Consider the following 489,359-nt stretch of genomic DNA (forward strand, 5'->3'; position numbering starts at 1 on the left):
CTCCGCCTCCCAGGTTCAAGCGATTCTCCTGCCTCAGCCTCCTGAGTAGCTGGGACTACAAGTGCATGCCACCACGCCTGGCTAATTTTTTGAATTTTTAGTAGAGATGGGGTTTCACCATTATTAGCCAGCATGGTTTCAGTCTCCTGACCTCGTGATCCGCCCTCCTTGGCCTTCCAAAGTGCTGGGATTACAGACATGAGCCACCACTCCTGGTCTTTTAATAATATTTTTAATATAAATAGAGATGGGGGTCTCACTATGTTGCCCAGGCTGGTCTTGAACTCCTGGACACAAGCCATCCTCCCACCTCAGCCTCCCAGAGTGCTGAGATTACAGGCGTGAGCTGCCACGCCAAATTTCTCCTAACATTTCATAGTTCTCTTTTTCTTTCTTTCTTTTTTTTTTTTTTATTGAGACGTAGTCTCGCTCTGTCACCCAGGCTGGAGTGCAGTGGCACCATCTGGGCTCACTGCAACCTCCGCTGCCCGGGTTCAAGCGATTCTCGTGCCTCAGCCTCCCAAGTAGCTGGGACTACAGGCTTCTGCCACCATGCCCAGCTAATTTTTGTATTTTTAGTAGAGATGAGGTTTCGCCATGTTTGCCAGCCTGGTCTCAAACTCCTGACCTCAGGTGATCCGCCCACCTTGGCCTCCCAAAGTGCTGGGGTTACAGGTGCGAGCCACCACGCCTGGCCAGGTTTCATAGTTTTCTTTACAATTTGTTTGTTCAATTCAGGATCCAAATAAGATCCATATATTGCAACTGTTTGCTATGTCGTTTAAGTTTCTTTGTTATTTTTAATAAATTTTATTTTTTGGAACACTTTTAGATATACAGAAAAATTGCAAAGCTAATACACAGAGTTCTTATATATCCTGCATCCAGTTTCACCCATTATTAACACCTTACATTAGTGTGGTACATTCGTTATAATTAATTAACCAATACTGATGTTATTTTTTACTAAAGTTCATACGTTATTCAGATCTTCTCCCTCTTCCCCGATATCCTTTATCTGCCCAGGATCCCACCCAGAACACCCCTTTAAATTTAATGGTCCTGCCTCAGGCTCCTCTTGACTGATAGTTTCTCAGACTTTTCTTTTTCTTTTTTTGAGAGGTAGTCTCGCTCTGTCACCCAGGCTGGAGTGCAGTGGTGCGATCTTGGCTCACTGCAAGCTCCACCTCCCGAGTTCACACCATTCTCCTGCCTCAGCCTCCCAAGTAGCTGGTACAGGTGCCCACCACCACGCCCGGCTAATTTTTTTGTATTGTTAGTAGAGACGGGGTTTCACCTTGTTAGCCAGGATGGTCTCGATCTCCTGACCTCGTGATCTGCCCGCCTCGGTCTCCCAAAGTGCTGGGATTACAGGTGTGAGCCACCGCGTTCAGCCAATTTCTCAGACTTTTCTTGTTTGTGACGACCTTGGCAGTTTTGAGGAGTACTCGTCAGGTGTTTTGTAGAATGTTCCTCAAGTGAGATTTGTTTGATGGTTTTTTTAGGTCTAGACCAGGATGGGAATATTTTTTGGGAGGGGGAAGATCACAGAGGTGAAGTTCCATTTTCATCACACTGTCTCAAGGGTACACTGTCAACACACCGTATTACTGTTGATAGTAACCTTGATCATCTGGCTGAGGTAGTGTTTGTCAGATTTATCCACTGTAAACATACTCTTTTCTTCTCTTTTTCCATACTGTCCTCTTGGGCAGGAAGTCTTACAAAGCCCTCACATAAAAAAAAGGGAGTTATGCCTTCTTTACCCCTTTTACCTTCTACCTGAAGTTTCCCTTAGTCTTGTAGTCTCCTGGAAACAAGTTCAGCATTTATTTATCTGCAAGTGTCTTTATTTCATTTCTTTAACTTTTTGTTTTAAAGATTATAGATTAATAGGTAGTTTCAAAAATATTATAGAAAGGTCCTATGAACCACTCCCAATGGTAACATCTTACATACATATAGTACAATTTCAAAACTGAGATTGAAATTGATCTTACTCAGACTTCACCAGCTTTACACATACTCATTTGTGTGCCTATGTATATGTAGTTCTGTTCAATTTTATTACATGTGTAGATTTGTGTAACCAAAACCACAACCAAGATACAGAGCTGTTCTAGCTGGGAACAGTGGCTCATGCCTGTAATCCCAGCACTTTGGGAGGCCGAGGCAGGCAGATTGCTTAAGTCCAGAAGTTCGAGACCAGCCTGGGCAACGTGGTGAAACCCCACTCTACAAAAGATATGAAAATTTTGCTGGAGATAGTGGTGCATGCCTGTAGTCCCAGCTACTGTGGAGGCTGAGGTGGGAGGATTGCTTGAGCCTGAGAGGCAGAGGTTGCAGAGCCTGTCTCAAAAAAAGAAAAGAAAAGAAAAGAAAGACACAGAACTGCTCCATCACCACGAAATCTTCCTCATGCTACACTTTTATTTCTCTTCACTTTTAAACTTTTTAAAATTTTTTAAATTTTAATTGTTATGGATATATAATAGTTGTGTATATTTATGGGGTACATGTGATGTTTTGGTGCAGGCATACAATGTGTAATGATCAAATCAGGGCAGTTGGGGTATCCATAACCTTATGCATTTATCATTTCTTTATGTTAGGGTTTTTGCTGGATATAGAATTGTAGGTAGACAGTATTTGTGTGTGTCTGTGTGTGTTTACTTTTTTTTTTAGATGGGGTCTTGCTGTGCTGCCCAGGCTGAAGTGCAGTGGTGCAATCATGGCTGACTGCAGCCTTGACCTCTCTGGCTCAAGCAACCCTCCCACCTCAGCTTCCAGAATAGCTGGGATTACAGGTGCATGCCACCATGCCTAGCTAATTTTTACTTTAAAGATGTTCCATTTTCTTCTGGCTTCCATTTTTCCTAGTGAGAAATCAGCTATCATCTTATTGTTGTTCCCTTAATGTGTTTCTCCCCACTCTGACTGGTTTTAAGATTTTCTCCTTATCTTCAGTGTTCAGCAGTCTGACCATAATGTGACTGTATGTAGTTTTCTTTGCTTTTATGCTGTTTGAGGTTTCCCAGCCTTCTAAGTTTGTAAGTTACTGGGGTTTTTTATACAATTTAGAAAACTTTCCAGTCAGTATTTCAAGTTTTTTTTTTTCTGCTTATATTCTCTCTCCTCTCCTCTGGGGGCTCCAATGTCATGTATGTTAGACAGTTTGATAGAATTCCACCAGCCATTGAGGCTCTGTTCATTTATTTCCTCAATACTTTTTCTCAATGTTTAAAAGTTCAGTAATGTTTAACAAAATTAGGATTCAATTCTGGGATTTCCATTTGGTTTTCTTTTATATTAATAGTTTTCATATCTCTCCTGAAATTCTCCCATCTACACCCAATATACCCATATTTTCTATAGATTTTATAACATAGTTAAAACCCTTATCTGCTGCTCATTGTAATGTCTGAATCATCATAGGTCTGCTTTTATTGAATGGCTTTTCCCTTGACTATACATATCTAGTAATTTTTATTGCATAATGGACGTTATGAATGATATGTTGTGGAAATTCTGAATTCTGTATTTTCTGACAATTGTTGAGGTTTCTTCTGAGTTAATATTTGTATGTGGTGAAAGTATGGATCAAAGTTCTTTTTTTTTTTGTATGTGAATATCTGATTGTTCCAGCACTATTTGTTGAAAAGACTCTGATTTCTCCACTGAATTACCTTAGCACATTTGTCAAAATTCAGTTGCCCATGTATGTGTGGGTCTGTTTCTGGGCTCTCTTGTGTCTCATTGATTTATTTGTCTGTCTTTATATCAACACTACACTGTCTTGATTACTGTAGTTTTATAATAAATCTTGAAATTAGACCAGGTGTATTAGTCCATTCTCATGCTGCTATGAAGAAATACCCGAGACTGGGTAATTTATAAAGAAAAGAAGTTTAGTCGACTCTCAGTTCTGCATGGCTAGGGAGGCCTCAGGAAACTCACAATCATGGCAGAAGGCATCTCTTCACAGGGTGGCAGGAGAGAGAATGAGTGCAAGCAGGGGAAATGCCAGACACTTATATTAATAAAATCATCAGATCTCATGAGACTCACTCATTCTCATGAGAACAGCATGGGGGAAACTGCCCCCATGATTCAGTTACCTCCTCCTGGTCCCTCCCTTGACACATGGGGGATTATGGGCATTACAATTCAAGGTGAGATTTGGGTGGGGACACAGAGCTGAATCATATCATTCAGATTCTGGCCCCTCCAAAATTTCATGTCCTCACATTTCAAAACACAATGATACCCTTCCAATAGTCCCCCATAATCTTAACCATTCCAGCATTAACCCAAAAGTCCAAGTCCAAAGTGTCATCTGAGACAAGGCAAGTCCCTTCCGCCTAGTAGCCTGTAAAATCAAAATCAAGTTAGTTACTTCCTAGATACGATAGGGTTACAGGCATTGGGTAAATACACCCATTCCAAATGGGAGAAATTGGTCAAAAGAAAGGGGCTGCAGGCCCCATGCAAATCCAAAATACAAGAGAGCAGTCATTAAACCTTAAAGTTCTAAAGTGATCTTCTTTGACTCCATGTCTCACATCCAGGTCACGCTGATGCAAGAGATGGACCCCCACGGCCTTGGGCAGCTCTGCCCCTGTGGCTTTGCAGGGTACGGCCTCCTCCTGGCTGCTTTCATGGGCTGGTGTTGAGTGTCTGTGGCTTTTCCAGGTGCATGGTGCAAGCCGTCAGTGGATCTACCATTCTGAGGTCTGGAGGATGGTGGCCCTCTTCCCACAGCTCCACTAGGCAGTGCCCCAGTGGAGACTCTGTGTGGGGGCTCTGACCCCACATTTCCCTTCTGCATTGACTTAGCAGAGGTTCTCCATGAGGGCCCTGCCCCTGCAGCAAACTTCTGCCAGAACATCCAGGCATTTCTGTACATCCTCTGAAATCTAGGCAGGGGTTCCCAAGCCTTAATTCTTGACTTCTGTGTACCCACAGGCTCAATACCATGTGGAAGCAAAGAAGCACTGGGGCTTGTACCCACTCTGAAGCAATGGTCTGAGCTATACCTTTGCCCCTTTTAGCCATGGCTGGAACTGAACCAGCAGGGATGGAGGGCACCATGTCTTGAGGCTGCACAGAGCAGGCTGCTCTGGGCCCAGCCCATGTTAACTATTTTTCCCTCCTAGACCACTGGGCCTGTGATGAGAGGGGAAGGTCTCTGACATGCCCTGGAGACATCTTCCCAATTATCTTGGATCTGATTAACATTCGGCTCCTCATTATGCAAATTTCTGCAGTAGGCTTGAATTTCTCCCCAGAAAATGGGTTTTTCTTTTCTATCACATCGTCAGGCTGCAACTTTGCCAAACTTTTATGCTCTGCTTCTTCTTGAATGCTTTGCCACTCAGAAATTTCTTCTTGGCTGTGTGCGGTGGCTCACGCCTGTAATCCCAACACATTGGGAGGCTGAAGTGGGTGGCTCTCTTGAGGTTAGGAGTTCGAGACCAGCCTGACCAACATTAGTGAAACCCTGTGTGTACTAAAAATACAAAGACTAGCTGGGCATGGTGGCGAGCGCCTGTAGTCCCAGCTACTTGGGACGCTGAGGCAGGAGAATTGCTTGAACCCAGGAGGTGGAGGTTGCAGTGAGCCAAGATTGTGCCACTGCACCCCAGCCTGGGTGACAGAGAAAAAAAAAAGAAATTTCTTCTGCCAGATAGCCTAAATCATCTCTCTGAAGTTCAAAGTTCCACAGATCTCTAGAAGCACAGGCACAAAGCTGCCAGTCTCTTTGCTAAACATAGCAAGAGTGGCCTTTGCTCCAGTTCCCAAGAAGTTCCTCATCTCTATCTGAGACCACCTTAGCCTGGACTTCATTGCCCATATCATTATCAGCATTTTGGTCAAAACCATTCAACAAGTCTCTGGGAAGTTCCAAAGCTTCCCACATCTTTCTGTCTTCTGAGCCCTCCAAACTATTCCAGCCTCTGCCTGTTACCCAGTTCCAAAGTCGTTTCCACATTTTCGAGTGTCCTTATAGCAGCTCCCCACTTGTGGTAGCAATTTACTGTATTAGTCCGTTCTCACACTGCTATGAAGAAATACCTGACACTGGGTTTTTGTTTTCTTTCTTTCTTTTTTTTTTTTGAGATGGAGTTTCACTCTTGTTGCCCAGACTGGAGTGCAATGGTGCGATCTCGGTTCACCACCACCTCTGCCTCCCGGGTTCAAGCAATTCTCCTGCCTCAGCCTCCCGAGTAGCTGGGATTACAGGTATGTGCCACCACGCCCGGCTAATTTTGTATTTTTAGTAGAGATAGGGTTTATCCATGTTGGTCTGGCTGGTCTTGAACTCTCAACAACAGGTGATCCACCCCCCTCAGCCTCTCAAAGTGCTGGGATTACAGGCATGGTCCACCGTGCCAGGCTGAGACAGGGTAATTTAAAAAGAAAAGAGTTCTAATTGACTTACAGTTCCTCATGGCTGGGGAAGCATCAAGAAACTTACAATCACGGTGGAAGGTACCTCTTCACAGGGCAGCAGGAGAGAGAATGAGTGCAAGCAGAGAAAATGCCAGACACTTATAAAACCATCAGATCTCATGAGACTTCCTCATTATCACAAGAGCATGGGGGAAACTGCCCTCATGATTCAATTATCTCCACTTGGTCCCGCCCTTGACACATAAGGATTATGGGGATTAAAATTCAAGGTGAGATTTGGGTGTGGACACAGAGCTAAACCACATCACCAGGTGTGATGGGTCATACATATAATCCTAGCACCTTGGGAGGCTGAGGCAGGAGGAGAGCTTGAGGCCAAAATTTAAGACCACAACATAATGAGACCTTGTCTCTACAAAAAAAAAAAAAAAAAAAAAAAAAGAAAATAGCTGGGTATGGTGGCATGCACCTGTAGTCCTAGCTATTCTGGAGGCTGAGGCAGGAGGGAGGAGGATCACTTGAGCCCAGGAGTTTGAGGTTGCAGTGAGCCATGATTGTGCACCTTTTGCTGAGGTGATGAAGCTACACCTGTCTCTTAAAAATGAATCTTGAAATTTTATGCTTCCAACCTTGTTCTTCTTTTTCAAAGTTGTTTTGGTTGGTTAATCTAGGTCCTTTACATTTTCTTTTTCTTTTTATTTTTTTGAGACAGTCTCACTCTGTTACCCAGGCCGGAGTGCAGTGATGCAATCTCAGCTCACTGTAACCTCTGCTTCCCGGGTTCAAGTGATTCTCCTGCCTCAGCCTCCTGAGTAGCTGGGATTACAGGCTCCCACCACCATGCTTGGCTAATTTTTTTGCATTTTTAGTAGAGACGGGGTTTCACCATGTTGGCCAGGCTGGTCTCGAACTCCTGATGTCAGGTGATCTACCTGCCTCGGCCTCCCAAACTGCTGGGATTTCAGCATGAGCCACCGTGTCTGGCTGGTCCTTTACATTTTCATATGAATTTTGGAATCTGCCTGTCACTTTCTATTAGAAACAAAAGCCTGCTGGGACTTTGATTGGCATTATTTTGAATCTATAAATTAATTTTGGGAGGATTTACATTTTAACATTATTCAGTCTTCTGACCCATGAATGAAGTATATCACTCCATTTATTTAGTTCTTCTTTAATTTCTCTCAGGAATATTTAGTACTTTTCACTGTATAGGTTTTTATATGTATAGACAGATTTATCCCTAGATATTTCATATTTTGATGCTATTATAATTGGATTTAGTTTTTTTTTTTCCCAGTATTTGCTTGCTGGTTGTTAGTATATAGAAATTCAACTGGTGGCTGGGTGTGGGGGCTCGTGCCTGCAATCCCAGCAATTTGGGAGGCTGAGGCAGGCAGATCACTTGAGCCCAGTTGTTCGAGACCAGCCTGGGTAACATAGGGAGACCCCATCACTACAATAAACACAAACAATTAGCCAGGTGATATGGTTTGGCTCTGTGTCTCCACACAAATCTCATCTTGAATTGTAACCCCCATGTGTCGAAGAGGGGACCTGGTGGGAGGTGACTGGATCATGGGAGTGGTTTTCCCCATGCTGTTCTGTGATAGTGAGTGAGTCTCATGAGATCTGATGGTTTAAAGGTGTTTGGCACTTCCCCCACTACCCCTTCTGTCACCATGTGAGACGTACTTTACTTCCCTTTAGCCTTCTGCCATGATTGTAAGTTTCCTGAGGCCTCCCCACCCTTGTAGATCTGTGAGTCAATTAAATCTCTTTTCTTTATAAATTACCCAGTCTCAGGTAGTTCTTTTTTTTTTTTCATTTTATTTATCTATTTATTTTTTAAGATGGAGTCTCACTCTGTTGCCCAGGCTGGAGTGCAGTGGCGCGATCTCGTCTCACTGCAACCTCCACCTCCTAGGTTCAAGCGATCCTTCTGCTTCAGACTCCCGAGTAGCTGGGACCACAGGCATGTGCCACCATGCCCAGCTAATTTTTTTGTATTTTTAGTAGAGACGGAGTTTCACTATATTGGCCAGGCTAGTCTTGAACTCCTGACCTCATGATCTGCCTGCCTCAGCCTCCCAAAGTGCTGGGATTACAGGCGTGAACCACCGAGCCCAGCCAGGTAGTTCTTTATAGCAGTGTGAAAACAGACTAATACACCAGGAGTGGTGGCACACCTATAATCCTATCTACTTGGAAGGCTGAGGCAGGAGGAGGAGGATCACTTGAGCCCAGGACGTTGAGGCTGTAGTGAGCTATGATCTCGCCACTGCACACTAGCCTAGGTGACAGAGCAAGACCCTGTATGAAAGAAAGAGAGAGAGAGAAGAAAGAGAAAGAGAGACAGAGAGAGGAAGGAAAGAAGAAAGAGGAGGAAGAGAAAGAGAAAAAGAAAGAAAGAGAAAGAGAGAGGAAAGAAAGAAGAGAAAGAAAGAGAGAGAAAAAGAAAGAAAAGAAACAAAGAAAAAGAAAAGAAAGAGAAAGAAAGAGAAAACGTTCTTCTTTGAAAAGGCAATGGACTTCATATGTGGATGTAACATAGAGCTAAGTTACACTTCAACACTGAGTATAGTCAAATGGTCATAAAAACAAATACCATTTCTTTGGTCTTCATTATGGACTGAATGGCCCCCTCCAAATTCGTAGGTTGAAATCGCATCCTCAGTGTGATGGTATTTGAAAGTGGGCCCTTTGGAAGGTGATTAGGTCATGAGGGTGGGGCCTCATGAATGGGATTAGTGCCCTTAAAAGAGGCCTGAGAGCTAACTCACCTGCTTTCCACAATGTGAGGATACAAGGAGAAATCAGCCATCTGCAAACCAGGAGAGGGCCCTCATCAGAACCGACCATGCTGGCACCCTGGACTTCTAGCCTCCAGAACTGTGAGAAATAAATGTCTGTGGTTTATAACCTACCCAGTCTATGGTGCTTTGTTATAGCACCCGAAGAGGCTAAACTAGTCTTAAACATGAACTTTCATTTCTTCGCAAATATGGTCATATCCGTCTCAGAAGTTGGTGTTTCTGACCTTGTTCTTTACTGATGGTGTGACGCTTGTACTGGTCCATCTGATCCTGATACTGTCTGGATTGATAAGTAGGTAACTGTCCCTGGAAAAATGGCAAGGTGGGGTAAACATGCCTGAATGTATAAAACATTTCAGAAGAGGAACAACATCTCTTCAGAACCCTATCTTTTTTTTTTCTAAGGCAGGATCTTACCCTGTCACCCAGGCTGGAGTGCAGTGGTGTAATCATGGCTCACTGCAGCCTCGACCTCTCAGGCTCAAGCAATCCTCCTGCCTCAGCACCTGCCCCCCATCAGCTGAGACTACAGGCACACACCATCATGCCCTGCTAATTTTAACATATTTTGTAGAAACGTGGTTTCGCTGTGTTGCCCAGACTGGTCTTGAACTCCTGGGCTCAAGCAATCCGCCCAGCTTGGCCTCCCAAAGTGTTGGCATTACAGGCGTGAGCCACCGCACCCAGCCAGAACCCTATCTTTTTATAAAAGGTTTTTGCACATTTGATGACTAATTGCCAATCTTGCTACTTTGCCTAATTTGGAGGGGGATGGTATTCACCACAAGGACAAGATATACAATTGGCTCAGACTCTCAGACTTTAGCAAGAGAGGTTTGTGCCTTAAATCATTAGGAGAAAAGAAAAGCTGATGGATATGCCAGTTTTATTCCAGAAATGGCATCTCACCAAGGAAGTGACTTCAGTTTAGAAACAGAGCCCCTGAGTTCGAATTCCTGCTCTGCCATTTAGAATCTACATAGCCTTGGACAAGACACTCCACTTTGCCATGCCTCAGGGCCACTCGGAGACAGAGGGCACTCACCCACAGGGAGGGGTGTTCTGCCTGCGGTCTTTCCCCCTCCCTTGCCTGGTCTCCGTCTCTTCTGGGACTGGATTTAGTGTTTGATTCTGTCCTCTGTGTGACATACAGTATGTGATATGACACTGAATATGATGTTTCCTTTCAACTTGTCTTCAAATTATTCTATGATATTTACCTTCCCCTGAATTCTTTCATAACAGTAGTTCCTTTCTTGTTACTTGTTCTTTAATGTGGCTTTTGTTCAAGTTTTTATTTCCCAGCAAAGACCAACTTTCCTTTGATTTTGATGGAGGAAAGATTAGCTACATAAATCATTTGAAATTAAAGCAAACCAAACACAACACAAACATGAAAGGAATATCAAATGCTTCCCTGAATTAAAAGGGTTCCAATCCCAGCACCTCTGAAGATGGGCAGCGTCTTTACTCCTTGACCTTAAAAAGGTAACCCAGAAGAAAAAAGAACTTGAGTTGTTAAGAGAAGAGAGAACAGCCAGCTGGAGAGGAACCAATGAAAAGCATTAGAGGCAGCTCTTGGCTGGAGGAAGAAAGCAGTCTGCCTTCAGCGTCTCGTACAAAAGTCTCCTGGTGCACTGTGCAGAGCCAGGCTTGGTTTAAAGTCTCTATTGTTAGTCAGATGTCAGCACGACCAGGGTCAGGGTCAAACAGGGAACTCACAAAATGAATTGAATATTTAAAAAAAAAAAAAAAAGTGATGTGCCTAGATAAACTACAAGAAAAAAAGCCATCTTTAATTGATGTATAAGAAATTTTAGCTGTTAATTTCCATGAGGATTACAAATGTTAAGATTAATGCAAGCATAAAATTAGCCAACTGTCTATAGCTCAAGAAAATTTGCCATTCAATATGCCATATATTAAACAGTAAAAATATTCAAACGGGACACTTTTGAAAATAAGCTTCATGCCCTGGTGGAAGAATGGATTATCTCAGAGAACTGAGCTCAGCAATAAATACATTCTGAAATGAAATATCCAATCCTTATTTGGGAGTGTAGCTTTATCTTAGTGTTTGCTGAGGTACAGAAGTTCATTAGTAACTTGCCAGCTGATGTAAGATACAGATAGACCACTAAATGAGCACACTGTGTCTGTATTGATAGTTTTATTTCCAGTGGAACTGAGATCAAGCACCATGCTTGCTGGTTAGTTATACAGCTTTTTTTCTGGGGAAATTTTAGAAAGCTTTTTGTGCCCTAAGGGTCCCTCTGGGGTTTTCCTGCTGCACAGATTGTCATGTTCTGTGCAATGTGACTCTGAGATCCTGGTCCACAGCTGATTGGGTCAGAGAGGGGCACCTGACCCTAGGGCAGCCAGTTTCTAAGCTGGCCTGTGGCCGACTCAGAGCTCTGCTCAAAAGAGCCATCTATTCTGTGTGGTGATTGGCTTGCTCAGCCAGAGGATATGTGAATATAAGATGCAAGAGTCTGCAGTCAGAAGCAGGGTGGAGGCTGAAGGACACCCAGGGAGACTGGAGCCACGAGGCAGCAGAAGCCACGAAGCAGACAGAGCAACCATGGATGCGGGGATCACGGAGGAGTGGAGTGATGGGGAGCGACCACCGCCCACTGCTGCTCTTGGGGTGATGGCAGAAAGAGCAGGAGAGCAGGGCTGTATCCCCAACAGGGTTCCTGTTCTAAGCACGTTTGTGTGCAGGAGGCTGGCTGTGCAGCTGCCTGACCGTTCTCTGTTTCTTTTCAGTACAACCCTGTCACTAAGGTAACCAGACTATAGCTTTTTCTAGGGAGCCAGGATACCAAGCAAAGCCTTTGCTTATCAAACTGACTGGTTCTCACTAGGGGCCCTCAGAATCTCTGAGTGAGTTCGGCCAAGTGCTGGTCTTTGCATGTCGGTATTAAGCCAGAATACACACAAAGGGAGAGGAGGGTAGGCCGGCTAGTAATGCAACCAAGAGAAATATTAGGGAGTAGATAATTAAATTCTATGAAATTGAAGGATATGTCTTAGAAAGTATTTATGTATTGATTTTTGAAACAGGGTCTTGCTCTGTCACCTAGGCCGGAGCGCAGTGGCACGATCATAGCTCACTGGGACCAAACTCCTAGGCTCGAGGGATCCTCTTCCCTCAGCTTCCCGAGTAGATGGAACTACTGGTGTGGGCCACCACACCTGCCTAATGGTTTTATTTTTAGTAGAGACAAGGTCTCACTATGTTGCCCAGGCTGGTCTTGAATTCTTGGGCTCGAGCGATTCTCCTGCCTCAGCTTCGTAAAGTGCTGGGGTTACAGGCGTGAGCCACTGCGCCTGACTTGTCTAGAATTTATGGTAAATTATTACGGTAGTCCTCCCTTAACCGCAGTTTTGCTCTCTGTGGTTTCAGTTACCCATGGGTGACCCTGGTCCAAAAAATATTAAATGAAAAATTCCAGAAACAATTCCTAAGTTTGAAGTTGCATGCCATCCCTGAGTCGCGTGATGAAATCTTGCTCCACCCTGCTTTGTCCAGCCCAGATGTGAATCAGATATCCCTTTCTCTAGGTACCTGTACTGTACACACTACCTGCCCTTTAGTGACTTGGTAGCCATCCCAGTTATCACACAAGAAAAACATAGTCTATACAGGGTTCAGTGCTACTCATGGTTTCAGGCATCCACTGGGGGTCTTGGAACACATTTCCTGTGGATAAGGGGTAACTACTGTTCTTTTACAGTTTGGGATTGTATAAGCTGGGCACAGTGGTTCATACCTGTAATCCCAGTGCTTTGGGAGGCTGAGGTGGAAGGATCGCTTGAGGCCAGGAGTTTGAGACCAGCCTGGGCAACATGGGGAGAATCTGTCTCTACAAAAAAGTGAAAAAAAAAAAATTAGCTGGGCGTGGTGGTACACATCTGTAGTCCCAGCTACTCAGGAGGCTGAGGCGGATGGCTTGAGCCCAGGAGTTCAAGGCTGCAATGAGCTATGATGTTACCACTGCATTTCAGCCTGGGCAACAGAGTGAGACCCTGTCTCTAAAAACAAAATTTAAAAAATCTTGGGATTGTGTAAATAAATTTCCATTAAACAAGAATTGTTGACTATAACAACGGCCAACATTTTGTCTTTTTAGTTTTGTGGCTTATTTACTCCTGAAACCTCTTTTTGCATTTAAATAATTTTGCTTCAAATAGGGTAAAGTGTTAGCAGAGGCAACAAAGACTCCTCATGGTTACTGGTAGATCCATGCAACCAAAGCTTCCCAAAGGTTTAAGCTTTTTCTTAAGGCATTCAGCGGTAAAGTTATTATTATTATTATTATTATTATTATTATTATTATTTTTGAGATGAAGTCTTGCTCTGTCCTCCAGGCTGAAGTGTAGCGGCACAATCTCGGCTCACTGCAAGCTCCACCTCCCAGGATCAAGCAATTCTCCTGCCTCAGCTTCCCAAGTAGCTGGGATTACAGCTGTGCACCACCACGCCTGGCTTATTTTTGTATTTTTTCTAATTTTTATTTTTTTAGTAGAGACTAGATTTCACTATGTTGACCAGGTAGGTCTTGAACTCCTGACCTCAAGTGATCCACCCTCCTCAGCCTCCCAAAGTGCTGGGATTACAGGCGTGAGTCACCACACCTGGTCAAAAAATTATTATTTTGTATACAGGTGTAATAAAATGCATAAAAGAAATTATATTTTAAAATCTCTTGAAAATCCATTATCCAGAGGTAACTCCTATTAGTACTTTGGTATAACGTACTTCTAGACTTTTTCTAATCACATTTGTATGTATTTAGAGCCTACAAAAATGAAATCATACTGTCCATACCATTTAATGCCATCTGTTTGGCAAATATGCACCTATCCGCAGCATAATTTTGAATGTCTGTGTAGTATTCCATTATATGTATCATAAGCTACTCCAACAATAATAGCAATCTATGGAGCTTTTACTTGGATTCAAGTGCCTTCTATGCACAACCTCGACTAACCTGCACACTGACTCTACGAGGATAGGTATGATTTAGTGTCTCCATTTAACAAGCAAAAAACCGAGGTTTAGGGCTGCTGGCCTGCCCAGTTGCTCCCCCTGTCACGTGGCGATTGGAAGGCAGGCTCACTGGCTCCAGAGCACGCACCCTGACAACCACTTTTGTGCTTCCTATTGTTGGACACTTTGGAAACCACCAAAGTGGTTTCTAAAAAGCTACATGCCAATTGGTATTTTGGTATAAATGTCATTTTTAAAAATTAAACCAGATAATCATATAATACGATAAATATCATAGAATATGTTTGAAAAGTAAAAGCAGTCCATTTTTATACCTGTCTCACTAATATTTAACTAACTCCAATGACAACTTACGCTAATTTTATTCTTAGAGACGCTAATGAAATTGCTGTGTTCATTCCCTCCATTCCTCTCCTGCGGTCAAATCGCCCCAGACGGGGACACCGTGTGGTTTCCAGAGGCCTCTGGCTGAGCTCCTCACCTGCTGGCAGCTTCTCTTCCTCCCCAGGCCCAGCCAAGTGAGGAGCCACAGCCTGGAGACAGAAAGGACACGGTGCCTCTCCTCCCTGCAGTCCTGTTCCTAGGACTTCTACCATGCCCTATCCCCGTGTTTTGTCCCCATGCTGAAGGTTGGGGATTAAATTAAAGAGCATCCCTACACACGTTGCCTAAGACCCACTCGGCACATATTTCCCCAGTAGGAAAGCAGCACAGTACCTTTCCTTACAAAGGCTATTTCTAGAAACTGCTCGCTAGGTGTAACTTGAACCTGATACTGGTCAATACTTCTCCTGGAAGCAGAGTGAGTTCATGAGCTGATGGAGGGCTGACTTTCAACTTTATTAGACTGTGATGCCCAGTGAGGTTGGCAGATATCTTCCAATTTGATTCAGATGATCTCTGAGAAATGGTCAGTTTAATCCGGATTTCCTAGGATGAAGCTATTGGCACCTCATTCAGCCTTCTGTATGGTTACATGCAGGGCTAGAGTCCAGGAGATGTACTCAGAAGAGGCACAGATGGATTCTAGTCTCCTGTGGGATCAGGACACATTGAAAGAATTCAAGGTCTTCAAAGAGGAACACAGGTGCCCTGGGAGTGTGAAAAGCTGTCCAAGAGGCGGGGCGCAGTGACTTACCCCTGTAATCCCAGCACCTTGGGAGGCTGAGGCAGGAGAATCACTTGAGGTCAGGAGTTTGACACCAGCCTGCCCAACATGACAAAACCCATCTCTACTAAAAATACAAAGTTAGCCGGTCGTGGTGGTGCATGCCTGTAGTCCCAGCTACTCAGGAGGCTGAGGCAGGAGAATTGCTTGAACCCAGGAGGCAGAGGTTGCAGAAAGCCAAGATCACACCACCGCACTGCAGCCTGGATGACAGAGTGAGACTCTGTCTCAGAAAAAAAAAAAAAAAAAGCTGTCCAAGAGCTACACAGGAACAGATAATGGAAAGAGAATCAATTTCCAGGTTTTCAACCGACATGGACATGCCCTTTCCTAGATGGGTCTGCCTGGAATGCACCTGAGTTTGTTGTGGCTCTTTTCCCACCTCAGAAAAGACAGGTAGACCCCTCGCCAGTCCTAAGTCCTACTAGGCTGCATTGTTCCTGGTGTACCAAACACTGGGACACCAAATCAGGGAGCACTCCTTTAGTGATTCACGGGAACATCACAAGCCCTAATGCTTCCTATGCTCTTCCTTCTCATTCACATTTACCTTCAGGCTGCAGCCTGATGTTACAAGTGTGGTGTTGAGCTGAGAAGTTCAGAATTCAGAAGTAGGGGAGAGAGGGGTGGCGAGAAGAGCACTTTTATGAACTCCCCTCTTCCATCCCTGGACTGTTGCCAATAAATCTCAATTTTGAACAAGAGTTTCACGAGAGCAAAACAAGGAGAACATTGAAAAGAAATAATGTATATGTATATGACAACCACTTTTTTCTTTTTTAACAGAGACAGGGTCTCACTCTGTCACCCAGGCGAGAGTGCAGTGGCACAATCATAGCTCACTGTAGCCTCAACCTCCTGGCCTCAAGCAATCCTCCCACCTTGGCCTTCCAAAATGCTGGGATTACAGCAGTGAGCCACTGCACCTGGTCTAAAAACTACTTACTAAAAATAGTTATCAGAACATAATTCTTTTCCACTGCTGTCTCTTAAAACTCCCTCTCTAACATGCATTGTTAACTGGAAAGAAAAGAACTTCATTTGATTATTTTATTTTATTTTTGAGACAGGGTCTCGCTCTGTTGCCCAGGCTAGAGTGCAGTGGTGCAATCTTGGCTCACTGCAACCTCCACCTCCCGGGTTCAAGTGATCCTCCCACCTCAGCCTCCCCACTAGCTGGGACTACAGGTGTGTGCCACCAGACCCAGCTAATTTGTGTATTTTTAGTAGAGATGGGGTCTCACCATGTTGGCCAGGCTGGTCTCAAGCTCCTGACCTCAGGTGATCCACCTGCCTTGGCCTCCCAATATGCTGGAGTTACAGGTGTGAACCACCACACCCAGCCAAAAAGAACTTTAAATAGCCAAAGCAGTATATGATGATTAAGCTAATTCTATTTATGCCAAATAAGTTAAGCAAAACTCAACAGAACTGAAAAGAGAAGTAGAAATCATGTGGGAAATTTTAATACTTTTCTCTCAGTAATTGATAGATTAAGTAGTTTTTGAAAATCAGTAAGGATAGGGAAGATTTGGTAATAAACTCACCAAACTTGTTAACAAACACCTATAGAACATTGCACTCAACAAATGGAGAATACACATTCTTTCCAAGCATATATAAACCACTTATGAAAACTGGCCCTGCAATGGGTCAGAAAACAAGTCTCAACAAATTTCCAAGAGTTTCTCACATCGATCATGTTCTCTGACCACAGTGCAAATGAGTTCGAAGTCAATAACAAAACATAGAAAAGAGAACTCCATACTTCTGGAAAATAGGAAATACACGTCTACATAATTCATGGGTCAAAAAATCAGAAAGAAAATTAGAAAATATTTAGAACTGAATAAGAAAAATGCTACAAATGAGCACTACGAGTCAAAATTTATAAGATGCCATAAAAGGAAAAATGTTAAGCTTAAATGCTTACTTTAGGGGGAAAAAAGACTGAATGTTAAACAGCTTTGTAACCTATTTTATCAGTTAGGACCAGGCGCGTCGGCTCATGCCTGTAGTCCCAGCACTTTGGGAGGCTGAGGAGGGCAGATTGCTTGAGCTCAGGAGTTTGAGACCAGCCTGGGCAACATGGCAAAACCCCATCTCTACAAAAAATTAGCTGGGCATGGTGGCATGTGCCTGAAGTCTCAGCCACTCGGGAGGCTGAGGCAGGAAGATCACCTGAGCCTGGGAGGTTGAGGCTGCAGTGAGCTGTGATTGTGCCACTGCACTCCAGCCTGGGTGACCAAGTGAGACCCTGTCTCAAAACAACAACAAAAAATTAGGACAAAGAATAAACTCAAGGAAAGCAGAAAGGAGAGAAAAGAAAGAGCAGAAACTGAAGATATAGAAAACAAAAGTTAAATATTATCCATAAGGAAAAGTGTTATTTTTGTTTTTATTTTTGTTTTGAGTCAGAGTCTCGCTCTGTCTCCCAGGCTGGAGTGCAGTGGTATAATCTCCACTCATTGCAATCTCTGCCTCCCAGGTTCAAGCGATTCTCCTGCCTCAGCCTCCTGAGTAGCTGGGATTACAGGCGCCCACCACCACAGCCAGCTAATTTTTGTATTTTTAGTAGAGACGGGGTTTCACCATGTTGGCCAGGCTGGTCTCAAACTCCTGGCCTCAAATGATCTGCCCACCTTGGCCTCCCAAAGTGCTGGGATCACAGGCGTGAGCCACCGCACCTGACGGCAAAATGTTGTTTTCAGAAAGAACTAATCAAATTGGCCAGCTTCTGGCTGGGCAGCAGGTCTAGAAAAGTCATTCATCCAGATGGAAGCAGGAGGATGGGAAGGTGCAGGAGAGAGGTCTCTGAGAAGAACAGAAACACAAAGTACCTGAGGTGCAACTCACGGTGAGGAGATGAACAGGTTTCTAAAAAATTTCCATAGCAGCTGCGCCATTTTGCTTTCCTACTAACAGGGTATAGAGGTTCCCTTTTCCCCTATGCTCTTGCCAACTCTTGTTGCCTTAGGTCTTATTGATAACAGCCATCCTAACAGTAATGGGGTGATACCTCACTGTGGCTTTGACTTATATTTCTCTCATGGTTAGTGATGCTGGGCCTTTGTATGTCTTCTTTGGAGAAATGTCTATTCAAGTCCTTACCTCATTTTTGAATCAGGTTGTTAGTTTTTTTGCCATTGAGTTGTAGGAGTTCCTTATATATTTTGTTATTAACCCTTTATCGGATGCATGGCTTACAAATATTTTCTTGCATTGTATCGTTGCCTCTTCACTCTGTTGGTTGTGTCCTCTGATGTGCAGAAGCTTTTTAGTTTGTTGTAACCCCATTTGTATCTTTTTGCTCTTGTGGCTGTGCTTTTGGTGTCATATCCAAGGAATCATTGCCAAGACCAATGTCAAGGAGCTTTTTCCTTATGTTTTCTTCTAAGAGTTTTGGGGGATGAATTAGTGATAGAACACTAATGGAACACTAAGCAAATGAAAAAGTGATTGCTGAGGTCGAGCAAGGCAGTGGGTGAGGTCATCTAGGGATGGGGGCTTTTCAGGTGAAGAGGAGCACAGGCGGGTTGATGATGTTGGCCATAAACATTGGAATCTGAACTAGAAGGAAGGGAGGGAAGCCAGCGAGTGTTTGGAGGGGTTGTGGGTTGGCCGTCTCCTTTGGGACTTGAGCAAGGGGGCTGGAGAAGGAGGAGTTTGCCCTCAAGATCAGCGCGTTCTTTCCTTCAGTGATCACATACTTGAAATTAATGGTGGACAGGCAGGGGTGCGAGGCTGCCACCCTGCCTGTCATTTCACTTTCCAACAACATGTGCTCCCGGGATCCTCAGATGATCATTTAGTTTCACAAACTGAGGAAGGAGCATTCGTTCTCTAAGACACTTTGCAAACAAGAGAAGAAAGTGCACCCTGTTTTCTTTTTTAAAAAATGTTTACACTTCCTAAAAAACACTGTATTTTTTAAAAAAGCATTTGGGTCAACTAATTTATAGCACAAATAGGACTTTATCGGGGGAAGTATTATAACACATCCAAAGTATTCATCATTATGTGCTGTGCTAAGATGCCTGAAATCTATAACATGGTTACTTTAAGTGAGTTTCCTTTCAATGTGCTAATAATAGTAGCATGCCCTATTTCTAATGAATGCATTTTAAAGTACCAGGAAATGAATCTCTGTTGCCATTTGAAAAATCTCTAGTGCCTGTTTTTAACTCTCAGCCTTATCTTTCCTATCAGATACATTTTAATTTTAATATGTCTCAGTTAAGATGCAGTTACTTTGAAAGGAAAGAAAATGGTTTACTTTTCTTGGGAACAACTTTTTATTATGGAACATTTCAGACACATACTCAGCACTTAGCTCTGTCACACTAATCAATGCCTGGCCAATCTTGTTACATCTGTCCCCCAAGCCACTCTCCCACCTCTATTCCTCTGAATGATTCTAAAGCAAACCCCAAACATTATATTAGTTCATGGATAAATGTTGCAGTGTATGTCTCTAGCAGATGAGAACTTTTTTTTTTTTTTTTTTGAGATAGGGTCTCACTCTGTTGCTCAGGCTGGAGTGCAGTGGTGTGATCACGCTCACTGCAGCCTCGTCCTCCTGGGCTCAAGGGATCCTCCCACCTCAGCCTTCTGCGTAGCTGGGACTATAGGCACATGCCACCATGCCCTGGCTAATTTTTTGATTTCTTTGTAGAGATGAGGTCTCACTGTTGTCCAGGCTGGTCTTGAACTCCTGGACTCAAGCGATCCTCCTGTCTTGTCCTTCCAAAGTGCTGGGATTACAGGTGTGAGCCACTGTGTCCAGCTAAGGACTGAGGAGGGGGGACTCATTTTTTAAAAGGACAAAACCATATCCATAATACCATGATCCTACCTAAAGAAATCCTGGAATTCCTCAGTGTTGTCAACTACTCAGTCAATATTCAAATCTCTGAATTATGAAATCATTTTTAAAAAGGGTCCCCACATTGAATTTGGCCTATGTAGTTGCATTCATTGTCCCCTGTCCCCCCACTTTGTTTTCTTACAGTGCATCTGTTGAGGAATATGGGTTTTGTGGATTTTGCCCATTATAGGCTCATTGTTTGGGTTCCTGTGTCTGCATTTCCTGTACATGAATAGTTAGACCTAAGTGGCTTGATCTGATTCAAGTTTGATTTTTTTTTGTAAGAAGACAGGATAGGTTTGACCACTGTTTGATCTGAGGTCTTTCTTTCTTCCTTTACAAACATGAAATAGAAGGCATACGGGAGGAATCTGCTGCGGGAAAACACAGATCGATGCTGTTGCATTTCATCTCCCAAGAGCAAGGCCATGTCCATCTTGGGGAGTGGCAGTGAACATCTCTGTTGATTGTGTCCTTGGCTGTGCAGAAGCTTTGTATTTTGATGCAGTCCACTTGTCTACTTTTGCTTTTGCTGCCTGTACATCTGTTTCATTTACATGATCTCACTTAACATGCTAAGTGTTTTATGTGCCAAGTGTTTTACTTACATTATTTCACTTAAGCCTCCCAAATGCCTTCAGAAGAAGGTGCTGTTATTCCCATTTTACAGATCTGGAAGTTGAGATCCAGAGAACTGAAGAACCAGTTTTAAGGCTAGAGGCATAGGGTGGGGAGGATCAGGGGCAGCCTGTGCTTGTCACAGCGATTGCATGTTCCGCTGACCTCCAAGATGTGCCTGGAGATTGGCTGCCCCCGCTTCAGCAGTCAGCCCAAAGGGCAAACATAAGAAACGTTTCGGGAGGGAACAAGGGCCTCCATCCTTTCCTGTGTGGGGCTGTTACTCTTTCAGCTTGACATGCATCCCCTTGTCTTCTTGATGAAGCATTTGAGATGGATACACTCAAAGTGACACTTACATTCTGCTCCCAACTAGGAATCTCTTATTTCCCTCAGGGTTCCCACTAGGAGGAGAGGGACTCCTAAGTTGCTGCCTTGGGTGCCCTTTGTGCTTCCTAGGTCTAGTTTCTCTGTTATTAAGATTGAGGCTTTGATCTCACCTAATGGTGAAAACAGGTAAAAATGTCAAAACTTGTATTGCAGAAAAAAAAATCAGTAAAATAGGGTGCAAAGACAGGCATTTGTATTAACTTCCTGGGGCTGCCATAGCAAAGTATTCCAAACTGGCTGGCTTAAAACAAGGGACACAGATTCTCTGACAGTTTTGGAGGCCAGAAGGCTGAAATCAAAGCGTTGCAGGGCCACGCTCCCTCTGAAGGCTCTGGGGAGAATCTGTTCCATGCTTCCTTAGCTTTCGGGGTTATGCCAATCCTTGGTATGTCTTAGTTTGTGCATGTGTCACTCCAACCTCTGCCTCCAGTGTCACATGCTGTTCTCTTTGTGGATCTGCTGTGGTTGAATGTGTCCCCTAAAGTTCATGAGTTGGAAGCCTAATCCCCAGTGTGACAGCATTGAGAGGTAGGACATTTAAGAAGAATGTAATGGATTAATGTCCTTATGCTGACAGTGGGTTTCTTATAAAACCAAGTTTGGGGTAGGTGCGGTGGCTCAGGCCTATAATCCTAGCACTTTGGGGGGCCGAGGCAGGTGAATCACCTGAGGTCGGGAGTTCAAGACCAGCCTGGCCAACATGGCAAAACGCTGTCTCTACTAAAAATACAAAAAAATTAGCTGGGGGTGGTGGTGGGCGCCTGTAATCCCAGCTACCAAGGAGGCTAAGGCAGGAGAATTTCTTGAACCTGGGAGGCGGAGGTTGCAGTGAGCCAAGATCACGCCACTGTACTCCAGCCTGGGTGACAGAGTCAGACTCCATCTCAAACAAACAAACAAACAAACAAACAAACATAAAGCAAGTGTGGGCTCCTGGGCTCCCTCTTGCCTTGTGATGCCATTGGCCATGCTATGACTCAGCAAGAAGGCCCTCACCAGATATGGCCCCTTGATTTTGGACTTCCCAGCCTCTAGAACCGTGAGCCAAATAAACTTCTTGTTTATAAATGATGCACCCTGTGGTTTTCTGTTATAGCAGCACAGAATGGGCTAAAACAGCATCTGTGTCCAAACTGCCCTCTTAAGGACACTGGTCATAGTGGATTAAAGCCCACCCTAATGGCTTCATCTTAACTTGAATATATTTGCAAAGACACAATTTCCAATAAGGTCACATGCATAAGTAACCAGGGGTGACAATGACATTATATGTTTTGGGGGGACACAGTTTAGCTCACAGCAGCCATTTGGAACTGGGATTAAGAGCATAGGCTATGGCCAGGTGCAGTAGCTCACGCCTGCAGTCCCAGCACTTTGGGAGGCCAAGGTGGGAGGACTGCTTGAGCCCAGGAATTTGAGACCAGCTTGGGCAACATAGGGAGACCACATTTCTACAAAGAAGAAAAAAAACCCACATTAAATTAGCTGGGCATGGTGGCACATGCCTGTAGTCCCAGCTCCTCAGGAGGCTGAGCTGGGAGGATCACTTAAGCCCAGGAGGTCAAGTCTGCAGTGAGCTGTGATTCCACCACTGCACCCGAGCCTGGGTGACAGCGAGATCTTCTTTCAAAAAAAAAAAACAACAAAAAACCAAAACACACACACACCACACACACACACACACACACAACCAAAAAACGAGCATAGGATTTGGTATTAGACTGTTTCGAAGGCCTCAAATTTGGTGTGGTATGAACTTGGCCAAATTAGTTAACATTTCTGGGATAATAAAGACTACCTCATGATAACGTGTGAAGATTAAAAAAGATCATGTGTCCAAAGCACTTGGCTGAGTGCCTGGCAGGAAGAAGCACTTGGTGGTTGGTAGGTCTCCTCCCCTTATTTTTCTCTGCATTACTGTTATTTGCAGTAGTAGTAATGATTAATAGTCTGTGGTCTAAGCAGGCCTCATCATGAGGGTGAGATTTCAGCAGGACTTGAAGGAGGCAGGGGAGCTGGCCCAGCTGGTACCTGGAGAAAATATTCCAGGGAGAGGAAACAGCTGTAACAAAGCTTCCAGATCCTTCTTACATTGCTCTGCTTTAAGATTTTTTTCTTTTTCCTTTCTTCCCCCACACTAGAATGCAAGCTCCTGAGCACGGGAGTTTACTGCCTCCTAGGTGAGTCCTAAGCCCCCAGAACAGTGCCTGGTGTGGAGCAGGGCACTCTGTGCACAGTGTAACAGTTGTTAAATAAATCAGTATTGAAGCCCAGAGGGACTGGGGAGGAAATATCTCTTTTGTGAAGTTCTAAAAAGTCATGAGATGATGTGGACCATGAGCCTCATGAGAGCCCCCTCATTGCAGGCCAGTTGGCTGGTGCCTGTATTTGAAAGACTCCTCCGAACCAGGGGTACCACCTTCTCCTCTTTCCACTGGACACTTCTGATTAGGACTTATCCCAGGGGCTGGTCCTAAAGCAGTACTTTTTAATTAAATTAAATCAAATTATTTATTTATTTATTTATTTAGAGACAGAATCTTGCTCTGTTGCCCAGGCTGGAGTGCAGTGGCAAGATCTCGACTCACTGCAACCTCTGCCTCCCAGGTTCAAATGATTCTCCTGCATCAGCCTCAGCCTCCCTAGTAGCTCAGATTACAGGTATGTGCCACCATGCCCAGCTAATTTTTGTATTTTTAGTAGAGACAGGGTTTCACCATGTTGGCCAGGCTGGTCTCGAACTCCTGACCTCAAGTGATCCACCTGCCAGGCTGGTCCCAAACTCCTGACCTCAAATGTTCGCCTGCCTCGGCCTCCCAAAGTGTTGGGATTACAGGTGTTAGCCACCACGCCCAGCCTTTTTTTTTTTTTTTTTTAAAGACAGGATCTTGCTCTGTCACCCAGACTGGAGTGCCGTGGCGCCATCTCGGCTCACTGCAGCACTGATCTTCTTGGGCTCAACTGATCCTCCCACCCCCGACTCTGGCGTGGCTGGGACCACAGGCACACATCACTACGCCAGTTAATTTTTTATTTTTTTAGAGATGGGTCTCACTGTGTTGTCTAGGCTGGTCTTGAACTCCTGGCTTCAAGTGATCCTCCTCCCTTGGTCTCCCAAAGTGCTGGGATTAGAGGTATGAGTCACAGCATCTGGCCCCTAAAACAGTAAAAATCAGGGAATCGTGGGTCTGGATTTCAAGAGGCTCAGGAATGAGCTCATCAAATCTCTCCCTCAGTGGAGGTGAGGGGCAGTCTTTTGTACTTCTGGCTCCTGGAGCCAGCCTTGTTTTTCTTTCTGAGCAGGCACTGGGACACTTTCCTCCGTTCTCCTAAAAGGCAAGAGGAGCTCTCTCCACACATGGCTAAGTCGTATTCTTTGTGCGCGGTTGGTCTGCGCACTTGGCCACCTCTGGATCTGTCTGTAACACTGCAGATTATGTGGCATCTCTCTAACTTCATAGTCAACTGGCAATCTAGAGGGAAAAACTTTGTGTGATGGGGACGCTGCACCAGTGCCACGATCCACATAGACGTGCTGGCTTTCACCAGCCACTGTCCAGACTCTGAACAGACATCAGTTGAGCACCTGCCACATGCCGGATCCTTGCCAGAGCTCAGAGCATCGAGATGAACAGGTCACCCTCCTCAAAGGACTCAGGGGACCACTGTGTCAACAACAACTGCTACTAACATTTACATGGTCCTTTAGAGCCTGCAAAGTGCTGTTGCCTATAAACAACTTGCCAGGTGAGAAAAACCAGTCTAAGCAAGGTAAGGGATTGCACAACAGCTTCCTGGCAGTGACAGCAGTGCCGGGCAGCAAACCCTCCTCTGACTGCAGATGCCAGCCGCTTTCAACCACTGCTCTCCGCTGGCCAGGAGGGAGTGAGAGTAGGGTAGGGACGGTGACTTACAACAAATACAGCTGTGTGTGTGGCAGGTCTTGTGCAGCACAGAGGGAGGGGGCATCTGTTTGCTGGGGAGGGAGAGTCACAGCAGAAGTCATATTTGATTCAGATCTTGAGAGATGAGCAGAATTGCTCTAGATGGAGAATCTGGAGATATGGTGCAGGCAGGCAGGTGTGGAAGCTGGGGACCCTTCTGGAGTGCAGGGAAGTGCATCAGTGTGGGCAGGGGCCAGTGAGGGCCTCCATCTCCCAGCTCAGGAGATAAGGCTGGATTCTCTAGGCAGCGAGGGTTTCCCAGCACTGAAGTGATTCGATTTTTGGTTTAAAAATGCAGCCAGGCATAGTGGCCATAATTCGGAAGGGACACCTCTTAGGGCTTACAACTCGAATGCATTCAAAGCTGTTGGAAATGCTGCCCTCTTAGGAGATCTTTTCAAAGGGGTGGGGAGGAGGATTTAAAAATGCACAGAAAACGAGGAGGTTTCCAGCTTTTCTGCTTTGTGTGTGCAGGAGCAGAGGTGAAGGAGGCTGTGCTGGAAACAGGAGTGGGGTGCCCAGGGGCAGGGCTGTAGACAGAGGTGAGGGCTCCTCGACTGCCACCCTCTCCCCTTGCCTGGCGGGTGAGTGAGGCCACTGTGGGAGCTTTGCTCCTCCTTCCTGGGCCTTTGCGCCCGAGCCCCGCAGACTCCATCGCACGCTCCGTGTCTCCTCTGCTCTCTGCAGCTCAGGCAAGTCGGCCACAAGCGCGGGGCCCGGCTCCGGCCGCTTCTTCCCCATTGGCCCAAAGGGCACAGGTGAGGACGGGGACAGCAGGAAAGGAAGGAAGCTGCTCTGAGAGCAGCGTCAGCCCGGCTGAGAGCCCGCTGCTGTGTGCCAGGGGCAGCTCCCATCCAAAGCCTTTCGCCCTCCAATGCCTGTGAGGCCCAGGAGGTGGCTTGAATGAGTGAGCCAGGGGGCCTGGGTGCAGGCAGAGGAGCAGGGCCTGCCCCATCGCAGTCCCCTCTCCCCACCCCAAGCTGTGACAACCGAAGACATTTCCACATTGCCAAATGCCCCCCAGGGGAACAGAATCTCCCCTGGCCGCGAAGACCGTCCGCTTCCCTGAGTTTAGAAGACTAAACCTTCCTAAGAAATGTTCTAAGAAATTCTATCAGTTCAATACATTTACATCATAAACTCTTCTTAGAGATTAGAATGCAAAACAGAACCAACATCCTTGATCTGTGACATGCACCTGCCCTTATCCACCACCCAGGTGACATTCAGGACAATCCTCTCAAGTGCCCTCAGCTCCGCCTCAAGGCGGGGGTGGGACAGCACAGGCAGCCAGCGCCCACGGGGTCCCTCCGAGCCTCACCATGACGAGGTCAGGGCAGACACCTGGGGGTCACCCAGCAAGGGTTTCTCTATCTAGAACCACTTAAGACCTATTCCCTTCAAATCTCTCCTTCAATACATATTTACCAATGTGTGGCCTTTAACTAGACTTGGCCTCGTTCAGGGCCACTTTCCCTTATTCCTACAAAGGCACTGAGCAGGAGCAGCACGCTCACCACAGCCACGCCTTCACCATTTGCTAGGAACAAATGCCAACCCTTCGCTGGAAGAGGGTACCAGGCCTTTGTTAGTTGTAGCCTGACAACAGGAAGAGTCTGCTCCAAGGCCAAGCCTCAGTGAGAGGCCTGTTGTGAGCCGTGCCGTGCCTGGCACAACTCAGGAGCCTGGAACAAGCACGCCTGAGGGAGACCAAGCTCTGCTGAACGAGCCTCGCGGGAATAGGAATAGGAATCGCGAGTACCTTTCTACGTGCCCGAAACCCTTTTCTAAAGCAAAAATATGCTATGTCACCTACACACCTAGATATATGCCACATCATCTATATAACTATACACGTGGTGACCTATAGTTATGTGTTGCTTACCCATGAGAATGCATTGAGAAATGTGTTGTTAGGTGATTTCATCTTTTTTTTTTTTTGAGCTGGAGTCTCGCTCTGTCACCCAGGCTGGAGTACAGTGGTGCGATCTAGGCTCACTGCACCCTCCTTCTCCTGGGTTCAAGTGATTCTCCTGCCTCAGCCTCCTGAGTAGCTGGGATTACAGGTGCCCACCACCACGCCTGGCTAAGTTTTGTATTTTTAGTAGAGACGGGGTTTCACCATGTTGGCCAGGCTGGTCTCGAACTCCTGACCTCAGATGATCCACCTGCCTCGGCCTCCCAAAGTGCTGGGATTACAGGTGTGAGCCACTGCACCTGGCCTAGGTGATTTCATCTTTGTGTGAACATCATAGAGTGTACTTACACAATCCTAGATGGTGCAGCCCACTAAATGCCTGGGTTATAGGTATGGCCTATGGCTCCTAGGCTACCAAACTGTACAGCATGTTACTGTAGACAACCGTAACACAATGGTATTTGTGCATGTAAACATAGAAAAGGTGCAGCAAAATGCTGCTGTCATACTCTCATGGGGCCACTGTGATATATGCAGTCTGTCCTTGCCTGAAGCATCTGTACATGGCCCACGACTGTACCTATATATGTGCCACGTCACCTGTATGTAGATATGTAGTCTGCAGACACTCATGTGTTGGGTACACAAATAAGGAGCAGATTGATAAATTCTCTGAGTTTCAAAATTGTGTTGTTTTGGCAGCTTTGTGACTTTTTCCTTTCTCCCAAATATTACCATTAGCTTAAATCACAACCACTATTGTTTCTATGGGGAAAACATACACATTTGCTCTCCCTCTCATATTTGGCCTACTAGGAAATGAAAAAATTGATACCTTAGCACCCATGCAAAAAACCTGTGTGGCAATTTTAAATTAAATATATTCATACTCAGCCAGGCACGGTGGCTCACGCCTGTAATCCCAGCACTCTGGTAGGCTGAGGCAGGTGGATCGCCTGAAGTCAGAAATTTGAGATCAGCCTGGCCAACATGGTGAAACCCTGTATCTACTAAAAATACACACACACACACAAAAATTAGCTGGGCGTGGTGGTGCATGCCTGTGATCCCAGCTGCTTGGGAGTCTGAGGCAGAAGAATCGCTTGAACCCAGGAGGTGGAGGTTGCAGTGAGCAGAGATCACGCCACTGCACTTCAGCCTGGGCAACAGAGCAAGACTCTGTCTCAAAAAAATAAATAAAATAAAATAAAATAAAAATAATAAATACATATATTCATACTTAATAGTGGAGAGAGAGAGAGTTTATGAATTAAACCCTGACTTTTTTTCCTGATAACGGAAAAGAGATGAAATTCATGTACTTCTTTATTTGGGGAGAAATAGCTAAGTGGAAAACTGCATGTAGAATTTTAATCGACAGGTGTTGAAATATAAGGCATTTTAAATAACTTCTTTAACAAAATGGTAGATAGTAGGATTTATTTTAATTTTTCAATCTGAAAAAAAAAACCCCAAAACAAAAAAAACCAAACTATCCTCATATATATATATACAGTGTCAACATTTTCAGAGCACTTACATTAGGAAACATTGTTTCTCTTCAACTGTATGACAATACTGTATATGCCACAATAAAATTTACAAAAACAATCTCATCAGCAGTCATACAAACATCATGATTTTACATTTCAATACACAAGAAAAAAAATAGACATCTTCCCGGCACTTGGCTCCCGCCTGACGGCAACGTCTCCTCCACACTTTGAGAGACCTCAGCTTTTAAAACCCAGCAGCGGCTATTTCAGAAGTCATGTCCTTTCCAGATCCAAACTTAAATAATGAGAAATTTGCCATTTCAAAATAACTGAGAGTTTATTCATGGATGTGGTGAAGTTTACTCCACCAAAAGATGTGTAAAAAAATTGCATGAAAGTAAAAATAAATAAAGCTGTTGTAAAGCAGCCTCGTTGACACGGTAGCCCAGAACAAAACACTTACGTGTAAAAGTGTCATTAAAATTTTAAAGTAATTATTTATATTCAAATTACAACTTTTTGACAAATCTAAAGAAAACAAACTGATTTGGTAAAAGGTTCAAAGACTTCCACATTCAAGCTCGGTGTTGTTTCACACGCGTGCGCCCCGGCTGCGGCGGTGACATATTGCTGTATTCGGACATAAGGCACTGTGATCTGAACATACCGTGCACTCACCTTATGCCACATCACCTGTTCCATACCAGTGAATTCTTTGAAATGAAAAATAATGAAAACTTCAGGACACAGTGCACTTTAATGACATACAGCATTTAAAATCCTTCAGACAAAGGTCTGAAAACAGTCTTTTAATGCAAGCCTGAATCTTCAAGCACATAAAATCTTTCTTTTTTAAGCTTAATTTCAACATCACTGGAAGAAATACCTATCGTTAAACCCTGATATACATTCTTAACCACTTGCAGCCAGTGTTCATGAGGCAAAACGTGACCCAGAAACTTTGTTCAAGTTCTCCTCCTAGGGCGTCTACATTCACGGCAGTCACTCCGTTTCTGTCTCCTTTTGTTTGGCACCTGTCAGTGGATGGAAGATGAAAGTTTCAAAGCTCATGGTAACAGCAGGGTTCTCTACCCCAGGGGTTTCTACCTGTGTCTGGCAGTGCCTTAGGAGGATGATCCAGAGGCTTCGGAGGAGGGCGACGTGGGAAGGAGCAGGTGGCCCAAGCTCCCATCTCCCACCCAGTCGTTCGGGCAGCTTGGATCCACGTAACATCTTGTCATTCTAAATATGTCAGATTTAACTTGGAAAACAAAAAAAAAGAATTCCACTCCTAAAAAATTTTACTAAGAAATATGTAGGTATGTTTTAGTGAAGGTGTGAAGTACTTCAGTTGTGCACTCTTACAAATATGTATTAAAAAAAGGTTTAGGCCGGGCGCGGTGGCTCACATCTGTAATCCCAGCACTTTGGGAGGCCGAGGCGGGCGGATCACCTGAGATCAGGAGTTCAAGACCAGCCTGGCCAACATGGTGAAACCCTGTCTCTACTAAAAATACAAAAATTAGCTGGGCGTAGTGGCGGGCGCCTGTAATCCCAGCTACTTGGGAGACTGAGGCAGGAGAATCGCTTGAATCCGGGAGGCGGAGGTTGCAGTGAGCCGAGAGATCATGCCATTGCACTCCAGCCTGGGCGACAAGAGTGAAACTCCGTCTCAAAAAAAAAAAAAAAAAAAAAAGCTTTATAAATATTCTGAAGGATAATTGCACCTAACAGGTATCTGGCTAGGACATTCCACAGTGGACTGGCAGGGAGAGCTACTATTTTTCTCATCACAGAAGTTTCTCTCCTATTTTTTCACCAGACGCTAGGCCCCTGAAAGAGATCGGCAATCTATTAGAGTGTGTGGCTAAAACACTGTAGCTCCTAGCATCAGACTCCCCACGCACTGGATGCACGCACACATGGGTTCATTTGGACAGTCTAAGTTTGACAATGAACTGTTGCTGAAAGCTTTTTTGAAAAAGAGAAAACGTTATTGTGTTGAACCAGTATCCCTCTGGGGAACGGTGGCCATTGCCCGATGAAAACAATCACCACTAGTACCTTCTAATCGAGTAACAGCAGACACTTCATCAAACTGCCTCTTACTGACTATTCCATGGACAACCACCTAACAGTGCAGGTCCCGGGCACTGCGCCTCATTGCACACACATGGCTTTGGTGCACGGCTTTCAGCTCTTTTCATAGCAACGTAGGAGGGAGACGGGCCTGTATCAGCCCGCTCCTTCTCCACTGAAGAAATTGGGGCTGAAGGAGGTGAAGCGACTTGCTTACATTCAGACAGCGCTCGGGCGGGACAGCTGGGACTTGGCCTCACGGTGGGGGCCTCCTCATTTGCGACTGTTGATCAGATGCAGGTGCTCCCTGAGTTTACTCCAAAAGTTCACTTGTAATCCAGTTATTAGTAACACGGAATGTTTTCCTCAACGAATCGTGTTGTATACACTGTATCATAAGGAATTCCAATCCAGCTACCCCCATCTTCATGGCACAATTTCTATGGTAACATACATTCCAAATTCCAGCTGGAAATAGATTCCTCTCTGCACCAGCAGTGATGGGAGGGGCATTGCAATGACTTAGAATTTTTGAAATACCAAATCTGGATGGAAATTTGAACTCATCCAGCACAACCGTTCATTCTTATGGTTTGAGATATCAAGAAACAGAGAGGATGAATCACTTGACTTGTTTACTCTTTTTGTAATGCTCAAAGAGACAGACAAGAGCTGACATTCAGCCTGACCCGCTGGGCAGACTGTGTCCCGTGGTCCAGGGCTGGAAACGGGGCATCTTTTTCTGAAGGTGCTAAGCTATATACCTGTGGGGATAAATCTGCCCAGAGAAGAGGCCTTTTCTAGTTAGCACAAATGTGCTGTGCAGTTATGCCTGCCTGGAAATTTATATGAATTTAGTGATGGTCTGGATGAGCCTGGCTCCCTCTGTTCAATGTTGCCTGTGAGATTCCTCCACTGTTGAATGCAGCTGTACTGTTCGTTTTCAATCCTGTATCGTATTCCATCGAATGAATGTGACACAATTTATCCATTCTTCTTTTCAAAGATATTTGGATTATTCCCAGTTTTATGGCATTAACATTCGTTTAGTTCTTAATGTTTCATGATTATAGAGACTATTGTGAGATTCAGGTCTTTTAAACACTTGAAGTTTGCAAGTGACTGCACCAGGCCCCATTTCTAGAGTTTCTGATTCAGTGGATATGGGATGGGGCCCCAACATGAACATTTCATTTTCTAGTAAATTCCAGGTGGTGGTGATGATGCCTGGCCTGAGGACCACCTCGGAAAGATCACTGCTGTACTGGAATTTCTCTTGGTGTTCTCATTTAGCGAATAAGACATGTTTCTTGCAGGTGGTGAAGATTCCTTTAGGGTAGGTATTTTTGGGTTACAGACTTAATTGTAAAAACTAGTCTTAACTGAAATTTCTGAACTAAAGAGAAATCAATACTGTAGCACACACACCATTTAATATTGGATTCTGAGAGTTCAAAGGGCATGCTGTTTGCTCCCACATCGGGTCCATGTGGCCCCGACAAAGGCTGGGTTGTTCATATTTGACTGGGGCTGGGGAGGTGGAGGGATGGGAGGAAGAGGAGGAGGGAAGGGAGGGCTGGCAGTTTTAAGAACTCTGAAGCCCACCTCTTACTACTGAGTGTGTGAAATGAGAGGAAGGCCAGCTCCTCTTGTCTAAAGCCCTCTCCCGTTCTCTCTGCTCCTCACTGTCTGAGACTCTGAGGGCTTGCTCAAAGTGAATCTGTCAAAAAATGAGTTTAACCACACTCTATTTGAAAGTGAATGTGATTTCTGTACAATATTAATGAATAAAAGTTTGTATTTAGGTATTCTGTTTTATCTACTCAAAATATAAGTTTTTTTTTCTCTTTAAGGAAAGATGAAGGTATCAATAGAAGCCAGTGATGTTCCCTCTATGTTTCTGGTCACTAGTTCTCTCACAAAGCACAAGTGAAGAGGTCTTTTCAGTGGAAAAGGTTATGATGAACATGGCAATGGCTCCCAAGTCATTTAGGGGGCCACTGGACCTTGACAGGATGCTCTTAACTTCGAATACGTTTTATACACTTTCCTCACTCACGCAGAACACTTAAACTTCCCAACTGAAAAGAAAACGAAAATGGTTTCAAAGTAATATACTCAAAGCCTTGATCTGTAGGTGGGTGGAGAAATGACGGTTTAAATGCTGCACTTCCTGTTCTACCTCCCACCCTTCCTAGACGCCGATGGCAAAGGTCAGAAACCAGCATTTTACCTGCTGGTGTGAGGATCAGGGCTTGCAGAATGTCCGACAGGGAAATAATACCCACAATACTATCTGCTTCATTTACCACCACCAGCCGATGGACCTGCAAAGAGAAAAGCAGGACACGTGAAAATTAACATTTAAAAAAGGTTTAAAATGGACATGAGAAATAATGTCCTGTCATGTTTTTATATGATCAACACATCCCTCCAGCCTGGGGAATAGCAGTGAGACATCATCTCTACAAAAACAGTGGCTGGGTGTGCTGGTGTGCACCTGTGGTCCCAGTTACTTGGTGGGAGGATTGCTTGAGCCCGAAAGTGGAGGCTGCAGTGGGCCAAGATCGCACCAGTGCACTCTAGCTTGGGTGACAGAGTGAGACCCTGTCTCAGAAAAAGAAAAAAGCAACACACACACACACATCCCATAAATGAATACATGAGGGAAAGTAGCCACAGACAGACCCATACGATGACCTTAGGCTCTAATGTTCAATGTGTTACTGTCTGATTACCTGGAAGACCCACTCTGTATTAAAAAGTCACAGCCCTGGTGGAAAGCAGGGACACAGGCATGAGAAGGAAAGAGGGGAAAGCTATCTATCTCCTGTCTCTAATGATACTGATTTGTCTCTAATTCAAGCTGATTTCCTTGCTTACTTTTAAGAAAAATGAGCTAGCTATGCCCTGCTGAGTTTTCAATTTTCAAAATATTAATATAGAAAAGATACAACTCAAACACGAAACACAACGTAGCTATATTGTTAAACATAACTGTTTTAATTTCTAAAAGTTGTATATCAGTTTCTAATAACTATCAGGTACTTGTCTTATTAATACATGGGAGAGAAGTCCAGATGATGACGGAAACGAAGAAAGAAGGTCGCAGCTCTTACAAGGGTTTTATTTTCTGCAGTGTCTTTTCTCTGTGAAGTTCATATATTAAGAATCGCATCCAAGAGGATAAATGAGCTATAATGAAGTGGGATAGACTACGTCCATCTCTAGTGTTCTACTCTGAAATCTCTGATGAGTGATGGCAGAGCGTTTTGAGGTGTTTCTGTAACAGGCCTTTCACCCGCAGGAAGGGAGCGGCGTTGCTATTCTCTTAAAAGCTTCATGATGGCCGGGCGCGATGGCTCACGCCTGTAATCCCAGCACTTTGGGAGGCCGAGGCGGGCGGATCACCTGAGGTCAGGAGTTCAAGACCAGCCTGACCAATATGGTGAAACCCTGTCTCTACTAAAAATACAAAAATTAGCCGGGTGTGGTGGTGCATTCCTGTAATCCCAGCTACTCAGGAGGCTGAAGCAGGAGAATCGCTTGAACCTGGGAGGCAGAGGTTGTAGTGAGCTGAGATTGCGCCACTGCACTTCAGCCTGGGCAACAGGGTGAGACTTTGTCTCACAAAAAAAAAAAAAAAAAGGCTTCAGAGCTTGGGCCACAGCAGCTCTGTGCCAGCTGCGCCCTGGGAGACCCTCTCTGTATTGAACGGTTATACCCCTGATAGAAAACAGGGACATAGGAAGGAGATAGGAAGAGGGGGAAATCCAGTTTTTGTATTTTGTCTCAAATAATACTGTGTGGGTGATGTTTCTGTCATAGCTTGCTTTAGGTAAATAATAATAATAATAATGGCTTGGTCATCTTTCTCATGGCAGTCAGCATAAATTTCTTTTAAATGTTTCTCTAAAAAAGCTTTCAGGTTCATCAGTAATCCTGTGATATAACACAGCACAATTATTTGCTAACTATAATCACACATTAAAGTGATAGTTCACATTTGTCTTCTACACTGAAGACATTTTATTGGTTACATTCAATAGTGGATATTAGCCGGGTGCGGTGGCTCATGCCTGTAATCCCAGCACTTTGGGAGGCCGAGGCGGGCGGATCACGAGGTCAGGAGATCGAGACCATCCTGGCTGACAAGGTGAAATCCCGTCTCTACTAAAAATACAAAAAATTAGGTGGGTGTGGTGGCAGGTGCCTGTAGTCCCAGCTACTCGGGAGGCTGAGGCAGGAGAATGGCTTGAACCCGGGAGGCGGAGCTTGCAGTGAGCCGAGATCACGCCACTGCACTCCAGCCTGGGCGACAGAGCGAGACTCCGTCTCAAAAAAAAAAAAAAAAAGTAGTGGATATTAAACAGATATCTTTTGAACTCTGAAGGTTAAGGGAAACCATCTCATCCAGAGAATTCAGCAGTTCTCTCAGACTCAAATGACTCCCCACATATTTTCTTGTCATCTGCTGCTGAGTCAAACTTATGTATGTCCCTTGTTGGAGGTACCTAAAAGTTAGTGTTCTATTTATGTCATATAAACAAATGGAATCATCACTGATACTGTACACCCTTCTCCTAGCTACATTAAAGCTAAAAACTGTTATTTTTTTGGTCCTTCTGTGAGGAGTCATCTTGTGAAGGAATTTTTTTTTTAGGCGGAGTCTTTTATTTAGGGTGTTACACAAAGTACATTTGAAAATCTTATAAGCAGTAAAGTCGAAGGAAATCGGACTGCTGAGGTGCAGGAAACTGGGAGTTACTAGATTATTTGCTATTTATCTAATTGAGGAAAGAGAGATACTGGTGGGAAGAGAGAAAAAAGTTTTACTGACTTATCATTCACTTTGTTAAAATATATATTACGCACTTTAAATTGTGAATTCATAAATATTCAAATGGAACTTAAAGCTTCTGGGACTTTTGTTTTCTCAAAACAAAATGTATCCATAGATACAGATACATCGATCTATTTAGAGACAGGGTCTTGCTCTGCTGTCGAGACTGGAGTGCAGTGGCACCGCCACAGCTCACTGAAATATCAAGCTCTTGGATTCAAGGGATCCTCTTTCCTCAGCTTCCCTATTAGCTATGACTACAGGTCCAAGCCACCATGCCCAGCTAATTTATTTTTATTTTTAGTAGAGACAAGGTCTTATTATGTCGTCCACACTGTCAAACATATATAGTTTAAACTATGAATGTATCTTACCAGTTTATTGGATTCACCTATGATACCAGGACTTTTCCATTCAATTCAATTCAACAAACTTTTAGAGATCGCCTATATGCCAAGTAGTGTGCCAGGTTCTGGGACAGGAGAGAATCCCATCGACTGAACCTGGAGGCTGCCTCGCTGGGCCCTTCCTGAGATTCAGGCTTCCGGAGGCACCATTCACTACTGGGGACTTGTTGCAGTGGACGTCGGGGGAGCAGGACTGGGAAAGCCGTCTCACCTCAGCTCTTACTATTCTGTCCACAATGGTCTCCAGTATTTCCAGCTTATTGCACTTCACAACACCTTCAAAATACTGTGAACGGTGCTGAAGGGCCTGGGTCACCGTGATATCTAGGTTATTGTATGTTTTCTCAGCAGCAAGATTCTGTAATGAAGCAAGAGAATAAATTATATCCTTTCATTTCAGTTCACTTCAATGACCAAAATTAGTGAGCTTAAGAGAGCCTGATTTCTAAAAACTTTAATGCTTATCTGAATTTAGTACCTGCATACATCAGACGTTCTTTCTGGCTTACGACATGCCATTGCTACTGTTATTTTGTCAACATATCAATCACAATTAAAGATAACCGTGTTACAAGGTCTACCTTCCTTACGAAGCAACATTGTTAAACTTTGATAGCATATCCTGCCAAAGACTGCCCCCCAATTTTTACCCTCTAATGCTCTCTACCATGCATGGATAAAATCTCTGGCAAGGTGGGCTGACATCTGTAAAGGGTGGTGAGTGCCACAGGGCTAGAAATGCTGCAGCAACGGACCTTCTCAACAAGCTCCCTGGGGAACAAGGTTTCTGCTGGGAAGGCTTTGGGGGACCCATGGGGATCAAGCAACCAGAGGAAGAACAGGCTTGAGAAGCCCCATGGATCCAAATGGCTTCATGGGGCTCTCATTCATTTTAGCGGGTCCCACTCAACCAAAATGCCGATCAGCATATTTCTCGGTGACTGTTATGTTTAACATAATAGTGTGAAGCAAAGGGTTTGAGGCAACTGCAGAAGAATGTTTAATGTGGGGTCAGTATTGTGGCAAAAAATGGCGTGCACATTTGGGGCTATAAAGTGTCAGTCCCCTTTTCTTCTTTAGAACAGTGGCTCCCAATCAGTAAGCAATGTGATGCGCCCGACAAAGGAGCCATGAGTCCACGTGTGCACTGCGCACGCGCCTAGAGGCGAATAAATCAGGCCTCCTACGTGGAAACAAGAACATTTAAAATACATACACATGCTGTGGCAGTGCATAAAATATGCATGTATTGTAAAGATGAAAAATTATAAAATGCTACTAATATATAATTGGTTGCTAAACTAATGCAGATTAAAAGTACAATTACTATAGAAGGTCTATAAAATTCTGATAATATCCTCACACCCCAAAAGGTTAGAAATTATTAAATTAAGAAACAAGATAAAAACATAAAAACACATTACATGAATGTTTAAAATGCATTCTAGGTGACAGATTGAACAAAATTAAAATACTTACAATTACATCAAATTTGGAATAAATATCTACAACTTTTCCTAAAAATGAAAAATATATGTTAGAAAAATGTCTTAAGGAACAAAAAGAAACTCATTTAAAGTCAGTTTTAATGACATAATTACTAAAAGTTAAACGCTGATAAACAACCTTGTCTATTTTAAATGAAAACTTAGATATGAAATCATATTTTAATGGACATATGAAAATAAGCCAATTAAACTTTTTTTACGATCCTGCGTGCCCCTTGGTGCTGAATTTATTCACCATATCCAAGTTTTCATTTTCCCCACGTATCTCCTGTGCCAGGTCATCTTACAATAATTGCACCCTGAGATAAACAATTATTTCTGCCTGACTGTCAGCGCCAAACACACAAACCTGACTCATCCACAACAGGCAGAGCTGATATTCGTCTTTCCACAAATATGTTCAAGGCTTTGATGATGGGAGTGTCTGGATGTATGAAGGCAATGTTGTGGTACGTTCCTATTCCAAGCTCATCCAGGTTCTGCTTCATGAAGGCAGGCTTTGGCATATCAGACATCTAAATGGAAGATAAACGCAAACATTCTAGACCCAGGACACACCCTTGTCATGTTCAAAGGTCCAGATTTGAATGAAGAAGTATGTCCAACAAATTAAAGTTAGTTTTTTCTAACAGTCTACCTGGATGCCTGAATTAACATGAGAAAATTACAAAGGACTGTATCTTTTGTTTGAACCAGTTTGTATGTCTATGCTTCTATTTAACTACTCACAAACTATTGCAGAGCATTGATACTGTAACCTTTTTCCATCTCCTCTTCACTCACTAAGAACGCGTATAGAACCAGGGAAGAACAGGTCTATTTGGGATATTAAGACCTGTAAGCCACGAAGAATTGAATCCTTTATTCTTAATTGTTCATGTTAAATTCCTGGTCCTGCTGTCAGGGTTAAGTAATATTTATTAAGAACCTATACATTTCCAAACCCAAAGCATTTGACGGCAGCTGTCTGAGCCACTGCTAAGCTAGTCCTCACGCCACCCGCCTCTACATCCTGAATTCTCCTTGGAGAGCTCCAATTTTTGTCTACTAGGAACAAAGAAGCCAGCTGAACAGAATTAAAAGAATCTTTAAAAATTAACTTTTCATGGGCTGTTTTAAAGGAGGAGGGATATGGCAGGAGAGAAAAGTCTAGGATCATGTTTAACAGAATAAGGTCTACGGTTTCAAAAATCCACCTTTTATAAAGGGTATAGTTGATTCCATCCTCCTGGTGTACCTTATAATTATCAGGAAAAGATGAACAATTAGAAGAAACAAAATGTTCAAGTCAAAGAGTTCATCAATATTCAAATCATGAGACTCCTAGAAATTTAGATAAAAAAAAAGAAAGCCCTATTAGGTCATCTAGTCCATCTCAACATAGCGAATTCCCTGTTGCACACTATAGGCTTAGGCTAATTTTCAAACGTCTTGAAGGGTAATGCTCCTTTTTTCTCAGAAAATGATCTCATAATTCAGTAAAAATCAGGCTCTGAAATGTCTTTAAGTTCTATATTTTTAACTGAAAACCTTTAGTTAGCTGAATATTCTGGTAGCATGATTCTAATTACCATATTGGCCCAAATATGAGGCAGTACTGGGCAGAGGCAACTTCCTCTCCTTTTTATAGAAGATAAAAATCTGAAGCAGCTCTGCAAAAGAATGATCTCACGCTTTTACTCCCTCTTGTGCAACAGCACACTAGCAGAAATAGTTTGGGCTTGGGAGTCAGAGAGACTCCCGGGTTTGCAATCTACCATTTAGTATCCACATGACTGGGGGCACGTTTCCCAGCCAGGTGTCCTGTGTATGCAAGGTGTGCAAACGCCTCCCTCCCAAGGCCCCTGCGTGGAGGAAAGCATGGGGAGTGAGGAACGCTTGAAAGGGATCCTGGCTCTACCGCTTCCCAGCCATGCAACCTTGGCAAAGCTACTTAACCTTTCTTAGCTGCATCCCTATAAAATAGGATTAATAAAGATACCTACCTGATAGGGTAGCAGCGAGGATGAGATTATGTCAAGTGCTTAGAACAGTGCCGGACATACAGTAATCAGCTCTCATGATTAATATTATTTAAAAATGATGACTCTAAGGATTAAGTGAGCTGCAGGCCTGGCACGTGGGGGCCCTGAATACATCCTTCCCACCCCATGCTCCCTCTGTTCCTATTAAACTTCAACTACTAAAGCGGCTGCATTCCCAGATGTCCAGTCTGATAAACAATGCGGATGCATCCCTAGTCCCTTTTTCCTAGATTATCACCTTTATTACACTTCAGACTTGAGTTTTTTTGTAAATTACTCTTCCCTACCTTCTTTCTTAGCACAGCATGGTTAAATAAATGTTATTTATATATGTAAATGATTAAAATACAAGACTGGGTTGATTGACAAGGTATTTCTCTCCATCACTAAGCCCTCTGTGCTTCTGTCAGCAAAAGGGGTCCCTCAAGCTGCCTCCAGGGCAGGAGCTTCAGCTCCTTCACACTGCACCTGAACGCTATGTTAGGTCCTTAGGTGAAGCCATGGGGAGGAAAATGGGAAAGCTAATTTGAAGTACATTTTTAATATCTGTTACAGTCTTGGAAAAACAACTCTTCAAAGTACCTCTTCAGAACGATTAAGACCTTCTACTGGTTCTATTTGACTGATTACTTACAACCTCAAATTCCATGCATGTAATTAAAAGACAAACATAAAAAGCCTCTTATAAACTCTCTGTTCTTCCTGAGTCTCTTTGACTGTTTCAACCAAACAGGCTCAAAGTTCTGGATGACTACGGAGCCAGGTCATTTCAAGTAGCTGAGAAAACCTACAGGTTAATACAGGCCTTATTTGGACCAACATGGTATTCTCTTGCCAAAATTTTATTTGCTTCGGGTTTTTCTATCACTGCTGCAGTTTATAACATAATCTTGAGGACAGCATTTTTTGGAACATGTTTCTAAAACCATGACACCAGTGAAAGCAACATAAAGCAATTTTTGCTCTAGATATTAGTTCAATTTATCTTGTACAACAGTCCTTAATTAGACTTGCAGATTACCTTATTTCCCCTCATATGTTGGTGACAAATGTTTTAATTTAAAGAGAGAATGCCGAGTTTTGTTGTTAAAATTGTTTTGATACTTGCACTAAAAGGTGATTCTTTTAAATTGGAATCAACTTTAAGAATGTACAATTCAGAGAGTAGTAAGTTGAGAAACTGAAGTTTAGAAAGGGAGACCTCAAAACTAACAATTTCTTCTACTGAGGGTAACAGGAGCCAATTTACTTGAAGTACATTATTTAATAAGTAAATGCAATTATGTCTTTAGAAACGCTAAAAACTACTTACAAAAAGCTGGAGGAACTTGAGGATTCTTTTGTGGGTAAGTATATAAAGTGCATTCCCACTGATAGGGTCAATAACGGGCAATCTGTGGATTTTATTTTTGATCAAGGAGTATACAGCATCGAAGAGGCTGTGGGAGAAGTCATTAAAGTTGTTAGGAGGCTTTCGAGAAGAATCAGAACACTTTGGACTACCCCTGCCTTAAAGCACTTCCAGTGTTTTTATTATTGCAATAACAGTGTTTTGGAAGAGTTTTAAATTAGAGATCTCAGCAAATTTTTCATTTTTCACAATCTATGTTAACATATCTCAAATACAAGTGCAAGCTACAAATCTCTAGAAGAGGAGATTTTTTTTTGGTTTTTTTTTTTGAGACAGGGTCTTGCTCTGTTGCCTGCCGTCATGGCTCACTGCAGCCTTGACCTCCCAGGCTCAGGTGATCCTCCCACCTCAGCCTATTTGAGTAGCTGGGACTACAGGCATGCGCCACCTTTCTTTTTTGTAGACATGGGGTTTTGCCATGTTGCCCAGGCTGCTCTCGAACTCCTGAGCTTAAGCGATCCACCCACCATGGCCTCCCACAGTGCTGGGATTACAGGCATGAGCCCTTGCGCCCAGCCAGGAAGAGGAGTTTTTTTAAAGAGTGTATTTAGTGATTTTATTTGAAAGACGATGAAACCTAAATCCTTAGAAAAGCAAACAGATGCATCGTATTGGCAAGAGAGCAAAGGCTGTAGCAGCAAGCCCTCTGCATTGGTGAGTGGGCAAACTGGCTCTACCCCGGGCCGGCCTGGCTAGGAGATATTGCAGGGCCAACATTTCTGTTCTACTTGGTCCCTCTCCTGGGACTGCCAGTAAGAAGGTTGTTATACCTTTTTGTTAGGACTTGGAAATAAAATGAAAATAAATATTTTAATCTTTCTCTGTACTGGATTTGAGTTTGAAAGATACTTTTACACAAATATGGAAATGTATCACAGCCAAACCAGAAGGCTTGGATAAAAAAGGACGGGCCAGACAACTACACAGAAGGCAGCCCATGCTCTCACCACATCTGAACCGACATCTAACACACACTGATGTTTAAACGCTAGTGTGGAGCAGAATCGCCAAGGGAGTTGTTTAAATGTGTATTCCTGGGCCCTATCCTGATTTAGCAGGTCAGGGGTAAAAGCCCAGGAATCTGCAATTTCAACACGCCCCCCAGATTGACCGAGATCTTCGTGATGGTTTAGTATGACCCTATTACTAGACCATTATCCATCCTTAGCACCAGCAATGGCTGTGATTTTTGTAGTGTTCCTAGATTTACTGAATGCGTACAGTGTAGCTGGAATTAAGGAGGCAGGCCCTGTTTGGAATGAAGAACATGTTTATTTGTGTCTTTCTTTCTATCATGGTGATAAAACACATACATCTGAATGAATGTTTTCAAAGAAAAAAAAAACAAGTTTACCTTGCATCTGGAGATATATTCACTAAAGGCTTAAATGTTTCTTGTAAATAAAGCTCTGTATTTATAGAAAGAAAATATGCAGTTAGTAACACATTTGCTGTTTGCAGTTATAACACAAATTCAAATACCCTTCAGTTTACGGTTAATAGTTAGAAGGATTAAAAACTCAAATAAAAAGAAATTTAATTTGCCTAAAACTCCTGTGTTAATTATAGTTATGGCTATTTTAAACAACTTCCAAACTGTTTTCAGGATGTTGCATTTGAAGAAAAATTAAATATTAAAAAACAATGTGACAGTAAGTGTTTACAAAATCAGGAAAAACAAAGAAATCTGATAAAAGAGCAATACCAGCAGAGGTCACTAGAATGCTACCAGGTTCACCTTACTCTCAAGAAATGAAGCAATTATGAAATTTTAAAAATCAATTTCCATAAGTTATAAGATAAAATCAGTTATGACAAACTTTGTTCTTTAAATATTTTTAAGTATTATTTTACCAAATTGATGCTCAAAACCTACTGCATTGTGGGCATCTTTCCAGCACATAAAAACTGTTTTTTTCTGAAGATATCAACTGCAATTAATTTGCTTTTCCAAGGTTTCTTTTTTTTTCTGAGACAGTCTCACTCTGTCACTCAGGCTGGAGTGCAGTGGCATGATCTGGGTTCACTGCGCTCTCTGCCTCCCAGGTTCAAGCAATTCTCCCACCTCAGCCTCCCAAATAGCTGGGACTAAAGGTGCACGTCACCACACCCTGCTAATTTTTTTTGTATTTTTAGTAGAGATGGGGTTTCATGATGTTGGCCAGGCTGGTCTCGCACTCCTGACCTCAAGTGATCCACCTACTTCAGCCTCCCAAAGTGTTGGGATTACAGGCATGAGGTCCTGTGCCCAGCCTAATTTTTTTTTTTTTTTTTTTTGAGAAGGAGTTTTGCTCTGTTGCCCAGGCTGGAGTACAGCAGCATCATCTTGGCTCACTGCAACCTCTGCCTCCCAGGCCCAGGCGAGTCTCCTGCCTCAGCCTCCCGAGTAGCTGGGAGTACAGGTGCGCACCACCACGCCTGGCTACTTTTTTGTATTTTTAGTAGAGACAGGGTTTCACCATGTTGGCTAGGCTGGTCTCGAACTCCTGACCTCAGGTGATCCACCCGCCTCGGCTTCCCAAAGTGCTGGGATTATAGGCGTGAGCTACTGCGCCTGGCTCTAATTTTGTATTTTTAGTAGAGAGAGGGTTTCACCATGTTGGTCAGGCTGGTCTTGAACTCCTGATCTCAAGCGATCCACCTGCTTTGGCCTCCCAAAGTGCTGGGATTACAGGTGTGAGCCACCGCACCCGGCCTTGCTTTACCAAGGTTTCTATACAGAAGGCGTTTAAGAATATTTTGGCATTATTATTACTACCAAATATCATGTAATGTCAAAACGTAAACATACTTAAACCTTGGTCTATCAGTACTTGTACAGTAGAACTGGACAAGAAGTATCTACCTTGGTGTTACACAATCACTGCACAACAGGCTGTGCAGATCCCATGCCAAATTTGTTTAGCTTGGTTTGACAAAGCCGTAATAAACCAAACCCATCACTCAGTGAAACTTCTAAATCGTATGGATTTGAAAGGGCCCCTGGGGGTGTAAGAGAACTCCAAGATGTATTCTGATTTCACAGCCAGTTACAAAGGTTGCTTCTCCTATCAAGCATATTATGGGAAACACAGAACCAAACTCTTCAATTCTGAATTCAAAATTTTCCTTCAGTTGGTCCCTCCATTTCTACCAGCGTTTCCTTGAGCACCCTCCAAAGGCTCCGCTGTTGCAGACAGACTGGGTCTGCCATGATTCCCACCCCCGGTCCTCTCCACCAACCCACCATGACAAGTGTCAGTGAGACCACCACCTTACAATCATGAAATGTGAATTTAAGAAATGGTTCTATGGCAGAAAAGAGTATCATGATTTTACAGGGTGAATATCAATGTGACAAAGAAGAGAACATGGTCTTCAAATTACTTCCATGCTATTTGCTCCAAACCATCTCATTTGAGGTTCATTTGTCCTAAGTTTCTCCACAATTTTTAAAGAAACAATTACTAGGTTTAAATAAGAACAGATGCTTGCTTTGGTTCAAGTTAGGCATGCCTCTGATGCATTTCTTAATACCAAGGCAAATCTCTGAGGGGTTAGACTTAGTAGTGAGCGGTGGCCCCATTGTGGGCAGCGAGGTGGGGCTTGGTTAGCTCATTCATCTTCACATTCCTGGCCCTAGGATAAGGCCTTGCCTGCTGAAGGTGTCCTATACATGTCTATAAACAGAAGGGACAATACTTATATTGTTCAGCTTTAGTACAGTAGCATACTATCAAAATTAACAGAAATAAAGAGAATGTTTTATATAACATTTTATGGAGCAGAGAGAAAAGGATGTGCAAAATTAAAACATACTTTTCATACTAAACATAGCTTTCCCGATACTAAAAGATTTTAAACATCCAATAGTGCTTACCCCTCCATGTTTCAATTTTATGTTCCTCTAATTCATAAATCTGTACCTGCAAATAAAAAAATTCTTATTTATAAATATACATATACAACATAGAAAAAATATTTGGAAAATGAAACAAAACATAGCTTTGATAATAGTATTTTCTATTCGCAATTAGAAAATGAGGCGGCCAGGTGCGGTTGCTCATGCCTGTAATCTCAGCACTTTGGGAGACCAAGGTGGGCAGATCACCTGAGGTCAGGAGTTCGAGACCAGCCTGGCCAACATGGTGAGACCTCATCTGTACTAAAATACAAAAATTAGCCAGGCATATTGGTGGGTGCCTGTAGTCCCAGCTACTCAGGAGGCTGAGGCAGGAGAATTGCTTGAACCCAGGAAGCAGAGGTTGCAGTGAGCCGAGATGGTACCACTGCATTCCAGCCTGGGCAACAGAGTGAGACTCTGTCTCAAAAAAAAGAAAATGAGGTGAGATATAGAGAAAAAAATGTATCTCAAGTTTTTTTTTTTTTTTTTTTTTTGAGACAAGGTCTCATTCTGTCATCCGGGCTGGAGTGCACAAGTGCGATCATGACTCACTGCAGCCTCAACCTCCCAGGCTTAAGTAATCCTCTCAACTCAGCCTCCTGAGTAACTTGGACTACAGATGTACACCACCATGCCTGGCTAATTTTTGTGGGTTTTTTTTTTTTTTTTTTTTTTTTTTTTTTTTGTAGAGATGGGGTTTCACCATGTTGCCCCACTGGTCTCAAACTCCTGGGCTCAAGTGATCCACCCTTCTCAGCTTCTCAAAGTGCTGGGACTACAGGCGTGAGCCACTGTGCCCGGCCTGTATCTACAGATATTAAGAAAAACTTTGAGCTGCATATTGAGATATAACTGCTTTTTTGCAATTTTGATTTCATATTCTACTGCTAAGATTTCTTATATGGGATTTGCTGCATTTCACAGAAATCTATCTATTCAAAAATCACACTCATGCTGATTTTGCTAGTTCAAAAGCAGAGATACGACCACTATAAGGAAAGCCCGTGTTCACTTGCATTGGTAATATTGAAGAAATAATACACTTCATGGGAAATAAATACAGGATATTTACAAAATCTTTGGTAAAACTTCCTAAGAGTACGGTTGTGTTTGTCTTTCGGAGACAGAGTCTCCCTCTGTTGCCCAGGCTGGAGGGCAGTGGCGCGATCTCGGCTCACTGCAACCTCCGCCTCCTGGGTTCAAGCGATTCTTGTGCCTCAGCCTCCTGAGTAGCTGGGATTACAGGTGCCCGCTGCCACACCCAGCCAATTTTTGTATTTTTAGTAGAGACAGGGTTTCACTATGTTGGCCAGGCTGGTCTCCAACTCCTGACCTCAAGTGATCCACTTACTTCGGCTTCCCAAAGTGCTGGGATTACAGGCGTGAGCCACTGTGCCCGGCAAGAGCATGTTTTATGAAGAAACTCATTTTTGTATTTGATGTAAGAATTATTGGATAATACTGAGCATTACGCATAAAGCAGTATTAATTGAATTAACTTATACCTTTTAAGTACCCCAAATAGGACTAGTTAAATAAGAGTATGCAATCCTGTCCTTCCCCCAACCCTCATGAACAAACAAACAGAAACTAAAAACACAAAACCAAGCAGGCCGAATCTCAGATATCACAAAGTTAGATGAAGGACAAAAGTGGTTTTTAAGCTACGCTCTTTCCAGAACCATTGTACTAGGGACCAGAGAGTTCTGCTACTGAAATTAGCCAGTAGCTGTGTCTTCCTAATTAGCAGGAACATGTCAAAACGGAATTTATTTCACTTTAATGACTCATTTTTTTCTGCTTTAAAATCACAAAGTACATATAATTCTTGTTCTGCAATTGCTGGGATAACTGAATTAAGCTCTACCACATCAACAGGCCCGCAGAGATAAGCAAAACTTACAGAATGTCTAGCTAATAAATATGTAGAATTCTGCTAAGCCAAGGAATTCCGAAAGCTGAATAAAGAATCTATTTCCTTTTATTTTTCCTGAGAATTCCTTCTTTGAGTTTCATACATATAACTTACAGTAAAGAGAGTTTTATACTGAAGTTCCCTGCATGTTATATAGATTTGGAAAATCACCACCAGCACTCCGTACCAAAAAAGAAAAAACTGAAAACATTAAAAATCTTAAAATACACACATATACCTACACACATACATAGATATGTACAGCTCCAACTACTGACATAGGAACTGGTGCCACTTACCATAGGTGATTTATAGTATCTATGTAGTATATTTATGAAATCTGTAATTGTTAGCATTCCTGGAACAAAGAATTACATGTTACAAATAAAACCATGAAAACATTTTTAAAAATTTCAAATGACAAGTGAGCCTAGAATATATACTAGAAGAGCTTATAAAATATACTTCGAAGATATCACGCAGAGTTTAATATATTATTTAAAACTATTGATGTGTTACTTGTGTATACCAAACTGGATATACAAATTTAGCTGAAATTAAACCTGACAGTAAGTACTACGGAACTAACCAGAGAATTTGGCAAATCGATGAGAGAAAACTCATTAATTGATACAAATTTGAAAAAAGAATTGCAGTTACATGTAAATAATTTTAAGTACTTTAAGATAAAGTATTCCGTAAGCTTTAGAAACGTGACAATTCTGGGCACTTGGATTGTTTCCCAAGAAGCATTCTAAACACAATGGTTTTAACAAACAGTTGCCATTTATTGAGTGCTTTTGACGTGCTAGACACTAGGATGACACGGATGAAAAAGACATGAACTTCTTCCCTGACGAAATTAAAACCTAGAAGCAGACGTAACGATCATTTCAAAATAACGTGAAGAATACTAAGAGAGACAATGGCATTGTCTGCTGTGATTCATAAGTAACGATGGCATTTAGATACCTGTAAGTTACACAACAGTTTTAACAGTATAACAATGGTCTGGCAGAGACATCAGTCATGTTTACAGCATCTAATTTGCCCTGTCAAAAAGGTGTGCACCAGCAAGATGAGTGCGGGGCCCAGGGATGCCATATGCCATGTGTGGCCCAAAGTGGGGCAGCTGGCTCACATCTGACTGTGGTGTCCTACGTGGGGTTTGTTCATTGGGCTGGTAAAAACACGTAAGCTCTTCAGAGAGCCAGAAAGTTGCTAAATTAAAAGAAATTCAACAACAGCAACAACAAAAGCTCCATAAAAGTTACAACAGTGTGTAGACTTCTCAATGAGGCGGCAAAAAAAGAAAAAAAGAAAAAAAGGACAACAGTGTTTGGACCTTACTAGCACGTCCACCTTCTTACCCAGTATGTAAAAGCAAGGAATTTTTTTTTTTTTTTTTTTTTTGACAGGGTCTCGCTCTGTCACCCAGGCTGGAGTACAGTGCAGCGATCATGGCCTTGACCTCCTGGGCTCAAGTGATCCTCCCACCTCGGCCTCCTGAGTAGCTAATTTTTGCATGTTTTTGTAGAGATGAGGTCTTGCTATGTTGCCCAGGCTGGCCTCGAACTGCTGGGCTCAAGCAATCTCCCTGCCTTGGCCTCCCAAAGTGCTGAGATTACGGGCATGGGCCACTGTACCCTGCCAGCAAGAATGTTCTTTAACTTGGAAACATGTTTACTAGGTTGAATTCCAAACCGGCATCTATTAAAATACTTTAGGCTTTCTGCTTTCAAGGTTTCCATTTTCGATTTTCCTCAGGCCCACACTGCTTACCTACAAAACTTTGTTTTTTACTCTCCCACAGTGGCGCTGCTCGGACACCGTTGGCTACCAAAGCAAAGAAGGCCTTTTTAACCTGAAGAAAAAGAGGAGAAACAAAACATACTTTCAAAGTCCAGGAAGAAAAATACCTTTTTTTTTTTTTTTTTTTTTTTTTGAGACAAGGTTTCACTCTGTTGCCCAGGCTGGAGTGCAGTGGCATCATCTTGGCTCACAGCAACCTCTGCTTCCTGGGCTCAATCAATTCTCTCACCTCAGCCTCCCGAGTAGCTGGGATGACAGGCATGTGCCACCATGCCCGGCTAATTTTTGTATTTTTGGTAGAAACAGGGTTACACCATGTTGGCTAAGCTTGTCTCGAACTCCTGACCTCAAGTGATCCATCCACCTCGGCCTCCCAAAGTGTTGGGATTACAGGCATGAGCCACCGCACCTGGCCAGAAAAATACCCTTAACGTATTTGACCAAGTCTTATCAGTTATCTTCCATAATAAGTTTCGTAAGTTTGATAAGCTAAAAATAATGGAATTTATTAACATTAGCAAAAATCTTTTTGAATTACACCTAAAGGCATACAGGGATTAGAAATTATTTTTTGAAATTGAAATAATGCAATTAACTTCTTTTTTTTTTCTTATTGTATCTGAAGACTCTTGTCTACATACATACTTTATGTAATTAAAACCATACAAAAGAATTAAACTTCAGGGTCTAATATCTCCTACATGTGGTTATTAATTCATCTGAAAACACTGAAGTTGTATCAAATTACCTGAAATAAAAATTTATTTTTAGTATTTTCAATGAGACAAACAAGCATACTTTCTCAGTTCCCAAAGTTGAGGGGAAAAAAAGGTATGAAAGATACAATATATTTTTGCATTTTATACCTTCCAGACACAAATGGGTCAGGCACTAACATATCATATCTCACTTAACACTCATAACAAATATCTTTTGGGATACCATAAGGTATCATACTTGAAGATTTATTAACAACCAAAAGTTCAGTGCTGAAAATGATCCTCTAAATTCAGACAGCAAATAAGTACAGGGAAAATGTCCAACCTTATTAATAACCCAAGAAATGCAAATTAAAACAAAGTGTCATTTGTAGATGCTAAATAAGCCGATATTTTAAAGTTGCAGCTCCTAATACAAGGGCTATTATAAAACCACTGGTGTCACCAAACACTGAGAAAATATTTTTTCTAACACAGCTAGTGTCAAGAATCACAAAGTATTCATATTGCTTGTGCAACAGCTTTTTCTCTTTGAATTATTTTAGGAGTAGGATTCCTGAATCAACAATGTTCCATGTGACATTACTTCTAATCTTGAAAACTGAAAAAAAAATCCACCTAACAAAACTTATCAAATACTAGCATACCAATGAGAAAAAAATCAAATAATAATTAACATAATTATGATGTTTTCATAACTATATCAAGAATGGTCTATGACAATAAAAATGTAACCGTAAAATTATACATTATGATACTTAGAAAAATATGTGTTTAAATGGAAACAATGAGAAACAAGCAAAAAAAAATTAAACTGATACATTAAGAAGCTGGGCTAGTAAAATGTTTCTTTAAAAAAAGTGTTACATTATGGTATGGTTATGTTTTTTTTTTTTTAACTAAAAGTAAATTATTCTCTTCTCACTCACTACTTAAAAAAAAACCTTGTTGGCTGGGCACAGTGGCCCACGCCTGTAATCCTAGCACTCTGGGAGGCCACCCGAGATGGGCAGATCACCTGAGGCCAGGAATTCGAGACCAGCCTGGCTAACATGGTAAAACCTCGTCTCCACTAAAAATACAAAAATTAGCTGGGCATGGTGGCGCACACCTGTAATCCCAGCTACTCAGGAGGCTGAGGCACAAGAATCGCTTGAACCTGGTAAGTGGAGGCTGTAGTGAGCCGAGAACACGTCACTGTACTCCAGCCTGAGTGAAGAGTGAGACTCTGTCTCAAACAAGCAAACAAACAAATGAACAAACAAAACAAAATCCTTGTTAACTTACTAATGAAAACAACTGCAGGAACCTAGAGCAGATGACTTTAGGACTAATAACTTGGTACCTATTTCTTCCTTTATTGTGATATATTTTGCCTTATGTGGAACTGCTCATGCACGTACCTAGTTCACCTACACAAGAATATAGGGACTACTGGTGCGTTGAGGGAGCTCATCAATTATTTCATGCATTTATTTTAACCCGCCCAGCGCTGAGTCCTGAATATAGCAGGGATTCTAGACATTAGTCAAATGACTACAAGAGAATGAAGACGAGGAAATGAGTAGAGCCAACCCAGTGATGTGGGAGAGCAACGGTAACTGAGTGGCATCCAGAAACTCATGAACTGTTTCTGAATCACACCTTTATCAAAAAGGCACCAAAATACACTGTTTTTGTAACTAAATGGCATCCAGGAAAGGTGTGCCCATTTGAATGGTTTGCTATTTGTACCCTGGGCATCTCTGATTGTGGTCCTAGAATATATTATAGAAGAATATAGTGGAAAAGTCGCATGTAAATATATTTTAAAACACACTGAATGTCTGGTAAGTTTGCTTTTCTAAACTGGTTGGAATAGAATGGGAATGGGGGCACCTTTTATGTTTTATTTGTATTTATTTATTTTTTTGGAGACAGGGTCTCACTTTGTCACCCAGGCTGAAGTATAGTGGTGTGACCTTGGCTCATTGTTTCCTCACTGCACCCCTCCCCGCTGCCCCCGCCGGGCTCAAGTGATTCTCCCACCTCAGCCTTCCAAGTAGCTGGGACCACAGGCACATGCCACCATGTCCAGATAATTTTTTTTCTTGTAGAGGCAGGATCTTGCTATGTTGCCCAGACTGGTCTCAAACTCCTGGGCTTAAGTGATCCTCCTGCCTTGGCCTCCCAAAGTGTTAGGATTATAGGCATGAGCCACTGCACCTGGCCAGGGGCATCTTTTAAAAGCACAAATTGCTTACTGTTTTCTTCAAAATGACAGATTTAGCAGAGAAAATAAATGTTAAAAACATTCACGAGGATCATTCATGAAACCCTAAGTAGCCATAGCTATTGAAAAGCTATTCCAGAAAGTTCTGAGTTTGGCATAATGAAATAGTTGAAAACAACTATCCAAGTTGTACAAAAGACAGGAAACACTATTTGAGGGCCCTGGAGTGCATCAACATGGAGTGGATTCTGGGAGCTACAATTCTTGAAAGAAAAGAAGGCTATGCATTGAGCACCACATTCATTCTGGAATTTTTCTGAGGGCATTTCCCACATCATCTGCACATAGGTCAATTTCAATAAGAAGCTGAAATTTATCAAGAAGAATCAAACAAATCCCAGGTAAGATAAACACAAAGAAAACCACACCTAAGCACATCATAGACAAGATGCTAAAAACCAAAGGTAAAGGGAAAATCAGCTACAGGGGAAAAAGACACATTGGCTTTCAAAAGGGTAACAAGCAGGCTGACGGCTGACTTTCCAGCAGAAACTATGAAAGTCAGAAGACAAGAGAAAGAAAACTTTAAGATGCTAAAATAAAAAACCTGCCAATCTAGGTTACAGCATATATCCAGTGAAGATATCCTTCAAAAAGGATTGGCAAAGTAAGGTTTTTCGGATTAAAAAAGCAGAGAAAATTGTCACCAACCAACCAGCATTAAGAAATACTTAAGGGAGGCCAGGTGCACTGGCTCATGCCTGTAATCCCAGCACTTTGGGAGGCCAAGGTGGGGGGATCACTTGAGGTCAGGAGTTCAAGACCAGCCTGGCCAACGTGATGAAAAAACCCCGTCTCTACCAAAAATACAAAAATTAGTCGGGTGTGGTGGTGCGCACCTGTGATCCCAGCTACTTGGGAGGCTGAGGCAGGAGAATCACTTGAACCCAGGAGGTGGAGGTTGCAATGAGCTGAGACCATGCCACTGTACTCCAGCCTGGGTGACAGAGTGAGACCCCGTCTCAAAAAAAAAAAAAAAATACTTAAGGAGTCCTTTGCACTGAAGGAAAGATTCTAGACCTGCACAGAACCGTAGGAGGGAACAAAGAGCACAGGAGAGGGCAGAGATGTAGGTGAACATAAATCAATACTGCGTAAAGCCAGAGTAATGATATCCTGTGGGATTCATAACTTATATAGAAGCAAAATATATAACAATAGCACATAGGGTAGGAGACGGTTTAACTTTTGTATACATTTTTTGCATTGTTTGGGACTTGGTAAAATTATTATTAAAAGATGGAAAGTAGTAAGTCAAAGATGCTATGTAATCTAAGACAGCCTCTGAAAGATCAACAAAAGAATGTATAACTAAGTTCACATGTTCTCATCCATTTGTGGGAGCTAAAAATGAAAACAACTGAACTCATGGAGATAGAGAGTAGAATGGTGGTTACCAGAGGCTGGGAAGGGAGGGCAGTGGGGGTGGGTGGGGGGAGGAAGTAGGGCAGTTCATGGATAAAAAAATGTAGTTAGATAGAATGAATACGGTCTAGTATTTGATGGCACAACAGGGTGACTACAGTCAACAATACTTTATTGTACATTTAAAAGTAACCAATAATTGGGATGTATGCAATGTAAAGAAATCATAAATGCTTGAGGTTATGGACACCCCATTTATCCTGATGTGATTATACAATGCATGCCAGTATCAAAATATTTCATGCACCCTATAAGTATATACACATACTATGTACCCACAAAAATGAAAAAAGAATGTATAACTAAAAAGCTAGCAGAGGAGAAAAATGGGTTAAACATAGTTTGTTAAATCGAGTGAAGAAGGAATAAAAGAACAAATCAATAGAAAAAGTGAAAAACGCATAGCAAAATGGTAGACAAACCTAACTATAGCAGTAACTGCATGAAATGAAAATGGACTAAACGGTAATTAAATGCTATTCTAGGCATTTATTGCATGGTTTAATTGCAATTGTCAATACAGAAAGTAAACGAACCTTGTCTATGACCTAAGTCCTAGGATCCTATCAAGGACTGCCTTTCTCTAATAAGGGCCAATGAGTCCAATGGATCTAAACCATAGATGAGACCACGTGAGAGCCAAACAAGAGGGCTTCCTTCAGTGGACACATTTCTAGAAGCTTCTGGAGGAGACTATTGTATCCAGCTTCAAGACATAAATGACTGAGCACAGTGGACATCTACACACAAAAATCTCTGGTCAAATAGTGTAATAATTTAAAAAACCCAAGAATAAATATTGCTATTAGCTTAGTTTGTGAATATTTTGATATTTTGATATTTAATGTTTACACCTTGTACAAATGATCACATATAGATCCAACAGATTTAATGGACATTTTTACACTACAGTGAGCCTCATCACACCTCAGGCTTAAAAGAATGATACCAACAAAAGCAGGGGTTTAATTTTAACACTCAAATATGATGATTATTACTTCAGACTCAGAAAAAAACATCCTGCTTCCCCATGATAAATTCTCAGGCTAATCTGCTACGAAAGCATTCAGCCCCCAAAATGCTGCAGATACTGTTTACGGTGAGGCCACTGTGAACAACACAAACAGGAAATAACTGCGTAACATCAACTCTTAAGGTGGCAAATACATGTATGGGAAAGTATACGGGGTAATAATACAGACGTTAGAAACTGATCACGCGTGCTGAATCAAGTTAATTCTGAGATGAAAGACACTGATGCTGCATGGTCAATGGCAGGGAGGGATGGAGGGAGGAATTAATTAATTTCAGACAGTATGGGTCCAACAGAGGGATCGATGTATGTATGTACGTATGAATGACAGGGTCTCGCTCTGTTGCCCAGGCTGGAGTGCAGTGGCAGGAACATGGCTCACTGCAGTCTCAACCTCCTGGGTTCAAGTGATTCTCCCACCTCAGCCTCCTGAGTAGCTGGGACCACAGATGCACACCACCACAGCTAGCTTTTTATTTTGTTATTTTTTGTAGAGACAGGGTCCGGCTATGTTGCCCATGCTGGTTTGAACTCCTGAACTCAAGTGATCCTCCTGCCTCTGCCTCCCAAAGTGCTGGGATTCCAGGGGTAAGCCACCTCCCCCAGCCCAATGGCAAGGTTTATAGAGAGAAAAGCCCCAGTGAAGCAGCAGTTCAATGGCAAAGAGAATGTTAAGAATTTAACGTGAAAAGTGGTATCTCTTCTGCAACAGAAGATAAAACCACCAAGGCTCACGGAAGCACGTGGAGTGAATTAAGAGGCCATCCCACTTCTTGTCAACGAGCTAAGGTGCTACACCTACTGGACTTCAACTTCTCGTTTTCCACATAAAATGTGTATCTCTACAGAACAGGGACACTGCTTCATTTCTCAAACTGAAATCATAAGCACAGCAGCTCACTTCGTTTTTCTGATGGCCTCAAGCACCAAGGCTTTCTCGCGGGCTCCTTGGCCCCTGCCAGCTGTGTGGTGGCTGCTCAGTCACTTAACCCTCTGTGAGCCTCAACATGCTGTTATAAAATGGGGCTAATGGATATTTCCTCACAGGTGTAGGGTGTGGATTGAATAGGCTAGGATTTGAAGATGTTCGGTATGGTGCTCAGCACTAACAGCCAAGAAGAACAAATGCTTAAAATTTCCAGTCTATACTGACCAAACCAGAAGCCAACAGAAATTTCTTCTTTTTTTCATTTTGGAGACAGGGTCTTACTCTGTTGCCCAGGCTCAAGTATAGTAGTATGATCACGGCTCACTGCAGCCTCAACCTCGTAGGCTCAAGTGATCCTTCTGCCTCAGCCTCCTGAGTAGCTGGGATCACAGGCATATGCCACCATGCTCAGCTAATTTTTAAATCTTTTTGTAGAGATGGGGTTTTGCCATGTTGCCCGGGCTGGTCTCAAACTCTAGGCCTCAAGTGATCCTCCTGCTTCAGCCTCCCAAAGTGCTGGGATGAAAGATTTATTCTTTTAATTTCATCCACATACACTGTTGACCTGTCCGCAGGTCACTGAGAAAGTCTCAATTCCATCCTTCAGAGATCTCATATAATATTCCAAATGGACATGATACTCGTACAATGCATTAAAGAGCAGTGTCCTGGGTGAGCTCGGGAGGGGCCTGACACTTCTGTGGTTTTGCCGACCTTCTTTGCAATAACGAGGCCTTCTAAAACTTGGCTTTCTTAAGAACACGTGCATGGAGCTGTTTATAAAGCAATTTAAAATCATACTTGGAAAATTCTCCATAATTATAGATGGCACAGGGTGTTCCAATTAACCAATAAACAGGATACAAAGAGGACTAACACAATCTACTTCTAATTTGCAGGAAGAAACCGCTCAGGGGTCTTGAGTACCTTTGAAAATTTCTTTCCTTTTAACTGATATGCAATTTGCTCAAACTATGATTAATTTTAAAATTTACATTTTAATAGGATTTTCAACACATTTCAAAGCAAATGTGATAATTAGATACGAAAAGATAGGAAATAAAATGTTCATAGGTAAGTTTTTAGAATAGGGAGCAGGCCCGAGCTGCTCTAAGAGACTCTGGCAGTCTATACCAAGGAGAACATTTGTGTTCCCCAGAATGGGAAGCTGGTTCCTCTGATGCCTCACTGCTTTCTACACAGCTTCACTCTGATTTTCAGTAATTAAGTTGACTGTGAAGCTTTTAAAATTAACGCTGATATCTACTGCGTCTAGAAGGGTCCAGCTTCTGAAATACGGTCCTCGAGACTCTTCTCCGTCCAGCCCCAGGCCTCCCTTGCCAGCTGTATGACTCCCTCCTCCCTGAACTCATCTTCCGTGCCCCTCCAAGCCCCAGTACTCCTTCGACTTCAGAGGAACAGTTGCCCACCATTGCCATGGAAGGACTGTTTTCTGGAGGAAATGCACTGCTCCAGAAATAAAACAGACATAGGAACATGGGGCCTCCAATGAAAAAGATGGCTGGCTTACTGCTCTTCAGTGAAGCCCACCAAGCAAGAAGCCCACCTGTGAACTTGGTATGTCCATGCCAACTGTTAGCAGTCACTCTTAATTATGAATGAATGGGCAGCCATCTGACAGGGCCTTGAACGCTGAAGTCACACAAGTCCCAGTTTTACACAGATCTCACTAGAAGGGTTAGGGAAAAAAAAATCTTCCAAAAAGTGGAATGAAAGGAAAAATTGAAAAAACAATGGGAAAAGAATATTAAAGATCAACTCGGGGGTCTCAGAGCTGCTCACTGAAGTTCCGGAGAAAAGCAAGCACTGGGAAGAAAATGATTGAGGAAAGAATGCAAGGAAGGCTAGGCACAGTGGCTTTGGGAGGCCGCAGCGCTGAGGATTGCTTGAGCCTCGGGGTTCAAGACCCAGCTGGGCAACATAGCAAAACCCTGCCTCTACAACAAATAAAATAATTAACTGAATGTGGTGGTACACGCCTGTAGTCTCAGCTACTTGGAAGGCTGTGGCAGGAGGATCGCTTGAGCCCAGGAACTGGGGGCTGCAGTGGGCTGTGACTGCACTACCATACTCCAGCCTGGGTAACACAGTGAAACCCTATCTCTAAAATAAATAAATAAATAAAAATTCTAAAAAGGAAACAACGCAAGGACCAGAGGACTGGATACTAGGAGTGTCAGGTTCTAGCGGGACATCACCTGCCTGGCACCATGAACTGACCACAAGACACATGATGATGGAATTTTAGGGTACCAGGTAGAAAGCGAGAGCCACAAAAGCTTCAGAGGGAAAAATAAAATCATATATAAAGGCTGGGGATTTTTAAAAAACATCAAATTTCTCTCGATCAGCACTGGTAGCTAGAAGAAATGGAATGATATTAGTACCTTCACAATTCTTAATAAAAATGATTTCTGTTATGGAATTCTAGACATAGCAGTCTACAGGTTAAATGTAAGTGATATATAAAATTTCAAGTAATACATTCCCACGCATCTTTTCTTGGGAGGTTTTATGGACTCAGTGTGTTTGGTTCAACGGCTCAACAGGTTGTTTCTGTGGAATATGACAAGAGTAAGGCACAGGAGCAAGAGACTATGTCTTTATTGTCAGTTTTTTTGGTACCACTTGACAGAAATTGTTAATACGTGCTTCGAAAAACTCTCAGCCACTAGTCTGCTCTGCTCCAGCACATTCCCAAGCACGAGCCCATGTGTGGCAGGGCTTGCCATTCTCCCTCCCTGTTCTCAGCCCGTTTTCATCTTTTTAGAATATTCACATGCTCTCATCTCTTCTGTCCTTGATGCCATATCAAGTGATCCTATGTATAAATTTTGTCTACCGAGGAATCTTTCTGAATTTCAATTATTATCAGCTATCCCACCTGGTTTCAAGTCATCTGTAAATTAGATGATGCCATCAATGAAATCAATATTCAAGTCATTGTTCCAAAGCTGAAGAGCGTGGGGCACAAGAATACTCTGGCGTACCCCCAGTTTCTCAGCTGGGGCTCCCCAGAAGGCAGAGTGTATTTGGGAATGTGATGCCAGGGAGCAGAAGTACAGGAAGGGAGGAAGGAGACGGGTGGGCGGGTGAGTCAGCGCAGGACGCGTTCCTGAGCCGCCGCCGCAGAGCCCACTGATGCTGATGCCAGCGGGATCTTCCTAGGACTGCATGTAGCTGCTAGCTTCTATCCACCCCTGGCGGAGGAAGCTGGGGTACATGGGATGGTCCTGGGCTGAGGGCCATCCCACTGCCCCTGCACAGAGTGAGGAGTGCTGGACTATGAGTTGATGTGAATGGATTTGGAAATGGCCCACGAGAGGCATCCAACACAATTAGAAACCTTGCTCCAGGTGTTGACTGAGATTTAAATATTAATTGATCTGCTTGGTTGCCAAGCTGCAGCTCTGCATCTCATCCTCTGGGACCTCGTGCCAGGCTCTGCCAGCCTAGTCTAGCTGGAATCCAGACGTGCCTGTCATGGCACGGCCATCTACGCAACAGCCACAAAAGAAAGGCAGGTGAATCTCCTGTAAATTTTTTTTTGGTCAATTCATGACCGATTCCATTCATTCATAAATCTCAGCTGGGATTGATACTACATTCCCCAGCCTCTGCTTTTTGAGAAATCTATCTGCTCTTTCCTTTTATCTCTGGCCTCCGAAATCAGACCTCTTCTCCGCAACTCCTCCAATATCACGAACAGGTTAGGAATCTCCTTTGTAAGTTCCCTTTAATGCTAGAATGTGATTCATCTGGATCAGAAATGAGATGTGGTTCGTGCTGACAGGTGCTCTCCACAACTATTGTGGGCTTTAGTTTCCTCGAATCACTATTACTTTACCTCTTCCACTTTGAAGATCATTTTCCTTGATAATGAACAAAGTACAGTTTGAGCTGAGCAGTTCTGTTTTCTCTTTATTGACATCAGCAGCATCAGCCTGGAACAATAGGACCGGGGCTTCTCTTTCCTTCCTGCTTTTAAAATAATCAAGCGCCCCTTCTCTTTGTGCCTCTTAATTTTAACACTAAACTAGGATTGTCCTGGGCAGCTCCCTCCTATTCAAGCTTTCCTTTTACTTTACTTTTGATCATGTGCTCTGCATTCTGTATTCTCTACTCATTCTTCAAGGTGGGTGGATCACTTGAGGTCAGGAGTTCGAGACCAGCCTGGCCAACACGGTGAAACCAAGCCTTTACTAAAAATACAAAAGTTAGCTAGGCGTGTTGTTGCCTGCCTGTAATCCTAGCTTCTCGGGAGGCTGAGGTGGGAGAATTGCTTCAAGTGAGCCGAGATTGCGCCACTGAACTCCAGCCTGGGCGACAGAGCGAGACTCTGCCTCAAAAGAAAAAATAATGCTTGGCCAACAGCCACTTATTTGGACACTTGCTTGTTTTTTTGTTGGCATTATTCAAAATCACATTGCCTGGAATAATGTAAAGAACAAAATGAAGTTGTTCTGGATTATAACCCAAAGTATAAAATATCCATAAATCCATACTGAAATAGATGACTGAATAAATAAACAGATGGAGAAGGGACAAATCTCCCTTGCAGAAAAATCCCAACTAACTCATGTAGCTGCTCAGCCCTCACGGAGGTGAAGCGTCACTCCCCATGGCTAAGTGTGGGCTGTACGTGGTGACTTCCTTCTTGGGACTATGGCATGGAAAGGAGGAAGAAGAATCATCTCATGGTGGAAAAACCTGGCACACCTCAGCCAGGTAATGGAGAGTGGTAAGTCACACAGGCAGTAAGCACCCTGGAGACGGTATGATGAAAAGGGCACTTTACCTCTCTCTGGTCTTTCTCCTCCAAAGCCACATTCCCAGTCTAATCATGATAAATCATCATGCAAATCTCAGCAGAGGGCATTCTGGAAAATACCTGACCAACACTCCTCAAAACCGTCAAGGTGTCAAACACAGGGAGTACCTGTCTGAGAAGCTGTCCCACCTAAGGAGGCATGATGACGAGACGCGATGGGGTAACCTAGATGGGATCCTCCAACAGAAAACGGCATTATGTAAAAACTAAGGAAATCTGAAGAAAGCATGGACTTTAGCAAATAACCATGTATCAATATTGGTTCATTAACTGGGACAAATATAGACAACACTAACGCAAGATGTCAAAATTCAACTGGGTGTGGGGTATATGTAAATTCTCTGCACTAGCTTTGCCATGTTTCTGTACATCTAAAACTCTTATAAAACACTTGTTAAAAAAAAAAGCTATCATTTATAGAGTATTGCTAAAAGAAGTTACATTGCCACTGTGAGGAAAAGCCTGGATCATTCCTAATGCTTCCCCCCACCAATCCTAGGGTGTGAGGATTCCATTATGAAGTTTTATTTATTTTTGGCCCTCTCATAATTCTCGAGGTGTCATCTTTTGGAATCACTAACTGATGTGGTTTGGCTGTGTCCCCACCCAAATCTCATCTTGAATTGAAGCTCCCATAATTCCCACGTGTCATGGGAGGGACCCAGTGGGAGGTAACTGAATCATGGGGGGAGTCTTTCCCATGCTGTTCTCATGATAGTGAATAAGTCTCACAAGATCTGATTTTTTTTTTTAAGACAGATTCTTGCTCTGTCGCCCAGGCTGGTGTGCAAGTGGTGCAATCTTGGCTCACTGTAACCTCTGCCTTCTGTGTTCAAGCGATTCTCCTGCCTCAGCCTCCCAAATAGCTGGGACCACAGGTACCCAACACCAAGCCCAGCTAATTTTCGTAATTTTAGTAGAGACGGTTTTACCATGTTGGCCAGGCTGGTCTCAAAATCCAGGCCTCAAGTGATCCACCTGCCTCGGCCTCCCAAAGTGCTGGGATTACAGGCGTGAGACACCGCACCCAGAGATCTGATGGTTTTATAAAGAGGAGTTCCCCTGCACAAGCTCTCTCTGCTTGCCGCCACCCATATAAGACATGACTTGCTTCTCCTTGCCTTCCACCATGATTGTGAGGCCTCCCCAGTCACATGGAACTGTGAGTCCATTAAATCTCTTTTCCTTTATAAATTACCCAGTCTCAGGTACGTCTTTATCGACAGCATGAAAACAGGCTAATACACTAACTGATACCTATCTTTCTCTGAATTCCTGGGCTTATCTGGAAGGGAAGGGGATGTCCCCCCTCTCTACTGTGCCAGTCATTAAGTTACTGTCTCTCTGCTCCATGCCCACCCCTCTAACTTGGCTTGGTGATGCTGGGACTTTGCAGACCCTGTTTCGGTGTTGCCAACTGGCTCTATTTCAGGTTCTGACAATACAGGAGTCTAGGGAGGGACTCAAAGCCAGAGCAGGAAGAAGGGCTTGCTCCTCCCGTCAGCGGCTAGCAGGGCTCCTGTCTGCCTGCAGCTCCCGTGAGCTCCACCCAGGCACTGCCTTACCTGGGCACCGAGGCACCTCCTATAGCAGTGGCTGAATACAGTTTGTTGTTTTCCCATTTTGTGCAAAATGAGCTTCCTCAAGCCCCAACTCCCACCCAGAGACATAAGCACCAGCTAGAAGGCACACGCCAGGACCCCCTCTCCTCCACGACACTGTGGAGTACACCAGACTCACACAGCATCATGGTGAAACATGGGTCACTGAGCCTCATCCCCCCGTTTTGGATTCGGGTCTCAGATTGGGTCTGATGAGCTGCGTTTTTAAAAGTTCCAGCTGATGCTGAAGCTGCTAGTCTGGGAATCAGACTTTGAGAACACTGCCTTAGAGGTCTTTATTTATCCTTTCAGTTACCAGTTAATTTAGATCCAGTTAACATTTGCTTATGTTCTTTTTCTGTTCAAATAACTGGTGTGGCTTCTGTCTCCTGACTGAACCTTGACTGATCAAGAAACTGGCACCACGGCCGGGCACGGTGGCTCACACCTGTAGTCCCAGCACTTTGGGAGGCTGAGGCGGGCAGGTCAAGAGGCCAGGAGTTTCAGGCCAGCCTGGCCAACAAAGTGAAACCCCATCTCTACTAAAAATACAAAAAATTAGCCAGGTGTGGTAGTGGGTGCCTGTAATCCCAGCTACTCAGGTGGGTGAGGCACAAGAATTGCTTGAACCTGGGAGGCAGAGGTTGCAGTGAGCCAAGATCGTACCACTGCACTTCAGCCTGGGTGACAGAATGAGACCCTGTCTTTAAAAAAAAGAAGAAGAAGAAGAAAAAAGAAACTGCCAAGACTGGTTCCCAGGAACAGAGGACTTGGAATTGGTTTCCCATCCATGGGTTTAACACAGTGTCGAGCTCTTTGTCAGTGGGAAACCAGATTCCTGTAATCCAGGGCAGGCCATGGCATTGTGACTAAAAAAGCCATCATCTGTGCCTGTGACGACATTTGTGTGCCAGGGCCCACATGGCCACTGCACCGGCCACTGAGGCAGAAGCCAGGACCAAAGGACTCAGTATGACAGCATCCCGTGAGTGCGCTGGGGCCTCTGAGAAAACCTCAAGCCCAGGTCTGGGACCTGCACCCACAGACAGAGAACCCAACAAGCCTCTATGGCAGTCCCCAGAGAGTCTATTTCTTGTAGCTACAGGGCTGTTTCCAAAATCAAACACAAAGCATAACTCTGTGGGGTGTGGATGCACAGGCGGGATTGGTGGCATCACCAGGTTTGATGGGAAAGCTGGGCATGGATCTGGAAGGAGTGGGACCCTGGCACCGGACAGAGGGACATCTGACTGGATTCAGATGAAGCTGAGATTCCAGATCCGGGAGATCCTCCGAGCCTCCCATGGCAGTGGGAACGGCTGGCTCCCCAGTGTCTGAGAATCACCTTTCTTTACTCGAAAGCCCAGTGACGGGCTTTCCTAGGGCAGACGCCTAGTGCGGGCCTCTCACCCTCCCACCCTTGCCGCCCCTTGACCTGTAACTGGGGACAGGTTTCCGCATGCTGCAGGGGAGGAAACCACTTATATGCAAAACAAACTGTGAGATCTTGCCATTTCACAGCTGCAGAAACCTAAGAAGTATGTATGGGAATAGGTGCTAGTAACGTTAGGACAAAGACGAGAAATTTAACACCAGTTTGGTGGGACCGATTGCTATGAGTGGTCTTATGAGAAATTGTTCATTAACGTTTTGTGCACGCAGCCGGCAGTGGCTCTAACCGCTCACTTGGTTGACTGCCTGAAGTGCAGGGCACTGCTGAGTCCGTGTTTAATGAGGCTGAGATGCCAGGCTTCTGTGGCACCGTGAACTATACAGGAGGAATCCACAGGCTTCGGGAGACAGGGGCATTGGCACGGATTTGTCATGTGCCACCTGCACATTCCATACCCAGAGGACACTCCCTCCTGGAGCCCCTGAGGAATGTACAGGTGAGGGGCCCCTTCAATAGGAAAAGTGAACTTGTCACTGCAGCAGCTGTTCCCAATGTAGTATCTTGGGGGACCCACAGCCCCTGCCTGGGCACATACTCCTTTTCTCTATACCAATCTACAAGGACCCCTAGACGGAGTCTGCTTTACCTGGCAACAGGATACTTTCACCTGTGTGTCTCAAGGCTGCGGCACCCCCGCTCTCTACCTTATCATGGTCTGCAGAGAAGCTGGCCATCTTCACACTGCACACTGCCACACTGGCCCATGCGCTGATAGCGGTGTGGGCTGGACTGGACAGGCAGGAAGTAGCAGAGCTCTAGGTGCCTCTGTGAGATATGTGCCGGGCAGAGCATGAGGGACAGACCCCGCAGAACCGGGGGTCTCACAACCCAGAACGGCCTGAAACACTGGAGACACCCCTCCAATGGGAGCTTCAAGTTGTCACTCCACACTCCACCTGCCACTGCAACCACCAGGCCGGTGTTTTGGAGGCAACATGCACCACGTGTGTACGTGCTACTCTGACACCGGTACTGAGTGACACTAAAAGCTGTTTTCAGAGAGGCCCAGGGCACGATCAGGCATGTGGCAAGTCCAGGCTGCTCTTCTGTGTGGCCTTAGGACCCAGCAAGGTTGATATTAGGGGTGCTGTAGGAAGCCTCCACCAAAAGGAAATTTACAGAGCAGACATTGAGGGTTTTGAGGGAAGATTAACCCCAAAACAACCATGCCTTCTCCTGCAGATAATGACTCTCCCGCTGGGAAACAGTTCCTGGCTGACTGCACCAGGCCCTTATAGAGACCGAACAAGCTAGCCACGAGATGCGGAGACCATGCAACCTGAGCTCCCCATCACGAACAGGGAACTACCAGGCCCCCCAAGCCGAATGCTGAGCATGCACAGCGACCCTCTCTTGCCAGGCCGAGACAGGGCTCGCCCAGGCCTGTGAAGTACATGGACACTGCATGGGTACATGATGCAGCTGCTCTGACACCGGTGCCTCCCCGACCTCGATCCACACCCAGACTCGGGGGAGCTCCTTATGAGCCACTGACTGATGGAGAAAAAGCTGGGCTTGGTTTACAGGTGCCTCTCCTGCTGGGCTGGCCCCTGCTGGCACTGCACAGTGTGGCTCTTGAGGACAGTGGGGATTACATCTCCCAGCAGGCAGACCTCCCAGTTGGACATTTGATTTCCACTTTATCAGGACTGAGATGGCCAGGACATATCTACATGGATCCCCAGGGTGATTCCAGTATTAAACCGAGGGGAATCTCATGGAACCCAACTGCAGGGAGTCCAGTCGGCCTCTCAAGAGACCGAAGATGGAAGCAGAAAAGCCAAGCCCGAGACTGCTCTTCCCCCTCATTCTGGTGGCACACCCTCGCATTCTGCTCTCCTCTCATTGGCTCTGTTCTACTCCTGTCTGCGCACAGTCTTTCAGCTTCCCTGCAAGTGGCTCGCCTTGGTCCCTAGAGCAGTTACGGCTCTGATGACGTCATATCCTCAGAGTAACGTGGTCATTTTGAGTACTGTTCTGCAGCTTACTTTTTCTTTTCCTAATCAATGAATCAATGAATATACTCTTGACAAACATTTTCTCCATTATGCAGTATTCTATTATATGCCTATGTGAGGATTTATTTAACTGGTCTCTTAGGTTGTTTTGGGTACGTGGCTATTTTCTGTTTGCTTTCTTAGCTCTTGAGGGTGTGTCAATGGCTATTACTGCAGCCTCTGTCTAGAAAATACTCAAATCACCCCTTTTCAAATACATCTTTTTACCTTGACTTAACCAATGCCAAACAACTCTCTCCCCCTATTTCCATGGTAATGCAGCTCAGCTCCTCTCAACTTAGAGCCTCACAGGATAAACAGCTTCCCGGAGATGATGCTCACAGCTCCTGTTAATTACGGAAGTGATATTTACTGGATCAGTCACCTTGGACTTCCATAAGGCATTGCATTTTTCATGTATTACTCACTTGACTTTCTTTAGGGTTTAGCCAAAATGAGTAATACATGGAAAGCTGGGTAAAAGTCAAATCAGCTGTTACTTGTTATTATTATTTTTTGAGAGTCTTGCTTTGTTGGACTCTTGCTCTGTCATCCAGGCTGGAGTGCAGTAGCACAATCTCGGCTCACTGCAGCCTCCGCCTCCTGGGTTGAAGCGACCCTCCCGCCTCAGCCTCCCGAGTAGCTGGGACTACAGGTGACTTCTACCACACCCGGCTAATTTTAATTTTTGTACTCTTAACAGAGACGGGGTTTCACCATGTTGGCCAGGGTGGTCTTGAACTCCTAACCTCAAGTGATCTGCCCGCCTTGGCCTCCCAAAGTGCTGGGATTACAGGTTTGAGCCACTGTGCCCGGCCTACTGTCGCTTATTTTTAAGTTGGTAGAAATGCCGGTGGTCAGAAGATCTGGTATTTTAAAAAGTAAACCTTCTGGGGGATGGGGGTGAGGCTGAAATAGGTTGAGCCAGTAGTTCCTTTATTTTGGGAATTCAGAACTTCTCGTTATTTTGTTATTGAAACATGTAGTCACAGTTCTCGAGACCGCATCTCTTAAAACAACTGCCTACTGTTTTCCCTACTACAAGATTGTATTTGGATGCTTCCTTCTTTGTGTCAAATAATCAAGAATCTTAGGGTTTTAAAAGTGACTCTGAAGGTTACCTGGTCCAGAGTGAACTCAGCAAAGAACATAAAGCCAATTTGCAAAAATCAATTGTATTTCCCTATGTTAACAAGAAACAATTGGAAAATGAAATTAAACAAAAGCAAAATCATTTTTGGTCATCCTGTAAGTCCTGGGTGGCAGGCACAGAATACAGGTAAGGGGCTCCAAGAGCCCGGGGAGCCCTCTGAGGACGCACGGCAGGTGTGGGGCATGGGAACAGAAGCAGGCCACACCTGGGGGTCCCTGGGGACGTCTAAAGGGCCTGGTGGAGCAGGAAGAGCCTGGGAGGATCATCTAAGGCAGGGCTATGGGAGGGGGTGGATACGCTCCAGGGCACTTTTCAGCTGGCGCTCCCGAGGGCTCAGGCTGAGGCAGCCCTTCCAGGGCCCTTGCTGGGTGTCTTCCCCTGCCCTGCTCTTCCTCTGATCCCTTCATGCTTCCTCCTGGGAGTGCATCCTTCATAAACCCATGAATTCTTGGTTTAGCATTTACTTCTGAGGAACTCGACTGAGGACAATCCTACTTGGAAAATATTTATGTAGAAACAATACACTAAATGTATATGCACAGATATGTGTGTAGACACCCATTTGATTACACTGAATGTAGTTTGATCACGGTATTGAGTATATTATTTAGGACTTTTTGTATGTGATTATAAGTTACATTGATATAAAGTAAGTTGCAATAAGCATAATTTTAATACCAAAATGTTAAGATTCAAATTTTCTGGGAAAAGAGATTGGTAAGGTTCTTCTTTCAAGAGATTGCCCATTTTTGTGATTTTCTTCTTTTTTACCAATATTATTTCAAATTTATTTATCATATGTTCTACTAAATAACTAAGAAAGACCATGAGGATATACTGAGCAAGGCCATACAGTTTAATAATGAACAGCTTAGGTTCTAACACACATTAGACAGGCCTGTGTTCAAAACCCCATCTTGTACTAGCTCTGTGGATTAGGTCCTTAAATTCCACAACAATTTGTGGACTAAGCTTTCTTTTTCTTTTTTTTTTTTTTTTTTGAGATGGAGTCTCACTCTGTTGCCAAGCTGGAGTGCAGTGGCACAAGCTCGGCTCACTGCAACCTCTGCCTCCTGGGTTCAAGCGATTCTCCTGTCTCAGGGTCCTGAGTAGCTGGGACTACAGGCATGCACCACCACACCCGGTTAATTTTGTATTTTTAGTAGAGATGGTGTTTCATCACATTGGCTAGGCTGGTCTCCAACTCCCAACCTCAGGTAATCTGCCAGCCTCGGCCTCCAAAAGTGCTGGGATTACAGACGTGAGCCACTGCACCTGGCCAAAGCTTTCTGACTTAAGTTCTTAAACTCTATAATTTGAGCTTCCCTGTCTTTAGGAAGAAGACAGTAATAGCACATTTCTTATAAGGTTGCCAAGATGTTGAGAATTCAGATAAAACCTCAGCACAGTGCCCGATAGTGCAAAGGACTCAATACACGTTTGCTGGCATTGCTGGTTTTAAATTACCGTATAAAGTAGTAGCCATCCAAAAATATACCAAAAAATTCATGAAAACGGAGTACACTTACTTGTAATGTAGTATCAAAGACAACAAGCTTTGAACTGGTTGGAACGATGTCATAACACTTGTGTGACCTCATGAATCGCATGTAAACACCACTTTCTGAGTCTTCTACTGCTAAAAGAAAAAAAGGCAAAACATCAGTAATAGTAAAGAATTCCCTCAATTGGATGAAGAGCATATATGTAAACCTATCACTAACAGACTTAATGGTAAAATACGAAATGTTTTCCCAGTATGATCAAGGCCCAGGCAAGGATGCTCACTCTCACTAATTCTATGAACACTATATTGGAGGTCCCAGATGGTGAAATAAGGCAAGAGAAAAAAATGAAAGGCATACATGTTGAAAAGGAAAAAGCAAAACTGTCTTTATGTGCACACTGTATGATTTTCTACATAGGAAATACCAAAGAATCTAGAAAAAGTTCCTAGATCTAAAAAGAATGAGTTTAGCAGGGTCATAGAATTAAATCAGGGTTAATAAAACAAAGACAAAGCTAATCGAATGGGGAAAAGTTGGAAGCTTTCCCTTCAAGATCTGGAACAAGGCTGGGCACAGTGGCTCACACCTGTAATCCCAGAACTCTGGGAGGCTGAGGTGGAAGGGTCACTTGAGCCCAGGAGTTCGAGACCAGCCTGGGTGGCATAGCAAGACCCAGTTTCTACAAAACTAATAAAATAAAATAAAAATAAAAATAAAGGGGAAAAAAAAGACCAGGAACAAGACAAGAATGCCTGCTGTTGCTACTCCGTTCAAGGTAGTACTGGAAGTCCTTGTCAGAGCAGTCAGGCAAGAAAAGAAATAAAAGGCATCCAAATATGGAAACAAGGAAGTTAAATTGTCCCTGTTTGCAGATGACATAATCTTATATATGGAAAACCCTAATGACTCCATCAAGAAACTGTCAAAACTAATAAATTCAGTAAAGTTACAAGATATAAACTCAACATAAAAAATCAGTAGCATTTCTATACACTAATAGACAACTATCCGAAATAGAAATAATTAAAAAATCCCATTTACAATAGTTACAAAAAAAACAAAATACTCAGGAATTAATTTAACTCAGGAGGTAAAAGACCTCTACAGTGAAAACTATAAAACACTGATGAAAGAATTGAAGCAGGCCAGGTGTGGTAGCACGCGCCTGTAATCCTAGCACTTTGGGAGGCTGAGGCAGGCAGATCACCTGAGGTCAGGAGTTTGAGACCAGCCTGGCCAATATGGAGAAACCCCGTCTCTACTAAAAATACAAAAATTAGCTGGGCATGGTGGCACAGGCCTGTAATCCCAGCTTCTCAGGAGGCTGAGGCACGAGAATTGCTTGAACCTGGGAGGCGGAGGTTGTAGTGGGGTGAGATTGCGGCACTGCATTCCAGCTTTGGTTACAAAGTGAGACTGTCAAAAAAATAAATAAAAATTAAAAAAAAGAGGAAGAATTGAAGAAGATACAAATAAAAGGGAAGATATCTTGTGTTCATGGATTGGAAGAATATTGTTAAAATGACCACACTACCCACTGTGATCTACAGATTCAATGCAATGCCTATCAAAATACCAATTCTTCGCAGGACAAGAAAAAAAAAAATCCTAACATTTGTATAGAAATCCCAAATAGCCAAAAGAATTTTGAGCAAAAAGAACAAAGCTGAAGATATCACACTACCTGACTTCAAAATATACTACAAAGCTATAATAACCAAAACAGCATGAAGCTGGCATAAAAACAGACACACAGACAAAGAGAATTAGAAAGCCCAGAAATAAATCCACACGTTACAGCCAAATGATTTTTGACAAAGGTTCCAAGAATACACACTGGGCAAAGGGTGGTCTCTTCCATAAATGGTGCTGGAAAACCTAGATATCCACATGCAGAAAAATGAAGCTGGACTCCTATCTCTCATCAGATACAAAAATCAATGGAAAATAGATTAGAGACTGAAAATCTAAGACCCAAACTACGAAACTACTAGAAGAAAACATAGGGGAAATGCTTCATGACTTTGGTCTGGGCAAATATTTTATGTGAAAAGCCTCAAAAGCACATGGAACAAAAGCAAAAATGGACAAATGGGATTCTATCAAACTAAAAAGCTTCTATCCTGCAAAGGAAATAATCAACAGAGTGAAGAGACAACCTACAGAATGAGAGAAAATATTTGCAAACTATACATCTGATAAAGGGTTAATATCCAAAACAGATTAGGAACTCAAACAACTCAACAGCAGGAAAAAAACCCCAAATAATCTGATTAAAAAATGGGCAAAAGAACTGAATACACATTTCTCAAAGAAGACATACAAATGGCCAACAGGTATATGAAAAAATGTCCACCATCGCTAGTCACTGGAGAAATGCAAATCAAAACCACAATGAGATATCACCTCACTCCAGTTAGAATGGCTATTATAAACAAAACAAAACAAAAGATGAGTGTTGCTGAGGATGTGGAGAAAAGGGAGCCCCCCCCCCGCTCTTTTATTGAACTATTGGTGGGAATGAAATATAAATTAGTAGAGCCATTATAGAAAACAGTACAGAGGTTCCTCAAAAAATTAAAAATAGAATTACCCATGATCCAGCAATCCCACTACCGGGTATATACCCAAAGGAAATGAAATCAGAGTGTTCATGACACATGTGCACTGCCATGTTGAGTGCAGCACTACTCACAACAGCCAAGACATGGAATCCACCTAAGTGTCACCAAAAGATGAATGGATAAAGAAACGTGGTACCTATAAACAATGGAGTACTATTCAACCATAAAAAAGAATGAAATCCTGACATCTGTGAGCACAGGATGAACCTAGAGGACACTGTGCTACATGAAATAAGCCAGGCGTGGAAAGACAAATACCATCCCATTCATCTGTGGAATCTAAACAAGCTGATCTCACAGGAGTAGAAAGTAGAGAGTGGTTACCAGAGGCTGGGGAGGGAATGGGGTGGGGGTATGAGGAGAGGTTGGTCAGTTACAGTCAGACAGCAGGAATGCATTCTGGTGTTCTATTGCACAGTGGGGTGACTACAGTTAACAATAACATTTTGTACAGTTCAAAATAGCTAGAAGGGAGGATTGTGAATGTTCCTGCCATAAAGAAATGATACGTGTTTTAGGTGACAGATATACTAATTATCCTGATTTTATCAGTACACAATATATACATGTACTAAAACATCAACCTGTATCCCATAAATATGTACAATTATGTGTCAACCAAAAATAAAACTTAAAAAAAGGAAAAAAGTACAATAAAGCAAATGCAAATAGAAAAAAAGGCTACTATATTTGTATCTACTAACTCATTGTTAGCAGACAGAAATTTAAAAAAATTTTAAAGGTACTATTTACATAAATGCTGTATGGAAATACGGACTTACACAGGGAACAGAGAGCACTGAAAATGGTAACAATGTGGACAAATATACAAATGCTTTCAAAAATTATTTAAATCTCTCTAAAAGCTAATTGACAATTTATTTTTTATTTTATGTATTTTTTTTTTTTTGAGACGGAGTTTAGCTCTTGTCACCCAGGCTGGAGTGCAGTGGCTCGATCTTGGCTCACTGCAACCTCTGCCTCCAAGGTTCAAGTGATTCTCCTGCCTCAGCCTCCCGAGTAGCTGGGATTACAGGTGCACACCACCACGCCTGGCTGATATTTGTATTTTTAGTAGAGACGGGGTTTCACCATGTTGGCCAGGCTGGTCTTGAACTCCTGACCTCAGGTGACCTTGCATGGCTCGGCCTCCCAAAGTGCTGGGATTACAGGTGTGAGCCACTGTGCCCAGCCCTAACTGACAATTTAAACAAAAATAATGACAATGTATTGTGGGGTTGATAGCACACTGATAAGGAAAAGGCAACACCGTCCAACCAATCATGGAAATCTAGGAGTCATCCTTGCCAATGTCCTCGTCACCCTAACCAATTTATCACAATGCCTTGATTTTGCACCCCAGAACCCTCAAATCCACTCATTTCTCTGCCTCCATGGCCACCCCCCTAGATATCCTAACTTCCTCACCAATCCTTCTGCCCCCTGCATCTTCCACAGCTGTCCACACTGCATCCAGGAAGATTTTGCCAGATGCAAATATAATCTAATCCAGCTGCTTTAGAATAAAGGCAAAACCCTTGAAGTCACCTAGAACAGCAGTCCCTAGGACTGGTTTTGTGGAAGACAATTTTTCCACTGGGGGTGGTAGTGGGTGGTTTCAGGATGAAACTGTTCCACCTCAGATCATCAGGCACCAGATTCTCATCAGGAGCACACAACCTAGATCCCTCGTGGGCACAGTTCACCATCGGGTTTGGACTCCTATGAGACACTAAAGCTGTCCCTGATCTGAGAGGATGCACAGCTCAGGCCATAATGCTGGCTCACCTGCCCCTTGCCTCCTGCTGTGCAGCCCATTTCCTAACAGGCCAGGGAACTGTACTGGTTCATGGCCCCAGGACTGGGGACCCCTGACCTATAAGACCTGGGAGGCCTGGCCCCCGCCTACCTCCCTGCCTCTTGTATTAAACACTCCTGCTCCGTATTTTCTCCAGCCCCCTATTTTTTTCCAGTCCTCCATCAGTGCTCTGCTGTCTCTTCCATGGGGCCTGACACTACTGCTTCCTCTGCCTGAAATACTTTCTCCGTCTGTTTGTGGCCCAGTGAACTCCTTCATTAGACCTTGGCTCAAGGATATGACTGGTGAGTCATGGAACCTGAATTTGAACTTGAAGCCTCTGGATTCCAAAGCTGTGTTCTTAGCCAAGCTGATCCCCCTCCTTCCCTCGGCCTGCCACAACTGCTTTCCCCGTTCTGCCGAAATCCTTCCCTATTTTCATGGGTCAGTCCAAATTATGCCATCTGCAAGAGACATCCTTGACAGCTCCATTCAGCCCACACCGATCTGTGCATTTTAGGAAGATCTGGACTACTTGGGAAATATCTGAGAAGAAAAACATGTAGTGTATAAGCTAATTAGCAAAACAAGTGTTAAACAAGTGATACTAACCAAGCTCTTTGGCTGTGGAAAGGAGCCCCACAATTTTGTATATTTCCTACTGTGGACATCCATGCAGCTGGTTTGCCAATTTCATGACAAATGATGTGGACCACTCTCAAGTCTATTTTCATTCTGACCTCTCTTTGGGATATTACAATTTATAATGCAGAGTTTTGTCACTGCAACTGCCTCCTGGATATTTCTCTCTCAAATGTCTCCCTCCTGATGTGGAATAAAGTCCAGACGTCTCCTGTCTCATTCATGCATCTCCACATCTGGCTTCTCCGCAGCCTTATTTCCCAGCTCCTGGTTTCATGTCTAAGCAAACGGGCTCCCTGTCAGTCTCCCGTAGCCTTTGACCTCTCCCTTCTTGCCCTTGTTCACTCACTTTACCTTAAACGTCCTCCTCCTTGACTTTTCCTTGTTTAATTTCAATCCAACCTCAACGGACATCTTTTCCCACAAAAGAAGTGAACGTCTGAGTGCTTATTACAGACCAGGTACTGCAATAAATCACCTCACTTAACTGATGTGACAACCTCGAGGAATACAGCTTCATTTTTTCATTTTACCTCTGAGGAAACCGAGGCTAGGAGAAGCTGCGTCACTTGCCCCAAATCAGACGGTGAAGTAGTGACCCAAGCGGGATTTGAAGCTCTGTCCCAGGCTCCAGTAGCTCCTTATTAAACTCACTTCCCTCACTCAACGGTGCGCTCATCTGAGCGTACCTGGGGAGGACCCCTGTGTCCTGGGCCTTGTCCTGGGGTTACCCACAGGGGGACACAATGACCGGTTATCCACCCTCAAAGCTTATGCATCAGCCCAGGGTGAGCACTGGATCACCTGAGAACACACAGGTGGGTCACCAACCCTGACCTGGAAAGGGTAAGGAAATCTAAAATGACTTCTTCCCCTGAACGCCAACAGCATTTTACTTCTGTCTCATCAGATATTACCTTCTATCTCGTTAACAGTGACTGTGTATTTCTAATATTTTTTTCCTTCCTGGGTGATAATTTATTTGAATGATCAGTATCTTACTCAAGTAATCCATACATTAATTCAGTCTATAAATATTTATTGCATATTGTCTAGTGTGCATTCCTCCCAAAGCTGATCCTGAGACCATGGAAAGTTAGGGGAGGAAAAATTCAAAAGAAAGGGTGCCCAGTAAGCACGTTATACCTTCGTGACCCTGGAGTGAAGCTATGAGGGAGGATGCTCTGAGGCTGTACAGAACTCAGAACTGTCTCGTGGGAGGACCACTCCTGCCCTGCCTGGGTTCCAGGTAATTCCTGGGACATCACCCCCGTCATTTCTACCCACAAGCCCAGTTGCCAAAGAATGTCCTGGGGCAGAGATGTTGAAATATGAGAACTTGGATGAGACAGGATTCTGGTGAGGCACCCGCAGCATCCACTGTGCGAGAGGCGGGGATGCCGCAGGGAAGACAACAACCACAACCCTTGTCCTTACAGACACTGCAAACCAATGGAGGGGACAGTGACTGTCATCACACTGCCACCAGCACTACCAAGGACAAGCTCGGGGTTCGTGAATGAATAGCAGCGGCTATCAGGGAGGGAACGGATGGACAGATGAAGTTTAAGTTGGTGTGCTCCCATGTTTCTCAAAACACTGATAGACTAGACAGTGAGGGCCCTGCTTAAGAAAGGCCTGAAACAGCAAGCTCTCATGAGAGCGGCACAGAGAGCTCTGGTCCGTGTCCGCCATCGCTGCTAAGGATGACGCTCCTCACGCAGTCGCATGCGCAGTCTCCTCATGCCTACTGAGTGTGGGATTGGCGCAAAACAAAAGCCAAAGATCAGGGCAGTCAAGCATACATTCAGCCAGTATTTAAGTTACAAATTGCCTGCCAAATCTAACATCCTAAAATTCAAAAGCAAGAAATCAAGAGGGAGGCTAAGTATAGTAAAATGTAACAAACCATCTCCCAGAAAGGAAACCTCAGAAGATAATTTTGTTCATTCATTAAATCAAGAATTTTCATAAAAGAGGTACACATATTATAGACATATTATACGTTAATATTACTATATGAATATGTGAAATAATAATTTAAAATAATATAGGGCAGGAATGTTCAAACTTACAGAATTTTTGAAAATCTGTAAGTTTGGTGTTAGATTATATTTTTAATATACCATTTTAATGTGTTGATTTCTAAATTATTTCAATGAACATTGTATTTTGAATAAATATATGTTCCAGATTTACAAAAAAGTTGCAAAGCTGGAACAGTTCCTATATACTCCATATCAGGTTCCCCCAAGTTTATCATCTTACGTTATTGATATGGTTTGGCTTCGTGTCCCCACCCAAATCTCATCTTGAATTGTAGTTCCCATAATCCCCACGTGCCAAGGGCAGGACCTGCTAGGAGGTGATTGGATCATGGGGGCAGTTTCCTCCATGCTGTTCTTGTGATAGTGCCTGAGTTTTCAGGAGATCTGAGAGTTTTATAAGGCAGTTTTCTCTGCCCTCGCTCTCTCTGTTGCCTGCTACCACGAAAGACGTGCCTCTTCCCGTTCAGCCATGATTGTAAGTTTCCTGAGGCCCCTCCAGCCATGCAGAACTGTGAGTCAATTAAACCGCTTTCCTTTATAAATTACCCACCCAGTCTCAGGTAGCCTATTTAAAGCAGTGTGAGAACACACGGTTTTTCTCAGTCTTTGGGTTACACAGTTTCATTCTCATCATCACACGGAGGCACCCGCTCCATACTCACCACACAGGGAGGGACCCGCTCCGTCCTCACCGCACAGGGAGGGACCCGCTCCGTCCTCACCGCACACGGAGGGACCCGCTCCGTCCTCACCGCACACGGAGGGACCCGCTCCGTCCTCACCGCACACGGAGGCGCACGCTCCGTCCTCACCGCACACGGAGGCGCACGCTCCGTCCTCACCGCACACGGAGGGGCCCGCTCCGTCCTCACCGCACACGGAGGGGCACGCTCCGTCCTCATCGCACATGGAGGCGCACGCTCCGTCCTCATCATCATACTGAGGGTACACATGCCTTCTCATCCCATCCTATCCAGGGTGCCTAAAATCAACGTGACTCATCACCTTAATCACCTGAGTGAAGTCATATTTGTCAGGTTTCTCCAAGTAGAGGTACTTTCCCTCCTCCTTTATGTACTGTAATCTTTTTAAGAAGGTCACTAGGACCCCTCACTTAATGGCCAGGAGTTATGCCCTACCTCCTTGTTTAAAATAATTATGTACAGGAGAGTTATTTATTTATCTGATCATTTATTCATATCAGTGTAGACTCCTGGATATTTACTTCAACCTCTGAGGTATAATCCAATCCTAGGTTAGGAGTGGTCAGAGGCTGTGCCCCAGCCAGTCAGGCACCCACCTGTGGCTGATGGACTGGTGGGTGGCTTGTGGAGCCCTCTCCTAGTTAAGACAGTTTCCAAGCCTGCCGTGGCTTAGACTTTCTGGCAGGTCCTCCAGCACTGCCTTCACACACAGGCAGCCCCCCTAGTTGGCTGGGGAGCTGTGGGAGTGTGGCTTGGTGCTCCCTGCGTGGGCTTCCTCCGTCATCCAGGGAGGTGTGCAGAGCTGGGCTCTCATGCCTCTGTCCTGCATGCACACAGCCTCCAGGGCAGCTGGAAATGTGTTTCCCCATCATCAACATCTTGCATTAGCATGGTGCAGCGGTTATAGTTAAGCAACCAAGAAAATCATAATGAATGTGTCTAGGTACAGTGGCTCCCACCTGTAATTCCAGCACTTTGGGAGGCCGAGGCAGGAGGAGCCCGGAGGCTAGGAGTTTGAGACCAGCCTGGGCAACATAGTGAGACCCCGTTTCAAAACATAAAAAAAATTAGCCAGGTGTGGTGGTGCACACCTATGGCCCCAGCCTACTCAGGAGGCTGAGGTGGGAGGGTCTCTTGAGCCAGGAGGTTGAGGCTGCAGTGAGCTGTGATTGTGCTACTGCCCTCCAGCCTGGGTGACAGAGCAAGACTCTGTCACACACACACACACACACACCCCAACAATGTATTAACAAAAGTCTCCACATTATTCAGATTTCCTTATTTTTTCCTTAATGCCCTGTGTCTGTCTCACGATCCCCTCCAGGATTCCACATGATGGTCGGGAGCATCTCCTTGGGCTCCTCCTGGCTGTGACAGTTTCTCAGACCCTCCTTGTTGTGATGGCCTTGGAAGCTTTGAAGTTCTGATGTGGCACTTTGGAGGATGCCCATTGGCTGGAAGGGGTCTCATGCTTTTCTCAAGATTAGAACCTCTGTAACTGGGTTCCAGGTTTGGGGGAGGATCTACGACATTTTTAAAAAATATAAAGCACCCGACCAAACAAAGTTACATGTTAAATATTTACTTATTTATTTTGGAGACAGGGTCTCGCTCTGTCACCCAGGCTGGAGTGCAGTGGCACAATCTCAACTCATCGCAACCTCCACCTCCAGGGTTCAAGCAATTCTTGTTCCTCAGCCTCCTGAGTAGCTTGGATTATAGGTGTGGGAAACCAAGCCTGGCTAATCCTTGTATTTTTAGTAGAGACGGGGTTTCACCATGTTGGCCAGGCTGGTCTCAAACTCCTGACCTCAAGTGATCTGCCTGCCTGAGCCTCCCAAAGTGCTGGGATTACAGGTGTGAGCCATCACACCCAGCCGTAAAAGGTTAAATATTTAAAATAAATTATAATAAACCCTCTTTGAATGTGTAAAACCAGTTAAAAATAATTTTAAAAACAAAAATAAAATTTATAATAAAATTTCTTTAAAAATTTTTTTTAAATTAAATTTTATGGCTGGGTGCAGTGGCTCACGCCTGTAATCCCAGCACTTTGGGAGGTCAAGGCGGGTGGATTGCTTGAGAGGCCAGGAGTTTGAGACTATCCTGGGCAACATGGCGAAACCCCGTCTCTACTAAAAATACAAAAATTAGCTGGGCATAGTGGCGCATGCCTGTAATCCCAGCTACTTGGCAGGCTGAGGCACAAGAATTGCTTCAGGCCAGGTGCAGTGGCTCACACCTGTAATCCCAGCACTTTGGGAGGCTGAGGTGGGTGGATCACAAGGTCATGAGATCGAGACCATCCTAGCCAACATGGTGAAACCCTGTCTCTACTAAAAATAGAAAAATTAGCTTGGCATGATAGCACGCACCTGTAATCCCAGCTACACAGGAGGCTGAGGCAGAAGAATCGCTTGAACCCTGGAGGCGGAGGTTGCAGTGAACTGAGATTGTGCCACTGCACTCCAGCCTGGCGACAGAGCGAGACTCCGTCTCAAAAAAAAAAAAAAAAAAAAAAGAATTGCTTCAACCCAGGACATGGAGGTTGCAGTGAGCTGAGATTGTGCTACTACACTCCAGCCTGGGGAACAGAATGGTACTCTGCCTCAAAAAAAGAAAAATAATAATTAATTTTAAATAGAGATGAGGTCTCACTATGTTGCCCAAGCTGGTCTCAAACTCCCAGGCTCAAGTGATCCACCTGCCTTGGCTTCCCAAACTTCTGGGATTACAGGCATGAGCCACCTACAAATTATAATAAAATTTCTGTTGAGTGGGAATAAGGACAGATTATTACTGATGTAATAAAACAACATCAATCACAACAAAAGTATAAGCTTTTTAAGCTAGGAAAATACAGTAAAATATAAAACGTTCCTTTTTAATGTCGCTTTTCTACTTTTAGTATAAACTTTACGATTATAGGTGGCACCATCTGTGTTAGTTACATTATGGTGAAGTCTCACATTGTACTTGGAGGAAGAAATAAATTGAAACAGAGTGAAAATGAGTGTAATTTGGAGTTATACAACAACAACAACAAAACCCACCCAAACTGTTCAACAACAGGCTGTTTAAAATATATTATCAAAATTCCTTGGCCGGGTGCGGTGGCTCACGCCTGTAATCCCAGCATTTTGGGAGGCTGAGCTGGGTGGATCACCTGAGGTCAGGAATTCGAGACCAGCCTGGGCAACATGGTGAATCCCCATCTCTATCAAAAATACAAAAATCAGCCGGGCGTGGTGACATGTGCCTGTAATCCCAGCTACCTGGGAGGCTGAGGTAGAGGAACGGCTGGAACCCGGGAGGTGGAGGCTGCAGTGAGCCGAGATCCTACCACTGCACTCCAGTCTGTGCAACAGAGCAAGACTCCGTCTCAAAAAAATAAATAAAATAAAATAAATTATCAAAATTCCTGAGAGGGCAAGAAGTTCCAACTCCATATTCAAAAGCTAACTGAGGTTAAGATATTAACACAATGCTCCCTTCTTGCTTTTGATATTTTCAGTGTTATAGGGTAGAAGCATAATTACAGAGTATCACACTGGGACTTGAGTTACTACTCTACGAAAGGAAGAAACCTGTTTGCGGACTGATGTTAAATCTCACTACTCTTTAAACAGATGCCAACCCAACGTTATTATGCAAGGGAGTTGCTAAAGAAGAATATGAATAAGCAGCAAGTTTATATTACAGTGTTTAATTCATAAAGGTTAATAACAAACTTTTACAAATGCAACATCTAAGTTTAAATGCAAGCAATTATAAACACTAAATTGAAATACTGGAAGTATTTCTCCTATTAAAAACAAATCTGATTACATAATACGCTTGTTCGGTACCTTTGTTTGTTTTTTTGAGACAGGGTCTCACTCTGCCACCCAGGATGGACTGCAGTGGTGCGATCATGGCTCACTGCAGCCTTGAACTCTCGGGCTCAAGCAATCCTAGCAGCTGAGACTACAGATGCCTGCCATTACATCTGGCTAACTTTTTTATTCCGTTTTTTTTTTTTTGTAGTGATGGGGTCTCACTATGTTGACCAGGCTGGTCTTGCACTTTTGGCCTCAAGCCTCAGCCTTCCAAAGCACTGTGGTTATAAGCATGAGTCACTGTGCCTGGCTGCTCGTGTCCTCCCTACCTACACAATATACCCTGTATCATTCAAGGTTCTAGAACTCGAACTCTAACCTACCTTTCCAGCCTCATCTCCTATCACATCCCCTAGGAATCTCATACTCTAGGATCATTTCAACATGTCCTTTTCAAAGGAAGGGTTTGAACTTTGGGAAATCCAGTTTTGAGAATGCGTTCCTCATGCTTCTGTTCTGTGCCTCTGCACACACTATTCTTTCTTCCTCAACAGTGCCTTCCCTGTTCTCCTATGGTCACCTGACATCCTGCTTGCCTTTCTGCAGTGGGCTGAACAGTGGCCTCCGCAAAAAGACAGGTCCACTGGAAACATCAGAATGAGACCTTATTTGCAATAAGGGTCTCTGCAGATGTAACTAAGGTGAGGATCTGGAGATGAGGTTATCCCGGATTAGGGTGGGCCCTAAATCCAATGACAAGTGTCCTTATAAGAGAGAGAGAGAAGATGCAGAGCGGCACGGAGGGGAGGGCCACGTGAAGACAGGTGGAGGCTGGGGCGACGCAGCGACAATCCAAGGATGCCAAGGACTGCCGGCAACAGCAGGAGCTGAGGGCAGCGTGGGGCGGATTCTCCCTCAGCCTCCGGAAGGAACCACCCCTGCTGAGGACTTAGGAACCAACCCTGCTGATGACTTACTCCAGACTTCTGGCCTCCAGAACTACAAGGAAATAAACTTCTGTTGTCTAAGCCACCAAGTTGTGGCATCCTGGGAAACTAATAGGCCTTCAAAGTTCAGTTCAAAGGCTACTTCCTCCCATAAAACCTTCCCTTTGAGCCCCTCAGGTCGGAATTAACTGCTCCAGTTTTGACATGCCTGTTAATGCTTCGTGAGTCACACACACCTTGTACTGAAGTTACAGGTCTGTTCTTCCCTTAGACACGCGCACCGGGGGGCAGCGGTGGATGTCCCTTGCTCTTCTCTATAATCCAGGTCCCTGGAAGGTTCATTGTAGATATCAGGCATGAGTTAATGCCTGGTATCTTGCAAGTCACTGAAAGAAGCACAGATCAAATTCGAGAGGGGCAAGTACGGATCTGAGATGACTATATTGTGTTCCTGACCTCAGAGAGGAAATGTCAGCAAATGAAGCACGCAGGTTTAAAAGAACACTGGTGAATCTAGATTTAATAACCAGTATAAAAAAACAAAACAAAACAAAACAAAAACCTTTATATACCTTTATAAGATTAAAGGATTACCTTTATATTCCTTTATAAGATTAAAGGATTAGACATGGATTTTTTTTTTTTTTGTAAGAGAAATAATGCACCTATGAAAGTGCCTCATGTGATTTTTTTCTCTTTCTTTCTTTCTTTTTTGTTCAAGATGGGGTCGCACACTATGTTGCCCAGCCTGGCCTCAAACTCCTTGGTTCAAGGGATTCTCCCACCTCAGCCTCCCACATAGCTGGGACTATAGGCATACACCACTGCAATTTTTTTTTTTTAAGTGAAACAGCATTGATCTAAATAAAGCTTTAACATGTTTACAAGTATATTTTATATTGAAGCTATTTTCTAATTCTATTAGACAAAAAAATGCAGTTGAATTGAATAAGATTGCAGAAGGCCTTCAAATGTTCATTCTACCATACACATTTTAAAAACACCTGCAAATACAGCAAACAACTGGACAAGTATGTTTAAGAGATAAGCACTACAGTCATCGATTACTTTTTCTGAAACCCATTTACACAGAATTTTAATTTAGAAAGAATTTGTAAAAAAAAATGTGTTGTAAGACGGTGTAATTCTTCGGTCTTCTTGGCCTTAATTCTATGAAAATGAACAAGACAGACTATCACTAATCATTTATTAGTCAGGCAAAAATACTAAAGGATAATTTAACAGACACATACCAGTATGAAATTCATTTTACTTATACACCTTAATCAAACTAAGAGCAGGATAGCAGATGAGACAATGACTCAAAATGGATTTCAAGGTGTCCTATTTATAAAAATAACAACTGCTAAAATAATCCACTACTAACCAGACAGTTACCATCAATCTGTCCGTCCCAGGTTCTCTCCCCACTGATACTGGAAACACCCACACAGTGAGGGAATAGACGCCCCGAGAAGCAGAGTGTAAGGACTCACTTCCCACCCTCAAGTTCCACACTTCTTTTGGTCCAGTCCTGTAACTCTTGTTTAGTCTGGAAGGAGGATTGTCCCATCACTCCTGGGAATGGTTACTCCAATTTCAGAAGGGGTTGGCCTCAACTAGAAAAGGAAGCTTCTAACGTGAGAAGAAAAGAAGACCTTCTGAGAAAACAGTCCAGGCTTAGTGGTTCCGTGCCCACCATTTGGGGCTCCCTCACCACACGATCTGGGTGACTGACTGCAGACACACCTCTCCTGCCATGAGCAGCACGGACTTGCTGACCTAGTCCTATCACCTGTGTAGCTGGCTCTACCCCGGAGGCTGCCAACACCACCTTTATCTCATGCTCCACATTTTAATATGTCAACATACACAGGGGCTGCTGCTTACTTTCCAGACTATAAAAACCTTAGTGTGGCTCACATCTGTAATCCCAGCACTTTCGGAGGCCGAGGTGGGCGGAACACGAGGTCAGGAGATCGAGACCATCCTGGCTAACATGGTGAAACCCCGTCTCTACTAAAAATACAAAACCAAAATTATCCGGGCATGGTGGCGGATGCCTGTAGTCCCAGCTACTTGGGAGACTGAGACGGGAGAATGGCATCAACCTGGGAGGCGGAGCTTGCAGCAAGCCGAGATTGCGCCACTGCACTCCAGCCTGGGCGACAGAGCGAGTCTTCATTTCAAAACAAACAAACAAACAAACATTTTAGTGTGGGCTGGGCGTGGTGGCTTACGGCTGTAATCCCAGCACTTTGGGAGACCGAGGCAGGTGGATCACGAGGTCAAAAGATTGAGACCATCCTGACCAACATGGTGAAACCCTGTCTCAACTGAAAATACAAAAATTAGCTGGGCGTGGTGGTGCGCACCTGTAGTCTCAGCTACTCTGGAGGCTGAGGCAGGAGAATTGCTTGAACCCAGGAGGCAGAGGTTGCAGTGAACTGATATCGCACCACTGCACTCCAGCCTGGGGGACAGAGCGAGACTCCATCTCAAAAACAAAAAACAAAAAACAAAGCCTTAGTGTGTTAGCATATTATAAATATTTTTTCTTTTTTTTTTTTTTTTTTTTTTTTGAGATGGAGTCTTGCTCTGTCACCCAGGCTGCAGTGCAGTGGTGCAATTTTGGCTCCTCCTGGGAGTGGTGCAACCTCCATCTCCTGGGTTTAAGTGATTCTCCTGCCTTAGCTTCCTGAGTAGCTGGGATTTCAGGCGCCCACCCCCATGCCTAACTAATTTTTGTACTTTTTTTGGTAGAGATGGGGTTTCACCATGTTGGCCAGGCTGGTTTTGAACCTCTGACCGCAGGTGATCCGTCCACCTTGGCCTCCCAAAGTGCTGGGATTACAGGCGTGAGCCACCACACCCAGCCAATATTTTCAATTCAAAGTTGAGAAAATGGCCACAGGGAGCTGTAAATAAGTCATTTTTTATATTCTCTGCTTTTAAGTCAAAAGAAGGAACAGAGAAGAGATGCCTGCAGGGTGGGGGCAGAGCACACTGGGGTCAGAATGCCAAGGAGGACTTCCCCATCTGGAACCCACACACAGAGAGCAGCGGAGTGCTGATCGATGGTTACACCCCTCGGCATCTTCCTCTCTGTATTCTATACCCATTATGCGAAGATTTTGTCCACAGAACCACCTTCGTTTACTAAGCAATGCTTGCTGCGATTTCAAAGGTGCTCAGATCCAGGGCGGTGCAGCGCTTGCCAGAGGCCGCCCTGTTCCAGGATCCGTTCCTCAGCTTCATGCTTAATTTTGTAACCATCAGTCTTCTAGGGACTTGGTGATTCAAGCGAAATAAATCAGTAAGTGATGAGGAAACTGAAATATCAATTAAGTGGTAAAGAGATGGAGGCCAGGTTAGTGAGCACAGACTGAGAAAGGAATGTTCTGATCCATGAGGGAGGCGTGGATCCAGCAGAGCCGAGCCCACCCCATCCCACCAGGACAAGTGGCAGGAACCGCAGGGAAAGCTGGAAACACAACAGCTTTCTTAGAAAAGACGTTGGCGCCACTTATGTGGGGTGGTCCAGATCTCACACTCATCATCTCAGACAACATTAAGATGGTAAAAAAGCAGTCTCGGGCCAGGCACGGTGGCCCATACCTGTAATCCCAGCACTTTGGGAGGACGAGGCGGGCAGATCACTTGAGGTCAGGAGTTCGAGACCAGTCAGGCCAACATGAAACCTCAGCTAAGATACAAAAATTAGCTGGGCGTGGTGGTGCACACCTGTGGTCCCAGCTACTCGAGAGACTGAGGCTTGAGAATGTCTTGAACCTGGGAGGCGGAGGATGTAGTGAGCTGAGATTGTGCCACCGCACTCCAGCCTGGACGACACAGTGAGACTCTGTCAGCACCAATGTGTTACTCCCTTCAGCACTTTCTGTGCTCCCTTTTGTGGGAGGACAGCGACACCAGCATCACTAAAGGAGCTGAATTAAACGCAGTGCTTTTGACTTTGGACTTAAATGCAGAGAGAAAGAGGAGAGTTGAGTAACATGCTCAGCCTGTCTCTCCCCAGGATGCCCATCCTCTGCTGAACCTGCCCGCAGGTTTGGGAGCCGCTGAGTGCACTGCAGAGTGAGCGTCAGCTACCACAGTCCCTTCTTGCAGGGTGTTCCTAGTTTAATCCTTATCCGTACTTGTGAAATGGAAGGTTTATGCCTTGCTAGAGAGCTTTTAGGTATAAAGCTTGTCAACTCTAAAATCACACTGCAGAGACCTGCAGTGTGCCTCTCCCCTACTGACCCACACAGGTAGGGGACAGAGTTGGAGACCCCAAGCACAGAGCCCTGCCTAGGCAGGACACTGCCACTGCTGCTCACTGTGAAGCAACCTGGGGAACCCCCTGCTTCCACCTGTTCTGTCCCATCAGCAGGCGTAGGGGCTGCTGCCATGGTCTGGTTCTGCCCCCCATCACTCCAACTCTGTGCACTGCCTGGCGGTTGTCACCAGTCCAGGGGTCTGACCAACGTACCCACCTCTGCCTGCTCACCTTCATAGTGTACGGCCCCATTTCTAAGATGATGCTCAGTGAGTGACCGTCTATGGGACCATTCCCAAAGGCACAGGTGCATGGGGAACCCCAAGAAATAGTGCAATAACCTGAAGCTGTTACCAGCCCTAGACCTGGGGTGAGGAACAGTTAGAAAACCTGGAAGGAGAGAGTTTCAGGTAGAGCCAGTCCCCTTGGGTGGGGCAGCGACCTTCATTCGAGGAGTCCAGCCAGGTAGAGGCAGCCTCCCAGGATGAGGGAGCTGCAGGAGTAACCACCTGCCTCCTCTGGGGGCTCCTCACTGGCTAAGCTCAACAGGACCCCAGAGTATGGGAGCCCAGCCGATGTGTCCCACACTCAGCCTCCCTGGTGAGAAAGACAGGTGAGGCAGGGTGAAAATGGGACCTGGGGGCAAACAGGAGCTACGTGGGGCACTCTAAGACTGGGCAGATGGAAGACAGACAGTTGGGGTTGACGCAGTATCTTCTATAATAACGCCTGAATAACTTAAACTTTGTTTTCAGAAATTATTATTTGTAATAGCAATAAAAGGCATGAGCATGTTTTCCAAAAATAACAACAGTGATATACACAGGTTGAGCATCCCAAATCTGAAAACCTGAAATCTGAAATGCTCCAAAATCCAAATTTTTTTGAGCATCAATACTACACTCAAGGGAAAAGCTCATCAGAGCATTTCAAATTTTGGATTTTTGAATTAGGAATGCTCAACTGGTATGTATGATGCAAATACTCAAAAATCTGAAAAAATACTAAATCTGAAACATTCCCAGTCCCGAGCATTTTGGTTTTTATTTTATATATGTTTGAGATGGAGTCTCGTTCTGTCACCCAGGCTGGAGTGCAGTGGTGGGATCTAGGCTCACTGCAACCTCTGGCTTCTGGGTTCAAGTGATTCTCCTGACTCAGCCTCCCAAGCAGCTGGGATTACAGGCACCCACTACCACGCCTGGCTAATTTTTGTGTTTTTAGTAGTGATGGGGTTTCGCCACGTTGGTCAGGCTGGTCTTGAACTCCTGACCTCAGGTGATCTGCCCAGCTTGTCCTCCCAAAGTGCTTACAGGTGTGAGCCACTGTGCCCGGCAGCAGTCCCAAGCATTTTTTTTTTTTGAGATGGAGTCTCGCTCTGTTGCCCAGGCTGGAGTGCAGTGGCACGATCTCGGCTCACTGCAACCTCTATCTCCCGGGTTCAAGCGATTCTCCTGCCTCAGCCTCCCAAGTAGCTGGGATTACAGGCGCACACCACCACCCCTGGCTAAGTTTCATATTTTTGGTAGAGACAGGCTTTCGCTATGTTGGTCAGGCTGGTCTCGAACTTCTGACCTCAGGTGATCCACCTTACCTCCAACTCAGACACCCCTGCTCCAGTGACCAACTCTCTGGTCTCACTGGAGCCGACCAGGAGGTGCCCCGTTCCCACGGCTATGCTGAGCGCCCCAGCCAGCACTCCAACACGGCCTGTCAGGGGAGGTGACGCTGTCTCCAGCTGTGTCTTGAAGGCAGGAAAAGGGATTCCAGGCAGAGGCCTGAGCCCCTCAGATCTGAGGGTATCCTCAGGAGCTCGCAGGGCACATGGGGCAGGGGCTGGCACCCCATGGCGATGGGGGAGCAGCAGCAGGGTGGCAGGGAGGCCATGGGGTCGGTTACGTCGGGCGCTTGGCATGTGCTCTGTACTACTTTATCCTGGAGGTGACCAGGAGCCACACAGGGGCTCACACAGGAGGCTGAAAAAATCAGGGGTGCGTAGACGCTCAGTCAGAGGAGAAAAGAGGCAGAGCAGTCAGTGGACGTCTCTGAGACCCTGCTCCCTCCATCGTGACTCTCCGTCCCATCCCTGCGTGCTCTCCTTCACCTCCGCCCCTCACCAGCTTGCTTCCCGCTCTCTCTCCCCATCTCCACTTGACCTTGTGGTGGTTCACTCCACTCCACTGCCTTTCTTTCAGAGCAAACAGCTCGCAGTGATGATCTGTGGCCCTAAGCCCACTTTGCCAGGACCGCTCCAGTTCAGCACCGTGGAATGGGACTCCACCTGGGCCTTCTGAGTCCCCATCACCAGCAACCACCTGGCACTAATCACAATGGCTTTTCTGCAAACTCCTTGCCGACCACTGATCACTTGGCACTGGGCTCTCAGCCCCACTCTCCTCACCTTTACACTGGAACAAAAGAGCCTCAAAGGGGCCATGTGGATCCAGAGGGAACCTCGAGAGAGGAGCCATGTGGATCTAGAGGGAACCTCGAGAGAGGAGCCGTGTGGATCCAGAGGGAACCTCGAGAGAGGAGCCGTGTGGATCCAGAGGGAACCTCGAGAGAGGAGCCGTGTGGATCTAGAGGGAACCTTGAGAGAGGAGCCGTGTGGCTCTAGAGGGAACCTCGAGAGAGGAGCCGTGTGGATCCAGAGGGAACCTCGAGAGAGGAGCCGTGTGGATCTAGAGGGAACCTTGAGAGAGGAGCTGTGTGGATCCAGAGGGAACCCCGAGACAGAAGCTGTGTGGATCCAGAGGGAACCTCGAGACAGAAGCCGTGTGGATCCAGAGGGAACCCCCAGAGAGGAGCTGTGCAGATCCAGAGAGAACCCCGAGAAAGGAGCTGTTTTTTGTTCCTGCATTAGTTTGCTAAAGACAATGGCTTCCAGCTCCACCCATGTTCCTGGAAAGGGCATGATCTCATTCTTTTTTATGTCTATATAGTATTCCATGGTGTATATGTACCACATTTTCTTTATCCAATCCACCACTGATGGGCATTTAGTTTGATTCCATGTCTTTGCTATTGTGAATAGTGCTGCAATGGACATACACATGCATGTGCCTTTATGGTAGAACAATTTATATTCCTTTGGGTATCCACCCGGTAATGGGATTGCTAGGTCAAATGGTAGGATTAAAGACTTAAATGTAAAATTGAAAATTATAATAACCTGGAAGATGACCTAGGAAATACCATTCTGGACATACAAATGGGCACAGATTTCGTGATGAAGATGCCAAAAGCAATTGCAACGAAGGCAAAAATTGACAAGTGGGATCTAAGTAAACTTAAGAGCTTCTGCACGGCAAAATAAACTATCAACAGAGTGAAGAGACAACCTACAGAATGGGAGAAAATATTTACAAAGGATGCATCCAACAAAGGTCCAATATCCAGGATCAATAAGGAACTTAAACAAATTGACAAGAAAAAATCAAACAACCCAATTAAAAAGTGGGCAAAGGACATGAACGGACATTTTTCAAAAGAAGACATACACATGGCTAACAAGAATATGAAAAAAAGCTCAACACTACTGCTCATTAGAGAAATGCAAATCAAAACCCTTGATTCTCTAATGATGTTGCTGTACCTTCAACACCACTGGGAACTCTGCCTGCTGCAAGCCAAATGCCCTGGTCTACCATTTGCACACCGGCAGTATAAACACAAAGCATGATTAGAGCCTCTGTGTACAGAAGAGAGTAACTGCTCACCCACACCAGCTCCTGTAGTTGTGGGGCCCTGACTTAGTCAATTACTGACGTCCTCCTTGGCAAGCAAATTTTGCCACTGGTCAGAGGGTTCATTTTAACAGTGCTATGGGTGGTGGGGGCGTGAAGCAAAGGCGGAATGCATGTGTGCCTTGGAGGGCGCAGTGGCTTCTCCTCAGGGTGGGCTTTTGGAGCTGCTGTCCAGCTACCACCAGAGAGAGACTCTGCTTGGCCAGGCAGGCAACGAGGTCGGGAGGAAGCAGGTGCACATGCATGCACACATGCACATATGCACACAGACAGGCACACACACACACATGCACATACACTCATACACCTGATACCAAGTTAAACCCCTCTCTCTTTTATCACGACCACTGACTATTATATTTTAAAACACATATTCAAGGGAAAATAGTGGACAGGAAGCAGGACTGGATTGCAGCTCCCACTCGGACGGACAGAGCAGCGTGTGACAACTTGCATCATGAACCTGTCATCCAGAACTACTGCAGGAATAGACCAGGAAAGCTGAGAGAATCCACAGACCCTTGAAGAAGGCGGATTGCTTCTGCAGGACCCAGGAGACACACCAAACACTGCCCCATGGCAGGCTGGTCCCCGCCCTGCAGGAGTGTTTGGACTGTGCAGTGTGATAAGCACTATGGGTGAAGTACTGCAAAGTGCTAAAGGAACATACACAGTAGGAGCCAGAGAAGCCTTCACGGCCAAGGGGATGTGAGCTGGATCCTGAAAGAAGAAGTGTTTGAGAGAGAAGAGAAGAAGAAACATTCTAGGAAGACGTAATAGCACATACAAAGACAGAGGTCCCAAAGAACACGGCGTGTTTGAAAAATGATGTAGCCGTATCTTAGCCTGAAACAGCTGGAGTCTAGCACTCATGGGATGTGGCTGGAGATGCGACAGGAAAGTTACTCAGGACCAGATCGCCAAGGGCCGTTAGAAACGCACACTACTAGGCCGGGCGTGGGGGCTCACGCCTCAAATCCCAGCACTTTGGGAGGCCGAGGTTGGCAGATCGCCTGAGGTCAAGAGTACAAGACCAGCCTGACCAACGTGGAGAAACCCTGTCTCTACTAAAAGAATACAAAATTAGCCGGGCGTGGTGGTGGGTGCCTGTAATCCAAGCTATTTGGGGAGGCTGAGGTAGGAGAATCACTTGAACCTGGAGGCGGAGGTTGCAGTGAGCCAAGATCACGCTGTTGCACTCCAGCCTGGCAACAAGAGCAAGGGAAGGAGCGAGGGAAGGAGGGAGGGAGGAAGGGAGGGAGGGAAGGAGGGAAGGAGGAAGGGAGGAAGGGAGGGAGGGAAGGAGGGAGGGAGGGAGAGAGGGAGGGCACATTGCTTCGTGTAGCACCAAGGCGTCACTGGACCCGGGATTCACCTGCAAATAATCCGAGTGTGGGGAAGTGGGTGAGGGTGTTGATGAAACAAGGCTGTCTCAGGAATTGATGTGTTGAAGGTGGATGGTGGCTATTTGGAATGCATTGAACCATTCTCTCTACCATTTCATATGTTTGGAAATTTTCATAATACAATTTTGAAACAAAAAATATCATCATCTTATGCAAGGACATTCTTTGATGTTACATAATATTAGAATACTTTTATTATTGTTGTTAATAGCATTGTTGAGTTTTTTTAAAATAATCATGTTAACAGAAAAAAACCCCCATATTCATTAATCACAGGTCATAGTAACAGATTCAAAACTTGTCTTAAAGACTAAGTGTATAAGAATGAAATGCATTTTAAAACAAAATTTACACTGTCCCAAACTTCACTTAAAAACTCCCCAAACCAAAAAAAAAACCCTGACTCCCTATTCACAATTTTAACTTAATATGCTGAATTTCATTATAATTCCACAAAAAATTATCAGTGTTAAAATGTATCTTTTATACTTTATTCTGCATTTAGAAATACAAGTTTACTATAATTATATAGTGTTTTCTCTTTTTAGAAAACTGTTAAAAAATATCTGAGTAAGAAATAAGCAAAGAAGAGGAATGTGACAGTCAAAAGTATATGGAAGAGAAAAAATTAAACTCATAAGTTGGCTGGGTGCGGTGGCTCATGGCTGTAATCCTAGTACTTTGAGAGGCAAAGATGGGAGAATCGCTTGAGCTCAGGAGTTCAAGACCAGCCTAGGCAACACAGTAAAACCTCATCTCTATTTAAAAAAATAAGGTCGGGCGCGGTGGCCCATGCCTGTAATTCCAGCACTTTGGGAGGCCGAGGCAGGCAGATCACTTGAGGTCAGGAGTTCGAGATCAGCCTGGCCAACATGGCGAAACCCCATCTCTACTAAAAGTACAAAAATTAGCCGGGCATGGTGGTGGGTGCCTGTAATCCCAGCTACTCAGGAGCCTGAGGCAGGAGAATCGCTTGAACCAAGGAGGCGGAGGCTGCAGTCAGCCGAGATCATGCCACTGCACTCTAGCCTGGGCAATAAGAGCAAGACTCCGTCTCAAAATAAAATAAAATAAAATAAAATAGGCCGGGTGTGGTGGTGGCTCATGCCTGTAATCCCAGCACTTTGGGAAGCCGAAGCAGGTGGGTCATTTGAGGTCGGGAGTTTGAAACCAGCCTGGTCAACATGGTGAAACCCCGTCTCTACTAAAAATACAAAAATCAGCCAGGCATGGTGGTGGGCACCTGTAATCCCAGCTACTTGGGAGGCTGAGGCAGGAGAATTGCTTGAACCTAGGAGGCGGGGTTTGCAGTGAGCTGAGATCGCACCATTGCACTCTAGCCTGGACGACAGAGAGAGATTCCGTCTCAAAAAATAAAATAAAATAAAAACCCCTAAGTTTTTCTAAAGTGCCTAGAAACATGAACAGAAACAAAGGCAAATCTTAAACATAATTTTACAGGATTTACAATTATAAGGTGGCAGAATAAATGAAGTCTGTTACTTTTTTTCCCCTTTCCATGCTTTTTGCATTTGGTTTTGTGTGTGGGGGCAAATGTGTACACGGGCGAGAAAATGCACACACTCTTCTAAATAAGGGGGCAGTAAAAGAGTTATTAGGAAAGAAGAAAAAGCACAGGCAGGATCAAGGCAGAGTTTGCCCAATTAGTTCAAAGTGAGTTGCAATCGATGCCTAAGGAAAGTCACGGACAAAGCAATGACCTTGAAATTGTATGTGGCTCCTGTCAGAATTTTTAAATGGTTTTGCATAGAATTCTAGGAACTATTAATACATAATTAAAGCATCTACCACAGCCAATGATTCCTTTCTCAGGGAAGAAAACCCAGTGATGAAGCTGGAGAACGGTGATGGCCAAGGAGAGCTCACAGGGATGAAGCAGCAAGCACCAGCCAGGCCAGGAGAGTGAGACCCACCTTGGCAGGTACAGTGGAGCATCCATAATCCAAAAACGTAAAATCCCAAATGCTCCAAAATGCAAAACTTTCCGAGTGCCAACACAATGCCATAAGTTACCCTGAACACATTGGTTTTTCACTGTATTTATCAGTAGTATAGAAATACAGAGTCAGGAACGATGGTGATGCCAGACTGTCCACAAGGGTAGCTGAGACAGTGGCACCTTTGCTTTCTGATGGTTCAATCTGTACAAACTTTGTTTCATGCACAAAGTTATTAAAAAATTGTATAAAATAACTTCAGACTATGTATATAAGGTATATATGAAACATGAATTTCGTGTTTAAAATTGAGTCCTCATCCCCAAGATATCTCATTATGTATATGCAAATATTCCAAAATCTGAAAAAAATCAGAAAACCGGCTAGACGCGGTGGCTCACGCCTGTGAAATCCTAGCACTTTGGAGGGGCCGAGGTGGGCGGATCACCTGAGGTCAGGAGTTCAAGACCAGCCTGGCCAACATGGCGAAACCCCATCTCTACTAAAAATACAAAAATTAGCTGGGCATGGTGGTGCATGCCTGTAATCCCAGCTACTCGGGAGGCTGAGGCAGAGGTTGCAGTGAGCCGAGATTGCACCACTGTACTCTAGCCTGGGTGACAGAGCGAGACTCCGTCTCAAAAAAAAATAAATAAATAAAAATAAAAATAAATAAATAAATCAGAAAACCTAAACATTTCCGGTTCCACGCATTTGGGAGACTCAACCTGCACCAGGAATTATACAGCTGCTGCCCCTGCTGGCTGTCATGAGGTATACTTTCAGCAACTTAAAGAAGTTTCCTCATATCCCTGGTTTATTAACGATTTTTAAAAAGGAACATATGTTGAATTTTATTAATTGCTATTTCAGTATCTACTGAGATGACTACCAGTTTCTCTCCTTTATCAACGACATTAATTCCTTAGGCAATTTCTTCTTTTTCTTTCTCTCTCTCATTCTTTCTTTCTTTCTTTAGAGATAGGATCACATTATGTTGCCCAGGCTGGCCTCAAACTCCTGGGCTCAAGAGATCCTCCTACCGTGGCCTCCCAAGAAGCTGGGACTAGATTTCTCAATAGATGGCTTTGTTTTTTTGTTTTGTTTTTCTTTTTTTTGAGATAAGGTCTCACTCTGTTGCCCAGGCTAGAGTGCAGTGGCATGATCACTGCTCACTGCAACCTCAAACAGACAGGCTCAAGCAATCCTCCTGCCTCAGCCTCCTGAGTGGCTGGGACTACAGGCATCTGCTACCATAGCTGGCTAATTTTTTTTTATTGTTTGTAGAGATGGGAGTCTCGCTATGTTGTCCAGGCTGATCTTGAACTCCTGGCTTCAAGTGATCCCAAAGTGTTGGGATTACAGGTGTTAGCCACCACATCCAGCTCCTTAATAGATTAAAAAAATTTTTTTTAATTAAAAAAATTAAAGATGGGGTTTTGTCATGTTGCCCAGGTTGGTCTCGAACTCCTGGGCTCAAGTGATTCACCCACCTTGGCTTCCCAAAGGCCTGGGATTACCCGATCCACCCATCTTGACTTCCCAAAGGGCTGGGATTACCGGCAAGAGCTACCTCGCCCAGCCTAGATTTCTTAATCTACAGAAGAATACTTGCATTTCTAAGATAAACCTTACTTGACCACAATATATTAGGCTTTTAATACTGCATAGCTAGTGTTTGTTTAGGAGCTTTGGCCACATTTTAAATGTAAGACTGATCGCTTGTTTTCTTCTTTGTGTGCTATCTTCCTCTGGCTTTGATTTCAAGATCAAGCTAGCCTTACGGAAGGAGCTGGGAAGTGCTCCATATTTTCCTATGTTCTAAAATAATTTAAATAAGGCATTAATTGTTCCTGAAAAGTTTTACAGAATTCATCCGTAAACAGGCTGAATAGAATGGTATGCTCTTCTGTAGCAGAAGAGGAATAAGACCTTTCAATTATCTTATTTAAAAAATAACTTTGTTGGGGCTGGGTGCAATAGCTCACGCCTGTAATCTCAGCACTTCGGGAGGCTGATGTGGAAGGATGGCTTGAGCCTAGGAGTTGCAGACCAGCCTGGGTGACAGAGTGAGACCCTGTCACAAAACAAAACAAAACAAAACAAAAAACCAACAAAAATAGTTTGAGATATAATTCACATTCATAGGTTCGCCAATTTAAAGTGTACCATCTCTGTTGCCCAGGCTGGAGTGCAGTGGTGTGATCCTGGCTCTCTGCCACCTCCACCTCCCAGGCTCAAGCAATCCTACCATCTCAGCCTCCCAAGTAGCTGGGACCACAGGCGTGCACCACCACACCCGGATAGTTTTTGTATTTTTTTTTGTCGAGATGGGGTTCGCCATGGTGCCCAGGCTGGTCTTGAACTGCTGGGCTCAAGGGATCCTCCCACTTCAGCCTCCCGAAGTGCTGGGATTACAGGCGTGAACCACCATGCCCGGCCGGTGTGCTTTGATCAACATTACTTTTAAAGATCTCTGCATTTATAGTTAAGAAGCTTCTCTTCTTTCTAAAGCTTTGCATTTTCTCCCATTTTTTCCTGAACAGACTGGACAAAGGTTTATCCACTTTACTGACTTATCCAAGAACTAAGTTTTTGTTTTTATTAAGCATGACTACCTTTGTAGTTGATTTCACTGATCTATGTCATTTCAGTAGACTTTAGGAGGGAAGAGAGGTAAGTGAATATATTCAGCAAACCGCTGACTCACAAGAGTGGCAGAGCAATTTGGTGAATTCATTCTGATGAATTCAAGATGGGCACTTCATCCAAGTCCCCGCAAGTGTCCTGAAGTTTGAGACTCTGACAAAAGGCTATCCTAACTCACAATGAAACACTGGAGTTTCGCAGAGATTACATATACGTCCATAAATGTGTGCACCTCTTTGGGGTTTTGCAATATAATGGATCTTTCTGTTGTGCGTCCTCTGACGGTTTCTACTATGGCGTGCCATTGTTTTTACACTGTGTGACAGCACTGACAAGAATTACTACTGCAAATCAAAACACAAAAAAACCATTGGCAGAGCCATTACAATAAGTCACCAATAGAAGATGTCAGGTAGCAAGCCAGTGTTCACCAATGGGGACTACTCAAGGTACTCCCAGTTCAAATGGGAGGCAATGGAGAAGACAGAAGCATCTAGACCAACCCTAGGTCAGAATTGTTACTGCCTTTCTTGTGAGCTTGAACAAATTGATACCCTTGAGCCTGAATTTCTTCATTTGTAAAATGGTGACACACCATCTTTCCTGAGAGCATTTCTCAGGAACAGGGATAAGCACAAACATCCAATCGCAAAAGCTGCCAACTATATGTGGCATACATACCTGTGTTCACATGGGGCAAAGTCTGACAGTGCAGAGGAACAGAATCGCTGGAATCACTTTAAATTTTTGCTCGGTTTCTTCTTGTCTTCCTAGTCATCATCGCAGTTACTGCTGATGGAGACTGTACTACATCCCAGGCCCTCTAATGCAGCGGTCCCCATACTACATCCCAGGCCCTCTAATGCAGCGGTCCCCATACTACATCCCAGGCCCTCTAATGCAGTGGTCCCCAACCTTTTTGGGAGGGACCAGTTTCGTGGAAGACAATTTTTCCATGGATGGGGGAGCAGGGGGATGGTTTCAGCATGAAATTGTTCCACCTCAGATCATTTGGCATGAGTTAGAGTCTCATAAGGAAGGCTGGGCACGGTGGCTCACGCCTGTAATCCTAGCACTTTGGGAGGCTGAGGCAGGCAGATCACGATGTCAGGAGTTTGAGACCAGCCTGGCCAACATGGTAAAACCCCGTCTCTACAAAAATACAAAAATTGGTTGGGCATGGTGACAAGTGCCTGTAATCCCAGTTACTTGAGAGGCTGAGGCAGGAGAATCGCTGGAACCTGGGAGGTGGAGCTTGCAGTGAGCCGAGATTGCGCCACTGCACTCCAGCCTGGGCAACAGAGCAAGACTCTGTCTCAAAAAAAAAAAAAAAAAAAAAAAAAAGCTCATAAAGAGTGTGCAACCTAGATCCCTTGCTTGTGCAGTTCACAATAGGGTTCGCGCTCCTATGAGAATCTAATGCTGCTGTTGATCTGATAGGAGGTGGAGCTCGTGAGGTAATGCTCGCTCGCCTGCTGCTCACCTGCCGTGTGGGCTGGTTCCTAACAGTAGTGGTCTGCGGCTAGGGGGTTGGGGACCCCTGCTCTAGTGGATATCATGCCCATGTTATTTAATCCACATATAATCCTCCTGGCTAGGTACTATTATTATTTCCAAGTTACATATGAAGAAACCAAAGCTTTAAGTAATTTACTAAAGTTCTCACAGTTATTAAGTAGAAGAAATGAGACTCTAAGGTGAATCTGACTCATGCTCTTAATTGCTATGGCTCTAATTACACATGCATTAAAAAAGGGGGGTTACATCGTATGTATGTATAAGCTTCAAAGCTAGAGAAGTCAACGTGAAGACTGAGAGCCAAGGAAAGAGGGTAAATAAGCATCTTACAATGCGCATGTGTGTACTGGGGAGGAGGTCTTGACGGAACAATGAAACATTCCACTTCCAAGAAAATGTGGAAAATGATTCATAAAATAACAACTTATTGCTAGCAACTTCCTGTCAGTTACAAATGACCAAAGTACAACCTAAAATAAAATGAATCAGTTAGCATGATGTTCAGAAACCTCATTGATGTTATATAAATTCAGATACATGGGAAACAGCTCCAAGTGGGACAGAAGGCAGCCTGTGTGTGTGTGTGTGTGTGTGTGTGTGTGTGTGTGTGTGTGTACATATACATATATATATATATATATATTTTTTTTTTTCAGATAAGGTCTTGCTCTGTTGCCCCAGCTAGAATGCAGTGATGCCATCATGGTTCAGCGCAGCCTCAACCTCCTGGACTCAGGTGATCTTCCCACCTCCCATGCCTGGCTAATTTTCTGTATTATTTATTTATTTTTATAGAGACAGGGTTTCGCCATGTTGCCCAGGCCGATCTCGAACTCCTGGACTCAAAAGATCCATCCGCCTTGGCCTCCCAAAGTGCTGGGATTACGGGGTGAGCCACAGCACCCGGCCGCGGCAGCAAATTAAACAGATTAAAAAGTGACTAAAATTTAGCCAAAAGGTTCCCAGACTAGTTCCCTTCCCCCAAAATCGCTCTTCCCTTTTCATATCAGAGATGAACCTGGCTCTGTTCCCCCTAACCTTAGCACAAGTGTAATCACGGCCATGAAAGGAAGGTGTCAAGGCGATTTCCTCGGATGTCAGATTCCGCAGGCGAGCCATCCCACTTTACCCACTTGCTACTACCTTCAGTTATTCAACTGCAAACGTCACAAGCCCTGATGTCACCGTCGGGTGGAGAAGCCTTTCACACCTCCAGGGTTCACTCAGTCATTTCACTTCCTCCGTTGCTCCGCCCTCACTGCTCTTTGATTAGCGCACCATCAACATGGCAAATGCAATTCCTCTCATTTCTCCAATGCCTCAAATAGAAATGCCTTATGTCTTTGTAAGAAATAACATTGACCACCTGAAGTATGGCAAGCCTAGGTGCCACAGTAAAAGCATAAGCTCCAAAATACATACGTTCATTTGTGTGACAAATGTTTACTGAAAACCAAGTTTCACTCATCCCAGTGGCCTCAAGACCTGGCAAATATTAAGATTTCAGTCTCCATCCTCACAGAGCTTACAATGTAATGGCAAATAAATGGGAGGGGCTACTGGGAAACACAAAGAAGTGCATCCCCCTAACAGCACCTATCAATTGTGAGGGATCATGAGATAGCATGGGAAGTCCTCATCGGGGCTTCTGGGAAGGCTTCCCTGAGGAAGCGACATCTAACCTGAGACTTGGAGAAAACCAGCAGGTGGCCAAAGGAGAGGAAGGAATGATTCAAGGTGCAGGAGCTGTCTGTGTAAAGTCTGGCAGGCCTGGAGGAGCAAGGCAGTTTGAGGAAGCTGATGAAGGCCAGAGTAGCTGGAGGGAAATGCAGGGAGGAAAGAGGCACCAGGTGAGGCTGGGGAGGGAGGAGAAGGGGGCAAGGAGGGCGTGCCGGGAAGTGCGGACTCCTACAGGCAAAGGAAAAGTACCAGAGGCTTTAGAAATGAAAGCGATGGGATTAGAAATATGTTTGAAGGAAATATCTCCAACAGCAGCATGGCAAATTAATTGGAGGGGGCAGAGCAGGTGCTGGGAGAGCTTGGCTGCTGGAACGGTCCATAGGAAGATGACACTGGCCGGGAGTGAGGGAGAGAGGTGAACAAGCCGGAAGCAGCAGCAAGGAGCTGTTCTCTTGGACCTGGAGTCAAACAGCTTTCCTGTTAAAACAGCTGGGAGGATGCGGGCATTTATGGAATCAGGCTGGTTAAAAAGAAAGAAAACAAACCGAAGAAGGAAGGGGAAGGAAGGAGATGGGCACAGAGAGATCAGTGTCAGGGGAATCTGAGCCGTGGAGGAGAGCACGACCTCCAGGCTGAAGGCACAGGATGAGATGTAGGCCTCAGACAGGGCAGCGAGAAGCCCATATCCAGTGCTCCAGGAGGGAGGGGAATCGTATGGGATGTGAGTTATATCACAGGGGTCCGAAGCATGGGTAAGGACTCAGCACAGCTGGCTGTGGGGTTGGAGCTGAACAGCTGTAGGGCCAAGAGGCCATTCTTCAACACATCCACCAGGAAGCAGAGAAAGTTCTGAGATGGGAGGTCATATGGCCCTAGAGCAATGGCCAGAGGTGCTCAGTGCCCTGGGCCCTGATGACTTTCCAGCTGGTTCCAGTTACTTGCGAAGACTGGTGACGAGTCCCACTTACCAATACCCCCGAATCCTCCCAGCATTGTCCTCTGCTTAAACTAGTCAGGGATCTTCCGGTGACAAAACCTCTATCTACTCCAAGACAACAACCCTACCTCACCAAGTCGGAGACACCACCAAATGTGAAGTCACGTCCTGACTTCAGAGATACTGAAATGTGTACCTAGACCCTACAGAATGGGGCAATATGTTACATATGGCGCCAGCTCCAGAGGAACAACTTTAATTACAGGGATTTCATACAATTGTAACTACTCATAATCCAGAAACAATAAGTCTCTTATCTACGAGGATTGTGTGAACTCAGCAGGGAAGGGTAGAGTTTGGAAAGCAGATAATCACCCGAGCCTTCTCGTGCCCTAAGTAATGATCGACAAGTACCAGACTGTGCCCACACACCTGCCACTTTGATATCTCCACCAGCAGAGGTCAGTGCCCCGCAGTAGAGTCAAGAAACCTGCAAGTTGACGCTTGGCTGTGAGAGTCAAGGGACAAGGGAATAATTCAATAGATGACCACAAATACACAGGGAGGCAATTCTCCCTTAAGCAAGTTCCAGCAGCTTCTAAGCCTTGTTTTCATTATACTCCCCTCCCTGAGTCTTTTTTATACATTCTCCCCTAACTGTCCTACCCCCATGACATTTTAATAGCACAGATATACTGTGTATTTATTCATGTACCGTGGCCCTTTGGGTGGCCAAAACCCACTGTAACAGCTGCAATTTTTTTGTCTCCCAACAAGAACCGATCTTCACTTACTCAGGGTGTTACTCACTCCAGTTGAGAATGAATGAGTTTTGAGTGAACACACATTTTTGTTTTGTTTATTTGTAAAGAGTGATTATTGGTTGCTTTGGGGTCTGATTTTCAAGCTAGAGAGAAAAAGCAAAAGATCACCAAGTGCCGGCCCCCTGGTTTTATAGAGAAAACTCTTAACGACAGCAATAACAACAAAACAAAGCCCGGAGAGGCCTCACGGGTTGTCCAAGGAAATACAGGCCCTTCATCACAGATCTGGGCCTGAATCCCGAGATGCCTCACTGAAAAACAATGCTTTCTTTCCCTCCTACGAAAAGTGGCCCCTACTTTTACCTATTTTGATCACTGTAGGTGAGGCTGACCAGTTTTGCTAGAAACAAGCAAGATTGGCTGGGTGCAGTGGCTCACACCTATAATCCCAGCACTTTGGGAGGCCGAGGCAGGCAGATCGCTTGAGGCCAGGAGTTCGAGACCAGCCTGGGCACCATGGTGAAACCCCATCTCTACTAAAAATACAAAAATTAGCCAGGCATGGTGGTGCATGCCTGTAATCCTAGCTACTCAGGAGGCTGAGGCATGAGAATTACTTGAGCCTGGGAGGCAGAGGTTGCAGTGAACTGAGATTGTACCACTGCACTCCAGCCTGGGCAACAGAGCGAGACAAAAATAAAAAGAGAGAAAAATAAAGCAAGATTGAGGCACGTTCTGGAAAGAAGATTCTATTTCGTTGTTGTCATTTTGTTTTTGTTTTTTGGAGACATGAAATTACTCCAGGCTGAAGTACAGTGGTGCAACCATATGCGCTCGGGTGATCCTCCCACCTCAGCCTCCCAAGTAGCCGGAACCACAGGCGTGCACCACCATGCCTAGCTAATTTTTAAAATTTTTTATAAAGACGGGGTCTCACCATGTTTCCCAGGCTGGTCTTGAACTCCTGGCCTTAAGCAATCTTCCTGCCTCTGCCTCCCAAAGTGCTGGGATTACAATGGTGAGCCGCCACGCCCGGCCTGGATTCTACTTTGGAAAATCTTTGCAAGTGAAGAAGAATAGGACAGAATGGCTGAACTGGGATGAAATAAGCGGCAAATGAGGAGGAAGAGGAGAGACAGTCAGTCTGGAAGATACTCTCTCCTAAGAAGCGGGTAAAATCGCCACAGCAAGTTATCAAAAACTTGAAACAGCCCAGCTCCTCCGGCAGCTGGGAGAGAATGCAGACAGCTCTAAAGAGGCTGCAGACTTCATGAAGTGGTACCAGAGTAGAGCAGGTTTATTAATCATGGATAAAACTGCTGAATAATTACCTACTTCAAAAAGCATTCATGAGTTGTGTTTAGGTGCTTACAAAGTACTTTGTGCTTGGTCCTGGCCAGTAAGTTAGTTCAAGGCAGTTAATATAGATAAACACAAACACAGCAAAGACGTGGTCGGTGTAACAATTACAAATGTAAAAAGCAAACACAGAAAGGGATTGCTGGCTGGGCACCGTGGCTCATGCCTGTAGGTCCCAGTAGTTACGGAGACTGCAGCCGGCAGATCACTTGAGCCCAGTAGTTTGAGACCAGCTTGGCCATCATAGTGAAACCCCATCTCTACTAAAGTACAAAAATTAGCCAGGCATGGTGGCATGCGCCTGTAGTCCCAGCTACTTGGGAGGCGGAAGCACCACTTGAGCCCAGGAGGTTGAGGCTGCAGTGAGCTGAGATCGCATCACTGTACTTCACCCCAGGTAAGAGTGAGACCCTGAGGGAGGGAGGGAGGGAAAAAAAAAAAAGAAAAACCAGATTGCTATGGGCAAGGCTTCTCATACACAAAATCATTTCCTCCCCCAATATGCCCACAAAGTAACTACAAACACTTAATGAAATCATTGAGATCCAAAGCACTGCTGAGAACTTGCTATGTGCCAGCTGTGGTAGTAGGCACGGGGGAGAGAAAGGTGAATGCCAGAGAAGTACAGAGGGTATTCAGAGAAGGCCTCGGAGACCAGATGAGACTTGAGCTGAGCCTTGAAGTCTTACTAAGATCGGTGTGGCATGGGAAGCATGCAGCCCTAATCACGTGCCACCCCCTAAGGCACAGGCACAGTGAGGGAGACACAGAGCAGGGGGCTGGCACACTATGCCTGAGGGCCAAATCTGGGTTTTGGTAAAGAAGTTTTACTGGAGCCGAGCCCCGCCCCTTGGATTGTGTTAGGTGCTTTCTGCTTCCTTGCTACAAGGGCAAACTGAGTGGTTGTGACAGAAACTGAGACCCTAACACCCGCAAAGGCTAAAATATTTACTATCTGACCCTTTACAGAAAAAGTTGGCCGGCCCATGTCCTGTTATTCCAAGAGGGGTCTGTGAACCGGCAGCAGGAGCAGCCCCTGTGCTAGGCAAGTCCCACCACAGACCTAGAGAACTGGAATCTGCCTTTCAAAAAGATCTGTGGCTATTCTTACGCACAGAGAGGGAGGGGCACTGAGCCTGCGGAGTAAGAGAAGTCTGCACTTGTCGGATATACAGACAGAGGAACGTGGTCAAGACTTTCCCATAGAGGAGTGAGGCCATCAAACCCACCCTTACCACGTCCCTCTTGTCGTGGTAAGAAGGGTTGACAGCAGAAAAGGGACGGCAGCTCCTGTCATAACCCAGGCCAAAGACGACCCAACTAGGCAGGGTAGAACTCAATCTTTCTTCCTAACCTCACCAGTGCTTCCAAGATGTTTCTAACAAATATAGTATCAGTTATAACTTATTAGGAAATAGAAAAATCTTGGTAATGAAAATATGAGTAATCATGTGTTTCCACGTACAGCGAATATATCTCGGTTGAAGCAATGCCTCCAGATATCAATGCATACATGAAGACATTAACAGGGTATGATGGATGCTGAAAGATGAAATGAGGATCTCGTCAAGGGCTCCCTATTATGTAGGATATTTAGAGGTGTAATGTCTTACTGTTGGGACTTTTGTCCCTGCTAAATAAGTGTGAGATTCTGCTTGATATTCAATTTTCCTGTATTTTGGATGAATAAGCAATTTAAAGTTCAAAAGAAACAAAGCTGCATTTGGACTACCACGCCAACACTGTTCTTTCTTCCAGCTCAGCTCAGCCTCAAAGTCACTGTTTAACATTCTGCCTCCTTAAGAATCTAGAAAAGTTTGACAGGGTTATTCGTGGGATTCGGTGTGCTTTAAAGGAATGACAGCAATATAGATAAAAATAGATGGGTGAAGAGGGGAAATTCCTTTCTTAAACATTTAGGTTTAATACCTTACATTCATTACATTGGCAGACACAATGAAAAGAAAAAAAAAAGTGTATATCTGCTTAGAGAAATGCATAATTAAATTAATAAATCTCAAGTAAGAAGAAGAAAAGGGACAGGACACCAAATCTGTGTTGAGAAGAATCTCTGTGTTGGGTTTCATTAATAAAAATCTTAAAAAGCTCATGAATTCAGTACAATGCTTAATGGCACTTAAGCGATAATAGTAACTAACATTTATGAAGTACTCACTATGGGTTTACACTGTTTTTAAATGCCATGATACAGATTGTCTCATTTAATCCTCAAAACACCTGATATTAGCTCTATTTTAGAAATGAGAAAACCAAGGCACAGAGAGGTTAAGTAACTTGTCCAAGGTCACACAGCTAAATAAGTAGTAGCGATTCCTCTCGAACAGAAGCTGCTCTCTAGTTCTTCTTGCCTCCCTGCTAATTTGCAAAAATTGTAACTGTAAAAGACTCTCATTCTTACTAATATGAGACAAAACCCTGGTGATTTAGACATTCAAAATCTTATGGAACGGGCACACCATTCCACCCTGTGGACAGCGGCCAAGATTTGGCCTGCAATATAATAAAACTGAGGAATAGTGAGATGGGTTCGAATGAAGACCCTGGATTATTTTTCTGTAGGATGAAATGCAAATTAAGTCCGGTAAAATTCTGAAATGCAGCACCATTTGTTACCAATAAATACAGACAAACACTTTTAATGACAATGACTATGAACGCGTTCTCTTCCAGCTAACATGTTTGTGAAATGCTGCAGTGAATCTCAAAGATAACAGGCACCCGGCTAATTCTATTGGGTTAACACGTCCATGCTGGCTGTGCAGGCTTATTTAAGTAATTGCCTGACTGTGAATGAACAGAGGTATTAAAGTAAAGTTGGCACAAGGGACAGCATCCACATGGCACATTCTTTGTTTCGAGAGCTTTATTCTATCAATACTCCTGGAAAAAAGAGAAGTTGCTAAATAAATAATGGAAGCACACAAGACAGTGTGAAGGCCTTTTCAAGTCCTCGAATTGTCAAGCATCTTATATAAAGTTCTTTCCCGACTCTGAGCTCATCACATTTCATTTTACATATTAATTTTGCGTAAGAGCAAGCTCATCCCGTTCAAATGTTAACAGCTTCAAAATAAGATCCTGGTGAAAGCTCGTCACATTCCATTTTAAATATTAATTTTGCCAAAGAACGAGCTCATGCCTTTCAAATGTTAACAGCCTCCAAATAAGATCCAAGTTATTTACCTGTAAGATACAAGAAGAAGACAGGAGAGGGAAAAAAAACAACCAAGTGAGAGGAGAGGCGACAGAAATGACGGAGTGAGAGGGTCGCCTGAACTCAACACCGATTCAATAACCTCTTCAGGTTTTCCTATTTAACTTTCCCCATTAAAAAAGAAGACACACCCTACCGGTGATATCTTCACAGGCGCAGATAAGGGCACCAGTCTATGATTAAGGGTCTGGACTGTGGGTATGATTCGGGGTTGCCTCCGAGTGCATGGTGACAAGCACAAACAATTAGCGCTCCCTGACACCTTGCTGTAATTCGAGTTCGGCGAGTAAGGACAAAAGGGCCGCCCATCCGTGTGGTTGCCGGGCTCAGGGCTGCGATCTGGGAGCCTGGCTCGCGTCCCCTCCGCGGACGCCCGGTACCCCGCAGCCCGAGCTCGCCGGCGCCCGCATCCCCGCCCCGGTTCCCGCCCCGGCCCCTGGGCTTCCGCAGGACGCAGCTCGCCGTGGGGCAGCGCCGGAGACGGGGCGCGGGGTCCCCGCGGGTCCCGGTCCTCGGGCGGCCGGGCCGTGGGAGCGCCGGGCCGGCAGCGGGCGGGGCGCACTCACCTTCGTCCTCGAACTCCAGCTTCTCCAGCATGCCGGCTTCCGCGGGTCCCAGGGCCGCCGCCAGCGCCGCCTGAGGGGGAGGAGGAGGACAGCGATCAGCATGAGCTGCGACGCTCGTCCCCGGCCGGCGGGCTCGCGGCCGGCCGAGCGCTGGGGCCTGGCTCTGCCGCGCCGCCGGGAGGAGGGGCCTGGCAGGGGACGCGGGCAGCGGGGGCCGGGGGCGGAGCGGGAGCGCTGCCCCCACCCGCCCGAGGCCGCCGCCGCCGCCGCAGGTGGCGCGGCCGCGGCCCGCGTGCCCCTCCGCGAGTGGGACGCGCCGCTCCCCCCCGCGCCTTGGTACGGCCCGCCCGGGAGGAAGCGTGGGAAGGGACCCGGGAGCTCGAGGGCGGCAGCGCCTGGGCCCGGGGCGCCCCCCTCCGGCCGCGGCCCGCGTCCTCCCCGCCGTGCGGCCATTGGGAGAGGCCCGCGGCCCGCCCCCACTCCGCCCCCCGGCGCCGCTCACCTTCCCAGCACCGGCGGCCGCGCTCGGCAGGCTCCACCTGCGCAGGTGTGGGCTCCGCGGCGCGGGGACGGGGAGAGGGGCTGGAGGCTGCAGAACGCCCCGGGGCGCCAGCTAGGGGATCCTTTCTCGCTTTCCTCTTCCCTTTCCAAATTTTAGCTGTAACTGCCCATCCTCGGCCCCCTTAACAAAAATCGTTCCGTGGGCTACACGTATTGTAGATGCACTTTGTCGCTATCCATTTTTTTTTCCAGCATGGAACTCTTAATTCGCGTCCTCTCTTCGCAGCCGAGTGTCTTCTCGGTTGGGGAGCCGCTGCCAAAAACGTACACACCCTGAATCTGGCCCTGGCCGCTCAGGAGCTGGGTATCTGAGACTCTACTATGGCCAACTCAGGTTGGCAGGCTGCGCGGCCAGCAGCCGCTAGCCTCCTGGAAGGGCAGGACAGGCCGAGAGGGGACCGAGGTCCCTGGCCCCACGGCCCATCCCTGCAGAGTGCACGGGCGCTGCGAATGCGATTAGCTCCAGTACCGATTAGGGCTGAAAGGAGCTTGGCCCTAGCGTTCTTGCAAGCCGGGCCTGAAAGAGGAAGTCCTGAAAATGCCTCTCGTTTTGCTTTGTCATCTTACTTGGGCCAATCCCTAAGTCTTAAACCCCTTAAAAAAAGAAAAGGGGTGGGGAGAGAAAAAGAAAACAAAACTAAGATGTTTCATGGTAAAAAGCTACAGCAGATATCATACTTCATAGTGAAAGACTGTTTTCCCTATGAAGTTCAGAAACCAGGCCAGGGTGTCTGCTCTCACTAATCCTATTCAACATGGTTCTAGAAGTACTAGGCCCTGCAATAAGGCAAGAAAAGGAAAGAAAACGCATACAGATTGGAAAGGAAGAAAAACACCTGTGTAGATAACATGTTATCTACATACAAAATATCAAAGAATCTACAAAAGAAAGAAAAAAACTCACCTGGAATTAGTGAGTTTGGTAAGGTCATAGCATACAAGATCAACACACAAAAATCAATCACATTTCTATAAACTAACAATGAACACGTGGAAAAATATATAAAACAATATCACTTAATACAATCACTTCAAAGAAAATTAATACTTAGGCATAAACTCAAGAAACCATGTTTAGTAGCTGTATGCTGAAAATCACAAACTGTAGATGAAAGACGAGCTAATAAATGGAGAGACAGTCCTGAGCTGGAAGCCCCAACACAGTAAAAATGACAGTTCTCCCCCAGATTAATCTTTTGGTTTAATGCAATTGCTACCAAATTAGGGTTTTTTTAAAGACATAAATAAGCTTATTCTAAAATTTATATGGAAAGGTGCAAGCTCTAGAATTCTATTTATTTATTTATTATTTTTTTGAGACGGAGTCTCGCTCTGTCACCCAGGCTGGAGTGCAGTGGCGCAACCTCGGCTCACTGCAAGCTCTGCTTCCTGGGTTCACGCCATTCTCCTGCCTCAGCCTCCCAAGTAGCTGGGACTACAGTAGAATTCTTTAATCTTGAAGTCGTTTAATATTAAAGCAAACTATATAGATACAGCAATCAAGACAATGGTATTGGCAGAAGAATAGATATAATAATCAATAGAAATAAATAGAAAACCCAGAAATAGACCCATGCAAACATGGCAAACCAATTTTTGATGGAGGTGTAAAAGCAATAGAACTGGAGTAATTGGATATCAAAAGGTAAAAAGACAAAAACAAACCCCAACCTAAGCCTTGCGTTTTACACAAAAATTAGCTCACATTGGATCGTGAACTTAGAACTATGAAACTTTTTGGAGAAAATATTTGGGAACTGGGGCAAGGCAAAAGTTAGACTTGACACCAAAAACACAGTCCATAAAAGGAAAAACATAAATGGACCTCATTAAAATTAAGAATTTTTGCTCTGCGAAAGACCCTGTTAAGAGGATGAAAAGAAAAGCTACACAGTAGGAGAGAATACTTGCAAATCACATAGCCAACAAATTACTAGCACACTGCCTATAGGGTTAGCCCTGCTCTCCAAGGAATAGCAAAAATAAAATGAAATTAAAATGTCTGGAATACATAAACACTACCAATATTAAACAGAAAAAGGAGAAAATAATCCAATTAGAACATAGGCAAATGACACAGAACTGTTTCACCAAGAAAGATATACAGATGGCAAATTAGTGCATGAAAAGATGTTCAAAGTCATTAGCCATTATATAAATGCAAATTAAAACCACAATGAGATACTACTACACAACTGTTAAAATGGCTAAAATCACAATAGTAACAACATCAAATGCTGGTAAGGATGTGGAGAGACAGACAGGATTACTTCTACACTGCTGGTGGGAATGCAAAATGGAACCACTGTTTTTTTTTTTCTTTTTCTTTTTTTTTGAGACAGGGTCTCCCTCTGTGGCCCAGGCTGGAGCGCAGTGGACCTATCTCAACTCACTGCAACCTCTACCTCCCAGGTTCAGGCAATTTTCCTGTCTCAGCCTCCTGAGTAGCTAGGATTACAGGCACATGCTACCACAGGTCAACTAATTTTTGTATTTTTAGTAGAGATGAGGTTTCACCATATTGGTCAGGCTGGTCTTGAACTCCCGACCTCAGGTGATCTGCCTGCCTTGGCCTCCCAAAGTGCTGGGATTACAGGCGTGAGCCACTGTGCCTGGTCAGGAACCACCACTCTTAAAAACAATTTGGCAGTTTTTTATAAAACTAAACATGCAACTACCACGTAACACATCAGTTGCACTCTTGGGCATTTATCCCAGGGAAATGAAAACTTACATTTACACAAAAACTTGTACATGAATATTCATAGCAGCTTTTTTGCAACAGTGCAAACGAAATAACAGATGTCGTTCAATGGATGAATGGTGAAGCGGGCTGTGGTAGGTCCATCTATACCGTAAAATACTACTCAGCAAGAAAAAGGAAGGAACTACTGACACATACAACAACTTGGATAGATCTCCAGGGAATTATGCTGAGGGGGAAAAAGCCAGTCCTAAAAGGTCACATACTGTATGATTCCATTTATATTATAGTCTTGAAATAAAATGGTCAAAATGGAGAACAGATTAGTGGATGCCGGGGATCAGGGGCTGGGGTAGGGGGCCAGAGGTGCCTATGGCTACAAGAGGATAATGTAAGAGATCCTTGTGGTGACCGAACTGTTCTACATCTTGACTGTATCAATGTCAATATCCTGCTTGTGATATCACCCTGTATTTTTCCCTATGAGTCAGGCCAAGCTGATTTAATTCTGTGGAGGAAATGACAATAAATTTTTTTTTTTTTTTTTTTTTTGAGACGGAGTCTCGCTTTGTCCCCCAGGCTGGAGTGCAGTGGTGCCATCTCAGCTCACTGCCAGCTCCGCCTCCCGGGTTCACGCCATTCTCCTGCCTTAGCCTCCGGAGTAGCTAGGACTACAGGCTAATTTTTTGTATTTTTTTTAGTAGAGACTGGGTTTCACCGTGTTAGCCAGGATGGTCTCGATCTCCTGACCTCATGATCCACCCGCCTCAGACTCCCAAAGTGCTGGGATTACAGGCATGAGCCACCGCACCCAGCCAAAAAATCTTTACTGAAATGTAATTCACATACCATAAAATAACTCACCCATTTAAAGTGTGCAGCCCAGTGATTTTTGGAATATTCAGAATTGTGCAACTATCTAAGTTTACATTTTCATCATCCCAAAGAGACAGCTTGTACCCATTAGCAGTCACGTCCCATTACCTGCTCAACCCCCACACCCATCCCTAGGCAACTATTTCCTGTCTCTATGGATTTGCCGATGCTGGGTATTTCTCATCAATGGGATCATACAATAGGTGGTCTTTTGTGACTAGCTTCCGCTTAATGTCAGGGCCCATTCACATTGTAACACGGATCAGCACTTCATTTCTGTTGACTGCTGAACGATACTCTGTTGTGTGGACACACACACCTTGTTTATCCTTTCGTCAGCTGATGGGCACTCAGGTGGTTTCCACTTTTTGGCTGTGGTGAAAATGCTCCTATGGACATTCCTGTGCAAGTGTTTGTGTGGACATGTGTTTCATTTCATATATGCAGGAGTGGAATTGCTGGGCCACAGGGTAACCCTATGTTTAATATATATATTTTTAAATTTAGTTTTGAAATGGAGTCTCACTCTGTCACCCAGGCTGGAGTGCAGTGGCGCGATTTCAGCTCACTGCAACTTCTGCCTCCTGGGTTCAAGTGATTCTCCTGCCTCAGCCTCCCGAGTAGCTGGGACTACAGGTGCGCACAACCATGCTCGGCTAATTTTCATATTTTTAGTAGAGATGGGGTTTCACCATGGTGGCCAGGTTGGTCTCGAACTCCTGACCTCAGGTGATCCACCCGCCTCAGCCTCCCAAAGTGCTGGGATTACAGGCATGAGCCACCACACCTGGCCTCTCTACATTTAATATTTTGAGGACCTGCTGAACTGTTTTCAAGGTGGCTGCACCATTTTACATTTTTACCAGCAATGTATGAGGATTCAAGTTTCTCCTGTACTGTTTAGTTTTGCAAGATGTTACCACTGCGGGGAACTAGGTAAAGGGCGCACAGGATCTCTCTGCATTATTTCTTACAACTACATGTGAATATACAATTATCTCAAAATAAAAAGTTTAATTTTTAAAAAAAGTTTTTTAAAAAAACTTGGAGTGAGCCAAGGTACACAGGAAGTATCTCTCGTTCTAAGTCTATGCTTTTGTCTCTTGCAATAATTTTAAAAAATTCTTACCGGTGTTTATGATAAGCACCATCAATTTCACCTGTAATCGTGAGGGGTTGTTTTTTGGGAGGCAGAAATGGGCAACAAATGGCAGTATGTATGTCAGGAGGACTGCAAAAGTGGTTCACAGACTGAAAAGACCTATAAACCATCACTACAGAAGTTGGTAGAGAGTAGAAATTCTAACAATTAATGTTTTATGCAACTCCACTTGATAATGAATGGGTGTACAGGAGTAGCCTAAAATAAAAATGTTTTTATGTAATATGCTAGTGGGATTGAATTTATTTCTACAGGTTTTTTACTTAGTAAGAAATCTCATGTTTTCTTCCTTAGAAAGGAGGCTACTCATGGAACAACAGAAAAAGTCATGAGGTTTTTTTTTTTTTTATAACACACTAAGTCAATTTCAGGAATTTGAGGGCTTTTACAGTTTAGGTATGTACATTAATGTGCACAGGGTCAAAAGACAGACGAATGTGTCAGCACACAGAACTTGAAGCTGGTGGTCGTCGTTGCCCTTTTATGGCAATGTTTTCTTAAAGTCTCAACAGACTTATGCCAGACTTAATTTTAGCTGTTTCAGGCAGGCAGGGAAAGCCGGGAGAAGAGGCGAAGGGAGGGGAAGGGCGTGGGCAATGTCATGCAAGCAAAGGGAAGGGGCGTGCACTTGTGACACCAACTCCTCTCTCAGTCCATCAGCATCAGGGATGTTTGATGTAGCAAAAACAGACCAAATCCACCACCCAAACCTTCCTGATAATCCAGACCGATCTCCCCAGGGAGAACAAAATGGGCCAACCATGGCAGGGAGGAACTGGGTTCTGCTAACAGCCTGGCGCAGTTCCACCACAGGGAACATTTCCATTTATATCACATCAGCCAGTCTGAGGTTACTGGACTCTAGTGTGGTGGGAGGGAACAGAGGGACCCAAGTTGGACTTTATGGAGAGAATGCCTGAGAAACATGGAGCCATCACAAGTGTGACTTCTTGGTTGGTAAAAAATGCTAAATTATTGTCCCGGCATGGTGGCTCATGCCTGTAATCCCAGCACTTTGGGAGGCCGAGGCGGGCGGATCACAAGGTCAGGAGATCGAGACCATCCTGGCCAACATGGTGAAAACCCCGTCTCTACTAAAAATACAAAAATTAGCTGGGCATGGTTGCGCACACCTGTAGTCCCAGCTACTCGGGAGGCTGAGGCAGGAGAATCGCTTGAACCCAGGAGGCGGAACTTGGAGTGAGCCAAGATTGCGCCACTGCACTCCAGCTTGGCGACAGAGTGAGACTCTGTCTCAAAAAAAAAAGCTAAATTATTAAGTTGTGTCTTACATAATTGTGCCCAGGTGCAGCAAAACACTGTATTTTGAATGACTATCAGAAGGGAAAACTTCAGCCTGAAAACTTAATCATAAAACAATTGCCAAAAAAGCACTCCTTTACGCACAGAGGTCGGATGTGAGTTTGCTCTGCCTCTTAAAAGAAGTCTTAAATAGCTCCTGCAAGAAATAAATCAACCTCAAATACTGGGTAAGGAGCTCCTGAATAATTTAGCATACAGAACTCTTAGTTTCTGTGCATCCTGCTGTCTTCCTTGAGCTCCACTCTGCTCTGCAAGGGCGTCCTCCAAAGAGTAAAGAACGACGTGAAACCCCCTGGATGCTGGACAGGAGCTGCACCTGCACTCTGCTCCCGTTCCCACTGGGCATTCTCCAGGCAGCTCCAACCCACCACTGTGCCTGACATGTCCAGGTCTGAGTCCCAGCCCAGCCCTCTCCTGAGCTCCACACTGCCCCCTACTCCATCTCCACTGGAGTTTTCTACACCAGCGCAGATGCACTTCATCTAAAACTGTGCCCCAGTCCTCTGGTCTTGCCGTCTTGGTTTCTTTTGAGGCAACCCACTTGTCTCCATCCCTGCTACACCTCCCCTGGTTCAGGCTTCCATTTTCTCAGGGTTGGCCAGCCGGGCAGCTTGAGCTCCTCCAGTCTTGCCCGCTTTCCAGTCTATTTCCTTCCGTGTAGCCAGAGTGCCTATGATGGTTAAATTTGATGGTTAAATTTGAATCCAGTCATCTTGACTGGATTAAGGAACACCTAGACAACCGGTAAAGCATTATTTCTGGGTGTGTCCGTGCAGGAGTTTCCAGAGACTGGCATGTGGCTCAGTGGACTGAGTGGGGAAGATCTGCCTCCAGTGTGGGTGGGCACCATCTAATTAGCTGGGGGCCTGGAGAGAACAATAAAGGTGACAGAGGATTTCCTTGCTCTTTCTCCTGGAGCTGGGACACTTTCCTCTTCCTGCTCTTGGGCATCAGAACTCCAGGCTCTCCTGCCTTGACACTGGGACTTAACAGCAGCAGCCCTCTGGTTTTCAGGCCTTTGGCCTTGGACTGAGAATTACGCCACTGGCTTCTCTAGTTCTGAGGCTTTCAGACTTGGACTGAGCCACGCTACCATTACCTGCATCCCAGGGACTCCAGCTTGGAGATGGCCTGTTGTGGGACTTCTCAGCCTCCACAATCCCACGAGGCAATTCCCCCAATAAATCCCCTCTCATCCATCTATCAGTCAATCAATCAATCAATCAATCAATCAATCATCTATTATCTATCTACCTACCTCCATCCGTTTCTATCATCTATCTATCACCTACTGGCTCTGTCTCTCTGAAGAACCCTGACTGATAAGAGTGACATTTTAAAAATGTAGTCTTGGCCAGGCACAGTGGCTCACATGTGTAATCCCAGCACTTTGGGAGGACGAGGCAGGTGGATCACCTGAGGTCAGGAGTTCAAGACCAGCCTGGGCAACATGGTGAAACCATGTCTCTATGAAAAAAACAAAAATTAGCCGGGTATGGGGCATGCACCTGTAATTCCAGCTACTTGGGAGGCTGAGACACAAGAATTGTTTGAACCTGGGAGGCAGAGGTTGCAGTAAACTGAGATCGTGCCACTGCACTCTTGCCTGAGTGATAGAGTGAGACTGTCTCAACAAAAACAAAAACAAAACAGACTTATTATTCTCTCACTTAGAACCATTCAGTGGCTCTCAGCAATCTTTAGGATTTTCTTGGCAAACTCCTGAGCTGGGGGGAAGGGCCTGATCATTTATTCACCTTCTCTTGCCATGTCCCTCTGTGTACCCCACACCTAAACCTTAAGGCATTGTCCTGGAATAGACCATACACTCCCTGCTGTAAGGGTTTCTGAGCATTCTGGCCTCCTTGTTTCTTCCTTCTTTCCTTGGCCAGTTCTTACTATTTTTAAAGATTCAGATCAATCTTTCTTTGAAAGCCTTTCCCGATTCTTTTCTTTCAGTCTGCTTTTCCTCCTTCCCCCACCGCCTTCCTTCCTTCCTTCCCCGATTCACAACCTTTTCTCACAACTTGCCTGGTTAATTACTTCTCTGAACCCACATGCTTCCATATGGCATTTAACACACTGGCTTGGGATTTACTTTTCTGTTTCCTCTGAGTCCCACATTGCTCTCTGAAGGGAAAGAATGACTCATCATCTTTGTATTGCCTGTGTGTGACACATAGTAGGCATTCAAAAAATATTTGAGTGAAATGAATTGTTCATTCAGACATCCATTAAAACTTGGTAGGGAAACAGTTGATTTTAGTAGCATAAATGGGTTTAGAAGTTATTTCACTCAATTTACTCATGCTTCCCTTGGACCTCATTGCTGTTTGGAAATCATTATAGTCACTTTCCCTTTAGTGTTGGAATTAACATTTTGAAGGAAAAAAAGTGACTGTGCCAAGAAATGATGGCAGGGTAGTTTTTATTGTAATAGATTCTATCTGAGGACCAAAGTTCGCTGGCAGTATGAGATCCTGGCATGGATACTGGCTGAGAGCTTTGCCAGCTCTTGCCACCACCCTACAATTTCAGCTTTTTTGTTCCCTTCTTTCTTTTTTCCTTTTTTTTTTTTTTTTTTTTTTGAGATGGAGTCTCGCTCTGTTGCCAGGCTGGAGTGCAGTGGCATGATCTCGGCTCACTGCAATCTCCACCTCCCTGGTTCAAGTGATTCCCCTGCCTCAGCCTCCCAAGTAGCTGGGACTACAGGCGCGCACCACCACACCCAGCAAATTTTTTGTATTTTAGTAGAGACAAGGTTTCACCATGTTGGCCAGGCTGGTCTGAAACTCTTGACCTCAAGTGGTCCACCCACCTCAGCCTCCCAAAGTGCTGGGATGACAGGCATGAGCCACCAGAACCGGCCCTTTCTTTCTTTTTTAAGAGACTGGGTCTTGCTCTGTCACCTAGGCTGGTGCAGTGGCACAATCATAGCTCACTGTAACCTTGAACTCCTGGGCTCAAGTGATTTTCCCATCTCAGCCTCCCAAGTACCTGGGAGTGCCAGCATGTGCCACCATACCTGGCTAATGTTGCCCAGGCTGGTCTGAAACTCCAGTGCTCAAGTGATCCTCTTGCCTCAGCCTCCCAAAGCACTGGGATTATAGGCATGAGTGACGTCACCTGGCCAATTTTAGTTTCTGTTAAGGGAAGACAATTGATTTTTAAAAGTAGTGTAGAAATTTGAAAAAAATCTCAAATATATATTCAATACTGTGAGTATTAATTCTTGGCCACATGCAGTAGCTCGGTCTGTAATCCTAGCACGTTGGGAGGTTGAGGTGGGAGGATCACTTGAGCCCAGGAGTTTGAGATCAGCCTGGGCAACATAGGGAGACTCCATCTTTAAAAAAAAAAAAAAAAAAAAAAGGGGGCCAGGCGTGGTGGCTCACACCTATAATCCCAGCACTTTGGGAGGCTGAGGCGGGTGGATCACGAGATCAGGAGATCGAGACCATCCTGGCTAACACGGTGAAACACCGTCTCTGCTAAAAATACAGAAAAAAAAAAAATTAGCCAGGCATGGTGGCAGGCACCTGTAGTCCCAGCTACTCAGGAGGCTGAGGCAGGAGAATGGTGTGAACATGGGAAGCAGAGCTTGCAGTGAGCCAAGATCGTGCCACTGCACTCCAGCCTGGGCGACAGAGCGAGACTCCGTCTCAAACAAACAAACAAAAAACAAACAAAACAAAAGGTAGCTGGGCATAGTGGCTCATGCCTGTAGTCCCAGCTAGCTACACAGGAGGCTGAGGTGGGAGGACTGCTTGAGTCCACGAGTTCAAGGCTGCAGTAAGCTGTGATCACACCACTGCCCTCCAACCCGGGCAACAAACTGAGACCACCCCACTCCCCAAAAACAAGTGTATTAATTCTGCTGATTGCTTTTAATCAATATATTTGGAGAGAAGGTTTTGTTCATTTTGACAGCTTTCTAAATAACAATTTCAGATGCTATAAATATTAGTTCCTCCTTATCATTTATTTATGATTTCTTTAAAGATAATTTATTCCACAGTATCTTTTCAGAGAGAGTGGCAACCAATTTGTCCAGCTCAAGTCAGCTGAAAACCTGTTTCAAAGGAAGTGTTGTTAAACAAAAGGTGAAGAAAATTGATTAACCCAAAAAGTCCTTTGGATTCTCTATGTTAAATTATCTTCGAATTTCCAAAATAGGAGACAATGGTAAGCTTTTGAAGACAGTCATTCATTCAGCAAATACTTACTTAATATGGGCTATGTGCCCAGAACCAGGGTAGTTGGTTAATAAAATATCTGTTGAACGAACATGTGCTGGCATGACTAGAAATTGGCATAGAAGATATGAAGAAGGAGCTCAAGGAACATGGAGAATCAGCATGATTGCCTTGCTACCCTTCAAATTCATTAGTTACAGTCTGAAATGCATACATCTCTTGCCTTTCACAAATAAATCCATTTTTTCGCCAACCAAAATATTTTATTATTAGCTTTGTGTTTAACATGAGTTATTGGGAGCGGAATATTTATATTCTCTTATAGGTTGATAACTCTTAGTATTGTCTTATAATACATTGCAAATAAAAAAATAAGTAATGCTCACCAAGTTCATCTAACCTTTCAATTCTTAATGCAGCCAAGTCACAAACTTTGAAATATGTTGTATTTATATTAGAATGCAACGCACAGAATGATATAGTGTCACAAGGCAGTCTCTCTTTTCTATTCTCTGCTCCCTCCCCTGCAACTGACCTATTCATTAACCCTTTCTAGAACAGATCACTGTTAACCGTTTTTCAGCCCCTTTAAATCCCATATTGGGTGGAAGCTCTATTCCTAAATTGGTGAAAAATTACAAACATGATTGAGACAGACTACTTCCACTTCGGTTCTGCTCTACATAACGTGATCAAAAGGAAGTACAATATTCCAGCTGAAATTAAAGGGACCCACTAATGCCTCCACCACATCTTCTACATTCTGGAGACTTCTGTGGTCTTCATTTACTATCCACAGTGTTACGTAGCCACTTATGGTGGATTAGAGTGAACTGCAGACACAGAGCCAAGGAAATGGAGAAGCAGGACCTTCATACCTCATAATGTAAATCCTTTAAAGAATGATTTGTAGTGTCCCTTTTTGTTGTGTGTAATTTACCAACAATAAACGATTTCTATTCCAAGTGTACAATTTGATGAGCTAGGATGAAGTCACCAGTACAATTATATGATGGAATACTATTCAGTCATAAGAAGCAATAAATTAACAGCATTTGCAATGACCTGGATAAGACTAGAGACTATTATTCCAAGTGAAGTAATTCAGGAATGGAAAACCAAACATTGTGTGTTCTTACTGATATGTGGGAGCTAAGCTATGAGGACGCAAAGGCATAAGAATGATACAATAGACTGTGGGGACTTGGAGGGAAGAGCGGAAGCGGGGCGAGGGATAAAAGACTACAAACATGGTGCAGAGTATACTGCTCGGGTGATGGATGCACCAGGATCTTACAAATCTCCACTAAATAACTTACTCATGTAAGTTCATGTAACCAAATACCACCTGTACGCCAATAACTTATGGAAAAATAAAATTTAAAAAGTAAATAAATGTTAAAGAGAAAATTAAAAAAATAAAATATAGAGAAAAGTTTTTTATCACTCCAAAAGTTTGCTCATGCTCCTTTGTGGTTCACCCCTTCTTCAAGGCAACCACTGATCTACTTTTTATCACTATGTCACTATAAATATTTCCTAGAATTTTGTGTATATGGAATCATACAGTATATGTGCTTTTGCTCCTGGATTATTTCACTTAGCATAATTATTTTGCCATTCATTCATGTCGCTCAGTATACCAGTAGTTTGTTCATTTCTATTGCTAAGTAGCATCCCATTCTATGGATAGACCCCATTTTGTCTATTCATTCACCAGTTGATGGACATGTGGGATATTTTCACTTTTTGACCATTGGGAATAAAGCTGTGAACATCTGTGGTCAAGTCTTTGTAGGAACATGCTTTCATTTCTCTTGGGCAAATACCAAGGAGTAGAATGGCTGAGTCATTTGGTAGGTGTGTGTTTAATATGAGAAACCACCCATTTCACAGACTGGCTGTACCATTTTACATCTCTGCCCAAAGTGGTTGAGAATTCCAGTTGCTTCATTGTCCTCGTCAATGCTTGGTATGGTCTCTTAACATTTTTTATCATTTTAGTCATTCTAGTGGGTGTATAGGTTTCTTGCTGTGAGTTTAATTTGCATTTCCTTGAGGACAATGATATCTTTTTGTGTTTATTGGTAATTAATGTGTTTTCTTTTGTGAAGTGACTGTACACATCTTTTGTCTATTTATTTATTAGAGTTTTTGTTCTTATTGAGTTGTATGAATATGGCAAGCAGACTCTGAGATGGCCCCCAATGCATGATCCCCACCTCCTGGCATTCATGTACTTGTGTATCCCTCTTCTTGAGTGTGAGCAGGACCTAGTGACTTACTTCTAGCCAACAGTATTCAGCACAGGTGATGGGACACCACTTCCATTATTAAGCTTCTGTCTATATACATAAGACTGTGGCTTGTCTTTCTAGCAGATCACTATCTTGCTGGCTTTGGTGAAGCAAGCTGCCATGCGGGAGAGGCCCATGTCAATGAACTAAGGCTCTCAGTCTAACCGCTTTCAAGGAACTAAACACTGCCACTAACCACATGAGCTTGGAAAGGGATCCTTCCCCAGCTGAGCCTTCGGATGAGATGAGACCCTGGTCCTGGCCAACATCTTGATTGCAAGCTTCACAAAAGAGCCTGAGGCAGAGGACTCAACTAAGCTGTACCTGAACTTCTGACCTACAGAAACTATGAGATAATCAATGCATGATTTCAGCCACTAAGTTTGTGGTAATCTGTTACACAACTAGATAATACAATGGGTTTTTAAAAAATGCATTTAGGATGTAAGTCCTTTGTCAGACACATGTACTGTGAATAGTGAATATTTTCTCTCCTTCTGTGGCTTGCCTTTTCATATTCCTAGTCATGTCTTTCAAAGAGCAAGTTTTTAATTTTGATAAGATCCTATTTATTATATTATGACTCATGCTTTTTCTGTCCTAGCTAAGAAATCTTTGCCTCCTCTTCTTCCAAGGTTGTGAGGATTGTCTTAAATGTTTCCTTCTAGAAGTTTTACATTTTCCTTTTACTAGGCCTAGGATCCATTTTGATTTAATTTTTAAATTATGATATGTGGCAAGGGTTGAGGTTCATATTTTCCATACTGAAATCCAATTGTTCCACATTGTTTGTTGAAAAGATTTTACTGCCTCACTGGATTCCCTTGGTACCTTTATTTAAAATCAATTGACCATATATGGGGATCTATTTCTGGATTCTCTATTTTGTTCATTGATTTATATCTATACTTTCATCATGACCACACTGTTTTGATTACTGTAGCTCTATAATAGGCCTTAAAATCAGGTAGTGGACATTCTCCAACTTTGTTCTTCATTTAAAAAATGGCTATGAGTCCTTTAAGTTCCTTATGTTTCTATATACATTCCAGAATTAAAAATAAAACCTACTGGAATCTTGGCTGGGACAGCATTTGATCTACAGATCAATTTGGGAAGAAATGACAACAGTATTAAGTGTTCCAATCCATGACCATGGCATATCTTTCCATTTGTTTAGCCCTTTGATTTCTCTCAGCAATCTTTTGTAGTTTTCACCAGGAGGTCTTACATATCTTTTGTTAAATTTATTCCTAAGTATTTATTTTTTGATGCTCTCATAAATGAAATTGCTTATAAAATTTCATTTCCCAATTGTTTGCTGTTAGCATATAAAAATACAGTGGATTTTCATACATTAACCTTGTATCCTGTGACCTTGCTAAATTCACTCGTAAGTTCTAGTGGTAATTTTGTAGATTTCTTAGGATTTTTCTGCATAAGTAATCACATCATCTACTGCCTCTTAAATTATTTTGCAGTTCCCCGATACTGTATAATTTTAGCTATGTGTTCAGTGTATTATACATAACTCTGATTCTTATCAAAATGTATCATTTTAGTTATTCCTTGGCTCATACATATAAAATATGTACTATATGTTACACATATATGTAATATTACAGATTACCTATGTCATATTACACATGGATAGATGGATATCTGCTGCTTTCAGCTCACGTGCACAACCTCAGTAGTGGTATCCACCATTTGACGTGTGCACACTGGAGCCAGCTGGAGCGGGTACTCATGGCTGCCTACTTGGCATCCATTCCTCTTCCTCTACCTTCCTTCCTAGAATAACCCAAATGCTGTTGCAGTATATATGCTTTCATGATAGTGACAAGCTCTCTCGAGCTACCCTGGGCTACCAGGGAGGACTCAGGGTTGGAGAGAGCCAGACCCCACATGCATGTGTGCACAGCCCCGTCCATCCCCTGTTCTTGTCACAAGCAAGCATGCAGCCCTGACTGCTATTGAGAAACAGCCTTCAGATGAAGCCATTGCAGAGAGAGAGAAGAACGTGGGTCCTAGGTGACAGCATTGAGCAAGGCTGTATCTCACCTTGCCTGGGGCCTGGCCTGCTTCTGTACCTGTATGGATGATACAATAGATGTCCTTATCCTTCAAGCCAGTTTGAGTTGGAATTCTCTGCTGCTTTGCAGCCAGAAACAGCCTAGGTAACATTTGGGTATTCAATGAGATACAGGCCCGGCCCTCAGAAGGTTATATTCTAATTAGGTGACAGTTATAATTGGGGAAATCTGATTTCTGCATATGTCACACTGTAAAAAATTACAAAGTAATTTAAATAATAAAAAGCTATAGCGACTGCATTGTGGGCACAAATGCTAAGGAAACCTTTGAGAGGAAGCCTTCCTACAGAGATGTGCAGAGGCAGATTTTGAAGGGAGCAAGGAAAGGTGGACATTCGGGTGGCGGCTGTGGCAGAGGAAGACCCTGAAGGTCAGGATGTGCTGATGGTCTTTATCTGAGAGTAGAACATTCTTGTAGAGAAGTGAAAGAAAGATTGGAGACCACTGGGAGTGAAAGGAATGGAATTGGATTTCTTAGGATTGCATGTAAGAAGTGAATGTAGATAATCTCAAATCGTTTTTGGCAATATAAAAAAATCCTAATATCTGCATACAGTAGAGAGGGTTGGCTGCAGGAGAGCCTGGAGTCAGCGGGGACATTGAAGACGTCTTTACAATGAATGTAAAAATTAAGCGAGCAGGTCAGAGGTACTGCAGAGATAAGAACAGTTTCGACTTTGTGGATTAGGAAGTAAATAGGAAAGAGATTGGGAATGTCAGGGAACAGGGATTGAATGGGCCTGTGTGAGGTAATAAAGGGGGAATGCTGCAATCAATCTGTTAAACTTCAGCTATTACAAGGCTGTCCAAAAAAGTACCTTTGGTGTGTAACTAGAGTAGCTTCCAGTGTCATTTGGCGGAGAGGAGGGGTGGGTGGTGTGGATCATGCTGAGGAAGAATGACAGAGATTTTTGATTCATCAGCTATGCCTCCCAAACTTTGGACAGGTGTCATTCTATCATATCCCCATACAGCCTACACAGTTATTTAAATTGACTTAAACCCCCAAGTCTTCCCTTAGGCAACAATTCCATGAAATCGTAGGTTTTGCTGTTCCAGATATATTTTTCCATGATATACAAAAATGTCGCTATGAAAACGTTCATGCTTGTACCGCCTGAAAGCATCTTGCATCCCACCGTGGTCCTCATGCCCCCTGCTTTGGGAAAACTGGTGTGTGAGAACAAGCGGAGTCAGCATGAAGGGCTGGGGCACCCGGGAAAAGCACGGAGACATTGCTAGGAGGGGCCGGTGTCTTCTCAAAGGGTGAAAGGGAAGAGACATCGATTTAACAAGCAGCCCTAGTAGCTGCAACGCAAAGGCATTTGCTATAATTGGAAGCTGAGAAACCAGGCTTTAGGGAATGAAAATCTAAACCAGTGTTTTTAAAACTGTAAACTGTGACCCACTCATGGGTCATGAAATCAATTATGAGTCAAGTACTGTAAAATAATAGTTTACTTTAAAATGAAATGTAATAGAGGGCTGGGTGCAGTGGTCCATGTCTGTAGTCCCAGCTACGTGGGAGGGTGAGGCAGGAGGATGGCTGGAACCCAGGAGTTTTAACCCAAGGCAACATAGTGAGACCCCTGTCTCTTTAAAAAACAGAAAGAAAGGGGAAAAATCAGGTATGTGAGAGAGGACCAGGATTTTTTTTTCTTTTTTTACTTTTTATGATCAGAGACTACATAATAAAGAAATAGAGTGTACATCTTCAGATGCCTCTTGACCGAAAGACGTAGTCATTCATATGGGATATGAGTTAAAGGAATGTTCTTGCCACTAAATGTGCTCAAATTTCCCTTCACCCGAAGAGCAAGTAGCCAGTGTCTGTACTAAGTTAGACCTGAGGGAAGGAATGATTATTTTATTTTATTTTATTTGAGACGGAGTCTCATTCTGTTGCCCAGATTGGAGTGCAGTGGTGTGATCTTGGCTCACTGCAACCTCCACCTCCCAGGTTCAAACGATTCTCCTGCCTCAGCCTCCTGAGTAGCTGGGATTACAGGCACCTACCACCACACCTGGCTATTTTGTGTATGTTTAGCAGAGATGGAGTTTCACCATGTTGTCCAGGCTGGTCTTGAACTCCTGATCTCAAGTGATCCGCTCACCTTGGCCTCCCAAAGTGCTGGGATTACAGGTGTGAACCACCGTGCCTGGCCAAGACTGCATTTTTAAGTTGCAAGTAATATGGTGAAAAATTAGTGTGTACCAACTTTTGTCATGTTGGTTGTGCTTGATATGGTTTGGATCTGTGTCCCCACCCAAATCTCATGCCCAATTGTAATCTCCAGTGTTGGATGTGGGGCTGGTAGGAGGTGATTGGATCATGGGGGCGGTTTCTCATGAATGGTTTAGCACCATCCCCTCAGTGCTGTCCTCGTGATAGTCAGTGAATTTTCATGAGGGCTGGTTGTTCAAAAGCATGCAGCGCCTCCCCTCCTTCTTGCTCCTGCTCCCGCCACGTGAGGTATGTGCGGCCCCTTCACCTTCTGCCATGATTATAATTTTACTGAAGCCTCCAGAGAAGCCGAGCAGATACCAGCATCATGCTTCCTGTACAGCCTGTGGAACTGTGAGCCAATTAAACCTCTTTCCTTTATAAATTACCCAGTCTCAGGTATTTACAGCAATGAGAGAATGGACTCATACAGTGCTTTTTAAAGGGATATGCAGGTATCTAATTCTACATATCTGGAGGAAATGTCCCCCTCACCTCCCCAACACACACCCCTGTATGTGTTGCAAAGCGTAATGACTACTTGGTATTTCTATTTTCTTTTTAAACAGCAAAAATTAAAAAGAAAATTAGCCGGACACGGTGGCACGCACCTGTAGTCCCAGCTACTCAGGAGCCTGAGGTGGGAGGATTGCCTGGGTGGTGGAGGCTGCAGTGAGCTGTGATCACATCACTGCACTCCAGCCCGAGTGACAGAGTGAGACCCTGTCTAAACAAAAAAGTTTAAGAGAAAAATGGTAATGGTTGACTATTTTCCTGCTGAGAAGTGGGCCTGGGTGATAGCGAAACCCAGTCTCAAAAAAAAAAAAAAAAAATTAGAAGAAAAATGGTAATGGTTAATGATTTTTCTGCTGAGAAGCGGGCAATTACGCAAACTTTACCTCTAGGGAATGGTTTGCATGTTAAGATTGGAACCAGAGCAGGGGAAGGGGTTATGGTCCTAAATCCTACCAAACTCAGCAGTTCCTGTCGCTGTGTTCCTAAAGATCTGTGGATGACAGTAATGCTTGACAACAGTGACATACGCTGACACGCTACACTAGCAGTTTGAAAACTGGCCAGAGGACTCCTGAGGGTCCATGAAACCTTTTCAGGGAGTCTACAGGTGGAAACTTTTTGTGCCAACACTAAGGCGTCATTTGCTTTTTACCCACCATTGCTTTTCCCCATCAATGTCAGCACCGTGGCAAATTCTGGTGCCTTAATTCATATCAACAAGGCAGTGGCAAACTGTGACAACCTCCTACTCCAGGGGAGAAGGCCAGTGTCACTTAAGAAGGTCTTTGATAATGCCATACATTTATTCATTTTGTTAAATCTCAGCTCTTGAGTATGTGTCTTTTTAATATTCTGTGTGATGAAATGAGAGGTGCACATAAAACATTTCCATTGCAAATTATGATGATGTTCTTGAGGAAAACATGTGCAATTGAGCTGCTTTTAAAACCCTGAAAAATTGTAGTTATTTGGACCTGGGTGTTTGGTAGACAGTTTTTTTCAAAATGAATAAACTGAGCCTGTCACTGCAAGGAAAACAACTGACATATTTGTTGTCAATGATAAAGTTTGAGTTTTCAAGCAAAAATTAGAATTTTGGAAACCTTGTGTCTGCCACAATGAGCTTGACAATTTCCCCATACTTAGAGATTTCTCTGGGGAGATTAGTGGTGTTATTAAGAAATGCTTTTTAGTTATTGTGTAACAAAATGTGTTCCTATTTGGAAGATCTGCATTAGTCAGTGAGCCAATATTTTCCAGATGACTAATGCATGGTATTATAAAATCATGCATGGGTGAAAGATCCATTCGAAATACAAGATAGGGCTGGGCACGGTGGCTCATGCCTGTAATCCCAGCACTTTGGGAGGCCAAGGTGGGCAGATCACTTGAGGTCAGCAGTTCGAGACCATCCTGGCCAACATAGTGAAACCCCGTCTCTACTAAAAATACAAAAATTAGCTGGGCTTGGTGGCGGGTGCCTGTAATCCCAACTATTCGGGAGGCTGAGGTAGGAGAATCTCTTGAACCCGGGAGGTGGAGGTTGCAGTGAGCTGAGATTGCGCCACTGCACTCCAGCCTAGGCAACAGAGCGAGACTCCACCTAAAAACAAACAAAAAACCAAAAATGCAAGATAGATGGACAGATTCTAACATAATAGACTCTAGTAAGTAGGCTCCGAAAAGTTCAATGATATGGTGTCAGATTACACATTGCAGCTAACCTTCAAGAAACTACCGCTTGTCCTCTGGGTTCATCCATGTTGTCACAGATGACATCAGGCTAAGTGAAATAAGCCAAGCACAGAAAGACAAGTACTGCATGAGCTCACTTGTAGATTATAAACAGTGAAACTCATAAAGGCAGCGAGTAGAATGGAGGTTCCAGAGACTGGGGGTGGGGGGTGGATGGGGAAAGGCAGGAGGTTGGCCAAAGTGTACAAAGTTTCAGTTTCATGGGAGAAATAAGTTCTGATGTATTGCACAACACTGTGACTACAGTTAATAATAAAGACTGCTAAGTGTGGATTTTAAGTGTTCTCACAAAGAAATGATAGGTATGTGAGGTGACAGATACGTTAATTAGCTTGGTTTAATCATTCTGTATTGTATACACATATCATAGCATCACAGTGTACCCCATAATTATATACGATTTTTATTTAGCAGTTAAATATTTAAAAAACCCTACCACTTGTCAAGAAGGCTATCCACAATTATCTGAAGAGGTAAACCAATACACTCCTCTCTTTTTTTCCAACTGCCTATCTGTCTGAGGCTCGATTTTCTTCATGTGCTTCAACCAAAACAACATATGGCAACAGACTGGGTGCTGAAGCAGATCTGAGAATTCCACCGAATTCTTCTAACCCAGACATGAAAAAGCTTTGCAGCAATGTAAAAGGAGTTCTTTTTCACAAAGATGGATTTATGCTAATATGTAATGAGTTTATTACTGATCTTTTCAGATAAATTAATATTTAAAAAGTTTTAATTTATAATATGGTAAATTCTTTTTCTTTTTTCTTTTTTTGTTTTGCTAATCTTCTCTGTATCATTCCAGTTTTAGTAATATGTGCTGTCAAAGCAGGCACACAATATGGTAAATATTAGTAGATGGAACCCAATATCCAAAAAAGCCCACTGGGTGTCTCGTTTTTCTTTTTGAGATGGGGTCACCCAGGCTAGAGTGCAATGGCATGATCGGGCTCACTGAAACCTCTTCACCCCCAGGCTCAAGTGGTCCTTCTCATGAGTGGCTGGGACTACAGATGTAAGCCACCACACCTGGCTTGTTTGGGTCTCAATAATTATGAGTACACAGGGGTCCTGAGACCAACTGATTTGATAACTACCGAACTGCCGTACAGCAAGACCTCAAGCTCAGAAATAACTCAGGCACTAATGAAAGTTAAAGGAAATATCCCTTTCCTCCTTTTCTCTGAACTTAATGCCCTAGAATTGTGTGAGGTAGGCACTTCCTTCCATTTTTATTGAAATGGAAATCTCACTTTGATTATTAACAGAAAAAACTTTAATCATCATAGTAGAGCCTAGTAGAGCTATAATCCAAATTTCGACTACCTTCTATAAACCAAGAGGTCCTGTTCCCTTTATCTCAACCACATCATTAGTAGTGTTTTCAATGTGAAAAAATTATCATTAAATTTCCTTGTTAAAAAAAATACGTTAGCTTTTTGCCTAAATACCACATACATATTTTGAAGTGCAAGGGGTTTTAGACTATTCTAGTGCTGATTAATATAGCTTCAGTCCCCTTTAGATAGAAAACAGGAAAAAATTTGTCCTTATGAGTTCTGGATAATTAACAAAATGTACACAATTTAGTTATTCTCACCCACCGATACGACAACCTGGATAACCTCAGGCTACTAGAATCCAAATCATGGGTTGGAAATGCAACAGAGAAGCAAACAGGAATGGGTTGAAAATTCTTTTTTAACATGTTACAGACTTGGGGCTGGGTGCAGTGGCTCATGCCTCTAATTCCAGCACTTTGTGAGTCTGAGGCGGGCTGATCACCTGAGGTTAGGAGTTCGAGATCAGCCTGGCCAGCATGGTGAAACCAAGTCTCTACTAGAAATATAAAAATTAGCCAAGCATGGTGACAGATGCCTGTAATCCCAGCTACTTGGGAGGCTGAGGCAGGAGAATCACTTGAACCCTGGAGCTGGAGGTTGCAGTGAGCTGAGATTGTGTCACTGCACTCTAGCCTGAGTGACACAGCGAGACTCCATCTCAAAACGAACAAAAATCTTACAGACTTGGTACACGTCTCGCTGCAGATAAGCCCAATCCTTTCATATACTCATAATGACAGAAATCTGTCAAATTTCTATTCCTCAAAAGAGACTGAACCCTACTTAAGTTGATAAATACCCTTATATGCAATATAATTTTACTTGTTTAAAAATTATCATAATTATTTTAGATGTTTTAAATCATGGTGTTTTCAAAATGAGGATAATTTCTTTGTGTTTTATAGATGCTGGGGTTTTCTTTATCTGTTTTTGGACAGACAAACCCATCATTTTGAAATAGTCATACAGTGTTCATTGGCTGATCATAGATATGCCACCCAGGAAAGCCTTCCTTCCATTTAACTTTGTCTTCAAAGAAACATGTCTACAGGATGTCCCATGGTGAAGGATGAGGACGAGGCTTGCAGCAAGCCATCCCCTGGCCCGCCTTCTGTGCTGCAGTCTTCTTGCACCCCAGACACAATCACAGCATTGCTAGCTTCCCCTCCTTAACTCATATGGCTCACTGATGTTAGTCATTTCTATTTTTTCCCTATGCCTATCAAGATTACCTCTCTCAAATGCACCTTGCCCCAAACCCTTCCTCCCACTGTCCATATAGTTATGAATTCTTTTGCTATGTCAATATTCAAGGTTTCAGCTTATTACGACTATGCAAATACTACTGGTACCTGAGCCAAACCATATAGTGTACTATAATTCACCTTCCTTTTTGTCATTTTTCTCCTGTGCTTTTACTATGCTCAGTCTGATATTGGAGAAAGTGCCAGAGACAGTAAAGGGAGACAAAGTAGAGGAGGAGGAGAAATGTCAGAGTAGCTCAGGATATGCTGGGTTTTTCTTTTTTGAGACAGAGTCTCGCTCTATGGCCCAGGCTGGGGTGCAGTGGTGTGATCTTGGCTTGCTGCAACCTCCATCTCCTGGATTCAAGCTGTTCTCATGCCCCAGCTTCCCAAGTAGCTGGGGCTACAGGCATGTGCCGCCACGCCTGGCTAATTTTTGTATTTTTAGTAGCGACGGGGTTTTGCCATGTTGGCCAGACTGGTCTCGAAATCCTGGCCTCAAGTAATCCACCCACCTTGGCCTCTCAAAGTGCTGGGATTACAGGCATGAGCCACCATGCCCGGCTGGGATATGTTGTTGTTGAATTCACTCTTGAAAATGAAATATTCCCAAATTTAACCTGAGGAGAGGGACTCAAATGACAAGTATTACTCGGGAAATATGTGAACAAGTCATTATATTTTTATTTTTTTACTTGTTATTTCTTGGGTATTCTTTCAGAAAGAAACAGCAATAGTTTTGTATTCTTGAAGGACACCACATCAGAGAAATGAAAGAGTACGCTATCTCTGGACAGCTCTGCACTGCCATTCAAAGGTATTTGGCCCAAAAGTACTCTGTGCGGCATTGCTTTTTCCATTTTCCTCTTCAAAATAGCCTATTAGATATGAGCTGATCGCTCCTAAGAATCATGAGCCCTCCTTAATCTCTCTGCTGCTGGACCCTAACACATCCCATGCAGAATCACCTGTGTGTGAAGCAGCACCCTGGGCAAGAAGCCCACAGCTGCTTGGTGGCTTGGCAGCCTCTCTAGGACTAAAACTCAGTTTCCAAGGGTAGTTTAGCAATGGTAAGGAGTATGGATTCTGGACATACTACCTGAGCTTAACCCTGGCTTGAGCAATTTATTAAATTGCTCCAGGACTGGCTACATAATTTGCCAGATCCAGAGCAAAAAGAAAATGAGAGGTCCCTTGTTCAAAAATTGGGAATTTCCAGACTATGACAATAGAGCATCAAATCAAGGATGGGACTCATGTAAACACAGGGCTCTGTGTGCTGTGAAACATCCATGAAGCTGCTCGTGCCTCAGTTTCCTCATCTGTAAAATGGGATCGTAGCAGCACCTACCTCATAGAGCGGTAAGGAATATGTGAGTTAATTACACAGAAAGCACTTATAAGAGTGCCAGCACTTAGTAAGAGCTCAGTAAATTATTGTCACACCCCACATAGCCTACACTTTGAGTCAGGCCATCTCAAACATACTACCCAAATCTGGTGAAAATTCATTTAGTTATATCTCTGTGACATGGTAAAAGTCAAACAGGCAAACTTAATTTGTAAATTTCATTAACAGCAATACAGCTGTTTGAAACCCTGGAATTTTTATCAGTAAACAAAAACTCAGTCTAATTTTTTTAAACCTGAAACCTGAGTAGCAGCACTATATTGTGCTTTATTGAAGTTTTAAAAATTATAAGTACATAATCATTTATCATAGCCATTGATAACTATAAATTTGTTATCTAATGAATGAGTCAAGAAAAACTGGAAATAACCAACAATTTTAAAAGGATGACAATACAAACTACGTTTCACGACAATAAGAAAACCCAGAATTTGGCCGGGCATGGTGGCTCACGCCTGTGATCCCAGCAATTTGGGAGGTTGAGGTTGGGCGAATCACCTGAGGTCAGGAGTTCAAGACGAGCCTGGCCAACATGGTGAAACCCCATCCCTACTAATAATACAAACATTAGCTGCACATGGTGGTGTGCACCTGTAATCCCAGCTACTCGGGAGGCTGAGGCAGAAGAATCGCTTGAATCCAGGAGGTGGAGGTTACAGTGAGCCAAGACTACGCCATTGCCCTCAAGCCTGGGCAACAGAGCAAGACTGCATCTCAAAACAACAACAACAACAAACCCCAGGATTTATTCCATATGTAAATATCTTAATCCAACAATACATTTAGCTAAGGATTGAATCCATTTATTAGGATGCAGGTAGAGGGATGCCAATGTCTTAGGTAGCATGTGTAAATAAATCAAAAATGTGTTTTCTCTTTTGATGTTGTTGTTTCCCGATTTAAGAATGAAAGGTAACTTGATTGTATTGGATCAGTAGTTTGATTCAAGTAACATCGTGGAATTCAAAAGTGCAAAGGTAAAACCTCAAAAGCATATTTAGGCCAGGCTCGGTGGCTCACGCCTGTAATTCCAGCACTTTGGGAGGCCGAAGCAGGTGGATCACTTGAAGTCAGGAGTTCGAGACCAGCCTGGCCAACATGGTGAAACCCCATCTCTACTAAAAATACAAAAATTAGCTGGGCATGGTGGCAGGCGCCTGGAATCCCAGTTACTGGGGAGGCTGAGACAGGAGGATGGCTTGAACCTGGGAGGCGGAGGTTGCAATGAGCTGAGATTGTGCCACTGCACTCCAGCCTGGGCGACACAGTGAGACTCCATCTCAAAAAAAAAGGGGGGGAGTTATTCACCAGCTGTTAACTGATTTTAATTAAGATTTTGAAGAATATTCTCAAAGTCAAATTGTGTGACCAGAGTGTATATAAAATGAAGACAGCAAACATCGCCTATGGAAGAAGACACAGGTTGGGCTCAAAGCTTGTACCTTTCCTCTCTCGACAGTTCTGGCTCTGAGTCCCAGCTATGCCACTGACTCACTGCTGGACTGTTCTGTGTGTCAGTCTCTAAGCCTCGTGCCAGTGTCCACTGTGTGCCTGGTATAGGTCTTGGCTCAGGCTAGGTGGCAATAAATGCTGTTCTTGGTTTGGGAGTGGGGAGTGCCATTTGGTAAAGTGAAAAGAACATGGATTCCAAAGGTAGGTCTCAATTTGAATCCTATCTTGATCATTTACTAGTCATACAATCTCCAGTAGATTTTATTTTTCTAAACCTTGGTTCTTAACTTGCAAAATGGAGATAATAATATCTTCTTTGCAGGACTGTTGTGAGAATGAACTGAACTTGTGTATGGCTGGCCCATAACAGGCATCAACAAGTAGGTTTGAATCCAAGCCCCTACCTTCATAGTCTAGACACCAGGCAGAAGAGACTAACTGCTTTGGGCTGTGAGGATGAGACAAAAAAGCAGCTCCATCTACTTTGAGAAGTCAAATGTGTCAAATGCTTGTTTTTATTTGTAAAGTAAGACACATAAACAATATTGTGTTTAAAGAATGATGGAGGGCAGGTGCAGTGGCTCATGCCTGTAATCCCAGCACTTTGGGAGGCCAAGGCGGGTGGATCACTTGAGGTCAGGAGTTTGAGATCAGCCTGGCTAACACAGTGAAACCCCATCTCTACTAAAAATACAAAAATTAGCTGGGCATGGTGGCGCATGCATGTAGTCCCAGCTACTCAGGAGGCTGAGGCAGGAGAATGGCATGAACCCGGGAGGCGGAGATTGCAGTGAGCCGAGATTGCGCCACTGCACTCCAGCCTGGTGACAGAGCAAGAGTCCGTCTCATAAATAAATAAATAAATAAATAAATAAGAACAATGGGGCTGGGTGCAGTGGCTCATGCGTGTAATCCCAGCACTTTGGGAGGCTGAGGCGGGCGGATCATGAGGTCAGGAGTTTGAGAACAGCCTGACCAACATGGTGAAACCCCTTCTCTACTAAAAATACAAAATTAGCCAGGCGTGGTGGTACGCGCCTGTGATCCCAGCTACTCAGGAGGCTGAGGCAGAAGAATCGCTTGAACCTGGGAGGCAGAGGTTGCAGTAAGCCAAGATCACGCCATTGCACTCCAGGCTGGGTGACAGAGCAAGACTGTCGCAAAAAAAAAAAAAAAAAAAAAAGTATTTCACAGATCCCAGAGCACCTATAAAGTAAGAGTTGTTTTATGCAGTTGCCAAATCCATTGAAAATTATTTTAAGACTGAACATAACATTTTCAAAAATTATTTGCCACCAAATGTGCCTGATCTAATTCAGTATTGGGGTGCGAACACACGCCGAAACAGTACAAAATAGGCTTATCCCAAGCACATTAATGAAGAACATGTTATAAGATGATTTTAAACTAATCTGCAGCTCTATCACTAAGCATCTAGCAGAACACATTATAAGCGTTCTATCAGGTTATTTCTGGTGTAGACAAATGAAAAGCCAGTTTCTATTATTTGACTGGTGCCCATTTGTATTAAAGGACTAAGATGGAAAAGAGGCAAAGAATTTCCTAATTACCGATGACGATGATCTGCTGAGTCAAGTCAGAATGTGATTCAGTAAGATTGGAGGGGAAGGGAATGCAATATAATGGATGGGTACAGTATTGCTGGTACTGTTGAGCTGCAGGAAGATTTTGCTGACTTTCTTGAGAAGTGAGGGGATCTGGTGCCTGAGCAATCAACCACGATTCATAGTAACTTGCTACAGTGCTGTTTGAACAGAAATAAAATTTGACCTTTTTCTATGCACCCAAGCCACTCAACAAAATATATTTGTAAATACAATCCCATCTTCTGACATTGGATCTAGGCGGTTTATTTAAAAAGCTGGGTCTTTATGATTTTGTTTTGCATAGACTTAAAAAAAATTTGTGTTTGTTTTATCCAGGCCATAGATTCCTGCTCTACTGCTCTTTTTGCCTCCTGCTTCTGTTTCTCAGAAAAATAGAAAATTGACTTTGCTTTGTTCAGGGGAGTTCATGGCATGTCCACCACTCCCATTGAAGTCAGGTTAACAGGGTAAATGCTGATGATGCGCTGAGTCTACTGGTTCTAAAAGCCCTTTGTATTTGCTTTACCACCTTATAAAAAGGCATGGATCAGTATTTGTGCTGACCTTGAGGCTTTTCTTCTCACACCACGCAGATATCTTAACACAGGGGTTCACACATGGTGACCAGGCAGACAGATGCATGTGAAACTAATGTGTAGACTAAATGCAATATACAGTTAATGCCTGGTGGGAAACAGAATTTTCCTTTAATTGCCCATTTGTAAGATTGAATAAGTAGGCAGGCAGAGTGTAAACATAGCCCCATCTATAGATGTGTGTCTTGGGAACAGAAAGGATCACACATTCTTAAGCTAAGACAAAGGCTTTAGTTTGAAGATAATGTCTTTGATTATTTCAGCATGGAGGGCTATAGATAGCCTCTCGGAGGCTCCGCTAGAAAAAAATTCTGAATGGATTAAGTATATATTTTCCCACTAGCTGTGTCTGAACACATCACTCACGGCTCATGCGAAATTATTTCTCTGCCAGGCATGGTAGTGCATGCCTGTAGTCCCAGCTACTCGGGAGGCCGAGGTGGGAGGACTGCTTGAGGCTGGGAGTTCGAGGTTACAGTGAGCTACGATCATGCCACTGTACTCCAGCCTGGGTGACAGAGTGAGACCCTGTCTCAAAAAAAAATTATTTCCACAATTCATTCCTACATTCCGGAAAAGAATAAACCATATTAATACCACATCCCAATGCTAGTATTATTAGATCTGAGTAGTGAACGCATAGACTGGTATTCAGAGAGTCCCCAAATCAATCTTTAATTGTTAGACATAATAAAAGTGAAAGGGCAGATTCAAGTCCAGGAACGTGGACAGATCTTAAGAAGGAAAATCTCCTTTCTTTCAATCTCCCAGCTTCTCAAACCGGAAGCTGAGTCTTGGGCAGGCAAATGACTCAGAAACTTTTATGGTCTCCCTGGTACTAAAGTACTGTATACTTAGTTTCTTAAAAGAATCTGATTCATAGTGAGCCATTCTACTGAAATTGCACGATTTGTATCCAAATAGCAATACAATCTCTATCCAATGGCTTTTGGTATATAATAAATGCTCTCCAGGCTATATGTAACATTTGTTGTTTACTATATTAGACCCAGTAGTTTGCTTTATAATTTGAATTGTATGAAGCAATACTTATACTGTGTGTCTACTAGATTTTATGAAAATAAGACTTTAAAAGATGACATTCCTCCAACAATGAAACCATGTAAATTGAAGACAGGGACCTGATTATACTATTAAGTGAAAAGCTAAGTTGCTGAACAGTCTCTAGCAGGGTCTACATCTGTTATCTGTCCATTTCTGTATTTATGTATAAAGGAACAACAAAAGTTAGACAAAAATGTGACACCGGAATGTATCCATTTGTCTCCAAGAGGCGGGATTCCAGGAAGTTTTAATTTTCTATGTTTTTCCTTTTATAATCAGAGGAATGTCATTTTAAAAAGGTTTGAGTTGTGGTGTAATACACATAGCATAGTTTGCCATCTTAACCATTTTTCAGTAGACAGTCAGTAGTATTAAGCATGCTCACACTGTGGTGTAACCAGTCTCCAGAACTTCTTCATCTTACAGGAATGTTGTTTTTAAAAGAGAGAACCAAATACTTCTCCAGATGTATGTGATTTGAAAAATCAAATGCAAAGTAAGTAATGGCTTAATCAGACCGAACCACCATAATTGAATAGCCTGACCAATTCGTGAAAGAACTAGCCATGGGCCTTTCACTGTCTTTTTTTGTTTTTGTTTTTGTTTTTTTGAGACGGAGTCTTGCTCTGTCACCCGGGCTGGAGTGCAGTGGTGCAATCTTGGCTCACTGCAACTTCCGCCTCAAGCAATTCTCCTGCCTCAGCCTCCTGAATAGCTGGGACTACAGGCACAAGCCACCGCACCCGGCTAATTTTTATGTTTTTGGTAGAGATGGGGTTTCACCATATTGGTCAGGCTGGTCTTGAACTCCTGACCTCATATGATCCACCCCCCAACCTTGGCCTCCCAAAGGGCTTTTGATTCAGCACATGAAGAGGAAATCACGGGCAGAGCTGTAGAAATCGTATTAGAATTTCATCTGTGTAGTTCCTTAGAAAGCTTTTCATTGAACCACCTGTTTCAATTTCCATTTTTTAAAAAAATAAAATATACCTCTGTCTGTAATCACGCTACGATGAGCAGCTGACATTCTTACTCAGGATTTAGAGTAATAATGCTTTAGAGTCCTGCACGAAGCCTCCAAAAGAGTGGAAAAAATACACAACCCTTCAAAACAGGTTTACTCAAGCACGGTGAGAGAGGCTCGGCGGTCATTGATTAACAGGGTATGCGTTCCTTCTCAAAGAGATGGCAAAGGAAGCTTGTTCTAAACTTTTCCACCATTTCAATGGCTACTTTCTCCTGAGTCATTAAGGGAACACTGGTATTAGGTTTTGTGTCACAGTTGTACCAAGGATACCTCGCCAGCTAAAGTTAATGCTTTTCTAAGTGCTTATGAGTTAGGGGACAGTCCCGGTTCTGAGCTGAAGGAATTCTCATCTAAATGCAAATCAAGACAAGCCTGTCTAGGATGCATAAATAGGTACAGTAATTTTTCCACCATTTAATGTTCAGCCCCCCAAATGCATTTTCACACAACTCTACTGGTAAAGAAGTGTCCCTTATTAGAATTAAACGACATTTGCTTTCTTCCCCGCACTGGCTGTTACATAGGTAGAAAGTGTTCAGAGTCTTGATTTGGTTGACTTAATGCATGGGAAATAAAATGGACAAAGAGAATCATTTTCCTAACCTCTGCTTCTCCACATCAGACTTCTAAATCCACGTCCGTGCCATTTCTATTTGATGTCCCAAAGGAATGAAAGAAAATGTGCCCCAGATGGAACTTAGGTTTCATCCCAGCTCTACTTCTCCTTCCAGTGTTTTTCTAATTTAATGACACTATCATCCTTCCTTTCATGCCAGAAACTGGAGAGTCCCCCTAGAGTCCTCTTCCCACACGCCACATATCCAGGCTGCACTTTTATAATGAATTCCTTCCTCTGAATCTCCACTCCTGTGGCTGTAATTCAGCCTTTTGTCACCTCTCACTGGGCTACTGCAGCACGTTACTGGTTTTCTGGTTTAGTCTTTTCCCCATAAATTCCAGCCTCTAGCCTGTTACTAGAGTAATCATTCCATAAAATGCAAGTCTGTTGCTGGGCGTGGTGGCTCCCAGCACTTTGGGAGGCCAAGGAAGGAGGATGGCTTGAGCCCAGAAGTTCAAGACCAGCCTGGGCAACATAGGGAGAACCTATCTCTTCAACAACAGACAAAAAATTAGTCGGGCATGGTGGTGTGTGCTGGTAATCCCAGCTACTTAGGAGGCTACTCAGGATAGCTTGAGCCCAGGAGTTTGAGGCTGCAGTGAGCTATGATCACACTCCAGCATGAGTGACAGAGGGAGAGTCTATCTCTAAAAACAAACAAATACATAAAACACAAGTCTGGGCTTGGCACAGTGGCTCACACTTGTAATCCCTTTGGATTTGGGATTACTTTGGGAATCTTTGGGAGGCTGAGGTGGGTGGATCACCTGAGGTCAGGAGTTCAAGACCAGCCTGGCCAACATGGCAAAATGCTGGTCTCTTCCAAAATTTAAAAAACAAAACAAAACAAAACAAAAAAACGACACAAATCTGAACAAGTCCCTCCTCTGGAAACCATGGCAAGGGAGGGAAGGGCAAGTTTATGCTGTTTGTCTGTGCCGCTTCAAATGTGCAGCCCTTCCTTACTCAAGGAGGTTAAGGGGAAGAACAAAGACCCTTCCACCTTCACTTTATGTTACTCCAAATCTCCTCAATCAGCCCAAAAGCAGAGTGTGTAATTCTATAACGCTCTGAAGGCAAGGAGTATAATCTTCAAGTCCTAACTCTGCTGGATTATTTACCACTTGGCCAACATTTTCTTTTTGTTTTTGTTTTTCAAACAGGGTCTCAGTCCTCTCGCCCAGGCAAAATCATGGCTCACTGCAGCCTCGACCTCCCAGGCTCAGATGATTCTCCCACCTCAGCCTCCCAAGTAGCTGGGACTACAGGCGTGCACCACCAGCCCAGCTAATTTTTTGTATTTTTAAGAGAGATGGGGTTTTGCCATGTTGAGGCTGGTCTCGAACTCCTGGGCTCAAGTGATCTGCCCACCTCGGCCTCCTAGACCGCTGGGATTACAGGCGTAAGCCACCACGTCTGGCCCACTTTGCCAGCTTAGTGGCCAGTCTGATCCTCCTTAAGGGCAGGACTAATAACTAATTCCACTGCCCTCTCCAGTGGAATGCACTCCACGTCTTTAGTGAGGCAAAGCACTACTGTTTGTCCCTTGCCTTTCTGGGGATGAGACTCAATCTGCCCCTTTGCATTGGATGTTCCAACAAGCAACTGGCTAGCAGTATAAAGGGAAGCTCTGGCACAGATTAGTCACAGATTGGCAAACTTTCTGAAAAAAGCCCAGATAGAAATATTTCGGCTTTGTGAGCCATATAGTCTCTGTTGCAGCAACTCACTCTGCTGTTGCAGCATGAAAACGGCAAGGACCATACATAAATGAATGCACGTAGCTGTGTGCCAATAAAACTTTAATCACAAAGCCAGGTGGTGGGCCAGACTTGACCCATGAGACACCATGTGCCAAACCCCTAATCGGGTATATGAGCTAAGATGCTGCGTCAACCTTGGATCAGCTGAGAATCTCGGATCTCTCCAGAGGTGACGGACAACCATGCTGAGAACACGGGTTCTGGAGCGCAGCTGCCTTGGTTCAAATCTTGGCTTTAGCGTTTGCTAGCCATTGAGCCTTTGGGGGAGTAACTTTACACAATTTTATCTCATTTGAGCCTCACAGCAACCCTGTGAGATAAATCCGATATTCCCATTTAACAGAGGCCCGGGTACAGGGGGATCCGAGGTGCAGGAACTTCCCATTAGCACAGGGACATGCCGAGTCACTCTCATCTTTTAAAAGGGGTGCCCTCCCTCCCTGGGTCCCCCCTCCTCCTCCAGCCAAGCCCTCACTCACATCTCCTCTTCACACCAAGCTTCTTGATAAAGCTGTCCACATCCTCCACCCATACTTTGTCATCTCACACTCACTTTGCAACCCTCTGCAACTGGCTTCTGTCCCTGGCTTTGAAATTGGTGACAGTTTTATCATGATGGTTTCTTAGACAAGAAATACACATATTTAAGGTCTACTGCATACCTAGGTGATGTCCTTTATTGACATTGCCAGCCCAAGTTAGGGAAAAAGATAATCACGGTGCACTCTGCCTCCCAATAGAGGTGCTATATGTAGGTTACCTGTGATTCACTCTAGTGAACATCTCAACTCTACAACACCAATATTTGAGCCCTGGCCTCACCCAGGTGAAGGCAGGGTTGCCTCTCTAGGATGGAAAAATTCAATATGAACCCTAAAGTGGCCATCGTCATGGTTAAGGGATGCAGATTTTATCTTGAGAACTCTATCAACCAAGAGAGCAAAACAATACACTACTGGACATTTCCATTTTTTACCCTACACTTGCATCCCTGTGACCAAAATGATGCTAATCCAAGGCCATACAATCTGTGCATCTGTAGGAGTAGGTATTTCATCTGTTAGTTTTGCTGCCCAGTGAGTGAAGAGGCAGGATGCACCCTTCAATGGCTTTAGCTCCAGAGTTCTGCTTCTACACGATGCACCCCCTTTTTGCTGGGGAGACTCTCAAAGAGAGGAATGATCTCAACTGTCTCTGAGTGCTCAGTGCCTAGGACAGTGCCAGGCAGATAGGAAATGACCACTGAACAAGTGAGTCCCCTCATGGGTCCCTGGGGAGACGACAGAGGCAGGGAGTTTATCACATTAAAAAGATCCAACAGCTTTTCTTTGGAGCTCAGCTACCCTGGGGAACAGAATGAATAAGAATCCCAAAGACCCCGGCCACTGCTCAGAAAAAAGGGCCACGCTCCCAGTCGTGTGTGTCTCTCTCTCTGCCTTCTTTCTGTTCATTGAGTCATGATTCCAACAGTGCAGGAACATAGGAAGAATGCCAATTATAATATTTTTTTTGACAGCTGGGAGAATAGACGCTCTCTGCCTGTCTCTTCAGCACAGAGGCAGCACTTGTCTAAGCGCCAGCTCTCGTGATAACCAATCCCGCTGAGAATCAGTTCTCTCTGTAGCTCCTACTCCTTGACCCAATGTGAAATTTTTCCAAACTATTTTTAAAGTATCTAATCTGTTGTGAGTCACAGACTATAGAGCTGCTAGTTTACCATTTCTGGGCAGACAGCTTTAACATCAAGACCTGATGAGGTTGTAAGGGTATTTAAAATGGCAGTCAGGAATATAAGAGCAAAGTGGTGCATATAAAATCTTTAACTGTTCCTTAATGTCAAGCGATTTGAGATATTTATAGATTTTTTAAGTGCCTTTCTATCTTTGAAAGAAAAGGTAATTATTTCACATAACAACCTTGAAAGACTGGTCAGTGATCTTCTCCCAGATTTTCATAATAGGAGAACTAGGGGTCTTGAAGATTGACTGAATGGCAAAAGACAGTCCATTTTTAAAAACAACCCAAAGCTCTTGAGTTTATTATCCATGGCTCAATTCACTCAGCTATGCTACCTCCCCTCACACCGGATGAAACAAGTATTAGTTATCTACTGATCCATAACAAATCACCCAAAACTCAGTGGCTTCAGACAACAATAATTTATTATCTGTTATGGACTGAATTTATGTGTTATGTGTTTCCCCAAAATTCATATGCTGGATCCCTAACCTCCAATGTGACTGTATTTGCAGACAGAGCCTTTAAAGAGGTAATTAAGTGAGGCCATAGGGTAGGCCCTAGTCCAATAGGACTTGTGTCCTTAAAAGAAGGAGAGGAGCTGCCAAGGATGAAAGCACAGTGATGCCTCTGTAAGCCAAGGAGAGAGGCCTCAGGAGAAATCGAACCTGCCAACACCTTGATCTTGGACTTCCAGCCTCCAGAACCGTGACACATCAACTTCTGTTGTTTAAGCTGCCCAGTCTGTGGTATTCTGTTATGATAGCCCCAGCAAACTAATATAGTATCTCTTACGGTTTCCGTGGGTCAGGAATTCATGACCAGTTCAGTTGGACAATCCTGGTTCATGGTCTTTTATGAGGTCTCTCAGTTGGGTATAGCTGGGGCTGCCTAATCTGAAGGCTTGACTGGGGCTGGATGTTCCACTTCCATGGTATGCCCTCCCATGGCTGGCAAGCTAGTGATGGCTGTTGGCAAGGGGCCTTAGTTCCTCCCTGCCTGGGCCTAATGAAACTTCTTCATTCAGTCCTAACCAACCAACCTGCAGCCTTCCCTTTAGTTTAGTTATATATTAAATATATAATAAGAAGAAATAGGACAGCCCTTATTTTCTCCTGTCAGGAGTTTGGTACCATAAATTTAAAAATGAAGGGGAGAAAAATCCCATGTATTTTCCATGGTGCACTACCCAGATCCCCTTTCAGAAATGAAGGGTATTTTCCCAGCTGTTGAGAATCCTGCCAACTGACAACCTTCAACTATTAGCCAGGATTGCCCTTGGCTAAAGAGAGCTGCCTTGCCCAAGGTCAGCTCCCTGCCCAGGACAGCTGTCATCTACTGACTGGCTGGTGTCAGAGTATAAAGGCCTAGTTTCTTTGCACCAACCTGGGATAACTCTGATGAGCCGCCCCAGCTTAGTCCTCCCTGTGGGTTAGCTGAGGCCTTTGTTGAGACTGCATTGCATCACAACTTCACCCTCTGCCCAATCTTCCTGCCTTCCCTTCTCCCACAGGTGTCAATCCTGAGAGCACTTCCTGATAAACATCCTGCACACCAATCTCTTCTTAGAGTTTGTATCTGAGGGGATGCAAACCGCAACAATCTACTTTACAGGAAGATTATTCTCAGAGCTGTCAACCATCTAAAAATAGCCAAATGAACCTCCAGATTCTATGTAGTACATCATGTGTTCAACTGCAGACCTAGCTGTTGAAACTAAGTGATAAGGTAGATTGTCTTGGTAGAGATAGAGGTGTGTCTAATCCTCCACTTCTTCCTGTATCCACTCCCTCTGTAATGTGACTGCCACTTCTGCTTCATTTTGTTGGCCAAAGCAAATCATAAGGCCAACCCAGATCTGGGGAGGAGGAAACAGATTCTACCTTGGATAGGAGGAACTACCGTGTGCCTGTTCTGAGCCTAGGCCTCAAGGGACCTTGCATATACTTCTGTCTCTCTTGGAACCCTGTCACAGGCATTTGAACGAGCTGGGGCTAGCCTGCTGGAAAAGAGACCATGTGGAATTGAGACAAGTTAGCTGTTCCTGCCGAGGTCACTCTGGTCCAGCCAGTCCCCAAGTAACCTGGTAGGTGACCAAAGATGTAGTATGAATAAGCACAGTCAAGACCAGAAGAATGCCCACCCAAATTGCTGACCCACAGAATTGTGAGTTAAGTAAATGGTGGTTATGTTAAGTTTTGGGGAGGTTATTGCTATGCAGCAATAGAAAAACTGATGTAGTATCAGCTATGGTTTGGATGTGGTTTGTTCCTGTCAAAACCCATGTTGCAATTTGATCCCCCAATGTGGCAGTGTTGAGAGGTGGGGCCTAGTGGGAGGTGTTTGGGCCATGGGGGCAGATCCCTCATGAATAGATTAATACCCTACTGCAGGGGTATCTCACAGGAATGGATTAGTTCCCTTGAGAGCAGGTTGTTAAAAAGCGCCTGTCTTCCTCAGTTTCTCTCTCTTGCCAGGTGATCTCTTTGCACATGTCTACTCCCTTTCTGCTTTCCATGAGTGGAAGAGGCATGAGGCCTTCATCAGATGCAGCTGCTCCATCTTGAGCTTTCCAGCCCCCAGAATCATGAATCAATTAAACCTCTTTTCTTTATAAACTACCCAGCCTCAGGTATATTGTTACAGCAACATTAAACAGACAAGACTCAAATCTGCTGGATACATGAATCAGCTGGCAAAAGAAGAGCATAGAGAATTCAGACTATAGAATATGTCCTCGATTCATTTTAATGGGCTCTGGTGCACCCAGCTGCTGCAGAAGCTGCTACTGATGGCTCACACCTGCAACCTTTTTAGCAGGATTGTTCTTGGGTGATCAAAGCCATCTCAGCTGGAGGTGCATCTCCCTTGTCCTGGGACATCCTATAACTAAAGCCTGTCTTGTGTGAGGGCACAAAATCCAGCTGTCTTGCCTCAAGGTAGGGCAAATTCTGGGGCAATTTACAGCACCAATCTCCTCTGCTGTCACAGGCTGAGAGTGGATCTCATCTGCAACCACATCTTTGCTCAGCTTCTTCTTCCTTTCTCCCACCCTCTTACAGGTTCCTTCCGAGAGCACTCCCTTAATAAACAAACAAACTTGCTCCTGAAACCCCAGCTCAGGCTCTGCTTCCAATAAATCAAAAGTGAATTCCTAGGAGAAAAAGATGGGGAGCATGGGAGTGACTGGTGTGGAAGGAAATTGGAAAAGCGCTGATCATCCTAACACCTTTGCAGTAGAAGTTTTCAAACCAATAGAAGATGACTCTCCTCCCATTGGTCCAAGACAAACGTCTCCATCGCAAGTGCTTGATGTGCTCCCACTGCCTACAAGGAAACGCACTCCTTTCCTTTGTAAGACGGGAATGACACTTTCTTTTCTCTCCAATCTTTAATTTCTCCCTGCACTCACTCTTTCCCCAGTAGGGTTTGAGTCTATTCCTCTTTGTAGGAAGATGCCATCACCTCCATTCTTCTAGCTACAGCCCCTGTCCTCTCTCTCACATCAGGATACTTGAGCAATCTACACTAGAGATCACCACTTCTTTATCCCTTAATCATCAACTCACATTACATGGCTTCTGCTGTCGACCCTGCCACTAAAAGTATCCTTGCCGAAGTCACAACGACCTTATGTTACACAACTAGTTGGCTGCATTTGATGTCACTCAACACTCTTAGTATGTGAAACACGATTACACACATTCCCTTTGCTCCTGTGATGCTGTGTTCACTTGGATTTCTGCCTCATTTCCAGGGAATTCAGAATCCGTTTCTTTCGATTGTCCCTTAGATGTCCACGTGTTTTCTGGTTCTCTTTTCACCTGCCATACATTTCTATGAATTATTTCACCTACTATTATAGCACCAATTGCCACTTATATCTGAATGATTTTCAAATTGAAGTTCCAGCTCCAGACTCAATATCCACTTGCCCTTTGGGCACCTCGACTTAAATGTGCCACAGGCACCTTATTGGACTACCACCACCTACACACACACCTGGCACACACCTGCATGCACACACACCTGTGCACACACTTGCATGCACACACCTGTGCACACACTTGCACGCACACACACCTGTGCACCTGCAGGCACACACCTGTGCACACACCTGCATGCATACATACTTGCACACACACTTGCATGCACATACCTGCATGCACACACACCTGTGCACACACTTGCATGTACAACCTGTCACACACCTGCACACACACACCTGTGCACACACCTGCATGCACACACACTTGCATGCATACACACCTGTGCACACACCTGCATGTGCACACACCTGCATGCGCACACACCAGCATGCACACACACCTGTGCACATACCTGCATGCACACTCACCTGCATGCACACATACCTGCATGCACATACACCTGCATGCACACACACTTGCATGCACACACACCTGTGCACACACCTGCATGCATGCCCACACACACCCACACACATACACTCACATATACACCCTGCCCTCTTCCTCCTCTGCTCCATACCCCCAGAGCTGGAACTATCATCCATCTGCTTTTCCATGGCAAAACCTTTGGAATCACCCCTGATTTGTCTCCTTCCCCTTCAATTAATCAACCACTACCTTCCAAATTCCTTTCAATTTTACCTTCAAAATTGCCCTCTACTTTTAAACACGATTCCATTTCTTTCTACCTTCAGCTGCAACCTGGGCCTAGATTACTTCACACTGCATCTCGTCTGGGCTCCTGTTCTAACCACCTCCAATCTAATTTCCATAACCAGTTAGGGGATCACCCTAAAATGCACAGCTGATTATTGCTTTTCCCTGTTGAAAAGAATTTCTACTTCCTCTGGGATCAGCTCTTCCACTCATCAAGATAGGATGGGGTTTCCTCCCACAATAACGGAACGGGTTCTATCACACTCCATTGTAATGAATTACCTGTCTGTTCTTCCCAAAGAAACAAAAGCTCCTTCCTTTGTTCAATTAGTAGATATTCACTGACACCTTCCTATGCATAATGCACGGAGCTGTTAATCAAATGGTAAATAAAACAAACATTGGCCTTTTCCCATTAGCAGGGCTCACATATTTGTCATCCTATTACCCATGCTAGCAGTTTTAGGCACATAAGTTGCTTAATAGGTATTTGCTGAATAAATACATGATAAAATGAGTGCTGTTGGCCGCGCGTGGTGGCTCATGCCTATAATCCCAGCACTTTGGGAGGCCAAGGTGGGCGGATTCACCTGAGGTCAAGAGTTCGAGACCAGCCTGGCCAACATGGCAAAACCCCATCTCTACTAAAAATATAAAAATTAGCTGGGTGTGGTGGTGCATGCCTGTAGCCCCAGCTACTTGAGAGGCCGAGGCAGGAGAATTGCTTGAACCCAGGAGGCAGAGGTTGCAGTGAGCTGAGATCGCGGGAAGGCACTCCAGCCTGGGTGACAGAGCTAGACTGTCTCAAAAAAAAAAAAAAAAAAAGGAGTGCTGTCTTCTAAAGACTAATTTTCTCCATTCCATTCCCTATTTTAGAATAAAATTCATGGGAACAGATTTTATAAAAATGATCTTCATGGTCGATGTTTACAGAAAGTATCTTTTTATTACAAAAGGCAGAGATAAATTACATCTAAATATTTTCAGACCATCAAAAGTCTTTAAGTAACTCACATTCCTCCACAGAGATTATCCTGGTAGCCAAATTAACAGAATCAGCCAAGCACATAAGGAACTTAGCACATAAATTAAAGATACTCAATAAAATCCAATTATAAAGGAGCAAATTTCTACAAACTTGAAACTACCACCTACCCTGCTGCCAGAATGTAATGATATGTTCTCTGCATGCCAAACATATCTTCTCCCAAAAGATAACAACTGTTTTGGGTTGAATAGCGTCCTCTGAAAAGAGGTTGAGGTTCTAAGCCCTGGTACCTGTGACTGCAACCTTATTTGGAAGCAGAGTCTTTGCTGAGTAATCAGGTTAACCTGCTGCCAGGATGCTGAAAGCAGAAAGGGCTTGAGCCAAACCTTGGCCACAGAGGCTGTGAATGACGCAGGTGAAGGCAGCCCTTGCTGGCCTGAGGGCTGAAACTTACAAGTGGGGTGAGGGGCTTGCTTACCATCAGGTAACCAATGGGGACATTCTCTTCCATTCCTTGAAATACACCCTTTCAAAATGTAAGTGGGGAGCCTTGGGCCATCAGCCTGATTTTCAGAAGCTCAAATGACATAAAAATTGGAGTCTTGACCAGATCATTCCTCTTTTTGGTTTATGGTGATAAATATACATAAAAGTTACCATTTGAACTTTTTTTTTTTTTTTTGAGATGGCGTTTCACTCTTGTTGCCCTGGGATTACAGGCGTGAGCCACCTCTCCCAGCCACCATTTGAACTATTTTTTTTTTTGAGAAGGAGTCTCGCTCTGTCACCCAGGCTGGAGTGCAGTGGCGCCATCTCGGCTCACTGCAAGCTCTGCCTCCTGCGTTCAAGCGATTCCCCTGCCTCAGCCTCCCAAGTAGCTGGGATTACAGGTGTCTGCCATCATGCCCAGGTAATTTTTTGTATTTTTAGTAGAGACGGGGCTTCACCATATTAGCCAGGATGGTCTCGATCTCTCGTGATCCACCCACTTCGGCCTCCCAAAGTGCTGGGATTACAGGCGTGAGCCACTGCGCCCAACCACCATTTGAACTATTTTCAAGTGTACAGTTCAGTTGCAGCAAGTACATTCATACTGTTGTTCAGCCATCACCACCATTCATTGCCCCAACTTTTTCACTTTTCCAAACTGAAACTCTGTCTCCGTCAAACACTAACTCATCTTTTCCCCTCCCCCCAGCCCCTGGTACCCACCATTCTACATTCCGTCTCTATTTGGATGACTCTAGGGACTCCTATAAGTGGCATTATGCAGTATGCGTCCTTTTGTGACTGGCTTATTTCACTCAGCACAAGGTCCTCAGGGCCCCTCCGTGTCACTCCCTGCGTCGGAACTTCCTCTCTTTTTAAGGCTGGGTACTATTCCATCATCTGTATACACCACATTTGTTTATCCATTCACGACATTTGGATTGTTGTTGAAATCCCACTCGACTGCACACTCCTGCTGCCAGCCGCGTGCTGGGCACAGGGCACGTGCTCTGGTCAGCTGCTGGGTATGGGACACAGCTGAGCATACTCACTCCCTCTCTGACCCCAGGACACTCCCTCTCTGATCACCGTGGCAAGCCTGGAAGGACCTATACTTGTTGGCCTTGACCAAGGGCTGCATGGTTGTGTGAGGTATAAACAGTTGGGTTATAAAGAGATAAGAACATCACTTTCCTGTTACACTCGCGGGGAGGAAGCTGACAGCAAACCCAGAGCACTCCCTGTATTCTCTTTTCTTTCAACTGGGAAGGCTCTGGGCTTGTCCCCAGCACAAAGCTGCTGCCATGAAACATCAGGGACTCGTGGAAGAGCCCTGCGTCTGTGTCTGTCACTATCCCTTCAAATGATCTCAAATAAATCGTGGTTTTCTCGTCAAACCACTGTCTCTTCTTAAATGGGGTTATTCTAATCCATGATCCCTAGTCAAAGCCTAATTTTCTTTTCTAGAAGGTTCTCCCTTCCCTCTCCCTTAATGTAAACACTGACAGTACTCCAGGCTCAGCCCAGCAGGTGATGTGCCTTGAAGCTGTCAAGACCAGCGGTTTTCCGTTTCTCCCTCCTGTAGGGCCGACTGTGCCACTCATTATCCCGGCGAAACCGCTCTCCCCCTTTACTGAGCTGTTTTGCCCCAGTACTGTTCAGTTCCCAATCAGATTGTAAGCTCTAGAAGGCAGGAACAATAACTTGCAGTTTAACCTTTGGCACCTAAAATAATACTTTGCTACACCTGTGTTTAATAAAATAACTGAGTGAACAAGAATAGGAATGGCATGTTCTCAGCATGGCAACGCATCTTCTCCTAAAAGATAACAACTGTTACAGATTGGACTGTATCTCCTAAAAAGAGATGTTGAAGTTCTAAGTCCCAGTACCTGTGAATGTGACTTTTGGAAATACGGTCTTTGTAGATATAATCAGGTTAAGACGATAGGGGTGGGCCCTCATCCAATGTAGCTTGTGTTCTTTTTTTTTTTTTTTTTTTTTTTTTTTGAGACAGTGTCTCGCTCTGTCACCCAGGCTGGAGTGCAGTGGTGCAATCTCGGCTCACTGCAACCTCTGCCTCTGGGTTCCCACGGTTCTCATGCCTCAGTCTCCTGACTAGTTGGGATTACAGGTGCCCACCACCACGCCAAGCTAATTTTTTGTATTTTTAGTAGAGACAGGGTTTCACCATGCTGGCCAGGCTGGTCTCGAACTCCTGGCCTCAAGTGATCCACCCACCTTGGCCTTCCAAAGTGCTGGGTTTACAGGCATGAGCCACCGCGCCTGGCCTTGTATTCTTATAAGAAGGAAATTGGGATGCAAAGAAAGACAAAGGGAAGATGGCTATGTGAGAACGGGACAGAGACTGGAGTAACACTGTCACAAGCTGAAGCTGGAGAAGGCAAGGAAGAACTCTCCCTAGAGGCTTTGAAGAGAGTGTAGCCCTGCCAACACCTTGACTTTGGACTTTTGGCCTCCAGAACAGTGAGACAGTACATTTCTATTGTTTTAAGCCATCCAGTGTGTGGCACTATGTCATGCCCCAGTGACATGTGACACTAATGTGACAACTGAATGGAGTGGTTCCAGCCATACAGGTAGACCCAGGGATGTGGCTCTCACAGTGTCGCTGGGCACGGGAATAATACTGGGTACCTGCGGTAATTAAACCAGCAGTGACAGCTGGGGTCTCAGTAGGGCCCACTGTGTTGAAATAGAGAGTGCTTAAGTGCTTAGTGAAGCCATGGAGATTCGCTGCCTCGGTCTCAGGAAGTGCTGGAGGCTGCACACATCTGTTGCTCCATCCCACTCCTCTATGAAACGCTCCCCTTCCGAAGAGGGCATCCTAAGTCTGATGATGTCATCAGACTCAAAATCTTAAACCTCTAGAATAACACTTCTGTTTTACTTTTCTTTTTTTGCTTTACCTATGACATTTTATGAATACTGTAGTATCCCAAGCAAGGTAAATTCAAATAAAGCTTTCAATGAATGATTTTTAAGAAGCTGAGGGGAAAAAAACCTCCTCCTGGTCATGTCCCAGATGTTATCATTTTTCATTTTGTTTCTTTTTTTCTTTTTTTTTCAGACAGAGTCTGCTCTGTTACATAGGGGCTGGAGTGCGGTGTCATGATCTCAACTCACTGCAGCATCTGCCATCTAGGTTTAAGCAATTCTTATGCCTCAGCCTCCCGAGTAGTTGGGATACAGGTGCACGCCACCACACCCAGCTAATTTTTGCAGTTTTGGTAGAGACAGGGTTTTGCCATGTTGGCCAGGCTGGTCTCGAACTCCTGGCCTCAAGTGATCTGCCTATCTTGGCCTCCCAAAGTGCTGGGACTACAGGTGTGAGCCACCGCACCCAGCTATTTTTTGTGTATTTCCATTTGCTATTGTGCCCTCACCATTTCTCCCTCAGCCTGTGATTTATGGTACAATATCCTGAAGATGTCAGGAGCACACGACCTCAGCCTCGGCTGCAGATAGACTGCTCAGCTTGGGGCAATAACTGCTCTGCCCTCCCTCTGCCACCCGGCAGCCCCACCCACAGAAGGGCCCAGACTTACGGCTTTGGAGGGAGCATAGTGTGTCGGTGATGCCAGTGGAGGCCTGGTCGGGCTCTGGAAGGAAGATGGGCAGAACCTCTGCCCTGTGTCCGGAGGGGAAGACGAGGCATAGATGCGATTCTCTAACCGTTCAGGCTCGTGCTTATAGGATTCCAGGGGAAACGTGTGCTGCTTGGTCACTTGGGTGGGTGTTGACGGAGAGGAGGAGAGGCCGGAGGCTGCAGAAGAAACACCAAGGGCGGTCAGAGGTCCGGCTTCCAGGAAGGGACGTCGGGGGTGGTCAGAGGTCTGGCCTCCAGGAAGGGACGTCGGGGGTGGTCAGAGGTCTGGCCTCCAGGAAGGGAGATAGGGAGAGGTCAGAGGTCCGGCCTCCAGGAAGGGATGTCGGGGGTGGTCAGAGGTCCGGCCTCCAGGAAGGGACGTCGGGGGCAGTCAGAGGTCCGGCCTCCAGGAAGGGACGTCAGGGGTGGTCAGAGGTCTGGCCTCCAGGAAGGGACGTCAGGGGTGGTCAGAGGTCTGGCCTCCAGGAAGGGACATTGGAGGTGGTCAGAGGTCCGGCCATGGCAGAGGGAGGCTCTCACCATTCCTGGTGCCCAAAACCTCAAATGGCAAGAAGCCAAATTATTCTGAATGTTGAGGAAAAGCTTTAAAAACCAATTTCTAGTCTCTTAGAATCAGCTGTTTCCAGAAACGCCTCACTATCCACCCTCGGTTGTGGGCAGCATCCCCTCATTGGGAACGGGGTGCTCACACAGTCCCAAGTTATCTGGTGAACTTTTACACACACCCTCCAGATGCTATTTTCCTCCATTCAGCCAAATATCATTTGATCTCCTCTCCTTCTTTCCCCAGCATGGCGCCAAGAGCAAACGCAGTGGTGCCTTATTTATTGAGGTAAAACATGGGGAAGTTCGGAAAATGTGCAGCAGAGATGCAGGCCAATGCCGCAGAAGCCATGGGACCATGTACCTGAGGAGGAGGAGGGGGAGGGGGAGGGGAGGGGAGGGGAGGGGAGGGGAGGGGAGGGGAGGGGAGGGGATGGATGTGTTGTTATTCCTACCAAAACGTGCAACATGAACATCACCACTGTAAGTTCCCAGTAGCAAGACTTCACTGCGAAGATAAATACCCAAGGAGACTTCAGGGAAAGGGTGGGACTGGAATGGGGTCTAAAAAGTGAAACAGATTTAGACGGTCAGGAAAAGGGAGGGGGCCAATAATGGGAGGGGCCACGATGTTAGTGGAGGATTGTAGGAAGACTGGAGACATGAATCTTCCGGGAGTTAAAGGTTCTCCACTTTGACTTATTTCTAACTAACAGAAACAAGTCTATTTCTTCCATAGACTTATTTATGTAATTGCTAAGTGGCGAGTGTACGCCTAATTCATTACCATGGTGCTTTTGAAAGCAGAGCTGGAGACGCAGAGGCTCGTCAAGAAGAGGTTAAATAAATCATGGCACAGTGCGCAGGCAGGATGTGACCTGTGAGTGTGACCTTATTTGGAAACAGGGTCTTTTCAGATCAACCAAGTCTAGATGAGATTTTGCTGGACTAGGGTGGGCCCTAATGCAATGTGACTGGTGTCCTTATAAGAAGAGGAAAAGAGACACAGAAACTGATACCCAGAGGGAAGGCCTCGTGCTGGCAGAGGCAGCGATCGGAGCAATGCGGCTGCAGCCAAGGCGCGCTGGGGATTGCTGGCAAACCCAGAAGCCAGGGCGAGGCAAAGGGGAATCTTCCCCTACAGGTTTCAGAGGGAGCGTGGCGCTGCCAACACCTCGATTTTGAACTTCTGGCCTTCAGGACAGGGCTAAATTTTAGTTGTTTTAAGCCACTCAGTCGGTGGCACTTTGTTATAACAGCCTGAGGAGACTGATGCAATGCATGGATTGTGTTCTAAGAGAAGCAGAATCTGGCTTTGGGTCTGATATCTCAAATCTCTTTTTCTTTGTTTTTTGAGACAGAGTTTTCACTCTTGTTGCCCAGGCTGCAGTGCTGTGGTGTGATCTCAGCTCACTGCAACCTCTGCCTCCCGGGTTCAAGCGATTCTCCTGCCTTAGCATCCTGAGTAGCTGGGATTACAGGCACCTGCCACCAGGCCTGGCTAATTTTTTAAAAATATTTTTAGTAGACATGGGGTTTCACCATGTTGGGCAAGCTGCTTTCGAACTCCTGACCTCAAGTGATCTGCCTGCCCCGGCCTCCCAAAGTGCTGGGATTGCAGGCATGAGCCATCACACTCACCCTCTGATATCTTACATCTTACAGGTAGAAAAATAAAATTTTAAAATAAAATTTGAATTACGTAAGTCAAACCAAAGATGTCAGTGAACATGGCCTGTTAAATTACATTTAGCCTAGAGCTGCCTCCTTAAATATTTTAAGTTTGGCCTAAAGGGTTTTCTGTACATTGTGAACTGTAACAGACCATAGCCTACATTGGTGCCAGCCAGAGTTTTGGCAATCACATGTAGCCAACTGTTCCAACCGTGTTCAAATAAGACGAATGCTGAGCTGTAACCAATCCAGGTGTTTCTGTGCCTTACTTCCGCTTTCTGTGGTCACTTTCCTTTTTCTGTCCATAAATCTTCTTCCACCACATGGCTGAGAGCTGGGCTCTCTGAGTCTACTCTGGCTCAGAAGGCTGCTCGGTTTGCGAATCGTTCATTGCTCAGTCAAACTCCTTTAAACATAATTCGGCAGAAGTTTTCCTTTTATCAGGCCCTAGAGCCACCAGTCACTGTTTCTGGTCTGGACAAGGCTGCGTCACCTACAGAGCCACAGGCCTGGTTCACTCTCCCCAGGCATCTCTGCTGGGTTCCTCCTCCTCACAGCTCCCAGAACCACCTGTGTCCCTCCTGCTCCATCCTCATGGGGAAGGACCTGTCCTCCTGTCCCTCGTGTCACCAAACTCATAAAGCCTTTTCACTGTCCTGTATGTTACCACTTAATGACAAACTGTTTAACGTTCAAACCAAACATAAAAGTATGTAAGTCCCCTCTCCCCACCAAGATCTACCGTCTGTCTTGGGGACGGGGGTCCTGCCACTCCCTCTGGGCCCCAGGGCACCCAGTGCTGTCCTGAGCCAAGGGGTCTGGCAAATGCCTGCTGCCACCAGGCAAGGAACAGAAAGAACAGTGAGAGGACCGGCTCAAGGTCAGGGTGAATCTGTTCCTTTCTGTGGAGAGTGGGGCGCATGTTTTGTTTTGTGTGTCCGGGGGAGGTTTAGGAAGTCGCTTATTAGAGAAGGAGCCCCCTTTTCCAGGAAGCCCTTTCAGGAGACTGAGCAGTGTGAGTGGAAAGCCCTCTGGAAGCCCCGGGCTGGCACTTGGGAGGCAGCTCTGGGTGGAAGCAGGAGGAGAGGGTTAGGACCCGAAACTTAAAATGTAAAAGGCCCTCACAACAAAGCCCCAAACTCTTGAAAAATAGAGGCCAGGTGCAGTGGCTCATGCCTATAATCTCAGCATTTCAGGAGGCTGAAGTGGGTGGACCACCTGAGGTTAGGAGTTCAAGACCAGACTGGCCAACATGGCAAAACCCCATCTCTACTAAAAATACAAATATTAGCCAGGCGTAGTGGCACGCGCCTGTAGTCCCAGCCACTCCAGAGGCTGAGGCAGGAGAATCGCTTGAACCCAAGAGGTGGAGGTTGCAGTGAGCTGAGATTGTGCCACTGCATTCCATTCCAGCCTGGGTGACAGAGTGAGACTCTGTCTCAAAAAAAAAAAAAAAAAAGAAAGAAAGAAAAAGAAAAAAAAGAAAAGTAGAATATTTTCCCCCAAAGGTCTTGAGAAGAAAGCCCTGCTTTGAGGTGGGGTGGGGAGGAAGGAGAGGGAAGAGGAAGAGTGGGAAGGTCCTGATGTGGTTTAGCAGCTCTTCAGAGATAGGGGTGTGTCAGCAGGCAGGACCACAAAAGGGCTGCCAGCCCATCCGGACCCTTCTCAGGGCCAGGCTCCAGCTGCTTGGCACTGAGAAATAGAGACAGTAGCCAGGGCTCAGGGAGGCCTGCCCGGGGCCTCTCAGGGGGATCTGCAGGGGCAGAGCAAAGAAGCCTGTGTGCTATTTTGTGTGTAGTGTGGGGCACTGCCTGGGGCCTTAGACCCCAGAGTCATATCCTTCAGTGGTTCCTGCAGCAACAGAGTCCCCAGCAGGGGCTCGTCCTGGTCCCACAATGCACCTGGGACAGGCTATCTCCTCTCCTGAGAGTCAAGAGGGAATGTTCTCATCCTCCTCTCCCAGCCCCTTCCCCCACTGGACACAGGGCCCCTTCAGTGGCACTTCCCGGGGGCTGTGCCCCTGCTTCCTGTAGGCATGTGCAGGGACCTGATGGGGCAGAGCTGAATAGGATGTGGTGGGGGGCGTTTTAGGTTCAAAAACCTGTGCCACGCCCCACATCCTCATGACCTGTGACAGCCCTGCAGAGAAACCACTCTGGGGGGCTGGGGTCTTCGTGTGTAAAGGAAGGGGCCAGCCACAGAGATCTCTAAAGCCTCCTCCATGGACAATGCTGAAAAGTAGCTATGTCCATCCCTGAGCAGGGCATGATCAAAACTAGCCCTGGCCAGGTGCGATGGCTCATGCCTGTAGCCCCGGCACTTTGGGAGGCTGAGGGAGAAGGATCGCTTGAGCCCAGGAGTTTGAGACCACCTAGGGCAACATGGCAAGACCCTGTCTCTATTAAAAAAAAAAAAAATTGGCCAGATATGGTGACATATGCCTGTAGTCTCAGCTACATGGCGAGATCGCTTGAGCCCAGGAGTTCAAGGCTGCAGTGAGCTAGGATTGCACCACTGCACTCCAGCCTGGGTGACACAGCAAGATCCTGTCTCACAAAACACAACACAACAAAATGAGCCCAAACTGCACCCATGCAGGCATTGGGCAAAGGCCCAGAGGAAACAGGTACTCTGTGGTGCCTATCTAGGCACCACCCATCAAAACCGCAAACGCGAATGTTCCTGGACCCAGTAATTCCATTTCTGGGGCCATAGACTTATTTGTGTAATTGTTAAGGGTCGACTGTATGGCTTATTCATTACCATGGTGCTTTTAAAAGCAGAGCCTGGAGACACAGAGGCTCGTCAAGAAGAGGTTAGATAAATCATGGCCCATCTGCAGGTATAGGCAGCCACCATTCCTGTCGGAACATGACAGGGATCCTCGTTCCTTTCATCTCCAAGATGGAGCGGTAAGTGAAGAAAGCCAACTGCAGAGCCATCTGTATGGAATGATACCATTTGTAGTTTCGAAAAAAGGAAGGAGAGTATCTATATTCTGCCTGTCTGATTTTGCCTAGACTATCTCTGGCAGGATCTGGAAACACTGGCTGTCTCCAGGGAAGGGAACAACTGGCAGGGAGGACTTTCATCATATCCCCTTTTTGATTTTTCAAACTTTCTATCATGGGAATGGATTATCTATTCAGAAAATTACTTCTTTTCAGCCACTGCTTTGCTTTTGAGCCAAGAGGCTGGCGAAGGCCATATTTAAGCATTGACCTGCTTCCTGCCCTGCCTGCCCCGACGCGCCCCCCAGCTCTGTGCAGGGGTGTCTCCCACGAGAAGCAGGACCAGGACCTCTGTCCTGTCTCCCACTAGAATCAGGGCCATGGCTGTGCCTTCCTGAGCTGTCCTCTCCCTCGCTCTTTCTCTTCAAGAAGTTTTTCCACTTCCAACATTCTTCAGGGATGAAGCTTAGTCACTGTTGTGCAAGGGATGTTCACAGCCCATGCAAACTCCTTGCTAGTTCTTTGGGTACAGAATGTTCATCTTTCGAGTAAACAGTTTAAAGAGAATGCAACTGTGACCAAGCCCCTCCCCACCCCCTGCCGAGAGCTCTTAAGAGCACAAACCACGGCGTCTGCTCCTCCCATGGCCCTGTCCCCTTGCAGGCCACCCCCGTGTGAGTACTGGAATGATCCTAACCCAGTCCCAAAGGAGGTGAGAGAGGTGGCGGGATGCAGGAGTGAACCTCTGGGGCCGAGATGAGAAGGTGGACTGTTCATTTGGGGGTGGGAACACCTCATTTCTGGTGGGGCTGAATGATTCTCTATCATTGCCATCTTTCCAAGTTCAGAAGCTGCTCCCATCTTTCCACCTGGCCTTCCTGTTCCTTCCAGAGCTGGTGACTCCTGTGGGGAAAACAGGTGGCACTCTGGACTACAGAGGGGGAAGGGAAACTTTTAGGGGAAGGGACAGGTGAAATGCTGAGACTCACAGTGTGTGCATTAGGGATATGTGTGTAGTTAGGGGCATGGGGAGTGAACCCTCCTGGAACCTAACATATGCCCTATCTGTTGACTGATACCCGAAATGTTTTTAAGAGGGGGTAGAGTCTTGCAGCATCAACACTTTTTTTTTGCACGATGCCACCCTGTTTACACAGGGCTTACACACTCTGGCCCCCTCTGCCCCTCACAGATGAAGAAACTGGTAGCTGGAGAAAGTTCAGTTACTTATCCATGGTCCTTTAGCGAATAAATGGCAGGGACCACACCTCAGCTCCACTGTCCTGACTCTATAACCCAGACACTTTCTGCCACAATCAAACTGGGGTATCACCAAGAGAAAGAACATGAAGACTTAAAATTACATTTTAGCTGTATGAATTACTCTCCGAGAAGTGGGGCTTCACGGGGCCAACAGGAAGGAGAGCTTGGATGACACTGGGTGACTGCAGAGGGAAAGAAGAGATGCCACAGAAGAGAGAGGGGCACAGAGACGGAGTGAGCTTGGGACCCCATGTGCTTCCTAAGGTGGGACAGCCCCATGTAGGGAGGGACAGGCTTCCTCCAAAGACGGTTTTCTTCCATGCCAGCCAGGAAGGGTAGACCAACAAAGAAGTGACTTCTACTCAGGTTTATGCTATTCAATCAGTAGAGAAACAACTGTCTTATGAGTCAGGTAAGGTGGGTAGTAAGAATGATTCCTAAGCTTTTTTTCTTTTCAATGTTGGTATCACTATTCATAAATAAAAGGGAAAATGGGCAATGCTGACACAATCCCTCATTACTTTTTTTGAGACAAGGTCTCACTCTGTGGCCCAGGCTGGGGTAAATGGTATGATCACGGCTCACTGCAGCCTCAAACTCCTGGGCTCAAGTGATCCTCCCACCTCAGCCTCCTGAGTAGCCGGAACTCCAGGCAAATACCATTACACCAGCTAATTTTTAAATTTATTTTTGTAGAGATGGCATCTTACTATGTTGCCCAGGCTGGTCTTGAACTCCTGGTATCAAGTCACCTCCTGCCTCAGCCTCCCAAAGTGCTGGGAATATAGGTGTGAACCGCCATGCCTGGCCCCCCATTACTTTTAAATAGACAATGTATTTCTTAATCATAAGGTCAACTGCTGAACTCAACCTTGGGTCTGATCAGTAAATGAATAGTTCCTGGACAGCTTCCACGGGCCAAGTATGCTGGGGGTGTTGAGGAAGGGGGTGCTAAGATGGATTAGAGCAAGTCCCTGTAGTCTGTAGGAGAAATGGGGACAAAACCAAAAAATCAGCCCCAACACCACCATGCAATAAAGTCGAGAACCAGGAAAGCAGCGGGGGAGCTCAGGGAAGAGGAGAGGGCCTGAGGGTGGGGGTGGGAAGGTGGCTCAGAAACCCCAGGAAAGAGCTGGGCCCCGATCCTGGAGGAGGACACAGGTCTGCCCCGGCCCAGGGGCCTCTCCTAAGGGCCCAGGCAGAACTGGGCCATGGCCAAAGTCACCCAAGAAGGCTCTGGCCAAAGGACAGACAGGTGCCCCGTTTCTGTTCCTTCTGAGAAGACATCTCCTCCTTTCTCCTGCTCCTTGAGGACTTTGTTTAGGACGCCGCCAGCCTCTGCAGTGAACAATGCCTTTGATTCTCCCAGGGCGGCAGCCAGGCCCAGTGAACAGCCCAGCGAGGGAACAGAAACGGCTCCTGGCAGCCACACAGAACACCATGAAAGGGGGTCCAGACACTGGGGAGCCATGGGCTGGTGACTTCACAGGGCCTGGCCCTGCTGGCAGGCGCTGGAGAGGAGGAGGAGGAGAACAGAGGTGCCACCAAAAGGAACTGAGCCCTGCTGGAACGGAATAGCTGTGCTGGGTGGAAACAGAGGCCTGGCCCTCAGAAGCCCCAAGCTCTAGGTCTGGTTTTACCACTAAGTTGCCATGGGCTCTGGGACAAATCCACCCCTTGCCTTGGTAAAAATAAACCAGGTAGACCAGATGCCTATCTGGTGCAATCCGGCCCCTCCACTGCGTAAATGGAATGAGCTAGAGCCTCATTCCTGCCTAAGGAATGGAACGACAAGAAGGAAATAATGTATTCTGCTGACTGTTGTTACAAGAGGCATGAAGTGAGAAGAGCAACATTTCCATTGACACTGGAGGGAGGCTTTGCTTATACAGGGTTTTGAAACCTCCTACCACTCATCAGAGTGAGGGGCCAGGTGTTGTTCCCTACTTTGGAGGGAGGATGGCGAGCGTCGTGAGGGGGAACGGTGGCCCAGGGAGGTGCCCAACGAAAGTGCCACAGCCAGAGAGGGACAGCAGTACCTGTGCTGAGTAGCTGTAGCACACAGAGGGATGCAACCAGCAGGCAGGCGGAGACCCTGGGCGGTGCGAGACCCTGTGTGACACAAGTTCAGGCCAGGCAGGTGACCCAGAACCCAGCCTCTGATGTCTGCTTAGGACTCTGTTTTCTCAAGGAGCAAACCCACTGCTTTAATGTTTTGGCCCTTTGTTTCTCAGGTGCCCTCTGGCCTGGCTCCTACACCCTCTCCCCGCATGGCCCCTATTGCCCGCAGGTTTTACCTTCCACCCCTCATTCCAGAGCCCTACCCTCCAGGGCCGCTGGAGCTGAGTGCCCGGCCCTCTGACTCCAGAATGGCTCTGGGCAGCGCAGGCAACTGCAGGAGGCTGGGGGAGCCAGGGAATAGAGGGGCAGTATCCTTAGGGACCCAGCTGGCCCCTCCTGCCTGCCATGCCTCCAGCAACTCCTCTTCCCCTCGTCGCTCCAGGCCTGGGCGGTAATGACTCCTGAAACCCTGCCCACACCCCTGGGAAAAGCCCCTTCAGAACCCCAGCTGAATGTCCTTGTTTCCTGCCCCCAACGATACAGTTTCCAGCCGCCACTCCCAAACCAGGATAAGGACTGGCCAGCACCGTGGAAGCAGCTGAGCTCTGGGGCCAGAAACCTGGGCTGGACCCTAAGTCACCACTCGCCAGCTATGTGGCCTCAGAGGAGTCAGCTCAGAGGCTTGCTTCATTCTTTGAACATCTGAGCTGCCCGTGGGCTTTGTGTGATGAGTAAGAGGTAAGAAGCAAAGCACCCTAGGACGCTGAATGATAAGGCCCGTATTCAGTATGGGCAGCTGCCATTGATAGCAGGTGACGTCTCCGGGAGAAGACCCTGCTGGTCGGAAGCTCAGAGCCGGCTCTAGCTTCTGCCTTGCCTGGGGGACAGGAGTGTGACACACCTGAAGTTCAAGCTGCAGCTCACCCCTGGCTGACTCCACCCTGCGGCCCCTCCACACAGGCTCAGTGTGGAGGTGAGAAATCCCAGCTGAGCCCTCTCTGACAAGTTGGGGTCTCCTCCAGGCAGTCCTGGCCATAGCCATCCCAGTGCCCCCAGCCACAGTCAGCCACAATGCACTCTGGAAGCTGTTCCTGAGGGCGTGGAGGCCAGTCCCTGGTTTCTCATCACCTGGAGACGTAAGAAATTGGAAAAAGCTGGTCACCCCCAAGACAAGCTCCAGGTGCCACACGTCAGTTCATTGAACAGCGCCTGGCCCAGGGTGACATTAGGTATCAGTACCACTTAGGCCCAGGAGTCCACTTCCTCTATAACCCACTGCAGGCTGCTGTTTCATTTGCACAGAGGCAAGAATACCCTACACAGAGCGGGCCTGCCTGAGCCTTCAGCCATTTCTTCTCTTTCCCCCCAGCCCAAGGTGGGAGTGGCGAGGTCATCTTCAAGACCATTCTACCATTCTCCACCCTCCGTGTTGGTGGATGCATTCCAGAATGATCCATTCAACCTGAACTATTCTACCTCCCACAGCCCCAGCTGCCCAATACTTCTCTGAAAGAAGCCTGTCCTCAGGGCCGCCCCACCAACACCCCTATCCCATGCTCAGCTTCTCTTTGAGAATTGCTGTGGTAGACAAATACTTCAGCTTCAGCACCCCTTTACACTCTTGAAAAATAGGGTGTTTAACATATAATGAGTTTATGGTTGTCATTTATAAATGAATTAATGTTTAAAATTTTCTCAGTTTTAATTTCTAATATAGGCTAGGTTTGGTGGCTTAGGCCTATAATCCCAGCACTTTGGGAGGCCGAGAAGGGAGGAGCTGGGAGCTCAGGAGTTCAAGATCAGCCTGGGCAACATAGTGAGACCCCCATTTCTACAAAAAATAAAAAATTAGCTGGGCATGGTGGCCTGTGCCCTTGGCCCCAGCTACTCAGGAGGCTGAGGAGGGAGGATTGCTTAAGCCTGAGAGGTTGAGGTTGCAATGAGCCATAACTGCACCGCTGGACTCCAATCTGGGTGACAGAAAGACCCTGTCTCTAATAAAAAAAAAAAAGAAAATTCTAATATGGTGAATATTGATTCATATGACCCACAGAAATAAAAGCTCCTTGGGATCCTCATTTTTTTAAAAGTAACTTCTCAGCAATCTATATTTTTTAAAACAAAACAAAAAATAAGTGGCATTTTTACTTTTTGCAAATGTCTTGAATAGCTGGCTTAATCAAAGATGCTAGGTTTATGTATCTGCTAGTGCCCTCATTCCCTGTGAGACGGTTTTGCTCTAAACCCTTGTCTGGGCAGTCCCCAGTCCCTGTCCCCACTGAGTCTAACCCGACATGCTGAGTAGAGCATCTGAGCCACAGAGACAGTTAGGATGCTTCTCAGGCTTCAGTTCTCAAACCTGGCTGGGCCAAAAGTCACCTGGGAGCATTGAGAACGCATGTGCCCATAGGACCGGAAGATCCTGACCGACGGGGCCAGGAGGAGCCTGGGGATGTGAGCTGTGTGACGTTCCCCAGGTGACGCGGGTGGTTGGACATGTTTTGGAACCATTCATTTAATCCAATCTCCCTATTTCACAGATAGGAAACTTCTAAAGTAATTTTTAGTTCCCATTCTTTATGGTCATGTGGTCCGAGTGCCTCCGTCCTGTCTCACAGCTCCCTTCTATGGAAGAGCAAATTCCCTTCCTTCTGAGTTCCCAGCCCCCTGCTTGGACTCTGATAGGAATGACTCTCCCTGCAGCCAAGGTCAGCCTCATGCAGAAACGCCCTGGAATGATGCCTCGTCCCCGGGTACCAGGCGTTTATGCAGCTGCCGGCCAGGCCAGCTCTCCTGAGCTCTGCTGCTCCTTTTCAGCCAGCTGCTTTGAGACCTTGCTCTGAATGTTCCTAAAAGACAAGTTTCACACCCGCCTGGTGTCCTCCCCACCCCACTCCAGCCCTGCCCCTGCAGGACCCCCTCTCTCAGCAGGAGTTTCTGGACTCTGGCCCCTTTATAGCTGAATGGCCCTGGCCCTAGCTGAGCTCACTCTCAATTCATATTTTAATCTGGAGTAAGGTTTCAGGCTGCAGATTTTGGTTCTAGGCTCTAAGAATCTGTTTTATGATCTTTTGTCACTGAAACTGTTCAAAATATGTTGGAAAATATCTGAGTGATCTTGGAGTCAAACCATCATGGTAATATGGAAGGTGAAAAATTATTTCTATTTAAAAAAAAACTTTTAGGAGTTTTTCCAAGGTTATTCTCCTAAAAGGAATCCGGAAAATATCCAGTCTTATAGGGCTTTGTATACCCAATAACATTCTGCACCTAGTTATGAAATAGTTGGCTCTAGCATATGGGTATTTACATGGGAACTAACAAAACAAAACAGAAATGGCGGTGCAGGGGAAGGAAAGGCGAATCTCACAGGGCCTAATTTTAAATCAGTCCCAACTCTGACAATGTGGTCCCAGCCTCTGCTGTCTGCCCTGTTCCTTCTTCACGCTTGCCTGGAGGTCAGAGTTCTACATCATGGACCCAAAACGTAACCCTAGATACTTCACTTGGGCAAAAGACAACAGCAGATATGCATCTTGATGTTGCCACTTAGAAAGCAGTCCTGGGGAGGCACAGGGGAGGCCCCTCTGCTGCTTTGTGAGAGAGAGAAATTCTGCCACAGAACTTTTCCCATATACAATGGTTTCGGAAAAACAATTTGCTAAGAATTTGTCAATGAAAGGGAAATGTTAGCAGCCTCAGTCCCTCTAATTATCAGTATTTGTGGAATCACAAAAGCAACAGGCATTGTTTGGTGCTGTTGAGATGAACTCTGCCGAATGTGATAGTCTGGAATGGGCCAGCATGAGAATCATAGGTGGTAAGAATGGGCATGACCTTGGACAAACGTCTCAGAACCTCATTTTCGGTGGAGGAAGTGCAGGCTCTGAGAGGTGAAGTGTGTGGCCAAGGATCTACCCCCCACCCCAGAAGCAGGTCCACAGCCATGACTCAGGTCTTCAGGCCGCAGCCCAGGGCCTTGCTCCATTCCAGGAGGTTTCTGACGGTGACCTCATCCCTGTGGAATGTTGGGGAGAAGACCGTTTGTATGGGCGACAGGAAAAAGCACACAGTCGCACCAGGCAGGCGAGGTGGGTGCCTGAGGTCAGAGGTGTGTCTGCCTTGGGCTGCCTCTCCGTGTCCACCCTCCTCCCCAACGGGGCTCCCTCGGCCAGCTGCCAAGGGTGTATAGGGTGGAGCGGGTAGTGGAAGGCCAAGACTTGGCACTTTGGATTTGCAAGGGGAAGGAGGAGGAGGAGGAAATGAGGCCCCCCCGGGCTCCTTGCTGAGTCAGCATGGTGACTACTGTCATTTCCTAGAAGGAAATAAGGGAAGGACACCAATTCAATAGGAGACCTGGGGGACTTTCATACTCTCAGCTGATGCCAAGGTGCCCAGTGAGCAGGGGAAAGGCTTCCTGGCCCTGGCGGCAGGATGGGGCCAGAATATTCCTGGGCAGGAGCACCCCCAGGTGGCCCATCCTGCCTGAGCATGTCTGAACATGTTCTTAGATCAGGACTAGAGTTCGAGATTTCAGAAAGGTCATTCTAACCTTGATCTCTTCGAGATGCCTGTTTATAACACAGCATCGTTCATGCCAATTGTCTGGCAAAGCCGGTATACACAGCTATCGCTATGAGGTAAAACAGCGGATCTCATGTGAGGGTAAACTTGGAATTTACCCCGATGAGATGCCGTGTGGGGAGGGTCCAGTGGCTGCGAGGCCCTGGAAGCATGCCTCTTCCAGGGAGGCCTCCATCATCAGAGCTTCCGTCTGCAACGTCCCTGCCCTGTGCTGGCCAGGGAACTCCGTGGCGGGCTCCCCCACTGTGCCCGGGATTCGGACACTGCTTGCTGCGGAGTGTTTCCAGTCCCTCTTGAAATTCCTGGTTGTTGACAATTTGTTTATTATTCTAGCTCTTGAGGAAACTTCCTAAAAACTGGGGAAGAAGTAGTTCTTCAACTTTCTTGAATCTCAGGACACTTGGATCATCTGACGAAACTGATGAATGAAGCGTGGGTACACAGATTTCTCTGTCTCTCAAATCACTTTGGGGCCCTTCTAACTCCCCAAAAGTCAGGTTTTAGGAATCTGTATTCCGAGGGGTCTCAAAATGTTCTCGTGGTTCCCCTCTCCTCCAGGGTGGCCGGCCTCCCTGTTCCATCTTCTGAGAGGAGCTATACCCATTTTGCACCCTGAACCTCCAAACTCAGAAGTCTCTGAGGAGCCCTGAATAGGAGAAAATGTGGCTGAAAATGAAGTAGAAAATCAGTGTGATAACCAAATCAAGATCACGCCTCGCTGGGACCCTGTCACACTAAAGCTTTCAGAGCATAATCGTTTTTAAAATCTGTAATAGTACCTGGAGTTTTTTTCCTGTGCTTTCTATAATTCAGCTCTTTGAGTCTGCTCTGAACCCTTGGTGGTAGCTCACTGCTCATGAACAGATCCCCTCCTGGGGGGCTCCAGTGGCCTCCCACAATGGTCCCATTCCTGAGCTGTTTATCCTCACCCTGGAGGGCTCCCTCTGATCACCCAGGCTCACTGCTCTGGATGAGGCACAGGTGGGAAGGGCTGTGGGTGATGCAGGGAGGGCTTTGAGTCACCATCCCCTCCTGGAAGTGTATCCTAAGCCATTTCCAGGTGTACAGCTCTCAGGGGAGACAAGAATGCATTGTTCTACCCGGCACGATGGGGTGTGGGCCACGTGGGGTATGGGCCACAGAAGCACATTCCCAAACCTCCACCTTGGAGAGCCACGTACAGCAAAGCAGTAGAAGGCGGCAGAGGCAGGGATGGGGAGACCATCTGTGAGTGTGGTTCCTGCCCGGCTTTCCCCTTCCTGCCAGGTCTCCCAGGAGGCCAGGTGGTGGCTGCAGCCGGTGGCAGACACTCCCTTCCTGGGGTGCTGGCTGCAGCCGGCTGCCATGGGACTCCAACCAGGGCTCTCCTGGGGTTCTGTTGACTCAACACATCATCTGACGCCACCCCGGCAGGCCCTCTGGGTGTCAGGTGCCAGTGAGACGGGTTGGGGAGGCTGGGACGGTGTCCAGACTGCCGCCTCTGCCCCAGAGCTCGTTTCCATGGTGCCGTTCCCAGCTCCAGGAGCTCTCCTCATTCACATCACGAAGGGAGAGGCAGGGATCATGAGCTCTAGTGGTTGTCTGCCTCCAGTGATTAATTGGTACGATTCTCCACGGAGGAGGAAGAGAAGAGGAAGGAAAGCTGCAGATGAAAGGGAAATAAGCGTCTCGTGGTGGAAACAAAAGTATTGGTTGCATCCTTTCAAAGACGATCTGGAATCTCAAACCTAGGGTTTACCTCTGCCCCTCGACAGCAACAACAATTCTGGGAGTTCAGGGCCATGATAAAAAATGACAGCATCACACCTGAATTGCTGCTAGTGTTTTTAATAGACAGGTAACCACTCATCCCGAGGGAGGTGGGAAAGGAGCCCTCTTGCTAGGGAGCTTGGAATTCCTAATGCTTCCTGTGTCTGATGCACAGTACCTACCCCTGGTAGAGCTCGCTTTGCAGGGAGGGAGAACTCAGCCCTCTGTTTGCATGATCTGAGGCTCTGGAAAGCCCCCTGCCCCCTTCCAGATACCTCATCTACTTGACAAACTTCCAAGATGCCCTGCCTCCCCTTTCTACACATTGCTCTTCCCTGAAAGGTTCCTGCTCTGTTATTCTTGGTCAATCTGCAGAAGGCAGGCCGGATACTCCACAAAGGACCCAAGAGAGGAGCAGCCGTTAGGAAGGTGCAAGGCTGGGAGGGAAGGACAGGACCAGGGTTCCCGGATTCAACTGTACTACATCATACATGTTGCCTCCATGTAATTTTCTCTTTAGTGCCAGATTTCTAGAATCAGTGCATGAGAAATGATATCTGAATACGGTGCTTAGGGGAGCCGGGTTTTTTCCACTTCTGATTCACTCCACAGCTTCAGCATCTATTGTCAGCTAAGCTCATCTTCTGTGAAGCCCTCACTGGTTTCTAGAGTGAATCATTCCTCCTTTTCATGCACTTAGCACATTCCAACGTTATCAAATGATAGAGTGCTGGGTTGTTTCCTGATGCACCTCGGGTCTTCCACTAAGTGTGAATGGCAGTGAGTCTCGCTTATCGCTATCCCATGGGGCCTGGTGCACTGTCCCAGCTCAAGAAAGATTTGCGGAGCTTGCTTTGTACATAGTGCTCAACAAGTAGACAAATCTAACTTTAAATCTTAAGCTCTTTAAAATACACCGTTAAGAAAATGAAACAAGAAACATGACAGAGAGAAAACACAGCTATCCTTCTGTGTCTGCAGGGAATTGATTCCAGAACCCCTCTCAGGCACCAAAGTCTAGGATGCACAAGTCCCCGATATAAAATGGTGTAATACGTGCATATGACCTATACACACCCTCCTGTATACTTTAAATTATCTCTGGATCACTTATAATGCCTAATATAATGGAAAGGCTATGCAAATAATTATTATGCTGTGTTGGTTTTTCATCTGTATTTTTATTGTTGTATTATTATTTTTATTATTTTTTCCCCTGAATATTTTTGATCTGCATTGGTTGAAGCTGAGGAGGTGAAACCTGCGGATATGGAGGGCTGACCGTATTGCAAAACACATATATGATAAAGGACTTGTAGCAGAGTATATAAAGAACTCTCAAAACTCAGTAACAACAACAAAAAAACTCAGTAAAAAAAAAAAAAGGGGGACAGAAGATTTAAACACATACTTCAGCAAAGAAGATATACAGATGACAAATAATGATATGATATTCACCATCATTAATCTTTAGGGCTATATACATTAAAACTACAATGAAACATCACTACACCTACTAGACCAGCTAACATCTACAAAAACCTGACAATACTAAGTGCTGACAATGATTTGGAACAACAGGAACTCTCATTTGTCACTGGTGGAAATACAAACTAGTATAGCCATTTTGGAAAATAGTTTGACAGTTTCTTCTGTAGTTAAACATACATTTACCATACAACCTAGCGATGCCACTCTTAGAAGATATGAAACCTTGTCCACACAAAATCCTGAATGCAATGTTTTCAGTGGCTCTATTCATAGTTGCCCCAAACTGGAGACAATTCAAACATCCTTCAACTGGTGAATTAATAAACTGGTACAGCACTTTGGGAGGTTGAAGCAGGAGGATCATTTGAAGCCAGGAGTTCAAGACCAGCCTAGGCAACATAGTGGGACCCCATCTCTACAAAAAATTTAAAAAGTTGGCTGGGTGCAGTGGCACACTCCTGTTGTCCCAGCTGCTTGGGAGGCTGAGGTGTGAGGATTACTTAAGTCTGGGAGTTCGAGGCTGCAGTGAGTCATGACTGTGCCACAGCACTACAGCCTGGGCGACAAAGTGAGACCCTGTCTCAAAACAACAAAAAAACAAAAAAAAACGAAAAACAAACCAAAAAACTGGTGCATCTATACAATAGAACACTACTCAGTAATAAAAAGGAAAGAACTCTTAATATATGCAACACAATGAATTAATCTCAAATGCATTTTTCTAAGTGAAGGAAGCCAGGTCCAAATATATACATACTATATATTTCCATTTATACAACATTCTGGAAAAAGCAAAATTATAGCGGACAGAAAAAAAAGTCAGTGTTTGCTGAGGATGAGGGGAGAAATTGACTATAAAAAGGGATGCGGAAATTTCTTTGGGTGTTGGAATTGTTCTATGTCTTGACGGTGGTGCTGATTACACAACTGCAGATGTTTCTCAAAACTCTCAGAATAGCACATTTTTTTTTTTTAAAAAAGGGTGAGTTTTACTCTACGTAACTTATAGCTAAATAATCCTGACTTTTACAACAGTGCCCTAACATGAGTTCGGGGGGGTTGTCTCTGCAATGGGGGAAGCAGGTGCTTTTCCCCTGGGCCTTGAAGGAGGGACAGGCAGGGCTCGGATGGAGACGCCTCAGCATGATGGTGGAAACCTTGCCTCCGCCTTGGGGCCCAAGACCTGCTCACATAAAAATAGCAGCTGAAATCCCTCTCCCTCTGGCCCAAAGGTCATCTCTTGAAGGTGACAGAATGGAGCCACTACCAGGGGGCGGGGGAGGGCGAGGGGGAAGGAGCGAGGTCTCAGAGGCTTAGGCAACCTGGGCCCTGTCACCCAGACAACTCCCTCCCCTCCTGGAGACAGCTGTGCTCACACAGCCTGTACCCTGCCTTCCCCTGCTGTTGGGAAAAGGGGAGGGGGCAGGAGAGAGCTGAAAGGTTAGGCTGGGAGCAGAAAGGGAGATCCCACTCCTTCACCCGCCCTCACCTTCCACCAGACTCAGTCACCCGGCGCTCCTGAGGACAGGGGTCTTTGGTATATCTCTGCATATCCCTGAAAGGTGTGGACAGGTCAATGAGTCTTCTCTACAGGGGCTCTTGGCACAGGTCCGAACATGCAGAAAGCCTGATGATGTCCTGCTGCCCAGGGCAGGCCTGAGACCCACAGCACAGGAGGCCCAAGGCGGCCATAAGGAGACCCAAGGCCCTCCGAGGGGCACACGAGGGGTTCCAGGGAAAAGTGAGAAGGTGAGGCCCTCACCAGGTGGCTACTCATCCCAGAGAGGAGTTTGCAGGCCTGAATATGCCCCACCCGTCCCTCCTCCAGGCCCATCACCTCCCCGGGCCATCAGCAGCCACGCTAGGCCCACGAGAGGGTTCTATGCAATGGCTGCACCTTGAGAGCTTGCTTTATTTTTAGCTTTAAAAGTTGTGTTTTAAAGACATCTATATACTGAGTATAAAAATACTTACAAATATCCAAGAAATATGTTAGTAAAACTTTCTGAAGGCTGTGGTCTGAATGTGTGGGTCCCTGCCAAGTCCTTATGTTGAATTCTACCCGCAAGGTGATGGTGTTAGGAGGCCGGGCCTTGGGACGTGAGGAGGGTGGAGCCCCATGCCCTTACAAGAGGGACCGCAGAGAGACCCCTCCTCCTTCCACCATGTGAGGACGCAGCCAGGAGGAGCTGAAGCAGGTCCTCAGCAGACACAGAATCCACCGGCACCTTGGTCTTGGACCCTAGCCTCCAGAACTGTGAGAAAGAAATTTCTGTTCTTTTTTTGTTTTGAGACGGAGTCTCGCACTGTTGCCCAGGCTGGAATGCAGTGGTGTGATCTCGGCTCACTGCAACTTGTGACCCCTGGGTTCAAGCAATTCTTCTGCCTCAGCCTCCTGAGCAGCTGGGATTATAGTTGCTCACCACCACACCCAGCTAATTTTTTTCTATTTTTAGTAGAGACAGGGTTTTACCATGTTGGCCAGGCTGGTCTTGAACTCCCGACCTCGAGTGATCTGCCCGCCTCGGCCTCCCAAAGTATTGGGATTACAGGCGTGAGCCACAGTGCCCAGCCACAATTTCTGTTCTTTATAAGCCACCCAGTCTATGGTATGATTACGGCAGCCTAAACAGACGAAGACGCTGAGTTAGCTAATTTGTTGATCCAAACAGTCCACTCTTTTTAAACATTTATTTTTGATTTTGTTAAAGTGCACACAACCTAAAATTGACCATCCTGACCATCTTCAAGTGCACAGTTCAGCAGCATTAACCACACTGCTGTGCAGCCCCCACCACCACCATCTCCAGAACCATTTCATAGTACAACACTGAAACTCTGTCCTCATAAAAATAACTCATTTCTCCCCACCTGCAACCCCTGGCAACCATCTTCTACTTCCTGTATCTGGGAATCTGGCCACTCTAGGGACTTCATATGAGTAAAATCTGGCAGTGTCTGCCCCTTCATGACTGCATTCTCTCACTCAGCACAATGCCCTCAAGGTTCATCCACAAGGCAGCACCTGTCAGAATCTCCTTCCTTTTGAAGGCTGAATACTATTCCACCACATCTACACACAGCACGGAGGGCTTTCTCTCACAATTCCCTCCCGGCTTTGCCATCGCTTTGCTATTGCTCTGTTTCTCCCAAGAGATCGCTGCCCCTCCTAGGTCTGCAGCTTCCCTTTCCTGTGGTGACAGCAACTATGGTTGCTGCCTGCATGGCCTGGTGTCCCCATGTGCCCCCAACGCCGAGGGCCAGAGCAAGGAGTAAGGACATCCGATGCAAACACTGCACCCACACGTTTCCTGGGGATGCCCCAGTCCCTCTGGGTCAGAATCTGTCAGCCTGTGCCCATGCCTGTCCCTTCCTTCTGGGCCACGGTCACAGGACTTGGGTCAGCAGGCCCGGGCAGGGAGGCACCCCGGGACAACGCCAGACATTCCTGCCTTCCTGCAGCCAAGTTTCCGATGTGCTGTTGGAGGAATCCTGCCAAGGGTAATGTGACATTTACATGATGCCTGGTGGGGCTGCCCAGTGACATAACAGGGGGGTTGGGGGTGTGTCTCTGGGCACAGAGCCTGCAGCCCGGCAGAGTCTGATGACACTGTGTTGTGTAAATTGAAGCAACAGTCACCTGTTTCTCTAAGTCATGGCTCAAACCTGTTTCCTCTTATGTGACCATAAAATCACACCGCCTGTCACCTTGATCTTTGGGACTCTTCTGTCTTCCTTCTGAATAAAGCTATTTGATAAACACCCATCCACTTCCTGCAGGGGGAGAAGGCCAAATGCCCTCATGTGCATTCTTTTGAGAGAGTCCAGAGAGCATGAGCCCAGCCGGAAGCAGGCATTTGTGATGGCCTTTCTGTGCACTTGTGCACACAAACTTTCTCGTGTGGGTGCCCTAAGTGCCGGCATTGTGCAGGAAGCTGTGTTAGGGGCTGGGAGCACACTGGTAGCAGACACCATCCCTGCCCTCTTTCAACTGATTTTGCAAGGACTTCAGGAACACATTCTAGCACAACTAACTAGAGCTGCTCACTTATGAGCAGAGCCTCAGTTCAGCCATCAGTGAAATGGACAAATCAAATAGGAACTCTTGAATGGGCCACCTCCCCTGGGCAGCAGGGTGGCGTTGCTTCCAAGGTGTGCTTAAAGCCGGCTCTCTTCTTTGTGGTCTGAGCAGAAGCTGTAAGGCTAGGCCCTGGCCTTGTTCTTAGCTGTCCCTGGCCTACAGACCTTTGAACTAATCACTCTTGGTGGTCTGAATTCTCTGTAGACAGGTGGAAACCGTAGGCACTGTGTCCTCCAGACCTCAGCACAGCAAGAACAGTCTGGTGTTCATCTGGGCAGAGGAAGCAGACCCCACCCTGTGTTTACATGACACCAGCTCTTCAGGGGTCCGAGGGGGTGGGCCCGATGCCGGCATAAGGTTTGATGTTGCCAGCTAGAATCGCCAACACATCCCCGGAAGCCCAGTGGCTTAGCCTCCTATCAGTGCCTCCTCTGCAGCCCCTGCCAGGGCTGCCAGGAGCTCAGCCGGCCTTTGTTCTATTTCACCCCAACCAAATACCTCCTCCTCCTCCCTTCTCCTTATTCGTTAAAATTCAGCGCATGATACTGGCAAGCTTCAGCCGCAGCTCACAGCACTTTCAGAGGAAAACGTGGCGCGCCCGGGGCCTTCTCACAGTCATCGTGCAGCCGCCTGGGCAGCTCCCAGCTCCAATGGCAACTGGTAGCATCAGGAGAGTATGGGGTTCCCCAGTGGGGCTCTGGGGCAGCGCAACGCCACAGGACCTTGCGGTGGATGTGGCAAAGCATCTGCTCTGGTGGCCTGGGGCAGGTGAGGAAGTGAGCGCTTCTCAGGAGCAGAGCCAGGTCGTCTCTGCAGGCCCAGGCCTGCTGGCGCCTCAGCCCTGACGCCATCATCTCTCCTTTGACTGAGAACAAGGACCTCTTTCCTTGCCTAAATAGCCTACGGCTAAGAGGAAATCACCCCCAGTTACGAGAGGTTTCAGGAAGCCCCCCGCAACCTTCCACCCACCATCATCAAACTTTCGAAAGCAGAGAGTCTGGGATTTGAAACCCCTGTCTGAAAAGTAGGTTTCAGATCCATCGGAAGGCAGGGTCAGGCCAAACCTCTCCTCTCAAGTCAGATAAAAACGATCACACCCGGGAGGAGAGGCCTGAAAAGGGGCAGCTGAAGGGAAAAAGAGCTGGAGAGTGGGGAGCAGCCCGGAGTGTCTCCTCTGGCTGGGAGGGGCCCTGTGGAGCTGGCAGCAGCAGCTCTTGTGAGCAGACAGAAGGCCGCTCCTCAGGACCAGGCGCTGCCACCTGCAGGCTCAGGCCCTGTTCACCTGCCGCAGATTCCCCGAGAGCCAGGCAGAAAAAGTGGACCCTGCCCACAGAGCGCAGGCCCAGGGAGAGGCAGGCAGGTGGCCAGTCTGAGTCAGCGGGATGGAGGCGCCTGGCATGGGGAAGGGGTGTGTAGCCTGGGAGGGGCCTTGGGCGGGAGCATCCCCGGGGAGAGAGCCGGAGCCAGTTCCCTAAGGACACGTGATAACTGGCAGAGGAAGAGCAGCTGCTGGGGAACGGGGGGGTGGTGTGTAGGGAGCTGCACACCCTGGGGTGGTCAAGGCAGAATGGGCACCAGCGGCAGCCCACCAGGCCTGCTCTTGGGGTCCCAACAGGCAGGGAGAAGTGGTGGACCTGTGTCCGAGCATCAGGGGGCGCTGCAAGTGGGCATGCTGGGTGCCCAGCAGGGGTACCATCATTCCCCAGGGGTGTAGAGAGTGGGCCGAGCCCGGGAGCCCTCCGAGGAGGCTCTGCCACCACCTGTGGGACAGCAGGAGGAGCTTGAACTCTGTGGGGACTTGGAGCAGAAAGGACCCGCTGCTGGAAGTGAGGGTCACAGGAAAGGGGAAGCCCCGGAGCCCCTGGTCCTTGGCTTGGAGAGCTGGGTACACAATGATGCCCAACCCTCATAAGGTCCACACATGACAGGGTGCCTCCAATCCACTGTGGACGGTGACAGGTGAGCAAGGGTCTGACATAACCCCTTGGCTGTGGGGGGCACAGAGAATGGGCACGGGTGGGATACAGTGGTGCGCCGGGTGCAGGGAGGGGGTGTGGACGCAGGGAGGAGGCAGGTGCCGGGAGCAGACATCAGAGCCCAGAAAATGCCACAGAAATCGAGCCTCTCTCCACCCTGCCTTCCAACCTCATCCACCCAGTGGCTCAAGGCTGCCAGGATAAAGAAGGACGGGCGTAACGGGTCAAGGCGAATCCAAGCTTTGAGGTGTGCAGGTACAGAGGACTCTTGTGTGGTCCCCACAGCCATGGGTGCACAGGCCAGTGGGTGCATTCAGGGGACACGGCAGAGGGAGGTGCATTTTTGTGCTGTTTGCCTCTGTGCCAGCCCCCTGGGAAGCAGGCACTGTTGATGCCCTGTCCCTAGGTCTCACTTCTGAGTTCGCCTGCAGCTGGGAGGCAGTTCCTGTGGGCACTGGGGCTTCCCACCCACCTCAACCCTGCCTGAGAGTTTCCTCTGGTGCCCAGGAGCTCCCTCGGGAGGAGCGCCGCCAGCTTGGGGAAGTAGGGGTTTGGTCCCCACAGGGCCACCTGGGCAAATGCCCCTGGGGGCACATTCAGCCAGCACTTCACCAGGTCCCTTGTGAGGCCTCAGCTGTCCCCACTGTCCCTCTGAGCCTCCTCCTGGTTTTTCCCTTCACTGTCCCATCCCCCACCCCCTCGCCTGTGCTTCCTGGGATCATCGCTGGTATGGTTTAGGTGTTTTGTCCCCTCCGAATCTCATGTTGAAATGTGACCCCCGAGTTGAAGGTGGGCCTGGTGGGAGATGTCTTGGTCATGGGGGCGAATGTCGTGGTGCTGTCCTCGTGGTAGTGAATGAGTTCTCGCTCTATGAGTTCACACGAGGCCTGGTTGTTTGAAGGAGCCTTGCACCTCCTCCCTGTCTCTTGCCCTCTCACCATGTGACACCTCAGCTCCCCCTTTGCCTTCTGCCATGACTGGAAGCTTCCTGAGGCCTCGCCAGGAGCAGACACCAGCACCATGCTTCTCCTACAGCCTACAGAATTGTGAACTGAAATCAACCTCCTTTCTTCATAATTTGCCCAAACTCAGATATTTATAGTGACACAAATGGACTAACACAATCTCCCAAACCAACTCCCTGACCCTTGTCACCAGCTCTGCTTTTGAGGGAATCCACATTACAGGCAGGGGAATGGGTGCAATGGATACCAGCGTCAGCCCCTTGCAGACCTATCCAGATGCAAGGACTTGGCTCTTTGGCCCACTCCAAGCCACCCTGAGATGCCACGTGGAACCCTAGGAAAACCCACCTCTGCAAGAAGGTCCTGAAATCAGGTAACTTCTCGCTACAGTGTAAATGACTGATAGGCTCAAACGGGCCTTGGGAGGGTTTCAGAACAGGGTACAGGAAACGACCTGCAAGTCTGCAGAGCCAGTCTGCAAACTCTGGGGAGCGCCCCTCAATGCCCTTAGGCCACCTTTCCTTCTCTGACCTCTGTCCCTATCCCTGCCTGAAGTTGTGTCTCTTTGACACCTGGGATGTAAGCTGTGAAAGCTAAACTGCACTGTAGTTGGAGACTCTTGAGAAACCGAATGAACAGTATTTCTGAAGATCTCCCACGAAGGTTGCCTCCCTCCCCGCGGTCAGGCTGCCTGCAGGCCTAGTCCCAGCAGATCTCCGGGAGATGCTGACTGCTGGCCGGATGCCTGTGTGGTTACGGTCTGGTTACATCTCAGCCCCCTGCTGAGAAAGAGGCGCTAAGGTGGCCCTGGAGCCGTGGATTCACTGGGGTTGAGATCATCTCGGCAACTTTATCATGAAGGCCAGCACAGGAGGCCCCTCCTTCCTGTTGGAGATGTTTAGTTTTATGATTAAGAAATGGCAAAGGGCCTTTCAGACTACTTTTGCTTTGAAATAAATCAGTGAATCAATGAGATGAGAAGTATTCACTGGGCACCGGCTGTACAGGGAAGAACTGGAAGTGGGATATGCAGTGCCTGGGCTTGGGGTAACAGAACCCAGCCTACGGGCCAGAAAGAAATGCATGAGCCATTAAGATAGTGCAGGAAGCATCTGATGGAGGACACGTCAATCCTTTCATCCATCATTGAAAGCAGGACGAGGAGGCTGGGACACAGCAAGGTGCTCAGGCCCTCAGAGGAGGCAGTGGGGAGGTTCTTGATACAGGCTGGTCTTTAGGAAGGACTGGGACTAAGATAAACTGGGGTACATAGGGGAGGAAGAAGGGAGTAGAGGGGCAGTGCTCTGCTGCCACAGGCGGCCGCAGATGGGTGCCCCCACATTGCAGAAACAGCCTCAACAGGAGCCTTGTGTACCTGCCAACATTTTGCTGCATACAAGATTAATGAAATAGTTCCACTGAAATCTGGTGATGGAGTTCTCGGCAATGTGGTTTTTGTCCTGTCATCTCATAGGAAACAGGTCTTTGAATAAGTCATTGCATCATTGCAAAATGATGTTTCCTCCCCAACAAGGGAAATAGGGGGTGACGTTTAGCAGCTCCTTCTGCAGCAGTGTTTTAAGTTGAGTGGCTAGAAAAGAAAGAGGCGTATTATACGCCGGGCTGTGTTCTGGGTGCTGGGGACGGTGAACACGACAGAGAAGAGCCCAGCCCTCGTGGAGCTCAGGTTTGTAGACTGGCTCCTTGGAGTATGGTCTGAGGACCAGCAGCCTGTTTGTTAGACACGCAGACCTCCAGGCCCCCACCCCAGACCTACGGAGCCTGAATCTGCCCTTTGACAAGACTCTTCAGTGACCAACAGACACGTCAGGGTGAGATACGCGGCTGTAGGCCAGGGGTTCCGAATTTTGGCAAGAATCAGGACCCCCTTTTTAACACAGGCTTGTGAATCTGTGGATTTCTGAGCCCCACCCTCAGAGATTCAGATTTGGGAACTGGGATGGAGGTCCAGAAATTTGCTTTTCTGACGAGGTCCCAGGTAATGCCAGGCCTGCCGGTCTGGGACTCACACCCTGAGAGCCACCTGCTGTAGGAGATCATCTGAGTTCTGGGTGAAGACTGGGGCTATCTCAGCCATGCATCCCAGGCCCTGGAGAAGCTGACGGTAGCTTCCAGGCTTCCCCTATGTGGCCAGGCCATAGTTCCCTTAACCTCCCACACCCATCCCCTCCACACGGGGGGAGGCTGGCCTTGTGCCGAACCCCAAATAATCCTCAGTGCTTGGCCTGCCCGTTTAGAGGTCAAACATCCATGCAGAACCCATCCAGCCTGCCCGGGAAATCCGAACAGGGATCACACAGGATGTCCCAGGCATTTCCACACAGGCGAGACCACAGAGCATTATGCAGCCTTGATGTGCCAACTGAGTCATGCAATGCGCTGCACACACGAGCACCCAGCAGACACCTGTCCTCTCCTCCCCTCAGCTGTCAGGCACAAGAGCCCACCCCCTTCCACCTCCCACTCCTCAGGGGCTGCCCCCCCAGGGAAGCCCCATTGGAGCAGGCACCTGACCCAGACCTGAGGCCCGCGTCACTGGGCCGGGGGGGCAGTCTGAACAGAAACACTAAATTAGCCACCTTCTCCCTCCAGTCTCTACCTGTGCTGTCCAAGAGGCAGCCACTGGCCTCACATAGCTATTTCTTTATAAAATTCAAGTTCAGCTCCTTAGTTGCTGTTATGGGTTGAAATGTGTCTCCCCAAAAAGATACAATGAAAACCTCACCCTGGTACCTGTGCATGTGACCTTAGACATAGGGTCATTGCAGATATAATCAAGTTGAGATGAGGTCATACTAGGGTGGGTCCTCATCCAGTGGCCGGTGTCTTTATAAGGAGGAGGAAACGTGGACACAGATACACAGGGAGATGGAAGCTGAGATTGGAGCGGTGCATCTTTTTAAGCCAAAGAATAAGGATTGCTGGCCGGGCGCGGTGGCTCACGCCTGTAATCCCAGCACTTTGGGAGGCCGAGACGGGCAGATCAAGAGGTCAGGAGATGGAGACCATCCTGGCTAACACGGTGAAACCCCATCTCTACTAAAAATACAAAAAATTAGCCAGCCTGGTGGTGGGCACCTGTAGTCCCAGCTACTCGGGAGGCTGAGGCAGGAGAATGGTGTGAACCTGTGAAGCGGAGGTTGCAGTGAGCCGAGATTGCGCCACTGCACTCCAGCCTGGGCGACAGAGTGAGACTCCGTCTCAAAAAAAAAAAAAAAAAAAAAAAGGATAAGGATTGCCGAGAACTGCCAGAGGCCAGGAGGCAGGTGGGGAGCAGGTTCTCCTTCAGGGCCTGCAGTAGAAACCAACCTTCCCACACCTTGACTTCAGCCTTCTGGCCTGCAGAACTGTGACAGAGTCAGTTTCTGCTGTTTGAAGCCACCCGGTGTGTGGTGCTCTGTTGTGTATGGTAGCCCTGGGTGCTAATCTAGCTGCACTGTCCGTATTTCCAATGCTCAACAGCCAGATGTGGCTGGTGGCTACCAAGATGGACAGCATGGATACAGAACACTTCCCCCTGTGCAGGGAGTTCGATTGGAGGGTGGTGTTCTGCAGAATGCTTTCTAAGAAAGAAGCAAAGGTTAGAAGTTTAATTTTCAGAAAAAGTTGCTGGGGTAGCCCAGTTGCATCTTCCACATCCTTTACATCCCTAGTGCCAGTCCCCCGAAAGAGAGAGGAGGCCTCATCATCAAAGGGACATCAGTAGGCACACACTGACTCTTCCCTGACATGAGAAAGTCCACCTAGACATTCAGGCCAGAGCTTTCATCCATGCTGACAGCAGACGGATGGGGATGCAGGTCCACACTGATCCTGAGAGTCCCACCCACAGAGGGAGCCCCCACGGCAGTCTTGCCAGGTCCCTGCCCACCCGCTTGCCTTCCTTCCCCTATCTCCTCTCCCCATCTGCCAGGAAGCCCATCAGGGCACTGCCAGGTCCGCTGTGTACACAGACAAATGCAACTTTGAAGTTTCACACTCACCAGTTGGCAATGTACTCCTTAGGATGGAGGCATTCATAGTCCCAAGAATCCCAAGTTAAAATACTCTCAGGAGAAACACCAAGTCCCGTTATTGGATAATAAGACTCTAGCATGAATTAATGATCAGAGTGAAGGCCTGGGGGGGCACAGCCCCTAGGATAGCAAAGTTTTGGTTGAGGGGATGAGGTGATGGCAAGGAGGGCGAGGACCAGAGCCCAAAGGTCTCTCCTGGGAAGGGTCCAAGTTCAGGACTGTAGGCCTGGAATGCCAGGAACTGGGGGTGATACCTCTCGCCTTCCAGTTCTGAGAACTGGAGCAAGTAGAGTGAATGTCAAACTGCCAAGGGCACGATTTTGCCTCTGAGCATCCGTCCATGTACTACTCACCTCTGCTCATCTCTCCAGGGACCCAGCCTCTATGCTGGGCTCCCTAACCTGCCTGCCCAGAGAGAAAAGGGAACACCTGGCAGAAGACACCTCTGCCAGCCCTTCAGCCTCTCACATTGCCTGCTGCTCAAATAGCTCATCTTTCTTCAAGGCTATGACGCCTTCTCTGACTCACTCATCAGCGCGAGCGAAGCAAAGAAGGAAAGAGGAAAAGCGCACCTTCTCCGTCACAGTGAATGGCACCCTGCAAAGGACTGAGGGTGCTCTAAGAAAGGAAATCTGTTTTCACAGCTCCTCCAGCTGCTTTTCAATGTGTCTTCAGTTTATTTTACCAACGAGCAAATAAACTGGTGTTTCCCCTGCAGTGTCTTCTGCCCAGATAGCAGCAATTCTGCTCTCCGCTGTGGCCGGAGCACTGGATGGCTCTGTCAAGCCCTCAGTTGTCTTACTGATGAGAACAACTCAAGGAACTTCTCCCACATCATCTGGCCACTTGGGCTTTAAAAAATGTTTTATTGGTGCATAATATAGAAAAGTGCACACATTGAGAGTGTACAGCTTGACAAATTTGCACAAAGTTCATGCATCCATGTAACCAGCACCCAGAGAAGGAAAGGAATATTACTACCCACATGGCAGCCCCCTTCAATCTCCCTGCCAGGCACCACCTGCCTCCTCAGATAATCATCATCATTCTTTTTCTATTTAAAAAATTTTTTTTGGCTGGGCGCGGTGGCTTATGCCTGTAATCCCAGCACTTTGGGAGGCTGAGGTGAGTGGATCACAAGGTCAGGAGTTTGAGACCAGCCTAACCAACATGGTGAAACCCTGTCTTTACTGGAAAACACACACACACACACACACACACACACACACACACACACACACACACACACACACACACTAGCTAGGCATGGTGGCAGGTGGCTGTAATCCCAGCTACTCAGGCGGCTGAGGCAGGAGAATAACTTGAACCTGGGGGGCGGAGGTTGCAGTGAGCCGAGATTGCGCCATTGCACTCCAGCCTGGATGACAGACCGAGACTCTGTCTCAAAAAAAAAAAATGTGGGTACATAGTAGGTGTATATATTTATGGGGTACATGAGCTGTTTTGAAAGAGGCATGCAATGTGAAATAAGCTGGTCACGGGGAATGGGATATCCATCCTCTCAAGCATTTATCCTTTGAGTTACAAACAATCCAATTACACTTTTTAAGTTATTTTAAAATATACAATTAAGTTATTATTCACTACAGTCACCCTACTGTGCTATCAAATAGTAGGTCTTATTCTTTCTAACTAATCTTCATGATTCTAGCATCATATGTTTTGCCTAGCTGTGTATTTTGTGACCCAGAGCTGCACATTTTGTATTCTTTTGCTTCAGGCTTCTCTTGCTCAGTGTTGGTTGTGAGATGCAGCCACACTGCTGCATGTGGCTATAGACTGTTTCTCCACATTGCTGTAGGAGGTTCCATTATGCAAATCTACCATCACGTGTTTACCATTTCGACTGCTGATGGGCATCTGGGCGGCGTCCACTTTGGGGCTATTATAAATGATGCTGTATGAACATTCTATACGTACGTTCCCCAGAATTGCTGCTTGCTTTTAGTTAATGTATTTATTCAGCACAGAAGACATAGAGAGATGAGGAAAGGGGAGGGGCCCAAGTCTGAGCACTTGTGGAACACCTACAATGTGCTGGGCCTGCGTATCTACTGCAATCCACGCGGCACCTACCAGGTGGGGATTTACAACTCTCTGCCTCCCGGGGCGCCACGGCTTGGAGAAAGAGAGTGAGTATTGCCAAGGGAGGCACAGGGAGAGCGAGGCTGCTCAGCGGTGCAGCAGGTTTTGAACCCAAGTGTAACCACTACAAAGCCTATGATTTAGTGGACAGACCACGTCCCCAAAATGTTAGCGCTTAAAAGTCCTGCCCCTGCTAGCCTCAGCAATGGGAATAAAACAGCCATGAACGAAATGAGGTTTCTTTGGTGTGTCAGATACTATCTTCTATAGGAGACACCACTGAAATTACCAGCCAAATGCTGAAGACATTTTTGACGATTAGCAAGTTAATGAGAATTTTTCAACCTTCTGATAAAACGTAAATGCAATTGAGTTATACTTCCAGCTGCTCTGAACAGAGGCCTGGTGTCTGAAACGTACAGGATAAAATGTTCAGGTTATCAAGCTGCTCTGGAAACCCCTCTGGTCTCAGAGTTGGCTGAGAATATCAGGCTCCCTTTTCATTCCTACTGATAAGCCCACTTCCTCTCGAGCAACACCAAGGAAACAAGGGATTATGGTGTTTTTTCTCTTTTCTCAATCGGGTTGTAAAACACACACACAGATGTACATGGATTGGAAATTAATCCAGCCGGGAAAGTTGGCTGGCGAGCACTCGGTCCCAAGCAGGATCACCCCGGTATGCCGAACACGCAGCCGGCATCTGGCTGCAAGCATCTGTCTATCACACACAGCTGGGCGAGGGGACAGCCGACTGTCTGTGACAGACCCTCCTTAGGGAGACAGATAGGGGGAGGGCTACGTCTCTTCAGAGAGAAAGAGACGTGAGAGGTAAGCATAGTTTTCCCAAAGGCCCATAAAGAAAGCAACTCTATTTGTCCAGGATCAGCTCACTAAGGTCCTCCTAGAGCAGGGTGTTCGATTGGAGGGTGGTCTGCTATTCAAATTAATTTCAGTCTCCCTGCTTCACTCTCCAGGCTCTGGGGTCCCCTCCTAGAGCAAGAGTGTTGACTCCTCCTTACACTGCCCTCTGCAGGTTGGTGGCACTTCCTTGTAGAAGTCTCATAAGTGGCCCTTCTTAGCCGACCTCATCTCACCTGCTGCGTTTTATTTGACATTCCTACACATGTTTTATGATTTCACATCCCCCCGCCCCCCATCTGTGCACCTGCAACTCCCAAGTTCACTGTTGTTGAGGGTAGAACTTCAAGCCAGGAGCCTGGGTCTCTTGAGTCTTGCTCATCAGGGTTAAGATGAAACGACAGGTATGTGAAACCACGTTGTACCCTGCAAAGCATGTTGAAAATGCTTCCCGGAGTAAAAGGTTAGGTAACACAACTTCAGTGTGACTCAGCACAGCAGATATGCAGCACAGAGAAGACCCTGGGACATGCCCAAGGCCACACAGCTGGCTGGTGTCAGTCAGAGCTCCAGCCAAGCCTTGAAGTCTGGCTCTGGAGACCAAGCTCCTGACTGCTGTCTCCTCCTGCCTCTTTGCCCTGTGGCACCAAAGGAGAAATTAATCTTTCCTCCTAGGTGGTAATGACTAGTTGCAATCTAGGCTGCAGAGAGACCCACTCATAGCCCAGGACTGGGAGGTCAGGCTCCTGCCTCGCCCTGCCTTTAACAAGTCAAATTCTCCAAGACATCCAACTCATCTCCCAGACTGTGAAACTAGGGTCCCAAAAGGGTCAGGACTATCTCCCCACCTGAGACAGTGCCTTGCTGTAAAGATTAAGTCCCAGGAAGACACCGAGATCTCCCACCACGAGGCTTCTTGCAGAAAGCCAGAGTACGAGCAACCAGCACCCTGACCTGCCTCCTGCTTTGAGCAGGTGTGCACTGGAAATGCAAATGATGGTTTTTATAGAATTTCAAGCTGAAATCTTTTGACTTTCTTCCAAGGAATGTATTCAAAGGAAAGATGCAAACCCATTTTGGCTGTCTCCCAGACTAGGCGTTAGCTGTGGCAGTAACAGCAGCTTCAGCAAACGCTCAACACAGCCTGAGTCTGGAATACGTTCCGGCAATGGCTTCTGCTTCTCCAACCTGAGCCGGAGGCCACGGTGGTTCCCCATGCATCTCAGCCCAATTGGAGCCACCTGGCCTGGCCAGGGACTAGATGGAGTAGGGCACTCAAATACACCCTCCAGAGGCATCTACCATGAGGGAAGAGGGTGCCTCTGGCCCAACCCAACGTCAGCCTCAAATGTTCGGACCTGCCTGCAGTCATGCAGAGGAGGCCTTCTCCCTCGGCTGCGTCCTGGGTGCCCCAGCCTTACTGAGCTCAGCACTGTCTCAGTTTCAGAAGGAAATGCTCACAGGGGACCACAAGTCCCCAGGACATTTAACACCTGGTCAGAGGACAAGTCCAAGCACCTGGATAGCAGCTGGACCATGTCATGAAACCCAGTCCTCCTCCCTCCCACGCTGCCCAAACTTGAGCTGCCATTGTCCAGGCTAGACGGCATCCTGGCAGCAGGAGAATGAACAGCAGTGTCCCATTCATTCAACAGGTGAGCAGGGGACCTCAATAAGGCAAGTCCCTGATAAGGCAGTCCCCAGAATGGAGTGTGGAGCAGGGTAGCTGAGGTGTGGCTGCAAATTCCTAGCAGGTCCCTCCTACTAAACGGTGGTCGGAGAAGCTGCTATATAATGACCGTTTAGTGACATTCCTAGAAATGTTTCTTCCCGCCCTTAAGCCTGCATTTCAGCTTCCAGAGCTCCCCAAACCTCGGGAGGGTCACACTGTTGGCTCTGGGGGAGAGGAATGGGAATTTGAAGGCCAGAGGCTCTCTGGCTCGCACCCATCACCCGCTCTCCTCTCTGGTGGGGTGCTCCCGAAGGTGACTCAGTTCTCCAAGCCAAGTGCAGCCATCTGATGTCACCACCTCATCTGCAGAAGGAGCCCTGAGGGAGAACTGGGTCCTCACCACTGCTGCAGTGGCAAACAAAGGACACAAAAATAATTGAGTGGCTGGTCAAGAACCAAGTTAAACCGGCCAGCCAGGGAGCTGGGCCCACGTCAGTAGGGGGCTCAGAATAGCCACAGAGCCCGTGATGTGCCCAACTCCCCCCGGGGCCACCGGGGCCAAAGAAAGCCCAGGCATAAGCCAGCACCGGCCCCAAGGCAGGAAAGCCCAATAGCGAACATGGTGGACATCTACCCAGAGAACTCTCGGCCCAACCCAGACGGAGCAGGGGAGGACGCACAGAGAAAACATGCTGACTGTCCACCTGCAAAGGCCCCTGGACATGACCACTGGGTGTGAACTGGCCCCTGCTGTCCACAGGGGGGCGCTGTCCCCGTTGAAAGCTGGGGAAATGGAAGTAGGAAGAGATGAAGGGGCTTGCCCAGCAACATCTGGCTGACCTGGACCTGAACCCAGGGTTGTCAGGCTCCAAACCTCCAATTGCTTCTCACCCTAAACTCTCCATGCAGCCAGCTACTGTGAGGTATTGTGAAAGGAAAGTCGGATGAATCTTATCTTTTCTTTTTTGGTTTACTAGACTCTGAGAGGCCGCATTAGTGAACTCGGGACTCTAATAACTCCTCGTGTCAGGCCTTGCCCTCAGAATGATCGTCCAGTGGGGCACTGTGTGGCCCCTCAAACCCCCATGCCAACCTGGCACCTGCCAGCCATCGAAGAGAATAGAAGCAACAAAAAATAAAAATAGTAAATGTACCAGTATCTTCTATGCAGCGTAAAGATGGTTTTCACTCTACAGCCTTCTCTGTTTAGCAAAGGAATGCATTTGTAACGAAGGATTTTCAGCCACCGAGCCAGCCAGGTAAAGGGAATTTGGAGCCAGAGGGTCCTCATGGCACGCCTGTAGGGTCCTGGCAAGTGAGGATACACTGTCCACGTGGAGGGCTTTCCTGTCGTACCCCGTGTTAGCCATGTAATGTGGGCAGTGACCAGAGGGGATGACAAAGGTAAAATGTCCAGCAATTCACAGGGAACTTGAGCACAGCAAAGTCACTGGGTAAGTGCAGTGGCCGGCAGCTGCCTCTCTGGAGTGCCCTTGGTGAGGCAGGGCCTTTTAAGTTCCATGTGAGCCAACAGCCTGGTGCTGCCACCTGACACTAAACCCCAGCACAGGTTCAGCTCGGGGCACCCATGGACAGAGCTGAAAGGAAGCCACCAGGGCACGCCACTACTGTCGTCGGAGCCCAGCAGACCAGCTACCTAGTTCTGTGAGAATACCAGAAGCAGAGGGGCCGGAAACCATGACACTGTGTGACACTGTGTGATGGGCGATGGTGACACTGTGACACTGTCACAGTGCATGACATTGAGTGACGTGTGTGACACTGACACGTGATATTGAGTGATATGACATTTTATGATGGTATGTGATATTGTGACAATGAACAATGTGTGAACTGTATGACATTGACACTGTGACTGTATGAACTGAATGACATTGTGTGACACAGTTGTGACACTGACATTGTGTGAAATCGATTTGTGACAATGTGTGACACTGTGATGATGAGGGATGTATGGTACTGTATGACATCGACACTGTGACAATGACGTGTGACATTGAGTGACGTGTGACAATGATATGCAATGTGTGACATTGATGTATACTATATGACAGTGACATTGAGTGATGTGATATTGAGTGCTGTTTGTGACTGTGTGACCCTGCATGACACTTGGTGATGTTGAGTGATGACATTGAGTGATGTGACATTCTGTGACATTATGTGTCTGTGACATGAGATGGACACTGAGTGACCTGTGTGACATGGTGACATTGAGTGACTTTGATATTTGTGACATTCTGTAACATTGAGTGTGACAGTGACATGTGATACTGAATGACGAGTGACACTGACACATGTGACTGTCAGTGACATGATATATGTGACATTGAATGACACATGTGACATTGTGTGACACACACATAACACTGACACTGACAAGTGACAGTGCGTGACACTGAGTGAAGTGTGAGACATTGTGATATTGGATGTTTCTTACACTGTGACACGGAGTGATGTGAAGTGATATGTGTAACATTGACAGTGATGTGTGATGCTGTGAGTGATGTGTGACATTGAGTGACAGTGACGAGTGACGTGAGACTGACATTGATGTGACAGTGACGTGATATTGTGACACTGAGTGACGTGTGACACTGAGTGCCTGGGGGACTCAATGGCCACTTCGCCTTCCAGAGGGCTTTCAGGAGGAAAAGCATTTACAGTAGAGCCCCACGGAGCACTCTTGAGTCTAGAAGGGTGGCCGGAGCCCAGTGAATAGAAACTGCACTGGTGTCTTCAGCTCAGTTCCAAGTCGGAGCAGCCACCTCAGCAGAAGGGCCGGCCTTTGGGAGCCGCCTCTCCCCTGAGCTGAGGCTTGGATGCACCAGCAGAGAGATGGCAGAGGCAGGTGGAGACTCAGGAGGCACCTCTCACTTCAGGATCGAAACCAGAACTCTAAGTCCGGGACTTTCTGCCACCTGTGCCCCGCCCAGCCTGTCTCCATCTCAGTGCGTGGCACCCCTGTCCCCCAGCTGCCGAGGCTTCGCTCTCGCCCCCCGCCCTGAGGCAGCACACCAAGTGGTCACCCACCAGTGTCCCCACCACAAAAGACTCCCCTCCCCTTTGCTCTGCTGCCACACTGAGTCCACATGAACCTTCGTGGGAAGAGAAGACCCCGTCACTCCTCTGTTCGAAGCTCTGCGGTGACCCCATCACACTTAGAGGAAGACTCAAGGGGCAGCCCCTTCAGGGCCCGTGCATGTGCTGTTCTCCCCTCCCCGGAAGCCCTGCCCTCTCCCTGCTCTTGCATCTCTCCCAGGGCGCAGCCACCCAAAATGAGGCCTCCCTAAGCATGCCATCTAAGAGGGCACCGCTCACACACCCCCATTTGCCACATGCTCAGTCAGCTTCATTTTTCTCTCTTCACTTGTCACTATCCGCCCAGATACACACATGGAGATGTCATGACATCTAACACACTCTGCTTGCCCCTACAAGCAAATAGGCTCCACGAAGCCAGGGACTTTGTTCTCTGTACCTCTGTGTCAGCAGAGTCTAGAATATTGCTTGGCACAGAGCACTCATAGTGGTAGGCAGAGAGTGTCAGCAGTGCTGGGTCCAGAGTACTAAGAGTGCTAGGATTACAAAGTAATAACAGTGCTAGGCATATGGTACCAGCAGTACTAGGCCTAGAGTATTGCGAGTGCTAGGAATACAGTACTAACATGCTAGGGTTAGAGTACTAAGAATACTAGGCTTAGAGTACTGAGAGTGCTAGACTTAGAGTACTAACAGTGCTAGGCCTAGAGTATCAACAGTACTAGGCTGAGAGTGCTGAGTGCTAGGCTGAAAGTACTAAGAGTGCTAGGCTTAGAGTACTGAGGGTGCTAGGCTTAGAGGATCAACAGTGCTAGGCTTAAAGTGCTAAGACTACTAGGCTGAGAGTATGAAGAGTGCTAGGCTGAGAGTACTGAGTGCTAGACTTAGAGTACTGAGTGCTAGGCTTAGAGTACTGAGGGTGCTAGGCTTAGAGTACTGAGGGTGCTAGGCTTAGAGTACTGAGGATACTAGGCTTAGAGTACTAACAGTGCTAGGCCTAGAGTATCAACAGTACTAGGCTGAGAGTGCTGAGTGCTAGGCTGAGAGTACTAAACAGTGCTAAGCTGAGAGTACTGAGGGTGCTAGGCTTAGAGAATTGAGGGTGCTAGGCTTAGAGGATCAACAGTGCTAGGCTTAAAGTGCTAAGAGTACTAGGCTGAGAGTATGAAGAGTGCTAGGCTGAGAGTACTGAGTGCTAGGCTTAGAGTACTGAGTGCTAGGTTTAGAGTACTGAGGGTGCTAGGCTTAGAGTACTGAGGATGCTAGGCTGAGAGTACTAATAGTGCTAGGCTAGAGTACTGAGGGTGCTAAGCTTAGAGTACTAAGAGTACTAGGCTTAGAGTACTAAGAGTGCTAAGCTTAGAGCACTAACAGTGCTAGGCTTAGTAGTAACAGTAATAGGCATCACAGTACCAGTGATTACTAAGCACTTTAGTGTATGCACTTCAGAAAATAGAGTTAATATTCAAATACGTTAATGTATTTCAACACTTTAAATCTATTGCTTCCTTTAATCTCCATCCACCAAGGAGGACAGCAATATTATCCCCATTTTGTGGATGGTGAAACTGAGGCACAGGAAAGTTAAGCAACCTGTAGATATTTATCAAATGTGTTGAAGGAACGAGGAAGAGAACAGGCTGTCCATCACAGAAGTGTTTAAACTACTTGTTAGGGTTACTCTCGGATATGCAGGTTCCTGAGAGCCGCTAGCCTGTCTCAACTCAGATGCGAGTTCTACAATTTAGAAATCTTTGGATCCCAGGACTCTTCCTAGCCACAGCCTGGTGCTAACTCTAGACATGGGGACACAGGTCCAGTGTTGGTGGCCTGCCACCGACTGGGTTTGGCACCATCACCCGGAAGCCGCCCTCCTCTGGGTTTCCCAGGCGCCCCAGGTGGCTGGGCTGTGTCTCGGGTGACGGAGGAGCTGTACAGATCCCATGTCAGGGTGTGACTGCCCAGAGGCAGTGGCGGCAGAATGTCAGGTGCCACCAGGGACTCCAGGCCTTCCTCCGCGGCGCGTGCGTGCATCACGTGGTGTAACATGACTGGGCAGCTCAGTGTGGCCCCCACCCTCACGTGCCCTCCTGGCACCCAGCCTCCGCCCGACCCTCTGAGAGCTCTGGGGAGTGTGAACAATGGGACGGGCTCAGGCTCACTCACCCGGGAAGGACGCTCTGCTGGCTCAGCACCCAAAGCCTGGACATCCTGTGTGGCCTGGAGTGAGAATCAGATGGGGTGGCCACCGCAGGAGACTGGGTCCCTCTCCTCCACTCCCTGGCAGTGACTCTACACTCAGGACCCACGAGACTGCTAATGGTAACCACAGGGACAGCCCTGCAGGGGCCTTGCTCTGGCCCACTGTGAAAGGGAAAGTCCCCTTCCTCCACTGATGTAACAAAACAAATCTGCTCTTGTTGGCCCTGATGAGCTGACACCTGGCCAGAGCCAAGCCCAGGGATGGGAGGTGCCCACTGGCCTGACCTTGGACACCAGCTCCTGGGCTGCAGGTCCAGGAGGCACCCAGGCACAATCAGGCTCCTGTTGCCAAAAAAGGGAGTGCATGCAGAGTAAGCAAAATGAGTGTGCCCCATAACCACATTCAGTCACCCGGGGCCACGCTGTGCTGAGGGAGGGTGTGGAACACACCACAGTCCTCTCCGGCTCCATCTCTGTCTTTCCTGGGAGAGGTTCTGAGGCCTCGTGGAGATTTACACAAAGCCTGATGCTTCAGAGGGGAAAATGCTCTGGCCATGCAAATTCATTCCGTTTTCCATCACTCATTTGGGTGCAGGATATTTTCAGCACTTTCCCAGCATGCAAAGCAAAGACAGGATTGTCACGGAGAGCCCTGTGTGCTTGGAACGTGCCAAGAGCAGAGGGGCGTGAGCTGGTTTGGGGCATTCTCTCTGCTTCCCTACAAATGCCCAGTGGATGGCCCTTCCTCGGAGCTGAAGCAGTTCCCATTTCTCCTGTATGGCACTGTCAAATCGAGGCAGAGGGACGGGAAATGGTGAACAGAGAAGGAAGACTCAAGGGCAAAACTCCCGGAAGGACAGGGCGTCATGGAAGAAGGAATTCTGAGCCTGACATCTTAGAAAATGGATATGCAGTTTGCAGATCTACATCCCTCACATTGTCTTCTGGGAATGGCGAGAATTGTGGACTTTGTTTTCTTTTGCTCTGATATCTTTCCCCCCAACCAAAGCAGACCCTTTTGTTTAATTCTGATGTTGTAGGATGCACCCCGGCTTGCAAGCCAGGCTGTGAATCAGCGGTTTTTGAAAAGGATATGGTACCACAGCTCACACATGTATGTAATGCAGTATTTTCTTTTTTTACTTTTTTAGTATGGAAAAATTTAAACACATATATAAAAGTAGACAGAACAGAATAATGAACTCCATTTTTTCTAGCATGCCATTTCAACAACTATTAACTCATGAGGATGGTGTTTTCGCTTTTTTAATTTTTTTTTTTTTTTTTTTTTTTTTTTGAGACAAAGTCTCGCTCTGTTGCCCAGGCCGGAGTGCAGTGGTGCGAACACAGCTCACTACAACCTCAGGAGGCTCAAGTGACCCTCCTGCCTCAGCTTCCTGAGTAGCTGGGATTACAGGTGCAGGCCACCACACCCAGTTAATTTTTAAATGTTTCATAGAGAAGGGGTCTATGTTGCCCAGGCTGGCCTTGAACTTCTGGCCTGAAGTGATCTTCCTACCTTGGCCTCCCAAAGTGCCAGGATTACAGGCATGAGCCACTGCACCTGACCCCCAGTGTTTAAATGTAGCTACCATGACGTATGCATCAAAATCACCTACAAGTCTTATGAAAAATGCAAATTTCCTGGATCTCACACCAGATCAAATATATCACAATTTGGGGGTTCAAGTCCAAGAACCGGCACATACCCCCAAAGGATTCTCACAGACAGTCAAGTGTAGGGGGTCACTGGTAGGGGTTAGATAACTCGGGCTGGGGTCCCAGCCCTGCCACTTACTAGCTAGGTAGCTGAACAGGTGGTCTCCATTGGAATACGGGCTTTACGGGGTTGTCATAGGGAATAAACAAGATCTCACGAGAAGAGCACCTAGCACAGAGTCAGGGCTCATTAAACATCCGATGCAGTTCCTCACCGGCCTAACTTACGTTTGACTTCTAAGCCTTGAGGAAAATGTGTGCCAAGGTAGGGGGGAGGCGGCAGGGCTTCCCGGAGAGCCGCCCTCCCATCGGCGACCCGCCACCCTCCCATCCACGCACCACGTCCTCCCATCCACACCCTGCCACCTCTCCCTGGTGGCCGTGCCCTTCGTGTATCTGTTCAGGGCCATTGGTGAACAGAGAAAAAAACTACTCTAGTAAAAAGCAAGTTTCCTTTCATTATAAAGAAAAGTGAAATAAATTGTTAAACATCTAAATTAAGAATAAGTGGGCCGGGCGCAGTAGCTCATGTCTGTAATCCCAGCACTTTGGGAGGCTCAGGCAAGTGGATCACCTGAGGTCGGGAGGTTGAGACCAGCCTGGACCACATGGCAAAACCTCATCTCTACTAAAAATACAAAAACCAGCCAGGTGTGATGGCACACACCTGTAATCCCAGCTACTCGGGAGGCTGAGGCAGGAGAATCGCTTGAACCCAGGAGGTGGAGGTTGCAGTGAGCCAAGATCGTGCCACTGCACTCCAGCCTGGGCAACAGAGCGAGACTCCATCTCAAAAAAATAATAAATAAGAACAAATAAATAAGAATATGTGATGTTAAATTCTACCCAATTAAAAGCAATTTTTTTTTTTTTTGAGATGGAGTTTTGCTCTTGTTGCCCAGGCTGGAGTGCACTGGTGTGATCCCGACTCACTGCAACCTCCGCCTCCTAGGTTCAAGTGATTCTCCTGCCTCAGCCTCCCAAGTAGCTGGGATTACAGGTGCATGCCACCATGCCCAACTAACTTTTGTATTTTTAGTAGACACGGGGTTTCGCCGTGTTGGCCAGGCTGGTCTCGAACTCCTAACCTCAGGTGAGCCACCCACTTCAGCCTCCCAAAGTGCTGGGATTACCGGCATGAGCCACTGCACCTGGCATAAAACCAAAAAAAAAAAAATTATTATTATTATTATTTTTGAGACAGAGTTCCTGTCTGTTGCCCAGGCTGGAGTGCAGTGGCACAATCTCAGCTCACTGCAACCTCCACTTCCAATTCGCCTGTCTCAGCAATTCTCCTGTCTCAGCCTCCCAAGCTGCTGGGACTACAGGCACACACCACCACGCCCAGCTAATTTTTTTGTATTTTTAGTAGAGACGGGGTTTCACCATATTGGTCAGGCTGGTCTCGAACTCCTGACCTCGGGTAATCCACCTGCCTCGGCCTCCCAAAGTGCTGCGATTACAAGCGTGAGCCACCGTGCCTGGCCAAAAGCAAATTTTTTTAAAATTCCAATTTGAGTTGTGATCTAGAAAGGGAGGATGGAGTGGAAGAAGAGAAAGATAGGGGGAAGGCTGAAGATTTGAAGATCATGCCAGGGAGGCAGCGAACAGGAAAGCCAAGACCACAGAAGACAGGTGCTCAAGGCGAAAGGCAAAGGCAGGAGAGAGGGCGGGGCGGGGCAAGGAGACTTGGTGCGGGACTCCACTCTCCTCGCTCACAGGGCGGCGGTCCCATCTCACGGCATCTTAGGCTTCCAGGAAGGATTTTCGAGAGGCACTTTTATATATTTATAGATGAAATGATATGTCTTGGATTTGCTTCAGAATAATCCAAGGGGCAGGGGAGATGGGTGCGTGCAGGGATGGAGCTTGATTGCCCTTGAGTTTGTAGTCTGGGGTTGAGCAGAGGACACACAGGGCTTCAGTACGCTCTTTTCTCTTTGATAAGTGCTGGAGATTTGCCTAATACAAGTTTAAGAAGTTTAAACATTTACAACTATACACAAATCAGGAAGTTCACAGGCTGATGTCAGCCCCATGGGTCAGATGTGGTGCTGAACCCGAGGTGCCCTTGGCCTTTAAGAAAACCGGAGATTAGAGGCGGCCGAGTGTGAAAGTGTTGATTATGACATGTCAGGCAAATGTTTGCCAAGTGAATGGATACAGACCTCCATCGGGTGAAAATGCTTTGTATTCAAGCCCCCTTTGTGACCCTGGGCATCTGTTAAAGAAGCAGGGGCTGGGCAGGGGTCCATACGTGGACTCCCAACAGAGCAAGCCCACCTTGTCCAGGCAGGGCTTGGATCCACAAGTCCTGGCCTCACCACTCCAGGCTCAAAGGGCAGCCAGCCAGCTACACACTTGTTCCCATGCTTGACACGCACAGAACCCCGCCCAGCCTTGCACTTAACAGGTGCATAATAATCCCTTAGGAAGGAGGGTATGGGACACTGTTGCCCCATTCTGTAGATGTGGAAACTGAGGCTTAGACATAATCAACCTAAGAATGGGACTTCATATAAACTCATTCTGCAAAGAATGGGGACCAGTGAAATTAGCAGTCAGTGTTTTGAATTCCTGAAAGGAAACAGCGTCTGAAACACAGAGCCCTGCAGAAAGCACGTAGGCCTGAGCCACGCAGCTGCTCCAACCCCCAAGCCCGTGTGGAGCAGAGATGGGTACACACCCCGCACCTCCAGCTTCCAGAGCGTTTTAGGGAAATGAGTGTTGGCAGGAAGGGGAGCAGCGGCGACTTGCCCCACAAGAATTCGAGGCAACAAAAGAAGGAAAGAGGTGGGCCGGGTGTGGTGGCTCACGCCTGTAATCCCAGCACTTTGGGAGGCCAAGGTGGGTGGATCACTTGAGGTCAGGAGTTCGAGACCAGCCTGGCCAACATGGCGAAACCCTGTCTCCACTAAAAATATAAAAATTAGTCGAGTTGGGTGACGCATGCCTGTAATCCCAGCTACTCGGAAGGTTGAGGCAGGAGAATTGCTTGAGCCCGGGAGGTGGAGGTTGCAGTGAGCTGAGATCGTGACATTGTACTCCAGCCTGGGCAACAGACCGAGACCCCACGTCAAAAAGAAAAAAAAAAAAAAGAAGGAAAGAGGTTGCCTTCATAAAGCTGCAAAATCGCATAAAAAGAGAGTGCAATCAGTCATTGATGAGAGTTACCCAAGAGACTGTAATTACATGGTTAAAGAATTTGGAAACACCTAGAACTCCACTCAAGGTGACTGGGGTCATTTGCAGGGAGGCAAGAATAATATTTGACTTGAATTTCATAGCAGGAACTTTCTGGAGAAATGCCAGGTGAAGAGAATGGCAGAAGGGTGGTGTCCCAAGGAAAGGGCAGAAAACAGGAGGCTCCAGATGCCCTTTAAGAGAAGGGCTGCCCCGGCCCCAGACTCACCGGCTGGTACAGTGACCACTCAGCAGCTCTGGACTGGCTCCCGTGTGGCCCTGCCAACAGGATGGGGAGGGCCTGGCATGTGTGAGTAGCCATGCCCACCCACGTATTTGCCTACTATGCCTGCCAACTGGGATGAAAAAGCTTTGGATCTGGCTAAGTTTCTGTGAACCAGGTAATAAATCTGTTCTTGGTGTGCTGAAAATAGTGGGGTTTTTCAGCCTATAAAGTTGATGAGCCACCCTGAGCCTTGGGGACCCACCAGGAAAGCATCTCCTCACGAGAAAGGAGCTGGCCTTGACCTTGCTGGGGACCTGCCTCAAATTCACTATCCCTGCATGGGTAGGTGCTTGTCATTCTTTCTGCCCACACAGCGTCTTTTTACACCTCCTCTATGCCTGACCTTGGGAGTGGGGGGAAGGGGCTCTGATGTGAGGGTCGTCCTGGGCCAGACTCAGCTTCTGCTACATGGAAGCAGATGCCAGGCAGGAGGTCCTGCCTTCCAGAGCGGACACTATCTTAGTCATCTTGGGCTGGCAGAACAGAGCACATAGATGGGGTGGCTTATGTAACAGAAGTTGATTTTCTTACGGTTCTGGGGGCTGGAAAGCCCAAGGTCACGGTGCCAGCACCGTTGGTTTCTGGTGAGGACCCTCTTCCTGGCTTGCAGACAGCCGCCTTCCCACGGTGGTGGGTGGAGGGGGGTAGAGCTCTTCCTCTTCTTGTAAGGCCACAGTCCTATCAGCTTACAGCCCCACCCTTATGACTTTATTTACCCTTAATTACCTCCTCAAAGCCCTATCTCCAAATAAGCCACATCGAGGGTCAGGGCTTCAACGTATGAATTCGGGGGACACGATCTGGTCCATAGCACGGCACGAGTCCTCCAGCTGCATGCAGATCATGGTGGCTGTGCCCAGTGCCACGTGGGCCTCCATGTCCCCGCTCTGTAAGTCACGGTGGGCTCCTCTTGGAAACCCACCAAAGTCCCCAGTAAAAGTGCTGAGTAGCTCATGAAGTCCCCAGGATGCAAAAAAACAAACAAACAAACAAACAAAAAATCCAAAAAAAAAACAAACAAAAAAACCCAGGTTTTTTGCATCCTGGGGACTTTGTGAGCTATTCACTGCTTTTAATACATTTTTGGGATCCACTACAACCAGCCAGAATGAATCTCTGGGCCCGTAGCTAAGAATACCTGACTGGAGGGACCCCTTCCATGGAGTCCAAAGATGACGGCTCAATGGGATTCTCTCGTTCTTGTCCACCAAACCAGAAGGCAGGTCTGCCCACCTCCCGTGGCCCTTCTGTTCAAGAGCTGGCTTCATCTCTCTTCAGCATCGGCCTCTGAGACCTAAAGGGCTGCCTGTTTCCCTGTGTTCCTGAGGGTACCAGCCTGCATCTTGCCAAGTAGTTTCTTAGACTCAGATGATTCCTGTTCTCTCTGTGCTCAGACTTTCCAACCCACCCACAAACATTCATTAAGCCCCTGATAAGTACAAGGCCCCGAACTCAGGGAAATGGAGGGGACTGAAGGAGACGTGTGCCACCCTGTTCCCCGAGCGTTGCTCCGGGAGACGAGATGTATCTTGCAACCAGCTCAGCGGTGGAAGCAGTGGAAGTGCAGACAGAAAGCCCCATGGCAGAAGGGAGAGAGGTCCTGCCCCACTCCTGGCCTCTGCAACACGCTTCCTGGCCCCGGCACGCTCAGCCCTGGTCCAATTTATCATACAAGTTCTTGGGCAAGTGGGACTTTATGAAGGAGGTAGTCACAGAAACCCACCGCTCAGGCCTCCTGCTGGGGGAGCTGGGCTATAACTTCCGCTTCCCCCTTCACACAGAGACCATGCTCCCAACCCAGCCCAAACCCACCAGCACCCTCAGCCCCCGCCCTGGGCTGCTCCCAGCCAATGCCTAAGCGCCGGGTGCTGGGCCATGCTGAGACTCTCACTGTCAAATCTTCCCTGCCACCGTGGCCGCAGGGGTCAGAAAGAAGATGCTCCCTGTCTTCTGCCTCCTACCCTCATCCTTCCCGGGCAGTTCCCCCAATGAGTCTGGTGTGTGTTGAGTCCCGTCCTGGCACCTGCCTCTCAAGGGACCTGCATTCCTACCTGGGTCCCGCCCACAGCACCACGGTCTCGCGATGGGCGCTGTCACTCCCACCTGGCTTCCCAGAGCCTATGTGGGCCTGGCACCCTGATCTGTTCTCAACAAGAAACTGGAGCCTGCCCCTCCCCCTGAGTTTGCCAGGCAGCCTGTAAGTTGGGGCTCCAAGTAACGCCTTCCCTGGCCCCCGTGCCTACTGAGGTAGTTCTGTTATTTCACTGAGGTCGCCACACTCAATCTGCACCTTCCCATGGAACTCTCCCAATTGGCTGTGCTTGCTCTGCCCAGGTCCAGCCCAGGGGCAGCTCTGGCCCAGTCCTGGGCTCCTCCAGGTCTGTGAGCACCCCCAGGGGGTGTGCTTAGGTCAGGGTGAGGCCTGGCCACTAGCACTGGCCCAGGGGCGAGCCCTTCCAAGATGGTCCAATCAGAATCAGGGAAGGGCCCTCATTCCACAGTGGGGGGAAATGCCCTTTCTTCTTTCTCTCCCTCCAGATCATAAACCTACAAACTCCTCCAGTGGCTGCAGACAGCCGTTTGTGACCACAAGGAAAGGTAGTGGAAGCCCAGATGGACACAGAGAGAAAGAACACGGACTTGCTGGTCTGGGACAAGTATTGTTGTTCAAGCCAGTTCGCGTTTGAGTTTCTGTTACTTCCAGCCCCAAAAGCACCCTAGATAGGAGAGTCTACCTAATACAGCAAGACCATGGCCCTTTCCAGAAAGGGTGGAGGCTGCTAGCTCAGGAGGTCGGTCTATAGGCAATTAAATCTCTGTGGGTGTAACACAGACCGCGTTCTTACTGCTATTTGTGGAAAACAATTTTCTTAAAATAGATAGAACAGACCTTGACACCCTGAAGTCAAGCACTGACAGCCTCTGTTTTGAAAACAAAGCACCATCAAGCTCTAGAAAATGCATGCAGGGCTCCAGAGCCCATCCAGATGAGCAGAAATGGCAGAGGGGGACAGAGGGGGATGAAGGAGGAGAGAATGGAGGGGATGGAGGGGGAGGGAGGGGATGGATGGGGACAGAGGGGGATAAAGGAGGACAGAGAGAATGGAGGGGATGGAGGGGGATGAAGGGGGCAGAGGGGATGGAGGAGGACAGAGATAATGGAGGGGATGGAGGGGGATGAAGGGGGCAGAGGGATGGAAAGGGATGGAGGGGGACAGGGGATTGAGGGGAGAGAGGGCAATGGAGGGTTTGGAGGGGATAGAGGGGACAGAAGGGCATGGAGGAGAATGGAACGGGAGGGAGAGGGTCAGAGGGGATGGTTGGGGACAGAGGGTAGTGGTGGGGGGAATGGAGGGGGATGGAGAGGGATGGAGCGGGGTAATAAGGGCAGAAGGAACAGAAGGAGATGGAGCAGGCAGAGGGGATGGAGGGAATGGAGGAGAATGAAGAACAGAGGGGGGTGAAAAAGGACAGACCAGGGTGGAGGGGCATGAAGGGGGCAGAGGGGATGGAGGGGACACAGAGGGCAGAGGGGGACAGAAGGATAGAGGATGTCAGAGGGCTGGATGGGGCAGCCTGGCCACCTACCCAGGCACGGGAGCCAGAACCCTGCAGCCGCCCAGCACTCAGGCTTTTCTGGGGTCCCATCCCTGCAACCACCCATCCTGCATCCTGAAGCGGGGGTCCTGTCCCCTCTCTGCATCTCGAAAATGCCCCTTCCTGCTTCCTCTGCCATCTCCTCGGTCACTCTGGAGCTGCCTTCTGTCTACAACTGGAGCTCTAATGCCAATAGGAAAGGGCTGAAGACAGGGCCAGGGCCGGGGCTGGGGCCGAGGCCAGCACAGCGCTACGGGACCTCTCATGCAGAACCGAGGGTGACCAGCCACCTCCCACAGGAGGCGTGCCACCCCTCTGCCCCATGGTCACCTAATGTCCCCCTCCAGCCCTGCCCGTGACAGTGGGGGACATATGCTAGGACCCCCTGGGGCAGTCAAGGACATTCTACCCTGTTGGCCAGGGAGCAGCAGGGTAGGCCCCTCTAAAATCTGAGTAGAGATTTAGTTTGTCTGGAGAAGACAGATGTTTTGGCCTCGGATATTCACAGTGTCAGGCCAACGTCCCATCAAGCATGTACCAGCCAATTATGTTTGCTTTCATAGACGTTATCTGGCCTTACCATTCCTCTCTGACCCATGTCCCTTAGTTCCCATGGTGACTCTGTACAAATACTACACATACTCCTTGTCCTAGATTCTTTCCCCTTATCTGCCTATCCCAACCCTGCTACTCCCTCGAGGCCCAGTTCAAGGCCACCTCCTCCATGCAGCCCACCCTGACTACTCCTTCCCACACAATCACCTTGCAGAATTCCTCAAGCGTGGCTGTGGCATTCTGTCTTGTGGGTGAGCTGGCTATTGTTTCCTGCATGTGAATATGATGGATGTTGTAGAATCCTCCTGGCATAGCTCCTACAGGAGGCCTAGTGCCCACAGCACAGTGAGCCTGTAACCCGTATTTCTCATTAGTTGGCTCTCTCATTTACCCCCAGAGACATTCTTTACAATGCAGGTGTAGACTCAGATGTGACCAAGACTTTGCTATCTTATAAAAGGGGTTCAGCCCATTGCAATCTGGTTTTCCTAGCACCCTTCCTCCTGACGAGCTCTGTTCAGGGGAGCATTAGTTCGTTACCTGCTTGACATGGCACTGCCTGCCAACCTCACCTTAGGAAAAGGGTAAATAAGTTTATAAACATTAGGATGGGTGAAAGCAGCCATCTTTCGGCCAAGGATGTCTTGCCATTGGCATCCTTTCCTCTCCTACTCTTGGCATCAAAACTTCCAGCGAAAGGACTACCATCACTTACCCCAGCTCCCTCCCCAGGGGTCTCCTTGTGGAGCTTATCTCTCACTGAGGAAAGAAGGGCTCGGCTTTGATAAAGGAATGCTAGACTTTAGCAGGTGAGTGGTGGGGGTAGGATCCTGTCTATTCTCCAGAAATGCCATGAGACTCCCGTGGGGACACGCGAACATGCAGCCCCATGCTCTGCGAGGTTCATATGCAAGGGAAGCCGAGAGTGTGCACCGCCGCCTCCCCACCATCAGCCAACAGCTCAACACCGATTCCCAGTCCCGGCTGTCACAGGCACTTCTTATTATGGATGTGCTACTAACACACAGCAAAACTGATTAGATAGGCACAGGCCCGGCAGGTCCCCATTAAAGGACATTCCTCCCTGCCCCAGAGACCTTTTAATCCTCCAGCTGCTCCCCGCTTCTGAGCACCCCAGCCCCACAACCACATCCTTGGCTCCTCTTTTCTTAGGTCTCTGCCTCCCAAAAAGTGGAAAACGGAAGGCTGCAGACGGGAAAGACACCCCCCCGCAGCCTGCCCACTCCTCCCCTCCACCGCAGGAGAACTGGAGAAATTCTATGCTAGTCACCGTCTCTTTCTGTGTCCACAGCCCCGGCCCTGAGAGGTGGACCACAGTGACGTTGTGCATCTCCTGGGCTGAATGTCAGTTTAGAATCAGTGTTCTGTCACCTCCAATACCCTTTCCCTAATGCCCAGCTGCCCTGGTAAAAGCCATAAGTCCCTTTGGGGAAGAACGGGAGAGAGGTTAATAGTATACATTTTCGGTAGTGCAGTGGAGTCCTTCTTCAAGGGGACCCAGCCTCCCCTCCACTCAAAGAGTTCTGGGTCTGGAAACTGGCTCAAGCCTAAGAATTGATTGAAGGACCACGACGCATTCGAGCTAGACTTTTGTTCACTTGGCCTACTCTTCTACGTATACAGATCGAGTTAGAATGTAGTGGGCTTCCCATCCATTTCACTTCTAAGAACATGGTGGCGAACTGGCCCACGCCCTAGGTCACGTGGCCCACCCCGAGGAGTTGAGTCTGACGGTCCTGATGGCTGCTTGGCCTCTGCTTTCGCCAATGGGCCGCACCTGCCTTGCCTTTGGTGATTGTTTCCACTTGGCCCCTGCCATGCTGGGACCCAGATACTCCCACTTCATTTAGGATCCCTGGTCGGTGGCAGTAGGTCCCCCTGTGATTTCCAACCTACTGGGAGCTCTTCAAGGGCGCTGGGCTCCCTCACCACAGTCTTGGTGAAAGGTGTGTGAGTGGCAGGTGAGTTGGTCTCAAATGGCAAATCCTCTCCAGTCTCCCTGAGCCATGATGTCTCCCTCTGCAGCAGACCCAGGCGGTTCTGGTGTTTCAACTCCGTTCAGCATGGGCCACCTTTGGGTCCATGTTTCAGCCAACCCACCCGTGAAGCCTGAAGCAGCTCCATCTTGGGAGCAAATCCTCCACCTCGGCTTCTGATCAACCCCGGTTCCAGCTGATCTACTGTTCTGTGTAAGAGCAAGTACTTGCCATAAATCCTGCCCTTACGGCAAATCAACCTTGATAAACTCCATGGTAAATCCTGCCCTTAGGCATATTCCTACACCTTCCCTCTGGAGCACCATACCCTTGCCCTATGTATAGAAGCCCTGGGTCTGGGGGGTGCTGGTGGGGACCTACCTCTCTTGTGGTTGCCCAAGACTACACTTCTGCCCGTAAGTTCTGCCAATAAAATCACCCTATAACAACACACTGGATTTGTCTGTCTTGTTCTTTGGTTTCTGGGCTCTTTCTGCATTTGGGGGTCGCTTTGCATACAGGGCCCTTTCACAGACACAGCCAGACAGACTGCAGGGCTCTTCCAGCTCCCAGCCCCTTCGTCATCCTCTCAGCAAGCCCAGGGATGGGCATCTCCACAGAGAGTCTGTCGGCCCTGCTGTCCCTCAGAGGTTGCACCTGCTCCCGTCCTCCCCTCCTGAGGAAGGGGGTGACTGGTGACTTCCCAAGGCAGGGAGGTTCCCACAGGCCATGCTGCTCAGAACCCTAGGATGGGAACTCCTGCGCGGGCCCTTGGAGGGTAGAGCTGGTGCTGGCTCACTTCTGTCTCCAGGTCCCGTCGTTGCCCTCCCAGGTGCTCCCTCCCGGCACTTCCCGGGCTTTGGACACCCTTGCTTCCCTCTTTTCAAAGGACCCTGTGCTCTCAGCCCCTGCGCAGGCCGTGCTGGGATTCCAGAGCTTGCACACTCCCTAGCCGGAGCAGCCGCTTGCCCGCCCCACAAATGTGGCTCTCCATGCCGCGCTCTCTCCTGCTAGGGCTCCAAGTGCCGACTTGCAGAGGCCTCGGGAGTGACAGTGGAACAGAGGGTGGCACCGGCACCAGAAAGCACCCCCCGAGCCTAGACTTCTACCTTCAGAAACTCTGACAGTGGGGACCCGGGGCGTGGCGGGGCTGCTCAGTGCGTCCCAACTCCTCCTCGGTGCCCAAGGAGGCTGCCACTGTGGCCGTGAGTCCAGGAGAGGCCTCCAAACCCTGGCCTGTGGGATGCATCGACCCCTTTCACCGCGCCTGACGTGAGTACTCCTGCCCCTTCACGGGCCGACAGGAGCGAGGTCCGCCCTGCCTCAAAGGGCCTGCGATCTCCCTACCGTGGGTGATGATACAAAGAGCAGGCGAGAAGCAACCCACGTGTCCATTGACGGATGAACAAAATGTGGTCCACATGCACAGCAGAATATTACTCAGCCTTAAAAAAGAGGGGGATCCTGCCACCCGCCACACACACACACGAAGGACATCTGTGTGGACATGATGCTTGAGGGAAACAGGCCAGTCACAAACAAATACTGTCTGATTCCGCTGACGAGAGGTCCCTGGAGTCATCAATGCATAGAGACAGGAAGTAGAAGGGTGGCCTCCAGGGGCTGGGGAGGAGCATGGGGAGTCAGGGTTGATGGGCCAGAGTTTAAGTGCTGCAGGATGAAAAGGGTTCCGGAGATGGATGGATGGCTGCACAGCCACGTGCGTGTACTTAATGCTACTGAGCTGTATACCTAAAGATGGGTACATTGGTAAATTTTATGTTATGCATATTTACCACAGTGAAGAAAAAAAAAAAAAAGAGCCAGGCTGGGTGTGGTAGCACTTTACCACTCCACAGAAGAGCTAATATCAAGAAACCAAATAAAACCTAGGCAAACATACAATTATTTATAATTTGTATTTAATTATATACAGACAGTTCACACCAGACACGAGAAGACAGATAAGACTTGAAGTGTGGGGAAGACCTCAGCACCCCGGGCCCCCAGGGCTGCACAGGGGCTGGTCTGCACCCTGCCTGTGCCCTTTCTGCCACTGGTGGGAGAAGAAAGAGGCCGAGAGGAGATATGTCACTGCACCTCGAAATCCCGGTGGCTGAGCAGGTTGGGCCCTCCCCCACTTTGATTTTCTTTGATTTTTCTATCCTAGGGATGAAGGTGATCTATTTTTAGTGTAGAGGCTGGTATAAGGAGTTGCTATAGCGACAGCTGGTGGTTACAAACCAGGTCCTGCTACAGTTCCCAGTCATGAATAAATCCCAAGGCTGAGCCCGAGGAAGCAGGCAGCCTCAGAGATGGAGCTCCCTCTCCACAGGGGTCCCACCTGCTATCTTCATGGTGTGTCCTTCACAGGCAGCATCTAAGTCCTGCTAGTGGGGAAGCAGCTCAGGATATGGGGCGCTGGGGACTGCCCATCAGAGGAACCGAGGGCTTCAGCAGAAATGCATGCTGAGCCTCAACTACCAGGTGAGGCAAAGCACCTGCATGTGTGCAGAGCCGGATGGTGGCAGAAGAGAGCTGGCATGCAGGGCGCCAGGTTAGGAAGCCTGGGGAATTGAAGACACAGCACCTGCTTACAGAATCACCAGGGAGGCAGGACACACACACACACACACACACACACACACACACACACACACACACACACAGAGCTGATGCCACATTATTTACTATGGCTGCGTGCGTACCCTACTACCAGTAATCTTAGTACGAGTCCAACAGAAAGGCACACCAACACACAAGAGTGCCCATGAGAGCACTCTGTCACAGCCCCGACTGGAAACCACGGTGTCCATTAACAACTGGACGGACGCAGGAGTCGTTGTCTGGGCAGACAGCGGAGGGTTCTGCAGCAATGAAATGGAGTTGATGAACTTCAACGCCGCACGCAGGCACGGCTGCATCTCACAAAGTGCAAGTGAAAGAAGCCAGACCAAAAAAAAATCATGTAAATTCAAAACCAGACGATGCCAATCTTGAGGGGAAGTAGCTGGGAGAGAGTGTGGGGAGCTTCTGGGGTGCTGGCTACACAAGGGTGTTCAGTTTGTGCAAATTCGTCATCTATGATCTGTGCTCTTCTCCATATGCTTACACTTTAGCAAACTTTGCCTTAAACATTTTTAGAAGTTAGCACAGCATTGTTAGTCAAGTATCAAAAAGGTGATACTGGCTGGGCGCGGTGGCTCACGCCTGTAATCCCAGCGCTTTGGGAGGCCAAGGCGGGAGGATCACCTGAGGTCAGGAATTCAAGACCAGTCTGACCAACATGGTGAAACCCCGCCTCTACTAAAAATACAAAATTAGCTGGGCATGGTGGTATGTGCCTGTAATCCCACCTACTCAGGAAGCTGAGGTAGGAGAATCTCTTGAACCCAGCAGGCGGAGATTACAGTGAGCCAAGATTGCGTCATTGCACTCCAGCCTGGGCAACGAGAGCAAAACTCAGTCTCAAAAAAAAAAAAAAAAAACAAAACAAAACCGATACTCAATGGTATTTGGTGTTGGTGGGCTTTGAGGCAGACCTGCCTGTGGGGGACTGGGACCTTCAGGAGGAGGCAGGGCCCTACGCCCCTCCAGGCTGTAATGAGTGCAGGGGCAGAGGCATCCAGCCATCGAGGTGGGGAGGACCCCAGGTGAGCCACCAGCAGCCACGGGAGCCCCGTGGGGAGGAAGGCAGGCTGGGGCAGCAGGAGACCAGAGCTGGGGTGCCCCTGGGCAGGGACTCTGGAAGGGCTAGGAAGCTGAGGCTGATCACCCTGCAGGCTGGCGCACCTCGGGGATGCCTGGCCCACGGGTGCCTGCCTGGAGACGCAGGGGTTTGCTCCTTTTTTCTGTGCTGCCAACTGGACATCCCTCCTCAGGGTCACTGGCCACAGCTGCTCAGAGGTCACTCCAGACTGCAGCCACTCCCTTTCCATCAGCCTTAGCTGTTCTGTGATCAAAACAGGGCTGGCCAGGCCCAGGAGTGAGAAGGAGGGAGGGAGGGAGGAGGGGCCTTCAGGCCCTGTATCCCCTGGGAGGCGCAGGGCAGCCGGGTCAGCGTTCAGGTGCTGTTCATTGATGAACTCACTAGCATTAGCTGATGTGTCATCTCTTCCAGCCAAAAGTGGGGCCCAGCCAAGCATCTTAGTGATGTGAGTCATCAAAACTTCCTCCTGGGTCTGCTTTGAGCCCCACCTTCCTCCTCCCGCAGTCATGCTCTTAGCCTCGGGGCCCTGGGGCGGACGCCCGGACACTCCCCCAGCAGCCTGCTTTCCAGAGGCCACTGTGCTGCTCAGCTCCGGGGGCGTCCTCCGTGGATCCCTCCAGGCCCAGCAGAGTGTTTGACCAGGGGCCTGACCGGGAGGGGAGACGCCACCTCCTGGGGACTTGCACCCCAACCAGCACCACTGTCATGAGACACCTGGAGGCCAGCAGTCCCCAGGGCCCCAAGAACACACAGCAGCACCAGAGACTGCCTTGGCCCTCAGGGAACGTTCATGTTGATTTATGCTGAGAGCACCTGGACTTTGCCTATTTTTTCTTCTCAATCACTAAAAGACAAATTATTACCGCAGGGCAGAATTCATCTTGCTCTCTGAATGTACCAAGTGCTCACTCTCATCTGGAAGTTGGAACCCCGGGTGACCATCCTTGGGTGCCAAGGCTCCCTGGGCCCACGCACATGCCCTGAGTGAGGTCCTGTCTCACAGGATGGGGGTGACAGAGCAGCAGGGGCTGGCCAGCACCCAGCCAGTCTGCGGCCCCAACCCCAGGTCACCAAGCTGTGGTGGCTTCTCTGTCACCGTCCAGAGTCACTATTTTAAAAATACACCCCCTTTTGAATCTCCTTTCTCCCTGCTTCATTATTTACCCCTTCAGGCTCTGAAATCTTTCCCTTTCGTCTTCAGACACTTTCAGACGCTGCAGTCCTGGAATTGTTTGTCCAGTGTCCAGCTTCTCTGCTGGGAACCCGGGCTCTCCAGAGGGCGGCTGCTCCCAGAGCCACGCCACTGTCATGACAGCTCACCTCTCACAGCCCTGATGAGCGCCCCTGGGAGAGCACGCACCTCGCTGACACCCCACCAGCGCACAGCCCTGTCCACAGGCGATGCTCACCTGTTCATGGGGATTTAGTCTTCCTGACTTAGAGCAGCAGCTCTGGGTGACTGGGATGGGGTCAGAAAAGGGAAAGGGGCACTTGACCGTGACATCCAAGGACACACACCAGAGCTGCTTTGCTACCCTGCCACCCTGTGAGGTGACAGCCGCCTGGCCTGCTGAGTGACTCCGGGAGTCCTCGGGGAGCAGCACCTCTGGGAGAGCTGGGCCACTTGTCCAGGGTTCCACCAGGCAGCGCTTGGTGACAGTGACATAGGGAGAACAGGCAGATGGGTTATGAGCTTTTCCAGGCATGGATGAGAGTGGGGCGGACAGGGGGTGGCGGGCGGGCCTCACCAAATCCACGGCTGGGAGTGGAGAGTTCTCAAATTGTGTGAACACTGTCCCATCATCCCAAATGCTTCTACTCACTGGCTACAGTGTCCGAAATCCCCCAAAGACCCATCCTCACGAACAAGGATGCTGCACCCCTAGGAGTCTTCTGTTTGGACACATCCAGCAGAACAATGGGCACCAGGGCTGGACGGTTTTGGGTGGGAACTGGCAAAAGGAGAGGTGGGTGGGGGCCGGGGAGGGCCTTGGAGCCAGAGGGGTAGGGGGAGGGACAGCCTCAGCCCCAGCTCTCTGGCACATAATAGGCTCTTAATAGTGGGCTCAGCCCCAGCTCTGTCCCCACTCCACTTGGGCAGGCCCAGTCCTTAGCCCATCGGTGCTCAAGACCCCCGAGGGCCTTCATCTCAAGCAGGTGTGATCCAGAGCCCTCCCACGGTCCACAAGAGGGGCATACACTGGCTGCTGTGCCCAGCCTCAGCCTCATCTCCTACCTGCCAGAGACCGGCTCCTGTGGCTCTGCCTGCTGCCGTCCAGCCCCGCAGGCCTCTCGGAGTCCCTAGAACACACCGCAGGCTCCCTCCTGGGGCCTGGCCTCTCCAGCTCTCAGAAGGGTCTGAGCACAGGCATCCACACAGCCCTCTCCCCATCACCCACTGAACCGACCCCTCGCCCTGCCTCCACGGCGTCACCACCACCTGACCTGGTGATGAAAATACGTTTGCCATCGAAACAAGGCAGACGCAAAAGGACAAACACTACGTGATTCTATTTCTAGGAGGTCCCTGGAGTTATCACATTCGTAGAAAGTAGAATGGTGTTTGCCAGGGGCTGGGGTCAGGGGAGTGGGGAGTTAGGGCTTAGAAGAGACAGTTTCAGCTGTGAGTGATGGAGGAAATGGCAGGTGGTAATGCCTACACAATAATGGGAATGCATACGTGAAATGGTGAAGATGGTAAATTTGTATTATGTACATCTGACCACAATTAAAATCCCCTCATTCATCTACCCACCCTCACCAGGCCGTATGGCCCCGAGGGTGCATGCATCTCTCACTCACTGCTGTCCCTAGTGTGGGAACAGAGGCCGGCACAAAGACCCTGAGGATGCAGGTGAGAATGACAGAACCTGTCATTGTTAACCCTGGAAGACAGATGCTGTTATACTATTCTCCCTACTTCTGTATTCTTTCGAAAATTTCTGGCCAGGTGTGGTGGCTCACATCTGTCATCCTAGCACTTTGGGAAGCCAACGTGGAGGATCGCTTGAGCCCAGGAGGTCGAGACCACCCTGGGCAACATAGGGAAACCCTGTCTCTTTTTAAAAACAAATTTAAAAAGTAAAATAAAAAGAAAATTTCTATTGGAAAAAGGCAAACATATATATTGGGAAATTTCAGGGCAAAACCAATAGTGATACCAGCAGCCAGGCCAGCAGATGGGCGCCAGAGGCAGTGTGAGGACTATGAGGGATGAGGAGGAGCAGGGGGGCTGGATGGGGGCGGGAGAGACCACAGGCTTGACTTCTCAGCCCTATCCCTCTGCTGAAGTGAAGAGCACAAGATGGTCCCCACAGGGCCATACTCAGCCAAGGGCAGGAGAGCCATGGCACGCAGTATTGGGGTGACCTGAATGTTCATGGGCCAAGAAGGATGCTGGCGTTCTGGGCAAGAAGCCGTTGCACAGTCATGCGGTGTGGGCTCATGGAAGGGGAGGTGGGTATAAGGGCCAAGCGTCCTCAGAGGATGTGGTCTCCGGTCTTACTGGGACCCTGGGCACACAAGGATGAAACACCAGCTTCCTGACACACCCCTTGGACTCCTGGCTCCAGTGCTGGCCTCAGAAATGAGCCCTTAAGACGCTAAATGGTTTTTATTTAATTACTGCCCTGTAATTGCAGAGGGTGAAAGTGCTACTACAGTCATTGCTCTTTGATCTGATTAGCATAATCCTTTCCTAATCTTCCCTCTACATTTTTATTATTGTTGCCACATACCCTTTGTCGACATAATCTGGATTTCTCTTTGCCAAAGAGGCCGAAAGAAAGGCTTAGCCAAGCTCGTCACTTGTCTAGCGCCTGGAGCCTGAAAGCTGGAGAGGTGGGGAGCTTCCCTTCTGTGCCAGACATGGCCTCCCTGCCTGGCTCTGCAGCCAGAGAGGGGTAGGGGCTGAGCACTCCTGAGTCAGAGCTTCCAGGGGGCTCTGTCACAAGGCTGGCGGGTGAACATTTCCAGCGACAGCCACTGGCTTTCCAGTGGAAATGCCATCCACGGCAATTACGAATGGACCTGGTGATTCCGGGGGCTGCGGGGCCTTGATTTGATGGCTGTGGGGAGAGCTGTGTGTGTGTGTGCACACAGGTACATGACATGTGTGTGCGAGTGTGTATCTCTTGACCCGGGGAACTGCAGGGAAGCCCCCAGATAAACAGTGTGCACCTTGTCCCTGGGGAAGCAGCTCCATGCTGAGTTAAGGCAGAGGAGCCCGTGGTTCCTGGAAAAGACTGACACAGCCACAGAGGAAACCAAGTGGATGGGAGGGACCTGTGCCAACAGCCTAGGTGGGTTTCCTGTGGAGAGGAGGGAGGAGAAGTCAAAGACAGGGATTTCATGACCCTCACAGAAGCTTTCCCAGGGAGAAGAGGCCTCATCTAAGATTTTTGTTTGTTTTTTGAGACAGTGTCTCACTCTGTCTCCCAGGCTGGAGTGCAGTGGTATAATCTTGGCTCACTTCAACCTCTGCCTTGTGGGCTCAAGTGATCCTCCCACCTTAGCCTCCCCAGTAGCTGGGACTACAGGTGCACACAACCACACCCAACTAACTATTTTTTGTAGAGAAGGAGTTTTGCCATGTTGCCCAAGTTGGTCTCAAACTCCTGGGCTCAAGCACTCCTCTACCTGCCTCAACCTACCAAAGTGTTGGATCACAGGCATGAGTCACAGCACCTGGCTTTTTTTTTTTTTTTTTTTTTTTTTTGAGACAGGGTCTAGTTCTGTCACCCAGGCTGGAGTGCAGTGGCATGGTCACGGCTCATTGCAGCCTTGACCTCCCCAGGCTTAAGCAATCCTCCCAACTCAGCCTTCCAATTAGCTGGGACTACCGACATGCACCACCAGGCCTGGCTAATTGTTGTATTTTTCATAGAGATGGGGTTTTACCACATTGTCCAGGCTGGTCCCAAACTCCTGGACTCAAACGAGCCACGTACCTCCGCCTCCCAAAGTGCTAGGATGACAGGCATGAGCCACCGAACCCAGCCCTGAGATTCTATCTCCGGGAATAACTGTATGAAGGAGAGGGCGTTGCTGAGAGGCAATTTAAAACACAAAACCCTGAACCAATCCTTCCTGGAGAACAGGGAGCAACCCTGGGCTGGAACGTTTTCCAGCTATCACAGAGCCAGCGGTTTTTATGGAGAACCTGCGATGCTACAAGACCTAGGGTTAGAGCTACAGACCGTGCTCCTGAGATACCGCCCCTATTCACAAGCAGCCAGATCACAGAAAAGGCACCCAGGGTGGTTTTTCTTTGAGACGGAGTCTCACTGTTGTCACCCAGGCTAGAGTGCAATGGCATAATCTTGGCTCACTGCAACCTCCTCCTCCCGGGTTTCAGCAATTCTCCTGTCTCAGCCTCCCGAGCAGCTGGGATTACAGGCACCTGCCAACACCCCCGGCCAATTTTTGCATTTTTAGTAGAGACGAGGTTTCATCATGTTGACCAGGCTGGTCTCAAACTCCTGACCTCAGGTGATCCACCTGCCTCAGCCTCCTGAAGTGCTGGGATTACAGGTGTGAGCCACTGTGCCCGGCCCTCAGGGTGGTTTTCTAGACAGTGATCGTTCAGCTGGGTCTTGAGAAATGGGTAAGGTTTAGACAGGCACAGGCTTGGGAGGGAGGGCTTGGTCAACACTCTTGGACTGTTTTTCCTCACTCAGTGTATCCATGCCCAACACTGTCTGTGGGGCACAGGGCTCCCGCCTCCCACCCAGCCTAGCTCTTGGCTCTTCTCACTGACACACTAACCAAAGTCAGACATACTATCAACCCAGGTCCCTGGGCTCCAGCCCACTAAGAGGAGCCTTAGCCTGAGCAGGGGCTATGGCCTCTTGCTGTTTCCCAAATTCCAGAGGAAGGCTCTGGAGGGACCTCCGATTTTCTTGACCCTGTGGTCAGAGCTTGCATCTGCATCCAGGCTCTTACAAAACTTGGTTGAGATGTAAACATTGTTTTTGATCTCAGAAGCGTAGGAGACAGGATGACAGCCAACCGTTAAACATAAGGGGGGAAGCCACTGTCTGGCACATAATAGGCTCTTAATAATGGGCCTGTCCATCCCCATTAGCAAAACCAGATTTTTAGTTAATAATAGGTTCTGGTTTAATTCTACAGTAGATAAGTGTTTATTACTTTATTACTTAAATAAAAGTCATCTTTTTAGACCATGTCAGTGAGTCTCCCGTCTAGGATTCCATCCCTCCTCTCCCTGCTCAGGGCTGGGCGTCCTATTCCCGTGCAGAGTCACCATTTTTTTTTCTTTTTTTTTTTTTTTGAAGGTCTTGCTCTGACCCCCAGGCTGGAGTACAATGATGTGATCAGAGATCACTGCAGCCTCCCCTCCCAGGCTCAAGCGATCTTCCCACTTCAGCTTTCTGAGTAGCTGGGACCATGGGTGTGCACCACCATGCCTGGCTAATTTTTTATTTTTTTGTAGAGAGGGGGTCTCATGATGTTGCCCAGGCTGGTCTCGAACTCCTTGGCTCAAGCAATCCTCCCACCTCAACCTCCCAAAGTGCTGGGAATGCAGGCTTGAGCCACCGCACCTGGCCTACATTCACCTACAAGTGATCCCCCAACCTTAGCCTCCTGAGTAGCTGGAACTCTACTCGATTAGACGCCGCTCTCTAGTTCTCTTTACGGGGCTTTCTTCTTCACAAGATTGAACACTCTCTGGGTTCAAGGACTGCTGTCTCCTTCACCTGCTCTCCCCCGAGGACTCAGCACAATCTGAGCCTACAGATGCTTCCAGGAGAGCTGCCCGAAGCGGATATAGCAAGAAATACAGGCAGATTTTAGATTTACCTTTTTCTTTTTCTGCTCTTCCAGTTTTCATTTACAGTTCAGACATTTTGCCAAAGTCACCTCCCTGTTACACATAATGACAATATTTTTCCACTTAACACATCACATTCCAGTCAGGGGACATGGCTTCATGCACCCCCCAGGCTCCTCATCTTTACTCATCCCCTGGGCTGTGTCTCCCCAGCCCTGGTGAAACTGAGCTGATAAATAACAGCACTGGGGTAGGGGTCCTGCTGTTCCATCTTGCATTGGGCTCTTCAGGAATAACCTATGCCATGCAAGCAGTAACGCTGGTAATGCGCTGACTCTGATTTGTTTTTTTAGATAGGGTCTAGCTTTCTCACCCAGGCTGGAGTGTAGTGGCCCGATCACAACTAACTGCAGCCTTGACCTCCTGGGCTCAAGGGAGCCTCCCATCTCAGCCTCCTGAGTAGCTGGGACTACAGGCATGTGCCACCATGCTCGGCTAATTTTTAAATTTTTTTGTAGAGAGAAGGTCTCATTATGTTGCCCAGGCTTGTCTCAAACTCCTGGGTTCAAGTGATCCTTCCTCCTTGGCCTCCCAAAGTCCTGGGATTATAGGCCCAGCCTAAATCTGATTCTTTTTTTTTTTTTTTTTTTTTTTTGAGGCAGAGTCTTGCTCTGTCGCCCAGGCTGAAGTGCAGTGGTGTGACCTGGGCTCATTGCAACCTCTGCCTCCTGGGTTCAAGCGATTCTCCTGTCTTAGCCTCCCGAGTAGCTGGGACTATATGCGCATGCCACCACGCCCAGCTAATTTTTTGTATTTTTAGTAGAGACAGGGTTTCACCATGTTGGCCAGGCTGGTCTCGAACTCCTGACCTCAGGTGATCCGCCTGTTTCGGTCTCCCAAAGTGCTGGGATTACAGGCATGAGCCACCACGCCCAGCCTCTGATTCTTAATAAATGAAATCTGACATCTAATTTTGAGTGGGCAGGTCTTAACCAGGTGTGGAGCTAAGAAAGCTTTGGAATCGACCTGTGTGGCTGCAGACAGACAAGGGCAAAACCCACTCCAAGTCTGCAGGTCCTTGAAAATACTGAACCACAGATGCTTCACCACCTGTTCCACTTGCCCTGACCCCATCCTCCTGTACATGGAGGAGCTGCAGAAGTTGCCAGAGACCAGGGAGACCACAATGCAAGCTTCTCCTCACGGGGCACAAATTAGGCAGGTGTTTCCCCTCCCACATTAGCCCACGATCTGTCAGATTACTCCGCTACGGAACCTGGGAAGAAGACCTCTCTCTTCCTGACCTCCAATAGTTTCCTCTAAACTGCACGTTTCATTTTTAACAGCTGAAAACAACAGTGCCCATCCACTCTTACTTTTCCCCCGAGCCATAGTTTTTGCATAAATGAATGACAATCCAATCCATCACTAGCCTCCCTGGGCCAGGTGGGGCAAGAAAGGAAACAGCTTCAGAAAGAGTATTGTCAGGCGGCTCCCCACAGCAGCACTGCCATCAGCAAGGAAACACTTCCCACGTATTCCTCTAACCACCGCCTGATGTTATACCCCAGTTGGAAGAGAGTGGCTGGAAACAGCTACTGCTTAGGAGGGTGTGCACACACGCCGTGGGGTTCCCTCCCAAGGACAGACCACCAGGGGCTCGGGAATGGGCAGAGTCCTACCGAAAAGGCCATGAGGCTCCGACTGGCGCCTCTCCGTGCTTCGATTTTGGTCCTTGTGTTTCTTGTTGCTCCTGAGGCTGCCAAAGCGCTTCATGGGTAGCTGTGGCCACAGGAGTGGCGACAGGTGAACATATCAGGACCCACAGAACCGGTGTCAGCCCCAGGTGGCCGGGAGCCAGAGGAGCATCAGCCCGACGGGCACAGGGCGCCCCAAAAGCTCAGAGTGGCAGCCTGTGCTCAGGTGACAGCCCGGGTTCAAGCGTCCTCACCAGGGGGTCTTCAGGGCGACCTCACCGCAGCCCCAGAGTCTGTGAGGCGCCAGGGAGTGGAGCCGTCCTGACGGGGCTGCACCTCCGGCCACAGCAGCTGGAGCGTCAGCCCGGCTGTCCTTAAGTAGCAAGAAGCTGCCGGAAGCGCAAACAGAACTTCGCAGGGGATTTGTTGATGTAGTTAAGGTCAGCTGCTCACTGATACTCTCCAGGGCTTTTTTTTTTTTTTTTTTTTTTTTTCTCCTTAAAATTAAAAAAAAAGGAGGGAAGACCAGATAGGCAAAGGAGGCACAAGCCTGCAAGTCATGTGCAGCCGTGCATGATGTCTCTTTAAACAGACTGTAAAAGGAAACCACCCTGGGCAGACAATTCTTGGCACCAATTGGCCAGAGCACATTCCCATTGTGACATGACATCACACAACTATTTTGATTCATGGGTTCCAGGGCCCCACGGGGTCAGAAGGCTCCGGCTGCTGCCGGGTGGAGAAGCCACACAAGTCCCTGGGCTGGAAATTGCTGAATCTACCCTGGCTCACGGTTCCACTCAATGAAAGCAGCAATGCCGTCTTCAAGGAGGGATACGGCTCCCCCACTGGAATTTAACGGAAGGTCTTCGGCAAATGCGTAATTTGAGCTCTGCACTTGCTGAGAATTGCAGCATGACAGAGCTGGAAGAGATTTTAGAGAGATCTAGTCCAACTCCCTTCTATGACAGATGGGGAAACAGGCTCAGGACAGGGAGGTGACTTCCCCAAGATCCTGTCGCCAATGGTAGAACCAGGACTGGAGTTCTAATCTCCTTGACTCCTAAGCCAAACCGCTGATCAAGTAAAACCTAAAACATTTATAATTTGTATATGTTTTGCAACTAATAAAACAAACTTTGGAAGCAAAAGATAGAAAAAAAATCCTTGACTTTTTGGCTGATAGCCTCACTAAAGTTACCTGCTTTGCTACTAACCAGCTTTGTGACCATCAGAAAGTTACTTCCCATTTCTGAACCTCAGTTTCCCCCTTAGTGAACTAAGACAAGACCAGGTCGTTTTAGAATTTAGTCTAGGGCCAGGCACGGTGGCTCACGCCTGTAATCTCAGCACTTTGGGAGGCTGAGGTGGGAGGATGGCTTGAGCCTAGGAGTTCAAGACCAGCCAGGGCAACACAGTGAGACCCCCATCTCTATTTAAAAAAAAAGAGAGAGATTTAGCCTAGTTCCAACAGTCTGAACCTCTCATGGTAATTGATTCTTCTCAAATGACTATGCACATGAGGAGGAGACTATGTCAGACCAGTTAAATAACCCCCGAGCTAAAGATTAGTAGCCTGGGTTCTTCTGGCCGCCCACTAGGGTGGGATAACCTCCCAAAACTGCAACGCCATCAGTTTCTTCAGCGGAATTGTTATTATCTATGGCTCACCCGAAAACAAGGGGATGGAGTGTGGGGTGGAAGCGCCCCAGCAGCTCGCCACTGGAGCCCAGGCCTCCTCAGGAACCACAGGTCCAGCCTCCCAACTTGGGTCGGGCTGCTTTTCATGCCTTTTCTCTCACCTCTTTCATTTACAGAGCTCAGTGCCACTGGAGTTGTTGGCCCAGTCACTGCAGATGCCTGATGAGATAAAGATGGCTCCAGGCTCGGGCAACAGGAAGGAGGGCAAGGGAAGTCTTCCATTCTATCCCCATGAGATGAAACCCTGTAAGCTCAGCTCCCACCCCAGATCTGCCATTCCCATGGGGCCTCCATCCACAGAAGCCAGAGATGCCCAGATCTGCCACTCCCACGGGGCCTCCATCCACAGAAGCCAGAGATGCCCAGATCTGCCACTCCCACGGGGCCTCCATCCACAGAAGCCAGAGATGCCCAGATCTGCCACTCCCACGGGGCCTCCATCCACAGAAGCCAGAGATGCCCAGATCTGCCACTCCCACGGGGCCTCCATCCACAGAAGCCAGAGATGCCCAGACCTGCCACTCCCACGGGGCCTCCATCCACAGAAGCCAGAGATGCCCAGACCTGCCATTCCCATGGGGCCTCCATCCACAGAAGCCAGAGATGCCCAGATCTGCCACTCCCACGGGGCCTCCATCCACAGAAGCCAGAGATGCCCAGATCTGCCACTCCCATGGGGCCTCCATCCACAGAAGCCAGAGATGCCCAGATCTGCCACTCCCATGGGGCCTCCATCCACAGAAGCCAGAGATGCCCAGACCTGCCATTCCCATGGGGCCTCCATCCACAGAAGCCAGAGATGCCCAGATCTGCCACTGCCATGGGGCCTCCGTTGGGAGCAAGCCCCCCAAAATCTGGCCATAAACTGGCCCCAAAACTGGCCATAAACAAAATCTCTGCAGCACTGTGACATGTTCATAATGGCCCTAACGCGCAAGCTGGAAGGTTGTGGGTTTACGGAAATGAGGGCAAGGAACACCTGGCCTGCCCAGGGCGGAAAACCACTTAAAGGCATTCTTAAGCCACAAACAATAGCATGAGCGATCTGTGCTTTAAGGACATGCTCCTGCTGCAGTTAACTAGCCCAACCTATTCCTTTAATTCGGCCCATCCCTTTGTTTCCCTTAAGGGATGCTTTTAGTTAATTTAATAACTATAGAAACAATGCTAATTATTGGTTTGCTGTTAATAAATATGTGGGTAAATCTCTGTTGGGGCTCTCAGCTCTGAAGGCTGTGAGACCCCTGATTTCCCACTTCACACCTCTATATTTCTGTGTGTGTGTCTTTAATTCCTCTAGTACCACTGGAGTTATTGGCCCAGTCACTGCAGATGCCTGATGAGATAAAGATGGCTCCAGGCTAGGGCAACAGGAAGGAGGGCCAAGGGAAGTCTTCCATTCTATCCCCGTGAGATGAAACCCTGGAAGCTCAGCTCCCACCCCAGATCTGCCACTCCCATGGAGCCTCCATCCACAGAAGCCAACCGGGTTTGGGTCTCCCCAGCTGAGCTGGTCTCGGTAGCCTCCATCTGCAGGGGACACACACCAGCTCCCAAGAAGCCTGCTCGGCCCTGGCATGGCTCCGGTGTGGCTGGAGCTGGTTCTAGCATTTCAGATCCCATCGACTGGTAGAGCAACTGCTCACGTGATCAGACCTGACCTATTAAAGATGTGTAAGTGTGCCCTTCCTGCCTAGGGGACCTGGCCCATCTCTGTCTAGAATGACCTCATAGTCATACCATTGCTTAGCCGATCAAGAAACTATGGTCTCAACTTTTCTCATGCAATTTCTACCAAATTGACTGAGTAACAACTGTCTACTTGGTGCTGTGCTGAATGTTGTAAGGTCAGGGAGTCCTATAAGGCATGACCCAGCCTTTATTTATTTATTTATTTATTTATTTTTATTTATTGAGACAGAGTTTCGCTCTTGTTGCCCAGGCTGGAGTGCAATGGCACAATCTCAGCTCACTGCAGCCTCTGCCTCCTGGGCTCAAATGATCCTCCCACCTCAGCCTCACAAGTGGCTGGGACTACAGGTGCACACCACCACACCCAGGTAATTTTTGTATTTTTCGTAGAGACGGGGGTTTCGTCATGTTGCCCAGGCTGGTCTCGAACTCCTGGCTTCAAGTGATCCACCCGCCTTGGCCTCCCAACATGCTGGGATTACAGGTATGAGCCACCACACCTGGCTGGAATTTTCTAACCTACCTGCTTTCGCTTACACCATTTGCCCTGCTTCCTAAGCCCGTGGTTTTCAGCTCTGCCTGCTGAAACCCCATGAAACCCTTACGGCCCAATTCAGAGACCGTGCCTTCCCCCAAGTGAGCCCTCCCTCATCACTCCCCAAAGAGGGGACTTTTCTCCCCTTTGAAAGATTTTAGCTCTTCTATTCTATATGTGAATGTCGCCCTTACCACAGAGAAGACTGGGAACCCCAAAAAGGTAGGGGCCCAGGCCTCACCCGTTGTGAGGATCTCCCAAGCCTACAGCAAGGCACCTGCTTTGGGAGGCACCGGACAGTCACCCTGAATGCCTGCGGTCCCTCCAGCTGCCCCTGCTCCCTGATGGAGCCGACTGGAGGGACTACCTGGCCAGGCTCCTCCTCCCGGGCTGCTGGTTAGCTGCAGCCAACAGCGGGCACAGCAGACGCCCGAAGGAGGGAGGAGTTGAGGCTTTCATAGCTCCCTACATCCCTGCAGGGTTGCTCTGGCCTTGCTGTGTCATCTCCCAAGGGAAGAATTCAGCTCCTCTCAGAGAAACCCTCCCTCAGACCTCTGTCTTGGGTCAGGGACCCTCTCCTTCATCCTTCAGGCACAGCAGTGGCAGCAGCCCTGCTGATACGAACCCGAGTTACTGCACCAGTCCTAGGGGTTCCTGGCAGCCTGCCCACACCTTTGAAAGTAGTGTCTTTATTCAATTCTCCTCCAGTGATCCAAAAAGTTCAGTGTGCCTCCTTTCTCCTGCTGGGACTGACTGATAGATACGGGGATCAGATACTTGTAGCAAGGATGCATGAATGAACACACAAAATAGGTCTTGCTCTCAGTGACTTTGCAAATGAGCTGGAGACAAAGATAAACAATGCTAACTGCATGAAAAAGCCGTGAGTATGTGAGCCGTGGCTGCAAGTGTCGTCAGCACAAAGGAAGGAGAGGAGAAGGCCTGTGTGGCCCTGCCCGGAGAAGAGGAACTTGAGATGGGCCTTCAGGGTTGGAGGGTGTGAAGAAGAGGGGGGAACCCAGGCCAGGCCAAATCAATGCCTGGGAGGGGACCCCAGCCTTCCCAAACAAGCCATGAAATCTACCGCCAGCTAGGTCCCCTGATATACTGATGGATTATTTCTGCTGTTAAATATGGTAGCCCAAACTTAACTGTGATTAAATTCTGGAAGTAGGTAAGTTTAGGAGTTTCATGTTTAGATGTCTTTTTTTCTTTTTAAAAATCAGCTTCTAACAAAAATTGTTTTCTCAATTTAAAAATAAAATAACACCTGGTGCGGTGGCTCACACCTGTAATCCCAGCACTTTGGGAGGCTGAGGCGGGAGGATTGCTTGAGCCAGGGAGGTCCAGGCTCTAGTGAGCCATGATCCTGCCACTGCACATCAGCCTGGGCAACAGAGTGAGACCCTGTCTCAAAAAATAAAATAAAACAAAATAAAATAAAAGTAACAAAGCAAAACATCTTTAGGAAAAGACCTGAACAAGTATCCCAATAAGAAAGAGGCAGATTTGATTAAAAGGAAAATGAAAAGGTTTTGTTTCAGCCAGTGTACTATTCTTACACTACATAATACAACGGACAGAAAGAACATTTCAAGGCCGGGCGCAGTGGCTCACGCCTATAATCCCAGCATTTTGGGAGGCCGAGGCAGGTGGATCACCTGAGGTCGGGAGTTCAAGACCAGCCTGACCAACATGGTGAAACCCCATCTCTACTAAAAATAAAATTAGCTGGGCATGGTGGTGCATGCCTGTAACCCCAGCTATTAGGGAGGCTGAGGCAGGAGAATCGCTTGAACCAGGAGGCAGAGGTTGCGATGAGCCGAGATCATGCCATTGCACTCCAGCCTGGGCAACAAAAGCAAAACTCTGTCTCAAAAAAAAAAAAAAAGAACATTTCAAAGTTTAGTGACTGAGGTAAATGTATTGAAATTTGTGTGGAAAATAACCAGCAACTTAGGCAGGCCTGATGTTTCCGTGCTTGAGTTTAAATGGTCATTCATTCAACAGGTAGTTATTAAACCTCTAGTAAGCGTGCAGGGCAGTTGTTGATTGAAGGGATGAGGTGCTACAAATAATTCGGAGAAATTCCTGTCCTCTAAGAACCATATTTTATTTGTAACATAATAACTCCCATTTACTGAATGCCTACCATATGCCAGCTGGGGTGCTGGTCACCTTACAGTTATTATTTTATTTCATCCTTCCCACACATGAGCAGGGCAGGTATAATTAACATTTCATTGAAATTGAATAACTGAGGGTCAGAGAAGTAGTTTGACTGGGATGGCACAGCTGGTAAGTTGAGAGAAGATGGACTTGTCCCCTCATGTGGACCCGATTCCCAAATTCACATCCTTCCACCATACCATACTTTCTCATCCATGTGCACAGGAAAATTCAGCAGCCATTCAACACCCTAGCCTGAATCCCATAGGACTCCAGAGGACCGCTGTGGACTGAAGGGATTTGGAAAAGAATTTCTCTCTACATCCTGATTTTTCATTTTAGGCTGGGAAATTTAAAGGCAAAAGAAGAAGCATGTTTAAAAATCCTGACTGTGGCTCACGCCTGTAATCCCAGCACTTTGGGAGGCTGAGGCGGGTGGATCAAGGTCAAGAGATCGAGACCATCCTGGCCAACATGGTGAAACCCCGTCTCTACCAAAAATACAAAAATTAGCTGGGCGTGATGGTGCACACCTGTAGTCCCCGCTACTCGAGAGGCTGAGGCAGGAGAATCACTTGAACCCGGGAGGTGGAAGTTGCAGTGAACCGAGATTGTGCCACTGCACTCCAGCCTGTGCAACAGAGCAAGATTACATCTCACAAAAAAATAAAATAAAATAAAATAAAAAGTCCTTATTTGCATTAAAGCCATCTCGCAACACAGACCAGACGAGTCAGGAGGCTACAACAAGCTGACCTGCCTTGTGGGTACACCATACTCTGGAAGCACAAAGCCGGCTGCTTCCTCCCCGAGGCCACTTCTAGGTGGCTGAGCACAGAGGTGGGGCACAAAAAACTCCTCACTGCTGGGGTCTTTCTGTTTGACTCACACATGCCTGAAATTCCTTACATGAGGGACAAAGCTTTGGATCCCACGATTAGAGATGAACGCTGATGCGCTGGGAGAGATGGCGCCTTCCCATTGCAGGGCAGGGGCTGAGGACCCTTCTTCAGCATATGTGGGCAGGGGAAAGTTGACCACTCACAGGCGGATGGGGACACCAAACCTTCCCCTCTTCTGTTTCCGCCAGTCGATGATCCCACATGAATAGAGGGGAAACTCCCTGCCACAGCTGTGACCCTGCTCAGAGTTCCTTCTAACAGAATGCTTTTCACACTCAGAATTCTTTTTTAAAGGGAGGGGCTGAAAAAGGAAGGAAAGAATGGCTCCCAAATAGGAACCGTATTTTCTAATGTATTTTTAAAGGGCCAGGGCCTTTTTGGATCACAGTTTAAAACTCACACCCCTGGTTGGTGCTGCAACCCAAAGCCTGGCACGGGACCAGGTAACTCGGGTGGCAGATGCCTTTATCTCTTAGCAGTGCCCCGTGCTGTGTGGCCAAGGCTTCCAGGTCACCATTCTGACACTAGGTTTATAAGATCTGGGAAGGAGTGAAATCAGAGCTCAGCTCATTCAACGTGTGTTCTTTACGTGTGTCTTCTGGTGGCTGTTCTTTTAGATTTCTGACTACAAACCTACCTTTGACAACTCGAAAAATAAAACAGTGTGGAAGAATACTACCACAAGGCATTTCATACTGTTAGCGTGCTTCATTGTTTTCTGGCTTTTGGTTCAATTTTCTCCCCAGCTAGACTGAAAGCTCCCCGATGACCGGTATCTCACCCGCAGAAGAAAGAAAAGGAGTGATTACTGAGTTCCTCCAGGTGACTCAGGAGCAGCAATGATGGGTCAGGGAACAGCAAGCCAGCTGCTGCTCCATGCTCGGCATCCCTGGGAGCAGCATGTCCTGTTCCTGGAGGACGCTTTTGTGGCTGTTCTGGAGCCAGGGAGGCTGTGCTGACCGCTCCTCTGCCCTCGGCAGGGCTCCAGGCTTGGCCAGCCAGGGCTGGGCTGCGGGAGGCCATGGCACTGGGTCCCGTTCACTCTAATACTTGGATTTTACCAGGTGTGCCAGCCCCCCCACATCTGGATGCTGCAAAACATTCCACAGCCAGACTGTGCACTACACAGCAGAGCTGGGGGCGAGAGAGGTGAGGAAGGAGAGGTCAGGGGAACTGCAGATGGGCTCGTGAATGGAGCACGGTCACCCCTGCTTCCTGCACATGAGGATAAGTGGCGCGAAGGCGACCACCCTTCCACAAGAGACACAATGGCACTCCTGTGGCTCTGATATGTAACCCCCACCCCCAGACTCCGGTGACCCAAAACATGCGAGTAAACCCTTTAATTGCTGGAGGTTCCCAGCCGGTGCCCCGGGGCCACGTTCCCACGGCATCGGGGAAGTGCCAGGACATGTGGCACATGTTGTCCCACTAACGTGGTGCTAGTCCAGGCTGCAGGTTGGAGCCCCACCCCAGCCTTATCGCCTGGTGAATGGGACTCTGGGTCTCCGTTGTAGACACCATGGTTGGTGCCCAGCCTCCACTTGTCCCCCACCCCACTCCACCCCTGCAGTGGGCATCTGAGAGCCGAGGGCGTCATCAGGCCGAGCTGCCTCCTACTCCAGGTAGCCTGTGAATACCTACAGGATCAAGCCCCTTGAAGCCCACCCTATCTCTGGACTTCCAATTATATCAAAACCAAATTTTTGAAAAGACCCCAAGCTTTCCGCCTCATCGAAGCCACTTTGCATGTTATGTGAAGCTGTAAATAGTCTCCTTGAAGCTGTCACTGGGGACCCATATGAGAGAAAAGTCACTGAGACTCCGTGTAACCATCCTCCCTCCATGCGCCTCCATTCATTCATGAGACTGGGGCTTCCCAGGGCAGGGCTGGTAAGGCCTGGGAGCACCGCGCAGGCAGAATCAGCCCGGCCGACCGAGAGATCCACCAGCAGAGCAGGGCAGGGGGAACCCTAGTCACCCACACCCTGCGGCTGTACAGAGCTGGGAGACTTTGCCCACAGCAGTTTCCTACATTCTTCTCAACCATGCTGTGTGGTAGGGAGGCCAGCCATGACTATTCAGTTCAAGAAATAACATTTTTTAAAAACCCAGAAGTTCAGAGGTGCTCAGTGATTTGCCCAGGATCCGTGGGCAGCTTGTGGGATTGTGGGGGTCGACGCTGGCTCTGCTGGTTCCTCATCAGGGGGCCGTCATGAGCCAGGCTGCCTCTGCTCCATGGGTGGACGGCTGCAGAAGCAGGTGAGGATGCACCGCTCAAAAACTTCCCGCTCATCCTGAACCTTTGCGGATCACGAGGCCATACCTGCAAAGCACCCAGTCCCCTGCACGGCTGCGTTCCAAACCACATCTCATCATGCAAGAGGGCACAGGTCCCCTTCGCGCTGGGGCGCAGCAACACGCCTTAGCACATATTTGCTAGAGCTCTCCTGCCGGTTGCAAAATACTGTGTCATATTTCATGGAAAGTTCTAAAGGTCACTGCTGCACTTGACTCTGAGATCGCCACGTCGCCTCACTGGGGCCTCCACGCCCTGCCCCAGGAGGTGTTTATGAGCCGGCACCTCTGCGGAGCACCCTCTGCCCTGACTCAAGCCCCCATGCCTCTGTTCCACGTCAGCCCGACACACTCATGGTCATGCACAGCCTCGTGGTGACCACAGGAACTGGAGCCTGAGTCTCTGAGTGACAAGAGGGTGATTTTTTTGGCAGAGACAAACCACCTCAGCTCACACAGCTCCACTCACACCAGCGATATCTAAGGCCACTGAGAATTGGCAGAGACAACAGGGGCATCTTGATTTTAAAAACACAGAGAAGTACTAAAAAGGTGAAAAACAATAGCAATAATTATTTTTAGCATGCCGAAATGCAGCACCCAAAAAGTAAGAAATCCCTGGATCTCCTTAAAATCTGGAAGGGGCATCGCATTCCCCCATGGAGGGCTCGGTGGGGCCCTTTTCAGTCCCTTCTCGTGGTGCCTGGCAACCCTGCAGTCCTCAGTGTCCAAGAGCACACCAGGCCAAGAGCTCTGAGGGCTCCATCGGCAAGAACCTGCCGATTCCAGCTGCTCCGTGGCGCAGAAGCTGAGCCCTGGGCTCAACGGGGGCCACCAAGCAATGGCTTCTGAAAACCAGATTCTGAAACTCTGCAGGCCAGCCATTTGGGTTTTCTGTTTAATTCTCTTTAAGTGATTTAATTCTCTTACAAGTGCTGAAGTGAGCTGGGAATGCACCGAAGCCTTGGAGAAGGACCCGGTTAACTCCCGGACTCAGCGGAAAGCCAGTTTGGCCTGTGGTCTCTCACTTCTAGGTAATGGGGCAGGATTTCCAGTGTCTGGACCTGGGCTGGTCACAGAGCAATCCACCTCCTCCTGCACGTCACTCCTTAAGAAGCTCCTAGCTTAGATTATGAGGGCTGAGCTGAAGTTTGCCTCAGATCTCTTTCTTCTTATAGTGAAATATATTTGAAAACAAGGTAACAGGTAGAAAGGTTTAAAACACTTAGGTCAGAGAACCTTAAAGCAACACAGGTTCACCCATTGGCATGCAATTCTGAGCCATTTAGTTTATTCTTCCACATTTCTCCCATAAGAGAGACCATTTTACAGGGTTTCAAGGTGATTAAATAAGGCAGAATAGCAAAAATATCCTGTAAGCTGCAGAGCATTTCACAAACAGAGGACATGGCCATTCTCTGTCCCTGAAAGCAGCCTCTCAGGAGCTCCACTAGCTCAGGCGCAAGGTGCCCGAAAGGACCTCGCGTGAACAGCTGCGGAAAGCCTGGGTGAGGACTGAAGGCCGCCTGCTCCAGTGGCCGCTCCTGGGACGGCTGCTGGGCACCATGCTGAGAATTCAGAGGCTGTGGCCGGAGCCTGGGGAGAGAGCGCTGGGCTCCACGATTCTGGCCTGGCCAGGCAGCACTTGGACTTGCAACAGGAGCTCCCTGCCTTGGCAGACCCTGCTTTGGATCTCAGCAGATAAATCAGAAGGAATTGGACAAAGCCCTGCTCATCAGCCCAGTGCTCAAAGCCCCAGCATTTCATGTCTTAAATGAGGAACGAAGAGATTTTCTCAGTAACAATGGACTCTTTTTAACCACACATACTAAGAAAACTTTATTAGCAGCAAATTGTGATGGGGCGGGGGAGAGGGTAGGTGCCATTCAAGGCAGGAACATGGGCTGCCACAGAGCAGGTAGTGGCACAAGGAAGGAGACAGAGAGGGTGAGCAGAACTCGGGCAGAGGGCACAGACGTCCTGCATCAAACAGAAGTTTGTTCTCATAACTCAGTGGCTACTGCTGGATGTGTTGACGCATATAGGGTGATCTAGCAAGAACCTGACTCATCTATAAAGAGTGAAATTATAGTACTTGGTATCTTTTGAATAAGAAAACTGTTGGCTCTCGCCAGTAATCTCAGCACTTTGGGAGGCCGAGGTGGGTGGATCACCTGGGGTCAGGAGTTCGAGACCAGCCTGGCCAACATGGCGAAACTCCGTCTCTACTAAAAATACAAAAATTAGCCGGGCGTGGTGGCGGGTGCCTGTAATCCCAGTTACTCAGGAGGCTGAGGCAGGAGAATGGCTTGAACCTGGAAGGCGGGGTTTGTAGTGAGCCGAGATTGCGCCACTGCACTCCAGCCTGGGCGATAGAGAGAGATTCCGTCTCAGAAAAAAACCAACCAACCAAACAAACAAAAAAACTGTAAAGTATGTAATGCATCTGACACTTAAAAAAGATGTATGCTGCGGTACTTGATGGCTTAAGTTCCAGATATCTAGAAAGTTAACTCACGCGGCTGGTTCATTCCTTGAGACTGGCAAGATACAAAACGAAAACAAAACAAAACAAAAAACAAAAGCCATTCTACCACTTGATTGTTCACTCTTTCAGATTGGCTTTATCCTAAATGTCAGATGTTACTACACTCACGGACATCACTCACCTCAAATTCTTTTCTGTTTACAGCATCACTTTCAATGGGGGGAAGGGGGTGAAAATCACCTCTTGGAGGGGGCAAAAAAACTTACTTTTTTTTGGGGTGGGGGGGGACAAGGTCTCACTCTATTGCCCGGGGTTGAGTGCTGTGGCACAATCTCAGTTCACTGTAACTGCCACCTCCCAGGCTCAGCAATCCTCCCACATCAGCCTCCCTAGTAGCTGGTACTACAGGCACGTGCCACCACGCCTGGCTAATTTTTGTAGTTTTTGTAGAGATGGGGTTTCACCACGTTGCCCAGACTGGTCTCAAACTCTTGGACTCAAGTGATCCGCCCACCTCGGCCTCCCTAAGTGCTGGGATTACAGGCGTGAGTCACTGTAACCAGCCAAAAATCTTACTTCTTATATACAAGGAGCAGCTATACTTACAGTTTAAGTAAACAATAGCTAGTATATGTAACAATGTAAACAATAGATAGTATATCTGTTTTATTAAAATTTCACAGAGGTTATCAGAAAAAAGTCAGAAAGGCATTTTAGGGGGTAATTTTCAAAAGATTGATTTTTTTAAAAGAGAGCAGAGGGAAAACTGGGAAGGTGTGGGGTGGGACATTGAATTATCTGCCCCTCCACTTTAATAGGACGTCAACATACAAGGTTTAACACTGATAAATCATAAAATAGTTGACGAGACATATGATTTTTAAAGGCTTCTTTTGGGGTTTGGTTGAGGAGGGTGGGAACTACTGCTTTTCAATATAAATTGTTTTGGAATGTTTGGTTTTTTTAACCATGCGATTGAACTACTTCACTGAAAATTAAAATGTAAAGGGGAGAAAATTGAACAAAAAAATCTGGTAAATGGTGATAAGTATCTATAGCAGACAAAAATCAGCAAGGTACATTCTCAAAAACTCCCTTTGGCAAAAGCTAAAATAAAAATAAAAAAGGTTGCGAAACTCCGTCATCAGCAGCGGCAAGGAGGAAAGAACATCCGTGCCGTGCCACCTGGCCTTCGCCCCGCCCCGCCCGCAGCCAGAGAGATGAGCTGGGCACTTTCACCCAACCTGCCCCCAGTGACGACAGTGAGAGAATTTGCTAATCATTCGCCAAAATTTTAAAACACGGTTTTCTGGGCTTTAGGCAACATGGGGCTGGCCTGGGTGTTTTGGAGCCTCCGAGGGTGAGGAAGAGGCTGACGGTTTTCCTCATAGAGGCCCACGGGCCAGATGTCTCCAGAGAGGAGATGCTCAAAAGAAACTGTGCTCACTGCAAAGCAGAAGAGATGTGGTTAAGCAAGAGAACTGGATTAACCATCCATCCAAAGATCAAACTCAGAAAAGGAGGCTACGGAGAATTTGCCATCTTTTCTCTCTCCTCTCTAGAAGCTTTAAAGGGATAGTTAGACCCTGAGTCAGCCTTTCACATTGTAGCAAGCAGACACCTGGAGGGGCAATGAGACAGTCCCCCGTCCATCAGCCTATCCTGATGTCCCATTTCTTTGAATCAGTGAACTGTAGTCCCTGGTATCCACCTCCCTCACTCTCTCTGCTTCCTCCATTTCAGTAAGCGTTCAGTGTCTACATGGGCCAGGTACAGAGAAGCAGCACATGAAGGTGACATTGGTCATCAAAACTCTGCTGTTATGAAACATTTTTGTGCATCAGAGGACAATAATAAGAGAGTGAAAAGGCAGCTCACAGAAAAGGAGAAAATATTTGCAAGTCGTATATCTGATAAGTGTCTAGTATCCAGAATACATAAAGAACTACAACTCTACAACAAAAAGACAATCCAATTAAAAAAATGAGCAGCTGCCTTGATTAAATATTTCCCCAAAGAAGACACACAGGTGGCCAAAAGGTACAAGAAAAGATGCTAAACTTCACTAGGGAGCTGCACATCAAAACAGCAATGGTAGACCACTTCACTTCCTCTAGGACAACCACACTGAAAAAAAAAAAAGGAAAAGAACTGGGTCGGGCATGGTGGCTCATGCCTGTCATCTCAGCACTTTGGGAGGCCGAGGGGGGCGGATCACGTGAGGTCAGGAGTTTGAGACCAGCCTGGCCAACATGGTGAAATCCCGTCTCCACCAAACATACAAAAATTAGCTGGGCATGGTGGCACATGCTCATAGTCCCAGCTACTCGGGAGGCTGAGGCAGGAGAATTGCTTGAACCTGGGAAGCAGAGGTTGTAGTGAGCCGAGATGGTGCCACTGCATTCCAGCTTGGGTGACACAGCAAGACTCCATCTCAAAAAAAAAAAAAAAAAAAAGAACTGAACCGTTGGCAAGGATATGGAGAAACTGGAACCTTCATACATTGCTGATGGGAATGTAAAACACTGCACTGTGGAAAACATTCCTCAACAAGTTAAACACAAAATGACCATATGACCCAGAACCTGCAGTCCTAGGTATATACCCAAGAGAACTGCAAACAGGTGTTCCAACAACTTGTACATGAACGTTGATGGCAGCTCTATTCACAAAAGGTGGAAACAACCCAAATGGCCACCAGTGGATGACTGAGTAAGCAGAATGGAGTCTATTCTACAATGGAATATTATTCAGGCATAAAAAGGAATGAAATTCCAATATATGCCACAAAGTAGATCAACTTTCAAAACAATCTGCTAAGTGATAGAAGCCACATGCAGAAGCCCGCAGGTCATGGGGTTCTGTTTACATGAGATATGCAGAATAGGCAAGTCCAGAAAGGCAGACAGCAGCTTAGCATCTGCTAAGAGCTGTGGGAAGGGGTAATGGAGATTGAGGGCTAAGGGATGTGAGGTTTCCATTTGGGGTGATGAAACAGTTCTGGAACTAGATTGGGGTGATGGTCGCACAACACTGTGACTACTGAGTTATATACTTTAACACTGTTAAGGTGGCCAGGCACAGTGGTATGTTCCTGTCGTCCCAGCTACTAAGGAGGCTAAGGTAGGAGGATCACTTGGGCCCAGGAGGCAGAGGTTGCAGTGAGCCAAGATGGCACCACTACACTCCAGCCTGGGACAGAGCAAGACCCTGTCTCCAAAAAAAAAAAAAAAAAAAAAAAAAATTTGTTAAGGTGCTAAATTACATATTATATGCATTTTACCACAAAAAAAGTTAAACCTACAAATACTAAAGGAAAATATGGATTAATTCTACAATCTGGATTTCTAATGATGACTAAGTATGCTCATGCTATTGTCTAATGGCTATTTTCATGTCTTTTGAGGATTGCCTAGGCATGTCTTTTGCCACACTGATTCAAAGATTCCTTTTTTTTTTTTTTTTTTTGAGACGGAGTCTCACTCTGTCGCCCAGGCTGGAGTGCAGTGGTGTGATCTCAGCTCACTGCAAGCTCTGCCTCCCAGGTTCATGCTATTCTCCTGCCTCAGCCTCCCAAGTAGCTGGGACTACAGGTGCCCGCCACCATGCCAGGCTAATTTTTATTTATTTATTTATTTATTTATTTTTAGTAGAGACGGGGTTTCACCATGTTAGCCAGGATGGTCTCGATCTCCTGACCTCGTGATCTGCCTGCCTCAGCCTCCCAAAGTGCTGGGATTACACGTTTAGTAAGCCACCGCGCCGGGCCCAAAGATGCCATATTTTTTTTACAGCTACATGGTACTCTGCTATGTAGCTGTACCTTCTTTATTTCATTGAACTACTCTATTTATTTATTATTTATTTATTTATTTTTTTGAGACAGGGTCTCGCTTTGTCGCCCAGACTGGAGTGCAGTGCAATCACAGCGCACTGCAGCCTTGAACTCCTGGGCTCAAGTGATCATCCTGCCTCAGACTCCCAAGTACCTGGGACGACAGGCACATGTCTCCATGCCCAGCTATTTTTGTTTGTTTGTTTGTTGTTTGTTTGGTAGAGACAGGGTCTCGCTACGGTCTTGAACTCCTGAGCTCAAGCAATCCTCCTGCCTCAGACTCCCAAAGTGCTGGGATTACATGTGTAAGCCACCTCACCTGGCCAACTACTCTCTTCTATGTGGGTGTTTAGGTTGTCTCTAATACATCTGCTGAGAAGGCCTAGAAGCAATGACACCCCAGGAGTGACATGCACATGTAAACACTATTTGCCACTAAAAGTGACAAGGGCTCTTTAGAGCAATGGCTAATTCCAGGGCTGGGGTGGGGAATGTACAAGATCAGCCAGAAAGCCAGGAAGTGCCCACAGCATGATGGGGACAGGGTAGGGATATTATGGGGAAAGTCAAAGGAAACAGTGATCCGCCTGGAGAGGCTCCTGCTGGCCACGTCTAGGACAATTTGAGCATCAAAAACTTGATAATGAAGACATGGAATCAACCTAAATGCCCATCAATGACAGACCAGATAAAGAAAATGTAGTACATATGTGCTGCGGAATATTACACAGCCATAAAAAAGAAAGAGATCATGTCTTTTGAGGGAACATGGATGGAGCTGGAGGCGATCATCCTTAGCAAACTAACACAGGAACAGAAAACCAAGTGCTGCATGTTCTCACTTATGAGTGGGGGCTAAATAATAAGAACTTACGAACACAAAGAAAGAAACGACAAACACTGGGGGCTATTTAAGAGGCAGAGGGTGGGAGGAGGGAGAGGAACGGAAAAGATAACTATCGGGTACTGAGCCTAATACATGATGAAATACGTGGGTGATGAAATAATATGTACAACAGACCCCCATGACACATCTTTATCTATGTAACAAACATTCACTTGGACCCCCAAACCTAAAATAAAAAATTTTTAAAATATTTGATAATGAGAAATAACATGACACTGAATAGGATACAAATCCATGAGTCCATAGATACACACACAGGGAGAGAAGAAAAACCTGTTCTTTAAAGTAGCATTCCAACCAGTCAATGTAGAATTCATGATAAATTTAGAAAATCACCTTTTGGTAATTACTATAGTAACAATTCAGGCAAGAAATACGTATCAATCCTAAAACTAGCAAGTGAAAGTTTGATGAGAAAGAAGACATTTACACAATCCCAAAGTAGGTCTCCCTGAAGCCCTGACTGGTGACAAGGGGGAAAGTAAGCCCTTTATTAAAGTAAAGAACTTTATGGTGGCAGACGCCCCCTTCACCAAGTGACCGGCATCCACTTCACCGGAAAGGTGTCGCGGCCGCATCGGGTGCCCCTGCTGGGATGCGGAAGCCCAGGGCAGCCCACGGATGGGTGGGTGCCCACCTGAGGGCGGAGGCTGGCTCTGACGGTGAGGAAATGTCGAAGGGCAGGTGACACAAGAACTGGCCATTGTCCTCCTGAAAAGTGCTCAGGTCGTGACAGATGAGACAGGACTGAGGAGCTGTTCCAGATGAAGAGACTGAAGAGAAAGGACAACGAAACAAAACGCGTGGCTGGGGGTCTCCTCTTCCAAGAAATGACGCCCCTGAGACAAGGCACAAAATGTGAATGAAGCCTGCAGCTTAGCTGATAGCATGATATTAGTGCTGATTTCCTGATTTTGACAATTATACTGTGGTTAGGAGAATGACCCTGTTTTTATGAAACATCCACTGAAATATTTAGGGGTAAAGGGATATGATGTCTGCAAATTCCTCTCAGGGGTTCAGAGTTCATATAAACACACAGTGAGAGATCGTGAGAAATGAGATATGGGCAGATCTGGTGAAATGCTAACATCGGGCAATCTGGGTGAAAAGGATATGAGAACTCTTTGTATTATTTTTGTGACTTTATGTTTGAAATTGTCAAAATAAAATGTTATTTATTATTTAATAATTGTTTTTTTAGAGACAGAGTCTCACCATGTTGCTCAGGCTGGTCTCGAACTCCTGGGCTCAAGTGACCCACTACCTTGGCCTCCCAAAGTACTGGAATTACAAGCGTGAGCCACCTCGCCTAGCCCTAAAGTGTTATTTTAAAAAAGGAATTAAGAAATACAGGCTGAGCAGTGGCTTGTGCCTATGATCCCAGCACTTTGGGAGGCCAAGGCAGGAGGATCGCTTAAGCCCAGGTGTTTGAGACCAGCCTGGGCAACATGGCAAAACCCCATCTCTACAAAATATTTAAAAATTAGCCGGGCATGATGGTGCACACCTGTAGTCGCAGCTACTCAGGAGGTTGGGGTGGGAGAATCGCTTGAGTTGCAGTGAACTGTGATCGCACCACTGCACTCCAGCCTGAGAGACAGAGCAAGACTGCATCTCGAAAAAAAGAAAAAGAGCTACAATGGGCCTGTGTGTTAAGTAAGAGCATGTGTTAGTCCTGCCTTTTACTGTCTCCCAAGGTGGGAGCATCACCGAAGCAGGCCCTGAGAGAACTAGAGGACTCTAACTCGCTGAGGGCAAGGAGATTCTTCCGGGAATTTTTCGTTGGCTTCTCCCAAATAATAACAACAGCCTGGACACAGGATGTGCAGGCCAGCCCTGGCTGGGGACGTCTTCCAGGCTGGCGCCAGAGGGCGCTGTCCCCAGGGACCACACGGGGTGCCAGGCCACATAACTCTGCAATGTGTTGGCTGAACTTTTCAGGAAACTTGGATGCCGCACATACTTTTCCTTTCTTTGTGGGCAGGCAAGATGAGTCACGTTTTTCTGGAGTCTGCTCAGCCCCAGTATTCAGACCTCATCAGCTGCCCTGGTCCGGAAGGCTCCAGCTGTGGCCAGTGAGCGGGGGGCCCAGGGTGCCCACGTTGGCTGGGCCAGCACTGGGGCTTAGGGGCAGACTTGGGCAAGCCAGAGTCAATCTTTTTTGTCGGGTACAGGGTAAAGCTCACAGTAATTCTGGATCATGGCAACATTTGGGGACAGACCCAGGGCCCTTTGTACAACTCACAGGGCACAGCCCTGAGGGAGGCTGGGCTTTGGCTTCATATAGTCCCTGTTCTCCCGCCCACCCACCCCCCTCCGCCGCACCTGACTCCCCACCACCTCTCCAGGCCCTACCTTCGAGTACCTCACTCTCCAGCACTTCGAGCTGCACCTCACTCCCCAGCACTTCTCCAGGCCCTACCTTCGCGGTCCCCTCAGTTCCCCTGCCTCCCTTCCTTCCGAAGTCCACTGTGGTATTGGGAAGTTGGAGCAGCGACCTGAAGGAAGGGACCCCACCTGTGTCTATCTGCAGGAAGGGTCGCTGCAGGCTCTCTGAGAGGCAGGCTCTGGGATGGAAATGAGCATGTTGGATGTACATCAGGGAGTGCTCTTGGGCCTGACAAAGGGGCGATGGAGACCCTGTGAAGCCCCGACAGAGAGTTCTGAAGCCCGGATGCCCCTTCAGAGCTGTCCTGAGCGGGGGTCGGGGGCTGGTCCTTTATGTACATCGGCCAGTTATTGGGCGTAGGCCGGCTCTGGGAGGGGCTGAAGGCTGGCGAGGTGGCGCTCCTTAGCTGAGGGCCGTCTGTCTGTCACACCCACAGCTGGGAGTGAGTTCCTCATTCTTGAAGGAATCGGGAATCTGGGAGGCACGGCACAGCACAGCCTCAAGGGCGTTCTGGCTCCAGGGTGTTTTCTAGCAGAGGGCCCAGGGACATGCTCAGCATCTCAGGGTATTTCAGGCAGAGGGCCTAGGGGACATGAGCCTGAGCAGAGGAAGACAGGGGGTGGGTGTGCACAAGACACAGTCAGAGCCAGCCCAGGGTGACCTCAGAGGACCTCAGAGGCCATGTGTGGTGGGGCTTGGAGTTTTAATTTAAATGTGCTGGGGAGGGCCGGGCGCGGTGGCTCACGCCTGTAATCCCAGCACTTTGGGAGGCCGAGGCGGGTGGATCACGAGGTCACGAGATCGAGACTATCCTGGCTAACACGGTGAAACCCCGTCTCTACTAAAAATACAAAAAAATTAGCCGGGCGTAGTGGCTGGCGCCTGTAGTCCCAGCTACTCGGGAGGCTGAGGCAGGAGAATGGCGTGAACCCGGGAGGCGGAGCTTGCAGTGAGCCGAGATCGCGCCACTGCACTCCAGCCTGGGCGACAGAGCGAGACTCCGTCTCAAAAAAAAAAAAAAAAAAAAAAATGTGCTGGGGAGGTGTCAAGGGGTTGAACAGGGGATGACATGATGGGATTTATGTTTTAAAAACAGGAATTGGCAAATTACTACCCAATGGCCCAATCCTGCTGGCCACCTGCTTTTATAAATACTTATTGGAACACAGCTGCACCATTAGTTTATACTTCGTCTATGGCTTCGTAGTTGCAAAAGAGACCACGTGGCCTTCGAAGTCTAAGACATTTACCATCTGGCTTTTTACAGGAAACATTTGTCAACTGCTGTTTGAAGAGACCCCTCTCCTTGCTGGGCAGAGTCATTTCCAAGGCAGCAAGGGACTCTCACGGGGGCCATGGCCCCTCACGAGCCTTCCCAGTTTCACCCCGGTGCCTAAAGCAACTCACTTTAGCAGTTGCTCGTGTTCTTTGGTATTAATGATATAAATCACCTGTGCATACCATGAGGTTCCTCCAGGAGGCTGTGGGGGCCTCCCAGGTGGAAGTGGAGAAAAGTCCTCAATGTCTCTACCTGTGCGCAAACACAAATACTTCCACTGCCCTCTCCCGCCTCCTCTCCCATCCCCCATTGGTCTCCTCCTCTTCTCAGGCCTCTCCTCCTGGACCACCAGTGATGCCGGCAGCCACAGGTCCCTCTGCCCCCAAAGCAGGTCTTGCCTCTGCAGCATCGGTACAGTCCCACAGGCCCCTGTGGCCTCCCTGAAACTGAGGAGTAAAATGACCCACGTACGGGTCATGTGAGCAATGCCCCAGGAACACACACCACACACGTGACTGCAAGGAAGGAAGTGTGGGTTCCTTTTAAGGTAGGAGCCACCAGAGCTTCCCCAGGAACCTCTCTGCCTCCGAGGCACCAAAGGTTTCCTGTCCTTGCAATGCTGGGAGGGACCCTAGATGGATTTGTGGGTGCATCTCGGGCACCCCGCTCAGCACATGGCTCAGGCACACGCAACAACTCAGTGGTGTCTCCAGGCGAGCGGGTACCTGCGCTGCTCTCATGCTCAATCCTCACCCCTACTCTGCCTGGATGCAGGGGCTGACCTCTGACCCCTGCTGCCACGTGTCCAGGCTCCCGCTGGGCAGGAGACAGGGAGACACCTTGGGCAACATCTGACCGTAGCTACAGCCCCTTTGGCTCCCATTCCTGCCAGACAGACCAACTGCAGCTCCCGGTTCCAGCCCCGCCAGGGTTCCCGGCGCCGCCCTCTTCCCTTCTCCCACCTGGGGTGGGAAAGGATTTTCCTTACTCATCGGTGGGTCGCTTCCCAAACTCTAGTCTGATGTCTCAGCTCTTTCCTCACCTTTATAAGCACGCAGCCACATAATCAGAACTGTGACGTCCGTGTATTAAACTCCATCTGCTTTTAGTACGGAGAGTAACCCTCTTCCAGGTAGGACCTGGGCTGACAGCTGAGCTAGGGCCATCTGCAGGAGAGGATTCAGATGGGGTCAGCGCTGCGATTCGGGGGAGTAACCAGCGGTGAGCTTCAGGCCTAAATGCTGGAGTCCTAAAATTACTCGAGTCTGACCCCTCGGTTTTTGGTCTCGCTCTATATTTAGGGACAATGGCCCTATTGATGCTCACTCGCTGAACCACTGCCTGGCGTTTGTTCTGCGGGGCAAGCTGGAGTGGGGTGCTCCTCAGCCCCAGGAGCCCTTGGGATGGAAATGCAAGACTCAGAGGCTCTAAATTAAAGTCTTAAAAGCTTGGGCTCATTCCTCCACACAAAGCACAAAACCTCTGGCATTTTATGGGAAGACAGACTTTTATTTGAAAAATAAACTCAAGTTGCTGGGATATAAAGGAAGAGCTGTCTGTGATCCAACGCTGAAATGGTGTGAAAGGACCTGAAGTTTTACAAGTTAAATAAACTTCTCTGAAAGACTCATTCGAATTTCAAACAGCTCGCAGCACAGATCCTCTGAAAAAGATCCCCAGATGTAGCAGGACGAGACACAGCGCCCGCTCCAGGGTGGGGGTCAACCATGTGGAATGGGAGATTCGGATTCAACCACAGAGAAAATGAAATTCCTTTTGGATGTTCAAAATACACATGACCTCGGTCATAGTTGTGAGCTAGTCTTGGAAACGGACAGGGGGAAAACCTACCATTCCACATCTCTGGCAGAAACCCGGGACTTACTTCCATCCAGCGGATCCTCTGTGCCCTAAGAACCCCCCAAACCAGACTCGCCTCGAAGGCGTTCCAGACGCATTCTGCTGTTCTCTGACCATCTAGGGTGGTGTTTTCCAAACTGCAACCACTGCCCCCGCCACCCCATCGTGAAATCAACCGTGTGGGTCAGATAAAGCAGCTGAAACAATAGAATCGAAAATAAAGTACCTAGTCAGGGTCAATATTGCTTCGTAAAAGGGTTTTTGTTGATGTGTTGTGTGTGCCGGATTATGACATCAGATGGATTTGTTACTGTGGGCTGCATTCAAAACGTTTTCAAACCACTGCTGCGATGAAGCCCTGTGGCCCCGCTTTACCATCTCAGTGCTGTAAATCTTCCCCGGGTGTCAGAGTATATTCTCCACCTTTTGCTTTGTGCTTGTCCCTACCAGACACCATGGTCATCACCTAGAGTAGCCTTCGGTGTAATCAAAGTAGGTGGCTGTCTAGGCCAGTGATTTTCAACTCTTTTTTTTTTTTCTAGTAGGACAAAGATAATGTCCCAATGTCCAGCAGGGCTGATTCTGTCAGTAGCAGTTACTGGGTGTGCCCTGCTGCCCCCATCAGACAAGATGCCATTTCTTGCTCCGTGGGGGCCAGCTGGCCAAAGGCCACCTTGTCTCACTCCCTAAAAGCTACCACTGCATGATTTTAGGGTTCTGGGAAGACACTCGCTTCCAAAAAGAGAATCTGTGGCATCTGGTTTTGATGCTAGGAATTCTTTCTTCGTTATGAGATAAATGTGTCAACTACCCCTGAACTATGTCACCTTTAAGTTCTATAATGTCCATTTCAAATATTTTTGCCAGAACTGTTTCCATCTGAGGGAGGAGGGAAAAGGATAAAGGTATGTTGAGCTCTAGGAGCTGGGAGCCCACAGACAGGAAAACAGAGCAGGGAGATCCAAGGTCCCCAGAGACATGGCGTTCTTCCCATGTTGGGTGACCATCGGTGTACCCCAAAGGTTCCAAACCCCGAAGGCACTGACTAGACCTGGGGGGATGAGGAGGTATGAACTGGAAGAGCTTGGGAAAACAAGAGGCAAGTGCATGAAAAGCTCAATATGTGATTTTTAAAGAGACAAGAAGGCAATAGGAAGTTATCACGAGAGAACACAGACTGCAAAGAGACTTAAAATAACAGCTATATTTCAGGGCTCTGGCAGATTGCTCAAGGCAAACAGAATCCAGTAAGGCTTTCTGGAGCGGGCAAGACTTGAAGGAGGTCTCTGAGGAGGCGGGAGACCACGCTAATGTATCTCCAGATCCACTGCAGGGACCCCTCACTGCTCACCCCAGCCCTGTCTCTACCATCTCTTTACGGCACAGTAGCCAGACATCTCTCTGCATTGCATCCGATCGACATCTGATGGCTTTCTGTATCGCTCAATCAAAACCTGGAATCCTGACCTCTCCTGCAAGGCCCGGCCCACTCCCTGACCTCACTCCAGCACCTGCTCCCTCCCTACTTGGTTCTGGCCACACTGACCAGCTCCCTGCAGGCTCAGAGGCTGCTCCTGCCTCCGGACATTTGCACCGTGGGCCCCTCCGCCAGGCATGCCATGGCCTCCACCTGTCCTCTCCCTGGCTCCATCTCACCACTGGCCAAATGTCTCCATGTCAGAGGCTATTGCTGACTTGCCTACATAGAGCAGCACCCCCGCAGCCCCTCTCCTTTGACTGTTGTTCCTCTTGGCACTTGGGACACATGACACTTTTCCACCTGTGGTACCGATTGTCCCTAGAATGGAACCCCCATGAGGGCAGGGATGGGCTCATTCACTGCTGCGTCCCCAAGGGCCCAGCACTTAGCAGGTTCTCATGTAACGTGGTGCAGGTGAATATCCTCCATGGCAGACAACTCCCCTTTGAAAGGCCTGGGCAGGCAGGTATCCTCGTCCGCTCCTAACGCCAGCTTTCTTCTGTCTGGGAGGCGCATTTGAAGGTGAACCGCACTGGAAAAAACCCAGGCAGGAATGGTACCTGCTGCTTTCCCCCAGGCAGGACCAACCTGCTCCCAGCACCAGATTCAGCATGTGAGGCTATGTCACCCCCTAGTGGTCACTCTGTCACAAAGCCAGAAAAACCAGAGGTGGGCTCCGCCTGGCCAGCTGTTCCCAGGGCCAAGGGGACCCAGATCTACTCTCTCACCCAGACTTTTTCTACGAGTGAACTCAGATGTAAACAGACATTCAGAAAATAAAGGTGAAAAGGCATCTAATTTTGAGGCCACATTGTCTTGAATGAGGGAGAGATTCAACATCGACATTCTTCCTTCTAGTACGGGCTCCAGGCTGAGCGGCTGTCCCAAGATGTGGACTGTGGTGGGGTAGCACCAAGTCATTCCTACAGAGTTTCTCTGTTCATTGCAGATTATGTGGGAATTTATCAAAGATTAGCCTTTTCTTTTTTTAAAAAAGGAAGCTGAGATGGGAGGCGGGCCAGAAAGAACCTAGGAGAAGTGAATATACAGCAGGCAGAGCCCAGACCTGAGCAGCTGGGTCTCCCAGAAGCCTGTCTCCATCAGCCTGCTTTGCTTCCTTACTTCTTTGAGAGAGAGCTGGGTGTTTGTTTGTTTGTTTTGAAACACAGTCTTGCTCTGTTCCCAGGCTAGAGTGCAATGGCAGGATCTCGGCTCACTGCAACCTCTGCTGCCCAAGTTCAAGTGATTCTCCTGTCTCAGCCTCCTGAGTAGCTGGGATTACAGGCACCCACCATGCCCGGCTAATTTTTGTATTTTTAGTAGAGACGGGGCTTCACCATGTTGGCCAGGCTGGTCTCGAACTCGTTATCTCAGGTGATCCGCCTACCTTGGCCTGGCCTCCCAAAGTGCTGGGATTACAGGCATGAGCCACTGCACCCAGCTGAGAGAGTTTTTTAAAAGCTGGGGACCGCCCTACAGCATGAGGCTTTTGCTAATGTGCACTTAGCATTTCCTCTGCCCCAGACCTCTGAGTGGCTCTCTCTCTGGCTCCAGTGTGGTCTCCTTACCAGAGAAGACTTCCCTCGCCATTCCATCCAAAGCAGCACCCACCCCACTACCCACTCTCTCACTCTGCTTTCCTTTCCTTGACAGCATGGGGGCAGTTAAAGTCTATCTGTGCTCCCGTGCCCCATCCCTCCTCCAGCCCTCTGTCTGGAAGATTCCAGACTAGCTCTGCCAGCTTGGCCATGATTGCCTTCAGCCAAACAGCGCACCTTGTCCATAGCTCCCCTGGGGCAAGGAGATGTGTCAGGATAAAGTTAGGATGGCTTCGTGGCATGAACAGAAAAAAATAACTGAAAGGAGCCTAAGCCACAAGGATGCTTATCACCTACAATAACAAACAGTTAGTAGGTAGGCAGTTGCAAAGCAGGTCGGCTTAGAGAAACTGCCTTTGCAAAAGTATCACTGTTAGGAGAAATCTGACATAGCTGATTCCATATTGCTTCTGACCTCCAAGTATCCTTGGTCATTCCTGGGCACACACAGGCCAAGCTAATTTTGGGAGAAATTTAGTTTATAGTTTAAACTACATACAGTTTAAAGCAAGGATGATACTAGCCCTTCCCCAAACTAAAACACCATTGCAAAACTAATGAGAGGCCGCAAGGTTAGGATTGAGAGAGGCCTGAATTCTGCTAAGATGTAGGTGTAGTTAAATGATAACCAGCCATTGTCCCGAGGTCACAAGATTTGTAACTTCCCCAATTACTCCTGTAGATAACATCACTATTGGAGAACCTAAGATTGGCCTTTTGAGATGTCTTTCCAGACTTCTGCATTTCTGGCAACCAATTTGACCTCACCTGGACTCCTGACTCACCACCCAACCAGTCCTGTGGCCCCACCCAGAGGAGGAGTCAGTGTCATTTTCCACACCCCCCTGAAGGCATCCCAACTAATCAGCTGCACCCATTCCCTAGTCCCTGCCCGCCAGACTATCCATGAAAACTGCTAACCTCTGAGCCTTCAGGTAGACTGACTTGATTTGATAGATAACTGTCCTGCATGGCATGACCGGACTCATGTCAGTTAACTCTTTCTTTACTGTGACGCCGTGGTCTCAGTGGATTGAGTTTCCCTGTACAAGAGGCGGAAGGACCCGTCGGGCAATGACATTGGTGCTGCCAACTGCGTGGAGAATCACCTGCCCAACTTTCCACTCAGCCACCTTGTGCCTTGACCTTTGTCCTCATGGCCCTAGAAACCATGTCCCCAGACCACAGTCAAAGGAAGAAAAGGAAATTTATCCTCGTGTGTCTTTTTTGTTGTTGTTAGGGGACGCACGTTTTTCTTAAATCCCTAGCCGACTTCTCCCATTCACTGGCACGTGGGAAGGGGATACTTCTGACTGAAATAGACCAACTGCAGCTCATGGCCTGGGGCCATGCCCTGAGTTAAACCAGGTTCTGCTATGAAGAAACAAGAGGCAGCCACTGTCCGACGGGTTAGCACAGCCTGCTGCGCACCTCAGCGAGGAACAAACTGTGCACATGGACAAATGTGATGGACTTAGCGGGAGAAAGGCCCAGGACAGGTGGGGAGAAGACGAGAGGAAGGCCCTGCATGGTAGCTGAGGGCAGCAGGATCCCCCACACGCATCTCCAGGGTGGGAAATGACTTTCCACAGTAGGCAGGCAACTGTTGCAAGAATGAGCCCAATGGAGGAAGGAGGCTTGGCTATCTCACAGTATTGACACACGTACTCATACACATATGTTAATTCTTACATATACGACGTATATGTAAGCTTAAGGAGCAGGTAGGCAGGCACAAGAAGCCTAGCTGTGGCCTACTGGGAGCCTCTAAAGGGAGCCACCACTGAGAGGCAGTGTCAGTTCTGTGAGGACGGGGGCTAGGAAGGCTGGCATGGGCAGGTCGGCTATTCATGGGAGCAAAATACAGGGGTTTGGTGGAAAAGAGGCAAACTATGCCAAGCATCCTCTGTGTTTGGGGCAGACTAGCCCACGCACATCGACCAGCACCTCTGAGCTGTGTGCCGTAGAACAAGCCACTTGCCTTTTGCCAGGACGAGCAGCTGCCTTGCAGGATTGCCATGTGTTCAGAATTGGACTCAAACCCCACTGAAGCGCACTGCTAAACACTGAGGGGTGGGGGGCACAAGAGAGGTCCATCTGCAACCCTAAGAAGCATCCTTTACAGAGCAGACGGCACATTCAGATGCATGCCCACAGCGTGGCTCCCTGACTGATGGCTGGCTGGGATAAGGGCAGGTCTGTGAGGACAAGCAGCCTCATCAAGACCATGGGGACAAACAGGAGGCATCCCCCAAAACAAATAAGCCAGCAGCCTGAGCAGGACAAAAGCCAGCACTAGAGATGGGCAGGGCTCCCGAGTCGTGACAGCTCTGTCCCTGCTCCCTCTACCGGCTCCTCCCCTCTCAGCCTGCATGTGCTTCTCCCACCTTACAACGAACCAACTGAAAACGTCCATTAAACTGAATCCATCCCCTCACTACCAGCTCGCCTTAATTGTCGGGTGGGCTCGGAAGTGCCACAGTAAGAATTAAGCGCCAGAATCTAAGCTGAGCCCCTAAAAAGGCCACGCACAGTCAGACGCAGCCAAGGCAGGTCTCACGCTGAGGCGGGTCTCCTGCTGTCCTGCTCCCTCCTCACCTCTGTGTCTCTGCCTCCAGCCATCCCGGCACAGAGTTGAGTGCACGGGTTGCTCTTGATGTCTTGGGTGGGAAGTGACGCCTGTCCTCTCCCTTTGGTGAAACCCCATCATGTGGTCCCACCCTGACCGCAGGGGTGGGCTGGGAGAGGCAGAGGAGCTCCTGGCTCTTGCACAAGCACCAAGCTCCTGGCACAGATGCATCCACCTGCGCTTCTGACCCCAGGGCCTTGAAGGAAGTTCGCTGGCTCCTCAGCCACCGCCCCACACGCTTTCCTTCCCTTCCTGGCTACTGAAGCTGCTCTCTTGGAAATCACCAATGACCTGCCAAGTCCAAAGCCTGGCCGGACCTCCAGGGCTGATCGCCCCCTCCCTTGAGGGACCCTTCTGGGCCTCTGTGACCCACACGCCTCCTTGGCCTCTTTCATGGACCCTGGGCCTCTGCCCTCCCTCGTGTGCCAGCCATACCCAGCTGTCTGTCTCCAGATGCCGTGCCCGGTCTGGCTGATGCCGTCCAGGGCTATAGCTGCTGCCTGTGTCACCTGACGAGCCCTAACACCCATTTGCAGCTGACAGTGCCGTAAGCCCAGGCTCCCCTTGGAGCTTGCAGGCCCGGAAACCCGCAAGCTCTGGGCAGAACATGCAGCCTCACTGCTTCCTCCTTGTGCATCTCTACAGGAGTTGGTGTCTAAAAGGGACAAAGGCACACTCCAGGTGGAGAGGGGCACAAATAAAGTTAAAACCAAGTTAGACAGGGCTGGGATGGGCAGACAGCCTGGCAGAGGAGGGAGGCAGTGTTTGCGCAGGTGGACGGAGTGTGAATTGGGGGGTGAGGTTGGCCCTGATCTGGCAAGCAGTTTGAGTTTTCTGAAGTCTCTAGCAAGGGAATGACATAATAAAAGTGGTGATGGAAACATCTGTGCAGCAGCCGCTTTGACAGATCTGCAATCACAGCTCTAATGGCCACAGGGAACACTTCAGGCCACTGCCCTGGGCCAAAGCCAGAGCGCAGCCCAGCCCAGGAAAGTGATGGAGAGATCAGCGCTCCAGGAGGGAGAAAGGCTGTCCAGAGACCCAGAGTGGCACCCTTCCTTGGATGCTTTTTCATTTTGCTATTTGTCCTTTAAGCTAACGAGCACTCAACTCCAGCTCTGATTTGCTGACACCTGAGCTGAGGGTCTAGGGACCTGCTACCCCCACCCAGTACTTTTTGACTGTCCACCCCCAGTGCCAAGAGCGCTCCACCTGTCAGACGACCCAGGGAGAGCGGGGAGGTGCCTAGAGGCATCCCAGGACTGCGATGGCTACACGAGTGCTGTCAACTCCTTAGTTCATGAGTCCCACCAGAAGCCTGGAAACCTCATGACCTATTCACACTGTCCTGCCTCCCACCCAACCATGCTCCCAGGAGCAAGTGGGTCAGGGGCAGAGCCAGGAGGTGGGGGCGGTGTCAGGATGGTCAGCATTTGGTCCCAGGACATGGGGGCAGGGCCAGCAGGTGGGGGTAAGGCCTCAAGGTTGTAGAGAGACAGGGACTCCTTCCCCATCTGTGAAGCATGGGGAGGCTGGAGTGGGGACTCCAAGGTAACACAGCTGCCCTCTGCCTCACTGAAAACAACAGAAGATCATGGCTGAGAGGCCGAGCATCCTGTCTGCTGTGTGGCCATAGCTTTCCTGGACATTTGCTGTGTCTGTTCTCTGGCTGCTGTCTATGGCCAGGGGGGCTTAAGCAATGGGATTTATCCCTTCACAGTTCTGGAGGCTGGGAGCCTAAGTCAAGGTGTGTGTGAGCCTGCAGTCCATCTGTATTAGTCCGTTCTCACACTGCTAGAAGGAACTACCTGAAACTGGGTAATTTATGAAGAAAAAAAGCTTAATTGACTCACAGTTCTGTAGGCTGCAGAGGAAGCATGGCTGGGGAGGCCTCAGGAAACTTACAATCATGGCAGAAGGTGAAGAGGAAGCAGGCACGTCTTACATGGCATCAGGAAGGAGAGAGTGAAAGGGAAGTGCTACACACTTTTCAACAACCGGATCTCGTGAGAACTCATTCACTATCGCAAGAATAGCAATGGGAAGTCTGCCCCTACGATTCAATCACCTCCCACCAGGCCCCTCCTCCAACATGTGGGGATTACAATTCAACAGGAGATTTGGGTGGTAACAAGAAGCCAAACCATATCACCATCTGAAACCTGGGGGAGCCCTTTCTGCCCTGCAGCTCCAGGGATCACAGGCACCAGGGCATCCCCGTCTCAGCTCCACCAGCTCCCTGGGTCTCCGTCATCACTGGACCTTCTTTTAAGGACACCAGTCATTCTGGACTGAGGGCCCACATGAATGACCTCATCTTAAATAATTACACCTGCCATGACCCTATTTCCAAGTCAGGTCACATTCTGAGGTCCTGGGGGTCAGGACTTCCACAAACCATTTTTGCCGGGAACATCATACAACCCTTAACAGTTACTATAGGATTAAATGAAATCCTACAGTGTATTTTAAAACTCTATCTAATTGCACCTGAAATAAATTATTCATCTTGTCTAATTCCCCAATTAGCCCTGGCCTGATAACTTGATTTTCGTTCCTGTGTGACCCCTGGCACTCCTGACCCACTAACCTGATGCTGATGATGGCATCATGTGTCTGGATGATGGCATCATGTGTCACCTTCCTAACGTTGACAGGTGATTCATCTGATAATGGTTTTGAGTGGCTATTGTGTGCAGATCCTACTCAGGTATTATAGTATCTCCAGGAACCGTAATAAACAGCAATTTCAGACTCAATTCATCTCCTTTATCTGTGACACTGTGTGAATGGGAACACAATGGACCAAAAGAACACTCAGCCCATGCAAAAATCTCCCAAAGGACACAGAGGTGTCACTGTAACTTCTCACATATGCGCTGCACGAGGACTCGGCTGGGCTGCAGATCTGAAACCTCTGTTCTTCCAACTTCACTTACAGCAGTAAAGCCCATTTATCAAAATCCATTTCCTTTAAATGATGGTGGGAACGGGGAAGAAGTGAGGTGGGGGAGAAACTTACAGGAAGAGTCTTGTCAAAAGGAGACATTTTGGAGTCAACAATGGTAGGTGGGAGGTTGGTGGGAAGTGAAGCTCAAACACAGTTCCCTCAACAACCTGTACTCAGTAACAACAGACATGTTCATCTCACTAAAAAGGAGAAAACCAAAGGCAAGGCGCCCAGATCGCGGATAAGTCCCAGGAGAGAGTAAAAGCAGAGTGCTGAGACCAGCTATCACCCTGATTTGGAACACTGGCTCAGGCCACTTTAGAAAGGGGGACTGGGGATGACCTATGCCCAGGCACTAGTGCGTTTCAAGAAAAAGATGTCGGAGGACTGCAAGTTCACAGACACCTGAAGACAGTGGGGTCTGCTACTGTGTGGGAGGCTCCCTGTCATTTACCCGTCAAGGCCCAGCTAAAGTGTCTCCATTTATCACAACTCCTCTCCGAGCCAGTCCGGCCTACCACTAACTCATCTTTCTCCAACTCCGTCCGTACCTACGGCCTGTGTTGTTCCATTCAGCACATCGATCGTGGAGAAGGCAGGACGTATCCATTCCTTGATAGTCCTATGTCATGGGTTGAATTCTGTCCCTCCAAAAGTCACATGTTGAAATCCTAACTCACAGCACCTCCAAACGTGACCTCATGTGGAAGTAGGGTCATTGAAGATGTGGTTAGCTGAGATGAGGGTTATACTAGAGTCAGAGGGTCCCGCAGTCCAATAGGGATAGTCTCCTTAGAAAAAGGGGAAATTTGAACACAGAGACATGTGCATGGAAAAACCTCTGTGAAGGTGAAGGCGGAGACTGGGGGCTGTGCTTCCAAGCCAAGGAATGGCAGTGATGACCAGCACAGACCAGGAGAAAGAACAGACGCATGGAACAGACCCCCTCACAGCCTCAGAAGGAGCCAGCCCTGCCCACACCCTGATTCCAGACTTCCAGCCTCTTGAGATAATAAACTCCCGTTTTGTTTTATTTTGTTAAAGATGGGGTCTCACTCTGTCACCGAGGCTGGAGTGCAGTGGCCTGATCTCAGCTTGCTGCAATCTCTGCCTCCCGGGTTCAAGCGATTCTCCTGCCTCAGCCTCCCGAGTAACTGGGATTACAGGCATCTGCCACCATGTGCGGCTAGTTTTTGTATTTTTAGTAGAGATGGGGTTTTACCATGTTGGCCAGGCTGGCCTCAAACTCCTGACCTCAAGTGATTGGCCCGACTTGGCCTTCCAAAGTGCTGGGATTACAGGCGTGAGCCACCATGCCCAGCCAACTTCTGTTGTTTAATGCACGCAGTTTGTGGTGCTGTTATAGTAGCCCTACCAAATGAATACACCTGTCATGATTTGTAGTCATCCACACTCGCTTAGATATCAGTGCAAGTGAGTGAGGCTCAAAGAGTACCAGCTAATTGTTAAATCCTGTGGCAAGTCACTCTGTGACGTGAGTCATTACTCACTGACTTTTTTGAAACCAAATGTTTCTGTCTTAGACCTGCTCAAAGGAAGAACTGGCTGAAGCTCTGGTTCCTTCTTATTCTGATTATGGAGCCACAGTTAAGTGCTGCTGCCCAGAGATTCTCATTTCTCCACAGCCTCCTTTTTCTCTCAGCCATTTTCCTCTAGAAGCAGAGCCTGAGGCAAGGATTAAGATCAAGGTGAGGTAGGGCAGGAGAAGCAGCAATGAAATGAGTTGTCATGCTGGCTGCTGATGCATGACAAGCTGCAAATAATAACATAATAATCAGAATAAAGAGCAGGGGAGCTTAGAAAGCATGTTCACTTGGCTCATGGGACTCCTCCAGGAGGGTTCTAGAAAGGAACTATATGTGGGGGGATCCATAGCCATCATCAAGGAGGAGGTTTCTGCCCAGCTTCCTCAAAGCCACAGTTCCTACTGGTCAAGTATTACTCTGTGGAGAACTAAACTCCCCCAAACTTCCAGGCTGTATCATCCAGCCCCTTGTCATCATTCACGAGGCCAAGCTTCCTGCCCAAATTTTAGGATATTCTTGAGGTAAGGGGAATACACCTGCAATGACCCCACCAAAACCCCATTAGCAACGGCAAAGCTTAAATAAATCAGAAGCTTCATCAATAAAGTTTAGAACTCTTGTTCTTCAAGATCTCTCTTCCTATTCTTTCTTTCTTTTTTTTTCTGGAGATAGAGTCTCACTCTATTGCCCAGGCTGGAGTGCAGTAGCACGATCCTGGCTCACTGCAGCCTCTGTCTCCTGAGTTCAAGCAATCCTCCTGCCTCAGCCTCCCTTAGTAGCTGGGATTACAGGCACACGCCATCATACCTGGCTAATTTTTATATTTTTAGTAGAGACAGGGTTTCGCCATGTTGGCCAGGCTGCTCTTGAACTCCTGGGCTCAAGTGATCTTTCCACCTCAGCCTCCCAAAGGGCTGAGATTGTAGGCGTGAGCCACTGCACCTGGCCAGTCTTCAAGATTTTTCCAAACAGACCAAGAAGGCTGCAGTTGGTGCCAGGACTAAGTCAATGGACAAGGACAGCCTGTGCCTGAAGAAACAGCGACTCTGTAGCCTTGCTCTTTCTTCCCATCCTGGGCCACTGTGTCATGATTCTTACCCACTCCTAATCCAATCCCCACTTGCAAGACCTCAACAGACTTGGAGTTCTAATGCACTGTGGCCTTCCTGTCCCCCTGAGATGCTCCAAAGCTCCATGGAGGGTGTCCCCCCAGTGCAGGGAGCAATGACGCTATCTGGTTTTACCAAAGGGCTGTGTCAGCTGTGCTGGGCAGGCAGCTTTCCACAGTGTTTTACTGCATTTAAGAGTCACAAGAAGAAACTAACCCAGGCAGAAAGGCTGTGAACAAACCTCAGTCAAGCAAAGAAGAGAAGACAAGTGAAAGTAAACATCAAAGAAAATGGCCCAGGAACTTTGAATGCAGTTGATGCTGTGGTTGTAGACTGCGCTGGGTTAGACAGTGCCCCCACTAATTCATTTCCTTTCCAGAACCTCAGAAGGTGACCTTATTTGGAAACAGAGTCATTGCAGATGTAGTCACTTAAGTTGAGGTCGCAGTGGAGTAGGGTGGGCTCTTAATCTCCTTTGACTGCTGTCACTTTAAGAAAAGGAAAAGAGACAGACACACACAGAGGAAGGCCACAGGATGATGAAGGCAGAGGCTGAAGTTACGCATCTACGAGCCAAGGAACCCCAGGGTTTGTGGGCAACTGCCAGAAGCTAGGAGGGAGGCCTGGAACAGAGCCCTCCCAGAGCCTTCAGAGGGAGCATGGCCCTGCCGACACCCTGATTCCAACTTCTAGCCTCCAGAATTGTGGGAACAGGAATCTGGGCAGCTTAGGCCATGCAGCCTGTGGTGCCTGTGTGGCAGCCCCTGAAACTAACCTGTGGGCCATGAAGGCACGGATGCTGCAGCCGCATCTGGGGAGGTGTGGCGGAAACACGAGGTGGGCAGGTGGCACTGCTTGCGGGGCTGGGGTGCTGGGCTGACATGGCCGAGGGTGCACCCCCACCCCATAGAGTGGGCACCTAACCTGCTGGCCCCAGAGTGTGTGTGTCCACTGCTAGGGACCACGGAGGCCAAGTTCAGTACATTTTGAGAAATAAAGCTAAAATTCTAAGCCCCTAACCAACTGAAAGAACCCCCTCTTGGCCACGGGGACCCCAGAAAAACCTTAAAACTGAGTTCCCGGCCATAATGGGATGAGAGGTCGGATGTGCCTCATTACACCCCCTCCCTTGCTAACCACCATTAGGCTTCCTTCCCCAAGGTTTAAATGGAAACCTGCCCTTTTGAAAGACTTGCTCCATTCCTGAGATCAACCAGCTGTCTGATGCTGCCCCTTCCTTTTGCAGGTTCGACACAACCGACCAGCATTCCTTCCTGATAAGAGACCCCTGACCATGGAGTGGCTCTGACCAGCCTATGGAGGCTGCACACAGACAGTCTTCGCATCCTTGGCTTCACCCTCTGACATATAGGGCCTACTGTAATCCATTTAAAGGTTAAGTCTCCACCCCAGCGTGAACATGGATGCATGATGCACACAATTAGCCAATTATGCATGTCTATGCTTCCTCTTTGTGAATATTCATATTGTGAATATTCATAGCTCCTCCTATAACCTGTTGAATATTTGGCCACCCTGTTCAGCATAAATCCCTGTCTTCCACTCTCGCAGTGCCTGTTTCCAGCATCTGGCTAGAGACTATGCTTCCCAGCCTGTCAGAATGGTGACCTGCTGGCTGCAGCCTTTTTAAAGAAGTGATCCTTTGCAAATGTAGGAACCTTATCATTCTTCAACTGACACTTTGCTGGTCACTGAGCAAGGTGTGCTGGGAGGAGTGAGGGCTCTGAGGTCTCGCAGGTTTTCTGGGGAGCTTGATTCTTATGGAGTGACCTACAAATAGCACATGTATTGAAAACACATCAACCAGTCTCAGAGCAGCCCTGTCTCTTGGGTTTTAGGAGTTCGACCTGGAGCTGTAGGGGGGTGAGATAGAAAGTGGCCTCCCTCCTGGAGAACCCAGTGAACAAACCACCATGCCCCACGCCCCATCCCCGACTTTAGCATTAAGCGTTGCAGAGGCTGAGAAGTAGGGGTTCCAGCCACGGTTGGGTCTTGTGTTGACCATTTTCCAGTGCAACCACAGGCTCCCTAAGACTCAAGCAGCACTGTGGGCTTATGACCTCACACATTTACCATTGCAGAAATTATGCCAAAGCATGATCAAATTATCTGCCCACAATGTATAGGTTGTTTACAAAAATAACCAGCCCTCCTCTGTTCCTTACTTCAGGCTCTAAGATCTGCCTGATTTCTACTACTGTAAGAACATAGAAAGTAATCTCATTACATGCATGATTTTTACCCTATCTTCATTCCAGCTATGTTATTCTTTATGCTTTTCCCTTAGCTAAAATTTCGATTTCCGCTTTACATTTTTGGCATTTTAAAATAAAACATTATATCACTTCTATCAGCACCACGTTTCTTGTCTTTCCAAGTCTGCTGATGCTTTCAAAATCCCCACGTCCCAAACTCAGCACCATTAAATTGGAGTGAGGCTGGTGGTGGAATGGGAGGTGGGTGCTTAGGGATTATTCCACTTCCTCCTTTCCTCCTGCACTCTGTTCCAAAGCCAGAGAGCTCTGTGTTCTTTCGCTGTATCTGAACAACTGTGGGAGGAATCATTTTGTATGCATGCAGTACACACAATGCCATCTTTCCTAGAAGTCTCAGGCTCTGGGGTATATATCAATATCACCTGAGGAGCCTGTTAAAACTTTCGATTCCAAGACTCAGGCCATTGAGTCATTCGCTTCACTGGTTTGTAAATATCTTTGTACATTAGGGATATTAGTCCTCCATCAATTCATCATCTCCTTCTGGTCCAGCACATGTTTTTCACGTCTATATTGTTGTTTTGTTTCATTTTCTATTTGGAGTGGGAGGCTGTATGGAAGTGGTCATCTTGATGTCATCAATGATAATTGCCTCTGTCCCTCCACAGTTTCTGAACCCAGTCGGGCTTACATATGACCCACTGAAATCCCTCGGTCAGTATAGCCACCATCTCGTATTCAGAAGCATCAGCCCACATTTTAGAAAGCATTGAAAAACAAGTTAAGTTATTGGTGAATTAATTTCAAACAATTTGCTCAGTGCCTTCAGGCGCCATTCTAGACCCTGAGAGAGCTTTGAATAAAACAGAATTCCTGTCCTCAGACAGTTTACACTCTGGTGGGGAGAGACAGGCAAGTGAACCAGTAAATAGACAGTATATCCTGTGGGGAATCAGTAGTGTAGATGCCTGCAAGGAGATTGCTACTACTTTACCCAGGGTGTCAAAGGAAGGCCTTTCTACTAAGGTGAGTCCTTTCAGGAAATCTGAAGAGGTGTCTGGAGAGGCTGCCTGGGAGCCGGCAGTGGGCTTATATTCCCAACACACATAATGCCCCTTTCAGGGGGTCATCTCTTCTATCCCTCTCCCACCATCCTACACAGCGCAAGAACTGGGCTTCAATCTCTGGTATGACGCTCCCAAACTCTCCAAAATCTTCTCCAACCAAAACTCACCTTCTAGAATCTTCCCTTCACTCACCTGGACCCCCGTTATGCATTTCTCTCTTAGACATTCTTCATTCTTCCTAACAGGAATGCATCCAGCTCTCCTCTACCTCATCAATATAGCAAAGCTCTGAGAATCAAGCCTGCAAACTTTGAGAGAAGGCAAGAAAGGCTGTGGATATTTATATCACAAACAAACATATTTTTTGCACCTTCTAGAAAGGCCTGACATCCCAAGATTTAGATATTCAGATGTTTTGGAGGTACATGACTTAAAACATTTAAAGTTTAGTTCCACACGGAAATTATTTTGGTGTGACCAAGAGCCAGGTGTGGTGGCTCACACCTAAATCCCAGCACTTTGGGAGGCTGAGGTGGGAGGATCGCTTGAGTACAGGAGCTTGAGACTAGCCTGGGCAATACACTGAGACCCAATTTCTACAAAAAGTTAAAAAATTAACCAGGCACGGTGGTGTGCATCTGCAGTTCCACGTATTGCGGGCAAAGGGCAGGAGGATCGCTTGAGCCTGGGAAGTTGAGGCTCTGCAGTGATTCTGCCACTGTACTCTGGCCTGGATGACAGAGACCCTGTCTCTAAATGAATGAAAGAAAGAAAGAAAGGAGGGAGGGAGGGAGGGAAGGGAAGGGAAGGGAAGGGAAGGGAAGGGAAGGAAGGAAAGGAAGGAAAGAAGGGAAGAAAGGAAGGAAGGGAAGAAAGGAAGGAAGGAAGGAAAGAAAGAAAGGAAAGAAAGGAAAGGAAAGGAAAGAAAGAGAGAGAAATGACCAAGGAGACACTTTTACCTATTTTTGCGTAAATGGCTAGCTGGCTATCCCATTATTGGTTTATAGATCCCTAAGATCTATTCCATTAAAGCAGAGTCTCAGCACCTGGACTAAAAGTGGACTTCGGAGTTCAACCACCTGACTTCACATTTTGGCTTTACCACTTGGTAGCTGTGTGGCCTTTCTTCCACAACTTAAGCCCTCGTGCCTCAGTTTCTAGTTTGGTAAACATTGTACAAATAGAAGAGTTGCTATGAAGATTGAAAGAATTATATACAATGCACTTAGAACACACACAGACTTATAAATAAGGAGCAAAATTTAGCAACACATGAGATTAGATCATTCTGGAGGTCCTGCCTTGCTGACTGTGTAAGATTCTTTTCGCTTTTCTAAAAGACTTTAATCTTATTATTTGCAGTTCATGAACACACAGACATGCACTTTCCTTTCCTCATCTCCAAAGGCAAGATCACCCTAAACCAACTTGCAAAATCTTTTGAAGCTAAAGATTCACTGTTCTGGAAGCTCCTGCAGCCACTCAGCCATGTAATAATTCTTGTGGCACAAGGTCAGCCAGGTAAACATCTCAGGCTTTGCAGGCCATGGGGTCTCTGTTGCACCTGCTCAGTTCTGCTGTTGAAGTGTGGAAGCGGCAGGAGAGGAACACACAGATGGGCGTGACTGTGTCTCCATGACAGCTTTGTTTACATAAAGAGGTGGCAGGCCAGATTTTGTCCCGGGGCTGTCATTTGCTGACTGCTGCATTAGAGGGAGAGACGGAAAAGTGGGTCATTGTTTTGGTTGGGGTGTTTGACTCTGATCATCAAAGGGAAATAGGTTCGATACTCCATGGTGGCTAGGAGTATGATGAGAACGCCAGCCACACTACGAATCCTCATGCTACTGTACCTCTGACCAGAGGCAAATGTTAGTGAAAGACTACAGCAGCTCCATACAGGCAGCCTCTGAGAGGTAAGATCCTTCCAGAAGAAAGGTCTGGTTCTCTTCCCTGGGCAAAAAACACCAGCCAGCCTAGGTACTTGCTGGTCCCAAGATCAGCTGTGGAATCTAGAACCGTGGTCCCCATCTGTGTTCCCCCTGCTGTCTTAGAGTGTCTTAGAAGATTGAATTACCTCTTTTTCCTTTTTCATTTCTCCCTCTGAAATGACAGTGATCATAATTTCCATCTTCCTGCTTTCTTTCCCCTTAATAATATAAAACAGTGTTTATCGGCCAGGCACAGTGGCTCACACCTGTAATCCCAGCACTTTGGGAGGCTGAGGCAGATGGATCACTTGATGTGAGGAGTTTGAGACCAGCCTGGCCAACATGGCGAAACCTTGTCTCTACTAAAAATACAAAAATTAGCCAGGTGTGGTGGCGGGCGCCTGTAATCCCAGCTACACAGGAGGCTGAGGCATGAGAATCGCTTGAACCCAGGAGGTGGAGGTTGCAGTGAGCCGAGATCTCGCCATTGCACTCCAGCCTGGTGACAGAGTGAGACTCCATTTCAAAAAAACAGAAAAAGAAAGAAAACAGTGCTTATCAAGCTCTGGTGTATATCAGTATTACCTGAGGAGCCTGTCAACACTTTAGATTCTATGTTTGTCATGTAGGCCATAAATTATAGGACAGAAAGATGAGATGCAAATAGAACATGAGGAGAAGTGGGCATTACCTTGAGACAGAAGACTCAGAAAACAGGGGATCATAGCCACATCCTCCTTAATGTCAAGGCTGGATGTGAGGCTGCATCGCCCTCCATGGGGGAAGCAGCTTACACAATTGTATGTAGGCTCGTTGGGCCACGTGTGATGAGGGCATCCTTGCGTGAATGCACACATGCTGGCCAAGGAGGGTGGGATGCCACAGTCCCCTTTGGATTGCCAACTGGACCTCTTATCCTGGAACTTCCCGCCCTACCTCCTGGTTCTTGGTCATTCTGTTTCTCCTGCGTGATCCTACCCCCCACCCCACCCTGATTGATTCAGGGATCCTAACTGGGCTAATCAGATATCCTGCGACAAGGCATTTAGGACAGTAAATGGAGAGAGACACAGACTAGGACTTCTCTGGATCTCTTGGAAAGATCCATGAATTCTTGCTGCTGAGGCCTCAGGGCCAGTCTGGTTCCTTCCCTTCCTGAGTCCTGAGGGTTCAGCTCTTTTTTGAATTCCGTAAATGCCCCCAAATCCTTCCAATACATTGTTTGCTTGTTAAAAAAGTGGTCGTGTGAATATAAAAGAAGAGGGACCAAAACTGGATTCAGAAAGGCTGGAAATGTATCCCTTAATGCCTTTTGTCCAGATTTGGTTCAAAGGCTTCTAGCAGCCAGTGCAGACAGAGGAAATGCACTATTACACGATTAATGTCTGCTAGAGACAAAAGCAGTCCCGTTGATCAGAAGTTCAGCTATTCTTGGTACCAAGACCAGACAGCAAGTTCCTCCCAGGGGCCTTGTGTAATGAACGAAGTCTTCATGACAGCCCTCCAGTGGACACAGTGGCTTTCACGGGGCTGTTTCTTCCCAAGACCCTCCAGATGGGCCGATGGCATTACTCTCAGGCTCAATTTCATGAAGTTAGTTCTGGGGCAGTGGGGGAGCAATCCACAGTCTGGGAACCCTGATCCAGGAATAGATTTCAAGTACAGAGAAAAGCAGACAGATTTTGCCTCCTCCAGGCCAGCCTCATGCCAAGCACAAATGAACGGCCATCTGGAAGGAGCTCAGGGTGCCCTCCCAGTCAAGTAACACCACAGCACAGAGACCTGGAGCTTCGTGCCTTATCAGCCATAGGGCTGGGGGAGGGATGGCTTCTTTCAGGGAAAGCCAAGGAGCTGGCCTCACTGATTCTCAAGGGCACCAACATGAGCAATTGCCCTGGGGACCAGGCTTGCTCTGTTCTGAACTCCCCATCCCAGGGGGCTTCTCTGAAGAAGCCATGCCCCTACCCCAACCTAATCAATCCTTGCCCTTGTGAGTAGCTGAGAGCCATGCCATAGACTTCCTGAGCCCGGCCCTTGGCTGTCTACCCCGATGGTGTAACCAGGCTGTAACAGGCTCTGCCTTCTCCACAGTACCTGACAAGCCAGAACGGTGAACCTGGGGATTTTCTAGCCAAGGACACTGAAGGGCCTTGGAAATACTCAACAGAAAAAGGCAGCCAAAAGGAGACAGGAGTCAGGCCCATCTTCAGTGGCCAACGTCCCACCATGTCCACCAACAATAAAGAGCTGCAGTGCCCGACTCCCTGTGTCCCAAGGGAGGGCCCAGGCCCCAGGTGCACACGGGTCCCAGCAGGCAGCCCCAGGTCCCACTCCCTTCGCAGCTGTCTGCACTTCTGCCATAGGAAAAAAGCAATTCGCAGGCTCACTGAGCTCACAGACCACACTCAGGCCTGGAGGAAGGTGCAGATGGCAGGCCCAGCCTGGGCAGTGCAGGCCCCCTAGGCGAGGAAGCAGCAGTTTTAGGTTTCTGGAATGAGAGGTAGCTGAGGGGCTCACATACCCCAGTGTGTGGATTAGGGGCACAGGGGTGTGGAGCTATGAGTGGACTGTGGGCCCCTACCCAGCAGTGAGGCCTTCAGGTACATTGCGGAGGAGGATCAGGGGCCTCACAGTCTCTGCTTCTGAGCCCCAGCCTCATCCCCAGGACCCCTTGGGTGCTGGACACTGCCGGGGTGAGGCCTCCCGAAGGTACAGCCCCCACATTCCCCAGCCTGCAGCTGGAGCTCCTGCAGTACGGGAGATGGGTTGGGGGACTCACTCTCTGACTCCACCTGCCTGTCTCGGCCCCTGGCTTTAAGGAAAGGGTGGAGGGGAGTCTGGGAGCTTCCTCCTGTGCAGACCACAGGCTCCGACGGAAGGGGCCATGGCCAGGTTCAGCATGGGCCCCGAGGTCTAGCTCTTCACTGCTGCAGCACCCCATGCGGACTCCAGCAGAGTCATCCCCAGGCCTGTGCCTGCGTTCCCTCACTGTGAGCACAGTGTCTGCTGGGACCCGCTGAGATCCAGAGGTGCTGGGAGTCTTGGATCCACCTCTGATAGAGGTTGAGTGTTTGTTCCCCCCTCTCAGGTTGAAATTGGATCCCCGGTGTTGGAGGTGGGGCCCGGTGGGAGGTGTTTGGGTCCTGGGGGCAGATGCCTCATGAATGGCTGGGTTGCCTCCCTGCGACAGTGAGTCCTGCTCTCTTAGCTGGGTGTTTTAAAGACTCCAGTACCTCTCCCCTCTCTCTTGCTCCCTTGTGTGTGAGCTCTGCATACCCCGGCTTTCCTTCGCCTTCCTCCATGAGTGGAAGCAGCCTGAAGCCCTTGCAAACACCTTTGCAGAGATCACGACAGCAGGAGAAGGTCCAGCCTGGCCCACTCCATCCTGCATCCAGCCTCACAGGCTGGCTGGCTTTGCTCATTACCTGGGCGGAGGCCAAGCTAACCAAGGGAGGAATTTAGCTTATAGTTTAATTTGAAAGCAAGGATGATAATAGTACCTCCCTGAAACCAACCGTTCCTTGCTCAGGGACTGAAAACCAGCTTTGTGAGATGAATGAAAGACCACAGATTAGGATTATGGGAGGGGCCTGAACTGGGCTAACATGCAGGTGTAGTTTCTATGATCTCGTACTGCTCTGGGGTCATGGAGCCAGAGGTCACAAGACCTGCAACTTCCCCAATTGCTCCTGTAGATAGTATCACTATTTAACACCTAAGATTGGTCTTTTGAGATAATTTTTTAGACTTGAATTCTGGCAAACAATGGACCCCACCCAGACCCATGACTCATGACTCAGCTGACCCTGTGGCCCTCACCTAGAGGCCGACTCAGTGCTGGAGGCCCGTTTCCACACCACTATGATCTCATCCCCAACCAATCAGCAGTGCCCGTTCCCTAGCCCCCTGCCCATCAAATTGTCCATAAAAACCCTAAGCTCTGAGCCTTTGGGGAGACTGATTTGAGTGATAGCTCCATCTCCCATGTGGCTGGCCTCACATTAAACATTTTACTACAATACCAAGATCTCGGTGAATTGGTTTTATCTGTGCAGTGGGCATGAGGCTCCCACTGGATGGCTGTGCCCTCCCCAGAAGCAGATGCTGGCACCATGCCTCTGTGCAGCCTGTAGAACCATGAGCCAAATAAACCTCTTCCCTTTATAAATGACCCAGCCTCAGGTACTCCTTTATAGCAATGCAAAATGGAGCAACACCGCCTCCCATCCTGGACCTCCACACTCAGCCGTCTGTAGGTTCTCCCCATGCCTTCTCCAAGCCCTGCTACATCCCAGCATTCCCCAGCTAGCCCTTAAGGCTGAGCACGGGGCCTTGGCTGTCCCCAGGCATTCCTGGTGGCTCAACTCTTTCTTCTGCTGTTACCAACACCCGCAACTTCTGTTCCACATCTTGCCACCGCCCCGAAGCTCAGGTCTGGGAGCTTGCCATTTTTTTCAAGATGTATTCATTTTTAATTACCAATAAGTGAAGATAGTCTCAAAAAATTGGAATATCAGATAAAGCAATATTTTCCTTCCACCCATCCACTCCTAATTCTTCACTTAGAAGCTACCACTAGCAGTCCGATGCATGTCCTTTTAAAAAATAAAAAAGGTATATATGTGTGTACACACATACATATATGCACATACATACACACATACATCTATACAAATCCAAAACACACACACACACCCCCATATATGCTGTGTTCAAATTATTATATGCATATGCTTTCTTCCCCCATAAATGCTTTCCTTACAGTCCCTTCTAGCTTTGATTATCTGTCTGTCTGCAATTCTGTCAGTTACTGAAAGAAAACCGTTGAAAGAGAATGAAAATCTAAACATAAATAACAATGAAAGACAGTGAAAAGGAGGAATACTTTAAGAAATTGATATGGTTTCAAAAAGAGATTTTTCCAGACTCAGTTTCTAAAAGAACAGCTCATTTCCCAGGCTGAACAGTGGACAGCACCAAACCTCCCACCAAATGCTGTACTGAGCTGCAGCCTAGGCCCTGAGGACTGAACAACTTCTCCTGCACCTCCTGGTGCCACTGCTGGGCTCCCAAAGGGACCCTCTGCCTGCAGGGACCCTCCTCCTTCTCTCCCCGCTCCTCCCTCTCACCCTCTCCTCCCACCCCCATGGAGGGCTCTGTGCAGGAGAATGATGTAGAGGGAGGCAGAGGGTGATGGTTCCTGCCAGAGCTTCAAGACCTTCCCATGGGAGCCAGCTCACAGCTCCTACACTCCTTTGGGCACCCTTCCGATCGTCAGGTTCCCTGTGCTGCTCTCCGTCCCGCTCAGAAAGCCTGCCCTGTCCTAACTCAGCACAGGCAGTACCATGGAGAAAATCTCGTCCTTTCTTCTGAAGCCTGCTTGCCCCTGACTAGGAGCCCTTGAAGGCAGGAATCCTGTCTTTTCATCCACCAATTCCAGCACATTCAATCTACACAACATCGCAAGTTCCCCAACAAGGCAAACTGCGGACACATCCTCCTTCTCTTTGACAAATCCCACCTGTGTGACGTGGAGCCCTCACGCAGCTTTCCCATCAGGCCGGGCCTGATTTCCTTCCTCTGTACAGTACTTTGAGCCCTCATCTCTAGACGATGTTTATACAAGGAGATGGGGGAAGAAAGGGGCACCTTAAGGCTAAAGTGCACAAACTTAAAGGAAATTGTGACAACCCCACAGCCTTGAGTGAGGGGTGTGTGTAGAGCATGGTCAGGACCTGCCCCCCACAACACACACACAACCCACAGGCAGGAGCACCTTCATTTGTTTTATGTAGAAAGACGAAGCGCAAAATCTGTCCAAGAGATAGATCTGCTCCACTCACACAGAATACGGTCACCAACCCCTCCACCTCCAAGGTGGTGGATGAAGAAGTGAGGCTGACAGAGACCTGGCTTCTCGTCCTACAGCCACTGCTGCCTGATGGAAGAGTTCGAAGTCAGAAACACCGAAATTCCCCTCTTGCTGCCGCCTGGCCTTGCAGATATAAAGTGTTGCTCTAACACACAGTATTGCCAGTCTTTCTGAGTAAAAGTCAGCCTGGAGAGAAAGGTGAACTATCCCAGGCCTCTGATGGTCAAGGACAAATTTGCTTTCCACATCACTATCTTCCCCAATACAAATGTTCTAAGTCAGTAGAAAGAACTGGAAAGAATAGACAAAGGAAAGGAGAAAGTAAACGCCATAAACTTATAGTTTGTGGTATATTTCATATTATCATCGACGGCACTCAAGTGAAAATACCTTATCCTCAGATCACAAACACTCATGAACCTACGGAACTCTTTCTTAAGCACTCACATTTCCTCCTTCCATTACTCCAGCAAATCCCTCCTAGCTTCCATTCCCTGCTGCCCAGAGCCCCAAACAGAAAAAGCTAGGATTTGCCAGGAACAGGTGTAGTCAAACCCTCAAATACCAAACCACAGAGAGTGGAAGCCATATCGGGCTGACCAAAGCAGTCTGGTCCCGTGGCCCCGGGTGAGGGCCTAAGCTTGGCTCCATGCCTGCAGTTTCCAGAGAAGGCTGGAGGCAAGTGTGTCATCTGATTGTCCATACAAGCTGTACTGTGAGTATCAGGATGTTTACAGTTAACCCAAGGACCTTGCTGGACCAGAAGGATTACGCTTTGATAGATTAGCATGGGAAGAAAGTGACAGGTGGAAACTGATGTTCTGGAGAGAGATTTGTTTAGGGGGAAGTGGGGGTGGGGAGAAACAGATACAGGCACTCAGCACCAAGCCGCTCACAGCCACCTGGCAGCTTCGGTGCCACCGTGGATGTGTGACTGCAGAAGAGGCCCCCAGCACCCACCTGAAACAATAGCATCAAGGTCTTACTTTTTCTGGAGCGGGAGAAAAACCTGATGCCCCCGGGCGAGGTAGCAGGGTTGGAGTTGGGGGAAGACTCTTTGGAGGAGGAGCGGAAGATCCCACTGAAGCTCATGCGTCGAGGGGAGCGCGGCGGGGACTCCTGGTAGGAGAATGGGAACACGGTTTTGGGAGAGCCGGGGCTGGTCTTGGGCCTCACAGGTGCAGACATGGGGCTGGAGGGCCGGGGCTGGGGGCCTCTGGAGAAGAACCCTTTGGAGGGGCTGCCCGGGCCGAAGGGGCTGTCCACCTGCAGAAAAACAGACGAATGGATGCAGTCACTTCACACTCTGGACACGCTGCCTCCTGCCCTGTATGAAACTTATCATTGTCCCCTCTCACATGCGGGCCCCCCATAGTACCCTCCCAGAGAAACAGCCCTAAGGTCTTCCACAGAGGTAGCCACTGAATGGTCTGCAGGTAGCACCTGCCCCAAGGATGGCCCCTCACAGGCTGGCAGCACCACATCCTGGAGGTCCACTGACCATCCTGTCCCACTCCTTAGAAGGGGCTTCCAGGAGGCAGAGGGGAGGAAGGGAAGTGGAGCTCAAAATGAGCGTCTCCCTCCTTTATTATGGGCCTGCCTGCCTTCACCTCTCAAGACCTCACGTCCATCCAAGTTCTGACAACACAGGACTGCAGTTCTCTTGCCTGCCTATAAGATCCCTATGTTCCAGAACAGAGCGGGCCTGGAGCTCCATCCTGAGACCTCAGTCCTAGGAGATGATGAATTTTTCACCTCCAAGCTGCTTCAGCATTTGAAAGACTGAGGTTGCCGACAGAAGTCAGGAGAAAAGTTCACAAAGTCAGCCGGGTACGGTGACTCACGCCTGTAATCCCAGCATTTTGGAAGGCCGAGGCGGGTGGATCACCTGAGGTCAGGAGTTTGATACCAGCCTGGCCAACATGGTGAAACCCCATCTCTACTAAAAATAAAAAAATTAAAAAAAAATTAGCTGGGCATGGTGGCAGGTGCCTGTAATCCCAGCTACTCAGGAGGCTGAGGCAGGAGAATCTCTTGAACCCGGAAGGCGGAGATGGCAGTGAGCAGAGATGGCGCCATTGCACTCCAGCCTGGGCAACAGAACGAGACTCCATTTCAAGAGAAAGGAAAGAAAGGAAGGAAGGAAGGAAGGAAGGAAGGAAGGAAGGAAGGAAGGAAGGAAGGAAGGAAGGAAGGAAAGAAGGAAGTTAACAAAGCCCCAAACCTCTGAGACTCACTTCACCAATGATTTAAAATTCTAGTCATGACTTAAAAAATTATCAGACCCCATAACTTTAAGCCAAGGCACAGAGCTCATAGTAGACTTTGAGAAATATCTCACGTGCCCGCAGCCGTGTTCCTGCTGGATGCGTGGAGGAGCTCCTGCCCTGCCTCTGGGTGCCGGCATTTGGCCCCAGCTCTGCCACCTGCTGAGCCAACCTGGGCATGTTACTTGGTCTCACCGAGCCTCAGCTCCCTCATCTGTAAAATGAGGATGGCCGCGCCCTCACCTCAAGGGCTGCTTGAACGTCAGATGAAGCCGCGTGAGGCCAGGAAGCACACGGTGCGTGGTAAACAGCTCTTGTCCTACCACTTGGGAAACTTGCAAGCAACACTGAGTGGAAAGGACCTCAGAGATGACCCAGTTCAGAAGGAAGAAGGGTGAGTAACTCGTCCGCAGCGCTCGCGGGGAGCCAGGACCAGGGCAGACGCGGGAAATGCTGCCCTCGGGCGGCCGCGCTGTGCTGAAAAGGGAACACGGGACACCCCACAGGCAGCCTCGGTGCCACTTCGGGGTCTCTCTGTCCCACCTCGGGGTGCGCTGTCCGGACCGCGGCCTGGGGACGTTCTTCCGCCACTAGAGGGCGGCCCAAGCCCCGAGCCCGCGGCCCCGGGAGGATAGGATGCCCGTGGCGTGGACCCGCGCAGCACAGCCTCCCCACGCAGCCTCTCCAGCCGAAAGAGCCGGCGCCGCCACGTGGAGGTGTAGGGCCCGGCCTGGCGCGGACACCTTCGTGAGTGGGCCTGGCAGGAAGAAGAGTGTGGTGCTATAGGACCTTGTAACTCAAGCTAAGTTTTGAGTTTTTCTTTTTTTGTGTAGTTCTGTTTTTTGTTTTTGAGACAGGGTCTCCCTCTGTCGCTCAGGCTGCAGTGCACTGGCGCAATCTCAGCTCATTGCAACCTCCACCTCCCGGGCTCAAGCAATCCTCCTACCTCAGCCTCCTGAGTAGCTGGGATTACAGTTGTCCATGCCCAGCTGATTTTTTTTTTTTGACCATTTAATATGAAAAGCATTTAGATTCTCTGTTTATAGAATATCCCAGTTAGCCACTATTCCACCTAACTATGGGAATCAGGACAAATCCTGAGAATAAATTTACAAACAAGAGATTCTTCAGGCAGGGGGTGGTGTCTCACACCTGTAATCCCAGCACTTTGGGAGGCCGAGGTGGGTGGATCACCTGAGCTCGGGAGTTTGAGACCAGCCTGGGCAACATGGCAAAACCCTGTCTCTACAAAAAATACAGAAATTAGCCAGGTGTGGTGGCCTGTAGTCCCAGCTACTCAAGCAGCTGAGGTGGGAGGATCACTTGAGCCCCAGAGATGGAGGTGGAGGTTGCAGTGAGCAAGGTGACACTACTGTACTCCAGCCAGCTTGGGTACAGAGCAAGACCCTGTCTCAAAAAAAAAGAGGTTCTTCTTCAAGTGGTGGGTGCTGTGTGTGCAGGTCTAGGGTGGGATGGGGGCTGAGAGAAGCCAGTAGGAACAACACACACAGGGACCAGGGTGGTCCTATCACAAGGTGATACAAGCTGGTCCTGGGTGGAGGCCCGGGTTTGGTCACAGCTCAGTTTCCCGCAATGTGGACAACGACTTGGTTGTCCAAGCCTCGTTCCCAGGGCTGAGACAATCACGACAGCAGCCTGGAGGGTGTGAACCGGAAGAGGAGCCGAGGCCACATGGGAGGACCGGAGGGAGGGGCGGGATTTTGGAGCTGCTGGAAAGGTGACCTCGGACCTGGTGCATAGACGTGCTCTGTGCACAGCATAGGGAGCTTGCTGGGGAGCCGGGGGAGAGGGCCGAGCCAATGCAAATGTCCAGTCCTACAGGGAAACAGAGACACATAGGGGAGCGGGGCCCCAGGAGAGCTTGCAGAGTGCCCGCAAGGCCGAAGCACCATAAGCACCATGCAGATGGATAAATGGCCCGGAGCTGAAACCTGCCCCTCAACAGAGGCCCTGACCCAGAGGAGGCCCTGACAGCTGGCTAGGCTTCAGAGACGCAATGACAGGGCCGGGGAGGTGTCCAGTGCCCAGAGACAGAGGAGAAGGGGTTTGAAGCACAGAGACAGAGGGCCGGCCGTTCACTTGGGCCACCATGAGGGTGGGGGTCACGGGGGAAGTTGAGCCATGAGCCCTGGAGAACCAGTCATGAAAGGCCAGTTTAACCATATTTGATGAGCAAGGGGGACCCCAGGATTATCCTGAATGGGGTTCCATTCTGTATTCTGAATCCAGGCCAGTGGAGTCGGGCATCCAGGGATCAGGCCTGAGGAGGGAGTCCTAGGAAGCAGCCCTGCCAGTCCTGTCTCTGGAAAATGGCCGAAGCATGCTGGATGCTGGGCCCTGCCTGACCCCTCTCACTGGGAGCCTTGGGGGCCAGATCACACTCCCAGACGGTGGGAAAGCCAGGCGGAGGGACAGGCCTGCTGGGGTGGGCTGTGTGGTGGTGCAGATAACAGGCGCCGGCTGAAGCCCCCAGGGACAGGGCCTCAGGCCTTGCTCTTGGGCAAGCTATAGCCAAATGATATGTTGGTGAATGCAACCGGATGATTCCCCGGGTATTGACAAGACTCCCAAGTGTGTGCCTGGCTCCGCAGAGCTAATGGAGAGCAGGCATTCAGGCATCTGCGGAGGAGAGCTCTGCCTATGGGGCCATTTGTCATACAGCTGCCAGAGAGGAAGCTGGGGCCAGGGCCAGGCTGTGGCCCCTGTGTCTCTTCCATACTCTCAGATCTTCCATGCAAGGTTCTCACTGGAAAGCAGGGTTTTGCAGAGTCAAACAGGAGGAAGACGACCCAGTGCCCACGGGGCTGGTCCCACAGCCTTGTACGGGGTTGGTGGCCCCTTCCTGCCACTCCACTCTCTGCTGGCCCAGAAGCTCAAGGCCATTCCCTGGCAGTCTTTGCTGGATGGGCCACGAGAGCTGCTAATAAGGTTGCTTGTTCAGGGCAGGGCGGGGAGGGCACTGGCACCAGTGGAGCCCCACAGGCCAACACCAATTTGATTCAGTTGTGTGTAATTCAAATACTTAAAGAGGAGATTTGCTTTTTCCAGCATGGGAACTCCTGCCTTCATCCCAGGCTAGCCAGCACCCAGAACCCATGCCCAGACTCTGTACGCAGCCCCCAGATCACTAGCTCTGTCTGCTGTCACCTGCCGGAGGGGTCTGTGGGTGGCAGAATGCCAGGAAGCACGTCCCCTACCAGGACTCCACCCACCCTTACTTCCTGGCTGCAGGAGAAACCTGCAAGCAGCCTGGACCTCTGCGCCCTGCCACGGCCACCTCGACCCTCACCTGATGCTGTGGCTCCCTCTCCAGAGCCCCCCACCCCACCCCACCCCACACTTTTTCTGGCCACCTGACCCTATACAGTCAACAACCTCCTTGAGACACTAGTTTCCTAATGGGAGGGAAATTCACCAGTGCAGGAGGGACAGCGAGGAGCTAAAGAGAGGAAAGGAAAAGTGGAAAGAGAGAAAAAGGCGTGTGGAGAGGGTGCAACACGAGGTGGAAGGAGAGAGCCCAGGGCTGGGGGTGGGCGCTGGTGGGCAGCAGGGCAAAGTCCTGCCAGTCGAACTCAACCCAAAGACCACAGATGGTCGGCAGTGACCGATACCTTCCACCGGGCTTAGCTCACTGCTCATCTTCCTCCACTGCCTCTGCCCATGTTAGGGGGGTCTAGTGGGCCACAGTCAGTGCCACGTGAGGAGAAGAAAAAGGAGTGAAGCCCCGGAGGCTCTCCGGTGGGATAGCCCGGCCGATACGCCAGGCTTGGCCATGCGAGGTGAGCTGTCGCAGGATGGGCTCGGTTACGGCCAGGTGTGCAAGCGGGCATGCAGGTGGGCGTGCGGGTGAACACACAGGTGGAAGTGGGCTCAGGCTCTGCCTGCCTCCGTGGCACCTCAAGTGAGCTGTGAGAAATTTCTGGAAAGGAGGTCTTACCTTTCGAGAGGAATGCTTTCCGGAACCCTCCAGGTCTCCGTCCAGGAGCGGCATGGCGAAGGAGCTCAGGTCCTAGGGTGGACAGAGAGCACGTGGTCAGTGACAGTGGCCCTCGGGCCCAGGGGCTGCATGGAACTCTACGTGGGTGTCACCTCCCCCTTCCTGAGTCCTTATCCTTCAAATCCACCATGAAGAAGGGACGTGGACGTGTTAGCTACACCCAGCCCCCAAAGCCCCTGACCACCATGCACATCCGCTTCCAGAACGTGCAGTCAAACTTCCAGGAGCAGCCATGAGCTCCCAACACCCCAGGGAAGGAGGAAAGAAGAAATGGCTGGGACTAAAGGAGGCAGGAAGGCAGGCAGAAAGGGTGGAGGGAGGAGAGCCTGTCTCAGGCTATTCTGCTGATGGACATGATTTTACCCCACAGCACGGAACATGGATCCAGGGACATGTGTCTGCCTAGGAAGATGATGGGACAGGGATGGGGAGGGTGACACTGGGGTGGCGGCTGAGGCAAAACTATTAGCAGAGTCTAATGACATCGTGGCCAAAACAGAGTCTAAAATAGATTTGGGGAAAGTAGCTCACCACACACTTATTGTGTCTGAAACAGCCCTGCCCCTTCTTCCTCTTGAATCTTGCCTCCACACCAGGCAGAAACCTGCCCAGTCATCCTCAAATCGAGCACAGCTGCATCCCTAACCTTTCTTTTTTATTTTAAAGTTTTTAGTTGTGGTAAAATACACATAACATAAAATTTGCCATCTCAACCATTTTAAGTGTGCGGTTTGGTGGCATGAAGCACATTGACATTGCTGTGTAGCCATCACCACCGTCATCTCTAGAACCTTTCCATCTTCTCAAACCAAAATGCTGTTCCCATCAAACACTAACTCCCCCTCCCCCTCCCCCTAGTGCTTGGCAACCACCCTCCTATCTCTTTGAATCTGACCACTCTAGGTACCTCATATAAGTAGCATCAGACAGTATTTGTGACTGTCTGACTCTACTTAGCATAATGTCTTCAAGGCTCCTCCACATGGTAGTGTGTGCCACAGTTCCCTTCCTTTTGAAGGCTGAATAATATTCCATTGTATGAGTAGACCACATTCCGCTTATGCATTCGTCAGTTGATGGACATTGGGGTTGCTTCTACCTTCTGACTATTGTGAATAACGCTGCTGTAAGTATGAGTGTTATGGTATGAATTGTGTCTCCCTTCCCACCAAAAAAAATCTATTTGTTGAAGTCCTGACCCCCAGGACCTCAGAATGTGACCGTATTTGGAGATAGGGTCTTTAAAGAGGCAATTAATTTAAAATGAGGTCATTAAGGTGGGCCCTAGTCCAATATGACTGGTGTCCTTCCAGGAAGAGATTAGGACACAGGCACCTACAAGACAGAGACCACACATGGAGACACAGGGAGAAGACAGCCACCAACCCAAAGAGAGGGGCCCCAGAAAAACGAACCCTGCCGATATTTTGAACTTAGACTTCTAGCCTCCAGAATCATGAGAAAACACATTTCTGTTGTTTCAGCCACCCCACCTAATTTGTAGTGCTTTGCTATGGCAACCTAGCAAACCAATATAATAGGTGTACAAATGTCTCTTCAGGACCCTGCTTTCAATTCTTTCCGGTTATCCCCAGAAGTGGAACTGCTGGACATCAGGTCATCCTACTGTCAATTTTTTGAGGAGCCGCTAAACTGTTTTCTGCAGCAGCCACCCCATTTTTCTTTCCCACCCACAGTACACAGGGTTTCAATTTCTCCACATCCTCACCAACACTTGTTATCTTTGGCCTTTGTTTTCTATGATAGCCATCTTAAGTGGGCGTGAGCGGGTATCTCATTGTGGTTTTGATTTGCATTTCTTGGATAATTAGTGATGTTGAATATCTTTTCATCTGCTTATCGGCCATTTGTCTATCATCTTTGGAGAAATGTCTATTCAGGCCATTTGTCTTTCTTGTTTGGAGAAATGTCTATTCAACTCCTTTGCCCATTTTTTAATTGGGTTGATTGTGGTTGACTCGTAGGAATTATTTATATATTCTGGTTATTAACCCCTTATCAGATACATGACTTGCAAATATTTTCCTCCATTCTGTGGGTTGCCTTTTTACTCTGCTGTGTCCTTTGATGTACAGAAGTCTTTGATTTATCTAATTTGCCTTTTGTTGCCTGTGCTTTTGGTGTTGTATTCAAGAAATCACTGCCAAATTCAGTGTCATGAAGCTTTTCCCGTATGTTTTCTTCTAAGAGTTTTATATTTTATGGTTTTAGCTCTTATATTTAGGTCTTTGACCTATGTAAATTTTTGTATATGGTATAAACGTAAGGGTGCAATTTCATTCTTTTACATGTAGATAGCCAGTTTTCCCAGCACTATTTGTTGAAAAGATGGTCCTTTCCCAATTGAATAGTCTTGGCATGACTGTGGAAAGTCATTTGACTTTATCTCTGAGAGTTTATTTCTGGGCTCTCCATTCCATTCCATTGGTCTATATGTCTGTATTTTATGGTAGTATTACACTGTTTTGATTATTGTGGCCTTATAGTAAGTTTAAAATTGGGAAATGTGAGACCTCCAACTTTGTTCTTCTTTTTTTCAAGACTATTTTCCCTATTTAGGGTCCCTTAAGATTCCACATGAATTTTAGGATAGACTAATTGTTCTATTTTTGGAAAAAAATGCCACTGGGATTTGATAGGGATTGCACTGAATCTATAGACCACTTTGGGTAGTCCTGACCTCTTAACAATATCGCCTCCCAATCCATAAACATAGGATGTGTTTTCATTTATTTGCGTGTCTTCTTTCATTTCCACCTTTCATTTCCTTCTGTAGTGTTCTGTGCACTTAACCTTTTTTTAACCCATTCCCTTCTCTCCACGTCCTTGCCCTGGGGGTCCAGGCCTACACCCACTCTCACCCAGTTCCCTCTTGGGCCACCTAATTATTGTCCAAATTGTTCAGCCTTCCCTGTTTGGATCTGTGCTCCAAGTCTCTGCTTAAAGAGCAACCCCTGAAAGGGTGAGCCTCATCACGTCAGCCCCCTGCTAAGGCCCCAGCCACTCTACCGTCACCTCAGCAATGGCTTCCAGGCCTGGCTGACTGAGACACGCCAGTGAGATCTCAGATGTGCAGATTCCAGACTCAGCCTTTCTGGTGGTGTTTATCTCCAAAGTTCTCAGCCCTGGCTGCACACTGACATCACCTGGGGAGCATGGGTAGAGTGCACTGGCCTGCGGTACAGCGAGGGCATTTGGAAATTCCACCACAGACCAGATGGAGAGCTGCGTGCCTCCCAAGGAGGAGTCTCAGGAGTCTCAGACACAGTCAGGAGCTCCCAGCCGGCCCTGCAGGCTGCAACCCAAGCCCCATAGATGAACTGACCTCCGCAGCCTTATTTCTGATGTTCTCTGTTCCGGTCTCCTCCTTTCAGCAACAGCCCAGGCGGAGGGTTTGTCATTTTCCAAACACAGCTATGCATCCATGGACATCCCACCGGGAATGCTGTCTTAACTCCTCAGACACTTCTGTTCATGGCTACCATCCACCCCTCCTGTGAACTGCTCTCACTTTGCTTCAGCCACTCAGGGACAGCTCCAGGGTCCCATCCCCAGCCCCCAGCATGGAGCCCGGCCCATAGCAATGCAGGAATCACCCTGGTGCCATTCGCCAAACACCCCAAGCCCTTTCCTTCCTCTGAGCTCTCTTTCCTTCCTCTTGCTCTTCCTGCTCCGTGTCCCCAAATCCTGGCTCACAGAGTAAACTCCTATGTGTCCTGCAAAGCCCAAGTCAAATACACTCTCTGGCTGAGAGTCACCCTCAGACAGAATTAATTATCTCTTATTAATTATCCTAGACTGTGTCCCACAGTACTTTAGATACACCTTTATTACCAGACTGATAATCCCGTATTATACTCATCTATCAGTTTATTTCTCTAACCAGACTTTGAATCCATCCCTGGCAAGAGGAAAGCTACCCACCTCTCTATTCTTGGCCTCATACTGTACCCGGCAGGCAGCAGGTTCCAGATGTGTTTGAATTAACTCCCCAACCAAGCACCCTCTTGCACCTGCAGCAAGCATGGGGCCGCAGAGTCTGTGCCGCTGGGCCAGTGAACCATCAGGCCACACGCAGTTGCAATTCACTAGGAAGTGACGAGGGACCAGGGTGGGTCTCTTATCGCCCATTTTAATGAGCACATTCCTCTCTGGTTTCAAATTCTCATTACCCTCTAACATTTGTTCAGCAACAGCAGTTTCCACATGCAGAAGCTTTTTCACAAATCCTCACTTGCTCCTCATGCAACCCTAAGCAGCATCCTGCTCTAACAACCGAGGCCGAGGAGGTTCAGAGGGACTCACGTCAAGATGGTGTAAAGAGCTGACGGCCGGATGTGGGGCTTGCTGCTAGCTCAGGCTGCCCGTGGACCCCAGGCGGCTGCCCGGAGTGCTGGAGGCAGGTCCCACGCAGGTGTCTTGGGCTGGAGTGAGTATGAAAGCATCAAGTCAAGCCCAACGTTGTGGCCTGCTGCGTGGCTGCTGGACTCAGGTGTATGTGCCTGCCTGGTCATGCGGCCCAACAGGGAAGTCCCCTGGCACAGATGGCAGGCTTTGCTGGAAGGCTCCCCACCCCCAATCCCACCTCCCAGCAAGTCCCAGTATTCTAATCTTGGCTCTCATCTCCAGAGCTCACCAGGAAACATCACGCATCTTGGGGCCGGTGTGGGAAAATCTCTAATTGCAACTATGGCAACTAGAGTCTTGGCTTGTAGAATACTTAGGACCTGGTGTCCCGGGTGACATGCCAGAAGGCGCAGGCTCCTGGATGTGCCCCATTCCTGTGATTTCTAAATTTAAAACTCCTGCCAGAGCTTTGGGCCTTCCCCACCACCTGTCTCTACTCCCAGTCCAGTCCCTCACTTCCTCTTCCTGTCTGCCAGCCACTCAGGCCCTCACAGGACTGGGAGGACATTTAGGGGGCAACGCTGAGGCACCAAGAGATGCTGAAGCCCTGATTTCCGCCAAGAGACAGCTTTAGCACTCTGATTTTCATCCGCTGCACAAAATGTAACTCAGACCTTGACCACATGTGTTGGAGATAAAAAGGTGAATTTTCAGGATTTGGACGGATAAAGTCACCTGTCAGGAAAGCATCAGGACCAAAGAGAAAAGCCCTAAATCTGAGAGAATTCCTGAGATGTAAGCTGACCTTAAAAGCAACTCATTCATCCATCTCGCTGCCTTAGAAATCCAGGCAAAAGCCAAAAGTCTATCACAAAAAAAGTGAAGTATTAACGACAGAGCCAACATTAATCTGACATTAGTATGTCCTTCTGAAATCTCCCAACTGTTGCCTCATTTGGTCCTTACAGCAACCCACACAAGTAGGAAAGAAAAGTGGTATCATCCCCGACTATAGATGAAGATACTGAGGGTCAGAGAGGTTAAGTCATTTGCCCAATGCCAGAGAATCAGACAGTAGCAAGCATGTCCTGTAACCAGGTCCACCTGCTCCTAGCTCAGAACTCTTTCTATGAAACTTTACCACCTCCTTGGAGTGGTTCAGTTCCAGTAATAGAAAAACAATTTGGTATCAGAGGCTATAAAAAGAGAGCTTTTCTTCCTAAAACAAGTATCCTTGGCACAGTGTGACCTCAGGGGAAGGAAGGAAGGATACATAAGGATTTGTATAGTCCTGTGATTCATTCCCCAGGCAGCTTACCATACTAACTTTCTCTTCAAGTTCTTCTTAACTAAAAGTAACTCAAGCTGGTGTTGCAAGGAACAGGAAAGTCTAAAAAATCCCACCACCAAATGCAATCACTTCACATTCTTGCACTATCTACATTTGGAGTCATATACAGCTCCTCCTGCCCCCGGCCCGCTACTTATCCCAATATTTCCCCATAGGATAATAGACTTTCTAATGTTTGCAATCAACTAATTTGTGTATTCTTGAAGGATGGGGGCAGTTTTACTCACATCTTAGCCCTGACAGCAGGTGCTAAGTGTATATCGATCAGATGCAGTTCCGACCTTCCAGCGTTTCTGATGTTTTGTCTTACAGAGCTCCTTTGTTGATGCAGCTGGGATACCCCAGAAAGAAGACAGACAAGAGTGCAAATACAGGACAAATAGAAAGGCTGCCAGTAGCAGGGGCCCACGATGGCCCCCACCTCAGGGCAAACTCGAGGTTTACAATATCAGGGTCACGATACAACATTCCTGTTTGATTCCAACCGAGGAAGCAACACATCGAGAATGATTTGCATTCTCCGCTCCTGCTGAGTGGACCCCAGCACAGAGAGCACCATCTGGAGCTGCTGGGCCTTGCGTCCGCCGAGGCCAGGGCCCCTCTCGGGCATATTCAAGCCCCCGTGTCCCTCAGGCCCACAAGAACACAGCCTGCAGCAGGGAGGGAGCCGGGGGCTGAGCCGGAGCCCCAGCTCTGTGATCTGCGATCTGGGGAATCTTGGACATGTCCGGACTTCAGCTTTTCATCTGTCAAATGAGAGGGTTGAACTAGAGAACCTGTGAAGATGCCTTGTAGCTCGCACGTTCTCTGTTTTTACCCACTGAAGTGGACAACAATAGGTGAGATCAGGAACATTGTAAAGGACTCCCATTAGATTCAGAATAAGATGCATGTTCTCATCTCCTATCTTCATCATCAAAATAATTTCCTCCTACTCTCAAACGACCAAAGACTCTCCACTGCTCTCAGAGCCACAGGGTGTTTGGACGGAGTCTCGGGGCGTGCACCGCGGGGGAAGGAAGGAGCTTCCTCTGCCTTCACAACGCTATCTAGGTGAGACGGCCAGGACCCAGCGGCATTTCTGCCTTTCCATCTTAACCTGTGTCTTGATACGCTTCTTAGGTTCTAACCCTTAAGGTTTCTCAACTGATTGTTCAGCTCCCTCAATCCTAAGGGCCTGGGCTGTGGGATCCAGCACCAGGCGGGTTCTATCAGACGCCCAGTGACCCCGGGAAAGCTGTGTGTGGCATCTCCAGCTACAGGCCCGAGGCCCGCGGTTCCCACCTGGACCCCGTCCTGCCCACCTTGCCTGCCCTCAGTCACTGCCCGGGGAGTGGCTCATAGGCTCTGACCACGGCTGAGTGGTGACTGTGGCCTGGAGCTCGCCCCAAGTGGTGATGGCCTTGGCAGGCCCCTCTGCTGGGAGGCACAGGGGAGGTGCCTCTGGACAGGCCGGCCTTGCACAATCCCCAAAACCACCAAACGGGCAATTCTTGGTACTGATGGGCGGCAGGAGGTGACCAGAGCCAGGTCAATTGGAGCCTTTGAAAAACATTCATGTTATATAACCACTCTCAGAAAAATAAGGAACAAATATTGAATCACTGGAACCAGGCAGCAGGGGAGGGCCAGTGGCCAAATCCGGGAAGGCCTAAGCCCCACTCTCAGAGAAGTTCCAGAGCCATTTACTTTCCACAGAGGACACCGTAGTTTCTCACTGCAGCCTAAGCAACTTACTGATGTCAAAAGAAAAATCCAACTGTTTTTCACTCCTGCGGCCACCCTTCCTCCCCGGCTCCCTCACCTGGTGGTCCTGGTTCCCACAGCTGCCTCAGGGCTCCCCTTCCCCACCCCCCAAGGCCAAGGACCCTGGCCTGGCAGCCTGAGCCTCCCCTGGCTTTGAGGAAGTCCCCTGCTCCACCGTATTCCCAGTTCCTCGTCTGGCCCGAGGCCACCCGGGGCTTCCCTAGCTCCATATCAGCACCAGACATGAAACTCTTTTTGCTCAAAACCAAGTAGCTGCAGAATCCCTGGCCCGGAGTGCCCAGGAGACCTCGACCCTCCCCGCAGTTCTGCATTCACGTCTTATGTGGAGCACGCCCTTTAAAATCCAGGAACCTCCACTTTCCAGTGTGTAAAAGGAGGCCATCATCCTTCTTATCACGGGCTGGTGGGAAGCCAGACCAGAGGACGTCATCAAAGGCCCTTCCCGCAGTGTGAGCCCCCATGGCACTGGGGATGGCGAGGGCCGCTGGCCGAGGGCACACTGGGGCCTGATGATGAAGGCCGTGGGGAGCAACAAAGGCATCATCACCGGGGCAGCCAGGCCCCTCGTGCGGCTCCCGCGGAAGCCAAGGCAGTTGCTCACACTCAACCAAGGCCTGAGATCGGGTTTCAGAGGCTTCTGCAAAGACACTGGCTGCCCCCCTTATAATTAGAGAGCTGTCTTTATCCCGTTCCCAAGGTGAAAGCCAAGATGATTCATGACTTGTGCACGGCAGTTCTAAAGAGGATCACAGCATGGCCGCTGCCAGAGTCTCCAGCTCTGTCCTTGTGCAAAGGGCAGCCGAGCCTTTCCTTGCCCACTCTGGGCAGCCTTTACTTGACCAGAGCTCCACGGAAGCTTGGAGGGACCCCACTGGCCTCCTCACGTTGTGGCGGAGGATGCTCTGCAGGGGCCAACAGTGCCTCTTCTGACCAGCTGGGGGTGGCCATCCTGACCGTCCTGACCTCAGGGGCTTGTGCTGTGGGATTCCTGAGAGCCCCTTCCTAGTTCAGGGCCCCAGGGCAACCTCTTACAGGCAGCTGCTCCCAGGCCAGGTTGAGTCCAGCCTCTGCTAATCACACATGCTTGTCTTCTTCCAGCCTGTCTGAGATCCCCCAGAAGGAGGGAGAGTGGGGGGCAGGGGCAGCACCTAGAGGGACAGGTTGGAGTCTGGGTCAGCTCCCAGTTCATGAGGAAGGAGGCAAGTACCCGGGAGGCCCCAGGACATGCAGGTGGGGGGGGGCGCATTTGCTTGGTCTGTGCAGCCGTCTCCTCGAGGACCAGCAGCAGGTAGCCTCCCAGCTCCCTTCCAAGGGTGTGGCCTGGGCTGCAGGTTGCCGCCTCCATCCGGAGTAGCTGCGGTCTTCACAGGTGGCACCGCGGGCCCCAGCCAGGGGGCAGGGGAGGGGATGTTATGGGACAGGGAGCGCTGGGCTCCACTGACCACATCCCATCGTGGAGTCGGTAACGGTTAATCTGATGTGTCAGCCTGGCGAGGCCATAGCACCCACTGATTCAATCAAATACCAAGCAGGTGGCTGCCGTGGGCGTATTTGCAGACGTGGATAACATCTACAGTCAGTGACTTGAAGTGAAGCAGATCATGCTGAATGATGTGGGTGGGCCTCCCCCAATCCGCAGCAGGCCTGAAGAGGGAAAACAGAGGGTTCTGGAAGGGGAAATTCTGCTTCATGATTGCAGCATCGACTGCCTGAGCTTCTAGTCCGTCTGCCCAGTGGATTCGGGACTTTCCAGTTCTGACCAACACATGAGTCAATTCTTTCAAACAAATCTCATATATATATATATATATATATATATATATATATATACACACAACACGATAATATGTATATGTAATCATGTTATATACTTTATATATAGTTAATATATTATGTGATTATATCTCCTTAATATACATATTAAGAAAAATATGTATATTAAGGAGATATAATCACATAATATATTAACTTAATATATTTTCTTAATATACATATATTAAGAAAAATAGGAGATCTATATGCTTGGATCTCTAGTCTTGGTTCTCCTTCTCTGCAGACCCCTCCTAACACAGAGCCCTAGGCCCCCTCACCCAAGCTGGTGGGGACAGACATGGGGAGAGTCCAGGGTAAAAGCAGGCCGCTGTTTGGAAGCTCTCAGCCTTCGCTGCATAGACAGATGGGTCTGCTCAGTCATCGGGTGGGCCCTCCGCCCACACTGTGGCTCTCTGTCCACACTATGGAACCCTCACTTTGCCCAGGGCCCAGTGAGACACCCACAGGCTCCAGCTGGACGAGAGGACAAAGACGGATGTGAAGGGCCGTTGTCCTGGCAGTGCTTAGAGAACAACAGGAAATGGCCAAATGTCCTCCTTTGACTGTCAGGGAACATTCACAGTACGTGAAGGGCAATCACAGGTTTAGAAAAGCACCACGATCACCTCCTAGCCTCATCTCTGAGCGTTGGCAGCAGAGTGGGGCAATCCTCTTGCCTTCGCACGCTGGGTAACAGTCGAGCAAGTGTCTGTCATGGCATCTTGTCACCCTGTCCTGTCACTGAGGGCCTGTCTCCTGCCACACCCAGTTGGAGCTCGGCAAGGACCGCGTCTTATTCACCCCTGAGTCACCGGCTCCTCCCAGGGCTGGATTCCATGAGCCTCTGTCCTTCCCCTTCACAGAGCTGACACGGGGAGAGTGGTCATAAGCTGGGGCGTAAATGACTGAGGACGGCCCGGGGGCCAGTAAACACCAAGACCTCGGGATAAGGAAATGACATCCTGATGCGCCACCTCCAGCCCCTGTACGGAGGGAACAGCCCTTCATTTCTAGGACTGTCTTCAGCTCTGACATTATGATTCTACCAAGACAGGGTGTGAAAAGGCCAGCTCTGGGGTTCTGGGGAGGTTTTATTGGCTCGCAAATAAAATGCCAAACCACCAGCCAATACCAGCATAGAGCCCTCCGTGGGCACTACCGACTCAAGGGAAAGGCCCGAGGCCCCACACCCGGCCTGGCCAGCCAGCTGCAGCCACACCCTCCAGTCATCGGCCGCCCAGACTTCAGAGAGGAAAAAACCAGCCACGAGGTGAAAGTGAGATGGCCCCGGCCTGACCTCTGCTGCAGAGGCCCAAATGGCCCTGGTCAGATCTGACGCTTCCCCCACAGTCAGCTTCTTGCCACCCCCCCCCACCCCCCACCGCCGCCTGGTGCTCCCCGCCGGGTACACACCCAGCGGTTTTGGTTAGTGCTTGAAGACAAACTGCAGGAGGGACACCATGAACTACAATAAAATTGGGCACCCTGGGGACATTTTTGTAAGGTCACCGAGTTGCTGGCTGGCTCTGAGACACACCCTCCTCTACGTAGGAGGACCTTGTGTGAGAGAGGACACCTCTGAACGAGGGCTCAGAGACCTCATTTCTGCTCCCAAACAGCTACCCAAGATGCGGCTTTGGGCTTTGGGCTTTGGCCCAGAGCTGAGGCCTGCAAAGGCTGCCACCTCAGTGCTTCCAGAATCTCAACTGTCCATATTTACAGAGCCATACATCAAAAGATTCTTCCCCAACACTTTCTACGGGTACCCAAGGACTCCTTCTACTCCATCTTGTTTCACCCACCTGCTCTGTGCCAGGCACATTATAGATCAAAAGGTACAGGGAGTTCAGAGGAAGGAGGAAATACCATGGACTTAAGAAGCAAGCCAGGGCTTCCCAAGCCAAGCATGGTGAATAGAGGAGCTTTCATTTGTCTCCTCACTTCCATCCCGGGGTGAGCCGGCCACTCCCGCAGCATCTGGCCACGGCTCTTCACACTGACAGTCCCAACTTGTCAGTGGATTATGAAATCAATTTAGTGGATTGCACAACCACCAAAAACTGAATTACAATAAGAATGCATCTCATGGTTGCATGAAGCCTGTGTCTCAATGATTCACACACACATAGAATAAAATGTACTTTGTTTGTTTGTTTGTTTTTTCCCCTGAGACAGTCTTGCTCTGTCGTCCAGGCTGGAATGCAATGGCACAATCTCGGCTCCTGCAACCTCTGCCTCCTGGGTTCAAGTGATTCTCCTGCCTCAGCCTCTGAGTAGCTGAGATTACAGGCGCCCGCCACCACACCTGGCTAATTTTTGTATTTTTAGTAGAGATGGGGTTTTACCATGTTGGCCAGGCTGGTCTCAAACTCCTGACCTCATGATCCACCTACTTTGGCCTCCCAAAGTGTTGTGATTAGAGGTGTGAGCCACCGTGTCCGGCCTGTTTTTGTTTGTTTGTTTGTTTGTTTTTTGTTTTTTGAGATGGAGTCTCACTCTGTCGCCCAGGCTGGAGTGTAGTAGCGCAATCTTGGCTCACTTCAACCTCCGCCTCCCGGGTTCAAGCGATTCTCATGCCTCAGTCTCCCAGGTAGCTGGGATTACAGGTGTGAGCCACCACGCCTGGCTAATTTTTCTATTTTTAGTAGAGATGGCATTTTCCCATGTTGTCCAGGTTGGTCTTGAACTCCTGGGCTCAAGGGATATACCCGCCTTGGCCTCCCAGAGTGTGGAGATTACAGGCATGAGCCGCTGTACCCAGCCTGAATAAAATGTACTTCCTATTGTGTTGTGGGTGAAAAAGTCTGAAAAATTCTGCATTAGATGAGCTTTGAAATCATGCAGGTAGATTTCAGGGAACAGAGAAGAGCTGACCTTCTGTCCCCGAGGTGTCACCAGAAGTGTGGAGCAAGGGGTACCATCTGTCCTCCTCTCCTGGCTGAAGCCCTCTGACCCCTCTCCGTACTTTATGCCCAGAAATACACATGGAGTTAAGAACACAGAACATCACATCTCTTTATTACCACAAGGGTGTGGTGACTCCCTCCCTCCTCACCTCTCACCAACCCCCCATCTGCTCCTCCCCTGGCCTTTTGACATGCAGGGTAGCTTGGCCTCATCCCCAGGCCACCGCTAGACCCAGAACAGCAATTACACCTTTGGGGACAACCACCAGCCCCAGCCCCCCGCCGAGCGGTGCCTGTCAGCTTCTGTTCCCAACTGGCCCGGGCCTGCTGCGGGTGCCCTCACCTCTAGCGCCTAAACCCAGAGAACTGGGCAGTCACAGGGTGTTAGGATGGAAATGGCCTCAGAAATTCTCCAAGGCCCTTCTGTTACAGGTGGGGTAACAGATGTCCAGAGATTCAAGCAAGTTGCTCAGAGCCACATGGTAGAGCCGTGACTCAGCCAGAACCAAATCCTGGTCTTGCAACTTCTAACCAAGGTCCCTTTTGATCATGTCATGCTCTTCTAGCTGCTTCTGACTTTCTACCTTGTGTTTCTACTACATAAGCTGGTAACAGTAACTCTTACAGGATTGCGACGGGCTGGCCATCCCTCGCACGGGCCTGGCTATACTGGGCACGTAGCAAATGTTCTAATTCTATGAAGCCACTTGGGTTCTGCGGGCACCTTTGCATCTTGTCTCCAGCGACAGCACAAAGCCCGTGCTCCAACTCCCTTTCTGGTGTCATTTATTGTACGTGAATCTGTGACTTCCCCAGAGCCCTTCAGTCTGTGATCCCAGCCACGCAGGCGGCAGCCGCTCCAGGAACTTCCCAGGAACCATGGAACCTGTCGTGTCCTCCAGACTGACGGGCACGGACACTCTGCATGGAGGGGCTCCAGATGCCACCGGCCAGCATCTAACCAGCAGCGATGCGTAAAGACCAGCCAGGCCAGGAGAAGGTGTCTGCTACTCCCCATTCCAGGCCACACCGCCAGGGCCACGCTGCAGGCAGCTCCCAGACAGGACATGAAGGTGCCTGGGAGGTATGCCGCCCCCTCCAGAACCTCACACCGGCCAAAATCCCTCACGGGTGGGCTAACAACACTCACAACAACCACACTGCTAGCTCTTTTAAAATTTTACTTTTTAGTCTTTTTATAAGTTTAATTCTTGTTTAAAAAGATAAATTGAACCTCTACCCCCTCAGTGAGGCAGGCCTGGATCTAGATTTCTGCCTAACCAGCTGTGTCATTTGAAAGTCGCCTCACGGGCCGGGTGTGGTGGCTCATGCCTGTAATCCCAGCACTTTGGGAGGCCGAGGTGGGCAGATCATGAGGTCAGGAGATCGAGACCATCCTGGCTAACATGGTGAAACCCTGTCTCTACTAAAAAATACAAAAAATTAGCCAGGTGTGGTGGCGGGCACCTGTAGTCCAAGCTACTTGGGAGGCTGAGGCAGGAGAATGGCGTGAACACGGGAGGCGGAGCTTGCAGTGAGCTGAGATCACGCCACTGCACTCCAGCCTGGGCGACAGAGTGAGACTCCGTCTCAAAAAAAAAAAAAAAGAAAGTCGCCTCCCATCTCTGGTCGTCAGTTTCCTCCTCTGAGACAGGAGGTGTCTAGACTCAACCCCTCCAGCTCCTCCAAGGCCTTCCCAACACAAATTCTGTTCCAGGCCATCCCACCTCCCAGCACCGCAATGACACTCCTCCTTCGAACACATCCAGGTGGGCCCCAGGGCCACGCTGGTCACTGCCACCTGGTGGGTACAGCCTGTGTTCAGGCCCCAAGGCATGAGCAGTTCCAGGACAGAGGCAGGACAACCACCAAAGGATGTGATGGCAGCCAGGGCTTGGGTGAGGGAGGGAGGGAAGGGCAGGTGGTGCACAGGGGATTTCTAGGGCGGTGGAACCGCTCTGCATGAGAGTGTAATAGTGGACACACAACATCACACACACGACATCACACATTTGTCAAAACCCACAGAATGTACACCACCAAGAGTGAGCCCTAATGTCAGCTATGGACTTCGGTTAACAATAAGGTATCAACAGAAGCTCAATGGTAACAGACGTGCCACAGTAATGCAAGACGCAGACAACAGGGGAGATTGGCATGGGGGCTGCAGGGTCAGGGAGGGGCAGATGGGCACCCTCTGTACTTTCCGCTTCAGGTTCTGTAAACCTAAAACTGCTCACAAGTAAAATCCACTAAATTTTTAAAAAGCAATAGCAGCAAATGGCCAGAGATGGCCTCAATTTCATCTGCCAGACAACTGCCCATCACGCCAGGCCTGGACCACCCACCCAGCTCCTCAGAGATGCTGGAGGTCATAGGTTCACCAGGAAATGGGAACTGGAGAGGTCAATTCTTCCTGTATCCACGGCTCCAGGTCCTTCTAGAACACAGAGAAAGGTGCATGCCATGCTCCCAGGCTCAGGGTCAGAAGATTAGTGGGATCCAGTCTGAGGCTCAGCGCTCAGACCGAGAAGATAAATGAGACCAGAGACACTCGGAGATTAAATACCTTGCTGGGGCTGGGCAGCAAGGAAGCTGGGAGAAGGGTCTGAGAACCCAGGTCCCCATCTCTCAGGCCCAGGCCCTTGGCTCCCTAGGCTGGGGCAATGAGGACCAAGTACAGAGGGCTCCAGATGGAGGCCAGGGACCAGCTGCAGGCACCAGGCGGCCTCAGAATGTCTGGAGCTGGGGGACCCCTCACAGGGCTCGCTGGGCAGCTGGTTCTTCGGGGAGACTACGTGGTGCAGAAAAGCTTGAGTTTCTTGGTTGGGGACTCAAGGCTGCAAACCATGGCGCTAATGAACCTAAACAAGGGAATTTGCTAGGTTTTCTTATTTTTGGTGTTTTGTTGCCAACAAACTCATTCTGTTCTAGAGGGGCTTGTTATATAAGGAGGAGAGGGAAGAAAACTGCTGAGATGTGAGGCCAAAGTCACCAGAGGAGGAGAGACTTCCAGATCAGCTGCTGCGCCAGCTGGGAGTCAGGTACAAAAAACAGGGGGTTGTTTGCATCTTTGTTTTTTCAAACGAGAAAAAGCAAAAAGCCTGCATCGCATGTCCTAGGAATGGGGTTAAAAGTCGTCGTCTCTTGGGACAGAGTTTGGACGCCTCTGTGAGCAGGGCCTGGTCACTGAGGTGTCCCCGACTCGTGTCCTGTGTGCAGGATGGAGTCCCCATGCAGCCCGAGCCTCTCTGCAGGGCCTGCTGGCTGAAACCTTCAGTGGTTGCTTCCTGCCTGCAGAAGGTGTCGGACTCTGCCTGGCATTCAGTGCACCCCAGGACACAGCCCTGGCCTCAGCCTCTCCTTTCTCCCACACCGCTCTTCTGCAGCAGCCACCTGACCTACACGCTGTCCTGGGACACCCTCTACTCCTCTTTAATCCCCCCGTGCCAGCATTCCTCAAAAAGGGGGCTCAGGACTCCCACAAGGTTAAAGTTATCATAGATATATATATGATATATATATAAGCAATATGATATTATATATATATATATATTTTTTTTTTTTGAGACAGGGTCTCGCTCTGTTGCTCAGGCTGGAGCGCAGTGGTGTGATCTCAGCTCACTGCAACCTTCACCTCCTGGGTTCAAGCGATTCTCCTGCCTCAGCCTCCAGAGTAGCTGGGATTACAGGTATGTACCGCCATGCCCAGCTAATTTTTGTATTTTTAGTAGAGATGGGGTTTCACCATGTTGGCCAGGTTGGTCTCGAACTCCTGACCTCAAGGGATCTGCCTGCCTCAGCCTTCCAAAGTTCTGGGATTATGGATGTGAGCCACTGTGCCTGACCTAGATAAGTGATTTTAAAGGTAATAGCTGGGGAGCCGGAATTCCTTGATACTGATGATTTGCGATTAAAACACTTTGTATAGGAATTTAAGGCGATCTTTATCATATTGGGGTTCAAGGACAGCCATCAGTAAGAAATTTTCTCCCTTCAAAGGGAAGCTTGTTACAAAATTTGAGCAGCAGTGGCTCACACCATTTCTTCCTATCTCGAGTGTCCTGACCCTTTTTCTCTCACCCATTTATATCCTACTCATTCTTCAAAAACTAGCTGATTCCCACAAATTTACACCAACTTTTCTGAGCAGTCCAGTTGAAAATGATAACCTACTCCATTGCATTTTAATGCCTAAGAATTTAAAATCAGTCACGCATTACCCATTTGCTATTTATATATAAATTGTATCTCTGTATAGATTGTGAGGACTCTGAGAGCAACGGCTATATTATCCAGCTTGTTTTTTTTTTTTTTTAAAGAAGTAAATTCATCCAGCTTGGCCAACATGGTGAAACCCCATCTCTACTAAATATACAAAAATTAGCTGGGCATGGTGGTGGGCACCTATAGTCCCAGCAACTCAGGAGGCTGAGGCAGGAGAATCATTTGAACCTGGGAGGCAGAGGTTGCAGTGAGTCGAGATCGCGCCACTGCACTCCAGACTGGGCAACAGTGCGAGACTATGTCTCAAAAAAAAAAAAAAAAAGTAAATTAATAGGATTCAAAAGTCAAAACATAACAACCTGTAATTGAAGAGTCATACTCTTACCCTTGGCCCAGCCATGCCATGTCCCCAGAGGAACCACTTTTAGTTGCGTAGACAGCTAGGGTTGCTTTATGCAAATGCAAATATGAAGGCTGTTCCCTGTCTCTTATCTGTTTTGCTCGTGTCTTACTGCCTTGCCTATCTGGGAGATCTTTCAATATCAGCACGTAGGGATTTGGGGGTATCCACGTCATATTCTTTTGTCTGGAATGCTCTAGTTTAACCAGTCCCCTGTAGGTGACGCAGGCTGCTTTCAATCTTTGGCCATTACAGAGAATTAATACAATAAAAACTTGGTCCATACTTCATATTTCCAGCATAAGTTCCCAGAAGTGTGGCTGCTGCTTGCAGGTCAGTGCATTTATTATTTCTGCCACGTGCAGACAGGGGGAAGGGCCCCTTATAAAACCATCAGATCTCGTGAGAACTCACTATCACGAGAACAGCATGGGGGAAACCGCCCCCATGATTGAATTACCTCCACCTGCTCTCTCCCTTGACATGTGGGAATTACAATTCAAGAGGAGATTTGGGTGGGGACATGGATGTCACCACGAGCCCTCCTCAGCATTGGACAGTTTGCTCTCCTAACTATGATGTAGGAGAGTCTATTTCCTGCACTGACTCACCAACAGGCTATTTTGTTCAACACCTGGACTTTTGCTGGGTTGGTAAGACGTGGCATCTGTGTAACCCAAATTGACATTTGTTTTCTTTAGTCCGTGGTGTTCCATCGCGGCACAGAGTCGGCACTTGAGGTGGCATCCTGTGGAACTGCTTCTCAAACTGCACGTAGGACATAGGTCATAAAATCCCCTCAGGACACACAGGTTTTGTTGCGGCCGCTGTTCATAGAACAAAACCAGAGCTCCAGGAGTTTTCTGGGATGTCTATATCCAATAGGTCATAATGTAAAGTTCCTCGCCATGGCTCACTGTCAAAGTCTGAAAGCCGCTGCGGAAGTGGCTCAAGGCATGGCAGGCACAGGGGCTCCATGGGGTAAGTAGCCCACAGGACAGCCACTAGGAATGCGGTCCCTCCCTGCATACATGTGCTGTCTCCTGTTGAGTGGGTGAATCTGTTCCTCCATCCTTGAGTTGGGGCAGCTGTGCTCAACAGAAATGCAGCAGAAACCACCCTACCTGACTTCTGGGTTAGGTGAGAAGGAACCTCGCAGTTCCTCCTGGATCTCTTTTAATGTCTGCCGCGGGTGAAACCAGCTGCCACGTTAGGAATTCTGCACCAAGACCACCATGGTATGAGGAAGCTCAAGCCAGCCATGTGGAGAGGCTGCATGGATGGAGAAACAGCTGCACAGCCAGCCCCAGGGCCCGATGTGAGAGTGAAGGAGCTTCTAGGACATGCCAGGCTCAGCCGCCACCTGACTTTTCAAATAGGAGGAACCCCCAGTGAGAACTCAGCTGAGCCAGATGACTCCTAAATCCATGAAAGATGATTTCAAATCATATTTTTAAGTTTCGGGGTGGTTTGTTATGTAGCAATAGGTGATCTTGTGACTATGTAACCCTGGGAAAGTTACTTCATTTCTCTGTTTTTTAATCTAAAAACTGGGAATCATGGGAGTTTCTACTGGAAAATGAATTAACATATAGAAGTATAGAACCACATATGAGTTAACAAAGACATGGCTGTGATGCCTGGGACTCATTTGGAAAACATGAGTTATCACTTTAAAATGCTTCATTGAGTTTAGGGGCAATATACTATGATTACTGAACCCAGGGACACTAGAGATTCTTCCTTCTCAGAGCTTTGATGAGAGGAAAGAGGCAGATTCCACCTTACCTTCAGGTTTGCCAAGATCCTTCCCCAACGTACAAGTGAAAGGGAGCTCAGGAAGGCAGAATGAAGGGACACATCAAATCCTTGGTGACAAAGTTTAGGACAGGCTGGGCACAGTGGCTCACGCCTATAGTCCAAGCATTTTGGGAGGCCAAGGCAGGCTGATCACCTGAGGTCAGGAGTTCTAGACCAGCCTGGCCAACCCTGTCTCTACTAAAAATACAAAAATTAGCTGGGCGTGGTGGTGGCCGCCTGTAGTCCCAGCTACTCAGGAGGCTGAAGCAGGAGAATCGCTTGAACCCGGGAAGGGGAGGTTGCAGTGAGCCAGGATCCCACCACTGCACTCCAGCCTGGGCGACAGAGCGAGACTCTGTCTCAACAACTATGACAACAACAAACAGTTGGGGACAGAGAAAAGTCCCTGTAAACTTCAAGCCTTTTGGGGTGCTCTTGGGTGAACTCCAAAATTGCTCAAGGGCTAACTTCCTCATTTATTATTAAAAGAAAAAAGAAAAAGGCAGAGGCCAGTGGTGAAGGCTGGCGATTTCTGGTCTAGGGTGAGAGATAACAGAAAGTAACAATGGAGGCTCTCGCAGTGCTCGCAGGCACTCAAGGAACAGAAAGGAAATTGCACATTTCACCCGTGACTGCATAGGCAAACGAGAACAGCAAGTCTCTGCTTTCAGCTGGAATGTTATCAACTTCGGTCACGCTGATTATCTCAGGCTGATCAGGAAGGCTGGTACCAGGAGTGAGTGACTAAATGAAGAAATTACTAATTAACAAATGCTTGGGTGGACAATCTTTCAAAACTTAGGATCAATGGGAGGAGACAGAAGGAGTCTTGTGAGGATTTTTAAAGTATGCCAGAGCTGGCTGGGTACAGTGGCTCACACCTGTAACCTGAGGACTTTGAGGCGGAGGTGGGCAGACCACCTGAGCTCAGGAGCTCGAGACCAGCCTGGGCAACATGGCGAAACCCTGTCTCTACTAACACTATAAAAAGCTAGCTGGGCGTGTTGGTGCATGCTGTAGTCCCAGCTACTCAGGAGGCTGAAGCACGAGAATCGCTTGAACCTGGGAGATGGAGGTTGAAGTGAGCCAAGATTGCACCATTGCACTCCAGCCTGGGGAAAAAAAAAAGCCAGGCCTCCTAATGTACTCATTGAAACATCACTTGTGTCCACCTGGGTTTGGAATTGTGCTGGACATGGGATACACAAAGTTAAGACATGGACCCACCCTCAAGTCTGAAGGTGGAGGTGGGGAAGGGCAGAGGCTGTAAAGGGTCAGAGGGACCTTGTGGAGTGGTGGAAATGTTCCAGATCACACTGTGGCGGTGGTCACATGACTGTGCACATTTACGACAACCCATCTAATTGTATACTGTCAGTCAAAGGGCATTATATGTAAATCACACCTCAATAAAGCTGACCAAAAAGTGGCCAGTCAGCCACCAGCAGACCCATGGGGTAGGGGAAGAAAAACAAGCAATCTACAGAACGTGGGAAAATGCCTATATTAAGAATCCTGGAATACTCCATGTGCTTTTTCATGCAGCGGGAGTGGAATTTTCAGGAAGCAGCTGTGCTGTGGGTGATAGTCATACTTTATTCTCTAAAACTCTCCAGTTTCAATTGGCCTCTTGGTGCCAAAGCACCATGGCGTGTTACACCTATCAGATCGGGCACACTGCCACTTCTTCCCAACCTAAGAGCTGAAATGGCCAGCACTGCGCCTTCCAGAACTCAGCGTAGATGCACAGCTGCCACGGAGGTAGGAAGAATGATTCGTTTGCCACCAAAAGCCCAGTTTCTCCAACAGGTAAGTCCCAGCAGGGTGCGATGTCCCAAACCTACACAGCCGTTTCCACTGCCTATTCCCGGGCCTCTCACTTGGGTCAAGGCAGCATTTCAAAGGAAGCCAGGAGCGAGAACTCAGGCATCCAAACCCTTCTCTGACTTGGCGGGTTACTGGATTAGCTACTCTCAGAAGACCCAAAAGGCATAGGGGAGAGAAGAGATAAATCTGGATGCGGTGGAGACAATGGCCAAACAGAAAAACCGCTTGGAGAATAAAAGTCGGGGGAAGCCTGTAGTGGGGACGCTAGACTCAAGGGAAGGCTCTGGAGGAAGCAAGAGGCTAAAGGCATAGTTTCCTAACCCCTCCCTACAAACTACCCCCTTTCCCTCCGCCCAAGTGAGCACAGGGACCACCCCGCAGCAAGACGACGGCAGATATTTAAAATGTGAGGAACCCCGGCCACAGCGGGCGGGGCTCCCCACCCATCACCTAGTGTCCTCACTCACTGCACTCCAGACTTTGTCAAAGTGGTGGCAGCTGAGTCCAGCACCAGAGATTGATGATGCTCGGGTTGATTTCATTGTCAAGCGCATCTGGCAGGACTCTAGTTTGTCGACAGTATTCCAGACAAGGTGTAGCTGGCTGAACCGCAGTGCCTCGGCATTTGGGACCATTGAAAAATACTCTGGATTCTTTTTTTTTCTTTTGCAATTGCACAAGGATTTACTTATCTCTCTTCATGGGTGAAACTGATTTGGGGGGAAACTGCTAGACTCAATGACCAGTTGGACTGTAGGCAAGAAGGCCCATGATTTTGTTCTTCAGATAAAAGAGCAGCAGGGAAACAGGAGGCCTCTCTCCTGCAAAGCTGGTCCAAAGTGCACACAAGGCATGGCTGAGCGCCTAGTGATGCACAGTCAGCAGGCGGGCGAGACCCAGGAACGTGTACTGTAACAAGAGAGTCTAGTGCAGGTTGTGGGGGGGCTTGAGGCCATCCGCTGACATCTTTTCTCCCCACTCAGGAGACAGTAGGGGAGATGGTTCTCATAGATCAAGTCGGGCTTTGAGAAGGAAGGTGAACAGGAGAAAAAAAAAATAGAGGCCTCAGAAAGCCCCTCCCTCCCAAGTCTCTCCTCACAGGCGAACCACGACAGATGGCTGCGCGGCCTGAGGCCTGGCCTCCAGGCAGCCAGGGAGGAGCAGCTGCAAGTCCTGCAGCCTGTGAGACCCCCGAGGGGTCTGGGCCAGCATCCAAGGCTAAAGCCTTGGCTATCCTAACGCCGCAGTGGGGCACTTAAAGCTCCTCACGCCCAAGCCCAGGCCTGGTGGGAGCACGATTCTCTCCCGCGCCCCCCCTCCTCCCCACTCCACGGCCACCCTTCCTTCCAATCGTCCCCCTTGAGTTAGTGTTGGAAGATGCCAGTGAGCACGTCTCAGGGCTCTACGCCTTGCGCGGATGAGTGTGGGGTGACTCAGAGGGAGGGGGTGGTGGCAGATGCCTGCAGCTGGCTCCCAGCCGGGTTTGGCCATCCTGCGTAAATGCCTGGCTTGGGTCTTGGCCTAATACTAAGGGCAGATCCCAAGCGGGGTGAGTGGGCTTCTGGAATCTGAGCAATTCTGCTTTCAAAACAGGTGAATCCCTAGGCCAGCCCGGCCCCTTCCCACACACCCCTACCCCGAGACGGGTGCAGAATCAGCAGCGGGGATCATCCAGAAACTCTCGCAGTCCACGGCAGGTGTCGGAGTGGGCCTCATTCCAGAGTTGTGGTGGCCGCTCCACCTGGCGAGCTTCGAGGGGACTCCGGCAGGCGCTCGCTGTGGGGTCCTCCCACCAGTCTTCTCAGCACAGGAACGGTGCCTTCACATTGGTCTTCCAGGGCTTAAAAGCATATCATTCCTGCTTGCTCTTCAGATGCAAACGCCCCCTCCAAGGATACCTCCAGGTTCCCTGCCAGCTCACTTGACTCACATGGCAATGGTCACCGGGCTGCCTGAGCCCAAATCAAGCACCGTTTATTAGGAGGAAGCTCTGTTATCCAGAAAGCTCATCTTTGAAGAGCTACCCATTTCCTGCCAAAGTTGTGGCGGGAAGGCCTTAGGTACTAGAAAACCTTGGGGAATGGCAATTAAAGGATTATCATTCTTACTTATTTGTTTGGATAAGCAGCAATCACCCTTCGGATGCTTATTGGTGAGAATATTTCTAAAAGCGTCCTGCACATTTCCCTGCTTTGATGAATGGAACGGCAGGGCAGGATTTAACTGTCTGATGGCTACGGTTTCGGGAAAGTGCCAGAACCTCCACGTCAGCCACCCCAGAGCCACAGGCAGGGTATGAGCCACAGCAATGGGCCCCAAGAAAGAGCCCCACACCCACCATGGTCCACGGAAGATGCTGCTTACTGGCCCCGGGTTACCTGGAGTCATGTGCATTCTCCTTACACCAAGTGAAGATAATATTTTGTTTCCTTCCCACTTTTTCTCTAACACAAGCCACCCCAGTTCTCCCTTCTGACAACAGGCAAGTGGACCCTAGACCTTCCAGAAAAGCCTTAGAGAGCACCCCCAAATGCTCACATTTGTCAGCTGTAATTCCACCCTCAGTTAAAACCTGATTCTCAATGTGACTTGGCCAACGCAGCTTGCAAAGCAAGAACGTCTTCATGTAAGGTTGAAAACATCAGTTGTTTGGGTTGTGAGAAAAGAAAAGCCCACAGGGTTTCCGAGGCTTGGTGCTGTTTCCCACTGTCCTCAGCTCCGGATTCTGCAGCTGGTTCTCTCTCCAAGCACCAGCAAAACCCTGTCCTAGGAGCCCCCAGACTCTGAGAGCCCATGACCAAAAAGAAAAGGAAAGCCAAGTTGGGGAAGAACAGGGGCCCCCAACTCCACAGCCCTCCACTCTGCCCAGAGGGCCCACCCTGGGCTGCCTGGAACCCCCTAAAGTTGCCACCCCCGCAACACAGTAGTGGGGCAGTTCCTGGCAGCGCCTGCAGCCCATGGGCTGGCTCTGTACCCGCAGCCCCGCCAAGCGTCTGTTATCTTATTTACTGGAATCTGCACAGCCAGGCTCTAGCTCACCGGTGACTAAGGAGCTGCAGCCATTATTACCAGGCAGATGGCAGACTCCCTAAAAGCAGACATTAAACAATAAAATGCCACCACATACCTTGCCCACAAAATAAAATCAAAACAAACACCTAAGTCTGGCTTTGCTTTTCTTCTGCTCTCTCCCTACCTCCCCTGTGTCAGAGCACAGGGGGAGAGGGGCACGGGGCACCGAGAAGGAAATTTACGATCGAGGAAGACCATACGGACATGCCCAGTGACCTTCAGAAGGTGGCAGTAGCAGAACCACCATGGGACCCCAGGTGGCGGAGAGGGCAGACCCTGTCCATGTGTGACAGGTGGGGCGGAACCACCAGCTAGGACAGGTGGGATTGGAAGAACAAAGGAACGACAGGGACCCTGCAGAACCCACAGCCCTCTCGCCTCAGTCGCCTGATGAATAATCAAAGTGCTAAGACCTGGAGAATTCCATCAAAAACTCAGTTGCTCCCACTGCTTTGGAAGGTGTTCTGCTGGGCTCTGCCAGGACAGGCCACAGCTGACGGCTCACCTGAAGAGAGGGACCTGCTATTTATGAAGCATCTATTATGTGCTGGCAGCTGCCCCTTACTCCTGCAAGGCAGGTACTGTCTCCATTCTTAGAAGAAAAATCAGGCTCAGGAGAAGGAAATAATTTGCCCGTGGTAGCCAGGGGGTGAACAGCAGAATGCTCTGCCAGGCCCAGGCCACGAGGCCTCTGGGGTGAAGAAGGAACACCCCCCAGTTCTTGGGCATCAGGTGCTTGTGATTCCATTCTATTTTTCTCTTAACTCATAATTCAGTAATTGAGGCTAGAGCTTTGCCATCTCACATTAAACCCTTTTAGGACTCCAGGGCCTTAACTCACACTTGTGGGAAGGATGTTTGGTTCAGGCCAATGAAAGGCTTGGCTGGAAAGCCCACAAAGCTGACAGGTGTGCAGGGCTGATGACAGGTCAGTGCACTGTCCCACTGGTGCCGGGCTGCTGAGGCTTCAGGACAAGCCTGCCCACTAGGAAGGGAGGGAAGGTATTGAGCCTTGAACGAGCCACTTGCCTGTAGGTCCAACCTAGGTTTCCTGCTACATCACCAGCCCCCAACAAGAGCTAAAGGTAAGTTTTCACTACCGGACATTCACCATGTGGCTCATAAGTGCAGTTGGAGGGACAGCTTTGGAGTTGTCCGAGGGCCTGAGTTTGAGCTCTAGTTTGCCATTTACTGGTTATGCAATCTCAGTAAATTATTCAAATTCATGGAGCCTCAATTTCCTTGTGTAAAAGGGAAATCTCCCAGGATCATCATGAAAACTATAATAATTAACATTCATGAAACTGCCACACATGGTGCCAGATGCCTAATAATCAATCAATCAATATTTACCAAAATATGCAATACAGACAGCTAACAGCAGTGTAAGAGGTAACGTAGAGACAGATCCTTCTAAGAAATTAAGACCCCTACCTGACTGCATTAGGAGTCATCAATTGAATCTACCGACAAGAATTGAACACAACTTAATACAAAGTAATGCATAAAACAAAAGTACAGGCATTCACCTTCATTAGGCCTGGGCTGAGTCTGAGAGGAGGTAAGGGGGTTTGTTAGAAGGGGGTGTGGTGAGACTGGTCTGTGGGGCATCTCTGGGGAGGAGAGACCTGAATACTTTTAAAGGAACAAAAAGATCTGTAGTTTGAAAGAGCGCTGTGAAGGAGTTGGATAAATCCAAGATGGATTCCATTAGTTAACAGCTGAGCTGAAAGAAGAACACAAAATTAGAACCCACAGTTCCAGGGACCCCTGGTTATCCAACACTATGAAGTGAGGAGGTCAAGACCAAGCATCTTCCTCTTGTTGGAAAGGCCAATGCCTGGGACACAGGACTCAAGAGTTTGTTTTGCTAAAGTGCTGATGTTTAATTTCACCCTGGGACAGGACCTGAAGAGAAGCCAGAGCTGGGTAACAAACACGAAGACCAGGCTTAGGGACTGGGTCCACCCAACCTCAGTCCACCAGCCTCCGTTCCCCTCCACCACCCACCCCACTCCCAGCTTCAAAAGAACAGGCTGGACCGCAGGACACCTGGCTTCTCTTTCCAGCTGAATCCCTTTGTGACTTTAGGCAAAGAAGATTAAATATTTTAGATTTTTCAATTATGTTCACTGAATTTAACCACTGAACCCTCAGTTTCCTCATTATAAGCGTGTGTCTCTCAAGGCCTACTACTGCTGGGCTGAAAAAAAAAAACCACACACACACACCTGAGATTTATCTAGTCCTTGGAAGTTTCCATGCAAGTTGGGGAAGCAGCTGGAAGGTGAGAAACCCCCAGACCTAAGAGGCCCACAGTGAGGCCTCTCGGGTGAGTCGGAGCCTGCCCAGGGTGTGTGGAGCCCCAGGGTGCCGGCTCACTCTGACTGCGTCCCAGGGAGCTTCCCCCTCTCACTTACTCTCAACTATTCACACCTAGCAGTCCCCGAATTCTCGATTTATGTTTTGGGGCCTCCTCCCTGCATCCTGGTTGTATCCCTAGGCCTCTCCCCATCTTCCAACACCTACAATCCGTAACGCTGTCAACGCTGGATTCCCTGCTAGCCCAGCCTTCTTCAATTGTTTACTATCACCTTTGCTCTCCACCTGGGTTGAAAATTCAGATGCACAGAATCAAGCCTCCCCCCAGGAGGAGGGTCAAGCGACCCCCAGGTCACTCCTAATCACCAGCACTCAAGGACCCCGAATCACAGACTTGAAGCAGACAGACAGCCTCTGGCTTACGGAAGGCGATTGTAAGGAAAAAAAAAAAAAAAAAAAAGGACATGGCTTACTCAAAGTGCCATGCATCAATGTCAGAGAAGGCCGAGAAGAGGGAGGCTGGGTGAGCTCCGAATCTAGTACTTTCCAGCCTGCAGCTCTACTTGTTGCTGCAAATTCACTCAACAGTCAGGGCTTCTGGTTCCCAGCCTCCCCCTCCTCCTCTCCACCAGACAGCGGTGACAGCCCACGGTTCAGCCACTGAGGAGGCCATCTACGATCTTCTCTTCCTTCCCTTCCTCTCTCCCCCACTCCCCTCCCATCTGCTTCTTCTTTGGATTCCCCACAACTTCAGCAAGCAAGTAAGCGTTGGGCTCCACGCTCCGCAGGAGGCCAAGATACCCTTCAATGTATATGGGGTCAAGAGAGTCCCCAGAAAACTGTGGGCCATCCCCAAAGCCCCCACATCATCCCCAGTCTTTTCTGTTTGGGCCAAAGGTAATAAGTGATGACTCAGGAAGGGCAAGGCCAGGCAAAGAATGACAACTTCGCTAAGATTTCAGCTCCAGTAAGGGAAGTTCAAGCCAGGGTGGGAAGGCAGGGAGGAGACCCTGTGCCCAGGACCCAGTGTGTGAGGCAGCTCTGCTCAGCCTGGCAGGGGAGGAGAGACAGACTCAGAGAGGAATGGAGCTGAACACGCCCACACACATACCACCTTCACTAGTGATGCTCTTTAAATCACCAAGAAAAAGTTATGTAAGGAGAAAACATACAGCTTCCGTGGAGAGAAGGAACATTTTGCTCAGCCTTGGGGTATCTGATTTAATAAGAGGCTCTTGGAGAACAAAGCGACAATTCAGCATCAGTCTTACACACCAAGGAGACAAAGCATCGTGAGGGGGAAAACCGCACACCCAGGGACGCACAATCACCACGCATTCAGAAAGCCAGCTCCCGCAGGTCTGCTTACTCAGCCCCAAGGGGTCCTGGAGGTCTTCTCTTCCAGATGCTAATAAGCAGTGCAGGCTTGTAAGCTGCTGGATGGCAGGATGCGAGTGACGGGGACGGGCGGCACTCCCAGCTCTGACAAATCCTGCTGCCTCACTCGAAAGGTCCATCAGAGAAGGGGTTTCCCAGCCCCTTCAGCACAGGCAATTTCTAGGGTTCGGCTGTGCTCCGAGCTGCTGCCACTGCATGTCTGCAACAGATGGGGACCGGGGCTGGGTGTGTTCCCAGTCCCCAAGGCAGCGCAACAAGCGGCTGGCAGACAGCATGGGCTGGCCTAAGACAGCGCAGGCAACGGTCTTGGTGGCTGGAGCTAGTTTGCTGCTCAAAATGCAGGCAGAGCTCGGGCAGATTCCCTCATTGACGGGACTGCAGCAAACTGTCATTCCCACCTGTGTCAGGGGCTGCTGGGGAGGAAACTCCTTACCACACAGCAAGCCAGCAGGAGGGAGGGCTGGACCGGAGCTTTTAAAAAGACAGGCAGCAGGATGGAGGGAGGCAGGAGCAGAGGCCGATGATGCAGCAGTGGACGGCTCTGGGCTCCAGGTCCTCCGGCCAGCACAACCCCTGCACTGTTCCCATCTAACTTCAGGCAAAGGCTTCAGAAATCTGAACTCCCTGGGGATTCCTGTCCTTGGAGTACAAAGATTGTGGGGGTTTTTTTCCCCTCTGGCCAGAAGGATGGGTATGGCTTTCCAAAAGGCTCTGCCAGTGAAATCCCCATTTACACTCCATTCCCCCAACTCCAACCAGACAGCCTGCAAACATCATCCAGGAGACAACATGGTCTCTGCCTATATCAGCCCTGTCTCTGATTTTCTGTATTCTGATGCTTTGACACCTGGGGCCTTGCTGATCCTGGAGGGACTGCCCTCCCAGGGCTGGGCAATTCCTGGAGATAGTAAGCAACTCATCTGTGAGCTTGCTTTTCCTATGCAAGCCAACCCACACAGATCCTTCCCCTCCTCACCTCCTCCTGCGGGCTCTCACACCCCGGGCCATCACCCACTACCCAAATCACCCCAGGGCAGGTACCAGACAGCTAGGGACAGCCCCTGTACCCACAGTCCCCTAAAATTATTCACAGAAACCACAATAAAGTCTCTTGCCTGCATCTCTCCCTTGCTCCCTCTGCCTCCTGCCCAACCCCGTGCTTCCCCACGTGGCAGTGGCGTGCCTAGCCTCCTGCTTCCAGGGATCTGTGAGTATCATCAGTTCCTTCCTTCGTGACACTCATTCCTGAGTCTGCATGTCTTCCTGTACCTGATTACAACAAATCCCAGGTGCCCTGAAAACAGACTGTGGGGCAGAAAATGAACTTGAATTGTTAGGAGAAAATGAGGGTCCCCATTTCAGAACCCCGCCATGTCCCTCATTAAATAAAACTTGCTCAGGACTTGAACTTCTCAGCAGTGGAGGAATTGCTTCCAAAGATATTGAGTGATCTGTTGCTGCAGGTATTCAAGAAAAGGAGGCTTCTTCCACAAGCCTGTGACTCAAAGGCTATGATTTAGTGGGCAAATGTGTTATTCAGGTAAGGTTGATGGCAACACAAGGTGGAAAAAGATTACTGTGGATGGCGTATTCAGGAAGGCTCCCTAGAGGGGACAGAAGGGCGTTGCATGGCCGTCTACTAAGGCCCACGGACAAAAAGGCGGCTGAGTCAGCTGGGACTTTGGGGGGCCTCTGTAGAGGCTGGAAGTCCGTGGCTTTCTTAAAGTCACTTTCAGCCCAGGAGGGTACCAGGCAATCCAGCTGTCCACCCAGAGACCTGACAAATCACAGGCCTGGCGTGCCGTGGCCAGAGAGCTCTAAGAACTCACAAGCCTGAGCTCTGCACTCGCCTACCTGAGCAGGCCATTTTAAGCGGAAACTGTTTTTGTGTTTTTTTTGTCTGTAGAATGAGCCATGTGTTATGGGATGTTCCTCAAGGTCCCTTTCAGACCAGAGCATTAATATTCTGTGTCAACAACCCAGGTCCAAGTCCTGGATCAGTCATTTCTCCGAACCTCAGTTCTTCCTTTGAAAAACCAAGCTGAGTGGAAACACTTGCTCTGCACACCTCCCAGGGCTGCTGTTGGGATCATGGATGAACAAGCATCAGGACAGAAATAAGCATCATCCTGGGATGTGCGGGATTATTCTGGAACCAGAGGGCAGTGCTAGCATAAACCTGAGGTTTAGCAGAAAGCTGGCGCCATTTGGCGAAGATCGAAGGGCCAAACCTCCTGCAGCCTGCAGCCAGCCCCCCGGGCACCGATGCAAGTGGTCGACCAGAGATCCAGCCAATCTCAATATTTTCTCCTGCTGATTCTGGAACTAGCCTTGCTGGGTGAGCTGGGCCTGTTTTATTTTCTGTGTGCTTTATTCCAAAGCATACATACAAGCCTGAGGAAAAAAGCCTAATTGGTTTTCCTTGGAAAAGCTGGAAATGTCAGAGAAATGGGCTCCGTCGTCTAAAGGATTCAGAGGTTTGCCACGCTTGGAGACCAGCGTTTGAGAGTGACTTATGGGGTGTGATGATGCTGCAGTTCTCACGGCAGCAATTCCACGTCTCAGGGACCCAGGATCACTCATTAGAGATTAAGGAACATAAACAACTCCGCTCCTGCTTGCAAGCTGCCCACCGCAAACACGGTCACTGTCTTCACCTGCATTTCTCCTCGCTTCCAGAACCTCCACTGCACTCCGCATGCAGGTGGCTCTGAGCTTTCCACCTACTCTCCCTGGAGGGCGGAGTCAGCTGTCTTGAACAACAGAGCCTAGTAGATCACAGATACTTAGCAAAGCCTGAAGACCATTTTGGTGCATGGGGCTGGTGTCAGAATCAGAAGTGAAAAGGAAATGCCTTCCTGAAGCACATCCCCTCGGACTCACCTGCTCTAATTCATCCTTCCTAAACTCTGTTTTTCAGGCATTACTCTTAGCACCCTCACCAGACAAAGCAATAACAAAACAGAACCAGAAAACCTTCACTAGCTCCATGCCATCTACAGAACAAACCCCACTTCTTCAGCATGGGCTGCCAGGCCCACAGGAGCCTGGCCCACGGTCATCCTTCCACACCCCCAGGCTTCCCAAGGCTGTCAGGCCTCATGACCCTTGGGCCCCGCATGCAGGCACCCTTCTGACCCTAGAGCTTGGCATCCCTAGAAAGCCTAGCCCTGCCCCTAAAGCCCCTCCCTGGCACCTGTAGGTTATCACCAGGGCCTTCTCCTGGAACTCATGTTTTGAGTGTATTTTAAGTGCTGAGTATTTTACATATCCTCTCTCAACCTGCACAAAATACTGTCCATTTTATCGATAAGGAAATTGAGGCCCAGAGAAGTGGAGTCACAAAGATTACAGAACACACAAGCTGCAAATCCAGGATTCGATCAAAGTGATGTTCCCCTCCCCAGCCTGGCTCCGTACAGCACATCCTAACAGGGCCACTGTCCCTTTGTTCATTTTTGTTTATTTTTATCATCTAGTTTTTCTGTGGCTCATGCTTGTTTATTACTTGCATAATTAAGAATAAGAGGAAGATATTCACACACCACAAGTTGAGAGTCCCCCTTTACAGGTCCAGCCTATAACATCTGAAATAAACAAAGTCTGCAGCAATACGGAAAGGATCGGTACCACCTGAGTGTGCAGAAATGGGATATTGTCAAGTATGTTCTGATAGAGCCAGACACTGGGGCCTTATGATATTACATAACAAGTCAAAACAGTGACTTCAAAGAATGACAAATGGCAAATGTGACAGGAAAATCTCAAATGATGCATGGTACTGCCTGAGCTGTGTAAGTGGCCTAGAAAACTAGACATGCATGAGCACACATGTGTAAAAGGCATGTCTCCAGCCCCCACCCCCCAACCCCTGAATAACAGACCTGGGTTAGATTTCTCAGCATCCCAGAAATCTAGCACAAATCTTTGCCAAATCCCATGCCGCCCTCAGCCCTTCACCTAAAAGTCAAATGCTGCATGCCAAGCTCACGTCCCTGCGATGAGGCACTGCTGTGCAGGACTACACCACTGCACCCCAGAACCCTGTGTCCAGAGCCAATCTCGGCACCAGGCCGGCAGGGCAGCTTGCAGAGGGAGTATCTGTAAAAGGGCTGATGGCAACTGCCCTGGGCAGAGACGCTGACCAATAAAGCCCATATTCTACCCCCCTTTTATGTGCCAATGCTGTCCCTGCCCTCACTGTCCTGCAAGATCTGTGCAGGGGAAAGCCAGAGGCCAGGGCAGCTGAAAGAAGAGGGAACCCCCTGGGCTCAAGGCCCAGCCTCATTGACCACACTTTTATTTCACTTGGGAGCTGGCAGCTGGGGATTCGGGGCACGGCATGGCACTGTCTGGGGCCAGCATTTGAGATTGACTGGGCCTGGTGGGATGTAGACGGTGTGGCGTTTTACTTTGGAACCTCATTCCTATGACAGCTTGAGGCCAGTGCCCTGTACTCATGAACTCTGTGCAATATGCCAGGTCCTGTGGTTGCTTCTGAAATATCCCAATTGGGAACCAATGTGCCAAAGAGGGCTACTCTGCGCCGTGAACATCCTTGTTGAAATTCACAGCAGAGGGCTTGTTAATCAGCTCCCTGGCGAAATGAGTGGTGTGCAGAGTGAGTCAGGAGGATGGCACAGGCTGCAGCCCCCTTGGATAAAGAGACAGAGAATCTGGCCGGCCCGCAGTCCACCCAGCCCCGGTGACCTGGACACTATTGGTCTGCATCCTCCACCTCCGAGGACCCAGCTGCTGCATCTGCTGTTAGCTAGACCAGTCCTGCCGGTCCTAACACCTCTGGGTCCCGCTCGGAGTGCATCTGCCAGAGGGCAGCGTTGAGACTTCCTCTGAGCTACAAGAACAGGTTGGACCTGCCGCCTAAAATCGCCTGTAGGGATTTGGCAAACCCTGCTCTAGGATTTCCTTTTGTTGTCATAGGCCACCAGTCCCAAGGCTGTCAGGGGGACACGCAGCCTCACCCACCTCCAGTCGCTAGAGACTGCCAATATTTACCAAAGTAACCAGATGTTTGCTGAGTGGCTGAGCTGAGATTAGATTAGCTGAGAATAGTTCGCCACCCTGCCCCTCCCTGGGTACCTCCATCCAGGTAGAACTAGTAGTTCTAAAACTGCAGGATTGCAAAGACATTTGGAGTCATTAAGACCTTGTGTCCTGATTTTAATGGAGTCTAAACAAAAACCAACGAACCCTCGCAAAGGATAACAGTTTCTCTATCTTTCAAGGCCATGTTCTGACCACCTGAAGGTCTTGAGATACTTGGGCTACTGCCTGGAGCCTTACGGGTGAAAACCGGTCCCCTGAGCCTCAAATGTGGGATGGGGCCCCAGAGCCCTCTGTCCAAAGAAGTGCCGTGTGTACTGAGTGTGCATGCAGCTCCTGCGGTGGCTGACTTCTGTTTGGAGCATGTCACCTGCCCAATCAGGGACCCACCTCTACCAAATAAGCCAGCAGGTCTATAAACGCTAAGTCATATGTGATCAATCAGTGACGTGCCCAAGGTCACACGGCTGTGTCCTTGGAGGGCCAAGGCTAAGACCAGGTGCTCCTGATTTTACGCCAGCACCTGATAAGGAAGAGATAGGCCTATCCACTGGAAAACCGGCTGAGACTTTGTCCCGTGACCCCACAGTGACTTGTCTAACTCCAGTCTGAACAAGCCCGATGTGTGCAGGGAGCAGAAGTGAGAGGAGGAAGGACTCGCTGTTCACGCCGGCAGCTGGAACCTTTTTCTAAAAAATGGTGCATGCCAAAAGGAGCTGATGGGCTTAGCATAAATTCAACAGGGACAGGCTTAAGCATCTGTCAGAGCTTCACTCCTTCCAAGAACTTCTCTGACCTCGCTCCTACCCCCATCACGATTACTCCCCCACACCCACTGCCGTGGGCTCCTTTGACTTCCGTCATTTTGATGCTTGGGGCCCGGCCCCTGTGGCTTCTGCAGGGCACACTCTACTCTGAACACCGCTCCGTGGCCCGGCCCCTGTGGCTCCTGCAGGGCACCCTCTACTCTGAACACCGCTCTGTGGCCTGGCCCCTGTGACTTCTGCAGGGCACACTCTACTCGGAACACCGCTCTGTGGCCTGGCCCCTGTGACTTCTGCAGGGCATACTCTACTCGGAACACTGCTCCGTGGCCCGGCCCCTGTGGCTCCTGCAGGGCACACTCTACTCCAAACACCGCTCCGTGGCCTGGCCCCTGTGGCTTCTGCAGGGCACACTCTACTCGGAACACCGCTCTGTGGCCTGGCCCCTGTGACTTCTGCAGGGCACACTCTACTCCAAACACCGCTCCGTGGTCTCCAACTTCACGTCTCCCACAGAGTCAATGTCCAGTCAAGGCAAGAGCTCCTCAGACCTGATAAGCAGGAGCCACTGTCTGGAGATGAGCGCCACCTTCAACAGAAGGAACTTGGCACTTGGGAAGCCCCATTTTCTTTCCTCTTCCATTTTTTAAACAACAATAAGCCGGGCTTCTCTCCTAACCCTGAGGCCCACCCTGCCCTAGCAGCTCTCAGTGGCCCATCACCACTCCCGCTCTCTCTCTCGGCACCCCGTCTCCCAGTCAATGGATATTTTTAGGACCCCCCCAGCCAGGTACCTGCCTCATGCTGCATTGCTGGGACCCAAGAAAAGTAGGAGAGAGAGCCTCCAACCCCACAGACCTCAGTCCCGGCCAGAAGGAAAGTAGAAGAGAGAGCCTCCAACCTCACGGACCTCAGTCCCGGCCAGAAGGAAAGTAGAAGAGAGAGCCTCCAACCCCACGGACCTCAGTCCCGGCCAGAAGGAAAGTAGAAGAGAGAGCCTCCAACCCCACGGACCTCAGTCCCGGCCAGAAGGAAAGTAGAAGAGAGCCTCCAACCTCACAGACCTCAGTCCTGGCCAGAAGGAAAGCTGTGGAGACAGGGAACAAGCAGGCTGAGAGTCCACACAACATCGTGTGTGGCACAGACAGCAGCCACCATCATAGAAGTTTCCAGAAGGAAGGGGCTACTTTGGAAGAAAGTCTTAAAAAATAACTTCATGAAAGGAGTAAGACTGAAGCTAAGATAAGCAAGATCAGGTAAAAATCAGAGGCACTGAACGGTCCTTGCATTTTGTAAGGCCCCAGAGCATCCTCCTCCTTTGTTCCCTAGACACACTGTCAAGGCTCTGGAAGGCTCTAGAAGGCTGTGGAAGGCTCATGGCAACTCGATCTTTCTTTTAAGCTGGGAACCAGGATTGGGCCCAGGCTTGGCACACATAGAAGGCCAACAGGCTGTAGCACAAGCCTGGCTAGTCTCAGGCAGGTGCTCCGGGGCTGAATGTCTGTGACCTAAAACAGCCTCAATGGCACTGCTGAGCAGAAGGCCCCGGGCTGCCCAGGTGGTAGAAGGCCAAGCTGTCGTTTAGCATGCACACAGCTCCCCAATTTAATTGAAATCAACATAAACCACACTGCACAAAACCATTTTTTTTCCTACAAATTGCCCTCTATAACAATGCCCCTAAGCAAGTCCTCTCTAAGACACATTGGATTCCTCGTCCTGAGCACGCCATGAAGGAGAAAAATGCCTCTACTCGCCCTTTGAAACGGATGCTCTTTTTCTACAGGTTCAAATTCCAGCTTTGCTTTGCCAGTGCTGGGACGTTGGCTAAGTCATTTAGCCTCTCTATGCCTCAGTTTCCTCATCTGTAAAGTGGAGTTAATAATAATTATGCCCACCCCACAGGGTTACTGTGAGGATTAAATCTGTATGTATGTAGGTACATGCACACACATACACACATGCACACATATGCACATCTGTAGGCTGAGTTTTACGGAGGCGAACAGGGCCTGGGAGCTGCTGGGAGCCAAGGATCTGGGAGGCACCCCAGTGCGTCCCAGTGCCGCGTGACTCAGGTGTCAGAGAAGCCCATTTAAAGACCTCACCCCATGACAACTGCCACTGGGGACAGATACAGAGACTCTGAACCTTAAGGCAAGGTAGGAAATGGTGGAAAGTAAATAATAGAATGTTCCAGAAACAGACACCTGCAGCCTCCTCTGGGTGGGATGATGTTCTGGCCAGGGCTGGGGCCAGAGCACAACTGCCACCGCCCTAGGAGGCCTCAAGCCCAGGAACGAGGTGGCTTCAGGAGGGCAGCAGGCCAGGGTCAAGGGCGGGGGGTGACTTTACTGGCAGCAGGCCAGGGTCAAGGGCAGGGGACGACTTTACTGGCAGCAGGCCAGGGTCAAGGGCGGGGGGTGACTTTACTGTCCCCAAGGCCTCCTTTAATCAACTGACCACGATGTACCCAGTGCTGCCTGGGTGAAGGCGCTGTGGGAGTAAAAAGGAGCAAAAGGCAGATGCGGCCCTGAAGATGCTCTGAGCCAGTCTTGGGACACGTCTCAGAGCACGCGGCGGCCCAGGTCCAGGGGCTCCCTTGGGGCTGGGCTGCACAGCTGAGACCGTGAAAAGCCAAGGGCCAGGAGGCGAGGGGAAGGCTGAGAGGAACGGTGAGCCAGCCCCGCTGCCCAGGCTTGGGCACCTGGGGCAGCTGGCCTGTGAGATGGTGCTGCTTCCAGTGGTGGCAGGTGGACAGCGTCTTCCCAAGCTCTGACGGACACGCTTAGTGCAATGGCCTTGGCTGTGTGGAGCCAGGGTCAGGGGTGCAGACGCATGTGGACGCCACCTGCACCCTGGGTCAGGTGACAGGGACCTGCCTCCCCACCTCCACGTCACACTCCCTCCCTCCCCACAAAAGGTTGCCCAATGAATCCACAACACAGAATGTTCAGCCCTGATTCAAAAATGAAACAAACAAGAAAACAACCTCCAGCGACTAATCAGCCTGGGGAAGCTGAGTGGCCGCCAAGCCCGGCTCTATCACTTGAAAATCTAGGGCTCCTAGAATTCCTCCCAGCGACCTGGTTTTCAGCCCCCACCCCACCCCACCCCACAGCGGAAAACGCAAGCTCAACTGCAGAACCTGCTCCCTGACCCCTGGCTTGTCACAGCGGCAGGGGCCAGGCCACAGCCGGACTCTGCCAGGCGTGGCCCCTCTCAGCACAGCCGCCTGGGGACACTCTCTATGAAGCTCAGGAAGAACAGGAAAAATGTGTATCCAGTTTTGTTGGCTACAGGGATTTTGTATCAACATTTTTTTTTTCCAAAAATTGAATAAACACTAAAACTTAAGCTGAAACTTCTTAAATGTTTTAATGATTTTAAAAGAAATATCTCAGAATGCATTATACTCTGCTGTTATGGGTTAAAGTGCTTGCACCCGCAAAAAAGACATTGGAGTCTTCACTCCCAGAACCTCAGAATGTGACCTTATTTGGAAATAGGGGCTGTTGAATTTGGCCCATTTGTGAGTGGTCACATGGGCCAGGCACCGTGGTGGGTGCAGACCCCTCTCCCAAGTCAGTCCAGGGACAAGAAAGTAGATCCCAAGGAGATGGAACCTCACTCACCCTCTGCCTAACCAGCCCTGGCCTACTGGGCCGTCTGGGGGCCTCATCTCTGATTAAAATGTCAAACTCCACATCAGAGGCTAGGGAGGGACGTGGGAAGAGATGACACCCTCCATCTGTTTCTGGAAACTTCCACAGCCTGATCCTATGATCCTTTACCAGGGCTGGGCCCAGGGATGTGGGGCCCAGAGTCATTCCTGGTGGATGGGGCCTGGAAAGGAGGTAAAGTCCACCCCTGGCTAAATCATTCGTCTACCTGGAGAGAAAATTAGAATCTCTGGGGCGTTTTCAAAAACTAGATCCCAATTAAGAACTACTGAATCAAAATTGCTGGGGCTGAGAACTGGGTGATTGAAATATTCTGCTAAGTAAGAACCACTGATAGCACCCACCCACCTCACTGTAAAGACGGGGAAACAGGCATAGAGAGAAAATGGTGTGTGGGAGGCCCCCAGTTATTCTTGGTATAACTTATGGAGGCAGAACCCAAGGAACCTCTGAGAAGGGAACTGTGAAGTCGGAAATCTGAGCTTTCCCTTTAAGAAGGAATCAGCTTTTGATTTAAAGTAAACTGAGAGGCAATTCCTTGGACTTCGGGGACTCAAGGGCATGCGGTGAATCGCCCTTGGTTCAGAATATTCATCATATTCTATGACTTGGAAAGCTTCTTAGCTGGAAGCTTCGTAACTGGTTCAGGTCAAAGATCCCAGTTCAGCTTGTGTTTTGCTCCCCTCGGCTTTTCCCCACTTCCTGTCATCCTGCCTGGTTCCTGACATCCACATTCTAAGAAGATACATAAGTGATTGGATTATGCTGCTTGTGGTAACATCAAGGTTTGTGGAAGGTAGTGCAGACAGTTGCCGGAACTCCTAAGCCGTGGTGAAAGGTATCGACTGATACTTTAAATCGTGATGAGATTGTAATGAGATCTTAGTAGCCTGTGTGTGGAGCCCCTCCCTCTAGGAGGGTTATTATCCCCACTACCCCCACCACACTTGGCTGTGTGCCTTGCATTTCCCAGAAGTGATGGGTGCCACTTCCCAGTGGAAGCTTTTGGAGCTGTCTGACACCTCTCTCCTGCTCCTCTCACAGCAAGCACCCAGACAGGAACTGCTCCTTCAGCCTGCAGTTCCCAAAATTAACAGGACACAAAGCAGAGCCCCAGCTGTCGGTGATGCATGTACAGCAGTAGCGAGAAATGCACTTCTGTCCTGGCTCGCCGCTGAGGACGTGGGGCCACTTACTACCCCAGCGGAACTCAGCCGACACTCGTGCGCTTTCTCCTGCCCCCTTCCCTCTCTTTCTTCTGAGTCTATTCCCTAATCCTAAATAAACTCAGTGTAACTTAGAGCGCTTAAGAAGGTCATCTAGGCGGGGCATGGTGGCTCATGCCTGTAACCCCAGCACTTCGGGAGACTGGGGCGGGCGGATCACTTGAGGTCAGGAGTTTGAGACCAGCCTGGCCAACATGGTGAAACCCCGTCTCTACTAAAAATACAAAAAATTAGCTGGGTGTGGTGGCAGGTGCGTGTAATCTCAGCTACTCAGGAGGCTGAGGCAGGAGAATGGCTTGAACCCAGGAGGTAGAGGTTGCAGTGAGCTGAGATCGTGCCATTGTACTCCAGCCTGAGTGACAGAGCCAGACTCTGTCTCCAAAAAAAACAGAAGGTCATCTGTTGGCTTCTTTGCCCTGGCATTGCTATTTGAATCAAATTCGAATTAAAGGGCCTTTGAGAATGTAGTCCTAAACCCAAATAGGACATGATTCTTTGTTTTTCTTCATTAAATTCACTTTATATTATTCTCTGATTATGAAGACTTTGAGTATATGATTCATACCCTCAATGATATCTTAAAATAATGTGAGGATGGGAGTCTTTTTGTATAATAAATACTCCCAACCCTGACATAGAGCCAGACACCCAACGCATGCTTCCTCTGGCCCAGATTTAACATGCACTGGCCGTTCCCCATGCACCTGGCACCCTAGGTGACAGGGGTACCAGATGAAGCACAAGTCTCCGCCCTCCAGGTAACTCCCAGCACAGTGGGAAGAATACATTTGAAGTCTGTTTTTTCCCCTTTCATGTTAGAACAGAGAACTTCCTGCCCTGTTTGTCTCTGGGACGCTTCTCAGGCCCACATCTCCTTTCACATCCCACCCCCTGAGCTGGACATTTGTTCAGCAAGTCCTTTCCTGAGCACAAATGCATCGAGCGAAAGGGATGCCCAGCATTACAGACACCAGAGCATAAAGCTGTGTGGCTCAGAGCTAGGTCAAGCTTCCCATCCCAGCCTAAGGCTTCTTCACTCCCTTTCCTGGCCCCAATTGCCTCCAAACAAAAATCAGCAAGCAAGCCGCCAGTAGGTCCTTGGCCAGCATCCAGGGTGACCAATTAGTCTCGGTTTACCCAGGACTGTGTGGGTTTAAAACAGGAAGTCTCATATTTGAAGAAGCCCCTCCATCCCAGAGAACTGGAGCAGCTGTCACCCTAACAGGTAGAGTACCTTTTCCCCAGTTGGTATACAAAGCTGTGCACCTACCACCGCCCTGCCCTAAACACCCCCACCCATCCATTCTCTCTTTCTCCTGACTTCCAGTTCCACTTTTTTTTTTTTTTTTTTTGACAGAGTCTTGCTCTGTCGCCCAGGCTGGAGCGCAGTGGCGTGATCTCGGCTCACTGCAACCTCCACCTCCTAGGTTCAAGTGATTCTCCCACCTCAGCCTCCCGAGTAGCTGGGATTACAGGCACCGACCACCACGCCTGGCTAATTTTTTTGTATTTTTAGTAGAGACAGGGTTTCACCTTGTTGGACAGGCTGGTCTCGAACTCCTGACCTTAGGTGATCCACTCACCTTGGCCTCCCAAAGTGCTGGGATTACAGATGTGAGCCACCGCGCCTGGCTCAGTTCCATTAATTTCACCCATTTCCTCTTTCCATTTCCAGCTCTTCATAAGGAGGAAATTCCCTCTCACCTTCCCTTCCTCTCTCTTTCCTTTATGAGGTGAAAATGTACCCTAATCATTGAAAAAGAAAACAGCTAGGGATTTGTATGCTATCAAGAAAAAGTAATGACTGTAAGTGAAAATAAATGTTCTAAAGGGACATTAAACAAATATTAGACGTGATACATCCTCAAATATACGGAGCCCTCTTCCAACATTCTCCATTTATTTTTTTCCTTCCACTGATCAAACTTGTTTTTCACAAAATACCACTTTTGAGTTAAATAAAACACCATTGCAATTCCATTTTCTCTCCTGCTTCCTAATTGCTCTATTCACTTGTTTATTCACCCAACAGAATGTGTTTCTGTATTGCACACATACATCACAGCAGAGACTGTGGTCAGGAAAGGCTGTATTGAGAAAAAAAAAGGCCACCTTTCTACAAGCCAGTGAAAATCAGGTTTGGAGAAAATTTAACATGGAAGGCTGGAACCAGAGAACACAGCTGTGTAGGATGGAACACTACAGATAAGTCACATATTTGGGTCAAGACTTCCTGCAGACCACTGGCTCTCAACCTTGGATGGACACAGAAATCATCTCTGGAGTTCAAAACAACAACCACAAAAACCCCAATGCCTGGTCTCAGAGTTTCTCGTTTAATCCATCTGGGGTCCAGTGGGAACTGGGATTTTTATTTATTTTCATTTATTTATTCATTCATTTATTTTTGAGACAGGGTCTCGCTCTGTTGCCTAGGCTGGAGTGCAGTGGCGCAATCTCAGCTCACTGCAACCTCTGCCTCCCAGGTTCAAGTGATTCTCCTACTTCAGCCTCCAGAGTAGCCAGGATTACAGGTGCCCGCCACCACACCCAGCTAATTTTTGTATTTTTAGTAGAGACAGGGTTTCACCATGTTGGCCAGGCTGGTCTCGAACTCCTGACCTCAAGGGATCCACCCACCTTGGCCTCCCAAAGTGCTGGGATTACAGGTGTGAGCCACTGCACCCAGCCGGAACTGGGGTTTGTTAAATGTCCCTCAGGTGATTCTAACATGCAGCCAAAATAGGTAGGTAGACCTAGAGAAAGGAACACAGTGGGTTCCAGGACGCTCATTTTACATAAAGAGAAATATGCTTTTTACCAGGAAAAGGTCCTGGGTAGAGGCACAGCTTTTCCAAACACATATTCCAGTAGGAATTTCTTGAGGTGGTCTTAGGTAAAAAACAAAAAAAAACAAAAAAAAAAACTGCCTTGCTGTAGCCTGTCGTGGTATGACTTCCAATGCCAGAGCCTATGTGCCTCCAAGGGCAGCCCCAGGAGGACCACATGGCCTCCATCTTGGTGCTGTTGTTCCTGATATTGTAATAGTGGATGTGGGCGCTTCCCAGGGTTTCAGCTTCACAGCAGATGCCATGGGCTCCCCATCATGTTGCTTCCTCTCCCTTCCCATCCAGTCCAGAAAAACTCCCAGGGTGATTATTCAGGTCAACATGAGCCTGGGGTGTGATCTCACCTTGGAACAAAGGAGGAATCCCAAGTGGATCCAGGTGCACTGGGCCACCCATTCACCCAGCAAGCACACAGCAGACATCTGCTACCCAGGGGAGCCCCGACCCCAGGCTGGCCCTGGAATGAGCGCAACTCCTTGTCCAGGGGTCTCCACGCTTTTGTGAGGAAGAGCTACCTCTCCTTCCCACAGAGCCTGGAGATAGGTCCCTGGTCACAGTGGCATTCTGGGGGTTTTCAGAGAGTCCTGTAATGGATATCAAATCCTAGCCCAACAAGGGGTGACGGCAGGACTCTCCCCAGATTCAGGTCTATGTTGTATTCATCTCTGCACAGTTCCTGATAGTGCATGCTCAGCAAATATTTGTTGAAAGAGAGAATGAAAGGTTTAATGCATGAAGAAAAAGAATGACCCTAAAAGCCATCTCACAGAGGTGACACTGCTATAAAGGCTGGCAAAGCAAACTTAGGAGAGAAAGGAAGGAATTTTCATAGTCTTAGAAGCCTACAAACTGACCGTGGCTTTGTCTCATCTCTTCTTCCCTCCTTTTAAGGGCCTTTGACTCACCACGATATCAATATAAAACTGCCAATACTTGGGCCTGGCATGGTGGCTCACACCTGTAACTCTCAGCACTTTGGGAGGCCAAAGTGGGAGGACTGCTTGAGCTCGGGAGTTTGAGACCAGACTGGACAACACAGCGAGACCCTGTCTTTACAAAAAAAAAAAACTTTAAAAGTCAGTGGGGCATGGTGGATACTGAGGAGGCTGAGGTGGAAGGATCACTTAAGCTCAGGAGTTTGAGGCTGCAGTGAGTTATGATCACACCAATGTACTCTAGCCTGGGCAATAAAGAGAGAACCTGTCTCTAAAAAGCAAAACAGAACAATAAAAAATAACTGCTTATACTTGTGTTTATTTGACGTGTTCTCAATGTGTTAGAAGGATTCTTAAATGGGATATTGAAAGCATAGGTAACAAAAGAAAAAACAAAAGCAACTGGACCTCATCAAAATGAAAACTGTGCTTCAAAGCACACCATCGAGAAGATGGAAAGACAACCCAAAGAATGAATCATATATCTGATAGGGACTTGTATTCACAATACATAAAGAACTGTTCAACTCAATAGTAAAAAGACAACCCAATTTAAACACAGGAAAAGGATCTGAAAGTCATTTCTCCAAGAAAGATTCACGAATGATCAATAAGTATATGAAGATAAGCTCAACATTCGTTATCAGGGAAATGAAAATCAAAACCACAATGAGACACCACTTCACACCCACTGGGACAGCTAGAACATAAGAGAGACAATTACAAGTGTTGACAAGGATACAAAGAAATTGCAATCCTCATATTGCTGGGAATTGCTGCTGGGAATGTAAAACGGTGCTGCCAGCTTGGAAAACTGCCTGGCAGTGCCTCCAAAGTTAAATATAAAGTCACAATATGACCCAGCAACTCCACTCCTAGGTATATTCTCAAGAGAAATAAAAACATATTTCCATACAGAAATTTGTACACAAATGTTTGTAGCAGCATTATTGATAATAGCCAAAAGGCGGAAACAACCCAAATTTCCTTTAACTGATGAATGAACAGAACACGGTATATTCATACAATGGAATATTATCCAGCCCATAGAAAGGAAGGACTGATACATGGTACAACATGGATGAAACTTAAAAACATTTCGTTACGTGAAAGAAGTCATAAAAGACCAAATATCATATAATTCCTTCCGGGGACCCTGCAGCGGGGGAGGGCATAAGAGGACGGGGTTGATGGGCGGAAGCCAGGCAGGACAGTCCTGGAGGGGGACGGTGGCCCCGTGTACAGCCTGTGCAGCTGCCAGAGTTCCTGAGGAGACCGAGGCGCAGACACCACCCTGAGGCCATCTGACAATGAGCCTGCCTCCATTGGTCATTAGTGATGTCAGCTGGGGAGGGGCCTGGACAGAAACACACTTTCTGCATTATAGAATCCAAGGTTATTGAGGATTTCATTCTAGATGGAGAAATCGGATGGAATGGCTTCTGCTCCAATGTCGAGGACTGTTCCACCTGGTTTTTTTTTTTTTACCATGCTCACGAGGGGACACCTGGGGTCGCTGATAGAAGTTCAGCAGTTTGCCATTCGCCATTCTCAGGCTTGAAACTCTGTGCCTGGCCCAGGCCGAGAGGACCCCATCTGTCCGCAGGCTGACCGGGAGCCACCCTTCCCGCCACCTGCACGGGCCAGAGCCAAGTCCCGCCACCTGCACTGTGCTGTGTGGGCCACGGAAAGGCCAAGTGGCCCAGGGTGCACCTCTTTCCTCTCCAGGGCGCCCTGAGATGCAGGGAGCAGGCAGAGAAGAGAGAGGCCGAGGAGAGAAATAAGCCAAGCCCGGGGTCTAAGCAGGCTGCACCTGGCATCCGTCAGCATCTCACTCTCCTTTGAGGTAACACACGGAGCTGGAAGGACTGGGGGACGGAAACTCTGAGCCCTGAAAGGCCCCTACAGTGTGACCTGAGAAGATCTCTCAGAGAAGCTTCCAGAAATCCATCTGTGCCTCCCCGGCCCTCCCGTGATGGGACTCATGAGGGGCAGCAAAGAGCCCCGGGGGCGGGGGGAAGAGGAACCAGAGCCTGGCCTGAGGCCTCCTGCGGGATGGTGGACAGCTGAGGCTGCTCTGGAACACTCCCTCTGGCCAAACTTCCCTCTTTTATGCTTCTTAGGATGGGGGCGGGGCGGGGGGGGGTTGTGATGAGAGGGAGGAGCATGGTCCCTTCTTTCACTATTTATTCTACACGTGTTGTGCTCTCTCACCTGGAGTGACTTCGAGTCATCCAATGTCACTAAAAATCCTTTCTTTTAGGTGAAGGAGTTTCCCTCACTTAATTCTCCCAAGAAAGATTCACAAATGACCAATAAGTATATGAAGATAAGCTCAACATTAGTTATCAGGGAAATGAAAATCAAAACCACAATGAGACACCACTTCACACCCACTGGGACAGCTAGAACATAAGAGAGACAATTACAAGTGTTGACAAGGATACAAAGAAATTGCAATCCTCATATTGCTGGGAATTGCTGCTGGGAATGTAAAACGGTGCTGCCAGCTTGGAAAACTGCCTGGCAGTGCCTCCAAAGTTAAATATAAAGTCACAATATGACCCAGCAACTCCACTCCTAGGTATATTCTCAAGAGAAATAAAAACATATTTCCATGCAGAAATTTGTACACAAATGTTTATAGCAACATTATTGATAATAGCCAAAAGGTGGAAACAACCCAAATTTCCTTTGATGAATGAGCAAAACATGGTATATTCATACAATGGAATATTATCCAGCCCATAAAGAGGAAGGACTGACGCATGGTACAACATGGACGAAGCTTAAAAATATTTCCTTACGTGAAAGAAGTCATAAAAGACTTCTTTTAGGTGAAGGAGTTTCCCTCACTTAATTCTCCCAAGAGGTGGCCCATTAAAGTGGTTTCTGGTCATCACACCTTAGTGAGTTAATGGCTATGGTCAGCGGAGTTCTGGGCCAATCCTTACAGCAGGTTTAGGCAAACACGTGCCCTTGTTTCACTGATGTGGCAGGAAAACGTGTTCTGATATTCATTTGTATTTTCCCCCCTTGCACGCCCTGCCTCCTCCTCCAAGCTGGTCTCGGGTCCTGGCCTCGCCCCCTGGAGGGAGTTCTGTGTGCCCGACAGGTGCTGTGTCCCAGGCAGGAGCTGTGTCCTGGTCAGGTGCTGTGTCCCTGGCCTGCCTGCACCGAGGCTGGGGCATCCTGGCAGGATCAGAGGCCGCTAGGGAGGTGACAGAGTGGGGAGCAGAGGACACTTCCCCAGAACCGAGACGGGAGAGAGGGGCCAGATCTCAGAGCAGGGTGGCTGCTGCATCCACCAGAACAAACTCACACACTGGGGCCTCCACTCGGCAAAGAATCTCAAACTCAGGTCTGGCTGCTGCACGAAATCTCCAAGATGGAGGAATCTCAGGAGTCTGGACTAGGGCCACCAGATGCCTGGAACCCCGACTCTTCTGAGGCCTGGGGGAAGGGGAGGAAGGTCCCTCCCAGAATGCTTGAAATTGAATTTCCCCCCAACCCAATAGGGTGGACATTAGTGACTGATTAGAGGGAGGAAGAGGAGGGGAGGAGGGAAGGAAGGGAGGAGGGGAGGAGGGAAGGAAGGGAGGAGGGAGGGAATAAATCTGACAGTCTTTGCCCCACAGAGTTTGTGGACACCAGTCCACACCAAGGAGACCTGCTTGTTGGGGGCGAAGCAGAAGCTCTGACTTCTCAGCAGTGTTCACAGTGCCTTCCCAGGCAGCCAGCAGACCCTCCATAGACACCTGCCCACTGTGGGAGGCGTGGGAGGCTGTCAGAGGTTAGGTCCACGAGAAAGGGAGGAGGGTCGGGGCGGCTGAACACCCCCTCAGAGGAAGGAGCCTAGGGGTGCTCCCCCCTTCCCTTGGGGTTGGTCCGCTGGGCACTGAGGCATCTCTGGGGGGGTCCCAGCACAGCCCACCCTGGGTCCCTTCCACAGCGTGAGCCCCCCGTGCCTGCAAAGGAACGCAGGATCCATGTCCACTCCTGAGGGGCCGCTCTCGGGTACTCTCCAGGTGCTACCTGGGACTGAGGCGACAAAAGCTCAGAGCCCACCTCTGAGGCCCATCCTCAGACCTTCCCTCCCTCTTCTCTAGGTAATAAATGGGCAGCCTCCCAGAGACCCCTATCCCAGGCGAGCAGTTAGGACGGTGGCCATTTCCAGGGAGGCCCCGTGCCCTGACCCCACGTTGCAGGACCCGCTCCGGACTAGCCTGGTGTTCCTCCCAGGACACCCACACTGTCTCCTGAAAAGTGGGGGGCATCTTGGAGGAGGTGGGCAGATCAGGTGTCTGAGGTTGCTGGCACTCACTCGTTTATGGTGCACCAGCCCTGGAAGATTCAGGAACAGAAAGACAGACAGCGTCCATCACGAAGCTGGCTTTCCAGTGGAGAGGCGCATGTCAAAATAAAAAGCTAATTTCATTCCGGTAAGAACTGTAAGAGAATCAGGTGTGATCAGTGCAACAGAGAGCGCGTGAGTCTTTTGATTAGATGGTCACGGAAGGCCTCATGGAGATCTGTGGGGTGGACCTGAGAAAGGGAACTGACCACTTGGAAGCTGGGACAGAGCGCCCCGGGCAGGAGGGTAGCCAGTGCAAAGGCCCTGAGGCAGGGCTCGGGAGTGTGCAGCGGGAAGGGTTCTCATCCCTGCTCATCCCTGAGCAGGACAGGGTGTGACGAATGATGTTCAAAGGCTGTTCCAGCTGCTGAGCGGAGGAGGCCCTGGAAAGGAGAGGGTGGAAGCGGCAGGGAGGGCCCTGGGGAAGTCTGCAGGGATGGTGCGGGTGAGAGACAGCCCTGTGGGTGCCGCCCTCACCTGCGCTCTGCTATAGAGAGGAGAGCCAGAGCGGGGCGGCAGGAGTGTCTGTCTCGGCTCTTAAGCCGATGGACGCTCCAGAAACCCCTCTGGTCCCCACCCCCAGCACCAGCCAAGGTCCTTCTAACTCCAGTGGGCTTTTCAGTTGTTGCAGGGGTGGGGGATAGTTTGGAGAAATAACACTTCCCCTGTGATTAACACATTCAGAAAGGGGCAAAGGGGAGGTTGGCACGAGGCAAGCCCAGAATCCAACTGGCATAAAAAATAAGTCCTTAATGAGGGAAGGTTCACAGCCTCCCCACTGTGCCTTCCCCAGATGGCGGGAGGGGGTGTGTTCTGTGGGGTGCCCAGTGCACTGGCACACAAGCACACTGGCCCCGCTGGGAGCCTGAGGCCACAGCCAGCATTTCCACCTCACCATCCATCTCTCCTTCCTCTAGGAGAAGGCCCGGCCCATGGCGGGGGCCAGGCAGGGATAATAGAATAGTGAATCTACTTAAAAAGTTACCTTTGCCAAATACTCACCTTACTGCCAGTTTCTGGAGGAAAAAAAAAAAAAAGAAAATGACAGCAGGTGGATCATACCCCAACAGCAGTTAAATGCACCTTGGAAAGAACAAGGTTTCTGCCCAGCAGCCCCCAACAGGGCTTACTGTGAAAACTTAAGGTCAAATTCAAACAAGGTGTCAACTCAAGTCACAGAATTTGGTGATCATGATTTGTCTTAAACTGACTCCCACTTCTAAGGGAATGAGAAAGTACACCCAAGATGACCTGAGCCACAATTTTTGGTAAATTAAGTCCTGTAACCAGGTACAGGTGATTCCCGTTATTCAAGGTGGTTTTGCTCCACAAAGTCGCCAGGCACACTGAGTTAGCAAATGCTGAGCCATTGTTTTCAGGGGAGGTGCAGGGTTAGCTTCCTGGGAGCCTCTGGCCACAACGTTTTTGTCAACCAATCAGTACATCACCTTGTTTGATGTGTGTTTCTGTTTAAAAGAAAGGCATGGGTGTCCCTGTTTGCACCGCACAGCGCACCCTCAGGTGAGAGTCTTCCGGGCTGAACATCCCATCTCCACATGGTGGGAGGAGGAACACCCAGCACTACCCCTACTTGCTGGAATGTGGACCATCTGGGGTCAGAAGGGACCCTGGAAAGCATCTGATGAGGTGCAGAGAGGTTTAAGCCCCCACCCCAGGAACGGAGTGGAGGGAGTGTGGAGGGCTACGGCGCGGTGCCGCCCCTCCCCATCGCTGTGGGTGAGTCTCCTGAGGGGCTTTGCACAACAGAAACGCACCATCTCCCAGTTCCGGAGCCCGGAAGTCCGAGATCAAGGTGTCGGCAGGGCTGGGTCTCTCTGAGGCTGAGAGGGAGAATCTGTCCAGGCCTCTCTCCCAGCTACGGGTGGCTGCCGGCCATCTTTGGGGTTTCCTGGCTTGTAGAAGCATCACCTTGATCTCCACCTTCATCCTCACCAGAGGTCTCTCCGGGCATATCTGTGTCCAGAATCCCCCTCATACGCAGATGCCAGCCATGTGGAAAAGGGCCAGCCTGCTCCAATGTGGCCTCACCAAAACTCATCACATCGGAAACGACCCTGTTTCCAAAAGAGGTCACATTCACAGGTACAGAGGGTTAGGATTTGGACACATCTTTTAGGAGACACACAATTCAACTCATAACAGGGTGCCCTTAGAAAGGTTTTATGTTCATTTGTTTTTAGGGTCAGGGTCTTGCTCTGTTTTCCAGGCTGGAGTGCCATGACACGCACGATCTTGGCTCACTGCAGCCTTGACCTCCTGGGCTCAAGTGATCCTCCAGGTAATATTTTTATTTTTTATTATTTTTATTATTTTTAATTTTTTGTAGAGACGGGTCTCCCTATGTTGCCCAGGCTGGTCTCGAACTCCTTGGCTCAAGTGATCCTCCCACCTCGGCCCCACAAAGTGCTGGGATTACAGGCATTAACCACCACACTCGACACCCTTAGAAAGTTTTCAGAAATTGCTCTTGTCTGCCTGCTTACCCTTCCGAGGCATCTAACAGCATCCTCCCTGGCCTAAGCCTGGCAGCCTTCCTAAAGGCGTAAGCTCGCCTTTAGGAACCACTCTCGTTGTGGTTTTAAATTGTCATCACTTGCCAGATAAGGAGAGGTTGCTGTATGGACAGACACACAAGGAGACTGACCCAGGTCCTGTGGCAGGACAGTCACCCAGCATCCTGGCCCCACCCTGGGCTTCCACTGGTCTGGGTCGGACATCCCGGGGGCTCTCGTGGGCAGCCTGGTGATGCCAGGAGGAAGGGCCCACTGTGATGGCAGATTGCTGGCTGCTCACCGTGATGAAAGTGCATCTGTCCCACAAAGGGCAGCCCTTCTGTATTCAAGAGTGGGGTGCAGCTCAGGGAGGCATCGGAGATGGGGACTGTGACGAGGCCAATCCACGGGCATTGATTGCTCCACGGACCAGCGTGTCTGAGCTCCCTGTGAATGTATCTAATTTGGGGGACTTGCAGGACCCAGGACCCAGTGCACATCCTGAGTCTAACTCACCCCGACATTTTTTGGTTTCAAACCAGTGAGATGTGATTACAATGAATATTCATGACCGCTTCCCATATCCTGAGTTTTGTCTTCGGCCGTGTCTTTGGATCATTCCTTCCCCTATAGCATGATTTCCCTTTTATGTTGTGTCTGTCATCTCTTCCCCAGGAGACTGAGAGACTCGGGGGAGCAGGGGCTGCGTCAGGACCCCCTTTCTGCCACCCCCAGCACCAGCCCGAGACAGACTGTGGTCTGACTGCAGGCTGACACATCTGGGTCCAAAGGCTGGATTCTCAAGAGGGGCGAGAGAATGGGGTGGTGGCTCCCCCAGGCCAGCTAGTCCAAGCAGCTTCCCTGATCACTGCAGTGATGCTCCTGCTCAAGCTGGGAGAACCAGGGTCAAGTCCCTTCACTCAGTCACCAAAACAAGAAACAAAAACAACAACAACAACAAAGGGAAGGTGGACCCATCGCTGGCTCCTCTGCCTCCAGGGGATCAGAACTTGCCCCCTTCCCAGTGTGAATTCCCCTCCGATGGGGTGTGGAGGCTGGGGTAGTCTCTAGGCTGTCCCAGCTGTGCCTCTGGCCTCCTGTCTGGGTGCAGCCTTAGCGGGGCACAGGAGGGCGTGTTTGCGGGTCCTCAGGCCACAGCTCCTGGGCTGGAGAACTGTGAGGTAGGACCTAGCCCCTCGGGTCCCCTGCCCTCTCCTCCTGGCAGGTTCTCTGGCTTTAGGTATTAATGTCCTGTGACAGATTCACTTAGGACTAAGAAGCCACTGAGAATATTCAGTTCTTGGATCGTCCACAACAGCGGAAGCAGAACAGAGTGAGCACTCCAGATGCAAAAGGGCCCGGCCCAGCCAGCTTGCGGGAACCCCCGAGACGAGGTCCCTGCCAGACTGCCAATGTTTATTTGAGGCTATTTGTTTAAATTCAACTTGAACCCCAGCTACCTCCAGCTCAGCCCTGCCCTGGGCGCTGCGAGGAAAACAAAGCCACACCACACCGTGCACAGCCGTCTTCACATCTCTGGAAGACATCACCATATAGAAGCGGTGGGGAGACAGACCGAATCCCATAAAGTGTGACCTCCTGCCACTGCCACAGCCAGGGCAGAGTGCCCTTCGGGGCTCCACAGCTCCCCCCACCACCCCGATCATTACAGGAGAAAGCAAATTGGTGAGACCTGGTATTTTTCATTAAACAGATAAAGTTTATTTTCTTCAAATAGTATCAGAAATATTTTGAAATGACCCTCAATTCCACATTGGGGTCAATTATGGGGGAAGGAAAGGGGGAAAGTGGACAGGAAGATAAGGTGGAAGAAGAGGGAGAGAAAGAGGCAGTGCTGGCCCACGGGGATGGCAGCTGGGGGTGAATCCGGGCGACCCTCCCTCCATCCAACCGTCGGCGCTCGCAGGGCGTTGAGAGTGCTTCACACAAACGGAGAGAAATGGTTGATATTAGTATAGTCATGGTTAATATAAACCTTAAATACCTTTCTAAAGGTTAGAAGCTGAGCGGGGAACGGGGCAATCAGGCAGCCTTGAGGGGGGACTGCAGGGAGCAGCGGAGGGGCTTAGAGAGTTCTGAATGCCACATTCGAGGCACTTTTCTCAGGGGCTCTTAAGCCCTAACACCTTTATAATTTCCCCTTAAGATGCTAATGATCTATTAATCACTGTTTCTGGCTGACTTCCCTTTACACCAGTGCCTTCAGAAGCTCCCCTACCGAGTGGGCCTGTCTTAGGGAGGAATTACTTCCTACAGCTAATCCAGAGTTCCCGCCCCCTGCAACAAAACCCACAGCAGCTTCTCCTCCGGTAAAGCCGGGATCTCAGCAGACAGTCACTCCTGTGGGCAGCGCTGGCTGGAAAGGACACTGGAGCAGGCCGCGCCTGGGCCTTGGAGACACGCACAGGACCCCAGAGGAGGCCACACCTGGGCCTTGGGAACAGGCACCAGCAGAGGCAGGACTGGAAAGGACAGGAGAGGCTGGGCCCACATTTAATCTCTGTTCCCTCTCCCTCCACAGTGGTGCCTTTATTTCTAGAAGCAACGAAGGAAACACAGTAGACTCAGAGCCAGAAGAGGAAGAGGAGGCCAGCTCCCACTGCTGCAGCACTCAGCTGGGGTCAGCGGGGCCGTGGCGTTGCACCACTCCATGAAGGGCCTGGTGTCCCTTGACTTGGACACCCTCGACCCTGCCAGGCTCGGCCCACAGCCTTGCTCAATCCCCTCAGCACCCTCGTCTCCAGCAGATGGGTATCCTGGACATGTCTCACCTGACTTGACACAAGACCACCAAGACAAGGGGCAGGGTGGGTGCAGTGGCTCACATCTATAATCCCAGCACTTTGGGAGGCTGAAGCAGGAAGATTGCTTGAGCCCAGGGGTTGGAGATCACCCTGGGCAACATGGTAAAACCTGTCTCTACAAAAAATACAAAAATTAGCCAGGTGTGGTGGTGCATGCCTGTGGTCTCAGCTACTCAGGAGGCTGAGGTGGGAGGATCGCTGGAGCCAGGGAAGTCAAGGCTGCAGTGAGCTGTGTTTGCTCCACTGCACTCCAGCCAGGGAGATAAAGCAAGACCCTGTTTCAAAAAAAAAAAAAAGGTAAAGAAGGCCGGGCACAGTGGCTCACACCGGTAATCCCAACACTTTGGGCGGCTGAGACAGGCAGACCCCTTGAGTTCAGGAGTTAGAGACAAGCCTGGCCAACATGGTGAAACTCTATCTCTACTAAAAATACAAAAATTAGCCAGGCGTGTTGGCTCATGCCTGTAGTTCCAGCTACTACAGAGGCTTAGACAGAAGAATCGCTTGAACCCGGAAGGCAGAGGTTGTAGTATGCAGAGACTGAGCCATTGCACTCCAGGCTGGGCAACAGAGTGAGACTGTCTCAAAAAAAAGAAAAAAAGAAAAGGGGGAGCTTCCTCTGAAGCCAGCTCTGCAGACTGGCAGCTGCCTGACACCTCAGCCGGGCCATTTCCTGAACGGCTAGGCAGGGGCACATTGGGCTTTAACTGCCCCCAGCCCCACCCCAACCAGGGCTCGCTGCACCAGAAGCTTCCTAGAAAACCACATCTTTTCTGCTAAGAATCAGAAAAGTCGTGATATTCTCAGACATCAGCCAACTACAGACTGGCCTGCAGAAGGAAGGAAAGTAGAAGGAGGAAGTCAAGTGATGCTGGGGCAAGGCAGCGTGGCCGGGCACCGTGGTCGGAACTCTCGTGCTGGTTTGCAGCTCACAAGTGGTCCGCAGCCCCTGCCGTCCAGCCCTAACCTTGACCTCTTTGGGCCTCAGTTTCCCCACCTAGACAAGGATGATGGTCCATGAGTCTGCTATTTTTCATTGAGCAACCTTGTACTCAGTGCCTGTTCGGAATGAGAATAGCAATGTCTACAGTTCCAATGCTTTCGCCATACCTTACTCGTGTCTTGTATTTAAATCCGGTCTGATGATTTACACAATGCTTCACCCACGAGAATTCCTTCAGCAGGGAACGAGGGTGTCATGGAGACGCCGCCTCGGGCCTCGGTAACCACTAGGGAAGGAACACCAGGGACACCTGGTCCTGACTTGGGATCTGGTGCTCCAGGCTCTAGCTCTGTCCATAGCCCGAGGGTGCTGAGTCCCAAGTGGTCACACCTGCAACGTCACTGAGCTTGGGGAGTGGTCCATCCAGGGCCAGCCAGCCCAACGTAGCAGGGGCCCGCCTTCCCCAGGGACACCGTGTGGCCCAGGAGCCACAGCAGAGGAAGCTAAGCAGGACGGCAGAGGAAGCTGAGCAGGGTGGCAGCTCCCTGGGAGGCCACACCTGTACCCCAGGGGTTCTTGGACAATTGGGGGCAGGGCTCAAGAGGGAGACCAGATATCCCCCTAACAAAGAGAGTGGGGGCTGGAGCCGTGAATTTGGACACTGAAAGAGGAGTGACTGTATTTGTACCCTGAGTGTGTGCGCCAGTCCTTGAGGGCATTACATTTTACATTACGTTTGTAATCAGAAAAGTAGACTTTCTAAAGAAGACATCATCTAAGTTACTTGTTAGGAGTGGCAGATTCATCTCCCCGGAGCTGGTGACAGTAGGGAGGCATTTGAAAAGGTGTCTGGACAGCACAGGCCTTGAGGGAGGACAGGTCCTCCATGCCCAGAATGCAACTGGCTGGCCAAGGTGCCTTCGAGGTTCCCCAGGCTGCCTGTGTAGAGAAAGCAGCAGCTGGCCCAGCAGCTGGCCCAGCAGCCCAGCTGCAAAGGGCCCTCACCATGCACCAGTTAGTTACTCATTCATTCATTTAGATGAGGTCTCGCTCCGTCATCCAGGCTCAATCATAGCTGGGTGGGGCAATCATAGCTCACTGCAGCCTCAACTTCCTGGCCTCAAGTGATCTTCCCATCTCAGCCTCCTGCCTCTGTGCACCTGTTCCGAGGCCCCAACCTGCAGTCCTGAGACTACAGATGCATCTGGCCCCCGGACCTGCACTGTGTGGATGTGGCTTCTGTCAGTTCACTGCCTCAGGAGCAAGAGTAGAAATGGGAGGTCCTCCCAAGACGGAAGTTCAGTGTTCTCTGAAACATGAACCCCCCGGACCTCCGTCGCCAGAGTGGTCCAGCAGGGTGCACAGGGGCTCTGGCCCCAAGCCGGCCTGCTTCTGATGGAGGGGTTTACACCTGAGTGAGGAGCTGCCCACCCGAGTCTCAGGCTCCTCATTCATCAACTGTGGATGTTGTTAGTTTAAGAATATAAAGTGCTGCCGGGCACGGTGGCACCTACAGTCCCAGCTACTTGCGACACTGGGGCAGGAAGATCACTGGAGCCCAGGCGTTCAAGTCCAGCCTGTGAGACAGAGTGAGACCCCATCTGATTGACTGATTGATTGGTTAATTGATTAATTGATTGGTTGAGACAGGATCTCACTCTGTTACCCAGCCTGGAGTGCAGTGGTGCGATCTCAGCTCACTGCACCCTTGGCCTCCTGGATTCAAACAATTCTCCCACCCTGCCTCCTGAGTAGCTGGGACTACAGGTGCCTGCCACCACACCAAGCTAATTTTCTTATTTTTTGTAGAGACAGGGTTTCTCTATGTTGCCATGGCTGGTCTCGGACTGCTGGGCTTAAGTGATCCTCCCATCTCAGCCTCCCAAAGTTCTGGGATTACAGGCATGAGCCACCGTAGTGAGGGTAGTAGTGGTGGTAGTAACAGTAGGTAGTGATGGTAGTGATGTTAGTGATGGTAGGTAGTAATGATAGTGATGGTAGGTAATGATGGTAGTGATAGTAGGTAGTGATGGTAGTGATGGTAGGTAGGGATGGTAGTGATAGTAGGTAGGGATGGTAGTGATAGTAGTGATGGTAGGTAGTGATGATGGTAGTGATGGTAGGTAGGGATGGTAGTGATGGTAGGTAGTGATGGTAGTGATGGTAGGTAGTGATGGGTAGTGATGTAGGTAGGGATGGTAGTGATAGTAGTGATGGTAGGTAGTGATGATGGTAGTGATGGTAGGTAGGGATGGTAGTGATGGTAGTGATGGTAGGTGGGGATGGTAGTGATGGTAGGTAGGGATGGTAGTGATAGTAGGTAGGGATGGTAGTGATGGTAGGTAGTGATGGGTAGTGATGGTAGGTAGGGATGGTAGTGATGGTAGGTAGTGATGATGGTAGTGATAGTAGGTAGTAATGGTAGTGATGGTAGGTAGTGATGGTAGTGATGGTAGGTAGTGATGGGTAGTGATGGTAGGTAGGGATGGTAGTGATAGTAGTGATGGTAGGTAGGGATGGTAGTGATAGTAGTGATGGTAGGTAGGGATGATGGTAGTGATGGTAGGTAGTAATGGTAGTGTTGGTAGGTAGTGATGGTAGCGATGGTAGGTAGGGATGGTAGTGATGGTAGGTAGGGATGGTAGTGATGGTAGGTGGGGATGGTAGTGATGGTAGTGATGATAGGTAGTGATGATGGTAGCAATGGTAGGTAGGGATGGTAGTGATGGTAGGTAGTGATGATGGTAGCAATGGTAGGTAGGGATGGTAGTGATGGTAGGTAGTGATGATGGTAGTGATGGTAGGTAGGGATGGTAGTGATGGTAGTGATGGTAGATGGGGATGGTAGTGATGGTAGATGGGGATGGTAGTGATGGTAGGTGGGGATGGTAGTGATGGTAGATAGTGATGATGGTAGCGATGGTAGGTAGGGATGGTAGGGATGGTAGTGATGGTAGGTAGTGATGATGGTAGTGATGGTAGGTAGGGATGGTAGTGATGGTAGGTAGGGATGGTAGTGATGGTAGGTAGTGATGGTAGTGATGGTAGGTAGGGATGGTAGTGATAGTAGTGATGGTAGGTAGTGATGATGGTAGTGATGGTAGGTGGGGATGGTAGTGATGGTAGGTAGTGATGATGGTAGCGATGGTAGGTAGGGATGGTAGTGATAGTAGTGATGGTAGGTAGTGATGATGGTAGTGATGGTAGGTATGATGGTAGCGATGGTAGGTAGTGATGGTTGTGATAGTAGTGATGGTAGGTAGTGATGGGTAGTGATGGTAGGTAGTGATAGTAAGTAGCGATGGTAGCATGGGGATGCTGCCGTGAAGCAGAGGAGGCTTCACAATTCTGATTGTGAAGGCTTCAGAACTCTGAAGGCTTCAGAACTCTGATCTTCACAATTCAGGTGGAAATGTGTCTTTAGGACAGAAAACAAGTAAACTGCAGGATTCCCTTCAAGGTCTAGTTCTTCCCTGTCCCTACTTTGGGACACTGCTGAACAGGCTCCATCTGAGTTCAAGAATCTGGGTGCATCTGTGCAGGCCAACAAGCCAATACAGCAGGCATTTGAAAGACACACATACACGCAGGCCATGCTTTTAGTCATGCGAACACACAGTGTCTATATATCTATGTGCACAGATTTCTGGGCATGAATATATGTGTTCCAAGCCCCAGTGTACCTACAAGTTTTGATATAAACCTACACACAGACGTGCAGTGTATGTACACAGATAATACTTAAGGGTCCACATGTCTAGAACCTGGAACAAAGCTGCATATAAAAGCAGATGGAACACAGCAGCAGGGCTATGTCTCACGTTGTCGTTTCCTGAAGCTGATATACATGAGACACCTCATTCTAGTTCTGTGGTTTCTGCAAGGAACTGGTGGGCCAACCATTCCTAAGGAATACGGTGTTGAAAAGCTGAAGACAGTCTGCACCATCATGCGGCTACAGCTGTTGTTCTGAATTTCAAATCTGGTGGCTTCATTGTTGTTTTCCCAAAAGTTTCGTGAATTATGTCACCAAAAACCTCCCTGATTTATGGAGTACAGTTGAAGCAATATCTAGTTGGTGTGTTTTCAAAGAGAATAAATGGATTTCTGCTTGCACTTCTATTCCCAGAGCTGAGTATTTGAGTGTTTGTTCTAGGATCTGGTATCACACAGCCTTATCTCTATCCCCACTGGGGTGAGGCCCCCCAAGGAAGTTTAGGCTGGAACTTGAGACCACTTATTACCAAATTAATAAAATAGATTCATTTGGAATCAGCTGACTCAAATCAGGAAGACTTGGACCCAATTCAAACATCTAGACCAAAACCTACACACTATTTGGTTAAGATCGGATAGAAATTCTTCCTCTTCACATCTCACATCCATGGACATGTCATGGCAGAAGGCTCCATTGTCCTCAGAGCCCAGCCAGGGAAGGTGAGGAGGAGGCAGGAAGCCACATGGCTGCCCACCTCTGTAGAATTCCAAGGAACAGAAGCTTTTTAAAAATTCAGATTCCAAGGCCTCAGCCTGGGCCTCCTGACTCCTGGCCAGGGTTTGGAGAGGTAGAAGGAGGTAGAAGGAGCAGATAGAAGGAGATGGAGAAGAAGGCATGAGTCAGTTTCCTCCCACACTCCAGGCCTTTCCCAGGGGTTGGGGAAGCCCTTGGGAAGCTCTCCTCTTTTGCTGCAGAGATAGAGAAAGAGCGTGGCTCTGAAGTTGTGGCAGTGTCCCTCAGAGACTGGTCACTCACTATTACAGACCGCAGGCAGGCCGGTGCTCCCTCTGGGCCTCAGTGTACTCTTCTGTAAAATGGGAAGATCATACTGGGTGACCTCATCCCTAACACCTCGTCTCTAGCTCTCAACTTCTACCACTCCGCGAAGTCGTGTGGGCTGGAAGTCAGAGCGGCTTCCTCAAAGAGGCGGAAGAGGACCCATGACATGAAGAAGGGGCTGGTTTGGCGAGGCAGAGGTGGGAAGGAACGGGGGTAAAAACCCTCCCACCTGGGTGAGCGTGTCCATCGGAGCAGTGGTTCTCAAATGAGAAGCCCTTCCCCATGAGCGAATCACAAAGTTATTTTAGGTAGGTCATACGAAATAGAAAGAGATACGAAACGTAGAACAGACAATAACTCAGTGGCTGGCAAACAGTGAGCACTATGCAAACACGAGTTATTATTTCTATCGTGAGTCATGGTCCAAAAGTTTGAAATACACTAACTTTCTGTTGCTCACTGTCTCTATTTCATCACCAGCATGTGACCTCCATGAGTGAGGGATTTTAGACAGTTCTGTTCACTCTTAAAGCCCCATGTCTAAAACAGTGCCCGGCACAAAGTAAAGGCTCAGTAAGTATTTATTGGATGAATAAATCGGTATCATTCCATGCAATTGTTGTCACATATGTATATTCCCTCTTGGGCTAGACCGCCTGGGTCTGAGTCTGGCAGATGAATTCTGTGCTCCCCAGCCCTGCAAACCTCCCTGGGACACGGGGACGTCACAGCTCCTCTTCTCGGTGCTGTTGAAAAGAGTGTATGCGGAGCTCCAGGGATGGCAGCAGGCAGCCTCCGCCCCGCACAAGGGTGCTGGGAGACATCTGTCCCTCCCCACCTGCCCCTGTTCCCAGCTGCCCCCACATCTCAACCCCACAGTTCCCTTTCCTGGCAGGATCACTGCTCGGCATCCCTCTCCTGGCAGAGACAAAAATGGCCCTCTTCACCCTGACAGCCTCTTCTCCTCGTCTGTGGCCTGCTTGAGCCAGGATGGGACTCATTTCCTTCTCAGGTGAAGACGTTGTTAGTGGAGAAAATGAATCTTGGGCTAATGAGCTGATCAGAACCTTGAGCTGCGAGAGGGCTCCGGCTCTCTTCCACTCCTGGCCCAGTGGTCCTCAGAGCGTGGTTCCCGGACCAGCAGCGTCCTTGTCAACCTAGGAACTTGCTAGAAAAACACATTCATGAACCCGCCTCAGACCTACTGAATGGAAAACTCGGCGGTGGGGCCCAGCCCTCCAGGTGACCCCAGAGCTTGCTCAAGTTTGAGAGCCACCAGCCTAACTATTGTTGAGGAGGGAGGAAGCGGTGGTGGCCCCACTTGGAAGTCTGGGCCCTGGCAGCATCAGGACTGACTCGTGGGGGAGGCGCTGGGAAGGGAAAGGTGGTGGCTGCCATTTTCAGATGCCTGCCTCCCTTCCCAACCTCGTCATCCTCACAAGGGGAGGTGGCTGCCAAGTCACCTAAATACTGAGGGTGGCAGGTAGTGGGAGCCGCATTTCCCAAAACACTGCGGGGGCGGGAAAGGCCCCACCTAGGAGATCAGAGCTCTTCCCAAACACCAACGGCAACCCCAGCTCATCGGAGCCACCAGGAATCATTCTTGCCATTAGCCCCAGAGTCTGCCGCTCCCTCAGCGTCCCTCTCCCGGCATCTGGGGGCTGGATTTTCACACACACAGTGTGTATGGTCCTGGAGCACAGACGGGTGCTGTCCTCAGATCGGGGGCTAGCAGGGTCTGGAGGAGCCTCCTCAGCAGATGAGTCCCTGTGACATGACTTTCCAGAGCCGGACCTCGCGGCCTGATCAGTGCTCGCCCCTTCTTGTGGTGTGTGAGCTGACACAATTTACCCTGATGGGCAGCTGTTTATTTTTACAATTTATGGTGAACCATGTTAGAAGTTTTCCATTTCTTCTAGTCTTAGAAAGTTTCTTTTAAAAATAAATGTAAGGCCGGGCACGGTGGTTCACAGTTGTAATCCCAGCACTTTGGGGGTGGGCAGATCACTTGAGGTCAGGAGTTCGAGACCAGTCTGGCCAACATAGCGAAACCCCGTCTCTACTAAAAATACAAAAATTAGCTGGGTGTGGTGGCGCACGCCTGTAATCCCAGCTACTCAGGAGGCTGAGGCAGGAGAATCACTTGAAACCGGTAGGCAGAGGTTGTGGTGAGCCAAGATCGAACCACTGCACTCCAGCCTGGGCGACAGAAGCTCCGTCTCAAAAAAATTTAAAAATAAAAAAATAAAAATAAGCTTAAAAATTGCACTTGGATATAAAAATTGTGCAGGTGTGAATGGCTGCAATTTGGAACTACCCTACCCCACAACGCCACCTCTGTTTCTGAGGGACACCGTAACTTAGGACACTGGCAGGAGGTGGTATCTGAGACCCTTTGTGCATGTATGTCTGTATGTGTAGGTATGTATGCGTGTGCATGTGGATGAGTGTTTGGACGTGTAGATAAAGTGAGTATTCTTCTGGTTATCTTTGTAAAATGAGTCCCCCTCTTATAACCACCATAGGGCTTCATAAATGCCATGTCCTACAGTATTCTTCTGTAGTTGGATTCTAGGACGTTTGCATGACTGTTGTAAAAAGCTTGGTCATATTTGAAGAGGAGGACAGTCCACTAACATCCACAGCTGGGAATGAGATCCAGTTTTGCAAAGGGATTTGTGTTTTAATGACACAAATGTGAGTCCTCATCTGCTTCTTAAACTGTCAGCAAGATCACCAAGGCTGTTACTAATGTAAGTGTGTATGGGGGTAAGCGGCTGGGTGAGGGACTGCTAGGTAAATGCTCTCAGCCTTGTACCTGTGCAAAGCCCGTGCTTGACGGGGGATGCCTGGGAGGGAAATGGTTCTGGAATCTCCCAGTGAAACCGCCCAGACTTTGCAGGAAGACTGCAGCCTTAGGCTGGGGTCCCTGATGTCTAGTGTTATTCTGGGTACACAGCAGTGTCCACACAGCAGATACTAGCTTAACTGTGTGGCCGAGATGGTACAGTTAAGAATATTCCTCTTGGCCAAGCATCCAAAGGGAGCCCCTGAGCTGCCGGTAATTTTCTTCTGGCCAAGGGTTAGCAGGCTGGGGCGACAGGGGCCTACTGAGAGTAAATTAGGCAGGTGGCTCTTAGCTGACTTTTCCTTCTATGATCAGCTCTGTTCCTTTTCTCAAGCCACATCCTCACGGACGCTGGCCTTGAGCTCTTGTCCCCGAGCCTCTCTCTCTAGGAGCTTGTCCTTCCCACAGGACATCGACGCCTGAGACCCTGTGAAGCACCCCACTGAGGGTGTACCCCCTGGCCTTCCCAGCCCCATCACTCATCCTGGGGCACTGCTCATCTTCTGAAGGCTCAGAGCCCTTTTCCTTCCAACATGACGATGAGCTAACCTGGTATATAACCACGCGGCAAAGCACCGACAAGCTCCGCTGGGGCTGCTCCAGCCCTTGCTCCCAGCCTGGGCACCTGAGTCTTTCTAACTGGCTCTTTCTTCCAGACACAATGCTTCTGTCCTCTGGGGTTTCAGGTGTAGAGAAAAGGAGTCCACCCTGTGAGGTTGGCGCCCGGAAGCATCCGTTTAGGCAGGTGAAGCTGGCAGCTCACACGGGCTCCCCGGAGCAGACTGGGGGTGTCTTTCCCCAGCTCCATTAACTGAGGCCATGTGGAAATCTTCCATGGTGGGAACATTTACATCACAGCAGTCAGGAAACACTACGAATCAGAGCTGCTTTTCTAAAGAGTCAGTTGTTATACCTTACTAGCACCCCAGTGCCCGTGGCCCAGCGGCTTTTAAACCACGCCACCCCTCCCTCCTGCACTGTGAAGTCAGATTGCAGAGACGAGGCTGAGGACTTCAGCTTTCAGGATGGGAGCAGATGAAACCTTTGGATAAATACTGCTATGGTTTGAATGTTTGTGCCTCCTACAAAATTCATGCTGAAACTTAATCCCTCATGCAACAATATTAAGAAGTGGGCTTGGGGGTGGTTAGGTCATGAGGACAGGGCCCTCAGAAATGGGTTACTACTCTTAGAAAAGAGCTGGAAGGAACCAGTGAGGCCTACTTTTGTCCATGTGAAGTCACAGTGTGCAAGGTGCCACCTTGGAAGCAGAGACCAGGCCCTCACCCGACACTGAACCTCCTGGCACCATCCTTGTCTCGGACTTTCCAGCCTCCAGAACTGGAAATAAATTTCTATTCTTCAGAAATCACCCAGTCTCAGGTATTTTGTTATAGCAGTACAAACAGATGAAGAAAATACTGCATGTCTTTTTTTTTTTTTTTTTTTTTTTTTTTTTTTTTTGAGATGGAGCTTTGCTCTTGTTGCCCAGGCTGGAGTGCAGTGGCGCAATCTTGGCTCACTGCAACCTCCACCTCCCATGTTCAAGCGATTCTCCTGCCTCAGCCTCCTGAGTAGCTGCGATTACAGGCCCCCGCCACCACCCCTGGCTAATTTTTATATTCTTAGCAGAGACAGGGTTTCACCATGTTGGCCAGGCTGGTCTCAAACTCCTGACCTCAGGTGATCTTCCTGCCTCGGCCTCCCAAAGTGCTGGGATCATAGGCGTGAGCCACTGCACCCAGCCTACTGCATGTCTTTTGATCTACCTAAAAATAAGAAAATGATAATAAGGATAATAAATAACTTTAAAAATTAAATTGGACTTCCGTCAGCAGACATCATCTCGTTTGATCTTCACAGCCCGCAGGTGAGGAGAGTTGGGGAGGCCAGCCACCGAGCCGTATGGGTTGGCTCAGGCAGGCCCAGGACCTGGGTACTGCTCCACGGTTCCTCTCCCAATGGCTCCTGCAGGGTGTTCTGAACGAAAATGGGTTCCCGTTTAGGAAGTTCTTTGTGATCCTGGAATACAGGGGCATGGTGGAGACCTCGAGAATTCTAACCGTGTTGGGGAAACAAAGACGCAGAGGCAGTGCCCCCTGCCTGGCAGGCCGCAGGCCCTGAGACACAGGCTGCCTGGGGAAAGGGGCCTCCGATGCACCGTGCTTTGGAGAAAGTTTCTGGCAGGGCCCTGCTCCCTCCCACACGGGGCAGTCTGGCCATGCCAGCTAGGCTCTGTTTTCCGGAACTTGGCCCTTCCCTTCCACAGGAGTCCAAGCGATGTCAGGATGATGGTGGGGAAGTTCTTAGTCAAGAATCTCCGTGCCTCAGTTTCTCCATGTCCCTATTAGTCTCTGTGTCTAGATGGACAGGAGACCAAAGGATGGAGGGTGACAAGAAACACCAAGTCCTGCTGTACTCATTTCCGGCGGCTGCTGTAACAACATACACACACGGGGGGCTTAGAACAACAGAAACGGATTCTCTCAGAGTTCTGCAGGCCTGAAGTCCAAGATCAAGGGGTGGGCAGGGCCGTGCCCTCTCTGAAGCCTGTGGGGGACCCTTCTGTGCCTCTTCCTAGTTCTGAGGGTCACTGGCTCTCCCTGGGGATCCTTGGTAGCCACCAGCGCACTCCCGTCTCGGCCTCTGCTGTCCCATGGCCTGCTCCCCACGGGCCTGTGTCTTCCATCTTCTTGGGAGGATGCAGTTACGCTGGATTAAGGGCCCACCCTGCTCTAGGCTGACCTCATCTTCGCTAAGTACATCTGCCAGAGACGCCATATCCACACAAGGTCACATTTACAGGTGCTGGGGGTTAGGACCTCTCTATATATTTTGGAGGACACAATTCAATCCGTGCCACTTGTGCATGCTGGGCGTGTTTCCACCTGGGGAAGCTGCTCCTGCCCAGCCCGCAGCACGTTTGCCATTTTCTGGAGCGTGCTGTAGCTAGGCACAGAGAGGCTCCGCTGGGCTGCAGGGGGAGCGAGACACACCAGGGAGGCTGAGAACCCACACCCCCTAAACCGAGGGGCCGTGCACACAGGTGGCTCAGTGTCTGCAGAAAGAAGCGGGAGGGGGGCGCAGGGGAACCGCAGCACCAATTACCCGTAGTGGGCACATCAAATGATTACACAGGGACAGTGGGTGTGAACTGGGTGGGCCCAGGAGAAACCGGGAGGTACAGTCCCCTCACCTAGAACGCTTCTTGAGTGTTTAATGGAAAGACGCCTGTCCAGAAGGTTTCTCCTGGAAGGAGGGATCAAATCTGTCTGTTTAAGCTCCGAAGTAACCCTGCTCAGCTAATGGGTTATTTCCTCATCTTAGAAAGGAAGAAATGAACAGGAGGCAGAAGGGCAACTTGTCCCATGCTCTGCCTCGAAGCACACGTCATCTGGTGGGCAGCCCTGCCATTGTGGAGGTGGGCAAACCGAGGTTCAGAGATGGCATTGGCCATGCTCATCAAAGCAGCCCAAGCTCACACTCAGCCAAGGAGCCCCGAGCCTGGATTGGAACCCAGATGGACCAATTCCAAAATCCTCAAGTTCTACACTCCTTCCCGCCTGCCCCACCTCCATCGTCCTGTGTCCGGGAACATGGCCCTTGTGCCCCACCAGCATCCACCCGCCCCACCGGCTTCTGCCAGAGGGAAGAGTCAGAGGTGAGAGTCTGGTGCTCTGAGCGCTGCCTCGCAGTTGTGCAAATCAGTTCATCTCAGTGAGTTTTAATTCAGTGTCTACTTTGATGCTGAAGATCTAGTCCCTCCCCCCACAGTCACCGATGGTGTCACTGAAAGCCGAGTCTGACAACACGGAATAAGAAGTCCTCGATGAGCTGCCGCAATGTGACCTTAGGCCGGTCACTTGAGCTCCAAGGCACGGCCCGCAGGGGCACCCCTGCTCCCCAACCCGCAAATGGGTGGTGAGACCTGAGGGACTCTCAAGTTCCTCCAGCGATCCCGCCGTCTCTGTGCCTGGCCCTCTTTATCTGGGATCGAGCCACTCACACCCTTGCTGTCATCTAACTTTTCTTAATGGCCTGGTAGGGAAATATCACAAAACACACACAACGCAAAGAAAAAAGAAACGTCGCCCATGCCAGAGTTCAGCGTGGCTCTGACATTACTTTGGTGCCTCTTGCTGGGAGAGGCCAAAACCACAACTTTCCGGAACTGGAGTGAGCTTTCCTGCCATGAGAGCTCACTGGAGCATTTTGCTAAGAACGGGTTTTCCCAGTTTGAGACCGGCCAGTTTGGGGCCTCTGGCAAAAAAAAAAAGTCACTTCTGCTTTTGCCAAGCAGCTTCCCTTTTTCTGGAAACTGCCCGATCCCCGCCTCGCTGTGGGCAACTCTGCCAGCAACAGCTGCTCCTGGCTGGCCCAGGCTGGTGCGGGGACCTGAGACGTGGAGTCGCAATGGCCAGTGTGGGCGAGCGGCTCTTGTGAAGTTGGCCACGCACGTCTCTCCAGAGTCGGCTACAGATGGAAATTTCCATATGCCCCTGTTGAGCCAAAATCACAGGCTTTTGGTTTCATTATCATTGTCAAACCATTAACCACTAACCCTTGGCACCTAGGGGAGAGCGCTCCTGGGGCCCCACTCTGCATGCTGGTGAGCTCGAATGTCTTAGAAGTGGATGCTTCTGGAAGGAAAGATGGGAAGCCTCCCTCCTCATGGGCCCCCCTCCACAGCTCACGTCCAAAATGCCTTACTCTGTATCATCATCGTCTATGAAATGTGCACGTCCTCACTCCCATCACTGCTAAAACACTCCTCAGACTCAACTTCCCCAGGGGAGTTCACAGGAGAGGGAGCCGGGGCTTCCTGCTCTGGTGAAGGGCTTCCCTCCACTCCCTCTCAGGTGGAGGGCAGGGGGCAGTGAGGGGAGGAGCAAGACTGAAAACGGGTGGCAAGCTCTCGCCTGTCCCCTGTGCCTGCTCCGTCCCATGTCTGGAAGAATGCCAGCCTCAAAGCAAACCCTCAACAGTGCTGCTTACTGAGTGACAGGACGGACACACGGGAGCCCAGGCTCCTACGCAAGCCTGTGCCCTGTGTAAGGTGCCAGCTCAGACCGAGGCACTGGTCGGGGGTCCCTGGGGCTAGCCGGGACAGAACCCTCAAGAATGTAAGCCCTGGCGGGGCACAGAAACTCGTGCCTGTAATCCCAGCACTTTGGGAGGTGGGCAGATCACCTGAGGTCAGGAGTTCAAGACCAGCCTGGCCAACATGGCGAAACCCCGCCTTTACTGAAAATACAAAAATTAACCGGGCATGGTAGCACACACATGTAATCCCAGATACTTGGGAGGCTGAGGCAGGAGAATTGCTTGAACCCAGGGGGTGGAGGTTGCAGTGAGTCAAGATCGCACCACTGCACTCCAGCCTGGGCGACAGAGTGAGACTCCATCTCAAAAAAAGAAAGTAAACCCTACGAGGGCAGCAGCCTCATGTGCCCTCCACTGCTACATCCTCAGTGTAGACCACAGACCTGTAGGGGGGCATGTGGTAAGCACCCCATTGTTAATGGGGCCCTGAGAAGCCACAGGACAGGCTGAGACCATATGAAGAACCGCCCCAGGAGCACAGAGATGCCAACCCCACATGCCTGAGGGTCCTATAGGAACACAATGACCTGGAAGTGCTCCCATCCTACAGAGAGACCGGGGAGGCCAGGGGTGTGCGCGGAGCTTCTGCCCAGAGCCCTGCACTCCACGAGAACTAGCTTAGATCTTGACCTTCTCCTCCCTCCCTGGGGCCCCGCCTCTCTCCCATCTCACAGCCTGCACGGCCCCGTAAGGGGTCAGGAGGGAAGAATACCTGCTCTTTCACATGTGACCCACCTGGCAGGGCCGCAGCTCAACGGGCAACCCCAGGACTGGCTGTTCCAGCTTGGACTAAATTTAATTTCACCCTCCAAAGTAGGGGCGGCTGCCTTGAATGGATTCCAAGGATTCCAAGGGTAAACCTAGTGTCTCTGGACTCAGCCCTAAGTCACTTTTTACTGTGTCCCTCGGAGAGCTCGGGACCCAGGAGATGCTGAGGCTACAACATTTGCTCTTAAACTTCTTAAAAGTAGGTGACGATTGTGACAAGGCCAACAAGGACTGGATGCGTGAGTGTGCTGTCCCACAGGCGCAGCACCCTGGAGGAGGAGGAGGGGGCTGCAGCTGGGTCGACACAGCAAGATTCCAGAAAAGAGAGGAGAAAGTCGGTTCCAGAAGAGGGGAAAAGTCAAAATGACAGGTTTGGCAGAAAAATAACTTACATTCTAAAAACTCAGCTGCTTAAAAATAATCGATGTATATGTTTTTCAGATGACAATTTTGACAATTTTATATGGTTGATGGGTCAGATATTAGGTTGAACTCTGTGAGATGATCATTTTTGAGGTTAGAAAATAGTCAAATATGGCTCATGCCTGTAATCCCAGCAATTTGGGAGGCCAAGGTGGGTGGATCACAAGGTCAGGAGATTGAGACCATCTTGGCTAACACAGTGAAACGCCAGCTCTACTAAAAAATACAAAAAAATTAGCCGGGCGTGGTGGTGGACTCCTGTAGTCCCAGCTACTCCGGAGGCTGAGGCAGGAGAATGGTGTGAACCCGGGAGGTGGAGCTTGCAGTGAGCTGAGATCATGCCACTGCACTCCAGCCTGGGCAACACAGTGAGACTCCGTCTCAAAAAAAAAAAAAAAGTCAAATATTGGCTATTCCACGCAGTTTAACCTAATATTATCACCTGCTCTTCACTGCTGAGGAACCTGGGCACAGGCTGAGAAAGGATAATTTGGGCTCAAAATAAGACCTTCTGACCCCAAACCGAGGCTCCTCTTATGAAATCATGCTGCTTCCCACCGAAAAACCAAAAACAAATAGAATCCAGGCCCCCTTTACTCTACAGACAAGGATAACCTTGGTGTTGAGGTCAGGCCTGTCCACCCGCTGGGGACAGCTGGGTCATTCACCAGCAGCCCAAAGGCAAAGCCCACTCCTGTCACCCCAGCCAGCCCTTGCTCTGCAGTGCCAGCAGGCAGTGCCCATCACGGGCCAGAGAGAAGAAGCCTCCACCCCGACTGCTGTTGTTTATTTCTCTAAAAATCACATTAGAAATGAGCCTCCAAGGAGCTTGACTTGAACCTGGAACTTTCTAAAATGCAGAGTATCTATGTATCTCTATCTACATGCATGCCTCCCTTCCCCCCCACACACATGCACACACACGAACACACGTGCACATGCACACACACGTGTACACACATAACCCTTCTGGACTTAGCAGCACATGGACCAGCTGGATGCTCGTGGGGCCTGAGGGTGGACAGCTCCTCCACCCCATCGGGGCTGCTGTCTGAGACCTGCCCCCAAGAGCCTCTGGCCAGGACGCAGCCTTCCCCCACACATCACAGGCACAGGGAGGCATTTGGAGCGCCCGAGGATAGGGCTGTGTGACATCCCTGGCAAGGGCCAGGCAGCGGGAATCCAGCCGCCAAACTCGAGGGCCTCATGGAATGCTAATGGCTACGGACAGCACTGCCACAGGCTTGAGTGACGTCACCTCAGTTTGCACAATTGGGCTGAGACTGGAGCTCAGCCTTCCTGGCTCCCACTCCTTGAGCTCAGGGCATGAGTACGGCCACAGAATCAGGGTGCCTGGTCCTTAAGGTGCGCCTCCTGTGATTCTCACACAACGGCCTCAAGAAGGGAGGCAGCGGGGGAGTCACGGAAGGAGGGCTCAGTCAAAGAAAGGACACATCTGAGCAGAGGGATGGCCTCGCAGCCCAGTTCCAGGATGGCTGAGGGCTCCATACTCCAGGGCTGGAGCTGGGGAAAGCACACACACCACTTTACACACACACCACCCTCCACCACTCTCCACACACCACCCTCCACACACACCACCCTCCACACACACCATCCTCCACACACACCACGCTCCACACACCACCCTCCACCACCCTCCACACACCACCCTCCACACACACCACCCTCTACACACACCACCCTCCACACACACCACCCTCCACACACCACCCTCCACACACCACCCTCCACACACACCACCCTCCACACACACCACGCTCCACACACCACCCTCCACCACCCTCCACACACCACCCTCCACACACACCACCCTCCACACACACCACCCTCCACACACACCACCCTCCACACACCACCCTCCACACACACCACCCTCCACACACACCACCCTCCACACACACCACCCTCCACACACCACCCTCCACACACACCACCCTCTACACACACCACCCTCCACACACCACCCTCCACACACACCACCCTCCACACACACCACCCTCCACACACCACCCTCCACACACACCACCCTCCACACACCACCCTCCACACACACCACCCTCCACACACACCACCCTCCACACACCACCCTCCACACACACCACCCTCCACACACCACCCTCCACACACACCACCCTCCACACACACCACCCTCCACACACCACCTTCCACACACACCACCTTCCACACACACCACCCTCCACACACACCACCCTCCACACACCACCTTCCACACACACCACCTTCCACACACGCCACCCTCCACCACCCTCCACACACCACCCTCCACACACGCCACCCTCCACACACACCACCCTCCACACACCACCCTCCACACACCACCTTCCACACACGCCATCCTCCACACACCACCTTCCACACATACCACTGCAGACACTGGGATGTTTTTGCCAAGCAGAGAGGCTGCAGGCAGAGAGGCATGGGCTGTGCCATAGGGGAAAAGTGGGTGGGTGGGGGCAGGCAGAGGGGTGGGGGCGGCAGGAACCACAGGGATGGGTAGAGGCTCAGAGCCACACCTGCTCCAGACCATATGGACCTCACAGATGAGTCTGTGTCCTCGCTTAGGCGAAAGCTGAGCTCCATGATGCTATGTGCACCCTGTCTCCATTTCCAAAAGGATGCTTGCAATGCAGTTAGATAAAATACCTTGAAAGGGGGAAAAACAGTAGCCACAGGAAGATAAAGTAAGGCAGTCTCTGGAGAGAGGTTAAGACACAAAAACCCGTAAGTCCTACACACTCGCCAGACACAGGCCACACATTCTGCCCCTGGGGTTTCTCCAACAAATGAAGAAAGAAGATTTCTTAAAAATTATAGCATACTCAAGTTTGCTACATGGCATATCATGGCAAACCTACATAGGATATCATTTAATTCTCATGGCCACCTGCAGGCAGGTATTCTTATTGCTATTTCACTAACAAAGCAACTTAGGTTCAGGGCCATCAGGGAGCCTGTCCAAGGTCACACAGCCAATGAGAGGTGTGGCAGGAGGGAAACCAGGTCCCCAAAGTCCTGGCTCCCCGTGGCGATCTTTCCAAGGCCCGCGCAGCCGAGGACGCAAGCACAGGTGCCACGAGCACGCTGGAGCGGCCCCGAGGCGGGCCCCTGCGGAGGCTTGCAGCTCCCTGGAAGGTATTTTGCCTTCTTCATTGCCCCAAATTAGGATGTAGGGGGAGACGAAAAGACGTCCTGCAGGGAAGGGCATGGATTTTGGAGACAGCCACACCGGGTTCACACATTGGCCTTGCCATGGCCCTTAGGCAAACAACTCATTCTATCTGAGCCTCCGTTTCTCCAACTGTAAAAACCGGGTGAATACTAGGAACAGGCAGAGTTGCTGATGAGTTAAATGGCAAAATATGTGAAAGACGTTAAGTCTGGCACCCGCACCGAATATAACTCAGTGAATGCCCGCATCTGAAAAACGAGACCAGCCACGCACACGGTCACGGCGTCCCCACCGGAGCACGGTCACCTGTGCCTCATCAGCCACTGTGGCCGCCACAGGGAAGAGAACTGGATCGCAAGGCAGGTGTTTCAAGTCTGGTGAAACCCAGCTCTAAGGAAACAAGATAAAGGAGGAGAAGATACAGGACAGCAGGCAGAAGACAACAAGAAGGGCGGAGAGAAAACGGAGCAGAGAAAGAGGAAAGAAACAGAAAACGGTGACAAAAGAAACTACTGGACTGCAGCCCAAAGTCTACTGCTTTCAGCTTTGTGTAAAAGGTGGTATCTTTTAGGGCTCCAGAGACACTAACCAGTGTAATTTTTGCAGGCAACATTAAAACAAAAAAACAATCCTAAGACCCATCTATTTGCAATTAGGCAAGGGCTGATCATTGCTGGAAAAAAAAAAAAAAAGCCCACAGGGAGTATAAGGGATGGGCACAGAACGCGCAGCATCCTGCAGAAGACGGTGTGGGAGATGAGAGCCGGAAAAGGTCAGTGCTTTTTGCTGGGTGACATTCAGGACCTTTCTGCTCCTGCCAGCTCCCAGCTCCCAGATCACTGAGCCCTACAGAGTTCTGCACAAATGAGGAATGAGGCCGATGCCCAGGTCCGCCTGTGAGAGGGGGCTGTGCTCAAGGTGGACCCATCAGCAACTGGAAGTACCAAAAAAAAAAAAAGACTTCATATAAATGCATCTATAGTCAGCCTATAAAAATGGTTGGAAAGCAACAGCCCACTCCTCTCCACGCATTTTCTCGGGTTGCATGCTGCCTTCCGGCACCATCTGTCTGTTCAGCACAGCGGTTGTGTGTGGGCTCAGGCGCCAGACGGCTCCGGCTTGATGCCCGGCTGTGCCACCCCCTGCCAACGGCCTCTGCTGTGCAGATTTTCCCATCTGTAGAATGGGGACAATAGCAGCACCAGCACACAGCTGTGTGGGGATGAAGTCAGCTGCCACCCACGCATGCTGAGGACCTGCTGGCTTGGGAGCGCTCGCTCTCTTTGTGGCCACTGTTGCTCTTCTTTTCCCTTCAGGTCTGAACTGAAAAGTCATCTGAACCAGATGCCACCTCGCCGGAGCATCAGAAGGCGGGCATACAATTTCTAACACCTTCAATACAATCCCAAACGGTGATTTCCTGTCACTAGGAAGGAACTGGGCATAGGAGACAAAGAATTGTGGGTTTTACTCCTTTGGCTGCTCCCTAAGGGGTACAGGGTGCTGGGACTTGCCTCTCCCATCTCTCTTTGGGAATGAAGCGCTCCTTTCCCCCACTGCTGGTGGTGCTGTGGCCCCTCGGCTGCCAGCCCCTTATGGGGACAGCCCAGGCTGGAGGAGCCACCTTCCCAAGGCCCCAGCCTCTTCCACAGTCAGCTACATCCACCAATGATTGTCCCCAGCCCCTGCTGCTACCCAGCAAGGCTCAGAAGGGTGGGCTGAGGCCCTGGCTGAGACTGTGGGGCAGCCCAGCCTCTCCTGCACCGTGCCTACCCCTCCCCTCCCCTCCCTTACACTCCCCTCTCCTCCCCAGTACTCAGCAGCACCCTGCCAGCCTCGGCCACAGCTGTCCCCAGCCGGCCCACTGAAGAGCCCAATCTGTACCACTTGGTGGGAAGGTGACTGAAGCTACTGGCTCCTTGGAGCTTTAAGCAGTATGGAGATTATTTTTATTTTTGTTTATGCATACCTTGTGTCACTTTTGGTATCCAGGTGTCATAAAGATACGTGTCAGAGATTGGACTAGGTAAGCCTCAGTGGATAGTTAAATACCCATATCTCCCACACCCCATTATTCCCCTCCACTATTCACCTGCCCACACACACACACCACTCCTGTGCTACAGGAAGAGAGAGTCACAGGGAAAGGGAAGTCCTGCCTCCTCAATGGTCCTGGATCATGGCCATGCCTGACACCATTGCTGCTGGAAGAAGGGGCGACATCGTCATTCACTTCGGCCATTTCTCGGCTTCCTGTGATTTGAAAGTTTTCCAGTGCTGAGATGGGTTTGGTTTGAGCCCCCAATCCAAAGATGCTTTGCTGGTAGCTAGGAGGTATTCAGCAAGCACCTGCTATGCAGAATGCACAGTGTGGAGCACTTGGGGGGACCATAAAGATGAATGGAACACGAATTCTGCCCCCAGGAGTCTTGATGGAGCTGACGGGTACCCAGGCCTTGTCTCGCCCCTAGGAGGCCCCTCTTCCTGCTCCTCTGCAAGGCTGACATCGACAGCAGGTCCAGCCCCATCCCTGGCCTCAGTGACTCAAGGGGAGTTTTCAGAAACTTCTCAGATCAAGGAAAGCTCAGAAAATCCAGTGTCTCCTGAGGAGAAGCCAGACCCTGGCCAGGTGTCTCTGGAGTCTGTCACAGAACAGATTCAGGAAAAACAGGTCGCTGGGGCCTCCAGCAAAGAGCCGATACCACATCTGTGTGCATCGCCCTGTGATGCCCAGGGAATGTGCTTCGAGGGTGCTGCACAGCTGTGGCACCAGAGAACACTCCGCGGGGAACGGCGTCAGACGGGGCGGGGCGAGGTGAGGCCCGCAAGCCAGTCCCTGCTGCACACAGTGGCGAAGGCGGAAAGCTGCGGCCACACCTTCCCACCATCTCCGTGAGGCCTGTGGGTGGAGAGGGTGGGACGCGACTGCCAGCCCCGTGGAAAGGTATGATTCTCCAAAGAAGACAAAGGTGCTGGCCAGGAATCATGGTCTTCAGAGTGAGGGCAGTGCCCAGCACATCTCTCCGTGTTCACTGAGACACAGCTAAGGACACATGCTTAAAGGGCCATGGGATGAGCGAATAGGGAAGACTTCCCAGGGGCGAGGGCTGTGAGAGCGGAGGTGAGTGATCTGGCGGCAGCTGCCTGAGGCTGTGTGCCCAGGCCCGGCTGGGTCTGCTGCCAGCCACAGCCCACAGTGCCAGAGCTGTCCCTTGGCGCCATCAGAAGCTGAGTGGCCTTGGATACCTTCAGCTCCCCTTCTGCTCTCATCAGCCACTTGCCAGCCATCCTCTTGTCCCAGGTGAGAGCTGCAGGTTAAGGCACCGAGGATGTATCTCCATCTCTGTCCAGGGCCAAGCAGTTGAATGATCTGGTAAACAGCTGTCCCTCACTCCCATTTAGACAGTAGTCATCTCAGGGTAACAGCTGGAAATCCAAGGCCACGGGAGTCACCTGAGTCCATGCCGCTGGAGGGATGCAGGGTTGCAGGACAGGAGTGCCCATCTTCTGATGTAGTCCAAGATTCCCTCTCCGCCACCTGCAGGTGGGACTGTGCGCTGGGCTGACGGAGGTGGCCGGGCACCTGGAGCTTTAGCAGGTATCACAGAAGCCTAGAATGCTGGACCTGGAGGGGCCCTTCCAGTCACTAACAGGGCTCCATCTGCCTATCAGATGCTTTCATCCACCTTCCATTAAGCACATTAACCAGCAGCTATGATATGCCCAGCCACTGCCCCTTCTCCAGCCTCCATGGAGCCCCTCCTGCTGGAGGCAGGGCAGAAAGGGGGCACCAGGACAGGCCCACGGACAGGCAAGACCACAGGCTGGGCATGCTTTGCGCCATTTGCAGCAGAGAGAACCAGAACTTCTTGCAAACACCTCACTCCTCCAATACCACACACGGCCACCTGCATCTCTACATTGCTTGTCCTTCCCCACCCCCTCTCCTCCCTGGCGTCCACGCCTGTACTCGTGGACAATCAGAGATAAGCACTGATGGGTGCCATCTGTGGTGCCCAAGGCCTCGCCTGTGGAAGGGGGTGTGGGTTTCATCTCCCATGGGGAATGAACCAACCACAAGACAAAGAGAGAGAGCATGGCCCCCAGCTCACCCACCCCACCCGAGGCCCACTGCAGACTGGAAGGAGATGACTTGGGAGCCTGAGTGTTCTCTAAAAGCCCCATATTTATTTTCTGGAGTCGAGGTGCAAAGTCCCCATGAGTTCCCCATTAGACAGCAAATGTCCCAAGGAGAAGAGGACAAAAAGCATATTAACCTGATGAACTGATTCCCAAGGATGCCTGCTGTGCCCTACCTCTCCTAGAGGGCACTGTTCTAGCCCAGGGAACACTGTCTCCCCTTGTCTACCCACCTGTCTTCCATGCCATGACCCTACTGGGGTCACGATAGGCTCGTGGTAGAGAGAGGTGCAGGCAGACAAGGACCCTAAAGTCCCAGTATTCTGCTTCTAGGTAGAGCTTGCCAGGTTAGATTTCTGCCCACCACCTCAACTCTCTGCAGCCCCACCCCAAGACTTTGCCTTCAAGTTCCTGGCACGTGGACCAAGGCCAAGCCCATTTCTAAGCCTTCTCACTCCCAGTTAAGACCTCAGTACCTTCAGCCCTGGGGGCTCAAGCTGGCTTCACTCTGGGGTCAGGACCTTGGCCTGTCTCAGTGTGAATAAGGAGACCTGTTGAACAAATTTGCAAATTATTCAGCCAAAGCCTAATGAGGGATTAAAAAGGAAATCTCGTTCAAATTACAATCAAAGAATCACCTGCAGGACGGGCATGGTAGCTCATGCCTGTAATCCCAGCACTTTGGGAGGCTGAGGCAGGTGCATCACTTGAGGCCAGGAGTTCAAGACCAGCCTGAACATGGCAAAACTTCATCTCTACTAAAAATACAAAACCTGGCCGGTCATGGTGGTGCATGCTTGTAATCCCAGCTACTGGGGAGGCTGACACATAAGAATTGGTTGAACCCGGGAGGCTGAGGTTGCAGTGAGCCAAGATGGTGTCACTGCATTCCAGCCTGGGTGACAGAATAAGACTCTGTCTCAAAAAAAAAAAAAAAAAAAAGAATCACCTCCATTGAAAAGAATAAAATTATCTGAAGCTGGGGACATCCCCAGAAAACCTGGGATGGGATGGTGGCCACAGCTACATTCTTAGGGTCCTCCCATGGGCTGCTTGTAAGGGAGAGGGAGGCAACCCTTCTAGACACAGACATCCTGCTCTTTACTGTGGCATCTCAGTCATGCTCCCCCAAGTCCTGCGAGGTGGGGATTATATTCTGTATTTTACCGGTGAGGAAACTGAGGCTTAGATTGTGCCAGTAAACTGCCCAATAGGACACAGGGGGCAATCAGTGACACCGGGGTTGCGACCTTGGCCTCTGGCACCCAAACTCATGCTCCCTCCCTAGCAGCCACTCTTCCGTTGGCAAGATAAAAACCATCCCATCTTCCTGCTCACACACAGGACTCTGTTCTTGAGAATCTAGTATGAGGGACAGCTAGGTCCATGCCCGTCCCCTCAGTGGACGGATGCTCCCTCCTCCAATGGCACCAGGAAATAGAGAGGTCCCTGAAGGGGATGAGGCCCGAGGCGCTGGTATCTGGCCCCCGGGCTCTGCATTGCATGAAGGTCTAGGCGCCTGGCCCGTCTCCAGGCAGAGGACCATCCTGCCACGGCAGATGCCTCCTGCCAGACACAGGATGCTGTTACTAGTCAATCAGCCTGAGCCAAAGCCCAAGTAACTTTCCCAAGTGGGAGGTGAAGGAAAAAAACAAATAACACAGTAATGTGCCTAAAATCTGCCCTTTTTTTTCTGGCCAGTAGATTGGATGGAAAAAAAATGCCTCTTTTTGAAACCAACAAGACATGATTTGTCTGAAAATCTTCTCTTTGAGGTATGTGGCTCCCACAAGATTTGTAAAAAACGGGTTCACTCAGATTTTTCTAAATTGGGTCGTGGAGTTAACTAAGCATTTCCATTCTCAAAGACGGCCCCCATTTTCTTTCTTTCCCCCTCTGTTAGTTAAGCTTCTGCATGTCCTCACCATCATCATCATCATTGTCAACATTCAGGTCGGCTGTGTGAGAGGTGGCTTCCTCAGGGCTGGGACATGACAAAGTGTAGACGCATGCCATCTTTAAAGGAGCTTATGGTTTAATTAAGGAGACAGGCTGGATACTTCGAAAGAAAAATCGTGAGATTTTATGAGAAAGGGACGCGGTGCCGTGGATGCCGTGGTGTGGCTCCTGGATCCCCAGGCGCAGGGAGCACTGGTAGGTCCCCAAGTGCAGGGGGCACTGGTAGGTCCCTGGGTACAGGGAGCACTGTTAGGTCCCTGAGTGCAGGGAGCACTGGTAGATCCCTGGGTTCAGAGGGCACTGGTAGATCTCCAGGTACAGGGGGCACTGGTAGGTCCTGGGGTGCAGGGGGTGCTGGTAGACCCCAGGTGCAGGGGGCACTTGTAGCTGCTGGGGTGCAGGGGGCACTGGTAGATCCCCGGGTGCAGGGGGTGCTGGTAGGTCCCCGGGTGCAGGGATCACTGGTAGGTCCCCAGGTACAGGGGGCACTGGTAGACCCCCGGGTACAGGGGGCGCTGGTAGATCCCCGGGTGCACGGGGTGCTGGTAGGTCCCCGGGTAGAGGCAGCACTGGTAAATCCCCAGGTACAGGGGGCACTGGTAAGTCCCCGGGTACAGGGAGCACTGGTAGCCGCTGGTACTCAGCTGAGTGCCTGGCTGAGACTTGCCCTCACCCGACGGGATCCGCCTCACCCAAGTTCACATCCCCTTCCCAGGGACAGTGTGGGAGCCCTTTGCCTCAATCTGGGACAACTCTGAAGGGTCATCCCAGTTCCAGAATGCTCCAAGGGGTCAGCTGAGGCCTTTGGTGTGAATGCTTCACCGCCCTTCCCCTCTGCTCAGTCCAGCTTGCTTCCCTCTTTCACCACTGAGTGGCCAAAGCTAGAGGCACAGACTCACCAGCTGAGCATAACCTTCAGGTGAAGGTGACAAAGGCCACTGGAGGGCAGACCATCATTTAACAAGGAATAGAACCAAATATGAGGCCAGCACGGTGGCTCACGCCTGCAATCTTAGCACTTTGGAAGGCCACCGCAGGAGGACTGCTTGAGCCCAGGAGTGTAAGAGCAGCCTGGCAAGATGATGAAGCCCCTTCTCTATGAAAAATCAAAAAATTAGCCGGGCATGGTGGCACCTGCGGTCCCAGCTACTCAGCAGGCTGAGGTAAGAGGATCGCTTGAGCTCAGGAGTTCCAGGCAGCAGTGTTCGCACCACCGCACTCCAGCCTGGGCTACAGAGCAAAACCCTGTCTCAAAAAAAAAAAAAAAGGAACAAAGAACCAAATATGTCCACCTGCCTTTATGCTGTATTTTATCATAGTAGTAAACTCTATGCCTGCATGTGCAGCCTACAGAACATCGCTTTGAGCCTTTCCTGAGAACTGATATTGCCACATCTAGAGGAGAGGAGAGAGGAGGGAGGTGATAGAGAATGGAGTCTGGAGCCCACAGTCCTTGTCTTGAAATAGCACGAAACAAGCACTGCTGTGAACTGGCTTCCTGACCTCCAGCCTCAAGAGCAGGCATCTCAGGCAGAAAGCCACAGGGCCGGCAGACGGCAATGCTGGCTCCCAGAAGCCCTTCCCTGACCGTAGCCACAGCAGCTGACCAGCCAGGGTGGGACTCCTCTCCTCCCAACACGCCTCCAGTGCAAAGGCCCAGGTTCAATCCTTGCTTCGCCACTGGCCAGCCATGCGACGTGGCAGGTCACTTAACCTCTTGGGGCTGTTTCCTCATTATACGGCGGTCCAGGGTGCAGCTTCCTGTTTCCCTTCTCCCAGGGGCTACCATGCATCCTCTGCGCCACTTCCACACCTGGCAGGTACCCTGCAACCCTAGGGGGGAGGTCACCTGGCCCAGTTCCTTCCCTAGACCAGGTTGGTATCGCTGCCCAGCATTACCCTCTGTCTTTGAAAATATTCTATTACCTATGCCCCAAGGTCATGTCAGAAATCTCAAAATACACCTAACATGCAAAGCAGAGTGGTGAGGAGACAAGCGACCTCTCTGTTCTCCTGGCGCTGGCAGCTCCCCAGGGGCAGCTCCCCTCGGACACTCACTCATCTTCAGTGGTGCAAATGGGAGGGCTCAGGTGACACTCTCAAAAGTCCAGCTTTGGAAGGACCCAGGCCCCATCACTGCTCTGCACACCCCTCACCCACAGCCCCTTAAAGCCACTTGTCCCCAGGACAAAGCAGTTTCCATACAGCCGTGGTGCTTGAGCCAAACGGAGACTTAGGCTCCAGCCCTCTTTTTCAAAGTGTATATATGTATATTACATATTATACATATTACATATAGGATATACTTTAAATAGCATATGATTAGATAACAATTTTATATAATACTAATTATATAATATATGAATGTATTATATATGTAAACAGATCTAGACAGGTTAAGTGACTGGTTCCACTCAAATCCTTCCGGCCCCTGTGCGCATGACTTTGCCACGTGACCTTGCTTCCCATCCACAGGCAGAGTCTGTCCCTCCATCCCTTCAGTCTCAGCCGTGTGACTTGCCATGGCCAAGGGGCCTGAGGAGCCCCTGAGCTTCAGGCTGGCCCTCTTGCTGTCGCCTGGACGGCCTGCTGGACACACGGCCCAGTTGTCCCCGCGGCTCGGCTGGCATGGAGCCGACTGGGCGATGGGCAGACATGCGGGCAAGGCTGTCCAGGGGCCCAGCTGCTGGCTGACCCCAGAGATCGGCCAAGCCAGCCCCAACCATGAGAACTTCCCAGCTGACAGAGAGAACAGTGAGAAGGAATAAATTCTGTGGCTTTCAGTCCCTATGTTTTTGGTGTTTTGGTAGCAGCAGACGTGAACTGACAGGGTGACGGCATGCCCCAGGTTAAGCCTTGTGAGGGGAGAGAGGGGCCCATGTGAGTCACAGTGAGACCCCTGTGCCTGGCACACAACAGGCTGCGGTCAATACTGGATGACTCAGTGAGAAGAAGCCCCTAGATAGGTGACAGAGGCCCCAGCAGGGCTTCCTGATTCCGAGTGTAGTGTTCATTCTAATCTCCATTATTTAAGAACAAAAACAACAAACTGAGAAAGAAGAACCAGAGACTGGAACCTATGAAAGTGGAGAAGAGGCCGGGCACAGTGGCTCACGCCTGTAATCCCAGCACTTTGGGAGGCCGAGGCTGGCGGATCATGAGGTCAGGAGATTGAGACCATCCTGGCTAACACGGTGAAACCCCGTCTCTACTAAAAAATACAAAAAATTAGCTGGGTGTGGTGGCGGGCGCCCGTAGTCCCAGCTACTCGGGAGGCTGAGGCAGGAGAATGGCGTGAACCTGGGAGGTGGAGCTTGCAGTGAGCAGAGATGGCGCCACTGCACTCCAGCTTGGGCGACAGAGCAAGACTCTGTCTCAAAAAAAAAAAAAAAAGAAAAGAAAAGAAAAGAAAAGAAAGTGGAGAAGACAGGTTATTTATTTTTGAGATAAGAAGGGTAAACAATAACCTTCAATGACCTTCATCTAGAAAGGGGCCAAGTGAAGCGTATGGAGACCTGACACACACAGGGCAAACCGAAGAGAGGCAGCAGACACCGCCCTCTCTGGGCCCACCGTCCAGCCTCGGCCTGACCGTCCAGCCTCGTCCCCTACCCCAAGGAGACCTTGGCTGCTCGTGGGGCATCTGGGCCATAGCCAAGCAGAGATATCAAAAACCTGACAAGACACAACAGAGACTTTTCTCAGCAGGTTGGGCTAGAATGGTTGTGAACCTTACACTGTCTTTTCTACATTAAGGATAATAAGACTAATAACAATACTAATATTTCACATATTACTTTAGAGATAAAGAGAGACGGCTCATATAAAAGCACACGTCTGGCATATAACAAGTGCTTCAGCAATATTAGCTCAATCTGTTGACAACCATGCCACCCCAGATGGTATCTGATACAATCAAGAATATTGATCGGTCATCAGCACCATGAATGCAACTCTCCATCAAGCGTATCTAGGTTGCATGGAGGAAGAAGGCTCTCTGGGGTGCTTATTACAACATATGCTATAGATGAGGATGGGGCCCAGGTGATGTTTGCTTCAAGCCCACCACCCCATGGCTGCTGGCACGGCTGAGGTGGTGAGCAGGGTGGAGCTGAGTAAATGGTTTCCACATTAGCCCAATAGACAAATGGCTGTGTGGAGCCTGCCTGCCTGCCCGTCTTCTGGAAGTTGAGCAGGTGACAGAGCTGTCCTCCCACCCCCACCCCTCGCACACACCTCTGCACCCCTGGCCCCAGGAGGCTAAGTCTTGGTGGCCACCCAGGAGGGGAGAGCAGGCAAAGAGGAAGTGCTCTGGACAGAGGGAGCAGGCCTGGGTCCCAGAGCTGCCACACCAGCCTCTGTCACGTTACGTTGGTTTTCTCACAGCCCCTCCACACTAGAACTTCCAGCAGTGGGACGAGGGGACGCGAGGAAAGACCCAGACCTTGGAAGGGAGTGTCAAAGCGCTGTGGGCAGTGGGACGCTGGGACCCCTTCCTGGGGCCTTGGCCACCTCTCCAGGCCATGCCGTGGGGCCCCTCAGTGCAAGCCCCTGCCCTACAGCTCTATCGGACGGAGGCTGTGGCTGCGCTGTGCTTTGAGGGCAGGGCCCTGTTGGATTAGGTTCCTGGGCTGTGATAATGCAGCACCACATACTGGGGGCTTTAAAACAGAACGGATTCTCTCATTGCTCTAGAGGCCAGAGGTCTGAAATCAAGGTGCTGTGAGAGCCACACTCCCTCCGAAACCTCCGGGAGGATCCTTCCTTGCCTCTTCCACCCTTCAGCGGCCCGTATTCCGAGGCTCGTGGCAGCAGCTCTGCAATCTCTGCCTCCGCCCTCACAGGCCTTCTTGCCTGTGCCTCTGGATGCAATTTCCCTCTTCTTAGAAGGACTCCAGGCAATAGTGGATGAGGGCCGGTCCTAATGGCCTCATCCTAATCTATACGTTAATCACATCTGCAAAAACCCCATTTCAAAGAAGGTCCCATTCACAGGTACGGGGTGCAGGGGGTGTGGGACTTCGACCTTTTTTTTGGAGAATCCAATTCCATTGCACTGTTCATCTTTGTGTCCTCGACACCCAGCCCAGTCCCTGGAAAGCACACAGAAACGAGTTGACTGGTTTCTGGTCCCAGCACTAACCCTGCGTAAACATAGTTCTTAGCAATGGCTCTCTATTTCTTTATTCACAAGTGGAGAATTTGCATCCTATTTTCTCAAATTCTCCCCTCACCCTATTGCATCCTTCTTCTTCCCCTCCCCAGCACAGTAGAGGTCACTGCAGGGCTGCCCCCAGCAATGAACTCCCCTGGAAGAAGGCCAGCAGAGCTGCAGGGCACCCCCCTCCAGGACCAGGCCTTTGGCTCATGGAAAAGACGTTGGGAGCCTGGGGTTACGGAGCAAACTGGTCTTTGTCGTACATTCACCAGCAGCTTCACTGCCAGGTCAGAGTATATCAAAACACAGAGGCCCTGGCAGACGCCCCAAAGCCTGGTGATAGCCGATTGGTCCGTGACCAGCCATGGGTTGGCAGAGAGGGCTTCCTGTCAACAGGAAGTAAAGGACAGGGATTAAGTTATTTTCAAAGTAGGTAGTGGAAGAAAGAGATGAGTGAGATTCCAATTAACCATTCCAAGGCAGGGCTAAAATACAGTTCCACCAAATCACCTTCTTCTACTGGGGAAGCTCAGCTAGTTAATAGCTAACCCCTTCCTCCGGTCTGGGGGCATAAGCCATGCAATGAGTAACAGTGGGGGCTTCTAAGAACTCCATATGGTTAAGCCCGAAGGACACAGCTGAACTCTCAGGTGGCCCCTCTGCTCATCTCAGAGCGAGTCACGGTTAAAGAACCAAGCAAAGTCACCACTCTGTTTCAACGTCACAGCTCAGCTGCCCATCGGCCTTTGTTTGTTGCACATTTTAAACGACGTTGACAGAACTGTGGGGTTATCAGGATGGGCTGGTTCACCGTCCTGAAAGGACGGCAGACAGCTGGTGCTTCATCGGTGATCACGTTCATTGGTCGCATTTTGGCCGAAGGGAGGGCGGAGGGAGGAGAACGGGTGAGCCACATTCTCACTCGGCTCCTGTCAGTGTCTGTGGCTCTACTCGGTAACCTTAGCAGCCCCCATAAATGTAAAAAGGTGCCTAGAAACAGAAAGACACTGGCCATGAGCTGAATACACCAAAATCAGCTCTTATAGGAAAACAGGGAAAGCAAAAGAAAATAAACAGCCAAGAAACAGGAATATTTAAGAGCACATGTATTTGCCTGAAGGTTTTAGAAGATATAAACTGATTTACAAATTACGTAAGTGAAGTCTGAGTAGATGAAGAGGCGTTGGCAAATAAAAAGTGCTTCCAAATGATTTCTTTCGCCAGTCTAGTGTTCAGCACAGTCAAAATTGCAAACCCTGAGTGCAAACTAGCAATATTGTTCTGAGAGGTTTTATTAGGGGGGGCAGTTCAAAGAAAAGAGGCAGGAAAAGACACTAGCAATGCACTGAGAATCCTAACAAGTTTGTGACATGTGAAAAGATGCAATATTGATTGAACCCACCAACTCTGCTGGCTGCTGCTTCTGTTTATGTTAATTCAGTACTCGAGCTGGGAAATCATGATCCAGGATTTAACTCTTTGCATTCATCAGTAGGCTGCTCCTCTGCAGTATGTAGAGCCTCGTTTATATAAGAATCTTGGAACCCTCCACAAAGAGGTACCAGGACCAAGCGCGAATAGGGCAGCGGGGGCTAGATGAGGGCAGAGATGCACATTTCACCTCCACTGTAATTAACCCTGTCATCTACCATGTAATGATGAACAGGCTTTTTCTCAGTCAGGCATTTGTGAAGTAGGGATAAGAGGACGAGGCAGCTCCAGGGTGACTCCCGCAAGTCACTGAGCATGTGACTCTGCAGGCCCATGGGTTCGTGCAGGCTCCGCACTATTCCCCCATGTGAGCTGCTCTGTGGGTGTCCCTGCGCCCTCTGTGTGGTAGAGTCTTCGAGGAAGTGATCACGCATCACTGTCTAGCTGCCTGTTCCCTCCAGGACCAGCACTGGGCCGTGCTCAAGCGGCATTGGGCCAATGTGCCGTGCCCCACTGAGGACGCCCCTTGCTGATCAGCCCTCTCACACCCGGAGTGCTGCAGAGCGGAAACCAAGCCTCATCAAAAACCCGGAGCCACAGGCCAGTCTGAGGACCCCATCACCAAGAAGCTGGACTACTGAAGGTTCCCATAGCATACTCTGGGCCCTACTGGAGCTTACGGCAGGGCATCTAAGATGCATGAAGCCACTGAAGGGCTGAGTCAAGAAAGCTTGCAGCGTGGACTAACGGGCTGGCCCACACGGGCGGTTCTGGCTACAGGCTGGTTTGGGCATTCATCTTTATTTGGAAGCCAAATGTTGAATTGCCTTTGTTGAATAGTCAAAAGTCAAGGATATCTCTTCTCAATGACAGCTGAAAAGGTGCAGATGATAGATAGATAGATAGATAGATAGATAGATAGATAGATAGATAGATAGACAGACAGACAGACAGGCAGGCAGGCAGACAGACAGAGGAATAACTCATGGGGGCAGAAGAAATGGAACAGTATTACACCAGGGAAGCTATTAATAGTACCCAGTTTTTTTAAGCCCCAGTAGGTACAAGAATCACCGGAGAACTTAAGAAAAATGCAAACTCATGGGTCCCACCCTCAGGCATTCTGATTCAGTAAGTCTGGGCTAAGAAGCAGAATTTTATATTCTAAACAAACACTGGGAGCTTCTACATAAGCTAGTCCAGGAACCACACTTTGCGAAACATTGCCCTAAACCCTAATCCAGCAAATCTTGCTCAGGATGGTACAAACTGGCCAAGGTCAAAGCTGACGCGTCCACTGTGCCACACAGCATCCCCCTTCCCTTTGCGGAGGCTTCCATCCGGAGCGTTTCAGTGGTGAGGGGCACAAAGCACAGTCATGGTTGGATCCTCCAGCCCCGGGGCAGGATGCGGCTCCCCTTCCCACCCTCATCCTGGAGTTCCCGAGCTGGCTCATCCAGCCGGATAGAGGCTATGGGGCAGGAGCTGGGTGCAAAGGTCCCAGGTTATCGCCAGCACGGAGGGTGCGTGGCCTTCTCGCAGCGCGGGGCTTCCCTTGAGGCCACGCGGCGGGGGGAGGCACCGCTGGCAACAGGCCCGCCCAAGCCCAGTCCCATCTCTGCAAACGTTGTGACTGCCCAGCTCCCTGGCTCTATTTTTAGTTTGTCTCCAGCCACTGTGCAGGCTTTCTGCAGCACCTCTCCACAGAGGGCCAGCGACATGTGCATTCTGACAGAAATGCCCCACTCAGCAGCAACCATCTGAACTCCTCCAGCCTGCCTCCGTGTCCCCAGAGACTTCTGCCTTGGGTCCATCTCTCTGACGTCTTCCCTCTCCCTGGGTCTCCTGCTCTGTCATTGGCTTGAAACAGTTCCAGAGACACACGACATGGCAGCCAGCCTTGATTAAAGCATGTCTATGGGATCTATGAACTTTAGCACTAATAGGGAAGCTGCTTTTTCTTAGACTGACATAAGGGAGAAAGAGCACGCTTGCTACCAAAGTCTCGGCAGAACACCACGCACAGCTATGCTTCCAGTGAGTTACTTCCTAAAACCATTCCCATCACCTTCATGATCAGCCATGCCTTACAAGAGGCATGGAGGCTCAGAGCAGGGAGCCAAGGCGGGATGCCAACAGGCCAGGACTCTGACCTCTACGGCCCTTTGCTACTTTGAAAGGCCAGCATGGCCTCAGGATAGAATGTGCCGTCAGTCCTTCCCCTTCCTCTCCATTGCATCCTCCCCCTCCTCCTCCAAGACCCTGGAGCTGTGCCCATAAAGGTGACCCAAAATGCCTAAGAAAGGCTGAAGCCAGGCAAGGCGACACCTTCGTTAGGTCCAAGGGCCACGTTCCCTTCCCCAGTACACAGCCATCAACCGAATTCAATTGATAAATTACTTAGTAGTTCTAGGTCTCCACCACCGGCCACTAGCCACTGGCCCTAGGCTGTCCCCTAAAATGGATTCTTCCTTCCTGGTGTCCCAAGGCCTAGACGGGCTGTTGACAGGAAGCGGGCAGTGGGGACATTCAAAATCATCAGAGCCCGAGAGAGGAGGTTTGCAACAATTGCCTCCAACACCCTAGGCCACGGTTCTGTTTATGATATGGGCTGGAGGCTGAGGTCCCCAAAACGACTCAATCCAATTCAATGAAGAGACAAGCTGCTTGGGCACTAGGGGTCCCAGGAGGCCACCAAATGACCCCAGTCACAGGCCAGCCAGGGCCACAGTGTCTTTCAAGAGTTATTACTCCTCAGAATCCAAGATGTCCTTGGCAGTGGCAGTCCCTGCACACCACAATCCTCTGAGGCTGGGGTGAGGAAGCAAATGTGATTCCCCATGGACGTGCTGCCCTCTGCTGAGATACACCTGGGCTATGACCAGACTCATCATTTCCCCCAAGAACCGGCCCCTTATCCCAAATACCTCCACATCAGTTCCTGCCACCTCAACCCCTTGCCATCCACTAGGCTGGCCTTCTCATGTCCCACGTCTGCCCTTCTGCATTCTCTCATCACAACTGCAGTTCAGGCCCTCGGACCCTTACCCGGGGGAGGGCTTTTGCCAAAGTACTTGAGTTGGTTTCCTTGACACCAGCCCTTTTCCCATCACTCCACTCTGCACACTTTTCCAGGCTGATTCCCATGGAATGCTGTTTTCTTTACCTTTAATGGCTTCTTAGTTTAGGTCCCCCCAGAAAAGACACTCAGACAGGAACTTAGGTTCAGGGGTTTATCCCAGGGAGTGCAGACAAGGGAATGGGGAAACTGAGGCAGGAACTGGCCAGAAGGGCCAGTAAGGTACATTAATGAGTGGGTTACACTGTGGATCCCCACCCTGCTAGGGATCCCCTGAGGCATCCTGCAGAACCCAGGTCAGAACTTCCCACTGAGCAGCAGGGCGGCTGGGCCATTGGCCACCAACTGGACCCCTCCTGGGTTGAGGGTTGCCCCTCAGGGCATAATCCCAGCACTTCCAGGGGTTCCCGCACTAGGCTGAGCAAGCTGCCAGGGTCTGAGAGGATTCCTTCAGGTGGGGAGGGAGACACGAGTAAGAGGCTGTCCACCAAGGCTGCAGGTGAGGGTGGGCTGGGCCCCAGGCACCAGGAGGAGGCTATCCACAGTGTCCACCGCAGCTTCTTCACGCTTTCAGGAGGGGGTCCTCACTCCTTAGGCCTGGTCTTCAAGGCAGCATTGCCAGATCAAATACAGGACGCCCCCATTAATCTGGGATTTCACATCAACAATGGAAATTTTTTAGTATTTCCCAAATATTGCATGGCGCATACCTATGCTAAAACATGATTCATTGTCTACCTGAAATCTAGATTCAACTAGGCATCTTGTATTTTTATTTACTACAGCTGGCAACCCTATGTCCGGGTCCTTCCTGATCCAGTCTCAAAGCATTTCCTATGACTCTAGCTCTCAAACCCTTTCTCCAGGAGGCGTGGCTCTCCACCTGGAAGCAGCCATCCCCTCCCGCCCGATTCTGTGGGTGCTCCCACTGGTTCCTTAGTGGGAGTATCACCCCCACTTCTACGTGACTCCTGCCTGCCATCTCTGGGTGTAAAGTCTCTCTGAACACATCAGGCCACTGTCATCGCTCCTTCTGCCTCTAGAAGCAGGTGTGGTCTGCACTGGTCTTCGTATGACCCTGGATCATTTGCTAGCCTTTGTCTGAAAGCCTCATTTTCCCAGCGAGGTTATAACTGCCACCTAGCCTGGCACAATGATCAATAGGTAATGACCATTAGGCAGATGAGGGGACCTCCCTGGTGCCCAAAGCAACTGCAAGCCCTGTGAGGACTTGGGCAGATCTTCCCCAGATCTCACCCTAACCAGAGCCTGGGCACGTGGTCGGGCACGTGGTCACCCCCAGCCACTGTGGAATAACTGAATGAATACTACTTTCGCGGTGGGCTGGCTCATGCCAAGAACATTATGAAAAGCTGCCAAAGTCACCACTGGCAGCAAGAAGGGTGGTCCGAGGACCCCAACTATAACATGGCTTTTCGACGTTCACGGCCTGGCCTCACAATCCTTTTTCTGGTTCTGGATTTTGTCTCACATATCGCTGGCACCACCCCACGGGCACGCCCACACATCACACCCTGCATTTGGAACCAGCCTCACCATGTGGCTGCCACACAAAATGGCCCAACCACTGGACAATGGCATGTTCTTGTTTCTCTCTATATATTTTTTTTAAAAACTAGGTGTCTGATGTATATGTATATGTATAAGCCATATATTTATAGGACACTTTACACTTGTCAAGAGTTTTCCCGGGATGGGTGTGATGGCTCACGCCTGTAATCCCAGCACTTTGGGAAGTCAAGGTGGGCGGGTCGCTCGAGCCCAGCCCATGTGGACCAGCTTTGGGCAACATGGTAAAACCTCATGTCTACAAAAAAAATAAATAAATTAGATGGGTGTGGTGGCACATGCCTGTAGTCCCAGTTACTCAGGAGGCTGAGGTGGGAGGATCACTTGAGCCTGGGGAGATTGAGGCTGCAGTGAGCCATGATTGCACCACTGCATTCCCACCTGCGGAACAGAGTGAGACCCTGACTCAAAACAAAAAAAAAAAAACAACAAAAAAGAGTTTTCCCATGAATTACTTTATTTCAATATCCGTATAAAGCAGGAAAAATGGGTATTATTTCCTGCATTTGACAAATGGGAGAAAGAGTAGTTACACGGTTAGCTCAAGTGATCACTGTTTAAGAGGTTTGTGGCAGCAACATCTAACTTTTAACTCACGAACATGGTTTTAAATGTCTTACATGAGAGATGTAAACAAGAATGTTTCATTTTCAAATAGAACACTTATTCCTGCATAATCGAGTCACCACCGTGGGGGCCACACAGCAGCCAGGGGTCCAAGTTTCCTGCCCTAGAGCTTTCCAGCCAGGGAGGGCTGGCCCAGGGCCCCTGTGGGGCTACTTGGCATCAGGCGTCTGGAGACCCGCCCCTGGACTCCACCCTCTTCACCCAAGCGTTAGGCACGTGTGGGCCGGAGTTTACACAGGAGAACCTTAGCCGGGCGTCTAAAAGAAGGGTGGCTCAGCAAACACGGGGCAGTGCGCCCTGGGATTCACAGTGGGAAGTGAGTGGCCTGCCTCGGCCATGCCAGCTGCGCCTGACCCTGTCGGGAAGGATTAGCTTTAATGAGGGGTCCGGATAGCCCATTCACTGCGCACTCCCACCCTGCCCCGGGAGAGCAAAATAACTTTCTCCACGGAGCACTCTGGGGGGTGTGTGTGTGTGTGTGTGTGTGTGTGTGTGTACACAAACATTTACTTGGTTGGCTGAGGCGGAGGGTGTGACCCAGTGGGCCACACCTCCCACCACCCTACCCCGCTACGGGGAGGCGAGGAACAGTGGCCGCAGGCTACCGGGGCGCCTTCCGAAGAGAGAACCACCACCCGGCCCGCCGCCCCTCTGGCTGGACAAAGTGAAGCCGCAGGCAGATCCGAGTCGCCAATGTCCTCCCGGGCGGCTGGCGCGGACGGGGCTGAAGTTCAATGCAGCCTGCACGGATTAGGGAGCTCCGAGCCCCCAAATACCATAGAGACCCAAAGTACACTCCCGGGGCGGGGGAAGGGAACGGCGGCAGAGGAGACCCCCGCTCCAGGCCCAGAAACGCCCCGAGGGAAACTGGAGCGGAGGCGGTGCATTGGAAGGCGCGGCTACACAGCTCCCCCCAACCCCCGCCCCGCTGCTTTCCCCACCCACCGCCCCTCCCCTCCCTCCGTCTCCAGCAGCCGAGCGCGGGCTCCACCTCCCCGGAGCGCAGTCCACACCGTCCCTTTTCAGCAAAACAACACAACGCACCGCCCCCCGCACCCGCACCCGGCTGGATACCGGGCTACGCCCAGCCGCCCACCAGCCGCGCCCGGCGCCCCCTCTAGTCTGCAGCCGCCCAGCCCCCGCCCCAGGCGGAGCCCCAGCCCGGGCTGCACGCGGGCAGAGAGAGAGATTGAGCCCCGGCTCCGCCAGCCCAGCTCGGGCCCTGTCCCTCTACCCTTTCCCCAAGCCGCCCGAAGTGACAGGAGGGGCACGCACGGCGCGCGCGGGGCGTCCAGCGTTAACCGCTTCGGCGCCGGGGACGGGAGCGACAGGAGGGCTGGGGAGCAGGGGACCGAGTGCTGGGACTCACCGGAATGTGCACGCGCAGCGAACGCCTCTTCTGGCTGGCATTTTTCTTGCCGCCGCTCCCGCCGGGGCTGGAAACATCTTTTTTCTTCTTGGTGTCCATAACCGCGCTTCCCATAACTCTAACCAGAAGTTGATTCTGGGAAACTCCTCGGGGGTTCGGTCCCCTCCTTCCCTCCCCCGGCCGCTGCCTTCGGACTGGAGCCGCGCGCTCTGTTACACCCTGAAGCCACCTCGTGGGGACTTCCGCGGAGAGGGAGGGTGAGCAGGGAACTCGCGCCGCCGCCGCCGCCGCCGAAGCGCCGAGTTCAAGCGTCCTTTCCTACGGAACCCTCGCAGGCAAATCAGTCAAAGCCCGTCCCGGTTCTGGTGTCTCCCCGGGTTACTCGTGGCTGAGGTCTCCCGCTGGGTGACAAAGTTTTCTTCCTTTTGCAAAGCGAAGAAACATTTTCCACCCTCTCGGCTCCTCCCACAGATTCCCAGAGGTAATCTGAAAGGCAGGTGCAATTAAAACCAGCAATTTGGAAAACAAGCCTCCTATGCCTGTGCCCAAGTGGGGAATCTGGAGCCAGTAAGACCGTTCGTGCATAAATGTAATCCTCGGCCGCAGAATAAACCAGCTCGGAGCCTGCAGCTGGGTCCGTCCTCCTTTCTGGGCGAGAGGGAGGGCGGCGGGGGAAGAGGAGGTGCAAGGCGAGCCCTCTGCGCAATTGGGCTACGGGCGGCCGCTGGCAGAAGTTCTGGCGGCGGCGCTCGCGGCCCTGCGCGCCGGAGGGGGCGCCCGGAGCCCAGCGGGCCAAGAAGGGCAGGGCGCCCGCTCCTCGCCCCCCGCCGCGCCGCGGCCCCAGGGGACCGCAAGGGGACAGTGAGGGGCCGGGCCTGGCACCGACGCAAGCTCGGGGAGCGCGGGTGGTGGGAGGCGGCGCGTGTTGAACAGGAAGTGCGCGGCGTGCAGCGCCACCGTCCCGCTCCCCGTCGCCCCACGCCGCCCTCGTCGCCGCGCCCAGACCCCCGCGGCGGCCGCAGCCGCTCGGGACTCGCTGCGAGCTGGTTTCGGAGCCATCCCGCCTCCGGGCGTCTCACTGTGTGCCCTACCCTTTGAAACACGCCCCCGCCCCCGCCCTGCCGCAGACCAGGCAGCGAGGAAGCCCACAGTCTCCGGGGGCGCTGCGCGCGAAGTAGCACGTGCTTCGCGAAACACCGCAGCCCCCGGGTCCCGCCCCGCCCGGTGCGCGCACTCGAACCCGCCCAGAGAGCGGTGCGTGGCGCTGGGTGTGAGCAGGGTCTCGCCACCCCCACCCTCACCCCACCCCACTCCACCCTGCTTTTTTCAGGTTCATCAAGGTTTGCGCAGTGGATCCGCGGTAAGTGCGTGTCCCCACGCCGCGGGAAACGTGGGGCTCCTGAGACTGCGGAAAGAATTGGGAGAAGGGGAGGTCTCGAAGACCCGGGAGAGGGTTCCCGGTGCGGCCCAGGTCCTTTAGAGCCCCGGGTGGGCATCCAGTACCGCCTGCTGCCGAGGGCCCTAGAGGGGTTGGGGGAGGGGGCTGGTGTGTCCCCCACCCCCAGATGCGCCCCAGGATGGCGCGACCTCGGCTCCCTGGTGGAAAGTAGGGGGAGTGCTGGCTTGGGGGTCGCTTCCCCTCCTGCTCTAGTTTCTGAGGATGTGATGACCCCAAAGGTCATTGGCGCTCCCAGGATGCTGACGTCAGCTCAGCCGCTCCGAGTAATCAGTAACGCAGGGAGGCCACCCGCAGAAAGAACGCGACAGGGGTCGCTTTGGGGACACCATAGGGCCTTTACTCCTTTTGAGGTGCGTGCTTTCGCAGGACTCCCTCCCCAGAGGAGGAGGCATGATCAGCCCACCCAAAGGATCATCTCTTAGGAAGCAGGCGTGCGCCCACGCAGGGAGAAGCATCCTTCCTTTCAGCTGCTTGCCGGGCGGCTTTTCCAAGCAGCTTGCACAAAATCGTTACAGCTTGGGTGGTTCCCTGGCTCATAGGGGTGGGTTTATATTCTTTCTCCTTCTCCTCTGCTCTCTGGTCCAGAATGAAGCCAGCCTGGAAGATCCCCATTCTCGAGACAGAGCCTGACAGGGGCAGATGCTCTGGAAGGACCCTGTCTGGGTTTAGCAACCAAGCAGCCATCCTGGCCCCACAGGTGTGGGACCAGCAACCAAGCAGCCATCCTGGCCCCACAGGTGTGGGACTTCTGGGTCTTCTCCTGGCTGGCTTCTTGCTAGAGGATTTCAAGAGACCCAGCAAGACTGTATTGTCCCACTGAATGCTCAAGATATTGGTTAGAAGTAGAAAAGGGGAGGGGGTAGTATTTAGCCTCTGTCCCCACTAAAAATTATTCCCAATTGTCATTTGTGTCATCTGTTTAGCTTACAGTTTTAATCCTTGTCAAAATGATCATTTGCCAGGGTGCATAAAACACCCTATTTGATGAGAACTGGTTTTAAAGGAAAATGGGGCCATCAGAAGGAAGCCGGTTGGTGTGAAGAGACGTCTGGGAAGAGCCCCTGGCGAGGGCCCTCATTCCACTGGGCGACCCAGAAGGAGAAAACCGCGATGGCGCTTCTCATTTGAAATGTTTTCTTTATGGACAGTGTTTAGCAATTGTTATAACATGTATTTTTGTTGATTGATCTGTATACATATGTAAAATAATTTGTTCTCTGAGTTAATTTTGTTGGAACAAAGACTTTCGTGCTTCCTAAATTAAAACATTTTACTGTATTGCCTGCATTTTAAGAGCCTTTTTTTAATTTTTAATTTTTTTGGTCCTTGTGACATGACGAGGTATAAATTCTGGGTTTTGTCCAGGGTTCCTGGCTTAGGACTCTCGTCGCCCTCATCACAGTCTCTTGTTATAATGTTGGGGCGCTTTAGGCCTCAGACGCCCCAGGAAACAATCTCCTCTGAACTTCCCCTGCCCTCCTTCACCACCTCACCAGCCTAAGGCAGGACTCTAATCCTCCCTCATCTTTCTGATTGTGGGACTTAAGACCCTCTATTCAGAAGGGGTCCTGCCCCGTTCCCGAGAGGAAGAAATCCTGCACGGAAAGGCCAATAACGGTCGGAATAGGCAGGCCTTGTTGGGTGTCCACACTTACTCAGTCACTATTAGATCATACCTTTTTGTTCGATCACATTTCTGCATGGTCGTCAATCGTGTCTGTCCAATGAAGTCTCCGTAAGAAGCCCAAGAGGTCTGGGTTTGGGGGCTTCTGGATCCCTGGACATGTGGAGGCTGCTGGAAGACGGGGTGCCTGGGAAGGGCATGGAAACTCCGTGCCTGTTCTCCCTGTACATCCCGTCATCTGTGTTCTTGGTAATATGGGTTATAATAAACCAGTAAATGTACATTTCCCTGAGTTCTGTGTTCCACTCTAGCAAATTAATAAACCTGAGAGGGGGTTGTGGGAACCCCAATTGAGAGCCCAGCCTGTCGGTCAGAAGCTCCGGATGCCTGGACTTGCAACTGCTGTGCGAAGTGGGATGGGGGTGGGGTGCCTTGGGGACTGAGCCCTCAACCTGTGGGATCTGCCACTATCTCCAGGTAGACAGTGTCAGAAATGAGTTGGAAGACACCCTGGTGTTTCCTGCGGAACTGATTGCTTGCTTGGCGGTGGGGAGAACCCCCCAACACACACATAGGGTGACACGAACCTTCCACGTTGATGATTGTCATAGTGTGAGAGGAGAGGAAAAAACAATTTGGGATTTTTCCCTTCAGGGTTCTATATGTGAATATTTCTGAATTATGGGGGTTGCTTATAGATGATGTCAGAAGAAGCTTACCTGCCATTTTTTTCCTTCTAGAGATACATTAACAAATTGATCACATATCTTCTGACTGGTGGAGTCTCAGAGTGGAAGGAATACAGTAATTGTTTTGATTTGAGGTGTTTTCTGAAAACCCCTGTCTTCCCCTCCCTCTGGTGTGCACAGTTATTTTAGCCAGGAGCTAAATGTCGCGGGCCCACGCGACGTTGTCCATATAATGACCCCTGACATTCACTCTTTCTCTATGCCCTACCTATGACCTCCTTCTCAACATAATGCAGTAAAATCTGTGCTGAACAAAAGGCCAAAACTTTAAGTAAAGCTCTGACAGTGTCACTGATTCTGCCTTTTGCCTCCGGTGCCAATATTGCTCGGCTCAGCACTGTTACTGATGCTTTGTGTAAAATTCTAATGTTTAGAAATATATTGCATTACATATTCTTTATCTTGGTGACTGAGTTTTTGGCCCCCCCTTAAATTTTGCACCTGAGGCCAATGCCTCATTCTCCTCCCCCTCGTCTTCCGGGAAGGATGAGAAGGAGAACTTGGCCAGGCCTCGAGCTGGGGCTGGGGCTGGGGCTGGGGCTGGGGCTGGAGCCGGGGCAGGGGCTGGGGCTGGATCTTGGGTTGGGGTCAGGGCTAGGGCTTGGGCCAAAGCACCTAGCTTGCTTCAGCCAGAGGAGCTGCCTCTGACCAGCTATGCAATGGGGGCAGGTCCCTTAGTTCCCCATCTGTAAGAGAAGTGGGATGGTCTTCAGAATATTTCTGTGGCCTCTTTAAGGGAGCTTGTATTTTTGTCCTGATTGTATTTGGTATGTCTTTGTTAATTGTATTGCTCTAGTAATTTATTTTTTATTGAATTTTACAAAGTATCATTCGACAGTAAGCTGGAAATTAAAAACAAACAGAAACAACTAAAAAACCACCCAAGGCCCTTCCTACAGATGGTTTGGGACAGCTTGTTGGAGAAAGGGGCATATTGAGTGTATCAGTCTGTTCCCATGCTGCTAGTAAAGACATACCTTAGACTGGGTAATTTATAAAGGAAAGACGTTTAATTGACTCACAGTTCCACATGGCTGGGGAGGCCTCACAATCATGGTGAAAAGCAAGGAGAAGGAAAGACACGTCTTACATGACAGCAGGAAAGAGAGAGTGTGCAGGGGAACTCCCATTTATAAAACCATCAGATCTCGTGAGACTTATTCACTATCACGAGAACAGCATGGGAAAGACCCACCCCCATGATTCCTCCCACAACACATGGGAATTATGGGAGCTACAATTCAAGATGAGATTTGGGTGGGGACACAGCCAAACCCTATCATTGAGGCTGCTTCCCGTTGGGGGCATCATTGGCCCAGGCTGGTGAGCATGAGAGTTAAAAACATGCAGCTTCTATTATGTGACAGTGCCAAGGGCTCATACACATGTTAGCACATTGAATGGGGGAGCAGATATGATTGGCACATTTTATACCACACATGTGTTTGTGTCATTGCTGTCCCACTATATTAGTATCCTAGACCAGCATCACCTGCAAATACTTGGGGTACCCATTTCTGAATGCTGTCAGCTCTCAGGGATCCTGGTCAACACACTGGCTTGCCAGGGTGAGCCACCTCTTCCCCAGCCAGGCAACATTTCCTTCAGAGGTGATAATTTAAAATGCTGCACCCAGGTCCAGGGCCTACAACCCGCTGAGAAGTGAAATACCCACAGTAGGAGAGTTAACGTAAAGGAAATCCTTGATCAGAGCTTATGAAGGGGACACTGGCTATTTAATTTCACTTAACCTGGTTTTCCAAACTTACGTGTTCCCTTACACCCACCCATGCTTTTTTTAAAAAAAAAAATTTGGCCTGTTATTCCATATAAATAAAAATGACTTTGAAAACCATGAGTCATCTTTATATAGTATAGACAGTCTTAGAATTGGGGGTGTCCTCATGGGTTTGAAGTCCAAGCTTACTCTGGGTGCTTAGAATGTAGCAGTTAGAAGCTTCCTCTGTAATCAGGAGATGGATGTCTGTGTCTGATGAGTTCCCAACCTCAGTGACAGTGGATTCCACATTGCAAAGAAGAAAGGAACTTTTTGATCACTAATAACATGCCAGGCACCATGTTCGGTACTTCATATTAACTATCTCACCCTAATTTCCACGAAAAATCCCCGAAGAGAACAATCACATCCACTTTACAGATGAAGGGAACAGAAACCTAGTTGCTGGAATCCGCTGGCATTCATTTCACTTCTGCCCGTGAGTATTAATTGGCTGTGCCCTCTAGGAAAACATAAAATATGTGGCCCCTCTGCTTTTAAGAACTTTGCTGAAGACTCTTTAGGAAATGCCTTTGGGATAACCTTGGACCATCTAAGAGAGACCAACTAAGAACATCTTAGCTGCCTTGGTCTATTTGCCTGTGACACAAATGGAGAGAGCAATGCTCTGTATATGCAGGAAGACAACAGCTCAATTTTACAACTCTTAGAAAAACTAAACAGCAAGTTCTGGGCTCAGGACTCTGTAAATGCTTTGATAACTTATTGAATACCAAGCTAAGGGGGTGTTATCTAATTGTGAAAAACAGGGCAAATAGTCACATTCCAGTTTTTATTTCCTTTAAGCTTGGGCAATGATTGTGTAACCTTGTGATGGCTTTTGCTCCCTGGTACAAATGGAGTCATTAGTATCAATCCACGCAGAGAAGTGGAGGCAGGGGCCCAGGACCAGCAGGAACACTGCTTTGGGACAACACATCTCCTGACTGCCTGACTGCCCGTTTCTGGGTCCATTTTATTTTCCCGGGCACCTGTGCCAGCCACCTCCTCAGTCTGTGCTCCAGGTAGCTCTTCATCCATGATGCCAGTCAACCATAAGGCAGTCCTCATCGTGAAATCCAAGAAGTACTTTGGATTAAGGTAAAGGTGAACCCTGTAGCAATGTTCTCCCAAACGACAGATTTGCTGTGCATATCTTCTCTCTAGAGAATAGCTTCGTGTCTTGGCCAGCTCTGTACCTAAGCACACACTCAGCAGTTCTACAGAATGACAGATTCACCAAACAGGGCATGTGTATCCACAAGCGCTGTGCAGTGAGGAGGTGTCTGTTTGCTAAATAATAGAATAGGGAATCCCCAGCAATGATGCCCCCTTCCTGACTAAGGGTAGCCGTCATGTAAACAGCATTAGTTGGGAATAAAGTCTTTGGTTCTGCCAACAGCTGCCTTTATAATTGTTTTGCAGAGTGTCCCATGTGACTTTTATCCTAGTGATCCAGCATTACCTCCCACTGGGGTGGAAGATTTGGTCTCCCTGGGCTGCAGAATTTGACTAAAGGTCTGTGTGTGTTGGTTCTTGACCTAGTTATGAGCTCTCAACATGCAATAAACATCCTGATTAACCTTGGGAAATCTGAATACTACTATTACCTGAATATGGCTCTTGACTGGTTTCTGACCTCTCACCCATCTATGGGCACATGATTAAGTAATGCAAATTAATTGTAATAATTTCCCAAGCAAATAAAATTATTTTGGTAATGATATTGGCCTCGAAGTTCCTACATTGCAATGCAAATCTGACTGTTCACTTACATGAGAGGGTCTGTCTGAAGCTCTGGTTTGCCTGCACCACTGATACCATCCATTCCAGTGATATGCAGCTGATACCCAGACCTGGTCTCTAGAATGCCAGTCATGGCTTTTCAACAAGACTCCAGAAAAAATAGATTTGCACGCTATGCCTTCGGACTTGGCAGCATTTGCAGAGCAGAGCGCCAGCTCATGTTCCAGAGGACCAGGTGCACAGAGGCAGAGACCCACTGACCTCCAAGCCGTGCTAGAGAGGCACAGCATCATCCTGACTCTCTGCAGAAGCTGTGTGCCTCCCAGAAGCCACTGACAAACCCTGAGCTAGACTCAAGCGTGACCTTTCCAGAATTTATCTCTGTCCCTGTTCACTAGCACTTTATGCCATAATCAATAAATGCGCATTTGGTGCACGCCAAAGCCCTCAAAGATGGTTAGTTCAAAAACTCTAGCCATGCAGGTGGTTCTCAAGGACATAGTGGTTTATGACAACACTCCCTGTACCATGTGGGTCAAAAGGTAATTTTTAAAATGTTCATAAATCTAACTCCTAAGAATTGTGTGAGGTCTTGGGAGAGTGAGGAACTTTCCAAGTAGAACTCTGTACCATGGGCTTGCATAAGGTTCTTTGAGATCATTGCAACACATGCTCCTGATAGCACCATTGTACGAAAGGTCTTGCCTTGTTTTTTTCTAGCCCCACTCATTGTAGCTTTTTACCTTCTAGGTCAAAAAATAAAGCATAATTACAAAACTAAATTCATTGTTCTTTGACCTGCATGAGAGAACATTTTCCTGACACTGTAAAGCTTATGCGCCCATGACCTGAAGGAGTTGCCAATATCTTACAGGGATGGAAGCAGACATTGCTTTGGGTATCCGAAAGGTGTCTGTGAAGGAGTGGGTGGGGTTCATTGCCAAAGCACAGCATTCGCCAAAGACCCCCGGTGCTCACTGCGGTCAACACTGAGGCCAGCAAATTTGTCTGTGATTCTTGCAGTTAGGACGCAAGGAGAGCAGCTGTTTCTCATGGAGCTTCAAGGAGACTCCGCCTCGGTAGGACCATTGGTTTCAACCCTATTCTTTATCTTTCAGGTTTAAGAAGCTGGTGCAAACTGTTCACCAGGATGTTTACTGACACATCTCTAGAACTGTGTCATGGTAACCATTTCCCCAAAGACTGACTTACGGTCCAGTATGGGGCTGTGCTCATTTGCGTGGGGATCTATTTTTGTGTGGCCTGTTCCCTCTGCTCTTAGATCCATTCCCTGACCTGCCTGGCTATGGACTGCCAGGGCCTCTAGTCCCAGGATCTTTCACCAGCTGGTGTCCGGCGAGCTTTGGCCAATAGGAGAGAATGGAAGAGTAGGAGGACAACAGAAGCCAGGGGATTCTTCTGCTGTTATTTTGCCTTGAGCAGCATCATGGGAAGCATCTCCTGCCTCTGTGGCTGTGGCCCCACTAGCCTGACCCTCCCTCAGTGGGCCCAGCGTCTGCCGGGCAGCCTTGACTGTGGCCCTAGAGTCACGGAATACTCGAGCAGACCTCTGAAGGACATGGTGGGGTGAGCCATGTGGGTCGCTGGGGAGAGGATTCCATAACAGAAGGGTGAGATCGGGGTGTTTGAAGTTGGTGAGAGAAAGAGTGGTAGGACTTAACATATTGGACAGTAAGGGCCTTGGCTTTTATCTGAGTGAGATGAGATCATGTTGGAGAACATCAACTGGAAGAATGACACAATCTGATTCACGTTTTTAAAGGACCTTAGCAGCCTGGCTGCTATGGAGAGAAAAGGCTGTGCAAGCGACAGGGAAAGAACAGGGGAGCACAGTAAGAAGGCCATCGTGTCATCAGGCAGGAGGTGACAGTGCTCAGGCCAGGGTGGGAGAGGAGCAGTGGCAAGAAGGCGTTGTTATTTCTGGATATGTTTTGAAGACAGAATCCCCAGAATTTGCTGATAGATTGGATGTGGGGTCTGAGAGGAGGAAAGGGCAGCATGGGAGCACCTGGAATGATCCCACTTACTGGGACGGCAGGGGCAGGGAGGGGCTGGGGAAACAGTTTGCTTTTGGATACAGTAAACTTCAGACATACATCGAACACCCAAGTGAAGAGTCCAGAGAGACAGGGGTCAGGGTGACAAGAGACGCTTGTTTGGAAGTCGTCAACCAAGGGATGGAATTTAAAGCTGTGAGGTGGGAAGAGATGGTCTAGGATGAGAATGTAGACAGCAAAGAGGTTGGGACTGTACCTCGCAGCCTCCAACAGCTGGAGGCTGGGGAGATAAGAAAGAGCCAACAAAGGGACCAGGAAAGAACAGCCAGGGAGTCATCAGGGAATCGGGAGAAAGTGGCCTGCAGAGAGCAAGGGAGAGAAGAAGCAGTGAGTTAGAAGAAGAGGCAGAGTTGACGGTGACCTGGAGGCCACTGGTCAGCTTGCAGGAGCAGAGGAACTTGAGAGCAGTAGCCTGCTGGGACTGGCTCGGGACATCCAGAGGAAAGGACGTGGTGAATAGTGAGAACTATTTCTAGGAACTTTGCTGTATGAGGGAGCAGAGAATGAGGTGGTGAGCAGGGAAAAATGTGGGTCAAGAGAGGGCTTTTTTTTTTTTTTTCACATGAGGGATATGGCCAGGCATGATGGCTCATGCTTGCAATCCCAGCACTTTGGGAGGCCAAGGCTGGTGGATCACCTCAGATCAGGAGTTCAAGACCAGCCTGGGCAATATGGCAAAACCCCATCTCTACAAAAAAATTCAAAAATTAGCCAGGTGTGGTGGCACATGCCTGTGGTCCCAGCTACTCAGGAGGCTGAGGTGGGAGGATCGTTTGAGCTCAGGAGGTCAAGGCTGCAGTGAGCCAAGATCACACTACTGCACTCCAGCCTGAGTGACAGAGTGAGACCCTGTCTTAAAAAAAAAAAAAAAAAGATGGGGGATATTACAGCATGTTTGTGTGCTAACAACCCTGTAACATTCAGGGGAGGGAGTTGTGTCGACGGTGCGGGAAAGAGAGGGGAAAACGTCATAGACAAGAGAGATGAGCTGAACCAGCGGCATGGCCGGCCGCCAACAGGTGGGAGGTGGGACAGATCACCCAGGTGACCGGAAGGGACCCCGTCGAATGCAGCCTGGGAGACACAGTCAGGGAGCTTGTGAGGCTCTTTCCTGAGCGCTTCTGTTTTCCCCGTGAATAAGAGGCAGCGCCACCTGTGGATGGGAGGTTTGAAGGGCGAGAAAAGGTGAGACGGACTCTGGAGGGGAGGGGGAGGGTGAGGTCCATGTGGACACTCTCCCCCCACAGAGAAGGCCTGCTGTTGATGATGTCCTCTATCTTTTCTTCCAACTCAGCAGTAAGTCTTGAAGATTGTGTATATCCTTTCATAGAGAGCTGCTTCATTCCTGAGAATGGCTGCCTAGTATTCCATGGTACGAGCATTGCATAATTTATTATCATTGCTTATGTATTACACTGTATTTATGTGTGCAGTCCTCTACTGATGAAAATGTAGGCTGTTTCCAATGCTGGAATGCTGTGCACATGTCATTTCACACATTTTGGAGTGTGCCGAAGGACAAATGCTTAGACAGGGACTTGCTAGAACAAGGTGTGAAGACATGATTCAGTTTCATAGACCAGTGATTTGTTTTCCTTGGGACGTTCATCCGTTTGCACTCTCACCCACAGTGTACGAACACGCCTGTCTCTCTACACCTTCATCGACACAAATCTAACTTTTTGATATTTGCCCACCTCTTAGGTGAAAATAGTATCTCGCACTTTTACTGGGTATTTTTCTTGTGATAAATAAGAATGCACATCTTTTTACACATTCGCGTGTCTTTTTTGAGTTCCCTTTCTGTCTGTTGTCCATTTGTGATTTTTGCCTATTCTCCTATTGGGTAGTGGATCATTTTCTTATCTACTTATAGGCACTCTTTATATATAAAGAGATTAGCTCCTCATCAGTGGGTGGCAAATATTTCTTCCCAGTTATTATTTGTCTTCTGACTTTGTTTATTATGCCTTTTTTCCACGCAGGATTTTTTCTTTTTATATGTTTTATTTCATTAATTTATTTGTTATGGCTATTTGGGGTTTTCTGTCATATTTAGAGAAGCCCTTCCTACTTCAAAATTATTTTTAAAATCTCTCCCATATTTACTTCTGCATTTGTACTGTTTCCTTTTTTTAACATAAAAAATCATATTACATTTAAATCTTTTTTTTTTCTATATGGCATTTATTCTGGAAAAGATGTGAAGCAGTGGAGGAGGAGATAGACTTTCACAGTAATTTCTGTCCTATTTATTGATGTTGGGCAGGAGGCCTGGGCCCCGGTCCTGGACCGGCGACCATCCCATGCCAGACTTGGCAGGCACGTGCCTCTCTGAGCCTCCACCGCCTTCATCTGTGAAGTGAGACTGCCAGGTGGGGTGATTTCCAAGGTCCTTGCCATCAGACCGTCGAGGAGTCTGTTGAGGATGCTCTCTCCCTTTCTCTCTGGACTCTTGGAGAACTGAGTTGGACACCAAAGTTTGTGTGGTGAGTACAAGGGGTGGCTGCCTTGTCTTCCCGCACTCAGGCAATAAATACTTATTGAGTGCATGCTGTGCGATGAGTCACCAGAAACCCATCTGCACTGATTGAGCCGCCAAATGCCCATCCTACTGATGGCAGATCAATAGGGCCCTTCCTTTACAGGAGCCTGGGAGTGATGATCCAGTGGACATGCAGACAGGAAAATACCAGCTGAACCCACTCCCACCACAGAGTGAGAAACACAGGCGTGGAGGATTTTCCATTTCACGGTGTGTTCATGGATGTCAGCTCATTTCCTTCTTACAGTAAGAATTATATCCCCACCCCTACCCTGCCACACACAAATACAAGGTTTGAAAAGACTGAGTGACTTACACAGCGGCCCTGTTGGAGATCACCAGGCTAACAGCCATCAGCGGCAGGTTGGAGCCAGGGTGTTGTGGCTCTGCACGGAGCCCCACATGCCGATTTAATGGGCTCTGCCATGGCTAACGTTAAATGTCAATGTGGCCAGGCTGCGGTGCTCAGCTGTTTGGTCAAATGCTGGTCACATGCTTCCGTGAAGGCCTTTTTCAGATGAGATGAACGTCTAAATGAGTGGACTGAAAACAGATCACCCTCCCTCCTCCAGAGCAGGGTGGGTCACATCCAATCATTTGGAGGCCATGGGAGAAAAGACTCGGATGCCCCAGGGAAAAAGGAATTCTGCCTCCAGACAGCCTTCTGACTCAAAGCTACAACCTCAGCTCGCACCTGAATTTCCAGCCTGCTGGCCTGTCCTGCAGATTTCAGGCTTGGCAGCCCCCATAATCACAAGCTCATTCCTTAAAGTGAATCAGTCTTATCAATCTCTCTCTCCTCTGTGTGTGTGTGTGTATGTGTGTGCGCGGTGGGAGGGAGGGGAGTAAGTTTAAAGAATGGCTGCGATATACACATATATAAGTATATGTATGTACATTATACATACACACGTACATATACATACACTATTGCTTCTGTTTTTCTGGAGAACCCTAATATACTTTTCCTCCCAGGAAAGTAATTACTAATGGTGGAATTTCAGCCTCTGCAGAAGAAGTAGGGGCCAGGGCTGTGGTTCCTTTTGGTTGCTTCCCTAATGACACCACCCAGGGACGTGCCTCTGAGTGCGCTGGCCTTGGGACTTTAAAGAGGTGCACAGGAAGGAGCCTGGGCTCCGGAGTCAGACCTGCCTGGCTGCTTGCTGCTGGTGTGACTGCAGGCAAGCCACGTAGCCACTGAGCAAAAAGGAGAGAAGGATGCCCAGGTGTTTGCAGGCAGCAGGGCTGGCAGAGGCTCCACTCACATTCGTTCCCGTCTCTTCCTTGATGTCAGTGCAAATATCAGACACACAGCTGTAGCACCATCAATGTGGTTTGCTTTCCAGAATCTTCTGGAAAATTGCAAAAAGTCCACAATTTCCTGGGCACATGCCCTGTTGCCCTCTGAAGCTAATACACCTGGCCCCAGAGGCCACCTCACCGCAGAAGAGAGTGTGTTTCCTAGAAGGCTGTTCCCGTGGGTCCAGGGCAGCCGGGGACCTGGCACCTTGGAGTTAGGAGCAGCGTTTCTCAGAGTGGCCCTCAGGCCCTGCTTCAGAGGGTCCAGGAGGTGCCTGGGCTCCTTCCCCAGGCTGTGGTTGGGGGATTTGGCCCTGCTTCAGAGGGTCCAGGAGGTGCCTGGGCTCCTTCCCCAGGCTGTGGTTGGGGGATTTGGGGTAGGGCATGTGTGTGCATGTGTGTGTGCTTGTGTGTGCATTCATATGTGTGTGCATTTGTGTGTTCGTGTGTGCATGTGCATGTGCAAATGTGTGTACATGTGTGCATGTGTGTTCGTGTGTGCGCATGTGTACGTGTGCATGTGCGCGTGTGTGTGGACATGTGTGTGCATGTGTGAGCATGTGTGTGCATGTGTAAGCATGCGTGTGCACTCACGTGTGCATATCGTTTGAGATCCACTGCCCTGGCCCTTCCTCTGCTCCTTCTCCTGGAAAGTATTTTGGGAACCAGAAAAAAAGCAGTCACACATTTTGCATCTGTCTTTCCTGCTAGAGAATTGCAGGTGCTGTGTTGAGCCACCCTGCTGTCACCTGACAGGCTGTCAAGGATGCTGTGGAGAACGCCCTGTGCCACAGAGGCTCTGGGCAGCAGAGCAGGGCTGCCTCCCACCTCACTGCGTGGGCGGAGCTCCTTCTCCCAGGGAGGGGAATGTGGAGAGGGGATGCCAGCCTACTTCCCCTTTCCATTTCATTCAGGTGATATTTGCTGTTATTTGGACTATTATTGCAAACATCTTCAGATCTTTGCTGAAGAGAGACTATGCCATGTGAGGTGTAACAGTGGGGGTGTTGGTTGTTATAGGAATTGCTGATTTTACACGAGTCTTTCTCCAGTGACTTTTCGATAACTGAATGACGGAATGAGCTCGAGGCCCATAGATGTGATCTACTTCAGGGCCAGGCAGAAAGAAGGGACTTTTATTCAGTCAGAAGCGGGATCACGTGGGATTTGAGAAGAGTGATCCTTAGCAGAGCTGGGCTTTGCACAGGGGACTCTGGAGGGAGAGGAGACACAGGGGCTATTTGGGTCAGGGCTCCAAGGAGAAGGGCACAAGACCACTATGGAGAGTGCTGTTTCTACCGGGAACTCTTGGAGAGGACTCCATTTTGTTACAGTGGCCAGGGCTCCATGGGTGCTAACCAACTTGGGGATTTGATAGTTTGAAACAAACAAACAAAAAGACATACGCTAAGATCTCTAGAGAGAAATTCCTGTTCGGTCTTAAACCAAGAATAGTTGTCTTTCTCCTGAACTCTTGGTCTGTTTGTATCTTGTGAGTCCTAGAGCTGACTGGAACATAGTCACCCAAGCTGTGGCCCACCCACAGCAAGTGCGTGCTCCTGGCTTGACGTATACACACATCTGCTATTGGAGGAAATTACCTCTCCCAGCACAGTATCTAGGTCTGGTAGGGGACGCTGGTATTCTGCCTCCCTAGTCCCTGGCTCAGCCTGTCATAATCACCCCCAGTCGGGAGACTTGGTCTTGGTGGCCAATCAGAGCCTTCCTTGTGACTCTGGCGCTGACAGAGCCCTTTCCATTCTTATCTCGAGGCAGTAAGACTTCAGCCTGGCACTACCCCTGCTCCAGGGACGGCCAGACTGGGAGCCAGGGTACAGTACTCAGAGATGGGAGGAACAGCAAAGCCTGGGTTCCTGTCGTCCTTAAGACCAATCCCTCCTCTGCTTCTCCCTGTGAGTCAAGAACATTCCCGTATTTTCTTAAGATAGCGTGGGATTCCTGTCTCCTGCAATGCAAGAGTCCTAACGAATACACTTCTCACTTTTAGTTAACTTAACCATGTTGTCATTTTTGTCCATTTGTAGGTTATTCTTTCTAGAACAAGTGGAGGAGGTAAAGAAGCGTGGCAGGGAGGAGAGAAGCAAAGAAGGAAAGACACGTTGTGTCAGCAGAGCTATAACTAACATGAGTACCTGTTACTGAGCTGCTGCAGCCTCTCCTCTGCCCCACAGCCCCCACAGCCTTCACTGTGGTCAGATAGCCCTGCACTCCTGACCGGCGATCCCCGGGCAGCATCAGGGCGGGAGCAGTGTTGAACAGGGAATGACTTTGGTTTTATCACAAAGCCTCCATGCTGGGTGTCTGTGGGGACGGCAGACTTGTGGTTCATAAAATCCCGAGTCTTTGGGTGGGTGGGCTTCTGACTCCGATTGGTGCTTGTGGGATGCCAGGGTCATTTCCAGGCTCAAGTAAAGCAGAGGCATTGGATCTTCTTGTTACTCTGGGGATTTAGATGAATAACTGTTGGAACTTGAGTGCATTAATCTTCCCCTATAGGAAAATAACTTTTCCCTTTGTAGTCGAAGAGAGCCTGACTAAAGCTTACTAATAACTGGGATTAGCAATGTCCATTAGTAATTTTTCAAGTTACTTGAGCAAGAAAAAAAATAGTAACTGCAGAAGCCAAAACTCAGAACCATCAGCTGATGTTGGTCACTTACTTTGACAAGCATAATTCAGATTCCATTTATTTATGGTTAAATTCCCACAGCACTGTAACCAGATAACTCTGGGCTGAGGCGATGGGCTGAGGAGTGAGGAAAAAAAACCTACTTTCCTTTTGGTGTACTCTTACCTGTTCCTCATTTTTTTGACCCTAGTATCTCTTTCCATTTTAAAATTCAGATTCACAAAATGGGCCAGGTGTGGGGGCTCACGACTGTAATCCCAGCACTTAAGGAGGATGAGGCGGGCAGATCACTTGAGGTCAGGAGTTCACGACCAGCCTGGCCAACATGGGGAAAGCCCATTTCTACTAAAATTACAACAATTAGCTGGGCGTGGTGGCGGGTGCCTGTGATCCCAGCTACTCGGGAGGGTGAGGCAGGAGAATCGCTTAAACCTGAGGGGCTGAAGTTTCAGTGAGCGGAGATAGCACAACTGTACTCCAGCCTGGGCAACAGAGCAAGACTCCGTCTCAAAAATGAACAAACAAAACAGATTAACAGAATGGTTGATCCTAGGACTACATGAGATTGCAAAGTATCCTGTCTTGTGTTCACTTCTACCCATTTTACTTTTATTGAGAGTGAGGGGGAGAATGTCACAGAATACAAACACCAGCATTATAATCTTCCACTGGGAAGATCCACATGTACTCGAATGATTTTCCCAATGCTCAAAATATTTTAGAACTTCTTTTAAAAAAAATGTAGCACCACTTTGTGAAATGAAAAATAGCAAAAATGTCCATTTCAATAAACTTGCGGTGGAATATTTGTGAAGAAGCTTAGCAACATCACCAGCATAGAAGAGGCACGTAAATGATCCCGTTGAAATTCCTGCAGCAGGTCAAAGTGAACTCCCTTTATTCCAGTCTCTGTCCACATCTCTCCAGTCGTGGATTTTACTCTAACTGACCCTTATCAATGAAAAACTGGATCTGCTTCAGACTGAAATCCTAGCATCACAGGGATTGTTCAGTTCAGCTCTCTCTTAATACAAACAAACAGTTTGCCTCCCTGTTTTCTACTCTATCTGTACAGTCATGAGGCCATGCCAAGATGGGATTAGATGTGCAAGAGATTTAATGGAAGGAATGCCTGTGAAGGGTAAAGGGAGAAAGAGCAGGAGTGGGTTCAGACCTCTGGAGAGCCTGACACCTGGAAGGAAGGATTGGGTAGGAAGGGCCTCCAGCCTGCAGCTCAGTTCTGAGCAAGTCTCGCCAGACCGGGGTGGGGGGTCACCAAGCACATTCTGCAGTTAGAGGATGCTGGGAAAGGGAGGAGTGGGCTGGCTCTGGGCTGCCACCCTGCCCTGTCCTTGCCTGGGGACAGCTGGGGAGAGTGTGAAGGACCCAAGAGAGGTTCTGGGCTGTCAGTCAAGGATGCCAGACCCCCAAGTGCCTGCATTGTGATTCTCCCCCGGGCCGGCTGTGACCCCCCGCTGCGTCACCCCCCACCTCCACACCACCAACGCTGTGGCAGGTTCTCAGGGAGGAGACCCTGGTGGCCACCGCCATGGCTGTGGCGTCATCTCCAAGGCCACCCAGAACCCTGCCTGCCCCACATCCTCCTCCAACCTCATTCCCTGATGCTCCTCAGCAGCATTTCCCCCAAAAGTCAGGCAGGCTGGCCTCTCTGGCCTCTGTGTATGATGTTATGGGTTAAATTGTGTCCCCTGAAAAAGCATGTTGAAGCTCTACCCCCAGGACCTATGAATGTGACCTTATTTGGAATAGGGTCTTGGAGATGTGATCATGTAAGAGGAGGTCACACTTGATGAGGGTGGACTCGAATCCAATAGTCCTTAGAAGAAGGGAAAACAGACACAGGCAGAAACCCACAGGGAGAAGCTTGTGTGGCGACAGACGTGGAGATTGGCGTGATGTTCTGCAAGCGGAGGGACGCCAGGGGCTGCCTGCAGCACAAGGAGCTGGAGGAGGCGGGGAGAACACTCCCATGCAGCCTTCAGAGGGAGCGGGCCCGGCCCACACCTTGACTGCAGACTTCGGCCTCCAGAACTGTGAGAAAAGAAAGTTCTATTGTTTTAAGCCACCTGGTTTGTGGTGCTTCCTTACCCAGGCCTTTCTTAGCTGCCCTCTGTGCCTTTGTCCGGGCCCCCTGCTGCCTGGAACACCCTCTCTTCTCTCCCACATCACCCCGGCATCTGTCTCCTTCCAGGCCCCACCTGGAAGCTGCAATAAGGGCTCAAGCCCTCCCCGATCCCTCCGCCCTCTGCGATCCACCGTCCTCCCCGCTCCTCCGCCCTCCCAATTCCTCCGCCCTCCTGGCTTCTCTGCCCTCATCGCTCCTCTGCCTTGCTGTGTGCCCAACACTTTCACGGGCTGTGCCACACCCTTCAGGTTACGCTTAATTATACACTGCCTTGCCCCATTTATTTTCCTCTCTCGCCTTGCTCCATAAGAGGCTTTTAGGCAACGACTCCTCCTTTTCTTTGCCGAGAGGTTTGTTTCTGTTATAACTTTTCAAGACTGACTCCATTGTTTATTTTTGGAGCCAACTAGTCTTAGACCTCAGAGCTCAGCACACTCAACAGGCCTCAACATGTTTTGAGGGCCTGCCGGAGAAGGCCCAGGCCTCACGGGTGCAGGTCCTACAGAAGCCCAGTATCTGAGAGCAGCCTCTGTCCATATTCTGACACTGGTCAGACCACACCTGTGCAACACTCACTCCCAGGCCCCAGGGGGCTTTTGGTCTTTTAGGACTGACTCCTTCATTTGACCAGTCATGGTGTCACGCAGACTAAAGCAAAAGCTATGAATGGTGGGATTTGGGCAGAGCCCCAGAGTTAAACCCCCTCAAGCGTCAAACTCCAGAAAAAACAATTCCAGATCTTGCCACATGACAGTTATGCACAGAAAGGGGACATGAGGAGCCATTCCAAATGTGAATCAGAGGTAATTTGCATTCAGCGTGTCAGCAGCCACATTTAGTCCCTGTAAGCTTAATTAAGGCAGACAGTAGCTCATCTGCAATCACGGCCAGTGCATCACCAGGCTTTCATGACACACCGTGTAAGCTGGCAGAACGGCTTTAGAGGGAGCTGTGAGATGTGAGGAGCCTGCCCGGGCCCAGCTGTGCTCTCCCGGCGCCAGGTGTCTGTGTGCCCGGCCTCTGGGAGGGCTCCGGAGAGCTCCTTCTGACCTGTGACTTAGAAACTGAGGGTGCAGCATCACTATCCTTGCTACAGAATCCCAGAGGAGACTTGGGGGCCCTCTGCTGTCATCCCCACCCTCACCCCCCCACCCCCCACTTTTCATTGAGGAAGATACTGAGTCCAGAGATGAAGAGTGACTCATTCAAGGTCACAGGGCCACAGAGAGCCATGCTGAGCCACTGCTCACAACATAGCCGGCTTCTGCTAGACAGACACCCTGCATGAAGCTTCTCCCTGAAGCCAGGCGGGTCCTGGGCTCCAGTCACCCACCAGCCCCAGCATGACTGTGCACCTGCCTCGGCTTCCTCAACCACACAATCAGCACCCAGGACACGCAGTCCTTTATTTTAAGCCTTGAAGGAGGAGGCCCATGAGGCAGCATCCTTATGATCACTGTCATATACCACAAATCAGAGGAGGCCGCAGAAGGAAGGAACCAAGTTCCTTCATGAGGATGTCAGCCTGGCTTGGTCGTGCCTGCTGGGACGGGCATTTCAGAGAGCCACACGGCAGGAGGAAAGTCCGGCCGGAGCAGAGGGAGGTGAGGGAGGAGCAGTGAGGAGGCTCAGCCCCAGGTGTCTGGGTCCCATGTGATCCTTATGGTCACAGAAGGTACAGCAGATGTCACAACTTCAGTCATGGGGCCCCAGGGTGGCTTCTCCCTGGATAGTTCCTTTGCCTCCTTATGCAGCAAAGGGGTCTTTGGGACTCCTTGGGAAGGGACAGCCCCCAACCTCAGGTACACCCACCACTGAGTTTGCTGGGGGGGCGCCCTGAAGGCGGGCCTCTGTGTCCCTTCTGTCTGTGGGTAATGGGGTGCTCGGGTGCCCCTTTTCCAGGAGGCTGCTCATTACTAGCCCAGAGGTGGGAAGGGCCCACACCCCTCTTTACTTCACCATGAGTGGGCTTCAGAGGCAGAGTGAAAACACCCAGGCTTTCAGGGGTTGTTCCCGGGGCCACTTGGAAGGAATGTCTTAGTGTGTTTGTGTTGCTATAAAGGAACACCTGAGGCTGAGTGACTTAGACAGAAAAGAGGTTTATGTGGCTGATGGTTCCGCAGGCTGTACCCAAAGCATGGAGCCAGCATCTGCTTCTGGTGAGGCCTCAGGCTGCTTCCTCTTATGGAGAAAGGTGAAAGGAGGCCAGCGTGTGCAGAGCTCACAGGGCAAGAGTGGGAGTGAGGGAGGGGGGAGGTGGGGCTGGAGAGGGAGCAAGGGAGCTGGGAGGTGATGCGGGCTCCTTTTCACAGTCAGTTCTCACGGGAGCTAAGAGTGAGCACGCACTCACTCCCTTGCAAAGGGCACTGACCACCCAGGAGGGATCCACCCCCACCATCCAGACACCTCCCGCCAGACTCCACCTCCAATCCTGGGGATCACATTCCAACAGGAGATTTGGAGGGGACAAATATCCAAACGGTATCACCGCCTCCCTCCCGGATGAAGCTGTGCCCTAAACGGTACCTGAAACCTGCCATATTCCCAAACACAGAAAAAAAAATCATGGTGGATCTAGACAAAGATACCGCAAACGTAGCGTGCTGTCTTCAGTCAGATCAATGCACTCCCTCCAGCTCAGCAAGTCCGATTTGCGTGCACAGGGTGTCTCTCCTGCCGCCTGCAGCTCAATCGTCTAATCGTGTTTCTCACCCTTGTTTGAATAGCTCTATTATATCTGTGCTTTGTATTGTATGTGGTCTCACATATTTTCCTTCTAAGTAGGACAGGTACAAATCATGCATTTTATTTATAACTCTGCAGTTAAGATCAGAATCTGACAGTGCAAAATGGCCGAGGATTATAGAGAAAAAACACTGCTGGTGAAACAGGCTGATGTGTTCACCTTGCTTTCACCCTCTTCTGGGTTTTGATAGTCTCATCACTCACACAAAGACAAATGCTCATTATGTAGTTAATTATTCAGCCGGGAGGCATTTATCGACTATAATCTCCATGTGGCCAGCACATAAGTGGCATGTTTTTTGGAGGATACAAAGAGAAAATACTGGTCCCAAATGCCCAGAGAGGGGAGAAGACGGCTCCTTTCCATGGAACATGAACACGCCGGCCCTCACTCATTAGTCCTTATAGCTGTAATTGCAGCTTTGAGAGGCCAAAGCAGGCAGATGGCTTGAGCCCAGGAATTTGAGACCAGCCTGGACAACATAGTGAGACCCTGTCTCTGAAAAAATAATAAAAAAAATCGACCTCTGATCTTTAACTCATTTTTGGTGGTAGGTGTTGTCACTACTTCACAGATGAAGAAATGGAGACTTGGGGAGATTAAACAGCATGGTAGAGATCACACAGCAGTAAATGGCAGCGCCAAGACCTCACTGCTCTGTGGGCCCCAAAGCAGCTGCCCGGCAGGGGAGCCGCAGGGGAGCCAGGCGGAGTCATCCCACTTTAGACGACTGACCCCAAGCCTAAGTGGCCCCTGCGTTGCCCAGGACACAGCAGACTCCCCAGGACCCGCTCCCCCAGATGGCCATCTTGCTGCCTGAAAAAGGCATCCTGATCCAGACCGCAAGAGACGGCTCCTGGGTGTTGTGCAGGAAATAATTCAAGCCGAGAATTCGGAGTGCGGTGAGAAGAGAGAATTTATTGAAAGCTGCTCAGTGTGCAGCCCCATCCGGGAGGACCCCTCCTGGATCCTTCTCCGCAGCCATGGTGCCCTACATGCTTTCCTCTCCCAACCCCCAAAATTCCATCCTGGCCCCCATCCCCCTCCAGGTACTGCCCCCTTTCTCTGTTCCCTTTACAACAACACTCCTACAAAGTGCTGTCTAGTCTTACAGTGTCTTGGGGTTTTTTTTCCTGAGGTTTTTTTGTTTGTTTGTTTTGTTTGAAATGGAGTCTCGCTCTGTCACCCAGGTAGGAGTGCAGTGGCGCGATCTCAGCTCACTGCAACCTCCACCTCCTGGGTTCAAGTGATCCTCCTGTCTCAGCCTCCAGAGTAGCTGGGATTATAGGTGCCCACCACCATGCCCGACTAATTTTTTTGTATTTTTAGGAGAGACAGGATTTCACCACGTTGGCCTGTCTGCCAGGCTGGTCTCGAATTCCTGGCCTCAAGTGATCTCCCTGCCTCGGCCTCTCTGGAATTACAGGCGTGAGCCACCACGCCTGGCCTCCTGATTTCTCTCTAGCCCTCCTCCAATAGGACTTTCTTATCAATGCTCCAGTGGAAGGCTCTAACCATCTTACCACTAAATCTGCTGGCTGGTCCTTGACTCTCATCCTACTCACCTCCCAGCAGCACCAATGGGGTGGTCTCTCCCTCTTCCTTGAAGCCCTTTATGCCCTCCGCTTCCTGATGCCGCACTGTGGTTTTCCTTCTCCATCACTGGCTCACGTGCTTGTTCCTCCTGACCGACCAGTGACGGTGGCTCCAGGGTCCATCCTGGGACCTCTTGTCACTCGCTTGGTGCACTCATCCCATCTGTGGCTTCATAGATCACCTCGTCAGTGATGACTCCCAAGAGGTCCATGGACTAGACCCCTCCATGAACTCCAGACCCGTATCTCCAAACACCTCCTTGACCTCTCCCCTTGGGTGTCTCATAAACCTCCCGGACTGGAACCCCGGTGTCCCACCACACCCCCAGCTGGTCTTATCCTCTGCTCCCCTTCTTGTATGACCTCGCCAGCCTTTTGGGGACTCAAGCCATGGCAGAGTTGCCCCAGTACATTGTTTCCTCATACCCACTTCATTCCTTCTTCATGCCCACTTCCAATCCACCACCAAACAGGTGGTCCTACCGTCAAAGCACAGCCAGAGGCCACTTGTCACCACCCCACCTGTGCCAGCCTGCTCCAAACTGGATCATCTGTCAGGTGGCAACAGGTTTCTACTTCCACTCCCGCCCCTACTGTGATCTACTCTCAAAGCAACAGAGTGATCTTCTGTCAGAAACCCTCCGAAGGCTCTGCTTCTCGCTCACGTAAAAACCCATGTCCCCGCAATGACCCACAGGGCCTTAAGGATCTGCCCTCCTCTCCTCTCTGAGCTTGTCTCCCCCAACTCATCCCCTCCTTCCCTCCACTCCAGAAGCTGTCGCTTCAACATGCCAGGCTCCCTCCTGCCTTGGGGACTTTGTGCTGGCTGGCCTCTCTGCCTGGAGCGTCCTTATATCTAGACACTCAGATGACTCACCTTCTCCTTCCCTGTAGTTCTCCACTCACAGGTCTCTTCTCTGTGAATCCTTCCTGGACCCCTCTTTAAAATGGAAATCCCAGTACTCTGTGTGGCCGCACATACACTACAATTGGAACAACATGGAGAAGATGAGCACAGCTTCTGTGCAAGGATGACACACAGATTCGTGGTGTTCAAAAAATAGATGCATAAATAATGGAAACCCCCTTTCCTGACACTTCCTACCTCGCCTTTGCTTATTTTTCTCCTTGGCATGTGTCACCTTCTAATGCACTACCTACCTTACCTATATACCATGACTACTGTCTGCTCCACACAAGGTTTTAAGCCCCATGAGGACAGAGACGTTTGTCTGTTTTGTCCAGGCTCCAGAACCCAGTACAGTTGCCTGGCACTTAGTAGGTGGTCAATCGATGTTGAGTGAATGAATGAATGAATGAATGAATGTGACACAGGCCAAAAGCTGTGGGGCATTGCGGAGGAAGCCAGAAGGCGTGCGTTCCCCGCTGAGAGTGCTTCACCAAGGAAGCTTGAGCTGAGCCTTGAAGGACGGGTAAGGTTCAGTGAAATCATAATAACGGTTGGGATAACTGCTAGGGTGAGACTTGTGAAATCTTAGGCACTGCTTCTTCAGGGCTCCACTCTCAGGGAGAGGACGGGGCAACTCCTGGAGAAGCCAAGTGCAAGGTGGGGTCAGGAAATTGGCAGGTGAAACAGGACTCCTGGTGCACTGGGGTTTGAAATGGAGCTCCAGGGACATCCAGGGAATACCGCAAATCATTAGGTCCCTGTCATAAGCTGCCTGTGGCAACAAAATATCTTCCCTTGGCCCCAGTCAAGAAAAGAAAGTGATTCACATTGAGCGCTAGGAATCACGTAGGCCTGAAGTGCCTTCTCGTGGCTATGCCTGCCTTCCAGGGAAATCTCTTGCAGGGGAAGAAAGGAAAGGTGTGCGGATCAATCGTCAATGATTGGGCAGTGACTCCCAATTCCAGTGAAGCCCTGGTAATTATGCATCGCCATGACGACCGCTGCACTCCAGATGAAGCTGCTTTTAACTCCATCAGAGGCAGACACGCTCTGTGCACTTTTCAACCTCAGTCTGAAATGCTGAAACCACAAGCTTCGTTCTCGGAATCCCACGTAGAAAGCCAGAACTCCACCTTCAGGAAAGGGAGGGCTCGGGGACACATTCCTACCCTGCTCAAAAACCCTCTCCAAAATACTGCGTCTATTACTCCAGCGCTCCCACCCTCCTGTCTACTGTCTGTTCCCTCGCACCCACACCCACCCCCACTTTTGCCAAATGTATGTACTCATCCCTTTCTGAAGGCACTGGGGAGGAGAGCAGTAGATAGACAAACTGAGGAATGAAAGAGAACAGAATGTTCTGGAAATCGCAGAAAATCTGGCTTGGGCTGGAGCACACGGGGACGTCAGGGCACGTGCTGAAGAGGAAGGACATTGAGGTCCTGGGTTGACTTCAGCTCTCCCACCGGCCAGTGACATGTGGGGCAAGTTTGTCAGCCACCGAAGCTCGAGTTCCTCACCTGTAAAATAGAGAAGATAATGCCCCCTTGCAAATCCGTGGCCAGAACTAAATGAGGCCAAGTGTGAGAAAGCGTCTAGCACAGAAGGAGACAGGAGGGGCTCTGGATGCCCCAAGAGGGTGGGAGGGAGGTCCTGTCACTCCTCATCAAGGATCTGGGTTTTGTCAGGTGGGTAGCGGGGAGTCAGGGAAAGATTTAAAGCTGGGGAAGGGCTGGTGTTATTATTAAACCCATTTTACAGATGACAACACTGAGGTACAGAGAGGTTAAGTAACTTGCTCAACCCACGTAGTTTGTGGGTGGCAGAACTGGATTTAACCCCAGCTCCTAACCACCATTATGGTTATTCTTCCTTCAGCCGAACAAAGAAGAAGAAGGGCTTGAAGACTAAAGAAATGTCATGCATTGAGGTAGAAGAACTGACTGATGAACAGAGGAAAAACTGAACTTGGCCGTGGTTCCAACCTAGTGGTTAAGCTGCTGAAAAAAAGAGAAGAATTTACATAATCTGCATATTCATCAAGGGAGCATCTTGAACCAACATAGATCCGTGGAGCCAGTGGCAGGACTCCCCCTGGCCAAATATTTCGCACATGGGCCAATCTAAGCTCTGCTTATTCCCGAGGCCAACCACGAGGGCTTGTTGAGCTTGGAGAAGAATCTGAGTGAGCAGCCGTCTCCCGTCCTCCAGCATGGCAGACTCATGCAGATCTGGAAGGGAGAGGTCCCAGCGTCAGGATTCAGAAATGCTCACCCACACGTATACAACAAAGAAATGTGCGCCAAGAAAAGGAAAGCCAGAGGTTAGCAACAGGGGAGCCGCTACCGGCACTGGTCACATAATCCGTGGGGCCACTGCAAAATGAACCCACAGCGCCCCTTTGAAAATTATTAACAGTTGAAGATGACAGCACAGCCTGGAACCAAGAGCAGGGCCTTTGACGACGTTCAGGGGTGATGACGTTCGGGGGTGACGACGCCCTCCCTTCCTCCCCCACTGTGCCTCTGACCCTATATTTTTCGTTTTATTTTGAAACAATGTCAAGCTTATAGAAAAGTTGCAAGTACTATGCAAATAACACTTTTTTTCTTACTGAACTGTTTGATGGTAGATTCGAGGCTGAGACATTTGACTTTCTAGGAAACCTCAGTAGTTTATGGGGACAGTAGAAGAGTCTGTTTGATGCTGTGGTTTTTGTCATTGCATCCTAACGGGCGGGGCACAACGGTGATATGTCCCGTTTCTGATGTTCACGTGGATTACGTGATGAGAGCGGTATCCAGACTTCACTCTTCTGTCCTTTGTAATTAGTTTCCTTATCACTATTCTGTAGAAGAGGCAATAAAGGCCTTTTGCATTCATATTGGTGCCCAGATCATTAAGATTATTTGGAGAAAGATTTTTATCTGTATATGTGTGTATACACATATGTATATATACAAATAGATGTATAGGTCTGTGTATGTTTATATACATACACTTATATTATATTATGTTATCTGGTTTCCAAAACAGATTTGCATCACTTTAAGAAAAAATAACAGGACAACTAAAAAAATGTGCAGTCATTTAAATACTCTTATACTCTGCTGGTGGGAGTGCCAATTAGTATAATGTTTCTGAAATGCATCTTATTATATAAAGTCTTAAAATGTTTAAATATTGGCCGGGCACGGTGGCTCACACTCACTCTCACCCCACACACACTCACCCACACACTCACACACACTCACACACACACACTCACACACACACACACACCCTCCAACACACACATATGGGATTATCAGCTGAAGAACTTAGAATGCCTAGAAAAAGAAAAAGAGATCAAATAGAAAACAGAGCTTAGAGACAGGGAGGGTAGAATGAGCACTGTGATAGGAGTTCCAGAGAGGAGACTGCCCTTTTCCTCACTTGTGCTGCTTGGAGTGTGTGGCCAATGGCCGTACGCCCGAGATCTTCTCCAGAGACGTGTGCTCAGCCTACAAGAGCCGCCCTGCTGAGGAAATTATACTCCTCCACCTAGGGCAGGACTGGTGGACACAGGGATACACAAGCCGAGGCCTCAGCTTGAGGCTGGACAGCTCTGCAGACCACCCTCCCTCCCAGGATCTGGTCCAGATTAGATGTTGCCTGAGGCAGCACCCGCCCCTCCTGCTCCCCTCGCTCCCTTGGAGGTTTTTCCTGAGTGAGCCACATGCATGTGCATGCTGTCTCAGGATCCACCTCCAGGAACCCGGCTGCTGTGGGTTGAATTGTGTCCCCCAGAAAGACATGTTGAAGTCCTAACCCCCAAGACCTGGGGATGTGTCCTAATTTAGAAATAGGGTCTTTGGAGTTGCATTTAAGGTAAGATGAGGCCAGACTCCATTAGGGTGGGTCTTCACCCACTGGGATTGATGTTTTTACAAGAAGAGATGAGACATAGACAAAGACACACTAAGAGAGGCCGTATAATGATGGAGGCAGAGATCTGAGCCATGTGCACTCATAGCCAAGGACTGCTGGCAACACCAGAAACTAAAAGAAAGGCATGGGACAAAGTCACCCACCCCTAGATGTTATGACAGCCATGGGAAACTAGGACACTGACCTAAGCCAGCAGCCTTGGGTGTGCAGAGGGGAGTGCTGAAAGGATAGGGTTGGGTCACCGATGGCTGCTGGGGGCAGGGGCAGCCTGCCACCCTGACCCGGGGCCCTGTGGGAATCCTGCCATTTGGCACACACCACCCATGTAAGGGGCTCCCTCTAGAGAGATGGCAAGTGGGAAAGCAAGCCTAGACTGCAGAGGAGACCCGCGCCAGCCATTGCTGTCAATCAGCAGAGGAGACCCGTGCCAGCCATTGCTGTCAATCAGCAGAGGAGACCCGCGCCAGCCATTGCTGTCAATCAGTAGAGGAGACCCACGCCAGCCATTGCTGTCAATCAGCAGAGGAGACCCACGCCAGCCATTGCTGTCAATCAGCAGAGGAGACCCGCGCCAGCCATTGCTGTCAATCAGTAGAGGAGACCCGTGCCAGCCATTGCTGTCAATCAGCAGAGGAGACCCACGCCAGCCATTGCTGTCAATCAGCAGAGGAGACCCGCGCCAGCCATTGCTGTCAATCAGCAGAGGAGACCCGCGCCAGCCATTGCTGTCAATCAGCAGAGGAGACCTGCGCCAGCCATTGCTGTCAATCAGCCTAGTTTTTAAAAATATAAACAGACAACAAGGGTTACCAGGTACTTGAGAAAAACCAACGGCATAGAAGAAGGCATGAATCAATATGAACCAATAAAACATCGAACCCACGAGAAAACCATGATCGTTAGGAAATAAAAGGCTTTTTATTTCTAACTGGTATTATGGGAGAGATTCAAGGTGTTAGTCCATAAAACAAGAAGTTGTAAAAAGTAGCAATCAGAGAGAAGTTCTTAGAAGTTAAAAATATTATTAGCCAGGCGCAGTGGCTCACGCCTGTAATCCCAGCACTTTGGGAGACCGAGGTGGGCAGATCACCTGAGGTCAGGAGTTCGAGACCATCCTGGCCAATATGGTGAAACCCTGTCTCTACTAAAAACACAAAAACTAGCCTGGCATGGTGGTGCACACCTGTAATCCCAGCTACTTGGGAGGCTGAGGCACAAGAATTGCTTGAACCCAGGAGGCAGAGGTTGCAGTGAACTGAGATCACACCACTGCACTCCAGACTGGGCAACAGAGCGAGACTCCGTCTCAAAACAAAAACAAAAACAAATAAAAAAAATATTGCTTCGATGATGCCAGTTAGAGCAGAAACTCAGAGTACTTCAAGATGAATGCATTGGGTAGGCAGATGACAGATGATTACAAAGCCAAATGACGTAGTGATCAGGTGCAAAGTATTATTTTGTCAAACACACACACACAAAAGGTCAATTGGAACTCCAGGATAATAAAAATCTATAAGAAACTGGTGATCTACTGAGAAGCAAACTTAAATGCAGAACGACTTGGAGCAATTAAAGGCATAAGAAGAGAGAATCCACTGGCGTCAGCTCTGGGCATAGCAGCAGCAGGCGTGTCTGTTCTCTCGCTGGTGGGTCCAGTGGTGCACCCTGGCTTCATTGCAGATACCTGGCGTGGCGGATGGGATGGATGGAATGGCCCTCAGAGGAGGTCCACTGTCTTCTTAGTGCTCCTCCCTCTTTTGCAGAGGCTAAGAAGCAAAACCTATGGTTTCAGACTCCCTCCCAGTGGAGTTGCATTTGTGATTTATGTTTGGCCACCAGATGTGCTTCACGGAAGGCGGAAGTGGGGCGAATGTGAGCTTGTCCGCTCTCTTTTTGTCTGCTCTTTTTGCTAACAAGCGTGGTCACCAAGGCACTGGGTTGTCTGCTGTTTTTTCTGCAGCAGCGTTAACAGCACCATGTTGCCCAGAGACAGGGCATCAGGCTTCTGTTTTTTTTCTGAGGTGGACGTTGCTCTTGGAGCATGGTTCAGGAGCCTATAAAAGCATGAGGGGCAGCTTCTTGACCTTGTGTCACACTCGAACTGGCTTCCTGGAACCCACAGCACGTCTCAACTTTCCTTTTGGGGCAGAGATGGCAGCTGCCCTGGCTGGACACTTGTGGGAGTCGTTCCTGAAAGTCCTACCTAGAGCCTTGTCTGCCAGCCCTTTGAAAACATTTGAAAGCATCTAGTTCCTTCTAGTAAATCTCTTTTGGTTTAAAATAGCCACCATGGTTCCTATTAACTGCAACTGAACCAATAAAAGTGGTTTTCAATATTTAGAATTAACCTGTAGAAAAATATTTTAAAGTTATAGAACAGGATATAGAAGCTATAAATCTTAACTGTAAAAGGATTAGTGAGGCTGAAAGACACAGGAAGGTGAGAAGAGGTAGAGAGAAGTGGGAAGTGATTCAGTCCTGCAACTTAACTATCTAGTTCATGGATCGAGAATAGATGTTTTGGTTTCTTTTATATTTTTAAAATTATAGATGCAATTAATGGATGAGCAAAAAGCAAAAATATAATTTAAAAAACTTGGCAGATGAGAAAGAGGAGGGAAGAGAGATAAAACCCATTTCTGGCAATAATACTGTCTAAAAATTAATAGAAAAACAGGGTTAGCACACATTTATAGTTAGAATGTAACCACTGGTTTGTTGAAGATCTGATGGTTTTAAGTGTGTGGTCTTATTTCTGCATTCTCTATTCTGTTCCATTGGTCTATGTGTCTGTTCTTGTACCAGTACCATGCTGTTTTGGTTACTGTAGCCTTGTAGTATAGTTTGAAGTTGGGTAGTATGATGCCTCCAGCTTTGTTCTTTTTGCTTAGAATTATCTTGGCTATTTGGGCTCTTTTTTGGTTCCATATGAATGTTAAAACAGTTTTTTCTAATTCTGTGAAGAATGACAATTTTAGTTTAATGGGAACAGCATTGAATCTATAAATTGCTTTGGGCAGTATGGCCATTTTCACAATATAGATTCTTCTTATCCATGAGCATGGAATGTTTTTCCATTTGTTTGTGTCATCTCTGATTTCTTTCAGCAGTGGTTTGTAATTCCTTTTGAAGAGATCCTTCACTTTCCTTGTTAGCTGTATTCTTGGGTGTTTTATTCTGTTTGTGGTAATTGTGAATGGGAGTTCATTCATGATTTGACTCTCTGCTTGACTTGTTAGTGTATAGGAATGCTAGCAAACCCAGCAATCCCATTACTGTATATATGTCCAAGGGAATATAAATCATTCTATTATAAAGATACATGCACGTATATGTTCATTGCAGCACTATTCACAATAGCAAAGGCATGGAACCAACCTGAATGCCCTTTGGTGATAGACTGGATAAAGAAAATGTAGTACATATACACCATGGAGTACTATGCAGCCATAAAAAGGAATGAGATCATGTCCTTTGCAGGGACATGGATGGAGCTGGAAGTCATTATCCTGAGCAAACTAACACGGGAAGAGAAAACCAAATATCACATGTTCTCACTTATAAGTGGGAGCTGAATGATGAGAACACATGGACACAAGGTGGAGGGGGAATAACACACACTGGGGCCTGTTGGAGGGCTGGGGCTAAGAGGAGGAAGGGCATCGAGAAGAATAGCTAATGACTGTTGGGCTTAATACGTAGGTGACGGGATGGTTTGTGCAGCAAATCACCATGGCACACCTTTACCTATGTAACAAACCTGCGCATCCTATACATGTACCCCTGAACTTAAAATACAACTTGGAAAAATAAATGAAAGAAAGACAATTTTTTTTTTTAAAAAGTAATCACTGGAAGAACAGAAACAAAAGTTGTTAAAATGGGCTAACTCTGAGAGACGGAGACTATCGATATATTATAGGGAGAAAGATTTTTACTTTTCATTTTATACTTTATGTACAGTCAAAACTTCTATTACATGCACACAATTACTTATATAAAATACATTAAAATTGTATAAATGTTCAGTAATAAACACAGTGATACCTGGAGTTTTTGGTAGAGCACTTTTCCAGGAATAGATATTTATGAGTCCTTGTAGATCTGAGAGTGTCTTTCGGCTGCACTTGCAACTGAGTAACTTGGTTGGACGTAGATTACGGAAATCACAATCTGTTGACCTAAAATTCCGTAGCTGTTGCTCCACCTGGCCTTTCGTGTTGTAGAAAAGTCTAATGTATATCTAACTTTTTCCCTTTGTAGACAAATTTTTTTTCATTAATACGTGTATTTAGCTTCCTTTATCCTTAACATTAAAAACTTTCACCAGGATAAGTCTGGATGAGATTTCCTTTATTATTTTTTTAAAACCGGCACTTAGTGTTTCATTTCTAGTTGAAGGTAAAGTCTTCCTCCAGTTTAGGAAATGCTCCTTCTATTTCTTTCTTTCATTTGGTGTCCCTTCCTTCTCCTCTGTTGCTGGTTTTTTGTTTGTTTGTTTGTTTTTGCTTGTTTTGTTTTGTTTTTGAGACAGAGTCTGGCTCTGTCACCCAGGGTGGATCTTGGCTCACTGCAACTTCCACCTCCCAGGTTCAGCGATTCTCTTGCCTCAGCCTCCCAAGTAGCTGGGACTACAGGTGCCCACCACCCTGCCCAGCTAATTTTTGTATTTTTAGTAGGGACGAGATTTTGCCATGTTGGCCAGGCTGGTCTCGAACCCTTGACCTCAGGCGATCCACTCGCCTCAGGCTCCCAAAGTGCTGGGATTATAGGCGTGAGCCACCGCACCCAGCCTTTTTTTTTTGCTTAGAATTCTTATTTGTGTAGCTGTCTATTAACTTCTCCTTTGAGGCTCCACCTGCCTGGTTTCTCCATCTCTGATCTCAGCCTTCAGGCTCCCTCACACGGATTTGTCTTCCTAAGGCACAGCATTCCACGTTCAGCATGCTTGGTGCAACCTGGCTTCATACAGAGCCTTCATCTGAACCAAACCGGCATTCTTCCCTGAATTAAACAAATCCATGGTAAAACAGTAATCAAATGTTATTTCCATAATGTAATAAAAAATACCCAACAGAGTCATTGAAGCAAGAGAGGTATTCTCATTAAGTTCTGGATAAACCAAGAATCAAAACCAAGTATTAAAAAGGAGTCAAGATTTTCTATTTGATAATATAATCACCTACCCAGTAAACAAATTAAAATCGACTGAAAAACTCTTATAACTAGTAAGGTAATTCTATAAAGTGACTGGATGGAAAATAAATACACAAAACTTTTGCTTTTTAAAACTGTAATAACAATAACCAGCTAGAAAGTTAAAGGGAAGAAATATGTGATTCATGAAATCAAGGCATAAGCGAGCAACATGCAGCTCCTAGATGAAGAAAGTAACAAAAACTTCAGCATGAGACTTGAAGAAAACTGGAATAAACGGAGAGGCAGTCTCATTCTCGGGCGAGGAGTCTTAAGGCTGTAAAATCTCCATTCTTCCTGAAGTACCCTCTAAAGTGAAGAGAAGTGAACCATATCACTCCCGGAGGACTCTTAAAGTTTTGAATGTGTACCTTTAAAGTTTGTCCAGAAGGCTAAATCTAAGAGAAAATGCATTATGGCTCGGAGGAAGAGTGTGTAAGGAGAGGAGACTTTCTTTAGTAGGGCAACCAAATTACCAAGTGGGGCCACGAAAAGATGTGAAGTGGGGAGGGGGAAGCATCGGGCCAACGAAACCCCAAAGAACTGTGCAGCCGGGGCTTCACTGTGACATTTGAAATCATGACGGTGTTTTGTATAATTTATGTAACTATCTAATAGTGTCCTTACAATTTAAAATTATATGTATAATTTAGGCCAGGGGTGGTGGCTCACGCCTGTAATCCTTGTACCTTGGGAAGCCGAGGTAGGCAAATCATTTGAGGTCAGGAGTTTGAGACCAGCCTGGCCACCATGGCAAAACCCTGTCTCTAATAAAAACACAAAAATTAGCCGGGTATGGTGGCACACATCTGTAATCCCAACTACTTGGGAGGCTGAGACAAGAGAATTGCTTGAACCTGGGAGGCGGAGGCTGCAGTGAGCTGACACTGTGCCACTGCACTCCAGCCTGGATGTCAGAGTGAGACCCTGTCTCAAAATAAATAAATAAATAAATAAATAAATAAATAAATCGTATAATTTTTTAATATAATACTGTGGTTGAGAAGGTAACACTGGCTGCTGTCATTAAACAGCTTTCGTAGGCTACCACTGTGTACCCAATCCCTTCCAAAGTGGGACTGGGAGGGAAGGAGAGACTAGGAAATCTTGGGGGCACAGGAAGATGAAATAGACTTCCTGGCAGGAATGTAGGCTCTTCTCTTCCATTAAAATGGATCTGGAGAAAGGATCCTGGAAGGTCGTTATCAGCTCTGTGGGAACCACCATACTTCCTCCTAGAAGGGTTTGACTTTTCATAAATCTTAACCTTCAAGGTGAAGAATCGATGTCAAAGGAATAAAAGACACCTTTGGGGTGGGCCCTTTGCCCTGTGCTCCATGCCGTCTTTTTGCTCAGCAGTAGTAGTTCAAAGAATGTCTCACGGGGATATTCTCATGCCAAACACTACAAATGCTCCAACAGAGAGTATTTTAAGTCTGCAAAAGGCAACATCTTAAGAAAGAATTTAAAATACACTTTTCTGGCCAGATGCGGTGGCTCACGCCTATAATCCCAGCACTTTGAGAGACCAAGGTAGGCAGATCACCTGAGGTCAGGGGTTTGTGACCAGCCTGGCCAACATAGTGAAACCCTTCCTCTACTTAAAAATACAAAAATTTTAGCCAGGTGTGGTGGTACACACTTGTAATCCCAGCCACTTGGGAGGCTGAGGCACAAGAATCGCTTGAACTTGGGAGACAGAGGTTGCAGTAGGTGGAGATCATGCCATTGCACTCCAGCCTGGGTGACAGAGTAAGACTCTGTCTCAAAAATAAAATAAATAAAATAAAATAAAATAAAATAATAAAATACACATTTCCTGGACGTTGACTCTAGTATTTCAGCTCCGCCCTTCAAACCTACTGCTGTGGTTTGGCTGTGGTTTGTCCCTGCCTAAAACTCATGTAGTTGCCAGTGTTGAGAGCTAGTGGGACCTTTAAGAGGGTAGATTCGTCATGAATAGATTAATGCTGTGTCTAGTGTCTTTGTTGAGTTAATTCTTGCTCTCACAGGACTGGATGAGTTACTCTGAGCGTGGGATTTTTATAAAGTGAGGCTTGTCCTCATGTTTCATTCCTTTTGCACACATCCATTTTCCTTTCTGCTTTTCTGCCACGAGGTGAAGCAGCACCAGAAGCTGAGCAGCACCAGCGGCATGCATCTTGGACTTCCCAGCCTCCAGAATTGTGGGCCAAATAAATCTCTTCTTAAAAATAAATTACCTAGCCTCAGGTATTCTGTTATAGCAACAGAAAATGAACAAATACACCTGCCATGAAAACGTTGAGTCATGAACTGCCATCATCTGGGTATTTGTTGAGTACTTTGCCAATAGGAGATTTCTTGGCTCAATATTTAGAGCTTTCAAAACTATGGCACTGGGTTCTTCTCTCTTTCAAAAATCATTGAATATCAAGCATTGGAAATTGGATAAGTTATAAAATGTAGAGCCACTTAACCTTGAAAAGCCCATAGAGATATGTGATATGGAGGTATATATCTAAAGAACACATTTGAAAAATGTTTTTAAAGTAGTTGCTCTTAGAGGGAGTTAGGAGTAAACAGCTTTTTGTTTATTTGTCTTAATAAGAAGTCTTTGTCCAGTGTTTATCTCTTCAATTTGACTTTTCAACCAACTTGACTATATTTGTGTAATTATGATAAAAAATAAAAACTAGGCCAGGCACGGTGGCTCATGCCTGTAATCCCAGCACTGTGGGAGGCCAAGGCAGGTGGATCCTTTGAGGTCAGGAGTTCAGGACCAGCCTGGCCAACATGGTGAAACCCTGTATCTACTAAAAAATACAAAAATTAGCTGGGCGGTAGTGGTGTGCACCTGTAATCCCAGCTACTCGGGAGGCTGAGGCAGGAGAATCCCTTGCCCCTGGGAGGCGGAGGTTGCAGTGAGCTGAGATTATGCCACTGCACTCCAGTCTGGGTGACAGAGTGAGACCCTGTCTCAAAATTAAGTAATTAGTTAATTAAATAAAATAAAAACCCCACAGTGCATCATTTTCCCACTTCTGGCCTTCTACCTCCCAGTTTTCAGTTGCTTTGTGGTCACACTCACCAACAGACAGCAATTCCTGGCCCTTTGCTCTACTGTCCTGAAATGCCTTCTAATCACAGTGTTGTAGGGACTGCAAGTTGAAGGAAGAGCACCAGGCTGTTTAGCCCAGGATGGAAGACTGTATCTTGGCTATTATGAGGCCAGTAAGGAAACTATATTTCACACTAAAATGATGAGTAAAACTGTTAACAAGAATCAAACCTTTGAAGAATTCTAAGCTGGAGTTAGGCACTAGCCACATAAGTAGGTGAAGATGTTGCTGTTCTTTTTAAAGTTAAGTGTTCTCCAAGTTCTTAAAAATTAATCACATAGGCAGTTATGGCCCTATCTCTCAACCTAGACACTGTATTCAAGGATTGGGCTACTGGAAACTTCCGCTGTCTTATTTTCTTGTCTCAAATTCAGCCAGTAAGAGTCACATGGGCATGAAGACTGACATCAGCAAATCTATGTCAAAACCTAAACTCCGATGCAGAAAAATTCAAGTTTAACCTTTTACTGGGCCAACTAATCCCCATAATATTTGGAAAGTCATCCCAAGATGGGGTGAAGCCCAGCACTGATGGTGCTTTATAGATGCCTTTACCCACCCCTCTAAATTAATAAAGTGGAATTAATTAGGTTAATAAAAATCAGTATGCCTGTATCCACCAGGGTTCTCTTGAGAGACAGACCTAATAGGATCTAGAGATAGATAGATAGATAGATAGATACATAGATACATAGATAGATAGATACATACATAGATACATAGATACATAGATAAATAGATAAATAGGCAGGTAGAAGATAGATAGATAGATAGATAGATAGATATGATATCTCAATCTGTATATCTTGAGTTAATAGCAGATTTTTATATTCAGATTGAGAAAAAACAAGGTTTTTACTTAACCATTTCTATATTCCACCTGTATCTTCTTTCCCCCACACTGAGAATCCTACTTCTCAAAGATATGTGGGATAATAGAATTAAAATATCTCATAATTATACATTTGCTTTACCCCGCACACTATATTCCCAGAACAATACTAATACTACCACATTATCATTATTAAAACACTTAAAATGTTGTTTATATATGTTATCTCCATTCTTTATTTGTCATAATCATCAGATTATATAGGTATCACATTTTACAATCTCTTCTTTTAACTCCTCACTCATCTTGGTTTTACAAGTAACTACATACTTCTCATCACCAGTCCTTCTGTTGATATTTGCAGAAATTTAGTTGTCTGAAACTTATTTTCTAGTAGATTCCTTCAAAAGAAGTCAAAGAAACAGTATTTTCTGAGTTCTTCCATGCTGATAATGATGTGTGCTCTTTATACTTAAAAAGGTTTTTGCTTGATATAAAATCTTAGGTTCTGTATTAGTCCATTTACCCAGTCTTGGGTGTGTCTTTATAGCAGTGTGAAAACTCCTATAAATTAATAAAGAAAAGAGGTTTAATTAACTCACAGTTCCACATGGCTGAAAGGCCTCAGGAAACTTATAATCATGGTGGAAGGGAAAGAGGCACATCTTATATGGTGGCAGGTGAGAGAGAGTAAGCAAGAGCAGGGAAAACTGCCTTATAAAACCCCCAGATCTCATGAGAACTCACTCACTATCACGAGAACAGCATGGGGGAAACTGCCCCCATGATCCAACCACCTCCCACATGGTTCCTCCCTTGTCACATGAGGATTATAGGGATTACAACTCGAGATGAGATTTGGGTGGGGACACAGAGCCAAACCATATCAGGTTCCCATCTTCTTTCTTTGAATAACTCAAATTTGTTACTCTTGCAGCATAAAGTATTGCTGTTGAAAAGTCTTATGATAACCTAGTATTCTTTGGAAGTCAGTTTCTCTCTTTTATCTAGATACTCAAAGTTTATTTTTTCTTTTTTTTAAGTCCTGTAATTTTACTAGAATATGTTTTGGTGTTGATTTGTATGCGTCAATATTTTCAGGTGTTCTCTTTCAATATAGAGTTTTAAATCTTTGTTATTTCAGAAATGCTTTCTTTAGTTTTCTTAACTAGTTTTTTGAACTATAGTTTTTAGTATTTGTTCTGACCCCTTGCTTTGGTTTTCTTCTTCAGGGACTCTTGTTATTCATGTGTTGGGTCTTCTTTGTCTATCTTCACTATTTGTCTCACTCTTGAATCTTCCTACTGTTTTATTTGTCCTTTTTGGATTTTTAAATTTCCCTTCTATTTTCCTTCTCATTATCGGTTGCATTTTTTTCTTGTGTTTCTTCTAGTTTAATCTTCATTTCTAAGATGGTTCTTTCTAGTTATTTTTTATATCTGTCAACTCACTTCTGTCAACTCACTTTCTAATTGTAATTTATGTTGTTCTTTTGCATCTATGTCATTTTCTTAATGCTTTTAGCTTTTTTCAATATATTCTAATATAGCCCCCACCTGTGTACCTGCCATGCATAATTCCTTTCCCTTGAGCATGGGCAGGACCTATTGAATATGAAAGAGTATTATTGTCAGAATTAGGTTACATTATATGGCAAAAATGAGGGGAGCTTGCAGATGTAATTAAGACTCTTAATCAGCTGGCTTTAAGTTAATCAAGATGGTCAGAGTGGGACTGACCTAATCATATGACTTCTTTTAATGAGAGCCTAGAGGTCAAAGACAGAGAAGTCAGAGAGATTCAAAGCAGCAGAGACACTCTCCTGCTGGCCTTGAAGAAGTCAACTGCTGGGCCATGAAGGGGCTATGTGGCAGGAACTAGTGGGCAGCCTCTAGAAGCTAAAAGTCTTAGTTCTATAATCACAACAAACTGAATCCTTCCAATAACCAGTGAGCTTGGAAAAGGCCCCTGAGCCCCAGTGAAATTGCAGCCTCAGCCTTGTGAGACCCTGAGCAGAGAACCCAGCTAACCTGTGCCTGGGCTCCTGACCCACAGAAACTACACGATAATAAATGTATGAAGTTTGTGGCAATTTCTTATGCAGCAATGGAGATGCAATATTACAGCTTTGATCTGCCCAGTGAGCATGTCCTCCAGTGCACCCTCACGGTTTATAAGGATGTTATTCTACTCTTGTTCTTTTTCTAAATAGTACCTTTATATGAGATTTGATCTTGATATTTTTCTGCTGCTACTTTTTATATGAAGTTGGTTTTCCTGACTTTTATAAGAAGGCTTGGTTCGAATAGCTTCTTCTTTCTCTTTAACTTAACGGAGAACCTTCTGTGGTTTTCATGTAGCAGCTTGCTTGCCGGGGTTTACTGGCGTGGTTTCCTTGCTTTTATCTGGACGTTCTCTTTTCTTCACTTCTGTTCTCCCTCTTCCGCTCAATCCTGATTTTATTCCAAGACATTTCTCCTTAGTGTGGGGCCTTATCCAGGCAGGGGCCCTTGTGGGACAGTTTCAAGAGTTTAGAAGGTTGGACCGATCCTGCCCTTGAAGGTTTTGCAGCAGAAGCCTCATATTCTCTATTGGAATAGACAAAGCCCCTCCCAGTTTCAGTCACCATCCTAAGTCCTCAAACCAACCAGCCCAGCCAGGTTCTGCCTATTGTTCTGTCAGGTGCCCCATTACTCCCCTGCATCTCCCACGCAGGTGCCAACACTGTTCAGGTCTTATGGCGTTAGCGATTGGTCCCACCTGCATGTATTTGGGGGTTGATGGGGACACTCGACACCTAATTATTTTGTAAATGCTGTGCATGGGTGTTTGCTTTTCCTACTTAGTTGTTCTGTATGTTTTTACCTGGGGATTTGAGTAAATCCAAAGACTCTGCTGCTACCACCTCTGTGCATCTCCCCAGAATTCCCCCAGTATCTCTTTTTAGGGCTTGAGAAAGCTGAATTCCCAGAGAGGTGAACTAATTTAAGTCACACAGCTAGTGAGTGGGGAAATCAGCATTTGGACCTGGTTCTGATTCAGAGCCCTTGTTTTGTTTTTTCCTACATTTTGTTAAATAACTGCATTTGCTATAGCAATTCCCAGCTTTAAAACTTAAATTAGTTTCCCATGAATAAAACCAATCAATCATTCTAAAGACCTTCGGCATTCAACATTTCATGCTGCCTGTCCAGCCTCATTTCTGCAACTCCCTCAGACATACCCCTGCTGTGGTCCCAAAAAGCTGTCCTCATTTCTTCCCTGATGGCCTGTACTCAACCCCTGAAAAGCTGTCCTCATTTCTTCCCTGATGGCCTGTACTCATCCTTTACCTCTTCTTCAGAGTCGGAATCAGCTGGTCCGATGGTGTTGCGTTATCGGAACTTATTAACATTAGTGTCACTAAAATTGGTATATAGACCCCCACTGCTAAATTTGGCCTAAAAAAAAAAAAAAAAAGTCCAAATCTACTGTCCCTCTGCTAACCAACTAACAAGTAACTTCAGTAATTTTTGATTTTTTCCTCGTGATTTGTGGAGATGAGGGGAAATATTTTGAGGCATAATCTGTGCTTTTCAATGCCTGTCTACATTAGCTTCCCTGCAGGGCCGTGCTCCCTCTGAAGCCTGCAGGAAATTCTTCCTGGCTCTTGGTGGTTGCTGCAAACCCTCGTGTTCCTCGGCTTTACATGTGTTGTTCCAATCCTCCATCTTCACATGGGGATCCTTCATGTGTCTGATCACTGCTCACTGCAGCCTCAACCTCCCGGGCTTAAGGGATCCTCCCGCCTCAGCCTCCCCAGTAGCTGGGACTACAGTTGTGCGCCACCATGCCCAGCCAATTTTTTGTTTTCGGTAGAGATGGGTCTGATGATGTTGTCCAGGCTGGTCTCAAACTCCTGGAAGCAAGTAATCCTCCTGCCTCAGCCTCTCAAAGTGCTGGGATTGCAGGCGTGAGCCACTGTGCCACTGTGCCCGGCCAGGCCATCTTCTTATAAGGACACTGGCCCTTATGCATCAGGGGCTCACCTACTCTAGGATGACGTCATCTTAACTAATTACACCTGCGACAACCCTGCTTCCAAATAAGGTCGCATTCTGAGGTCCTGGCGATTCAGACTGCAATATATTAGTATCTTTTGGACCCACGGCATTCGTTCCCACTTTCCTTTCTCCCACTTCAAGCAAGAAATCTCTTTTTTTTTTTTTTTTTTTTTGAGATGCAGTCTCACTCTGTTGCCAGGCTACAGCGCAGTGGCGCGACCTTGGCTCACTGCAACCTCCGACTCCCTGCCTCAGTCTCCCGAGTGGCTGGGATTACAGGCACGTGCCACCACGCCCAGCTAATTTTTGTATTTTTAGTAGAGATGGGGTTTCACCATGTTGGCCAGGATGGTCTCGATCTCCTGACCTTGTGATCCGCCCCCGTCGGCCTCCTAAAGTGCTGGGATTACAGGCGAGAGCCACCGCACCCGGCCAATCTCTCTTTTTACTTTTTGCTTCAGGGGAGGGATGGGAGAGCCAGCAAGCCCCTATGGCTTTTGTGTTTTCTAGAAACCTAAGGACAATTGGGATGGGGACATAGTGCCTTGGCCAGAAGCAGAGAACACGTAGGGGCTTCCCTCCAGATTTGAAAAATCCCCAACAGCGTGGCTAGGGTGGGTAGCAAGATCCTGACAGTCCCGAGGTCCTATTTTTCTACCACAAACCTTGAGGAATACACAGGTAAGCCCTGGACTTACCAGGGGACAAGCGCCCCCCAGGGCTAAAGGCCCATTATGGTTGCTTTAGCTTCCTCTTCTCGCAGTAGATTTAGTGAAACAGACATCTTAGGTGACAATGCACTGGGGAATAAAGTCCACCCTATTATTCCACGTGTCTGAGACATTTCACCAACATCTCGTTTAGTTTTGCAACATCTCTGTGTAGTAAAGCAAGGGCAAGCTTCACTCTACAGGCATCAAGAAGTCAGACGACCTTTAGAAAAATCCCCTAAGTCAGCAGCAAACCTGGGAATAAATCCAGGGTTTTCTGATTCAACTTTTGTATCCGCGTGTGAATGTTTGCTCTAGACCTTGCTACCTTAGTAAAATAGAACAAAGTACTGTGTAAACAGCCAGCACCTTGTAAATTCTAGATAATGACCCTGCTCAGCCTAGAAGAGATGGTCTGTTCACAAGGGAAGTATTCTCCTTTTGGGGTTCTACACCCATTCCCAATGCTGGTGGAGAAGGTGTGGCTGGACTGCTTGGGCACAGCTGGCCCCAGGCATGGCAGGAACGCCCTTGGCTGTGCACAGCGGCTGGGGTTTTATTGCATTTGTTTGGGAGACTCTTAGACAAAGCACTACTTCTTGAAGTTAAGTTCCAGGGAAAGCAGCGCAGTATAAGGAAATCGTTTTTTTTCCTTTTGGTTCCTCAAATGGAGCTGCATATTCAAGGGGTAATCCAGATCCACAGTGTCTGTTCACAATGGGCTCTGAGGCTCGTTCACTGGTGAAAAAACAAATTATTGAGGACCTTCTGTCTAACAGAGCCCAGGCCCTGGACTAGCGGGTGCAGGTGCTGCAGGGAACACAGCTGAGCCTCTGTCTTCAAGAAGCATTCCAGTAGCAGGAGTGAGACTCACTTAAGCAAACACATGCAGAGCCCGTCAGATGGGGATAGGGCTACGGAGGTGATGTGTGGAAGCGTGGAGCAGAGGGGTTGCTCTAGCTGTGGCACACTGGAAGGGCCTTTCAGAAAAGACCGGAGAGACAAGAACAGAGCCAGCAACCACCTGGCATTGGAAGCAGAACAAACACCGACAGGGCTGCCTGTGAAGACAAATGAAATGAGATGTCTGATGTGCCGGCATGGCAAGGGTTTAGTGAACCACAGCTGCCTTCGCCTCTTCCCACCCTCTGAGCCTCAGTTTCCTAATCTGTCCAATGGAGATAACAGAATCATACCACAAAATGCTGCTTTGGGATTCAAAAGAAAACAATAGATGTGAAAATAACCTGTAAATTGTAAAGTACGATAAAGCCGGGCATACATAGCAACGTGCACCTATGGTCCCAGCTACTCAGGAAGCTGAGGAAGGAGGATTACTTGAACTCAAAGGTTGAGGCTGCAGTGAGCTATGCTGGGGCCACTCCAGCCTGGGTGACAGAGAGAGATTCTGTCTCTAAAAATAAAAATAAAGAAATAAAAGTGTGAAGAGAATAGCCGTTACTGTCCAAAGAGGTGCTGGACGAATGTTCGCCACCGGGACACATTGGCAGCACTTCTTCAGGAGATTTTTTCTTTTTTCTTTTTCTTTTTTTTTTTTTTTTTTTTTGAGGCAGAGCCTTGCTCTGTCACCCAGGCTGGAGTGTAGTGGCCTGATCTCATCTTGCTGCAAGCTCTGCCTCCTGGGTTCAAGCGATTCTCCTGCCTCAGCCTCCCAAGTAGCTGAGATCATAGGCACGCACCAGCATGGCTGGCTAATTTTTGTATTTTTGGTACAGATGGGGTTTCGCCATGTTGACCTCGCTGGTCTTGAACTCCTGACCTCAGGTGATCTGTCCGCCTCAGCCTCCTAAAGTGCTGGAATTACAGGCATGAGCCACCGCTCCTGGCCTCAGGAGTTTATCTAAATAGGAGAGCTGCACTTTGTCTCTTTTCCCCTAGGGGGACAGGAGCGTAGTCTCCCACACGGGCCCTCAGAATCAGCTTAACCCAGGCAAGAGTCAGCGGGAAGGCCAGGCTGGTAGTGGGGAGAGCAGGAAGCAGCAGTACAGGGCCGCTGTCCTTTGGCAAGTACGTGCCTTTCACCCCTGGGGTCAGGAGAGGCCCACTCCGATTTCCTCCGCAGAGCAGCCACCGCAGCAGCTGCATGTGGGATGCCCTGTATGTGAGGAGTCCAAGCAGAAGCTGGGACACAGGAAGTTGTCCAGGTGAGAGACAATGGTCCAGGCCAGGGCTGATGGGGACCTGCACTGAGGTTCTAGCTTTATATAGTGGCTGGGCACGGTGACTCACACCTGTAATCCCAGCACTTTGGGAGGCCAAGGCAAGTGAACCGCTCGAGTCCAGGAGTTCAAGACCAGCCTAGACAACATGGTGAAACCCCGTCGCTACAAAAAATAACTCAATTAGCTGGGTTTGGTGGCGTGCACCTGCAGTTCCAGCTACTTGGAAGGCTGCGGTGGAAGGATCGCTTGAGCCTGGGAGGTCAAGGCTTCAGTGAGCTGTGACTGGGGGACTATACTCCAGCCTGGGTGACAGAGTGAGACCCTGTCTCAAAAAGAAAAAAAAAAAAAGGTAATAGAGCTAAAGTACGAAAGAACATGATGAGTTTTGCCTGAGAAACTGCGTGGGTTTTATTTACTGAGCAGGGAGAAGGCTTGCAGGGGGCAGATGTAGGGGCATTCAGTAGTTCTCTTTGGGCCATGGTAAGTTTGAGGCGCCTTTTGAAATCCAAAGGGTGATGCTGAGCAAATGGTTTGTAGTCCTGCCTGGAACTCAGATACAAGGAAAGCGGTGAAGTTATGTATTTTCAGTATCATCAGTGCAGAGATGGTAGAAGTCAAAGGATTACTGTGTTGGTTTCTTGTGACTGTCATAGCAGAGTGCACAAATTGGGTGATGTAAAGCAACAGCTGCTTATGCTGTCAAAATTCTGGAGGCTGGAAGTCCAGGATTGGGTGTCAGCAGGAGCACGCCCTCTCCAGAAGCTCTAGAAGAGAATCTTTTCCAGCCTCCTTCAACTTCTGGTCCATCTTTTGCATCACTGGAAGTCCTCAGCCTGCAGTTGCATCACTCCATCTCTGCCTCTGTCATCAGATGGCCTTTTCCCCTCTATCCATGTCCAAATCTCCCTCCTGTAAGAAGACACCAGTATTGGCTGAGGGCCTACCCTGCTCCAGTATGATCTCATCTTAACCTGCTTAAATGTACAAAGACCCTATTTCCAAATAAGGTTCTGGTGGACAGGAACCTTGGAAGGACACTATTCAGTCCTGAACAGTTACCTAGGGAAGGGGTGTAGACAGAGATGAAACCCAAGAACAGGACGTTGAGGTCACAATGTTTAGAGGACAGAGAGAGAAGGAGCTCCCTGGTGACACAGGTAGGATGTCAGTGGGACTGAGGTCCGGAAGATGACAAGCCCTTTTTTTTTTTTTTTTTTTTGAGATAGAGTCTCGCTCTGTCGCCCAGGCTGGAGTACAGTGGCTACAGTGGTGCAGTCTTGGCTCACTGCAGCCTCCACCACCCAGGTTGAAGCAATTCTCCTGCCTCAGCCTCCCAAGCAGCTGGGACTATGGACGCAAGCCACCACACTCAGCTAATTTTTGTATTTTTCATAGAGACGGGGTTCCACCATGTTGGCCAGGCTGGTCTTGAACTCCTGACCTCAAGTGATCTGCCCTCCTCAGCCTCCCAAAGTGTTGGGACTACAGGTGTGAGCCACTGCACCCAGCCTGATAGCACGTATTTTATCTGTCAGCTTTGGTGAGGTCATCAACTGAGAGCTGGGAAACGTGGCTCGGTCGAGTGCCCATTCGAAACCGATTTGGAAGGTTCTCCAGCCAAGTCCAGCACCTAATGTAGCGTGAGAAATGGCTGGGCTCGATCATCATTGAGGCTATATGTCAGAGGGAGAAACGAGCAAGGGAGGTTAGGGGGTTCGCAAAGCAGCAGTCAGAATGAAACTGGGGTTTGAGGGGGCAGGAGGTGAGAGCGGGGAATGCTGGGGAGTGGGAAGATGTGGGCTGGGGAGGAGAGCCTCATCCAGGCGGGGGGATGGTTGACGTGGGAGTGCAGAGCGAGTGAGCCAGGAGGACAAAAGGCGGCGGCAGCAGATGCTGGGAATTGAGGTTTCAGAGGTAGTACAGGGCTTGGTTATAACAAAATCTAGTGTCAGCCATGTGAACGGGTGGCTGAGGCTGGTGGAGCTGAAGAATAGGGATCATAAGGCTGAGGCAGCACACAGGACTCCAAGGGGAAACTGTTCTCCTGCAAGAAAACATGTGGCTTGCTTGACTTCCACCCCCAACTCCAAATGGTAGGAAATAAAAGGCAAAGGAAAGAAAGTTAACTTTCATTGCCAGGACTTGAGGGCCAAGATCCCTGAGGCAAGGGAAGCCGGCCTGTTTTCTGTCCACCATCCAGGCTCCCAGGCATTGGCTAAGTCCTTCCTGCACACAATGGTGAGAGGCCAAGAAACCAAGAAGAGGGCAGCTGCAAAGAGGCCACACAGAGCTTCCGGCAGCCTCCCAGTGCCAGGAGGACCAGAGCCTGGAATTCTGGACCTGCCTGGGAGGAGGGGCCCAGGAAACACCTAAACTTACTTTCAGGAAGGGCCAACTGGAAATTGACCATCCCTCAGAGAGTTTGAAATTCAACTTGAAATGGGAATGAAGGAGCTAGACACTAACAGAAAGAAAAGTTTAACAGAAATAGGGACTGAGGTGGGAGAATCACCTGAGCCCGGGAGGTCGAGGCTGCAGTGAGCCGAGATTGCGCCACTGCACTCTAGTCTGGGCAACTGGAGTGACACCCTGTCTCCAAAAATAAAAAATAAATAAATATAAAAGAAACAGGGGTTCCAATAATTTACTAATTGTTATCACAGAACCAGTGAAAATTGGTGAGGCCCCGCCAACTCTTCATCTTAAGCTGGCAGCAGTTTCACTCGTTTTATTATGATTATTCAGCTTGAAATATAAAAACTTGTCACTGGATAAGATTTCGTCAGGTGCATCAAGACTTTTCCAAGAAGCACATTTGTTAAATATTGAACAATCAAAAATCTGTAGGAATTTGGCCAGGCACAGTGGCTCACGCCTGTAATCCCAAAAATTTGGGAGGCGGAGGTGGGCAGATCATGAGGTCAGGAGTTCGAGATCACTCTGGCCAACATGGTGAAACCCTGTTTCTAATAAAAATACAAAAATTAGCCGGGTGAGGTGGCGGGTGCCTGTAATCCCAGCTGCTCGGTAGGCTGAGGCAGGAGAATTGCTTGAACCCAGGAGGCGGAGGCTGCAGTGAGCAAAGATCATGCCACTGCACTCCAGCCTGGGCAACAGAGCAAGACTCTCAGAAAAAAAAAAAAAGAATCTGCAGGAATTCGAGGTGACTCTGAGATGTGCGTTTGTCTTGGTTCTGGAAGTCTTCGGTCACAGCTCCAGCTCCCTGTCTCCTGCTGGTGCCGCTGCCCTTTGGTTTCTCTCCATTATAATCTTGCACTTTTCTTAATAGAGCACTTAGCTTGACCTTCTTTTCTGGCATTTTTCCCTTTTCTATCTCAACACAATTGCCTAACATATTCTTGGGTAATAATGCTACTGAAAAAGGGAAGAGAATAATAGCGACAGAGCTTTGAGGATTAGAAACACGGGGCTAAACCTGTAAGAACCCGTGCCCCTGTTACGCAAAGAGGGAACCGAGAGGCAGAGATATTAGGGAACGTGCTCTGAAAACCTGGGAAGTATAGGAGTGAAGCCCGACCTCTTTCACTTACAGCCTGCTGCCTCGACACCAAGCTAGGGTGGCACATTCTGGCACTTTCATCGGCACCCTGGGGTGTACATCAAAGATGAGAGAAATTCACGCCCTTGGGCCAGGATCCAGCCTTCACTTGCTGTCTTGTTATTCGTTCATTTTCTTATGTTCCGCAAATATTTATTAAGTGCCTATTCTGTGCCAGGCATTGTTAGGAGCTGGGCTACAGAGACAAAGGAACTCAAGGGCAAGACAGTCTAGGAGGAAGGCAGACAAACAGACAGCAGACAATTACAATGCCAAGTGGCAAGTCTGTGGGGAAAGGGAGGACGTGGTGTTCTACAGCAGACCATTACCAAACCGAAAGACGTCAGGGTGAAACTTGGAAATGACCCAACTGCTAAATAAGAGAACAGCTCATTGTCATGACCCCATAGAAGAATGTTAATCAGCCATTTAATTTCTGGAGACATGAAAAAGGTGGTCCCAATATGATGCTCCTTGAAAATGGCTGGCTGTGGAACAGAATCTAAATCTGAGACCCCTTACATTTTGTATAAACCAAAATTCTGCTGAAGGTCGTTAGATGTGCTGAATACCTTCTGTTTGTAGATTCATGAGCTGCCTCAACGGGCACCTTGACCTCTGGCTTCTGGTGGGCTTGGACCAGTGGATGGCACCCCTGGGCCACTGGACCGAGGGAGGAGGATAGAAGTTGGGAATGTGTCCTCCCCGTTCCCTCCCTGCGGTGGCCTCAGTGCTACTGGGTCCCCTGGCCACTGCTGGCAGGTCCTACAGGCTCTGGGAGCTGCTTCCTTCACCTCTTCAGGCCGAGGGAGCTGAGGTGCCTTGCTGTCACCAGCTCCAGGACTCTGCACCATCCTCTGGGGCTCCCTACACTCGTAAATAGTCCCTTTATTAATCTCTCCTCAAATTACGTAAATTATGGGTGCCAACTATCTCCTCCTGGACCCCTGGTGAATAGACACCTGGTTTGTGTGGGTCATTTTTGTTGTTCTCTCATGCGTGTTGCCAGCTTTGTATAGTGGTCACCTTTGGGGGTACGTGGCCAACTCATGACCCCTCATCTTCTCTGAGAACTGTCCCCCAAATCGCAGGGGTGGGCCCAGCACCCACGTTTGCACCAAGTACCTGTAACGGATTGGGCTGGAGTGGAGATCAAAGGTCAACCAGGCCAGCCAGCTGCCCTCTCCTAGGTGCTCGGTCAAGACTGGAGAAAGCCCAGCCAGTCTTGGTGGACGGACGTCCTGTGAACAAAGAAAGAAGAAAAGCCAGTCTGCAGAGGGATTAAAGGGACGGCCTTGGACCTTTGGACCCTTGTTTTGTGAAAGGCACATTTACAAGTTTTTTTAATCCAAATTAAGATAATAGCATACATATTGTTCTGCCATCAGTTTTACAACTCGCTATAGTGAGAACAGTCTTCCTTATCATGAAATAGGCTTTTACAACATGATTTTTAATGACTGCAAGATTTTTGTTGTATGGCTATTATCATGATTTACATCTAGAACCTTGTCCAGGATTAAAATCAGTTGTATTGGTCTATATTTTGTTGAAACACCTGCCTCTTTTGGAACTCAGGACCACAGTTGCTTGTCTTTAGTTTCCCTGCACTTTTGCTGTTTTCCAGCGTTCTCTATTTTATTTTATTTATTTATTTTTTTGAGACAGAGTCTCACTCTGTTGCCCAGGCTGGTAGTGCAGTGGCACAATCTTGGCTCAACACAACCTCCGCCTCCAGGGTTCAAGCAGTTCTCAGGCCTCAGCCTCCCAAGTAGCAGGACTACAAGGTGTGCGCCACCATGCTCAGCTGATTTTTGTATTTTCAGTAGAGACAGGTTTCACCATGTTGGCCAGGCTAGTCTCAAATTCCTGACTTCAAGTGATCCACCTGCCTCAGCTTCCCAAAGTGCTGGAATTACAGGCATGAGCCACCACATCCGGCCTCCTGCATTCTTTAAAGCACCTCACACATCCATCAGTGTCTTCTGTACATTGTACTTCCTTCGTCCTCTGAAATCGAATTCGTTCAAATCAGATGGTCGCATGACCTCCTCAATAAAAATTAACTTTGATTGAGTGTAGCTCTGTTCTAGGTCTGAGCTATCTCATTAATTGTCACAACGTCATCTCATTTGCCCTTCAGATGGCCTGTGGGCTTTTTATTTTCTCCGCTTAGTGCCGGACACCATCTTGGAGGACGAGTGTGGGGTTCCTGCGTTACAGCAGCTGGCCGGGCAGAGCTGAGCAAACCCCAGGACTTCTGACTCAGAATCTACACATAACACAGCCTCCCTCGGACTGCTGTTTGCTCTGCCCTTCACAGTTTGAAGATAATGATCCTGGATAGAATAGAAGCCAAATAAGAGTTCAGCAGCTCTGTTTTTTCATCTGTTAAATGTCACCATCTGTCCCAAGCGGGGAGCCTCTTCTTTCTTGTTCCTGTTTTTCTGAGCATAACTAAAATCTATTTTAAAAGTTGACTCAGCATGACTTGTAAGCCTTCGTTCAGGATGGTTCTTAGCTTCTGTGACACGGTTTAGCCTCTGCCCCTCTTTTCTGTATGTCCCGGGTTATGATCAGTTTAGCAGCAGGGGAGAATCTGGGTTTGAAGTTTGGCTGACCTGAATTTGAATCGTGAATCTTGGCAATAGACCAGTCAGCAGCTATGTGAACTCAAGTGACTCCATCTTCCTGAGCCTCTGCCTCCTTGAGTGACAACCACCACCCCTGCCGTGCTCCATGTCCCTGTGCGGCTCCTCCCACTCTGCATCTGGGCTGGCCCTGTGCCTCGCTTTGCCAACAGAAAGTGCCAGAATGATGCTGTGCCACTCCCAGTCTAGGCCACAAGAAAAGCTGGTGGCTTCTACTTTTGTACTTCGGGAAGCTCTGCACCCTTGAGGAAGAAGTCTGTCTGCCCTGCTTCTCCACCTCCAGGTGAAAACGCTACATGGAGAGGTGTGTAGAAGAGGGAGAGGCCCAGCCATCCCCAAATCCCAGCACAAGCTGACCTTCCACCTGTCCCTGCCAGGGCCCCAGACCCGAGTGAGCAATGCAGGCCAGTCCCCAGGTGGCCGCAGCCTCAGTGGACACCACGTGGGACAGAAGAATGTCCCACTGAATCTAGTCAACCCTCAGAATCCTGGGGCGAACTGAATGGCTCTTTTTAGCCACTGAGATTTGGGATGGTTTGTACACAGCAACAGGTACCCAAACATTGTTAAATGGGAGGAAAAACCAAGGCTTATAGTGTTTAGCATGGTGCCTGGCACACGACAAGACGGGAGCTACTCTTATTTGACTTTGTCAAAACTGTGCTGGGTTGAATGCTCCTTTGAGACTAATTCCTTGAACACACACTTTGTTTTTTGGGTTTTTTTGTTTTGTTTTGGTTTGGTTTGGTTTTTTGTTTGAGATGGAGGCTCACTCTCTCGCCCAGGCTGGAGTGCAGTGGCACGATCTTGACTCACTGCAACTTCCACCTCCCAGGTTCAAGCGATTCTTCTGCCTCAGCCTCCCAAGTAGCTGGGATTACAGGCGCCTGCCACAATACCTGGCTAATTTTTGTATTTTTAGTAGAGATGGGGTTTCACCATGTTGGCCGGGCTGGCCTTGAACCCTTGACTTCATGTGATCCGCCCACCTTGGCCTCCAAAACTGCTGGGATTACAGGCGTGAGCGACCGTGCTTGGCCCTTGAACACACACTTTGGACAGGAAAGTCTTGCGTAATCTCAGAATCATCACTCTATCTCCCCGTGGCACCATGGCCAGAAGGGAGTTGTTCTCCATTCAGTCTCCACTCTAAGATATTACACTGGCAGCCAGGGAGGTTCAACGTGGGTCAGGGCCTGAACCCACTGCCATAACAGTGTCCTTTTGACATCTCTGTTGCCTTCTAAATCAGTGCTGGGGTTCCCACAGTTCCATGACCTATAACAGGGAGTTTCTTGTGGGCTGCGAGCCCCTAGGAAGATGACCCTCTCTGGTGAGACCAGCTTCCTTCCCCACAGCTTGCCTTGCCTGTGCAGAAGGAGTGAGGCAGAGGGTCTGCAGGCTCTACTTGCCCCCTTGCTTCACAAAGTATTTCCACCTGTATTCGTGAAGTTGACTGTTCCATCACCTGAGGTCTGCGTAAGGAGAAGGTGGAGCTGGGACTGCAGTCTGGCTTGGCCAGGGCTACTCCAGAAGTAGTTACAGGCACAGAGGCTCATCCAGGAAGGTGCTGGGGTGCTGCTGTCCATCCGGTGACACTGGATAACATTTGATTCTGAGCCCGTGTCACCTCCCTGGAACTGTCCCGACATGCAGGAGTCACGATAAACCATACTGTAGTCATGTTAAATTATTTGATCATTATAAAGATAAAACTCTTCTTTTGCAGTCATAGTTTGCAATTGACAGCTATTTTCATACTTAAAACATCACTTTCTTAAATGATTAACACCATACGTTGCGACTTTGATGCACTGTGTTGGAGCCATGGTCTGTTTTACCTTTCACGAGCTAATGAGAGAAGAACAGCGTAACATGTACATGAAGGTTTGCAGCAAGTAAAGTCCAATGATATTAACATCACTGAGCAAACGCAGGTTTCCCAGCAGTTTGGATACTTTAACGTGAAGATAAAGTGAAAACGACAGTAAGAAAGCCTAAGTTATGGTCAGACCATGCTTGAAATTGCACAAATGCATCATTTCCAGCATTCATTTGCTTTCCTTCCACAGCCTATGCTGAACTGAGATTTTTTTTGTCTTTCTGCCGGGATTAATAACCAATTTTAATTTCTATTCCTGAGCCTGGCAGTATTAAACTAGATATTTTTTAATGTAGATAACAACATCACCCTATTGCTAACTCTATGTGAGCAATGGTTTTACAGTGTGTAATGATATCTCACTTAAATTGACATTTCAGGTTGCTTGGTAGCAGGATCTGGTTACATACAAGGGGTGATGAATGTAAACCAGCTAACAAAGCCCTTACGTTAATCATGACATTTTGCAAAATATACTGATATGAAAAGACATTATCTATATTATTATTAAAGCTAAAAATACTAAAGCAGATTAAATATTAAACCAGACCTATGACTGCATTATTTTTTCCCTGTTAAAACAAACTTTAGAGATTGTATTTCAGCCAAAGAGCCTCATCCCTCACATTAAATTATTATACTCTACAGGGATTTGAGGTTTCGTTTGTACATATGTTTTCCTAGTTAAGTACAAGGAGTTCAACCTTTCACATACTTAAAGTACTTTGCATTTGTGTATTTAAAGTACTATTGCAATAAAAATAATGTAAATTTACACCAGAGGTGCATTTCTGAGCTGGGCAAAGTGGTCATCTACAGGAGGGGTGGGGCGTGGAGGGAAATGGCAGAGGGGAGGGACGATATCGCCACCTGCCACCCATCACCTCCTAGCAGCTCCCAGGAAGCTTCAAGGACTGCCAAGGAGATCGTTTGTGCCACCCTGGGGCCCCATCAGGTGGAGGGAGGTGTTTGGACGCTGGGATCTCAGGGATCCTCTGGACAGGGACTGAAACACAAGGAACAGTATTTTGTTTTTGTTTTTGTTTTTTGAGATGGAGTCTCCCTCTGTCACCCAGGCTGGAGTGCAGTGGCACCATCTCGGCTCACTGCAACCTCTGCCTCCTGGGTTCAAGCGATTCTCCTGCCTCAGCCTCCCGAGTAGTTGGGACTACAGGCACACACCACCACAGCTGGTTAATTTTTGTATTTTTAGTGGAGACGGGGTTTCACAATGTTGGCCAGGCTGATCTCAAACTCCTGACCTCAAGTGATCCCCCTACCTCGGCCTCTCAAAGTGCTGGGATTACAGACATGAGCTACCACACTCAGCCAGGACCGGTGTTTTTATCTCTGTCATCATCACCCACACCTCCCGGTGTGTCCTTCCTCAGGCTGGCCCCGGAGCTTGGGGTGAGGGTGTTGGACAAGGGGATTCAAATGAGCAAGTGCCACTGGGCCCTAGGGCCCAAAACAGTTCTTCCTCCTAAAGATCTAATACGGGAGTAGACAATGAGAACTGTGTAATCCCTTCTGCTTCTGATCTTTCATAACTACCAGGAATATCGTACACATGGAATGCTCAAATACAAAGACAGTCTTTTCTCAGGTTCTGGTGAAAATATCTAACCCCCTCTGTTCTCATTCATTCACTCAGCAACATTTGTTGTTGTTGTTGTTTTATTTTGTTTTGTTTTTTGAGATGGAGTTTTGCTCTGTCACCCAGGCTGGAGCACAGTGGCGCGATCTTGGCTCACTGCAACCTCCGCCTCCCGGGTTCAAGCAATTCTCCTGCCTCAGCCTCCTGAGTAGCTGGGATGACAGGTGTGTGCCACCATGCCTGGCTAATTTTTGTATTTTTAATATAGACGGGGTTTCACCATATTGGCCAGACTGGTCTCAAACTCCTGACCTCATGATCCACCTGCCTTGGCCTCCCAAAGTGCTGGGATTACAGGCGTGAGCCACCGCACCTGACCTCAGCAACATGTTTTTAGGAGCAGGCTGTCAGCCCCATGGGCTCCCGAGGTGGTGGGGTCACGGGTGCCTCCTGGAGGAGCCACAGACACCAGCCCAGGTAATGGGGGACTGCAGGGAACACCCAGCAGGACACAGAGGACGTCCAACTGTGGACACTGGGGCGGCATTTCCAAGAAGAGGTCTCTGAACTAAATCTGGGATAGGAGGACAAGAGGCCCTGCAGGCAGAAAGGCACCCAGCCGGGCACACGAGCCACCACAATGCGGGACAAGGGAGCAGGTGGTGAGGGGGGCACGGGGGAAGTGCAGTCGGTGAACCAGCAGCGGGCCAAGGGTGGCAACAGAGGTCTTCAGGCAGGCAAATGAGTCTCTACTTCGATGATGACACCATAACCCTGGCAACAAAAGTGGAGGAGGACAGAACCAGGGAGAAGCCAGTTTGGCAGCTGCTGGAATAGGTGGACGTGGAAGCAACGCAGGCCGGACCAGGGCGGCTCCATATTTCTGAGGTCGCACCTAGGGCTCCATGACTCAGTGGGTTGGGAGGAAAAGTTGGAAAAAGATAAGAATGATGCAAGGTTTTACCTTTAAAGGTTTTGACCTTTAAAAACCAGGTGAGTACTGACATAATGAGGGAAGAGAGAAAAGGGGGAAGGTTCTGAGTAGGAAGAGAAAAGGAAGAAAGTTCAGTTTGTACCTGTGAAGTTCAAGACGACTGATAGCAAGACTAGATGGAGTGGAATAGGTAGGTAAGGAGGTGAGAGAGGGAAAGATGCTGGGATGTAGGCTTGAATCATTGGCATGAACATGAGAAGCGATGCCATGGGAATGAGGGCAATTATCAAGGGAAACGTAGAACAAAGATGGCAAGTGTGTAGAGCACATGGCCCCACTCCTGCTCTCCGTTGCCCATGTCAGGCATTGTCAATCAATCACAGCACTCTTCACGCACAGCCAAGGGCTGCAGACATCACAGGAAAAGGATTCCTGGAAGCAGGAATGGTCTGCAGCGTCAGATGCCGCGATTAGCTCAAACAGGATGATGTCTGAAACAGGCTGGGTGATCAACATCTGGGAAGGCATTGATCTTTTCTTACCTCTCTCACAGAAACTATTTTTTATTGTTGTTTTAATATTATGTTTATATTTTCTTTTATGAAAGTAACCTTCCAAAATTTGAAAATACTGAATCACACAAAGAAATGGTGAAATTATAGGTGATAATTTCCAGTCTTTTTGTGTGTGTGTCTCTACAGGTATACATAGTTGCAATCATACTGTATACACAATTTTTGTGTATTTCCTGATTTTTCACTGGATATTATAGCATTTCCAATTATTTATTTACCTTTTCTCTTCACTGTTAAGCATATGGGAAGTTTCCAAATTTTGTTGTTAAAATAATGTTTGTAATAAACTATTTTAAAACATAGTTTCCTTTGATTTTTAACATTTACTTAGAATAAATTTCTAGAAGTGTCTGAAATAAACATTTTAAGACTCTTGATATAACAAAATGCATTTCAGAAATGTTGTGCTGATTGGCACTCCCACCAGCAGAGAGTAAAAGTATTTAAATGACTGCATGATTTTTAACTATCTTGTTTTTTTTCTTAAAGTGATGCAAATCCCTTTTGGAAACCAGAGTATAGTATAATAAACATACACACACCTAACATATATTTATATATGTGTTATTTGCATACAATGTTTATTTGTATAACTGTATATTTGTATACACATATATACAAAGAAATATCTTTCTCCAAATAATGTTAGTGATGGGGCACCAATATGAATGCAAAAGCCTTTCATCATCTCTTCTACAGGACAGCCATCATGAAACTAATTCCTTTCTCCCTTGTTTAGGGGAAAGGAAAAACAAACTAACATTTATGGAGCAAATTCTTTTTGTTGTTGTTGTTGTTTTGAGACAGAGTCTCGCCATGTCGCCCAGGCTGGAGTGCAGTGGCGCAATCTCAGCTCACTGCAAGCTCTGCCTCCCGGGTTCACACCATTCTCCTGCCTCAGCCTCCCGAGTAGCTGGGACTACAGGCGCCCGCCACCAAGCCCGGCTAATTTTTTGTATTTTTTTTAGTAGAGACGGGGTTTCACTGTGTTAGCCAGGATGGTCTTGATCTCCTGACCTCGTGATCCGCCCACCTCGGCCTCCCAAAGTGCTGGGATTACAAGTGTGAGCGGAGCAAATTCTTGACCTGGTATACCGTCAGTTCTTAAAAATGAATCAAGAAATGTGCCACTCTACTAGTGTCCATTTCACTCTTAGAGCAACTTGCACATGATATAAGTAATAGTTTCCCAGTTTTACAAAGAAAGGAAATAGACTTAACAAGGCTAATTCGCTTCCCCAAGGGCATGCAATTAGTACGTGGTGAAACCAGAATTTACACTCACTCCCGTCTTCATTGAAACGTAGTGCTTAATTTCCTGTGAGCTGCACTGGAGAGAGCTCTATCCTTGAAAGGCAAGATTTTCTTGGTTCTTTCAAAGATGACATTAGAGGGGTGGTGCCTGCTGTTTTCTAAGACTCACTTCTGGTTTTTGGTTAATTAGTTCTTTAGGAGAAGGCTCCCAACCCTCAATAGGAAGCCCAGTCTCCAAAGGTGGCCAGAACATGGTCCCCTCTCTTTGGGCATTAGCCTGGATAAAAGCCAGCTCTGAGGTCATATTTATTATATGATTGTGTAATAAAAGCTCTTTACTGGTGAATTGGCCGCTGGCAGCATTTTCCTGAGAATTCGAGAGAATCAAGTGTACAGAATAACAAGAAAAACAGCGCCTTAGGAAGCGTCCCAAAGGAATGGAGGGAGCACCCGCCATAGGTGCCAGGGACACCCGTGGGTCGCGCCTGTTTGCCTGCACTCTCAACTCCCTTCCTCTAGCTGCTGGGTGTTACTTACTCTGCCAACAATTTGTTACATTGTGTTTTTTAAAACACTGTTCAGGCCGGGTGCGGTGGCTCACGCCTGTAATCCCAGCACTTTGGGAGGCAGAGACGGGCGGATCACAAGGTCAAGAGATCGAGACCATCCTGGCTAACATGGTGAAACCCCGTCTCTACTAAAAATATAAAAATTAGCAGGGCTTGGTGGCACGCGCCTGTAATCCCAGCTACTCGGGAGGCTGAGGGGCAGGAGAATGGCGTGAACCCGGGAGGCGGAGGTTCCACTGAGCCAAGATCGCGCCACTGCACTCCAGCCTGGCGACAGAGCGAGACTCCGTCTCAAACAAAACAAAACAAGAAAACACAACACGGTTCAGATTGTCACTGCGCCCTGTGATGTGTCCTGTTTGCCGTAAGGAGTTGTTGTGTAGGTTTGGGAACAAGGGGTAGGGGCATCGCCTCTCCTGCCAGAGGGCGGTAGGACTGTCCGATGACACCTGGTTTCCATAGCACTCCCGACAAGCCCTAGGAGGCTGTTCTCCTTACACATAATTATTCTAGATCTCCCTCTTGTGGACCATCTATGAAATAAAAGACACCAGTCTTTTTTTTTTTTTTTTTTTTTTTTTAACAGAGGCTTGCTCTGTTGCCCAGGCTGGAGTGCAGTGGCGTGATCTCGGCTCACTGCAGCCTCCGCCTCCTGGGTTCAAGTGATTCTCTGGCCTCAGCCTCCTGAGTAGCTGGGATTACAGGCGCCCACCACCACACCCAGCTGATTTTTGTATTTTTAGTAGAGACAGGGTTTCACCATGTTGGTCAGGCTGGTCTCAAACTCCTAACTCCACCTGCCTCGGCCTCCCAAAGTGCTGGGATTACAGGTGTGAACCACGGCCCCCCCGCCCCCCCCGCCAAAACCAATCATATTTAATAGATACAATGAAGAATGTTATAGGTTATAAGGAATTAATTTCTGTGAGTACTATGAGTTTCAACATGTAAGACCATTAGTTTTTTTGTTATGAAATATTACAGACTTTTTAAATGTATATAGAAAATAATATAAAAATACCCATGCACCCACAAACGAGCTTTATCAGATCTTAACATTTTGCCCCACATTTACTTCAGATCCTTTAAAAAGGTAAAATAGATACAGTTGAGGGTCCCTAAATATATCATCTCCCTAAAGTAATCATGGTTCTGAATTTATCTGTATTACTCCCATACATATGTTTATACTTCTCTACATGTATGTGTGCCAATACAATGCACACTGCTGTTTTATATGTTTGAAATTTTATAAGAAGTTACTGTCACACTGCATGTATTATTCTGCAATCTGTTTTTCTCCCACAATATTATACTTTTGAAGTTTTTCCTTGTGTTTCTGTTTCATTCATTTTCCTCTTCTGTATGCTATTGGTTGTATAAATATCACAACATATTTACCAGTTCTCTTATTCTGGGACATTTAGGTTATTTCCATTTTTCCTCATAACAAACAATGCTGTGGTGAACACACTTGGTCTTGCCTCCTTGTCTGTATATGGGAACTTTTCTAGAATACCCTAAAAGGGGAGTGCTGGCTCATTATACTGGGCTTCTTCAGCTTTACTGCTCATAGAGGATGGTACTACGTTACCTTCCGACCGTCAGCAGAGCTCTTTCCTTTCCTGTCATCTGTCCTCCCAGTGGGCAGCCAGGTGGAAGGAGCAGTAGCCACCATTAATCGAGCCTTCACCCATGTGCCACGCACCAGGTTACATGAATTGCCTGAATTTTCTTGTTTTAAAATGACAACAATCTTATGGGGGCAGCATTAGCAAGCCCGGTTTACAGGAAATCAGAGAAGTCCCGGACGCTGCCCAAGGCCACACAGATAATGAACTGCAGAGCGGAAGTGAAACTGATGCAGCCTCACCTGTCTGATCCCGAGCTGCTATTTGACCACTGGGCTATAAAGATGGTGAAAGACTTACCTGTAGAATTCTGGGATGGCAGAGGACACATCTTCCTAGTGAAGTCTCTAAGCCAGTTTGGTGAGAGCTGAGAACGAAGATCAGAAGAAAGAGGCTGGGTGCGGTGGCTCATGCCTGTAATCCCGGCACTTTGGGAGGCTGAGGCAGGCAGATCACCTGAGGTCAGGAGTTCGAGACCAGCCTGGCCAACATGGCAAAACTCTGTCTCTACTAAAAATACAAAAATTAGCTGGGCATGGTGGCACATGCCTGTAATCCCGCGACTTGGGATGCTGAGGCATGAGAATCACTTGAACCCAGGATGCAGAGGTTGCAGTGAGCGAAGATCGCACCACAGCACTGCAGCCTGGGCAACAGAGTAAAACTCCATCTCAAAATAAATAAGTAGATAAAAATAGTTCGAAGAAAGAAGGAATAAGCCATTTAAATGTTTTAATTACGAAAGTCATTATTATACGTTCAAAAGAGTATATTTAATGTTAATGTATAAATAAGGAAAAATAATAAAATGAACAGATGGCAAGAAGGGAGTGAGAGAAATGGAAATTAAAGGTATCTAGATACCTAAGAAAAATAGACTTCAGTGTGAGAAAATAGCAGTGGAGGATCTGACAGCATGCATCCGTTTTCCTTGCAATTACTCAGGCTCAGCGAGTGTTTTTCGACAGTGCAGGAGTCTAAAGCTGCTTTGCCGTGTGCTCAGAACAGCTGACCTAAATCTGGCAGGACAGAGGAGTGGGGACCATCGCATCAATGAGAAAAGGTGGAGTGTGCACCTGCCTGGAGACAAAGCAGAAATGGAAATAAGGGCCAGGTGGAAGACAAGAAGAGGGAAAAGGAAGTGTATTCTCCAGCTGGTCTCTCTGCTCAGCCCTGCAGGAGCTGGGAATTCCTCCTGAGCTCCCTGGGGAGCTGTCTGTTTTGCCCTGGTTTGACCAGAGCCTGACCTGAGCACTTCGCTTTTATTTCTCCCTGTTGTGTGTGTGTGTGTGTGTGTGTGTTTGTTTGTTTGTTTGTTTGTTTTTGAGATGGAGTCTTGCTCTGTCGCCCAGGCTGGAGTTCAGTGACATGATCTCGGCTCACTGCAACTTCTGCTTCCCGGGTTCAAGCAATTCTCGTGCCTCAGCCTCCCAAGTAGCTGGATTACAGGCATGTGCCACCACGTCCAGCTAATTTTTGTATTTTTAGTAGAGATGGGGTTTTGCCATGTTGACCAGGCTGGTCTCGAACTCCTGACCTCAAGTGATCCACCCGCCTCAGCCTCCCAAAATGCTGGGATTACAGGCATGAGCCACCGGCCCCAGCCTCTCTCCTTTTATTTTTAAGGGGCTAAGTAATGCAAAACTCAACGGGCCTAGTATGCCATCTGGTAGTGAACGTCTAGTTGAATTAAAGATGAAAAGTGCTAGGGTGTTTGTATTGTTTCGACTAAGACACAGAGGTATAAGTTGTATTTTAGAGTTGTTCATGTTTACTTTACTTGAAAACAAAATGACTTCCAAAATAGAGGAGTCAAAACAAACCAGAAGTGAAAGTTAGCAAGTATTACAGGAAGTGGAAAGGAAACGAATGTGTTGATATGGAAGTGAAACTGCTTTTTAAACAGCGCATCAAGAGCAGAGTGGGTAAAGCAGGTAGTTTTCTTGGCATGAGTAAAGGATATAGGTCATCTTATGTGCTTTTATACAATAAAAGTATAACTGATACCTTGATCTTAACTTTGTTAAACTGTGAAAAGAGAAAGAACTTGGTGATGTTAAGATACCTCGATACCTTTAGCTTCATCAAAAATGGGTCACGTGCCTTAACCTTGACTTACACATTTTTCCTACCTTCACGCCTATCATTTCCCCACTTAGAATGCCTTTATGCTACTCAGATTTCCCATCAGAATTTCAACCATCCTATTAAGGACTTTGAAAACCTGACTTAATTGTTTTTTGTTTTTTGGGTTTTTTTTTGAGACAGTCTCACTCTGTCACCCAGGCTGGAGGGCAGTGGTGTGATCTCAGCTCACTGCAACCTCTGCTTCCCAGGTTCAAGCGATTCTCCTGCCTCAGCCTCCTAAGTAACTGGAACTACAGACATGTGCCACCACGCTCGGCTTATTTTTGTATTTTTAGTAGAGACGTGGTTTCGCCATGTTGGCTAGGCTGGTCTCGAACTCCTGACCTCAAGTGGTCCGCCCGCCTCGGCCTCGCAAAGTGCTGGGATTATAGGCATGAGCCACTGCGCCTGGCCCTGATTTAAATTTTTTATGGAAGTATAAAAATCCATGAAATGCTAAGTCAAACTTGCTCAACTAGGAATTAAGATACAACACAAAACCAAGGACAGACACACAGACCAGGGGAACAGGAGAGGGAGCCCAGAGAGAGACTATATTACATGGGAATCATTACACGATAAAGACAGCGCAGGAATCAGTGGGGAAAGGACGAGTTACTTGTGGATATTTAGAAGTCATTTCAGTGTCTGCAGGGGGAAAAAAAACCAACATCACATACATAGGACTATTCAAAATGAAGTCAATACCGAATACGAACAGTAAAATGATAAGTTAACAGAATATGGTGATGACACACTTCCTTGCGATCCAAGGGTGGGGAAGGACCTCTTAAAATTTCAAAACACAAGCTGTAAGCAAAAAAAAAAAGGAAGATGATTTTTAGTACATCAGAATGAAAAATTTCTGGTCAACTAGTGGCCCACTGACAAAGTTAATTCAGGCTTTGATTCAACATGCTTGGCTTTATGGCACTTCCCAGATGTTGCATTTCTTACAAACAGAAGGTTTGTGGCAGCCCTGCTTTGAGCAAGTCTGTTGGTGTCATTTTTCCAACAGCACATGCTCAGTTTATGTCTCTGTGTCATATTTTGGTAATTCTTGCAGTATCTAAAACTTTTTCATTATTATATCATTGTGATGATCTGTGACCAGTGGTCTTTGATGTTACTACTGTAGTTGTTTTGGGGGTCCCATATAAGACAGTGAACTTAATTGATAAATGTTGTATGTGTTCTGATTGGCCCACCAGCTGGCCATTCCTCTGTCTGTCTCCCTCATCTTGTGCATCCCTGTTCCCTGGGGATTGAAATTAGGACAATTAATAACCCTGCAATGGCCTCTAAGTGTTCAAGTGAAAAGGAGAGTCGCAGGCCTCTGACTTTAAATCAAAAGGTAGAAGTAATTAAGCTAAGTGAGGAAGGCATGTCGAAAGCTGAGATAGGCCCCAAACTAGGCATCTTGTGCCAAACAGTTAACCAAATTGTGAGTGCAAAGAAACTGTTCTTGGCCAGGCACGATGGCTCACGCCTGTAATCCCAGCATTTTGGGAGGCTGAGGCGGGCAGCTCACTTGAGGTCAGGAGTTCAAGACCAGCCTGGCCAACATGATGAAACCCCATCTCTACTAAAAATACAAAAATTAGCCGGGCGTGGTGGTGTGCATGGTATGCACCTGTAATCCCAGCTACTTGGGAGGCTGAGGCAGAAGAATCGCTTGAACCTGGCAGGTGGAGGCCGCGGTGAACTGAGATCATGCCACTGCACTACAGCCTGGGTAACAGAGCAAGACTCCATCTCAAAAAAAAAAGTACTTAAAGGAAATTAAAACTGCTACTCCAGGGAACACACAAATGATAAGAAAGTGAGACTGCCTTATTGCGGATACAGAGAAAGTTTGAGTGGTCTGGATAGAAGATCAAAGCAGCCACAGCATTCTCTTAAGCCAAAGCCGAATCCAGAGAAAGGTCCTAACTCTTTCCACTCTGAAGGCTGAGAGAGGTGAAGAAGCTGCAGAAGGAAGTTTGAAGCTTTTGAACCTCATTGGTTCATGAGATTTAAGGAGCGAAGCCAGCTCCATAAAAAAGTGTAAGATGAAGCAACAAGTGTTGATGGAGAAGCTGCAACAAGTTTTCCAGAAGATCTAGTTAATTAAGATCATTGATGAAGACAGCAGCACTAAACAACAAATTTTCAATGTAGACTAAACAGTCTTCTATTGGAAGAAGATGCCATCTAGGACTTTTCATAGCTAGAGAGAAGACATCAATGTCTGGCTTCAAAGCTTCAAAGGATAGGCTGACTCTCTTGCTAGGGGCTGATGCAGCTGGTGACTTTAAGCTGAAGCCAGTGCTCACTTGCCATTCTGAAAATCTTAGCATCCTTAAGAATTATGCTGAATCTATTCTGCCTGTGCTCTAGAAATGGAACAACAAAGCCTGAATGACTACACAACTGCTTACAGCATGGTTTACTGAATATTTTAAGCCTGCCGTTGAGACCTATTGCTCAGAAGAAAAGATTCCTTTCAAAATATTACTGCTCATTGACAATGCACTTGGTCACCTATAAGCTCTGAGGGAGATGTGCCAGGAGATAAATGTCGTGTCCCTGCCTGCTAACACGATCACCATTCTCTGCCCATGGATCAAGGACTAATTTCTACTTTCAAGTCTTATTATTTAAGAAATAGATTTAATAAGGCTATAACTGCCATAGATAGTGATTCCTCTGATGGATCTGGGCAAGGAAAATTGAAAACGTCTGGAAAGGATTCACCATTCTAAATGCCATTAGAAACATTCGTGATTCATGGGAGGAGATCAAAATAATAACATTAAGAGGAGTTTGGAAGAAGTTGATTCCAGTCTTCATGGATGACCTTGAGGGGTTGAAGACTTTAGTGGAGGAAGTCACTGCAGACGTGGTGGAAATGCAAGAGAAATAGAAGATGGGACTGAACTGCAATTTCATGATCAAACTTGAAAGGATGAGGAGTTGCTTCTTTTGGATGAGCAAAGAACGTGGTTTCTTGACATGGAAACTACTCTTGATGAAGAAGCTATGAACACTGTTAAAACGACAACAAAGCATTTAGAATATTACATAAGCTTAGCTGATAAAGCAGTGGCAAGGTCTGAAAGGACTGACTCCAATTTTCAAAGTTCTACTCTGGGTAAAATTCTATCGAACAGCATCACATGCTACAGAAAAATCTTTTTGTGAAAGGAAGAGTCAGGGGAAGGGCAGGGGTAGAAAAAAAATTAAAAAAGAAGAGTCGATGGATACAGCAAACTTCATTACTGTCTTATTTTAAGAAATTGCCACAGCCACCCCAACCTTCAGGAACCACCACCCTGATCAGTCAGCAGCCACCAACATCGAGGCAAAACCCTCCACCAAAGGAAGATTACAACTCCATGAAGGCTCAGATAATTGTTATCATTATTTAGCAATAAAGTATTTTTAATTAATACAGTATATTTTATACATAATGCTATTGCACACTAAATGGACTACAGTATAGAAACATAACTTTTATATGCACTGGGAAACCACAAAAATGTGTGACTCATTTTATTGCAATATTTGCCTTATTGCAGTAATCTGGACTGAACCACAACATCTCTGAGGTATCCCTGTAGACAGAGGACAGAATGGGAGAACACGCTTGCAATATCCAAAGCTGACAAGGGACTAGTGCCTAGAAAATTCAAGGAACTCATGCAAATCAAGAGGAAAAAGACAGAAAGTGGAAAAAGGGATAAGATGTAGATAGGCAATTCATAGAAGAAGACACCCCAAAGAGCACCAAACAAGAAGAGAAGCTTAGCTTCATCCGAAATCAGAGAAACGCAGATGAAAACCACGTTCCTTTGCATCCGTTCATGGCTGGGTCCCTGCCAGAGCAGCCTGGACCAAGTACTGGAGCTGGACTCAGGACAGCCCATGGATGAGGCTGCCAGCAACGGAGGAGTTGTCTTGTCTGGCTCAGAAAGATTTTTTTATTGGGAATCTGTTTGGCAAATTGAAAATTAGATTAGTGAGTTAGAAGGGAAGAAAGATAAGAGGGAGAGCCAGAGCAAGAGGGCCCGGGAGGGTGCAGGGCGGGGTGGGGGGCGCTGCGCGTGGGCACACGCTGGAGCATCCAGTGGGGGCTGTGGGAGGTGAAAGCCAGGGCCCCAGAGAGGAGACTCAAGAGATGCTGGGAGAGTGGCCACCAGTCCTGGGCCACTTCAGTGTTTCTCAGCTCTGCTCTTGGATTTTTAATATAATTTTGTTACTGGTGGAGGGTGTCCAGGTTCTTGGCATTTTGAACAAAGAATTGGACAAAACATACAAACAAAGCAAGGAAAGAATGAAGCAACAAAAGCAGAGATTTATTGAAAAGGAAAGTACACACCACAGGGTGGGAATGGGTCCAAGCAGTGGTTCCAGGGCCCTGGATACAGAATCTACTCAGGTCTAAATACCCCGTAGAGCTTTCCCATGGGCCACACTTCATGCTCACCCCATGTAAACGAAGAGGTGGCCCGCAACCAATCAGAGGCTGAAATGAAGCTACAAAGTTACTCTCTTCTTCAAACATCTGATTGGTTGCAGAAAGCAACCAATCAGAAGTACTTGCAATTTCCCATCTCCGGGGCACAGAAAAGGTGGGGGTTTGCAACGGGAGTAGCCTCTGGTCCTTTTGTTACTTAGGCATGGAAAGAGGGTTTTCCTTTCAGTCTAGTTCCAGGAAGTCAGCGTGAAACGGCCTAGGTTCCGTGCCTCCAGACCCTATTCTGCTGCCTCAATTTTGCTGGCTATCTTCAGGAACCCTCCTACCTCCCCACCCCATGCAGATACACCCCTTTATTTGAATTAGCTTAGTGGATAACTTTTCCTTGCACCTCAAAAGAGACAAGAATCAAAGGGCCAAGGATCCCAGAACACAGGACTGGGGCTGAAGCAGTGTGGAGGGAGGAACTTGCAGTTATTGGAGCAAGGCCCCCAAATACTGAATAAAAATCATTCAAAGATTTTTACAGCTAGGCAGTCAGTGATGTTTTAGGACTTGTAATATCTAAAATATCTTACCTCCTGTTCCATAGGGAGGGCTGTAAGTGCAAATCATCCCCCACATGCAGAAGGAGCCAAGAAACCAAAGGAGGGGGCACACAAATCCAGTTTGTCAGTTTGGGGTGATTTCTTAGGGGAACTAACAGACAGAAGCGTGGTCATGGGCAGTGCAAAACAGGTAGATCTCCACACTGCAACCCCCCAGAGCCAGGGCAAAAGTAGACCTCAGGGGAAATGTAGGTGCTTCGGGCATCACAGCGTATGATTTCTACAACAAAATCAAGAGTTGTTTTGGAGGAAACTTAACAATGAGTGGATGCTCTTACATAAAGAGTAACACATCAGCCAAACGCATTGTCTCACACCTGTAATTCCAGCACTTTGGGAGGCTGAGGTGGGCAGATCACCTGAGGTCAGGAGTTCAAGACCAGCTTGGCCAACATAGTGAAACCCTGTCTCTACTAAAAATACAAAAATTAGCCGGGCGTGGTAGTACACACCTGTAATCCTAGCTACTTGGGAGGCTGAGGCAGGAAATCACTTGAACCTGGGAGGCAGAGGTTGCAGTGAGCCGAGATCGCGCCACTGCACTCCAGCCTGGGCGACAGAGCCAGACTCTGTCTCAGAAAAAAAAAAAAAGAGTAACACGTCAAGTCGACATTTTGGAGCCATTCTCAGATTTGGGCTTAGCCAGGTGGTAAAATAAGGTCACTCTTGCGCCCATACCTCCCATCCCCATTTCTTAGAAAAATTCTGGAGTAGATGCTGCACTGAAACAAATGAGTAAACTTAAAAGGTAGAAGCCAAGATACAGGGAATAGACCACACACACACACGCATGCACACACACACACACGTGCAAAAGGAAGTACGACACAGGAGAAAGGCAGGGGGATGATGGAGAAGGGAGATTTTGTAGTGACACTGGGGCAGCCTGTCTAGACTGGGCTCTGGATGGAATGTTTATGAAAAGAGAAAAAGGAAGGGGGAGAAAGAAAAGGAGAAAGGGGGAGGAGAAGGAAAGGAGGAGGGAAAAAAGAGGATCATCTCATTCAATAACCCCTGTGCTAGCTGCTTCTATTATCATTATTATTATTATTATTTGAAACAGAGTTTCGACCCACCCATGCTGGAGTGCAATGGCACGATCTTGGCTCACTGCAACCTCCACCTCCCAGGTTCAAATGATTCTCCTGCCTCAGCCTCCCAAGTAACTGGGATTACAGGTGTGCACCACCATGCCCAGCTAATTTTTGTATTTTAGTAGAAACAGGGTTTTGCCATGTTGGCCAGGCTGATCTTGAACTCCTGACCTCATGATCCACCCGCCTCTGCCTCCCAAAGTGCTGGGATTACAGGTGTGAGCCACCCCACCCTGCCTATTCTTAACCTGTTTTGTTTGTTTAACTCAAGGTGTGACTTTCCCGGAGGCAATCAGTCTGTCAAAGGGATTGGTTGGGCCTGGGAAGACAGTCAGTGTTGTTCTGAGATAGTCTTGCTGGCAATGTAGTTAATTTTTAAGATTTGATAATTCGATAATTAGGAATATCTGAGTTACTGACCAGGGGAAGTCAATTACTGATCATGGTCCCCAGTGACTCTTCCAGCTTGGATTTTGTATTATTTTAAGGGAAAGCTACAGAAGATTCAAGAAAAAATGACATTGTGATTATTTTAGAAAAATGTCCGTGGAGGATGGAGATTCATCTCAGCTTCCATGGAGATTGCATCAAAGCAGACAAAAGCAACACAATGGTCAAAGATATAGAAGACCTCTTGGGTTCATTGGAATTCTATTTGGCCACATCCCACCAGACCAGCTCCCAGTAGCTGAGATCCTGTTTGCTTTAAATACATTTCATTTTGAGAACAATCCCCAAGAATGTACATATCACTTTCCTCCACTTTCTTCATTTGTCTGATTTCTCACAGTGTTGCCTGAAAAGATGACTATTTGGCTCATGAACTAAGCTATCAACATCAAAAGTTTCCACATGGACTGCTTCTCATTACATGATTCACATTTTGAATAACTAACCTGGGGCCCTAGGGTTTTTCTAACTTTCAAATTTAGAGTATCTTCGTTCAGCAGATGTTCTTTCCATCCCATAACCAGAGTTTGCTAGTTTTTTACTAATTGCAGACAAAACTGATCATTCACTCAAGAGGCCACTGATTAACATCTACCGCAAAAAAAAAAAAAAAAAAAAAAAAAAAAAAAGAATTTTGTATGAGTTATCTAGGGAAACTGACCTCTTTTGATCAAATCCATCCATGGGAATTGAACCAAAGAATTTGCCTTGAAAAAGCATCTCTTGCCCTTTTGAAGACGTAGGCAGCTGTAGAAGAGGACTGTGGACTCTCTTCCTGTGTCCTAGCCTAACACAGGGCTCGGCACACCGTGCCATTAGCTAGTGCAACCGGGTATCACACAGAATGTACTTAAAGATGAAAACAGCATCTTCCCCCTTCCTCAAAAGATTCACATTTTGCTTTTTCTGGTTTGGAATAGAAGCAATCAGCATGTGGTCTATCGAATAAGATGATCCTCCCTGGATATTAGCCAAGGGAAGTCCTCTGCCTGCCACTTATTATAGATTCCCCCTCCTCCCCAGCCCCACACCCCCAGCCCCGGGCCCACGCTTTGAGATGGTAAGCGCTTAATTTCTTTTCTTTCTTTTTTTTTTTTTTGAGACAGAGCGTCGCTCTTTCGCCCAGGCCGGAGTGCAGTGGCGCTATCTCGGCTCACTGCAAGCTCCGCCTCCCGGGTTCACGCCATTCTCCTGCCTCAGCCTCCCCCGAGTAGCTGGGACTACAGGCGCCCGCCACCACGCCCAGCTAATTTTTTGTATTTTTAGTAGAGACAGGGTTTCACCGTGTTAGCCAGGATGGTCTCGATCTCCTGACCTCGTGATCCGCCCACCTCAGCCTCCCAAAGTGCTGGGATTACAGGCATGAGCCACTGCGCCCCGCCGGTAAGCCCTTAATTTCTAATGAAAGCCTCTGAAATTACAACCCAGTTGGTGAGTTTCCTGAGATAACAGCCCACCTCCATGGAGAAAGTTTACTACATGGTTATTGGGGAAAACATTGCTTATACTCTGAGATGATCAGATCCCACATGATGGATGGCTGGGTACCCAGAGTGGATGGGAACTGGATTCTTCTGAATGGGTTTTAAGACAAAAAAGAACATGGGTTGGGAAGGTTGACGACTAGGATACAGAGGAACTTGGAGGTCAGAAGGGTGTGTTGGGAACATAAGAAGGTCTGCAGGCCTTTCCCACTAGAGCAGAATCAGACAGAATGCACTGGAATTTTTGCATAGATGAGCCCATAGTGGTTGGAGGGAGTCAGGACTAAGAGTAAGTCCACTTTAGTAACTTTTAATTCCCTTTTTTCCCTCCTCCCCACTTTGGTTTTTCTTTTTTTCCCTATAGATAGTCACATTTGACATTGTTTACCAATTCTGTTGTCTTGCTCTAAGCATCATAATTATGTGAGAATGTATCTAGCAAGTGCCTGTTAGCACCTGTCATATACCATGAGTGTGTCATAGAACATGTCTTAAAACTACAGAAATTTATCTTCTCTCAGTTCCAGAAGCCAGGAGTTGACACCAAGGTGTCAGCAGGGCTGTGCTTCTCTGAGACTCTGAGTGGAAAATCCTTCCTCGCCGCTTCTAGCTCCTGGTGTTGCCAGCCACGCGTGGTGCTCTGTGGCTTGTAGATGCACCACTCCCTGGTGTTGCCAGCCACACGTGGTGCTCTGTGGCTTGTAGACGCACTGCTGCAGCCTCTGCTTATCACCATGGCGGAGGGGGGTTCTCCTTGTGTGTCTCATTTCACGTGGGAAGACGAGACACAAGCCTGGGGTTCTGCCCTCTGAGAGCTAACAACTCTCAAAAATGGGTGGGATGGTTTGCAAAAATGGGCAAATCTTATTCCTAAGTGTTTTTTCCTGCTTTCTCTCCTTCTTTCTTTCTTTCTTTTTCTTTTCTTTTCTTTTTTTTTTTTTTTTTTTGACAGGGTCTTGCTCTACCACCCAGGCATGAGTGCAGTGGCGCAATCACAGCTTACTGCAGCCTGGATCTCCCAGGCTCAAGCCATCCTCCCGTCTCAGCCTCCTGAGTAGCTGGAACTACAAGTGCACACCACCATGCCTGGCTAGTTGTTTTTCTTTTTTGTAGGGACAATATCTCTCTATGTTGCCCAGGCTGGCCTGGAACTTTGCCTGCTTTCCTTTAGCTTGCATCCCCTTTTCTGCGTCTCTGCCTTTTCTTCTAAGTGTTGCTTTTCTTCCTCAGGAGACACAAGACCAGAGACGGCTTTCCTGGCTCACATTTTGAAGTTTGATCTGTTTCCTTTTCCTTCTCAACCTGAGAATAAAGCTCATGGGTGTTTTGTTTCTCTCCATAATTGTTAAGTTAGAATTGGCTAGGATGGAACTTGCCTACTAATTGGAGAGAAAATGTACAGTGTCCTCTTCCTAATCCTCTTTTAGCTACGAGGAAATTTCCAGGCTTTGTGGTCACTACCACAGAACTGACCTCCATGGTTTACTTCTACCTACTCTCTGCCACCTTCCCTGCCCTCCATAACTTTTATCTTTCTCTTCCCAACTTCCTCCCTTAAGCTCCTGCCAGCTACCTGCTTTGTGTCATGACTTTATGCTATGCCTTTTTTTATTTTTATTTTTTTACATTTATATTTTATTTTATTTATTATTATTATTGTACTTTAAGTTTTAGGGTACATGTGCACAACATACAGGTTTGTTACATATGTATACATGTGCCATGTTGGTGTGCTGCACCCATTAACTCGTCATTTACATTAGGTATATCTCCTAATGCTATCCCTCCCCCCTCCCCCAACCCCACAACAGGTAGGGACATGGATGAAGCTGGAAACCATCATTATCAGCAAACTATCGCAAGGACAAAAAAACAAACACCGCATGTTCTCACTCATAGGTGGGAATTGAACAATGAGAACACTTGGACACAGGAAGGGGAACATCACACTCCGGGGCTATGCCTTTTTTAAACATTATCCTTTCCCCTTATGAATTGATTCTGGCAACTACATCCCCTGACATTGGTCCAGTGTTCCTTCCTTGACACCAGGCTGTAGCAGCTCAAGTCTGTACCATGTAATTCAACACTTTTAATCTTGTATCTTCCCCTAATTCCTTCACGTGGTTATTCTAGCTTCCCAGTAACCCTGAAGCAATTCCTGGGCAGCATCCACATCTCATACGTCCTTTATATCACAGAAAAAATACTGAATATCTAGCTTGTTCTCAGTGTTAAATTGTTTATTTCACTTGACACCATTCACTTATTTTTCATCTTTATCCTTTTCTTTCATGTCTCTTGTATTTGGGGTAGGCTGAACCCCTTTTCAAGAATATCCGAAATATAATGAAGCAAGAAGATAAGACTCTATTTCTTGCTCACTTGGATATTCCATGTTGCTCCACGTGGTCATTCAGGAACCAGGCTGATGGTGGCTCTGCCATCTTGAACACGTGGTTTCCAATGTTGTGTTGATTGTCATCACCCCAGGAAGAACATAGAGGGAACCTCTGGGGAGGCTTTTGGGTCAGGCCTGGCAGTGGTGCAGGTCACTTTTGCTCGCCTGCCATGGAAGAGATGGTAGTCATGGTCACCACCAGCTGAAACAGGGGGAGCATATGCCCAGCTTGTAGGAAAGAAGAGGAGAATCGAGTAGGAGGAACAGCCAGCATTCTCTTCCACAACCCTGGTCCTCCCCATCCCATCATGTTGTTCCTTGTATTCTACAAAAGTATTATTCTTGAATGCAGCTCTGTTGAGCAGCTGCATGTGAGAAGACATGTTTCTGCAACAGAGATGTGCATCGGGCAGCTCAGGCTGCCATAATAAAGACCTCAGACTGGGGCTTAAACAGCAGAAACTTATCCTCTCACAGCTCTGGAGGCTGCAGCTCCAAGATCAAGGCCTCCGCGGGTTCAGCTTCTTCTGATGCCTGTCTCCGTGGCTTGTAGACGCCATCTTCTCCCTGTGTCCTCACAGGGTCGTCCCTCTGTGTGTGTCTGTGTCCTGATCTCTTCTTCTAAGGACACCAGTCATGTTGGGTCAGGGCCCACTCATTTGGTCTCATTTTAATTGTCTCTTTCAAGACCCTGTTTCCAAACACACTCACATTCTGAGGTACTGGGAGTTAGGACTTCAACATACGAGTTCTGTGGGGGAAACGGTTCAGCCCATAACAAGATGATACCTAGAAGAATGAAATGCAACCAGTATCGGCAGGAAAAACGCTATGGGCTTCTCCTCTCTCCCTTCTCTCTCTCTGTGAGTGTGTGTGTGACTGTGTGTGAGAGTGAATGTGTGTGTGTGAGTGTATGTATGTGTGTGTGAGTGTGTATGTGTGTGATTGCAAGTGTGTGAGTGTGTGTGAGTGTATGTGTATTGTATGCATGTGTGTATGTGTGTATATGTGTATGAGGGTGGGTGTGTGTGAATGTGTGTATGTGTATGTGAATGTGTGTATGTGTATGCGTGTAATGTGTGTATGTATGTGTGTGAGTGTGTGAATGTGTGTATGAGTGTGTGAGTGAATGTGTGTATGTATGTGTATATATGTGTGTATGAGTGTGTGTGAATGTGTATGTGTGTATATGTGTGAGTGTGTGTGAGTGTGTGTGAGTGTGTGTGGAATCTCCTACAGTACTTTTACTTGCTAACTATCTTGATAGTATCCTCAAAGTTCTCTTTATGATAATTATCTGAAAGGCCCGCTGAAATTGGCTCTGTAGGGAATGCTGAGAGAAGGCCACACAGCTAATTCACCCTGGCCATTCCTCAAAAGGGGTGGCCGCCTGTCCTGCTCCCAAGCAAGGAAAGGGGCAACCCGGTACCATGGGTTCTTTGGCACCCTTTCTCTGCAGGTGTGGGAGTGGATGTCTGCAACTTCCAATCACACTGCTGTTTTCATGATTCAGTTCAGGATTCCCGGCTCTGGGTCAGAATTTCAAAAAATACAATGACGAACACCACAGTCCCTTTCCTCCAAGAGCTCACAGGCTGATAGGGAGGACAGACCAGCAGTTGTTACTGGTTTTGCAGTTAACTGGCAGCACATTTAAATTATAACAGCTCCACATAATAGCGGGTACACAGTGTGACAGGCCTGTCCTAGGGTCTCCCTGAAAAGACAGTGGTTCAATTTTCTTACACAGCCCCCTCCAGATTGTTCACCAGCTCCTCTCTTGCAGGTTTTCTAAGAATTACGGCATGCCTGAAGACTTCTCTAAACTCTCCATCTGTACAAGCACCTGGGAAGTCAATACTATTATCCCTTCTTAGAGATCAGAAGCTCAGGCCCAGAAGGGGTTACATTTGCCCACGTTATTAAGGCTGAATGAGATCATGTAGTTCCCCGGCTCTGCAGATGGCTTTTTAGCTGAGAAATTTTTCCTCATATGAAATCTTAAGTGGAAGCCCCATATGTAAAACAGATAAAGGCAGAGATGTTCCGGCTGAAAGAGGAGTACGACCCACCCCACTCCCAGGACCCAGAAGCACCCAGGCCAATCCCGAGGGACCCAAAGAGTATGTCTGAAAACATCCTCCTTTGACAAGTGAGTCAACCGAGGCCAGAAATGGAGCAGCACAGGAGTCCCGACTTGCCATCTGGTGTGATATCCACAGCACGAGAGACACGGCCACACAGTACATACAGTACATAGTGCCCAGCCCTTCCCCAAAAGAGCCTTCAGCCATTTGTCAGTTTGACTGTGCCTTGGAAAAAAAGGGAATACCCTGACTTTTCAAAAATGGTTAGGCGCCGGGCCTGGTGGCTCATTCCTATAATCCCAGCACTTTGGGAGGCCAAGGCGGGTGGATCACCTGAGGTCAGGAGTTCAAGACCAGCCTGGCCAACATGGTGAAACCCTGTCTCTACTAAAAGTACAAAAAAATAGCTGGGCATGGTGGCAGGCGCCAGTAATCCCAGCTACTGGGGAGGCTGAGGCAGGAGAATCACTTGAACCTGGGAGGCAGAGGTTATGGTGAGCCGAGATCACGCCATTGCACTCCAGCCTGGGCAACAAGAATGAAATCCATCTCAAAAAGAAAAAAAAAAAAAAAGAGGTTAGATATATCAAGTTCTTCTGTTCTGGGGGGATAAAAAGGGAAAGAATGGTTAGTTGTGGGTCTACCAGGAACTGTTAGATGTGATGCCTAATCCTGACTTCAGAGAATCCGAAACAGCATCACAAGCCCCTGTTAGAGTGGGGACTTGAAGTGGCCAGGTGATAAATGGCGTTTTACCTAAGTCTGAATGACAGTGAGTTGATGGGCCCACGGATCTTCTCTGCAGTTATTTCTCTGGTCCCTAAGTGTATAATTTGGATAGACATACCTAGCGATTGGTAGAATCTTTAAATTGGTTCCCTCACCTGTGTAAGAAAGATCATTACAGAAGAGTCAGCCAAGAGGAAGCCCCTGAAACTTCCCATCTCCACTCCTTGCACACTCTTCCAAGACAGTAAATCAGAAGCAAAAACCACCACATTCCAGGAACAGTTGCAGAGATCAACACCATCAAAGACTTAAAAGATGCAGGAGTAGTGGTCCCATCATATCCCCATTCACCATCCCTGTAGGGCCCCTATCAAAATCAACTGGACCGTAGCAAATGACAGTAACTGTCTTAAACTTAATCAAGCGGTAGCCCCAATAGTAAATGTGCTGTCTTCAGTGGACTTTGGCACTTGGTATGGAGCAATTATTCTGGAAAATTCATTCTTCTTTATCCCCATCAATAAAACAGTCTGCCCTTACGTGGTCAGGATGGCACAATCCACTAGACTTCCCCAGGCTGTGTAACCTTCTTCTCTCGGTCACATGTGATCTGCAGGTAAAGTGCTCATCCAGACCTTCCACACACATCATGCTGTTCCGCCATATTGATGATGTCATGTCAATTAGACCTGGTGCCGTAGGAAGACACTCAGGAAGACACATGTGCACCAGATGGGAGATACACCCTATGAAGATTCAGGAGCTTCAACACTGAAGCTTTTAGAAGTCCTGTAGTCTGTGGCATGCCAAGATACCGATTCTAAGATAAAGGACAAGTTGTTGCCCTTTGCGGCTCCTACCAAGAAAAAGGCACAGCATAGAGTGAACCTCTTTGGATTTTATAGGTGGCACAGACTTCACATAGGAGTACAGATCCAACCCATTCTGGGGGTAACTTGAAAAGCTGCCAATTTCAGGTAGGCTCAGAGGAGAAAGCTCTGCAACAGATCCAGGCTACAGGTTGCCCTCCCACTCCAGCTGCATGACCCAGCAAATGGGATGGTGCCAGAGGGACCTGTGATGAATGAGGACACTGTTGCAGGGTGGCAGGTGGTTTCTGGCAAGCTCCATAGGAGAGCTATTCTGCAGACTTATTAGAGTTTGAGAGCATGGATATGCCTCTCTAAAAACAGCTCCTGGCTTGAACCCTGCTAGACACTGAGCTTCTGATCATTAGATACCAAATGGCTGTGTGACTACAGCTGCCCATTACAAGGTGGGTTTTATCAGAGTCGCTGAGTGATAAGGTCAGGTGGGCAGAGCAACAATCCACCAAATGATGGGAAATGTTATACACCTGAGAGGGTGAGTTGGCCTGAGGTACAAGGATACCTGGAGCCTTGGTCAGTAGGAAATGTCCTGGGATTGGAAAGAGTACAATGGAAAGACCAGAGGCAACGAAAGCCTAAGAAAGGAGCTTACTTATCCCTTTTCAGTCCGGAGATTGGAAAGAGGATGATGGAAAGACCAGAGGCAAAGAAGTCTGAGGATGGACCCATGCTGGTGGCACAAACTGAGCACACCATAGTGCCTCGAGTTAATGCTCATCAGAGAATGTCCACCTGAGCCTCTCCTTTGTCACCAGTGCTGGTGCAATGCTCCTGCAACAGATTATACAAGAAGAGACCATTCATGAACCCGACAACGTGGTCTCCCTCTCACCAAGGCCGATTCAGTCACTATTGCTGCTGGATAGCCAGCCTGTCTATAGCTAAAATTAAAAAGACTGACAACACCAAATGGGAGCACACATGGCACTAACACTTTAGTAGAAGGTCTGACCACTTCTTAAAAGACTAAACACTCCTGGGTGTTTACTCAGAGAACCGAAAGCGTCAGTCCATCAAAACGTGAACGAGAATTTCAGAAAAGCTTTATTTGTAAAAGCTCCAAACTGGAAACAGTGTGGTGCTATCAACTGAATTGCATCCCCCCTAAATTCATATGTTGAAATCCTGACCCCTAGTACTTTAGAATGGTACTGACTGTGTTTAAAGATAAGGCCTTTAAAGAGGCAGTTAAGTTAAAATGAGGTTGTTAGAGTGAGACTTAATACAATCGGATTGGTGCCATTTTAAGAAGAGGACATTACAACACCCAGAGAGAGAACCCCACGGGTGTGTGCACACCTAAGAAAGAGCATGTGAGGACACAGCAAGAAGGTGGCCAACTGCAAGCCAAGGAGAGGGTCCTCAGAGGAATCCAACCCCACTGGCAGCTTAATCTTGGACTTGTAGCCTCCAGAGCTATGAGAAATTAATTTCAGTCCAGGTGCAATGACTCACGCCTGTAATCCCAGCACTTTAGGAGGCCAAGGTGGGCAGATTATAAGGTCAGGAGTTCAAGACCAGCCTGGCATGGTGGCCAACATGGTGAAACCCCATCTCTACTAAAAATACAAAGATTGCCCATGTCTATAATCCCAGCTACTCGGGAGGCTGAAGGAGAAGAATTGCTTGAACCCAGAAGGCAGAGGTTGCAGTGAGCTGAGATCGCGCCTCTGCACTCCAGTCTGGGTGACAGAACGAGAGACTCTGTCTACAAAAAAAAAAAAAAAAAAATTAATTTTGGTTGTTAAACCACCAAGCCTGTAGTACTTTGTTATGGCAGCCTGAGCAAACTAAACTACCCAGGTATTCATGAACAAAATAATGAAAAAACAAATGGTATGGTATGATTTTAATGATAAAAATCTACTCACCAATAAAAAGTAAACTACTGATACATGAAACAGTAAGTCTCAAAAATATTATGCTGAATGAAAGAAACCTGACACAAGGTTTCCTACCACTTATCATATCCTTTCAGTTACATGAAATTCAATAGCAGGCAAAACTAATATATGGTAAATAAAATCAGAATAGTGCTTGCTTCTGGGGCCAGATGGTAATGGGCACTGACAGCAGAGAAGGACAGTGTAGGAACTTTCTAGGTTCTGTAATTTTTAAAAGGGTTCAGTTACACAGGAGTATGGGCTTGTTAACCTGAGAAACAGAACCAGTAAGAGAAATACATGAAGAAATGTATTGCCAGGAGTTGGCTGGTACACAATGGTAGGGGCTGGCAAGGCAAGTCTGAAATCGGTAGGGCAAGCCCTAAGGAAGGGCTGTTCATGACTCGTTTTCCTTTCTCTTGGGAAAAATCTTGGAAAGAAAAATTCTATGGTGTAGCTGCTTTATAAAACAGTCTGGCAATTACTCAAAAAATTAAACCTAGAGTTACCACATGCAACTCTACTCCTATGTGTATACTCAAGAGAACTGAAAACTTATGTCCACACAGAAATGTGTACAGGAATATTCATAGCAGTACTATTTATAACACCCCCAAAGTGGAAACCAGCTAAATATTCACCAGTTGATGAATAGATAAATAAAATGGGGTATTTTGAAACAACAGCTTATTATTCAGGCATAAAAAGGAATGAAATACTGACAAATGCCGCAACATGGATGAAAGGTGAATTGTACGAGATGTAATATCTCAATTAAAAAATAAAGTTCCAGGCCGGGTGAGGTGGCTCATGCCTGTAATCTCAGCACTGAGGCTGAGGGGAGTGGATCACGAGGTCAGGAGTTCGAGACCAGCCTGGCCAACATGGTGAAACCCCATCTCTACTAAATATGCAAAAATTAGCTGAGCGCAGTGGCGTGCACCTGTAGTCCCAGCTACTTGAGAGGCTGAGGCAGGAGAATGGCAAGAACCCGGGAGGCGGAGCTTGCAGTGAGCTGAGATCTTGCCACTGCACTCCAGCCTGGGCGACAGAGCGAGACTCTGTCTCAAAAAAAGTTCGGGCACAGTAGATCATGCCTGTAATTGCAGCACTTTGGGAGGCCAAGGTGGGATGATAGCTTGAGCCCAGGAATTCGAGACCAGCCTGAGCAACATAGCGAGGTCTTGCCTTTACAAAAACTAATATAAAATAAAATAATTAGCTGGGTGTGGTGGCACATTCCTGCAGTCCCAGCCACTTAAGAGGTTGAGGCAGGAAGATTCCTTCAGCCTGAGAGGTCGAGGCTGCAGTGAGCCATGATCACACCAGCAGTGGTGTGATCCAGCCTGGGCAAGAGAGCAAGACTCTGTCTCAAATATATAAATAAAAATATAAATAAATAAACACAATTTGAACTATTGTCCTTGAATACGGTATATGTGCACCTTTCTCAGAAAGAAAGATTTTACTTTATTACACCAAGCAAACTGTGTAATAGTTGCAAAACTCCCACAATAAAATCTTTGTCCAAAAGTTGTGTTGACTCACTTTTTTTCCCTCGTGTTTTGAGGATACGACATACATACAGTGAAGTATATACACTTTCAGTGACCAGCCCAATGCACGTTTGTACAAGTAGGCTCCGTGAAGCCTTCACTCCCCCAGATCAAGAAGACCCAGAACATTCCAGCACTCCAAAGGGCTCTCTCTTGCTCCCTCTCAGTAACCAGCAACCCTGTTCTGGTCCCCAAACAGAGCTACTTGTTACTGATAGATAGATAAACTGCTCTATCACTTTAGAGTAGCTTTGCCTTTTCTTGCTCCCTTCCACATGCTGTAGGAATTTGGGTTGTGACATCAGCAAGCCCTCGTTCTGCAGAAACTTCACAGAAATAGAATCGCGCTCTCCCATGAGCTGCTTCGGTCTCACGCCGTGTCTGCGAGATGCATCCGTGTTGTATGCAGCTGCAGTCTGGTCTTTTTCACTGCTGGTTTGCATTGCATTATATGAATATGCCACAGTGGGTCCATTCTACTACAGATGGACATTTGGGTTTTTTCCAGTTTGAGGCTAATATGAATAAAAGCTTACTTTTATATTATTAATGGGCAAGAAGGACCTTCCCATCGAGCCTGCAGAAAGGAGACTCATGAATTTGGCTTGGACGTCATTAATGCCCGTCCGTCTGCCCCAGGAGGTCATTATAGCCCATTATGTTGTTACCGAGCAAAAGAGGTCACTGACCCGTGCGCTAGAAGCCAATAAATACTAAGACACTGGGTTTCAGAGAAAAGAAAAGCTTTTCATTGCAAATTGACCAACACGGAGACAGGAGTCCAGCTCAAATCTGTCTCGCCGTGCTGCCTTTAAGGAAATAATTTTATTACAAAAGGGTTAGAGGGTGGGTTCCGGGATTAGCAGGAGATCGGTGGAAGGAAAGAGGAGGTCTGGCAAGTCCTCAGACATGCGCAGTTATCTCTTCATCCCTCCTCATGGGTGCTGTGTGCAAATCAAATTCCGGGGCAGTTAATACGAAACATGCGTGGAAATTCAGGCTGTGATATCAGCAAGCTCTTTCTGCAGAAACTCCAGTTGGCCATATTGGGTCTAACTGATTTCTGCCAGTTTTGTTATCACTTGTCACAGTTTCAGTATCTACCCCAGGAGGTCACGATTGCCCATTGTGTCTGTCCCAGGAGAGGTTGCGAGAGGTCCCCACCCACCCCCCTTCCAATCACAGACCCTGAAGCAGAGCTTGTCTGGTTTCAGGCAAAACAGAGTCAGCATCCTGAAGCGGGGAGGGTCAAGTCTCCTGGGATGCGTTCAGAAGAAATTTCACAAGCATTTGGCTGAACTTGTGTACTGACATCTAAATGTTGAGTAACGTAGAGTAAAGAATTAAAAGGCAATCAAATAACCCTTTGGCTCATCTTTCAGTTTCTTCATGTTTTCTGAAAGCTTGTTCTTTTTCTTAAGTTTATTTCAAAAATGCTAAAAATTAGCCGGGCGCGGTGGCTCACGCCTGTAATCCCAGCACTTTGGGAGGCCGAGTCGGGCCGATCACGAGGTCAGGAGATGGAGACCATTCTGGCTAACACGATGAAACCCCATCTCTACTAAAAATACAAAAAATTAGCCGGGCGTGGTGGTGGGTGCCTGTAGTGCCAGCTACTCCGGAGGCTGAGACAGGAGAATGGCGTGAATCCGGGAGGCGGAGCTTGCAGTGAGCGGAGATCGCAGAGATCGCAGAGATTGCACCACTGCACTCCAGCCTGGGGGACAGAGCGAGACTCCATCTCAAAAATAAATAAATAAATAAATATAAAAAGCTAAAAATTAGGCCTTGCCTAGAGAAGACAGTCACCCTGGATTCTAGCCTCACCTAATATGAGGCTTTCCCTATTTTCTCAGCTGAGGGGTAAGGACCCTTAGGACCTTGGAACTCCTGGATTCCACCTGCTGGTTGGAGCTTACAGGCAGGGGCCCCTGTGGGGCTGTGACGCCCTGTGTGATGTCATCAGGCTTTGTGAGGCGGACTGTACTGCCCTTTGAGTACTACTGTGTGGCCCGGCAACCCAGCACAACCAGGTATCTGCTTGGAACCCAGCCACCATAAAGCCTGCTAGCTAAAAAAAATTTTACATCTCTCAGTTCATTCGGCACAGACCCCTGCCTCATTCACCTGTGACTCTGCTTGGAAAATTCGTCAGTTACAAAGAAGCCAATGCAATTATCTCAAGGGTAGGTGAAGTGAGCCCCATGTGCTAGAAGTGGGAAGAAAGATGGGGGGAAACGTCTTTCACTTTGAATCAGCGGAAGCAGTACATCAAATCACTGCGTCTTGAAGGAGGTGCTAGCTCTGGGGATTAGGTTTAAGAAGATTTATTTTATTTTTTAAAGAAGGAGTAGCCTCCAAGCTGATTACACCACCCTAAACGTGGACTGGGCATTGTAATGGCTTTAGTTCATGAAAAATAGGGAAACTTTTCATTACATGTGTCTTTATGCTGGTAATGTTTATACAGTGACTGTATTACTTATTTGAAAAAAAAAATAGGGAAATAAAGGCCCTTAGCAGTGTCATAAAGTCCTAGATCTTGTATGGAGATCAGTATTAAGATGGTCCTAGGAAAGCTAGGGGTTAAAAAATGCTGATTATAAACTGGGCACGGCAGCTGGCATCTGTAATTCCAGCTCCTGGGAGGCTAAGGTGGCAGGACCATGTGAGTCCAGGAGTTCAAGATCAGCTTGGATGAAAGAGTGGGACTCTGTCTCGAGGAAAAAAAAAAAAAAAAGGAAAAAAAGTGTTGATTATTTACAGAAAAATTAGTTGTGATATTATCTAAAGCATGGTCATGTTTTCCTGATTCAATAGACTCGTATTTTTTTAAAAACTTGGCCAGGCACGGTAGCTCACGCCTGTAATCCCAGCACTTTTGGGGGCCAAGGCAGAAGGATCGCTTGAGCTCAGGAGTTTGAGACCAGCCTGGGCAACATAGCAAGACCTCATCTCTATTTAAAAAAAAAAAAAAAAACAGGCATAGTGGCACTCACCAGCCTGTAGTACCAGCTACTTGGGAGGCTGAAAGAGGAGGATCATTTGAGCCTGGGAAGTCAAGGCTGCAGTGAGCTGTAATTGGGCCACTGCACCCCAACCTGGGCAACAGAGCGAGACCCTGTCTCAAAAAAAAAAAAAAAGAAAAGAAAAAATAAAGAAAGAAACTCAATGACTGTAAATGCAGATTTAGGCTAGGGTTTTGGGGTGTTGGCGGGGGCATGTTGGTGACTATTAGCTGCATTCTTTTCTCTACAGGATTCTTTTGATCATCTGCTAAGTCTCTTTAATGCACTTAAAATTTTATTTGCTGTACATATGAATCTTCATTGAAATATATTTTACAAATTCTGTGCTTTTCTAGCATTGAATTCAGCATCTTTTAGTGAAGAAAATAACTGAACATGGTTTTCTTCTGAAGACACAAAGTCCAAAGGCCAATCACACACCTCTTACATCGATCTCTTGGTAGGAGGGGTTTTCTGTGTTTTGTGGGAGTGTAGGGGGTGGGTTGGGAGGTGAGGTGCTTGTCACAGAGAAAACATAATATAAGAACCCATATTAGTAAAATAAGAAAATTAAGGAGGTTGGGGATATGTTCATAAGTGTTCACGTCTAAAGAGAATTCCCCCCGTTTTCCTGATGTATTAGAATCTTTCTAGAGAATAATTTATTTTTCAGTAATAATCCTATTGAGACAGGATTCTTTCAATGTCACTTTGCCAGCCGGACATTTCCCAGCCGGCAGCACCCGTCCCTGGGCCTCACTTGGCTCTAGGCTCACCTCTGGGCTTGCTCTCCCCACTCGACGCAGCAGGCTGCACTCGGCTGGCGCTACCGACCTAGATTCTGCACACACACACCGCTCTGTGCTTAGCCTATGGCTGGTCTGGGTGTGCCACAACCATCTTCCACCTTGGGCACCAGCATCTGGATGAGGGGGAACATGGTGGTGCCTGAAAACTCAGAGATGCCAACCACCACAGAGCCCCAAGGGGTGTTACGGCTCTCACCTGGGGAGTCCCAAGGTCTGAGCCCCCAAGGACTGTTACAGCTCTCTCTCTCCTTCCTGCCACCTGCAGCATGGTGAAACGGGGTTGGGGAGGGGGGTGTATTATGGCTTATTTGGTTGCGGCAAACAGTGCAAGGGGTGTGTTGCGGCTCATTTGTGCTACAGCTCATTCTGTCCCACCATCCTGCTCCAGCCCACTCCTCCTAGGCTGGTCCAGCCCTACCACCACTTCCCATGATGTGGGGTGGCCATCTGGCACTGGCAGAAGGTGGGAAGGTTACAGTGTTACAGCTCCTTTTGCACCCATCATTCAGTGGGTCCCAGGTCCTTGTCCTGCGTCCAAGAAGAATGAGGTTACACAGACACTGGAGAGTCAGCAAGGCAGAGAAGGGTTTTATTGAGCAACAGAACAGCTCTTGACACAAGAGGGGATCCAAAGTGGATAGCCCTCTGTGTGAGAGGGGGCTCAAAGATGGATAGTCCCAACATGGGGCTGAGTCTGGGGTTTTCATGGGCTCAGAATGGGGAAGTACGTGCTGGAAAGAGCACCAGTCCTTCCAGGTGGGCCTGGAAATAACACCATTTGATTGGCTAGAAGGCATTGAGGAAGTTCTCACTCCGGTCGTGGACTCTGGCAACTCAATTTTCAGGCTTTAAGCTGTCTTTGGCTTGAAGGTCGGATTTCACTGGGGACCTGCCCCTCTCTGCCTAGGAATTTGTCTGTCTCCTGTTGCTATCACTATCATATTAGTGCATGTGTTTATTTTGTATATTACATTTGGTTGTCTCCCCTTACCTTTTTTTTTTTTAACTAGTTTCTAATTGCTTTTGGTTTTTAGAGAAAGTTGACATGGAAGTTAACTTTAGACAACTTTAAAATTTATTTATTTAATAGGGAGATATGGTGGTAATGTAAATTAAAACAGCTTTATTTTCTTTTCAGGTGTCCTAATTCACCATTTTCCCTAGTTAGAAGTTGCCTTCTTCTCTTTATATATTTGATACTTTTAATTGGCATAATCAAATATTTCATTTGTAAAGCGCTATTTATTCAATCAATGAATCTCTATTTTGCACCCAGGATCTTGGCCAGAGTATTAAAGCCTGTGTCCTGGGGGATATTCCTGTTGTAATAAATGCTCCCAAATCGAAATTTACATTCCCCCTCCCTTAATCTGTATCCTCTGGACTCAGTCCCATACATACACCCTGCGCGCCTGCTGGTTCAAGATGGCTGATTCTGCAGCTCCTTTGGGAACACTCTCCTTCTTCCCTTAGCAGGGTAGCACTTTCCCACACAGGCTAAGTTGTAATGTGACCCTACTTATTGATCTGGTGGCCAGGAGGGTACTGGGGGGAAGGTCCTGAGGCAGGGCACGTGTTGCCTTGCAAAGCAGAGGAGGAGAGCTAGCCTTGTTGGGGAGCAGTGGGCCATTTCTGTAGGCTCAGAGGGTTCCTGTGGACCTGGGCCTTCCAGGTCTCTGGCGTGTCTCTACCCAGACATCCCCATCCCACGTGTCAGAGCCTTCCTCCTTCCCTGGATAGAAGACCAGCCAGGCTTGAGAATTCAACCTGCCCTGGAGCTCTGCTGCCCTGATAATCAGGCCCTGGGCATGATCCTCAGCTCTCCCTGCCCTTGGGTTGTAGGAAATGAGATCCTTCATATGCTAACAAGGGCCTCTGACTCTGTTAATTTGCTTTAAATTGGTGATTACCACCCTCAGCCTTCCTTGCCTTTTTCAGATGCAACCATGGCATCCGGCAATAGCCATCTACCTTACAATATTTATAATTACTCCTCCCTGTTCCTCAGTCAAGCGCACCAACCAGAACATTCCTTTCCACCTATATTCCATCCTGATTCACAGCCAGTGAGATTTTAACAAGCACATATCAGCCATAGTATGCCAGGGGCTTTCAGAACACCACCTTCCCACCAGCAATGGGATGCTCAGGGCCAGCCGCCTGGAGGGTGGCTTAGCCCTAAAATCCCCTTTACAGCCCATTTTCCTGGACCATTAGCAACCATCATACTAGGTCAAGTTCCCCAGGAAAAAGACTCTTAGACTAAGATTTGCATGGAAAACTTTATTGGGAGCAGATCTGGGGACAAACACTGCAAGGCAGGGACACAAGTAGGTTCAATCAGAGGAAGAGGCTAGATGGCAGTGCAGCTTCCAGAAGAGACTCCACCCACCCGACAGGCAGCTTGCGCTCTCCAGAGTCCCCCCAGATAGACAAGGGAGCTGCACCCATTGACCAGTCTTTGAATGTGAGATCCCCAGGGAGGGGGACACTTGGGCAAAGCGGCTTGCCTCGGTCATGAGCTGTGAGCCTGTGGCAGCTACTTCTCATGGCAGCTGGGAGAATGGGTGTCTCTGCCCTGAAGGCGGTGTCTGGGTAGCGCAGCACAGCATCCCATGTAGAAGACATCTTGTCCAGGTGAGTTCAAGTCTCTTTGAGGGGACAATGTCCTATTCTGGTGGTTTGATGCCATGGAATTGCTCTGGATACCAAGTTCTGTCAAGCAGCGTGGGTTTCCTACTGAGGCTACAATGTATATGCAAGCCAGTTCCTGGGACATGCCTAAGGTCAAAACCGTAGAAGTCAAAGCCAAGCAGGGGGCGTGTGCCTATAGCTCCAGCACTTTGGGAGGCCAAAGACGGAGGATCACTTGAAGCCAGGAGTTCGAGGCTGCAGTGAGCTATGATCATGCCAACTGCACTCCAGCCTGGGTGACAGAGTGAGACACCAACTCACAAACAAAACAAAGCTGTGCACAGTGGCTCACACCTGTAATCCCAGCACTTTGGGATTAATCCCTTGGGAGGCCAAGGCAGGCAGATTGCTTGAGCTCAGGAGTTCGAAACCAGCCTGGGTAACATGGCAAAACGCCAACTCTACAAAAAAAAAATACAAAAACTAGCCGGGTGTGGTGGTGGGCACCCGTAGTCCCAACTACCTGGGAGCCTGAGGTGGGAGGATCGCTTGAGCCAGGGAGGTAGGTCAAGGCTGCAGTGAGCCAAGATTGCACCACTGCACTCCGGCCTGGGTGACAGAGCTAGACCCTTTCTCAAAACAAAACTGTAGAAGCCAAATTCTGTTCTCAAGTTAGAGAGAGGACAAAAATGGGAGACAATACTAAAGGTTCAAAGGCCAAGAGGACACTTGAGCATATCAGAGTGTGGGTCGAAGGAGGACAGACGCTGAGGGTCCTAGAGCTTGGACTTACCTGCAGGGCCTAAGGCTCATTTCAGGGATTACCTTTTCCAGGTGCAGGGATGACATGTGATGGAAAGGGGCAGGGTCCAGGGGACAAGTGGCTGATGTATTCTTGTGTTTACCAGTATCCATGCTGTTTGATATGGTTTGTTTGCATTTCTAATCTGTTTAGAAAATCTTTATTTTAAAAATATTTTTCAGTGTAATGCATACATATAAAAAATAAAATAAAAACAAAATCTTATAAAGAAAATCAGCAGGTCCCTGCCCAATTCCTGCCCAGCCCCCAGTTCAACTCCCTCTTACAATCACTTTTGACTCTTCAATCTGTTTCTTATGATAGTTACCTTCTTCTTTTTTTTTTTTTAATGGAGTCTCTCGCTCTGTTGCCCAGGCTGGAGTGCAGTGGTGTGATCTCGGCTTACTGCAACCTCCAACTCCCAGGTTGAAGCGATTCTCCTGCCTCAGCCTCCTGAGTAGCTGAGATTACAGGCGTGTGCCACCACACACAGCTAATTTTTGTATTTTCAGTAGAGACAGGGTTTTACCATGTTGGTCAGGCTGGTCTTGAACTCCTGACCTCGTGATCCACCCACCTCAGCTTCCCAAAGTGCTGGGATTACAGACCTGAGCCACAGAGCCCAGCCCACCTTCATATTTTAAACGGAGTTCTTAGACTTCTATTTTTTAATTAATTTTATACATCAACTTCATTTTTATTACATGACCTCCATTTCTTCTAGTTTATTTTTCCTTAAAAAAGTCTGTGTGATTTTCTTTCTTTTTTTTTTGGTTAATGCAGTAATCAGTGTTTGCATCTTACCACTCTGTAAATACTGTTCCTTAATTTTTACCATCAGCTGTGTCATCCACCTAAACTTCTCCATCCCACATACTCTTCCTCTCAACGGGGTTGCATTCAATGTCCTGGGTCCATGTCTGGGTTTTTTTTGTTTGTTTGTTTGTTTAATAGACAGAGTCTTGCTCTGTCTCCCAGACTGGAGTGCGGTGGCATGATCTCAGCTCACTGCAACCTCCACCTCCCGGGTTCACACAATTCTCTTCCTCCAGCCTCCCAAGTAGCTGGGATTACAGGAGCCCACCACCATGCCCAGCTAATTTTTCTATTTTTAGTAGAGACAAGCTTTCACCATGTTGGCCAGTCTGGTCTCGAACTCCTGACCTCAAGTGATCCACCCACCTCGGCCTCCCAAAGTGCTGGGATTCCAGGAGTGAGCCACCATGCCCGGCCCATGTCTTCTTTATTTGCTTTTTCCTTTATTGCCATTTGCAATCCACAGGTAGTTTCCCCAAAAAAAGAATACATGGAGAGTAATTTTTGTGAGCCCTTTACATAGCTGAAAATATTTTTATTCCACTCCCAAGCTTGATTAAATTTTGACTAGATCAAGAATTGATGCATAAAATTTCAAGCTGTTTTATAGTTTCACAATCCAGTGTTGCTGTTGAGAAGTTTGATGTCATTTTGACACTCTTTCTAGTCTCGTTCATTATGTGGGGCATTCTGTGGGCCCCTTTAGTTCTGCAAATGTTTGTATGATCGCGTTGACAATTTCCTCTCCATTTTTCTCTCATCACTTTGTGGAACTCATTACTGGGTAGATGTTCTTTCTGCCTTCTAGAAGGAAACACCACAGGTCTCAACTTTCTCTTAGGCTTCCCTCTGCCATTTTCTTGTGCATTTCAAAATATTCCTTTCCCACCATTTTTCTAATGATTTTTATTATGTATTTATTTTGAGACGGAGTCTCACTGTGTTGCCCAGGCTGAAGTGCAGTGGCACAATCTAGGCTCACTGCAATCTCGGCCTCCCGGGTTCAAGCCATTCTCGTGCCTCAGCCTCCCGAGTAGCTGGGATTATAGACGTGGGCAATCATGCCCAGCTAATCTTTGTATTTTTAGTAGAGATGGGGTCTCACCATGTTGGCCAGGCTGGTCTCCAACTCCTCACCTCAAGTGATCCGCCCACCTCGGCCTCTGAAAGTGCTGGGATTACAGGCATGAGCCACTGCGCCTGGCCATTTATTCTAATTTTTAAATGTGAACAATCATGTTTTAAATTGCAGCTTCCCCTTTTTATTCTCTCAATGCTCCTTTTTGATAGCCTGTTCCTCTGGTTGTATGAGTGTAGCACCTTCTTTGATCTCTCTGAGCAACCAACATCAATGTTTTGATATTTTCAAAGTTCTCATTTCTTTCTTCCCCTTTCTGGTTCTATTTGCATTTTCTTTCCTTCTGGAGGCTTTCCTCAAATGTCTCAGGCAATCCTTGGCAGCTGTAGGAGTCAGCTCCGGCTGCCATAACCAAGTCCAACAGACTGGGAGGCTTGGCCAACTCTGATTTTCCTACAGTTCTGGAGGCTGGAGTCGGCATCCAGCTGCTGGCAGGTTTGGTTTCCCCGAGGTCTGTCTTCAGGGCTTGCAGGTGGTTGCCTTCGTGCTGTGCCCTCACCGGTCTTTTCTCTGTGCAAGCACCTGCCTGGGGACTCTTCCTCTTCCCATAAGGACACTGGTCCTATTGGAATTGGGCCCACCCTGTGACCTCATATAACCATAATTACCTCTTTAAAAGCTCTGTCTCCAAATGCAGTCGCACTGGGGCTTGGTGCTTCCACATGTGAGTTGCAGGGGGACACAGTTCCGTTCATTGCAGCATTCGATTCTGATATGGTTTGGCTGTGTCCCCACCCAAATCTCATCTTGAATTCCCACGTGCTGTGTGAGGAACCCAGGGGTAGGTCATTGAATCATGGGGGCAGGTCTTCCCCATGTTGTTCTCGTGAGAGTGAGTAAGTCTCACGAGATCTGATGGTTCTATCAGGGGGAATTTCCCTGCACAAACTCTCTCTTTGCCTGCTGCCATCCATGGTGTGGCTTGCTCCTCCTTGCCTTCCACCCTGATTGTGAGGCCTCCCCAGCCACGTGGAACTGTAAGTCCATTAAACCCCTTTTCCTGTATAAATTACCCAGCCTCGGGTATCTTTATCAGTGTCGTGAAAACAGACTAATACTGATTCCAATCCCAAAGTGAGATGCCAGCCAGCTGATTGGAATAGCTGAGTGTTGGGCCGACCTTGGCCACAGGTGTGCTGTCTTCAGGGGGACGACCCAGGGAGCCGCCTGCCTTATTGGAAGCTCTTACATTTCAGCATGTGGAGGTCTTTTCTCCAGGCCCTATCTTCTCATCCCAGAACAATTCTATCAATCCCACCTCAGACGTAGCAACCTGGCTGCCGGGATCCTGTGTGGGAGGAAGGGAAGAGGACAGATGGACCCAGACACTCCACATCCACATATTCTAAGTGACACTCTTGGTTTTAGCCCCAAGTTTTCCTTTGTAGAGGCTCAGCCTCTACCAGTCTACTTCTCCAAAGAAGAAACCACTCTGACTCCTGCCTGGATTTTGCTGTGCAGGGCTGGGCGAAGAGAGCTGACTATTCTGGATACTAACATGTGGCTTTCCCCGAGCCCAAAGCCATGTGTCCACTGACTCACCAGGGGCCTCCAAGCCCCAAGCTGCTCCAGGGTTAGCAGCCTTGTTTCCACATCAGAGTCCTCTGTCTTTCCAAATTGTTACCACACGTCCAATAACGTTCTCGCCTCCAGACGTGTTAAAATCTCATGTGCATTGATGTTCCCTCTACCGCTCTCTTTTCCCATGAGAGTTTTTAGCTTTATTCTTATTCACAGTTGAGTCAAGAGGGAGAGAAGACACACACACATTCAATCTATCATCTTTAAAGGAAACCTCGCAAGACTTTCTTCTTTCTTTTTAAAATAAATTACAATTTCAAACAGAAGGAAAATATAGAGAAAAATATCATGAGCACTCTGTGTTCTCATTTATCAAGCTCAATCAAATCACATCATTTTGCCACATTTTCTTCAGAGCTTAATTAAAAAATCAGCGTTAACAGTAGGAGGCTGGACATGGTGGCTCACACCTGTAATCCCAACACTTTGTGAGGCTAAGGCGGCAGAATTGCTTGAGCCCAGGAGTTCAAGGCCAGCCTGGGCAACATAGTGAGACCTTGTCTATACAAAAAAAATAATAATAATAATTAGCCACGCGTGGTGGCATGTGCCTGTGGTCTCAGCTATTCAGGAAGCTGAGGTAGGAAGATCACTTGAGCCCAGAAAATCAAGGCTGCAGTAAGCCATCTTTGTGCCACTGCACTCTAGCCTGGGTGAGGGGAGTGAGACCCAGTCTCAAAAAAAAAGGGATACAGTAGGAGTTCTTTATTCTCTTCCCCCCCACCGTGGAGGTAATCACTGTTATGTAAATTCACTATCATATATATATATAATCACTATTATGTAAATTTGGGTACATCATTCACATGCATGGTTTTTTTCCCATGCATTTGCTACATATTGGTGTACCCATAAATAATTGCACTGCTTTTCATGTTTTCCAAATTTATATCACACCCTACTTGCTTTTTGCACATGATGTTTTTTAGGCTTTACAGCACTAGTACACATAGCTCCAGCTGATTCATTTCCATCATTGAAAGAGTAGCCTCACTTTATTAGTTCTCCTGTTGAGGGAAACTTCAGTTGCATCTAGTTTTCTTTTGTTCTTTTCTTTCTTTTTTTTTTTTTTGGTTTGAGACGGAGTTTCATTCTTGTTGCCCAGGCTAGAGTGCAGTGGTGCGATCTTGGCTCACTGCAACCTCCGCTTCCCAGGTTTAAGCGATTTTCCTGCCTCAGCCTCCTGAGTAGCTGGGATTACAGGTGCCTGCCACAATGCCCGGCTAATTTTTTGTATTTTTAGTAGAGACAGGATTTCACCATATTGGCCAAGCTGGTCTCGAACTCCTGACCTCAGGTGATCCACCTGCCTCGGCCTCCCAAAATACTGGGATTACAGGCATGAGCCACCACACCCGGCCAGTGTCTAGTTTTCACTATGACAAACATTACTTCAATAAACATTCTTGTACCTGTCTCATGATACATCTCTTTAGATGAGAGCTGCAATTTATGAGTCTCTTTAGGATATATCCCTAAAGATGGAATTGCTTTGTCATATCATATACATATCTTCAACATGACTAGATATTGCCAAAACAATTGTGCCATTGTGCCATCCATCAGTGGTGGGCCACAGTACTCACTGCTCCCTTTATTTCCAGCATGTGATTGTGTGTTTTTACATTTTTAACAAGCTGCTTGAAGTCAAATCAGATTTTTTAGAGATCCATACTATCACTCCAAGGTAGACTGGATATGGATAAGGGATGAGTAAGCCTTCTTTGATGGTATTTCCTATATGCACATGAGTATGGGCCAATGACTTGAAATGACACCGTATGTTTTATAAGCATGTTATACATTTTGATGTTAAGTAATCTTAGGAATATCAGTTTTAGGAATTTGTGCTAATAGAAATAAGGACACACTTTATGTATATGATAAGGGCCATCAACGTGATTGTTTTTAAAACACTAAAAATGGAATTTAAGCCAAGTAGGTGATCTACAAACCATTGGAATATCTAATGCTGCTTCTCTTAAATCATTCTGATTTAGGAAATTGAAAAATGGACCTTTGAAAATGCTAGATTTACAATGAGAAATGCCATAATTCAAGGTTTATTCTATGGGTCCTTGACATTTGGGATCTGGACAGCTCTGTTATTCATATATTTGCACCATAATCATGTGAGCAGCTGGCAGAAGAAAAGCCAGGAGCCTCTGTCAGCTTGGTCCCCTGGAAAAAAAGTGCATCAGCAAATTATCTATGGCTCAGAGCAAATACCAAAACCTCATGTAATAGTCAAAAGGACTGATGAAGATAAAGCAAAGTCTATGTTAGGTAAGTATTTGGATTTTTTTCCGTTAGCCATTTGAAGGGGAAAATGTACAACAATATTTAATATTTGGAAGAGTACGAGAATATCCTTTTTAAAGCAATTTACTTTTTAAGATATAAATTATTTTATATACGTGTATATATCTATACATAGAAAATAATAAAATAAGTATGCATGTATTTACCACTTAAATTTATCATTTTAAATATAGTTTTGCTATATTTGCTTCAGAGAGCTTTCTGTTTTTCCAAGAAATAAGTTGTAATAGTACAGTAAAAACTCTACCTCCCTCCCGTCCCCACGCCACCCTCAGAGGTTGTCTGACCTGAATTGATGGGTGTCTTTCTCATGCATGTCTTTCCACTTCCTCTGTATATTATCCCTAAGCAAAATATTGTGTTCTATATTTTTAATATATTTTTAGGTATTCTGATACACATATCTTTTTGGAATTTGCTTTTGTCCCTCATCACTATGTTTGTAAGATTATTCTTCCATGTTCCCACACGTGTAGACCTAGTTTTGCCAGGCATGGTGGCTCACACATGTAATCTCGACACTTTGGGAGGCCAAGGCAGGAGGATCACTTGAGGCCAGGAGTTCAAGACCTGCCTGGGGAACATAGCAAGACCCCAACTCAACAAAAGTAGTAATAAAAACTAGCCAGGTGTGGTGGTGCATTCCTGCAGTCCCAGCTACTTGGAGAGCTGAGGTGGAAGGATCGCTTGAGCCCAGGAAGTCAAGGTTACAGTGAGCTATGATTGGGCCACTATACTCCAGCCTGGGCAACAGAGTGAGATGCTGTCTCAAAAAAAAATAAATAAATAAAATACAAATATGAAGACCTAGTTTAACAAAATAAACCCAAAGAAAGATGAAGAAAATAAGGGTAGAAATGAAAGCCTTAACACACAGGCCTACTATTTCTGTGGATCCCTGCTCTGAACGGCCCTCCCACTAGATGACTAGGTAGGTGTGGGCCTGAATCCCTACCCTAAGCACTACTCCAGCGTGTGACACACAACAGCCCCTTGGCAGGTCTCCTGCTCATTTCCCCGAGGTCACACCCTAATTCTGGCTCTCAGTCTTACCACTCGGATGGTGAGAGAAAGGAGAGAAACAGCAAACCAAGGGTGAGTGCCAGGGGGACAGTGTTGCTTTCTGGGATGTGAGTAGAACCTGATTCTCTGCCAAGTGAAACAAGTATTGGGTTGGCCAAACTGTTTCCCAAAGTAGCTGGGCCACTTTACGTGAGTGTACGAGAATCCCATTTTCTCTGGATCTTTGCCAACACTTGACATGGTCCAGTTTTTAAATTTTAGTTATTCTAATGGGTGAGTAAAGCCATCACTTTGGTCTTAATTTGTATTTCCCTGATGACTAATGATTTTGAGCACATTTTCATGTGCTTGATAACCACTCATATATTGTCTTTTGTAGAGTATCTTTTGGAATCTTTTGTCTATTTTTAAATGGCATGTTTTTCTTCTTAATTTTTAAGACTTCTTTATATATTCTCAATTCAAGTTTCTTGATATGTGAGTTTCAAATGTTTTGGACAAATACGTAGTTTGTCTTTTTATTCTCTTTAATGGTGTTATTCAAAAAGCACAATTTTACATTTTAAAATTTTCGGTTTTTTATTTTTCATAAGTCCCCAAAATGCCTCACAATGTTACATTTTGGTGCTGTTCAATTCATCCCATTTTCTTGTATGATTTATGGTTTTTATGTTTCATCTGAGAAACCTTTGCTTACAAGTTCACAAAGATTTCATTCTATGTTTTCTTTTGGAAATGAATTTAAAGTTTTAGGTTTCACATTAAGGCTATGATCTATTTCGAGTTAATTTTTGTGATGATGTGAGGTAGGAATAAATGCTCATTTTTTCCGTATGGATATTGTGAGAAACAAACTCACCCATCCAAACCCAATGAATGGACTCAGAGACCCAGAGAATAGTGAAAGTGAGACTTTTAATGGCGGTGATGCAAGATCGGGTGTCTGGCACGCAGACACAGCCAGCAGTTTCAACCAGCAACGTATCCCCTAGTGCGCAGATCCCTCCCCGGTTCCTCATAGACTGAGTACTATGAGGTCACGATCTTCCCGGACGTCGCCTATTGATTGTTAGACAGGGACTTCAAGTGTGTTCTTTAGGGTCTTTCTGCTGCATTTTATTGCAGCCCACAATGCATTGCAACTCTCTCAGGACTCTTCAAACATTTGATTTATGGCCCTAGTGGCTGCACTTAGCTGATAAGAAAGGGTACAATTACCTATGTTACAAGCTAAACAAAACTAAATTTTTGTTTTGTTTTGTTTTTGAGATGGAGTCTCGCTCTGTCGCCCAAGCTGGAGTGCAGTGGCACAATCTCGGCTCACTGCAAGCTCCGCCACCTGGGTTCACGCCATTCTCCTGCCTCAGCCTCCCGAGTAGCTGGGATTACAGGCACCAGCCGCCACGCCTGGCTATTTTTTTTGTATTTTTAGGAGAGACGGGGTTTCACCGTGTTAGCCAGGATGGTGTTGATCTCCTGACCTCGTGATCCACCCACCTTGGCCTCCCAAAGTGCTGGGACTACAGGCGTGAGCCACCGCGCCCGGCCCCAAAACTGAATTCTTTGGTGGGTGGGGAGGGGGTAGTTGGGGGGGCCCCCACCAATAGACGCCTGGCCGCTGGGTGAAAGGGAAAGCAGGAAGGGGCGGGAGGGGGGGGGCTCAGTACATTCTGCTTCTTTATCTCCCTATTTCCATGTAGCCTGCTTAAACCTATACTAAGCCACTTAGAATTGAAAATGGACCATCACATATAGGTTATTTTCTACAGATAATCCAACACCATTTGTTGATAAACTTCCCTTTCCCCACTGATACAATCAGAATATTTATCCCTCCATGTCTCATGTTGAAATTTGTCCCACAATGTTGAAGGTGGAGCCTGGCAGGATGTGTTTGGGCTACGTGGCCAGATCCCTCATGAATGGCTTGGTGCCTGCCTACAGTAATGAGCTCTCCTTCTATTAGCTCATGGGAAAGCTGGTCGTTTCAAGAGCCTGGCATGCCCCGCTCCTTGTTCCCTCTCTCACCACGTGACCTGCCTGTTTCCCTTTTACCTCCTGCCAAGATTGGAAGCTTCCTGAGGCCCCCACCAGGAGCAGATGCTGGCTCAATGCTTCCTGCAGAACTGTGAGCCAAATAAATCTCTTTTCTTTATAAATTACCCAGCCTCAGGTATTCCTTTATAGCAATGCAAAATGTACTAAAACACCCACCTTTGCCAAGAATTATTTGACCATTTTTGCACAGATCGATTTCTGAATTCTATTCTGGTTCTTTTAAAAAATTGTTTTGGTTATTCTAGATCTTTCCTTTCCTGCATCACTGCTAGTAAGCCTTTACTTATATGATTCTAATTACATTTTCTTGCAGGTACAGATTTTAACCATACAAACCCAGAACTTCATAAAGAACTTTTAAAATATGGATTTAATGTGATTATCGGTAGAAGCTTGGGCATCAAAAGAGAAGTGCCAGATACCAGGAGTAAAATGCATGTTGTCTCTCTCTTTCTCTCATTCTCTAGATAGATAGATAGATAGATAGATAGATAGATAGATAGATAGATAGATAGAAAACAGTTACTAACCAGATTTTAATTTGATCATACTAGAAATGTTATAGATTCCTATTTTTAGGACTTGAAGTCAGATAATGTCAAGATTCTATTTCAAGATTCTAATGCTTATAGTGTAGAGAATATCTTCTTCGTGGGCACAAAATGTGTTCTAGAGGCTTCCAAGAATTGAGTTACCCACAGATCTTTTTATTAAATCACCAATAAGGGCTTCTGGCCAAAGGGGCATTCATTCCTGATAGAAAATGCTCTGGACAGCTACCTTTTATTCCCCAAAATTTACTTTTTTCAAAAAAATTGTTCCTTCAATTGTTGCATTAATAATTATTATGTTAATGATTAACATAATCATTGTTATGTGATAAAATACACATAACATAAAATTTGCCATTTTAATCCTTTTTAAATGTACAATACAGACATTCACATTGTGCAGCCATCGATACCATCCATCTCCAGAACTCTCTCACCATCCCAAACTGAAATTCTGTACCTGATATGGTTTGGCTCTATGTCCCCACCCAAATCTTGTCTTGAGTTGTAATCCCAGGTGTCAAGGGAGGGACCTGGTGGAAGGTGATTGGATCATGGGGGTGGTTTCCCTCAAGCTGTTCTCAAGATAGTGAGGGAGTTCTCATGAGACCTGATGATTTTAAAAGTAGCAGTTTCCCCTGCATTCTCTCTCTCTCTCTCTTCTGCCACCATGTAAGACATGCCTTGCTTTCCCTTCACCTTCTACCATGACTGTCAGTTTCCTGAGGCTTCCCAGCCATGTGGAACTGAGTCAATTAAACCTCTTTTGTTTAGCAATTACCCAGTCTCAGGTAGAATCTTTATAGCAGTGTGAAAATGGATTAATACAGAAAATAGGTACCAGGAGTGGGGCACTGCTATAAAGATATCTAAAAATATAGAAGCAACTTGGGAACTGGGTAACAGGCAGAGGTTGGAATAGTTTGGAGGTCTCAGAAGAAAAGAGGAAGATGTGGGAAAGTTTGGAATTTCCTAGAGACTTGTTGAATGGCTTTGGTAAAAATGCTGATAGTGATAAGGACAATGAAGTCCAGGCTGAGGTGGTCTCAGATGGAGATGAGGAACTTGTTGAGAAATGGAGTAAAGGTGACTCTTGTTATGCTTTAGCAAAGAGACTGGTGGCATTTTGCCCCTACCCTAGAGATCTATGGAACTTTGAACTTGAGGTTTGGAAAATTTGCAGGCGACTATGTGGTAGAAAAGAAAAACCCATTTTCTGGGGAGAAATTCAAGCCCAATCCAGCTGCAGAAATTTGCATAAGTAATGAGGAGCTGAATGTTAATAGCCAAGACAATGGGGAAAATGTCTCCAGGGCATTTCAGAGATCTTCATGGCAACTCCTCCCATCACAGGCCCAGAGGCCTAGAAGGAAAAATGATTTTGTTGGCCAGGCCCAGGGCCCTGCTGTTCTGTGCAGCGTTGGGACAAGGTGCCCTGTGTCCCAGCCACTCCAGCTCCAGCCATGGCCAAAAGGGACCAAAGTACAACTAAGGCTGTGGTTTCAGAGGTTGCAAGCTCCAAGCCTTGGTGGCTTCCATGTGGTATTGGGCCTGTGGTGCACAGAAGACAAGAGTTGAGCTTTGGGAGCCTCCACCTAGAATTCAGAGGATATATGGAAACACCTGGATGTCCAGGCAGAAGCCTGCTGCGGGGGCAGAGCCCTCATGGAGAACCTCTACTAGGGTAATGCAGAGGTGAAATGTGGGGATGGAGACACCAAACATAGTCCCCACTGGGGCAATGCCTAGTGGAGCTGTGAGAAGAGGACCACCTTCCTTCAGACCCCAGAATGGTAGATCCACCAACAGCTTGCACCATGCACTTAGAAAAGACACAGGCACTCAACACCAGCCCTTGAAAGCAGCTGCGGGGGATGTACCCTGCAGAGCCACAGAAGCAGAACTGCCCAAGGCCTTGGGAGCCCACCCCTTGCATCACTGTGACCTAGATGTGAGACTTGGAGTCAAAGGAGATCATTTCAGAACTTTAAGATTTAGGGGCCGGGCACTGTGGCTCAAGCCTATAATCCCAGCACTTTGGGAGGCTAAGGCAGGTGGATCACGAGGTCAGGAGTTCAAGACCAGCCTGGCCAGGATGGTGAAACCCCATCTCTACTAAAAATACAAAAAAAAAAAAAATTAGCCAGGCATGGTGATGCGTGCCTATAGACCCAGCTACTCGGGAGGCTGAGGCAGGAGAATTGTTTCAACCCAGCCAGCAGAGGTTGCAGTAAGCCAAGTTCACACCACTGCACTCCAGCCTGGGTGACAGAGCAAGCTCCGTCTTACAAAAAAAAAAAAAAGAAGATTTAATGTCTGCCCCGCTGGGTTTCAGACTTGCATGGGGCCTGTGACCCCTTTGTTTTGGCCAATTGGCCAATTTCTCCCATTTGGAATGGAAATATTTACCCAATGCCTGTACAGCTATTGTATCTTGAAAATAACTAACTTGTTTTTTATTTTATAGGTTCATAGGAGGAAGGGACTTGTCTCAGATGAGACTTTGGACTTGGATTTTTGGGTTAAAGCTGGAATGAGTTAATACTTCGGGTGACTGTTGGGAAGGCATGATTGGTTTTGAAATGTGAAATGAGATTTGGGAGGGGCCAGGGGCAGAATGATATGGTTTGGCTGTGTGTCCCCACCCAAATCTCATGTTGAATTGTAATCCTCAGGTGTCGAGGGAGGGGCCAGGTGGGAGGTGATTGGATCATGGGAGTGGTTTCCCCCATGCTGTTCTCATGATAGTGAGGGAGTTCTCATGAGACCTGATGGTTTTTAAAGTGGCAGTTTCCCCCATGCTTGCTCTCTGTCCTGCTGCCATGTAAAATGTACCTTGCTTCCCCTTCACCTTCTGCCATGATTATAAGTTTCCTCAGGTCTCCCCAACCATGTGGAACTGTGGTCAATTAAACCTCTTTTGTTTAGAAATTACCCAGTCTCAGGTGGTATCCTTATAGCAGTGTGAAAATGAAGTAATATAATACAGTACCCAATAAACAACAACTCTCCATTTCCCAACCCCAGCACTTCCTGGCAGTCACCATTCTACTTTGTGTGTCTATGAATTTCATTACTTTAAGTACCTCATATAAGTGGAATCATATAGTATTTGTCTTTTTTTGTGACTGGCTTATTTTGCTTAGCATGATGCCCTCAAGGTTCATCTATGTTGTAGTGTGTATGTGCTAATGCATTTTTAGCATCTTTAAGTTCTGATGGTTTCCAGACAAAAAGGGCCAATATTCTCCTTTAACTAAATGAGAAGTACTTACATTAAGGAATATCCATGAAACAGGAGAAAGCAGGGCCACTTTGCCTTGTTGCAACTTGTGTGCAACGCCAACATTTGAAGCCACAAATATCACTCATGATGTGGTACACTCAAGAGACGTGGAGTTTGTACATGATGACACAATGTATCTGGGTCATGATAAAATAAAAAACTTAAATTTACTCAAACCATAGAACATGGTATTAACATAGAGAACAATATTTCACTGAACTGAATATTTACTACAAAGGTCACCATTTTAACATATCTTTTAGGTTATGAATTTCTCTCTGTATCATCATTTGTTCTCCCTAAATCTCACCTTCTAAAATAGTATGATTGCTTTTGCTTCCCTTCCCCCATCACATGATTACTGTTCAGAAAAGCAAAGTTTAGAGAGATTTGTCCAGAAAGAAAAGTGGACTTGGCAGTTTTAATATTTAAAATATAACTTATTTAATAGGAAATTCAATTCTGTACAAAGAACCCACTACTATGTTTAAAAATTAACTTCTAAGAGCAGCTACCACTATCTGGAGTCCAACCAGATTTTTAGCCATTATTGTAATAGCCATATTATTTCATTAAATGGAATTTTCATTTTAGCTTTCCCTTACTTTTTTTAAAAAATGTAATTTGGTCTCATAAAATGATTTTGGAAGTGTTTCTTCCTCAATTTTTTGGAAGAGTTTGAAAAGGATTGGTATTTATTCTTTAAATAAATTCAGTAGTGAACCCATTAGGTCCTGGAGTTTTCTTTGGTGAGAGATTTTTATTCCTGATTGAATGCCCTTACTCATTTTTAGTCTGTTCAGATTTTCAGTTTCTTCATGATTCAGTCTTGATAGGTTGTATGTTTCTGGGAATTTATTCATTTCTCCTAGGTTATCCAATTTGTTGGCATATAATTGTTCATAGTAGTCTTTTATGATTCTCTGTTTTTTCTGTGATATCAATTATGTCTCTTCTTTCACTTCTGGTCTTGTTTTTTTGAGTCTTCTTTTTTCTTAATTAGTCTAGCTAAAGGTTTGTCAAATTTGCTTATCCTTTTAAAAACCCAACTCTTTGTTTGGTTTGTCTTTTCTATTGTTTTCCTAATCTCTATTTCATTTATTTCTGCACTTATCTTTGTCATTTTCTTTCTTTTACTAAATTTGGGCTTAGTCTGCTGTCTTTTTCTTGTTCCTTCAGGTATAACATTAGGTTGTGTGTTTGGAAACTTTCTTCTGCTTTGATATAGGTGTTTATTCCTATAATCCCCAAACTTAGTACTGCTTTTGCTGCATCCCATATGTTTTGGTATTTTTTTTATTTCCATTTGTCAAGATATTTTTAATTTCCATTTTAATGTCTTTTAAAAAATTTCTTCTTTGGCCCATTGGTTGGTTAGGAACATGTTGTTTAATTTCCATATATTTGTGAGTTTTCTGAAATTTGTCTCATTATTGATTTCTAGTTTCATACCATTGTGGTCAGAAAAGATACTTGATATGATTTCAATCTTAAATTGTTAAGACTTGTTCTGTGGCCTAATATTTGATCAATCCTGGAGGATATTCCATGTGCCTCAGAGAAGAAATATATGCTCTTCAGCTGTTGGATAAAATGCTCATGTGTGTCTGTTAGGTCCATTTGATCTAAAGTATAGTTGAAACCCAGTATTTCCTTATTGATTTTCTGTCTGGATGATCTGTACATAGTTGTAAGTGGGGTATTGAAGTCCTCTACTTTTATTTTATTGCAGTCTATTGCTCACTTCAGATTATTAATATTTGCTTTATATATTTAGGTTCTCTGACGTTGGGTGCAGATATATTTACAACATGTCTTCTTGATGTTATATCTTGGTATTATGTTACCAACTGGCAATATAATATTGTTATATCTTCTTGATGAAATGGGCCCCTTATCACTATAAAATGACCTGCTTTATCTATCTCTTTTTGCAATTTTTGACTTACTGTCTGTTTTACTTCAGTATAAGTATCCTCTGCTCTCTTTTGGTTTCCATTTGCATGAAATATCTTTTTCCATCTCATCACTTTTAATCCTTGTATATCCTTAAAGGGGAAGTGAGTTTCTTATAGGCAGCATAAGTTAGGTCTTGTTTTTTTAATCATGTTTTTCAAGTTGAGATTTATGTGTGTATTTTCAGAAGTCTGCAAATTCTTGATGAGATTCTTCATGAGAATTCTAAAATTTCATCTTCCCACTTATATATATATATTTTTTGAGACGGAATCTCGCTCTGTCGCCCGGGCTGGAGTGTAGTGGCACGATCTCAGCTCACTGCAACCTTTGCCTCCAGGTTCAAGCAATTCTCCTGCCTCAGCCTCCTGAGTAGCTGGGATTACAGGCGTGCACCACCACACCCGGCTAATTTTTGTATTTTTAGTAGAGATGGGGTTTCACCATGTTGGTCAGGCTGGTCTCGAACTCCTGACCTCAGGTGATCCAACCACCTTGGCCTCCCAAAGTGCTGGGATTACAGGCATGAGCCACTGCACCTGGCCTATTATTTTTAATTAATATATATTTATACAGGAGGACAGCCTGTTACTATTGTCACCAAATTTCAGTAAGTAATGAGAAAAGTATTAGTAAACTTAATAGGTACATTATACAAATGATGTCAAACAGAGGCAGACCAAATACCTAAATTATATGTTATGACAAGTTACTTTACAATATGGCCAATAGAATTTTTTAAAACAATATTTCAAATACAAAAATAGGACTGAAAGATTTAAGCAAACACACACTACATAGTAGGAAAGTCTAGTCAAATTAAGAAATAAACTTTCCTATAACAAGTAGAAAATAAGTTATAAGTGGTGATGTCATTTCAACAAAACCCAACCTGAAATTAAAATTAATTTATTAATTTGATTTTAACCCTTCTAGCCATATTTCATTATTTTTAACTGTTTTGTTTATAGCTGGGTACGAACTTATGAGCACAAGGAGATTCTGAGCTCATAAGTTCACATATTTAAGAAACATTAAAGTAACAATTCATCTCTGGAGGTTAAGACCTTATTTTCTCTTCAAAAAAAGTCTATGTATGATTCAAGTTTTTAAAATTGTGATTTATGTTTTTCTTTTTTGTATTATCTTCATCAGATTTTGATATCGGACTTATACTAGCTTTATAAAATGAATTTGAAAGTTTTTGACTCTCTGAAATAATTGGGATAATATGATAATTACCTATTATGTTGAAATAGCACTTGCTTGGTAATTATGAATCACCAGTGCATTTTTTAGTGGTAGACATTGATAAACTTGCACATTACTCTAAAGTTATTGTTCTACTCAAGCTTTCTATTTCTAGGGGCTATTTAGGACACTGTTGTAATAAAACTTTATTCCACCTATTTCTCAAATTTATTGGCAAAAAGTTGTGTGTCTTATTTCCCTAATTACTATCATCTCCACTAGTACCATACCTTCTTTCTCATTTTTTATTGTATGTTTTCCCACTCTCTTTTTAAGTTTGATGTGCATTGTTTTGTCTTTCAAAAAGCCAACTTTTGATTATACTTACTAATTTTACTTTTTTGTCTTCCAATTCATTAATTTCTAGTTATCTTTATTGGTTCATTTTTATTTCTTTTGGTTTATCCTGTTTTTCTTGCTAGTTTATAAGGTTAGTTTGATTATTTTACCTCTTTGTGGTATAATAATACATTTATAAATATTCATTTTATTCTGATTTGAATTTTAGCCATATCTCTTAGATTTTAACATGATAGGCTTTCATTTTTAATTTCTATATAATTTACAATTTTTAACTTCCTCTGATCCAAAAATTATTTGGAGAAATCCATTTTTTTAATTGGATTTGAACAAATGAATAGCCATTTACAAATTAGTTTAGCAGTCATCTCTCACCATCTTTTTCTAATGTGCTTAAAAGATTGTCATTGTAACAGTGCCTGTGCCCAGTAGACTATTTCCACTCAAAATACAGCCTGAAAACCAACAGCACTGACAGCCCCTGGGAGCTTGCTAGCCATGCAGAATCTCAGGCCCCTGCCCAGATCTCCTTAATCAGAATCTGCAGTCAGCAAGAACCCCAGTTGAGACTGATGCATGGTAAAATTTGGTATCCAAATATTGGTTTGGTAAGGCTGCTATAAGAAAGTACCATCAGCTGGGTAGCTTAGACAACAAAAATTATTCTCTCTCAGTTTTGGAGGCCAGAAATCTGAAATCAAGGTGTTGGCAGGATTGCTCGCCTCTGAGAGCTGTAAAGAAATTAGGCTCTGTTCCAGACGTCTCTCCTTGGCTTATAGATGGCCGTCTTCTCCCTATAACTCTTAACGTCATCTTCCCTTTGTATATGTCTGTCTCTGGGTTCAAATTTCCCCTTTTTGTAAGAACGTGAGTCATATTGGATTAGGGCCTACCCTAATGAGCTCACATTACTAATTATCTCTACAACAACTCTTTTTCCAAATAGGATCACATTCTGAGGTCCTGGGGACTAGAACTTCACTATATGAATTTTGGAGGACACAATTCAGCCTAAAAGAGTCCTGCTTTGTACTGAACTATTATTAATGTATAAGGTCAGCAATGTGTAAGGTTAGCAAATTTATATGATCAGCTCATTGAGGACAACCAAAGGCCATCCAAATCACTTTTACTCTTTTTTTTTGGAGATGGAGTCTCACTCTGTCACCCAGGCTGGAGTGCAGTGGTGCCATCTCGGCTCACTGCAAGCGCCACCTCCCAGGTTCATGCCATTCTCCTGCCCCAACCTCCCAAGTAGCTGGGACCACAGGTGCCCGCCACCATGCCCAGCTAATTTTTTTTTTTTCTTTGTAAGTAGAGACGGGGTTTCACCATGTTAGCCAGGATGGTCTTGATCTCCTGACCTCGTGATCTGCCTGCCTCAGCCTCCCAAAGTGCTGGGATTACAGGTGTGAGTCACCACGGCTGGCCTCCTTTTACTCTTAAAAACAGCTTTCTTAGGTCCCAGCAAAGATTTTTTTTGGTGGGGGGAGGGGGGCAGAGTTTTGCTCTTGTTGCCCAAGGTAGAGTGCAATGGCAGGATCTTGGCTCACCGCAACCTCCACCTCCCGGGTTCAAGAGATTCTCCTGCCTCAGCCTCCCAAGTGGCTGGGATTACAGGCGCCCGCCACCATGGCTAATTTTTTGTATTTTTAGTAGAAATGGGGTTTCACCATGTTAGCCAGGCTGGTCTTGAACTCCTGACCTCTGGTGATCCGCCCACCTTGGCCTCCCAAAGTGCTGGGATTACAGGCATGAGCCACTGCACCTGGCCAGGAAAGTTTTTATAGACATACCACAGCAACATTTGTTGATCTATTTTTGAGAAACCCACACACACCAGGTTCTCTTGGGGGTCTAAAGAGTCCTCACGTGAGTTTCAGGCTCCTCCACCAACATCAAACTGAAGGGACGCAGTTTATTTCCAGTTTTCTTAAAGTGATACACCCAGGACTGACTATAACATCAGAGATGTGACTTTAGCAGCAGAAGTCATTCTGGACCACCACTTCTCTTATTCATGGTATTGGCCTTCCGTTAATTCACTCTAGTATCATATTTTCTCTTTCTCTCCTACTTTCTGTCTCTCAACTCAATGATCTTACTGGAATATTTTTTTGAGACAGAGTCTCAATCTGTTGCCCAGGCTGGAGTGCAGTGGCGCCATCTTGGCTCACTGCAACCTCCACCTTCTGGGTTCAAGTGATTCTCCTGCCTCAGCCTCCTGAGAAGCTGGGATTACAGTCATGCACCACCACGCCCAGCTAATTTTTGTATTTTTAATAGAGAAGGGGTTTCGCCATGTTGGCCAGGCTGGTCTCAAACCCCTAACCTCAGGTGATCTGCCCGCCTTGGCCTCCCAAAGTGCTAGGATGACAGGCGTGAGCCATTTAAGCCTTTTAATTATTTTTCCACATGTTTCTGCACAGCCGCATTTTCCCACTCACCGTTACAGACCCAAGTGCAGACGGTGCAGGTGCCCTCATTCCCATCTGTTCCGGTGCTTCCTTGGCCCTGTCCCTCGGACTCTCCATTCCCTTGAGTCTGATGTCAGTTCCACTCAGTGGGCATGACTTCTCTGTCTTCATCTTGTCTTGGATAAAAATGAAGACCAGGACAAGGCCCTCTCCTTCCCTGGTGACTTCATTTTGTGAGTACCCTGAGGGGACTGTCCAGGATGCCCATAGGATTGCCTGCCCAGCACTCCTTTCCCACTGTTTTTCCCCCTTTCCGTGTGATTGCAGTGCTAACAATGATTTTTTTTTTTTTTTTTTTGAGATGGAGTCTCGCTCTGTCGCCTAGGCTGGAGTGCAGTGGCGCGATCTCGGCTCACTGCAAGCTCCGCCTCCCGGGTTCACGCCATTCTCCTGCCTCAGCCTCCTGAGTAGCTGGGACTACGGGCGCCCGCCACTGCACCCGGCTAAATTTTTGTATTTTTAGTAGAGACGGGGTTTCACCGTGTTAGCCAGGATGGTCTCGATCTCCTGACCTCGTGATCCGCCCGCCTCAGCCTCCCAAAGTGCTGGGATTACAGGCTTGAGCCACCACGCCCAGCCACAATGATTTTTTTATTTCAACTCAATTTTCTGGCCCTAGTTGATTAACCCAGGGATGGGGCACCTATGGCAAGCTGGGCCAGTGAATCTTTTCCAGTCAATTTTTGATCTTGGAAAAGGTAAAGTCCCACCAGTTTCTCCTTGGGTCCTTGCCTATAAGAAATGCTGATGTCAATCACATTTCCCACTAAAGAAGTGGAAAAAGCCCAGTTGCAGAGGAAGAATCATAATCATGTAATGTGCCTTCTATCTGAATACTTACTGCGTGCCAGGCACTGCTCTAAGTGTTGTAGGCGTGTTAATTCATTGCATCTTCACAGCCCTTGGAGGTAGGTTGATATTGCTATTATTTTTTTTCCCAAATGTAAACACAAAAGCAGAGATAGAGAGTGTCCAGACATCATTCAAGCCTCTAGTTCTAATCATTCCTTGAGGCTCCAGCTGCTGCAGCTTCTAGGTCCTATGAGACATTTGAGTCAGCTCACAATACATCCCTCTTCCCTCCCTCCCTCCCTCCCTCCCTCCCTCCCTTCCTTCCTTCCTTCCTCCCTTTCTCCCTCCCTCCCTCCCTCCCTTCCTTCCTTCCTCCCTTTCCCTCCCTCCCTCCCTCCCTCCCTTCCTTCCTCCCTTTCTCTCTCTCTCTCCCTCCCTCCCCCCCTTCTTTCTTTCTTTTTTTTTTTTTCTTGGATGCAGTGGTATGGTCTTGGCTCACTACAACTTCCCTCTCCCAGGTTCAAAATATTCTCTGCCTTAGCCTCCTAAGTAGCTGGAACTACGAGTGCGTGCCACCACATCTGGCTAATTTTTGTATTTTTAGTAAAGACAGAATTTTGCCATGTTGTCCAGGCTGGTCTCAAACTCCTGACCTCATGTGATTCACCCACCTCGACCTCCCAAAGTGCCAGGATTACAGACATTGAGCCACTGCGCCAGCCACACCTCCTTTTCTTTTGCTAAAGTTAGCTCCAGCAGATTTCTTTAATTTACAACCAAAATATTTCAGAATACAGCTAAAGAATATATCAATCTAAATAATAATTAATAACTAATATTACTAGAATTCCAGAATTCAGCTTCTATATTTCCCTCATATGCACACACACAAAAAAATAAAGTATTTTGAGGCCGGGGACATTGGCTCATGCCTGTAATCCCAACAATTTGGGAGGCTGAGGCAGGTGGATCACCTGAGGTCAGGAGCTCAAGACCAGCCTGGCCAACATGGTGAAACACTGTCTCTACTAAAAACATAAAAAATTAGCCAGGCATGGTGGTGCATGCCTGTAATCCCAGCTACTCCGGAGGCTGAGGCAGGAGAATCACTTGAACCCAGGAGGCAGAGGTTGCAGTGAGCCAAGATGACACCATTACACTCCAGCCTGGGCAACAAGAGTGAAACTCCATCTCAAAAAGAATAAATAAATAAAAATGAAATAAAGCATTTTTGTCAAATATTCAGAAGAAATCCAATTAGACCATATCTGCTATACTTTTTTGTTGCAACAGACTCCACAAATATAAGAATAAAGTTGGAGTTTTCTCTGAAGACAGCACAATAAAGTTAATGTACACTTTTTAATGTGTGAGCTTAACAATTCATTTTTATCTGTTCTGCCATGGTGACAGCAAAAAAAAAGATAAAACATTCATTTTTATAACAGAAGCTAATACATGAATATAATTTGTGTTTATACTGTGTTTAAAATAGAACTGAGATTATCAACACAGTCTCAGGAAAGAGCAATTATTACTGACATTAAGAAGGGGGAAATTATTCAGAAAATATTAGAACAACATAAGAAGTTAAATAAATTTTTGTGTTTTTAGATGTACCGTCACCTTATTACCATAATTATCAGTTGAAGGAGTAAAGAGTCAAAAAGATGCAAATAAGGAGAAGTGTTTGAATGAGATGACACAACATCCAAGGCATTTAGATGGATGGTTTTCTTCATATTGCTTCTGCCTGCAGGTGTCTTAAAAACATTACCCAGCCTGCCTCCCGACTGCCAGCATTGTCATTTGCTTCTATAATGAAGAATTTAATGCCTTGTTTCGGACCGTGTCCAGTGTCATGAACCTCACGCCACACTATTTTCTTGAAGAAATTATTTTGGTAGATGACATGAGCAAAGTTGGTAAGATAGAACCCTCATTATCTAATCTACTTTGTTGTTGTTGTTGAGATTTCACTCTGCCACCCAGGCTGGAGTGCAGTGGTACCATCTCGGCTCACTGCAACCTCTGCCTCCTGGGTTCAAGCGATTCTCCTGCCTCAGCCTCCCGTGCAGCTGGGATTACAGGTGCATGCCACCATGCCCAGCTAATTTTTGTATTTTTAGTAGAGACGGGGTTTCACCATGTTGGTCAGGCTGGTCTCGAACTCCTGATCTCAAGTGATCTGTCCGCCTCAGCCTCCCAAAGTGCTGGGATTACAGGTGTGAGCCACGACGCCTGACCATCTAATCTACTTTGAAGGTAGTGCGCTCCCCGATGGCACTTGAGTATTTTGTACAAAAAAATCTTTTTGGTGGGTATTGGGGCAGGCACTGCACTAGGGGCTCTTGGTATATGGTGGACATGTGAGACCTGGGCCCTGTACTTGGGCTCATGGCAGAGGGGTGGAGGGGCGGTGCTTCCATAAGGCAAACATAGGGGCACCGGCCACGTCCTTGGAGATAACTTCAGGAAGAAGTGACATGTCAACTGAGGTCTGAATGATGAGTTGTAATGATCTAGGTGGAGAGGAAGGAAAAAGTGTTTTTGGTAGCTTAAGCAGCATCGTAAAGGCCCAGAGGTAAGAGAAGACATAGAGAGCTTGAAATACATGCTGCCGTATTTTATGTAGTTTATGCATGAGTATAGAGTTGCAGGGGGGAGGTGGGCAAAACCAGAGTTATTAAAAGGGAACTGCCAGCCCAGCCTGGTGGCTCACACCTGCAATCCCAGCACTTTGGGAGGCCAAGGTGGGCAGATCCCTCGAGCTCAGGAGCTCCAGAGCAGCCTGGGCAACATGGCAAAACCCCATCACTTTAAAAAAGCGGGGCACGGGGGGTAACTGCTCATAAAGCACATTATGTGAATTTTATCTTGAAGCTATGAGGAGTTATTAAGGGCTTAATGCAGGAAAATGAGATGATCTAGGAATTCCATGAAAGAAGCGGAATCAGACCAACTGCAGTTAAGTGTGTATTCTTTCGTGCTTACTGGTTTTAAAGAATTGTGATACTAGCACTAGTTAACTACACTTAGAATTGGAAATTACTCATCTAATTTACAATGGAGTACAAACCTTAGGCAAGCCAGGAGTACCAAAGCAATGATGTCAATATTAAGTAAGTTTCAGGCTGAAAGTCAACCCAATCCACTGTAAATTGTGACCCACTATGAGCTCAGAAACAAAAAGATGAGGAGAAGCAGTAGGAAGAACAGGCAGAGGAAGAAACCATCCCATGAGGTTCACCCTGCGGGGAAGTGACTCTAGGTGACTCCTGAATGTGACTCAAGTCACTGGCAGTTGTGTGGTGGAAATGTAGATGTTGGCCAGGCACCTATCGTAAATAACACTGTTTCTAAGGGGGTCACCAATGTCTGAGGGCACAGGACTGTCTATTTCTAGCCTTGTGCATGGGAAGAGTGTGGAGTGAGGGCCTGGCTTCCCTGCTGCCCCTGTGACCCACGCTGCCTCATCTGCCCAAAAGACTGAGCAGCATGTTTGGTAACTTGCTGGGCAAGAAGTCACTGGGAAAGCCACCAGCAGGGGACAGGGTGGGATAACCTGACAGATTGTGGAATTCTAACTTCTCACCCAGAAGTACAAGGATGCTGCCATGGAGACACAGTGCCAGGAATGACCAGGGGACGGATACCTCCCCCAGCCTTTCAGAACCACACCATGAATTTGGAGACGTAACTGGTGTCTTAGTCAGCTTGGCTGCTGTAACAAAATACCACAAACTGGGTGGCTTAAACAACAAACATTGATTTCTTAGAGTCCTGGAGGTTGGAAGTCCGAGATGAGGGTGCCAGCAGGATCGAGTTCTTAGACTGGGCCCTCTTCCTGGGTGATAGCCATCTTTTTGCTATGTCCTCATGTTGTGGAAAGAGAGCAAGCTAGCTCCATCACCCTATTATGCCTCTGCAAGGCCCCACCTGCAAATACCATCATACTGAGGGGTACTTTGAATTTTGGTGGGGACACAAACATACAGGCCGTAAGATCTGTCAACGTTCTCATACATTCATCACACATTGTGGTCCCCTTTATGAGAGACTAGGGGGTCGTTGCTGCCAACATGTGGATGTGCTGCCCAACCAGACACCTCTGCTTCTCCTCCTCTATCTGAGCCTTTGACCCACACAGAGCCTTAAACACAGGACTAGGGTGTTCTAGGCTCTGATGGAGCTCAGGTTGACACCTTCCTCCTTTAATTCACGGTGACTTCATCATGGGTTTAAGGACAATTTCTTCAACAAAACCCCGTCTTTCCCAGCTGACACCTATAGGTATGGCCAATAGACTCCTCAGCTTGGGGGAGCAGGGCCAGGGGCCCAGGGAACTGCCCCCACTGAGCTACACAAATGGCCTGTCCATGACCTGCTGCCATCCACTTTTCCCATAGTCCTGGTCCCTCTACACTGCAAGCCAACAACATGACCATCTTCTGAAAAACCCGCACCCTCCACTTCATGTCAGTGACTGCTGCTGCCTCCACTGCCTTTATCTCCTCCAGGGCCTGGCTCATGGCATCCCACTTCTCCCTCCTCCTGCCGCCTCCTACATCCTGGATGTGAGTGAGGTGTCTGGAGATCTTTGAGCTGAGATGCTGCCCAGGCCTGCAAGCGCAGCTGTGCAGCCTGTATCCCTGCCTCTTTCTAAAAACAAGGAAGAAGATCCCTCCTTCTGCTGGGATTACCATGAACCTGTTCCTGTTCAACCTGCCCCTGACCCAGATTGCTTGGACTTAGGAATTTAGACCTCTGAGGTACCTGCATCCATCTCACCTGGTCCCAGCCTCCTTTATCATCATTGTATTAACCTCCAAATATTAAGCGACTATTGGGTGCCAGGCTCTGTGCTGGGTGATATATTTCTTCTTCCTCATGCCAGAGTACTGCCGGGAACATGATGGTCATCCCTTCTCTCAGCTGAGGAAACTAAGACTCTTGAGGTTCGATAACTTTCCCAAGAGCTACTGAAAAATTAGAAGCACAGATAGTAGCAAACCCAGATTGCGCCAAAGCTCTATAATGCATGCTTTTTCTATTAAAATGTTAATAGTGATTTACTAAAATGAGTTATTTCACTAGAACCGTAGAATAATATTTACAGGGCCAGGTGTGGTGGCTCACACCTATAATCCCAGAACTTTGGGAGACCAAGATGGGAGGATCCCTTGAGGCCAGGAGTGCAAGACCAGCCTGGGCAATGTAGCAAGACCCTATTGCTACAAAATATTTAAAAAGTAGCCAGGTGTGGTGGTGCACACCTGTAGTCCCAGCTACTCAGGACGTTGAGGCACGAGGATTGCTTGATCCTGGGAGGTCAAGGCTGCAGTGAGCTATGGTCATGCCACTGCACTCCAACGTTGGTAACAGAATGAGGCCCTGTCTCCACAAAAACGAAACAAAAAGAAAAATATTTACAGTTGATTTTGATAATGAATCACTTGTGTTTCTCCCCTTAAATAGGATAAAAATTCTATCTTTTTTTTTTTTTTTGAGACAGGGTTTTGCTCTTGTTGCCCAGGCTAGAGTGCAATGGGGCCATCTCGGCTCACTGCAACCTCTGCCTCCTGGGTTCAAGCGATTCTCTTGCCTCAGCCCCGAGTACCTGGGATTACAGGCGCCCACCACTATGCCCGGCTAATTTTTGTATTTTTAGTGGAGAGGGGGGTTTCACCATGTTGGCCAGGCTGGTCTTGAACTCCTGACCTCAAGTGATCTGCCCGCCTCGGCCTCCCAAAGTGCTGGGATTACAGGCATGAGACACCACACCTGGCCCCAAAATTCTCTTTTAAAGTTAGAACTTCTGTGGAATAGCATGGATTTTAGGAATAAGTCATAATAATGATACACTGTTTCAATTTCTATAGTTGCCGTTTATACATTCTCATATGTTGAATATTTTTCCAGATGATTTGAAAGAAAAACTAGACTATCACCTGGAAACTTTTCGGGGAAAGGTTAAAATAATAAGAAAAAGAGAGAGGGGCTGATTCGAGCAAGGCTGATTGGAGCTTCTCATGCTTCAGGTAGGAACATTCCTGGGGACAAGAGCCAGTGACGGCGTCACAGAGATCTTCCCTTCTGAGCGGGACTCCTCTGCAGGGAGACCTTCTATGTCTCTGTCTGCTTCATCAGAAGAGTGGAAATCTATTCCAGCCATATGAGCCTTTAATCTTCTTTTGCCTCTGAAAGTGTTCTGCTTTAAAATGTCAATTTGCTATTTTGGGTTGAAGATATTCTTTCGCAGGGACGTTAATGTCAGCCCCTCTCACAGGCTGAGTTCCCCAGTACAAACTCTGAAATGGAGTTTCAACCACAGGGGACCCACTGGGAGCCACAGGAGTGAGGAGAGCAAGACTGGGGGTGGGGTGGGCGGGAGGGAGCTGCAGTGCTCATCCACGGGGACCTCTGAAGCCAGGACCCCACAATGAAATAAGAGAAGGAGTTTATGGGGCAAGAGATAGGAGAACAGAAGAAAAAGTGTGAGCTGATGCTTCTGACCCGACACACGTGGAGGAGGACAGAGAAGGAAGGAAGTGTATCTTGAAGCGCTTCAGACAAGGTGCAGGTCTCAGAAAGGCTCAGTGGGCTAGGGGGAGCCCCATTGCAAAGGCTGCCCGTTAGGGAGACCTGCAATGGGACCGGGTGGTGCATCTCCACGTCCTCCCCACCACCACCCACACACTGTGCTTGGTCATTGGGTGGCAGCACCCTGGGAACGGCATGACCTTGACATGAGCTTCAGTAGATCCGAAAACTTGGGCAATGGGAAGCACTCAAATCCATCCCCTGCAGCAGGTTCTTGTGAAGGGACATCTGAGCAGCGCACTCCCAGGGCTGCCCCAAGAGCCATTCAGAGGGATCCCAGTTCCAGGTAAGGGGACCAGGCATGGACCAGTCATTGGATATGAACACTGCCCTCCCCTGGGGGCAGGTATGACCTTGGTAGCCATGGCTGGCCAAGGGCAGCTTCTGGGGAGGGACTTGTTGTGAACCATTGGCTGTCAATGCTGCTGGGCGGCTGAGTCCCAGGAGCATCTGAGCAGCTTGCTAGAGGGCCCAAGCCTCCCACGATCACGCCTCCTGCCGCATGTAGGGGAATGTTGGCAGAACACTGAGCTGGAACCACGGGAGGCGAATCATTTGTAAGGGCATTCCTCAGGCTGCATTGCAAGCTGATGAAATGTCCCTGCTCCTTAGCAGGAAACACCTCCTTAAGGAATGGAAGGACAAAAGAAAAAAAGCAAAATTGGACTCTCTTTTTCCATGTTGCCCTGATCGGTGGACACATTCTCTTATTTAACTGCAAAGATAATACATGTTCATTGTCCAAAACCCAAGAGAAACCAAACACAATATGGAGTGCATCTTTTCAGACCCGCGTTTTTATGCATTTATAGATATATACATATATATGCACGTGTATATACACAGGGTTAAGGATTTTTATTTATTTTACTTTTTTTTTTTTTGAGACAATTTCCCTCTGTCACCCAGGCTGGAGTGCAATGGTACAATCTGTAACCTCCTCCTGCTGGGCTCAAGCAATTGTCCTGCCTCAGCCTCTCAAGTAGCTGGGATTACAGGTGCCCGCCACCATGCCGGCTAATTTTTGTACTTCTAGTAGAGACGGGGTTTTGCCATGTTGGCCAGGCTGCTCTTTAACTCCTGGCCTCAAGTGATCTGCCCACCTCAGCTTCCCACAGTGCTGAGATTACTGGCGTGAGCCACCACGACTGGCCTGGGATTTTTAAATACATGGAATCATACTATCTATACTGTCCTGAGACTTACTCTTTTATTTTTAATTTTTTGGAACTTTTCCCATGACAGTACTTAAGAGTTACTTCAGTTTTGAATTGCTGTGTTGTATGATATTTCATATGGATTTTATTTTTTCTCTTTTTTTTTTTTTAGATAGTCTCGCTCTGTCACCCAGGATGGAGTGCAGTGGTGTGATCTCAGCTCACTGCAACCTCCATCTCCCAGGTTTAAGTGATTCTCCTGCCTCAGCCTCCCCCAAGAGCTGGGATTATAGGTGGGCGCCACCACACCCAGCTAATTTTTTTGTATTTTTAGTAGAGACGGGGTTTCTCTATGTTGGCCAAACTGGTCTCTAACTCCTGACCTCAAATGATCCTCCCACCTCGGCCTCCCAAAGTGTTGAGATTACAAGTGTGAGCCACTGCGCCCAGCCCATATGGATTTTATAATTGATTGTCATAACTTGTTTAGCCATTTCTGAATAGGTTATTTTTCTTTTTTACTATTACCTAAAAAATGCAGCAGTTACAATTCATGAACATATATCTTTGTGTGATTGATTGTGCCTGTAACGTAAATTCCTAAAAGTGGTATTGCTGGGAAGAAGGGAATTTTTATTTTAAATTTTGAAAGATAATGCCAAATCGTCCTTGAAAAGTTTCACCAATTAACAGTCTCATCACACAGATAAATTGCCCTTTCTCTGCAGCCAGAGATGAATATGGCCCGTCTTTCTAATGTTTGCCACAGTTGGCCAAAAAATAGGCTACCTTTTCTTTTCTTGGTATTAACAGCCATTGAATTTTTTCATATTTTCATAGATTGCTTACAGATCATTTTTCTGTCGATTTATCTGTTCATATTCTTTGCCAGTGTTTCTAATGTGTTGTTTGTCTTTTTGTTATTGATTCAAACCTGGCCTTATAACAGAAATTCTGTATTATGAACACTGAGAATATCGGTCCTCAGGCTAGAGCCTATCTTTTCTTCTCCTCTGGGGGTGTCTTGTGTTGAGCAGAATTTTATTTATTTATTTATTTTGAGACAGGGTCTCACTCTGTTGCCCAGGCTGGAGTGCAGTGGTGCAATCTCGGCTCACTGCAACCTCCGCCTCCTGGGTTCAAGTGATTTTTGTGCCTCAGCCTCCTGAGTAGCTGGGATTACAGGTGCCTGCCACCTCACCCAGCTAATATTTTGTATTTTTAGTACAGAAGGGGTTTCACCATATTGGCCAGGCTAGTCTCGAACTCTTGGCCTCAAGTGGTCTACCTGCCTCGGCCTCCTGAAGTGTTGGGATTACAGGCATGAACCATTGTGCCTGGCTAGAAATTTTTAAGTCTTTAAGTTCACCAGAAAGCCCACTTCACTGGCTAACACAGTGAAACCCCTTCTCTACCAAAAATACAAAAAAATTAGCCGGGCGTGGTGGAAGGCACCTGTAGTCCCAGCTACTCGGGAGGCTGAGGCAGGAGAATGGCGAGAACCTGGGAGGTGGAGCTTGCCGTGAGCCGAGATTGCGCCACTGCACTCCATCCTGGGCGACAGAGCGAGACTCCGTCACGAAAAAAAAAAAAAAAAAAAAAAAAGCCCAGTTCCTCTTGCTGGGCACAGGGCTAGACTGAACTTCCTAGCCTCTCTTCAGTAGGAATAGCCTTGTGACTAAGTTTTAGCCATGGGATGTGAGTGCAAGTAACATGCACCATTTCCCGACCAAGGCTCTTAGGAAGCTGGTCTGTCCCCTCCACACTCATTTCCTGTTCTGGCTGACTGGGGCCAAGATGACTAAGTGACTTTGGAGGCTCTGGGTTGAAGAGCCTCTGCCAGCCTGCATCCCTGAATGACCACATGGAGGGCTTTCCGCAGTCAGGAGCACCCGCCTTGGATGGCTAAATGCGTAGAAATAAACTTCTATTGCATTTGAGCCATTATCGTTTTGGAATCTTATTATTATAATAGTAGCTAGCTTTAACATAATAAAAAACAAACATATCAATATTTTTCCTTTATGATTTTTGGGTTTTGTCTCCTGTTCAAAAAATTCTTCCTTACCCTGCGATCATGATGATACTGTTCTTGTTGTTGTTGTTGTTGTTGTTGTTGTTGTTGTTGTTGTTGTTGTTGAGATGGAGTCTCGCTCTGTCGCCCAGGCTGGAGTGCAACGGCGTCATCTCGGCTCACTGCAACCTCCACCTCCCGGGTTCAAGTGATTCTCCTGCCTCAGCCTCCCGAGTAGTTGGGATTACAAGCACCCACCACCACACCCGGCTAGTTTTTGTATTTTTAGTAGAGACGGGGTTTCGCCATGTTGGTCAGGCTGGTCTCAAATTCCTGACCTCAGGTGATCCGCCTGCCTCAGCCTCATAGTGCCGGGATTACAGGCATGAGCCACTGCGCACGGCCTGATAGTCTTCTTTAGTTTCTTCCTCATGTAAAAAAAAATTGATTTTTACATTAAACTTTGAGTCTACCTGGAACTGTTTGTTCTGCAAATGGTGTAAGTTAAGAATGTAGTGTAATTTTTTCAGAATGAATAGCCAGTTTTCCCCACACCGTTCATTGAATAGTCCACCATTTCTTCATTGGTTGCAATGCTATTTTTATCATTTTATCAAATGTCTATGTATTCCTGGGTCTATTTCCAGCATCTCTCTCCTGCTCTATGATGGTATTTTTGTATTTCTAGGCTAATCACTCTGTCTCTTGATTAGTACAGCTTGATAAGAAGTTTTTATATCTTCTTATTTTCTTGATAAGAAGATTTGTAGGACAAATCTTTCCACTTCATTCTGCAAGTGTCTTAGCTAGGATTGTCTTATCAAGTTCCAGGAAAAACGTGTTGAGATTTTCACTGGAATTGTATAGAGATGATAGATTAAAATGGGAAAGAATTTACATCTTTTTGATGATAAATGTCCCCACCCATGGACATTTATTCAGATCTGCTTTTATATTCGTTTGGTGTTTTGTCATTTGCTCTATAGATATTATGTGCAAAGACTTATTTCTGTTTATCTTGATTTTTTGGTTGTTGTTTTAAAAATTGTGATTTGGGACCTTCTTGTTATATTTTTAAATTATTACTGGTACATAGGAATGGGATCTTTTGGTATATTTGATCTTGTAAATAGAAACCTCAGTAAACTCTTAGTCGTTAGTGGTTGGTGGGTAGAGTCGCTTGCATTTTCTATCACCTGAAGGTAATTTTCCTTCTACCTCTAATGTTGATTAGAAGTGGCGGTAGCAGGCATCTTTTCTGCTTTTGACTTTCATGGGAATAATTCTGACTTATCATTTAGTTACTATGTTGATGTGTATTAGTTTCCTAGGACTGTTATAATGAAGTAGCACAAACAGGTGGCTTAAAACAACAGAAATTCATTTTTTCCCAGTTCTAGAGGCCAGAAGTCCAAAATCAAGGTGTGAGCAGGACCTCACTCCTTCTGAGACCTGCGGGGGAGGCTCCTTCCCTGCCTCTTCAGCTTCTGGCCATGGCTGCCAGTCCCGGGCTGCAGCGGCGTCACCCTCGGCTCTGCCTCTCTGTTCACAGGCGTCCTCCCCGTCTGTCTGTGTCTGTGTCTTTGTCTCCCCCAACCGAATCTCAGAAGGACTCCAGTCACATTGAATGAAGGGCTCGCTCTGCCCCGGTATGACCTCATTGCATCTGCAAAGACTCTGTTTCCAGATAAAGACACATTTTGAGGTTCCTGGGTTAGGACTTGAAAATATCATTTTGGGGAACACAGTTCAACCCGTAGCACTACGGTCTGGATTGTTTTTGTTTAAAAGGGGAGTCTTATTTTTTTTATTTTGAAAATTTTCAAACCCACATAATACCCATAGAAACGCTCCCCTAGAGTCACTAGGTGTAGATGTAAATATCTCACAACACCCACTTCACACACGTGCTCTCCGCCCCTTCTCACCCCGCGCACACGCATCGCATCAGTGTTCAAAAGTAAGATGCGGACTGGACACGATAGCTCATGCCTAGAATCCCTGCACTTTGAGAGGCCAAGGCGGGCGGATCACCTGAGGTCGGGAGTTCGAGACCAGTCTGACCAACAGGGAGAACCCCCATCTCCACTAAAAATACAAAAACTAGCCAGGTATGGTGGCACATGCATGTAATCCCAGCTACTCAGGAGGCTGAGGCAGGAGAATTGCTTGAACCCAGGAGGTGGAGGCTGCAGTGAGCCAAGATCATGCCATTGCACTCCAGCCTGGGCAACAGAGTGAGACCATGTCTCAAAAAAAAAGTAAGATGCGTTTATGATTTTCTTTGTTTGTACTGTGTTCTTATACTTTTCACTTTACCAGACTCATAGAACAAATTGTATGGTTTTTCTTTTTTTCTAAAAATTTACATAAGACAGAGATTGACTGTGTGTGGGAACTTGCAGAGAACTGGCCAGTAAACTGCCCAGGCACTGGTGTCTTTTTTGGTTTCCTCTTTAATCCACATTGTTTTCTTTTTTTTAGGAGTGATTTTGAAAGTTTCCAAACAATTTTCAGAGATTTTTAAAATTATTTGTTAATTATTTATTACTAAACTGTATTGTGGTCAGAAATCTGAAATTTCTGTTGTGGCTTAAGCTAGGTCAGTTTTTCACAATGTCTATGTGTATTTTATACTTTTTTTCTTTCTGAGACAGGATCTCTCTCTGTCACCCACGCTGGAGTGCAGTGGAGTATCGAAGCTCACCGCAGCCTCGAACTCCTGGGGTCAAGTGATCCTCCCACCTTAGCCTCTCAAATGTTGGAATTGCAAGCATGAGTCACCACACCTGGCCTATTTTTTTAATTTTTGGTAGAGATGTGGTCTCACTGTCCTGCCCAGGCTGGTCTCAAACTCCTGGTCTCAAGTAATATCCTCCCATCTTAACCTCTCAAAGTGCTGGGATTACAGGCATGAGCCACCACACATGGCTCTTCTATGTGTATTTTCAAAGAATGTATATTTTTTCTTTTTGGTTGTAGGTTCTGTGTGTGTATATATATATATAATTTTGTTCATATCTTTGATGATGGAATTCGATTTTATTTCTAAGTTTCTTAGAGTTGTACTGAAACCTTCAGCTATGACTGTGGATGTGTGCACCTACTTTTCCTGGCCCTTTGCCAGCACTTGCCATCTCTCAGCCTGTCTGTTCCCCACACCCCCAAGTGATGTAGGTGGCTGCCTGAGCCCAGCGTGCTCCTGAGTCACAAGTATGGGATCCTGTTGTGTGGGCAGGTGAGACAGCAGCCAGCGGCCCTTCCTTAATGTATTTATCCCTCTGGGACTTATCTCTTGCCGACTATGTGCTACCCATGCACATTTATTCTTTTCTTTTTTTCTTTTTATCAACTCTATTGAGATGCAAACTGTACCTACTGAGCCTGGAGACGGGTTTTCACGTGATGTTCATGTGCGCACACTCCTTTGGAGCCAGGTCATCTTCCTGGGAGCTATTTGCATTATTACAAAGCGACGCTGTCTCTCCAGTAGGGCCTGCCGTGATGTGCTCCCTGCTTTCCCTGATCTTTCCCTTCCTTCCTCCCTCACCCACCCACCAGCTGCACGGGCCTTCCTGCTTCTCTCCCAGCCTGCCAAGCCTCATCCTATCTCAGAGCCTCTGCACGTGATTGGCTTCCCCTGGAACGTTCTTCTCTCAGGCATCTGCATGACCTGTTATCTTGCTTTGTTCAGTTCTCTGATCAAATGCCACTTTATCACCATAGTCTTTCAAACCACCCCATATTAAATAGCAGACTCCTATCCCTCTCTATCATCACCCTTACCCCCAATTTTTTTTTTTTTTTTTGACGGAGTCTCGTTCTGTCCCCCAGGCTGGAGTGCAGTGGCATGATCTCGGCTCACTGCAAGCTCTGCCTCCCGGGTTCACACCATTCTCCTGCCTCAGCTCCCGAGCAGCTGGGACTACAGGTGCCTACCACCACGCCCAGCTAATTTTTTGTATTTTTAGTAGAGACGGGGTTTCACCGTGTTAGCCAGGATGGTCTCGATCTCCTGATCTCATGATCTGCCTGCCTCGGCCTCCCAAAGTGCTGGGATTACAGGCGTGAGCCACCGCGCCCGGCCTCCCCCATTTCTTTCTCTTCATAATTCTCATCACTATCTGTCCATTTCTCTGGGCCGGTAGTGCTGTCCACGTGGCTGTTGAAGTCTCCCACAGATTGCAGGAGCTGAGATGGACAGCCTGCGGTGAATGCTGTGCTGTACCTGCAGGACATGAAGGAAACCGCCTGAGATGCAGGCAGATAGATAACCCCACAGAGGAGAAGGAGAAGGAGAAGGCAGGGGTTTTGCAAAGTGAAGAAGAAAGAGAATGTTACAATCAGATGGCTTGAATCTAAAGAAATCTACAATCAGTTGGTATGAATTTTTTTTTTTTTTTTTTGCATGGGAGCGGAAGTGTCATGGTTTGGAGGCAAACATGGGTGATGATTAAACCATGGATAGTGATGAAATGCTAGTGTTGCTTCTGGATGCGGGGTTCATGCAGTTTGAGAGAAGGAGTTTTTTTTTCTTCTATCAGCAACATTGCAGGGAAGCAGTGTCTTCCAGGGAGAATTAGACAAGTCACTCTTCTGAGCCTCAGCCTGATAATCCAAATATGGGAATGATGCTATCGAACTAACATGGCTGTTACAATGATCAGATAAGGACATCACCTACATTTTTTTTTTGGCATTATGTACCAAATAAATGCTTATTATACAGCAATTAGTACAAATAAATAATTAAAACGTAAACATTGAATTTTATGCTTCAAAATGATGAAATACATAAAATTAAAAGAAATACAGGGTAAAAATAATAAAATACAAAATATTAATGGTGGAAAGGCTCTCAGAGGTTTTAGAACTCATCAGCCTTTTATCCCAGTTAAAGAAGCTAAGCTCCCGAAAGATTAGAGACTGGCTCTAGGTCACGTTACTCCAGGCTCAAACCCAGGAATTCTGATGCCATCTCAGTAGACAGCATCATCCCACCACCAGATTATGAGGATGTAGCATACAAACAAAATTTAGGATATTTAATAGTATAGTTGCTTTGATTTCTTTTTACAAAATCCAGATGGCTAGGTTTAACAGATTTATAGTGAGTTAAATAGAAATGCTTATGTATTTTACAAAAACTGGTCATACACTTAAGCACAGATTCTCTGTAAATCCCCTGACACAGATTTTGCACACCACATTCTCTTTTTTTTAATTTAATTTTATTATTATTATACTTTAAGTTTTAGGGTACATGTGCACAATGTGCAGGTTAGTTACATATGTATACATGTGCCATGCTGGTGTGCTGCACCCATTAACTCGTCATTTAGCATTAGGTATATCTCCTAATGCTATCCCTCCCCCCTCCCCCCCACCCCACAACAGTCCCCAGAGTGTGATGTTCCCCTTGCACACCACATTCTTAAACATCAATACCAAAAAATTGGAAAGATACAGCAATAACAGGCTGGGTGCCATGGCTCACGCCTGTAATCCCAGTGCTTTGGGAGGCTGAGGCGGGAGGATTGCTTGAGGCCAGGAGTTTGAGACCAGCCTGGGAAACATGAGAAGATCTCATTTCTACAGAAATAAATGAACAAATAAAAATTAGCTAGGCGTGGTGGCCCGTGCCTGTAATCCTATTTATTTGGGAGGGCGAGGCAGGAGGATTGCTCGAGCCCAGGAGCTCAAGGTTACAGTGAGCTATGACCATGCCACTGTGCTCTAGACAGAGCAACACATCACAACCTCATCTCAAAAAACAAATTAAAAAAAGATACAGCAATAACATAACGTGTAGGTAAAAAAAAAAAAAGAAAAAATATTTTTAAGATTTTAAAAATGCTTGGTTGTAGAGACCAAACTGAGAATTTTAATGTGATGTAAAATAAATTATATATAATGAGTTATGTTTAAGGGTGAAAATATGGACACTAACCAAAGAACGAAAATAAATACAAAACAGAGCAAAACAGGAAATACTGTGAAATTGATACATATGCTATTTGTTGCTTTTCAAAAAACAGGTTAACAAACGTTGCAATCCACAATCCCTAGAGAAATGGTGCAAATAGACTATGACAGGAGAGCAGAAAATAAGCTTCTACACAGGGTAAGATGGAGAACGTAGCTCCCAACTCCAAACTTTAGGGAGCAATGGAATTGTTTAGAATATTTCCACAAATACTCTTTGGAAACAAGTAGGGGAAGAATTCCTCTATCAGGCAGGCTTGACCTCATGCCCTTTACTCATCACAAGCACTAAAGAGAATCTGATGAATGTCTGATAGGTCATCTAGCACATGAATGATAGGCTATCTCTAAAAACAATAAATAGCACGGTCCTTCCCGAAACTCTCAAAGGCGGCAAAAGTAGAGCAACCGTCCTTTCCTAGCAACAAACTTTAGGTTCCCACAAAATATTCCTGTGAAGGGGAGAAATCGGCTGAAGAGGGACCCTCCCTACTACTTTGCTCTCCTTACAGGATGTAAATTTCCCCTGTTAAATACTTTATGATGAGTGAAAATAAAATCTCATTGAAATGTAGGTGCTAGATGGCCTGTTCCCACAAGTTTTTAACTTAAATCAGCATTCAGTAATACCCCGTATTAATTTTGCGTAAAGTATAATTTTAAATTATTTTGCAATTTTTAATATTGCATTTATGGTCTTTCTGGGTCATTAGAATCCTCAAAGTTGCAAATATTTAATCTTTCAATATTAAGGGTACAAGTGTACACTATATACAGTAAAGAGATACTACAAATCTGTATGGGAAAAAAGACTTTTAAAATGTTTTTGTTGCAGTTGTTGTTTAATGCCACTTAAACAATTAGCCATTTGGGAAAATTTTAGGTCTTTATTTCATACCATAACCCAAATAAATTATAACTGGATTAATGTTAATTTTATTTTAAAAAATCAAACCATAGCCAGGTGTGGTGGCTCATGCTTGTAATCCTAGCGCTTTAGGAGGCCAAGGCAAGAGGATTGCTTGAGGCCAGGAGTTCTAAGACCAGCCTGACAACACAGTGAGACACCATCTCTACAAAAATTTTTGTTAAAAAAAGTAGGCAAGTGTGTTGGTGCACACCTGTAGTCCTAGCTACTCAGGAGGCTGAGGCAAGAGGATTGCTTGAGTCCAGGAGTTGGAGGTTATAGTGAGCTATAATAGCGCCACTCCACTCCAGCCTGGGCAACAGAGTGAGACTGTCTCTGTAAAAACATCATCATCATAAACTGCTTAAGGGATAATTTAAAAATATAAAAACATAGATTAATACTTGCCTGTTTTATGAATAAAGAAATTTCAAAGATTAAAACCAATGGAAAAGGCACTAAAAAAAGTCTATTTTTTAACAAAAAATGTAAAATTGCTGCAAATAAAAAATAATAAAATTAAATAACAGTAGGCTGGGGAAATGTAACAGGACTAAAAGTTAATATTTTTAGTATGTAAAATGTACATTTAAAATCCATTAAAAATACAACTCCAAGCTGGGCATGGTGGCTCACGCCCATAATCCCAGCACTTTGGAAGGCTGAGGCAGGTGGATCATTTGAAGTCAGAAGTTTGAGACCAGCCTGTCCAACACGGTGAAACCCCATCTCCACTAAAAATACAAAAATTAGCTGGACATGTTGGCAGGTGCCTGTAATCCCAGCTACTTGGGAGGCTGAAGCAGGACAATTGCTTGAAGCCGGGAGGTGAATGTTGCAGTGAGCTGAGATCATGCTACTGCACTCCAGCCTGGGTGACAGAGCGAGACTCTATCTTAAAAAAAAAAAAAAAAAACTACTCCGATAGGCAAAGTACACGACAATTTCATTTACAAATGGCTAATCATATGGAAAATTCAACCTCACCAGCGATTAAAAAAACATTAACCAGATTTTTTAAAATTGAGGCACGATTAACATAAAACTGATCATTTAAAAATGAACAATTAAGTAGCGTTTCGCACCTTCACAATGTTGTACAGCCATGACCTCTAACTCCAAAACATTTTCATTACCTGAAAAGAAAGTCTTTTAGCCATTAAGCAGCTTCCTTCCCTCCAGTCCCTGGCAACCACCAATCTGTGTTCTGTCTCTTTCTAGATATTTCATATCAACGGAATCATACAATATGTAACTTTTTGTGTAGGGCTTCTTTCACTTAGTATATTTTTGAGGTTCATCCACGTGGTGGATGTGTCAGTGCTTCCTTTTTTATGGTTGAATAATATTCCATTCTGTGATACACCACAGTTTGTTTCTCCATTCATCCATTGATGGGCATTTGGGCTGTTTCCCTCTTTTGGCTGTTGTCAACAGTACTGCTGTGACCATGCACATACATACATTTGTTTGAATTATTTTGGGCATATTCCTAGGAATAGAATTACTGGGTCTTATGGTAATTCCAGGTTTAATTTTTTGAGGAGCTGCCAAGCTCTTTTCTTCAGTGGCTGCACCATTGACACTCCCACCAGCAATGTGTAAGAGTTCAAATTTCTCCATATCCCTGCCAAAACTTATTTTTCATTTTTTAAGTTCTCGTCATCCTAGTGGAAGTGAAGTGGTTCTTCATGTTGGTTTTGATTTGTGTTTTCCTAATGACTGATGATGTTTTGCATCTGTTTGTGTGCTTGCTAGCCATTCGTACATCTTCTTAGGAGAACCAGATGTTATTTTTCACCTATCAAATGAGCAGACATGATTTTAAAATGCTAATAATGTTACGTAATATTATAGAAGCTATTTTAGGTGAAAAATGTGAAGTATAAAACTGTGTGTGTGCTGCCAATAGTATGAAAACATATGTGTTAAAAATGGGACTCTTGTTAGCTCAGTTTTGGTTGAGGCATGAAAATCATAGCTGTAATATTCCAAAGTGAGTTGTTAGACTGACCACGATAAAGATATTTCAAAATAGAGATCTGAGAACCAATGAGATGGCTCAGCCAGATTGAGTCATGTTGTTAGAGATTAAAGGAGATTTTTGGAGAAAGCTACTGCTCAAAGCCTGGTGAGAGAGACTTGATATGAATTCAGCACATTCTCAGACATCAATACAATAAAATTGGAAATACAATGGGATTGAGGAGAAGTGAACTAATGTTAGTTTTTTGCCGAAAATCAAAAGGATAAAAAGACTGTGACCAGCTGTAGAACAAAGGACACTTGCTTTTAGGTTAGTAGCTATATTTATGGCAGAGTTTGCTTTGGCAGTGTTGGAGAGAGAGCTATAGGGATCATCTTAGATGGTGTCCGGTAGGACTATCTAGAAGAATGGACAGGCCTCAGCAGAGAAGCTGGAGACAGAACACAGGATCTTAAGGAGCTGAGAAGACAGAGTGAGTCACCAGAATAGAATGCACTTGCCCAGTTTGTGGGAACTGCTGACAAGAGACCACCAGGGATAAGAAGGGAGGTCCTCAAAATTGCTATGCCAGCCACACCCTCAGAGAACTCAGCCCAGAGAGTGCCCTTCAGGCAAGAAAGAACTTTCCTGTTCTCTGTACTCCTCCCCTCCCACCCATCATTCCCAACAGCATTGGACAAGTGTTTCAATTTCTCCACCACCTCCCCAACACTTGCTATTGTCTGTCTTTTTCATTCTTGCCGTCCTAGTGGATGTAAAGGGATACCTCACTGTGATTTTTATTAACGTTTTTCTGATGACTAATGGTGTTGAACATCTTTCCACATGCTCATCAGCCATTTATACGTCTTTGCAAAAATGTCTATTCAAATCTCTTGTGCATTTTAAATCAGGTTATTTGTCTTTTTATTACTAACTTGTAAGAATTATTTATATATTCTCATACAAGTCCTTTAGTATATGTATGATTTGGAAATACTTTCCCCCATTTTGTGGATTTTTTTCTCTTTCTTTGTTTCTTTCTTTTTCTTTTTTCTTTTTCTTTTCTTTTCTTTTTTTTTTTTTTTTTTTTTTTTTTTTTTTTGACAGAGTCTTGCTCTGTCACCCAGGCTGGAGTGCAGTGGCACGATCTTGGCTCACTGCAACCTCTGCCTCCTGGGGTCAAGTGATTCTCCTGCCTCAGCCTCCTAAGTAGCTGGGATTACGGGCACCCACCACCACACCTGGCTAACTTTTTTTTGTATTTTTAATAGAGACGGGGTTTTGCTATGTTGGCCAGGCTGGTCTTGAACTCCTGACCTCAGGTGATCCGCCCCCCTCAGCCTCCCAAAGTGCTGGGATTACAGGCATAAGCCACCGCACCAGCCATTTTTTTTTTCATTTTCTCGATTGTGTCTTTTAAGCACAAAAGTTTTTGCTTTTGATGAATTCCAATGTATATATTTTTTCTTATGTCCCCTGTATTTTTGGTGTCATATCTAAGAAACCATTGCCTCACCTAAGGTCATAAATATATGCTTATGTTTCCTTCTGAGTTTTATAATTTTAGCTCTTACCTTAGGTCTATGACCCATTTGATTTGATTTTTAGTATGATATGAGGTAGGGGTCTAACTTCATTCTTTTGCATGTGGATATTCCGTTGCCTCAGCACGATTTATTGAAAAGACTATACTTTCTCCATTGAATTGTCTTGGCCCTTGTCAAAAATCAATTGACCATAGACACATGGTTTATTTCTGGTTTCTGTGTCTATCCTTACACCAATGGCACACTGTTTTGATTATTATCACTTTGTAGTAACCCTTGAAATCAGAAAGCCCTTCAACCTTATTTTTCTTTTTCAAAATTATTTTGGCTAATCTAGGTCCATTGCCTTTTCATATGACTTTTAGGATCAATTTCTTTAAAAAGAGCCAGCTGGGATTGCAATAGGGATTGCACTAAATCTGTAGATTAGTATGGGGGTTATTGCCATATTAAGTCTTCTGATCAAAACATGGGATTTTTTTATACCTTTCTAATGATTTTACACTGGCTACGAGAAAAAGTCTAAACTCTGCTACTTGAAGTTTGGGGTTCCTTCTACATCAAGCCCCTGGTGTACTTCAATAATACACTTTCTTTACTTTAAGCATGCCAATTATTCCCATGTTCTCTAAGCAGAACAGGTCCTCACTGAAGCTTGAACTCAAAGGCTGAGGTGGGCAGATCACCTGAGTTCAGGAGTTCGAGACCAGCCTGGCCAACATGGTGAAACCCCGTCTCTACTAGAAATACAAAAATTAGCCTGGCATGGTGGCGGGCACCTGTAATCCCAGCTACTTGGGAGGCTGAGGCAGGAGAATTGCTTGAACCCGTGAGGCGGAGGTTGCAGTGAGCCAATATCATGCCACTGCACTCCAGCCTGGGTGATAGAACAAGACTCCATCTCAAAAAAACAAAAAAACAAAAAAAAAAAAACTTGAACTCAAGAGCAAAAGTCGTGATGCATGTCTGCATCCCATGCACCAAACTCAATGCCTAAGAAGCTGCCCTTTCAGTAAAAATTTGCTAAATTTAAGCTGATCAGTCAAGACCAAGCTAAAATCATTTTTTAAAATGGAAATCCAGTTCAGTTCCACCTGCTCCTTTAGAATTCTCCCCGAAACCACTCTCTAACCCACAATTACTGGCTTCCTCTCAACATCTATGGCACATGATGTTGCATATTTTTGTACCTAATAATGTATTTCTTGTTTCCTTCCAATGAAAATGAAAGCACTGTAAGAGCCAAACACATAGTAAATGCTCAAGAAATATTCATCACATTGAACTTTGATTTGGATTGCCATATTTTTTCAGCTATGTGGACTAACATTGCCCTGTTCTTGCCTCCCCAGGGGATGTTCTGGTGTTCCTGGACAGCCACTGTGAGGTGAACAGAGTATGGCTGGAGCCCCTGCTGCATGCCATTGCCAAGGACCCCAAAATGGTGGTGTGCCCCTTGATAGATGTCATTGATGATAGAACTCTGGAGTATAAGCCCTCTCCTCTTGTAAGGGGAACTTTTGATTGGAACCTACAATTTAAATGGGATAATGTTTTCTCTTATGAGATGGATGGACCAGAAGGACTTACTAAACCAATCCAGTGAGATTTCTTCTGGTTTTGGAAAAATATTGCATATGTGTATTGAGACCCAGGGGGAAAAAGCCTCCAGAGATTATTCTTTCAAGTTCTTAGGCTTAATCAAATTGTTCTGTTACTTGCTTCTAGAAGTCTTTAATACAGTAATAGAATTATTGTCAATAGAATTACTTAGGACTCAATATATAACATGATATGACATTTATCTTCATATCATCTATAACTCTTTGATTCTCTGGTACTGAACACAATCCTATATGGATTCAATCATGAGTCTGGAGTTTTGAGAGAGGTCAGGGCTGGAGGCATCCTTTGGGAGTCATGGATAGGATGGATGAGAATCACTATGTGGGTGAGTGGAGAAGTGTAGAGGACCAGCCCTGAGCCCTGGGTGCTTCAACATTGACAGTTGAGAGGAGGAGAGGAACTGGCAAAGGAGATGGGAAGGAGCAACCAGGGAGGGAGGAGAAGGACCAGGAAATCTGGTTCCCTGGAGGCCCAGGGAGGCATGTCTGTCCAAGAGAAGGGAGTGGCCAGCAGCATCCAACACAGTGGCTGGATCAGCGAGAGAAGGACTGGAAATGAGCATTGGACTAAACCATGAGAAGGTCATGAACAAGTCTTAATTGTGAATGGCGGGAGGCGAAGCCTGATGGAAGGGAGTTTAAGGGAATTAGAGATAGTGATGGACAAATCTTTCTAAGGCTTTAATACGAAAGAGAGAAAAGGGGACATAACTGACAGGAAGTGGGGTCAAAATAAGGCGGTTTTAATTTTGTAATTGGCAGAGATAACAGCATGACTGGATTCTGATAGGAATGTTCCTATCTGGTGCACTCGGCAATGTGTGTCACATCTGGTGCAGTAGGCACCCCACACCCGACCCATAAGCAAATCTGTTAGCTCTGTCTCCAAAATATACCAGGAATTCAACCGCATCTTGCTACCTACATTGCTGCATTCTTATCCGGGATCCCATTATTTTTCTCTGCAGCCCCTCTAATTGGTCTCCCTACCCTTTCCCCTACACATGGGTCTTGCTTTGTGTGTTGAGTGACTCATATCCCTAAAACATAGGTGCTCAATAAATACTTATTTGAACAAATGAATGTAAACTTGTGATTATTTTTCTTTTTCTTTTTTTTTTTCAGGGGGGGACAGATTCTCACTCTGTTGCCCAGGCTGGAGTGCAGTGGTGCGATCTCAGCTCACTGCAGCCTCCCAGGTTCAAGCGATTCTCATGCCACAGTGTCCTGGGTAGCTGGGATTACAGGTGCGGGCAACTACATCTGGCTAATTTTTGTATTTTTAGTAGAGATGGGGTTTCACCATGTTGGCCAGGCTGGTCCTGAACTCCTGACCTCAAATGATCCACCAGCCTCAGCCTCCCAAGTGTTGGGATTACAGGTGTGAGCCACCACACCCAGCTGTGACTATTTTCAAACTACTTAGTTTGGTATTATTTGGCCCTACTATTGGTGGACAAAACAGGATGCTTCTTAATATTATGGTTTGTCCAGAAGTAAATATTGCAATTCACCTAATGTCTTTAGAAAGGGAGAGCTCTGAGCCCTGCTACCCAGTTCAATTGTCATCCTCATGGGAAACTTACATTCCAAATATCATTTTCCTTCTCATTAGGAAAACATTTAGAATATATTGCATACATATTTTGGTGAGAACTAAGTAAAAGTTATTGCCTACTTTTGTTGCGGTTTTTAGTAATTTTATATACTTAAATGTATAATAAGATAATTTTAGTATTAATGTGGTTTTTTTTTTTTTTTTTTTTTTGAGACAGAGTCTCGCCCTGTCGCCCAGGCTGGAGTGCAGTGGCATGATCTCGGCTCACTGCAACCTCTGCCTCCCAGGTACAAGCGATTCTCCTGCCTCAGCCTCCCGAGTAGCTGGGACTACAGGCGCATGCCACCTTGCCTGCCTAATTTTTTGTATTTTTAGTAGAGACGGGGTTTCACTGTGTTAGCCAGGATGGTCTCGATCTCCTGAACTCGTAATGCACCCGCCTCGGCCTCCCAAAGTGCTGGGATTACAGGCATAAGCCTCCACACCCGGCCTGTTTTCTCATTTTAAACTATAAGTTATTACTAATTTAATATAATTTTGAGGAAACTACAGAATGACTTTCTCTGTGAAATTAATTTCATATTTATGTCCCCTTTCTAGGTCACCTGCAATGTCTGGAGGAATTTTTGCTATACGTCGGCATTATTTTAATGAAATTGGACAGTATGACAAGGACATGGATTTTTGGGGAGGAGAAAATTTGGAACTTTCAGTAAGGGTACTTCAGATTTTATTTTTAAAATAGCTATAGAGAGTGAAACCTAACTTTGTCACATACAATGCTGTGGTAATTATGCTCAATTTTCCTACATGAACATCCAGTACCATTCCAGCAGCACATGCAATAAACAATTTATGGGGCTTCTTGTAAAAATGGAAAACATTTAATAAAATATTAGATTCTTGGCCTGGTGTGGTGGCTCATGCCTGTAATCTCAGCACTTTGGGAGGCTGAGGCAAGTGGACTGTTTGAAGCCAGGAGTTCAAGACCAGCCTCAGCAACATAGCAAGACCCTCATCTGTACCTTTTTTTTTTATGAGATGTGGTCTCGCTATGTTGCCCAGGGTGGTCTTGAACTCCTGGGCTCAAGTAATCCTCCCACCTCGGCCTCCAAAAGCACTGAGATTACAGGTGTGAGCTACTGTGCCTAGACTCTACTTCTTAAAATAAATATATTTAATTTAATTTAAAAATATTAGGTTCTTATACCATATGTTTTGTTATTTCTGATGTATGGTATATCAAATTAATATAATATTTTAAATCTATTATCTTTATTGTCTCAGTAGTTGTTTTTTCCAATTTTTTCTGTTTTGGATTTTATTTTCTCTCTCTTTTCCTTCCTTCTTTTGGCCAGTTATTTGTTCACTTTTAAAGTTCCCAAGCAGACTTCTTTCATAATGCTTCAGATACTTGATTATGCATATAAAAATATCTAGAACAATATAGTTTCCTCCAAGCCTCTATCTGATGGTCCCTCTTAAGCTTGTTGTTTTTGTTGTTTGTTTGTTTGTTTCTTTGCTTTGTTTTTTTCATTCTCATGTTCCCTTTGGACCCAGGCATTATTTTATAATGCCCATGCCTTTGGCACATTTTATTCTGTTTGGTTGATTATTCCTTGTTTTATTATATTGCACTCTAAGAAAATGGCTCAAGGAGTTCACCTCCTTTCAGGATCTAATAACTGTGATCAGTTTTGTGTATTATACAGGCAGAGTTGGAGAGTCAGTACATTCGTTTTTCTGGCCCTACATTCCCTATAGATAGCAAATGACAACTAATTTATTATTCAAACATTAATTATTCCTACTACAATATTTCAATGGCGCCTTTCCTGATGGCCTGTCATATCTTTTAAATATACTTGGGTGTCTTTTTATAAAGAAGAATGTAAATTAATAAGTAGCTGAAATACTCTCTTGACACCGGCAGCTGTCTCTAACCACCACAAGTAACCTTGTCTTTCCTGAGAAAAGAATGATCTCTGCACCTGCATACACCTCTTCATTTCTCGTTTACTCCTCATTCCAGTAAATCGATATCCTGGAAGGCCCTCAGCTTTCCGTGACATCGTCCCAGGAACTGCCACCAGTTTTGTGGTGATGTCCTTAATGGATGGCTTTTGATCTTCCATCTATCTGAGGTCATTGCAGCATCTGACACTAAACTGTCTTTTCTGGAAATTTTCTTGGACGTTAGGACAATATTCCTGGTTTGCCTTCCATTGCTCAGTTGTTCTCAGTTTCCTTTGTAGGAATTTCTGCTGTGGCTCATCTCTTAGACACAGGTGTCCCCAAGGTTTCCATCCTTGTCAGACTTTGCTTCTTGCCCCATGTGCTCTTCAGGGCTCAGGGCTAGCATCCAGGTCCTCTGCTCCTGTGAAGCCACACTGGTTGTTCACATAACGCAGTCTTTCTGCATCTGGTGTGAAAAAACCTCTACTCTGAGCCAACCAAGTACCTTCCACCTGCAGCCCAACCATAGGTCTACGCTCCCTGGACCTTCCCATGTTCCAGTAACTAAGGGAATAGCACTTGGCAGGGCAAGTCTACTCTGATCGCCGAGGGTCTGTGCCACACCCTTGTGGATATTTTTAGTAGGATACTTGCATCAATCCCTATGTCTGTAACTAATACCTGTATCATGATAATATCCAACTCTATAGTTTCAGTTTAGGACTATCTCTTGAGAGTAATATTTAAGCTCAATCTAGCCATCATTTAAGGAGCACTTCCTTTGAGTCAAACTGTGCTGTATGCTGAGCATTGAGAAGAAGACACAGTCTTCATTAATTCATCCATGCAACAATATGTATTGAGTACTGTTATGTATGAAGCACTGTGCTGGGTGCTAAAATACAGTGGCACACAATACGAAAGTGGCTTCTTTTTTTTTTTTTTGAGACGGAGTCTTGCTCTGTCGCCAGGCTGGAATGCAGTGGCGCAATCTTGGCTCACTGCAATCTCCGCCTCCCAGGTTCAAGCGATTCCCCTGCCTCAGCCTCCCAAGTAGCTGGGATTACAGGCATGTGCCACCACGCCCGGCTAATTTTTGTATTTTTAGTAGAGACAGGTTTTCACCATGTTGGCCAGGCTGGTCTCAAACTCCCTTCCTTAGGTGATCTGACTGCCTCGGCCTCCCAAAATGCTGGGATTACAGGCATGAGCCACCACACCTGGCCATTGTATTTGTTTAAAAGCAGTTGCCTGTTAGCAGTAATAATGCATTCATATGTTTTCTGTTCTTCTTATGCCTAGATCTGGATGTGTGGAGGCCAACTCTTTATAATCTCCTGCTCTCGAGTAGGACATATCAGTAAGAAACAAACTGGAAAACCTTCTACAATCATCAGTGCTATGACACATAACTACCTAAGACTGGTGCACGTTTGGCTGGATGAATATAAGGTGGGGAACACATCCTTGACTTGGAAAATGCATGCGAGGCCGGAGCAGGACTTGTTCTGAGGAAGCCTGCTGCTGCCTTTCCAGATCCAGCGTTTGTTCTGGAGGTCATTATCCTAAGCAAATTAACACAGGAATGGAAAACCAAATACTGCATGTTCTCATTTACAAGTGAGAGCTAAACATTGTACATGGACACAAAGCAGGGAACAACAGATACTGGGGCCTTCCTGAGGGTGGACTGTGGGAGGAGGGTGAGGATAAAAAACTGCCTATTGATAGTTATTGATAGTTGTTCTTTTCTCTGTTTTTCTTGAATACAGCACCCCTCTAACCCCTCATCAATCCATCCCCAACCCTGTTCTCAGTTCATCCTAAGCTGCTACTCTTACATCTCATTATTTTTGTTTTAATTTCTGGGAAAACTCAAGTCTCTCAGAAGTAAATCAATCAACATGAGCAGTCTTTTTCATGGAGGTGCTGGATCTATTCCCTCCGTTCCCACCTCCAGGGAATTGTCCCACACCTGAAGCAAACAGCTTCTCCTTGCCCCGTCCCCACGTGCAACTCTTTTTTTTTTTTTGAGACGGAGTCTTGCTCTGTCGCCCAGGCTGGAGTGCAGTGGCACGATCTCAGCTCACTGCAACCTCTGCCTCTCGGATTCAAGCGATCCTCCTGCCTCAGCCTCTGGAGTAGCTGGGACTACAGGCGCATACCATCAGGCCTGGCTAATTTTTGTATTTTTAGTAGAGACAGGGTTTCACCGTGTTGGCCAGGCTGGTCTCAATCTCTTGACCTCATGATCCGCCCACCTCGGCCTTCCAAAGTGCTGGGATTTATAAGAGTGAGCCACTGTACCCGGCCCATGTGCAACTCTTGAGATTCTTTTTCTTCCCCGCTGATTTCCCAAGCAATGTGGATGCTGCTGGTCTTGAGACCGTCTGAGAACTTCCACTACCACTTTTCGACCAACAGCCAAAGATTTCTGTATCAAAACTATACCCTATCATCTGTGCATTTCCCCAGGAGTTAAGTACCTTGCCAGGACTTACAAGGGTGCATGTCCATCCAGAAGCTATGTGTAAATAAATACAAAAACCCCAGCAAAATCTCATTTCAGATGAACAAATAGAAATGTGTAAGAATCTCTCTGACAGTGTATGTCCTGGTCTTCATCTTATGTTTCTCTAACTGAAAAAAACACACTTTAATTATGAAGGTAATAATGCTCCATTTCTTTTGTAATTAGAGAAATGTGAACTAAAACTTCAAAGAGCTATTTCAACACCACCACTTAGATTAGCAGAATTTTAAAAGTCTGACAGGCCTGGCTGGGCACAGTGGCTCATGTCTCTAATCTAAGCACTTGGGAGGCCGAGGCAGGCAGATCACCTGAGGTTGGGAGTTCAAGACCAGCCTGACCAACATGGAGAAACGCCATCTCTACTGAAAATACAAAATTAGCCGGGCGTCATGGCACATTCCTGTAGTCCCAGCTACTCAGGAGGCTGAGGGAGGAGAATCGCTTGAACCCAGGAAGCGGAAGTTGCAGTGAGTCAAGATTGTGCCATTGCACTTCAGCCTGGGCAACAAGAGCAAAACTCCGTCTCAAAAAAAAAAAAAAAAATCTTACAGGCCCAAGTGTCGGTGAGCAATAGGATCTCTCAGCTTTCACTTATGGGAGTGTTGACTTTTACAAAATTGCATCTGAAAATGGCGTGGCAGCACCTACTAAAGTAAAAGATCTGAATATCTTGTGATTCAGCAGTTCTGCTCATGCATATGCTACAGAAGCGCATGCTTTTGTGCACCAGGACACATGAACAAGAAAACTAATAAACAGCATTATTTGTTTTAACCAAAACTTAATATAATACAAATACTCATCAAGAGTAGAGTGGACAACTGTGATATATTTAGTCGCTATAATCCTATGCAGCAATGAAAATTAACTGGGCTGGGCGTGGTGGCTCACACTTGTAATTTCAGCACTTAGGGAGGCCAAGGCAGATGGATCACGAGTTCAAGACCAGCCTGGCCAACATGGTGAAACCTCATCTCTACTAAAAATACAAAAAAAATTAGCCGGGCATGGTGGTGGGCACCTGTAATCCCAGCTACTCGGGAGGCTGAAGCTGGAGAATTGCTTGAACCCAGGAGGTAGAGGTTGCAGTGAGCCAAGATCACACCACTGCACTCCAGCCAGGGTGACAAGAGCAAAGCTCCATCTCAAAAAAAAAAAAGAAAAAAGGAAAGAAAGAAAACCAACTATAGTGTATAGTCATGTCTGACTTAACGGTGGGAATATATTATGAGAAATCATCATTAGGTGATTTCATTGTTGTGGGACTATCATAGCGTGTACCTACACAAACCTAGATGGAGATGGTATAGCCCATTGCACACCTTGGCTATATGGTATGGCCCATTGCTCCCAGGCTACAAACCTGTATGGCATGTGACTCTACTGAACACTGTAGGCAGTTGTAACCCAATGGTAAGTATTTGTGTATCTAAACATATCTAAATAAAAGGTACAGTAAAAGTATGGTATTATAATCTTATGGGACTACCATTAGGTACATGGTCAGGCGTTGACTGAAACATCATCACATGGTACATGACTGTACCTACAAGAGCATAGGTAAATTTCAGAGATGTAATGGTGAATGAAAGCAGCCAAACACAATGGAACTTATACTGTATTATTTCCTTCCTGTAAAGTTCAAATGGATAAAATTAAACCTATAATTTATGCATGAATAATCAGATATCAAAGCTAGAATAAAAAGAAATTAATACGTAATCAAGATAGCATTTAAAACGAAGGAAAAGGGCTATGATCAGGAAAGAAAAAGCAGGGGGCTTTCAAGTTGTCTTTCAAAATCAGAACATATAAACATATCTCATTCTTTTAAATAGTTCCTTTAACTGGATCTACCAAAATTGATCCCATTAATAAATAGTACCAGTTGATAAGCATTCTGATTTCCCCGGCTTTTTGCTATTTTCTTGACAATCCTCAAATGAGAATTTTTTTTTTTTCTTTCTTTTGAAACAGAGTCTTGCTCTGTCACCCAGGCTGGAGTGCGGTGGCACAATCTCGGCTCACTGCAACCTCCACCTCCCAGGTTCAGTGATTCTCCTGCCTCAGCCTCCCAAATAGCTGAGACTACAGGTGCATGCCACCACGCCCAGCTAATTTTTTATATTTTTAATAGAGATGGGATTTCACCATATTGGCCAGGCTAGTCTTGAACTCCTGACCTCATGATCTGCCTGCCTTGGCCTCCCAAAGTGCTGGGATTACAGGCATAAGCCACCATGCCCAGCCTTGAAATGAGAATTATTGACATACTATTTTGTGCATATTTTTGCAAATATATCTTTGGAATAAATTCAAGACATGAACTTGCTGGGGCAAGAGTTAGTGCATTTTAAATCCTGATGGGGTAATATCCAAATGATCTTCACTGTCTGTCTCGTCATCTGTGCTGCCATCAAATGTATACGAAAGTGCCTGTCTCCTCATATTGGTTATAGTTGAACTGTTTGTTTGTTTGTTTTAATCAGATAGGTTAAAAAACATCTCATTGTTTAAAATTGTATTTCATTACGACAACTCTTGAGCTTATTTTCATGTTTGTTGATTGTTTTTTTCTGTGAACGCTGGTCAGGGATCTAGATGGTTGAATTGAACATAGCTATTTCTGCATGGTTTACTGACTTTCACAAAGCAAAAAGTTAACTTAAAGGGATATGATGTGTTAAGTATAAAAATCAATGGATTGCATAATACAGCACAATGGGAAATTTAGTGACTGATTGGGACAAGAGAGGGCTTTGGACAGGAAGATGTGCCTAAGGTCATCCATGCTGTCTTGTCTTCAAAATTATGGCACCCTCCCCCACCTGCAGGCTCACCCCCTGCACCAATCCACCCTGGGGACCTGGGGGTGGCAGAATGCGATGGCAAAGACCTACAGTAGTCACGGATCCCCAGGAAGAATCCAATGTGGCATGCCCATAATACATTAATTTGGATGAGCAAACTCCTTCTGTCATTCAACACTATCACTATCCTGAAATGCCAGGCCTGGGAAAACACAGATGAAAAGATAAGGGTTCTGTTTGCGAAGGGCTTCAGTCTACTTAGAATACCTTTTTTCAACATGGGGCCAACAGAGTCCATTAGACATTCATTCTTGGGGCTTCCTTAAGTCAGAGCACACAAAAAACTAACCAAGTGTGGTAATAATGACCACCTCAGACATGACACTTAGTATGTGCCAGCCATGCTCGCCCAGGGGCTTTGCATGTCCCTATTAGACTGTTCAACCCTCACAAGCACTTTGCAAGGGGAAGACTCGCCTAGGGTCACACAGACCCTGAATGGCAGAGCCAGACTTCGAATCCAGGCTGTACTCCTGCAGGATCTATTCTCCCTTTACTACATCATCCCCCATTTCTGAAAACACAAACATACTGATGAGGACCAGGGACTAACGGGGTTTGTCCTTGGGTATTGTTGAAAAAACAGGAGAAAGGGGATACCACAATAGGTGGCTGTGCTTCTTTGGCTCCTGAGAAGCAGGACCCAGTCTTCCTGGATCCCGCTAGGGTGCCATGGCACGTGCTGTGAACATATGCAGGGTGGGTAAATCCAAGGTCCCATAGTATGTCTCTCCCTTCATTCCCTGGACAGAAAAAAATTGGGATCTGGAGGGCTTTTTTAGTTTACATGATGAAAATACATGCATCTATGTTAGATATAATCATTTGATCAGCAAAGATTTGTTTGGTTGAACGTAACGACTGACTCTATATTTTCATTTAGGAGCAGTTTTTTCTTCGAAAGCCTGGTCTGAAATATGTCACCTACGGAAACATTCGCGAGTGTGCTGAGTTAAGGAAACGACTGGGTTGCAAGTCATTTCAGTGGTATTTGGATAATGTCTTCCCAGAGTTGGAGGCATCTGTGAACAGCTCGTGAAAGGAAAACAAATCACTTTCATTAATAAAGGGTTAAAAGTCTCCTAGTCATTCAACATAGTGGCACAAGAGTGTAAGTTTGGAACATCGTGGAATTACGTGAAATGCAATTAAAAAAATATGACCAGACATGAGTGCCTTTATTTTCCCTTCAATGAAAATTCTTGATACTTTGTTACTCATCTGCTACTGAATCTCTGAGGTGACAAGACTTTGAACATTAGAAAGGTAAGTGCTCACACAGTTACGACTCTATCATACAGCTGACTGAGGTAAAGTGCATTTGTTTACCACAGTACCTGGCCCTGGTAGACTGTAGGGACTGCTTTCCCTTTGCCAACCCGGCTTCTGCCCCAGACAATCTGTCGCGATTGCCTTCTTAGGGAGCCATGCTCTCGTGACTTTGGCTGAGCTGCAGCAAGCTCCTTTCTTCCTGCCAGGGTAGATTCTGGTAACGACACCTTACTCAGCTGCATACCTGAACGTCTGGCGTCCAGTCCACCTGCCTGGGTGTCTGGTCAGCTCTCCAGGCCAGCTTCCCCATCTGTTCCTGCCAGCCCTTCTGTCATCTGAAGATACTCCGTCTTCTGTGAGTCTCGCTCTGTCGCCAGGCTGGAGCATAGTGGTATAATCTTGGCTCACTGCAACCTCTGCCTCCCGGGTTCAAGCAATTCTCCTGCCTCAGCCTCCCAAGTACCTGGGATTACAGGCACGTGCCACCATGCCCAGCTAATTTTTGTATTTTTAGTAGAGACAGGGTTTCACCATGTTGGCCAGGATGGTCTCGATCTCTTGACCTTGTGATCCGGCCACCTCGGCCTCCCGAAGTGCTGGGATTACAGGCATGAGCCACCGCACCCGGCCAATTTTGCCTTTTTCATGTCTGTCTCCTCCTATGGCTCTGGCCTCCAGCTCTCCAGACACTTCCTGACTCTTGGTAAACTGTTTAGCTGGGATCAGGGAAGCAGCAGCTGGGTGCCTTGTCTGTCCTGTGTAAAGACATTCTCAGATGTCCAAAGTACTTCTTTGGCATCTTTGGAGTTAGACAGATCACTGTTGGTTTTACGCTGGTGATGGTGGCTAAGAAGGTGAAAGACATGAATTCAGAAAGAGAGACAGATAATGAGAGAAGAAACACATTGAAAGGGGCAAAAAAAAAAAAAAATAAAGTGGAAGAGAATAGACTATGCTGGAAAGAAGGTAAGTTAGTTTTTACAACAGAAAAACAATTTGAATCATCTATTGAGCTCATTCAATCAGACAGGTATTCTTCTAGTTGCTGGGAATGAAGTTTTTTTTTTTTTTTGGAGACAGAGTTTCACTCTTGTTGCCCAGACTGGAGTGCAGTAGCCCGATCTCGGCTCACTGCAACCTCCACCTCCCGGGTTCAAGTGATTCTCATACCTCAGCCTCCCAAGTAGCTGGGATTACAGGCACCCACCACCATGCCCAACTAATTTTTGTATTTTTAGTAGAGATGTGGTTTCATCATGTTGGCCAGGCTGGTCTTGAACTCCTGACCTCAGGTGATCTGCCCGCCTCGGCCTCCTAAAGTGCTGGGATTACAGGTGTGAGCTACTGCGCCCGGCCACAGATAACTTCTTTATACCTATCTATTTAGCAAAATACTGTATAAAATCTATTGCAAGACAGACATGGGCTGATCTATTACAGACAGCCACTTGATTGATCCTTTAAAAGGTTGATCTGGCAGCACAAAACAAGTGCCATGCTGTGATTGTATTCTGGGCCCATATATTATTTATACCTTTCCTGTCTCTAGAAAGTCATTTAAAAATTAATTATAATAAACCCATGAGTCTACTAAAATTATGATAAAATGCAAAACAGGCCGGGCGCGGTGGCTCACGTCTGTAATCCCAGCACTTTGGGAGGCTGAGGCGGGTGGATCACGAGATCAGGAGTTTGAGATCAGCCTGGCCAACATGGTGAAACCCGGTCTCTACTAAAAATACAAAAAAATTAGCTGGGCATGGTGGCGCACGCCTGTAATCCTAGCTACTCAGGAGGCTGAGGCAGGAGAATTGCTTGAACCTGGGAGGCAGAGGTTGCAGTGAGCTGAGATTGCACCACTGCACTCTAGCCTGGGCGACGGAGTGAGACTCTGTCAGGAAAAAAAAAAAAAAAAAAGCAAAACAGAACCCAGGCTCAGTGGCATGTGCCTGTAATCCCAGCTATTTGGGATGGATGCTGTAAATATCAGCTTTCCCAAAAGCAAAAGACAGGAGTGTTCTCTTTTGTTAAAAGCCATGGGCCTAATATTAAGTCTTAGTTTTGTAATGTAATTTAGTTTAGGTACTAGATAACACAGATAAGTCCTAGAAATTGTTTAGCAAGTCCCTTGGACAGTATCTTCTTAAATATTGCTTCAGTTGACCCTAAAATAGAAAACAAATCAGAATCAATATCCAAATATTTGGTGTGATTAAAGGGAAATTGATACTTGCCTATAGATGGCAATTTTTTGTTTTTGTGTGGAAATTTAAAAATCTGATTTGTATTTTGAAGCTAGTTGAAAAGTATCTGGTAACCTGCTTAAGGTTTCTTACAAAACAGTTTTTGGTACGATGGAATGCTCAAACAAGTCTTAAATTAAGCCCAGGAGTTCTGTAACTGAAACATCCTTCTAGGAATTTATCCTAAGACACACCTGTATGAAACAACAACTAAGAAGAGCTGACATTTGCTGAGCTTTTACTACGTTTCATACTCTGTTATAAGTAGTCTGCATGGATTATCTCCTTTCATTCATACAACAACTTTATGAGTTCTACGGCTATCCTCATTTCATAGATGAGAAAACGATGGTTAGAATGTGCCCAGGTTAACGTTGCCCTATTTGGCTAATAAAAATACAGGATGCCTGGTTAAACTTGAATTTCAAATAGACAATAACATTTGAGTGTACATATGGCTACATTTTGAATGTGTCCTCCATAATTCATGTTGAAACAACTGACAAAGCAACAGTGCTACAGTTTGAATACCTTTTATCCCCACCAAAATTCATGTTGAGGCTTGGACCCCAGGGTAACAGTGTTGAGACAGAGTAGGACCTTTAAGAGGCATTTGAGCCATGAGGGATCAGCCCCCATGAAAAGATTAACGCAGTCACTGAGAGTCCCCAGTCTCTTGAGACTGGATTAGGTACCTTGAGAGCGGGTTGTTAATAAGTAACATTGCCCCTTTAGCCAGTGCCCGCTTCCCCTTCCGATTCTCTGCCACGTTATGATGTAGCACAAAGCCCTCACCAGCAGCCTACCAGATACGGCTGCTGGATCTTGTACTTCCCAGCCTCCAGGAGAGTGGGAAAACAAATTTGTTTTTAAACTACCCAGTCTCAGGTATTTTATTATGGCAGCACAGATGAAGACAAGCCTCTCACATATTGCACAGGATATACTTACACCACAAAATTATTCTTAATCTTAAATTCAAATTTCAGGCCATCCTGTATTTCATCTGGCAACTGTATCCAAGGACAAACAATAACACAGCCCTTACATGATCCTAATCAGCGTGGCCTCAAAGATTGTGTTTAACCAGAATGATACACTGAAAAGAGCATTTTAGTGTCATTCTGTATGATAGTGAAAAATTGGAGCTAACCCAAATCCTCAATTACGAGATAATGGTTAAGTAATTATTGCACATTAATCAGGTAGAATAGTATTTAAAGTAATAGATATAAACAGATGCATCTCATACTCATCAGGTTGGCAAATATTTAAATATCTGATACTATCAAGGGTCAGGAGAAGATGAAACAATGGAAATTTACATGCCCTGATTAATCCTAGAGCATGATTTCAAATGTTAATTTGTGTATAAATCACCTGGAAATCTTGATAAAAATGCAGATTTTAATTAAGTAGGTGGAGCACAAGACTCCCCATTTCTAACACACTCCCAGGTGACGTTGGTGTTGCTTGTTGCTGGACCACCATTTGAGTAGTGAGGCCCTAAAAGTCTGGTCTTCAAACTCTTTTGCTTGAGTATATACTAAAATAATAAGGTTTAAATACAAGAACTTAGTATCCCCTTATACATGTTTAAGGTGATATTTAACATTTTTCATTACTAGTTTAGGTAGTTGGAAGGATTGCTTTCTGGAAACATATTTATGTATTTAAATAAACTTGTAATACACTTTTAAATATACCTAGTAGACTTTGCCCTAGTTTGCCTGCCACTGCTGTGAATAGTTTCTGAGGGGGATCCCAGCAGGATTGATCCCCAATGACGCTTATTTGATACTATACTATGTATATTTTACATGAGCTGCAACCATTGAAGGAAACTGGAAAAAGATACCTGTGTGCTGTCTGCACTGCCCTTGCAAGAGAAACCAGTACCTGAAATATCTGTCAATTTCCAATCAAGACACAAGCATGGTAGAAGGGGTCAAAAGCATTCAACTTGGCACCCAGCAGCAGTTCTCTTTGGCTGAGGGAAGTGGCCACAAGACTCAGCTGGGGGCCATCAGCTGCCTACACACCCAACAACTGGAGAAATGAGTCCTCAGTCCTTAAGGGGAAACCTGGGTGGCACAACATGGCATCCCCTACACCCTGACAACCCCATGGGGTATCTGTGGAAGAGGGGCTGGGGAATGTGGTTAGCTCAGTTCAGCTCAAGAAGGCCACTACTTTGGTTCAGGTGGTGCTCTTTAATTTATAGTAGCTGTAGAAGTTCCTCCATTGCTACGCGTGTACCCCATCAGACTTTAATTGTGAAGCAATGAGTTCTTTAAAAAAGTTCAAAAATATTCTTAACCAAGTGGGATTTATTTCAGAAATGCAAAGAAGATTAGTATTAAGATATTCTTCAATATAACTTGGCATTATTGGCCAAAGATGAATGCCTACACCATTTTTCTTAAAAATTGCCAATTCCCCTTTTATGGTATTTGTATACATTGCACTATTATCACCAAGGTACGAGTGTTTTTTTCACCACTTCTCTCTTTACACCTTAATCTACATTTTCTTCTATCACAAGTGGCGTTTAACTTCTTTTAATATGTTTAAGGGCATTTGTCTTTTTTTTTTTTTTTCACTTATGGGGTCTCGCTGTATTG

At 47.6% G+C, this 489,359-nt stretch overlaps 2 protein-coding genes and 1 pseudogene across 13 annotated transcripts; 2 read left to right on the top strand and 1 right to left on the bottom strand.

Annotated features, from left to right (window-relative positions):
• Nucleotides 1-28,572: 28,572 nt before the first annotated feature.
• Nucleotides 28,573-348,739, bottom strand: PRKAG2 (protein kinase AMP-activated non-catalytic subunit gamma 2). 12 transcript variants are annotated; one of them, XM_034965286.3, is made up of 16 exons: nt 347,951-348,739; nt 258,999-259,070; nt 253,760-254,039; nt 147,419-147,636; nt 104,147-104,216; nt 67,490-67,596; nt 48,498-48,579; nt 47,015-47,073; nt 44,777-44,822; nt 42,272-42,326; nt 40,819-40,945; nt 37,832-37,997; nt 37,454-37,491; nt 36,186-36,332; nt 32,958-33,051; nt 28,573-29,679 (listed from the first exon to the last, which is right to left on the bottom strand). In XM_034965286.3, exons 1-16 carry the CDS (start codon nt 348,062-348,064, stop codon nt 29,648-29,650), a joined length of 1,707 nt encoding a protein of 568 aa, XP_034821177.1. In that variant the 5' UTR covers nt 348,065-348,739; the 3' UTR covers nt 28,573-29,647. The 12 variants fall into 12 exon arrangements, with proteins under 12 accessions (XP_034821177.1, XP_034821176.1, XP_034821175.1 ...); XM_034965285.3 differs by having other exon boundaries at nt 67,490-67,599; XM_034965284.3 differs by lacking the exon at nt 347,951-348,739 and adding exons at nt 263,385-263,503; nt 286,280-286,525 and having other exon boundaries at nt 28,573-33,051; nt 67,490-67,599.
• A 22,591-nt stretch (nt 348,740-371,330) lies between these two features.
• On the top strand, nt 371,331-371,430 carry LOC112440539 (U6 spliceosomal RNA; annotated as a pseudogene).
• Nucleotides 371,431-427,137: 55,707 nt separating this feature from the next.
• On the top strand, nt 427,138-484,386 carry GALNTL5 (polypeptide N-acetylgalactosaminyltransferase like 5). Its single transcript, XM_034965297.2, is given in 12 exon segments — nt 427,138-427,878; nt 429,057-429,160; nt 430,648-432,146; nt 438,481-438,766; nt 442,197-442,321; nt 454,256-454,421; nt 458,419-458,478; nt 458,481-458,537; nt 474,031-474,280; nt 476,462-476,579; nt 479,120-479,269; nt 484,104-484,386. Coding segments are annotated over 10 exon segments (1,488 nt in total). The 5' UTR covers nt 427,138-427,878; nt 429,057-429,160; nt 430,648-432,026; the 3' UTR covers nt 484,260-484,386.
• The last annotated feature ends 4,973 nt before the right edge of the window (nt 484,387-489,359 follow it).

The sequence above is a fragment of the Pan paniscus genome, chromosome 6 (genome assembly GCF_029289425.2).
Source record: "Pan paniscus chromosome 6, NHGRI_mPanPan1-v2.0_pri, whole genome shotgun sequence".
Classification (NCBI taxonomy): Eukaryota; Metazoa; Chordata; class Mammalia; order Primates; family Hominidae; genus Pan; species Pan paniscus.

What these genes read in the sequence shown, in the direction of transcription:
- PRKAG2 (XM_034965279.3), bottom strand. Translation starts at nt 348,064, where the DNA reads ATGGGAAGCGCGGTTATGGACACCAAGAAGAAAAAAGATGTTTCCAGC. An exon ending in TCTTTGATACTACATTACAA is followed by an intron (nt 48,580 to 67,489) that starts GTAAGTGTACTC and finishes CTTTTTCTTCAG; the next exon opens with GTTAAAAAGGCCTTCTTTGC. An exon ending in GATACTATAAATCACCTATG is followed by an intron (nt 44,823 to 47,014) that starts GTAAGTGGCACC and finishes TTTTATTTGCAG; the next exon opens with GTACAGATTTATGAATTAGA.